The sequence below is a fragment of the Eulemur rufifrons genome, chromosome 24, assembly GCF_041146395.1.
Source record: "Eulemur rufifrons isolate Redbay chromosome 24, OSU_ERuf_1, whole genome shotgun sequence".
NCBI lineage: Eukaryota > Metazoa > Chordata > Mammalia > Primates > Lemuridae > Eulemur > Eulemur rufifrons.
The window spans coordinates 6,063,923-6,614,084 of NC_091006.1; the positions used below are offsets into that span (position 1 = coordinate 6,063,923).

Below are 550,162 nucleotides of genomic sequence, written 5' to 3' on the forward strand. Positions count from 1 at the left end.
AGCTCGGGCTCTCTGTCCTCCGGGCACCGTGGGTGCGGGAGCAGGGGGTCTCCAGCTTCTGGGTCTCACCAGGTATGTGTATGACCCCAGAGACTGTCGTGTATTCTTGTCTGAGCCTGTTTGTCTGGGTGTCTCTTCTGTGTGAGCCAGCCCGTGAACAGGCACGGCGGTTAATCAGTGCCTTTGTTCAATTACTGAGCGCCTGCTGTGTTCCACGCACTCTTCTAGGCACCGGGAATACAGCAGCCACGACCAAAACAAAGTCGCTGCTCTCAAGGAGCTGACATTCTAGTGGAGAAAGATGATAAACGAGAAAACAAGACCATTTCAGACAGTGATAAATGCTATAAAGTAAAATAGGTTGATTTGAGGGAGTGGCTTCTCTGAGGAGGTGACGTTTGAGCGGAGGCCTGAGAAGGTGACAGCACTCACTATGAGGGGAAGCACTTCCAGGCACAGGGATCAAGAGCAAAGGCCTGGGGCTGGGAACAAGCTTGGCACATCAGGATCAGTAAAAAAGCTCCTGCAAATGGAGCAGAGGGAGGGAGGGAGGAGACAAGGTTGGGGAGAGAGCAAGGCCCCAAATCATGTAAGGCCTTGTAGGCCATTATAAAGCAAATGGGTTTTGTTCTAAGTGCAATCAATCATCCCTGACTCTCTTCTTTTTCACGCACACACCAAGCCCATCAGCAAGTCCCGTTGTCTCTGTGTTCACATCATAGATCTGGGATCCACTCACTCTTCTCCCCTTTGCAGCCTGCACCCTGGTCTTGACCTTCATCTCCTGCCTGGGCTATGGCAGCAGCTCCATCATTGGGGTCCCACCCTGTCCCCCAAGGCTGTTCTCCCCATGTGGCCAGAGAGGGTTATCTAAAACATTTATCACAATCAAACCACTCTGGCTCAAAACCTCCAATGGCTTCTTTCACAATTAGAATAAAATGCAAAGCCCTCAGGCCCTATTCCATCCCCCTCAACCCACATCACATTTCTGGCCTCTTCTCCTCCTTCCTTCCCTTGGCTAACTTTGCTTCAGCCACACTGGCCTCCTCCCTGTTCTTGGAACATTCCAGTCTCACTTCAGCCACAGGACCTTTGCACTTGCTATTTCCTCTGCCTGGAATGTTCCTCCCACAGATACCTGCATGGCTCCACCCCTCACTTCGTTCAGGTCTCTGATTAGGTGTCACCACCTCAAAGACAACCCCAGCTAAAATAGCAGCCCCTGTAATTTTCTGTTCCCTTAAACACTTTATTTTTCTTCCAAACACTTATCACATAGTCCGTTATCATATTATTAATATATTTCCTTTTAGTTATTTCATTTATTGTCTGTCTCCACCCGTTAGAACATCAGCTCTATGAAGGAAGGGATCACTGATTGTTCCATCCACTGCTATCTCCCCCGTGCCTAAAACAGGGCATGACAAATAGTAGTGCTCAAAATTATTTGTTCAATAAATATATGTATCAGTTAGCCATTATGCTCTCTGTTGCTCCCTGCTGTCCAGCTCCAGCTCTAGGGCAAGCAGCTGACGTGGAGAGAGAGTAAGGTGGGCGCCAGGCTGTGCCCTGCCCCACGTGGACACTTCGACAACCTGGGGGTGGAGTTTGGAGACTTTATTAAGGAAAACTTTCCAGCAGAGGGTCTGGAGCGACGTCTTCAAGGCAGAGAGAAGGGACAGGTTAACAGGAGCACTCACCCATTTCTAGAGTATTACGGTCGCCAGCCCTGTGCACACGCTGGGGACACAGCAGTGAAGGAGATGGCCCCAGACTCTGCCTGAAGTTCAAAATCCAGTATAGTGACAGACCCATCACCAGATAATGGCATCCCAGAGTGGTCAGGCTGGGAGTGGGGTGCACAGGCACAGGGGCTGGCGCTGGGCTGGGGGACACAGGGGGCTGTGGGAGCCCTGAGGAGACTCACTCCTGACCTGGCCTGAAGGACAGGACACCTGAACTGCGTGTGAATCCGTCCCAGTCCTGACCTCCGACCTACCCAGACACAAGGCAGGGTGCCGTTCTGACCTGTTGGGCCCTCATGCCTGATCTTCCTGTCACTCAAGTCTTGGGAACAAACACTAATCCTGAAAGTCCCAACCTTTGGTCACTTCTCCTAACCCTGGAACCCAGGGCTTGCCCACCAGAGGGCGCTGTGGCCCCAGTCTTTGTGGAGCGCTGGCGGCTGCTTGAATCCGCAGACCAGGAGAGGCGTCCTGCAGACCTGGGGCAGCCCGTGGGGACACTGGTCCCCCACGCTGAGCCTCAGACCCTGCCCAGGACCAGGTCATCAGGGTCTGTGTGTGTGTCTCTCTCTCAGAAATCACTAGGAAACTCTCCAACTCTCTGTCCCAGACCCACTGGGCACAGCTTGGGCCTCTGAGGGAGACACAGTTTCTGACCCCCACCCCAAGCTCTCTTCCCCACTAATATCCGGAAGATACCGCCCTCCCCTAGGCTGCGCTGGGGATGTTCAGACGCGGCTTTGAGAAGTTCCCTGCTCAGAAACCTGAGCAGAGGCGCAGAGGCGGCCGGGCTGGTGGCTCACACAGTAATAACGATGACGACAACAAACGACAAACTCGGTCCCACTGATTTCACTCTTCCTGTGTGTCAGGACCCGGACTGAGTTTTGGACAAGTTTTACATCACTGAGTCACACAGAGCACCCTCGGGCAGCAGGAACCAGCACTCGGCAATCAGATGAGGCCACAAAGCCCTTCCCAGAGCCAGCGTCCATCTGAGCTGACACCTCGGAGGCAGGTGGCCGACATCCTGTGTCAGAATCCCCTCAGGCCCTCAGTGAAAATGCCATCCCTGCCCACCCTTCAACCCCTCAGTCCTGTGGACTCAGGGTCTCTGAAGCTGAACCCCAGATCCGTCCCTAACAAGCCCCTAAGTCTTTCTAATGATCCCAAAGACCTGGGAATCTGGGTCAGTGTCCGTAGCACAGAAAGGAGAAACAGTGCAGTTGGAGGGGTGGTTCTCAGACTCGGGTGGGGTGGAGTAGGGGTTGCATCAGAGGCCATGGAGCCGGGGGTGGAGGGGGTGGGCTGGGCAGGCAGACTTCCCGCCTTCCCTCGGGGGCTCTGCTGGGAATTCCTGAACCTTTCTGGTCCTGCAGTTTTCTCACCTGTAAAATGGGAGCAATAGGTCCAGCCTCACAGGTTCATGGTGAGGACACTGTGGGTAATGCACTTAGAACAGCACCTGGCACATTTTAGCACATAATAGGTATTAGCTGTGGTCCTTACCGCCATACATTCCCGTGACCGAACACCTACTGCGGCCCACGCCTGGGGCTGGGAGTTTTATATACGGAATCTCAACAACCCAGTGGCACAGGCGCGATCATCATCCCCAAGGAGGTACAGTCTCTGAGTGGAGATCATGAGCAAATTGCAAGGCCTGGACTTGCACTCGGTGTGCACAGGCTCCACCCTCCCTGCTGGCCCGAGGAGCAGCTGTGAGGGGAGCCCCTGGTCGCTGAGCACCCTGACCTCATGCCGGACACCGTGCTAGACACCGTGCTAAGTGCGTAGGCTCATGTGGCCCTCGTGTCAGTTCCGAGAAGGTGAGACCACATTAGGAAGGATCGTGAAGCCTCGGGTGAGGAGTTTGGGTTTGACTCTGAAGGGGGGACAGTGGAGGGTTTTAAGCAGGTTCTAATTTCTGTCTTAGAAAGATCTCTGGGGCTGCGGAGGTGGGGGCAGACTGGGAGACAACGGGGAGCAGAGACCAGGCAGGAGGCTGCTGCAATGACTCCAGGGAGGACAGGCCCAGGGTGGGGGCCGAGAAGGGGATGGGAATTAGCAGGATGTGGCTGCTCTAACAAATGACCACAAACCTGGTGGCTTCGAACAACAGAAATGTGCTCTCTTTTCGGGGCTGAGCCTGGAAGAAAGGGTGGATGGATGGATGGAAAGAACGTGAGCAGGCGGACGAAGGGCCAGGTGAAAACACCTGCCCGAAGCTGCTTGTTTGCTGTGTGCAAAGGTCAGCTGAAAACAGCAGACCTGTATGGACGTTGCTAAAGAAATTAGCAAACGGCCCTGGCCCTTTGCATGTGTCCTTGGAAATAAATACAGGAGGGACTTAGCTGGGGAGGCCATTTTCTCCCGCAGACTCTGGCCTCTCCCCTTCTTTCTAAACACTGTGTTTATTCCTTTGCTACTGAGCTCAGGAGCAAAAAGCAGCTTCTACACTCTCTCACAGTTCTAGAGGCCAGAGGTCCAGAATCAGGATCACTGGGCTGAAATCGAGGTTCTGGCAGGGCCAGGCTCCCTCCCAGGGCTCTTGGGGAGAATTTGTTCCTTGCATCTTCCAGCTGCTGGTGGCTGCCAGCATTCCTTCGCTTGTGGCCACATCACTTCAGTCTTTAAGGCCAGCATCTTGGAATCTCTGCTCCATCTTCACATCAGCTTCTCCTGTTTGTATCAAATCTCCCTCTGCCGTCCTCTTAAAGGACACGTGTGATTGCACTTGGAGCCTACCTGGATGCGCCAGGTGAATCTCCCCAACCCAAGATCCTTAACACAATCACGTCTGCAAAGACTCTTTTTCCTTCTATAGGATTAGGATCTCTTTGGGGAGCCATTATTCTGCCTACCTCAGCAGAATTTGTGGGTGAATAATTTATGGAGTTTGAGGGAAACAGTCCGTGGCATGTCAAGGATGACTCCAGGGTCGTGGCGTGAGCAGTTGGAGGGGTGGAGGCACTGTCCCCTGAGATGGGGCCGCCTGTGGGAGGGAGGGGCGGGACAGGGAGAGGCTGAGGGCGCAGCTGCAGAGGTGTTGAGTTTGAGATGCATCTGACATGCAAGTGTTGCTTCTAGGTACATCTAGAGGTCAGGGGAGAGGTCAGGCTGGAGAGGGAATTTGGGGGCTGATGACATGTTGGGTGAGAAGGCTGAGCGAGCTCTCTAAGGGACGGAGTGTGCATACAGAAGAGGACCGAGGATGGGACCTGGGCTGGCCAGCATTAACAGGTGGGGACATGAGGAGGACACAGTCAAGGACTGGGAGGGAACCAGAAGGGAGGCGGGAGGTGGCCAAAGAGTGTGGCTGTACAGAAAGCGTTCAAGGGACAAGCCGCTGGTCAGCTGGGCCAGATGCAGCTGACAGGTCAGGTGGGATGGGGACAGGATGGGACATAGACCTGCACCACAGCGGCCCTGACAAGCGCATTTCTGGGGAGGGAGACAGTAAAATGTGAACTTCTGATTGGAAAGCGTGCAAGAGAGAACTGGAAACATCTCTCTTGAGAAATTTTGCTGCAAAGGGAAACAAAGAAATGGGGCTGGGGCTGGAGGAAGTTCAGAGAGTTTTGTTTTGTCTTTTGTTCTAAGATGGAAGAAATGAAGATGTGTTTTGTGCCGGTGGGAGTGAGTCTGAGAGGAGGAAAGTTGACGGCGCAGGGCGGAGGGGAGACTCGCTGGAGCAATGGCCTTCGGGAATGGGGAGAACACGGGAAAGTCCCTAAGTGGAGGGTCACCTTTGGGACAGCTGATCCACCGTAGCAGGAGGGAGGATGCCAGGGGGCGGGAGAATGAGCATGTTGTCTTCCGGTGGCTTTTGTGAAATAAGAAGCTGAGAGTGAGGATGGGGAAAGGAGAGAGGAGACACACTGGAACAGTGGCCTTGAGCGAGGCAGAGTGACCAGAAGGGGGGCATGTGGCCCAGGGGGTGATTGAAAGAAATGTTAGATTTCAGTTCGAGGTCAGTGAAAATAAAGATGTAATTTTTCCATCCAAGGTCACAAACCCCAAGAACTCTATCTCTGGATCCTTTGGAGGTCCTTGGATTCCAGGTTAAGAATCTCCATAGATTAAAAATGTAAAGCGTGGACCAGGCGCGGTGCCTCTCGCCTATAATCCCAACACTTCGGGAGGCCAAGGCAAAAGAACCCCTTGAGGCCGGGAGTTTGAGATAAGCCTGGGCAACATAGCGAGACCCTGTCTCTACAAAAATAAAAATTAAAAAACTAGCCAGGCATGGTGGTGTGCATCTATAATCCCAGCTACTTGGGAGGCTGAGGGAGGAGGATGGCTTGAGTCCCGGGGTTGGAGCAGTGAGCTGTGATCGCACCACTGCACTTCAGCCTGGGCAACACAGCAAGGCCCTGTCTCTAAAATAAATAAATAAATAAATAAAATGCAATGTGTGGATCTTATATGGATCCTGATTTGAACAAACTAACTTAAAAACACATTTCCAAGATAATCAGGGACATTTGAACACAGAGAGTGCATATAAGAAATTAAGGAAATGTTCATTTTTTTAGCATGATCATGGCAATATGGTCACAATTTTTGTAAAGCCATTATTTGTTAGAGAAAGATACTGAAATATTTATGGCTGAAATTATATGATAGCTATGGTTTGCTTTAAAGCACTACAGCTAAAGGGGCATGAAGGAATTTTCTGGGATGCTGTTCTATTTCTTGATGAGGTTGGGATTACACAGGTATAGGCATTTGTCAAAACCCATCAAATAGCACATTTTGAGTTTTCCATTCCTTTGTGTATAAATTTTACCTTTATTTTTTATTTATTTATTTTTTTTGGAGACAGAGTCTCACCCTGTTGCCCGGGCTAGAGTGAGTGCCGTGGCGTCAGCCTAGCTCACAGCAACCTCAAACTCCTGGGCTTAAGCAATCCTTCTGCCTCAGCCTCCCGAGTAGCTGGGACTACAGGCATGCGCCACCATGCCCGGCTAATTTTTTCTATATATTTTTAGTTGTTCAGCTAATTTCTTTCTATTTTTAGTAGAGCAGGGTCTCGCTCTTGCTCAGGCTGGTCTCAAACTCCTGACCTCGAGCGATCCTCCTGCCTCGGCCTCCCAGAGTGCTAGGATAACAAGCATGAGCCACCAAGTCCGGCCTAAATTTTACCTTTAAAAAGTAAACAAATCTTGAATTCTGGGTAGTGATCTGCCTGTTAGTTTCCTAGGGGGACAATACCAAAGTACAACAGAGTGGCTTAAAATGACAGAAATGCATTCTCTCAACATTTTGGGGCTGGAAGTCTGAAACCACGGTGCCTGGATCTGTCCTTTTCTCGGCTTCTGGCAGTGTCAGGTGTCCCTTGGCTTGTGGCAGTCTAAGTCCAGTCTCTGCCTCCATTTCCACATGGCGTTCCCGCATATCTGTGTCTTCACACGGCCACCTTCTTATAAGAACACCAGTCATATTGGATTAGGAGCCCATCCTACTCTAAACTCTTGGGCTCAAGTGATCCCTCTGCCTCAGCCTTCCCAGTACACCACCATGTCCCACCATTTTTTTTTTTTTTTTTTTTTCATAGAAACAGGGGCTTACTATGTTGCCCAGGCTGGTCTTGAACTCCTGGCCTCAAGTGATCATCTTGCCTTAACCTTCCTTCCAAAGTGCTGGGATTACAGGTGTGAGCAACTGCACCTGGTCCCCCTTTTCCTTTTTAATGTTAACTTAGCTATTTGAACACTCTTATTCCTCCATACAAATTTTAGAATAGGTTTATCAAGTGTCTGGAAAAAACTTATCTGGAATTTTGATTAAGATTGCTTTGAATTTATTGGTTAATTTGGAGAGAATTGACTCGTGAATAATATTACAATATCCTATCCAAGGACACAGAAGATATCATTTTTCAGATTATCATCTATATCCTTTATTGGTGTTTTAATGATTTTTCCATCAAGGCCTTATGCATCCTTAAGTCAATTGTTAGATACGTTATTGTTTTTGTTGCTCTTGAGATCAGCACAATTCTTAAAAATTATGTTTTAATTGGCTATTACAGTGTTAGTAAAGTGATATTGATTTTTGTAGGCTGATTTTATACCAACCATGATAAACTCTTCACTAAGAGCTTTCCTGCCCTCTTAATTATGAGGGTGAGAAGTACTTTAAAAACATTTTAGCCAATTCTGAGTACCAATCATCAATACAAGCCCAATTCTAATATTTATCAAGTAATTAGCAAGCCTCTGGTGTCCATCGGAGATAAAGGTGGGTGAGCGCTTTGTAGTGTCTAGCTCCAGAGCCTGCTGTTGATTGAATGCCAGCGCCACCTGAGTACTCGCTCCCGTCCCGCCTGCTCAGGTGTCGTTCAAAAGCAACTCACGGCCGGGCGCGGTGGCTCACGCCTGTAATCCTAGCACTCTGAGAGGCCGAGGCGGGAGGATCGCTCGAGGTCAGGAGTTCGAGACCAGCCTGAGCAAGAGTGAGACGCCGTCTCTACTAAAAATAGAAAGAACTTAGCTGGATAACTAAAAAAATTATAGAAAAATTAGCCGGGCATGGTGGCACATGCCTGTAGTCCCGTCCCAGCTACTCAGGAGGCTGAGGCAGGAGGATCGCTTGAGCCCAGGAGTTTGAGGTTGCTGTGAGCTAGGCTGACGCCACGGCACTCTAGCCCGGGCAACAGAGCGAGACTGTCTCAAAAAAAAAAAACAAAAAAGCAACTCACACAGCCACAAGGGGGCGCGCTGAGGCCTCACGTCTGCACGAGGAGGGCTCCAGTGTGTGGAGAGACTGTAGCCGCCTGGGGGCGCTGTTCTAGAAATCGGGAATCTATGGAGGCCAGGAGCTTATATTCTGAAGGTCGGTGTGGGGGTGGGGCAGCGATGTAGACAAATAGAGATCATTTCAGGGTATAATAAATTCAAAGGAGAAAATAAATCAGGTGACAGGATGGTGACTGAGGGTACTCCTTAGATAAGGTGTTCAAGGACACTCTGAGATTACATCCAAATGTCAGAGGATGAGGGCAGCCCCGAGAGGACAGCTCCAGGCAGAGGACACGTGGCCGTGGGTCCTGGAGGGGAGGAGGCGGGTGGGAGTGAGGATGGGGAAGGAGCCGGCGTGGGCGAGGGACAGGAGGAAGAAGGCAGAAAAATTACGGGCAGGGCGTGGCACGGGCTGGGGGACTTCCCAAGGGAAGGCGGTGGAGGCGGTGGCACAAAGGACCTCCAGGACGGGGTATTACCTGAAAAAAGCAAGGTGAAGGCAGCGTTGGGAATGTCTGCCTTGTGGGAACGAAAGGGAATAGGACGGACAGTCACGGCTGTTTGAATTTGCAGAAATACTGGAACAATACTAAGAAATTGTTTGGGTTTTTTTTTTTTTTTTGGTGACAGAGTCTCACTCTGTTGCCCGGGCTAGAGTGCCGTGGCGTCAGCCTAGCTCACAGCAACCTCAAACTCCTGGGCTCAACCGATCCTCCTGCCGCAGCCTCCCGAGTAGCTGGGATTACAGGCATGTGCCACCATGCCCGGCTAATTTTTTCTATATTTTTTTTAGTTATCCAGCTAATTTCTTTCTATTTTTAGTGGAGACAGGGTCTCACTCTTGCTCAAACTGGTCTCGAACTCCTGAGTTCAAGCGATCCTCCCGCCTCGGCCTTCCAGAGTGCTAGGATTATAGGCGTGAGCCACCTCGCCCGGCCATACTAAGAAATTAAAAAAAAAAAAAAAAAAAACCTTTGGAAGAAAGAGGAAGAAGGTACAGGGTGGTCAGAAACAAGGGTGGGAGTGAGAAAAAGCGTCATCCGGTGGCCAGGGGGAAACAGACCACAGACCGTGGGAGGCAGTGCGCCAGCAGGTGGGGAGATGGGTGTGGCCACGACTCGGGGGTGGCAGGACAGATTCACTGTGTCCTTTGGGGCTTTTGTGTATCAGAGGGCCTGTGATTCAGTGTTTCCAAGGGACATCTTGCTGGCCAGGGATGGTGGCTGCAGTAGCTAATGGCCAGCCCCCTCCCCACAATGATAATGTTGATAACAATGCTTAGTATGTATGTGCTGGCTAGTCTATGCTCTGCACTTAAACTTCACAATGACTCTAAGAAGCAGATACTGTTATAACCATCTTCATCGTGCAGATGTGGACACTTAGACACAGTGAGGTTAAGTGACTTGCTCAAGATCACACAGGTAGCATTTGAATCCAGGCAGTAACTCCAGAGTCCATGCTCTTAACCACCGTGGTATGCTGTTTCCCAATCCTGTTGCTGTAGCCTTGTTCTCAGTTTTTAATAATTTTATTGCCCTTTAGACTGGATATCTCAGACAACTGTGAGCAGACACTAACACCTTAGTATGAATTAGTCAATCTCTTCCCATCACTGAAGAGTAACAATCACTGCTATGGTTTATAGGGATACTGTGGCATAGGAGGTAAATATTAATAGTTGGGCTCTGGAGTCATAATGCCCGGGATTGAAGCCCAGCCCCACCATTTCCCAGCTGTGTGACTTTAGGCAAGTGACATCACTAATCTGGGCCTCAGTTTCCTCATCTGTGAAGTCCCTATTTCCCAGATGAGGACACTGAGAGGCTTAGCACATGGCACACCCAGGAATTTAGAACCTGGGTCTTGAGCACATGCCGCCCCCACAAAGATGAGGAACCAAAAACAGGTTCTGTGAGGGGGAAGTCGAAAGAGTCCCCAAGGCCCAAGTGGGGTTTCCTGGGACATAGGTCCAGGCACTGGGAGGCAGGGAGGAGCGATTCGTTCATTCTTGAGTTTCTATACATTTGTGTGAAGGAAAGCGGGCACTGAAGGCTCCGAGGTCTGTCTGCACAAGGGACACAAGGTCCCCTGAAGGAAAGGCCAGGGCACTCCTGGATGTTCCTCTTTCAAGAGCATCTTCTCTTCCTGCCAGATGGGAGCTCAGGCCCCTGGGAGGAGGGGTGCCTGATCCTGGCGGGGCTGCTGGGTGGCACAGGGTGGGGATGGGAGCCCGGGGTCAGTATAGACAGGATGGGAGATGTGCTTTGTCCTGGGGTGAAATATCCCAGAAGAGATACCAGCTCTGGCCCTGCCCCAGCCCCACTCCAGTTCTGACTGTACACAACTAGGACCACTGGTATGACCAGACCTGTTATTAAAATGTTGACATACTTCCGCAGTTTCTGGTAAATAGCCACTACCCACTTCTGATGGCCTAGCCTCTCCCCTGGGACTCTTGAGGCCTCTCCATGCCCAGCATGACAAGATTAACCCTGGTTCAGTAAGGGGGTTTCCCTGACCCAGCTTTGGGGGACATTGTCCATCCTGATTGGTCCATCTTGCCAATATTAATATTTGCCTGGCTCTTCCCCAATATCAATCCCTCCACCCACAAGTTCAGAGTCCTCAGATAGGGGTTCCCATTTCATGTAACTCCTATGCATCCTTCAAAGCCCTGCCTTAATGCTACTTCCTTCACGAAGCCCTCACAGATTTCTTCACCACCCCAAGCGTGAACAGCTCCCTGCCCAGCTAGGGCTCCCTAGTCTCTTGGACTAGTCAGCACACCTTGCTCTAATCCTCTGCACTCAGGCCCTTCTCCCGCACTGGCGTGTGAGCATCTCATCTTTGCAGCCTCAGTACCAACGGCCATGCCAAGCACACAATAACTGCCCAATAAATGTCATGGAGTGGATGGCGATTTGTTTGCTGTGTGATGACTTGTGTTGAGCTGATTATCAGCCACATTTGGTCATGTGCATCTCCCCTGACCCAGGGATCTGGGCCGTCATAGCCCCAGGAGCCCTGATCGCCAAACACACTGGGGCCCAGCTGGCTGGGACTGGCCCAGGCTGGGGGGAGGTGAGGACAGGATGCAAGTCCTGAGGGCGCCGGGTCAACAGGGTTCTCATGCTCTCTGACCAAGGAGGAGTGATTCTCCATCTGGCAGGCCCAGCTGTGGACGCAGCAGGAGAGCGGGAGGTCCTGAGGGGGAAGCCCGGGGTAACCAGGGAGAAGAACGACAGCCACGCGGTGTTACTGTTACAGACCATTAAATACAACTTATAAACAAGCCGGAGCGGCGTCTCGGGCAGCGCGGAGGGGCCACGGAGGCGGGAGGTCAGGGGTGTGCAGTCCGGGCCCGGTCCTGGCGGGGGCTCAGGCTGCTGTCGCTGGACGGGCTGGGCTGGCGGAGGCCTGGCTGCTTGTGGAGGCCGCGCAGCTTCGCCAGCAGCTCCCGGATGAAGTCCTGAGGACGGGGTGGGGGCGCTGAGGACACGGAGCGGCAGGGGCACCCCCTCCACCGTCCCTCTGCCCTGGGCCCTCCTTCTGCTCTCTGGTAGGGGGTAATTTAGAGGTGACAGAGGAGAAAGTGAGGGGGGAGAAAGACAGACAGACAGACAGACAGACATGGGGGAAGAGAGGGCCAAATGGAGAAAGAGACACAGGGAGAGAAAGAGACCGGGAGAGACGGGGCAGATAGGGAGACAGGAGAGAGAAATGGAGGCAGACAGGGACCCAGAAACAGAGACTGAGAGACAGACACCGAGGGGAGAGAAAAACAGGGAGACACTAGAGACCTCGGGAGGGAGACACAGGGACAGAGAAAGAGACGGAGACGCAGAGTGACACGTTTCTCAGGCCAAGAGGGACCAGGAGGGTCCCCAGAGATAGAGGCCTGACACGGCTCCAGGGTAGACAGACACACAGTGACGTTTGTCCCTCAGGCTGCCCAGAGCTGGTTAGAGAAATGTGAATATTTTTCCCTTTTAAAGCAGGGAAGGAAGTGGGAGGGTTGGGCCGGTCAGCTTGGGCCTGGAGGGATGGGGAGGCCCCCCTGGGGTGGGAAGGGGGCCCCAGGGTGCTGGAGGCAGTAGACGGGGAACACAGAGGGACGCTGCTCCAAAGACTGGCAGCCAGGCCCAAGGACAGAGGGCAGCAGCCAGGCAGAAATAGGACACAGATGGGGGCGGAGAGAAACAGCGGAGCTGGCTGCAGATGGGCAGGGAGAGGAGAGAGACACAGAGGAGGGGCACAGGGGACATCCTTGGAGACCAGAAGGAGCTATGAGAAAGACAGAGCTCCCCAGAGTTCCCTCTGCCTGTCCGGGGCATGGCCAGCTTTGTCCCCCTCCCCCATCAGGGTCCAGGGGGACAGGACAGGGCCTGTAATGGGGGAGGGGATACTGACCTCAGTGGGGTTTGTGCATGACTTCAGGAGTCCCTAAACAACGTCCCCGCAGAAAAAAAAAAAAACAAAAAAACAGTAAGTGACTAATACCTACTCCCCTCCAGCCCCTTCTCTCTCCCTAAAAGCCCCAAGGCAGCAAGACAAATGTAAGTCAGACTCCAGGGTGGACTGCCCACCTGGCTTCAAGGGAGGAGCACAGCTGGAGGGCCTAAGCTATGCGGGCAGGGTTAGGTCATTAGATTCAGAGAGGAGGAGAGGGTCACACAGCATAAGCCACGAGAGCAAAGACACGGCAGCCAGACTGCCTGGGTTTGACTTCCCGCTCTGCTCCTTCTGAGCTGAGTGACCCTGGGGCAAGTGACTAAACCTCTCTGGGCCTCATTTTCCTCATCTGGAAAGTAGAGATTATAATAGCACCTACTTCGTAGGGTTTTGTGAAGATTAAAATGAGTCAATAAGTGAAAAGCAATTGAACCAGTGCCTGGTATATAAGTGCTCAATAAACATGCTAACTGTTGCTATTACTTTTAGGGAGGTGCAAAGTAAAGAACGAGGGAGCAGCTTTCCCCCCACCTACTTGGATTTTCCGGCCTCTCTCATCTTCATTCTCTAATTCCAACAATTCATCGATGTTGACCTCATCAGGCATGTCTGCCTCCTAAGGCGAGGAAGGGAGGGTGGTTAGGGTCCCTCTCCCCGCCCTCCCTTGCCTTTGTCCAGGGCTCTGGAGGAGGCCCACGAGCCCCAGAGCCCAGCTGGTGGGTTCTGGAGCAACAAAGTGGCAGTCAGGGACAGCACCGCCAAGGCGGGAACATCTGGGTGCTGGGGGAGGGGTGGCAGATGTATCGAGGGGGGCCTGGGGCCCTGTACCAGCCCGATGCTGGGCCCACGGGCCCTGGGGTCCTCGGGGCTGGCACGAATCTTTTCCCTTGGCCTCGGTTCCCAGTGAGGAAAACAGGCCTGGTGCAGTCTTGGAACGTCAGATTCTGGGATTCAGGAGAGGGGCTGGCTTCTGCCCTTTCAAGGAAAAGTCTTAGCGCTAGGTGCGGGGGAGGAGGAGTGCCTGGCAGGCTGGAGCCTGCTGGGGCGGCCCCTTCCCCCAGGGGACAGGACAGGAGGGGAGGGCTTGGGCCAGCCCCAGGGCCAAAGTGCAGCCTAGTGAGTCCTGGGGGATGAACACCCAGGCCCCCCCATGTGTGTGGGTGGGATGAGTCATGTGTTCAATTCTGAGCGGCCAAGAAGCAACGCCTAGTATGGCCTCTAGGGGCAGTGGCCCAAATGCAGGCTGGCTCAGGACCCTTGCTGGGGACAGGACCCAGCTGCTGAGGCTACAGATTCCTTCCTCCCCCACCCAAAGTCCTGTTGTTGGCCTCCGGGCTGGATGGTTGGGGATTCACGAATGGTGAAGAGGGTTCGGCAAAGGCCAGGCGCATCTATACGTGTGTTACACACGTGTGAATCGCTACCCATGGGCCAGAGCCTGACACCAAGGGTCCAGGGCTGGCTGAGGGTGCAGAGGTATGTGGCATCTACGGTCCTACAGGTGTGAGGTGTGTGGCTCTGGCTTGGGTGTGTCTGTTCTGTCATCATGTGTCCAGGGCGAGCTGCAGTGCCCACCGTGTCTCATAGACACCACCTACCCCTAGCAAATGGGTTCGTTCACCTGTAGGAATGAGCCCACCTGCGTTTCTGAGAACAGAGGGACTGCCTGTCACTGTGTAGAAGGTCCTTGACTTCTACCATTGTCACGCTGTGCGAAGGAGGATTTGAGGGTCCCCTGTGTCTGTCTGGGTGTGTCTCTGTACTGTTATGACATCAGGTACCTGTGACTGTGTCTGGCAGTACTGTATGTGTGTGTTGTAGAAAGCGTGACTTCAAGCAGAGACTCAAGGGATGAAGTACCTGTGTCTGTCCGTAGTCCAGGGGTGCAGGGCTGGCTGAGAGCACAGAGGTATGTGGCATCTACGGTCCTACAGGTGTGAGGTGTGTGGCTCTGGCTTGGGTGTGTCTGCTTCATCGTCATGTGTCCAGGGCGAGCTGTAGCGCCCACCGTCTGGAGATGACCTCATATAACGTCAGCATGTCAACATACGGAGCTGTAGTTTATGCTCTTGTGTGCCCATGGGCAGCTGTGGCTTCCGCCATTGCTCGTCCTTGTGTGCCTATAGCTGACACTGTTTTATGTCTGGGTGCATCTACATTCTCTGTTGTTTTGTGTCTCTGAGTGGCTGTAGCATCTGTCATTGTGTGTAGAGGTGGGCATAGTTTTTTCTTTAGGAGACAATGGATGGTTGTAACTTGAGTCATTTTATATCCAAGGGCAGCTATCGCAGCTGGTATTGTCTATATGTCACAACAGCTTGTACCACTGTGTATCTGTGAACAGCTGTAACCTGAGTCATTTCCTGTTCGAGTGTAGTTGTAGTGTTGTGTGTCTGCACATGGCTGTGGCCTGGGCTATTGTGTCCGTGGGTGGCTGTGGCTGCAGCATATGTTGATCTGTAAGTGACCACAGCTTGTGTCCTCGTTAGTTTGTGTATGGCTCTTGCTTCTGTCGCTATGTCTGAGTGGCGACAGCTTCTGTCACTGTGCGCAGACGTGTATGCTGTTGCTTCCTTTGCTGTGCTCTCCCTGTGGTCGTATCTCCCCTATCACCATGTCTATGTTTGCCGTGCAGACATCCCCCTCCTCCTGCTCTGTCTGCAGACATGGACGTTCTGGCTCCCCAAGTTTTCCTCCTCACCCCCATATGCTAACCCCCTGGCCCTTCCCAGGTGTTTGTACACATCTCTGGGGACCCAAGTGTGCACGTGTGCGTGTGTGTCTGTATCTCTCTGCCCACAAGCCGAGTGCCATTGAGAGCAGACGGTCAAGCGTGTGTCCTCTTGTGCACACCAGGCTGCATGTGCACCAGCGAGCCTGCACCAAGACCCCAAGAGCGTAGGGTCCCGACGCCCAGGCTCAGTCTGTGCCAGACCACCCCCTCCCACGCCCCCCAAACTCCCACACCCCTCCCCTGCCTCACCCTGCCGCGGTACAACTCTTCCAAGCGCCCGTCGATCCACTTTTCCACGTCCAGCCGCCGCTGCAGCTCCCGCCGGTCATACTTGACGGTGACACGCGCGTGCCGTTTCTGCAGCCCCCCTGGGCTGCCCCCCGGCCCGCGGGCCCGCGACGGAGCCTGCAGCTTGCTCAGCACCCGCTTGCCCAGCCGCTGAGCTGCCATCCCGGTGCTGGCCGGCCCGGCACCGCGCTGTGCGCCTTCGCCCAGCGCCCAGGGAGCCTCTTACCGGCCGGGGCGGGGCTGGCCGGGGGCGGGGCCGGCAGGCCCCGCCCCTCCCTCCCAGGGCCTCAGTTTCCCCGTCTGCAGTGCGAGGGCAGGCCGCGGCGCTGGCTTGAAGCTTGAAGCCGACAGTCACGGCAGGTTCAGGTATGGACAGAATCCGAGGGTCCCCTAGATCCCGGGGAGGGGCGGGGTCCTGGGACAGAGGCTTGGGGACCGGGCCTGTCTGCGCCCTCTGGCGGCTGCGGGGGACGGTGCAGGAATCCCTGCGCCGCCTTCGCTGCCAGGGAAAGTCAAACCATAGTACTTCGAACCATCATTTGTTCATTCCTTCGTTCATTCATTCACTCACTCATGCATCCACCCGTTTGTTCATTTATTAACTCATTCTACTCAACAAATAGGCCAGGCGTGGCGGCTTACCCCGGTAATCCTAGCACTTTGGGAGGCCGAGGCGGGAGGATCACTTGAGGCCAGGAGTTCAAGACCAGCCTGAGCAAGAACGAGCCTCGGTCTCTATTAAAAATAGAAAAACTAGCTGGGCGTATTGGCACGCGCCTGTAGTCCTAGTTACTCGGGAGGCTGAGGCAGGAGGATCGCTTGAGCCCAGGAGTTTGAGGTTGCTGTGAGCTGTTATGATGCCACTGCACTGTCTTTTTTTTTTTTTTTTTTCTAGACAGAGTTTCACTCTGTTGCCCGGGCTAGAGTGCTGTGGCGTCAGCCTCGCTCACAGCAACCTCAAACTCCTGGGCTCAAGCGATCCTCCTGCCTCAGCCTCCCGAGTAACTAGGACTACAGGCATGTGCCACCATGCCCGGCTAATATTTTCTATATATATTTTTAGTTGTCCAGCTAATTTCTTTCAATTTTTAGTAGAGATGGGGTCTCGCTCTTGCTCAGGCTGGTCTCGAACTCCTCACCTCGAGCAATCCGCCCGCCCCAGCCTCCCAAAGTGCTAGGATTACAGGTGCGAGCCACCGCGCCTGGCCTTGAGACCTTGTCTTAAAATTTTTTTTTTTTTTGGCCAGGCCCGGTGGCTCACGCCTGTAATCCTAGCACTCTGGGAGGCCGAGGTGGGCGGATCGTTTGAGCTCAGGAGTTCGAGACCAGCCTGAGCAAGAGCGAGACCCCATCTCTACTAAAAATAGAAAGAAATTATATGGACAGCTAAAAATATATATAGAAAAAATTAGCCGGGCATGGTGGTGCATGCCTGTAGTCCCAGCTACTCGGGAGGCTGAGACAGGAGGATCCCTTGAGTTCAGGAGATTGAGGTTGCTGTGAGCTAGGCTGACGCCACAGCACTCACTCTAGCCTGGGCAACAGAGCGAGACTCTGTCTCAAAAAAAAAAAAAAAAAAAAAAATTTTTTTTTTTTTTTTTTTCTAAAATTGGCCGGGCGGGGTCTACTTTCTAAACAATTGATGCAATTACTGTTGAGTTACAATAATATATACGCAAATTTCAAATTCGATATTTTTATTGTTCTAGCCTTTAGTAAACATTATTGTTTATATTAGTTTTTTATGGCTGCATAACAAATTAGCACAAACTTAGTTGGCTTCAAACAGCACAAATTTATTATCTCATAACTCCTGATTCAGTCCAGTCCTGGCTTAGCTGGGCTCTCTGCTCCAGCCAGGGCTGCAGTTTCACCAGAGGCTCGAGTGGGGAAAGATCTGCTTTCAACTGCTTGCAGCTTGCAGTTGTGGGGATGAGGTTTTCTTTTCTTTTTTTTTTTTTTTTTGAGATAGTCTTGCCCTGTTGCCCAGGCTAGAGTGCCGGGGCATCAGCCTAGCTCACAGCAACCTCAAACTCCTGGGCTCAAGTGGTCCTCCTGCTGCACCCTACTGAGTAAGCTGGGACTACAGGCATGTGCCACCATGCCTGGCTAATTTTTTTATTTTCTATTTTTAGTTGCCCAGCTAATTTCTTTCTATTTTTAGTAGAGATGGGCTCTTGCTCTTGCTGAGGCTAGTCTCAAACTCCTGACCTCAAGTGATCCTCCCACCTCAGCCTCTCAGAGTGCTAGGGTTACAGGCATGAGCCACCAAGCCTGGCCAGGTTTGAGGTTTTCGTATTCTTGCTGGCTGTCAGCCAAGGCCAATCTCAGTTCCTAGAGGCCACCTACAGCTCCTTGTCATGTGGCCCTTTCCATGAGTCCTCTTACAACTAGTCAGCTTACTTCCTCAAAGCCAGCAACACAGAGACTGTCCTTCAGACTGTAAAAAGGAGTCATATAAGATAAAGTAACAAGTCCCAGGTACTGCTCACATGCAAGGAAAAGGATTATATAGGGTGTGAACTTGGGGGCTGCCCTAACATGTATTTGCCACAATGTTCTATAGAAAAGTTAACACAGAGAACTCCCAGGTATATAGTTGACTCCTGACACATGAAGACTCAGCTGCTATATGTATTTCTTTTGAAAATAAGTTCATAACAATTTGGAACCATTTGGGCTTGCATTAGGTACAGTTTGAGTCTCCAATCTTTATGATTCTACATATTCTTGCATTTAAATAATAGATTAGAGACAAAAATAACACAATGATTACAATGATGAAGAAACCATTCCATCATTCTACATATTCCTTTGGAATTTTTGTGTCTAAAACAGCAAAACAGTATGAACTGTGCAATGTATAATATTTTTATTTGGTAAGTGCAACTAATCATTCATACATGAAATATTTTACTGAATTTGAGTAGTATCTTTTTTTAGGGTGTATCAAATGACCCTTTATTGAGATATTTTCCTTTGTACTTTTTAACTAGCTGGACATTCCACTGCACTGCTATTGATGTCATCTATAATGTCATGAGGGTGGCGGCCATCAGTATTATAGTCCACAGACTGGGAAGTCCCCAGGATCTCTTTAATGGTTCCAGAGAGTTCTCTGGCTAAAGATTGGTGCCACATCTGTCATCTAGCAATGTTGACAATCTCATCAAAAGTGATATTTCCATCGTGCTTCATGTTTTTCTGTTTCTTTATGTCTCTTGGTGGTTCCTTGAGGGCTCTGATGATGATGATCAGGGCAGAGGCAGAAGGTACCGCTTCGATCTGGGCCTGTCTTTGCTGAATAGTTTCACTGTAATCCTCAGACCTTCTAGTCACTGGTTGCCTTGGTGATGTCATTACCAACCTTTTCTGGAGACAGACCCAGGGGGCCAATGTTGGGGGCCAGGGCAGACATGGCACCGACTTAACTACCGGTGCACCTCAGGTACTTGACTTTGATCTCATTGGGGTGGAACTTAGGCAGCATCATGGAGGTGGCTGGTGGCAGATGAACCTGGATTTGGGATGACTAAAGAAAGTTGGACCTTGGCCTCCTCTGAGCCAAAAATTGAAAGCTTGAGTGGTATCTTTTTTTAAAAAATGTATTTATTCATTTAGAGAAGGGGTCTTGCTATGCTGCCCAGGTTGGAGTGCAGTGGCTATTTACAGGTATGATCATAGTGCACTATAGCCTCTAACTCCTGGCCTCAAGCGATCCTCCCACATCAGCCCCCCTAGTAACTGGGACTGCAGGTGCGTGCCACTGCACCCAGCTAGCAATATCTTTAAAATTAAAATTTATTCATTTTCAATTGTTTTAAAACTAAAAAAACAAATAAAATAATAATTCTTACATGATTATTATTGAAAATAATTTTCTGGTAGAGAGGAGGGGTATAAAAAAAATATCCACTCCAGGTGTCAAATATGCTATGTCCACCACTCTTCCCAACATTATAAAGTGAGTTCCAACAGGCCAGAAATTTTGCTTTGTTTACTGTTGTATCTTCTCCAGCATCTACAGTAGTACCTAGCTCATAGCAGGTGCTCAATGAATGTGCTGAATGAATGGATGGATGTGTGAATGAATGAATCAATGAATGAAGAGGCCTGTGCCTTCTCCCGAGCCTCAACCACTCACCACATTCCTGTCTGTCTTCAAGCTCAAGCCCAGGCTTAGTGGCACTGGGTGGCAGGGGGCATTCAAGTGCTGGGAAAGAACTTTTTCCTCACATTCAGACTCTTGACCTTGAGTCCCTGACCTCACTGCAAGATTAAAGAAAATGACTGGCATAAAACTTTAATTGTTTAAGGTAAATATCATTTTGATAACTCAGTTACACCCGCTTCATGTATTATTATGCCAAGAGGGAGGCTGAATAGTGGGAGTGGCTCCCAGAATGCCCTGTTATCTCAAGACCTTTGCCTTTGCTGTCCCTTGGCCCATATCATCCTTCAGAGTTCATTATCAAAGGCACCCCTCACAGAGCTCTTCCTCCACCACCCAGTTCAAATGATCTTATTTTCCATGCAAGCCCTCAATTTTTTTTTTTTTTTTTTTTTTTTTTTTGAGACAGAGTCTCACTCTCTTGCCCAGGCTAGAGTGCCGTGGTGTCAGCCTAGCTCACAGCAACCTCCAACTCCTGGGCTCAAGCAATCCTCCTGCCTCAGCCTTCCGAGTAGCTGGGACTACGGGCACGTGCCACCATGCCCGGCTAATTTTTTGTGTATATATATTTTAGTTGTCCATATAATTTCTTTCTACTTTTAGTACAGACAGGGTCTCGCTCTTGTTCAGGCTGGTCTCGAACTCCTAAGCTGAAATGATCCACCTGCCTTGGCCTCCCAGAGTGCTAGGATTACAGGCGTGAGCCACCGCGCCCAGCCCAAGCCCCCAATTTATTAATATTTTCCTTATAACACTGTTAAAGTGCTTTCAGTAATAATGCAGTTATTTTAATTCTCCTACTGGCTGTCCTCTACTCCTATGCCCGCCCCACTCCACCCCCTTTCCAGAGTCAGCTCATAAATCCCCTCTTCCAGGAAGCCCACCCAGACCCCCAAGGTGGGTCAGCTGTCTCCTCTGAGCTCCCCTCTTCTCCAGTCTGATCTCTCTGCCTGTGCTTCCCTGTCACAGTCCCTCAGAATCCGGACGCCACTCTATGGCTGCCTGGTGAAGTATTTGTCTCCTTATCTGTATTGGAAACCCTAAAGGCAGGGCCTAGAGGTTGTTGTTCTTTCATGGGTCTCTCACTTCCTCCAGGGAGACCTTCTTGGCCCTTTGTCAGGCTGGATGGGGAAGCTGTCTGGTCTCCCATCATGATCTCCTCTTCCACCATCCCAGCCCCTGATCACTCAGCTTGGGCTTTCCCCAACACAGCCTTAAATCACTCTGCCCTATGATTGTCCACCACCACTACTCTGGGCTGTTCTGTCTAGTGACACACGGACCAGTCTGGCGTGGCCACCGCTGGGTCTCAAGCATTGTGCCACCGAGCAGGCGCCCAGTGAACAGTGAATTTAGGAAGCAATAAATCCTTCACCCACAAAGGACGGCGGAGGCAAAGCAGGCAGAAAACCACAGGTTTCCAAGAAACGCGCTGTTTGCCGCCCCCTCCTCCCATCCTGAGGCCCAGCCGTGAGGAGCTAAGGCCCTCAGAGCGCGTTGCCAAGCCTACAGGCAAGGGTGGCAGAAGCCCTGGCTAAGGTGGGGGTGCACCCTCACCGAGCCAGGTCCCACGCGGGGCGGAGCCCACGCAAGCCCCACCTCCTCCCCCAGCGGCAGGGGCGGGCACAGGTGCGCCAAGGGCGGGGGAGCGGCTGCTCAGGTGCCTGCCTTCTGCGCCTGCGCCCTCCACGCCCCGCCTCGCCAGGTGCGCCCGCCCCCTGCCTGGCCGGCCACCTTCGGTAGCTGCTTCCAGGCGTCCGCCATTGGCTCCGCCGCTCTCCGGAGCACTTGGCAGTGTTGAGGGGCTCTGAACGGTGGGGAGAGTCGCTGAGTGTCGCTGGGGGCAAAGGGGCGAGTGACGAGCGGACTGAAGCATTGAGCGCGTGGAAGGCAGAATATCCGCACACCGAAGGTCCGAGACAGGGGCTTCCAGAGGCTTCGGCACCTTGCGGATTCCCTGGCCCCGCCCGCACCTGAACTCGAGACCCTCTAGTGCGCGTGCGCAGCAAGGGTCTTCCCGCCCCTGATCGCGAGACCCCAACGGCCGGCGGCTCGAGGACTCGCGTGGGCGTCCTGGTGGAGCGGGTCATGGCGCAGCTGTTTGGGCAGAGGCGGTGCCGGGCGCTCCTCGCTCTACTGGCATCGCTTATCCTCTCTGGGGCGGCGGCGGCGGCCGACGGAGAACGTGGCATCCGCGGTGAGGGCCGGGCGGGGGTCCTGGGAAGAAAGGATGGCGGGGAGGCTGGCGGCGGGCGTGAGGGGAGAGGGTCCGGGGGATAAATTGGTCTGAGCGCGAGAATTGGCGGGGGAGGAAACTGGGGGCGACTCAGTGGCGTTCAGGGGGTGTGGTGGAGACGGTCCTGGGGATTGAACCTTGAGATGAGGTTTGGGGGCCCTTGAGAACGTGAGCATGGGCGGAGGCGCAAGGGGTAGGAAAGTTTCCTTCGGGTGAGGGAGGAGACGGGAGATATTGACCAAGAAGGAGTGCCACTGGCCTTTCCTGCGGCAGGAATGGGGTGAGGAGCCGGTGTTGGAGACCAGCCTCTTCCTGGCAACGGAAAGTTCCATGGCCAAAGAAAACCCAGGGAGGCCTGACCTGAGAAGGTGGGGGTTGGATTAGGTGACCTGGTTGCCGTTTTAGCCTCTGAGAGGAAACCCCTACCTTTTTGGAGACTGGACATCAACCTCTCCAGGACCTTTTCTAGTTCAGTTGCAGTGGAGTAGGTGCCCAAGAAGGAAGGTATTTTTCAGTGATAGCCAAAGGAAGGAGGAGAAAGAAGCAAGTGTTGGAGGGGAGGAAATTTTGCCAAGGTGCAAGGGTGTAATAGTATTGGCATTGAGCAGCTGGAATTGGATTTTTTGGATTGGCCCTTAGAGGTTGGTGGTGGATAAGGTGATTTAAAACCCTACACTCTAAGGAAGTTTGGCCTGAAAGGTCTCTTTGAACAAGTGTTGTTATAACCTTAACTGCTTCAGACAAGCACCAGCGGGTTTTGAAAAGAGCTCTTTTGAAAGAAGAAGTCATTGATTCAGCAAAACTGAGTCCCTGCTATATGTCAGGGATGGTGCTGGCAGTGGTGATAACAGTTGCTTCAGACAAGCCAAGTTCCTGCATTCACGGAGCTTATATTCTGGTGGGAGAGACAGTGAGTAAACATTTAAATAGCACTCGCCACAAGAGTAAATTACTAAGAAGTAAACGAACAGGGCAAAGTACACAGGGTGACAAAAGATGACAGGGGTGGCTTTAGCTTTACGTGGTCAGGGGAGGTCTCTCTGAGGAGGGTGACATCTGAGCTCTCACATGAAGAATGAAGAGGCGGTAGCCACACAAAGACCTCGGGGACCAGTGTCCAGTTGGCGGTAATGGAGCACAAAGGTCTTGAGACCGGAACAACTTGGTTGTATTCAAGGGAAAGAGCCAGCGTGGCTGGAGCAGGAGGTGGGGGGCGGAAATTGGAGGAGGTTGGGAGGTGGGGGAAGTCAGCAGGAGCCAGACGGCCCAGGGCTTTATAGGCCGGCATACTGGGTGAAAAAAGAGAGAAAGCAGGATGTGTGTGCATGCCAAGTCATCACCTGAGGTAGCTTGTGGTTTCCCTATGCCCGAGGCAGAAAAAAAAAAAAAAAAATGAGTTGGTAGGGAGAGGCTCAGCTGCAGGGGAGCAGGAATCAGGAATGCAGGTAGTGATCATTCTTGTAGTCCGAACCAGAATTTTGTAGCCCTTTTGGACTTTTTCAAATGAAGTAACTATGTTAAGCTGTACCTGGCCTCTGATACATCTGGTGCTTCCTCTGAGCTCGGATGTGTCGTTTAATCCTTGAAATAGCCTGGTGCAGTAGTGAAGTTACAGGCCTTGTCTAAAGTCACACAACAGTAGTATGTGACAAAGCCAGGTCGGACTGCTGAGGCCTTCTCTGTTCAGAGTGGCCTCCCTGCCTGCTGTAGCTGGCTGGACCTGCTGACCTTTCAGAAGTACTAGTGTCTGGCTGGGTGAACTAATGCCCTCGCTTATCTGAAGTTCTGTTTGTTCGAAAGCTTGAACAGCTTAATCTGAGGCAGGAGGCAGTTTTGATTTCTTTCCGCCCTCTTTTACGATTGCTTTGGTTTTCTCAGGAAGCAGGGTCAGTCCCCGTCCGCTAAGAGGTGTTTCGCCAGCCGCATGCAGCTGCACAGATGCTGCCAGATGAGTATGTGGAGAGGGGGAAGTGCTAGAGGGAGTGATTATAATGGTTGTTCAAGGAATTTAATCAGTGTGAAAACATGAGGGGGCTGAGGAGCTGTAGAAAGGTGGTGCCGCCCTCAGATTGTTGAAGTTGAGGTTCTGGAGAGAATGACCTAGAAAAATAGGATACAGTGGGCATCAGTTGCATGAAGTTGAGATTCGGAAGAGGTTGCAGTTATTGAGACAAGGTCTGGGGGTGACCATAGCAGACAGGATCATCACCACAGGAGAGGTGGGGAAACTGACAGGCTATGGAAATCACCAAGAATGATGATAAGAGCAATGTGAGAGGAAATTATGGAGAAGAGAGGAGGGATGACCTGGGTCTGCAGATGACGCACGGGGTGGGGTGGTGAACGATCTGCTCTGATGACGTAAGATTCGCAGCTGGGAGGGGGGCTTCTAGGGGAGAAGAGCTGGAGCCCCTCCAAGGAGCAGGGAGACCTATTCACTGGAAGGTCCACAGGAGACATGTCCTCAGGGGAGAGCCAGATTCCTGTTAGAATAAGAAGGTGGCAAGAATGTTCAGGGCTCAGGAGTTGGGGGAGGGGAGATGGGGACAAAACAGGCTGTGTGGGGCTAAGTGTTAACTCAGGAGTCTGGGGATTCTTGTGATAAGCATGGTGTCGTCTAAGAGTGAAGCTCCAAGTGGTGGAGGGCGGGTAGCAAGGGTGTGGTGGTTGCACTGACACTCGGAGGCTTGGCAAAGTGTCCTGACTCCAAACCTCTGCAGACAGAGGTGAGGGAAAGCTGATCTTGCACCAGGTGAGAATGCTCCCTGATCTAGTCTTCAGGTTCCAAGCTGCAGTGGAAAGCATGCAGAGATGATAAACTGACCACTCCCAGGGAGCCTCACACAGCCTCTCTGTGACTTGTACAGGTTCCAGAATTGGAAACTTTTTGTGTAAAAGTTTGGGCCAGGTGTGGTGACTTATGCATGTAATCCTAGCACTTTGGGAGGCCAAAGCGGGAGGATTGCTTGAGGCCAGGAGTTTGAGACCAGCCTGAGTAACATAGCAAGAGCCTGTCTTCTACAGAAAATAGAAAAATTAGCTAGGCATAGTGGCATACACCTATAGTCCCAGCTACTCGGGAAGCTGAGGCAAGAAGATCACTTCGCTTGAGCCCAGGAGTTTGAGGTTTCTGTGAGCTATGATGATGCCACTACACTCTAGCCTAGTTGACAGAACAGGATCCTGTCTCAAAAAAAAAAAAAAAAAAAAATTTTTTTTTGTTTGTTTTGGCTTTGCCAGAAAAATACAAAGATATGATGGAACCAGACCAGAACCCAGGCCTGCATTCCTACCTGTCACTCATGGGCTGGAGCTTAGTGCCTCTTTGGGCAGGATATATACTACCCCTCTGCCCCTCCCCATCTATATTCACTTAGCCTGCCTCATTGCAGTGACCTGTCTGCCCTCCGTCTCTGTAGGCCTTTGGGTTGTGACCCCCACCTTAACAATATGTTCTGTTCAGTAAAAGGAGGTAGGCAACACCTAATAGTTCTTGATAAATTGTACAGTACAGTGAATATGTGTGTTGTGTGTTATGGCTGTTAGGGAGAGAAAAACCTTTCATCAGTTTTTTTTTCCTCTTTTCCCCAGGTGACAAATCCCTGGTATTTGGAGGGCCCCGAAATAACGTAATTTTGATCGATACAAGGCCAGATAATATATTTCTCTTCAGAATAGAACCTTGAAGATTCCTTTAGGAGTGGTCAGTTACGTGTAGTTCTTGCTGCCAATAACTTTGTGCTGGGCCATCAGAACTTGTGTTAATGGTTAATTGGCTCATGGTGCTTTGTTAATTGTTCTTGGGAATTTCCACTGGAGAGAGGACAGCAACATTCATTTGAGAGCCTTTCAGTTTCAGTTAACCTCTTGGGTTAATTACAGCTTCCCCAGAACCTAAACTAAAAGGCAAACTTCCCAACAGTTCTCCAGTAAACATATTGTTAGTTGCCATTCTTTCTATCCCTTCTTCCTCACCCTCACCCACCAGGATGGTTGTGACCCTGGTGGTCAAAGATAAGAGGCAAAGTGCAACTGGTGTTGGTGATCCAGCACCAACTTTGGGCTTCTCCAAAGTAGCCTCTTACATTATTCCTGTTCTCCATAGAGGAGGTGCTTGTCCTGCTTGCAGGCAAGGCAGTTTGGTTCCAGGATAGTTTGAAATATTTATTGATTTAGTCAACAAATGTTTATTGAGCACCTACCAAGTGCCAGGAACCGTTTCCAGCTCTCAAAATAGAGCATGCAACAAAATAGACACCCCTCATCCATGGTAGTTGCGTTGTAATGAGAGAAAGCCAATACAGTAAAGGACCAGTTGAATGTATGTCTGGTGATGAGTGCTGTGAGGAAAAACACAGTAGGGGCTGGTGTGCTTGGTACTGGAAACGTGGGCTTTTGAGGCTCAGGTGGTAACCGTTGAGGGCCTTGCCTTTAGGTCCACCAAGTGAGAGTGGTGGACCCAAAAGGCACCAGAAACATTCCTTTGCCCTGGTCAGCATGTGAGCACTCAGCCTGTGAGGGAGAAGGCAAAGGGCTCTGCTTTCACCCTCCCCACCTGTTTCTCGTTTTACCTATCCGCAGAGTCATTTGCAACATTCAGGCTGGTCTTAAGACAGTAGGCCAGGCAGCCAGCTTGTGTTTGCCTTGTCCTGAGGCTGACGGGGGAGGGATGATTAGGCCTGCAGGGGTCACACTGAAATGACTTCCATAACCCCAAGAGGCCTTGGCCCACTGGGCAGGTGACTAATGCAAAATCACAGATGACCCCAGAAGCATTAGAGTATGGATTATGGATGCTGTTGTAAGATCCTGGTTACAAATGTCATTTCATGGGTTGTTTCTGACAAGATCTTTTTGAAAACTCCCTGTGAAGACATGTTGGAACATAGATGCTGAAGGCCCAAGAACTTTGGGGCGGGGGTGCGGAGTGCCATAATGGAAAAAAGGTTGAAAAACATTGGTAGAGCCTCCAATAGCTTTCCTCAGTTCTGGAAATGATCCGTGATTCGCAAAAGGTTAAGAATACCTGAATGTAACTTAGCAGCCAGTTCCGTGAAAGACTTTGAAACTGCTGGTTTCCTCCCACATTATTCAGAAGGGCTGTTCAAGTTCTCATTATGGATTGGGCTGAGAGTAGGATTTATAGTTGTGTTTTAGTGATGAATGTGAAGTGACAGTGGATAGGAGTGGTGGTTTGCATTATGCTGATGGTTTACGAAATGTAAACCTTTATATCTAAATATTTTATATCTGGAATGCCAAGATTTTATATCGAAAACACCAAGATTTTACGAGCCTTGTAATTTAAGTTGGATTTGTCATTGTAAATGTTCTTTCCTCATAAATACCTAAGGGTTAAAGTTTCTAAATTACTTGTCCTGATAATGACAACTTCCAGACACCCAAACCTAGAGGAGATGGGTAATTAGTAACTTTCTGTACTGGAAACAGAAACACTCAGATATGTAGAACCTACCCAGCTACCAGGTGGATTTATAGATCACCTTAAAATAAGGTTGATTATAAAATAAATATCAACTTTGGAATTTGGCTTCATAGTATTAAAACAGCCTGGAGTACTCCCTGGTATACAGTACCTCTTCACTCACACAAAACTTTTCAAGATGCTCTCATTCCTTGGGGAAAAGATACTTGAAGTGCAAATGGGAATCCAAAGTGTAGTGTTTCTTTTTTTTCACTCAGACTTTCTGCCTCTGAACTTACCATCTCATGATCATGTGGCGAGGCGGACTTTGATCCATGTGATGGTTTGCCATTGTCATATTCTAGGTGATAAGGGATCAAGTCACTTGATGCCTTGCCCATGATTGCACAGCAGAAAAACAAAGGAGAGGAGTGAGGGTTGAGTTGGTTGTGTCGTCTGTCTGGCTTGAGGTTGCGTGTTTGGCTTTCTGTATGTCCTTTTCCCCTGTAGCCTATCAGTCACCGAGTTTGCTTGGACTCCTAGTGAAATGCATCATTCTCTTCATCGCCATTCCCATTGCTCCAGTATTAGTCCAGTCTTCATAAAAATAAAGTTTCTACTATTAAAAGCTTTGTGCCAAATATTGTTTTAAGCACTTACAATGAATTTAAAACTTCTTTAATCTTCATGACACTCTGTACTGTGTATCAGAGAATAACCTCCTATTTGCATTGCTTTTAAGTAATGAATCTGCAAGCCTGCAAAATTTATCTTGATGGGGCCCATAGAGGGAAAGCTCACTGAGTCTTCCTGCTTCATTATTCACAAGTGAATTCAAGTTACTGAGAGCAAATGCTATTTCCCAGACAAGCGATTGTCAAGATAGCCTGAAGATTAATGGCGCATTCCACCGCAGGAAACTAAGTCTGGAGGGAGATCACAAAAGGGGACTTTTTGCCAACAAACTTGCCAAAAAAAATTATACTAATTAGACCTAGACAGGTTTAAATCACATGCAGACAGACCCTCACTTCGACTTGGGCTGAGTTATATTTATAATGTCTTCAAGATAGTTGTCTTGCTAATGTTCCCAGCCTTTCACCTTAACCCAAAGGCACATGATGGTTCCATAGTCAGACCTTTGCCTTGTCTTCGTAAGCCTCTGTGGTCTGCGGGATTTTTTTAGTTAGCCAGACTTAAATCGGAATATGGGGCTTGTTGAATCAAAGAATATAGAGTTTATTCATTTTTGTTTGGAGTGTTGTTGCATGTTATGAATGAGGAAGTAAGCACAGAGAGGTCAAGAAAACTGCCCCGGGAAGCAAGAGGCAGCCAGAGACTCATTGCACTCATAGGTTTTTGCTGGAACAACTTACCAAGTCGTGTAGGCTTTCTTCTAAGCTGTCAAGTGACTCTTCCTTATTGTGTCACTCCTCTATACCAAAGTCTTTGGTCATTTCCTTTGTTACTTACATGGCTTAAAAGCCCTCTGAGTTTAGGGTGTGATTGTAATATTTTACCTTGTGTAATTTTTTTCTATCCAAGTGAGTCTTGTGGCACCTCCTTAATTGCCAAACCATGGAGGGCAAGGACCACATCCCCAGTCAGTGGGCCCAGTTTGCTCTGGATGGTTCCAATTTATGCCACCATGTGTCCCATAGTAACTATTGAGAACACCCCTTTCCATTCTGAACAGTGCCTGGGTCCAAACTATAAATTATGTGGACATCCTGCTTACGTGTAATAGCTATTCACCAGACGCTTATTATTTGTTCAAGATACTAAGGGATTTAGTATATTTGATTTTATTTACCATGTAGATTAATTTTTTTTGAGGTGGGGATATCACTGTTGCCGGGGCTGGCCTGAAACTCCTGGGCTCAAGCCATCCTCCCCCTGCCCCAGCCTCCCAAGCAGCTAGAACTATAGGTGTGTGCCACCATGCCCAGCTTGAAATTAATCTTTTAACTGAAAAATTTAAGCAAATGAAAAGGACCATAATCTACTACCCAGATAAACCCACTGTTGACTCCTAAAAAAAATAAAAGTAATACATTCACAAGATGAGAATATTGAAACTACTAAATGATACAGATGAAAAAGAAAAACTTCTGTGCATGTGTGGGGGCAATGAGGAAATGGGAAATCTCTGTACTTTACTATTAATTTTGTTGTGAACCTATAACTGCTCTGAAAAAAATTTTTCCCTGCCCACCCCCTAAAATTTTTTTGAAGGAAAAAGAAACTCCTGCCTCTAGTTCCTTTCCCTAAAGGTAGATTCATATATGTGGCTGAATTAAAAGGTTAAAAAAGAAATCATAGCCTGAGCAAGAACGAGACCCCGTCTCTGCTAAAAATAGAAAGAAATTATCTGGCCAACTAAAATATATATAGAAAAAATTAGCCAGGCATGGTGGCACATGCCTGTAGTCCCAGCTACTCGGGAGGCTGAGGCAGTAGGATTGCTTGAGCCCAGGAGTTTGAGGTTGCTGTGAGCTAGGCTGACGCCATGGCACTCACTCTAGCCCGGGCAACAGAGTGAGACTCTGTCTCAAAAAAAAAAAAAAGAAATCATTATATATATGCCCCATTCTTTTGCTTTTTTCCCCTCATAGTCGTAGACATTTTTCTTTACTGGCACATACACATTTGTGTATTTTTAACAGTTCTGCTTATTTCCTTGTGTGGATGTCTCATAAGTTATTTAGCCAGCACAAACAAGATATTTTGGTGGTGAATTTTTAGCTGTTGTAGGCCTGTGAATACCAAGCGCTTTGTGGATGTGGCAATAGTTGCTCCTGTTCTTTGAAACTCTTTAGTTAAATAACTCTTCAGAGATTTTCTCTGCCTTTTGATACTGAGGAGTGGTTGTAGCCTATTCTACTTCTCTGCATAAAATATAATTTTCAAATGTCTAGAGATTATTGTAGCAAATAATTTCCCCTTGGCCATTATCCTTAGAATTCCTAGTGGCTTTGATGAAAAGAGTTGTTTTTAGCAATGGGAAGGTATGCTGCAGTGTTTGGGGCAGAGGATAAACCCCAGGAATGTGTGGCGAGGGTCATTATAAGGAATGAGAACTCTAGGAGTCCGCGTGGTAGGTCCGACCACACAGATGAGACTTGATGAGTTCTGGGATGGTGGGAGTGGAAAATCTGAACAGCGTGTTTTTTATAAACATTCTCTAAAGAAGGGATTGGCAAACTGTAGCTCGAGTTGCCGCCAGCGTACAGCCTACAAGCTGTATATGGTTTTTACGTTTTTTAAATGGTTGGCAAAAAACAAAAGACTGTCGAAACATGTGAAAACTATATGAAATTAAATTTTAGTGTCCATAAATAAAGTTTTATTGGAACACAGCCATGGTTATTCATTTACATGTTGTCTATGGCGGCTTTTATGCTGCGATGACAGAGTAGTTGCAACAGAGACCAGGTGAACCACAAAGCCTAAAATAAAGGCAGTCCTTGCTTTGCACATTTTCTTTGTGCACAAATTTCATTTACCTCAGTTTCATTGAATAACTTCAGGCCCCCAAGAGCAGGGTTCAAATTTCAATTACCACGGTATATTGACTGTGGGTACTTGGGTGAAGTACAAGTTTCAGCTGCTAGCTCCTCAGCCTGCGTATCACGGGTCTGGTGATAGTCATCTCACAGTGCTTGGTCCCTGCTCATCTGCTACTCGAGTCACACATGGCAGAGCATGTAGTTGTTTGCCTCCTTGTTTCCCAGTGATAAATGTCTGTGTCAATTCACAAAAATGGATAACAGAACTGGCCAAAAAAGACAAAAGTGCAGCAAAGAGAAAAAGTGGTACCCCCTGGAAGTGAAACTCTGATTGCACGTAGAAGGGGGGATGTGAGCACTAGCTAACTGGGAATCCTGACCCTTCCTTCCACCATTGGAGAGACTGGATGTGCAGCCAGGGGAGCTCAGCACAGGCCCTCTTAGCCACAGGAATGAGGAAGGCGCTTGTGACTTTCTGGGTGATGGGCCAGAGGAAGCAAAACCTCGTTAGTGAAGTAGCGCTCAGAACATGTGCGTGACATTGAAAGAGCAAAGGGTAAAACATCAGAGGCTGATCCATCTCTAAAAAAGGGTTTGGCAATTGCTAGAAAAGGTTGGAAATGATGCTTGCTCCACATCATAAGTTATATGATGAGAAGACCAGGCACTATTCAGACTACTCTTGGTAATATTTTTGCAAAGAAATTAAACACTTTTGTCAGGCACAGTGGCTCACGCCTATAATCACAACAACTAGGGAGGCTGAGGCAGGAGGATTGCTTGAGACCAGACTGGGCAACGTAGTGAGACCCCATCTCTAAAAAAAATAAATAAATAAATAAATAAAAATCAGATTAGCCAGATATGGTGGCACACAACTGTAGTCCCAGCTACTCAGGAGACTGCGGCAGGAGAAACACTTGAGCCCAGGAGTTCGAGGCTGTAGTGAGTGAGCTATGATCATGCCACTGCACTCCAGTAAAAGTCATTTTACTATTTTTTCATTATGCATCTATAAACCAAGTTCTTAATGTTTTCACAAAAATTTTTCAAAGTCATGGAGTAGTCATTTTTCCCATTGATTATGATATTGCTTCGTGTGATCCTGTGCCATGGTGCAAGGCAACTACTGCCTGTTTACTGTTTGGCCCCTTCGAAAGAGTTTGCTCTAGAGAAAACAGATGGGAGGGTGGGGGGGAGGAGAAAGAGGAGGAACCCGCTTTCCTGTCATGCATATGGTGGGGCAGGAAGACCATGTGCTTCAGTTTATAGCTCCCATGGGAAGAAAAACTGCCAGACTATAACCCTAGGAAAGTTATTTGTGCTTGTTTTAAAAGTAAGCTTACTCTGAATGGATATAAAAACATGAATAAAAGAAAACACTGGCCGGGCGTGGTGGCTCACACCTGTAATCCTAGCACTCTGGGAGGCCGAGGAGGGTGGATCTCTCAAGGTCAGGAGTTCGAGACCAGCCTGAGCAAGAGCGAGACCCCGTCTCTACTAAAAACAGAAAGAAATTATCTGGCCAACTAAAATATATATAGAAAAAATAGCCGGGCATGGTGGCGCATGCCTGTAGTCCCAGCTACTCGGGAGGCTGAGGCAGGAGGATCGCTTAAGCCCAGGAGTTTGAGGTTGCTGTGAGCTAGGCTGACGCCATGGCACTCACTCTAGCCCGGGCAACAAAGCGAGACTGTGTCTCAAAAAAAAAGAAAACACTAAGTTCAATTTAGGGGAGAGCAGGTAGGATTGAAGTGAATGAAATACAAGGGGTTTCAGCTCTATCCATAATGTTTCAGTCCTTGAAAATGTTAGAATTCCATGAAGCAGAGAAGTGGATACACCAGTGTTACCGTATTTTTAGTACTTCTCAGCATATTTGAAATATTCCATTAAAGTGAACTTTGCAAAGTAGGCACAGCTGCAATTGTGTGTTTTTGAAAAATGATTAGATACTATCTTAAGCTGGTAAAATTAAGTTAGATTGGTAGTACCTGGGAGCCAAAAATTCTGTAATGTACTTGTGAGAAGGTGACAATGTATCTGTCCAGCCAACGCCATAGAGTGAAGTTGTCTGAGTCACTGACTGGTTGTCTTGGTTAAAGCTTTAGTGACTTCAGAAGCAGAGAAACCTGTTTTCCAGGACGTTGTTCACAAAGACCAGTCTGTTTTGCAATTTTGCAGTAGTTAATTTAAGAACACCGGCCAGGAGTTTGTAAGTCGGGTTCATGTATTTCAGATAATGTGTGATTTTAACCATTTCTGATGCTTTTCCAAAAGATTGTTACTCTTTCCTAACCTCAGGAATTCCATTTTTACTTACATATTCTGAAGCTTACAAGTGCTTCCAAATTTGGGTACCCTTCAGCATTTTCCTGTTTTTCTATCTGCGTTTTGAAAACATACAGGATGTTCTTGATTCTTGCACTACCTTTTATGAGTGTACGAATAGGACTTGAGGCATGTTTTTCATGATTGCTTCCCAATACTGTTCTAAGACCAATATATCATTTTGTCATTTCTTAATAATATAATAATAGAACTGCTCATTAAGGAGTAACTTTCTGAAAAACATGTCTGACCCCCTCAGCCTTGGCCAGTTCCTGTGGTATGGTGCTGTCCGTGACCCTGTCATTGAGTGTGACTGAGAACAGAGGCCTGGCCTTGGTGAGCCCTTAGATTGTGATAAAGGCCATGAGGAATGTTCTGGTTTTTAGGCAACTTCAGTTCTGTGTTTTTCCCAGTGCCGGTTGATAAAGTGGCTTTTTCTTTCTGTCAGTCTGAGGGGTTATATTAGTGCCTGGGCTCTCTAATCAGACCAGTGTGAACTCAGATTTCAGCTCTGCTGCTTGCCTATATTTAACCACCCCAAGCCTTGGTGTCCTTGTTTGTAAAGTGGGGATGTTACTATGTGATTCACAGTTCTATTGTGACCATTAGAAATAGTGCACATAATGTGCCTGGTATAGTGGCTTGCCAGAGGGAATAAATGAGCTGTCAAAAAATATGTAATGCTCTACATTGTGGTTCATTTTGATTTTAATCTGAATCTGCCATAGTACTTTACTTTAAAAAATTACTTTTATCTATTTTTATTAGAGGCAGGGTCTCACTATGTTGCCCTCCCTAGTAGCTGGGACTGCAGGTGTGCCCCACCATGCCCGGCTAATTTTTTTTGTTTTTTTTTTTTTGGGTAGAGACAGGGCCTTGCTACGTTGCTCAAGCAGGTCTCCTGCGATCCTCCTGCCTCAGTCTCCCAAAGTGCTGGGATTACAGGCATGAGTCAGCATGCCCAGCAAAAAACAATTTTTTTAAAGGAAGATGACAAATCATGGAAGCTATCTTAAACATCAAAGTATTTTTGGCTTTTTATAATTGTTTGGAGAACAATGAGAGAGAAAGTGCATTGGTGTTATTTGTGGCGGAAGTGTTTGTATGGCCTGTGTTTCTTGAAGGGCCACTGCCTCTCTTAAAACAACGAGCAAACTAAAACAAAATCATTTTTCATGACCTCAGTTCTCTCAAGCCTAAAGAGTAAAAGTTTACTTCATAGATTCTTAAAAATAATTTAGTTAGTAAAAGCATGTGATGAAGTGAGACTTCTGTCCATTCGACCAGTAGCTTCTTTCCATGCTCACAAAAAGGAGTCTGTCTTACACATAGTAAGGACGTGGTTAAATTTAGTCTAATTGGACCTAGCTTCAGCCAATTAATCTGCTACTTAGAACTCTTTAATGAAATTTGAGTGAAAAAGGTTTTTTTCTTTTTATTATAAAAATTTTCAAATATATACAAAGTGGTGAAAACAGTCTTTCCAGATACACTGTGTTTTTAGTCCAAGTTTTCTCTTAATAAAGAGACATTTCTAAATTCCACGAGGACAGACAGCAGCAATGAGGGTCCTCCCTTTCCTACCTCACCCAAGAAACCTGAAAATAAAACTGCCTTCTGAAACTTTCGCTGTTAAATCAACATGTGATAATCCAGAGCAGACGTGAGCAGCTGTCTAGACACAGAATGGCTTCCCAGGCCCCTGAGACTTGTCAGGAAGGTACCAGCACACGTGCAGAAAGAGCACTGCAGGCCGGGCGCGGTGGCTCACGCCTGTAATCCTAGCTCTCTGGGAGGCCGAGGTGGGCGGATCGTTTGAGCTCAGGAGTTCGAGACCAGCCTGAGCAAGAGCGAGACCCCATCTCTACTAAAAATAGAAAGAAATTATATGGACAGCTAAAAATATATCTAGAAAAAATTAGCCGGGCATGGTGGTGCATGCCTGTAGTCCCAGCTACTCGGGAGGCTGAGACAGGAGGATCGCTTGAGCCCAGGAGTTTGAGGTTGCCGTGAGCTAAGGCTGACGCCATGGCACTCACTCTAGCCTGGGCAACAGAGTGAGACTCTGTCTCAAAAAAAAAAAAAAAGAAAGAGCACTGCAGTCCAGAAGAGGCACTGGTCAGCAGTGGCAGCCGGGAAGGGAAGCGTCTCAGAGGCAGACCTTAGACCTTGGCTGTGCTTTTGAAGTTTCGTCCTGAGCTGTCTGCTGTGAGCATCTGATCTGCCTGATAGATCCCAATGGAGAGAATGTTCAGAATGTTCCTAGGAATCAGTAAACTTCCTCATTCTGACTCCAAGCAAGCTTGCTTTCCAGGGTGGTGTGCTTAATGTAAATATCCTACCTGTGATGATTGATTTTCTTATTGTAAATTGGTCACCTGGTGCTCAGTTGATCACCTGGTGCCCTGGATTCATGTGTCATCTTGGGTGCATTGTAGCTTAGATCACCATGCCTGTGTTTCTTCAGTGTCGGGGGCACTGATGGGAGCGTGTCCAAGCCAGATTCTGGGCTGTGTTGAATTCACCGAGGTGACTGTCCTAGATAGGCGGTTTTTCTCTCCTGCTTTCCACACTCTCGGGCTTCCATACCTGGCACATAGCATGCACCTGGCAGCCTGCTTATGAAAAGCCACCCAGTGCCTGCCATTATGCTGCTGGCACCCTGCTTCCTTCCCTGGCACCGTGTCTGGTGCTCCCTGCCAGGCTGCCTTGAATTTTGTTGGGCCTTCGCACAGGCTTTTGTTTTTTGTTTTAATTGAGATATAATTCACATACCATACAATTTACCCACTTAAGGTTTACAATTCCTCCCTCAAGTTTTTTTTTTTTTTTTTTTAAAAAGGCTGTACCTTGAAACTGCTCTGGAAGCAAGGACACAAAGCAGTCAGGGTGACCGCCGGGGCTGTCAGCATGGTGGGGCATCCGATAGGCTGTTGACATCTCCATAGCAGTTGCGTGCTCCCCACTTTGGTGATGTTTTCAGTTTTGGATCATAACTGGATCCTGTGTGGGTCCTCTCCTCTACTGTCTTGTTGGTGACAGTGCTGCCTCTGGTGTTTGACGGCCGTGTGGGTTGGGGAGAGTCATCCAGCAGAGAACTCCTGCCGTGTTTTCCCTGGGCCCTGATTGTGTATGTGTTGTGACCTTTGGCATATTGTTAAAAGCACCTGCTCCAGGTGTACACCCAGCTGGTTCTGTTCGGTGTGTGACGGACAAAAGGTGCCCCTTATTTATAAAAAAGGTTTACATACCATGAAATCACTCATTTTTAAGTATACGCTCCAAGGATTTTTGGTACATTTTCCAGAGCTGTGCAGCTGCCGCCACAATCCAATTTTAGAACATTTTCATCATCCCCTAAAGATCCCTGTAGCCACTTGCAGTCACTCCCCAGTCCCACCCCCAGTGCCAGGCAACCGCGGATCTACTTCTTGTCTCTATTGATTTGCCTTTTATGGACATGTTGTATGATTTCATTCATCTGAAATGTCCAGATAAGGTGCTTTTTAACTGGTGATTTAATTGGTGGTTGCTTTCAAACGATAGAGAATTTCTTGCATCAGAATGTGCTTTTTCTGCTGTCCTAGTTACCTGTGATTTATTGGTGTGTGGGGGAGTTCCTGGTGCGTGTGTGTGTGTTTTGCACAGTAGCAACCTTTTTTGTCCATACATTGGTGTTTTGTGGAACATCTGGTTTCATGTCCTTTGCTGTGACATACTTTGGGAGACACAACAGAAGCACAAATCCTGCACTCTTTGCTTTTGAAGATTATCCTCAGGTGGTGAAGTAAACCTAACAAACGTGAAAACAGCTAGAGAGGAATAAATGACAACATCCAAGCAAGTGTTGGGCTCTGGGATGCTTTTACTTGAGACATGTTTATTTATGTATTTATTTGTTTGTTTAATTTTTTTTGAGACAGAGCCTCACTCTGTTACCCAAGCTAGAGTCCGTGTTGTCAGCCTAGCTCACAGCAACCTCAAACTCCTGGGCTCAAGCAATCCTCCTGCCTCAGCCTCCCAAGTAGCTGGGACTATAGGCATGTGCCACCATGCCCTACTAATTTTTATGTATATATATATATATTTTTTTTTTTTAGTTGTCCATATAATTTCTTTCTATTTTTAATAGAGACGGGGTCTTACTCTTGCTCAGGCTGGTCTCAAACTCCTGAGCTCAAATGATCCGCCCACCTCGGCCTCCCAGAGTGCTAGGATTACAAGCGTGAGCCACCGTGCCTGGCCGAGACATGTTTATCAAGCAGCCTGTGCCAGGCCCTTGTGCTGAGCAGGCAGGGATGGGTGGCGGCCGGGGCTGGGGGGGGTGACACGGTGTTGCGGGAGCAGACATGGAATCACGTGTTATTCCCTTTGCAAGTTTCAAGGAGAAGGGCTCCTTTAGGTGCTGGTGATACTTCTAGGACTTGTTTATCTCTCCTTTTTTAGAGAGAGCAGAGACCTCTAGCTTTTTGCAAGCAAATGTATCTGGCTGAAATGTTATAACATTGTTTTGTTTCCCTTTTACTAGAGCGGGACCAGATTTTGGGGTCCCCTTAAACCCAGGGCCATCTTGGTGTGCTCAGGTGAGAGCTGTGACAAGCGCTGGAGCAGGGGCATGACCTGAGTTGCCTGTGGAGCTGGGGGATGGGGTGGGGAAACTAGAGTTAGAACTTCTTTCTGAGGTTCTTGTGGCAATTTGAGTGTACGTGGCCTGCCCTGGCGGATAGTGGACAGGAAAGGTGCATGTGAGGGTTGCCGAGGGCGCTGATAGGGAACCTCCTTCCCAGCCTCACTTCTCCAGCCCTGACCTTTCAGTGCTAAGCTCCCATAGCCTGTAGCATGGGGCAGCATCCAGAGGGCTCCTAGAGTCTGGGCTTTTGCCTTTTTTTTTTTTTTTCAGACAGTCTCGCTCTGTTGCCCGGGGTAGAGTGCCATGGTGTCATCATAGCTCACAGCAACCTCAAACTGCTGGGCTCAGGCGCTCCTCCTGCCTCAGCCTCCTGAGTAGCTGGGACTACAGGCCTGCGTCCTGGCACAGGCCTGTAGTCCCAGCTAATTTTTCCATTTTTAGTAGAGATAGTATCTTGCTGTTGCTCAGGCTGATCTCGAACTCCTGAGCTCGAGAGATCCTCTTGCCTCGGCCTCTCAGAGTGCTAGGATTACACGTGAGAGCTACCGTGCCGGGCTGTTTTTTTTTTTTTTTTTGTCTTTAAAAGTCACATTTCTCTACTGGATGTGCAAGTCTCTGATAATGGGGGCAGGGACAGAATCAACACGAAACTGAAATATGGTTCAGTGGGCGGTTGGTATCTTTGCTGTTAGATGATGTGTTTCTTTCCTATACAAGGAAGGAAGCTCTAAGTAGTCCTGTTGGCACCCCGGGCTTTGGAAACAGCTCACTGAGGAACTGTGCTGGCAGCTTAGGCTCTGGCTGTCCTCTTGGGATCTGGAATGTTGTTGGCCACCTCCTACAGGTATGTGTTTGTCGTGTCCTTTGTTGCAGAATTGCCCTAACAAGCTAACAGCGTTCTGCTTTGTGTTTCAGACTTTTGCCTAGTTTCAAAGGTGGTGGGAAGATGCCGGGCCTCCATCCCCAGGTGGTGGTACAATGTCACTGATGGATCCTGCCAGCAGTTTGTGTATGGAGGCTGCAGAGGAAATGCCAACAATTACCAGAGCAAAGAGGAGTGTCTCAGGAAATGTGCTGGTGTCACAGGTAAGACGGTGGTAGTGAGGAAATTTTGCTATTTAGGGGAAATCTATTAATTGGGATGTGGATACCTTTTGCTCTTTGCTAGTTCTTCACAGCAGGATCTGGGGGATGTTTTAAAAAGCAGAAGAATCAGGTGCAGTGTGAAGGTCCCAGCGGCCATACAGTGGTTGCACAGTGGTACCCTTCCTCTTCTTCCCAGAAAGGGGAGCTAGGCCTCAGGGCGGAGCTGGGGGGCAGCGTGACCTGGCCTCTGCCCACTTCCCTTCTCCCACTTCTGAGTGCAAGTTCCACACCAGCCCAGGCAGAGGAGGAAGTGGCCTTCCCTTCTTTTTTTTTTTTTTTTTTTTTTTTTGAGACAGAGTCTCACTCTGTTGCCTGGGCTAGAGTGCTGTGGTGTCAGCCTAGCTCACAGCAACCTCAAACTCCTGGGCTCAAGCGATCCTCCTGCCTCAGCCTCCCGAGTAGCTGGGACTACAGGCATGCGCCACCATGCCCGGCTAATTTTTTCTATATATATTTTTAGTTGTCCATATAATTTCTTTCTTTTTTTAGTAGAGATGGGGTCTCACTCTTGCTCAGGTTGGTCTCGAACTCCTGACCTTGAGCGATCCACCTGCCTCGGCCTCCCAGAGTGCTAGGATTACAGGTGTGAGCCACCGCGCCCGGCCTGGCCTTCCCTTCTTGAGCAGGGGCCTCTCCGTCCACTTAAGACAAGGCTGGCCACAAGCATTTGGGTTATTTTTACTTTTGGGACAAATGACTTGAATAGCTCACCCAGTCAAGTTACGGGTCAAGTTAAAACGAACATATGTGCTAGAATCCATCCTTATTGGCCCTCACCTGCGAGAGGTTCTGTGGAATCAAGGTAATGTTGACCCTGACAGCCTCACAGTTCAAATAAAAACCTACAGCCCCCAAACAGCATGCCCTGGCTCTGAGCCAAGCTGTGAAGGACTCCTTGAGAGCTGATGGCAGCTGAGACATTGTCCTCTGGGGCTGATCCACCCCAAGTGTTACAGAGACTAGAGGTTTTAAAGATTTTCAGCGGCACTCTCCCTAACATCAGCGCGTGACTCCGTGCATCTTTTCTTGAAGACTTGGTGTTGACACTCTGACTGGGAACGGCGGTTCTGTGTGGGGATGATGTGCTGGCGCCCCACCACTTCCATCCCGCTCGGCTTCAAGCTGTGCATTCAGAGACCAGAGAAGCTTACGAAAGTTGTGTGTAAAGAGAGAAAAACAACAGTGGCCTTGGCTGTGACCTCAGGTTTAAAACATAGTGCATGAGCACACAAGCGCGGCAGTGACCGAGTGCTGTGGGGAGAACTTTGCTGATGTCTCTGTGCCTGTGCCCGGCAGACACTCGGCAAGTGCTTAGAGAGCCGGGGGCCTGGGTATTGTTTCTGGATGATGCAGGCCGTCCCTCACCTTTTAGCAGTAGCTGGCAGCCTCACCAGATGGTGACTAAGGAGAATACCATTTATTGTATTTGTGTTTTTCCATCCAGCAGTGATTTGGTGTGAAATCATAGGGGGAATATTTTTCGCTAGCTTTTCTGTGCCATCCCAGTCAGGAGTTGAGTGTCGCAGATGTGCCTGCCTTTGCTGGTTACTGCTCGTCTCCTCGGGAAGAGAGCTGGTGTTGAGAACTCTTAGTGGGCACCGAGATAGGCTGTCGCTGCAGGGACACGTGGGTTGTTGTGTTCTGCTGGGAGAAAGCAGGTAAGCTGTCTCCCTGGAGGTGGTCCAGAGGCTGGCCCCCATCTCAAGGCTCAGAAAACTCATATGTTGGCATCTGATTGTGAATCCAGTGTGCATTTCTTGTGCTCTCAGGTGAGTCCGTAAAGAGCTAAAACCTGCCAGAGCAACAAGTGCCTGGAGCCCTTTGCCAGCGTGTTCTCTTCCAGGCAGGCGGGCTCTGCAGGGAGCCAGATGAGAATGAGAAGACCAGTTTATTAATTTATAATGAGAACCAGAACCCCCCGGGGGAATAGACATGTCTTTGTGCTTGCGCCTTTAGTCCAGGGAGGCAAACCTCTCGGCCAAATTGCCAGAAGATTGCTGGGTGAAGGCGGAATCAGGGGAGCTGGGGTTCCCTCCGTCCTGGATCAGCTGGCCTCTCCACCCACCCCCTAACTTGCATGTGTGGGAAATATACATAGCATAAAATTTCTCATTTTTACCATTTTTAAGTGTCCAGTTCAGTGGTATTGAGTACATTCATGCTGAGTGTACCCTCTTAACTTTTTACTTGTTCAGGTGAGTTGATACAGTTAAACAGATTATTTGGCCCTGGAAGCCATCCTGCCTTTTTATGGTCACTAGCATGTCTTTGCTCTGATTCTCTGCAAGTTGATCTTAAAGTTTAATCCTCAGAGGGCAATCTTGGTTCCTTATTTCCAAGTTGTGGTGCGCTTGTCGTGGTTTATTGTGCACATTGAAGGTCCCACTTAAAAGAGAAATGGGAGTTGCTGTGAGAGGCTCACAGGACAGACTGACGACGGCTCAGATACAGCTCAGTGTTTTCCCGCCGGGCAGTCTTGGAGGTCACTTTCTCACCGTGGTGTTTATTTGTCCCCTTGCAGAGAATTCCATTGATGATTTGGCCGCCAGCAGGAATGGAGCAGATTCCTCTGACCCGAGTGGTAGGTTCTTAAAAAGACCAGGATGCAGTGAGGGCCACCCAGAAGGGTATTGTGAAAGGACACTTGTAATCTGGGAGTTGTAAAGGGTTCCCACCTCTGGGTTCTGTTTACTCAGAACTGGCCTGGGCTGCCTGCTCCGGCTCCCTGGCCCCCTGGCCCCGGCATCCTGACGTGGCAGAGATCACATGTCCAGCTGACACAAAGGCCAGGATTCTGCAGTGCTTCCTGGCTGGCCCCAGCCTCCTTCTAGAGGACAGGGGATCGAGGTGGCCACTGCTCAGGAGGCTCCAGGCCTCTACCTGCTGTGCTGTTTCCCCTCCCCCACCCCGCCTCTGTGTTCTGACTCCTTTGCTCCTTGTTCCTGTTGCTGTCTCCCACCCTGAGCTAAAAGTCCTCTGTCCTCTGCCACCCCCGCCTCTCCATTCCACCGAAGAACTTTATGTTAGCTTGCTTTGTAGTGCTGGCAGCCGCTGCCCCCTTCCTCCTTTATGCTTTAAGGACTCTGCATCGGGAGCCTGGGGTGAGTGGTCCCGATGCACTGCCAGGTAGCAAAGGTGCCCTTAGGGGGCCAGCCCTGCTTTCCCAGCAGCCAGTGCCCAGGCAGTGGGCTCAGCTGGACAAGTGAGACCATCTGTGGAGGGAGGGACGCAAACCCCACCCCCCTTGGAGGACAGGACTCCCCCTGCAACAAAGGCGTTGGTTGCAGTCTGCTCGGACCTCCGACTCTGGCACCAGTGCCCATGTGAGAGTCAGGCTTTTAGTTCAGTGACTGTTGGGGGTCAGCTGGCTTATAGAATGCTGGAGAGTTAGGCTAGAGTCACTTTCCAGGTTTGCTAGGCCAGGAATCCTGTGACTCTCCTGGCATTGCTTTGCCTGGGTTCGCTGTTTATTCCCTGCTGGCCTCTCTGAGGCATCCAGAGCCCTGCAGCGTTAGCTCGATAACTCTGGTTTCCATCCTGTTTAAGAAGAAAATTTCCCCAGGAGGTGCAGGGCCTCCTTGCTGTGTCAGAAAGTATGAACAAGACCGTCGTCTTCTTCACACCAGTAACCGGCAGGGATTGGTTTCCATAGTAACCGCTAAGGAGTCCCCAGGGCCTCCCTGTCCAGCGTCAGATTAGTGTGTGCTATAGAGCCCATAAGGGCAGGGGAGGGGTGACAGAGCAGAGCCGCCCACTGCCCACGGAAAGGGGGCTCCACACATTTCCTTAAAGGTGCCGGTGTGTCCACACCCCTCAATGGGCTCTTGTAGAGTCAGCTCCAGCTAGGCCACATGTCCTGTGTCTGTCCCAGCCTCCCTGACACATGTTTGTGTTTCAGTTCCCAGAAGACAGGATCCTGATGACCTCTCCAGCGATATTTTCAACTATGAAGGTATAACTAAAAAATAATTTTAATGTGGGGCAAAATGGGTTTTCTTAGTCGAGGATTGAGAGACACTTGTGGATTTCCACTAAGGAAATGGCGGGGGCGGGACGCCCTACCTTCCCAGGGGGTAGCACTCTGGGGTTAGAGGCGGCCTCACGTGGCTGCCCCCAGCCAGCTGGGAGCGGGATGTGCCAGCGGAGAAGTTTGGCTTTAGGGGGCAGCATAGTGCGTGGTTCTGGAATTTACCACTGCACCTCTCACCTGCTGTGTGGCTGTGGGCAAGTGACTGTAGCTGTGACTCAGAGCTCCCATGCGTAAAATGAGGGTCCCGGATGGATCTCATAGAGACTGAGTCAATACGTGTACATTGCCTAGAACAGTACCTGGCATAGAGGAACCACCAGATGAACACAATCTTTTATTAGTATTATTATTATTTTAAATTTTATTTTATTTTTTTGAGACAGTGTCTTCCTCTGTCTCCTGGGCTAAAGTGCAGTGGTGTCATCAGAGGTCACTGCAACCTCAAACTCCTGGGCTCAAGTGATCCTCTCACTTTAGCCTCTCAAACATAGTCTAGGCTCTAGAGAATATATTTGAAAATGGGGGCCGGGCGCGGTGGCTCACACTTGTAATCCTAGCACTGTGGGAGGCCGAGGCGGGAGGATCGCTTGAGGTCAGGAGTTCCAGATCAGCTTCAGCAAGAGTGAGACCTAGTCTCTACTAAAAATAGAAAGAAATTAGCTGGGCGTGGTGGTGCACCTCTGTAGTCCCAGCTACTCGGGAGGCTGAGGCAGGAGGATCCCTTGAGCCCGGGAGTTTGAGGTTGCTGTGAACTATGATGGTGCCACTGCACTCTAGCCCGGGTAGCAGAGCAAGACTCTGTCTCAAAAAAAAAAAAAAATGTAGAACAGAGTTGTCAGATGGGCCAGCTTGGCCTTGTCTGTAATTTACTTACTAGTTTCTTTACCAGAGAGAGGTTTCTTCATTGACTGAAGCTGTGTGCCTGCTCAGGAGCATTCTAGCTCGACTCCACTTCTCCAGGGCTCTGCTAATTTGTATTCCTTGGGCTGTTTTGCTCCAGAATACTGCACTGCCAAGGCGGTCACTGGGCCTTGCCGCGCAGCCTTCCCACGCTGGTACTTTGATGCTGAGAAGAACGCCTGTGATAACTTTATCTATGGAGGGTGCCAGGGCAACAAAAACAGCTATCTCTCCGAGGAGGCGTGCATGCACCGCTGCTTTGGTGAGTGTGCCTGCCGCCTGAATCCTAGAAACAGTGGCGGCGATGAGCCCTCCCCTTGAGGGCTCCAGTCCATTTCCCCATCCCTAAAATGAGGGCCTTGGGAATGCTTGTCCTTTGGACCCCACTGGGGTGGCAAGACCTCAGAACCCCCAGAAGAGCTGGAAGAAGTCCCTCAGAGGGAGCCCCCTATGAAGATCCCAAGGCTGAGGGGGATCCTGGGTTGGTGGCAGCTCTGTGGGGTTGGGGCAGGACTGTGAGCTGACATTTCTGGGCTGTGTGTTCTCTTCCAGGCAAGCAGATATATCCTGTCCTGTCCCCTGGCACGAAAGGTAAATGGCCCCGTGCCCTCCTCCTGCCATCTGCCTGCCCCCTTCCTTCCTTGAGTGAGCCTAGCTCTGCCCAGCTGTGGTTTTGCTTGGACAGATTGTCCTTCCCTGTAAACATCTTTTTGGTAGAAAGTTGTTTCTACACAGGAATGGCAAGGCAGCTTGGAACATGTGGTGGCTGTTTGTCCCACTGTGCAGTGTACACAGACAGCTGGAGTGAGTCAGTAGTTCACGAGGCAGGCTCCGCCTGGCTGGCCGGGTGACTAGGGGACGAGGACTAACTTTTAGGCGCGTGGGGACTGCCAAACACGGGCCTGAGGCTGGCCCGAGGTGTGGAGGGAACTTGGCTGCTGTGGGGTCTAAAGCGTTGGTCACGGGTGACAGGACGGAGGGCCAGGCGGGCCTTGGGCCTCTGTTTTCCCCAGGCGGTCAGGTCTGCCCAGGAGGCGGGGCGTCCTCTCACTTTTGTTTCTGAGCTGAGTACGTGGATGGTGATGTTGGCACAAAGGACCTGCCACACTGGTTTGGCCTCTTTCTTGACCTGTTTCCCTGTTAAGAAGCCAAGACCTGGCCTGCCAGTCTGCTCCCGTCTAGGCGCCAGGACCTGGTTTGCAGGTGCGGGGCTGGAAAGCAGCCAGTCTGGAGCGCTGGTGGGTGGGTGGAGCTGGAGAGAGGGGATCGCCCCAACAGGGCCGGCTCTAAAGTTCTGCAGCCAAGTCCGGGAGGGGGCCAGGTGGCTGCCACAGGAGGTCACATTCCTCAGATGGAGCCCTACCTGAGAAAAAGCATCTTAACTGACCAGTGGGACTGCAATGGGGCAACTTAAACTTGCCTGGCAGTTGGGAGCACAAGGGTCCCCTCCCAGCACTGTACCTAATCCACCCTGGCCTCCACCCTGACTTCATTCCACAGGTGGCTCTCAGCCACCTCGGCCACCTGCAGGGTCACATCCTTCTCTGGTCGGGGGGTGGGGGGGGGATGATGTTCACACACACCAAAGGGCACTGTATTTTACACCCGTGTATCTTTAGGCCTGGGACTCCTGTACGGGTTGCCCTGAGAGGTGGCAGGGGAATGCAGAGTCGAAGTGGGTTTTTAGTTCACACCGAAGGAACACAAATATCCACTCTGTGAATACGCACATAGCGTGGTACTTCCTTTTTTCAGGGAATCTCCTTGGTGACTTCCCTGACAGGCTGTGTCAAAGTTCTCCCCAGCTGCCGTTCTCCAACCCCCTGGGTTGGGAGGGGGCGTTGGTCCTCGCCTGAGCCCGCTTAGATTCCCTGTGTCCTGGGTGAGCTGCCGTCCTGCCCCGCTCTGGCTGTGTCCGTCCTTGTCTCACCAGTCCTGAGGCCTCTCTCTCATCCCCAGTGGTGGTCCTGGCGGGGCTGTTCGTGATGGTCCTGATCCTCTTCCTGGGAGCCTCTGTGGTCTGCCTGATCCGGCTGGCACGGAGGAACCAGGAGCGTGCCCTGCGCACCGTCTGGAGCTCTGGGGACGATAAGGAGCAGCTGGTGAAGAACACATACATCTTGTGAATGCCCTGTCACCAAGAGAATTGGGGAGGGGGGGAGGGGGGAATGTGTGTGTGCTTTTTAAAAATAGAGTGATTGATTTGTATTTGTGAGATCATTAGGGCTTTGGTGTGTTTGTTACTCTGGAAGGTAAGAAGGCTGCTTTCTGGTCTCACCGTGGGTTGGTTTGGAGATGCTCTTAGGGAAGGGCTTTTGGCCACGTCGCCATTGGTTGAGCAGCAGCCCCAGTCATTTCCTCATTATTTGTCGTCTTTTTTTTTTTTTTTTTTTCCTCCCTAAAGGATTCTTTCCTGGATCATTATTGTTCTTTCCTCCAGGTATAGTTTCTTTGCTTATGTTGAATTTCATTGCGTTCTTTCTCATCACAAAAGTGATGTTATAGTAATTCCTTTGGTTTGTTTGATTTGTGTTTTTTTTTTAAGTAAGCATAAACAGAAGTTTTTTTTTATTAGGATTCTGAAAAGGAAGAAAGTGAAATGTACAACTTTAATAAAAAGGGCTTTCCCTTTTAAAATAAATTTCAGCATGTGCTTTCTTTTTTTATGGGACTTAAATTCTACCAAAATTATCACAGGACACTATGTGAGATGTCCCATTCTAGACAGAGACCCCTGACAGTAGCATCTTTTCAGATCTTCTTGAATGCAGCCAGCAGTGTGAAACAAAATTCACATTCCCAAGTGCCCGTAAAGTTTCGCCAAGCAACACTGCTTAGCCTCACCACCTGTGGTGAACTCTGATATGTTCTTACTCTGTTTCACTTCTTAAAAATTCTGGCCACAACCTTGATGACCTCTACCATGGAGCGTAACCTACACCTTGCAACACTGCCTTGGGGGACACAGGAGGGTTGGAATAAGGGTGCCTCCCGTCCGGGGAAGACCAAGACCTTCCTGGGATTGGAGTGGGTTCAGCAAGAGTCGCTGTGGCATCGCGATTCTCATCTCTTGCAGTTCTGCACGCTCCCCATCTTGAGGGGTGGAGGGAGGGTGGCTCCTGCTCAGGCGTCGTGTTGCCTTGGCTGGAATCCTCCGTCCAGTCTCCCGCACCCCCTGGGTTGAAACAGACCGAGCACCGCCAGCTGGATTTGGCCCCCAGGCTCAGGCCCAGTCCTGCCTCCCCATGGGTGTTCCTTCCCGTTTCTAGACTCTAGCAGCCCCTTTCCTCCCCTCCTCCTTCAAATAGGGTGGTCCTGAGGTCAGGCAGGCGGCTGGGCCCTCACTCCCAGAGCAGCCAGGTACCGCACACAGTTCTAGATGCTGCTGTGGACTCTCCCTGGAACAGAAGGCCTTGGGTGTCCTTTGCTTGGACCTTCTAGAAATCCCTTAGGGCTTAAAAATCTATTCCAGAAGCAAATTGGGCAAATACCGCATCTGCCCCTTCCTGCCTGCCTCGCCCATGCAGTGTCGCTAACGCATTCTGACGCGCTCCCAGCACTGGGCAGTCAGCGCAGCTGGCTCAGACTCGGTGAGCAAGTGGGACCTACTGGCCATGTCCCAAACAAATTGGACCCCAGAGCTTTGCACAAGCCTGAGGGTCCAGGGAAAGGGGGTCTGGGTGTTGGGAAGAGCCTCCCCGCCCACGACTCTGGGTATGTAGCAGTAGGCAAGCCACTTAACGCCCGTGACCCTGCCGTGCCCTCGGCTGTGAGTGGGAGCTGCCGTGCGGGCTGGGTGAGCACACAGGTGTCGGGTTGTGCTGTGCCTAGGCGGTGATCAGGGAGGGCCTGCTTCAGGCTGGTGTCCCGCCCCTGCCCACCCACCCATCTCCTGGTTCCTCAGGAGTTGGTGGCTCTCCCTACACCTGCCCCGCACCCCATGAGCAACGCTCAGATCCACTGCTTCCCGCTGCTCCGCTCCTGTTCCCTCTTTGGGATCAGGAAGCCCACACCCACCTGTGCCTCTGGCCTGGAACGAGACCTTTCTCCATTGGCTCCAACAAGAGTTGCCTCTCCTTCGCGTCTTAGTCATGGAAAGAAGAAATGTGCATTTGGGTTTTTTAAGAAATTGGGGGAGCCAGACATGGTGGCTCATGCTTGTAATCCTAGCATTTTGGGAGGCTGAGGCGAGGCAGGAAGATCGCTTGAGGTCAGGAGTAAAGACCAGCCTGGGCAATATCAAGACCCCATCTCTACAAAAAATAGAAAAATTGATGGAGCATGGTGGTGTGAGCCTGTAGTCCCAGCTATTTGGGAGGCTGAGGCAGGAGGATCGCTTGAGCCCAGGAGTTGGAGTTGAGGTTGCAGTGAGCTATGATGATACCACTGCACTCCAGCCTGGGCTACAGAGCGAGACCCTATCTCAGAAACAAAAAACAAAAACCCACAAAAAATCCTGTTGGGAATCACTTTAATTCTACTGCAGTGAGAAAATCAAGTGAATTCTCTTCTGAACAATTAAGCTTTTGTGGCTTTTTATTACAGTATGCCTTTATGTGTTTTCTGATGCACAAGCTCCCACTCTAACTTGCTGCTTCTGCCAGAATTTGTCCTTGTCTCATGGTGAGGGAGGCCCCACCTGCTCCTGGCAGATTGGCCGCATTAGGCCTTTGGGCCCCTCACGGGCCACCAGTGTGGTGTCTCACCACAGCTGACACTTCTCCGGGTCACAGTACTGCTGCTCCAGTCTGGTCGGCCAACTTCCCACCATGCCATTGTGGCCCTTGAAGCTAAACTGTCATGTGTTCAACTCTCTGGACCATTCACAGGCTGACAATGGTGCTCTTGTTGCAAAGGCTGCCCAACAGTGGGCCGGTAGCCAAGGTATTGAATGGGCATTTCACACCTCCCTCATCTTCAGGCTGCTCGGCAGCACGGTGGCTCATGCCTGTAATCCTAGCATGCTGGGAGGCCAGGGCAGGAGGATCACTTGAGGTCAGGAGTTCGAAAATAGCCTGGGCAATAGCGAGACCCTGTCTCTACAAAAAATAAGAAAAATTAGCTGGACGTGGTGGTGCATGCCTGTAATCCCAGCTACTCGAGAGGCTGAGGCAGGAAGATCATCTGACACTGCTCCACATTTTCAAATATCTTTAGAGCCTAGACTGTGTTCGGGAGGCTGAGGCAGGAGGATTTTGTGAGCCCAGGAGTTTGAGGTTGCTGTGAGCTATGATGATGCCACTGCCCTCTAGCCCGGGTAACAGATTAAAAAAATTTTTTTTAATCAACTCATTGAAAACAAAAAAATAAATTATCTCAAATTTCTCACTCTGCCTTCTCCTGGTCTATACACTTTGGTAAGGCTGACAGTGTGGCTGTCCCCAGAAAGGGTTTCTCCCTAGTCCATCTCCTGGGGAAAGATCGAGACAAAGGGCTAGGGGGTAATATAGACTATTTTAGAAATTTGGGATTCTACCCTCATTGTTCCTGGGACTGACGCATCTTGCTTCCTCCTGATGTCAAGCTCAGGCCCCCCAATGGGTGCAGCCTCCAGGTGGCAAGTCCCCAGAAGGGGGCCTGTGGGATTTAAAATTCTGGTTTGGCCCTCAGGATTCTTTCCTGGACTGACTGGTCTTAGTGCTTCTGTCTTTTGGGAAAGGAAACAGTCCCTTCGTGCTGCATGCTTAAGATCATCTGTTTCTGGGGATGTGGTTGATTTCAAAGGAAACATTCCAGAACAGGGATTAGGATGTTTATGGGACTGGGGCACTCTTTTTCACATAAACTTCAGGAAAGAAACTAAACCAATTCTTGCGGCAGTTGCTTTTCCGATCAACCACGTCAGCCCTCAGGCGTGCAGGAGCGTGAGACTCCCACAGAGAACCATTTCTCCCATTAGCCAACCCTTGCTCCTACACCATCTTGGCTTCCATGTCCACTAAAGTTTACAACCAGAAATCTCACCCTAAATTGCAATGGTTAAGTAAAAACTTCAGGATTGGAGTAACCCCCTGAAGGAGTCTGCTGGAAACGTTAGAGAACGGGTAAGCTGACGTAGGAGTGAACATCGTCAATATTGCTGCAGGCCAAGTTGGGACACAAGTCCCTTTTTTCTTCAGGGGAGAAGGCACTGTTTCTACTCTTTGCCCCAAGTAGTCAGAAGTAGTCAGGGAACAAGCAGAGGAGGGCAGAGCCATTAGATGCCAAAGCAGGATTGATGGGAATCCCACATTCCACCTGTCCCATTGATAGGTAAGGAGTGGCCAGGGCCAGGCAGGGCCTGGGGAGAGAGACGATGTAAGCTACTGTCCCTGCCGCTGTAGTCATGGTGGATGAGAACGGAATGGCAGGGAACTAATTTACAAAGACCAGAAGGACGGCCAGGCTCTTGTCTTTGGACCTCACACCTATGTTTCCCACCTTTCTGTGTTCACATGCCCAGCTGTACTCTTAGCTTCTATTTGTAAATCTGGGCCAGGCAGAGCAGGGGAGTAAGGGGCAGCTGCCACCAGTAGGGAGTAGTGACAAAGACAGGCTCCCACATCCATTTCCCCCTTTTTTTAGTAATAGAAGTTCCAGGTTTTACCCAGCTAGACATGATGTTTCCCAGCCTCTCTCGAAGCTAGAAGTGGCCATCTGTCCTGGCTAAGAGGTTGCGTGTGCATGCTGCTTCCAGGTCAGGTCCTTAAAGGGAAGTAGTGCACTCCCACTTGTCCTTTTCCTTCCTGAGAACCTGATAGTGGGGGCTGGCCACCCCGTAGGTCCCAGGTCCCTGGAGGGATGCAGAGCAAGAAGACGGAAGGAGCCTGGGTCCCTGGATGATCTCATGGAGAACATGCACTTACCCATTCTGGGCTCCCACCAGCTCAGGCTTTCCTATGAGAAAGGAAACGCTATCTTGTCGAGTCTCTTGTCTTTTGGGTCTCTCTGAAAGCTGCCAGACCACATCCTAACTACAATATAGGCATGAATGGATGGGAGTCCCCAGGACCAGGCCAGGTCTCCCTCTGCCCATTCACCCGCTCCGAAACTTTAGCATGGCTACGTCTTCAGGGCCTGGAAGGTCTCACACTGTTGCTCCACATCTTACTGGCCTGGTGTCCTTGGGCAAGAAACTGTACCTTTTTCAGGCTCATTTGCCTCATATAAAACATGGGGATCTGGACAGGCATGGTGGCTCACACCTACAATCTCAGCACTTTGGGAGGTTGAGGTGGGAGGATCACTTGAGGCCAGGTGTTCAAGACCAGCCTGAACAACATAGCAAGACCCCATCTCTACAAAAAATTTGAAAATTAGCCAGATGTGGTGCCATGCACCTGTATGTAGTCCCAGCTACTCAGGAGGCTGAAACAGGAGGATTGCTTGAGCCCAGGAGTTTGAGGTTGCAATGAACTATGATGATGCCACTACACTCTAGCCTGGGTGACAGAGCAAGATCCTGTCTCAAAAAAACAAAAGTAAAAAATCCTAAACACACAAACAAATAAACCATGGGGATCCTACTGCCAGTTTTGTGAGGAATAATGAGGTGGTATTTCAGGATAACAATTTTAAAAAACCTAACATCTATTGAGCATCTATTTTCCGTATGCCAGGCAGGTTCTGTGCAAAACCACTGACCTCCCAAGGTAAGATTTCCATGCACACAGGTGGAAGCAGGTCCGGAGTAACTAACGTGCTTGTCCACAAAGCAGTAAGGCGTGGAACAAGGATTCCCCTGTGAACAGATCGACCGCCAGAACCCAAACTCGCAGCCGCTCTGTGCCGGCTCTAACGTGCCATTAGCACAGAGCCTGGCATCAGGTAAACTCACTAGTAACTCAAGTGATAGCACAACTCTGAGTCACACCACTCAGTGACGAACAAAGCAGACGAGGTCCCCACCCTTATGGAGTTTCTGTTCTCACTTTGCATCCACTTGCCAGCAAGGCCACATCATCACTCACCTGCTCTCACGCAGAGCAGATACCAGAGAGCTTTCATTTACGAGATCCCACCTCCCCTTCCCTCCCCGGCCGCACCTACCGTTCTCCCTCCATTCCCTCCGCTACTCTGACCTCTGCAGTTCCTCGGTCACCAGGTACTTTCCTGCCGCAGGCCCTTTGCAGTCGCTCTTCCGTCTGCCCAGCACACTCTTCCCCTATACGCTTGCTGCCCCATCTCCAAATCTTTATTCAAAAAAGATTTCAGTGAGGCTTTCCCTGGTGACTCTCTAAAATCCAGCCCCTCCCCAACATGCCAGGCAGTCATCACTATTCATCCCCCTTTCCTGCTGTTTCTTTTAAAAAAAAAAATACAGTGGGGGCATGGGAGGGAAGAAAAAAATAGCTTTTATTGAGATGTCAGTTGCACTAAACTAACTTATTTTAAATATGGAATTCAGGCCGGGCGCGGTGGCTCACGCCTGTAATCCTAGCACTCTGGGAGGCCGAGGTGGGTGGATCGCTCAAGGTCAGGAGTTCGAGACCAGCCTGAGCGAGACCCCGTCTCTACTAAAAATAGAAAGAAATTATATGGACAACTAAAATATATATATACAAAAAAATTAGCCGGGCATGGTGGCGCATGCCTGTAGTCCCAGCTACTCGGGAGGCTGAGGCAGTAGGATCGCTTAAGCCCAGGAGTTTGAGGTTGCTGTGAGCTAGGCTGACGCCACGGCACTCACTCTAGCCCGGGCAACAGAGTGAGACTGTCTCAAAAAAAAAAATAAAATAAAAAAAATAAATAAAAAAAAATAAATATGGAATTCATTGATTTTCAATAACTTTACCAAGTGGTGCAACTGTCACCATAACTCAGTTCTAGAACATTTTCTTCCCCTGAATAAGGTTCCTCATGCCCATTTACAGTTAATCCCTGCTCCTACCCCTTAGCTCCCAGCAATCACTCTGTCGCTATAATTGCCTTTTCTAATCATTTCACATAAATGTTATCATACAATACGTGGGCCCCCTTGTCTGGCTTCCTCCCCCCAGCGTAATGTTTTGAGGTTCATCTGTGATGTAGCACGTGTCAGGAGTTTGTTCCTTGTTACTGCTGAATAATATTCCATTGTCTATCCATTCACCAGTTGATGAATAGTTTATTTCCAGTTTTTGTCTAACATGCTATACATTTCACTTTGTTCTCCCCACTAGAATGTCAATTTTGCGAGGCTGGAATTTTCGCTGATTTTGTTCACCTCTGTACCGCCAGCACTGGAGCCGTGTTGGATTCATAGTAGGTGCTCAATGAATACGTGCGAAGGAACCAAAGGGAACAGAGATAACTGCAGAGGGCGGCAGGCACGGGCTGTGCTGGACAGCAGCAGGGCAAAGGGATGGCGTGGCGGGGCTCTGGGTTGCCGGCAGTCAGGGCAGGTCCCCCTGAGGAACAGACATTTGAGCAGACACCTGAGTGTACGAGGGTGTGACAGGCATGATCATCCCCAGGCCTCAGCCACCTGCCTCTGCCAAGACACCCACTCCCTGCAGGAACAGGCAGCCTGAACAGTTGCTGGTGCCAGGGCAGGGCTGGAGAGGGACGCCCAGGGACACCTAGCCACCCACAGATAAGAGCAGCTGGCTCAGGCCCCAGTCCTTTCCCCATTCTGACCTGGGCCCAGTCCAGGGTGAGGGGGGCGCTGGGGAAGGCTGGGCTCGGCTGGCTGCGCGTTCCACGGGGAGCCCCCAAGAGGGTGACACTGAGGGGCCAGGCCAAGCCTTGGACATCACATGGGTTTGAATCCCAGTTCCAGCCTGTTCATGCTCTGTTTGCCCCCCATCATCTGCCCTGCTGCTCCCTGTTTTCTCACCTGGAAAATAGGGGTAGTAACAATACCTACTGTTAGGGACTATTTGTGTCCCCTCCCCCCCATGCATATGTTGAAGCGTAGTCCCCAATGTATTGGCATTTGGAGGTGGGACATTTGGGTGGTAATCAGCTGATGAGGGTGGAGCCCTCATGAATGCGATTAGTGCCCTCATAAAAAGCAAACTGAGGTGATCTTGCTCTTGGCCATGTGAGAAGGCAGAGAGAAGGTGGCTGTCCCCGAGCCAAGAAGCAGGCGCTCCCCACACACTGGAGCTGCCAGCACCTTGGTATTGGACTTCCAGCCTCCAGGACTGTTGTTTAAGCCCCAGGTCTATGGCATAAGATACCTACCAAAGAACTGAATACATTATTTTATAAACACTCTGGGCCAGGCACCATTTCTAGGAAATGGACCCATTTGATTCTCACATCAACCCCATGGGGTAGCTGTCATTTACAGATGAGGAAACTGAGGCACAGAGCAGTGAAGCAACTTTCTGGAGGTCGCCCTGATGACACAACTAGGCATCAAATGACTAGTTGATGGTCCCGAGTTTTTGCTCCACTCCTCCTCACCATGCCACGGAGGGGCTGTGAAGGTGAGTTGAGATGCCCGCAGCCCTCAGAATGTGCGTGGCGCTGTTAAAGTGTTACACACACGGAGCGTCAGCGTCACCAAGGTACAGGAGAGCATGGGGTGGCATTTCTCCCTCTCATATCTTCAGAGCAGGCATCTGGCCTTCCGGGGGAAGCTGATGACAGCTGAGCCCCTCTTCCCTGAACACCATCCACAGAACCCCCTCACCAAGGCTGGGGCAAGGCAGTAACTGTCCGCCTCTCCCACCTCCCACACAGGAGAAGCTGGGCGGTACCAGGGAGGGGCGGTGAGTCAGGGCTGAGGACCCAGGACAAAGGTCTAGCAGGTCCCACTGCCCCTCCCCGGCCCTCCCAGCACTGCCCAGGCCTCCCGGCCCTCCAGACACACATTCCACCATGGACCTCGACCTGGCAGCAGGTGCGCTCTGGGAAGTGGTGGCCTTGAGGCGCAGGGGGCCAGACTCAAACCTGGGGGCTGCCACCAAGGGGGCACTCCCTGAGCTTCTCTTCTCTCTGCAGCCCTGGGATCCACTTCCAAGAAGCCCGGTGGGGCAGGCCAGGTGGGAGACCTCAAGCACAGTCCCCCCAAAGTTCCGGGCCAGGCAGGGGCAGCTCACAACCCTAGGGTAAGTCACCTCACCACTGGGCACATTCCTAGGGGTTGGAGGGAGCACTGCCTTTGACTTTAGGGTCCTGTTGTGCCTTGGGGGACCTGGGCACCCGCCTCACTGCCACACCTCCATGTAGCACGGCCATGGCAGCTCCTCAGACTCCAGCAGCAGCTCCAGCGACTCGGACTCGGAGGGGAAGGTAAGGGGCTCCCCCTCCTCCCAGGCGTTGTCCTGTGCCCCGAGCAAGGTCAGCGTCCTCGCGCTGGGGCCGGTCTCCACTTCCAGCCCGCGACTAACTCCCTTCTCTCCCGCCCGCTGCCCTGGCCCACAGCCCCACGCCGCCGGCGCCAAGCAGCACGGAAGCTCCCCGGGCAAGGCCCAGAAGCCCAAGGTGAAGAAGAACAAGAAGGGCAAGAAGGAGGAGAAGGGCAAGAAGGCTTCCCACTGAGGGGCCCAGGCGGGCTCATTAAACCTTTCTCCAGCCTCCGGTCTCTCGACAGCGCTGTGCCGGCCCCTGTCCCTCCCGTCGCGTCCGTCCCCGGCTCCCTGCCCAGCCGTGCTCGTGGCCAAGGAGAGGCTGCCCACGCCGTGCCCATCGGGCTTTATTGTTTCGGTAACAGCGGCCGCGCGGGCGGCCTGTGCAGCTGGAGATCTCAGCACCGCGGCGGGGAGGGGGACCTGGGGACGGGGCGGCGCCTGCGCCCGGGCGGGGCGGACCCGGGCCGCGGGCGGGAGATGAGTCCGGCGGCAGCTTGGCGACCGGGAGCCGCGGCGGGAGGCGCCTCACCGCACCAGGTGGAAGGTGAGCCAGTACATGAGCAGGGGCTGCGCCGCCGCCACGGCCATGGTCAGGTACATGCGCAGCTGGTTCCGGGCCCCGCGCACTGGGACCCCTTCGGCCGCCGCCTCTGCCAGGATCTTCAGCCGCAGCGTCCGGATCTGGGTGGGAAAGACGGTGTTTGCCCTCGAGCCTGCTACCTGGGGACAAGTCCCTGCCCCTCTGCAGCCTCAAGTTTCTGCTCCGGGGGCCCCAGTTTCCCCAAATCTCCCAACAGGTGGTGAGGACTCGCTCCTCCCCAGGCCCTAAGCAAAATACGAGGCAAGACCCATCAGTTGAGGGAGGGGGCCAGGGGGCTGCCACCCTCTTGCGTTGGCCAGATGACAATTATTCCAGACTAGCCAGAAATGCTATTTAAAAAAAAAAAACAAAAAACAAAAAAAACTTTTAAGTGATATCTAAATCAAAGTCTGTGCGAAGGTCAGATTGGGCCCACCTGCAGGTGTGTTCGCCCTCCACCTCTCACAGGTGCTCCTACCACCTCCTCCCGGAACCCTAGCAGCAAGTATTACCGTCCCATTTTACAAAAGGGGAAAGTGAGGAAGTGATTTGCTCAGGATCCAGCGAAGCCTGGGGTCAACCCTGGCCTGGCAGACCCCACTGCTCTCAGCCAGCACCCCAGTCCAGCCAGAAGGGCTCTCAGAAAATCTCCTTCCAGGAAAGCCCCCCATGAGGAGAGGGGAGCCTGCATGCTGGGTACACCCGGCCCCTCGCAGGGTCCGAAGGCCCTCCGTGGGGCTCCAGAGAGACCCGTGCCGTGTGACACAAGTCCAGCCTCCGCTCCTGCCAGGCTGCCCCTCCTCTCCCAGGAAGCCCTCCTGAGCCCCAGGCTGGGACAGCTACCCCACGGCCCCTCAGTTCGGCAGTGTGGCTCTGGTCTAAACTCCCCACCTGACATCCTCTGCCTGGATGCCTCCCGGGACCCCAGCTCTGCTCAGGGGGCCTGTGCCCTCAGCCTCACCATGAATACAAAGATGGACACACAGCACCAGCCCAGCACCAGGTAGTAGCCAATCTTCCCAAAGAGCAGGCCCATGAGGACCCCGCCAATCATCCTGGGGGGAGGGAGAGAAGGCTGGTGTGAGGAAGAGGCCGAGGGCAGGGGCTGGCAGGCAGGGTAGGGGACTCACCCGACGTATTTGTAGCCCAGGAAGGCCACCAGGTCGATGGTGGTGAGGTCGGTGTTGACGGTGACCAGGTAGAGACTGAGCAGGATGGCCAGCACCTCCAGTGTCAGCCAGGCCAAGGCCGAGCTCGCCTGCAGCCCCAGGAGGTCTGGAGAGAACCTGCCAGCACCCAGGCTGTCACTCCCTGAGCATGTGCCTGGGGACAGTCTGTGTTTGGTGGGACTGGAGACCTGGCCGTGGCCAAGGTGCATCTGGGCCCTATCTTTATGGAAATCCCATTCTGGGGAGGAAGGCAGACCTGTCCCCAGACAGTGACGCCCAGAAGGGCACGGATGGCGGGCCAGGAAGGCTTCCCTGGGGCAGTGACATTGGACTGGAGACAACATGAAGGAGCAGGTGCTTGGCGCGTGATGCAGGGGAGGGACATACTCCTGAACAAGAGGCAGTGGATATGCACAGGGCCCTGGGGAAGCAGCGCTGGGCCCCCTGCAGGGACGGAAGAAGGACCAGGGGAGCAAGGGGGAGGGGCAGTGCAGGCTGAGGAGCCAGGCTTGATCAGGGAGCCATGGACAGCATGAGGGGCTGCGGTGGGGACATGACCTCCCTGACCACAACCTGGCCCCCAAACCGCACCCCACTCTGCCTGCCCCACGCCTCCCTTACCGATCCTGGGTCCCCAGCGCAAGGCCAGCCACCAAGACGTAGGTGATGAAAGCCATGGCTGTGGGAGGCAGACACACAGACGCTGGTCAGAGGAGGAGGGACCATCTTGGGCCTCCAGGCACCAAATCCCGGCCCCAGACACGCCCACCCAGAGGGAGGAGGGTGCGGGGCAACCTGGAATGTAGAGGTCCGGGGCGTTGACGTCAAAGCGGGGGGCTACAGGTGTGTCCTGCTGATACTGCACCTCCCAGTCCTGTGGGGAGAGGGGGGGAGTGGGCAGGACCCCGGAGCCACGCCCCTCCGCCCCGCTTACAGGCCCTCCCCCAGCGCTTGGCACGGCCCAATCCCCAACAGGCTGGCTGGCCGAGACTGGCGTTCCCCTGGGGCGGTGCTGACCTGGTGCAGGTAGGGGAAGAAGAGCAGGCCCAGCTTCTTGCCCACATACATGGTATCCACAGCGAAGTAATACTTGAGCTTGGTGACAGGGATGAAGCGGTCGATCTGGGGAGGCAGAACTCAAGCCTGAGGCCTGTGCCCCGCGCCCCCCCCAACTCCCGCCAGCCCTGGCCCACTCACATTCTTATCCACCAGCTCCTTGCCCTGCGCGGCCAGGCTGCTCCCGTAGGCCATGGCCATGTTGGACACAGGATCAGCCAGGAAGGCGGCCTGGGGTGAGGTGGAGCCTGAGGGGTAGCCCAGGCCGCCAGGTGCCCGCTGGGCCCCATAGCCCCGGCTCTGGGCTGAACTTGTATCATCGAAAAGCTGGTGGGGGTCGGCCATGCCTGGCTGGGACACAGGGATCCTCCGCTTCGAGGCTGCAAGGGAAGAGGGGTGCAGAGCCTCATTCATCCCACAGCTCTCCCTCCTGCTCCCGTGCAGTGCAGGGCCGGTGTCACCATTAGAGACACTGGTTTTGATGTCAGATGGGCTGTCGGGTGAAGGCCCATCCATCTATCCATCTGTCCATCCGTCCATCTATCCAGATACCGATGATGATGATGATGACGTTGAGAGCTACTACGTAGTGATACGCATTGGGGCCTATTGTTCCTCAAATCCTGTGCCAAGCTTTTTACGAACCAGGCCTATGTCCGTACCTCCCACGCTCCCCCACTCATCTGCTCCCACCTCCAGGCCCCTGCGCCAGCTGTGCCTCTGCTCAGAAAGCTCTTCCCCCAACATCCTCCAGGTCTTTGCTCAGTGGGGCCTTCCACGACCATCCGGTCCACAACCGCACTTCTCTTTGCGGCACTCCCCAGCCCCCTTCCCTGCTTCACTGGCAGCCACCAGCTCGGCAGCAGCTGGATCACTAGCTGTTTTATTTATTTGTTCGCTGTCTCCCTTACTCAACTGTGAGCCCCACTAAGGTGGGGAGCTGCGTCTTGCTCACAGCCGAATCCCCAGCCCTAGAGCAGGGCTAGAACAGGTACTCAGTAAAAACCCAATGAATGAACAGCCACCCCCCCCCCATTTCACAGACGTGGAAACCGAGGCCCAAGCAGCCAAATGACTTGTGCAAAGGGTGAAACTGAGCGAGTAGCAGGGCAGGAGTCCAGCCCTGGTGTATTTGACAGATATTACAATAACTAAACCCTGGTTGACCACTTACTACACGCCACGCTGGTGTTTTAAACACTATGGATTAACTCGTTTAATCCTCATAACAACCCATTTCTGCCAATGCTATTATCATTCCCATGATAAAGTGAGCCCCAAAGAAAGCCCTTGCCCAAAGTCATACACACAGTATGAGGCAGAGCCAGGTTTCAGAATTTTCTAAAATGCTTCGTGTGGAGAACAGAGGGCCAAGCATGGTGGTGGCTCACACCTGTGATCTCTGGGAGGCCGAGGCAGGAGGATTGCTTGCGCTTAGGAGTTTGAGACCAGCCTGAGCAAGAGTGAAGCTGGCCCTTCTGGCCAGAAGTAGGAGAGGGAAAAGGGACACGGGGCACGGGGACAAGGCTGGGGCCAGTGCTGCTTGCTTTGGGATTGAGGAGACCTGGGTCTGTTTTCAGGCTACAAATCATTGAGAGGAAGAGTTGGGGGCTAGTAATTGATAGTAGGTAACAAGCCACTTGTCTCCTGTCTTCAGACCCAGGTCTGGCTGCCCCTGGACCCTTACCTTGGTGTCCAAAACCCTGAATCCTTTTCTGCCTGACATCCAATCAACCAATCGCTAGTTCTTGCCCACTGTGTCTCAACATCCACCCTCTCCTCTCAGACTTTGTCATCTCGCCCCTGACTTAAATATCCTGCCTGGTCCCCCTGTCCCTTCTTAGCCCCACCTATCTTCCCTCCAATGGACAGCCAGAGTGATCTTTTTAAATGCAAATGAGACCACATCATCCTCTGCCTAATATCAGTGCCCACTGTGCTCAGAATAAATCCAAACACCTATTAGGCCCTGCATGACCCAGCCCTGCCAATCAACCCCGTTTGCTACCTCTCCAGGGGCTCCCATGCCCCAGCCACACGGGCTCCTGTTGGGCCCTGACCCTGCTAAGCTTACTGCCCCCACAGCCTTTGGAATATGCACTGCTACCACCTGGGACCACCTTCCCTCCTGCAGCACCTGCCAATACCGCACTCAGGCCTCAGCTCAATGTCTCCTTCTCAGAGAGACCTCTCACTCCTCAACATAGAGCACTTGCCCCACCTGGCTCCTTCTCATAATATCCAGTGATTTCTTTTTCTCTTCTGAGCACTCATCACAATTTCTTTTTTTTTTTTTTTTTTGAGACAGAGTCTCACTTTGTTGCCCAGGCTAGAGTGAGTGCCGTGGCGTCAGCCTAGCTCACAGCAACCTCAGACTCCTGGGCTCAAGCGATCCTCCTGTCTCAGCCTCCCAAGTAGCTGGGACTACAGGCATGTGCCACTATGCCCGGCTAATTTTTTTTTTCTATATGTATATATTTAGTTGTCCATATAATTTCTTTCTATTTTTAGTAGAGACGGGGTCTCGCTCTTGCTCAGGCTGGTCTCGAACTCCTGACCTTGAGCGATCCGCCCACCTCGGCCTCCCAGAGTGCTAGGATTACAGGCGTGAGCCACCGCGCCCGGCCTCACAATTTCTAAATATATATCCATTTGTCTATTTGTCTGCCCTGGCACAGACCCCCAATGCCTTTCCCTCTTACCACAAATCTGGGTGATTCCTCCTCATTAGAAGTACCCTCTTCAGGAGGCATCACTGGCATCCCCAGGCTGGGTCACCTGCCTCCTCTGAGCTCCCACAGCATCTCCACCCCAGCGCTGGCTACTCTGCCTTATGCTTCACTCATCCCAGCTGTATAGCTCTGCCTGTGTCCCCGTCCTACCCCTGCCCCTCTGCCTGTACTTCTCTCATCACAGCTCCATCACTCTAGACTGTCGCTGTCTGCTGCTCTGTACTGACAGCCCCATGAGGACGGGAGCAAGGGCTGTCTGGGTACTGCTCTGTCCCTGCATCACCCACCACAGGGCCAGCCAGGCACTAACAACTAACTAACAACCGCCGAATGGAGGAACAGAGAGGCTGCCCCAACCAACGCCCAGTCACATCTGGGATTATTCCCTCTACAGTCATCATTGCTTCCCAATTATCTTGTTGACTTGGTTGCTTCCTAGCTAAGTGTCTCTTTTCCCAGTAAACTGTGAGCTGTGATATAACAAAGACCGGGGCTATGCTGGTTCCTACTATACTGACTATCCACATTTCAGCATGGGGCCTGGCACAAGCGGAGTTGAGGCAAGTTATGTTGAATGAATAAATGAAATGCATAGCACACTTATGGCGATGAAGAATTTAAAGAGTGAAACCAATTCAGAGACAGGAAAAGGGGGTTAATAGTACAGTAAATACGGGTTCAAATCTAAAATGAGGCGTAAACATGGCCCTGTCCGCTCACAGAGGGCCAGAAAGGCAGTACTAAGGAGCGTGGGCTACCGCCCGAGGGCAATGGGGAGCCACAGGAGGGTGGGGAGCAGGGGAGGGCAGATCGCTAACTGCAAATGAATGAAAGTCGCGTTTCTCTGCACATCACACAATATCCCACCCAAGTTGTTTTCCTCTAAAGGAATTTCCTAAAGACACTAACCCCAACGCACCCGTACCCGGACCTGGCATCCCCGCACCGTGCACACCTCGAAGCTCCAGATCCTTGATCTAGTGACCTCCGACCTGCAGTGACCTCCCCAACCGCCGCCGCCGCCGCCGCCCCGCCCCGACACGCTCCCCCCCCTCGCCCGATCTCCTCCGCCGGCCACGTACGCCACTTACGCAGCCGGGGCGTCCCCGCCGCCGCCGAACCTGCCGGGTGCATCCTTCGCCGCAGCCACCACCTCAGCAGCGGTTCGTAACGTGCCCGCCCGGCTCCCGTAGCCACGCCCTCCAGACCACGCGACAGCCAATGGGCGTCACGACTGCGCGGAAGCCACGCCTCCTCACGGAGGCCAGGGCGAGTGGGCGGTGCCTTACGTAAGAGGCGGGGACTGAGAGGGTCTCGTCGAAAGGCGGGAGTCAGGGCCTGAGGGGCAGGAGGGCGGGGCCGGGGACAATCTGAGAGTAGGCGGAGTAGGGCGCGATAGAAAAATGTAGGTGTCGAGCGCAGAGGCCGATGGGAAATGGAGTTCTCTCCGGACAGGCGCTGAATTTGCGTTGCTGGGAGCCCCGGGGATCAGAGAAGGGCGTGGAGCAGGGAAGGAGAGATCCGTTTTGCGTTCCCGAGAGGCTCATCGGAGTTGCGCGGGCTCTGACGCTTATACGATTTTGACAGTCCTTAGGTATTAAGGTGAATATTTTTCTCTTTTTTTTTTCTTTCTTTTTCTTGACTAGCTCTATGGTTATATTAAGGTGAATATTTAGAATGAGAAAAGAACACCCAACAGGTTAGGTGAGAAGAACCAGGTATCCTTCTTCAAAGATATCTTTAGGCGGTTTCCCAGAAATTCATAAAAATGTTCTCATGTTGCAACCTGGTTTACCGAAAACTCTAGAACCCCCAGCAACTCACAGCACACAGGTGCACCTGCAAGTGACTAGCGCCTGACAACTAACCTTCCTCACTCCTCTCTGCCCCTCAGGCTCCTCCGCTTATCTCAGGCAAAGATAATGGTGGAAGTGACTTTGGGGCAGTGATAAAACTCCAGGAAGGATGTTAGCAAGTTACCTTATCATTGTGGTTTCCCTTTCCTCCTCTGAGACATTGTCTTTTCTGGGGACCTTGAGGGTTGCTCCTGGTTTCCCAGTGATGAGTCCTGGCTCAGTGGCAGTTCCTTTTTGTGAGTGAGGTGCCCTCATTTCTCCTCATCCTCAGCCCTCCCTCTTGTATCTAGATTCATCTCTTCTGTGAATATACTTTCTTATTAATAAAGCAGGTATATTGGCTTCCTGCTGGCCTCATGTTCTCTTCTTACCAGTTGTGTGCCTACTCCATATTTTTGTTGTTGTTAAGAGACAGGGTCGGCCGGGCGAGGTGGCTCGCGTCTGTAATCCTAGCACTCTGGGAGGCTGAGGCAGGAGGATCGCTCAAGGTCAGGAGTTCAAGACCAGCCTGAGCAAGAGCGAAACCCCATCTCTACTAAAAATAGAAAGAAATTATATGGACAACTAAAAATATATAGAGAAGAGAAAAAATTAGGCGGGCATGGTGGCACATGCCTGTAGTCCCAGCTACCTGGGAGGCTGAGGCAGGAGGATCGCTTGAGCCCAGGAGTTTGAGGTTGCTGTGAGCTCGGCTGATGCCACGGCACTCGAGCCGGGGCAACAGAGCGAGCCTCTGTCTAAAAAAAAAAAAAAAAAAAAATGAGACAGGTCTCAGTCTGTTGCCCAGGCTGGAGTGCAGTGTCATGATCATAGCTCACTGTAACCACAAACTCCTGGACTCAAGCAATCCTCATGCCTCGGCCTCCCAAAGCACTGGGATCACACACATGAGCCTCCGCACCCAGGTCTACCCTGTTTTTAAGGCTAAATTTTCTTATCTCTTTAATGAGAATTATATGAGAGGGACTGAGGAGTCATGCAAATTCTTGTGTGTACAGGACCTGACATTTGCAAGCTTTTGGTACCTACCATTACTGTTTTTTATCATGAGATGTCTTTTCCTGTGGATTATCAAGCCCAAGTTGGGCTCTGCTCCAAGATCTGCCAGTTTTATAAATAGAACCATGTGGGGTGTGTCTAAGTTGGGACCAAGCCCCACTCCTCTACCAATCAGAGAAGATTCCAGGCTGCCCTCCAGATGGCTGCTAGGAGTTCCAGCTGGAGACAGATGTGGAGAGACCTACAGGAGGGACATGGCAGGAAATTTTTCCTTTTAAATAAAGCCATATATTCTTGATTCTGCCAGGAAAAAAAGACCCTGGCTCACTCCTTTTCATCCGCTGTCTCTCAGCTCCGATAGCCCCTTCCTCAGGGAGCTCTGCTGACTTCCCTAAGCTGGGTTAGTCGCCTCCTCTGCACTCTCATGGTCCTCTAGGCTTCCCTGTGCCAGCCTTGGTCACTGTGCCTGTGCTTCCCTCATCACAGCCCTGACCACACAGGCTGTCACTCTATTGATGTGTCAGTCTCCCCTATTAGACTGGGAGCCTCCAGAGGGCATAGGCCCAGAATTGTCTTGGTCACTACCGTGTCCCCAGCATTACTCAGCAAGGGGTCAGGCACAAAATGGGTGCTGAGCAAAGATTTGGTGAATAGCTAAGGAGCCCCACTCTGTCCATGAGGGCACAGGGGACACTTGACTCTGTGGTGCCCGCCATTCCCACTCCAGGGCACGCGACTTGGCGAATGGAGGGAGAACTAGATGTCAGTTTGCTCCTCGCCACCTCAGCCACGCCCCCTGATGCAGTGCACAACGACCCTGAGGATTTGGGGAGCGACTTCTGCATCTGCGAGCGGAAAGAGTTGGGACTTTCTCTGACCTAGGGAACCAGGACTCCCAGGTGGAAGAGAAGAAAGGAATGGAAGGAAGAGAATATCTCCACCCTTTGCATCCTGTTGGTCTCCTGGGTCCGGGAGCACTGGGCTCCGCCCTCTCCGCGCTAACACCTGGCGGTTGGGCGTGCCTCAGTTTCCCGGAGGCGTGGCGTTCCTCTATTCCCGCTCCTCCCCTTGTTCCTCTTCCTCTTTGGGGCATCCGCGCCTCGAGCACTCCCGGAACTGAACCAAGGTGCCAGACCGTCCGGAGGCGGGGGCCACGTCAGCGGGGCCTCCCCGGGCTGTGCGGGGTCCGGCGGGCGCCATGCGACGGGGCGCGTTCCTGGCGGGCGCACTGGTCGCCTACGCCGTGTACCTGGTGCTGGGCGCGCTGCTGGTGGCGCGGCTGGAGGGGCCGCACGAAGCCAAGCTCCGAGCCGAGCTGGAGACGCTGCGGGAGCAGCTGCTGCGGCGCAGCCCGTGTGTGGCGCCCCCTGCCCTGGACGCCTTCGTGGAGCGGGTGCTGGCGGCCGGACGGCTCGGGCGCGTAGTGCTCGCCAACGCTTCGGGGTCGGCCAACGCCTCGGACCCCGCTTGGGACTTCGCTTCGGCTCTCTTCTTCGCCAGCACTCTGGTCACCACCGTGGGTACGTGAACGCGGTCCCCGCTCCCCAAGCCAGCGAAGAGTCGGGACCCCCACTTCGTCCGCGCTCTCTGGGGACTGCAAATACCCGTGTCCCAATCCCCTCTGGGCCTAGGTTCCCCTCAACCCCCACCCCCAGCGGGGACCCGGGACCCACAATCATGATATCCGATCCCCTGGGGGAGCCCTGGTCAGAGGCCTTCCTCCTAAACAGGAGACACCCCCAGTTCCCTTGGGACTAGGGTCCCCCTTCGTGTACCTTGCAGGGAGCATCTGGAACCCCATTCCTCAGTCCCCCTGGGGACCCAAGTCTCTCGGTCCCCTCTAGGCCTAAGACTGTCCTCACAGACCTCCAGCAAGGACCCTGCACTTGAGATCCATGCTCCCTCTGGACCCGACTTCAGCCACACCAGGACCCCCGCCCTTATCTCTAGGCTGGACTGCCATCCTTTCCAGCAAGTTCTCCTAACTCTCCAGATGTGTCTTTCTGGGAACACCCCTTGAGAACCCCCACCCAGCCTCCTCCTGAGCCTGGCACACCCGTGAGGACCCTGAATCTCCAGACCCCTCAGGGCACTGTCTCTAAAGACCTTCCTCCCAGTAGAGATTCCTCGGCAAGGGCCTGGAGCCCCCGTCCCTGACTCCCACCCCCCTGGACCTAGAACATCTCCAGCGAGGGGCCCTGCCCTTCTCCACAGCAAGGACCACCCCTGTCCCTCCCTGGCCCTGTACTGCCTCGGCAGGTGACCCTGACTCCAGACACAAGGCCCCTCCCTACATGCTCCACCCCATCTTGACATCCCCCCCTGCATTGGGGAGCCACCAATTCGGGGTTTTCCTGCTAACAGGGACAGCACTGTTCTCTCTGGACCTGGGACTCCCAATTCAGGAGCCCCAGCTGTGGAAAGAACTCGCCCTGGGGGGAGCCAGAACGCCCTGGGAAATCCCTTTTGTTGCTGGCCTCTGCCGCTCCCGCAGCCGCTCCTCAGCCCCCAGACTTCCTCTTTGTCTCTTTGTTTGGGATTTGGAACCAGCAGGAGGCTGGGGCAGGGCTAGCCCACACGCCTAATCCCGGCTCCAGGCTGGCAGCACAGCAGTGGGAGGCGGCTTTTGCCTTTGGTATCCCATTCTGTGGACCAGCAAACCAAGGTCCCAGGCGGCAGAGCTGGAGGACTTGTCACTGGCTGGAATTAGCCGACCTCCCCTGGGGCTGACTCTTCCCCAAGCTGCCAGGGCAGCCTGACCTGCTTCTGGGCTTCCCTGAGTCACATGAGCGCGTCCTCCTGTCTCCACCCAGATCCTGGCTGCTGAGAAGTCACTCCTGGCAGAGCAGGTGGTATTCCCGCTCAGGGCCACGCATCTCGAGGCCTCAGTGTCCCCCCTCACCTGTGAAGTGGGGATAAAAACACTCCTCACTTCACAGTCGCAGTAATAGCCTGGGCGAGCTCTTCCCACGTGCTGTAACTCGCTCAACCAGGACAACAGCCTTGCGAGGCAGGTGCCATTATCAGCCCTATTTTTTCAGCCTTGCAAACTGAGGCCCAGATCATTTGGACAACTTGCCCAGGGTCACACGGCTAGGAAAGTGCAGAGGGGAGATTTGAACCAAGGCCATCGGGCTCTTCACCAACACAGCACACACTTCTTGGCGTGAAGAAGGGTGTTGTGTGCATTGTGAAAGAAAAATTATTCTGACACTTGTTAAAAATGGAAAGTTATTGCAATTAGAGGAGAGACTTTGCAAAGGCAGAGAGACTGAACTTAACTCTGAATCTCGCGAAGGCAGCTGGAGATTCATAGCTGATGAGCAGAGTGAGTGGGTCAGGGGGCGGAAAATTACCAGGAGAAAAGACATCACCATAGGGGGATTCCTGCTAAACTTGGCTTAACAATAGTCTTGCTAAAGACAGGCCAGGGACTTAGGAAGAGTGGAGGGTGAGGAATTCAGATGTCAAGGGTGGGGAGATTCTTAGGATTCTTGCTAAAACTGAGCCCAGTCAAGTACAGGATTCAGAGGAGCCAGACTAAAGTTTGATGAAGGAGGGAGTCTTTGAAGTGCTAATAGTAACTGATTTTTTTTTTCTTTTTTGAGACAGAGTCTCACTCTGTTGCCCAGGCTAGAGTGAGTGCCATGGCGTTAGCCTAGCTCACAGCAACCTCAAACTCCTGAGCTCAAGCGATCCTCCTGTCTCAGCCTCCCGAGTAGCTGGGACTACAGGCATGTGCCACTATGCCCGGCTAATTTTTTTTCTATATATATTTTTAGCTGTCCATATAATTTCTTTCTATTTTTAGTAGAGATGGGGTCTCGCTCTTGCTCAGGCTGGTCTCGAACTCCTGAGCTCAAACGATCCGCCCACCTTGGCCTCCCAGAGTGCTAGGATTACAGGCGTGAGCCACCGCGCCCGGCCTTTTTTCTTTTTAGAAACAGGATCTTGCTCTGTCACCCAGGCTGGAGTACAGTGGCATGATCATAGCTCACTGTAAGCTCCAACTCCTGGGCTCAAGCGATCCTCTTGGCTCAGCCTCCTGAGTAGCTGGGACTACAGGCCCCCACCACCATGCTGGGCTAATTTTTATAATTTTTTGTAGAGACAGAGTCTCACTATGTTGTCCAGGGCAGCCTCAAACTCCTGGCCTCAAGTATCCTGCCTCAGCCTCCCAAAGTACTGGGACTATGGGTGTGAGCCACCGCACCCGGCCATATTTATTGCGCCTCAGCTATTGTTATCATTGCGGGTGGGGCCAGGAGCCCTGAATGTATCTGGAGAAATGGAAAATCAACTATATGTCATTCAGAGAGACCTCTTCCCACAGTGTCCCTCGTTTTATCCTGGCCCCAAGTCTTAGCCCTGGAAATGGTGCAGACAGCTTTGCTGCAATTGAGGCAGGAGGGGGAGGATAGTCCCACCTGGAACTGAGTCTTGGCTGGTGGGGAAGGGGACAGTACAGTCACTGTAACTCTTTCCATGCTCTTGGTAGGGGCTGTTCTCTGTCCTGACCTGGTAGGATTACTACCAGCTCTCAGGAAAGGGTTACTTATGAGCCCATTTTTGCAGAGTAGAAAACTGAGGCTCAGAGAAGAGCAGTCACCTGGCCAGCATTGTGCAGGGAATAAATGGCAAAACACTGTTTTGGACTCGGCTCTTGAGGTAGTAAATTGAGGCTCACAGGCCCTATTCTGTTCTAACTCTGATTTTTCTGTTTATAAGGATTTCGTGTCATTTGCAAACCTGTCATTTCAGCCAGGCTGCTGAAGTTTCTCCATTAAAACCCTCATGTTAATGAGGGTTGGAATCATAAGTGACACACCTCAAATTACAGTTGCTTAAATAATATGGAAATTTATTTCTTGGTCACATCCAGGGTAGTCAGTCCAAGACTGAAATGGTGCTGCATGGTCAGAGACCCGGGCTCTTGCCTGGCAGAAACCTCATGTTCCTCCATAACTTCTCTGTGCAGTTTCCATTCCTAAGGTCACTCAATGGTCCAAGATAGCTGCTCAATTCCAGCCTTCACATCTGTGTTCCAGCCAGCAGAAAGAGGGGGGACGGAAGAGAGATGAGCATCCTCCTCTTTTTAAGGACCCCTCCTGGAAGTCATTTGATTCTTTCATGTATACCTCACTGGCCAGAGACTAGTCACAGAATCATACCTAGCTGCAAGGGAGGAGGGGATGTCCTTACTCCAAGTGGCCATGTGTCAGAATTTCTTTCTTTTTTAAGGCTGAATGATATCCCATTCTGTGCATGTACCACATTTTGCTTGTCCACTGATCTGCAGATGGACACTCGGGTTGCTTCCACATACCAGCTTACTGTGAACAATGCTGCTGTGAACATGGTGTACAGGCATCTCTAAGAGAGCCTGGTTTAGATTCTTCTGAGTATATAAAGGCCAGGGGATCCTTTTTTATGGAAAACAGGCACAGGTGAATGCCTGCTCACGTATGCAATGTGTCCACACCTTATTATGGATCACAGGGCTGGATCTGCAGTCTTTGGGGCAAGATATTTCACTGTCAACATAAACCAGGCCCCCCACTACCCAAGTCGCATCTCTTACCCTTTGGTTTGATTTATTTGGGAAATAAAAAGAGATTTTTAAATTGCACTTTGCCAAAGTGAGTCAGTCCCACCAAGACCTGAATTCCCCTTGATCATATTTCTGTTGGCAGAACTCATGTCCACGCTGTTGACGTTCCTGTGTCCCCGTGGTCCTCTGGGAGCACAGCGGGGCCTGTCACACTCACTTTAGAGTAGAGCAAACAGAGGCTCAGCGTCAGGTGACAGCCTGCACCCTTCATTCATTATTTTACAAGTATTGATCCAGTGCTCATGTGACCAATGCCCACAGCAGTGACAAAATAGAGTCCTCAGCTTTCCTGGAACTGATACCCAGGAAAAGGGGTGGAGAGGTGACCAAACAAGTAAACCATATGGTATGCTGGAAGGTGTTAAGTGCCGTGGAAAAAAAGCGTAGGGTAAGAGGGTGTTACAATTTCAAATAAGGTGGTCAGGGAAGCCTCACTGAGAAGGTGACATTTGGGCAGAGACCTGCAGGAGAGGAGAGAGGGGACCATGTAGATACCAGAGGGAAGAACGTTCTGCAGGGAAAGAACAGCCGTTGCAAAGGCTTCCCTGTGGGGCTCGTGGGGCCTTTTACTGGAGTAAGATGGGGCCACAGGAGGGCTCTCGGCGGCGGCGGGGGACATGACTTAAGTCAGGTGTTCACAGGCTCCCTGTTCTGGCTGAACACACTGGGGGCAGGGTTGGGGGAGGAGGGTGACCGGGACGAGGCTGCAAGACATTTAACTGTCAACGTAAAGCAGGCCCTCACCTGCGGTGGACAGGGCCAGGGTGAGGGTGGTGGGGCTGGGTGGAGAAGTAAGTGGGCTCCGGATCCATCTGAGGTTGAGACCTGAGGCTTCGCCGACAGACGGAATGTGGCGTGAGTGACAAGGGGTCATGAGTGAGGAGCGGGCAAGGATGAAAGCAAGGGTGTTCGGCTGAGCAGCAGGAAGATGGCGGTGCCATCACCTGGGACAGGAGGGAATGTGGAAGGGGTAGGTTTGGGGAAGAAGGCGGGTCTCGGTTTAGGGCACCCACACAGCCCGCAGTGGCGGCGGCGAGTATCTCCCCTGCACTCCACAGGCTACGGGTACACGACGCCGCTGACCGACGCGGGCAAGGCCTTCTCCATCGCCTTTGCACTCCTGGGCGTGCCGACCACCATGCTGCTGCTGACCGCCTCGGCCCAGCGCCTGTCGCTGCTGCTCACCCACGTGCCCCTGTCCCGGCTGAGCATGCGCTGGGGCTGGGACCCCCGGCGGGCGGCCCGCTGGCACATGCTGGCCCTGCTGGGGGTCATAGTGATCCTCTGTTTCCTGGTGCCAGCCGCGATCTTCGCCCACCTCGAGGAGGCCTGGAGCTTCCTGGATGCTTTCTACTTCTGCTTCATCTCGCTGTCCACCATCGGCCTGGGCGACTACGTGCCCGGGGAGGCCCCCAACCAGCCCTACCGGGCCCTCTACAAGGTGCTGGTCACAGGTGAGCTGGGTACCTGAGGGCGGGGGCTTGAGGAGGACACGGCCCTGTCCCAGCCACACCCTGGGGGTTCCAAATGGGGTCCTGCCCTGAGGATCTGAGCCCCAAGTCCACTCATCACCCTTCTGCAATCTCTGCAGTCTACCTCTTCCTGGGCCTGGTGGCCATGGTGGTGCTACTGCAGACTTTCCGCCGCGTGTCCGACCTTCACGGCCTCACGGAGCTCATCCTGCTGCCTGCTCCATGCCCTGCCACCGTCACCGAGGATGAGGATGATCGGGTGGACATTCTGGGTCCCCAGCCGGAGTCGCGCCAGCAGCTGTCTGCCAGGTCCCACACCGACTACGCCTCCATCCCCAGGTAGCTGGGGCAGGTGCCGTGAGGCCGGGTGGACCTGGCCTGGGACCGAGGGGCCCACGTGACTAGAGCTGATCCTACAGGAACGTCTGGGTGCGCAGGCAGGTGGTCCTGATGCACAGCCACCAACTGTCCGTCCTTTGTTCTACAGCCCAGCGGGGAGGCGGGGGGCCGGCGCTCCCTGTTTCTGTGTCCCGGGCTCCACTGGGCACCAACATTACCTCGTTGTCCTCCTTCCCCTTCTCTCATTTTCCATCACACTCCGTGCCTCTGGCTCTCTCGCCTTCTCTGTCTTTCCCTTGTACTGTCTCCCTGTTTCGCGGTCTCTCATATGTCCCATCTGTCTCTCTCAGCCACGCGTCACTTGCCAATTCTACCAGGCTCTGGGCTCGGACCTCATTTCAGGCATTAGATCGGTCCCTGTGTCTTGGACAAGTGACTACCCCTCCCTGAGCCTTGAGTTCCTCTCCTGTCACACCGAAAGAATATAATCACTTATCCCCAAATCCCTCCTTTTTGCTGGGCCGGTGCTAGACAGTGCTAGGGACACAGCAGTGGTGGAGATGGCCCTGGGCCCTCCTCCTATGGGCTAGCAGTCCTGTGAGGTAGACAGCCCTGTCCCCAGACAGTGACAGCCCAAAATGAGCAGGACTTCAAATGGGGAGGCAGAGTGATCAGAGGTGTGATGAAGAAAGCACCGGCAGAGTGGTCAGGGTCGAGGTGGGGGAAGCACAAGGAATGTGCCCAGTCCAGCCTGGAAGGTCAGGGAGGGCTTCCTGGAGGAAGGGACAACTGAACTACGATCTGAAATCTGAAGAGTAGTCAGGAGAAGAAGTTGTACCTGATTTGTTTTTCTCAAGTGTCTCCGGAGAGCAGGACCCATTCGAGGAGCCCTGGGGGTAGGCCCGGGTGATAGAATCTTTCTGAGCAGCCTGGCAGGCAGGAAACTGACACAGGACACCAGCCCAGATCTGAGTGGCTCGGGAGGGGCTGCTCTTTGTCACAATACTATTGTAACAGGTGTCCCCTTTTACTGAGCACTAATTGCATGTCTGCACTGGGCTCTGGAGCCAGCCTGCTTGGCTGGGGCTCAAATCCCAATTCAGCCACATCCTGCCTGCGTCCTTGGGCAGTCACTCTACCTCTCTGATTCCTTTCCTCATCTGTAAAGTGGCGATTGTAATAGTACTTCTTCCAAAGACGATTCACAGAGCCTGCCGTGTGTTCTGTGGTACTTCCTGTGGCCAAGCCCTGTTCTGCGTACTTTATGCACGAGAGAGAGGATATTAATCATCCCCCTTCCACAGATGGAGAAACTGAGGCACAGAGAAGGGAGGTCCCTTGTCTTAGCCACAAAGTGAGGAAGTGAATGACTTTCTGTTTGATCCCCCAAGCTGGGACGTCAGTGTGAGCCTCACTGCCCAGGCTGAGCTCCTCGCTACCACGCCCTGTGGGGGTTACACAGGGATGGGGCATTTGAGCCTCACCTTGAGGGCAGACAAGTAGAAAAGGCGTGGGGAGGGCATGGCAGACAGAAGGAACTGTGTGCAAAGCCGGGAGGTGGGACAGCGTGTTGGACATCAGCCTGTGGCAGGCAGTTTACTGTGATGGGAGTATGGAAGGGAGGGGAGTGGAGGGGTGGACATGGGTACATCTTAAGTGTCCTTAAATGACAAGATTGGGAACCTGGCCTCTTTCCTGAGGGCACTAGAGAGCCGTGGAAGGGTTTTGAAGAGAGGATCGTGGTTAGGTTCGACCCCTCAGTTGCCACGTGGAGATGGACCGGAGGGGGAGGCCACCGCGGGAGCAAAGCAGGAGGTGACGGGGCTGAGCAGGGCCATGGGAGGGGAGAGAGGTGGGAGCAAGGATTCGTAGGAGCCAAGTGACGGGCCATTGGCCTTAAGACTGGGAAGGGGCGAGGAACGGTCAGTTGTCCCTGAAATGGGGACCTGGGAGGAAGAGCAGATCTGAGGGGAGACCTGAAGCTAGTTTAGAATATGGTGGGTGTGAGGGGCTACAGGGACACCCAGGGGGAGGTATCGAGAATTCACAGACCCCCCGGGGCTGGGGCTCAGGGGGGTGGTTAAGGCTGAGGACGGAGATGAAGGGACTGAGGCCGTGAGGAGGGGCACGGCAGCCCTGGGAGGGAGTGACGAGAGAAGGCCAGCCACGAGTCATGAGCCCGAGTGTATTTGTATGTTTATATTATTTCAGGAGAGATTTTGGCTGCAGGTAATAAAATCATGACAGGCCCAGGCTGAAACAATAAGATTATTGTTACCTTGTACGTCACCAGAGTAAGGGAGCACTCTGGGAATGATACTGTCTACAGTTACGGGGAGGGCTTGTGACCCCAGGTTCCCTCTGTCTCTGCTCTGACACCCTCAGTGGAGGCTTGGCTCCCATGTGAGCTCCCCTCGTAGTCCCAAAGTGGCTGCCATGGGTCCAGGCATCACAACCAGACATGATAATTTCAAGTGTAAGCAGTGACGCTTCAACCAATATCCTGATGCCCAAGAGAAGAGCTTACAAAAGAGGCAGAAAAGGAGCGTGAGAGGAATAGGAAACCAAGAGGATGAAAGTATTGGGACGAGAGGAGAGAATTTTACGGAGGGAGAACTCAACATTGTCGAATCATGCTAAAAAGTCACACAAGATTTTTTTTTTGAAGGCTGATTATTTTAATAACCGTGATAGAGAATACTTATATTCGATTTACTATGTGTCGGGCACTGTTCCAAACCCCTGGATACATTCTGCACATTTTACAGACGAGGAAAGGAGACCCAGAGATGTTAAATATCTTGCCCAAGGTTGCACAGAAAGTGTAAAATTGGGATTTGAACAAGGTTTTGGTTGGCCACGTTTTGCCACAGGAGCTCAGAAATATTTGCTGTCTAGCAGCCTTCATTACCAAGGTCACTGTCAACCTTGTGCTGCTAAAGTCCACATGGGGTGGGGAGGCCGTCGCTTCCTCCCCCTCACTCCACAGGTATTTCTCATCGCGAGAGAGAGAGGTATCTGTGAGATCCGTCTTCCACCCCTCATTGCTTCTCCTTCCAAATTCCTCTAGAAAAAGAAACCAGGTCCTTTTCAGTTTAAGATATTAAGAAAAAAAGTACAGGCTAAAAAATTCAACAGGGCCGGGTGCGGTGGCTCACGCCTGTAATCCTAGCACTCTGGGAGGCCAAGGCGGGCGGATCGTTTGAGCTCAGGAGTTCGAGACCAGCCTGAGCAAGAGCGAGACCCCGTCTCTACTAAAAATAGAAAGAAATTATATGGACAGCTAAAAATATATCTAGAAAAAATTAGCCGGGCATGGTCGTGCATGCCTGTAGTCCCAGCTACTCAGGAGGCTGAGGCAGGAGGATCGCTTGAGCCCAGGAGTTTGAGGTTGCTGTGAGCTAGGCTGACGCCACAGCACTCTAGCCCGGGCAACAGAGTGAGATTCTCTCTCTCAAAGGAAAAAAAAAAAACTGAATAAAAAATTCAACAGGTACAAAAGAGCGTACAGTGGAAAGTCAGTCTTCCTCCTACACTCAGGCGATGTTGACGGATGTCTCAGGTCCCCTTGAAGGCATATTCTATGTGTGTACCAGCAACGTGCACGTATGTGTGATTTATTTTTCACTCTACACAAGTGGCACCTAGTAGGGTGAGGTGGTTATGATGGCAGACTCCGGAGGCAAAGTCCCTGGGTATAAATCTGAACTCCGTCACTCCCCAGCTATGTGGCTTTGGGCAAGTGATTTCGCCTCCCTGGACTTCAGTTTATTCATTTGTAAAATGGGATGAGAGATGGTAACACCTACCTCATGGACTCGTTTGAGAAGTAAGCACCTTAAGACCCGCAAAGCCCTTAAAACAGTGTCTGGCACTTAATAAAATATTGGCCAGTTATTACTCGCATTTCTGCACCTTGCTTTTTTCACCAATGCCATGTGATTCAGAGATCACTCCAGAGACACACAAGTAGGTCTCATATCTGTTTTTATACCTACAGTGCCTCATCTAGGACACATGTCCCATAAATCATCTCCGCATCCCCTGCTGCCGGATACGGGGGTGTTTCCCAGTCTTTTGCTGGTGAAACAGTGCTGCAGTGCACACCGTGTAAGTCAAGGTCTAACAAAGGCACCTCCCCCTGGCGGGGCTGTATTCCTGAGCTGGGGGTGTCAGAAGGAGAGACTCTAGTTACTCTCTGTCTGGTGAGTCTGGAAGGACTCGGGTACATAGCTACTGAGCTTCATCCGCAGGTGAAGTCACCGTTCCCTGGCCTCTGGGGTGAGCTTGGCTGGGAAGGACAGACTTCCATCAGCTGTTTACATAAGAACACCTGTTCTGTGCAGTACTGGACAGCGCTGGGGAACAGCGGTGTCAGAGAAAGCCCTGGGCCCTGCCCTCATAGAGTACGTGATCCAGCTGGAAAGAAAGACCCATTCCCAGCCAGTCGTGGCTTAGAGTGGTCAAGGGGTGGGACAGGAGCTGGTCACATATCACAGACAAGATATGAAGGAATGAAAGTAGTCAGCCCAGTGACAAAGAGGGTTGCAGAGTGTGCACAGGTCTGGAGAAGAGATCATGTCTGACCAAGGATATTCAAACCACTCTGTGTAACTTGGCTGTGCACTACAGAGACCTATGGGGCGGGGGAAGAAGATGAGTGGGATAGAAAGAGGGATGAGATTATGCAGAGCTCTAGAAACCAACTGAGGGAGTTTGGATGTTTTCCTGAGGTCCTGGGGAATCATGGAAGGTTTTAGAGCACTCTCAAGGTGTGGTACCTAGACCATCAGTATCAGCATCCCCTGGAAACGGGATGGGCTAGAAATTCTCTGGCCCCACCCCAGATATAATTAAAACTCTGGAGGTGGACCCCACTAACCTGGCATAACTAGCTAGCCCTTTAGGGGAGTCCAATGCATGCTCAAGTTTGAAAACCACTGAGTTACAAGTCCACTTTGCAGTTCATCAAAAAGTCCTGGACTGGTCAGGCATGGTGGCTCACGCCTGTAATCCTAGCACTCTGGGAGGCCAAGGCAGGAGGATCACTTGAAATCAGGAGTTCAAGACCAGCCTGAGCAAGAGCGAGACCCTGTCTCTATTTTAAAGAAAAATATATATATATTAAAAAAAAAAAAAGTCATGAACTGACCAGCCTAGGTGATATAGGGAGACCCTATCTCCAAAACAATCAAAACAAAACAAAACAAAAAGTCACGTTCTGTGTCCTTAACTGTCAGGCACCAGAATGAAAAATATTTACTTGTGCCAGACACTGCTTCTATTAATATCTTCACATGATATCTTATTGACTTCCCACAACTGTGTAAGATGGCTGCCCTTGCCCGCGTTTTGCAGAGGACCGTGTTAAGCGCAGCAGATTTGTTCATTCCCCCAGGGTCTCTAGGACACCAAACTTCTTTTTTAAGAGTAGAATTTGGGGGTAGAAGGACAAGCAGGGACGGTGTGGACTGCCGGACGAACCAACAGGAACTCCTTGAAGGCCTTCCCAGCGCCAACTTTGTGTTCAGCACCCTCTGCCGGCCACCGCCAAGCCCCCGGCGCCCGGTGCTGGAATTTGAGGGCCACCCCCCCTCCCCGCAAGCAAGCCCTCGGCGCCGGCTGGGTGCGCGTCGCCGTGGCAACGGGCGCGCGAGGAGGGCGCGCCTCCGCAAAGGCGGAAGTCAGTTGTGGAAGTGCAGGCGGCCATTTTGGGACCGGGCAAGAGGGGCGGGACTGGTGAGACCAAGCGACGGTTGACCGGTTTTAACCAAGTGACTGGTACCGCGGGGCGGGGAGAGGGGGGTGCCATCGGGGGGCGGGGATGCCGGGGACGAGGAAGGGTTAGGAAGGGGAGGGGAGGGGAGGGGGGAGGCGAGGAGGGGAAAGACAAGGGAAAGACCTGAGTGAGAGTCGTGGGACCTGGCAGATAGGGAAAGGGAGAGACCGGCGCGGGGAAGAGGAAGGGCAAGGCGAAGGGCAGATTGCGGTTAGAGAAGCGGGGCGATGAGCAGGGGCAGCGCTAGAGGAGGCTGGACGTAGAGCAGGTAGGTGTCAAGGGCATGGAAAGTGGGGCTCAGAAGAGGAGAGGAGAGAAGGTGTTGCGGCACGAGAGGAAGGTGAGGATCGAGAAGGGGCTGACCAAGAAGCTAGCGCCAGCGTGGAACCAGGAGGTGCGGGGCGAGGAGAGGGCGCGGGGCGAGAAGAGAGAGAAAGGCAAGGAGAGGTCTCGCGGCGAGGAGAAATCCAGAGACGAAGAGAGAGTCCCTAGCGAGAAGGGGCGGGGGCGGGGCGCGGAGCAGGGGCGGGGCGCGGAGCAGGGGCACGGCCAGAAGAAGGGGCGGGGCGAGGAGCCGGCGCGGGAAGAACAACTCGCTAAGGACCAGGGGAAAGGGCTGGGCGATAAGGAGCGGGTGGCAGAGCAGGGGCGGGGCGAGGGGCAGGGGCGTGGCCAGAGGAAGGGGCGGGGCAAGGAGCCGGCGCGGGAAGAACAACTAGCTAAGGACCCGGGGAAAGGGCGGGGCGATAAGGAGCGCTCGGTGGCAGAGAAGGGGCGGGGCGAGGAGCAAGCCCCGAGCAAGAAGCAGGGACCTGGACAGGAGAAAGGACTGGTCGTGGAGAAGGTCCGGGACGAGGACCCGGAGAGAGCCGCAATTAGCTATAGGGCCCGGTTCCTGGTCAGGGTCCGAGCGAAGAGAAGGGGGCGGTGCGAAGAGAAGTTGGGGGGCAGGGCAAGAAGTGGGTGCGGAGCCAGGTGGAAGTACAAGGGTGCGACCGCAGACAGGAGCAGGACAGGGGAAAATAGGAGGGGCTCTGTCAAAGCGAGAAACAGAAACCGAGAGTGGGTCAAGCGTAGGGGTAGAATACAGAGAGCAGGCGAAGCAAGGAGCAAGGGCAGGGCAAAGTTAAAGGGAGAGACAAGAAGGCGGGGCGAAACGAGGCGCAGGAGCAGGGGCGTGGCCAGAAGCATCAGTCGGGGTTGGGCCCGGAGTCATAGCAGAGGTGGGACCCACAAGGGAGGCAGGGGCGGAGCCAGAAGCAAAAGCAGGGGCGGAGCAAGGAGCAAGAGCAGGGGCGGGTCCAGGTTCAGGGGTGGAGCCCGGAGCAGGGGAGGGGCCAGAAGCTCGAGCAGAGGCGGGGCCAGGGGCAGGGGCGGGGGCAGAAGTCCGAGCAGGGGCGGGGCCAGGAGCAGGGGCGGAGCCTGCAGCCCAAGCAGAGGCAGTGCCAAGGACCGGGGTGGTAGGAGGCGCAGAAGCGAGGTGGGATCTCAGAAGTCGGCTCGGGAGAGGTATCCTGCGCGCGGGTGTTGACCCCCGCGTTCTCCAGGTTCTAGCCACGTTGTGTGCGGCCGAACCATGTCCCCTGCTGGGCCTGCGTGGCCAAGAGTCCGAGTCCTGCGGGCGCTGTGGACACTGATGGTGGCGCTATTGGCTCCGTGGAGGCTGCGGGCGATTGAGGATATCCAGGAGTGCACCTGGCAGGTTGTCCTGAACGAGTTTAACAGAATAGGCGAGAATAGCGCGAGCGACCGGTTCTTTGTTCAAGAGCTCGTGGATACAGTGGGCAACGTGTTCCGTATGCTGGTGGACTCAGCCATCGATCCAGACGAGGTGAGGGGACCAGGGTGAAGCGAACCACAGGAGCCCTGAACCCGCACCTCACTCAGCTCTGGACATTTTGCCCAATCTCTCCTTGCAGAAATACCTGGGCTTCCCTTACTACCTGAAGATCAACTATTCCTGCGAGGGACAGGTGAGTGGGTGCAGTGTGGGTGGGCTCATTCTATGAGCCTCAGTTTCCCCATCTCTAACGTTTAATAGTGGTAGCACCATCCAACACCGGGGCTTTAAGGATTCAAGAAGATTATCTGTGTATAGCTCCCAGCACCTCCCGAGGCACCTAACAGATGCTCAAGTGAGCTTTTTTGGCCATATTTTTTATTGAAATAGAATTCACCATAAAAGTCACCGTTTTTAAAGTGTACAGTTTGTTTTTAGGGTATTTACAAAGCAGTGCAGCCATCACTACTATTTTCATTCCAGAACATGTTTATCGTCCCAAAACCCTATACCCATTAACAGTCACTCACCCCCCATTCCATTCCCCTCTTCCTTCAGCCCCTGGAGACCACAAATCTACTCTCTGTCCTTATGAATTTGCCTATTCCGAACATATCATTTACCTGGCTGGAATCATATAATATGTGGCTTTTTGTGTCTAACTTCTTTCACTTAGCATGTTTTCAAGGCTCATTCGTGTTGTAGCAGGTGCCAGTACTTCCTTTTATTTATTCATTTAGGCCAGGCACAGTGGCTCACACCTGTAATCTTAGCACTTTGGGAAGCTGAGGTAGGAGGATCACGTGAAGCCAGGAGTTAGAGACCAGCCTGGGTGACAGAATGAGATCCAGTCTCTAAAAAAAAAAAAAAGGTTTTCCTGTCACCCAGGCTGGAGTGCAGTGGCCCAATCATAGCTCACTGTAACCTTGAATTCCTGGCTCAAGTGATCCTCCTGCTTCAGCCTTCCAAGCAGCTGGGACTACAGGCGTGCACCACCACACCAGGCTAGTTTTTTCTATTTTTAGTATAGACGGGCTCTTGCTCTTGCTCAGGCTGGTCTCAAACTCCTGAGCTCAAGCAGTCCTCCTGCCTTGGCCTCCCAGAGTGCTAGGATTACAGGTGTGAGCCACCACACCTGGCCTTGAGTTCATTCTTATATATGGTGTGAGATAGGGTCCAACTTTTATGTGTGATTAACCAGTTGTCTCAGTACCATTTGTTGAAAAGATTATTCTTTCTCCATTGAGTTGTCTTGGCATCTTTGTCAAAAAGCAACTGACCATAAACCTAAGAGTTTATTTCTGGACTCAATTCTATTCTCACAGTACTGGACTGTGCCAGTACTACATAGTCTTGATTGCTGTAGCTTTGTAGTAAGTTTTCAAATCAGGAAGTTTGGGTTTTCCAACTTTTTTCTTGTTTTTCTAGATTGTTTTGGTGCAAGTAAGCTTTTTGAGGACAATAGAGAGCTGTGGTCCAGAACCGAAGTTCTGGAGGTGGCAGACCTGGGTTTGAATCTGCCATTAACTAGCATTTAGTGGGAGCAAGTACAGTGTGGTAGTTAGTTGTTTGGGCTCTGGAGCTAGGCTGACTGGATTCAAATTCTAGCTCTGCCACGTAATAGCTGTGTGACCTCAAGCAAGTTACTTAACCTGTCTGTGCCAGAGTTTCCTCATCCTTAACAATCATAAAATGATAAAATATGTGTGAAGCAGTTAGCATGACCTCCGGTTCATAGAAAGGGCTCAGTGAATGTCAGTGAATGTTGGCAATAAGTTACTAGAGTGAGACCCTGGGCAGAGTGTTTTATCCATGAACCTTTTCTCCTTATCTGTAAAAGTGTGGGAATAATACTTTTTTCTATTCATTCAACACCTACTATGAATCAGGCCCTCTTTTTTTTTTTTTTTTTTTTTTTTTTTTGAGACAGTCTCACTCTCTTGCCTGGGATAGAGTGCCGTGGCGTCAGCCTAACTCACAGCAACCTCAAACTTCTGGGCTCAAGCGATCCTCCTGCCTCAGCCTCCCAGGTAGCTGGGACTACAGGCATGCACCGTCATGCCTGGCTAATTTTTTCTATATATTTTTAGTTGTCCGGCTAATTTCTTTCTATTTTTAGTAGAGATGGGGTCTTGCTCTTGCTCAGGCTGGTCTCGAACTCCTGAGCTCAAGCAATCCTCCTGCCTCGGCCTCCCAGAGTGCTAGGATTATAAGCATGAGCCACTGTGCCCGGCCCAGGCCCTCTTTTTGTTGCAGGTGATACAATGGTAAACAAAATGGTCAGGTTTTTCTTGTGGATTCCGTTTACCAGGGAAACAGACAGTAAAGTAATTTCTGAGGAAATTAAAATGAGGCCATATGTTAGAAAGGAGGGGGACACTGTTTTAGCAGGGGAGAGTGGGGAAGGTGTCTCTGCAGAGGCTTGAGCAGAGACCTAAATGATGAAAAGGGGCAACTGTAAGGAGAGCGAGGCAAAGCATTCCAGGTCTCGGGAACAGCCTACACAATGGCCCAGAGGTAAGAAAGAGATCAGTGTATGTGAGGAACCATGGAGAGGCCTGTGTGGCTGGAGCACCATGAGCCAGAGGGAGTGTGGGAGGACAGAGGTCAGAGAGGGGATGGGGGAAGATTTTCAGGGCCTCATGGGCCGTGGTGAGGACTTGGCTTTTACCCTGAGTGAGGTGCAGCCATGAGAAGGCTCTGAGCAGCTGAGGGGTGTGACCTGGCTCAAGCCTTCGCAGGCTCCCCCTGCCATGTGGGAGGCAGGCCAGGAGCAGGGAGGCAGTGAGGAGGCTGCCGTATTGCCCAGGCAGGAGATAAGGGGGGACCGGACCAGGGTGGTGGCAGCCATTGTTGTCCTGACTGGGAGAAGGTCCCCACCCCACCAGCACCTGGTCCCCTGTGACACTGGGAACCCAGAGGCAGGGCCAGAGACAGGTGTAGTTGGCAGGATGGAGGGGAGGCCAAGGATGAAGGGCTGTGCAAAGGTACCTGTTACATCCCTTGCCCTGTCCCACAGCCCACCCCGCACCCCCCTTAGTGGTCCCAGTGCAGCCTTCTCTCAGGAGTGCCTCTGGGCCATTGCTCATGCTGTTCCGTACAGCTGGAACGTCCTTCTTCTCCTTCCTTCCTCTGTCTGTGCCCAGCCAGGATCCTGCCTCTCTGGGAGCCTGTCCGTGGATGTCCTCTCGCCCTCTTGCTCAGTCCCTTTCTGACTACCTGCCCCATCCGACTCTCACTGCCAGGGCCAGACCCTGGCTGTCGTCTGACTGGTGGGGGTGGCAGAGCGTCTTCTGCAGGGAGAAGCCCACCTTGACAGTGGGACTGGGTACACTCAGAGAGGGAGAAACTGCCAGCAGTTCTGGGTGTCAGATCTCTTCCCACCTTCACGTTTTTGCCCATCACATGCTGCCCTTGCCTATGCATTCCCCATACGCACACTCTGCCTGACGACCCTGGCTCTGGAGTCACCTCCTCCAGGAAGACCTCTGACTCCCTTCACAGCCCCTTGCCCTCTGCCCCTCTCCTAGCCTGGCCCGTCCCCCATCCCAGCCCCAAACCTAGACCACGTTCTCTGGCCGTCCATACCCAGCCCAGGAAGACAGGCTGGGAGGCACAAGGTGGGGGTCCCCAGAGGCCATCCTAAGGACACACCTGCGGGGCCATCTCACCCTCAGCCCTCAGAGGACCTGGTCCGCAAGGGCCACCTGACGGGGCTAAAGCCCCTGGTGCTGGTCACCTTCCAGTCCCCAGTCAACTTCTACCGCTGGAAGATAGAGCAGCTGCAGATCCAGATGGAGGCAGCCCCCTTCCGCAGCAACGGTGGGCCTGGGGGACGTCTGCAGTGGTCACGGCTGGGAAGGTGGTGGGGTTGCGAGGGGCCTCAGTGCAGCCCATGACTGGAGGAGGGTACAGGGAGGCCTAGATGGGGCCACACGGTGGGACCCAGGGCCTAGAAATGGGTGTGGGAAGTTGCAGGGAGATCCCCATATGGGCTGTGGCCTCGAGGGGGCCACTGGGAGGCCCCAACAGCCTCAGTGCCCACTGCCACCCAGCAGAGCCATGCATGGCAGAGGAGGTGTGTGTCATGAGCTGGTACACGCCCATGCCCATCAAGAACGGCAGCGTGGTCATGGACGTGCTCATCCGCAGCAATGGCCTGGGGCCCTTCATTCCAGATAAAAGGTGCCTTTTCCCAAGCTGGGGTAGCGGGTAGATTCTGGGAGGAATTCCTAACCCCAGGTCCCCAAATGAACCTGGGGGAGACCAAAGGGGAGGAACGGGGGAGGTAGCCATGAGCTGTGGCAGGAGCCCCTGAAACTGGGATCCTCACCTGCGCCTGCCCCGCACCTGCTGCCAGGTTCCAGGTGAATATCAACGGCTTCCTGAAGAGAGAGCAAGACAACACCATCCACTTCACGGTGGGAGAGGAGGTGAGGGCCGGGCAGTGGGAAGGGGAGAAGACATGGGTTAGAGACGGTTGTCTGGGCCTTGGGCTGGGGCCCTGATTGCTTCCAAACCAAGTGGCAGATCCCAGTTCCAGAGCACTTACCTCCATGCCAGGCCCCAGGCGAAGTGCTTACTAAATGCACAGTCATGTCCAGCCTTCACGGTGACCCTGTGAGGGGAGGTGCTCACATACCCATTTCATTTCATTTCATTTCGTGTTTTCAACTATACTGCAGGGACATATCTCACATGCCCATTTTATTTTATTTTATTTTTTTTTTGAGACAGAGTCTCACTCTGTTGCCCAGGCTAGAGTGAGTGCCGTGGCGTCAGCCTAGCTCACAGCAACCTCAAACTCCTGAGCTCAAGGGATCCTGCTGTCTCAGCCTCCCAAGTAGCTGGGACTACAGGCATGCACCACCATGCCCGGCTAATTTTTTCTATATATATTTTTAGCTGTCCATATAATTTCTTTCTATTTTTAGTAGAGATGGGGTCTCGCTCTTGCTCAGGCTGGTCTCGAACTCCTGAGCTCAAACGATCCGCCCACCTCGGCCTCCCAGAGTGCTAGGATTACAGGCGTGAGCCACCGCGCCCGGCCTCACATGCCCATTTTAAAGAGGAGAAAGCTGAGGCCCCAAAGGGTTGGAACCATTTGCATGTACACGTGGAAGGCGACTTGAAATTGTCTGCCTAACTCCTGTGTCCATGTTCTTAATCACAGTGCATTCATTCAGCAGGTACTTACTGCACACACATTGTGGCATCACGGGGACACGGCAGTGAACACATAGACACAAATCCCTGCCCTCCTGGCATCCTAGTGGGAGACAGGGTGGCAAACTGTTAAACGTGAACAGCAAGTAAACCCTGCCCCTCCCTGGCAGCTCGTGGACCTGAAGCCCCAGTACTTTGTGAACACCTCATCGAGGCCCCTGTGGTTCACTGTGGACCAGTCACCTGTGTTCATCCTGGGTGGCATTCCCAATGAGAAGCACATCCTGATGAGTGACACCAGCTTCAAGGACTTCTCTCTTGTGGAGGTGAGCAGTGCAGGCAGATGGTGGGTCTAGGGCTACAGAAGGGGGTCCCCAGGGACTCACCAGTCCCCATGAGAGGCAGATAGCATGAAGGAAAAACACATGCAGCCAGAGGGCCGAGGTTCAAATCCTGGTTCTCCCACTTCCTGGCTGTGTGACCTTGGGCAAGTCATTTTACCTGCCTGGTCTCAGAGTCCCTTCTGTAAAATGGGAATAATATTAATATTTACTGCATAGAAACATTGTGGGATAAGTTAATAGTTTCTATAACGAATGGTATACATGCGCCCTATTACCTTGTATGCTCTGGAAAATTCCGAATTGTGATATACATCTGGCCCCTAGGTTTCATATCAGGCATTGGAGCCTGCATTATCCCCAAACAGGGAGGGAGTGTCTGAAGTAAGGTTCTCCTGCGTTCGAGGACAGAAAGACGTTAGAATTAGTGCAGCCGCGGGCGGAGCTCCAACCCAGGTGTCTTGCACAGAACTGGGTGTAGCAGGTGCACCTCAATGCCAAGTCTGGGCACAGACCAGGCTTCAGGCCGGGCTTGATTTGGGGCTCAGGTGAGGACTTCAGCTTTAGCTCCACGTCTTTTGAATTAGCCCCGTTCTCAAACTGGTTTATATCATCCCAACTCCCGGGCCCGAGAAAGGGAGCATCTATTTCCCAAATAGCATTTTTTTAAAAAATTCTGAAATTTATTTCCTTGGTCCTGATGGGTCCACCTTGGGTCACATGTCCCAAGCTAATAGCACATGCCTGTGGGCTCAGCACAGGTCATTAGCTCTGCCCTACTGAGGAGGGCAGCTGAGACAAGAGTCAGAAAGGACAGTTCACCCAGAGTGAAATCAGGATGGCTTTGCCACAAGGTGAGGGAGAAAATGCTGGTTATTAATTGTGTCCCAGGTAACAACTATGCCCGGCGACAAACCTATAAGATTACCTTAACTTCCTTCAATCCAGGTCAAAAGCCCCTGTTACCATTTCCGGGACCTCATGTGGGTTAATGTTCTCCCGATCCCCTCTGGCTCTGAGTTCCTGTTCTACCGAATTTGTTTGGTTGGTGGACCGTCTTCCTATCCTGTGCCAGCTGTCTCTGTTCTGCGCCAAGTCTATCCAACATTGTTCAATTTGCATGAACTTCTGACCCAAGCACATCCAGGGAATGTGTGGTTGGTTGATTTAGATCTGCTGAAGAGATTTGGAGGCAGAGAAGGGGTTTACATCACAGGAAGGAAGACAAGTTCCATTTGAACTTCAGGTATCTTTTTTCTTGTTCCTTCTTATTTTAATTCACTGAGGAGAAATTCACAAATTTCACCATTTGAAAGTCAACGATTTGGTGGCATCTAGTTCATTCACAATACTGTGCTACCACCAGCAACATCTGGTTCGAAAACATTTCCGTCACTCCAAAACAGAACCCTGTTTATTCTTGTTCTTCACCCATAGGGATTTCTCCGTGATGACCCCATCTCTCATTCTCCTCTCTTCCCTACTGCGCTCCCGGGGACCCCAGATCCTCCCCCTGCTCAGCTCTCTGCAGCCCTGTGTTGGTCAGGGTTTAGATTTAGATGCTGTAACAAAGAGACCCTCAAAGGGAATAGATGAGCAGACACTGTTGCTCATTCTGGGGACAGTCCAGAGGTGAGGAACCCTTAGGCCCTAGGTGTTGACATCTGTATGATCACAGCTGGGTCACGCCCATGTCCATATTCTAGCCAGTGGGAAAAGGACAGAGTAGAAGTGTCAGGCAAGCCATTTTATTTTAAGCAAGATTCACTTCCACTCACATTCCATTAGTGAGGAATTAGTCACATGGCTTCATCCAACTGCAAGAGGGTCTGGGTGACACATGCCCAGCTAAACTCAGTCACCAAAAAATATGGGGGAAATGGCTTTGGGAGCTTACCTAGCCATCTGCCAGAAGTGGAAAAGGAAACTTGCTGGTAACTGAAAAATTCAGGACTTCAGTCTCAGCTGGATCCAGGATTTCAAACAATGTCACCAAGATGGAGTTTCTCTCTCCATCTCTTGGACCTGATTCCTCTCTATTGACTTTATGCTCAAAACCGTTCTGTCCTCTGGAGCTGAAGACTGCAGAGGCTGCATCTTCTCAGGCCTATATCCAATGGGAAAGATCTTTCCCACGCCACAGCCCCCAGCCCCAAAGTAACAAGATCCTTCCACTTGGTGCGGCTCAGGCCACTTGCCCACCCCAATGCAGTCACTGTGGCCAGGGGAACCCAACACGATCCTTATTAAATTAAATGAGTCAGAATGCTCAAAAGTTGTTCCAATAGAAAATCCAACTGACTTGAAGCTTTTCTCTTCCTCATATACATGGGAAAAGAGGGTGTGTGATATCCTCTTCTAACTTAACAAAAGAAATTTCCAAGTATTTCTTCCAGAAAACAGAGGCATCAATGCAAATATTATTAAGTATGACAACCAATAAAAGTTATAGACTTTTTAGAGGGTATAGGTTAGTCTCACCAGGCATAGCAACAGTTCTGTAGCCTGTGGGGCTTACAAGACTTTTATAGAAATGACATTTTATGATACTGAACAGGGTAGAGGAAGCGAGAATGTTCACATTCTCCTTAACTTGCTGCAATTCTCTCAGCAGCAGAACTTAGAGTTTTGCTTTGATTTGCAGTTTTTATTGAAAAGATTAATAGAAAATTCCTTTTTAGTGGAAAATTTCAATCAGATGCAAAATTAGAGAGAAGGGTATCATGAACCCAGCTTCAGTAATTATCAACATTTTGCCTTTGTTGTTGCTGTCCCACTATTTTTTCTTTTGAATTTTTTTTTTTTTTTTTTTTTTTTTGAGACAGAGTCTCACTCTGTTGCCCAGGCTAGAGTGCCGTGGCGTCAGCCTAGCTCACAGCAACCTCAAACGCCTGGGCTCAAGTGATCCTTCTGCCTCAGCCTCCTGAGTAGCTGGGACTATAGACACGTGCCACCATGCTTGGCTAATTTATATATATATATATATATATATTTGTTTTTTTTTTAGTTGTCCTGCTAATTTCTTTCTATTTTTAGTAGAGACGGGGTCTCGCTCTTGCTCAGGCTGGTCTCGAATTCCTGAGCTTGAACGATCCACCCACCTCGGCCTCCCAGAGTGCTAGGATTACAGGCGTGAGCTACCACGCCCGACCATCTTTTGAAATATTTTAAAGAAAATGGCAGCCATCATACTGTTTGACCTGTAAATTACTAAAATACTCAAGGACATATCTCTGACCCTCTAACACATGAGGACTTTTAAAAAATAAAACCATAGACTGGGCTTGGTGGTGCACGCCTGTAGTCCTAGCACTCTGGGAGGCCGAGGTGGGAGGATCGTTCAAGCTCAGGAGTTTGAGGTTGCTGTGAGCTATGATGATGCCACGGCACTCTAGCCCAGGCGACAGAGCAAGACTGTCTCAGGAAAAAAAAGAAAACCCACAAAATACAATGCCATTGTAATACCAAGCAAAATTAGTAATAATGCCTTAATATCTAATACTAGGCCATAGTCAATTTTCCCCAATTATCTATCTTCAAAGTTGGTCTGTTTGAATTGGGGTTTGACATGATGCATTGGTTGTTGATCTCCTAAGACTCTTCTCGCTTGTAAGGCTACTCCCCCCACCCCTCCTTTTCCAGGCAATTTGTTTAAGAAAATTAGGTCTTTTGTCCTGTAAAATTTGGCTGTTCCTCTGGCCCCACGTATTGGACTGCTCAGGCTGCCACAATATAGTACCACAGACTGGGTGGCTTAGACCACGGGAATTCACATTCTCACAGTTTTGGAGGCTGGAAGTGCAAGATCGTGGTGCCAGTAGGGCTGGTTTCTGACAGCTGTGTCCTCACGTGGCCTCTCTCTGTGGAGTGGAGAGACCAAGCGGGCGCACCCTGGTGTCTCTTCCCCTTCTTATGAGGACGCCAGTCCTACGGATCGGAACTCTACTCTTATGACCTCATTTAACTGTAATCACCGCTTCAAAGGCCCTGTCTCCAGTGCAGTCACGTCTGGGGTTCAACATGTGAATTTGGGGGCAACGCAATTCAGTCCGTAATATCCCATGTTGCCTATGAACTGGTAGTGAGCTCTGGAAGCTTGATGAGATTTAGATTGAATCTTTCAGGTTTGCCTGCTGTTAGTGATGCTATTAGTGTTAGTAACTGGCCAATGGATTCAAGAAGTGTTAACCTGACAGCTAAGTGTATTCACAGTAGAATAGGATTGTTAACACGTGTCTTGGGCCAAGCATGGGATTTTTTTATTTTTTATTTTATTTTTCTTTTTTTGATTAGAGGAAGGGCAGCATGGGATGTTCTGTATCCATGTGGGTACAACCCTGGCATAGGGACTGCTAAGAGCCATTGAGCATGCTGTGCACCGCCCAGCTGCAGGGGGCACACAAAGCCTGCACTGGCTCGGGCCTGGGTCATCCACTTCCCTGGCCCATACTGGGGAAGTTTGGCCCCCGAAGTGCTGTTGCAGGCTGAGCAGGGAGAGCGCCCTGGAGCAGCTGCATGTGTCCATCCCAAGCAGTTGTCAGAGCAGGAGCCTCCCCAAAGGTAGGACATGGGGGCCAAGGCCAAGGCCACCTGCTCACCATTAGCCTCTGCTCCCCTGCAGTTGAGCATTGACAGTTGCTGGGTAGGCTCCTTCTACTGCCCCCAGGCTGGCTTCACAGCCACCATCTACGACGCCATCGCCACCGAGAGTACGCTCTTCATTCGGCAGAACCAGCTCGTCTACTATTTTACAGGCACCTACAACATACTCCATGAGAGCAACCGAGGCAGCGGTGAGGGGCTATGGCTGGCCCAAGCCTTGGGGAGGGCACAGCGGTGAACCCAGCCACTGGAGGCACCTGGGACTGGAATTGCCATGGGTTTGGCGGAGGTGGGGAGCAGCAGGGACTTGCCAAGGTCCCGATCACCACTGCCCACCCTGCAAAGGACTTCCCCTGCCCTCTCTATGCTGGCGTGGCTTCCTGCTCAGACCTTCCTGGGACTCGTGACCCAGCTGTGGGAAGAGGGGGTGTGAGTGAAGGCAGGGAGCAGGGAGAAATAGACACGTGCACACGCACACAGTGGCAGAAAGACATGCCCAGAGAGATGCAGGGGGAGAGACAGCAAGTCGGGGTTGGGGGAGGAGAGAGGCACAGCGAGTCAGAGAGGGGCAGAGCGAGAGGACAGAGAGAGAGAAACAGAGACTGGGCTGTTGGCTGTTGAAGAGGCAAAGCCACGAAGGAGACCAACCAGAGAGGAAAAGCACTGTTGATTCAGCCTCATCTTTAAATGATACCAAAGCCCTCCTATTGCTTCTAGGTTTCCCTCCATCTAGATGAGAACCGTCAGCTTACAGCGTCACTGAACACTGTAGTGAAACTTACATTTCATTAGCTAATGCACGTTCCCAAACAGCTTCATTCTCTCCCTTAGAGCAATTTATCAGTCAGGGGAACCAAATTAAAGTGGCTAAGCCAAAGCAAAGGGCAGTTTGTCGGCTTACACAACTGAAAGCCTAGGGGCAGGTGGTCCCAGGGACTGTTGGATCCAGGAGCTCACTGCCACTGTTAGTCACCTCTGGGAGGATGCCCCTCGGTAGCCCCAGGAGAGAGCATCTCTTTGTTAGTGATTACAAGCTGGAACTGTCTCTGATTTGCCCAGTTTGGTCCCACGCCCAGCTCAAAACCAATCACTCCAGCTAGGGGAGCTCAAGGGAGGGGTCAGCCCACTCTGAACCTCATGGACAGAGTGTGAGCGAGAGGAATTTTCTCAAAAGCACCTAGTGCTCTCTACCAAGAGCACCTGACGCCACACTGAACAGGTGCTTCAGCAAGAGAGGACAGGTAACAGGCTTGCTAAGGCCAGGAAAGTGGGGGGCAGGGGCGCAGGCCCCAGGTCCAGCCACCTGGGCCTGAGGCCCCATGCTGGCCTCCCTAGGCAGCTGGGTTCGTGTCCTGGCCACCGAATGCATCAAGCGGTTGTGTCCTGTGAACTTCCACAGCAATGGCTCTGAGTACATAATGGCCCTCACCACTGGCAAGAATGAGGGTTATGTCCACTTTGGGACCATCACAGGTAAGGATAGGGGCCTCTGGCAGCCCAGGAGACCCCTCCATACTCTCACCTCCAGGAATTCTGACCTTAGGCCCTCACTCCTCACCATGTACCCTCAGGAGGGGTCCCAGGCTATGGGGGGGGGGGGTGGCTTTATGCATTTGTAGGGGTAGGGTGTATCTTTCATCATGTGCTTGATTTCAAAGAACAGAAGCCCAATTCAAAAATCATTTAAGCACAAAGAATTTGCGGACTTCTATAAATGAAAAGACCAGGGGCCAACTTGGAGCACGGCTGGTCCAGGGGCACAAAGGATATGTCGTCAGGACCTGTCTCTTGGCAAGGTCATGTCGCATAGTAATTATGGAACAGATTCTGGAGAGAAACTGCTCCATCATCCCCGTGCTCTTTGCCTTTGGACAGGTGACTTGACCTCTGTGATCTCATTTTAATCATCTACAAAATGGGATGATGATAGTACTGGTATCTACTGCACTGGGTGGATACAAAGATTAAATAAGTTGATATACATAAAGGCCTTAGAACAGGCTAGGGACATGGTGAGCGCTATGGAGCGTTTGTTATTGTTAGCCCTGTAATTTGGCTTCGTTTTCAGGTAGCTACTCCTCCATGGGGGTTAAAGATGGCCCCTAAGATCTTGGGGCCCACATCACCTACCAGTTTGAGTCACCCCAAGAGAATGAGAACAGCCTCTTTTCCATTATTTCTTTTTATAATTTTTTGCTGGGTTTTGTGCTTTTTGTGTATTTTTTGGGGGGGGGGGTCTTTTTTTTGTTCCTTGTCTCTAGAGCTGAGGTCTCACTGTGCTCAGGCTGGTGTCGAACCCTGAGCTGCGCTGTCCTCCCACCTCGGCCTCTCAGAAAGCTAATATTACAGGCATGAGCCACCGCACCCAGCCATCTTTCCCATTATTTCTAACGCAAGTCCCAGGGTGCACTCTGATTGAACCACTGTGGGTCACATCCTCAGACCTGAGCCAAACACTGTGACCAGAGACAGACATACTCTTACAGTGACTGACGGCCAGAGTGAGATCTGCCCCCCGGAATCCCAAGGACTGAAGGCTAGGGAGGCACGAGGGGGACAGTCGAGGAGTTGGTTTAGTGGGGTGCCACACAGATGGGATGGGATGGGAAGGGCCTGGCATGAATCCGCCTTGCTCTGCAGATGGCCACGTGTCCTTTGAGATGCTGCCCAGGCAGTGGTCCGTGTGTGAACAGATAGGAGGTACTCATCCCCTAAATGGGTCTGCAGCAGGAGGGTGGGGGGACGGAGGGTGTGGGAGAGCAGGAAAGGGTGGGAGGGGGTCACAGGATGGGCAGTATCTTCGAGAGTGTTATGGGGAGGAGCATGACAGTCACAGGACCGAGGCCACTGGGCCCTGGGGCTGCTCCGGACCCCCCTTCCCCTCTCAGTTGACAGCTGCTCCATCACCTGGGCGGAATTCATCCCGGGTGACTATTACCTACTGCTGCTGGTGGAGAATAAGTACGTTAATGCCCAGCGTGACTTCCAGATGGTTGGCTACAACACAGGTAATCAGGGCGACACAACGGACTAGGAGCAAAAAGGCAAGAGCCCAGACCATGGACTGCGTTCCCATCCTGAAGGATTTGTGCTCAGCAGGCAGAGGGAAGGAACTGTTGCCATGTCACAGTGAAGAACAGAGTAGAGGCTTGGTGGGCTGGAGAAACGGAGAGGAAGCCGATGTGACTGGAACAGAGGGGAGAGAGGAGGGAGTGAGATTGGAGAGGTGAGCAGAAGCCAGATCTGGAAGGCCGTTGTGGCTTACGATAAGGAGATTTGATTTTATTTTACCTGCAGTGAGAACAGGGCCACCATATGCAGTTGTACAGGCTGTGCGCTGCACAAAACCCTCCAGCCAAGGGGTGAGAGGAGACAAGTCCTTTGCCCTAAGAGGATGATATCTTCTCAGAGGCAACGCTTTTTTATAAGCCACATGAAGAAACTCTAAGGGCTAATCATGGGAGGCCACTGGAAGGTTTTATGGGGCACTGGAAAGTGGATGACTTGCTCCAACTTCAGGTTTTGAAAGGCCAGGGCCTCAGGAGATTTTGTTGTGTTTTCCCCACCTGTAGTTACTAATGAACTGAAAGTCCACTACAAAATCCCGGAATTTGTCCCTGAAGGTAGGAGGGGAAGGCAGAGGTGGTCTCAAAGGTGGGGATGGGCCAGGAGGGGCCTAGGTGATCCCACCTCACTGTTGTGTGTCCTCTTTTCTTTTGCCCTGGTCAGCTCGAGGCTTGGAGTTCCTGATGATCCTAGGGACAGAGTCTTACACCAACACCAAAATGCTACCCAAGGGCATATTCTATAACCCATACAACAACCTGCTGTTCATCTGGGGCAACTTCCTCCTGCAGAGGTGGGCCCCCACCTGGCAGGCCAGGCATATTCTGCCTCCCCAACACCTCTAGGGTGGGGACCCTTTCTGAAGTCACCAAATCTTCAGAGGATGCCCAAGTCTAGAAGTTATCAGGACTCATCGGGAAAACATGGCCTGGGGTAGTCAGAGCTGGGATGGGGAAGCCAATATTTTAAAGTTATAGGAGCCCTTTCTTAAGATGAAACCTTATATAAGGACCCAACCTGTGTGAGCAATAGAAGAGCATTTTCTGGGGACAGTTTAGGATCCTTCCCAGCCAGCCACCCTCTCGCTCCTCAGGAACTTAGGGGCCCCTGAGCCACCTCCAAGGATGGTTGGCAAACTGCCAGGGTGGCCGGGTGCTCCTATTCTGCAGATGGGGAGACTCTAAGGGCAGAAGGTCACCACAGGGTTTGGGGTGGGGGCAGAAGCTAGGATTGCAGGCTCCCTTTGCATGTTCTCACAAGGTCGGTGGGGAAACTGGGTAAATGGTTCCTGGGTTATGTTAGGCCTGGAGTTGGGGGAAGCGGAGATCCGGGATAACCAGCTGTTCTGGCACCCCCAGCTCTCCGTCTCTGCCCCTGCAGCGCTGACATGGCAAACTTCATCTACCTGGCAGACTTCCCCAAGGAGCAGTCCATCAGTTACCTGGTCAGATCCTTCCTTGGGGACATGGCAATTGTCACAGAGACCGAGGAGGTGGGCTGCCCTTCCCTTCTCCCTACTCCTTCTCTGCCCACCCCGAATCCCCAGGGGCCTCCCTTCTTCCCCCAGTCAGGGTAAAGGGGCTAAAGGGAGGGAACATGCTCAGGGACCCTGGGGAAGGGCAGCAGAAGTTCCATTTACAGCAGAGAGAGTAAGTGTCTTTTCCAACGTCACACAGCAAAGCAAAAGACTTGAGCCATGATCTGATTCCCAGAGGGGGCCCTTGTTCATTCCACTGTGCAGTTCATTTCATAAGTATTGAGCACTTACTGTATGCCTGATCCAGTGCTATAGACTCAGTGGTGACTGAGTCAGCCCTGGGCCCTGTCCTCACAGGGTCACAGTCCAGTCGGGGAGACAGACTTCCCAGACAGTGACAGTTCAGAGTGCTCAGGGCTGTAGCCAGGAAAACAGTACCTACAGAAGCTCAGAGGAGGGGACTGGCCTAGTGTGTGGGGGTGTGTCAGGGAGGCTTCACAGGGAAGGCCACATGGGGGGACATCCTGGAGGCTAGATGGGATCTCCGGGGTTGGGGCTCAGGAAGGGGAGGTGAGCTCCCCTTCAGACGTATGTGAGGCTGGGCAGCACTGCAGAGATGGGAAACTGAGACCAAGGCAATGGTGAGAGCCTGGAGGCTACAAAGAGTGAGAAGAAAAAAGAGGTCTCAGCACTAGGAACTCTGGCTTTTAGGGACTGTATAGATTAGGAACGCTTAGGTTGCAAGTAACCGAAATGCAAGCAGACTGAAATATTGAAAAAGATCATCACAGTGGGGGCTGGACCCAGACGGGGCTAGGCTCTGGGAAGTAGAAACAGCACTATGGAGAAAGGAATGGGGGCTCACCTGGTCCCAGCTGGAGGTGAGCTCCCAAGCCTGACCCCTCAAATAATGGGGCCATCGTTGGGCAGAGGAAGAGGTGGGCTCAGGTCCCCATGGCTCTCATACACACATCCGGTTGTTGTACATTCAGATCTGGTACCTCCTGGAGGGCAGCTACCAACTGTACAAACTGTTCCCGTCCAAGGGCTGGGAGGTGCACCTCAGCCTGCAGGTGATGCATCAGTCCCCCCTCTACTCATCCAGTGAGACCATGGTGACTCTCTTCTATGAAGATGGCAGATTAAACCAGGTGCTGGGTGGGGGCTGTGAGGGGACATTGGGGTGCCACAGGATGACTGACACCAGCTCACTTGGCCCTGCCTTCTCCCTGCAGCTGGTGTACCTTATAGAAAACCAGCAGGGCCGGCTGGTCAAGAGGCTTGTGCCTGTGGAGAAGCTGCTGATATACATGCAATACAACCGCTATGAGTTGCAGCGGCAAGGGTGAGAAGACGCTGGTCCTCACCGGCAGTCTGAGGACTCCAGGAACTGTCCTCATGAAGCTGTCATTCTTAAGGGGGGGAACAGCCAACCCCAGAGGACCTGAGGCCTGTGCTAGTGGGAGCTCAGCACCTACAGCAGCTCAAAGGATGAGCACGAGCCAGCCTGGGGGGAGGGTGGATGAGCTGTGACAAGAAGGGCAAGGGAGAATTAGCCAGGTGAGGAGGTGGGGAAGAGTGTTCCAGACAGGGGGAAACCACATGTGCAAAGGCCCTGAGGAGGAAAGGAGACTGGGGTTGAAGAACTGTTGCAGCAAGAGTGCAGGGGTGATGGGAGCAGGGAGGAGGTGGGACTGGTGGTCATAGGAACTTGGACTTCATCTTGAGCACCCTGGGGATCCACGGATGGGATGAAGGGGAGGGACTACAGGGTTAGAGTTTACCGTGTTCAATAATGATCTTTCTGGTCACCTGCAAAGGGTGAATCAGAGCAGGGAGGCAGATGGAGCTAGGACTGGGGGTGGGGGCAGGGACCCGGCGCTGGGGTGGCAGGAGAAAGGGGGAGGTGGAACAGACAGCGCTTAGAAGGTCAAGTAGACAGGCAATTGGGGACTGCCCGTTGAGGTGGGGGGACTCTGCTCTGAGGGATCGAGGGACGTCCAAGGGGATGTGTTCTGAGGACGCTGGGCACCAGGGCTGAAGCCGAGGAGGAAGGTCCCGCTGGATTAGATTTGGGAAGTCGCAGCACAGAGGCGGGAAACAGTTTCACCGTCCCCCACTGCCGCTGCCCAGGAGCCACTTGATGCTGTCTTTCACCGACCTCTGCCCCTTCAAGGAGATGAACCTGCGGGGCCTGCCCAACCCACAGAGATACACGCGCCAGGAGCGCTACCGGGCGCGGCCGCCGCAAATCTTGGAGCCCTCGGGCTTCCACAGCGAGAACTCGCTGGCCGTGTATCAGGGCCTCGTCTACTACCTGCTCTGGCTGCACTCCAAGTACGACAAGGTGGGCGCCTCGCGGCGGGCGGGGCTGTCCCGGGCCGGCCGGTGTCTGAGACGGGCTGCGGGGAACCGGCGTGGAGGGCAGGGGTGCGGCCCCGGGCGCAGCGCGGGGGAGAGCGGGGAGGAGCCGGGGCGCGGGCGCTGGAGGGGCCTGGCTGGAGCGGGGCTACGCGGACAGGGCTTTGGGGCAGTGGCCGTTGGGTAGAACGCAGGCGGCCCCGGGTATGCATCTTCGGTTTTGGTTAGGGGCTGGAACTGGGTTAGGAAGGGGTCTGGGGAGGCCGCTTGCCGGGGGGCTGTCCCCCTCCCACGTCCGGTCACGGTGCCCGGCGGTCCCTGCAGCCCTACGCGGACCCGGTGCACGACCCCACCTGGCGCTGGTGGAAGAACAAGAAACATTACCAGGTGCGTGTAGAGGGTTGGGAGTCGGGGAACAGGCGGCGCCGGGACGCCCCTCGCCGTCAGCCCCGGCGCCGACTTTGCCCCGCCCGTCGGGTCCGCCAGGATTACTATTTCTACCTGGCGAGCAACGGGCTGAGCGCGGGAGGCGTGCACATCGACATGGACAGCTACGAAAAGATCTACGACCTCGAGCCCGAGTCCGAGCTGCCCGAGCGCATTTTCCTGGACAAGGGCGCGCAATACACCTTCTCCATCTTCATGAAGGCGCTGAGCCACCAGTTCCAGACGCACCTGGCTCCCGGTCTGTGGGCGGGGCCTGCGCGCGGGCCGAGGGGCGGGGCGAGGGCTGCGTCCGAGGGGCGGGGCCTGAGCCTGTTCGTCTCCCGCGGCAGAAATCGGCTACCACCAGCGCAGCCCGGTGAGCGTGGGCGTGGTGCTGGCCGACCCCAGCTGCATCGAGGCCACAGTGATCCCGGACGTCTTTATCAATCGCAACTCGGTGCTATTCGAGGTAAGGCCTGGCGGGGAGCGAGGTACCAGGGTGGGAGCGGTAATAGCGGGGGCTGTTAATCTATTCTTGTGAGTAGGAAGTGGAAGTCCGCCTTCTCCTGCCAGCCTCCACCACGCGCCCCAGCTATGGGTTATCTGAACCGTCCCTGGGTCCTTGGGCAAGCCTGTTCACCCCTTCACTTATGCTTCTCCAGATTACGCTCAAGGAGAAAGAGTTTTGCTACGACCAGGGTCTTAGTGGTCACCACCTCCTGAAGACTTCCATGAGTGTCAAAGTAAGGTCCCGCCCTGGAGGGGGAGGGACGCAGGATGATGGGAAGACTGGGCTCGTGGGGCACACAGTCATCACCTGCTCCTACCCACAGGTGCTGGGTTCTTCCGGGCACTGCTTCCAGAACACGCACCAGGGACCCCGTATGCAAGTATTGGAGCTTGGGGTACTGGGCCCTGGGAGAGGAGGGTCTAGGTCGGGTTTCAACCGGGCTGGTTCCCGGTGCTCCCCCTGGGAATCCCACTAATTTATCATAATTTCCTTCCTCCACCCATTCACGTTTTGAGCAAGAGCTGCCGTCACAGTTGTGTAGGCTGCACGTAAGCGTGCATGTTCCTTCTGATACTTTTCTGCAGGGGGGAGTAAAGTGTCTGAGGGTTAGGTCCTCTTTTTCCAATTGCCACAAAGGTGGCGTGACAACCACCTTGGCCCTCCGTTCACACAGTGCTCACTCACGTGTCCTTTGTTCACATCTTCGGGTCCTTGGTTCTTCCCTTGCTTACTCATGCAGTATCCGCTCTGTGCAGATGCAGACCCTGAGGCTCAGAGAGTTACAGATACCCACTCAGAGTAACCCAGGGAGCTGCTAAGCGGTAGAGGACGGATCTGACCCATAGTCATTGTCCTCACCCACTTCCCTGGCCACCACCCAGCAGACCCTGGTGCTCCTCCCTCCCGGCTTGGAATGACACTGGGCAGTAAAATGCGTGTTGTAAAAGACCCCCGACTCTTTGGATTACATGAGATTTCATGTGTTAGACTAAAGAAAAAACAAGGAGCAGGTGCGACTGGATCAGGGCAAGCAGGAAAGTGGAGAGATGAAGGCAGAGCAGTGAGTGGGGAGCAGAGCCTGCTGGGGCTTTGTGGGCCATGGGGGGCAAGCTCTCCAGGGGAGTGGCCTGAGCAGAGGAGGGACTCAAGTGTTCACAAGGTCCATCAGGCCGCATGGGCTAAACAGACTGAAGGGGAGAGGGTGGGAGCGGGGACACCAGGAAGGAGACAAGGTTGGACAAGACGAGAGTGGGGGCAAAAGAGTTGGAGAGAACGGGTGAGTTCTGGATCTCTTTCGAAGGCTAGGAATAACAGGATACCCTGATGGGCAGGATGTGGGTGCGCGAGAGAGAAGGTTCAAGGCTTTTAGCCTGACAGCTGGAGGGATGGAGGTGCCATTAGCTGAGTTGAATCTGAGATGTCCATTACACCTCCCAGTGAGTGAGGGGCTGATGGGTGTAAAGTCCCACACCTGGCATGGGAAGCCCTTAACCTGTTGCCGCTGACCCTCTCCCCAGCCACCAGTAGGCACATGCCACAGTGTTTAGATGCTCAAGTCCCTTTGAGAAATGGGCGAAACCCTTGTGCCCTCTCCCTGAAATGGCCCAAGGGACTCTTCATTCTGAAGACAATGTCAAGGGGCTTCCCTGCTCCCTAACACCCACCCCAGGCTCTGCTTCCCTCATATATCCCATGCTCCTGTGGGCCTAATATTTGAGAATTCAGGTCCAAGTTCAGATCCATACAGTCTGACTAGGAGTTGGGGTTTCATTGGTGCAGCTGTCGGTGGTTTTGTATGTCTTATTCTAGAGGCAGCTGCAGCTAACCTGTCTGTTCCAATCCCAACACTACCACTTACCAGCTGTGTGGCCTTGGTTGCTTAATAAGTTGCTTGACCTCTCTGTGTCTCACTTTTGCCATTCCTAAAATGGGGATATTAATAGTCTCTACCACACAGGGCTATTTTGAGAATTAAATAAATTTGAATATGTAAAGCTCTTAGAACATCACCCAGTGCCTCGTACATGGTAAGAGCTACCTAAGTGTTTGCGGTTATTAAAAGTATTGTTTGATGATGATCATGATCGTATTGCTCCCCCTCCCCGTGGTGACGGTGAGCCAGGCAGGCGGTGGTGGTGTGTGTAGGAGGCAGGTTGTCCTCCCTGCCCCCCTTCCCAGTCTGGTGGGGCCTGAGGAGACCCCGGCCGTCTCCAAGGTGAGGCTTTTCTTCTCCCTCTCAGGGCAACCTGATGTTACCTGTGCTTATCGGCTGCCCCCCAGGCAAGCGCCTGGCCTTCGACATTACCTACACGCTGGAGTACAACCGCCTGAAGAACAAACACTACTTCGACTGCATGCATGTGGACCCCGAGATGCCCTGCTTTCTCTACCGTGACAGCGTGTGTTCAGTGCCTTCCTCTCCAGAGTTCAATGCCCTCTTGCCCCACCGCTTTGCCCTCTCCCTGCCCGCACACCTCCCCGCAGCCCGCCCATCCTCTGCTCTCGCCCCTGGTCCTCCACCGCTCTCTTTCCTCCCCTCTCCGTCCTCCACTTCTCCGGCCAAGCTAATTTCTTCTCCTGGTCTCAACCCCCTCCAACTCCACAGCTTTCTACCCCTTCTTCTTGATTCAAGATTTGGTGACGGGAGACTCTGGCAGTTTTCAGGGCAGGTAAAGGCATGGCTGGCATTCGGTTAGGGCAGGTGGAGGGGGTGGGAGGAGGGATGCAGGACTCGGACTGGAGGCCAGTCCATGTGCACTTCTGCCCCTGGCAGCTTCGTGCTGAAGGTGGTGGGCGGTGGGCCCACACTGAACAGCATCAGGGACTACAGCAAGGAGGAAATCTACCGCTACAACAGCCCCCGGGACAGGTAATTACAGTGGGCCCCCACCCCTTGCAACCTCCGCATAGCCTGCCTTTCTTCCCCTGCAGGCCCCTCCCATTTCTGAGCCGAGCCCCTCTCACCCTGGCTGCAAATCCTACCCACGCCCCCTTCTCAGGCTCCACCCATAGTGAGGCTCCCGCAAGCAAACTCTTGCCCTGCCCACACATTAGGCCCCGCCCACATAGTGAAGCCACACCCACCCAAGGCTCCGCCCCTGCTCTCACTGGTGGGGCTGGCCTCTAAGCTGGCAGGCCAGGCTGCTCCCGGTCCCTTGCTGAGATGACCCGGTCCTGCGCAGGACTGAAAGCCTCATCTGGACCACCAGCACCAAAATAACCACCAAAGACATGGACTTCCACATCATGTCCCATCAGAGCTCGGGCATCGAGTAAGTGCACTGTCTGGCCACGATCCATAGGGTCTGCCCATCCTTTCTGCTTCTGGGAGGCCTCTTGATCCCCAAGCCAAACACTGACTGCCTTTGTGTTCTTCAAACGGGGATGGCTTTTGCACAAGCTGAACCCTCTGTCTGGAATGCTTGGTCCCTGCCATAGTCTTTTCAGGCCTTAGTTCAGGAGGACTTTTCTGCTTCAGGATGGGACCGTCATTCCCTCTTGGCTCCCATGGTCTCTTGTGCCTCCCCCATCCTGGCCCTATAGCTCTGCTGGTGCCCCCTACCCTGACCCCAACCCCTCCCCCGCCCCAGTCCCAGCCCTGACCACTGTGGTCTGTCACTATCTTGTGTGGAGTCTGTCTCCCTTACAGGACCAGGTCCTGCATAGACTCAACATAGTTATTCATTGACTGAGAGAATGAACAAATGAATAAATTAATCCATGGTAGGCATTTATTGACATTTGCATGGAGGTATTAATGAATACATAAAACTATGGAGGAACAAATTAGTATAGGGGCTCAATAGCTGTTTTTGATTCAGTGGCAGGAAAAAATGATGCCCTGAGCAAATGAAGGCAGTGAGTGAGTGAACAAATTAACCCCCTCACACCTAGTCAGTGTTTAACCTGTGTTTATTGAAAAACGAATAAAGGAGAGAATAAATGAAAGATGTGACTTTGTACCTAGTAAGTGCTCAAGCTATATTCATGGAATGAAAAAATGAAGGCAGCAGGGAATGAATGAGTTGGCACACAATAGGCACACAGTCCCTAAGCTGCATGGATGCACAGTAACAGATGCATTGACATGTGGCCGTGTGAAGCAGGAGGGAATGAATGAGTAAACAGTCTGTTGCAGGGTAGGTGTTCAGCAAGCATTATTGGAAGAATGAATGAAAGAAGGAATGAATGAGGGAAGTCGGTGCTCACCCCGAGTGTGCGGGGTAGAGGAAGAAATCAGGGGTGAGCACATACCAGGCATGGTTGGTAGCACAAGTGCCTGAACTTGGGCTCGCAGGTGGCTGTGTCTGAAGAACTCCCCATGCTATGACACCATTCCCCAGAGCATCTTCTCCCCTGAATTCTTCTTCAAGGTGTTGGTGAGCAATAGGTGAGCCAGGCCTGTGGCCCAGGTGGGGGTTGGGGGCTTCCCGTGGGGTACCTGACTACTCCCTGAATCCTGAACCCCATCCCCCACAGAGGTGTGGACAACAGCACATACTGCAACTACCAGCTCACCTTCTTGCTGCACATCCACGGGCTCCCACTCAGCACCACGCGGGCCCTCCTTATCGTCACGGTGAGCGGCTGGAGCTGCCCTGCTGGGGGTGCTGGGGGCCCCCAGGCTGCCCACCAACAGCTGTTGTATGGTGCCTGCAGGTGTCAGCCAGCATATTTTTGGGCCTGGTGATGTTATATATCTTATTTTGCCTCACGTGGCCCCTTATGGTTAAGGCCTGCAACATTCTCCGCTTTAAGATCAACAACATCATTGCCTCAGAAAGCTACTACTCCTATTCCTCCTCTTCTGCAATCTCTACAACACCGTCACAAAGTTCCGGGGCCGGCTCCATGGCAGCAGAGGACAAAGCTAAACCTGAACCTGAACCTGAACCTGAGAAAACTTTGAAGATCTGAGCCTGTTGCTTGCCTCAGCCCGCACCCACCCTTGCACCTCCCCTGCTAAGCCCATCTTGGGAATGCAGCCTGTCACCAAGCCCAGGCCTTTCTGTTTTGTTTGAATGTTCACTTCTTGTTCAGACTCAAATAAAGCCTCATTTCAGGGCCAGCTGTGGGTCCTCATAAGGGCTCATATTCAGTTGGTTTGTACGAGCACAGCTGCACCGATTATTAAAATATCAAAGTCCTTCCATGCCAGCCACTCAACAGTGGCTTCTCTGTGTGCTTGTCAGCTCAGCCCGTCCTCAGGTGTCCCAGACCTCCCTGTGGCCAGCAGAATCCTCTACAACCCAGGCCCATGTCTGTGGCCTCTAGTCTGTTCTGATGGTTCAGTGCCCCAGTTGTAACAGTTGTTAAATATTTTGAATGTAACACCTATCTAGTGGTTTAAGGAGGGGACTCTGGAGAGGTGAGGATTTTTATCTTAGTTGTAAGTAGCTAAAATTTCAAATAGTCTACATGGCAATGATAATTTATGGGCTTTGTTAATATACGCTTCAGGTACAATTTGATCCAGAAGTCAACAATGTCCACAAGATTCTGGTTCCATTTCTCTGTAGCTCTCCCTGCTCTGCCCTCCTCTGAGTGTGGTCTCTGGCCTCAGGGCAGCCCCCCTCACCATCTGAGGCTGCACATCCACATGTCATATTGTCCAGAGAAAGAAGGGGCTCGGCTCCAACATTCAGCTGAAAATACTGCCAGTCACTCTGATTGGATGCATTTGGATCACAAGGTCGTCACCCTACCAATCACACTGCCAGAGGGATGGGAACTTCTATTAGTTTAAGCCAATCAGAGCCCACTCCTGGAACTGAGTGTAGCGTTAACCCTACACCCTACTCTGTTGCTAATGTGTTGGGCAGAGCAGTTCTTACAGGAAAATGTGCTCTCAGGAAGGGGAAAGGAAATTGGACAGACAAAAAGCAAAGCCCTCACCTTTAACAGGCTAATGAACACAAATTAAAACACCAGTGAGTCTTGCTTGGTTCTGAGACAGTGAAGGGATTTCCCTAGTATTTAAATATATTCACATAACCAATTATATACATCTTGATATAAAACCAATCTTCAATAGTTTTTTTTTTTTTTTTTTGAGACAGAGTCTCCCTCTGTTGCCCAGGCTAGAGTGCTATGGCATCAGCCTAGCTCGCAGCAACCTCCAACTCCTGGGCTCAAGCAATCCTCCTGCCTCAGCCTCCCGAGTAGCTGGGACTACAGGCATGCGCCACCATGCCCAGCCAATTTTTTCTATGTATATTTTTAGTTGTCCATATAATTTCTTCCTATTTTTTTAGTAGAGACAGGGTCTAGCTCTTGCTCAGGCTGGTCTCAAACTCTTCAATAGGTTTTAAGATGGCAATTTACCATCTTTGTGAAAAGTTGAACATTGCTAATCAAGTCCAGTCATATCTTTAGAAGGAGAAAACAGTGAAACAGTGATAGCATTTACTGAGTTGGAATTATAATACTATCAAAAATAAAAAAAACCTGATCATATCCCCTTAACAACAAGCCAATCTTTGTTAAATCAGGAATGTCCAACAAAAATATTCTGTCATTCATGATCTGAATTCTGGTGGATGAGACCAATTAAATTATATTCCACATTAAAAAAGTCATGAGACATTTCTGTTTTATAATAAATAAGGCAGTGGCCAATTATTACTCATTTGTAGCTTTTTTAAGATCAGCTATCAAGTCTGCCCTTTCTGCCTTCTTCTTAGTGCTGATGAAGACCATTGTTATTCCAGGGATGTACTTCTTGGGATTCTCCAAATACCCCATCAGTGTATCTTCTCCGCAGCTGTTGCCTTTGTTCTTATTGGTGTCTGTAGAAGAGAATCCAACAGCCTGACCTGCCTTCCACCCAAAGAGACCATGGAGATTTGGCCAAGTGTTGTGCTCGCTTCCCTTTTCCACAGTGTGGCACTACGCATACTTCTAAACAAAAAGATTCTTGCCTTTCTCAACATGACCCATATTTAATTCTCCCTATCACAATCCCAATGGCAATTTCGCAGAAATAGAAAAACGTAACCAAAAATTCATATGGAATTTCAAGGGACCCCAAATAGCCAAAAATATCTTGAAAAAGCCAAACAAAATTGGAAGACTCACACTTTCTGATTTCAAAACTTACTAGAAAGTTACAGTAATCAAAACAGTGTGGGCCGGGCGCGGTGGCTCACGCCTGTAATCCTAGCACTCTGGGAGGCCGAGGTGGGCAGATCGTTTGAGCTCAGGAGTTCGAGACCAGCCTGAGCAAGAACGAGACCCCATCTCTACTAAAAATAGAAAGAAATTATATGGACAGCTAAATATATATATAGAAAAAATTAGCCGGGCATGGTGGTGCATGCTTGTAGTCCCAACTACTCGGGAGGCTGAGACAGCAGGATCCCTTGAGCTCAGGAGTTTGAGGTTGCTGTGAGCTAGGCTGACGCCACGGCACTCACTCTAGCCTGGGCAACAAAGTGAGACTCTGTCTCAAAAAAAAAAAAAAAAAAAAAAACCAGTGTGGTACTGGTGTAAAGACAGACATGTAGACCTATATAATAAAATAGAGAACCTAGAAACAAACCTTCACATATCTGGTCAATTGATTTTTTTCTTGTTGTAGAGATGGGGGTCTCACTATGTTGCCTAGGCTGGTCTCAAACTCCTGGCCTGAAGTGCCTCTTGCCTCAGCCTTCCAGAGTGTTGGGTTACAGATATGAGCCACTGTGCCTAGCTTCAATTGATTTTTGACAAGGGTGTAAATCTCATTCAATGGGGAAGGGACACTCTTCAAACAAGTGGTTCTAGGGAAACTGTATATTCCAAAACAATGATGTTGGATTCTTACTTGATGACATATAAAAAATGTAACTCAAAATGGGTCCAATTCCTAAATTTAACAACAAAAACTATAAAACATAGGGGAAAAATCTTCATGACCTTTCATTTGGCAATGGTTTCTTAAGTATGACACCAAAAGCACAGGCAACAAAAGAAAAAATAGATAAACTGGATTTCATCAAAGAATTTAAAAATTTTGTGAATCAAAGGATACAATCAAAGGAGTGAAAAGACAACCCATAAAATGAAAGAAAATATTTGTAAATCGTGAATCTGATAAGAGATATCCCGAATATAAAGATCTCCTACAACTCAACAACAAAAAAGGCAACAACCCAAGTAAAAAATGGGCAAAGGACTTAAATAGACATTTCTCCAAAGAAGATAGATGACTTGTCAATAAGTACATGAAGAGATGTTCAATACTATCTGTAATTAGAAAAATGTAAAAGCAAAACCAGATGAAAGATCTCTACAAGGAGAACTACAAAATACTGATGAAAGAAATCCCTGATGACACAAACAAATGGAAAACATTCCATGTTCGTGGATTGGAAGAATCAATATTATTAAAAAGTGATTTACAGATTCAATGCAATTCCCATCAAAATACCATCATTTTTCACAGAATTAGAAAAAACAATCCTAAATTTCATATGGAATCAATAAAAGGGCCCAAATAGCCAATGCAATGCTAAGCAAAAAGAACAAATATGGAGGCATCACATTACCTGGCTTAAAATTATACTACAAGGCTATAGTAACCAAGATGGCATGGTACTGGTACAAAAGTAGACATGTGGATCAATGGAAGAGAATAGAGAACCCAGAATCTCCATACTGTTTTCCATAGAGGTTGTATTCAATTGCATGCCCACTAACAGTGAATAAGCCTTCCATTTTCACCACATCTGTGCCATCATCTATTGTTTTTTGACTTTTTAATAATGGCTATTCTGACAGGTATAAGATGGTATCTCATTGTGGTTTTAATTTGCATTTCCCTGGTGAGTGGTGTTGTTGAGCATTTTTCATGTTTCTTGGCCATTTGTGTATCTTCTTTTGAAAAATGTATTTTCATGTCTTTTGCTCACTTTTTAAAAATATGGTTATTTGTTTTTTTTCTTGCTGATTTGTTTGAGTTCCTTCTAGATTTTGTTTTTTGTTTTTTGTTTTTTTTTTGTTGAGACAGAGTCTCACTTTGTTGCCCAGGCTAGAGTGAGTGCCGTGGCGTCAGGTTAGCTCACAGCAACCTCAAACTCCTGGGCTTAAGCGATCCTACTGCCTCAGCCTCCCGAGTAGCTGGGACTACAGGCATGCGCCACTATGCCCGGCTAATTTTTTCTATATAGATTTTTAGGTGTCCATATAATGTCTTTCTATTTTTAGTAGAGACGGGGTCTCGCTCAGGCTGGTCTCGAACTCCTGACCTTGAGCAATCCACCCGCCTCGGCCTCCCAGAGTGCTAGGATTACAGGCGTGAGCCACCGCGCCCGGCCTTCCTTCTAGATTTTGGATATTGGTTCTTTGTCAGATGCATAATTTGAGAATATATTCTCTCATTCTGTAGGTTGTCTATTTACTCTGTTATTTCTTTTGCTGCACAGAAACTTTTTGGCTTAATTAAGTTCCATTTATTTATTTTTGTTTTTGTTGTATTAATATTTGCTTTTGGGATCTTAGTCATAAATCCTTTGCCTAGCCAATGTCCAGAAGAGTTTTTCCTGAGTTTTCTTCTAGAATTTTGTGGTGTCAGGTCTTACATGTAAGTCTTTAATTCATCTTGAGTTAATTTTTGCATATGGTGAGAGAGAGGAATCCAGTTTCATTCTTCTGCATATGGCTCCCCAATTTTCCCACACCATTTATTGAATAGGGCAACCTTTCCCCAGTGTATATTTTTGTCTGCTTCGTTGAACATCAGTTGGTTATAGATGTATGTTTTTTTTAATTTTTAATTCTTTTATTATATTATTTTCTTTCTTTCTTTTTTTTTTTTTCTTTACATGGTCCTTTGTCAGTATGGTGTATGGTTTTATTTCTGGGTACAATGTATACTATTTGGGTGACCGGTACACTAAAAGCCCCGGTACACTAAAAACACCACTATACAATTCATCCATGTAAGAAAAAAAACATTTGTACTCTCTAAATCTATTGAAATTAAAAAAAATTTTTTTTGAAAAAATTTAAAAAGTTAAACATAAAATTACTGTATCTTTTTGTTTGTTTGTTTACTGTAGGTTGAGTATTGAGGAAAGAATTACCATGTCATCCAAGAATTCCAGATACATATCTAGATATAGATCCCAAAATAATTGAAAACATATACTTTAAACAAGTACATGTACATGCATTTTCATAGCAACACCATTCACAATAGCCAAAAGATGAAAACAGTCCAAATGTTCACCAACGGAAGCATGAGTAAACAAACTGCCTAAATACATACAGTAAAATATTATTCAGTTGGGCATGGTGGCGCGTGCCTGTAGTCCCAGCTACTCAGGTGCAATATCTACGAACCAATAGAGAAAGTAGGATTTGGGGGATAAAAAATTGGGGATCCTCTGCTTTATGTGGCATTTAAAGCCATTTAAAGCCATAGGACTGGATAAGATTTGTAAATAGTTTGTGCTTATTGGTTTAAACTTGGAGAAACACGTGGAAGGATGCACTGGGAAAGAGAATAGAGAGAAAGACCTAGGTTCAAAACCCAGATGTTAGTCATTGGAAAGGTTACCCAGTCCAGGCTTTGGCCTGTCTGTAAAACATGAAGAATAACATAGCTTTCTAAATGGCTCTTCATCGCCACCTCTGGGCTGTGAGGTGCCGTCCTAGGTGGAACTTTTTTTTTTTTTTTTTTATTTCATCTTATTGTTATGGGGGATACAGAATTGCAGGTTACATACGTTGCCCATGTACCACCTTTCCCCCCAAGTCAGAGCTCCAGGAGTGTCCGTTCCCCAGGTAGTGCGTGTTGCACCCAACATGTAGGTATATGTCCATCCCCCCCCACCTCCCAACTTTTTTTTTTTTCATGGTTCTTGTATGAATTCTAATTAAGAGACATTACATTCAGAATTATAGCACTCAGTGATAATTTTCAGAAGACTATAACAGCTTCTTTGCCACTTAAGGGGTACATAGGGTGCAGCTGTTTACTTGAATGTATTCTTTTTTTTTTCTTTTTTTTATTTTTTATTATTTTCTTTTCCACATATCTAACGCCACTGTAGAATGTATTCTTAAGTGACTGACTATTGCCACTCTAATGTTCCTAGTCATAGCTCTGTTACAGGTTACTGACAAGTTCATGTTCCAGACTTTCTTTGCCAACACAGATTAATTACAAGACAGCTACCCCCAAAGTTCTTAGGGTGAATTGGGAAAGGTCCGGTTAAATGAGGAAACAGGCCATTCCTTGGTAAAAGTTTGTAGTTTTCTTTCCCAATACATCTTCTTTTTATTGAGAACTTCCATTTTTATCCTTGTGTTCCTCCTCTGCCATCTCATACTCTCGCTCTATCTGCTGGATTTTGGCCACATGCACCTCATTCATTTGTATCAGCTGCAGTTGTCAGATGGACATTTGTTGATGGTGTTCTTCCTCATGCATCTTTTTTAAAGCACTTTCCTGAGAGGTTTTGCTCCTGTAGTTTTTATTGGCTGTTATTCTGACAGCTGAACACGAGGGTTCAGGTTGGGAGGTCCCCTCACATACTGGAAAATGTATGAACTCTTTCTCATCATCGCACAGTTCTTTATTTGAAACAGCAAATGATTCTTGGGCTGCAGCATCAGGGTGGCATTCCGGCTCTTCCTCCGGAGGACTCTGTAGGAAGTAGAGCTGCTCCGAGAGCATGTTGACAATCTTCTCCTTCCCTAAGACGCAGGTACTCAGAAGTGGGCTGACACACTCCGTTCTACTTTCTCTCTCCTTTCATGGGCCATGATTTTTTTGGTCCGAGCCTTGATGTTCTCCCAGAACTTCTTCAGCTGTTTGAAATCCCGCAGCTGAGAGTTGTATTCGTTGGCAAGCGCTTGCCAGGTAGGTTGCTTGAGGTCAATAGTTCGCGCATCACTTTTCTTACATTCCAGCACATATTTGTACTTTTTCTAAAGCAAACAAAATGCTCTTTTCCAACTCTGAGTATTTAGCAGCTTTTATAATTTCGTTGTTTTGTATTTTCCATTATATTTCTCCTGGCCGTTAGCTATCCGAGTCCCATGGTGGCGCGCGCGGGCGGCCGCCCGGCGCCGGGCCTGCAGAGCGAGGGTCGCAGCGGTTGGCCCGGGACGCCCGCCCTGCCGGCACACGGCTGCCGCACCCTCGGTGGAACTTTCAAGACAGTAACGTAGCGTCCCAAACACTCAGGCTGAAGCCAGAGCAGCCATATTGATTACGGGAAGGGGTGGGGCGTTGCGACGGCTGTCATTTTCAGTTAGGCAAAACGACGGCTTTCGGTCACCATCTTGAGTGACAACGGAGGCGGAGCTCCAATTGACATGTTCATTAAGGGCAGGGCTGCGAGGGCACCTCCCAGAGAGCGACGGCCTGCCACCCGCGGCGGCCCGAGGCGGGCGGCTGTAGCCCCGCCCCCGGCCTTGGGCTCCACCTCCCGGCCCCACTTCCGCCGGGCGAGCGTCTGCCGGCGTCGCTCCCGCACTTCGGGCAGGCGGTTTGCCGCGTCACGGAAGATGGCGGCCGCGGCGGTGAACGGGGCGGCCGGCGTCTCGAGCTCCGGGCCCGCGGCGACCTCGAGCGCTGTCCTGCAGGCCGCGGCTGGCATGTACGAGCAACTCAAGGGCGAGTGGAACCGTAAAAGCCCCAATCTTAGCAAGTGCGGGGAAGAGCTCGGCCGTCTCAAGGTAGGGGTCGGCAGGCCTGGGGAAACCACTGTTGACGGGGGCGCTACGAGCGGTCTGGACCGAACCAAGTTCCGGGCCGCAGGACAGACCGCGGTGCCGACGAGATCGAGACCGGCTGGGGCATCCGACAGGGCGAAAGATTCGGAACAGGCAAAGTGAGGGCTTGGAGGAGGTCAGGAAGAGAGAGGCCTGGGACGGACCAAATGCGAGGGGTGGGGGGATGATGGAAAGATTGGTGATGGCAGGACCGATTGAGGGGTTTAAATTTTGGTGCTTGGGGGCCTAACTGGTCAGAGTGGCAGGATGAGCTTGCCAGCTTTTTCCGATGGCAGATTCCAGACAAGACCAAGTGGGGAATGAGGACTGCACCGAGTGATGAAAGAGTGAGGCTGAGAGGACGGGGTGTGTGGGGGATATGTGGTTAAGACCAGGCCAAGTTAGGGTCTGAGAGATCTGGGGCTCAGGCAGCCTGTGGGGCAGGACGGAACCAAGAAGAAATGTTCTTATAGGTAGAGAAAAAGAATATGGGGCTCAGAGTGCTGCAGACCAGCGTATTTGGGGAAGGAGCATAAGTACAGTGCGTTCGACCGAGTTGCGGAGTCTGCTGAGGAACGGTGTATGGGCTGGACTATGGGGAGAGGTTAGCGCCCATCCCTCTCTGATGTAGATTTGGGGGGTAGCCCAGCCGCCCCTTCCCCAATAGAGTGTGGGAAAGAACTGAAGGTGCTGGTATCCCCTACCCCTGTGATTCCATTGGGTCAGGCACTGAGTGTGTCCTTGTTTGTCCAGTGGAGCTATTAATTACTGTAATATGAAGTAACTCTAAATGGGCGCCCACTGTGTGCTCAGGCTCTGTTCTGTGCTTTATGAGGACTGAATCCTTTAATACTTACAACAATTTTATGAGTCAGGGATGATTAGCTCCATTTTCCAGGTGGGAAAAACAAAGCCTAGAGAAGGTAAGTAAGCTGTATTTGAAGTTCCATCTTCTTTCCTTTCTTCCCTCCCCTCCCCATCAGCTGGTTCTGCTGGAGCTCAACTTCCTGCCAACCACAGGGACCAAGCTGACCAAACAGCAGCTCATTCTGGCCCGTGAGTGTCACTGGAGTTGGTGGGGAGTGATGGGCTGGGGGAGGTGGCAGGAATGCCAGCAGTGGTGGTTGGAGAAGGGACTCCAGTCACCTCCTGAGCACCCACCCTGTCACCCACAGGTGACATACTGGAGATCGGGGCCCAGTGGAGCATCCTGCGCAAGGACATCCCCTCCTTCGAGCGCTACATGGCACAGCTCAAATGCTACTACTTTGATTACAAGTGAGGACGGGCCTTGCTCCTGATTGGAGGGGAGGGTGGTTACATGGCTCTTCTTTTATCTTTGATGCTCTAGCCACTTGGGTCATTTTCCTTCACCTGGGAACTCCTGTTCTGCTTAGTTCTGTCCCCAGAGGCTGCAGGGTCAGGGGGTTGGCCTGGCGGTCCTGAGACTGGGGTTATATGATCCAGACTGTAGGTCACCAGTCTCCGCTTGCCCATTGCCATACTACATCCTCTCTGCCCAGTGTGGCCACCATCAGCTTTCACCTTCCTGGGCCCCAGCCTTGCCCCTCTGACTCACACCCCAGTGACAAGCAGTAGGATCTTTGTGACACTAAAATTTGACACACACTGTTGATCTCTTGCTCAGAATCTTTCATGCTCTCCATGGGCCTCAGGCACAAGACCAAGTTCTTTCCTGTGGCCTCCAGTACTGTCCCACCCTGCCCCTCTGCCCATGCCCCCATCCCAGCCCTGTCTCTCCCACTGGATTGCAAGCTTCCTAAGGCAGAGCCTGGAGCTGTCCTGGTCACTGCTGTTTCCCCCACACTGCCTACCACAGGGCCAGGCCCAGAGCAAGGACTCACTAGATATGTTTTGAACATAAAACTGAATAGATTAATGGCCTGCATGAATTAATGATTAAGAATTTGACCTCAGACAAATCTGGGTTTGAAACTTCTGTTACTTCCTTATTATGTGGTCTTGGACAAAAGACCTTACTCTCTAAGTCTCAGTTTCCCCCTTAAAGTGGAGGGGGAGGGTCATGATTCTTAATGTAATCATAGCTAACACTTATACACTGTTTATTTGATTAGAATAGTAATCACTTTATCTGGGTTAAATCATTGAATTCACTTGACCCTTGTTCATTTAACCCATCTCTGTGAGATGGATACCCATTTTACAGTCTGGGAAACTGAGGCTGAGTCATTTCACTGAAGTGAAGTCACTTACTTGGATCAGTATGACTTGTAAGTGACTTCTTTGTGTGTTTTTGGGCCTCAGTTTCCTCATCTGAAAGTCCAGGATCCAATACCCCTTTAAGGATACATTACAGGACAGTTGTTAGGGTCCCTGGAGCCTGGGGTGGAGGGTTGGTAGGTCCCTAAGCCCTTCTTACCTTGGTTCCCCCTCCCTGGTCCACAGGGAGCAGCTCCCTGAGTCAGCCTACATGCACCAACTCTTGGGCCTCAACCTCCTCTTCCTGCTGTCCCAGAACCGGGTGGCTGAGTTCCACACAGAGTTGGAGCGGCTGCCTGCCAAGGACATCCAGACCAATGTCTACATCAAGCACCCTGTGTCCCTTGAGCAAGTGAGACTGCGGATGGGGAAGGGGAGGGCCTGGCTAAAGTGGGCGGTGCAGGGATAGACATTAGGGAGGGTTTTCTGAAGGATTGGCCAGGGACCACCCATGTTTCAACCCATGGACTCATTCACTTGTTCATCCAGCAAATATCGAATCCCAGCTGTGTGCCAGGCACTGTGGTAGGCTTTCAGATTGTGCAGTGAATCAAACAGATAAAATCCCTGATCTTGTGGTGGTGACATTCAGGTGAAGAAGCAGGCAGTAAACCAAAAGAGTGAGTAACCTAAGTAGCTTGTTGGATGTTAAGTGCTGTGGAGAAAAATAGAGCAGAAAGGAGGGTGGAGAGTTGAGGCCCGGGGTGAAATTTTATCTAGGGTGGTCAGGGAAGGCCTCACAGAAAAGGTGAAATTTGACAAAAGACTTGAAAAGGGTGAGGAACTGAATGATGTAGACATCCCGGTAGAGGACCAGCCAGCACAAGTATCCTGAAGCAGAGATAGGCCTACTGTGTGTGAGCGACAGCTGAGAAGACAGTGTTTCTGAAAGAGAGTGAGCAGGGACAGGGGAAAGCCTTAGGACCTGAGTTTAGGAAGTTGTTCCTGGAGCTGGGAGGATTCGGCTGGTGAGGAGAGGATGGGAGAGAGGGTAGTCACAGCAGACAGCATGGTTTGGGCAGAGGGGTGGAGAGATGAGCCTGTAATTGGAGAATAAATGAGATAATTAGATACCTGCCCAGGGCAGGCTTGGGGGGAGAGAGAGAGAGACAGAGAGAGGTGTGTGAGAGTGTGTGTTTGTGTGTGTGTGTGTGTGTGTGTGTGTTTAAAGCAGGGAGGGCTTCCTGGAAGCAGGCCTCCAGGTGAAGGTGGTACCCAGTCTGCATGGGGAAAGGAGTGGCTGTATGGCAGAGTAGGGTTCATGGGGACACTAGCAGTGCCGTGAGGCCCCAGCAGGTAGGCCTGTGCTGCCTCTTCATCCCCTTCTCTTCCCCGTGTCTGGCCTCTGCAGTACCTGATGGAGGGCAGCTACAACAAGGTGTTCCTGGCCAAGGGTAACATCCCTGCTGAGAGCTACACCTTCTTCATTGACATCCTGCTTGACACTATCAGGTATGTGGGGGGCCAGGGTCCTGTGGGCTTTGGAAAGAACTTGGACTTGAGTCAGCCCCAAATTTGAATCCCATTCCCGCCACTTGTTATCTGGAATGGGCTGGGTGTGTTTGTTTGTTTGTTTTTTGACACAGAGTTTCTCTCTGTCACTCCGGGTAGAGTGCAGTGGCATTGTCATAGCTCACAGCAACCTCAAATTTCTGGGCTCAAGTGATTCTCCTGCCTCAGCCTCCCAAGTAGCTGGGACTACAGATGCGTGCTACCATGCCTGGCTAATTTTTTCTATTTTTTGTAGAGACGGGGTCTCGCTCTTGCTCAGACTAGTCTCAAACTCCTGAGCCCAAGCGATCCTCCACCTTGGCCTCCCAGAGTGCTAGGATTACAGGCATGAGCCACCGCGCCCGGCCTGTTTGTTTGTTTTTTGACACAGAGTTTCTCTCTGTCACTCCAGGTAGAGTGCAGTGGCATTGTCATAGCTCACAGCAACCTCAAATTTCTGGGCTCAAGTGATTCTCCTGCCTCAGCCTCCCAAATAGCTGGGACTACAGATGCGTGCTACCATGCCTGGCTAATTTTTTCTATTTTTTGTAGAGACGGGGTCTCGCTCTTGCTCAGACTAGTCTCAAACTCCTGAGCCCAAGTGATCCTCCACCTTGGCCTCCCAGAGTGCTAGGATTACAGGCACGAGCCACCTTGCCCGGCCTGGGCATGTTTCTTCTCTTCCTAGCTCCTTGGTTCGCCTTTTCTGTGAACTGGGACTGGTCCTGAGATTGTGGATGATAAACCTCATCTCGCTCTGGGCTGGTTTACTTGTTTGGCCATAAGTATCAATCCTGAGCATGGGCTTGGCACCCAAATAGTGGTCAACAGACAGGGACTATGCTGCCTCCTCTTAGAAGTGCTCCAGCCCATCTCCCATCCCAGATACTCATCCAGTGAATCACCTGACCTCACCTCAGGTCACCTAAACTGTGGAACCCTCAGTTTCCCCTGCTGTAGAATGGGACCACCAAGTCCCATTGGCCCCTTGGATTGCTATATGCACAAGTGACATCACATGGGCAGGTGAACATGACATACACGTCCCTTGAGGAGTAAAAGGGTGTTGAAGTGGTGGCAGAGCTGGTTCACTTGGGCAAAGCACCAGATTGAAATGAGTTTCCATTTCTCGGGTGGCAAAGGCAAGCCTAGAGACATGGCAGGAGTGAGGAGGGGCAGGGAGTACCCAGGTACCTACCACTTGGCCTAAGAGAAACATGTCAGACACAGATGTGCTCCTCCATTCTCACTGTTTCCCCGGAGCTAAGCCCTTCCCCCACTGCAGTGACGCTGGGCCTTGCTGTGTTCTACTTCAGTGTTGTTCACGACGGGTGCCTCTTACTGGGTACGAGGAACCCCCTCGGGATCTGTGAAGTGGGGTGTAGCACCCTGGCGAAGGGGGTGTTACATGAAGAGATCCCCTCGTGTGAGTGCTGAGCTGGGTTTCAGACGGCCTGAAATCCTCGTGGCTGGGAGTGGGATTCAGAGTTTGAGCCCGAGAGTCAGCAAGATCTGGGTGTGGATCCCACCCCTGCCCCGTGGCCCTTGCTTGCTTTGCGACTCTGGTCAAGTTCCTCCCCCTCTGAGTAACTTGAGCCTTGATCAGTACATGAGCCAGGGCATGTCATATATCCCAGTCATCAGGCACCAGTGTATCAGTGCTCTGACCTCCGAAGGGTCAGAGCTGATACATATTAGGCTTAGGAGGACAGGGCCTGGAAGGTTGTCTTCGCTCAGTAATGAGAAGCTTGCTGTCTTCCCCCAGGGATGAGATTGCTGGATGCATCGAGAAGGCCTATGAGAAAATCCTTTTCACTGAGGCCACCCGTATCCTCTTCTTCAACACACCCAAAAAGATGACAGACTACGCCAAAAAGGTGGCTGGGGTGCAGGCCGGGGGGCTGTGGGGCAAAGTGGTGCACTCTAGCAGTGTGGGGCAGCCTAGAGGGGCGCGGGAGCAAGATTTCCCAGGTTTAAATGGAGCTGGGTAACTTTAGGCAAATTACCAAACCTCTCTGACCTTCCGTTTCTTTACCCATAGAATGGGGCTAGAGTTCAACACACGGGCTGACCTTCACATAGTACCCGGTACTGGGTGGAATTCAGTGCTCTGCACATATTGGCTGCCGTCCTTTTCAAAGGTGGCAGCTTTTTCTGCAAGACTTCACTTCACTTGGTCTGGAGTGTTTGAGCAGGAGTGGTGCCCCCTAGAGAAGCTGAGGCATGGCATGCAGTGACTCTGGTGTCCCAGGAGGCAGTAGGAGGACCAAGAAGAGGCTATGGAAAGCATGAAATTGAGTTTGAGTGATGGTGACAGCTGACACTGATTGCTCACTTACTCCAGGCCAAACACTATTCTCGGCACTTTAGAGGTGTTGATTCAGTGAATCCTCACGGCAGACCCAAAGAAGTGTGTGATTAGGATCCCTCCCTTGTCTCAAACATGCAGAAACTGAGGCACAGAGAGGTGAAGCTACTTGCCTAGAGTTGTCTGGGTAGAGTGGGGCTGGTGAGGAAAGAGAGCGTGGCACATGTGGGTAAATGCTGGCTCTGTGGGGTGGGGGTGGGGGGCTTTTGTGATCACCCACCCATCTAATCCCTCCCTTCCTGCAGCGAGGCTGGGTCCTGGGTCCCAACAACTACTACAGTTTTGCCAGCCAGCAGCAGAAGCCAGAAGACACCACCATTCCCTCTACGGAACTGGCCAAACAGGTCATCGAGTATGCCCGGCAGCTGGAGATGATCGTCTGAGCCCACCGGGCGGGGCGGGGCACGCCTTATTTAAAAGTTACAGTGCAGGGTTTCCTTCAATAAAGGTGGATTGACATTCTCGGTTCTGGGCCCTGTCTCCCCAATTGGAGTGGTGGGAAGACAAGTTCGTATCTCTGAAGAACTTACAGTTTTGGGGCCCTCAGAGGTTAGAGATAACACTCTCCCCCTGGATCAGCCTCTGTCCAGTGGCCATTGCTAAGAGTCCCAAACACAAGTGCCCACTGTAGGGCCTCGCAGCACAGTGGACACGTGGGAATTCTCGGCCAGTACACCAGGCTTTTTCAATGAAGGGGGTGAGGTGTCCCGTTTTTTTTAAATGTTGGCAATAAATTAAATAATTATGAAAATGATGTGCAATGGAACTCATCTGTGGGCTACCTGTTTGAGCCCTCTGTGGAGTGAGAGGTGTGGGTCCAGGCATGGGCGTGCCCTGGTTCCCACTCTGCCACATCCCCCAGCCTATGTTTCCTGTCTTGACATTCTTGGCAAGGTGTTTGAGGCACAGAGTCCAAATCTGGCTGAGCCCTTTATGGGATGAGATTTTCAAGAAAGTTCCAGAGTCAGTTTTCCCAACTGTAAACTGAGAACGATCATATCTTTCCAAAGTGGTTTGTGCTGAATTCTAAGCTTAGCACCAGGTCAGCTCAGCGAGGGGCTTCTGGTAGGTATTAAGGAGAATGAGCCTACCCCCGCCCTGGGCCCAGCAGTCTGGATGCTGGGTGAATGGAACCTCAGTTGTTGCTGCTCTGGGTTCACCCTCTTACCATTCCCAGGATGTGCTTTCATGAAGCCATGCCCCACCCAACCCCTTCAACCCTCAGCAGGTGACTGGCAGGCTGCTAGGATCTGTATTGGTAGTTTTATTGGCACGGAGGGGAAGGTGGAGGGTGCTGTGCAGACCGCTCAGTTGGAGTGAGTGGCCTGCAAGTCGTAGTGCTCCAGCCCAGCTACTAGGGAGCCGGCCAGCTTGATGGTGGCGACCCAGGGCGGCTCACTCAGGTGGTTGGTAGGTGTTCTCAGCCTAGGGGGAGGGTAGAGTCAGCAGGGCCGGGCTGCGTAGCCAGGCTCTTACCCGTTCGAGAGCTTCACTTTCCCCATCTGAATAAAGAAACTTCTGAAGGCCATGTCTGAATATCCCAAAGGCAGTTTAGGGCAGGGCTGTATCCACTTAATCTTAGTGGGAAAGCAGGGGCTGAGGCTTGGTGATAGTGTCCCAGCTGAGCCCCAAGAGGTCCAGAGCAGAGTCACCTAGTGACTCTGTCCTTAGGAGCAAAGGTCAGACTCTGGTGACCATATCAAGTTGTCCAGTGTGGGGTTAATGGGTAGCTGGAGGACAGTGTCTCCCCTGCTGTGGGGACTCTGCTGCACAAGAGCTGGGACATCAGTGCCCTCTGGTGGCCACAGCCTTGAGTCCCAGAGTCAGAAGTTGCCAAAGGTGGGAGGGGTCAGGAATCTGAGGAACTAGGCTAGGGCTTCCCCTGTGTCTAGGAAAGTTGGGGGGCCTACATTTACCCCCCATTTGGTTCCAGGAAGATAGTTATCTCCTTCCCTCTGATCCCTGGAGAGCTTGGGACATGATCCCTCTTGGTGTCCTCAGGGACAGGGTCAAGGCAGTGTATAGGGGCAGGCCAGCTGGGACCAGCTTCCCTCCCTGATGGCTCTGGAGAGTAACAGAAGGGCCAAGGGTCAACTTGGGTATGTGGATACCATAGGGCTGGGCCAAGGTGTCCCCCCCTCTCCTGTTAGGGGCCAGTATGAGATCAAGGCTCCTCTTGGTCCTGAAAGATGGGAGCTCAGCTAGGTTTGAGATGTGGCCAAGAGGAAGGCAAAGGGTCAGGACACCAAAGGGCTAAGTAGGCCTCTATCCAGGAAAGTCTAAGATTCAGGATTTCGAGGGGTATTCCCTCCCTTCCCTACTCCCCGACCTTCCTCACCAGGCAGAAACGTTGCGTGGCAGGCGGCGATGGCCTGGCTGGTGGCGGCAGTAACACTTGCAGGGACAAGAGTTAAGCACCTGGAAGGGCGGCCAGTGCCGCGCAGCGCCGATGTTAGCTGCCCCAGCCAGAGGGGCCCCGTTGACACCATTCCCTCTACCGCCGCTGTCAGTCATGGTAGCTGTAGTTCGTTCGCGAGGACCATCGCCTGGCACGCCATCTTCGCGGGTCGCGCCCCGGGCCGTGCGGGAACCCTTGTTTCTACGTGTGCGGGCCTTGATGGGTGCGGGCGTGGGCGCGGGCGGGGGCGCAGGCAGCGACGGCTCGGCAGTGGCTGGTGTTGGAGCCGGGGCTGGGGCCTGGTCGGCAGCCAAGGCGGCGGGCAGAGCAGGGGCTGGGGCGGGAGCCAGGGCTGGCTCCACGTGGCTGAGGCCTGGGGTAGGCGGGAGCACCACCGGCAGCGGCGCTGGCTGGAGCGCCGGCGGCGGCGGCGGCGTGGGCGGCGGCGGGGGCGGTGGTGTGGGTGGTGGTGCGGGCGGCGGCGGCGGCGGGGGTAAATCCTGCAGGCCTGGAGGCCCGGGGCGCTCGGGCTCGCCATTGGTGGGCGCCGGGAAGATGAACATAGGCGGCGCCAGCAAGGCAGGTGCGGGCCTCCGGGGCCCGGGAGCTGAGTGCATCTGCCCTGGTGGTGACGGAGGGGAGCCCCAGGGCCCCGAGAGCGCTGCTGCGCGCCGTCGGGGCGCCCCAACGCCTCCAGCAGCCCCGTTGAAGCGAAAGTGGCGTTCAGGGCCATCGGTAGGGCTCACCCAGTCGAATTTAGGCTTTGAACCTGGGAAGGTGGTGTAGGGTGGCGGCGGTAGGACTCGGGCGTGGGACGCGGACGCCGAAGGGGTACTAGAACACCCTTCGCCGTCTCCATCACCTCCCTCGGTTTCCTGTGCCCCTCGAGGGACCTCTGCCAAGGGTCGAGCGGCTCCAGGAGCCAGAGGCCCTTGCTTCAGGACCTCGGCATAAGAGATGGCACCGGAGGCGGCGAAGAGGCCTCCGCCTCCGCCGCTCCCGAGCGGGGCTTTGGCTGCTAAGGAACCTGAGGCTGCCGCAGGGGTAAACGGAGGCCCCGACTTGAAGGTGACTTTACATAGCAGGCTCAGGCCGGACTCGGAAGCCGCAGGCCTGGCCATTTCGCCTTCGCCTTCTTGGGGAGGTGCCCCTCCTCGAGCCCCGCCAGCGGTCTGGCCCTCGCTGCAGTGCCCAACGTGGCTTTCCGTGGGGGTTGCGGCGGGTGTGGCCAAAGCAGGAGTGATCCTGCGGTTCAAGAGCTGCCAGTCGGTAGGTGGCGGTGGTGACGGCTTCCGCGGCTCCAAAGGCGGCTGAGGTGGGGGTGGGACCCTCGGGACCGGGTCCTTTTCGGTTAGTTGCCGGGGCGGTGGCGGCAGCGGGCGGAGGCTTGGAGGGTCACCCTGGCCGCGATGGCTCGCCTCTAGCAGGTCGCGGATCCGGGGCACCGGAGTGTCGGTGGGTTTTCGCCACTTAGACGGTGCGGGCAACGGGGTCCCCATGGGGGGCGGGGGTGGTGTGGAGACCGCAGCCGCAGCCGCCTCCTCTGGAGGAGGCGTCACTGGCGAGGGCAGGTCTAAGGTCAGGGGCAGGGGCGAGGGTGAGGTCTGGGGCTCCGGAGGTACCAGGAGTCCCGGTGGCGCGGAGCTGCTAGGGAACCAGACACCCAGCCCTCGAGCCAGGCGCATGGCCGGGGAGGAAAGGATCACCTCGGGCTCCACCAGGGACGTCCGGCGGGAGTTGGAGGCGCGGTCCGAGGCCTGCTCTTTTCGGGAGCCCCCGCCCGCGGACGGCTCCGACTGCACGTTCCCCATTTCCGACAGAGGTCGGGGACTGTGGTCAGAAAACCTTCAGCCAGTCAGTCTGCCAGGGCTGTGGGGACCCCACGCGGCTGGCTGTACTTGGTCTTACCGGTCCGGACCGGCCCCGACCCTGTTCTCCAAGATCCGCTCAGGCCCTAGTCCCTGGCTCTCAACGTTCACGCTTTCTTCCCCATGGCCCCACACAGCCACTGTTCGGACACTTAGGTCCCAACCCCTTAATGTACTAAGGTACTATGCCTGTACCCTTGGCTGGTTCCTCAGATCACTTTGGCCACGTCCCAAGTAGCCAGGCTCCAAAACTAGTCTTGCCTGCCTTCTTGTCAGTCTCTCCGGCCACATCACTAGTGATGGTTATGCCCAGTAGCCTACAAGTCCTAAAAGGAGTTCAAGTTTCTCTCGCAGCACACTGGCCTGGCTCCAGAGCCCCAGGCCACGCCCCGCTTTCTGGTCCCGCCCCCGATTGTCGGGGAATCGGGCCTCATTCCCACCCTCACCCCACATCCGATACGGCCCCGCCTCTGCCTAACAAATACCAGGTATTCTGGTCATACTAATCTCTCAATCCTCGCCTCTAACCCTCTGATGCTCTCTTCTCACTCTGTCGATCTTTGGATCCCGCCCTTATCCCAGGTAGCGTCAGATTCTCAGGCCTTACTCCTGAATTTCTTTTGCCGCTCCCGGTGTATTAGCAGGTTTCAACACTCAGGCTCCACCCCTTTTCCTAAGCTCCGCCCTGGCTCCGCCTCCACCCCGAGGGCCCCACTCACCGACTCCTCCAGCCGACCAGAGTTCAGACCGCGGCCCCCTGGGCCCAGGGCAGGGTGGGGAACGGCCGTAGCAGAAATTAACCGAAAAGAACGGGGGTGAAGGCAAGTGGGCGAGACAGCGAGGGTGGACCCCGAGATCTAGGCCCCGCCCTCGGGCTCGAGGCCCCGCCCTTCTGAGAGCCAGCTTGAGCCCGGTCCCTCACGAACCTGGATCTCCCTTTGAAATACTTTGATGATGTCTTCTTCCCCGCCCCGAGGCCTTCTAGTCCTAAACTCCACCCCTTCAGGGCGTTCTCCGTAGCTCCTCCCCTTCAGAATGCTCCGCCCCTCTCCGTTATTCCCTCCCGAGGCCCCGCCCATTACGAACACTGCTACGTAGCTCCTCCCTCTTGGATCTCTCATCTGCCCCACCCCTCAGGCAATTTACCTCTAAGCTCCGCCTTTTTAAGACCCCCGCAACTGCTCTTCCCAAGACCCTATCCTTCCTCCCTCCCGCCAAGGAGGCCCATCCGCCCTGGACCCGCCCCTTCCATGACGCACGCGCCTGTCCGCGCCTTCAGCGTATAAACCTGCTCCTCACCCGGGCCCTCCGACCCCGCCCCCTTCTGAGTGCTCCCTCCTGGCCCCACCCCTTTTCGAACCCTGCCAGGCACCCAGCCCCTCCCGTTCAGAACCCAAAGCGTAGACCACCGCCTCTTTAGAATCCTGAGACCGGTCCCTGTTCCTGTCCCCTCCTCACATCATCAGGGATCAATGGCGCAGATGGGTACAAAAGTGGGGGATCCCCTCTGGATCTTAAGAAAATGGGGGTTGGGGGGCTGTACGCTGGAGCGAGTGCCGGGCTCTAGGACCCAGCGGGCAAGTACGCCCGCCGCGCTCTTACCCCTCCCCCAAGCCGCCCCCTCCCCCCCCGCCCGTCTCCCAGGTTCCCCCTCCCTCCCCCCTCACCCCGGCTCCCGGTGCCCGTCTCCAGCGCCGCCGGAGCCAGCGAGGGAGCCGGAGCGAACAGGAGGAGGAGCAGGCCGCGTCGCCGCCGCTCGGAGCCCGGCCGGAGCCTCCCAGGCAGGTGCCGAGGGGGGCGAGGGGGCGGGGGCTGACAGACCGGCTGTACCGATGAGGGGGCGGTCAGGACCGCGCTGCGCCTTCTGCCCACCGGGCGCCCCCCCGGACCCCGGCTGGGAGGACAAGGGAGTGGAGACCCCCAAACTGCGCGGCAGCCATTTGGGGTACCAGTCTCCATTTGGGGGACCTGGAATTCCTCTGAGGACTCCCCATTCACAAAATTCCGTCCTGGACCCCCACCATTGAGGAACTCAGAGGACCACTCCCCCCAGGGAACATGGATGTGTGGGGAGCGTAGGACACCCTGAAATCCCGGTGCCCCATTCCAGCTAGGCCCTGGGGGGACCCCTGCCCTCTTTCCCTACTTCACCTGTTGTCGGGGGAGGCGGGCGGACAAAGGAAGCAGCGTCACGTGACTGCTCATTCACAAAATCCCATCCCATTGAGTAAAGGGGGCTGGGGGCGCTGCGGCCGCCCCTTCCCCTCCTGAAGGGCCGGGGAAGCCCGGCAGCTTGCAGGTGGGGGAGGGGGCTAGAGCGCGCCTGGGTCCCTAAGGTCGGGACGCCAGGGTTCCGTGCTGGGAGGCAGTGAGGGGCTAGACGCTGATCCCGATTACTGGGTAGAGGGCTACATCCCCTGAGCTGGGGGGCGGGGTAAAATGGTTCTGAAGGATGCTGGGGCTGGGGTGGGGGAGGGATCAATCTCTTCCCCCCATCTCTCCCCCTTGGCTTCCTTTGGCTGGGGCCTGAGGGAGCAGCCTTGATTTTTGTGAATGAAATGCTCTCTGGATGTGTCTTCGGTTGCCGGTTTCTGACTTCCTCTGCCTCCATCTCCCTCTCGGCCTCTCTTTCTGGCCATTTCTTGTTCTCTCCCCGTTCGCTGCCTATCTCCCGTTGCTGGGTGACTCAGTGAGCTTTGCATCCGGTCTCATTCATAAATCCGGGAAGGGGTGGGGGGGAAAGAGCCTGGGTTTCTCACCCAGCCTGTGGCCTGGACGACAGGGTGCGGAGGCAGTGTTGGGGGGACTGGAGCTCAGTTGATGGGCCCAGAGAAAATACATATGCGCAGGCACCCAGCTGTGAGGGGGAACGCTGGGTGGGGCCGTGGGTATGTGCTGAGCGAGAAGGAGACAGGGTTGATAGGGGATGCACAGGAGGGGGAGGGGAAGTGGAAAACCAAGGCTATGGGGGTGGGGATGGAAAGATGGGGGAAAGGTGGGTATGGAGAGAAAAGGTAGACATAGAAAAGAAGGTAGACATAGGAGAAGATAGAAGGCATGAGCAAGAAAGTAGCCGTGCGGGAGAGGGTGGACATGGGGGAGAAGGTGTGTATTGGTAGCTTAGGGTGCAGTGGATCTAGATGTGAGAGATGAAGATGGAGGGGAGATGAAGGTTGGGGAAACATTCAGTGGGAGAGCAGGACTTGAGTTCACTGACTGTCATCCCTGTCGCCCGCCCCCCAGGTACATGGTGCGGGTCCGAGCTGTGGTGATGGCCCGAGATGACTCCAGTGGGGGCTGGCTGCCTGTGGGGGGCGGGGGCCTCAGCCAGGTGAGCGTATGTCGGGTCCGAGGGGCCAGGCCCGAGGGGGGGGCCCGCCAGGGGCACTACGTCATCCACGGGGAGCGCCTCCGGGACCAGAAAGTGAGCCACCCTGGGGTGTGGGGGTAGGGCTGGGCCCCGGGGAGGCAGGGGAGGGGGGCTGGGCGTGCGGAGGAGAGGTCAGGTTGTCTCCCAGCCTCGGAATCAAGCTGGGGTGTGGGATGGAGTTTGGAAGTGAATATCTGTCCGATGGATAAGAGTTGGGAATTTCAGGAATATTTGGGATACTAAGCAGGGCCTGTCCACTGCCATCTCCTGCTGGACTGTCACAGCAGCCTCCTGCCTGGGCCCCCTGCCCTGCTCTTGCTGCTCCCCTCCAACCCCAGTCTGTTCCACAGGGGCACTGCTAACACCCGACTCAGATCGTGCCCCTCCTCTGCTCAGAACCCTCCCGCGGCTCCACCTTGCTCAGAGATCCTCACCGCGAGGCCCTACACCAGCTGGCCCCTGTCTGCCCTAAGTATATGGAAGCATTTGGTGGGGGTCCATTTGGAAGTGTCAGTACAGTTGACAATCCTATATGTGGGTTCATCAGGAATAATGGGGCTGTCTGGTGCAATTTGGAAGGATAATGTTGAAGTTTCAACTGGGGATGTAGTAGAAAGATCTGGATTGTTTGAAAAGGCTTGAGGGAAGGACTGCATTTCAGAACAGGCATTGGTAGAAGGATGTGGGGGGATTTGAAATGGTGAGAAAGAATCTAGCGCTAGGCAAGGATTTGAGGGAACATCCAAGGTGTGAACTAGCAACTGAAGGGGAGCCTGTGGAAGTTTAGTAAGAATATTTTGGGGTACAGTTTCAAAAGATTATCGGGGCATCAGAAGGGGATTAACAGTAATATTGTGAGATGTCCAATAAAGTTTGGGGAGTACTACTGAGTCAGAAGGGGGGATGTTGGGTTATTGGAAAAGGGTTAACAGATTTTTGAGGAATTTGATAAGGTTTTATTTTCCTACTGGGGTATCAGGGGAGGGTATTAGAAAAAGGTAGTCATCAAGGAATCAACTGGGGAAAATACTGGAGTATCAGAGGTGTGCTTAATAAAATTGGGGAGTTGTACTGGAGTGTCAGTCAGGGTTCTGGGGTACACCTAGGATTGGGAAATGAGGTTTGTGGGATGCTGCAGTGGGAAGAGGGTTTGGGGGCAGAAGGGAAATCACATGCATGGGTGGGTAGGGGAATCTGACTCTGCCCCCTCCTGCCCCTTAGACGACCTTGGAGTGTACCCTGAGGCCAGGCTTGGTGTACAACAAAGTGAACCCCATCTTCCACCACTGGAGCCTGGGTGAATGCAAATTTGGGCTGACGTTTCAGAGTCCTGCAGAGGCTGATGAGTTCCAGAAGAGCCTGCTGGCAGCACTGGCCGCTCTGGGTCGAGGTGAGTGGCACAGGTGGTGGCACTGGGGGCTGTGGGGTGGGGGGAGCAGAAGCTGGGCCCAGGGAACTCACTTTCTGCCTCTCTCCCTGCCCTAGGCTCACTCACTCCCTCCTCTTCCTCCTCCTCCTCCTCCCCTTCCCAGGATACCGCAGAGACACCCTGCCCTCTGACGGTGAGTCTCCAGGATGCTTCTCTGCTGGGAGGGCAAGGGTTTTGTTCCTATTCCACAAAATTGGGCCCAAACTGTTAGTGTCAATTCAATCCCAGTTATTCTAGTTTTTCTTCCTGCCATGATTCACACATTGATTCCTGGGTATTTATTGAACACCTTCTGCGTAGCAGGCAGTGTTTTAGGCATGCAGGATACATCAATGAACAAAAAGTCCCTTTCCTTGTGGAGCTTCTATTCTAAAGTGGAAAGGAAACAATTTTTAAAAAAAGATAAATGATAAAAATGGATAAATATTAAAAGTAAATGCATGAACAAATTAATGACAACTCCATGCTTCAAGTTACTCAGGCTACAAACCTTGGGATCATCCTTGACTCCTCATTTCTTATGCTTCTCATCTAATCTGTCAGCCAGTATTGGTTCTACTTTCAAAACGATCAGAATGTGCTTCCAACCTGGTACCATCCAGTCTCATCTCCCACTGGACCATCTCAACAGCCTCTGACTGTCACCTCTCTCCCTCCTGTCCCCTAGTGTCTTCCCCACATGCAGCCAGAGGGATCCTATTGATGGCTGAATCAGATCATGCCCCTCTCCCACTTAGCACTCTCCCAGGGCTCCTGCTCAGGGTAAAGGACAAAGTCCTCATGGTGGCATGTAAGATCCTATGCCACCATCTGGCCCTGTGTTATTCTCCTGCTCACTCACTGTGCTCCATCCACATCGGCCTCTTCTCTCCTACTCCAATAGGGCAGGCACATCCTGTCTCAGGGCCTTTGTACTGGCTGCTGTCTGGAACACCCTTTCCCAGATTTCCATAAGACTCATTCCCTTATTTCTTTCAGGGCTTCACACAAATATCACCTTCTTAGTGAGACTGTCTGTGGGTAATCTATTTAAAATTGCAATCTCCCAATGCTCCTTGTCTGGTTCTAATTTTTCCCCGTCTTCTAAGATATTTTCCTCATTTCCTTTCTGAAAAGACTGTTTTCTTATCTGTTAGTTTACGGTCCATCTCCCATGCTAGAATGTCAGCTCCAGGAGGGCAAGGATCTTTTGTTGGTTTCTTGCTGCAACTCCAGTGTCCAAAACAGTGCCTGGCACACAGTAAATATGTGTTGAGTAAATTGAATGAATGAATGCACAGAATGTTGGGTGCAATTTGGCACTTGCTGGCAACAGTGGGAGTTGCTGAGAACACCTGGAGGAACAAAACTGAGCCTCTGGGCAGAGAGAGGAGGAATTCCAGGGTAGTGGGAGATAGAGGCAGGCCACACAGTCCGGCAGACAGTTCCCATCTGTTGAGCCCGTCCTCAGGAAAGGTGCTGTGCTCTCCACGCTCCATCTTGAATGCGCAATGGCTGTGGGAGTCTGGCACGTCGTGGGCACTCAATGAATGTATATTGATGATGGTGAACAGATGAGGTAGGAATTACGCCCAAGTTACAGAAAGGAAACTGAGGGTCTGAGAATGATGTTTCAGCTAGTGTCAGGACGGAGCCTGGTTTGGATGGGATGGTGAGTGCTCCGGGTGGGGGAACTGCCCCAGTGAAGGTGTGGTGGCAGGAATGAGGCAGGAGGCAGCTGGCTGGCCAAGGGAGAGGGGTTCTGGGAAGGTAGACGATTTGATGTTCTGTAGGGTGGTGAGCTGAGCAGATAAGAAGAGGGGTCTTGTAATAGCAGTAACCATTTCCAGCTTTTCCTGTACTTCTGGCACTTGTGTGCCCTGTGCAGTGGGTCCTAACCACATCCTTATGAATAGGTACTACTATGAGCCCCATTTTACAGAGGAGGAAACAGGCTCAAAGAGGTGAGCTCACTTGCCGGAGGTCACATAACCAGTCAGTGGCAGACCCGGGTTTGAACCCAGGCCTGCCTGGCCGCAGAGCCCTCGCTCTCAATGGGAGGGGGTCTGTGTGAGGGCATCGGCTGTGCCGGGGGTCCCCGCGCTGAGGCCGCCAATCTCCCCTAGTCCCACGTGGACAGCGACTCCTCCTCCAGTCACAGCCGCCAGGAGACGCCTCCCACCACCGCGGCCCCCATCGTCACAATGGAGTCTGCTTCTGGCTTTGGGCCGGCCATGTCCCCCCAGCGTCGCCGCTCCTCGGCTCAGGTGCGACCTCTGCCCCCCAGCGGAAGTCTGAAGTCTGGGCTCGGGGTGGAATGAGGCTGGGCGCTGGGGTCCTGAAGGAGGCGGGAGCCGAGGCCCAGTGGGGGTGAGAAATACAGATCCCAGGGGATGACTGACCTGTCTTCTGAGCTGGGAAGCGGGGACCATAGGGACAGATAAGGAGGTGTGGGGAACTAGGGAGAGCCTTGGAGGCCTGGGCTTCTCGGAGGATTGGGGGGCTTCCTGTGTCTCCTGCGCCCTTGGAGCTTTTGAGGCCTTCTGAATTCCAGAGAAGTTTGGGGGATGGTTTGGACAATTCTCCTAGTGTATCCGAGGATGCTGGTCCTCATGGAAGTAGTCCTTCAGACGGCTTAATTCAAGAGGGTGGGGGTCCGGGCTGGGAAGGCTCAGTGCCTAAGGGGATAAAAGCAACCCAGGGACTAGACTCCCGGGTCCTGAGGGAGGAGGTGGCTGGGGTCCAGAACTTCTGGATCTGAAGGTAGGAGGGACTGGCAACTGGGACTCCTGGATCTTGAGTGAGGACTGGGAGCCTTAAGCCACTGGGTCCTTAAGGTGTGGGCTAGAGGACAGATCCTTGGGTCTTCTGAGACTGGCGTGGATTCTGGTAGGTGGTGGGGAAGTCACAGACCCCCCGCTAACCTGATCTCCTTGTCCTTTCGTCCCCCAGAGCTACCCTCCGCTTCTACCGTTCATGGGGATTCCGGAGCCCTCAGAGCCCCTGGCCGGGGCCGGGGGCCTGGGCTGGGGCGGCCGCGGCTATGAGGATTACCGGCGCTCTGGGCCGCCGGCTCCCCTCGCCCTGTCCACCTGCGTCGTGCGCTTCGCCAAGACCGGCGCGTTGAGGGGCGCAGCCCTGGGGCCCCCAGCGGCACTACCTGTCCCTCTGACCGATGCTGCACCTCCAGCGCCCCCGGCTCGCCCGCCCCCGGGCCCGGGCCCAGGCCCTGCGCCGGCCAAGGCCTCCCCGGAGGCGGAGGAGGCTGCGCGCTGCGTGCATTGCCGCGCGCTGTTCCGCCGGCGAGCAGACGGGCGTGGTGGCCGCTGCGCTGAGGCCCCGGACCCGGGTCGCATACTGGTGCGCCGTCTCAGCTGCCTGTGGTGCGCAGAGAGCTTGCTCTACCACTGCCTGTCGGACGCCGAGGGCGACTTCTCGGACCCGTGCGCCTGCGAGCCTGGCCACCCACGCCCAGCCGCGCGCTGGGCTGCGCTGGCCGCGCTCTCCCTGGCGGTGCCCTGCCTCTGCTGCTATGCGCCCTTGCGCGCGTGCCACTGGGTCGCAGCGAGATGTGGCTGTGCCGGCTGCGGGGGTCGCCACGAGGAGGCTACACGGTGAGAATGGCCTGGCGGGTCCTGTAGCCAGACCGAGGACCCAAAATGGAGGGTCCAGGACCCCGGACTCCATTTGGACCTAAAACCCAAACCTAGGCACATCCGGAACTTGGAGCTTGCGTTTGGATTGAGAGATCCCAGACTTGGAACCTGGACCCCAAACCTAGGACTGAGAGACCCCAGACCCAGCTTCATTGGGATGTCTGTCCAAGAGGTCCCGGGTGTCCTGAGTTCTGGCGTTCCCCCATCTCGCCGCCCCCCACCCCCCAGGAGGCTCCAGGCATCCCCAGAGTGTACGTCAGAAGAGCTAGGAGCACACAGATCCCTGAGAGACACAGGGCCCTGAACCCTAACTTCATGTTCAAGTTACCAACTCAGATCCTGGTCACACCTGGCACCATGATCCTCAGATTACAACCCCAGAATTAGGAGTTGCCAATACCTAACCCTGCTTGTATCCAATTACTCCCAGATCTTGAGACCGTAGGACCCAGAATTACCCCCAGTTGGTCCCTGAACGTTCCCCTAAGACCTGGTGCACCCACATCTCAGATGTTTTTGTAGCCCTACAAGTTCTGAGACATCAAACCCTCCTGGGTTTGAGATTTCATTATGTTCTGGAATCACCAGATACTGGCTCCAAGTCTACTCGCTACTGAGTGCCCACAGACCCCCCAAGACCTAGCCTCAGGTTCAGAAACGCTGAGATCTAAAATGTCCAGGTAACCCCCAGATGCTCTAGGACCCCATACTCTTGAGATGCACTGAGTCCTTGTATATGCTCAAATGTGAGATGTTCTCTGCCCAAAATGACTTGGGAGACCCACCCCAGAGCCCCCCAGATCCAGATATTTTTTTTTTTTTTTTTTTTTTTTTTTTTTTTGAGACAGAGTCTCACTCTGTTGCCCAGGCTAGAGTGAGTGCCGTGGCGTCAGCCTAGCTCACAGCAACCTCAAACTCCTGGGCTCAAGTGATCCTCCTGCCTCAGCCTCCCAAGTAGCTGGGACTACAGGCATGCACCACCATGCCCGGCTAATTTTTTGTATATATATATTTTAGTTGTCCATATAATTTCTCTCTATTTTTAGTAGAGACGGAGTCTCACTCTTGCTCAGGCTGGTCTCGAACTCCTGACCTCGAGCGATCCACCCGCCTCGGCCTCCCAGAGTGCTAGGATTACAGGCGTGAGCCACCGCGCCCGGCCAGATCCAGATATTGAACACCAAAATGCTCTGGGAGCCAGGGACCAAAGACCTCTGTAGACCCACCCCTCCCAAACCAGTGTTCTCAGGAGTCTTGGATTTCATACATAGGACTCTGAGGTGCCTGGTATCCTCAAGGTGTTTCAACTGAAGGCCACCAACACCTCAGGGCCCAAGATACTGGTCTCACATCCTCAAATAGCCCTCTTCCAGTCCACTTTGGTCCTGGATTTTGAGACCCAAAATGTCCTGGAATCTTTGGCTTCCTTCTATCCACAGATCCCCAATTCCTTAAAAGCTGGGGTTCCAGCTCCCAGAGGATGGGTTGGTCATGGTAACCTAGACCTCTGACCCCTTGGCCCTCAGCCCTTGAGTGACCCCAAGGTGCTTTAGGAGTATTGAATCCAAGGCCGCAAGGTGCCATTGACCCCCCAGATGCAGGATTCAAGCCCCCACAACGTTGGGATTGTTCCTGATCCAAGACCTTGGTCCCTCCATACCAGAGACATTCAGATTTGAGGTGCCCCAAGACCCTGGCACTCAGACCCCAGATTTCTTTGACTCAAACCTCTCTAGCCTGATGAAGCCCTCCAGATGCCTCTACCCCTGATTCCCCAGGCCCCTTGTGTGCATCCCCTGAGACCCGCCACCCCTTGAATCCTGTGTCCGTAGGCCCCTGAGACCCCAAGGTCCCAGATTCTCGAATTCTGGACCTCAGCCCAAGCCTCTCAGCCATCCTCAGAGTTACCCCTTTATCCACTATTTTGAACTCATATTCCTAGATTTTAGAACACCTGGGAGTTCCCCCACTCCCACCTCTAGGACCCATCATTGCCACAGATAATTGTGTAGACTATTCACTAAGCAAGGCAACAGCCAGGGGTTGAGTGGGGTTGGAACTCACAAGCTGGGCCCTCAGCAAGAGGCTGCACAACTGCTCCTACGGCTCTGCTCAGACCCCTCTGTCCCCCCACCACTCCCCAGTCCCCAGCCTTGCAGACCCTCCTCCACGCCCAACCTTGAGCCCTAGCCCTGGTCCAAGTCCTTCCTTTTATGTTCTGCCTCCCCATTAACCCCTTCTCTTCCATTTCTGAGTGGGATGTTGCTGCAGACAGTTTGAGAGCCTGTTTCATGGCCCTCTTCTGGGCAAGGGGTATGCCACACTCTCTTTCCCCTAAGTGGAATGGGACTTCTTAGGTATATTCCCCTAAGTGGAATAGGAATGTGCCTAAGGTCTGGTGTCCTGTATTGGGGGAGGGGTTCAAAGTCTTGGAGCAAGACAGTCTCAACGTTTGGGCTTGGGACCTGCATCTGGCCCCCAAGCATTTGGAAATGTGCACTTCCCTTTCTTCATTACCCAGACTTGGATGGCCTTGTAGGGGTTCAAGGGATAGGTTTTTCTGTCACTTCTTTTAAATTATTAACTATTTATTACATCCGGAACCTGTGAGATTCAGCTCTCCCAACCAGACCCTGGGATGGGTGAGAGAAAAGGGGGTGGGGTGTCCCTCCCATCCCCACTCTGCCCAGCTCTCATCACTGTCAGACCCACCAGAGCTGAGGGTGGAGGGACTGGGGGCTGGGGCAGCCTGGGTCCCCCTCCCCCTCTCTGTGCCTCGGTCTCCCCCCTTCCGTGGTGGGCGGGGGGGAAGCTCCATTCTTAACCTACCTCGTTTTGGGGAGGGGTGGGACGGGGGGGCCAGAGTGCTGTATGGTGCTGTGGGACGCAGATGAAGCAGTGGGGGCTGGGGAAAGATTCCCCGGCACCACCTCCCAGCAGCACCTCTCCCAGGTCTCCCAGTCCTGCTCCCTGCTGGTACCCACCTCGGATCCATGATTACCCTCCATTGCCCCCAAATCTGGGGTAGATGGAGGGTTGACCCTGGGACCCAGGAAGACCTCAGACCCTGGAGCCCCCAGGCCCAATTTCCCAGCTGCTTGCTCCTCAGATTGGATGCTTGGTCCCCAGACTTGGGGGAGGCACCCCAACATTTATCTTCCTGATCTTGATTCCAAGCCAGTCTGTGACCTCACTATTGTCAATGTCAGTGCAGGCTGAAATGGTGGGGGAGGATGGGGGCCAAAGACCCAGCCTTGTCATCAGGGGAGGGGGGCATGAGATCTGCTCCAAGAAATGTCTGTGACAAAGTCTCAGCCTGTGTTATTTATTTGTAGTGGCGTGCCCCATCCACTCACCTTTCTGAACTGCCAGTCTTCTGCCTAAATTCTTGTTTCCCCTCCACATCCTTTAGTCCCAAGCAGATCCTCCAGCTGAGTTTTATAGTCCCTCAACAAGCACATATATTGAACACCCGTCCTGTGCCAAGCTGTGTTATAGGCACTGGAATAAAGCAGTGAGCAGAACACAAAGAAATCCCTTCCCACAGAGAGCTCATCAATTTTATGGTGCGAGACACAATATGTTAATGACTTAATATGCTAGAAATGATATAAACTATGAAGAAAAAATAAAGTGGGGATGGGGGATACAGGCAGTTTTGGCCGGAGTTGTCAGGTTAGGCCTTACACAGGAACTGGCAGTTGAATAAAGCCCTGAACAAGGTGAGGGAGTCCTGTGGATGTCTGCAGGGAAGAGCATTCCAAGGAAAGGGAACAGCCAGTGCAAGGCCCTGAGGCAGAAGTGTGTCCGGGAAGTCTGAGGAACATTGAGGAAGCTAGAGTGTCTGGCAAGGAGAAAGCAAGGAGAGTACTAGGAGGTGACAGGGCAGATATGTGGGCCCTTGCAAGCCATTGTATGCACTTTGGTTTTTACCCTGAGGGAGATGGAGCCACAGGAAGGCTCCAAGCATGGGAGGGATGTGGCCTGATTCAGGTGTTCTCTGCTGCATGTGGGCAACAGACGGACTGGGGGTTAGGTGCTGGGGGTGGGGGCAGGCTGATGGGGATGAGGCTGCTGTGACCATCCAGGACAATTCAATGGTGGATAGGACCAGAGTGAGTGCAGGGGAGTGGGGAGAAGTCGGCAGATACTGGCTCTATTTTGAAGGTAGAATCCACAGATTTATATATGGGGTTTGCTGTAAGGAGAGGAGTCAAGGTTATAAGTCCAAGTTTTTGGACTGAGCTTTTTTTTTTTTTACATAGCTCCCAACAGTCTTTGAACCTGAGCAATTTTAAATGTTTTATTGAGGTCAACAAATGGTCCCTTGAGTGCCCTGCCTTGGAGTAATCAGGGCTCTGGAGATACTCTATTAAAGGCAGGCTCTGCTCCTGAGGAACAAACTCTGGCCCTCGGTTCTTCCCAGAGGCTCCCAGTCCACTCCCCCGCCCAGCAGAATTATCTAGGAGCTGCTGGAAACCAGGATAGAGTAAGGAAGAGATCAGATCTGGAACCATTATTAAAAACAGCAATAAAAGCATCAGCAATAACAGAAGAAATTGGTTCAGTGGTTAAAGAACATGGAATTTGGAACTAGATCCTTGAGTCCTGGTACCACTACTCTGTGACTTATCCTCTCTGAGCCTCAGTTTGCTTTTCTGTAAAACACGGATAAGATACTTTAACCCAATAGCACACACTAACTGCTTAATATGTTAGTTGTTATTTTTAATTGAGTACCCTCTCTATATCTGCTAAGCACTTTTTACATACAGAACTCTAATCCTCACAGCTCTTCAGAGGTAGGTGCTGTTATTATCTTCATTATACAGATGGGAAACAAGTTGGCAGGAACACAGAGCTGACGAGTAGGGGAGTCAAACCCTAACCCTTGTTTGCCTGACTGCTAGGGTGCTATCTCTTAATAACTGTGGCGTATTGTACCTGCTCACTCCAAGGCCTAACGGGCACATTGTGCTCGATGAGCGGGCCTAGCTCTGGTGGGGAGTGGGTGTGAGGGGTGAGCCGGGATTCCTGGGTCCCTAACATAATTCCAACTCTAGGGCAGAAAAGAGGAAGCGAGTTTCTGGATTTAGGCCAGAGTTGGTGAACAACCCTCGGCTTTAAGAGCAGAAGCAACTGAGGGAAGCTGAAGAAAAGGAAACAGAAGTTGCTTTTATGTCGCCATGGTAGCGACACCCGGTAGCTTGTCGCGACAGCTGGGACCTGAACGCACGCTCTGGAATTTACAGCGCCAGGGGGCGTTCCCAGACCCCTGACAGGTTACCCGAAGGGCGGTGCTGGAGGGCGTGGGGCGGGTTCTGCCTCCTCCTGCGCCAATTGGAGTCCGAAGCCCCCCTTGCGAGGAGAGGCTGATTGGTCGGTGCCGCTACAATACGCACGGGGGCCGGGTGCGCGCGGCGCTCCAGGGGCGGGGCCTACCGCCGGCCGGTAGGGGGCGCGCACCGAGGCAGAGGAGACGCTTTCATGGAAGGGGCGGAAGCGGGAGCGCGGGAGGGGGCCGCGGTGGCCCGGGACCTGCTCGCTCTGGGGTAAGAGGGCGTGCGGTGTCGCTGGTGGGTGCACGAAACGCAGGTTTGCCCTCAGGACGCGGATGGGCGGGGATTCTCGCTGACCTCCCCGACCCCTCCCACGGCCTCGGCCCCGCCGCAGGTATGGGGGTTTCCCGGGGGCAGCGTCGCGGGGCACCTCGTGCCCAGACTTCAGGGCTCTATGCGGGCGGCTGGCGGCGGAGCTGGCGACTCTGGGCGCCCTGGAGCAGCAACCAGAGGAGGGCGCTGAGGTGCTGAACGCCGGCGACGGTACGTATGGGGCAGGAGAGTCGGAGGGATGGAGCCGCGGGTTCCGCCGCGCCCTGACGTCTTGCCCGCTGCAGGCCCAGACGCAGAGGAGGAATTTCTGCGACAGTTGGCTGGCCTGATGCGGGAGTTGCACTGCCCGGATCGCGCGCTCTGCGGCGGAGACTGCGCGGCCGCGCTACGCGAGCCCGACGCGGGCCTGCGCCTGCTGCGTGAGCCGAGGGCTGGCCTGGGATGCCGTAGTGGGAGAGCCGAGGTTCCAGGAGGGCGGGGTCAGAATTTTAGGGCGGGCATAGGGCTCTGAGATGGGCGGGGCTAGAATTTTTGTGGGCGGATCTGGTAGCTCAAGTGGGTTGGGCTAGGAGGCGGGCAGATGGGCAGGAGTCAAATTCCCAGGCGGGGACAGGATCTCGAGGTGGGGCTTATTCTGGAGGTGGAGCCAGGGTTCCAGGTGGGCAGGAGTAAAAGGCCCTGTAGTTTTTTGATTATGGTGGATGGAGTAGCAACCCTTGATTGCACCGCTCCCTTTTCCTACTTTTAGGTTTTCTTTGCTCGGAGCTCCAGGCTGCCCGCCTCTTGCGCCTGCACCCCTCGCTGGATCCCACCCCTGTGTCTTCCCCCGGGGGAGGGGCAGAAGAGGGAGCTGGCATGGTCCGGGAACTCAGTCTTACCCTCCAAGCCCTGGGGCTCCCCAGACCTACACCGGGGACCCCTGCCAGCCAGCTGCTGCAGGAATTGCATGCCAAGGTGAGAGTCAGAGCCCCTTCCCCACCGGGGCTGTTCCATTTTCCTTGGGTGCGGGGCCATGGTTCCTCTCTCCAAAGCAGTGTGGCAGGAGTGCCCCACCCACAGGCATGTTTTTCTGTAACTACGAGTGCCATTCTTGTTTCCATTGCCTAGCTCTGAGGGGCATGGAGAACTGGGGTCCACAGGGAACTGGGGTCTACAAGGAATCCATCTTGTTTCTACCCCAGTTGGCCTATGACTTCTTCTCCCATCAGATCTCAGAACTGCTGACTTCCTTGCCCTCAGGGTCCATGCAGCCTCTCCTCAGCCATGCGCTAGATGCCCCCAGATGGGTAAGACTGTGTGGTTGTATGTGAACAGTGTCCTCATCCAGAGATGGGAATGAGAGGGACCACTGGCATGACTAAGACTTTTTCTCCCAGGAAGCATTGGCGTCTCTGTCCCAAAGCCTGAGAGACCAGTACTGCTCCCGCCGCTGCCTCCTTCTCAAGCGCCTTGATCTCACGACATCTGCTTTCCACTGGAGTGATCGGGCAGAGGTGGGGGCAGAGGACCTTGGCAGGAGCAGGGAAGCCCAGTTGTGGGGGCTACATCTGCAGGGAGGAGGAATAAGGGCCAGAAATTATCACCCTCTTGGAGGTTCTGAGGCTTAGGCAATTTTACAATCTTGTGAGTTTGGGGGCTTCTAGAATCTCAGGGCTCCCAGGGCATTGAGGAATTCCCAGCTCTACACTGGGAGTGTCTTCTACACTCCCATCGCCCTTCTTTAGACAGGGCGGCAGTGAGGCCCTGAGTGGGGAAGAGATGCATCCAAGATGACAGATCTCACCTGGGGAGGGTTCTTGGGCACCTTCTCCATGCCACCCCTTCCCCCTACCAGGCCCAAGGAGAGGCCATGAAGGCAGTGCTGATCCCGATTCGAGAGGTTCTGACCCCAGAATCAGATGTCTCCATTGCACATGTCCTGGCTGCCCGAGCTGACCTGTCTCGTCTCGTCCCAGCCACCAGCGTGGCTGCCCGCCGAGGGACCTGCTGTGCTATCAACAAGGTGGGCACCTGGGGTGAGGACGGGCCCTGGCATCCTTGGCCTTCAAATTGGCCCTTCAGCCTTTGCCCCGGTCCAAGCTTGTCCTCTCCCACCTGTGTTCGTGACCTCTGAACTCACCACCTCTAATCCACCCACTTGACTTGGCAGCTAGAAGGACCTTTCTCACACAAAAAATCTGACCTTGTACCTTGTACTTCCGTAGCTCAGAGCCCTCCCCAGTTCCTCAGTGACTTGAAAACAAAGTCCAGCTATTTATTGAGCCCTGTCCACCTAGCCTTAAAATCCTTCCCCACAACCTCGCCCTATCTGTCGTATTATTTGTTTTTTAAAAACCATTTTAAAAAACCAGAAATACCCTTGTTTAAATGATTAGGTATCTAGCCTCATACCTCTCAAAATAGTCTTATATAACATGTGAATGCATATGAGGGAGGAAAGTCTAGCACAGCAAAAAGTAAGGCAAACTATAAGGAAAAAGTGATTTACTTTAAAGAAATATAGTAAGTATCATAGTAAGTATATTACAGGCAGTCCCCAAATGACGGATATTTAGAAGAAAACATTAGTTTGCTAGAAATGTTATACAAAGCCCCATATATGAAATAGACAAAGTTGGGGCACCCTTGTTAATGCTGGGTGGGGACTTGGACCTCTGCCGTCACCCTCCCCTTCATTTCCCTCTTGCTGAGGCCCTTGGAACCCAGTTTGAAAGCTTTATTCTTGTATCTTCCGCCAATTCAGTCTCCTGTCCTCCAGCCACTATACCTAAATAGTCAACAGTGGCCCTTCCTTCTTCAACCTCATGCTGTTCCCTTTGCTTTGTGGCCCCCTTGTCCAAGATTTTATTTTTCTCTGAAATTCAAGTCTAATCACCTCTCAGGTGCTTATGGGCAACGTGCCAGACCGGGGGGGCCGCCCAAATGAGCTGGAGGCTCCCATGCCCAGCTGGCGAGACCGGCGAGATGACGGGGGTGGGCAGAAGCCGGGCCGCCAGTATCGGGGCCGCAAGAAGAAGAAGAAGTGAAGTAGGACTGCTGGCAGGGGGCTCCTCCGCGAGATGCTAATGCCAGCGGTAAGCCCTGGGGAGTCAGTTTGAGGCTTTCCCTTGGTACTTGGCACCAAAGCCCCCATCCCCTGTTCCTGAGGCCCCTAATGTCCTAGCCCCATCCACTGCTCAACACCAAGAACTGAGTTTTCTGAAAAATAAATTTAATTTATGACAGCCGTAGGACCTATCTCTGCAGGGCCAGGTTGGGGTGCTTCGGTCTGGGGGGTGCGGGTCTCTGCTCCCTGGGTCTGGACAGGCCCCTGTGGCTCTGACCTGCAAAGTCCTTTGCTCTTCAGCAATACATCTGTCCCTTCCTGTGGGCGTGGGGAAGGGTATATTCAGGCATTGGACGAACGTTTGTCCGGTGTTCACACACGCCAGCCGTGTTCTAGGCACCAGCGACACAGCAGGGAAAGACACAGACAGAAATCCCTAATCCCTGCTGTCCTGGAGCTGACATCCCTGGTGAGGAAAGGCAGACATTGAAAAGGGGACCAGGTAAGATGTCTAGTTTGTCAGATGGGGAAAGTTCTGTGAAAATAAAGCAGGGAGGCAGGATGGGGACTGTGGGAGGACTGCATCTTTGAGTATGGTCAGGGAAGCTTCACGAAGGGGCCATGTGAGCAAAGTCCCAAGGAGGGAGCCAGGTGGGCCTGGGGAAGAGTGTTCCAGGCAGAGGGAACAGCCAGTGCAAAGGCCCTGAGGTAGCAGTATTTGGGGCATGTTCAGGAAACATCAAAACCAGCGTAACTGAAGTAGGGTGAGTAAGGAGGTGAGGGCTGGGAGGTGAGGTCAGAGAGGTGTTGAGGCGGATTGTGCGGGGCTTTGTGGGCCACAGTGAGGATCTGGCTTTTACCCTGATGAGAGGAGCCATAGGAGGACTCTGAGCAGAGGAGGGCTGTGATCTGACTTAGGGGTTTGCAGGCTCCTGTTCCATCCCCTTCCCAGCCTTCTCTGCCGTCTCTGGAAGCCCAGAGTCTGGAACTACCTGCTCCGTCCTTGCCCCCTCCTGACTCCTGGTCAGTGTAGCATATTGGTCAGGAGCTTCAGTTTTAGAGGCTGACAGAAGACCTGGCTTTGAGTCCTGCCTCCAGTCCTTGGCATCTCTGCCACCTTGGGCCAGCAGCTTAACCTCCCCGAGCCTTAGTCTCCTCATATGTGAAATAGAAGTTTAGGGAGGTGGTGAGATGATCCCTGAATCTAAATATAACCGACACAGAGCTGCACAGATACTCAGTGCAGGAAGAGAGAAGTATGATTAGTACCCACTGTGATGCAAGAGAAGAAAATAGCTTTCAGGGTTAGAGACGATGGACATGTCACCAAAGACAGTGTGAACAGGGAGGGAGCAGTGCCTTTGGGGGCCCTGCTGGAGGCTGAGGGCAGGACTGGAGACTGACTGGGGGAAGGGAGAGAGGAGACTGAAGTGATGTCTAAGAATCCAGCTTGGAGGACAAGGTGGACGATGGGGCCATCTCTGGGCAGGGGACCTGGAAGGAGAAAGACACCAGGTGATTCGGGGAACATACAATATCTAGAAGACATTTTTACCACCAGGAGCATTGCCTCACCCAGACTGTGGTAAATGGACGAATGAATGTCCCCTGGGACTGTTTTTAATCTAATCTGAGAGTCTCTGCCCTCGAATAGCAGAATTTATGCCACTGACATTAATTGTAGTTTCTGCTATACTTGGCCTTATTGTTGCCATCTTACTGGTTTTTTTCTCCCTAAGTCCTTTTTTCTGTTCTACTAGTGGTTAACCATTTTTTCCCCCAACACATTAAAATCTATATTTTTCCATCAACATTAAAAATGAACTAGTACCTATACCCTCCCACCCTAGCAATAGAAGAACTTATGCATATTTTTACTTTTCTGTTGTTCCATCTGGTTTCCCCAGGCAGAGTGACCTGTCTCCCCTGTATCCAGCTGGGGTAGGGAGCAGTTCCTTCTCACCATCTCTGATTCCCTGGAAGGGAGTGGGCCTTCTGTCTGGGTCCAAGCATGGCGAAGGTGGCACCCAGTCTCAGGTTCCAGGGATAGTGTGTCGGAGAGATTTTCCTCAGAGCCTGTTTGTGGAGTGATGCATGGAAGGGATATGGATATAACGGGAAGGGCCTCATGACCTTGGACTTAATCCACGTCCACCAGGTTCCTCCCCAGGACTACTCTGCTCTGGGTCTTACCACAGCTGGCAGGGGGACTTGGTGTGGGCGAGACTGGGGCTCCTGGGGGGCCCACATCGCTCTTGGCCCCTGGCCTCCTCTTACACTCCACCTTCACTTGGTCTCTGCAGTGTTTGTGGCAACACAGCCCACAGTCTGGGGGAAGGCAATGGTTAACGGCCAGGGGCCCAGTCTGTGCCCTCCATTCTTCCAGCCTACAAATGGAGTATGCCCTCCCACTCGCCGATGCCCCACTCACCCCGACAGCGGTAGCCTTGCTTGGTGACACCCCAGAGCTGGGAAGAGAAAGCAGAATAGGTTACCCAGCCTAAGGGAGGGAGGGCTATGGATTGGAGGAGAGGGTGTGGAAGTATGGAAGCTACCCAGGTTCTGAAGATTCTCAAGGCTAGAGATTTAACTGGAATTAAAGGAATTAAAGTATCTCAAGTTTGGGGAATCATCTAGGATATTAGAATTAGGGGAAATTAGGAGTTAATGTAAATTCATGGTGAGGCATGGTGTTCACACCTGTAAACCCAGCATTGAGGGAGGCTGAGGCAGGAGGATCCCTTGAGGTCAGGAGTTCAAGACTAGTCAGGGCAGTATAGCGAGACCCCATCTCTACAAAAAAATTTTAAAACTAGCCGGGCATGGTGGCGTGCCTGTAGTCCCAGCTACTCAGGAGGCTGAAGTGGGAGGATTGCTTGAACCCTGGAGTTCAGGGCTACAGTGGGCTATGATTGTGCCGCTGCACTCCAGCCTGGGTGACAGAGTGAGACTGTCTCTAAAAAAGAATTAAAATAGAAAAAAAAATGTAAATTTTACAGGCAGGGATTGTATCTGTTGTGTTCCTGCTGTATCCCCAGAGCTTAGAACCGCCAGGCACAAAGGAGGTGCTCAGTAAATATTTAGTGAGTGAACAAATGAATCTGGGAAGTGACCCAAGGTTTGTGAATTAGTCTTGGTTTGGAGACTGAGAGATTTGTCCATTACCCGGAGTTTGAGGATACCTTGAATTTGGAATTTATCCAGGGTTTGAATGGTCTGGAGTCTAGAGATTTGGAGACTGATTCTGTTTGGACATAATCTACCCAGGTTTGTAGATTATCCAGAGTTTCAGAGATTATCCACGGTTTGGCAACTGTCTGGGGTGGAGACGGTCTGGGATTTGGGGATTATCTGGAATTTGGGCATTATCTAGAGTTCGGAGACTATCTAGAATGTAGGCATATCTGATGTTTAGGGTTATATGAAATGTGGGGATCATCTGAGGCTGGAGAATTTTCTGGAGTCTGGGGACTGTGCCCCAGGGCGGGGCTGGTTTTCCATGAGGAACTGGGGCTTTCCAGGGGTGGGGCCCGGGGGCAGTAACAGGGCAGAGTGCTCACGAAGCCATTGCAGCTGTCACAGAAGGTCGGCTTGCGGAGGGTGACCTCGTGGAAGGTGTGCAGGAAGGCCAGGCCCAGCTTGGAGCAGATGGCGCTGGCCCGGAGCAGGTACCCCGTCAGCTCCTCTCTGCTGAAGGAGCCTCTCCTGGGGGCGGAGACGGAGCCTCAGCATGGCCAGCCCCTACCTCCCCCAGACCCGGGCGTCCAGGCAACCCCAGTGTCCTCGTCTTCGGGGGACCCAGGACTGCTCACCCCTGGCGGGGAGGTGGGTGAAGCCCGTGGCAGGCGAAGGGGAAGTTGCCCGAGAGCCGCTCAAAGTCCTCCTGAGAGATGGTTCCTCGGCCTTCAGGGTCATAATTCTTGAATACGGACTTGGGAGCGGCGTGGGGAGGCAGAATGCGGCCCGGTCAGCAAGGTGTGAACCCCACGGCCTCTGCAGATGCAGGGCCATGCAGGTGTCTCCCTCCTGGCCCCCCCGCAGCCAGGCCACTGTCCCCTCCTTACCTCCACCAGCTGCTCCACGTGCCGACCCAGGGTGACCCTGTCCGGCTTGGGTGTCACACCAGGGGCCCACTCTACCACCAGAGGTGCTTTGAAGGGGGAAGGTGGCTGGGGCAGGGACAGAGGGGCACAGTTAGCGCATAGGCTTGGGCAGTGGAGGGGGAGGAGGGTCAGAGGTCAGGGGTCAGGTCTCACCAGACTCTTGGGACAGCGGGGCTCCCGGGCGTAAGAAAGCTCGTAGATCTCATCCTCCGTGTAGAAGAGATCCAAGGAAAGCTGGGCGCCGGCAGGGGCGGTACAGTCTTTGTCTCCGTCCTCCTGCCTGCAGCCCGCGTCCCGGCCTGGACCGCCACTCTCCGTCTTCTTCCCAAAGCCCCTTTTCTCTGGAGACCCCTAAGATCTCTCCCACCACACCCCCCTCACACTGCACACTGTCCCTTCCCCCCTCTAGAAATGCCATCTTCTCACTGAGGTCTCTTTTGGTCTCCCTGTTTAAAAATCACACCCCTGTCACTTGTCCATTGTTTTCCCTACAGCACTTATGGGCCAAGAGTGGCTGTTTCCTCACTTTGTTTCATTGGCCGTTGTCCCCACTGGAACGTCAGCCCCACCAGAACAGCCACTGTTTTCCTGACTTGCTCACTGTGGTGTCCCCAGCGGCGGAGAGTGCCGGGCTCACAGCAGGTGCTCAAGAAACATTTAGGCTCATGGCCTTTTAGAAGCAGCAGAGCAGAGGGCCTTAAGCACCCCTCACCCTAGGGCAGGGCCAGCTTCACAGGCCACAGACCCGTGCAGAAGCCCCCCTTGCCTGAATGCCCTGCTGTCACCATCTTGAAATTTTTAATAACTTTGAACAAGGAGGCCCATGTTTTCATTTTGCACTGGACCCTGCCAATCATGTAGCTGGTTCTGTCATAGCAAATCAACTTTCCAGTTTTAAACTACATGGCCCTTAGCATCCCAGACTCAATTCAAAAACTGAGGGGAAGTGTAGCCACATCCCGCACTCACAGTCCTAGGCCACAGTGCAGGAGTTAACATACGTTGACAAGCCGGCTCGGAGGCTGGCCTACCTGGATTCAAATCCTGGTTTTACTGCTGCGGGACAGTGGGCAAGTGACCTCCCCTCCCAGGGCCTCAGTTTCCCAATCCATAGAATGGGTACAATAAGGGTCCCTGCCTCATAGGTTTGTAAGGTAGAATCCGTGGAGAGGGTTTTTTGTTTTGTTTTTTTTTTCAACATAGTGCCTGGGACATAGTAGATGATCGATAACTGCTACTAGTTTTTGGCTTAGATTCCTGGATAGGTCAAAGCTTGGAGGTTTGGATGATTGGCATGAGAAGCTCAGAAGCTTGGAGTTCAGGAGTGTGAAAGCCCCAGACAATCCCAGAGCTCAGATCAATGGATACTTGAGTTGCTGGGAGAATCGGGGGCATCACTTACATAGCGCTCACTGTGCTCTGGATACTGTTAGAAGTACTTTATATGATTTATATTATTGGTTGATTCTCCTCAACCATCCTCCAAAGGGGGGGGGTCGTATTATTATTCCCATTTTGCAGATAAGGAAACTGAGGCAAACGGGTGAAGTGACTTGCCCAAGATCACACAGCTAGTAAAAAACCTAGAAGCTCTGGCCTGTGTGCTCCAAGCATGATTCCACACTGGTCCTGCAGATGCTCACCCGCCCAGAACCCTAAATCTCAGTCTCCTCGCTCAGCCCCTGGGAACCCAGCCTGGGCAGGGCAGGCAGCTCACCGTGAGCAGATGCAGCAGGTCCTCGTTGGCACTGCAGGGCGGCCGCTGCCCCTGGAGGGCTGCCAGCTCCTGCAGCCGCAGGTAGAGGCTGTTCAGCTTGGGCAGGTGCAGGCGGCCATCAGGCAACCTGTCAGGCTGTGCCTCATGCAGGGACACCAGGTCCTTGAGGTGCACACCCAGCACTGGCAGCCGGAAGCCCGTGCAGCCAGCCCAAGTGCGGCGGTAGCGGGCGTAGTTGTTGTGGGAGGCGAGGAGCTCAGTCAGTTCCAGCAGGGCCTGCGTGGAGGGACACGTCATGGGGGCATGTTATCGGGAGGGCAGTTCTGTTCCCTGACCCCCCTGGAGAGGAGTGTCCTAGCAGCCTCCTGTGTGGGCTCCAGACCCCCAGGGGCCCAGTGGTGTTTGGGACACCACCTGAGTCCCTCCATATCCCACATTGGTCTCAGCATCTTCCCCAAACTGCTCTTCCTCTTGGGTCCCCATCTCAGAGAGGCCCCACCATCCCCCATTCGCCAGGCTAGAGCGATTTCTCAAAAACCTGAGAAATCGTGCATGTGTCATCACTCCTAGACCTTCCCTAGCTCCCCATTGCCCTCTGGATAAAGTCCAAGCACCTTAGGCCTGCTGGCGAGGCTCAATGGGATCTTCCCCTGGGCATCTCCAGCCTACCTTCCTGCCACTTCCTGGCCTCAGCCACATGCCAGATTCAGGAATGACTTACTCTTCTCAGACACCTCCCCGGACATCTCCAACCCATGCTCCTCCCTTGGGTGGCACACATGTTGGCATCTTTGGGTGTGTGTCTTAGCCCCCCATCTGGACTGCAAGTTCTGTTAGCATCTGCCTCCCTCACAGCCCTGCTCAGGACCAGGCACACTGAGAGTGGAGAGGGGTCAGCCCGTGGGTGGATGGATGACAAGGGGGAAGAGCGCAGACAGAGCCCAGAGGTCTGTGGGGTTTGGAGGAGCAAGTCCTCGGGTGGTTCCAGGGCTCCTGGGCGGGGATGGGCAGGGGCTGGGGAATTTAAGGGTGGGGGTTCAGGTCAGCTGACCACTTGGACTTTGGGGAGGGTAGTGGGGGTTCACCTTGGTGCTGTCAGGGCTCAGGTGGGTGTGGGAGTCCTTGAGTCTGGAGATGGCACTATGACACAAGCCGCCTGTGACCGCCATCAGGGTGTTGAAATTCTGCAGCTGGTGGAGACTCTAGGAAGGGAGGCGGTGCACAGAGATGGCAGGTTTTGCAGGACAGGCAAGTCGGAAGTTCAGATGAGAACATCCCTGGTGACTTGGGGTCCAAGGCATGTGCAGCAGTGGCCCAGTGTGGGCACCAGAAAGGTGAGAGAAGGTGGGTGTGTCCAGCAGGAGTGGGCCACAAGCAGACACGTGGGTCTCACAGGGGTGTCAGATTGTTATCTGGGGCGGAGGTTGGAGGGGGTGGGCTGGTTGGGCAGGTGATAGGCTGATGGGAGGTTAGAAATGTGGGGAACAGGCGAGTATGGGAGGTGGACAGATTTGGGGAATACACAGGTGTGTGTCAGACAGGTGTCAGGGTGTCAGGCACCTGGGGGTCAGACTGCTCTGAGAGTCAGACAGGTGAGCGGAGACAAGAAGGCGGGGGCTCTGGGCAGGAGTTGGGAACCAGGCAGAGGTGAGTGGGGCCAGAGAGAGAGGCAGGGGTCAGAGAGATGCAAGACAGCTGTGGGGTCACGTGGGCATCAGGGGCATTCCCTCACCCTCCCTTTTCCCAAGTTTGAAGGGCAGAGGTCGCTGTGGAGACAGTGGGGTCTGGGAGGCGTGGAGGATGCTCAGACCAAGGAGACCCCGGGGGACAAGAGAACCCCCAGGCCTAGGAGCTGGCAGGAGGAAGCAGAGCGAGGGAAGCGCCAGGGGAGGGCGTGGTCTGCGTGGAAATGCACAAGGGGGTGCGGCCACGTGAGGGCCGAGGGCTTCCCTTTTCCCCAGAAGGGAGGGAGGGTATCCGGAGGGGGGAGGGGAGGTGCGTAACACAAGGGGGCAGGGAAGGGAGGGGCGGGCGTGATGGGGAGGGTGCGGTCACTGTGAAGGGGGCGCTGGGGCCTGGGGCTGGAAGGCCTGGTGGAGGCAAAGGTGGGGCACCGGAGGGACGCTTTCCTTGCCCTGGGGATAGAATATTTGGGCATAGGTCTTGGGAGACCTGGCCAGGAGGGACTTCGTTAACTTCCACCTCCAGGGCCAAAGAGTGGGGCCAAGGCAGATTGGATGCGGTGATGTCAAGGTCAAGGAAAAAGTTACAGTCCGGGCTTAGAAGATCCCGACTGTGGCCTCGGGGGCGGGGCCGGGAGAAGCGTGACGTCACCGCCGGGAGGGCGGGGCTGGGATGGCCCCGCAGGGGCGGGGGCCTGGGAGAGCAGCCCCGCGGGGCTGGCACCCGAAAGCCAGCGGGAGGGCAGGCGGGCTTTACCTGTGCCACCTGAATGAACTTGTCCAGCACCTGCGCGCGCTGTGCGGGTCCGGGACGGCTGAGCACCATGACCTGCACCCAGCGGGACACGCTGTTGCTGAGGCCTACGGAACCCTCCAGGGCCGGGCAGCCCCGCACCGAGCCGTGCAAAACGTAGCTTCGCAGGTCTTGAGGCTAGGGACGAGGTGGGCGTCAGGGTGAGCAGTGGTGCTCAGGCTCTGCCCCTCACACGCCATCCTCCAAGCAGTCACGACACTATTTTGAGCACTTTATCATATTAACTAATTTAATCCTCATAACTCTAAGAGGTGAGTACTGCTATTATTATTCCCATTTTAGAGATGAGGCAATTGAGGCACAGAGAGGACAAGTAATTTGCTCAGGGTCACACAGGTGTGCATCTGTATTCTCTTACTGTATACCAGACTGGTATACAATCAACTAAGGGGAAGATGGAGAAGATGATTGAAATCAACTTCTATTCGTTCTGTTCAAAGAGTGTATATTCCACAAGCACCTCCACTGTACCACATATGTTTGTATATTTACATATATACACACACGATCAGGAAATTTCCACAGTAAGGAACCAGATCCCCATCTTCCCTTGAAACTATGACGTCAAGATGGCAAAAGCTAACACATATATATACTGAAGCACATGAAATTGACATCTGGGTAGGTAAAATATGGAAATTTCAAATGGTTTCACCATCTAGATAGCATTTGCTCTGGACTAGGCACTGTTCCTATGAGGCATGAACTGTTAATATCCCCTTTTTACAGATGAAGAAACTGAGGCACGGTGAATTTAAATGCTTCCTGAATAAATGAATAAGTGATCAAATATTCTGAGCACTTACTAAGTGCCAGACACTGCAATAAGCATTTTAACACTGAGATATTCATTTACTTCCCCAACCATCCAATGAAGTAGTATGACCTCCATTTTACAAATGAGTCCCAGAGAGGCTGAGAAACTAGTTCAAAGTGACACAGGTGAGAAGGGGCTGATGGGATTTGAACCCAGGGGCTCTGTGCTTAGCAAGCTTAATTCATTTTCCTAGACCATCTAGCACCTGGGTTTGCAAGTTTAAGAGTCTGAAATCCCTGCTTGGGTGCCCATGCAGGGGTCCTCTCAGTCCTGCCTGGCCCCTGCCAGGCCCCACCCCACCCCACATCTGTCCTCTGCTTGGGGCGAGGCAGGGCGGGGAGGGGAGGGGAGGTCCTCACCGTGATAGCCTGGAAGGACCGGAACTCCAGGTAAGTGAGGTGCTGAGCCAGCTCCCCCGCCTCCAAGTGGTCGAAAAGCAGGGACACTTTGCACTTTTTGCCCAGGCCTGGGCTGCTCATGGGGGGTGGGGGCCCGGGGCCACCAGGGCTCAGGCTGGGGGCCGAGAGGGGCAGGGTATTGGAATGGCTCCAAGCTGAGGGTTTGGGGGTGTGGAGGGAGATAGCAGAATGGGGTAGAGCGGGGGGACGGCGGGGGGGGGGACTTGGTGCTGACTCACTGGTTGGAAGAATCTCCCAGGCTCCTCTGGGCCAAGTTGCCCTCCTGGGCTACAGTGGCCCAGAAACGACCTATGACTTCTTCTAGCTGGGGCTCCTGGTGCACCGCCTCTGGGTGTTGAGTGAGCCAGTACCTGAGAGTGGTTTAGAGATGGTGAGATGAAGCTGGGGGTGAGGTCTCTACAAGGGGTCCCTTGGGCTGAGGAATCTCTAGGTGCTGGGCTAGGGGGTCTCTAACTGTGTGCAGGGGGTCTGTGGAAGGTGAGGGTTTGTTTGGAGGGGCACCCGATGGGGGAGATCTCTGGAATAGGATGGAGGTCTCTTAAAACAGGCTGGGGAGATCTCTCGGAAGTGGGCCTGATGGGAAGCAGGATAGTGGGGGGGGGGTCTCAGGAACTAGACTGGGGGGCTCCTGGTGTGAAATTTTGAGAGGTACAGGGTGAAGAAGTCTTAGGATTAGGCTGGGGCATGTGGGGGCGCAATACAGGGATCAGAGCTGGAGGTCTTTGGAAACCAGCTGGGAGAAGGTCCATGGGGTCTGGCTGGGGGTCTCTAGGAAGTGGGGGTTCTAAGGAATAGAACTGGGAGCGTCTTAGGAACCAAGCCAGAGATGTCTCAGAAGTGGGATTTTGGGGAGTGGGGGTGGGTCTGTGGGAACTGGGCTGGGGAGTCTCTGAGAGATACTTTTTGGGGGGTAGCAGGATGGAAGTCTTGGATCGTGGGAGTAGAAACCTTGGCCCCGTCCTACCTGACCAGGTGACAGATCTGCAGCCGCCTCAGCTCCTGTGCGTCCTCTGCAGCTTTCTGGTACCTGAGTTCTGGTCAAGGCTCTGTTATCCAGCATCCCAGACCTGCCTGCTCACACTGTCCCCGTCTCCCAGGCTCTCACGTCCCCACCCTCCACCCTCTGCCCATAGGTCATGGTCCTGGGAGGATATAAGGTCAGCAGACGGTCAGCAAGGTTGGCGGAAGGCAGTACCCAGCTGTGCATGGCCAGCACCATGTTAAGAATGTGGTCCCCATGGCGCAGGCTGCCAGTGGAGTCTAAGCGTGGGAGGAGGGGGACCCTGTGTCAGAATGGCCCCTGGGCAATGGACAGCACAGCCTCCAGAGCTGGTTGGACTGCCTGGTTCCATGCACCCCTCCTCCCATTTTATACCCCCAAAACCTGAGGCCGAGAGAAGTGGGTGCCTGGCCGGGTGTTGGGACCGAGAGGCTGTGGGGAGGTAGATGCTCACCGAAGGACTGGATGCATTTCTCCAGCATCTCCTCCTCACTGCAGCCGCCCTCGCTCAGCATGCCCAGATTCATGGAGGCCATGACCTTGCTGATTTCCCGGGGGGTGGGGCATGTCTTGTGGCGGCGGGCTTGTCGGGGCCGGCCCCGTGCCCCTGTCTTCCCCGTGCATTCCTGGTGGGACTTCCTGTGGGTACCGGCCACCCCGAATCATGGGAGCCCCTTCAGGCAGACCCCCAGAATGCCTCTTCACCCCAATGCCCCAAGGTACTCTGGGAGAAGCTTCCTAAAGGCCAAGCCCCAGGGTTACTCCTGACCTACCATGGATTTAGGGGAGAAGCCCCCAGGAATATTCCAGATCTCCCAGGGATAATCAGAAGAACCCTTTCCTACAAGTAAACTCCCAGGGTTACTCCTGCTCCCTTCAGGGGATTAGAGGAAAAGGTCCTGAAGACCACTGTGAATTCCCCAGGGAATCACAGGAGAAGACCCCCCAACCCCTGGGACTGCTAAGGACCCTCCAGGTAATTGTGAGAACTTCCTCCTGCAGGCACTGCCCCCAAATTCCTCTCGACTGTTTGGTCCCAAGACATCATGGAAGACACTTCCTGTTGGCAGATCCCCGGGATTACCCCTGATCTCCCAGGGGATCATGGCAGACCCCTGGGATCACTTCTCTGCCCCAGGGGAAGCCCAGGAGGCTCTGCCTTCAGGCTGACTCCTCAGAATTCCCCTTTGGTCTCCGACACCTACCCTGCACCCCCCCAGCCTCCTGAGATCAGGCTCCTGCACACAGACCCCTGGGAGTCCCTCTCCCCTTCTCCCCACCTTCACCCCTACTAAGGAGACAGCCCCCCCAAGCTAGCCCTTTGGCAGGACCTGGAGTCTTAGCCTAGATTAGGACCCTGGAGAGGAAATGCCAGAGCAAAGTGGCCTCCCCAGGGCTCCTCACAGCTACGGGTCCCTGGGGCTAAGGTGGCTTCAAGGAAAGTTTCAAAATAACCCTCACTCTGCCCGGTGCCTCCCTGAGGCTCCTGTTCCAGTTGGGGAAAGACGGTAATGGAGAAAAGGGAGGGTGGGAGGCGGGAGGGAGCAGAACCCTAGCTCCAGACAAAGCTGCTGGCTGTGTGACTTTGTGATAGTCAATTTCTCTGGGCCTCAGTTTCCTCGTAGGAAAACTCATGGACCTTCCTCAAAAGTGCTCAGTAATGGACTTGGTTCGCCCAGGCTGTTAGATGACCAGAGTGGGAGAGTTGAACTTGAGGAGCGGAGGGAGAAAGTGATCAGGCAGACCAGAGCCAGGCCTGCAGCGTGGGGTGGCGGGCACACCCTGAGGGCCCAGTACATCAGCATTGAATGCTGTTGAATAAGCCCGGCTTTACTGAGTGCTGACTGTGTGCCAGGCCGAGGGGCGAGCTCCTTCTAGATCGGTGGTTCCCACAGCATGGTCCTCAGCCAGTGCCAACAGCATCGCCTGGGAACTTGATGTAAATACGAATTCTCAGACCCTGCCCCAAACCACAAAATCAAAAACTTTAGAGGCAAGTCCAGTAACCTGTGTTTTACGAGCCCTCCAGGTGGTTCTGATGCAAGCTCAGGTTTGAGAACCACTGGTCTAGACTGTCTTGCTGAACACTTACAGGCCCCTCCGAGGCAGGGTCTGTGATTATTCTATTGACAGAAACAGACACAGAGCAGTTGAGTGACTTACCTAAGGTCACACAGCCAGGAAATGAGGCAGCCAGGACTCCACCACTAAGCTGCTGAGCACTATGGGGAAGGGATCCCTTTGCACATCGGAGTCATGCTGGGGAGGCTGGAGGAGCTACCCAGGCTGGGGAGCCCACCACCACCCACCCTTGCGGGGACAGAGGGCAAGCTTGCCTGGGAGACAGAAACTCATTCCAGAACCTGCTGGCACAGCCAGCCGCTAGGCTCCTCTCTGCAGACCGGCAGCCCCGGTAGTGTCTGGAGCTGTCAGGGTGGTTTATGAGGCAGGGGAGCTGCTTAGCCCCGAGTCACACTCCCCTCTCCTGGGGCAGGGCCCTGCAGGAGGCTGGAGTTTCCAGTCCAGAGGAGGTGACTGTGATGGGGAACCAGGAAGACCCCAGGGAGGACAGGGACATTCAGCAGAGGGAGCTAGGGTCGGGGGAGCTAGGGTGGCAAGGAGAAGCTCAAACTCCAGAGAGAGAGAAAGGACAAGGTACACAGATGCTCCAATGCAAGCAGCGCAGCCCCAGCTGGCTCTGGCAGCCCCAGCTGGCGCTGGCCTCCCTGAAGCATCCTGCCACCTGGCACCCCCACTCTATCTCCTAGAGGAGCCAGCCCTCCTACCCCCTCGTCAGTATCTCCCCAGCCTGCCCTCGCAGTGGGAGGCCCAAGGGCTTAGGGTGCTCCCAGGCTGCTGGGGAGCGTCCTCTCACCTCTTGCTGTCTTTCCTGTTCATGCTTCCTGGGGGGACGAGGGTGGGGGTCTTGCAGATACGTGGCTCAGCTCCTCCCCCCTCGCCAAGGCTCCAGCTTCTCAGCCCCTAGGGAGCTGGGGCCTCCTCGGTGCTTGGGAAGGAAAGAGGAACTGCCCCTCCCCACCCACCCCCAGGCCAGGGGGAAGGAAGAGGCTGGGGAGAGACCAGAGGCCCCCTCCCCCACTCGGGGATCCCTTCGGGCTGAGGTTTCCGGTGCTGCCGGCCCCCACCCCCTGGCCCAGCGGGGCTCGCTCTATCTCCCTCATCTTTCTGTCTCAGGACTGTCACTGTGGTACTTCAGTAAAAGCAGGTTTAAAAAAAAAAGTGTGACTAATATTTATGTAAAAACACACACACTCAAAAGAAAAGTCTGTTATTTCTCCAACGACATATTCATGTATACGATGCCCAAAAGTTTGAATGGAAACTCACAAGACATATATTTTGTATATTTCTTTTTATGTTTCTTTTGTCCCGAGTGTACTTTTAAGTACCATTTGTACCCTGGAGAACATTTCCACTTCATTACTTTACTGTAACAAACCTTTATGTAGCACCTACTGTGTACCACACACAGCTCTATGGGCTTTCAAAATATTAACTCATTGAATCCTTACATAACCTAGTGTTACCTTATTACAAAAACATTACAAGTGGAGGTAAACCCTCCCCATCCACTGTCCCCTCTTAGACAGGGGTGACCAATACTACATCCAAACTGCTGTCTGTGCATTTATGTACATCACCTAACTCTGTACTCATAGAAACAGACTTTCCTTTTGAGTACGTTTTTATCTTTCACCTAAATGTGTCATGCTTGACTTTTTTAAATGGAAATACAAAAAAAGAGCACAAATCATTAAGTACTTAGGTTGATGAATTGTCACCAACTGAGCAAACCCATGTGACATTCATACAAATCAAGAAACGACGTCATTTTCCATAACCCCCCTGTGCCCCTTGCTAGCACTGACACAAGTTATTAATACCACCAGCCTTAAGTCTAACAGGGTAGTTTCGTCTCATTTTGAGCTGTATATAAATGGACTCATCTACTGTGTTCACCTTTTCTTTTTTTTTTTTTTGAGACAGAGTCTCACTCTGTTGCCCGGGCTAGAGTGCCATGGCGTCAGCCTAGCTCACAGCAACCTCAAACTCCTGGGCTCAAGCAATCCTCCTGCCTCAGCCTCCCGAGTAGCTGGAACTACAGGCATGTGCCACCATGCCCGGCTAATTTTTTCTATATATTTTTAGTTGTCTGGTTAATTTCTTTCTATTTTTTAGTAGAGATGGGGGTCTCGCTCTTGTTCAGGCTGGTCTCGAACTCCTGACCTCAAGCGATCCTCCCACCTCAGCCTCCCAGAGTGCTAGGATTACAGGCGTGAGCCACCGCGCCCAGCCTGTGTCCACCTTTTATTCAACCTGGTGTCTTTGCAATTCTTCCATGTTATTGTATTTGGCTATAGTTTATTCTTTCTGCTGGCAGGGTAGTCTTCCATTGGCTGACAGTTCCATGATTTATTGATTGATTTTCCTGTCATGAACATTTGAGTTGTTTCCAGTCTGGGGCTGTTGTGAATAACACTGCTGTGTGTTAGGTTTACTTAAGAGTGGGAGCCTGAAAAATATCATGAAGTCTGTGAAACAAAAGCTGTAAATCTAACTTTGACCACAGGCAACTGCAGCCCGCCAGCATCCCTATCCCCCCTGATAAGGACGAAGCTACCCTCCTCCCCTATCTCTGCACGTGTTACTCACTCCCCGCCTCAAAAAAACCCTCTATAAAACTCAAGACTTTCCCCTCCCTCTGGGTGGACGCTCTTTAGTCTCCACCCTTCTGCACCCAGATGCTCAAAATAAAACAGCATTTTACTACACACGAGGCTTCGTGTGTCTCCCTCTCAGACCCGGACCTAACACTGTGAATATTTGAGCGCCTGACTTTTGCTAGACATAAAGTGTGGACTTTTGTAGGGTAGTACCTAGGAGTGGAATAAATGGGTCATAGTTGTTGGAATGATTCTGCCAAACCTCATACGTTAGTCAGTTCAATGAAACGGTGCTTTCAGAAGTGTATTTTTGCACCTTTCTTTTTTCACTAAAAGAAGTCACCATGGATATATATTTTTTTACAAGCTGGAACATTTAAACAGGGGCAGAGCCCATTCTTTTTAATTTTTCCATCACATGACATACCATAGTTTCAGACCCTCTCTCTTCCTGCCTCTTGCCCCTAGTCTCCCACAGTCTCGAGTGGCGTGCTACATGAAGGCCGTCTCTCTTGTGCAGCGCCTGCATCTCCAAGATGGACTTAACTCTGCTGGCTGAGTCTAGCCTTGTAGCGTGAGACTGTCTCAAGGCTCTGGGGACCTGGAAAACCCTCAGGGAAGAAGGTCAGAAAAGGCCCTGGCACTTGTCTATACTGCACGCATGTGGCCTTAACGGCCCTCAGGTGGTTAATGCACACAATCAACAGCGATGACCACAAAGGGAGAGATTTTCTGAGTCAAACCACAGAAAGTCATAAGGCAGAAAAATGATGCATTTGATAACATGCAGATACGGATTTTCTTTTCAGGAGGATACCATAGGACAAATACCAGATGACAGACGGGGAAAAAGTATTGGCAATGTAGAAAATCAATGAGAAATTAACATTTGGAATGTAAAAGGAACAGCTGCAAATGAGGAAGAAAAAAAAAAAAAAAACCAGCAACCCCGGTAGAAAAGTGTGCAGAGTTTGAAGAGCAGGTAACAAGGAGCCCCAACACTCTGACAGGCACCTGAGAAGACGCTAGAAGGTCTTGCAACTGATCGAGGAAATGCAAATTAAAACAGCAGCAAGTCATCCTATATGGGCCTGGCAAAATTAGAAGTTGGAATATGCCAAATGGGAGTTGGGGATATGGGGGACTCTCACGCACTGATAGTAGGTGGCTGTCCCGAGGGCTGTCCAGGAGTCCTGCGAAGCCACCACAACGACAGAGCAACAAGGGTAGGTCTTAAAACACATAAGGACGACTGACAAAAATAAGAAACACTATCAATGTCTTATGGTATAATGTCCAATGACACAGAATAATTTTACATTATATGTAAAATTTGAAGGAAAAACAATGTTTAATATACAATGATGTTAATGTATAATAGATGTAATATATAATTGTGTTGTGCTATATAATTATATTGGTGTAAGTATACAATTTTATAATTATGCATTGTATAATGTTGAATTATATAATTCAATAATAGGATACCAAATTATATGCTATTTATCATAATTATATTAACACATCAATATTTAACTTTGTTACACCTAGAAACCTCCTACACATTGAATAATATTTTATATGCAATTTTGTTGAACTATATGATGGGGTTTTTTTCATGTTTTTTCTTTTTGGTTTTTTTTTTTTTTTTTTTTGAGGCAGAGTCTCGATTTGTCACCCGGGCTAGAGTGCAGTGGTGTCATCACAGCTCACTGCAACCTCAAACTTCTGAGCTCAAGTGATCCTCCTGCCTCAGTTCCCAAGTAGCTGGGACTACAGGTGCCAGCCACCACACTTAGCTAATTTTTCTATTTTTGGTAGAGACAAGTCTCACTGTTGCTCACGCTGGTCTTGAACTCCTGGCCTCAAGCCATCCTCCAGCCTCAGCCTCCCAAAGTGCTAGGATTACAGGTGTGAGCCACTGCACCCAGCCGACTACATGTTAATAATAATTTTAATAGATCCCTGTATCTATTAAAATAGAGTTACCATGTGGTAGGCTCTAATGGACTTCCTCTTGTTATCTTTCCCATGACCCCAGTAGGCAGGGCCTATTCCTAATTAGCCCAGTTGACAGATGAGGAAACTGAGGCCTGAAGTCCCGAAGTTGCCTGCCTGTCAGGGAGGTCCTGGTGTGTGTGGCACCCTGAACTGGGCCTCCAGACCCCACAGCCACCTGTTTGAGGGACCTCAGAAGTGCTCCTGCCTGAGCTCCCAAAAGCCCTTGGAGAGCCAGACAGTCCTCATCAGCCAGGAGCAGGAAGGAACTGGTTACTGGGCTCCATGCTCCCCAACTTACAAAGCCCAGGGCGCTCATCTGCGTAAAGGGGTGGCCCAGCTAGTGGTCTCTGGTGTTTCAGTTGGCCCCTGGGATGAGGAATGATCAGGACCCCAGGGGGTGGGGTGTGCCTCTGGGGAAGTGGGTTTTTGTTATCATCAGATTTTATGCAAATATTAAGACAGTAAAGCATAACAGTTAGGAACCCCAGCTCTGGGTTCAAATCCCTCTTTCTGCCTCTGTGTGACCTTGGGCAAGACACTCTACCTCTCTGTGCTCAGCTTTGTTCATCTGTAAAATGGGCATTGTAAGAGTACTCACAAGGTTGCTGTGAGGACTACATGATTTATTTGAGTAGTGTCCTTAGAACCACACATGGTAGGGACCACAGTTTTATTTGCTCCTCTAAACAACGTGAATAATAGCAGGATTGTAGTGAGAACTAAATGAGATGTAATATAAGAGATCTTAGCTCAGCACCTGAAATGCAACAGGTGCACAGAAGATATCAGCTATAACTATTATTCCAGCCCCATCAGGCGGTTTTTAATAATGATAATAATAACGTCAACACTTACATAACGTTGAAAAGGCACTGGCACTGTTTTAAGTGCAGTAAATAAATTATCTCATTTAACTCTCAACAATCTGGTGAGGCAGGTACTATTAATATTCCCCTTACCAGTTGGGGAAACTGAGGCATGGAGAAGCTAAGTAACTTGTCCAAGGTATTCCGAGGGAGTGGCAAGGCTGGGATTCAGGTCCAGACGATCTGGCTCAGAGTCCTTGTTCTTTATCACCATGTGTGGTGCTTTTTAGAGTCGAGAGACCTGGTGCTCCCAGCTCTGCTGTGTGGTATCTAGCAAGAGCTTCCCCATTCAGAGCCTCAGTCTGCCCTCTGTGAAATGGGAGAATGATGGCACCTGGGAGGGGAGAAAGCGCAGCCACCTTCTAGACATTCGCCCTCCCATCCCAGCCCCGCCACGCACACCTCAAGCCCAGGTCTGGCTCTGTGGGCGGGGCTCCGGTGAAGGGGCGTGGCCTGGGCGTCCTGGCCCAATGGGAGCTGGGGGGCGGGGACCTCCTCTCATCTCTGTCCAGCACGCGTGTCCTCCTCGCAGTTCCATCTACCTCGCGGGTGCGTCCGGCGTCCCTAGAGGTCTCCGCCCCCAGCCCACCCGCCTAGCCTGCAGGCCCCCGCCCCTATTGCCCGACCTTAGCCCCGTCCCTTCGGGCCTCGACAGCATGGGTGACGCAGAAGGCGAGGACGAGGTCCAATTCCTGAGAACGGTGCGTATCTCCGGGTTAGGGGTCTCTGGGGCTATCTCCCGGGTCTCTTTGAGTGTCTCTCTGCCTCTGAATGTCTCTGTCCTGCTTGCTGGTGGTCTCTGAGACTCGAAGTCTCTTCCTTTGTCACTTTGAGTGGCTGTCACTCTGTCTCTTTTAGTCTCCTCCACATTTCTCACCGCAGAGAATGGGCAGGATTTGGGACAACAGAATGGGGAGGGGGATATTCAGCTGCCATCTCTTCTGACTTTAGCGATGTGACAAGAGGGGCCCCTGAGAGAACACCCCCTCCCACCCCGCTGGAAGCAGGCACTTGGGGAAGGTGGTTCTAGTTCCTGGGCTTAATTTAGCCATCCCCCCACCCCCACCCCAGCCCTAATTCTCTTCTTGCTCCAGACTCTGACCTATTTAAATTCTTGGGAAGGGGGCTGGGGTGGGCCAGAGAACACAATTCCTTTCAGCTCCCAGACCTTGAAATCCTCCTGGGAGTCCCTCGGGCTCTGGGTCTTTCTTTTCCCCTTGGTTTTGGGGAGGAGGATCAAATATGGCTGTGAGTGGTCTCTTAGGGTCCCTGGGTGGTGTCTCTCCCTATCTGTCTCTTTGGGTTGTCTCTGTGTCTCTGTCTCTCTCTCCATCTCGGTCTCCCTGTCTCTGTCTGTCTTTGTCCCTTGGCTTCAGGCCCTGCGGGTTTCACTGTCTCTCCAGAGAGCTGGACATTTGGGTTGTCTCCCCGCATCTCTGATCTCCAGCTGGGGGCAGGGATGGGAATTGTAACAACAGGTGTCCCTCCCAGAATAGACCGCTTTTCTGGGGCCTGGGCAAGGGACAGGGAGGGAGGGGATAGGAGGGAGGAGGGGCTGCCATCTCCCAGTCCTTCCCACCTTCCCCTCCCAGTTGCAGGGTGTGGGGGGGTGAGCATGGGAGGGGATGTCCTCTCTGGGCTAGGTCTGCTGACCCTGCACTAGCCCCTCCCCTCCCCCTCTCCAGCCCTGGGGCCTTGCAGGAAATGCTGACACAGCATTCTGGCCCCAGAATAGGACCCTGGTGAGCCGGCTCTGGTTTCCTGGGAGGGAAGGACAAACAGCTGTGGCTGGTGGTGAAGGGCATGGACAGCTGGGAGGGGGCTAGCTTCAGCCCAGACTCTCAACCCAGCCCTAGCCCCTTAGCAGACACTATGGGTTGGGCCCTCCCTTCTTCAGCCCTAATAAGACCATGGCCATGGCCACCAGCCCCTGAGCAGACACTCTATGCCAGGCCCTGTGCCCAGGGCCTCAGCCTCCTGAGGCATCTAATTATATCCTCACTGCCCTATCTTCTGAGGTAGGGCCCTATCTTTATCTCCCTGGGAGATTTGAGGGAAACCAAGGCCTGAGTGGTGAAATCACTCACCCAAGGTCAAGGCCAGGAAGTGGCATCTCTAGATACCCTTGGGGCCCAGCCCTTCTGCATTCACCAGAGAAAAACTGGTTCCAGACTTGCCAAGATAGCCAGTGTCAGGGTTCCAGAGGCCTGGCCCTGGCATCTCTTGGCCTCAGACTGGGTCTGTGTTTCTGAATATTGCTGAGGTCATGTGGTGGTTTTCTCCAACTTTTTGGATGACATCCCACCAGTAAGAAACATATTTTATATTGCAACCCAGCAATGCACATATGCATGACATTATTAAAAATCAACTTTATTGAGGTGTAATTGACATGCAATAAACTGTACCCATTTTAGGTGTTATAGTTCAATGAGTTTTGACAAATTGTACGCACCCACGTAACCACCAGTGTGATGGAGGCACAGGACATGTCCTTTACTCCTGACATCCCCTCTTGCTCTTTGTAGTAATGGCCACGATCACCTGCTTTATATCACGACCTATTCCATTAGTCACTTCTAGTTTTTCATCTGCAATATTTGCTCACTTGTCTTTCTTCTTTTGCTCAGTGTAATATATTTTGACATTCATCGTATAGAGGTATTGAGAGTTCGGTCCCTTTTGTTCTTGAGTAGTATTCCACCGTGTGACTACACTGCAATCTGTTTATCTGTTCACCTGCTGATGGACATTTGGGCTGTCTCCAATTTTTGCTATTACCGACAACCCCTGTGACCATTCACACACACCTATTTTTAACCAAAACTCGTTTCATAAATTGTAGATAGCCCCTAAAGCATGATGGGCATGTTGCTGGTATTTTCTGTTCTTGCTCTATTTTATTTCATTTTTAAAGCATGGTGGCCATGGCCCCCCCTCCCCCCCAACTGATTTCATTTCCTTTTGGTGGGTGTTGACCTCTGGCCTGCCCAGTTTGGGCTTTCTCAAAGCCCGGTTCAGGTCGGGACCTCCTGGGGGCTGGTTAACAGTGCAGATTCCCTGCTGACCGCAGAGCCACTGAATCAGGCCCTTGGGGGTGGGAGGACTGGAGCAGCTGGGGGCTGCACTTTTAACCAGACCCCCAGTCCCCCCACCTTCATTCGGATGCAGGAAAAGTTGGAGCATCATCAGTGGTGTCATGACCCTGTCTCTGGTTTACGATCTGACTTTGCCCACGTACTTGCTTCCTAATTTTGGGCAGGTGATTTTTATTTTTCCCTCTGAGCCTCAATTTCTTCATCTGGAAAATGGGGACAAAAATACATACAATAAAGATTCAAGATACTGCCATGCAAGTATCTCTCTGACCCCATCTCCTCCCTCCCTGCCCCTCAATTGTCCCGCCACCGCCCTGTCTCCCTTGCTTTTCCTCCAACACTCCCTCCAGCCACAGGCTGCCCCTCTTCCTGGAACATTCCTCCCCTGATTCCTTGTCATTATGTGGACAAGGCTCAGCTCAAATGTCACCTCCTTGGTGTCACCTCTCAGTTGTCACTTCACCCCCTCACTGATGTCATCCCTACCCCAAAGCCACTCTCTTACATCATCCTGGGGTATTTTTTCCATAACACCTATCACTGACATTAAAATTACATATTTATTCATCTGTTTATTGCCTGTCATCACCCCAGATTTCAGCTCCCCAGGGCAGGGCAGGGACTGTGGTCTGCGTCGTTCACTGCTCTGTATCCGGTGCCTAGAACCGTGCCTGGCACATAGCGGATGCTCAGTGTCTGTTAAATGAACGGAAAGCCTCAGAGCATAAGGCCTGGTAGCCAGTAAGTGCTTAATAAATGCAAGCTATATGATTACTATGAATACACAAGTGACCAGCCTATGCCAGGGTGTCAGGGTTGGGGGTCACAGGAAAGAGCACTCCTGGGAGCTCCTGCCATTGGGTCATGCTTCTCTCCCTCCTGCCACTCCCAGGCTGCGTGGACAGACTGAGGGCCGCCCGTGTGGGTCGAAGCCCAGGCCAGGAACATGTCTGTGCGATATGCTTTGGAAGGCTGGAGACTGTGTGACCTCAGGCAGGAAACAACCTTCTTGAAGCTGTCTCCTGCACCGTACAAAGGAGCAACCACTGCCTCGCTCAGTGGTCCAGAGCCAGAGTCTCCATGATGTTTGACTGGGACTCCTGCCAGTAGCAATGTTGCGCTCCTGCCCCCTGTACACTTGTATTAGTTATAAATGTTAGATAAGGGCTGCCATAGTAATATGCTAAGAGGTGGTCTAGTGTGCTAAGAGCATGGTGTATAGATCCACAACACTGATATTCAAATCCCAGCCATGCCATATACCAGCTGTGTGGCCTTGGGCAAGTCACTTCACCTCTCTGGGCCTCAGTTTCCTCCCATTTACATAACAGGGCTTACCTTCTAGGATTGTTGTGAGGATTAAGTGAGTTAATACATGTCAACTTCTTGGAAGGAGACCCAGGGCACAGAAAAAACTTTTATATTATTTAAAATTTTAATTTATAATTTGAGGCCGGGCACGGTGACTCACGCCTGTCATCCTAGCACTCTGGGAGGCTGAGGCGGGAGGATCACTTGAGCTCGGGAGTTTGCAGTGAGCTGCACTCTAGCTGGGGCAACAGAGTGCACTCTAGCTGGGGTGACAGAGTGGGACTCTGTCAAAAAATAAATAAAACAAAATAAAATTTTAATTTATAATCTTGAAATAATTTCCAATTTACAGAAAAGTTGCAAGATTAGTTTGAGAAACTCCTGTGCAGCTTTCATTTTCCCCAAATGTTAAGATTTTGCTACATGTGTTTTATCTTTTTTTCTCTGCTTCCTATATATTTTTTCCATGAACTGTTTGAGAGTAAGCTGAATATGTGATGCCCTCAAACCCTAAGTACTTCAATGCCTGTTTCCTAAGAAAACAAGGGCAGTCTCTCCCCAAACCACAGCATAGTTATGAAAATCAGAAAATTCAGTGTGGATTTGAAACCGTCATGTAATTCACAGTCCTTTCTCGGCTTTGCGTGATCGTCTCCATACTGTGCCTTATGGCATCTGCCCTCCACCCGCGATCCAGTCTGGGCCCTCATTTTGCCTTCAGGCGCCATTAGAAAGCACTCTATAAATAAATATAAAAATAGCACTCTATTATTAAAACAACACGCAAAAGAGAGAACTTAGAGAAAGATGAGCTTAAAATGCAATTTTGCTTGCTTTTGAAGGAGGGATTCATATTTTCCACCCTCCAATGGATCACCTCGCAGATCTTGGGAGGCCTCTGGAGCCAGCTGGACTTGGGTTCAAATCCCAGCTCCTCCTGTTACAAACTGTGTGGCCTTGGCCAATCGATGTCCCCCTTTGAGCCTCAGTGTCCCCATTTTAAAACTAGGATGACCCAGGCTCCTATCTCATGCGGACGTTAGGAGTAGGTGGTAGAGGGCTCAGCCCCGCCCCTGGCTGGTGCGGGTGGGTGTTATTCGTGGCTGCCTTTTTCATAAGGACAAGGGTGGGGGGGAGTGGCCTGTGCTATGTCTGTGGTGTTTGGGCCAGGCCCCACCTGAGACCCTAAACCCTTGGTCCCCACAGGACGATGAGGTGGTCCTGCAGTGCAGCGCCACCGTGCTCAAGGAGCAGCTCAAGCTCTGCCTGGCCGCCGAGGGCTTCGGGAACCGCCTCTGCTTCCTGGAACCCACCAGCAACGCCCAGGTCCGCGCGGGAGGGAGGGGCCTGGGGGAAGGGGGTCCCAAGAGGGGTCTGGGAGTCTGAAAGGGGGTGCTGACAGGAGGGAAAGTGGGGAGCGTGCCAAGGGAGAAAGGGGCCAGGGGTCGGAGGTAGCGAGGGGTGGAGGTCTGAGGACAGAGGGTCAGGGGCCTGGAGGGAGCCCTGAGCACAGGGAGGTGTGGGAGGCCAGGGTGGGGCCGCTGATCTAGAGCTTTCTTTGGAAGGTGTCTGGGGGTGCAGAAAGCCTTGGGTCCGAGAGGCAGGTGCCTGAGTGTCTAGAAGGAGGGGCTGGGGGCGGGGTCTCAGGAGGGAAGGACAGGGGTCAGAGGGAGGGGCCGGAAAGGAGCAGGGCTTAGGACCTTGGGTCCAATGAGGAGGGGACCTGGTTGTTTTAGGGCGGAGGGACTGGGCCTGAGATGGGGAGGACCTAGGGCTTAGTGTTTGAGGGAAGAGGCACAGGAGAACTTTCCTGTGACTTTGGTGTGGATTCAGTGTGCCTGAGGGGGTGACAGAAGCCAGGGCTTCTTGTTGCGTTGGGGCGGGGTCTGGGTGTCTCAGGAGTGTGGGGAGGGGGTGTGCCAGGGCATGGTGCTGGGGGTCTTCAGGCCCCCCCTGACATATCTCCCCACCCAGAATGTGCCCCCCGATCTGGCCATCTGCTGCTTCATCCTGGAGCAGTCCCTGTCTGTCCGAGCCCTGCAGGAGATGCTGGCCAACACGGTGGAGGCTGGCGTGGAGGTGAGGCTCCCACCCAGGGACGGGCGCGGAGGCAGGGGCGGTGAGGGGACCTGGGGTCGTTCACCATCTGCTCTTCTTCCTCTCTCTGCCCTGCCCCACAGGCCCTCAATTTGGATAAGTGGGTAGGTCTGGCCTTGGGTGTCACCTGTCCTTCCAACCTCCTGACCCCAGGCCTGCCTCTCAGGCCCACATCCTGCACACGGGGGCTGGGGGTCCTCCCCACCCCAGTTGTCAGGGGCTGTGGAGCCCAGAACAGGCCAGGCAGGCAGGAAGGAAGCGGTGGGGGCTCAGCCCCCTGCCTGCACCTTTCTCCTCCTTGCCATCCTCTCCCCCACCCTGATCCCAGCTCCTCTCCGCATGGGACCACTCCCCTCACCTCCCCCATCCCAAGCGTGGGTCCCCTCCGCTCCAGGAGTGGGTCCGCCATGTGATCACTTGGCCCCATCACATGGCCCCCCAGAGCATGGGCGTGTGAGAGCCGAGATGGGAGGCAGGACGCCATCGCGCAGTGGGATGTGCCCCACCCCCACGACCGAGTCTCCCTGTGCTCGGGAGGGGTGGTCGCCTCATCACTATGAGCGGTGTTCACATATTGAGCGACTGCTAGGCCTGTGCCAGGGCACACCGACTGCAGCTCAGCTGTTTTGGGACAGGCTGAGCAGGGGGCACTGCGGTCCATGGGGCACGCGATACTGGGGCTTCCCTGAGAGTCCCCAGGAACCTGGAAGATGGGTTTATCTTCCCTGAGTGACTTTGGGGCCTGATCAACATGGTGAAGGAGGCAGGGAGGACAGAGTGGCCTTTTTAGAGACACAATCCCTGCTTCCATGGACAGGGAAACTGAGGCAGAGAATTTGTTGAGAGCCTGAGCTGAGGCTTCCTTACCTCCAGCCCCAAGCACGGTATTTTACGGGGAGCATATTCCCACCTGTGACTAGGCCAGACCTCATGGGGGCCTCGAGAGTCTGGGGGGAGGTTGTGCTTATTCTGTGCCCTCCCTCCCTCGCAGTCATCCCAGGGCGGGGGACACAGGACGCTCCTGTACGGCCATGCCATCCTGCTCCGGCATGCACACAGCCGCATGGTGAGTGCGTGGGCGAGGGGCTGTGGGTGGGGGCAGGGCGTGCAGTGCCTGGCAGAGGAGGGCTGACCTCCCCCTGCAACCCTAGTACCTGAGCTGCCTCACCACCTCCCGTTCCATGACTGACAAGCTGGCCTTCGACGTGGGACTGCAGGAGGACGCCACAGGTGCAGGGGCTGGAGGGGCAGGGCTGTGATGAGGACCCCGAGGTATTCCGGGGACAGACCTGAGACTGCCCTAGGGGCAGAAATGAGGGCTTTGGGGTGGAGAGTCTGGGCACATTCTGGACAGGGAGACCCGGGCAAGCATGGGGCGGCACTCTAGGCAGAGAGTCTGAAGGCAGGAATGGGGACCTGATAGGCAGAGAGCTGGTGGCAGCAATAGAATTATGGCTAAGGGCCTGGGAGGCTCAGCGGCTGGGGATCACGCCTCCACCCACAGGAGAGGCCTGCTGGTGGACGATGCACCCGGCCTCCAAGCAGAGGTCCGAAGGAGAAAAGGTCCGTGTGGGCGATGACCTCATCCTTGTCAGTGTCTCCTCTGAGCGCTACCTGGTGAGCAGTCCCACCCCCATCTCGGCTCCTACTGCCCCCAGGGCTGGGGGCACACGAGATGGGCCCCGTCTCCTCATCACTGATTTGCCTAGCTGGTCTCCCACCCCCAAGGCCCTGACTCCCAATTTCCAGTGTCCTGACCTCTGACATCCAATTTGCTGATTTCTGATCTCCCATTTCTGATTCTACCTTGGTTTTCTGATCTGTGACCTCTGATTTTCTGTCTCCCATCTGCTGGTTTCCTGGCATCCACCTCTGACTTCTGGCCTCCAACTCTGGGACTCTTGCCTACCCCTCCCAATCATCTCTGACCACCACATCCTGCCTGCCCCCAGCACCTGTCGACGGCCAGTGGGGAGCTCCAGGTCGACGCCTCCTTCATGCAGACACTGTGGAACATGAACCCCATCTGCTCTCGCTGCGAAGAGGGTGAGGGTCCAGACTTTTGCTCCCTAAACTGAGGCCCCCAAACAGACCCTCAATGTTGCCCCTTAGGCATGTCCAAACTGAACCTTGGAACCTTAGACCCCAAACCTAGATCTCCAAATTAGGGGCCTCACACTCAGTTCTCCAACTGACCCCAAATCCAGAACCCCAGAGCTCAGACCTCCAAACCCAAAACTCAATATCAAACTCCCGGACTCAGACACCAAAGTATTAAGTCCCAAAATCTCGAATGACAAATCCAGGTCCTAGAGGTCAGACCCCTAAACTCAGATCCAAAGCTTAGAACATTCAATTTAGAGTTTACACCTCAGACAATAAACACAGTCTGAGACCTCAGCCTCCCAAGACCAGATCCCCAAATTAAAACCTCAGGTCCCTAAACCAAGACCCCAAACTTCAGCCCATCAGCCTCAGACTTACAAAATTTAACTTGAAATATCAAAAAAATGAAACCCCTGAAATCAAACTCCCAATTCAGATCCCCATGCTAAGACTCCAAAGCATGACCCCAACTCTCTCACCCAAAACTTCTGGCCCTAAACCAGACCCAAGTTGAGACTCAAAGCTCAGACAGTTTTTGATCTCAAAACTCAGACCCATTAACTTCTAACTACAAAGTTTAGATCTCGCCTAACTCATACCCCAAAGCTCAGACTTCCAAACAATAACCATGAGATTATAACCTCAGACCCCAAACCTCAGATTCCAGCTTCCAACCTCCAAAATCAATAATCAGAATTCAGGCCCTGATCCCAGAACCCAGCTTCAGACCCAACCATCACACCTCTAAACCCAGACCCCAAACCTCGAGTCCTGGAACTCAGACCCCAACACCAGTGAACATTAGACCTAAACCTCTGACCCAACCTTAAAAATCCAAACTCAAAACCTTAAACCACAGGCCCACAACCCCCCACCCTCAGCCCTGCATACCCAGATCCCCAAATTTAGGCCCCCAGCTTCAGGTCCCAAATCTTCTATCCCCACTTGAAGCCTCAGACTTGGCCCATATCTCAGACCCTGCAACTCATACCCCGAAACTCAGACCTTCAACTGCAAACCCCCAAATCCAGCCCCAGCCTCCCACAGGGGAGGAGAAGAATCCCCGATTCCACCTTGGCCCCTGGGCCTTCCTGGGGCTCTAGCCTCACAGTGGCCACCTTGCTCCTCTCCAGGCTACGTGACAGGGGGCCATGTCCTCCGCCTCTTCCACGGACACATGGATGAGTGTCTGACCATTTCCCCTGCTGACAGTGACGACCAGCGCAGGTTTGGGCTGGGGACAGGAGAGCCTGGGGTCTAGGGATAGAGGTGGAGGGGGGCTGGGACTCTATGTATGGGTTAGGGACCAGATTCTGGGGGACCAAACCCTGACCCCACTCTCTCCTGTGTCCCCAGACTTGTCTACTACGAGGGCGGAGCCGTCTGTACCCACGCCCGCTCCCTCTGGAGGCTGGAGCCGTTGAGAATCAGGTGGGCGGGGGAGCTGGGGTGGGGCTCAGGGCTCTGGGATCTGGGAGGAAGATCTGAGGAAGAGAACGGAGGGTCTTGAGGGAAAGTCCGGGCCCCCAAGAGAGAGAGGAAGGTCCTCAGGGACCCTGGAGTCTTGGAGGAAAAGAACGTGGGGGGGTGGTTCTGAGGGAGAGACGATCAGGGGGTCCTGAGTAAAACTGGGGGGAGTGTAGGGGCCTGGAAAAACTGGGGGTGCTGGAGACATCTGGGGGGCCCTGTGGAAGCTGTGAGGACCTGAGAGAGGATTGGGGTTCCTGAGGGAGGAGTGGATTTGGGGGTCATGAGGAAGGTTTGGGGAACCCTGGAAAAGAATTGGGGGTCTGGACCAAGACTGTGGCGCCCATGGGAGGACTGGGGGATCCTCTGACTCCCCTCGCCCTCACCCTCCACAGCTGGAGTGGGAGCCACCTTCGCTGGGGCCAGCCACTTCGGATCCGGCATGTCACCACCGGGCGGTACCTGGCACTCACTGAGGACCAGGGCCTGGTGGTGGTTGACGCCAGCAAGGCCCACACCAAGGCCACCTCCTTCTGCTTCCGAATCTCCAAGGTCGGTGGGGTTCGGGGTGCCCTCCCTCACCTGGAGCCCTGGATCGGGCCCCAGCCTGCACACTGCAGACAGAAGGGGCTGACCTCTGTCCCCTTCCCCTGCAGGAAAAGTTGGATATGGCCCCCAAGCGGGATGTGGAGGGCATGGGCCCTCCTGAGATCAAGTACGGGGAGTCACTGTGCTTTGTGCAGCACGTGGCCTCTGGCCTGTGGCTCACTTATGCCGCCCCGGACCCCAAGGCCCTGCGGCTCGGCGTGCTCAAGAAGAAGGTGGGCCTGGCAGGGGAAGGTGTGAGGGTGCAGGCAGCGGCAGGAAGGGTGCTGGGGGTCACACATGAGCCTTCGGGAGTTTGAGGATGGGACTGAGAGAAAGACAGAGACTGGAAGGGAAACAGACTGAGAGAGACAGGAACAAAGAAAGAGGGATATACACATGGAGAGAAAGAGAGAAACAGAGACAGGAAAAGGCAGAAACAAAGAGGCATGGAAACAGAAACATAGAGAAAAATAGAGGCAGAGGGATAGAGACAGAGAAAAAGACAGATAGTGATCGACTGAGAATAACTTTCAGCAAACAATTATTAAACCCCAGTTGTTCTAGATGTATGTGTAGAAAAATATACAGACCTGTTCCCTGCTCTCTCAGTACTCAGAAATAGTGAATAAACTGCCCTTAAGGAATACATAGTTTTACAATTGAGGCATGGGAAAGCTACTTTTGACAGAGGGAACAGCATGTGCAAAGGTCCTGAGGTTGACCTGAGCTTGGCTTGTTGCAATAACAGAAACAAGACCCAATGTGCCTGGAACAGGGTGAGCAAGGGGCGAGTAGTGGGAGGTGAGGACAGAGAGGGGATGAGAACAGGTGGTCTTGTTTTCATCCTGGGTGAGATGGAGCCACAAGAGAGTGTTGAGCAGGGCATGGAATTGACCTGACTCAGGGTTGCAGAGCTCCTAGGCTGCCTGTGGGAACAGACTGGGAGGTGGGGGGACAGAGCTGGAGCAGGGAGACCAGAGAGGAGGCTGCTGCAAATGGGAAATGGCAGGGGCCAGGGCCAGGGTGCAGACTGTGGAGTGGGGAAAGGTCACAGATTCTGGTTGGATTTTGAGGGTGGAGCCAACAGGATTTGCTGACAGATTGACCATGGGGTGAGAGATAGGGAGGGGCTGAGGATGATGGCACAATTTTTGCCCTGTGCAACTGGAAGGATGGAAGTGCCATCAACTGAATCAGGGGACAGTGAATGTCAGCTCGGAAGGACAGGGATCTTGGGTTTTACCCCCAATGCCTAGAACAGAGCCACTCGCTAAGGACTTGCTGAGCGGCTGAGTGGGAAGCCCAGGGAGGTACTCACTTGCAAAAAGCGGGGCTTGTAGATACATGAGCCGAGGATGTAGAGACCGGGCCTGGGCCAGAGAGGGACACGTGGGAGTCACCAGCAGGTGGATGGTATTTACAGCCGCGGACTGGACCAAGTCCTGGGGAGGTCAGCGTGGGGTGAAGCTGGCAGCTGTGATGGTCTCACCTCACCGAAAGGTGGTCCGGCATTCTGTCTGGGACATGCTAAGTTTGGGGTGCTGTTAGAGCTTTCTGGGTGGGGGGGGAGAGATGCTAAGTCAGTAGTAAGTACAGGTGGAGAGAGTCTGGCCTGGAGACAGGCAAGGTGGACAGAGACAGAGAAGGAGAGACAGCGAGATAAAGACAGACACAAACAGAGAGAGGGACAGAGAGGAGAAAGAAAGAATGAAAGACACAGAGGAGACAGCTGCGAGGGACAGAAAGATGGCAGCTTGGCAGAGAGATTCTGGGGAGTGGGGGCAGCTGTGTGACTAAAGTCTGGGCAGAAGTCTGGGGGGCACGGCCCTGGGCAGCTGGTCCCCCTCCTGACCTCTGTCCCCTCCACTCCCAGGCCATGCTGCACCAGGAAGGCCACATGGACGACGCACTGTCGCTTACCCGCTGCCAGCAGGAGGAGTCCCAGGCTGCCCGCATGATCCACAGCACTGCCGGCCTGTACAACCAGTTCATCAAGTAGGGGCCTGGCCCTCTGCCCAGGGGACCCCCATGCTCCTGGCGTTCCTACCCCAGCCCCTTTCATCTCTGCTTGACAGCACAGCCCTAGCATACACATGAACCCTAACCTCTAAACTCTTGACCTCTATAGATCTGACCCTTAATCTGACCTTGACAACCATAACTTTAACCTCACATTCCTGATCATCACCTGCCTTTCACACCCCTGACACCGACCTTTCACCCCTGACACCCAGACTCTGACCCTGGACCTCCCCAGCCCTGACTCCTGCTTCCCTGGGCCCCTGTGCTTACACAGGGGCAGTCCCAGCCCCAGCTCTGTCCTTGGCCACCATGTGACCCCCGGCCAATGCCTTTCTCTCTCTGCGGCTAAGTCTCCCCGGGTGTGTCTGTGGAAGTCCTGCGGGGTGGCGTGGTGACAGTGCTCTCAGCCCGGCCTGACAGCTGCGCGGTCCCCGTAGGGGCCTGGACAGCTTCAGCGGGAAGCCACGGGGCTCGGGGCCACCGGCTGGCACGGCGCTGCCCATCGAGGGCGTCATCTTGAGCCTGCAGGACCTCATCGTCTACTTTGAGCCACCCTCGGAGGAGCTGCAGCACGAGGAGAAGCAGAGCAAGCTGCGCAGCCTGCGCAACCGCCAGAGCCTCTTCCAGGAGGAGGTGGGGCCAAGGCGAGGGGCGGGGTCTGCGGGTGGGGGCGGAGCCCGGTGGGCGGGGCCGCGGCGCTGGGCGGGGCCGGGCCTGAGGGACCTGGGGAAGTGGGGTTTGCGAGGGGGCGGGGCAGGTGGAGGAGCCGAGGAAGGACCTTGGCCTCTGCGATCGTCGGAGGGGGGCCAGTGGAGGGCCTGCGTTGGTGGGCGTGGCCTGTGAGGGAGGGGCAGGGCGCACGGCAGAGCAGGGCTGAGAAAGGAGGGGAGCTAGAGAGATGAGGGCGGGGCCGTGTGACGCTCAGGGCCATGGCTAGGCCTGGGGAGGGGAGGCCGGGCGAGAAAAGTCAGAGAATGGGCGGGGTGTGGCTGACACTCAGGGCAGTGTCCGTGGGGGCGGGGCCTGCGGGGTGCGAGGACGTGGCCAGAGGTAGGTCTTTGGGCGTCAGGGAGCGGATGCCAGCTGTGAACGAAACGAACACAAATCTGTGTTATGGAGTTGACATGGCCGGGGAGACAGATGATCAATAAAATAAATAAGTAGATTATATAGTATATTAGATGATGATAAGTGCTAAGGAGAAAAAGAAAGCAGGGAACAGGTAGGGAGTGCTGGGGTTTTGCAATTTAAAATAGAGTGTTCCGGCAGGGTAACCTGAATGAAGGGAGGGAGCCGTGTGCAAAGGCCATGAGGTAGGAGTGTGCTTGGCATGTTCCAGAAACAGCAAGGAGGTGACAGGAGTAGGGTGGCTAGGGGAAGAGTGGGAAGAGATGAGGGCAGAGAGATGACAAGGACTTTGGTTTTACGAGCCACAGGAGAGTGAGGCGTTCTAAAGTCACAACTAGTTAGTGGCAGAGCCAGTCTGTGTGACTTCAACTTGGTTGTGCTCGCTACATGATGCACCACGTCTCGTACTAGCGATACGGGCCCCAGGATATAGATGCAGTTGTCACAGCAGCACTGTTTGCAACAGCCTAAAACTGGAAACAGCCCAAATGTCCACCAACACTAGAATGGATCTATAAACGTGGCATATTCGTACAGTGGAATAGTACTCAGCAGTGAAAATGTAAATGGAAACAAACTACCGCCACATGCAATAATGTGCTTGAATCTTTTTTTTTTTTTTTTTTTTTTTTTTGTATTTTTCCACACAGAAACACCCAAGATCATGTGCTTGAATCTTGAAACAGTTGTCCCTTGGTATAGTGGGGGGATTGGTTCCAGGATCCCCCTCAGATACCCAAATGTGCAGAAGCTCAAGTTCCTTATATAAAATGGCATAATATTTGCATATAACCTGTGCGCATCCTCCTGCATACTTTAAATCATCTCTAGATTGTTTATAATACCTACTACAATGTAAAGACTATGTAAATAGTTGTTTTGGTGTATTTTTAAATTTGTATTTTCTAATCATTTTTTTCCTAATATTCTTGATCTGTGGTTGGTTGAATCCTTGAATGGGGACCTGCCAACATGGAGAGTCAACTGTATTCAGCAAAATAATCCATGTATTATACAAAAGAATCTTGTTATATACCCCAAGTTCAAAAGGAGGAAAAGCTCACCTAGACTGTTGATTGACACATACATAAGTGGTAAAAACAGAAAAGCAAGGAAGGGCTTTCTATAAAAGTCAGGACAGTGGTTATTCCTAGCAGGGAGGGCTGTGTGACCAGGGGGCATCCAGACGGCTTCTGAGTGGCTGGCAATGTTCTCTCTCTTGCCCCCATCCTGGTTACACAGGTGTTCTTTAGATTCATGAATTTTTGTCCTTTTTTTTTTGGATTTCACTATTTAAAATGGCTCCCAAGTGTTGTGCTGAAGTGCTGTATAGCATTCCTAAGTGCAAGAAGGCTCTGATTCGCTTTACTGAGAAAATACAGTTAGATAAGCTTCATTCAGGCATGAGTTATAGTGCTGTTGACCATGAATTTAATGTTAATGAATCAACGATATATATTAAAAATGTCTGTAAACAGAAACACATAAAAAAAATTGGTTGACAAAAATTCTGTGACCAGAGACTCACAGGAACTTGCTGTAGTTGCCCTAGGAGCCATGGTTCAGTATTTGACAATTCGGGATTCATAGTGACTTGTTTTCCCCGCCCCAGGGGATGCTCTCCCTGGTCCTGAATTGCATTGACCGCCTAAATGTCTACACCACCGCTGCCCACTTTGCTGAATTTGCGGGGGAGGAGGCAGCTGAGTCCTGGAAGGAGATTGTCAATCTGCTCTATGAACTCCTGGGTAAGAGGCCCTGGCCCTGACTCCCCTGAGAGCACCCCAGATCCCCGGTCCCGTTGGGTCTGACCCCTCTGCCACCCTCAGCCTCTCTGATCCGCGGCAATCGTACCAACTGTGCCCTCTTCTCCACGAACTTGGACTGGCTGGTCAGCAAACTGGATCGGCTGGAGGCCTCGTCCGGTAGGAGAGCCCGGGAGAGTGGGCCAGGGTTGGGGGGAGGGGAGGGCCACGGCCACCTCGCCTCTCACTCTGGCGCCCGGGCAGGCATCCTGGAGGTGCTGTACTGTGTCCTGATTGAGAGTCCCGAGGTCTTGAACATCATCCAGGAGAACCACATCAAGTCCATCATCTCCCTCCTGGACAAGCATGGGAGGAACCACAAGGTTGGCCCTTCAGCCCTGACTTCTTATCCCCTGAATTCTGAACTTTGACCTCTCCCCAGGGCCCCAGAACTCTGTTCACTCCCTCCCTCCCCTCCTCCATCTCATCTCTTGCCTCCCACTGGCTTCTGTCTTGACACACGGGCCTCAAACTCAGGGCTCTTGCATTGATTCTGCGCCACAGATGTGCTGCATTGTGTCTCTGAAATGTTTTTAAAATTTTCCAATTTTGTGGCCTTTAGGTGGCCTGCATATATATACTCTGCAGTCTGCTACAGTCCTACAAGTTCCTACTGCACTAGTTCTAACCACTTCACAAAGTTACCTTATCTGCCTGGCCCCCAAAGACACAAGTTTGCAACCCCTGCTGATCTAAATTCTCGTCTGGGTTCCTGTGTCCCGCTAGCCCTTTCACTCTACCCTCTGCCCTCTTACCTCGCTATTCCAATATCTCCTTTCGTACATTACTGACGCCTTATCCCAGCCCAGGTGACCCCCCCAGCCTCTCACCAGACCTTCCTCTTTGACCCCTGACCTTTCTCTGTGATCCCTGACCTTCCACTTTCACCTCCTTCTCTCAGTCGAAATGTCCATATCCCATCCTGATGCACCGTCCTTTCCTTCTGGCTTCCCTCCCTGGTCCTTCATAGACCCCGCCCCACACATACCCTTGACCTCTGACCTTAACCTCCAGGTCCTGGATGTGCTGTGCTCCCTGTGTGTGTGCAATGGCGTGGCTGTGCGCTCCAACCAAGATCTCATTACTGAGAACTTGCTCCCGGGCCGTGAGCTTCTGCTGCAGACAGACCTCATCAACTACGTTACCAGGTCCGGCCCCTGACCTCTGGCCCCAGGACTCAAACCTCTCAGTCCTCTCCCCGACTCTGGGGCTCCACGTCCAGCTGATGTCCCTTCCTGCACCTCCCACCCAGGGTTACGCCCTGTCCTTGCGGAAGTCTGCACAGGCCCCGCTTACCTGGGCTCCCCGCACCTCTGGTCCTCTCTCTGGCTCCCTCTCTGCCTTGTCTGTTTCTTCCCCTCCCCCGACCCCCGCAGTCTGTGTTTTCTCTTTTTGTCTTTTCCTGTCTTCCGTCTCCTCCTCCATGTCTCTCTTCCACCTCTCTCTTCTCTATCTGTCTTTGGATGTCTCTGTACCCACCCCCAACCAGGCTTTCCTCTCCGTCTCCCCCTTACCCCCCTCCCGTCTCGTTTCTCCTGTAGCATCCGCCCCAACATCTTTGTGGGCCGAGCGGACGGCTCCACGCAGTACGGCAAATGGTACTTTGAGGTGATGGTGGACGAGGTCGTTCCATTTCTGACAGCTCAGGCCACTCATCTGCGGGTGGGCTGGGCCCTCACCGAGGGCTACAGCCCCTATCCCGGGGGCGGCGAGGGCTGGGGCGGCAACGGGGTCGGCGATGACCTCTACTCCTACGGCTTTGATGGGCTGCATCTCTGGACAGGTACCAGGACCCTTCCAGGGTACCCTCACCCCTGACCATGAACCTCCGAGTTCCTAAGACTCTGACCACACACCTCGGGGGGCCTCGGGATCCTGACCCCCAGAAGAGGCTAAATTTGACCTCTTAATCCTCATTTCCCAAGACCCTAACCCTAGAGCTTCCAGAACCCCGGCCCTGATCTGTTTCCTTATAACCTCCAGAACTCTGACCCCAGAGGAGGTATGACCTTTGAAACTAGAGATCCCAGAGGACTTCCCAGATTATTGTGACCTCTGATTTTTGACTTCTGATCCCAAAAGTTCCAGAATCCTGACTCAGGAGGACTTTAATCTCTGATCCCACAGCACTGGAGATCCTAACCTCAGGGTAACCCTGACCTCTGCCCCTCATTTCCGAGCTGCAGGACCATCCATGGGAACACTTGCCCTTAGGGTCTCCAGGATCTAGTTCCCACAAGGATTCTCCAATATCTGTCCCTTGTCTCTGGATGTCATTGGTTCCATGAGACCTCTGACCTCTGACCCCTCCTTGGTGACCCCGGTGCAGGACACGTGGCACGCCCGGTGACTTCCCCAGGGCAGCACCTCCTGGCCCCTGAGGACGTGGTCAGCTGCTGCCTGGACCTCAGCGTACCATCCATCTCCTTCCGCATCAACGGCTGTCCCGTGCAGGGCGTCTTCGAGGCCTTCAACCTCGACGGGCTCTTCTTCCCTGTCGTCAGCTTCTCGGCTGGTGTCAAGTGAGGACTTCCCCCTGCCCCACTTCCAGGCCCCAGACCTGGGGCTGACCCCAAACAGCTTCTCTAATAGCTCCACGGCCTGCTATGAGGCCAGGACTCAGCAGCCTCCTGAGACTGACCGGTGACCTCAGGTCTCTCCAGAACTTTCCATTGAACTCAGGATTACTCCCATATGCCCCACTGACCACAGACTCTCCCCTGTAATCCCCCCACCGGGATCCCTGCTCTCTCTCCCAGGGTGCGGTTCCTCCTTGGTGGCCGCCACGGTGAATTCAAGTTCCTCCCGCCACCTGGCTATGCCCCGTGCCACGAGGCTGTGCTCCCTCGAGAGCGGCTCCACCTCGAACCCATCAAGGAGTATCGACGCGAGGGGCCCCGGGGGCCTCACCTGGTGGGCCCCAGTCGCTGCCTCTCACACACGGACTTTGTGCCCTGCCCTGTGGACACCGTCCAGGTACCGCCTGCCCTGCAAGGGTCTTCTGGGGAGGCGGGATCTCTTAGGGTCAGAGAGGTGGGGAGCTGGGTGGAAGCTGGGAACCTCGTTGTTTAACAGGTGGAGAAACTGAGGCACAGAGGAGGCAAAGGATTCTGTCAAAGCAGAGTCCCACTTTCAGGGAGTCCTCACCACTGCCCCATAAAGAAAGGACTGTCGTTGCCCCCAATTTACAGTTGAGGAAAGTGAGGCCCAGAGAGGTTAAGCAGTCTGTGCAAGTCACACAGCGGATCGGAACCGGGTGGTGTGGTTCCGAAGCCTGTGGTCCCACCCACTGCGGTCTGTGGGGCAGCCCTTCTGTGCCAGGCCCTCACGCTCATATCCCAACCTGAGCTCCCACGTCCCCTCCGAGCACATCCCTACAGGAGGGAGTGTACGCTGTGTTTCAAAGCCTGACAGCAAGGGTTTGGTTTCCAGTCATTGGGCCGAGACTTTGTCTCCCTGTGCCTTAGTTTCCTTATCTGTGAGGCAAAGGGGGTAACAATGTGACCTGTCCCATAGCATGACTGGGAACATTAGTGTATTTGAAGGGCTTAACGCAGTCCTGGGTAAATAGTAGGCACTCAATACAGTTACTGGTGACTGGTAGCAGTGATATTATCTCAGAGGTGACCTCCCCATTCCCCTGTCCCCAGGCCAGAGCTCTGGGCCCTGTCCTGGATGTCTTCGCTCCCCCCAGCTGTCCATTCGGCCTCCTGGACACCCCTGTCGCCCCCTTTTCTCCTCCCACGGCCCACCCCAGTCCAAACCATTGTTATCTCTCACCTGCAGAATGCCAATACCACCAATATTTATTAAGCACCTACTGTGTGCCAGGCATTTATATAAGCTACATACACTTAGTAGTTTACATAAATGATTTCGCTGAATCCTTCTGAGGTAGGTACTGTGAGTTAAGTATTGTTACGAGTCTCATTACTCAGAGAAAGCAGAGACTCCTCCCCTGAGCCTCTCCTCTGGGGCTGGGGCTGGGGACTCGGTGGAGACTGAGGCAGCCCTGGGCCCTGCCCTCAGGGAGCTCCCAGTCCACAGAGGGAGGCAGATAATTCTGTAATTCTGACAATGCTAAGTCCTCCCTCATCTGCTAAGTCTTCTGTTATCAACCTGGCGCCAGGGCGAGGGACGGGGAGCAGGGCTGGGGGTATCGGGAAAGGGGGTGCTGGCGGAGCCTGTCCAGGGACCTCATGTATGTCCCTCTGCCCCCAGATCGTCCTGCCTCCCCATCTGGAGCGCATTCGGGAGAAGCTGGCGGAGAACATCCACGAACTCTGGGCGCTGACTCGCATCGAGCAGGGCTGGACCTACGGCCCGGTGAGGGCTGCCTGCAGCATGAGGGAGGCAGGCTAGACTTGCAGTGGGATGAGTGAGAACAGCTTACTGGCGGGGAGGGGTGGGTGTTGGGGGGAGGGACTTCAGGGCACCAGGGGAGTTCTTGGGCTGCAGGTGGCAGAACTAGGGGTTGGAGGTCAGGGGTCACAGTCTGGGAGTGCTGGGGGAAGGGAAGCAGAACCCAAAGAGTTGAGCCCAGGGCTTTTCCAGGTTCGGGATGACAACAAGAGGCTGCACCCGTGTCTTGTGGACTTCCACAGCCTGCCAGAGCCCGAGAGGAATTACAACCTGCAGATGTCGGGGGAGACACTCAAGTGAGGGTGCAGGGGAGCCCGGCCGGCTGACTGCGGTGGGGAGGGAGACAGAGACAGAGAGAGAGAAGGTTGGGGTTGGGGACAGGGATTGTGATGCAGGAATGGATAGAGGGTGAGAAGGAGAGACAGAGGCAGAAGGAGAGAGTCAGCAAGAAACAGGTGTCAGAAAGTCGGAGGCCAAGACCCAGAGAGATGGGGACAGGCTCCCAGAGGGCAGGAGGTGTGGACAGAGCTAGAGACCTAGGGGGCTGAGGGGAGGAGCAGGGGCAGGGAGCTCCAAGGCATGTGACCTGTCACCGCTGGTCCCCCTGTTCCCCAGGACCCTGCTGGCGCTGGGCTGCCACGTGGGCATGGCGGACGAGAAGGCGGAGGACAACCTGAAGAAGACGAAACTCCCTAAGACGTGAGTGTGGCCAGGCGGGTCCTGAGGCGGGTAGACTGCAGGGCTGGGGGTGCCGTGCTGAGGGCCCGGGAGGTCGATGGGTTTTGTGCGGAGGCTGAGGTCAGAGATGAAGGGCGGTGGGTTAGGGTGAAGGTGTAGGGTCAGGGGTCAGGGCTCTGGGGTCAAAGGTGAGTGTCCAGGACTGAGGAGTTAGGAGTTCCAGGGAGAGCGTGGGTGTGAAGCCAGGACCCAGGGCCAGGGGCTGCCGTGGAGTCAGGAAGAAGAGAAAGCAGACGCCACATCTCCACGCTAGGGGCAAGAGGTCAGTGGTAAAAGGGGAGATCTATAGATCTCTGGGATTTTGAGGAAGGGATCCTAAAATTATAGGTGAGAGGTCACAGATCCTGAGTTCAGAGGTCAGGGACTCCAAAGCCAGGAGTCTGGGAGTGACGGGGCCTGAGGTCGGAAGTAAGAAGCCTCAAGGTTCGTGGTGAGGGGTCATGGAGTTCCAGGGATAGAGTCAGGGCTCCTATAATCCAGATGAAGGAGTCACAGAGGCCAGAGGTCAGTGATGTCAAAGCCCTTGCCAGCGTCATGGGGTCCTGGGGTCAGAAGTCAGGGATCTCAAAGCTTATTCTAGGAAATCACAGGACTGTGATATTAGAGATCAAAGGTCAGAAATTCCAAAGCTCGGGGCTAAGGATCCTGGGATCCTGGGGTCAAGGGTCAGAAGTCAGGGATCTCGTAGCACAGAGCCCAGAAGCACAGGTGAAGGCCGCACCCCGCGGGCCCCCTGCCACACCTGCAGGTATATGATGAGCAATGGGTACAAGCCGGCTCCGCTGGACCTGAGCCATGTGCGGCTGACGCCAGCACAGACGACACTGGTGGATCGTCTGGCAGAAAATGGGCACAACGTGTGGGCACGAGACCGTGTGGGCCAGGGCTGGAGCTACAGCGCCGTGCAGGACATCCCCGCACGCCGGAACCCTCGGCTCGTGCCCTACCGCCTGCTGGACGAGGCCACCAAGCGCAGCAACCGAGACAGCCTCTGCCAGGCTGTGCGCACCCTGCTGGGCTATGGCTATAACATTGAGCCACCTGACCAGGAGCCCAGTGAGTGCCGACCCTGGCCCCCGACCCTGGCTCCCATCCCAGCCCCTGACCCCTGATCTCTGACCTGACTCAGCCCCTGAATGGGCTACATCTATAACATTGAGCAGACTGATCCCTCCCCTGAACTCTGACCCTTACCCCAACCCCAACTCTGAACATGATCTCACCACTGCCCTTGGCCTGACCCAATCCCTGTCTGGGCTGTGGCTACAACACTGAGCTGCCAGACTAGGAGCCCAGTGAGCACTAACCCTGACCCCTGACTCTGATTCCTGACCTCCAGCTTTGACTCCTAACCACTAATCTCTGGACTGGAGCTACAACATGTAGTCAGAACCTCTAACGCCTACCCCTAACCTGACCCCTGACCTATCACTGACTCCCAATTCCAGCCGTGACCCCTAACCCTGGCCATGGTTTCCAACCCTCAATTGCTCAACCCCTGGCCCCAGTCCCAGTTTCTAGCCCCTCCCTGACCCTGACTCTCACCCCCAATCCTGCTCTCAACCCTTGATTTTAAACATTGACCTTAATCTTGACCCTTAATCTCAGATCATAGCTCTGACCAGTTCACTGACTTGACTTTCTCCTCTATGTCTCTGTCAGTATCTCTGTTCTCTGAGAATTCTGACTGCTAAAGAGATGCAGGTCTCTCAGTGGGTCCCTCCTGCCTCTGTCTCATTAGTCTAAGGTTCCCTGGTACTCCTCTGGCACCAAGAAATTTTCCCTCTTCCAATAGTTCCCCAAAGCCTTTACCTTCACTGGTCTCTCCCACCAACTTTTTGATGTCTTGAGATCCACTCCCTGCCCAGTCTCTCTGACTCTGCCTGGCCTCATTTATAGGTCAAGTGGAGAGCCAGTCTCGATGGGACCGGGTGCGCATCTTCCGGGCCGAGAAATCCTATACAGTGCAGAGCGGCCGCTGGTACTTTGAGTTTGAGGCAGTCACCACGGGTGAAATGCGAGTGGGCTGGGCGAGGCCAGAGCTGAGGCCTGATGTAGAGCTGGGAGCTGATGAGCTGGCATATGTCTTCAACGGGCACCGCGTGAGTACCTCCCTGGGTGCCACTCTGCCAGGCCCTGTGGTCCCTCCCACAGCTCATAAACTCCAGCCTCTGCCTCAGTCTGTCCCCTCTCCTTGCATCTACTCTACCACTCATGCATCCATCTATCCACCCAACCATTCATCCTTCTATCCAACCACTCATCCATCCATTCATGTATCCATCCATCCATCTACCTAACCATTCATTCATCCAACCAACCATACATCCATCCATCCAACCATCCATCCATCCATCCAACGATTCATCCTTCCATCCAACCACTCATCCATCCATTCATCTATCCATCCACCCATCCCTCCACCCAACCATTCATCCATCCATCCAGCCAGCCAGCCAGTCATTCATGCATCCATGCAACCATTCATCCATCCAACCAACCATCCATCCATTCAACCATTCATCCATCCATTCATCCACCCAACCATTCATCCTTCCATCCAACCACTTATCCATCCATTCATATATCCATCCATCCATCCATCTACCCAGCCATTCATCCATCCACCCAACCATCCATCCATCCATCCATCCAACCATTCATTCTTCCATCCAACCACTCATCCATCCATTCATCTATCCATCCACCTATGCCTCCACCCAACCATCCATCCCTCCATCCATCCAACCATTCATTCTTCCATCCAACCACTCTTCCATCCATTCATCTATCCATCCACCCATCCCTCCACCCAACCATTCATCCATCCATCCATCCATCCAACCATTCATTTATTCATGCAACCATTCATCCATCCAAACAGCCATCCATCCATTCATCCAACCATTCATCCAACCACTCATCCATCCTTTCATCTATCCATCCACCCATCCCTCCCCCAACCAACCATCCATCCATTCATCCAACCATCCAACCATCCATCCATTCATCCAGCCATCTATCCATCCATCCATCCATCCAACCATTCATGCATCCATGCATCCAACCACCCAATCATTCATCCAACAATCCACCCAATCAACCATCCAGCCAGCCAGCCAGCCATCCGACCATCCAGCCATTTGTCTATCTTTGCACCTACGTACACTTTCTTCCTTCCCGCATCAACCCACATAGATTCTCAACTTTCCACACATTCTTCCATCCAGCCATATACCCAAATTCTCATCCATCCATCTCATTATCCACCCGTCTATTCTGTAGACATATATGGGTCTGTGTGGGGGATGCTGATAGGTTCATGTTTCCTTTCCATCCCTCCACTTTCCGTTGTCTCCAGCCCTCCACTACCACTCTGGTGGTCTGCATAATCTCAGCCATGGCAACAGCAGAGAACCCAGGCAGAAGGAATAAGACAGAGATTAGTGGGGAGGGAAATTCCAGGCATCATGGATGCAAATGTGGGGAAAGATGGGGACACTGTGGGGTGGCCCCTCTTCTGTCCCACATGCCCTGAATCTGATGCTTCATATATATGTCTTCCCATGTCTCTCTGTCCTGCCTCCTTATCTCTCCATTTCTCTGCGTGTCTCTGCACCTTGTCTTCCCCTGCCCCCCACAGGGCCAGCGCTGGCATTTGGGCAGTGAACCATTCGGGCGCCCCTGGCAGTCGGGCGATGTCGTCGGCTGCATGATCGACCTCACAGAGAACACCATTATCTTCACTCTTAATGGCGAGGTCCTCATGTCTGACTCAGGCTCTGAAACAGCTTTCCGGGACATTGAGATTGGAGACGGTGAGGGCTGAGACCCCTGCACATGCCCTTTCTGGTTTTCCTCCCTCTCACCTGACCCTGCACTGCCCGTCTGCCTCTAGCTCTCCCATCCCTTCCACAGTGCCTCCTCTCCCACTGCCCCTGCCCTGCCCACCTGCCCTCACCCCTGCCCTTCCATCCCCTCCCACCAGGCTTCCTGCCCGTCTGCAGCTTGGGACCAGGCCAGGTTGGTCACCTGAACCTGGGCCAGGACGTGAGCTCCCTGCGGTTCTTTGCCATCTGTGGCCTCCAAGAGGGCTTCGAGCCATTTGCCATCAACATGCAGCGTCCGGTCACCACCTGGTTCAGCAAGAGCCTTCCCCAATTTGAGGCTGTGCCCCTTGAACACCCCCACTATGAGGTGAGGATGGGCCCCACTCAAAACCTTCTGATCTGCCTCCAAAGCTCATTCTTCCCACAGTTCCCTTCCCTGAGTCCCTCCTTCCCTTCTATGTTAGCATGTAAGGGATGTCAGGATACTGGGCTCCCAGGGCTTCCCTTTAGGGTACAACTTTGACAAATCACAACCTTCCTGAGCTCCAGGTATGTCACCTATAAAATAGGGGAAGAGAGAAAAAAGAAGTTGGATTAAGTGACCCCAGTGGAAAGTTTTAGTCCTTATAGATATCTGATCCTAGAACAAGGTTTAAAGAAATAGAAACCCCTGGATACATTTTGATACCTTCCTTACTAATTGTTTTCTGTGTGTTGGTTTTTGTTTGTTTTTTTCTTTAGTTTATTTTTAGTAACTCTTCATCAATCTAAGCATCTTAATATTTAGATTTCCAGTGGCTTTTCCTTCCCAAAGTCAAACTCAGGGTCAGACCCTGACCATACATAGCCTACATAGACTAAAGTGATAGTCTCTTTCTCAGTACAGGAAGAACTTGAACTCTCCATGGCTGGGCTTCAGCTGGCACTTTAGAATCAGACAGACCTGGAGTTGGCCTCTCACCTGCTGTGTGACCTTGGGCATGTGACTGTCTCTTCCTAAGCCTATGGTACATAGTGTTCCCAACCATGGCCACACATTCTCTCTCTCTCTCTCTCTCTAAGTCACTTGAGACTAACTTGGAGACATTGTGCCTCTTTACCCCTAAATACTTTAATGTGCATTTCTTCTATGCTCTAACAGAACTTCAGTATAGTTGTGAAAATCAGGAAATTAAACATTGATACTATTACCTAATCCACAGTCCATATTCAAATCTTGTCAGTCGTAGCAAAAATATCTTTTTTTTTTTTTTTTGGTCCAGGATCAAATCGAGGATTACACATTGCATTTAGTTGTTATGTCTCTAGACTCCTTGTACAATGTTCCTGAGTCTTTTTATGTTTCATAACATTGACATTTTTGAGGAATACTGGCTGGTTGTCTTGTGGAATGTCCCTCAATTTGGGTTTGCCTGTTGTTTCCTCATGCTTAGGTTCATACCATGCACATGTGGCAGGAATATCACAGAAGTGGAGTTGTGTCCTGCTTGGTGCGTGTTGTTCTGTCTGAATACTAATTGTTAACTCAACTATTTGATTGAGGTGGAGTCTACCAGATTTCTCTGCTGCAAAGTTCCTGTTTTTCTCTTTGTAACTATAAGTGATTTGTGGGGAGGTATTTTAAGACTATGCAAAAAGGGAAGAGTTTTAAGTAGGGGAGCATCTAGTTGAGAGTTGAGTTTTGGAAAAGTCCCTATTGGCAATGGGTCACAGGAGGTGAGAGTGGAGACAGAAGGACCAGAGAGGTGGCCAGAGCAGGACAGGATGGCGGAGTAGACATGGAGCTTCTGACATCTGCCCTTGCCAGCCAAGGTTCTCGACCCAAGGCAGAAAGTGCCGTGCAGCAGTGAGAAGGAATAAACGGAAACGCACACAACCACATGGACAAATCTCAGACTTAATGTTAAATGGAAGAAGCCAGACACAAAAGAGCACTGGTTGTGAGATCCCATTCATAGAAAGTTCGAGAACAGGCAAAACTGATCTGTGCTGTGATATTTCAGGAAGTTGGTTACCGTGCAAGAATAACTCAGAGGCATGGTTCGTTACTTTGCACACAAATCACAGGAGGGAGACCAGTCAGTAGACTGTTGTCAGGGAACAAAGGCAGAAACAGGATTTATAAGACAGAAGGGAGAGCGAGGAGAGAAAAAGGCCCTACAGAGCTGGGAGCAGGGAATCCGTGCGCACAGTTTGGAGCAAATTCATTAGCTGGCAAGGAGAACGTAGGTTCATCTCAGCAATGGTCCTTGAAGAGGTCGTCTTGTGGAGGGGCGTCAAAGGGGACCTCTTCCGTTGTTTCGACTTTGGAGAGTTCATCTCTGCAATGCCCAGGACAGGCGTCTGTCCCTCTCACAGCTCTGGCCCCTGACTTTGGCCAGGCTGGTGCATTTCCCTCGTCAGAATCCCTCACTGTCTTTGAGAAGGGCGGTGACTAACAGGGGCCACCAAGGGGGCTCCTGGGGCCTTGCTCCTGTTGCATTTGCACTTATGACGCCTGCATATTTCTGAGTGTTCTATTTCCACATACAATGAAATTAACAAAAATTCACCAGGGGAAGCCTTTACAAAACTCTGATCCTACTGAGCTCCTCTCCCCCAGGGGTCTCCCTGAGAGACCAGGAGGGCAGGGTCTTTGTTCTGTTCACCTAGAACAGTGCCTGACACACAGCAAGCGCTCAGTAACCATGTGTGGAACGGACGGTTGGATGGATGTAGGTAGGTTTTGGAAGTTCCCCCAGGTGATCCCAGTGTATGATCGGAGCAGCCCCTGCACACGGCCGCAGACAAAGGTTGTCAGGGGCTGACAGCGCCCCACGGCCAAGCTGTGTGTGCCCCACCGAGAGCTTCATCTGCCCAGAGGAGGGGGCGTCTTTGACGAATTCTCACAGAGGTGCTCTAAGGCCTACATGTGTAGCAGGTTTAGGACCGATGGCCTGGCCTGCCCAACTCAGTGGTTTCTGCCCCGCAGGTGGCCCGCGTGGACGGCACTGTGGACACGCCCCCCTGCCTGCGCCTGACCCACCGCACCTGGGGCTCCCAGAACAGCCTAGTGGAGATGCTCTTCCTGCGGCTGAGCCTTCCGGTCCAGTTCCACCAGCACTTCCGCTGCACCGCGGGGGCCACCCCCCTGGCTCCCCCCGGCCTGCAGCCCCCTGCTGAGGACGAGGCGCGGGCGGCAGAGCCTGACCCCGACTATGAAAACCTGCGCCGCTCAGCTGGGCGCTGGGGTGAGGCTGAGGGCGGCAAGGAGGGAACTGCCAAGGAGGGGGCACCCGGGGGCGCCCCGCAGGCTGGGGGAGAGGCCCCGCCCGTCCGGGTGGAGAACGAGAAGGACGCTACCACGGAGAAGAACAAGAAGAGAGGGTGAGTCAAGTCTGGGGCCAGCGTGGGGCTTGGAGTCTGTCTTGACACCCCCACTTAGGCAACCTCAATAACGAGAACCCCCTATTGTGCCCCAAAGAGGTCCCATATAAGCTAAGTGGAGTAGGAATACTGAGGGATCTTATCATGTCTCAAGTGAACCCCATTATTTTCCTGAGATGCTCTAATTTCCCTGGGAATGTAAAATCGGGATACCCTACTATATGTATGGAGAATTCTACTATCCTTGAGTACCTGGTGGGCCCAAAGGGCTTCACGCAATGGGCTTCATTGTCCGTGGACACTAAGGAGCCCTCAGCATCTGGGAGAGTTCGCTTTACTCCAGGGTATCCCAGTGAACACCAAGTGGTCTACACTGGGGTCCCTTTTGTGTCTCAAATGTACCCCCCAAGAAATACCTTCAAGGGAGACTGTCGGCAGGTATTGAAACTAGGTCTGCTTTTCCCCTCCTGTGCTTTCCAACGGGATGGAGTTTGGTGTCTGCGGTGGGGGTGTTTGGAAATGACAGAGCTCTGCTGGTTATTGCAGTTCGGGAGGGGATGCTGCTGCTGGGGGGTCCCTGGGGTGCCACAGCCTTGCAGCTGACCAGACAGTGCCACACAGGGAAGACTTGTCCCTTCCCAAGTGTGTTTAGCACCCTTATGAGAAATGCATAAGAGAAATGCCAATTTAGGGGGACCACGGGATACCCCAGAAGGGACCCCCATATTCCCACAAGGCACCTTTAAGCTTGGGTGGCCTAGCACCCACAAGCACAGGGTGCAGCACCCCCAGAGTGGGTCAGGCAGGTGTGGGCGGAAGTCCAGCCCTCCAGAGGCAAGGCCTGGCGTGTCGGCCATGGGTGCAGTCAGGCCGAGGCGGGGCAGGAGTGCTGTGCTGGGAGGGCTGGGGCCGGGCTTCAGAGCTGGTTCTCAGGGCACCTCTCCTCCCATCGCCAGCTTCCTATTCAAGGCCAAGAAGGTCGCCATGATGACCCAACCACCAGCCACTCCCACTCTGCCCCGGCTCCCTCACGATGTGGTGCCCGCTGACAACCGCGATGACCCTGAGATCATCCTTAACACCACCACGGTGTGAACCGGGACCCCTCCGCCAGCATGGGAACTCCTAAACTTCCCAGTTTAGTGCTGCCCATACCCGGGGTGCCCCAGTATACACCAGAGACTCACGAAATACAACACACATTGATTTAATCCTTTGAGCCTATATAGCTAGGGGCCTAAAAATGGCACGGAGCACAGTGAAGCCATGAGGAACCCTGATGTAACTCCCAGGGATCCCAGAATCCAGGGGACCCCAACATTGGGGCTCACCCATATAGACACAATGCCCCAAATTTAATAACCAATGTATTCCTGAGGATAAAAATGCATAATTATCCCAATATAGTCTTGGCATTCTCAAAATCTAAAATATTTTAGGAGACAGCCCAGTGGTTAGGCTCACGGGCCACCGAGGTGCCACCTGGGCCAGTCACCTCCCCACTCTGTGCCTTCCCTTCCACGGAACACTACGGTTTTCCGTCAGTGATGGGGTGGTCACGCAGATGAAGTGAGTCACTGTGTAAAACCTGAGAGCAGCCAGTGCTGTCTGTGAGCTATTGGTTATTTATTAGTTTGCTCTGCCCTGGGGAAGAACCCAAATGTGGAGGTAGCACAAGATATTCCCAAAGGGTTCCTGAATCTAGAAATGCATCAGCTGACACAGAAACAGAGAGACGGAGACCCGGTTGAGGGTGGCGGGTGGTTCTCAAATCCGGCAACTTCTTGTTAAAATCCTGGAGGACCCTGACAATCCAGGGAAACCAACTTAGAGTCCCGGGGAACCCGAGTCCCCAGTCTTCCGGACTGACCACTGGGTGTCCCCTTTGTGTCCCCAGTACTATTACTCCGTGAGGGTCTTCGCCGGCCAGGAGCCCAGCTGCGTGTGGGTGGGCTGGGTCACCCCTGACTACCATCAGCATGACATGAACTTCGACCTCAGCAAGGTCCGGGCCGTGACGGTGACCATGGGCGACGAACAAGGCAACGTCCACAGCAGGTGCCAGGGTGGGGTGGGCAGGTCCTGTGGGGGGTGGGTGATTGGGGCATAGGAGGGGCAGAAGCTCCTGACCCCAGGTCTGCGGCTGCTGGGCTGTGGCACCTGGGGACCTTCTGGAGCGAGGGAAGCTCTGGAGTGCCGGGTGCCCAGCTCAGAAGCTTCCCTCCTTCTCCTTTCCCCCTCTCTCCCTGTTCATTCTCCTCCAATTGCTCCTGTTCTGGCATCTTTCCTCTCCTCCTCCTCTTTCTCCATTTCTTCTTTTCCGTTTTCTGCTTTCTCCCGTTTCACCTCGCCTCCTTCCACACCTCCTCCTCGCTCCTCCTGCTCCCCTTCCTTCTCCTCCCTCGCGGACTCCCCACTGGCCTCTAAGAACCTGGTTCTGAGGAGCTCGGGGTCTGGGGTGAGGGGTTGCAGCGATCGGGTCTGCAGGTGGTGGGCGTTTGGGGATGGGGCTTTGAGGTCACCGTGGTATCCTGGGTGTCCAGGGTCCAGAGCGCCTCAGCTGAGGATCCATGCAGTGACCGCTTCTGTCTCCTCCAGCCTCAAGTGCAGCAACTGCTACATGGTGTGGGGCGGGGACTTCGTGAGCCCCGGGCAGCAAGGCCGGATCAGCCACTCGGACCTTGTCATTGGCTGCCTGGTGGACTTGGCCACTGGCTTAATGACCTTTACAGGCAATGGCAAAGAGAGCAACACCTTTTTCCAGGTAAGCCCAGCCCGCAGCAACTTAGCAATTGCATCCTCATGTCCCAGCATCAGGGGACAACCTTCTGGACTGTCCCTGAGGCCAGACTCCAGAGAGACGGAACAAAACCAGCTCCTAGTCTGTCCTCAGGAGGTCCCTGGGAGACTGCCTCCTTGTGACTTCCATTAGACTGGGACCCAGAATGGAGGAGACAGAGCTCAGCCTTGACCTTGAAGAGAGGTCCCTATTCCCTCTCGTTCTGGGTGACATCAGTCACCACCTTTTCGCTAGCCAGGGAACACCCTAGAATGAGCCAGGATCCTACGATGATCTTTTCTTCTTCAATATTTTATTATGAAAACTTTCAAGCATCCAGCAAAATTGAAGGACTTGTATAGCAAATGCCCATCTACCCACCACCGAGAACCTACCATCGTTTTACTGCACTGGTTTTGTCACATATTTATCCGTCAATCCATCTAAGGTGGGTTTTGTAAAACTTTATTTTAAATGGAGAATTTCAAAACTATGCAAGAATGGGATGGCACAATGAACCGCCAAGCCCCCATGACGTAGCCTCAACTGTCACCACCACCCCCCGCCCCCAGCTGGTCTGGTTTCATCTTTATGTTTCCTTCCCTTCCACACCCACTGCGTGATTTTGAAGGAAATTGCAGGCATCATATGATTTTATCTTTTTTCAGTATATATCTTTAAAAGATAAGGATTATTTTAAAAAGCATAACCTCAATACCACTATTACCTTAAAATAAAAACCTCAATAGTTGCCAAATATCAAATATCCAGTCCCTGTTCAAATTTCTCTGGTTGCCTCAAAAATGCCTTTTTTTTAATTTATTTATTTTGAGACAGAGTCTCGCTTTGTTGCCCAGGCTAGAGTGCCGTGGCGTCAGTCTAGCTTACAGCAACCTCAAACTCCTGGGCTCAAGCAATCCTCCTGCCTCAGCCTCCCGAGTAGCTGGGACTACAGGCATGTGACACCATGCCCGGCTAATTTTTTTTTTCTATATATATTTTAGTTGGCCAGATAATTTCTTTCTATTTTTAGTAGAGACGGGGTCTCGCTCTTGCTCAGGCTGGTCTCGAACTCCTGACCTTGAGCGATCCACCCGCCTCGGCCTCCCAGAGTGCTAGGATTACAGGCGTGAGCCACCTCGCCCGGCCAAAAATGCCTTTTTATTGTCTCTGTGAATCAGAATCTAAGTAAGGGCATATATTTTAGTTGGGTGCTATGTCTCTTGAGTCTCTTGACCTATATAGGTTTCCCCCCACCTCTTTTTTTCCCCTTGAAATGTATTTGTTGAAGGAACCGGGCTGTGTATCCTATAGCGCTTTGCTCCTCAAAGTGCGCTCCCCAAACCAGCAGCATTAGCGTCACCTGGGAGCTTATTAGAAATGCAGAACCTGGCCCAGTGTGGTGGCTCACGCCTGTAATCCCCGCACTTTGGGAGGCCGAGGCAGAAGGATTGCTAGAGGCCAGGAGTTTGAGACCAGCCTGAGCACAAGCAAGACCCTATCTCTACAAAAAGTAGAAAAATCAGCTGGGTGTGGTGGTGTGAGACTGTAGTCCCAGCTACTCAGGAGGCTGAGACAGGAGGATCACTTGAGCCCAGGAGTTTGAGGTTGCAGTGAGCTATGATGAAGCCACTGCACCCTACCCAGGGTGACAGAATGAGACCCCATCTCAAAAAAGTAAATAAATAAATGCAGAATCTCAGGCCCCTCCCCACACCTGCTGAGTCAGAATTTACATTTTAACAAGATCCCAGGGAACATGCGCACATTAACATCTGGAGAGTGCTGGTCGAGTTTTCCATAGTCTGGGTCTGGCTGATGCCTTCCTGCGCTGTTGTTTTGACATTTTCCTCTGTCCCCTGTATTTCCTGTAAATTGGGAGTTGGGTCCAGAGGTGCGATTAGATTAGGTTTGGTTTGGGCAAGGCTGCTCCAGAGACGGTGTGTGTGTTGGCAGAGGCTGGCTGGGTGGGTTCCATGGGGAAGATCTGAGGACACTTTCTGGGTTTTGAGGAATGAGTATGTTTGGGAGAGAAATGGGAAGGGCATGGCTGGTGGGGGCATGATGAGACCCGATGACAGGTTGCCCTGCGGGGGTTGGAGGAGGCTGGCCTGGCTGGACCAGTCCAAGAGTGACCTCAGAGCCATTGTGGAGCTTCTAATGCCCAAGTGTGGGTCTGCAGATTGGCCCCAGAGTTTGGAGTCCAGAGTCAACACCGCTTCCAGCCCATCCTCTTCCTCACCTGGCACTCTTCTCCCCTGCCAGGTGGAACCCAACACAAAGCTATTTCCTGCCGTCTTTGTCCTGCCCACCCACCAGAACGTCATCCAGTTTGAGTTGGGGAAGCAGAAGGTAAGAACGCAGTGATGGGGACACTCACGGGGACAGGCTGAGGTGGACGGGGCAGTGGGGGGAGGTCAGGCTGGCAGAGTTGCTGAAGGGAAGGGGGCAATCCTGGAGGTCTCCCTGGAAGCTGAGTGGTGGAACAGGGAGGTCTGGGGATCCTGACCCATGCGTGCCTCCATGCCCCCAGAACATCATGCCATTGTCAGCCGCCATGTTCCTGAGCGAGCGCAAGAACCCAGCCCCGCAGTGCCCGCCGAGGCTGGAGATGCAGATGCTGATGCCCGTGTCCTGGAGCCGCATGCCCAACCACTTCCTGCAGGTGGAGACGCGGCGCGCTGGCGAGCGGCTCGGCTGGGCGGTGCAGTGCCAGGAGCCGCTGACCATGATGGCGCTGCACGTCCCCGAGGAGAACCGGTCAGGGCCCACCCGGGGGCTGGGGGTGGGGTGGGTGCTGTGAGCCCTCTAGGGTCTGGATCCAACTCAATGCCTGTCCCCCCACAACGCTGGGACTCTAGACAGCACCCCAGGAGGACCCAGAGCTACCTCAGGGGACTCAACCCAGGCAACCCCAGACCTACCCACCTCAGTAGACCACAGATCCACCTCAGGGGGCCGCAGACTCAGCTCAGGGAACCCCCAGACAACACCTCAGGGGCCCAGACCCACCTCACAGGACCCCAAACACATCTCAGGGAGCCCCAACAACACCCCGGGGGGCCCCAGACATTACTCAGAGAGAGGCTTGTCTACACCCTAGGGTCTCCCCGGCATACCCAGGGAGATCTCAAACCCACTCCGGGGAACTCAGACACACCCAGGGCGACAGATGTGTCCACATGGATGGCAGGAATACTCTTAAAACTCTGAACGTGGCCAGGGAACCCAGACTCACCCCCGGAGGCTTCTGACATGCCTCATTCATTCCTTTATTCAGGCATTTGACAAACGCCTCTGGGTTCCTCCTGTGTATTCACCAGAATTCTAGGCCGGAGACACCAAGCCCTTGTGAAGTGACACTTTAGTAATGCTCACATGTAATTCAGGGTGCTCAGACATGTCCAAGGGGACTCAGGCACATCTATTTATTAATTTATTCATTCAGCAAATATTTGTAGAGCTCCTGTTTTAGGTGCTGCGAATCTAACAAACAAAACCAAAACAAACCAGGCAGAAACAACCTGCCTGGCTGGAGTTTCCATTCTTGTGGTGTTCAAACATAACTAGGGTACTCATCCTGCCACAGATGGTTCAAACCCAATCTGGGGGTCCCAGACACCTCTCAGGGTCATCAGATGTTCTCTGTGGGCTCTAAGATACCCGCAGAGTCCCAGACTGGGCCCCAGAGCCCTTAGGGACTTACAGAACTGTTGGAGGAGTCCTAGTCACCCAGCCCCACTGCCCTCTGTCCTCACAGAGCCTGACCGAGCCGGACCCTGGGATTCCCTGCTGGAGCCACCAGCACTCACTCTGTGGTCTGTGTCTGTCCCCCAGGTGCATGGACATCCTGGAGCTGTCTGAGCGCCTGGACCTGCAGCGCTTCCACTCGCATACCCTCCGCCTCTACCGCGCCGTGTGCGCCCTGGGCAACAACCGCGTGGCGCACGCTCTGTGCAGCCACGTGGACCAGGCGCAGCTGCTGCACGCCCTGGAGGACGCGCACCTGCCCGGCCCGCTGCGCGCGGGCTACTACGACCTCCTCATCAGCATCCACCTCGAAAGCGCCTGCCGCAGCCGCCGCTCCATGCTCTCGGAATACGTCGTGCCCCTCACGGAGGAGACGCGCTCCATCACGCTCTTCCCACCTGGCAGAAGCGCGGAAAACGGTCCCCGCCACCATGGCCTGCCTGGCGTTGGAGTCACCACCTCGCTGAGGCCCCCGCACCATTTCTCACCCCCCTGCTTCGTGGCCGCCCTGCCAGCTGCTGGGGCAGCAGAAGCCCCTGCCCGCCTCAGCCCTGCCATCCCTCTGGAGGCCCTGCGGGACAAGGCGCTGAGAATGCTGGGGGAGGCCGTGCGGGACGGTGGGCAGCACGCACGCGACCCCGTCGGGGGCTCTGTGGAGTTCCAGTTCGTGCCTGTGCTCAAGCTCGTGTCCACGCTGCTGGTAATGGCCTCCTCCTGCCCCCCTCTGTCCTGTTCTTCCACATTCCGAATAATCCAAACATGCGTACATGAATCCCCCTCCCGTTTCTGCATCCAGCCACCCACTCATCTCTCCTCCACACATCCAGCCACCGTTCACTCTATCCTTCCATCTACCCACCTTCATTCACCTTCCTTCCATCCGTTCATCTGCGATCTATTCATGTGTATTCATCTCCTCTTCCTTCCTCCCGTTCATCTATCCAACTAGCCGGCATTCATCTATCCATCACTTTGTTCACTCTCCACCCACCTTTCCAACCATACATCACCCATTCATTCGTGTATGTCCTTATCCTTCCATCAACAAGCCCATCCACCTTTCTGTCTTGCTGTTCTCCACCCACAAATCCATCCGTCCATTCATGTATCCATCCATGCAACTTTCAGTCTATTTGCCCACTCATCTTTCCATTCATTCACACATCAGTCCATCCATCATTCCACGTATTCGTCTATCCACCTGCTCATTTATTGATTGATCTGTCTTTCCTTCCATACATCTAATAATCATCTTTCTACCTGTGCATCCATCCATGCAACCATCCACAGATCCACCCATTCCTCCATTTTCCATCTACCTTTTCATCATCCGTGCATCTCTCCATCCATATGTATGTACACCCATCCACCTACCCACAAATCCATCCAGCCATCTACACCCATTCATCCACCCATCCATCCATTCTCCATCCGTCTATCCATCCCTTGTCTCACGTACCCTTCTAGTCACATGCCTTTCTAACCATTCATCCATACATCCATCTATCCAACTTTTCATGCACAAATCTTTCCAGCCATGCAGCCAACCATTCCCCCACCCCACCCCAATGGCTGTTTGAAGGACCACAGTGAAGGACCCAGACTTTGTCCTGTAGGTGATGGGCGTCTTTGGCGATGAGGATGTGAAACAGATCTTGAAGATGATTGAGCCCGAAGTGTTCACTGAGGAAGAAGAGGAGGAGGAGGAAGAAGAAGAGGAGGAGGAAGAGGAGGATGAGGAGGAGAAGGAGGAGGATGAGGAGGAAGAGGCACAGGAGAAGGAAGATGAGGAAAAAGAGGAAGAGGAGGCAGCAGAAGGGGAAAAAGAAGAAGGCTTGGAGGAGGGGCTGCTCCAGATGAAGCTGCCGGAGTCGGTGAAGCTGCAGGTGGGTTTTACTCCTTCCTGTTCCCCAGACTGGGAGTCACAGGGTCTGGTGGGGCACGAGTCTGGACTTTGCCCTGAGGCGATGGGGAGCGGTGGAAATGCAGAATGCAGGGGGCGATGCTGGCTTGGAATGATCTCTCTGGTTTCCGTGTGGGATGAGACGGTGCCGGAGGCCGGCTTAAGGACTCCAGCAGGAGACGATGGTGGCTGGACCTGGCAGGGCCACAGGGAGGGGAGAGAAAGCAAAAAAAAAGTTTCGAGGTGGTCCCGATGGACTCCCCTTCATCCCTCCTACTGCATGGCTGTCCTTCCTCAGATGTGCCACCTGCTGGAGTATTTCTGTGACCAAGAGCTGCAGCACCGCGTGGAGTCCCTGGCAGCCTTCGCAGAGCGCTATGTGGACAAGCTCCAGGACAACCAGCGGAGCCGCTACGGCCTGCTCATGAAAGCCTTCACCATGTCTGCCGCTGAGACCGCCAGACGCACGCGAGAGTTCCGCTCCCCGCCCCAGGAGCAGGTGACTGTGGCCTGGCCGGTCTTACCGGCCAAATCCCAACCTCAGTGTCTCTCCTGACTCTGATCTCTGCTGGGCCTCAACTTCGAAACCCATGCTTGACCCTTGACCCTGGTGATATAGTTACCTCTTACTCTCTCATACCTCTCTGAACCACCCTGACCTCTGAGTCAGCTCAGACTGACCCTGACCCCTTTCAAATCTCTGCCCTTGTCTCCCAGATACTCTTCATCAAGTCACACTTTGACTCAGACCTTAGGGACTTATTTAATACAATTGGATCTTTGATCCCTGACCTCAGAGTTCCTGCGCTGGGGTCTCAGATCCTCATTCTAACTTTGACCTTGCCCTAGATCAACATGCTATTGCACTTCAAAGATGTTCCAGAGGAGGAAGACTGTCCTCTCCCTGAAGAGCTTCGGCAGGATTTGCTGGACTTTCATCAAGACCTGCTGCTGCACTGTGGTAAGGAGAGGGGATCAGAGAGCCCCTCCCCAAGACTTTCTCTTGGAACCGCTCCTGAAGTTTCCCTAAGATTTCCTGACCTTAAACCTCTGTGGCATTGGTGCTATGTAACTATTAGTTGAATGAATGTATAGGGAGCAGATTGATGACAGTGGAAGGGTATGTTTATGTGGGCATTTGGATGGATGGCTACAGACAGGTAAATGGATGGGTGTGTGAGTGGATGGATAGAAGGATGGAAAAATAAAGAAAGAGAAGAGTGAATAAAAGATGGCTGGCTGGATAGATGCATGGTTGACAGTTGGGTGGAGAGGTGGCTGGCTGGCTGGAAGGACGGGTAGATGACCTCTGTTGTTTCTGATGAGATGTCACCTGATAGCCTTATTGAGATTCCCTAGTACATGATGAGTCATTTGTCCCTGGTTGACTTTCAAGATTTTCTCTTTGTCGTTGCCTTTCAACAGAACATGACGTGTCTATATGTGGAGCTCTTCGAATTTATCCTATTTGGAGTTTGTTGAGTTTCTTAGATGGGTAGATTAATACTTTTTACCAAAGTTGGGATGATTTTGGCAATTATTTCTTCAAATACTTTTCTGCCTCTTTCTCTCCTCTCCTTCTGGGACTTTCATTATGAATATATTGGTATCCTTGGTGGCATCCCACGGGTCTCTGAGACTCTCTTTCATTTTTCCTCATTCTTCCATTTTTCTGTGCTTCAAAACAGGATAATCCCTATGTCCTACCTTCAGATTCACTGATTGTTTCTTCTACCAGGTCAAATATTCTATTGAACCTCTCTACTGACTTTTTATTTCAGTTATTGTACTTTTCAACTCCAGAATTTCTATGTGGTCCTTTTTCATATTATCTACCTGTTTGTTAATATTCTCTACTGAGTGAGACACTATCATTTTACTTACCTTTAATTCTTCAGACTTGGTTTCCTTTAATTCTTTAAATATATTTGCAATAGCTGATTTAAAAGGCAAATGTTTCACAAGATAAATAAATGAGCAAAGATATGAACATACAAAGAAATATGGTGGCACGCTCCTATAATCTCAGCTACTCAGGAGGCTGAGGCAGGAGGGTTGCTTGAGTCAGCAGTTTGAGACCAACCTGGGCAACATAGTGAGATCCCATCTCAAAAAAAAAAAAAGAGAGAGAGAGAAATGAAAAACTCCATAAATGCATGCATGCGTGAATGGTTGAGCAGGTGAATAGGCAAACAGACGAATGACACTCCCTTCCTTCTTGACCACTTGCAGGAATTCAGCTGGGGGGAGAGGAGGAGGAACCGGAGGAAGAGACCACCCTGGGAAGCCGCCTAATGAGCCTGTTGGAGAAAGTGCGGCTGGTGAAGAAGGAGGAGGAGAAGCCCGAGGAGGAGCCGCCAGCTGAGGAGAGCCAGCCCCGTGAGGATGAGAGGATGGCGGGGTGGGGTGGGCTGCCCTGTGCTGGGGAGCTTCTGTGTCCCAAGCAGGCCATGAGGAGGGATGCAAGGACAGGCAGCTAGGCAGGAAGGAGGGCAGGGGGGTCAGAGTGAGGGAGTGAAGTGTGTAGAGATCTGGGAAAGGATGATTGGTACAAAGGGAACAGTCAGTGCAAAGGCCCTGAGGCAGGGACATGCCTGGTGCATTTGGAGCCCAGAGTGGTGAGAGACGAGGACAGGGAAGTGACAAGGCCAGATTAGGTAGGGCTGCTGGAAGGAAAGTACGATCAACATGTCACAGGTCCTGCATGGACACGATCATTCAATGCCAGTGCAGGGTGGTTTCTCCTGACCCTGAGACATGGGAGATGTCTCTTTTCTGTCCCCAGACATTCTGGGAAGGAGGAAAAGGTTGGGAGAGAAGGAGACACAGACAGACAAATAGATGCTGAGTGTAGATGCTCCTGGGAGGTCACCAGGGAGAATAAAACACAGAGTTATTTTGTCATCATTTTGAAACGATGAGAGTCCTCGCAGTTTTACTTTGTGTCTCTGGTCTCTCTTGGTGAAAAGTTGGCAGTATTTTTATAGAACAAATGGAATTGTCACTTGTGCTTTCAAAGGTGCATGTGAGTGCTTCTGACAGCGCCCTGGTGTTTTGCAGCTACACAGTTTATTGTTTTTCCTCTTGAGACTTGGAGGGAGCCCTTGTGGTCTGGATGTTAGGGTGGAGGGAACAGGAGATTCTTGGGGCGGCAGAAAAAAGTCTTCCAGAAACTGCCTGCTCGTGCACGTGGAGGGTGGGATGGTTAATAGCTGGGAAAACTCATGGAACAAGGGGCCCCTTCCGTATCGTTCTGGCTCAAGGCCCCACGTGCTGTTCTGCCCTGGCACAGTGTTCTGACCCTTGTGTCCCCTCTGCAGGGTCCCTGCAGGAGCTGGTGTCCCACACGGTGGTGCGCTGGGCCCAGGAGGACTTCGTGCAGAGCCCCGAGCTGGTGCGGGCCATGTTCAGCCTCCTGCACCGGCAGTACGACGGGCTCGGTGAGCTGCTGCGAGCCCTGCCGCGGGCCTACACCATCTCGCCGTCCTCCATGGAGGACACCATGAGCCTGCTCGAGTGCTTGGGCCAGATCCGCTCGCTGCTCATCGTGCAGATGGGCCCCCAGGAGGAGAACCTCATGATCCAGAGCATCGGGTGAGCCCCAGCCCCTGACTTCGCATATCCTAAGAGGTGACTCCAGCCTGTCGCTGGGGTGATGTCCTCTGTACAATAATGTCCCCTTCCCCCAACTTCTGGCCCATCCTCAGGGTGACATGCTCTGTCACCCAGTGGCTAGTCCTCTCCCTGGGTGGTGTCCCCTTCCTTTACCTCCACCCTCTGTGGTGACAGCTTCTACTCACCGTGTGACTCTTGGCACAAAGTTTACCCTTTTAGAGCTTCAGTTTCCTCTTCCATAAAATGGGGAGGAGCCACCTGTACCCTGTGGCTTCAGTGAGCTCACGCGAGTAATAATAGTAGTGGTACTATTAGGTACTCAGGGTCAAAGCTGTCTCATTCACCTTCCTAGGCACTTGGGGCTACAATGGGTAACATGACAAAGATCTCCACCCTCGGGGAGCCACCTTGGATCTGTGCCTCAGTCTCCTTATCTGTGAAATAGGGACGGTCATAGTTTCTGCTCCCAGAGTGGCCATAAAGATGGGAAGAGTTGGGATCTATAAAGGGGGTGGTGCCAGGCACAGGGCGAGAGGTCAGCAGATGCTAACTGCTCTCGAGGTGGTAGCGATGGCTGTCCCCGGACTTGGCCCCCCTCCCCGGCCCCTGGTGACTCCACACCCTCTACCTGGCCACAGGAACATCATGAACAACAAAGTCTTCTACCAACACCCGAACCTGATGAGGGCACTGGGCATGCACGAGACAGTCATGCAGGTCATGGTGAACGTCCTCGGGGGTGGCGAATCCAAGGTAAGGGCCTGGGCGGGCCGGGGAGTTCTGGGGAGGGTGCCGCAGAGGGCAGGCACTGACCACCGGCCCACCCTGCCTGCCCCAGGAGATCCGCTTCCCCAAGATGGTGACAAGCTGCTGCCGCTTCCTCTGCTATTTCTGCCGCATCAGCCGGCAGAACCAGCGCTCCATGTTTGACCACCTGAGCTACCTGCTGGAGAACAGCGGCATCGGCCTGGGTAAGAGCCCCTGAGCACAGGGGCTGCCCCCCAGGACCCACTCCTGGCACCCCATCCAGGCCTGCCCACTCTCCATTGGTTCACTCGCTCATTCAGTCATTCAACAAACACTCACTCTCAACCCACCTTGGGTCTGGCTCTGTAATGAATAATGCTGGGGACATAGTAGTGACCCAGACAGCCCTGCCTGGCCCTCACTGGGGAGGAGGGCCCCTCTGCAGTGGGGAGGACTGACCTATGTCAGAAAGCGACAGCCCAGAGTGGTCAGGGCTGGGATGAGCAAATACAGACCAGACTAGGCACCTGACCGAGGCTGGAAAAGGGGTGGTCAGGGAGGGCTTCCCACAGGAGGAAGCAGGAGTGACATTCTTACCACCTCTTGGCCCCGCAGGCATGCAGGGCTCCACGCCTCTGGATGTGGCTGCCGCCTCTGTCATTGACAACAATGAGCTGGCTTTGGCGTTGCAGGAACAGGACCTGGAAAAGGTGTGCACGGTGGAGGTTGGCCCCCCGGGCTGAGGGAGGAGGCCTGGCCCCTACCTGTCTGCTTGGGGCACCTGCTGATTCTGGACCCATTCTGGGGTAATTCTGGACGGTCCAGGCCAAATCAGAAGGAGAAAAATTTGCAGGGAGGGAACAGCACCCAGTTGCTTGTTCATGGGCGCTTCACAGCTGGGCGCAGATCCGTGCTCTGTGCTTCCCAGCTGGGTGGCCTGGGCACGTTTTGCAGCCCTCTGTGCCTCCACTTCTCGTGCAGTGGTGACATATGTGGGCTCTGGAGTTCAGTGACTTAGGTTCCTCTCCCCCCACTCCCTTGCTGTGTGGCCTTGGACAAGGGACTTAGGGTCTCCACACCTCTGTCACCTCATCTGTACAATGAATATAGTAATAGAAATGACTTCATAGAGTTTTTTCGAGGATTAAATGAGTTAATCCAGGAAAGCATGTATAAAACAGCACGCAATAACAGTTAGCTGCTACTATAGCACCATTAATTTAATAAATATTTATTCGCACCCACCACGTGTTAGGACCTGTGCAAGGCAGTGGCAGTATGATGGCCAAAGATCCCTGTCTTCGAGTAGGTGACATTCTAGTTGAGGGAATGGGTAAAAAGCAAAGTGAATAAATAAAATATATAGTGTGTTCCCTAGCGGCAAGTGCTAAGAAGGAAAACCGTGAGCAGAGGAAAAATCAAGTGTCAGGAGGGTGTCTGAGTTTAGATCTCATTGAGAAAATGACATTTTTGAGTAAAGCGCAGGAGGAGGTGAGGGGCCAGATGTCATCTGGGGGAAGGGCATTGCAGGCAGAGGGAACAGCCAGTGCAAAGGCCCCGAGGCAGGAGTGAACCTTGTGAGTTGGAGAAACAGCAGAGAGACCAGTGTGGTTGGAGCAGAGGCAGTGAGGGTGATGAAAGGAGGTGACAGGCAGGTCATGTGGCGAGGACTCTGGCTTTTATCCCAAGTTAGAGAAGTCACAGGGTTCCGAGCAGAGGAGGGGTGTGACCTGACTCAGATGTTCACAAAGTCCCTCTGGCTGCATGCGGGAGCAGACCCAGGGCAAGGAGAAGGACAGGAGCAGGATGCCCAGGGAGGGGCTGTCCAGGTGGGAGATGGGGATGGACGGGACCAGGACTAGTTACCGAGGGAACCAGGGATGAATGGGACCAAGGAGCTGCGGGGCTGGGCTGAGCTCTGAGCCCTGGGGAGGGACGGGGTGGACCCGGTCTCTGGCTGAGCCCTCTCCTGCCCCCAGGTCGTGTCCTATCTGGCAGGCTGTGGCCTCCAAAGCTGCCCCATGCTCCTCGCCAAAGGGTACCCGGACATTGGCTGGAACCCATGTGGCGGTGAGCGCTACCTGGACTTCCTGCGCTTCGCCGTCTTCGTCAACGGTGAGGAGATGGCAGCGGCAGGGTGGGAGGTGTGCGGTCACTGGCCAAAGCCATCCTCGGTGACAGTCCACACCTTGAGTCACAGGCCTGGCATCACCCCTTGAGGTGTTGGCCTGGGGCTGCGTGGGGAGGGTCCCTGCGCGGGGCTCATGAGACCTCCCGACCCGCCCGGTGGCCAGGCGAGAGCGTGGAGGAGAACGCCAACGTGGTGGTGCGGCTGCTAATCCGCAAGCCCGAGTGCTTCGGGCCTGCCCTGCGAGGCGAGGGCGGCTCAGGGCTGCTGGCTGCCATCGAAGAGGCCATCCGCATCTCTGAGGACCCGGCGCGCGATGGCCCAGGCGTCCGCAGGGACCGGCGGCGTGAGCAGTGAGTCTCCTGGTCCCTACTCTGTAGGGCGACCCGCCCTCCTTCCCCATGCCCCTTGCTGACTCTCCCATGACACCCACCTTCTCCTACAGCTTCGGCGAGGAGCCCCCTGAAGAAAACCGGGTGCACCTGGGACACGCCATCATGTCCTTCTATGCCGCCTTGATCGACCTGCTTGGACGCTGCGCGCCAGAGATGCACGTGAGACCTGGAAGGCCAGGGCGGGATGGCGATGGGGGGGCCTGTGTGGCTGGCCTTGACCCCTCCATTCAGGCATTCAGCGGCATTGATTGGGCTCTCGATGCGTGGGTGGTCCTGGGCTAGGCAATGCTGGGGACATGACAGTGACCAAGACTTCCCCAGGCCCCAGTCTCACAGAGCTCCCAGTCCCGTCGGGGAGACAGACAGTGATAGCCCAGAGGGGTCGGGTGGGATGGGGACACAGGCAGAGGGGTCGGGTGGGATGGGGACACAGGCAGAGGGGTCGGGTGGGATGGGGACACAGGCAGAGGGGTCGGGTGGGATGGGGACACAGGCAGAGGGGTCGGGTGGGATGGGGACACAGGCAGAGGGGTCGGGTGGGATGCGTGGGCACTGGCAGAAGGGCTGGGGCTGGAAATTCTAGAGTTAGCCCCTTGCAAAGGAGGCCTGCTCTACCTGCCATTGTGCCAGGCAGGGATGGAACAGAGCAGTCATTAAATGGGGCACAGGTGCCTGATGATGTGTCCCCCTCCCCCAGCTAATCCAAGCCGGCAAAGGCGAGGCCCTGCGGATCCGCGCCATCCTCCGCTCCCTCGTGCCCTTGGAGGACCTCGTGGGCATCATAAGCCTCCCACTGCAGATCCCCACCCTGGGCAAAGGTGCGGAGTGGGCAGGACTTGGCAGGGGAGTGATGCTGGGGAGGGGGCCCCTGTGCCCTCAGGGCATCCCTGACGCCTGCCCTCCTTGCCTGTAGAGGGGGCTCTGGTACAGCCAAAGATGTCTGCGTCCTTTGTGCCGGACCACAAGGCGTCCATGGTGCTCTTCCTGGACCGTGTGTATGGCATCGAGAACCAGGACTTCTTGCTGCACGTGCTGGACGTGGGGTTCCTGCCCGACATGAGGGCGGCCGCCTCGCTGGACACGGTGAGCAGCCCCACCCAGCCTGGCCACCCCCTGCCTCTGCAGAGGGACATGAGATGGGTCATGGGACAGCAGCAGCCCTTGTGTTTTCCTGGGATATCTGTACATACCATAATCCCCACCAGCACCATCAAGATAGAAAACAAAAAACAAGAAAAACTGAGTCCTAGCGGAGGATGGGTGGGCGTCTCCAACACCTCCAGTTACAGGAAATCACTCTCAGTGAAGGTTCAGCACTGTGGACACACCGACCTCTGCACAACGACAGTAATGACAAGATGACAAGCCAAGGAAGATGAGGACTGAGAATTGACCACTGGTTTAGCCAGGTGGTCACTGGTAACCTTGACAAGCAGTTTCAGTGACGTGGCAGGCAGAAGCCTTACTGCAGAGGGCTTAAGAGAGCCCAGGGGGCGAGGCATTGAAGGCAGCAGCGAGTGCTGACAATTCTTTACACAAATCGCTGGCAGGCGAGGCAGAGGCTGCGGTAACTGCTGTACGGGTGGAACCTGGTCAAGCGCAGGTGCTTCCTAGATGGAAGAAATAACCGCTGGCCATTAGCTGGGAAGAGGCACACTGGAGCTTGAATCTATAACCAGCAGTTTATGGGACATACAGGAGGCAGAGGAACAAGCTAACTGACACCCTGAGGAAGCTCCAGGCAAAGCCAAAATGTAGGGAGTTCCCTACAAGGAACAGGACAAATGACCCTGTTTCTCTAGCAAATAGCTTTTAAAAGGGGAGGAGAAGGGACAGTTATAGATGAAAAGATGTCCAGGAATGGTGGCTCATGCCTGTAATCTTAGCATTCTGGGAAGCCAAGGTGGGAGGATCGCTTAAGGCCAGACGTTAAAGATCAGCCTGGGCAACATAGCTAGACCTCATCTCTACAAAAACTAAAAAAAAAAAAAAAAAAAAAAAAGCCCAGTGTGGTGGCATGCATCTGTAGTCCCAGCTACTCAGGAGCCTAAGGCAAAAGAGTCACTTGAACCCAGGAATCATAGCAGTGAGCTATGATGATGACATCACACTCTGGTCTGGGCCACAGAGCGAGACCCTGTCTCCAAAAACAAAAAAACCCTAAGAGACCTGTCAGTCAAGGGCAGTGTGTAGACCTTCCTGGGGCCCTGATCCAAGCCATCCTAGCTAAATGCAAAATAATTTTGAGACAGTTGGAGACAGTAATCATGAATATTGAGACTATGAGATTATTAATTCTGTTAGGTGTAGTAAATAACAGCCTGGACTGTTAAATAGAAGCACTTGCCTGAATGGAATTGCATATTTCAGTATGAATAAAATGATATATGGTTGGGGCGTACATGAAAATATTATAGGAACAAAGATGTTGTCCAGAGAGGAAATACACACGTCTGCAGAACAGCTGCATCTGGGTATTGGGGTTCATTAATATCGTTAATCAGATCCTGGACTTTTGTGTGTGTTTGAAATTTTGCATAGTAGAAAGTAATAAGGGGAGGCAGAAACTTGGAGAAGCAGTTGTTGGGGGGATGATCAGAAGCTTGGGTCCATTAGCCTAGGGGTGTGCAGCGGGCCTGATGTCCCCATCCTGTACCCCAGGCCACTTTCAGCACCACGGAGATGGCGCTGGCGCTGAACCGCTACCTGTGCCTGGCGGTGCTGCCGCTCATTACAAAGTGCGCGCCGCTGTTCGCGGGAACCGAGCACCGCGCCATCATGGTGGACTCCATGCTGCACACGGTGTACCGCCTGTCCCGTGGCCGCTCGCTTACCAAGGCACAGCGCGACGTCATCGAGGACTGCCTGATGTCTCTCTGCAGGTGAAGGGGACCCCAGGGGCGCAGGCGGCGGCGCGGGGCTGCACGGGCCTCCAGGTGAGACGCCACCTCCCTGCGCCTGTTCCCGCAGGTACATCCGCCCGTCCATGCTGCAGCACCTGCTGCGGCGCCTGGTGTTTGATGTGCCCATCCTGAACGAGTTCGCCAAGATGCCGCTCAAGGTGGGGGCAAACCTCCCTTTAACGGGCTCACTTCCATGCCTCGCCCATTGGTTTGCTACGGCCTAGGGGGCTCCGTTTGTATCAACACTGTCCCCTCCCAGGTCACCTGCACTGGTGAGGGCAGTGTCCCCATGGAAACCTCTTTGCATCCTTATTTGCATACTAGGATTCCCAGGACATTCACTTTGCGTCATTGGTGTCTCTAGCATTCCCTAATTAGCGTTTAATTTGTCTAACAGTAAGCCAGCCCCCGCTTGATTAGCATATATTTGCATGGGGCACACCATTTTCCCTAATTAGCGTGTTTATTCGCATGCCCAGACCACCAGCCTTACACTATTCAAATGAGTGCATTTATTTGAATAAACAGTACCACAGCTATTCTGAATATTTGCACACTATCTCTCCTGCTTTTCTATTTGCATGCTAGTTTGCATAAACGGATACCCCCAACTCAGATTACTTTGCATAATACGTCTAAATCAGCCTCTTTTTCAAATTTGCAATATTGGATGGTGGGGGCTCTCTTCCCAATTACCATATATTTGCATGCAGTGCTGCTTATGTTTCTATTTGAAATGTTAATTTGCATAAGCACAGATCACTCCATCCATATGCCCATTTGCACACTACCCTGCCCATGGATTAATATTAGCACGCTTATTTGTGTAAAGCAATACCAGACAAACCCAGCTCTAGTTTAATGCCTATCTTGATGTTAAATTAGAATGGTAAATTTGCATAACAAACTGTCCAGGACCACTCCTCAATAAACATACTATCCTTCCCTCATTAGCATATTTATTTGCATAACCCACACCTCCTTCATAATTTAAAAGCACTGGCACCCCCAGGCCTCCCTGGGCCTTCCTTTGCCTGCCATCTGCTTATGCCCTCTCATCTGTGTCCCTCCCTTGCTCCCACCCAGCTCCTCACCAACCACTATGAGCGCTGTTGGAAGTACTACTGCCTCCCCACAGGCTGGGCCAACTTCGGGGTCACCTCGGAGGAAGAGCTGCACCTTACGCGTAAACTCTTCTGGGGCATCTTTGACTCTCTGGCCCATAAGGTCTGGACACCAGGGAGCCCCAAAGGGGGTCTGTGTGGAGGGTTCAGGGCCCAAAGTTTGAACCCCAAAATTTGAAATCCCCAAATTTGGGGGGCTCAAGAGGGAGGCAGTTCTGTAGGTTTGGATCTAAGAGAATCTATGGGTTGAGGCCTCGGTTTGGGGGTTATGGAAGAAGGGATGGGCCTCTAGTTTGGAGGTTTGGAGAGGGGCAATATGTGGCTGATTTGAGGGTCCAGTTGGGTCTGGGTTTCAGGGAGAGGGACTGTAATTCAAGTTTGGGTGCTCAGGGAGGCAGGCTGATGATCAGAGCTTGTGAGTTTGAGGTCCTGGGGCTCCAGGGTTTGAAGCCTCAGCAAGGCCTGCAGTGACCTCATAACCCAACCCCACCCCACCCCACCCCGGCATCCCCAGAAGTATGACCCGGAGCTGTACCGCATGGCCATGCCTTGTCTGTGTGCCATCGCCGGGGCGCTGCCCCCCGACTATGTGGACGCGTCATACTCATCCAAGGCGGAGAAAAAGGCCACAGTGGATGCTGAAGGCAACTTTGATCCCCGGCCCGTGGAGACCCTCAAGTGAGGCCGGGGACAGGAGGGGGCTGAGGTTTGGGGGCTGGGAGAATGAGAGGAAGGTCTCAGGGGTTAGGAGGCCCAGCTCCATTATGCTCTGACCCTGTCCCCCCAACAGTGTGATCATCCCGGAGAAGCTGGACTCCTTCATTAACAAGTTTGCAGAGTACACACATGAGAAGTGGGCCTTCGACAAGGTTGGCATCAGGGTCCTCCCTTCCCAGAAGCCCTCAAGACCCCAGCTTCCCACCCCAGCCTCCTCCTCTGTGTCCCCCAGGCTGCCACCTACCCCTCACCCTGCCTCTCCACCTCTAGATCCAGAACAACTGGTCCTATGGGGAGAACATAGATGAGGAACTGAAGACACACCCCATGCTGAGGCCCTACAAGACCTTTTCAGAGAAGGTGACCAAGCCTTGGGGCCCAACACTGGGGGTTCAAATGAAATCCTCACATCTGGGGATTCAGGGAGGAGGGAGACACTTCACAGTTTCCATCTAGGTGGATCTGTGGGTTAGGGCTCCCCGGCCGTGGGCTTTGCCTCTCCTAGTGTTATTTCCATTAGAGTCAGCGAGGGTGGGTTTGATTCCTTTACGGAAAGACTGACTTCTCTGAGACTCCGGCGTAACATGGATAATGAGAGTGTCTTTGGGGGGCTCTGGTCCAGAGCGAGTGAGAGACCCGTGTTCAAATCCGGAGGGACTGCTTCCTAGCCACGTGGTGTGGCTGGGGATTTCCCTTTCTTGGGAGGTGGAGGCCAGCGGTGTTGAGGGGCGTGCTGCTTCCCCCACCTCCCTCTCGCCCCATTCCACCAACACCCCACCCTCCTGTCCACCGCAGGACAAAGAGATTTACCGCTGGCCCATCAAGGAGTCCTTGAAGGCCATGATTGCCTGGGAATGGACGATAGAGAAGGCCAGGGAGGGTGAGGAGGAGAAGACGGAGAAGAAGAAAACGCGGAAGATATCACAAAGTGCCCAGGTAGAGGCGGGGCCTGGGAAGAGGGCGGGGTTACCAGGAATGGGGCGGGGCCAAGAGGGTGGAGCCGAGGGGAGGCTAGTGGGGCGAGGAAGATGGAGGGGGTCAGATGAGCGAGGCCAGAAGAGGGGTGCAAAAGTCTGAGCGACCAGGGAGAGGAGAAGAGGGCTTGGGTCTGAAGAACGTCTGAGGGCAGAGGGGAGAAGGAAGCGGTGGTTCAGAGACAGGGCCTTAAGGAGAGGACACAGAGGAGGGGTGCAGAGCCAGGGGAGCGAGGAGGAGGGTGGGACGGGCGGCGGAGCCTGAAGGAGGGGCTGGCCTGGGCTTCCTGCTAGCTCGTTGAACCCCACCATCCCCCCCTTGTCCCTCCAGACCTACGATGCGCGAGAAGGCTACAACCCCCAGCCCCCCGACCTTAGCGGAGTCACCCTGTCCCGGGAGCTGCAGGTGAGACCCTGATCCTTTTGGGGGGCATAGGGGTGTCTTTGGGGGGGCATCCTTTGAATCTGGGCCTTGACTCCTTGCATCCACTCCCAGGCCATGGCAGAACAACTGGCGGAAAATTACCACAACACGTGGGGGCGGAAGAAAAAGCAGGAGTTGGAAGCCAAGGGTGAGCGCCCCATCCCCGCCACGGTCCCTTCTCCTCGGTTCCCTAGTCACAAGGGCCGAGCTTAGCGTCGCGGCTTCACCTTGTGACTTTGAACCATTGCCTTCCCCCCAGAAACTGGGTTTCTCCGTCTGTAGAACGGGAATGATAACAGCAAGGTTTCCGTTATTCTTATCTCCATCTTTATTACTGTTATTATGCATACGCCCTCAACTGCAGGAACCGCTGCAGTGAGAATGGCTGGGGCTTCTAACTTCTGGTCTCTGTCTCCCCAGGTGGTGGGACCCACCCCCTGCTGGTCCCCTACGACACGCTCACTGCCAAGGAGAAGGCGCGAGATCGAGAGAAGGCCCAGGAGCTGCTGAAATTTCTGCAGATGAACGGCTACGCGGTCACTAGGCACGCAGGCTGGCAGCCCGGCCAGAGCACGGCGGGAACCCGCAGGCCAGAGCTGGGGGAGGCGGGGACAGAGGGAGAGGAGGCTGAGAGGGGCGGGGCCTGGAGTGGTGGGGGGCCAGAGAAGGGAGGAGGCTGAGAGGGGCGGGGCCCTGGGCGGAGGCGGGGCCAGAGGGGAGGTGGCTGAGGGGCGGGGCCTGAGGAGCAGGGGCGGGCTCAGAGTGGAGCGTGGACCTGCGGTGAGGCAGAAGCCAGCAGGGGCTGGGCCTGCAGTAGCACAGGTGGACCCAGAAGGGTGGAAAACAACGTGGACTTGTGCCTGGGCTGACCCCTCTCTGCATCTCCACGTAGAGGCCTTAAGGACATGGAGCTGGACTCATCGTCCATCGAGAAGCGGTTCGCCTTTGGCTTCTTGCAGCAGTTGCTGCGCTGGATGGACATTTCCCAGGAGTTCATCGCCCACCTGGGTACGGAGAATTCCCTCCTTGATCCTGATGCCCGCCTCACCTGCGGAAACCAGTTCTGCAGACCAGACTCACCTAGGAAAGCAGTTCATGCATTTCTCCCTCCTTCCCTTATCTGATATTTATTGAGCCTCTACTATGCACCAGACACTTCTAGATGCTGGGGATACAGCAGTGAAGGTGACAAAGATCCCTGCCCTCCTGCTCCTGCATTCCTGTGGTGGATTCAGACAATTAACATAATAAATAACTAAATCATTTAGTATATTATTATAAGGTGGTGAGTGTTATGAGAAGAAGAAAACAGTAGAGCCAAGTAAGGGGGATTGGGATTGTGGAGCCAGCTGTAATTTTAAATAGGGCAAGAATGTGACACCTGAACCCAGACATGAAGGAGGGGAGGGAGGAGCCTGCAGACATCTGGAGGACATCTGTTCCTTCCACAGTCAAAGGAACAGCAAGTGCAAAGGCCCTGAGAGGTCTCTGGTTTGAACAGTAAGATCCCCTGTGGCTGAGGCAGAGTGATGGAGGGGGACAGTGAGGGGGAAGGGGGCCAGAGGTGTGACGGGGGCATATCACGCAGGGCTTTGCAGGCCATGGTGAGGACATTGTCTTTTACCCAGAGTGAGATGGGAGGGATGTGATCCAACTCAGGTATTCACAGGGTCCCTCTGGCTTGACTGGAGCAGGGGCAGGAGCAGAGAAGGGCGAGAACTGGGCAGATCTGGGGTCCATTTTGAAGGTGCAGGCTGCTGGGATGCCCCCCATGCCTCTTACATACCACTAAGAATTACAGCTGGGGCCCCTACAATCCCCTCCAGTTTCCCCCAGGGACCCCCAGCATTCCCCTTGAGAGCCATCCCCAGGAGCCCCCCAATTCCCTCCAGGCGAGTGGCGGAGCAGGATGCACTCGCACGTATCTGCCCCAAAAGTTCGCATGCTGGGCCTCTGAGCTGCGCACCCCCTTGGCAATTGCCTCCCCCTCGGAACCTCAGTTTCCTCTTCTGTGATATGAGGGCGCTGCTCACCATAACCAGCCATGGCTCTGTCACTTGCTGGGTGACCAGGGGTGAGTTATTTCACCTGAGTTTCGTCATCTGAATGGGGGAAGGGGACCGACTATATAGACCTCCACGCTGAGAGGTGGCTGTGCACAGATGACATTTCTTACAGTGCCAGGGACAGCAAGCATTGAATAATTAGAGCCCATATTAATATTTTCATAGTATTAATTATTACTATCACCAGTATTGTCTGAAATTGATTTCCATTTTAAAATTAACTCTAGTCTGTTTTTATTGGCTTCTTGTTTCATTTGGTTCATTCGTATTTACCCCAGATTTGCTGAGTGCCAAGTACTGAAACTGAGAAAGAAAAGAGCTTGTGATGGTTGAGAAGGGGGATGTTCCATGACTTAACCCATTCCAGTTTGTTCTCCCACTGTCAGCTTTAGGAAGGGTTTGATCAAGGAGTTAGGGGGATCGGATAAAAGGTAGGGGAGAAGGTTTATCTCAAAGTCAACAGAGGTGACTTCATACCAAGAATTTAACTCCCATCATTTCCTAACTCTTCCCCCAGAGTCCCTCCCATTGGAACCCCATGGGTTCCCCAGCCTTGAACCCACCATGACCCCTGTTTGCCCACCCCTACAGAGGCTGTGGTCAGCAGTGGACGAGTGGAAAAGTCCCCACATGAACAGGAGATTAAATTCTTTGCCAAGGTGAGAGGTGGGCTCAGAAGCTGGAGAGGGCTGGGGACCAGTGGGTTCTCTCCACCCCTCACCCAGCTCCTCCTCTCCTCCCCCCATCTCCAGATCCTACTCCCTTTGATCAACCAGTACTTCACCAACCATTGCCTCTATTTCCTGTCCACGCCGGCCAAAGTGCTGGGCAGTGGCGGCCATGCCTCCAACAAGGAGAAGGAAATGATCACCAGGTGGGCCACATGTGACCTCTGACCCAGCCCCCTAGACCACTTACTCCCAGCTTTGGCCCTTAGGGGCTCTGAGCTGGGGCCTGGGCACTGACCACTCTACCTGCAGAGGTGATTGAAGAGCTAGGGTGCCCAAGCATCCTGGTTTGCCTGGGACTGAGGGGTTTCCCAGGACATGGGGCTCCTAGACAAACTGGGACAAGTTGGTCACCCTGTCAGAAAGGCTGACACCCCTGCCCCCAGCATCCCAGTTACTGCCTGTGACTTTCCTGCTCATGCATCTCTTTGCCCTGTCCCCACCCCTCCTGGTTCTGTCTTCTGCCTCTCTCTCCCTGTCGCCTCTGTCCCTACCACTCACTGGGCACCACTGCCCTGACCCTCTTGGCCTCCTCACTCCCTGTCCCCCATCCTCTGTCCCCTCTTCTTTCCTCAGCCTCTTCTGCAAACTTGCCGCTCTTGTCCGCCATCGAGTCTCTCTCTTTGGTAAGTGGCCCAGCTCCCTGAGCCTGTCTCCGAATCTTCTCTCTTCCCCTCATTGCCAGTGCCACCCTGGTGAGATATTTCCCAGGTCCATCTTAATTTGAACAACCTTCATTGTGTCCTTTCTCTGGACTGGGTGGTCCTGGGGACAGGGCAGTGACCGAGATGCCTGGGCGTCATGGAGCTCCTGCCCTCATGGAGCTCCCAGGCCGGTGGGAGAGACACACTCATCCCCAGACAGAGACAGCTCAGAGGAGTCTGGGCTGGGATGGGGGAAGTTCAGGGGGCTGTGGAAGCCCAGGCAGGGGTGGGCGTGCGGTGGCATCAGACCTAGCCAGGGCCAGGCACTGTCCTCACAGCCCTTGCTTCCTCTGGTCTGTCTTCCTCTCCCAGGGACAGACGCTCCGGCTGTGGTCAACTGTCTTCACATCCTGGCACGCTCCCTGGATGCCAGGTAGGGCCACGGACTGTGGCACCCACTCCCATGCTCATCGGGCCCCCACCCCTTGTCTCCTAGACTCTCGGAAATCTCAGATTCTAGAACTCGGGTTCCCCCACCTCCCTCCTAGGACAGTGATGAAGTCAGGCCCCGAGATCGTGAAGGCTGGCCTGCGCTCCTTCTTCGAGAGCGCCTCGGAGGACATTGAGAAGATGGTGGAGAACCTGCGGCTGGGCAAAGTGTCGCAGGCACGCACCCAGGTGAAGGGTGTGGGCCAGAACCTCACCTACACCACGGTGGCGCTGCTGCCGGTCCTCACCACCCTCTTCCAGCACATAGCCCAGCACCAGTTCGGAGACGACGTCATCCGTAAGGGCCCCTGACCCCGAGGGCAGGAGGGGTGGGGGAGTCACTTTGGCCAATACCACACATCCCCGGGTGCCTCTTTTGTTAGATCTGCTGAACTCGTGTCCTAATTAACTCATTCTGTTACCTACCAATTTGCTGACCGCATGCTTTGCTTACAGCAAGAAATCCACACACTCAGACACATGGGGGGCTCTCTCAGGCACCCAGGGGGAGGCGTCCAGCTGTGCTGTTGGGCTGATGGGCTGCGGGGACTGAGCAATAGTGGAACTTGGAACTGGATCTGAGCTCACTGTTTATTTGAAATTAGAATCTTCTGATAAAAGTAAGAAAGCAGCACTTGAATAAGTTTCTTCCCTGTCCAACCTTTTATTTTGAAATTTTAAAAACATACAGAAAAGTCCAAAGAAGACAACTGTTAACAATTTTGCCCCATTTGCTGCACCTTTTACTTTACAGGTGAAAGTATTTACACACTTTTTTTGTTGAGCTTTTGAGTGTAAGTGGCAGGACTGGGGTACCTCATCCCTCAGTGGTCTGCCTGCGTCCCCCAGAACAAGGACCTTCTCTCACGGAACCACAAAATCATTATCACACCTAACCTGACCATATTGAAATTTCCCTCGTTACCCACAAAATGTCTTTCATTTTTTTAAAACTTCAGAATCCAGTCAAATTTCTCCCATGGTATTTGGTCTCTGTAGTGTCTTTTATCTAGAACAGCCCAGGGCCTCTTTTTGTCCCATGACATTGGTGAAGTCGATGAGACTCTTACCTTGACTGTCTGGGAGGCCTGTGGATAACCTGAGATTGTTGCAATAGTTGGGATGGCAGGTTTGTTTGCATTTTTCTAGAGAGAGTGCCCGTGGCTTTCATCAGAGAGAGATCCACAACTCCTGTGCAAGAAAAAAAAACGCCTTTACTGAGTGCCTGCTGTGTGCCCTGTTCCAACGGCTTTCCAGATATTAACTCACTTGATCCTCACAGCCACCTTGTGAGGAAGATACTATAATTATCCCCATTTTACAGAGAGGGAAACTGAGGCTAAGAGGGAGTTGGTGCTTACTCAAGTCACAAATCTAGGCATGGCAGGCTTGGCCCTACAGCCGCTGCCGTTACCCGCTGCACGGGCCTATTTGGAGACAAGGGTGGTGGTAGGAGAGAACTGGTCTGGGGGGTGCGTCCCAGACCCCCACTCTCCCTGTCTCCCTCAGTGGACGATGTCCAGGTCTCTTGCTACCGAACGCTGTGCAGTATCTACTCTCTGGGAACCACCAGGAACGCTTATGTGGAAAAGTAAGGAGAGGGAGCCATAGTTTGGGGCTGGGTGGGTACCGTGGGCCTGGAAGGGAAGGGCGGAGCAGGGGAAGAAGGCGGAGGTGGGGGAAAAGCAGGGCAGGTGTTCGAGATCTTCAACTACTGGCTGGTACGTCGCGGCAGCTGCAGTTCCTCACAGCGGCCACGTGAGGGCGCTCGGGGAGGCCAGCCGCGGGGGCGGGGCCGGCTGGGAGCGAGACACCTGCTGGCCGGGATGTCAGGTTGCCTGCAGCCGGGGAACAAGCTTGCCTTGGCAGGGGACTCGCAGAAACGCGGGCGGTACACAGCAGCCACGGAACTCTGGGGGGCAGCGCCCATGTGACCTCCCCGGCGCCGGGGCTACTGACAGAGCCAGCCCCGGGGGCTGCGCGAGGAGGCCGCGTCCGCCAGCGCGGAAGTCTCAGGTTTCAGCGCGCACCTGTGGACGGCAGCTCTGCTCCGAAGGGTCCTGGGAGGAGGCGCTGCTATGGGGACCCAGGACCCCGAAGAGGGGCAGCGTGGAGGCTAAGAGCAGTCCCCTCTTGCAGGCTGCGGCCGGCCCTCGGGGAGTGCCTGGCCCGCCTGGCAGCGGCCATGCCCGTGGCGTTCCTGGAGCCGCAGCTGAACGAGTACAACGCCTGCTCCGTCTACACCACCAAGTCTCCCCGAGAGCGGGCCAGTAAGCCGCGGGCGGGGGGCCGTGTTCTACCTGGCCGGGGCCCAGGCGGAGCCCGCCTTTTTGGGGTGGTGCGGCCAGGTTTGGGCTGTGAGGGGCCGAGGATCCCCCAGGCTGGGGGTGCCGCACATTCGGGAGTCCCAGAGTTTGCCGGGGCCCTGGTGTGCGGTATGGGGACATTTAAAGGCTGTTATATGAGGAGCATTTGGAGGTCAGGAATGGAATTCGGAACTTTGGGGTTTATTTCAGTGATGTGACATTTAAGGACGTCAAGCTTGGGGACAGAGGGAGTTTCTAGCATCCCTGCATTTGAGGTGAGGGGTATTTGAGTGAGGGAGGATTGAGGGAAAGCATGGATTCATTCCTCCATTTATCCATTCATTCAACAAATAATCACTGAGCACCGACTGTGTGAGGCACCGTCCTAGGCACCTGATGTTCAGCAGTGAACAGACAAAGATCCCTTGAGCTCTCAGTCCAGAGGTTAGAATGCCGTGTGGATCTCAGGAAAACATAAGCTCCAGGGCAGGAAACTTGTGTTTTTGGTCAGCTGTGCTCCCAACACTCAGGACAGCACCTGGCCCAGAGTCAGGGAGTGATGGATTGTATGTTTCAAGGCCCTGAATCCGGGTGTGGGATTCAGAGAGATGAGATTGGGGCAGAGCAGGGTTGGGAAGGGTTTCTCTTGGAGTATGCTACATAGCGGGGGGCGGGAGAGGGTGTGGTATGGGGTGCTGATGTGTGAGATTTTAGGAGCAAAGATTTCTAGGGGTGAGATTGGAAATTGGGTGAGATTTTAGGGAGCAGACAGGCTTGGGGTTGTGAAGTGTTTGGGGGCTGCTGAGTTTCAGTGTGAGGGTTGGGAGAGGTGGTTGGGTTAGAGGGTGAGATTGCAGGAATAGGGTCTGGGAGAACTAGTTTAGGTGAGTGGCAATTCAGTGGTGTCTGATGTGTTGTCGGGTAGGTCAGGGCTCTGTGGTCTGGGGGTGATGGGTTGGCATGTCCTGACCCCTCCCTGCACCCCAGTCTTGGGGCTCCCCAACAGCGTGGAGGAGATGTGTCCTGATATCCCGGTGCTGGAGCGGCTCATGGCAGACATTGGGGGGCTGGCCGAGTCAGGAGCCCGCTACACAGAGATGCCACATGTCATCGAGATCACGCTGCCCATGCTGTGCAGCTACCTGCCCCGCTGGTGGGAGCGTGGGCCCGAGGCACCCCCTCCCACCGCTGGTGCCCCCCCACCCTGCACGGCTGTCACCTCTGACCACCTCAACTCCCTGTTGGGGAACATCCTTCGAATCATCGTCAACAACCTGGGCATTGATGAGGCCTCGTGGATGAAGCGGCTTGCTGGTGAGTCTGGGGCCTGGGGTCCCTTGGCCAGATGGTCTGAGAGGGAGATCTGGGGCTCCATGGTCTCCTGGGAGTTGGGAGGAGTCAGGGTTTAGGTATTGTCAGCATCGAAAGGCCAGGCTCAGAATCTCAGGTTCATGGGGTCTGGGGTGGATGGGTGGGTGCTGGGGGTCCTCCAGGCTGAATTCTGAATTTCTGGAGCCTTGGAGAGAGTTAGATCAGGGGTGAGGAGCTGAGTGAGAAGCCCGAGTTCCTCATACAAAGGATCAGAGGACCAGGTCAGACGTCAGGGTTACTGATACCAACAGAGTTCTGGGTCAGAAGTCAAGAAATGGGTCCCTAAAATGTTGCGATTCCTGGTTCAGAAGTTCTATGTCAGCAATCAGGTTTGGGATTAAGGTTAAGTTAGAGATCGGTGCTGGAATCAGAGGCCAGGGTCAGAGGTCAGAGGCTGCAATAAGAAGCCAGGGGTCATAGTCAGAAATCATAGTGAGGTAAGAGCCTGGGTATGGGCCAGGTCAGAGGTTGAAGATTGGGGTCAGTGGTCATGCTGGGTAAAGGGAAGATATCAGGTGAAGATTCAGTTCTTGTAGGTCAGAGGCCAACCAAGGACTTGTGCCAGGCTGGGGTGACAGGATGGGGACTGAGTGTCAGGTTCAGGTTAGGGCTTATGGTTGGGATCAGTGTTCAGGGGCTACGTCCAAGGTCAGGGTCAGGCTGGGGTCAAATGATAGCTGCTGGGTCAGAGGTACAGGTCGGGAGTCACGGGCTGGGAACAGGGGTCAGGGGCTGTGTCAGAGCTCAGAGGTGGGACCCGAGGTCAGAGGCCAGGTGCTAGAGTTGGGGGAGGCCGGCCGTGAGCCGCCCCCCCCCCCCCCCCCCCCGCACTGACCGCTGTGCCCTGCAGTGTTCGCCCAGCCCATAGTGAGCCGGGCGCGGCCCGAGCTGCTGCACTCCCACTTCATCCCCACCATCGGGCGGCTGCGCAAGCGCGCCGGGAAGGTGGTGGCCGAGGAGGAGCAGCTGCGCCTGGAGGCCAAGGTCGAAGCTGAGGAGATGCTGGTGCGGGACGAATTCTCCGTGCTGTGCCGGGACCTGTATGCCCTGTACCCACTGCTCATCCGCTACGTGGACAACAACAGGTCAGCACGTGCCCCGCCGTCCCCCACTCCACCCCTCCTCCTGCCTTGCTATGTACACTCCTCCCAGTTCCCACCCGGCCCTCCCCCCCCCACTCCGTTCTGCCTGTTACTGAACCCAAAAAGGGGTCCTGGGTAGGTCCCTCACTCACTGCACAAAGAACCAATTATTAGGACAATGCAGATTGCCGAGGGAGAAAGGGATTTTAATGTAAAAGACGTCTGGTGGGAGAAATAGTCTCCAATCCATCTCCCTGACCAAGAAGAGCAAGGGATTTATGGTGGCTTGGGGAAGGCGGGCTGGGTTGTGTGGGGCTTGAAGTCACAGGGTCTTCAGGTGATTGGATTCGAGAAGCAGCTGCTGCTGGTGGTGGGTGGTGAGTCCTGGGAGAAGCTAGTTAAGTTGGTTGTCAGTCTTGACTGGTAAAGTCTGAAGGACCAAAAAGTAACTTAGGAAGGGGTCATTTTGCAAGGCCGGTTACATGGCTTTCACCACCTTGGCCCAAACCCAGCCCACCTGTGCTTCCCCCCGCAGCCCCTGTGAGGGTTGCAGCGTCAACTTCCGGAGCCCTGCGTTCTCTCTGTCCCCAGCGCCGTGTCTTCCGGCTGGGTAGATGGGGGGTCTGATGTGTGCAGGGAAGTCTGATGGTCAGGTCCTCCTCCATCGCTGAGAGAAGAAAGGATCTGGTCAGCCTGATTTCCCCCAGAAATGTAGATCTTTAATAAAAGGACCAGCCCACGTGTCAACCAATTGCTAACATTTCCCTAAAATCCGAAGAGGCACTGTTTAAAGAAATATTACTCCTCAGTGCAGCCTAATCCAGGGATAGTGGAGCAAGTTACAATTCCAAGTTCCATCCTGGTTGAAAAAGACTTTCGAGTCGCATCAGGGTTGCATTAGCTATGTCTGTCCTGGGAGCAGAAACAGGAAGCGGTGATATGCTCGCTGCCTGGCTGCCACTCCCGGCATGAATTAAACCTGAACTATTGTCAGTTGCTGCTTAACTTAGCCATACGTTCCGTTCCTCTAGCAAAATCAGGCTTAAATGACCATTGGCTCGCCCTGGACCTGTTCTTGGGGTTGGAAACCTTCTAGAAATGTTCAGTTTTATATGTGCTGTGGTGTCTGAGGGAAATCTCCCTTCCCTTTCTCTTCTATGAGCTAGATTCTGGTTTGTCCCTTTGTGTCTAAGCAGGAAGGGACGGAGTTGGAGCCGACACACCCCAGAGACTCCACTAGCATGACCTTCTTCCAATCAGAGAATAGGCGTCCATGTCGCTCGTTTTACCTGTCCCCCTCCTCCACTTACTTCCCCACTGTTGTGGTCTGTGAGCTCAGGAGAAGAGGAATTCTGTGTTTGGCTTAGACCAATCAGGATCTAACTGTGACTGACGCAGGAGAGGGCTGGATGATGAGTAAACCTGAAGTCTCTTAGCTGGGGAAAGGAGGGCAGCCGTCACACAGGCCAGTGGTGTCTGCTGGGCCACATGGTGACAATATGCTGTGTCTTCAGCACTCCCCTAATGTGGGACATTTAGACTGTGTCCATTTCTTTGTCACTACACATAACACGTAAGGAACAGATTGCTTTTTTCAAAATTAATGCAACCATATACCATGAAAGACACATAGAGCCACCTCTTTCATCTTGGTGGCTGTGTGACATTCTCTGCAGTTGGATGTAGCTTGATTTTTTAAACCAGGCCCCTATGGCTGGGCACGTGGGCTGTTTCTGATTTCTCCATTACTAACCACGTCGCAGCACCCATCTTTGCACGGTCACCTGTGTGCTCACGAAGGGGCCCTGAGTAGGCTCCTAGGAGTGGGAGTGCTGGGTCGAAGGTCATAGACAAATAAACTGTGCAGTATTCATTCATCCAACAGAATAGCACATGGCAATGAAAGTGAGCAAACTGTTGTGACGCATAACAATGTGGATGAGTCTCACAAACGTTAGGTTGAATAAAAGAAGTCAGAGTACATTTCATGTCATCTGTTTTGTAATAATCAAGAGCAGATAAAAATAACTTAGGGTCTAGTTCTAGAAGTCAGGATGAGGGTCCCCTTTGCAGAGGAGGAAGGGAATGTGGCTGGGAGGGGGCACAAGTTTACCTCTGGGGACCAAAATGTTCTATGTTTTTGATTTGGGTGGTGGTTACACAAGTGTGTTCACTTTGTGATAATTCACCAAGTTGACTTTTTAAATATGTATGTTATGTAATATGTATGTATTATATATAGTACATTTCATATGTATGTATTTCAATTAAAAAGTTAGAGGAAGAAAAAATTTTTTAAAGGAATAGTCTTTAAAAAATTTAAATGTTGGCCGGGCGCGGTGGCTCACGCCTGTAATCCTAGCACTCTGGGAGGCCGAGGTGGGCGGATCGTTTGAGCTCAGGAGTTCGAGACCAGCCCGAGCAAGAGCGAGACCCCATCTCTACTAAAAATAGAAAGAAATGATCTGGACAGCTAAAAATATATAGAGAAAAAATTAGCCGGGCATGGTGGTGCATGCCTGTAGTCCCAGCTACTCGGGAGTCTGAGACAGGAGGATCCCTTGAGCCCAGGAGTTTGAGGTTGCTGTGAGCTAGGCTGACGCCACGGCACTCACTCTAGCCTGGGCAACAGAGTGAGACTCTGTCTCAAAAAAAAAAAAAAAAAAAAAAAAAAATTTAAATGTTCATTTGAATGGCCAGATTACCCTAGAAAACTCCATCCCTCTAACCGGATGCCCCCTGGTCCCCCATCCTGTCTCTCTGCAACGTCCCTGTGTGGCCCCTGCCCTGGGATCCCCATCCCATCCCTCACCGGCCCATCCCCTGACCCAGGGCGCAGTGGCTGACGGAGCCCAACCCCAGCGCGGAGGAGCTGTTCAGGATGGTGGGCGAGATCTTCATCTACTGGTCCAAGTCCCATGTGAGTGTCCCCTATGTGGCCCCGCCTCTCCATGGCAGAGTAGCTGCTGTCCACAGATGCCTCCCTCACCCGTCTGTCCCCAACCCTGCCTCCCCCACCAGAATTTCAAGCGCGAGGAGCAGAACTTTGTGGTCCAGAATGAAATCAACAACATGTCCTTTCTGACCGCTGACAACAAGAGCAAAATGGCCAAGGTGGGTGCTTGGTTCTGGGAGGAGCACTTCGCAGGGAGGGAGGGAGCACCCTCCAGGGCTTACTACCTGACCCCTCCTCACCCAGCCAGCCTGTCCTGCCTGGTCACATTCCCTGCAGCCCTGAGAGCAGCCCCTCTCACCCCTCTCCCTCTTCTCTCATCTCTATTTCCTCCTACTCTACCTCTCTGCCTCCCATCTCCCTCCTTCCCGTCCTCCTCCTCCCCCCGCTTCCCCCATCTCCCACTTCTGTCCTCCTCTCGCCATTACCCCATCCCTCTTTTGCTCTCTCCCTGTCCTTTTCAGAACTATCCTCTTCAGGGGCCTAAAGGACAAACCCACCTACCCCTGTCCAAGGTCCAAGGTCCAAATGCCCAGCTAGGGGACATGTGGCAGGGTGGGGTGGAGGAGCTGGGTACTTCCAACTTGGAGTTGGGCCTGGGGTTCTCTGTGGGGCCGGGGTAACCCTTCTTGTCTCTGTCTGCGACCCGGTGAAGCAGGCCGGAGATGTACAGGTCAGCCCCACGTCTGGGACCTTCGCATGGCTCTTGGCTAATACCCTCTTCCCCCCAAACCCCCAGCCTGTGCCCCCCCGAGAAGGCCTCTGTCCCCTACCCCTTGCCCTGGCTCCCAATCCCTACTCTCCCTCCCTTCCTCCCTCCCCCTCAACCTTCTGTTCCCATCCCAACCCTCAGCTTTTGGCAATTTGACATCTTTTTTTTTTTTTACTTTTGTTACAAAAAAAAAAAAAAAAAAAAAAAGCAGCAACTCAGCTTTCCCCAAAGCATCGTGCGTTGAGGTCACGGGGCAGGGGTGGGAAGGCACGGGGCGCATGGTTGGGGAGGCAGCGGGCGCTCCCGCCGAGCGGTGGTCTAAGGCCTGGGCTCTGGAATCAGACGGACTTGGGTTAGAATCCCGTGTTGGTAGTTAGCTGTGTGACTTTGGTCAAATGCCATCCTTTTGAGCCTCGGACGGCCTCCAGCCCCGGGGCTCGGCGAGGACTCCGTGAGCTGCTGCATGTGCGGCCTTCCGCAGCGCCTGGCACACGGGCCGTGCTTGGTATTGCCAGCCGGCGTGGGTGTGGCTCTGGCCGAAGCTTGTCATCAGGGCTTCTCGTTGGCATGACTGGGGTGGCCCTGGCCACGGGGTGCACCCAAGACTCCAGAGTATGGCTGTGGGACTCTGTTCCCCGTGTCTCTGCTTCTAGATCTTTCTGGACGTCTCTTGCATCTTCTGTCTCTGCATCTTCTTGTCCATCTCAGTCTCTCAGTGTCTTTCTCTTTTTCTTCCAACTTCTCTTGTCTCTGGGACTCTTTGTGGGTCTGCATCTTTATTTCGCTCTTGGGAGCTCAGTCTTGGGATATGCAGTGTGGGGCTGTGCATGTTGTGTGGGGTCTGGAGCGGACTGGGAGGTCTTACGGGATTCTGGGAGAGGACTGCCAAAGTGTGAGAAAGACTCAGAATTTGGGGAAATCTGGAAGGTTTGGGTTAGAAATTGGAGCTGGGCGTGGTGGTGCGCACCTGTAGTCTCAGGTACTTGGGAGGCTGAGATGGGAGGATCGCTTGAGCCCAGGAAAAAATAAAAAACTTTTTTTTTTAAATAGAAAGAAATCAGGAATTGGGGATGCAGGCTTGGGTCGGGGAGGGTCTGCGGTCAGGCCTGGGGGTCTGACGTGAAGGATCAGAGAGGTCTGGGGTGGAAGCCGAGGTGTGCTCTGAGGCTGAGGCCAGGGGGTGCCTGGTATCCAGGCTGGAGTGTGGACAATGGCTGCAGGTTAGGGCCGAGGCTTGGGCTTGGGACTCGGGCTGGTGCTGAGCCCCGTGTCCCCACAGTCAGGTGGCTCGGACCAGGAACGCACCAAGAAGAAGCGCCGGGGGGACCGGTACTCTGTGCAGACGTCGCTGATTGTGGCTACGCTCAAGAAGATGCTGCCCATTGGCCTGAACATGTGTGCGCCCACCGACCAGGACCTCATCATGCTGGCCAAGACCCGCTACGCCCTGGTGCCTGCACAGCCCATCCCGGGAACCTGCCAGATCCCACCCAGCACCCCAGGGAGCCCGCCCTTAGGACCCTGCTGAGCGTCCTCCAGGGCCCTGAGGACTCACCGAGCTCTCTGGGATGCCCTGAGCTCTCCCCCGGGCTGCTGAGGATGCCACTCAGGATGCTGCCAGGACCCTAACTGGGACCCCACTGAAACCCAGAAATGCCTCTAAGACCCCTGGGACCCTAATGAGCTCTGCAGACCCCCACTGAGCCCCCTAGGACCATACCAAGCCTCCTGGGACCCTGAGAATCCCCCAAACAAGGCACCATGAGCCCCCTCAAGACTCTCCCGAACTCCTTAGGACCCACTGAGCCCTGCATGACCCCTGACTGTCCCCTGTACCCTCAGGACTGAAAGTCTGGATTCCACTGAGCCATCCAGTTCACCTCCCTCTCCTTCAGGACCCAACTGAGCCCCCAAGGCCTCCCAGTGAGCCCCTGTGGCCTGAGTAGTCCCCCAGGGTCCTCATAGCCCCTTCCTCAGGACCACACCCAAACCTCTGAGGGCTCAAGGATCCCGGGGACTGACCCCACCGCAAGAGCCTCTTAAGCCCTCTGAAGCCCCAAGGAGGCCCCTCAGGACCCCACTTCCCTTTGTATGGGACAGCAAGGACAATCTCCCCCATCCTGTTTGGCCTCAGGGACCCTAAGGAGCCCTCCCAGGATTCTGCCCCAAGACCCCTGTAGCCCTCCCCCAGGACCTTGTAGGCACCCTGACAACCTGCTAACACCCCTGGGCCCTGAAGACCACTGACTTCTCCCCTAGTGTCACAAGGACCCCTCTCCTGGAACCCCAAAGGCCCCTTCTCGCAGGACCTCAAGCTCCTCCTAGGACCTGTTGAATCCTGCTGGGACCCCAAAGAGCCCTCCAGGGCCCTGCTGACCCTTCACCCTGGTTCTTGAGGGCCCCTTTCCTGGGACCCTAAGGAACCCCCACCCTGCTGACCCTCACTCCCAGCCCCTGTGTAACCTGTGACTCAGTTAACCTGCCTGTTCCCTATGACCTCTGCTGACCTTGCTGACTCCCTTCATAACCCCCCCCTGCCACCCCCGTCTTCAAAAACTGCCTTCCCTACTCTGGCCCCAAAAGTCCCTCTTTGGCCTTATTGACCTTTTATGACATTCTCTTTTCACCCCTTACCTCCTCCAAGACCCCCACGTGGCCCCTGGAGTCATTACTGTCTCTTCAAGGTGCCTCTGTGGCCTTCTGGTCCCTTCCAGGACCCCTCTCTGACCACTGTCTACCTTTGGGTTCTTTCAGTTTTTCTCACCCCCCCCCCCCCAAATAAAACCTCTGGCCAGGTTTTGAGGTGGTGACCTGGAAGGGAAAGGGTGTGGGCCAAGGAAAAGGCTGGGACCTCCAGGGTGACCCAGCCTGGCCATGTCTCCCCAGAAAGACACAGATGAGGAAGTGCGGGAATTTCTGCAAAACAACCTTCACCTTCAGGGAAAGGTAGGCCTCCTGAATCTGCCACGGAAAGGGGTTAGGTCGGGATGATAACCACAATAATAGCTAATGTTCGAGCACTTGCCACGTAGCAGGCATCGAAGCAAGACCTTAGCATGCACTCACTGAATCCTCGCATTATTGAAACGCGGGCGGGGACCCTCAGAGAAGCCCTCCCTTCTTCCTCCCTCAGGTGGAAGGCTCCCCGTCTCTACGCTGGCAGATGGCCCTGTACCGGGGCGTCCCTGGCCGCGAGGAGGATGCTGATGACCCCGAGAAAATCGTGCGCAGGGTCCAGGAAGTGTCTGCCGTGCTCTACCATCTGGACCAGGTGCTGAGGCTTCTGACTGCTGAGTGGCCAAAGCTGGGTCTCTGGGTGTGGCCTGGGCCTGGGGCTGGCCTTGAGCCTGTGGGCGTGGCCTGAAGATGAATATTAAGTTTGGGGCGGGGTAGGAGGTGGAGCCTTGAGTTTAGGGTGAGGTTCAGAATGGAACCTTGGATCTTGGGGAGAAACCTGCTGCTTAATCTGGCTCCTGGGGACTGGACCAGGGGGCAGGACTTTGGGTCTGAGGGTGGGGCCCAGTGGAGAGACCTTGAGTTTGTGGGCAGAGCCTTGGGTGGGCTTTGCAGGACCTGGGTAGTGGCCCTGGGTCTGTGGACGGTGCCCAGGATGGAAATTTAGATCTGGAGGCAGAGCTAGAACGTTGACTCGGTGGAGCCAAGATGTTCCTTCTGTCTGTGAGTCGGCCCTGAATATGGACATGGTCACAGATGGGCAGTTTCACCCGGGACTGGGAGTGGGAATCGGGCCAGAGGCAGGGTCTGGAGACACGACAGACTGTCCTGTCCCCCAGACCGAGCACCCTTACAAGTCCAAGAAGGCCGTGTGGCACAAGCTTTTGTCCAAGCAGCGCCGGCGGGCAGTCGTGGCCTGTTTCCGGATGACGCCCCTGTACAACCTGCCCACGTAAGGCCTCCAGGGAGGAGGGGAGCTTGACGGGCCGTGGAGGAAGGGTGGCTGGGGAGTCCAGAGGATGGAGTGCCAACGCCATGGGGTCTTGCGGGTGGTTGGGGCGGCAGATGCATGAGAGGTCAGGGGGACGTGGAGGAGGAGACCTCTCAGTGACCCCCAGCCCTTTCCCTGCAGGCACCGGGCATGCAACATGCTCCTGGAGAGCTACAAGGCGGCATGGATCATGACTGAAGACCACAGTTTTGAGGACCGCATGATAGATGACCTTTCAGTGAGTGCCACCTGCCTCGGGATGTGGGGGCAGGGCTGGATACGGCTGGAAGCCGAGGCCACCTTTGTATACCCCCAGGGCTTGCCCTCCACATTGAGGGCCATAGAAATGGCAGCCCCTAGCCAAGCACGGTGGCTTGTGCTTAGAATCCCAGATACTCCAGAGATTGAGGCAGGAGGATCACTTGAGCCCAGGAGTTCGAGACTAGCCTGGGCAAGATAGTGAGACCTCATCTCAAAAAAAAAAAAAAAAGAAAGAAAAAGAAAAGAAAAGAAAAAGAAATGGCAGAGTCTGGCTTGGATAGAACCAAAGTAGGGTGCAGGATGTAGGAAAAGAGAAAAGAATCCAGCCCAGCAGGGTTATGGGAGGAGATAAGGGGGAACTCCAGAAACCTCTCCCCCCAACGTCCCCTCCCCCCAGAAAGCTGGGGAGCAGGAAGAAGAGGAAGAAGAAGTGGAGGAGAAGAAGCCAGACCCCCTGCACCAGCTGGTCCTGCACTTCAGCCGCACTGCCCTGACGGAAAAGAGGTGAGGACCCTTCCCAGGGCCTCAGAATTGCCCCCAAGGTCCTTGGAAAGAGACCCAGTGCCCCCCGCCCCATCCAACAACCTCCCTGCGCCTAGAGAGAGGCCTTCTGGGTCCTGGGGGAGCCCCATAGCTGATCTTTAAATGTCACTGTACTAGAACAGGCCAGACTGGCACGTGTGCCATGCAGCCTGCCCACATACAAGGGCATCTCGTCCGAGGGGTTCACATCACAGGCAATGTAGGTTTACTAGGCTTTTCCAGGAGAAAGCGTTTTGCTCAAACTAAATCAGTATATCATGAAAAAATTTCTATGTATGACAAATTTCCAACAGATGGAAGTGACGGCGTTTTTTCTAATTACTTCTAATGGCAGGCTTAGTAATAAATTTAAGTATAATAAGGAGGTTCCAGCTGCTGCTGCTACCGCCGATAATCACAGGCAGCATTTATCAAGTGCTTGTTATGTGTCAGGCGCCACGCTAAGCACTCGACATATGTATTCTCTCACTTAATCTTCATACTACGAGATAGATCCTATTTCAACTGCTTTTGCAGACGAGGATATGGAGGCTCAGGGATTTGTTTTTAGCACATAACGTGAAGTCAGGAGCTGTCGAGTCCAGGGCCGGGCTGTGGCACAATGACATTCATTGGCAGGGACCCAGGCTCTTTCTAGCTTTCTGCTCTGCCCTTAGCATTTGTCCTGTGGTCACGAGATGGGTGGTGCACTTGTAGGCATCACGACCACATGCCAGGCAGGGACTAACACGGTGTCAGTGTAAACACTCAGTAGGTGCTGGCCATGATAGAGGGGACCCAAGAGGTTGGCCATCATTGTTAAGGGAGGCAACAGGCGGCAAGATGGCCCCGGGAGCTCCAGCCTTCCATAGCTCGATTTTAGCATCCCTGGGGGAAAGGGAGTGCCTCTACCAATAGCTCGGGCAAAACTCCCAGGGTGAATTCCAGACCACATGACCATCTCTTAACTACTATTGCGGCCAAGCTGATCGAAAGTACTCGTTGGCTCTGCCTTCATCACATGCCACCCTGAACCACACTGCCTGAGCGTGGGGAGGGTTGACTCTCCAAAGGAAACTGGGGCTATTAAAAGATGGAGTCCTCCCTGCTGGGCCCTGACTGTCTCCCTGCTTGCTTCCTCAGCAAACTGGATGAGGATTACCTGTATATCGCCTACGCTGACATCATGGCAAAGGTGAGGCCCTGCCCCACCCAGGGCGGGTTTCCTTCTCCCCAGCTGCAGTGCCTGTCCACGCTAAGGGCTGGGGCGGCACTGGGGCATCTCCTTTGTTCACATCGTCCCTTAACCGATGCCCCATCCCCAGAGCTGCCACCTGGAGGAAGGAGAGGAGAACGGTGGCGGTGGCGGTGAAGATGAGGAAGAGGAGGAGGTGGAGGTTTCCTTTGAGGTAGGTGGGATCAGGAGATCCTGGAGGGATGAGGGACCCTGATTTCAGTCATTTCCCATTCATTCAGCAATGCTCTGGGGACACGGCAGTGACCAAGTCAGTCCACTGGGGAGACAGACAGCAGCCAAAGAGTAACATCACAGAGTATTCACCATGGTGATGGGAGAGCTAAGGCCAAGATAGGGGACTCTCGGGGGGGTATGGCAGCCCAGGCGAGGTGCCTGACCCAGCCGGGGGAAAAGGGCATCAGGAGGGCTTCTCAGAGGAGGGGATATCTGAGGCAGAAAGATAAAAGGAGTGTCCAGAGTAGACGGAACATTAGATGCCCATGCAAAGGCCAGGCAGTGAGACGGCTAGTAAACGTGCAATTAACCAATCCATTCATTCATGAAGGCAGTCAGCAAGCATTTCCTTAAGAGTCTTCTAACCTTTTTCTGCTGGGGTCCTTTCTGGCATCTGGTGAAGCCTTTCTCAGAATCATGTTTTTAGGCTGGGCTTGGTGGCTTTTGCTTGTAATCCCAGCTACTGGGGAGACTGAGGCAGAAGAATTGCTTGAGGCTGTGAGTTTGAGAACAGCCTGGGCAACATACGGAGACTCTGTCTCTTAAAAAAATAAAAATAAAGAGAATTATGTTTTTAAATGTATACGATGAATTCATAGGAGAGGAAACAAGTATGAAATTACTATCAAAATATTTAGAAAACAAATTTGTGATACAGTAATATTTGCACTTCTTTATTAAACTACCAGATAACAAGATCTAGCAGTGGGTCTAATAGCTACTATACAATTGAGAAGTAGCAATGAGCACAAGTGATATTTCAAGATGTCTGTAGCAACAATGGTGTGATATAGAAACATTTGTGATTTTTATTGGTGACAAAAAGCACAGGTTCTGCTAATATTCTTGTAATTTCTGGCCTCATCCCTAATGGAAGGAAATGCCACACTTCTGTTAGAGGGTGGTAAACATAAAAGTGTAACTTTTTTCACCATCCAAGTTCACAGACGGTCGGGACTGTGTCCACTTACCCCTTGGAGACCTGTGAGCCTAGGTTAAGACGTTTCCACGTCCAGCCCTGACTTGGGTAGACCTGGCTCCATGCCTAGCCCTGTGCTAGCTACAGGGGACAAACGCAGGATGTGTCTCAGGGCCCGGGGAGCTCACCATTGAAGGAGTGAGTTGTGGATGTGGCCGGAGCAGGGAGGGCAGAGGTGAAGGCCGAGGCTGCGAGGGGAAAGCTTGGACTCACTCGCCCCCACGGGTCTGCCTCTCTGCCCCAGGAGAAAGAGATGGAGAAGCAGAGGCTCCTGTACCAGCAGGCACGGCTGCACAACCGGGGGGCCGCCGAGATGGTGCTCCAGATGATCAGCGCCTGCAAAGGTGCTCCTCGCACGTGCATTCGGCTCTTCTGAGCGCACCCATCTTGTCCCCACTCTCCCTGGTGCACCCATTCCCTGTGGACCCACTCCCCACTGCTCCAAGCCTGTGATGTTGCTCACACCCCAGCCCTTGCACGTTCCCCTCGCAATTTCTCACACACCCTTCAATCACGATCAGTCCCGTATGCTCACCTTTGCACACTCTTCCATTCCCTTCTCTCACATCCCCTGGGATGGCTCTTTTCTGGTGGGTGGAACATGCTGCCCCCAAACTGGGTGGACCATCTTTTGTCCCCCTCCCCGCTGCCAGGAGAGACGGGCGCCATGGTGTCCTCCACCCTGAAGCTGGGCATCTCCATCCTCAATGGCGGCAATGCTGAGGTGCAGCAGGTAACAGAGGCGAAGGGACCTGGGGGGAGGGCAAAGAGGGGTGGGAGGTTCTTGTGTGACTCCCAGTTCCCCACCCCCCGCTGCCGGCCCCTCTGCAGAAAATGCTGGATTATCTGAAGGACAAGAAGGAAGTTGGCTTCTTCCAGAGTATCCAGGCACTAATGCAAACGTGCAGGTAGGTTCTAGTGACATTTTGCAGTTCGGCCCTATTTGATATGGCTGTGCCCCCACGCCTGATGCCACTTCCGGTTCTACTTCTGCTCTCTTCAAAAAGAGGAGAAGAGACCCATTCAGGGTAGCTCAAATAACACAGAGTGTATTATAAGAATTCACGTAGGATAATAAGGGAAGCAAAATGTCTCGGGCTTTAAGAATGAGCTGTATATGGGTCCAGACAGTGCGACCAGAGGTTGTCAAGAATTCCAAGGAAGCAGCAGAGGGGAATTTGGGCTATCTCTGAAAACCTGATAGTCCCTATTAACATGGCTGTACCATTGCCCACCTCTGTTTGCTCTTGCTGTCAACGGACTTTTTCTACCTCTCTGTAGCTTTTGCTAATCGATAGTTTTCGTTGTTACTTCAGCTTGTACGTGGTTCATCCTGACCCTACCTTTATAGCTGCCATAGCTCATAGCTTCTGCCATCTCCACGTTTCTGCTTCCTCTTGGTTTCAGCTTAGACGTGGGTGACGGTGGCTCTCCAGCCTGCCACTCCCTGGAAGAGAGGAGGGCAGAGTCCTCATCACACCCTCCGTCTCTCCCTCCTTTTCCACAGCGTCCTGGATCTCAACGCCTTCGAGAGACAGAACAAGGCAGAGGGGCTGGGCATGGTCAATGAGGATGGAACTGGTGAGGCCCTTTCTTGGGCTTCCCCCTCCCTGGGACGACATCTTCCTTCAGGATTCCTGCCCTCCCAACACCCCCTCCCCCGCCATTGCCCAGAGCTCCCCTTCTCCAAGACACCCCATTCCCAACAGCTCCCTTGGGCTCCTCCCCCTGCTGTGGTCCCCAGTCCTGCCCCCCCCAAGTCCTCCGGGGTCACCCCCCTCCTATGGTCCCCCTGCCCTGGGAGTCATTCTGTCCTGTGCTCTCTCCCCATCACCACATGGACGCCACCCTCCACGTGCCCCAAGTCTCACACCCTGGTTGCTGTTCTCTTATTAATGTCCCTAATCCGGGTTAATCGCGTCTCCTCTTTGCCGTGTCGTGACGTGTCTAACCTTTCTACCCCAATCCTCGCCTCCTGCCTCTCCACCTCTGCCTCTCCGTGTCTCTCTCTGCCCTCTTCTTTCATTCCTCTGCCTTTACTCTCATTCCCTACCGTCTTCCTTGCTAATCCACTTCCTCCTGTCTCATCATTCTGCCTTTCTCTCTGTGGGGCGTTTCTCTCCACGTCTGTGTCTTTGTCCCCAAATGCGTCACTGTGCGTGTTTGCTGTCTCTCTGTCTCCTTCTGTCTCTCTTTTTCTCTCTTTTCTCCTGCTTCCTCCTCCCGTCCTGTTGGCTGCCCCAGTCATCAATCGCCAGAACGGTAATTCCCCAGCCCCGCTCCTTGCCGTGCTGCTGCCGCGCCCCTCCTAACCCCAGCCGCCCCTGCACCTGCGGGCTGAGGATCTGGGACGTGCAGGGCAGGGAGGGACCCTTCGCGGGTGCACCACAGCGGTGCGAAGTCTTGAGATCAGGAGTCCAGGCCCAAGATCCGGGTCCCAGATTAGCCACTGACAATGCGTGGGACCGTGAACAATTCTGTTACCTTCCCTGAGCCTCAGTTTCCCCACGTGTAAAATAGCAGGTAGAGAAGATGGCAAAGATCTCTTTCCAGCAGGATACTCTCGGAAATCCAGACCCAGATTCGCAGTCCGGGTGCGGGGTGACCCCCATTCCCACCTCCTCTGCTCTCTGAGCCTGACCCCAGATTGGTCGGCCAGCGGTTCCCATCCACCAACCGGACTGGTTGCCTCCAGCATCCACTCTGATTGGTGTGCGTGACTCCTCTGCGCCTGCTCTGGTTGGCCCATTCAACATCTAGCCTCCCCTACAGTGCACCATGATTGGCTTCTTTCAGATGCCCATTCTGACTGGCCCATGTTTATACACCTCCCTTCCGCTTCTCCTGGATTGGCTGCTTTCAAGGCATCTGGGCCAATTGGCCAGCTTTCAGTCCCCAGCTCTCACCCCAGCCCAACATCCCCCTGCTCAGAGCCTTGGTGTGAAAGTGACCCCAACCCCCATAACCCATTAACCCCCACAGCCTGGAGGGGGGCTGAGGGCGATACCAGCTGCCTGAACGTCTGCTCGGTTGGCAGACACTCCCTGATGTCGCACAAGTGGTGACATCAGAGAGGTACTGATGTTGTATAAAGACACTTGAGGCCCCAGCTTCATGACTCAGGGCCCCTCAGGTCTCTATCTGCTGATGTCCTGGACTCTGAGGTCGGGGCCCCCTGGTGTCATGAATGTTAGTGGCCCTCATAGTATCTTTGAAGTGGTGGCTGCTCCTCCCAGCACCCCTGCGCTTTGGGCATGTGTGTGCAGTGTGCATGGGCCGTGTGCATGCATGTGCTGTGTCTTGGCGCTTCTGACGCCTCCTGGGCCCTGCCCCCTCTGTTCCACGCAGGAGAGAAGGTCATGGCAGATGATGAATTCACACAAGACCTGTTCCGATTCCTGCAATTGCTCTGCGAGGGCCACAATAATGGTGAGGAGAGGGGTTGGGGGTGGAGAGGAGACCATGGTTTGGGGTCAGTCTGGAAGGGTTGCCTGAGTTAGTCTCCAATGCCCCTCCTCCCTTTATGAGCTGATGGCCTCCCCAGCCACCCAGGCCTTGTCTTTGACTCTGCTGTCCATCCTTCCAGCCGGTGTCACTATATCGACCTTCCAAAATCTCCCTGAAATTTCTGGAATCTAGCCACTTTGCTTCACTTTCACCTCCTCTGGCCAGTCCAATTTCCCAAAAGCAATCTGCCAACAATCAATTTGGCCAAAAATCAGTTTGACCAAATGGGCAATTTGTTACACACCATTTTCCCACAGGCATTTTGCAGCAGCTGCCAAATCTCAGTACATGTGGTAGATTTCTGTACTTCGGATCTGTAGAGAAAAAAAATGCCTGGTGTTTTTACATGAATCAATTAGAATCACTTACTTATTTTGCTTATAAAATACTCTGCCAGGAGGAAGGCCTACAGATTCTTTCCTAACTTAAGCAAGCGTTTTCCTAACTTAAGCAAGAGTTTTCACAACTTTTGTTCCAGTTCAGCCGACTTAACACGATTGAGGATGACACAGCAAATTAGTGAACCAGATCACTGATGAGAAAATATAGCCTCGTGTGGCACAAATAGTTTGCAACATTAAAGGAACAGTCAAAATTCTGTACAGCAAACATTCTACCCAATGCCATTTCCTATAACAAACATGTACAGTCTCAAGGTTGTGGTTATAACCCTTAGCAGATGATTATGAAACCACAGACTACCTGGAAATTAACTTTCGTGACAAGAATCAGAGTAATTAGAAATCTAACTTCCGTAACCTTCACCCCACTTGGCTGCTGCTGTTTAAGGTACCTGATTTGTAAATATTTTTAATCTTCACTCTTCTTTTCAAAAAAGGATCGAGTACGATCCATTGCTTGGCATTCTCAAAAACTCTTGTGTTCACAACTAGTTTTTCCTCAAGGTTTATTAAATACCTTTGTGCCATGTGACTAAGATTTTTTTTTTTTTTTTTTTTTTTTGAGACACAGTCTCGCTCTGTCACCCAGGCTAGAGTGCCGTGACATCAGCCTAGCTCACAGTAACATCAAACTCCTGGGCTCAAGCAATCCTCCTGCCTTAGCCTCCTGAGTAGCTGAGACTACAGATGTGAGCCATGATGCCCAGCTAATTTTTCTATTTTTAGTAGAGACGAGAATCTCACTCTTGCTCAGGCTGGTCTCGAACTCCTGACCTCAAGCGATCCTCCTGTCTTGGCCTCCCAGAGTGCTAGGATTATAGATGTGAGCCAGCACGCCTGGCCTCTGACTAAGATTTTCATTCTTTAATTTGAACTAAGGTGGAATCAGTCATTGGGTTTTATTTCCTGGATCTATCACTTTATGAAAATGAGAATGTTCTTATAGGTGGGATTTCTCTCTCCCAACAAGTTTGCAAACCAGTCCTCTGCCTAAATTCATGGATTCATTAACTGGCCCAATCAAATATTTGAAATACCTTTCTAATCTCTGAAGCCTTGCATGTCTTGAGTATTCAATGCTATTTAAAGCAGAAAAAAGGTTTGTCTCCTGTGTATTTGCACAGGTCTATGAAAGTGTTTGCAGTTGGCAGAATTCTTTATGGGAGAATTAACCTTTTAAGCATATAGTCCAATTTAACACAAATAAAGGAGTTAGAAAGAAATTATTGATGGGAAAGCCTGTACATTTACTTATAAAATCTTGAATATTTGAGCACATTCTTTGTCTATATCATGGAACCAGGAAAATGGGCATTTTGTTGAGCCAGCCTGATACAGCGATTGTGAAGTGACTACAAGGAAGTCAAGTGGAAAGTAAAACTTTTGTGTGGGGAAAAAACTTTCAAGGGCTGTTAAAACCATCCCATGCAGCCAGGCACGGTGGCTCATGCCTGTGATCCTAACACTCTGGGAGGCCGAGGCGGGAGGATCTCTTGAGGTCAGGAGTTGGAGACCAGCCTCAGCGAGAACCCTGTCTCTATTAAAAATAGAAAAAAGGCCGGGCGCGGTGGCTCACGCCTGTAATCCTAGCACTCTGGGAGGCCGAGGTGGGCGGATCCTTTGAGCTCAGGAGTTCGAGACCAGCCTGAGCAAGAGCGAGACCCCACCTCTACTAAAAATAGAAAGAAATTATATGGACAGCTAAAAATATATATAGAAAAAATTAGCCGGGCATGGTGGCGCATGCCTGTAGTCCCAGCTACTCGGGAGGCTGAGACAGGAGGATCGCTTGAGCTCAGGAGTTTGAGGTTGCTGTGAGCTAGGCTGACGCCACGGCACTCACTCTAGCCTGGGCAACAGGGTGAGACTCTGTCTCAAAAAAAAAAAAAAATAGAAAAAAATTAGCCGGGCGTGATGGTGCGTGTGCCTGTAGTCCCAGCTACCCAGGAGTTTGAGCTCACAGAGAGCTATGATTGTGCCACCGCACTCCAGCCTGGATGACAAAGTGAGACCCTGTTTCTAAAAGCAAAACAAAAGAAAATGTTGGGAAAAAAAACGAATGAATGAATGAGCCTCTACCAAATCTGGCACGTCGTAGGCCCTCAATGATAATATTTTTAGATAAATGATCATATAAACTTGATAAATATTTATTAAATAAATTAATGATTATATGCCTTCTGGCACACAATAGATACCCAGTAAATATGTATTTCATAAATGAATAAATGACCCACTGTCCATCTCCCCTAGCACATGGTAGATGCTCAATGAATGAATAACTTTTCATCTCCCTAGATTTCCAAAACTACCTACGGACACAGACCGGGAACACAACCACTATAAACATCATCATCTGCACGGTGGACTACCTCCTGAGGCTGCAGGTGAGTGTATGAGGCCGTTCAGGTGCATCCTGGCAACCCAGGGACCACCCCCTCACACCCTACTTCCCCCCCAGGAATCCATCAGCGACTTCTACTGGTACTACTCGGGCAAGGATGTCATTGAAGAGCAGGGCAAGAGGAACTTCTCCAAAGCCATGTCGGTGGCTAAGCAGGTGTTCAACAGTCTCACTGAGTACATCCAGGTAGGGCCCACCCTCTAGGGCAGGGCAGGCCTGCATCCAGCGCCCGGCCTGGCGCTCACGTAGCCCTCTGTCCCTCAGGGCCCCTGCACTGGGAACCAGCAGAGCCTGGCGCACAGCCGCCTCTGGGACGCGGTGGTGGGATTCCTGCACGTGTTCGCCCACATGATGATGAAGCTCGCTCAGGTTCGAGTCCTTGTGTTCTTCCTCCACCTGCTTCCGGGCATCCCTCAAGGGGTCCATTTCCAAGTCTTGGCCCCGTGGTCCGTTTATCACCCCAGTGCTCCTGGCATGTTCCAGAATGGTCCCCTACCCATGGCCAAATCTATCTTCCTTCTGGGTTAGCTCTCTGCATAACCTCGCCTCCTCCTCTGCCTCCACCAATCAGCTGATTTCCCATCTACACTTCCATTGGTCTGATGTGTTGGCCCCGCCCCTCTAGCTAAAGCTCCTCTGTGATTGGTTGGTGTTTTTCTGTCCGATGAGGTCATCTCAGATACGGACAGCCCTTCGCGTAGAATGGGGGCAGGCCTCTAGATTAGGGCCTGGGGCTGAGGAAGTGTTTTGCTTCTTTATCTTGCCTGCGGCAGAGGACACCCATCCCAGGCACCCATGATGTAAGGTCCCTGTCGAGCCCCATCTCCCGTCTCCAGAATCCTCGTGTTCCTCTTCTCCCCAACCCTTTGCAGCCTTGTCAATGTCTCACAAACACTTGATCCATTGGCTTTGCTTTCATCTGGTTAACATATGGAAAGCTGCCAAATACTGTTGGGCAGGTTGTGCACTTCACAAGGACATGACCTCTGAGTGGGTCCACATCCTAGGCATCATAAACATATTGGCGTGTTTATTACAATAGTTTTCCAGCAGGTGGCAGTAAAGGGTGCTATATAATTTCTCAACTAGGAAGTATTTTAAGGAAGCCTTTTTCTAATTTACCCAAAGATGCCACAGAGGCTGGCAGAAACCCTGACTGGTGTCATCTGATTTTTTGAAAGGAGTTAAATTTAGAATGCAGTTCCTCAGTCTCAGAGCAGCTGAAGTTGCGCTGTTGGTGTAATCCTAAAATTCTAGAGAATGTTGATATCGTAAGCATAGACTTCCAAATCCTGCTGTGTTCATTCATCAGCCACAGTCCACGTCTAGGTTGCAAAGGCTAAAAATCCAATGCAAAGTGGTAGCTTAAGGAAAAACAATAATTTTAGAGTGGTGTCAGCAGAAATGTCTTTCTCTTCTTTGGCTTCATTCTCAAGCAGGCTGTCTCCATGGGCTACAAAAATGGTGCCACAGGTTTCCCATCTACCCCCCCAACAGCTCCAGAGGGAAGAGAGCTCTTCTTTCCTGGGAGCTCCAAGGAAAGACCTGAGATTCTGTCTCACTGGACTGTTAGGTCACATGCCCATCCCTAAACCAATCACCATAACCTTGGGAAAGAAAGCTCTGACTGGCCAGACCTGGTCATATACCTACCCATAGAACCAGGAGGTAGGGTTAGCCCCACGTGCTGAGAGAAGGATTCCAGGCACCCCAGTTGAAAGTTGAGGGGTTGCTAAGATACAAGGGGGACTGAATCATGGGCAGACACAAACCACAGGAATCCACCCATCTTAGGATCTTGACATCCTGGAATGTTGGAACCTTAGACTCAGAATGCAGAGCTTGGGAACTTTGGAAGTGTGTTAGGACTGGAACCAGCAACTCCTAGAACTAGCATTGCGGTAGAAGGAGCCTTATGTTGCATTTACCTGGTATCCTCCCCTGCCCTCTCCATTTTACTGGTGGAACCATATGAAGTTATCACTTTGTAGGTCAAAAATGGTCACATATTGGCAATTTTACGTGACTCAACCTCATACAAATAGGGACCATGAGGCAGAACTTTGTCTTGGAGGTTTCTGTGGGCCCTACACGAGGCATCGTGGCAGGGGAGGCAACGTACGACCATACTCTCCCCAGAAAGCACACGGCTGTCTCCCCCAGCCTTCCTCCTGAACCCAGAGTCCCACTGTCGCCATCACACATTCTAGTCAACATACGTGCGTCAAGCACCCACCATAGGTCAGACACAGTGCTGGGCCTCTGGCTCTTCCCAGATCTGGGTCTCTGTCCCCAGTATTTGTCTCTGTCTGTCTCTGCCCCACATGCCTTCCCTCCAAGCCTCCCAGTCCTCCTTGTCTGCCAGCCCCTTGCCTTTACACATCACCTGTTGGACCCTTCCCCCAAATGCCAGCCCACCCCCACAATCTTGTCTCTCTGCCCCCTCCCCTGCTTCCGAGGAACATGTCTGGACTCAGGTCCCCTCGGAGGTAAGAAGGGAGAAAAAGGGGGTCTTAGGTGAGGAGGGACAGAAGGTGGGGGAGGTGGGGAGGTGTCTCTGCAGAGACCAGCCCTCACTCAGCTGGGATGCGGGATCTCTAGGACTCAAGCCAGATCGAGCTGTTGAAGGAGCTGCTGGATCTACAGAAGGACATGGTGGTGATGTTGCTGTCACTACTAGAAGGTAAACACCCAGGGGCTCGGGATGGGGGTCAGTACAAAGATTCAGACCGGCCAGAGAAAGGCCCTCTGGGACCCAGGAGGCCTTGCAATAACAAGCTCAGCAAACACTGAGCACTTACTTTGTGCCAGATCCTGATGGTACATAGTTAATTTATTGACTCTCCAGGGAAATCTTAATAAAATGGGTGGCACAGACACTTTTATTTATGTCCTTAATATTTATTTATTTGCTAACTATATAAATTAGCTTTTTTTTTTTTTCTTTTTTGAGACAGAGTCTCGCTCTGTTGCCCAGGCTAGATTGCTGTGGCATCAGCCTAGCTCACAGCAACCTCAAACTCCTGGGCTCAAGCGATCTTCCTGCCTCAGCCTCCCGAGTAGCTGGGACGACAGGCATGCGCCACCATGCACGGCTAATTTTTTCTGTTTTTAGTAGTTTTCAGCTAATTATTTCTATTTTTAGTAGAGACAGGGTCTCGCTCTTGCTCAGGCTGGTCTTGAACTCTTGACCTCAAGCGATCCTCCCACCTCGGCCTCCCAGAGTGCTAGGATTACAGGCATGAGCCACCATGTCCAGCCATCAGTTAGCTTTTGTTGCATAACAAATATCCCCCAAACTTAATGACTTTAAAACCATAATTTATTAACAAATACAATTTAACTAAAAACAGACTTTTTTCTGTAGAGATTCTTTGTAGAGGTTCATAAATAGTATCCTCATTCTTTTACATGGCTGCGTGGGCTGCATTGTGTGGGTGTACAGTGACCCATTTAACCAAACCCCTACTGATGGACATTCAACTGTTGTTTTTCAATATTTTGCTATTACAAACAATGTTGCGATGTGTAATCCTCCTACAGTGTTTCACTTTTTGGGGTGACTAGTCATTACCTTTTAAAAATCAGAAGGTTCACCTTAAACATCAAGATGTCCAGCTTTTCTTGAAAAACTGAAAGTTTCTGTGGCCCCGAGTCCACATTCTCAAGTGGCAAAAATCAGCTGGCCTGGATTACATAACTGAATTATATTGATGTTAAATCTCTGGATTTTGATGACTATACTGTGACTGTAATGGAGAATGTCCTTGCCTTTTAGGACATATACACTGACATGTCTGGGGGTAAAGAGGCCTCATGTCTGCAACTTACCCTCAAATAGTTCAGGAAAACAAAATCCATACAGAAAGAGAATTTTAAAACAAATGTAGCAAAATATAAACAATCAGTGAATCTGGAATAGAGGAGGCTCCCTAACACTATTCTTGCAGCTTTTGTGTAAATTTGAAATTATATTAAAATTTAATATAATTTCATGAGTGCAGTGGCTCATGCATGTAATCCCAGCACTTCGGGAGGTTGAGGCAGGAGGATCGCCTGAGGCCAGGAGATAAGCCTGGGCAACATAGAGAGACCCTGTCTCTACAAAAAATGAAAAAATTAGCTGGGCGTGGTGGCATGTACCTGTAGTCCAGGAGGATCACTGGGGCCCAGAAGTTGGAGGTTGCCATGAGTTGTGATCACACCACTGCACTCCAGCCTGGGTGATACAGCAAGACCTTTCTCAAAAAAAAATTTTTTTTAAATACAAAAATATGCTGTAGCCAAGCTTTGGCCATTGCCTTTAGAGGGCATGTGGGATCCCAGTTTGCCCCAGTCTTCACCTCTCCCTGCTGTCTTTCCAGTGGCTTCTGTGGACCTATTGACCCCTGTAGATTAGCAGAAGTTTTAGGTGTGTAAGCAGAGGTCATGAAGCTCTGGGTTCAAATCCTCCCCTTCCCTTACTGGTTATGTAACCATGAGTGTGTGACCTCCTCTGAATCTCTGTAAAAATGGATAGTAACACAGTTCCCTTACAAGGCTGTCATGAGATCATGCCAAGGCAGCGCTTGGCATGGCATCTGGTGCCTACTGTCATATGTCATCGTTGCCTTTGTTGATGGTTTCCCCCAGCGAGCAGGGGAGGTGCACGAAGGCAGGGTCAGCCAGCTTCACACGGGATGCTGACGCAGATCAGGAAGGGACCCTTTGAGGGGAGGCTTGGGCTGGCCGGGGCAGCTCCCACCAGCATGGTGGCTCCTGAGCTGGCAAGAGAGGGAAGCCGGTGGGACTCCAGAGAGGAGGGTCTGCCGGCCGCACTGACCCGGGACTGCCCGCAGGGAACGTGGTGAACGGCATGATCGCCCGGCAGATGGTGGACATGCTCGTGGAATCCTCATCCAATGTGGAGATGATCCTCAAGTTCTTCGACATGTTCCTGAAACTCAAAGACATCGTGGGCTCCGAGGCCTTCCAGGACTACGTCACTGATCCCCGCGGGCTCATCTCCAAGAAGGACTTCCAGAAGGTGCGTGCTGGACTGGGGTTGGACCCAGGATGCAGGTGGGGCTGCCGAGTGCCAGCCGTGCCCTTTCTGCCCGCCGGCCTTGGGCAAGAGAGTCCCCTCTGAGCCTCTCTCTCTTTATCTGTAAAATGGGGATAAAACAGTCCTTGGGATTGTTTTGAGGATGAAATGCATTCACACTAATGAGAACCATTATTGCCATTCTATTTATGAAGACATTATCATCATTATGAATAGGGCTCAGTTATTCCGTTAGTAAACGTTTACTAGCTTTCTTCTCTGTGCTGGGTCTGTCCTGGACCGAGCAATGACCAAGACAGACAAAGACCCCACTTTCATGGGGTGACAGTCTAATAGGGGAGGCAGGCAGTCACTCACTGGGCCAGGACGGGTATGAATCCTGAGGCTGTTAGGAGGAAAGTGCTGGAACCAGCTTTACCCTGCCCACCCCTCCCATCCCAGCTCTGCCGTCACTCCTGATGTAGCCCTGGCTGAGTCACTGTCTTCTCTGGGCGTCAAGTGCCTCGCTGTCAAATGGGGATGGGACGATAGCATGAACTATCGCACGGGACTGCTGTGAGGCAGGCAGTGTGTGGACGGTACCTGGAAGACAGTGAGCGCTCAGGAGATGTTAGCTACTGTTATTACTGCCAGATCTTTTCCATCACCGTTTTGTTAACTTCTTATTTTGAAATAACTTCAGTTTTATGGAGAAGTTGCAAGAATAGCACATAGAATGTCTGAATACCCTTCGCCCAAGTTGCCCAAATGTTAACTTTGCCAGTTGCGCTGTCATGGTTTTCCTTTACGTCTGAATACTTCGGGATGTATTTCCTGAGAACAGGTTCATTCTCTTCCATAACCACAGAAAAATTACGTAAATCAAGAAATTAACACTCACGCGATGCTGCTCTCTAATCCTTGTTCGATTCTCGCTTGTAGAAGAAATCTTTTTCTTTGTCAAGGATCCGGCTCGGGACCAGGGATTGCATTCGGGTATTTTGTGGCATCTCCCTTGGTGTGGGTTGGTCTCAGTTTTCCTTATGATTAGATTTGGGTCCCGGGTCTTTGGCAGGAGTGTCAGAGTCTCTGTTGCACCACATCGGGAAGCGCACGATGCCGTTTCTTCCCGCTCCTGTTGAAGTGAACGTGGATGACTTGGTTAGGGTGGTGTCACCGGGGTCTCCACCGGGAAGGCGCTATTATTCCCTTTGGAACCAGTAAGTATCTCTCGAGGACACAGTTTGAGACTGTGTAAATGTCTGCTCACTCTCTAGGTTGGCACCCACCGGTGATTCTTCCCTGAAACCATTGTTACTAAGGCAGTTGACAAAGCGTGGTTTTCTAACACGCTTGCCCCTCGCTAGGCGCGATTCGACTGTAAGGAGGAGTTTTCCTTCTTCCCCATGTATTGACTCCTTCGTCCAACTATGGATATCACGTGGACTTGCGGTTTCTTATTTTATTCCATGGGTTGCCATTGTCACTGGCCATCAGCATTTGAGCAAGCTCGGTCCCCTGAGTGACAAGTGAGGGGCCTCATACCTCCCAGCCGCCCTCGGGAGCCGCCTGCATCTCCACCTGCTTCCCAGCCACGCCTCTCAAGAGCCATCTGCCCTTGGTCACTCCTCTGTCACCTCCCACGCCTTCCCTGATTCAGAGCTTGCTGGCTTCTGTCTCTGTTACTCCTCTGAAACTACTCCGACCGAGATAATCGGTGACCTCTTTGCCCCACACTCTTTCTTGTGACTTGTCATCTTGGCAGCATTTGCCACAGCCGGCCCTTTCCTCCCCGCCCTGAGGGCCAATGCCTGCCTCCCTGAGCCCGCGCCTCACCGTCTCGGGACCCCCGCCTCCCCAGCCGGTCCCTCCTAGCCTCCCAAATGTCACTGCGTCTGAGCCCTCCATCTGCTTGAAGAAGACAGATTCTCAGTCTGTGCCAGGTCCTGTGTATAAATGAATGAGCCCATTTACCCCTTACAGCAGCCCTGTGATAGGGAAACTGGGGCACAGGGAGGTGAAACTGAGCCTGCTCAAGGTCACCCAACATAGGTGACAAAGCTGGGATTAGAACTCAGGCAGTCTGGCCCCAGAGCATACCAGATTCATCTGTTGATCTAGTCGAATACACGGTGAGCACTTCCTGAATGCTCCCTGCATGCAAGGCCCCGCCCTACTGTGGAGACTGGCGGGTTTAGGGGGCGTCTGGGGAGGGCTGCGAGGGAAGCAGACAGCAGCTTGCGGGAGCCAAGTTTGCATCACTCACGGCTTGAAATGCGTAAGGATCCCTCCTGCCTATTCGGGGCTTCACAGATCACAAGGTCTGACGTGACGTATGTGACATTTTACAACTCAACATCTGGTTTCACTAAGTTACCATCTATAACTTGAACAAAATGCATCTGTTTTATTTTTTGAATGCACAACCCGTCCGTGTGATTTTACAAACCAAAATATAACAAGGTAGGAAGTGAGAAGTCTCATTCCCACCCCTTCCCATTCTACCCTTCCCCCACCCCCACCACTGGACACCCTTCGATGCGTTTCTTTCGTATCCTTCCAACATCTTTTAATGCAAATATAAACAGATATTCTCACTTTCTTCCTTTCATACATAATAGGGAACTATATGACTGGTCTCTATTATTTAACAACATATTCCGGAGATACAGTGAACTTCCTCATTCTTTTTTACAGGTGCCCAATATTCTACTTAGCGTGTATATTATGGTTTGTTTGTTTATTCCCTGTTGGTGAATATTTGCTTTGTCCCCAGTGTTCTACTGTTACAACCCATGCTACAGTCAGGGCTGCCATGGATAGTTGTGCAAGTTCCACACTGCACAAGGGTGCCATTTATAGCATAGACATTTTGTATTTGTATATCTATTACTGCAGAGTTTTAGCAGATGAAAGAAAGTGTGCTGAAGAAGGCTGTATATGGGCCACTAGCAATGCTGGCTATAACAATTCCCCTTATACATGCGACATTCTGTACGTGTGGTTTCTATCAGAGGATGAATGTCCAGAAGTGGGATTGCTGGGTTAAAGGGTAGATGCATTTGTCATTTGGGCAGATACTGCCCTCCATTTTCCCCTTTCATTAATATCAGGTGAGTGTGTCTGTTTTGCCACAGCCGCGCCACCACACCACGTTGTCAAATCTTTGGATTTTTACCAATCTGGTAGATGAAAAATGGTATTGCTATGTAGGGTTTTTTTGGGTTTGTTGTTTTTGTTTTTTTGTTTTTTTGAGACAAGGTCTTGCTCTGTCTTCTGGGCTAGAGTGTAGTGGCATCATCGTAGCTCACAGCAACCTCAAACTCCTGGGCTCAAGCGATCCTCCTGCCTCAGCCTCCCGAGTAGCTGGGACTACAGACATGTGTTACCACTCCCGGATAATTTTTCTATTTTTTTGTAGAGATGAGGTCTTGCTTTTGCTCAGGCTGGTCTTGAACTCCCGGGCCCAAGCCATGCTCCCGTCTCCACCTCCCAAAGTGCTAGGGTTACAGGCGTGAGCCACTGCACCCTGCCTGCTGTGCAGTTTTGATTTGCATTTCTCCTATTATGAGGGCAGTTAAGCATCTTTTCTGTGAACTGACCATATCGTTGGCTTATTTCCATTGGGATGTTGGTATTTTTCTTCTTGATTTCTTGGAGCTCTTTACATATTAGGCTGATCAGAACTTTATTAGTGATAAGAGTTGCATCTATTTTTCCTAATTCACCATTTGTCTTTTGACATTTTTATGATGCTATTTGACCATGCAGAATACCTTATTTTTATGTAGAAAATAACTTTGAATATTTTTAAAACTTTTAACTAAACAGGAATACATTCCTCTTGTAAAAAAAAAAACAAAAACAGAAACAAAAAAACCCTCAGAACTTATAGTTATGGTTGAGGTCACCTTTGGTCCCCATCCCCAATCCTGTTCTCATCTTACTGCTCCAAAGGCTGCTACTGTTATTCATTTGGTGTACATCTCTCCAGATGTTTTATCTGCATTTCTATTCATATGTAAATCTGCATTAAAAATATAGCATTGTTTTTTGGTTTCCCAAGTTATTCATGGTTGACAGAGTTCTTGACAGTTCACAAAGCACATCTCCACTGGTGAAGTACTTTGCAGACTCCAAAACATCTACTACCGATTGGAAAGCCCTTTCTGGTGATTGAAACCACATTTTAGGCTACTAATTTATTCTTGTTTACTAAACTGTCTTGAGATTTTCTTTATTTTTTTCCTATCTGCAAATATATTTCTATGTATCTCTTAATTAAAAGACTTCCTTTTTATTTTTATTTTTTATTTATTTATTTTTTTTTTTTTTTGAGACAGAGTCTCACTCTGTTGCCCGGGCTAGAGTGAGTGCCGTGGCGTCAGTCTAGCTCACAGCAACCTCAAACTCCTGGGCTTAAGCGATCCTACTGCCTCAGCCTCCCGAGTAGCTGGGACTACAGGCATGCGCCACCATGCCTGGCTAATTTTTTATATATATATATTTTAGTTGTCTATATAATTTCTTTCTATTTTTAGTAGAGACGGAGTCTCACTCTTGCTCAGGCTGGTCTCGAACTCCTGACCTCGAGCGATCCACCCGCCTCGGCCTCCCAGAGTGCTAGAATTACAGGCGTGAGCCACCACGCCCGGCCAAGACTTCCTTTTTAAAGGATCTTTATTGAGATGTCATTTACATACCATAAAATTTACCCATTTAAAAGGTACCATTCAATTGTTTTTAACGTATTCACAGAATTGTGCAACCATCACTACAATCCAATTTTAGAACATTTTAATCACCCCAAAAAAGAAACCCCATGCTCTTTAGCATTTCCCATTTCCCCCACCCCAGCCCCTGGGAACCACTAATCTATTTTCTGTCTCTATAGATTTGCCTATTCTGGACACTTCATATAAATGGTACCATAAAATATGTGTGGTCTCAAAAGGCTTTCCTTTTATTTGAAAAACCACGATGTTCGCTGGGCACAGTGGTTCACACCTGAAATCCTAGTGCTCTGAGAGGCCGAGGTAGGAGGATTGCTTGAGCTCAGGAGTTCGAGACCAGCCTGAGCAAGAGCAAGACCTCATCTCTACAAAAAATAGAAAAATTAGCCAGGCGTGGTGGTGCACGCCTATACTCCCAGCTACTCGGGAGGCTGAGGCAGAAGGATTGCTTGAGCCCAGAGTTTGAGGTTGCTGTGAGCTAGGCTGACGCCACGGCACTCTAGCCCGGGCAACAGAGTGAGACTCTGTCTCAAAAAAATAAAAAAATAAAAAAAATAAACCACAATGTCATTATCACTCCTAACCAAAAAAACAAAAAACAATAAAAGTAAAACAAAAAGTACCCACAATTCTTTAAATTATCACCTATTCAGTCAGTGTTCAAATTTCCAAATCTCGTGACTATTGTATATGATTTTTGCAGTTTCTTTGAACCATGATCCAAACAAGGCCCACTCTTTGCAATTAGCTTATGTTTCTTTAAATCTCCTTTAATCTATCACTTCTCCTCCATCACTTTTTTTCTTGCAGTTTATCTACTGAAGACCCAGGTTGCAGAGCTGCACTGCCCAACAGAAATACAATATGAGCAACCTGTATATGATCTAGTAACGTTTTTTAAAAAGTAAGAGGAAACTTGTACATCAAAACTATTATTTCAACATGTAATCAATATAAAAAAATTATTAATTAGACATTTTCTATTCTTTTTTCTCACTAAGTCTATCATTGGATAGTGCTATCCTACCTGTAGTTTCCCACAGTCTAAATCTGGCTGGTGCATCCTTGTGTCACTTCATGTGTTCCTCTGTCCCCTATGTTTCCTATCAACTGGAACTCAGATCTAGAAGTTCTATCAGATTCAGGTTTTGGGTATGTGGAGATTTTTGGCCAGAATTTTCCTATGTGGTGCTCTGTAAATCCATGAAGGGGCAGATCCGAGGTGGTCAACTCTCTTTCTGTGATGTCAGCAGCTGTTGCCATTCAATGCCCAGACACATTAGTTCATTAGAGATTGCAAAGTGGTGATATTCTCATTTATTTATTTATTTATTTCTTACTTACTTTTTTTTTTTTTGAGACAGAGTCTCACTTTGTTGCCCGGGCTAGAGTGAGTGCCGTGGCATCAGCCTAGCTCACAGCAACCTCAAACTCCTGGGCTCAAGCAGTCCTCCTGCCTCAGCCTCCCGAGTAGCTGGGACTACCAGATGCGCGCCACCATGCCCGGCTAATTTTTTCTATATATTTTTAGTTGTCCAGCTACTTTCTTTCTATTATTAGTAGAGACGGGGTCTCGCTCTTGCTCAGGCTGGTCTCGAACTCCTGAGCTCAAGCGATTCTCCCGCCTCAGCCTCCCAGAGCGCTAGAAATATTCTTGCTTCTAAATGTTTGAATATTTACAAAGCATCATATGGTTTCCAAACAAATCTTTGTATTTTACACCATGCTTTTCAGTTCCTTGATGGTTTAAAAGGCATGTTCAGGGTTTTTTTTTTTATTTTGTTTTGTTTTTTTAGGATCTCTTAATTTTCAAAAAGTATAACAAAGTTCAAAACTCTTCTCAGTTTTCAAGATGTTTCATTCTTGGACAAAGGTGTCTGAGCACCTACTGTGTGTCAGGCACTGCCCTAGACCTGAAGGTGCGGCAGTCGGCAAAACAGAGGCCCTCACGGCTGACAGGCCGGCGGGCAGGGGCAGATGAAAATAACCAAATAAATGAAGTCATTGCAGGTTACAGTCTGTGGTCTGAAGGAGACGAGCAGGGTGGCGTGCGAGTGAGCAGGGAGGAGTGAGCCCTGGAAGTGGCTGGTTGAGGAAGGCCTTTTGGAGGAAGGGACATTGAGGCTGAGAGTTAAAAGGTACCCTGTGAAGAGGGGCTTGCCATGTCCCAGGCAAAAGCAAGTGCAACGGCTGAACGATGGGCACAAGAAGGATGGAAAGGAGGCCAGCTGGAGAGGGAGGCTGAGGACGGGGGAAAGGATGTCTGAGAGGTGACACGGACAGACGTACAGGGCCTGGTGGGCTGCAGGAAGGACTTTGACTTTTAGCCCAAATGAGGTGGAAGGAAGGGAGGGTTCTGCACAGGGGAGGGCTGTGACCTGCAGTAGGTGCTTACGGGTTCCTCCCCCGTGTGTGGGGACAGCAGAGGGACAGAGAGGCGGCTGCCGTGAGGGTCCAGGTGGGAGACAGTGGAGGACAGGACTAGGGCTGGGGCCATGGCGGGGCAGAAGTGGGTGGGCCTGGATCCGTCTCGAAAGCAGAGCTGACAGACTTACTGCTGGGTCAGGCGTGGGTGGTGACAGAAGAATCAAGGATGACGCAAAGATTTTAGCTTAAGCCCCTGGGTGGTGGCATCGCTAAGCCTGAGATGGGTGAGACTGTGGGAGGAGAGGTTTTGAAATCAAAAGTTCAGTTTGGGCCATTTTCATTTTGGGGCAGATGTCCACAATAAGGTAGACATTTAAAAAGTGTCATATGGTTTCCAGGTAGGGCTACAGCTGCGAGACTCTCGATTCTGAGGAACAGTCAGAGCTGGGGACGTAGACTTGACAATCACTGGTGTGGGATGGCATTCGGAGTCTGGGGCCTCGGGGATGTCTCCAGGGAACACACATATCTCGGGAAGGGGGTGAAAATCCCAGGCCTGGGGCCACCCCCCGACCATTAGAAGCCTGGAAGAGTGGTATACCCCAGGAAAAGAAATGGACAATAGTCAGAGAAGGTATTTTAAAATAAGGGGATGTGGCCAGGTGCAGTAGCTCATACCTATAATCTTAGCACTTTGGGAGGCTGAGGTGGGAGGATCACTTGAGGCCAGGAGTTTGAGACCAGCCTGAACAAGATCGAGACCCCATCTCACAAAAAAAAAAAAATAGAAAAATTAGCTGAGCATGGTGGCAGGTACCTTTAATCCCAGCTACTCAGGAAGCTGAGGCAGGAGGATCACTTGAGTCCAGGGGTTTGAGGTTGCAGTGAGCTATGATGACACCACTGCACTCTGGCCCAGAAGACAGAGCAAGACCCTGTCTCAAAGAAAAGCAGGGAGAGATGCCGTAGACCTGTGACCGTGAGCAGCTCAAAGGCAGTGAATAATAAATAGCTCTTTAAGTCTGCAATAAAAAATGGCCTCCAATAAAACTACCTTGCAAAAACTGGGAAAGAAACGGACTGGGAAGAGCAAAAAGGTTGAAGAGGCAGAGCCTGAAGAATTTGTGATGGAAAAAGTACTGGAGCGACGTGCAGTAAATGGGAAAGTGGGGCATTTCCTGCAGGGGAAGGTTTGCAGATGCTCACAGTACTTGGGAACCTGAAGAAACTACAGATTGTCCAGAATTAATGGAAGCATTTCTTAATTCTCAAAAAGCCGGTAAAGAAAAAGATGGTACAAAAAGAAAATCTTTATCTGACAGTGAATCTGATGATAGCAAATCAAAGAAGAAAAGAGAGTCTGTTGACAAACAAAGAGGCTTTCCCTGAGGTCTTGATCCTGAAAGAATAATCAGCGCCACAGACAGCAGTGGAGAATTAATGTGTCTTATGAGATGGGAAGATTCAGATGTGGCAGATTTGGTGCTGGCACAAAGAGGCAAATATGAAATGTCCTCAAATTGTAATTGCTTTTTATGAAGAGAGACTACCTTGTCATTCTTGTCCAGAAGATGAAGTTCAATAATTGCACTGCTTTATATATATATATATATATATATATATATATATAATCTCAGTCTTGGTTTTTGATTTACTAGTGTGAAGAAATAAGTACATTCTAATAAACCAAGTTTGATACAAAAGAAAAGTGGGGTGGCAGGCAGGGGGGCGGGAAATGGACAAATGGACGATGACAAAGAGAGATCAGCAAATCACAAGAGCAGAGTCCAGGAGCGAATGGAGGAGGTAGGGTCCCAGGCCCCTGTGAAGGGGTGGTCTTTTGAGAGACAGTGTCACACTGCTCATCATATAGGGGGAGAGAGTTCGGTAGAGTGAGGGTAGAAGGTGAGGAGTTCCTGTGTGATTATGTCTCTGTGGTTTCTAGAGCCCTTCATGATTTGCAAAGCATGTTACTCATTTAGAAAGCATTTTGCAAAGTTCTTGGCTTTTTACAAAGCACTTTTTAGAGCCAGAAGATTATGCTTCTGTTCATACCCCAGAGCAACGCTTCTCACACTGCATATTGCAACCCATCTGGAGGTCATGACATTAATCTAGTAAGTCATGATCAGCATCTTTAAAAATAAAATAGAGCATTATAGAGTGTGTTGCACAGCAGAAGTCAGAATTGTGTTATGAAACCTTTTTTTTTTTTTAGTCACATTGTAAAATGCATTCTTACTGCAAGTGCAGTCAAGAACATTTGAAAAACGGCCCCAGAGAACCTCTTGCAAAAGTGCACAGGACGATGCTGAGATAAGTGCCCCAATTTTTTAAAAAAACAAAAAATGTTTTAAATCGCATAGGAGATCAGCACAAGAGTGTTCAATGAAAGTGCTGTCTGTAAACTAAAAAAAGAAAAAGGGAAGCAACCTAAATGTCCACCATCAGAACAGATGAAGAGTGTTATGTTTATAGAACGGGAATACTACACAGCAGTGAAAATGAATTCATTTGTATATCTCAACGTAGACAGATCTTGCAAACATACAGTAGAGTGAAAAAAGCAAGTTTTAATTACATGATTATAACAGCAATTCTCTAAATTTAAAAGAATGCACAGGATACTATATACTTTTTCGAGGCCAGTGACAGGACATAGGTAGTAGAAGCATTGTCGCATGTTTGGAAGGTTATACACCAACTCCAGGATAGTGGTCACCTCCACGGAGGGAGGGGGAATGGGGCAAAGGCAGGGTGCACAGAAGGCTCCAACCATACCTGTAACGTTTTAGATCTTTAGAAATATAGCATTAAGAAATATGTCACCATGAGCCCTTGTTACTTCTGGGTGATGAGTGGTGGTTCCCAGTTCAAATTCAGAGGCCACCACTCTGTCAGGTGTCAATTATTTAGTTGTTTGAAATGGGGGGAGGGCAGGGGGATGGTGGCTGAGGTGGTGGCATTCATTAGTGGGGATCCCAGCAGAAAATAGCACCTGCAAACTGAATCAGTCAAGGAGAGTTTTATAAAGGGAGTGGTGACAAGGCTATGGGCGGGGATTGGGCAGCGCTGGGTTGTGCAGTCCTCTGGGTTAACCACGCTGGGAGCTGTTTCCACCTCTGACCTTAGGGAGCTAGTCTGGGGGAAAGAAAAGTTACCCAGCTTGGAGACAGAAGGAGCTGTGCAGACAGGGCTGCGGGGACTGGTGTTTGAGTGAGGGACACTCTAGCAGGGGGAGAAGGCCAGGGAGATAAATGCTACACCTGTGTCCTCCTCCCTGCTCCCAGATGGACGGGCCCCCCCTGGAGCCAGAGGGCTAAGAGAGCCTCTGGGTCAGACCGTGGGTGCCATCAAGGGCGGGGGTGAGGGGGAGGGGAGTGGGAGGGTGATGAGACCTGGAGAGCTACTCCAGGGTCGCACTGGGAGAGCTTGGGGCACCATCTTTCTACTAATCACACTAGCTGAGTTTCATCGGTTATTGGGGGCACATTTTTCACATCTTACCATCTGTGAAAATGGGGTGTATCTTACAGTGGACAGTGGCTTGGCTTTGTTGACGTGTACATTTCAGGATTTTAATGGCTGGTACAACCTTACCTGTGCCATCTTGCTGGGTGTTAGCCTTGGGTGCTGGTTATATGATTCTGGACTTTTCCGTGCATATGAAAGAGCAGACGTGCAAGGCGAGAACTGAGTCTCCCCCCTCATCTCCCCTACCCCCACTGACCTCCCTGCCCACCCCCAGGCCATGGACAGCCAGAAGCAGTTCAGCGGTCCTGAAATCCAGTTCCTGCTTTCGTGCTCCGAAGCGGATGAGAACGAGATGATCAACTGCGAGGAGTTCGCCAACCGCTTCCAGGAGCCGGCCCGGGAAATCGGCTTCAACGTGGCGGTGCTGCTGACCAACCTGTCAGAGCACGTGCCGCACGACCCGCGCCTGCGCAACTTCCTGGAGCTGGCCGAGAGCATCCTCGAGTACTTCCGGCCCTACCTGGGCCGCATCGAGATCATGGGCTCCTCGCGCCGCATCGAGCGCATCTACTTCGAGATCTCGGAGACCAACCGCGCCCAGTGGGAGATGCCCCAGGTCAGGGGACCCGTGCGCGGGCCTGCTCGCCTCCTGGGGCTTCGGGCAGGCGGGTGCTTCCTCCTTGCACGCTTGGACCCCGCATGGGGCCGTGTGTGCCTTGCACATCTGCTCTGCAGGCCTTGCAGTGCTCTGGCAGGCCCATGGCCACTGTTTGCTGCACATTTTATGGGCCCTACTGTGCCCTTGCACATCCCTGGCTCACCCATGGCCACTGCTTGCAGACTTGGCCCACACGTGGATGTACACGCGGCAGGGGCTCTGGGGTGCCCTGGCATGCTGGCCCACCCCTCACCAGTCACCACATGTGCCCCCAAATGCCTTCTGAAGTCCTGGCCCACGATGCATACCGCACTTATTCTCAGCCCGCACATGCGTGCGCACCTCTTGCACGCTCACCCTGAGGATGCCAGCGTGCCCTCCAGAGCCCTGGCGTACCTCATTCATTCACATCCCACGTGCCCTCGCTGTAGCCCTAGCATGGCTGTGATCAACGCGCTCACTGGGGCCACCCTCTCAGACTCACCCATGAGAGCCCTCGTGTGTCCCCGGCAGCCCGGGTCTCCTCCTTAGCGTGACGTGCCCTATCTCAGCCCACAGGTGCTCACACACCCCTCACACTCTCACTTGCCCCAAGACTACACTGACTACACTCACATGGCCCTGGCATGCCACCACAGCGCCTCACACATCTAGCTGGCACGTCCCATCCCCATTCCCGCGCAGGCCCCACACGGCCCTCGCACACCCTCCCCCTCAGAGCCCGGGCACGCCCTTGCTGTCACACTGCCCTTGTGTTTCTCAGACACCCCCAGGCACCTGACACCCCTCCCACGTGCTCTGCACACCCCTGGTCTCACACTCATAGCCCGTGAGGCTCACACACCCATCGCTTCCTTGACTACTGGGCCCCTCATATCTGTTCTCAAGGGACGCCTGGCTCAAGGCTGACACACAGGCTCAAGTTCCACACAGAGTCCTGTCCTCGTGTTCTGGGCCCCGTTACACTGGCTCCCGGCTCCCCCTGCGCACTCCCGCCGGCCTCATGTGCATGCAGGGCTCGCCCGCACTTACACTCCTTCCCTCCCCCGTGTGGGCCCGGCCCTCTCATGCCTGCCCTGTGCCCACACCCACTGTGCACTCTGAGCCTCGCGTGGTCACGCACGTCCGCCATCCCCTGCGCTGTGCTGCCGTGCCCTCCTTACCCCATCCCTCCCTCAGTCCCTGGTGCTCCCCACATACTCCACAGGAACCCTCGAGGTCTTGCACGCTTACCTGTGTCCCCTCGGGCACCGCTGCACACTCCTCACCCACCTGGCCCGCACGTGGTCGCACCATCCTTGCACTCAGGATGTCTGTGCATCCCTGCAGGGAGCCCCCGCTCACCATGGCCTTCACACCCGCTCCAAGTGCAGGCTGTGGGAGCCCGGCCCCTCCCCCACCCCACCCCTCACAACGCCCCACGTGCAGGCTCTTTCCCTTATTGTCATTTCTCCAATCACCCTCTTCCTCCTGCTCGCCCCTCCCCATTCCCTCTTCCCCCTGCTCCTCAGGTGCCATGTGGGCCTTTGGAACACTGGCGGGGCAGTATGATAATAGCAAACACTATATGGCATTTATTAGGTGCCAGGGTGTTCTAATCACTCAACATTGACTAAGTCATTTGATCCTCACACCAACCCTATAACATAGGTCCTACTATTGTGCCCCATTTTACAGAAGGGGAAATGGAGGCCCAGACAGTTAAAATCACTCCGCTACCTAGTGGCAGAAACGGAATTGGAATCTAAACAAGCTGGCTGCAGAACCTTTGCCTTCAATCACTATGGTGTTTCTCTCAAAGAAGCTAAAAACAGCTTGTTGTGAGTTCGAATCCTACATCTGCTACCTCTCATCTGTGTCACCTGGGCATGCAACTTTCTGAGCCTCTGTTTCCTAGGGTGATTGTGAGGATTAAGTGAATTTTATGAGTTAAATGTATCTGCTTGGTACAGGGCCTGGCCTTACTGAAGCAATTACAAGAGCACCTACAGCTAGCGCTCCGCGGGTTTGCCATTAATAATAAAAGCAACGATGCGTTCAGGACAGCGCCTGCTACGGTGAACACTGGCAGACGCCGCTGCTGTGGTCGCTGCTGTCCCCAGCCCCTGCTGACGGCGCCCCCATCCTGTCCCCTCCGCCCCGCGCTGCAGGTGAAGGAGTCGAAGCGCCAGTTCATCTTCGACGTGGTGAACGAGGGCGGCGAGTCCGAGAAGATGGAGCTGTTCGTGAGCTTCTGCGAGGACACCATCTTCGAGATGCAGATCGCCGCGCAGATCTCGGAGCCCGAGGGCGAGCCCGAGACGGACGAGGACGAGGGCGCGGGCGCGGGCGCGGGCGAGGCGGGCGCCGAGGGCGCGGAGGAGGGCGCGGCGGGGCCGGAGGGCGCGGCGGGCGCGGCGGCGGCGGCGGGGATGACAGCGCGCGCCGTGGCGGCCGCGGGCCAGGCCCTGCGCTGCCTCAGCTATCGCAGCCTGCGGCGGCGCGTGCGACGGCTGCGGCGGCTGACCGCGCGGGAGGCGGCCACCGCGGCCGCCGCGCTGCTCTGGGCGGCCGTGACGTGCGTGGGGGCCGCGGGCGCGGGGGCGGCGAAGGGGGCGCTGCGCCTGCTCTGGGGCTCGCTCTTCGGCGGCGGTCTCGTGGAGGGCGCCAAGAAGGTGACGGTGACCGAGCTCCTGGCGGGCATGCCCGACCCCACCGGCGACGAGGTGCACGGCGAGCAGCCGGCTGGGCCCGGCGGTGACGCGGACGGCGAGGGTGCAGGCGAGGGTGCAGGCGACGCCGCGGAGGGCATGGACGACGAGGAGGCGGCGGTGCACGACGCCGGGCCGGGTGGCCCCGACGGGGCTGTGGCCGTGTCCGACGGGAGCCCATTCCGGCCCGAAGGGGCTGGCGGTCTTGGGGACATGGGGGACACGACGCCGGCGGAGCCGCCCACGCCTGAGGGCTCCCCCATCTTCAAGAGGAAGCTGGGGGTGAGAGGGCAGGCGGGGACTGGGGGTTCTGGAGAGATGGGGCTGGGTGGAGACGCACACAGAAGAGGCGCAAGGCAAGAGGGACCCTCAGAGAGGGACAGCGAGATGGAGAGACACACAGAGAAAGGGCCCAGAGCTGGAGACCTGGAGAAAGACTCGCAGTTCCTGGGACAGAGAGGGAAAGAGACACCTGGGGGACCAGAGAAAGTAAGAGACCCAGGGACCAAATCAGAGGGAAGAGAGAACAAAGACCCAAGACAGGGTCAGGGAAACTGGGAAAGACCCTCAGAGATACACGTGGTTGTGGGGAATGAGGTAGCCCACGTGGGAAAGGCCCCTGGTCCTGGGAGTGCCATGGTGGGGTGTGGAGGTCAAGGCGATGCTGAGAAGTCTCTGGGGAGAAGAGATCCACTGGGAGTCAGCCGGACCCTGCGCAGTGCTTTGGGCCTCAGTTTCCCCTCCGTAAAATGGGAATCATCATCCTCTGCCTTCTGGTGGGGGAGTGTGGAACTTAGATTGTTCAGGGTGAGGGAAGAGAAGAGGAGTCAGGGAGGGGCAGGCAGGTCAGCGCTGAGAAGCGCATGGCGTGGGGGCCCCAGCCCTGATGCTTGCCCTGCCCCCAGGTGGATGGCGAGGAGGAGGAGTTGCCCCTGGAGCCTGAGCCTGAGCCGGAGCCCGAGCCAGAGCCCGAGAAAGCCGAGTGAGTGGCCTTGGGGCTCAAGGGGCCCAGCTCCCTGGACTGGGAGTCTCTAGAAGTCAGGGCCCGAGGCTGTCCTGGCCACCGTGTGTCCTCAGCACCACCCAGCCCAGATTCAGGCACAGAGGAGAGGCTCGTGAAATCAGTGCTCCCCTCTTACCGCCAGGCCTTCGTGTGGGCCTTCCCCTCCCCGGAGCACCTTCCCCCAGCTTCTGAGTCTTTTCTCTCCTTTCCATTCTGCTCACGTGGCTCCTCTCCAGGAAGCTGACACTGACACCTGGCCCCTCCTAAGTTGAGGAGGTGTCTCCTCCAGGTTCCCACAACCCCCTGACCACTCTGGGCTGTCACTGTCATTGTCGCTATCTGCCTCTCCCATTGGATTGGAGCCTCATGAGGGCAGGGCCTGAGGTCGTCTCATCACCCTGTGTCCCCAGCTCCATTCAGACCTGGGCCAGTGAATGGCTTTGAATGAATGAATGAATGACCTCCTGACCCCTCTCTGTGTCCTGCCCTACAGTGCCGAGAATGGGGAGAAGGAAGAAGTCCCTGAGCCCCCACCAGAGCCCCCTAAGAAGAAATCACCTCCTCCATCCCCTCCGAAGAAAGAGGAAGCTGGGGGCGAGTTCTGGGGAGAACTGGAGGTGCAGAGGGTGAAGTTCCTGGTGAGGCTCCCAGTGAGACGCCCTGCCCCACCCACCTCTCCTCCCCACTGTGTTCTTGGCCTCACCTGTTCAGGCTCTTCTCCAAGGCGAATACCAGCTGGGGAGAGGGCAGAGATGTCCTCAGACCTGGGGACAGGGTGACATGTCCGGTGGCCCTCACTTAGCTCCTCACCCCCTCTATGCCCACTGTCCTTGTTCCAACCTCCATATCACTTTGCTCATCTGGGGCCACCTGCCTGAGCTTCCCAAATCCACCCTCTATCCACAGCTAAATTCAACTGAGACCACCGCTCTGGCCCTCCTCCATGGCCTGTTTCTTGGCTCTGAGCCTTTAGGGTCTGAGCCCCGACACCAGCCCCAGCTGCCAGGGTGGAGGTCCGAGTTCCTGGGGAAGTGCTCGTCTCGCCTGGGCCAGGAAGGAGGGCAGGCGTTCGGGAGGCAGGTCCCAGGGCTCCATGTGTCCTGTCTCCTCTCAAGGCCCAGCCTGAGAGGAGAGGGTGAAGGAAACACATGGAGCAGAAGGTGGTTCAGTGAGGGTTCGTGGGACGAATGAGGGATAGAGGGAAAGATAGAGGTGGAGAGAAAAGAGGAAGGGGGAGACGGAAGATGTCCCCCGCCTGGGGTAGAGCAGACAGGGTAGCCTCACATGGGAAGCAGCAAAGCAGAGTGGTCAGGAGTGTGGACTCTGGAGTCCAACTGCCATGTTCACATCCCGGGTCTGCCTCTCCTTGACTATGTTACCTTGAGCAAGAGCCTCAGTTTCCTAATCTGTAAATTGGGTGTAACAGCAGTACCTGCTTCATAGGGTTATGGTGAAAATTAAACCATTCATGTATATATAGCTCTTAGCCCAGGTCTTGGTATACAGCAAGCACTCAATAAATAGGAGGTTGTGGGACCAGATATTGAGAAACCAGGTGTTTTGCTTGTGGGCAATAATGGGATGGATTCTCCCAGGAAGAGGCTGGACTGTGAACTCTTTCTCCTTTTCTCTTCCTCCCAGAACTACCTCTCCCGGAACTTTTATACCCTGCGATTCCTCGCCCTCTTCTTGGCATTTGCCATCAATTTCATCTTGCTGTTTTATAAGGTGCTGATCATGGGGGGCTGGGAGGGGCAGGCCCTTATCCAGACTGTGGGGTGGGAGGCTCAGCCCTCCCCACCCCCCGCAGGTTCCCAGGGCCCTGCAGTGAAGGGACAAGGAGTTGTGCTCAGGGTTCTTAGGAGGGTTCAGGGTGGACACCTGGATCTTGGGACCCCCAGTGCAGGGTAACTGGGGGTGTCTGGGTCCATCTGGGACAGACGCCTGAGTACCTGTGGGAGTTAGAGCAGAAGTGGGATCTGGATTCCCTGTCCAGCTCTGCCAGGGGCCAGCCCTGTGCCTCTGGGTGCAGGCCCTCATCTCTCAGTGGCACCCACTGATTCAGTCAAGCATCTCTGGTTTCACGTAAACTAAAGAGAAGTTTGTGGGGAGGAGGAAATGGGCAGCTCATAGAATGGAAGGAAAGGACTAAGAACCAGGGCTCCCAAAGGACAAAGGGACCCTTGGGGTCTTTCCAGGGATCTAGAAAACAGGACAGAGAGGCAGACTAAAGATCAGAGCGTGTTCCCATCATGAACTGGGTTAAGAAACAAACAAATAAAATTAGCCGGGCATGGTGGCGCATGCCTGTAGTCCCAGCTACTCGGGAGGCTGAGACAGGAGGATCGCTTGAGCTCAGGAGTTTGAGGTTGCTGTGAGCTAGGCTGACGCCACGGCACTCACTCTAGCCTGGGCAACAGAGTGAGACTCTGTCTCAAAAAAAAAAAAAAGAAAAGAAACAAACAAATAAACAAACAAACAAAAAAACCCCCAAAAGATCAGAGTGTGGCTTCTGTGGCACAGAGTCTTGCCTCCACCACTCACTGGCTGCGTGATGTTAGGCAGGACACTTAACCTCTCTGTGCCTCAACTTCCTCATTGGTAAAATGGGACAGTAACAGTGTCTGCCTCATAGAGCTGTGAGGATGGAGAAGATCAATATACGTAAAGCACTTACAACAGTACCCGGCATATAGAAAGTGCTATATAAATGGTAGCTATTACTAATTTTAGGGTTAGTGTTAATATTAGTGGTCAGTCTCTTTAGGGCTCCATTATGCAGATGAATCAACTGTTTTCAGTCCTCTGTCACCTGGTTCAATGGGCAAATTCTCAGGACAGAGTCTGATTTGCTACCTAGGGTCCTGGACCCGCCCCTTGATCTTGATTGACAGTCCCGCCAAGACTGGTCCTGTCCAATCTCAGGAATTGAAGCTGTTAATTTTGTTAGTGGGTTCGGGGTATGGCAGCTCAGGAGCCAGGACACCGTGGCCCTGCCCTGATGGACCTCTGTCCTCACTTCAGGTCTCAGACTCTCCACCAGGGGAAGATGATATGGAGGGCTCAGCCGCTGGGGACCTGTCAACTGCAGGGTCTGGTGGCGGCTCTGGCTGGGGCTCAGGGGCCGGTGAGGAGGCTGAGGGTGACGAGGATGAGAACATGGTGTACTACTTCCTGGAGGAGAGCACGGGCTACATGGAGCCCGCCCTGCGGTGCTTGAGCCTGCTCCACACGCTGGTGGCCTTTCTGTGCATCATTGGCTACAACTGCCTCAAGGTGGGCCATGACCCTGGGCTCCAGGGCGAAGGCCTGTGGGGGAGGGAGGAATGCTGGGGCACTGGCGGAGAGGACCCGGGGCTGGGGCTGGGGGCCCTCACAGTGGTCAGGCCAGGGGGTCCTGGAGCTGGGGTGAGGACCGGGGAACTGGGTACAGGATTAGGGGCTCCAGCAAGGATGATATTCAAACCAAGAACTGTGGCATGTCGTAGCTGGGGAACTGGAATCAAAGAACAAGAGTTCTTTGGGCTTAACATTTTTACATATGATGTTCCCTCTGCCTTCTATGCTTTGCCCTGCTTCCACCCCCTTACCCCTACCTCTGTTTTACCGATTCTCAAGGCCTGAGTTCAAACTTCCCTCCCTTGGAAAGCCCCGGACTGCACCAGGCACCACTTCTGGGCTCCGCAACTCCCCTGTTTTTCTCCCACCCTGGCCTGGACCCTTCCGCCCACGCCCCCCCATCCTGACCCTTCTGCCCATGTCCCCCCATTCCTGCACTCATCATTCTGGGAAAGCTCTTGTCATGTGGGGTCTCACGGGCGAGTTCCTGCCGCTCTGCTGAGTCTGTGGTCTCTCCGAGGCGCCTGACACCCACCCTTTGCCGCTCTCCACGATCTAGGTGCCCCTGGTGATCTTTAAGCGGGAGAAGGAGCTGGCCCGAAAGCTGGAGTTTGATGGCCTCTACATCACGGAGCAGCCTGAGGACGACGATGTGAAGGGGCAGTGGGACCGACTGGTGCTCAACACTCCGTAAGGCCCAGCCCCCACTGCAGGGCGGGGAGGGGGACAAGGGCTCCCGTCCCTGCTGGCCCTGACTCGTTGTCCCCAAGCCCTAGTCTTGCTCTCCGTCAAGCAGACACATTTCCCCTGCATTAAAGTACTTGGGGGGGGGGGGTGGAGCGGGGGCTGGTGACACATGGAGATTGCTGGTCCCCAGCCCTGGAGGTTCTGGCTCACTGAGTCTGGGGTGGAGCCCAGGAACCTGCATTTTGAATCCTGCCCCGGGTGTGATCCTCACCCAGCTGCCGTGAGTAGGAAGTAAGAAACCACCTGGTTTTTAAGCAGGACCCAGGAAGGGAATGAGGGTGTGTGAGGGCGATGCGGTGAGACTGTAGACCCCCAATCTGCACCCCGGCCCCCTCCATTTCCCCCCAGATCAAGTCCCATTTCACGTGTTGATACAGTGGGGCTGCAGTGTCAGAGGGTGACAGCTCTAGAATAAGAACACCAGGCCAAGTTCAAACCCTAGGTTGGCCATACCCAAGCTGGGAATTCTCAGTCAAGTCACTTAGCTTCTCTGTGCCTTAGTTTCCTCATCTGTAAAATGGGGATGAATCATAGCCCTGCCCTCACAGGATCTTGTGATGACTCAATGAGTTAACATAGTTTCTGCAGCACAGTAAACCCTAGACAAGAGCTGGAGGTCATTTTATTACGGAGTCCTGCCTAGCAGAGAGGGTGTGAGCAGGAAGGGGGGTAAGCCACGCCAAGCACATCCTACACTCATTGTCACCATCAAAGGCACATTTAGCTTACACACATTTAGATATGTGTGCTTAGTGGAGAGTGGGGGAGATAGGGAGGGAGCGCTATTTAAAATAGTGTCTGCTCAAGGTCCTGACTTCTAAAGACCATTTCCCAGGAAAAGGAGCCACCCCCTTAGAGAAACAGTAGCTTTTAGGGCTGGAGCAGGGGATGTACACAGTGAGCCTGGTTTATCTTCTTGGGTCAGAAAGCAAAGATGTGCCCTATGAGGAATGGTGACATGCTGACAGGAACCAGGACCCCGCTGGATGGGGCTCCCACTGGGCAAAGCCAGGACAGTATGAACATCAATAAGGACAGGAAGTGCCATGAGTTGAAACCCTTCAAATAGGTCTAAGTGCCATGAATTCCTAACACGTCTTCACTCCAGCCCCTCAAAAAACAAAACTCAGCTGGGTGCAGGGGCTCACACCTGTAATCTCAGCACTTTGAGAGGCCAAGGTGGGAGGATCGCTTGAGGCCAGGAGTTTGAGACCAGCCTGGACAACATGGCAAGACCCCATCTTTTACAAAATAAAAAAAGAAAATGAGCCAGATGTGGTGGCAGGTAGCTGTAGTCCCAGCTACTCGGAAGGCTGAGATGGGAGGATTGCTTGAGCTCAGGAGTTTGAAGCTGCAATGAACTGTGTTAGTGCCACTGCATTCCAGCCTGGGCAACAGAGGGTCTCCAAGAAAAAAAAAAGAACAACTTATTGGCCACCTTTGAAGGATGCCAGGGCATAACTTATCACTCAGAAACCTGGTAAATAAAGGGCTAGAATCATCATCAAATGCAACGAAATAAAACAGTGGGAGAAAGCAGGCTGTTCCACCGGAGTTGGCACGGGGTGGGTCGGCTTGGACTCCGCCGTGCCTGTCACCACACGAGAGCCCCCCGACAGGAGTGCGATTCTGGTGTCTTTTTGCACACCTGGCCCTGAGTGCAAGTTCCCTGCCTTACCTGGGCTCCACCCAAGATGGCAGCAGGGTCCCCCCTGTGCAGAGTCCCCTGCGAGAGAAGCACTGGGGTTTCCAACCACCCTGGCCTGGCTGGTGGTTCCTGACTCTCTTTTCCTAACATCTCACAGTCGCTCTCTCCTGGCAGGTCTTTCCCCAGCAACTACTGGGACAAGTTTGTCAAGCGCAAGGTGAGAGGATGTGGATGCCGAGGGGGAAGGGCCTCCTGGGCTGGGTCCCTTGCTGCCTGCCACCAGGCCATCGCAGCCCTGCCAAGCACTTGCTTTGTGTGTGACCGTGGGCGAGAGGCTTTGCCTCCCTAAGGAGCACCTCCGTTTCCCCATGGGGAAGCGGACACGATGACCACGCTTCCCTGCCTTGAATGACTGAGATATGGAAAGTGCTTAGCGAGGGCCTGGCACCCAGCGGATGCTCAGTAAATAGCAGCGAGCGGCGCTGTCTGACGCACACAGTTAAGCACACACTCTGCACCCCAAATGCCCACTTTTCCACTCCTGGCTTGTCAACCCTTTTGTGCCTCGGTTCCCTTCATGTTCAAAGTGGGGCACTAATAGGGCCGACCCTACAGGGCTGTAAGATTATATGACCTGCTGCGTGAGCGGTATCTGGCCCGTAGGAAAACACTAGATAAGTGTTGGCTGTTACCATCACTCATTCACTTGATAAATGTTTATTGAGTACCTATCGTGTGCCAGGAAATATTTCAGGAACTTAGGATCCAGCAGTAAACAAACAGTGGTTCTGACATTCAGCCTGGAGGGACAGAGGAGGAACACATTTGTAACATGCGGGTGGTGATCAGAGCTGTAGTGACGTGGTGCGGGGGTGGGGAGCGTGTGTGTTGGCCGGGAGAGGCTGCTGTTGTGTGCAGGGCGCCCAGGAAAGGTCACGCCAATCAACAAGGAGGTGAGGGCGTGAGCCAGTGGAAGTCTGGGGGAAGAGTGTCTGGGATGAGGGAGCAGCCGTGCAAAGGCCCTGAGGCAGAACATACCAGGCATATTTGAGGAGGCCAATGTGGCTGGAGTGAGTGAGGGGACGGAGGGGAGAAGGTAAGTTCATAGGTGACAGGGGCGCGATTATATAGGATTCCTTGCTTGCCTGCCTAAAAATAATTATCCCAGTTAATTTGGCTAATGAATCAGCTGGGCCTTTATAACGTTGGACCCTCTCCCTCAGGATCTGAAGAAAGCTCTGGCCCTTCCCCCCAGAAAGATGCACCCCCAATTTCTCACACAGAGTTTGGAGTGTCCCGAAAACAGCCCTCGCAGGCCGAGACACACATTCCCCCACCCCTGCCGTGTGTGCACAGCCTGATGCTCTCCTGTGCAGGTCCTGGACAAGCACGGGGACATCTACGGGCGCGAGCGGATTGCAGAGCTGCTGGGCATGGACCTGGCCACGCTGGAGATCACGGCGCACAACGAGCGCAAGCCCAGCCCGCCGCCCGGGCTGCTGACCTGGTGAGCTGGGGGCGACCCTGGGCAGGCCTGGGGCAGGCAGGGGGGTGGCCAGGCTCTGACCCTCAGGCATCTCCCCCCAACCCCTGCCCCCACACAGGCTCATGTCCATCGATGTCAAGTACCAGATCTGGAAGTTCGGGGTCATCTTCACAGACAACGTGAGGAGGGGAGGGACTCGGCAGGGGAGGGGTGCTGGGGGTTGGGGGCTCCACCCTCAGTGTCCCTGGCCAGAGAGTGACTCCTGAGCCCCTGTGTAGCTCTGACGCCCCAGGCTCCCTGTCCCCCTGCACATCCTTTGACCCCTGAGTGCTCCTGGATTCCCAGATGACTTCCTTCTGCAGAGGGCTCCCCACTTGCCCCAGGATGCCTGTAACCCAGAGAGCTTGTCACTCCTAGTGCTCCCTAATCAGAGGTGCCCCCACCACTGGAGCACCCCCAGCCCTCCTGAGTGGTCCCCGCGTGCACCTTGACGGCTGACCTCTGTGTCCACAGTCTTTCCTGTACCTGGGCTGGTACATGGTGATGTCCCTCCTGGGACACTACAACAACTTCTTCTTTGCTGCCCACCTCCTGGACATTGCCATGGGGGTCAAGACGCTGCGCACCATCCTGTCCTCCGTCACCCACAATGGGAAACAGGTGTGGAGAGGACCCAGCGGAGGGGTGTGGGCTGGGCAGGGACGAGCGTGGCCATGTGGGCAGGGGTGGAGGGGTCTGGGCCGGGCGGCTGGGCCAGGGATGGGCAAGGCCAGGCGGGCCGAGCTGGGGCAGCGAGGGCAGTGAGGCCCGGGGGCTGAGGGCCACACGGGCTGAGCTGGGGTAAGGACCTGCAACGGGCATGGGGGAGGGACAAACCGAGGGTGGCGCTAACCCACCCCGTGCCTGCCCCCAGCTGGTGATGACCGTGGGCCTCCTGGCGGTGGTGGTGTACCTATACACCGTGGTGGCCTTCAACTTCTTCCGCAAGTTCTACAACAAGAGCGAGGATGAGGACGAGCCTGACATGAAGTGTGACGACATGATGACGGTGAGTGTCTGCAGCAGGAACTGACTCCGCGTTTTCCCGTCTGTGAAGAGGTAAATAACACTACCCGACTCATGGACTTCACAGCGGACCCACGTAGGTACTTTGAACACTGCCAGGCACTTAGTAAGTTGCTCCTTAAACATTAGCCATTGTTTCAATATTATTTGAGGTTTTAAAATGGAAAAGTGCTCAGGCAAAGTACCGCTGCCACTTAGGAGCCATGTGACTTGGGGTAGGCTCCTCAGCCTCCTCCCTGTGCCCTGGGGGCCTCACCTGGAAAATGGGTGCAGTAATAGCTCCGGCTTCTAAACAGTGCCCCCCAGGCGCTCACACTTGAAAGACTTAGCATGGTGCCGGGCGCAGGTTAAGGATTACGTAGATGTTAGCTACTAGCATTATTGTCCATAATTAAAAGTATCACCCGAAGGATCAACATGCAATGCATGTTTATATTTTATTTTCTCTTTTATTCTAATAATGGCGGCCATAACCCAAATTGGTTTTAACTTGCTAGAGTCATGGGCCACAACTGTAAGAATTGTTTCAAGGGTTTATCTTAGAAGGTGTCCTGTGATCTGGCCCCATGAGTCCCTGCTCTCAAGACAAAGTCCAGCTCCTCAGACATTCGAGGCCCCACCAGATATGGCCTTGCCACCTACAGCCTTAGTCCCATCACAGCCTCTGATTGTAGCTCTTACCCAAGATGACTGGGTTCTCCTACATCCTGGGGACATAGAAAGCATAAGTGTAAAATCTTTCCCATTTGCCACGTGGACCATGTTCCACCCCACCCCCACCCCACTCTTAGAACCTTCTTGTGGTTCCCCAGTACCCTGCAGATAAAATTAAATCACCCCACCATGGCTTACAAAGCCAGGGAGGAGCTGGCCCTGCCTGAGTCTAACCACAATCCCTCTTGCTTTTTACTTTCTGGCTGCCTGGCCCTCTTTCAGTTCCTCTAAGGCCGTGTATTTCCTCAAACACAAGCCCCTTGCACCTGACGTTCTCTCTGCCCCCCACCCCAGGCCCAACCTGTACACACACCTCACCTTTCCATTGATACCTCACCTTTCAATTTAAATGCTGCCTCCTACAGGAAGCCCTCCCTGACCACTGGACCCTGTGACCAGGGCCGGCCTCATCTCTCTCCCTGCTCTCACTCACAGGAACTCTGTTTTCCAGCCCCACTAAACCTCTTTCAGTTCCTCCCAGGAGCAAGATTTCTTCTCCCCCTCCGATGGTGATGTAGCATGTGGTTTTCTCTGCCTGGAACATTCTCCCACCACCCCTTCACCTGACACTGCCCTCTAAGTTCCAGTTCACATGTGTCTCCTCATCGAGGAAGCCTTGCCTGATCACCGAGGCTGGGTCACAGGCCTCCACTGGGCCTCCAAAGCTCATCCTTGATCTCACAGTGACCCCCCCCAAACCTCCAACCTCTCTGCCATGGCCCCCATCCTGCCTGTGCTCTCCCTGTCACAGCCCTGACCATTTCTGGGCAGTCACTGTCTGATGCCGTTTGTGAACCCTCTGACCTCAGCAGAGGTCAACCATGATTAGTTGTTATGTCTCCAGCCCTGCCTCGCCCAGGGCCCCTGCTGGAACTCAGGGAGTATCGAATGATCGCGTGAGTGACCGATATGCTCCCCGCTCCTCAGTGTTACCTGTTTCACATGTACGTGGGCGTCCGGGCTGGCGGAGGCATTGGGGACGAGATTGAGGACCCAGCAGGCGATGAATACGAGCTCTACCGGGTGGTCTTCGACATCACTTTCTTCTTCTTTGTCATCGTCATCCTCCTGGCCATCATCCAGGGTCAGTGCTGGTGGGAGTGGTGGGAGAGGGTGCCCAGAGGCAGACTAGCTCCAGGGCTCAGTGCAGGCCCAGGATCCAGTCTGCCTGGATCCGGATCCCAGCTCTGTCTCTCCATACTGTGAGACCTTGGGCAGGTCATCCCCGTGGACCTTAGTTTCCCCATCTGCAAAAGGAGGGTGTTCATGGTACCAGCTTCACAGGGTTATGATGAGGACCAGGTCGATTCATACGTGCTGTGTCTGGGTCAAGTAAGTGCGCAGTAGACGCCTGGTATTATTCTTCTTAGGAAGCAGGGTGAGATTAGGGAGATAGGGGCTGGAAGGCAAGGCCCAGAGGTAGGTATCCAGGGAGGGAGGAGTCTGACCTGGGCCGGGCACTGATCTCCATCCTGCCACCCCAGGTCTGATCATCGACGCTTTCGGTGAGCTCAGAGACCAACAAGAGCAAGTGAAGGAGGATATGGAGGTGGGTCTTGTCTAGGGGTACCCAGAGGAATTACGGGGCCCTGGGGGTCAAATGGGCCTCGACTTGGATGTCTCTCACCATTCACAGACCAAGTGTTTCATCTGCGGAATCGGAAGCGACTACTTCGATACGACACCACACGGGTTTGAGACTCACACGCTAGAAGAGCACAATCTGGCCAATTACATGTGAGTGCGGGCCCACCAGCCAATCAGGAGGGTGGGGCATGGCGGGCCGACAGCCAGGGCGGGGCACTGGCCCAGGGCCAGGGAGGAAGGGGGTGTGGCATCCATGTGGGTGGATCCCCAGCCGGCCAATCAGAAGGAAAGGGTGGTTCTGACCTGTGTCCTGATGCCCTCCCACTCTTAGGTTTTTCCTGATGTATTTGATCAACAAGGACGAGACAGAACACACGGGTCAGGTGAGGGGGCGTTAATGGGAGGACAGTGGGCAGAGACATGGAGAGCTTTAATATAAGGCCAATCAGCAGGTGGCAGTAAAAAGCTCGTTTCAATACCAAGCGTTTGAAGACGTGACCAATCCCTATCCCCCGATCCTAGGAGTCTTATGTCTGGAAGATGTACCAAGAGAGATGTTGGGATTTCTTCCCGGCTGGCGATTGTTTCCGCAAGCAGTATGAGGACCAGCTTAGCTGAAACAGCCCAGCCGGCCCTCCACCCCCACCTCAAGTGCCTTATTCTCACAAGCAAGCCCCTTAGCCCCCCAAGCACCTCCCCCCAAGGCAGCTGGGGAAGAGGTGACCTTGTACTGGAGAAATAAAGTCTGTGCGACACCCCTGGCATCATTGTGTCGGGTTGCTGAAATTTTGGAGCTGGCATCCAGAAATTCTGCTTCGCCCAGAAAAACGAGATGACAACAGAGGCTAAAGTCATGTTTATTGAGAGATGAGGATATGTCATGACCACTAGTGTGTCTGTTGAGGAGGGGGGTGTAGGGACTGGTTCCTAACACCCGCCTAGGGACTCATTCCTGGATGTAGAGGTTGCTGGGGGCAGTAGGATCATCTGCTGGGCGCGTCTCCACTACTACAGGCCTGGGGAAGGAAGGGAGAGTTCAGTTCATTCACTCATTCATTCATTTGCTTGTTTGCTCATTCATTCATTCACAAAGTAGTTAACAGAGACTGTGCCAGCCCAATGCTGGGCCATAACAGTGAACAAGCAGACTGGTCCCTGCCCTTGGGGAGCTCACAGTCTAGAGGGGGGGACCAACATGAATCAGTGAACTATCTGAGTGCAAAGAAGTATAGGGTGCGTGGCAGGGAAACCTAACCCAGGAGGTCAGCCAAAGCTCCCCCAAAGAATAGATCGTGGAGCCTGAAGGAGACTCAGGAGGGTACTTGGTGAAGGGCAGGGAAGAGTGTTCCTGGCAGAGAGAACAGCCTGTGCAAAGGCTCTGAGGTAAGAGAGAGGCTGGGGCTTGGCCAGAGATGTCACGGCCTTGGGGGTTGTGGCCAGGATTAAATATTTATCTTGAGGCCAGAGGAGGATTTTAAGCAGGAAGAGAGTAACACGATCAGATTTGGATTTTACAAAGACCCCTCTGGCATGTCAAAAGGGCACAGGGGCTCCTTAAAGGGGCTCCCACTGGCTAAATCTGGGACTATGTGTGCCTCAAAATAAACAATGAAAGCAATACATTATACGCTAAAGAATAAAATAGAAATCCTACCCTATAAATATATACAACTATTCTGTAGCCAGAATAATTAAAAACAAACATGATTTTTTAAAAAGAATAAAATAGAAATCCATGAGACTATGCTGATATAAAGAAAGAAATGATGGAGAACAGACAGCTTTTCCCTCCAGTGGAATGTCAACCAATATATGCAGAAGGAATGATAGAATCAAAAAACTACCATTTGGTGGCCACCCTAACCATAACAGATTCAGGCAAAAATCATCAATAGATTCTACAACCAGTGGGTGAAAGTCTGATGAGAAACAGTACATTTACATAGTCTCCGGGACTCTCCCCCAAAGATACTTATTATTACAAAAGAAAAAAGAGCAACTGTATAGCACAGATAATTGGCTGACTCCACCTTAATTAAATGATCAAAGTTAATATCACCAGCAAAGGGACAGACTGACATCATGTGCCTCCTGATAGGACGTATTGAGGAAGACACAACATCATATCTGTGGTATTTCTGCCCAAAATGCACGACCTGGACACCTCAAAGCCAATTGAGGGACATTCTAGAAGACAACTTTCCTGTACTCTTCAAAAATGTCAAGGTCATGAAAGACAAAATAAGTCTGAAGAATTGTTCCAGGCTAAAGACAAAAGAAACATGACTCCTAAATGCAACCTATGATCCTGGATTGGATCCTGAACCAGAAAAAAAAAATTATTTTTTGTTATAAAAGAGCAACTGGTGAAACCCAAATCGGAATATGGTTTGGGAGGTTGGAATGTCTTAGTGTTGTTTTCTTGATTTTGATGGCTGCATCATGGTTTGCAGGTATGTCCTTGCTTTTTTTTTTTTTTTGGAGACAGAGTCTCGCTCTGTTGCCCGGGCTAGAGTGAGTGCCGTGGCGTCAGCCTAGTTCACAGCAACCTCAAACTCCTGGGAACAAGCGATCCTACTGCCTCAGCTTCCAAGTAGCTGGGACTGCAGGCACACGCCACCATGCCCGGCTAATTTTTTCTATATATTTTTAGTTAGTCCAGCTAATGTCTTTCTATTTTTAGTAGAGACAAGGTCTCACTCGTGCTCAGGCTGGTCTCGAACTCCTGACCTCGAGCAATCCTACCACCTCGGCCTCCCAGAGTGCTAGGATTATAGGCATGAGCCATTGCACCTGGCCAAGGATATAAGAATTTTCTGTAATATTTTTGCAACTCCTCTGAGTGTGAAAATAAAAAGTTATAGTAGTCATTCTTAATAATTAAAATTTAAAATAAAATAGAAATATAAAATGAAAATGCCCCCTTGGCCGCACTAGGGGGAACAGACTATAGGGGTGGGGATGGAAGCAGGGACACCAGGTAAGGGAATGTCCAGGGCAGACATGCCTGGATGGGGACACCTCAGGATGCCCTCTCCACATCAAACCTCCCCCCCACCAAGTCCTCTGTCCTCCTTCTCAAGACATACCTGGGAGAGCCAAGCAGACGGAAGGTGAGGGTGGGGTCTCTCAGCTCCTGCAGCAGCTGGGTGGGGGAAAAGTGTGTGCGTGTTTATCAGCACATAGAACAACCCTCTGCTCTCCCCACAAACACGACCCCTTAAAGAGTGCAAGGAACTGACTCTGAATGCCTAGCCTCAGGTCCAGAAACAAGCACTTTTGCCAATACTAGGCACCAAATGTGTGACCTCGGGGAAGCTATTTAACCTCTCTGTGCCTCTGATTACTAACCTGTGACATCATAGTATTATATCTACCTGACAGGCGATGCTGAAGATTAGAGGAAATACTGAAGTGTAAGGGCTTTACAGTGTCTGACAGTGTTCTAGGAGACAAGCCCATTTTACCCTCTCAAGGTTAAGCCATTTGCCTGAGATCACTAAGCTGGATTCCAAGCCAGGCAGTGTGGTCCGTGCTCTTATCCATCCATATAGCTTTAGAGTGATCTCCATTTTGCAGCTGGGGAACAAAGGCTCAAAGAGAAGCCAAAGTTCCTTGCACAAGGTCACACAGTGGCCCAGGATGACACTGGGACTCAAGAGATTCGGGGGCAGAGAAGCGGATCTATCTGAACTGAATCTGGAGGAAGCTTCCCCTGCAGAACTTCACAGCCCGACTCGGGAGTTCTTCAGGCTCATCTGATGAGTGTGGTGACTGAGGCAGGAGGGGCAGCGTCATGGGGTTCCGGTGAAGGAGCTTACCTGGTCCGAGCCTAGAGCCCACACCTGTACTCCATGCTTCCAGAAAGCTTGAAGCTGACCCCCGACCATAGCTGGGGAGAAAGCAGTGCCCATTACCCTTGGGGACCACTTGAGCCTCTACCCCGACCCTGGGCCTTCCCGTCTGTCCCTGCACATACCCACGGCCTCCACCGCTTCAGTCATAGGGATCTCATGCGTGCGAAGCCCCCGGACTGGGGCTCCCTCCGGGGTGACCAACTTCAGAGAGCCTGGAAGGGGACAGAGACAGAGTTTTAAGAACTGTGAGCAGGGCTTAGAGAGTTACTAAGGGACCAGGCAACAAATTCAGTGTGAAAGGTAAGAAGAACGGGTGCAAGGCCTAGAGGGGCTTAAGGGGTTCGGAGAGGCACAAGGTCTGGGGGCGGAGATCCACGGTCCGGGATGGAAGATGGGGGGAGGAAGGGGAGGGTGGAAGATTCTTACCGTCCATCAACACCATTACCATATCTTCCTCTACCTGGGTCACTTGCACTGGTCCCTTGTGCTCTGTTTGAGAGAAGGCGGGGTTTAAGGACCGATTTCGCCCCGTCCCCCTTTCGCCACACCACCCCTAGCCAGTCCCTCTCCAGGGCATCCCTCTGTTCCCTAGCAAAGAGGCTAAACCCCGCCCACCCTCCAGGCCCCACCCACAGTCGATCTCACCAATTAAACAAAGCCGGCCATCCTCTCTCCCCGCTCCCTTCCAGCCCTCTCTTCAAGCACCGCCCAGTCACCCAGACTGAAAAGCCTCCCCACCCCGCCACCGCCTCCCAGCTGCCCGCGCTCGGCGGGACCGCGGCTCACGCGTGCTCATCTCGCCCAGCCAGCAGGACAGCGCGCCGAAGCGCACAGTGTGGAAGAGCACCGACTTCGCCGGCCGCCCGGGGCTCACGCCGATGCACACGGAGGGCAGCTCGGAGCCTGGCCCGGTCAGCAGCGCGAACACCGGCAGGGGCGTGGGTAGCGGGAACAGCACCTGCTGGAGGCCGCGCGGGGGCCGGGGCGGGTGGCGCTCAGAGGCGGCTTGGGCGGGGCCCGGGGCCCTGGGGGAGCCCGGGGCCCTCCGAACCTGGGCCCTCAGCCTGTGCAGGTGCCATCTAGAAATTTCAGGGAGTAGGGCCCCAGAGGACTTGGGGGGAGGGGGCTCCTTAGAAACAGGGTGTGGCCTCAGACTGGGTGTGGCTTCCGCGTGAGGGCGTGCCACTTTGGCGACAGAAAGGCAGGGTTCATGCAAGAGCCTCGAAGGCAGCAAAACCTCCTTAGGGACTCAAAGGGACAGGCTCTAAAGTTCTCCTTGGAGACCCGGGGGCGGGGCATGGGGCCTGAGGGATAAGTAAGCCCAGGTGTGAGGGGCGGAGCTTAAGGATCAGGAAGGCCTCATAAGGGCGAGTCTCCTGCTCCGCCCGCAGGTGGGCGGGGCCTCTAAAGGACTGGGGCGGGGCCTAGGCGGAGGCGGGGCTTCACGGAGCTCTCAACAGAAGCCCAAAGGTGGAAGGCCCTGGCCGAGGCATCCCCAGAGTCCCCAGCAACCCCCAGGCCCCTTACCCGGACGAGCAGGAACTTGTTCATGGGTGGGTACCACTGAAGCAGGACCACAGACGTCTCCAGTGCCCCGCACAGGAACGGGCCCCCAGAGCTCGCACCCTCCGCTGTGGGGGTGAGCAAGGATGGGTTAGGATTAAATCCCCTCACCCCCAGGCCCCGGGCAAGGCCCAGACTACCACACGTCTTCCCCTGGGCTCTGGACCCCCTGCCTTAACTCTGCAACCTTCTCAGGAGGATGCAGCCCAGGCCCCACCCTTGGCTCAGCCCCTCCTTCTCTCTGCACACCCAGGGGGTATCTCTCACCCACACAGCACGCCCGGCAGCCTTTGGTGTCCTGGATCTTGGTGGAGACCATGTTCTTCCTGCAGGAAAGGAGGCGTGAAGCGGGGTGGACAGCAGTTGGGGGAGAGGGGGCCATTGGGGTCTGTGGTGCCACTGGGAGCTGGTACCTTGCCAATAGCCGGTGGGGGCTAATGTGAGCGATGGGGTTTCCTGATCTGGTCTCTTTCCGTTCCAGCAGGCCCAGGATACTATGAGAATACAGGTGGGGGGTCTTTCCTGCAGTGTGTGTATGTGAGGGGAAGCAGGCAGTTATAGGAGCCCAGATCCCACCTTCTTTCCTCCAGCCTTTTACTCCGCCCCCTTTGTCTGAAACTCCCAAGCCTGCAAGTCTCAAGCACTTTTCATTCATTCATTTCTCACTCCATGTACTTTAAAGGCCTGTTGTAGGCCAAGCCTGCTGTGCTTGGCCCTGGGGAACAGTGGCAGGCAGAGCAAATATGTTCCCTGCCCTCGTGGTTCTTGCAACCACATAAGAAACCATGGCCACATCCAGTTAGATGAAGTTACACATACTACAAAGTTTAAGAAGAAACACATCTATAAATTCTCCTAAAGATTTGTCATCACAGATGTGATATTAACTAGCTCATGAATCCTATTCGGTTTGGTGTTTCCTCCAAAACTAGAAATTCTTTTACACAAAACATTTATAAAATAATGATAGAGATTTTTTAAATCTGTAACTTGCTCACTCTATCTTAGTTAAGTGTGGAGTAAGTTCTGATTGTCATCTGAACATGAAAGCTATTTAAAGACTAATTTATTGTAGAAATTATCTCAAAACTGACTTGAGAGGTGGAGATTATTGTGAGCCCATCTTACAGAGGGGGAAACAGGCTCAGGGAGCACAGTGAAAAGGTGGCTAGGGTTCTGGGATGGGGAGCCTAAGCTTTTTTTTCACCTGCGCCCATCTACTTCCCATCCCCATGACCCTTGACCCCTTAACCTCTGACCCTACCTCTCCCCCCACCCATAGCCAGACCTGAGAGAGACATGAGGACGTTGTTGATAGAGTACACCCAGGTAGTCCGGCTAGGAAAGAGCTGCAGAGACAGGGAAGGTGGCTCCTGTGACACTTCAGCAACCCCCAGCTCCAGCCCCTGCCCTTGCCCCATCCCTGGTGCTGTCCCTCACCATCTCCAACGTGGCCTCCTGGTCATTCCGGTTCAAGATGAAGATGCCTTCCTCTGCCCCCAGGAGCAGGTGCTGGTCTGGGGGGACAAACATTGAGGACACTGGACTTACCCCCTGCCTGTCGGATCCCAAACTCTTGCCCCCAGTTCTGACCCTCTCTTCTCTCTCACCCCAAACCAACACTCCCAGCCTCTATTTCCCCAAACAAACCCTGACCAGTCCCTTAAGCCACTTTCATCCTCCCTTCCCTGTGACTTCCCGCATTCTGGTGGTTCTTCAGTCTGACCCACAAATCCTGGCCCTCAATTCTGACCCCAACCTTAGCCCTGTCCCCCAAAATAGCCCTCTAAGTTCCAGCCCTCCCTCTCCCCAGTTCTGATCCCTGAATGCTAATCCTGTCCTAGCACTTATCCTCAAACTTAGACACCCCTAAACATGACTTTCTTTCCAGTGTGACACCCTGAACACTGATGCTGTTGCTTTAATGTTGACTCCCTCACTGACTTTGTGTCCCTATCGTTGATCCCAGACTCTGTCCTTTTCTGCTGCATTCTGATCCTCAAAATTCTTGACCCCGAAATGCTGATGGCAGTCTCTCTACCAGTAACCTCTAGGGGACTTCTTTCTACCCCTCCTGTTCCCCAAACTCTAATCTTTCTGTTATATTCTGACATTCCCAGCCCCTCTAATTTTCCTAGTTTCACTCTCCAACTCATCTTCTCTTTACCCATCTTTGATCCCCAAGTCCCAGCTGAACCACAGGCTCTGCCCTGTCTCAGCATGACCAGCCCCCGCCCCATCAAGACCCTCCCTGTCCCTGCCTTTGTGCCTTCCGTTAAGCCTCCTCCCCCTCCCCACTTTTGCTCCCCAGAACCCCCCAGGCTCTCCTTGGCCCTCCTGAATGCCCACCCTTGGTGGAGGGGTGTGTCCAGGCGGCTGTGCTGTGGATCCGGAGGGGGCAGCCATTGAACAGCTTTACGAGAAGGGCACATCCCTGGGCAGGCCATGCAGGGCCAGGCGGCCGATCCAGCCAAAGGGAGCAAGGAACAGGAAAGTACAGGCGTTAAGACTGGAGCAAGAGTGCCAGGGTTCAAATCCTGCCTCTGCCTCCTCAAAGGTGTATATATCACCTTGGGTAAGCTACTTAGCCTCTCTGAGCCTCAGTCTCCCCATCTGTGAAGTGGGGGCTCATATCTCTCTCTGTGATATCCACTTCTATCTGTGAAGGTTCACACCTCAGCATTGGGCACAGAGGAAGTGCTCAACAAATGTCACCTATTATCAGTTCTCCTGCCCCCTCCACACCCCCACCAGGCAACCCTAGCACCTTCCAGAGGTGCGAGTCTGCAGCACGGCTGGCCCTCACCTTTCTCTTCATCTTTTCCTTCTTGGGAGGCAGGAGTGGGGGCTGGTCAGACTTCTGGGAGGCTGGGTTCCAGAGTGAAGGTTCTGAGAGAGGTTGCGAGAAAAATCAGCGCCCAAGGCCACCCCACCCCTGCCCACCCTCCACCCCCGCCTGTCCCGTTACCTGAATGAGCGGTGAGGTGGGGGCTGCTGGTGGCTGGGGGAGGCTTATGACGGGGCGTGCGTGGTGGGGGCCCACTGGCACACCGGACCAGCACCCCTGGGCTCAGCTGCCCCTCATTCCTTGGTCCCCCAGGACCCTCATCTGATGGGGAACGGAACTTGGGCTTTGGAATAAGGGAGGGAGCGTGGGGAAATACACAAGATGACCTCAGAAGGAGGGCACCCTTCTGCGACCCGCAGCCCTGCCTCCATGGAACTGACCCTCCCATGGCTCTGACCCTGCCCACCAGGTCTTGCCACCACTACAGCCTTCCCCTCTGACACCCTCCCTGGGCCGTCAACACACTCCAGAAATGAATGGGCTACTGATGCATGCAGCAGTGCCACGAGGCTACATATTTTGAATCCCACCCCCAGGTTGAGGGATGCCACTTCCAGATGCCAATGCACCCATCGTCCCCGTCTCCCGGACTCCCAGCCCTAGAGAGCCCAGTATCCCAGCACCCAAGGACCTGGCCTTCTGGCCCCCAGGGGCCCTGACCCCAGCCTCCCAGCCCCCCAGCTCCGGCCCAGGGCCTTACCTTGGGGGGCAGTGGAGGAGGCGTGTCCTCAGCAGGGGTGGGGCTGAAACAAAAAGATGGGGTAAGCAGGCAGGGGTCTGGGGAACAAGGCCAGGGAAGATGAGGATGTTCGGGGCTGGAGGCCTGGGATTGGGGTCTGAGGAGAGGAGGGTGAGGGGTGACCGGGTCTGGCTGGAGCTGAGGATTAGGGGACTAATGACCATGGTGATGACAGTAACAGCAACTCTCGGAGAGTGAGTGCTGGCAACACGCCTGTGAGTCTTCACACCACCTAGTGACACAGGTAACACCGGCACCCGTGCACCGGGCTTTCACCTCGTGCCGGTGCTGCACACGGCCCATTACATACAAGATGGGTGAGTGGGCCTTGCGCCCGACTCTGGGCTTGGGGCCTGGGGACTGTGGGGCCTGGGCTTATGGCTGGGGTTGAGGTCTGGGTCTGGGGCTCAGGGTTTGGCCTTTGGGAAATTTCCAGGGGCCAAGGTTCAGCCTGAGGTTGTGCCAGAAGATGAGAAAAGACGAGGGCTGGGGCCGGGCCTGGCTGGGGGCGACATCTGGGAGGAGTTCGAGACTGGGGTGTAGCAGAGGCTCGGGGACCAAGGAGGATAGGTCGGGGCTGAAGTTGGGGCCAGGTCACACAGGTCATAGGAGAAGTTGGAAAGGAGGTGGGCTGGAGTTGGGATTGGGTGGGGGACAGGGGTGGAGGTGAAGGGGTGAGGGGTGCGAGCAGGGTCAGGGCTTGGGAAGGAAGGAAGGCGAGGCTGCAGGAGGCTCCAGTCAGGGCGCAGGGCTCAGAGCAGAAGGGTGGTAGGGGTGTGGTTGGGGTCAAGGGTGAAGGTACGGTCAAGTCGGGGGCTTGTAGGAAGGTGGGAGCTGAGTGGGGCCTCACTTACATGTCCACGTCGTCATAGTCATCATCGTCGGACTCTGACAGCTGCTGCCTGAAGAGTGACGGGCATCAGCCTTGGCGGGTCCCACATACATCCCGGCCCCTCCCCTCCTACCCTGGGGCCCCTGACCTGGGGCTGCTGCTCCTGCAGTCTCTGGGGGGCTGTAAGTGAGCCTGTGGGATAGGAAAAGGGTCAGCAGCGGCCTAGGGCATGCGGAGGGTGTCTGGGGAGCGCGGAGGGAGGCGGCTCACGGTGTCGGCTGGGGGTCTGGTCTCCCGTCCTCTGAGCTTCCTGAACTCCATGTGCCGCCCTGGGTTGGGGGAGAGAACCCACAGTGGGCCGGGGCCGGGGGGAGTGAGATGTAGCTGGGAATAAAAAGGGTAGAATTTGGGGGGTTTGGAGCCAGGATCTGAGGGACTGGAACTGTCCCTCAGGGGTAGGGGCCTCATTTGGGGGTCCAGATTTGGGATCAGGGAGGCGGGGGCTCAAAGTCATTATAGGGAGTTTGTTTTCAGCATCCACTGGGTGTCAAGGGTGCTGATAGAGAGTTCTGAGGGCTCTTTGGGGGTCAGGGTGGTGACAGGAGGTCTCATGGGGCCTGTCGGCTGGTCAGAGAGGTGGGGTCTCTATGGTCACTTTGTAAGTCAGGTGGTGATGAAGGTCTCTGGTGGTCTGATGGTGGGGAAAGGGGGTCTATGTTAGGGTCAGACGCCACAAACTTAAGGATTCTCTACTCACGACAGCAGTCTGCGTCTGGGACCCCCAGAGAGCTGGACCGGTGGGTGGATCGGATCCGCCGAGGGACGGCAGGGGGTAGCTGGGCAGAGGGGCAGCCATGTCAGGGATCACGACCCCCAAGCAGCCCCACCCTGTGGGCCCAGCCTTGCCCCCTCCTCGCCCCTGCAGGCCTCTTGCGCCCAGCTGTGTGCCAAGCTGCCTCCTGCCCTGTTTCCTTCTCAGGGAGGTGGCAGGAAGGCACCCCCCGGGGGCAGCCGGAGCAAAGGCCAAGAGGGGCCTGTGCTCTGGTCAGCCGAGCCCTTACCTCGGGCTCCTCGTCCTCGATCTCCCCGATGGGGGCGCCCTTCCCAGGATTCCTCAGTTTGTCAAGAAGGTCCAGGATCAGGCCTCTGTTCAGCCCAGGCTGGGCTACCAGCTGATGCTGGGGAGGGGACGAGGTGTCCACACCCAGAGGGCTGGTGTGGAGGAAAGGGCTGGGGCGGGGGCTGGAGGACTCGTCTAAGGAATCCGGGACTGGAGAGGTCCCAACTAAAGGAGCTGGCAGGGAAATCCGGGGAGCTCAGAGGCCTGGAGGATTCTGAGGAGTTTTAAGGGACTGGAAGAATTTAGGGTTTTTGGGGCATTCCAGAGCTGTCTTCAAGAGGACACTCTGGATCATGTCCTGAGTCCTTGGAAATGTGTGAGTTCTAGCAACTCAGGGCATCTAGGGATGGTCTGGGGTACAATTTTGAGGGTCGGCGTGGGCTGGGGTCCTGGGAAATTCTGAGGGACTAGGGACTTTGAAAGGGCCACAGGGGTTCTGTGGAACTAGTTGTTCTAGGGAGTCGTGGAAGGCCCTGAGGAATTCTGGGGTGAGAGTTTGGGGGCTTCTCAGGGAAAAGAGGTTTACACTGAGCATCTTGGTGGCACCAGGTCGTTTCTTGGGGCTCTTAGTGAGGGTGACTTTGACAAAGTTGTGGAAGGCAGCCGACCTTGGGAGGAAGAATCCAGGTGCAGGGGTGAGGGGACCAGAGGCCTTCCCACCAGACCACCCAGCCCGGCTCCACCTGCTCTCGCCCTCTCTCACCATTTGCCTTTTTCCTTCAGCCGGGGGGGCTGGTAGCCACTCTTGGTCATGAGGAAGAGAACCCTGGAATAGCAGGGAAAGAATGCAGGGTTCAGACCCCTAAGGGGGCCAGACCATGTGACTTGAGAGCTTCCCAGCAGCACTGAGGTCAGCAGAGTGAAGCGAGGGGCGGGATGAGAGTGAGGGTTTTATGACACTAGGACGCCTCTCCCCAGGGAAGCCGTTCATCACACTATAGAGTATTGTGCAGGGGGAGCCCAAGGCGGGGACCCCTGAATCGGGGCTCCTGGTGTGGAAGGCTCAAGCCAAGGCTGTCTGCATGGGCGGAGCCCCTGGTGGTCTCCCATACAGGATCTGGATGTGGGAGGCAGATTGCAGGGTGGTCTTCAGGGTCAGGGCTGGCCAGAGTCCCTGGGCCTGGGGACCTGCCATGCCTGCCTACCTGAGAGGGTGCACATCAAAGAGTGGTGGCTGCAGCTCGGCTAGTTCGATAGCCGTGATGCCCAGGGACCAGATGTCACACAGCTCATTGTATCCCCCCTTCAGGGCCACGGCTGCCACTTCCGGAGCCATCCTGGGGACAAAGACCCTCAGAGAGCCAAGGGTGGCATGGGGGGGAGGGGGTGACAAGGGAGGAGAATGGGGCTAAGGGAGATGAGGCACGGAGAGAGCCAGATGGAGACAGACAGACACAAAGCTGGACACAGAGATAAAGTCAGAGAGGCAGGAACAGACTGGAAGATCCCGACAGAGAGAGACAAAGAGATGGAGAGACAGAGAGAGAGAAGGACAGAAACAAGAGACAGACTGAGACTGAGGGAAAAGACAGAAATAGAGACCAAGATGAAAATCCACACACAACCAGAGGGAACAGGCAGAAAGGGCACAGAGACACGGGAAGGGACAACTCAGGAGAGCCTGAGAATGAGAGAAGCTTCAGTGGAGAAAGGCAAGGGCAGGGATCAAGGCTAGGAAGGAGGTTCCCAGGGAACCAGGGTGGGAAAAGCCACTGTCCCCCGTTCCACTCCTAGCTGCCCGCCGGGTGCCCCTCACCAGTAGGGTGTCCCAATGAAAGAGAGGCGTCTAGCCAGCGTCGCCCCAATCTGGGCTGAGATGCCAAAGTCAGCTGGAGGCAGATAGAGACATATAGTGACCTGGGGTCCCCTATCCCCTCAGGATCCCCAAACAACCCTCCAGTCACCCCCACCCTCAGCTTCACTCACCCAGTTTGACCTCCCCAGCATCGTTGATGAGGATGTTGGCTCCCTGGAGAGGAGAGGGAAGCATCAGAGATCAGAGGCTGCAGGGACCCCTTGCTCAGCACAGCGCTGCCCCTCCCACCGCCACCCCACAGCTCACACCACCCCGATCCCCCAGTGCCACTCCCATCTCCTGGACCCCACCCCTCAATGGCACCCCTCCACCCCCAGACCACCTTGATGTCTCTGTGTATCTTCTTCTGTGAGTGCAGGTAGGCCAGTCCCTGGGAGAAGGGTGGACAAGGGGGCTGTGAGTGTCTGGGGACTGCAGGGGCGCCCTACCCTGCCGCCCCAGCTCCTCCAGGCCTGTCCTCACCTGCAGCACTTCCCGGCACACATAGCCAATCTGGAGCTCTGACAGGGAGCCTGTTACTGCAAAGGTCACCCCAGCCAGGCCAGGCGTTGGGTGGAGCCAGGAAAGCTGGGCTGGGGAGTCCTGTCCCCCACCCACACCAGCTGAGAGGGTGCCACGATGGCAGGGGACCCAAGATGGGACCAGTAGGAGGGGGAGATGGTGGGGTGGCTGGCGACAGAGCGAGGCGGCAATGCAGGTTAACAGAGGCCAGTGGAGGCAGAGTCATTCTGCAGATGTTCACTGTGTGTCTGCTGTGTGCTGTCTGGGACACAGCTGTACACAGACAGACATCCCTGCCCTCGGGGAGAGAACATTCCAGTGGGGGAGACAGAAAGTAAGCAAAATAAATAAGCAAAATACGTAGTCCCTGAGATGCTAACCCACAGTAAGAAGAAAAATAAAGCAAGAATGGAAATATGTGTGGGAAGGGTTGACATTTTGCACAAGGTGGTCAGCAAAGGCTACTCTAAGTAGGTGACAGTGGCTAGAGGTGTGAGGGTCCCGTTCTGGGGGAGGACAGTGAGTGCAGGGCTGGGGAGCTTGGAGGGTGCCTGGTGGGTTTCAAAAGCAGCAGAGCGGGGTGCAGCAGGGTGCGGGGAGGAAAGGGGTAGGGGAGTTTGGGCCGTGGGAGGGCTCTCAACAGGGGAGCAATGTGACTTTGCAAAATGGGGAATGGCAGAGAGACACAGAGAGAGGGACAAAGAGAAAGAGAAACTAGGACAGATCCAAATTGAGACAGAGACAGAGACGGTCAGAGACTGAAATGTGGGAAGACAGACACATTTAGAAACAGAGAGACACGGAGGAGCGGGAGGGGATACCAGAGGGAGAGGTGGTCAGGGGTTGGCTCTGGCAGACTGGCTGTGTGTTTCACTTCCTTCCTGTGTGCCTCAGTTTCCCCCTGAGGACTTCTTAATGAAGCCCTTCCTTTTCTAATTTTGAGGTCTAGGACAGGAGGGAGTCAGAGATGGCCAAAGACAGAGGTGGGCATCAGACATGCAGAGAGGTGATCACACACCCACACCCCCACGCTCAAATTCTCTGAGAATGAAAGGCAGGCTGAGAGAGAGAACCAGACATTTGTTCACTCATTCAACAAAAATTTGGGCACCTATGAGCCAGAAAATGCAGAAATACTCAAACACACGAAAAGGCCTTGGCAAGAAAATGCAGACACCGAGAAAAGCTGGGGAGGGGGAGGAAGATCACTGCATGCAGACAGACTGTGGCTGGACCAGCTCTGTCACCCTGGTATCTCCAGCATCGGCCAGGCCAGGCCCAGAGGAGGGGCTCATTGCATGAAATATGGACCAGAAAGTCAGTTTCCGCGAGACACATGCACACAGAGACGGGAGGGGTGGATTGGAGGTGGGGGGTTCCCCTTGTCCTTCCTCTAACCTTGGTAGATGTCCTGGAGAGAACCAGCCCCGCAGAATTCCATGCAGATCCAGAGCTTCTGCAACCTACAGTGGTTCAAGAGCAATAATAATGATAATAATCATAACAGTGATACATTATTATAGGAGAGCCCCTGATTCACTATCTCGTTCTAGTTCAATAAGAACTTTACTGTAACAGCTGTCACTGCTCTATCTCCCCTTGCCCACCAGGGTGAGATTGTTCCATGCCCATTTTACAGATGAGGAAGTTAAAGCTCAGAGAGGAAATGTGTGTTTAGGGGCAACTCAGCTTGAACCTAGGTCTTTGGGCTCCAAACCCCGGGTACCCCTCTGTGGCTAAGCTAGGAGACAAAGCAGGAATCTCACGGGTTGCAGAGGTTTGGAGGGGACAGAGGGGCCCAGGGTGCCAGTTCTGAGAACCTGAGATCATTATGGGGCCACTGGAATATTAATTTGGGGGTCAGGAAATTTAGGGCTTCATATTAAAGGAGCAGAGAGTGAAACTGGGGGACCCAAAGGGCAGAATAATGAGAGATTAGTTTTACGGGAGTTAATTTCAGATTGGATTATTATGAAACGATCACTTTTGGGGACGCTGGTCAGAAATGAGAGTTCTAGATTGAGGATTAGGTTAGGGGGTACTCTGGTCAGAAAAGTGGGGCTTTGGACCCAGGGATCAAGTTAGAGGTGGCCCAGTTAAAAATGAAAGTCCAGGATTGGAGGTTAGGTTAGGGTGCCCCAGTTAGAAATGGAAGTTCAGAATTGGAGATCAAGTTAGGGGGTGCCCCTTTCAGAAATGGGGGTCTGGGTTAGGGGCTGAGCTGAGTTCCAGGGCACAGGTCTAAAGCTCATCACCAGAGATAACTCCCATGGTAGGCCACGATGTTGGCGTGCCGGCAAGTTTTCAGCATGAGGATTTCCTTCTGAAGGGTGGAGACATCATCATCTGTGAGGAGGAGCAGGAGAGAAAAGGCTGCTTGCAGGGAGGGAGGGAGCCAGGGAAGAGGGGATCCCAGTGTCCCAGGAGGCGGAGGTAGGGATGTGGGGAAGGATCTCCTGGCTGCCCTCCTCACCAGGCTCCATCTTCACCATCTTCAATGCCACCAGGTCCCCCGACACCTTGTCTCGAGCCTAGTAAAGGGGAAGTTGGCAGTCAAGCAGGCTCCACTGGCCTTGGCATCTCTGTGCCAAGGACTGAGGCCCTCTTGCACCCTCTCCCCTTCTTGGGCCTCACTCCAAAGGTCACTGGTTTGAGGGTGATGGGAATGAAGGGGTTTCCTCACCTTGAAGACTTCCCCATAGGTGCCGCCACCCAGCCGCTGCAGCAGGTCGTAATGGTCCCGGGGGTCCCTATTAAAAATATCGGGGTCCGCGAGGTCCATTCCTGGGGGCAGGAGCTGGGCCTGCGCCCAGGGGCCAGCAGGGCCTCAGGGCTCAAGTGCTGGCACCTCCCTCCCTCCCCACAAGCCCTGCACCCGCCTTGCCTCCGCGGGTTGTGGCCTCCCCCCTCCCCACTCTCGCTTCCTGCCCCAGCTGCAGGGCTGTGCACTGGCTCCACCCCCTGTCCCCTGGGCTCTGAAAGCCTGTGCAAGGCAGCTTACTTGGGACCCAGGGGACCACCCTCCACCTCCAATGCCCAGGACAGGATGTAAATGCGATGCAAAAGAACTTAATTGTAACCTGGGGGGCGCCCTAGCACCCCCTCCCCCGTTCTGGGCGGTGGCTAAAAACCATAGTTGAACCTCTGCTGGGTGCTTGAAGGTTTGGCCACAACCTAGAGGTGGCAGGTCTGCACAGGGATGGCTATGCAGGGTACATGCCTGTTCACCTCGGGCACATACATGCACTTGTGTTGCCTCCTACATGGTGCGCCGATATGTAGACATGCACATGCCTGTATATGTGTGTACACGTGTGGATATACCCAGGGCATATACCTCCACATACATGGTACATGGCTGTGCATTCACGCCTGCAGTGTATAGAACCTGTACACAAATAACTCGTGGCACCACAAGAGGGGGCGCTCGCCCTCAGCCGCAAGACTGCAACCTAACGGACATGGGACGCGATCCGGCGGGGGTCCAGAAGCCCCTCACCCTAATCCGTGCCTCACAGAGCACAATAGCTTTGCGAGATTCTACTCCTCGATCTAGGCTGGAGGGTAGGGACGAGGGTGCAGGTCTTGAAACTGGAGAGCTCAGGATGCTGCCTCAGGCAAGAGGGACCTCTGAGAACACCTTCCTAGAGACATGGCCATGGCCATAGGCAGGGCTACTACGAGCATTCCCGCCGAGTTCCGTGGGCTTACGGCCGCGCGCAACACGAAGTGCGCGCGCGCCGCCAGAGCCCCGGCGCCTTCCCGCAGAGTTCGCGCGCGCGCCCTAGGCACTGGAACTGGGTACACGAGGCCGGTGAAATGCTTAGCCCCGCCTCCTCACCATGAGAGGCGCCTGCGCACTGGGGTGGACTAAGCTTTTTCTCATGCCGTCGGTCCCGCTCGGGCGGAGCGAATGCGCACGCTCCAGTTGAGCCTGCCGGGAAGAGGTCACGTGACAGTCGGAAAGCGTGAGGGCAGCTGCAAAAGCTTCTCCGCCCTTCGCCGCTCTGCCAGGGCAAGAGCAACAACAACGACGGAGTTTCCGTTTCCGCCGCCTCTTCTTCTTCCGGTCCTCGAGGCTGCCCTGCCAGTCTGGTGGTCACCTCCAGCCCTGGTTGTAGACGGCGATAGTAGTCATGGCGATGTTTGAGCAGATGAGAGCGAACGTGGGCAAGTTGCTCAAGGGTATCGACAGGTCTGAGCCCGGTCGGAGGGAGCGCTCTGGCCAAGCCGGGTGGAGGAGAGGATTTTCCGGAGACAGCAAGGGGTGGTCAGGTCCTGAGCTTGCCCTGGCGTGGGGTTTCTCCGTCATTCTGGATGTTGAGGAGGTCATCCCGGAGGAGGGTGTGTTTAAGGGAACCGCACTGCAAAAGCCTACGGGCAAGAGAGGGCCTTGCCTACTACTTTTTAATTGCCTTAAGATTTCCCTCTCGGCTCCTCAGGCTTCCCTCTCTCGGCCCCCGATATCCTCCCTCTCTCAGCTCCTCAGTCTTTCAGTGCTTCTTAGTCTCTTCCTTCTCTGCTCCTCATGTGACTCATTCAACACACGTTCACTGAAATCCACTTTGTCAGTTTTGGGAACCAGGGGGACTAAGGCAGCTGCAGGTCGTGTTGTCGTGGACTGAGTTCCCATTCCAGAGGGGAGACAAAACCAACGACAGACAGTGACAGCCAGGAGTGGTTAGCGCTGAGATGGGGAAGCTAGGCAGGAGAGGATGGGGCTGGATCAGAGTGGAGGCCTGAGAAGGAGAGGAAGGGGCGGGTAGCAGAGATGTTCAGGAAGCCATGGGAAGAGGCTGCGGTGACTGGCTGAGAGGTTGGGGGGCATCCTAGACAAGACCCAGGGCTTTGATGGGGCTTAGAGCTTAGGCAAGAGGTCTGGGATGTGCACAGGTTTTATTAAAAATTATAGATCTGATTCACTACTTGGGTAGAGCAGGGGCCAGATTTAGAGGGAAAGGAAAGGAGGAACAGATTACAGTGGCCCCTCTCCACATAAAATGACTGGCCTCAGCACCTATCTCCTTTTTGCTCACCTATCTTGATCGTCCTCCAGGTACAATCCTGAGAATCTGGCCACTCTGGAGCGCTATGTGGAGACGCAGGCCAAAGAGAATGCCTATGACCTGGAAGCAAATCTGGCTGTCCTGAAGCTGTGAGTGTGGAGGCCTGTCCATACCCCCGTGCCAGCAGCTGGCAGGGTGCCACTGTCACCACAGGGTTGGGGGAGGGGTGGTGGTGGCTGGGGGTATCCTGCAGGATGTGGCTTCTCTTGGTGTGCAAGACTAGGAAGCCAAGGAAGTTGGGGCAGGAAGATGGATGGTTTTTTAAAAAATTGCCAGGCGCAGTGGCTCACCCCTGTAATCCTGGCACTCTGGGAGGCAGAGGTGGGTGGATTGTTTGAGCTCAGGAGTTCGAGACCAGCCTGAGCAAGAGCAAGACCCCGTCTCTACTAAAAATAGAAAGAAATTATCTGGCCAACTAAAATATATATATATAGAAAAAACGAGCTGGGCATGGTGGCGCATGCCTGTAGTCCCAGCTACTCGAAAGGCTGAGGCAGGAGGATCGCTTGAGCCCAGGAGTTTGAGGTTGCTGTGAGCTAGGCTGACGCCACGGCACTCAACTCTAGCCCGGGCAACAAAGCGAGACTCTGTCTCAAAAAAAAAAAAAATAATAATTGCAAAATATATGTACAGGATAGTACGTGAAACAAAATATATACTTTAACAAACCGTTGTAAACGAACATCCATGTGATTGCCTTCCATGGTGGAAAAGTGTTGCTAGTGCCACGAGCCCTCTGCCCCATATGCTCTGTGCCAGCCAAACCCTGCCCCAAAGACCACTGTCATGCTCTTGTGGCCTGGCATGTGATAGTTTACCGCACATGCATGTGTGTGGATCAGCTCAGTTCAGGTTTGCCTGCTTTGAACTTGACACGAATGTAATCATACAGCATGTTGTCATTTCTATCTGGCATCTTCCACTCGGCACTGGGCTTGTGAGATCCATCCATTTTTGTGTGACTACAGTTTGTTTATTGTCATTGCCATATAGTGTTCCACTGTGTGACTCTGTTCTAGTGATCTGTTCCCCTCTTGGTGGACATCTGGGTTCTTTCCTCTTGGGTGCTTTCTTGCCACAGGACCAGCTGTGTAATTTTTGCAGATTACGTAGCCTCGGTCTTCACATCTGTAAAATGGAGATAATGCTTGTATCTGTGGGATGGTTTAGATTGTTGTTGGTTATTACCACCGCGGGGTGAGTGCCCACCATGTGCTAGTGACTGTACTGTAAGCTTTATACGTATTAACTCACTCAATTGCTAGATTGGCCCTGTGAGGGAGGATTAACTGTCCCTGTTTATAGAGCAGCAAAGTAGACTCAAGGAGGTTATGGTTATGCAGTCAGAAAGTGCTGTGGTTGCGACTGGAGTCCAGGTGTGTCCCATACTCCAGATTAAAGCCATGGGCAGCCTGTCTGGCACCTGCTGAGGGTTGGGAACCTGGAGCTGCCGGTGTTGCCATGTCTCTTGTTCCCCTTCTCAGGTACCAGTTCAACCCAGCCTTCTTTCAGACCACAGTCACTGCCCAGATCCTGCTGAAGGCCCTCACCAACCTGCCGCACACCGACTTCACCTTGTGCAAGTGCATGATCGACCAGGCGCATGTATCCTTCCAGCTCCGGGGCCCAGGGGGTGCGGGGGAGGGGGCGAGAGTCAGAGCAGATGAATTCACAGGGAGATGGTCTGTGAGTTCATCCACAAATACCAAGTGCCTGCTCTGGGCTTGGCCCAGTGCTGGGTAGGGCTGGGACACTGTGGTCCCAGTGGGGGCCCTGCCCCCACGAAGCTCCTAACAGTCCAGTGAGGAGACAGATAGGTGTTCCATCAGTGATAGCCCAGGCTGGTCAGGGCTGGGGCAGAGGGGCCAGAGGAGGCACCAGAGCCTGCCTGGAGGTTAGGGGAGGCTTCCTGGAGGGGGAAACATCTGAAAAATGAGGGGTTAGGTGAGGGGGTAGTAAGGGTGATCCAAAGTAGAATGTGGCCAGACTCATTTGGCTCTGCGGAGCCATGAAGACCTTTAAAAATGCAGGGTGCTATAGGCAGGTGTGTGCTCTAGAAAGATGTCCCTGAGGGTCCCAGCTGACGAGAGAACCACAGGCAAGAGGCCCGAGGGGCTGGGAGGGGCCGCCGGGCGGGACTGGATTGTCGGCTCTGTGAGGGCAGGAGCTTCATTTACACGTACCCTCAGTGCCTGGCATGGAACTGGCTTTTGGTGAAAACCGGTGACCTCGCTCTCCTGCCTTGACCTGCTTTTTTGTGGCCGGTCCATTGTTGGGCCAGGCGGGCTTCTAGCTTTTGTTTAATCACTCGACAAACCTGGAAGTCCCTCACTTGTGCTTGACAAAGCAGGTAACTGGGCCTTGTGCCTACAGCTGTCACACTGCCTGTTCGTTGGTGGCTGAGCTGTGAAATGGCAGGTGACTAATTGAACCCGCTCTGTCAGGTGTGCCCGAGGGGGTTCCTGCCTTCTGAGAGATTGTCCACTTCACCTAGGTGTGTTTTGGTGGCTTTTTAAAAATATGTGGTTTATGGTTAAAAATACAAAAGAGTACACAGTGAGAAAAATACGGCTTCTTCCCTCCTCATCCCATTGCCACCCCACTCCCTTCCTAGAGGCAGTAGTTGTTTGCAATTCTTGGGAACCTTTCCACAGATGTTATTGCATAGACGTGTATTAATAAATGCAGAGGTGTGTGTTCACCTGCACGTATTTCCCCCAACCCAAATGGTAGGGTATCACGTGAGTCGTTCTGCGTCTTGCTATTTTCATATCTCAGTGTGTATCAGTTCTGTAGGTGTAGACTTGGTCGCAGTGTATGAGTGGGCCACCGTTTATTTCCTTATCCCCATCATTTGACCCTTAGGTTGTTTCTCACCTTTTGCCATTACAAATAGTACCGCAGCGAACATCTTTTCTCCTGTATACATCTGCAGGAGAAATAAGATGCTTCGTTTTCCATTTCTTTTTCTGAGCTGAGCCTTTGGAAGAAAGGTGCTAGAAGAAGGTGGGTGGGGAGAGGTGGTCTAGGACCCAGCCCCAGCCCCCTCAGTCTCCGAGGCTATTTTCCCTTAATGCCCCCCCCTCCCAGCAAGAAGAGCGGCCGATCCGACAGATCTTGTACCTCGGGGACCTGCTGGAGACCTGCCACTTCCAGGCTTTCTGGGTAACTTCCCTTGGTGCAGGGGCGGGGTGGGCGGCCAGGCCACGTGGAACAAAATGCTAAAAGTAACGATCGCGCACATACATCGTCTGCCTGCTGGCGGTGGGCGCTGTGCTCGCGGCTTTGCGTGTGTGATCTCATAGAATCGTCATTCTTGCACAGAGCCAGGACTCACCGATCATCGTGGTGGCACAGGGCTGGGTCTGACCCTGTCCCTTTTCCCCATCCTTCCCCTGGGCCCTCTGGTACATGCCACTGATCATGAGCAGAAGTCCTCCATCTCCGCAGCCTCTTGAAATGCTCTCTCCCTTTCTTGCTCTCAGCAAAGCCTGGCCCTCCACTTCTGCAGCCCCCCCAAGTGGGGGCTGGGTCGCCTTCCTGTTCCCCACTGCCGCTCCGGATACCCCAGTCTTGAAGCTCTCATGTCAACATTTCCCACACTACCTTGTTGGTATCAGCGCCCCCAGACGGCTGCTCTTTGTTTCTCGAAGAGTTCAGCTCCTCCTCACTGCTATTTTACTGCTCTTACTCTGATTCTTAGATGCTTGAAAAGCCACGTGGGTGATTCTTTGAGTACCCAGCTCTCTGGGTTCCTTGATCTCTTGTACAACTATCTTGTCCTCCCCTTGACCTTGGCCCCTCACTCCCAGTCATACCCTGGACCATTTTATTATTATTAAAAAATAATAACACTACTCAGGTCCTGCCCTCACAGAGTCCGATGCCACTGGTCTGGGTGTGGTCTGGGCTTTGGGATTTTTACAAGTTATCCCTGGTGATTCTGGCATCTGGCCAAGGTTGGGAGCCACTGCCTCAGACTTGTCCTCACCGGCAATCGCTGCCCTCCTCCCCCTGTGGATTCTGGACATCTCTCTGGTCACTTCCTCCTGGCATCTCAGCTCACCCCCACGAGGTCCCAACCCAACATTCTTGGGCCTGACGAGCAGCTCCAGTCCTCTGTCTGCGCTCCTCGGGCTTTGCTTCCTGCTCTGTCTTAAATCGTGTGTGCTTCCCCCTCCACAGCTGTGTCCGCCATCTTGCTTCCTCACCCAGTTCATTCCCTCCCCAACCCCTGGACACCTCTTTACACCTCTCATCTCTTCTCCTTTCTTCTTAACTCAACTTTGATCTGGCTTCTTGGGAGAAAATAGAAGCGGCCACAGCAGAAATTGCACATGCTTCTCTTGGGGTTATGGTTTCTGCTGGCCAGGTTCAAACTCTAGTTCTAGAATTTGGGGCAGATCACTTAGCTGCCTGTCTCCTCATCTTTAAAAGAGGCACAAAAGCAGTAACTTTCATCGTAGGGTTACACACAGAAGAGTGGCTAGCACGTGGGGTGGATGCTGAAATGTTAGCTGCTGTTCTTGTTGATTACTAATATTAGCACTGTTGATGTTGATCGTAACATTGTGAACATCAACATTCCTGTCACAGCAAGCCCTGGATGAAAACATGGACCTCTTAGAAGGTATAACTGGCTTTGAAGACTCTGTTCGAAAATGTAAGTCCCTCTCCGAGCCTGGGCTCCACAAGGGGAAGGGGTAGGGAGTGGCAGCAGAGTCCTGGGGGGCAGCCCCTTACTGCTTTTGTCTCTGACCTCCACAGTTATCTGCCACGTCGTGGGCATCACCTACCAGCACATTGACCGCTGGCTGCTGGCAGAGATGCTCGGGGACCTGTCAGGTAAGGCCCTCTGGGCCTAGTGTGGATCTGGTGGCTGGGGGTGGTCAGGAGCAGTGGGCCTCAGCCAGCTCCTGGTCTCACCAGGTTGTTATTGAAGGCTCAGCCCAGGGAGGAAATATGACCTTGGTAAAGACGTGCCCTTGCCAGGCGTGGTGGCTCACACCTGTAATCCCAGCACTTTGGGAGGCTGAGGCAGGAGGATCACTTGAGGCCAGGAGTTCTAGATCAGCCTGGGCAACATATGGAGACCCCCATCTCCAAAAAATTTTTAAATTAGGTGGGCATGGTAGTACATGCCTGTAGTCCCAGCTGCTTGGAAGGCTAAGGTAGGAGAATCACTTGAGCCCAGGAATTCAGGGTTACAATAAGCTATGAGTGGGCCACTGCACTCCAACCTGGGCAACAGCAAGACCCTGTCTCTAAAATTGAAAAAATAAGACATTCCTTTCATTGGAATGCATCTTCTTTTTTTTTTTTTTTTTTTTTTTTTTTTTTTTTGAGACAGAGTCTCACTCTGTTGCCCAGGCTAGAGTGAGTGCCGTGGCGTCAGCCTAGCTCACAGCAACCTCAAACTCCTGAGCTCAAGGGATCCTCCTGTCTCAGCCTCCCGAGTAGCTGGGACTACAGGCATGCGCCACCATGCCCGGCTAATTTTTTTCTATATATATTTTTAGCTGTCCATATAATTTCTTTCTATTTTTAGTAGAGATGGGGTCTCGCTCTTGCTCAGGCTAGTCTCGAACTCCTGAGCTCAAAGGATCCGCCCACCTCGGCCTCCCAGAGTGCTAGGATTACAGGCGTGAGCCACCGCGCCCGGCCCTTGTAATGCATCTTCATTTCTTGTTTGCATTTTACACTGAAGGCTGTGTTTACCTGGTTTGCAAACAACAAAAAAAAGATGTTCCCTTCCTTAGGGGAGATCTTATGCCATTCGTTCATTTATTCTGCATAGGTTGAGTGCCTGCTATGTGCCAGACACTGTGCCAGACACCGGGCACATGGCAGTGAACAACACAGCATGGCTCAGATTTGTTCTCATGGAGGTAGCAAAACATGACAAGAGGTCTGTGTGCAGTGTTGATCTTGCTGTGAAGGAAGGCAAGACAGCTTACACATGGGGTGGCATCTGAGCACTCACTTCAGCGGAGTAAGGTGGGCAGCCTGAGCGCAGGGCAGGTGGAGGGTCCCAGAGCAGGGGGCTGCCTAGCATGTTCTCGGGGCAGCCAGGGTGCAGGTGGCTGGGCAGAGCCAGCTTGGATGCCAGGGAGGGGCCTAGGGTAGAGAGATGTGGGGTAGAAGGCCATCGCCAGGTTGTGTGGGGCCAGGGGGGTACTTTTGTCCTTTCCCCCTGGTGAGTTGGAGCCACAGGAGGGCTCTGAGCAGGGCGGGCCCTGATGAAATTGATATTTTTGAGAGATCCCTCTGAAAAACAAACAAAAAAAAAGTGTGTTTTTGCAAAAAGAAAATCCAGAAATTAAGGAAAATGGTTACTTCTGGGAGAGGAGGTAGGAACAGGGAGGAGACTTCTGAGTATCTTCCTGTATGGTTTTTGCCTTTTTTGTTTTGTTTTGTTTGAGATGGGGTCTCACTCTGTCACCAGGGGTAGAGTGTAGTGGTGTGATCAAAGCCCACTGCAGCCTCAAACTCCTGGGCTCAAGCGATCCTCCCGCCTCAGCCTCCCAAAGCACTAGGATTATAGGCGTGCGCCACCATGCTTGGCTAGTTTTTGCCTTTTGAGCCAGGTGGTTTTGTAGGTGTGTATTTGTTGTTATTTTTAGTGGAAACTAACTTTTATTGGACATATTGGACCAGGCACTATACTGTTTTTATATCAGGTATATGTTTTACATATTGAAAAGTGAAAATTAATCAAAAGGGTATGAAACAAGCCTTCGAATTGAATATAAAGAGAAATGGATGCATCCGTATCAAGCTGATATTAATAATCTCAGAAAATTCGAGTAATTCAACACCACTCTAGCTGCACATCCTTACTGGTACGTTTTCTAAGGGCAAACAGGCTTATTGTTTGCGGTAATGGTGACATCAAAATTTTCAACCATTCCATGTATGTGGTGGGAAAAGCACGTAAGTAAATATACTGCTCTTGTTTGGAATCAGTCTGTGCCTTGGAGGAGAATCGACAGGAATATGAAATAAAAGAAGTTAAGGCGAAAGCCCTGTAATGGTATAAGGATGAGAAAGCTGGAAGGCTCCCTCTGGCGGCTGTTCTGAGAATGACCTGTGCGGGGGCGGGGGCCGCAGCAGGGAGACGTGGGCAGCTCCTGCCGCCCAGGCAGGAGATGCCAGCGGAGCTGTCACGGGAGGGGAGTGCCCTGGCCTGGTGAGCCGTGACTCCCTTGCCTCCCAGTCCCCTGGCACTGTGGGATCCCGCTGACTGAAGCCCCTCGCTGCCCGTGTCACCTGCAGACAGCCAGCTGAAGGTGTGGATGAGCAAATATGGCTGGAGCGCCGACGAGTCGGGGCAGATCTTCATCTGTAGCCAGGAAGAGAGCATCAAGCCCAAGAACATTGTGGAGAAGATCGACTTTGACAGTGAGTGGTGGCCTGAGGCCTCAGGCTGTGGGGCTAAGGGGGCGCCCTTCAGCAGGGACCAGGGCTGGGGCCCAAAGGACCGAGGTAGATCTGTTTTTGTTCAGGGCTGGGACATTTGCATCTGCCGGACTCCGCTGGCCTGCTCTCTCAGGGCTGCCTGCCCGGGGAGGAATGGTGGGGATGCTGCGTGTCCTTCCCTGGAACTTCCAGGCCCTGTGACCTGCCCCACAGCACTCAACAGGACTTCCTGGGGCCTCGTGTCTCCACGAGCCTAACGTGCAGACTCTGGAGTCAGGTTAACTGGGCCGGAATCTTGATTCTCTACTTCGGGTGATTTCACCTCTCTGTGCCTCAGTGTTCTCATCTAAAATATGGGGGTGACAGCAACGATAATTATGACAGACACTGGAGGTTCTTAGACTTAAGTCATTTGCTCCTCACATCGGCCCTGTAATGTAGGTGCCCTCATTATAAGTAGATAATATAAATAGTGTCATACCTGCCTCATGGAATTATGATTGTGAAGTGAGATAACCCACGTATAACACTTAGCAAAGAGCCAGTCACACAGTTCATTAAATGTTAATAATTATCATCATCATACACACATTTTTACTCAACCAATTGCTCAGCTAAAAAGGGTGAGAAATAGTTATTCTGTCAGCATGCACTCATCACTCTGCTCATGGGCAGGTGTCCTGGAGTGAGGGAGAGCAGGGGACAGCAATGGCCTGTTCCCTTGGCCCCTGGGTCTACTTCCCTCTCAAGTGTGGTTCTGGTGTTGTGGACTGTGGAATCTCACCTCCAGGAAGCGCCCACTGCAGTGGGGTTTTTTTGCGATAGCAAAAGCTTCTGCAGTGAGGAACTACAAGTCCAACACTTAGAATATCCTGCAAATAGTACGTAGTAAATATTCTCATGATGGTGGTAATTATAAATAACACTTGGTACATTGTTCTAAGCACTTCATTTAGTTCTATAGTCCTAAAGGGTAGCTGCTTCTTAAAGATGGAGACATTGCTGCACAGAGATGTTAAGTAACTTGCCCATAGTTACCCAGCTGTTAATTGGCAGAGCTGGGATTTGAACCTGCACTTCCTTGCTCCAGTTTCCATATTTTTTAACTGCCTTTGTGATGGTAGCTTGGGCCCTGAAGGGGTTTGTGAGCTGGCTGCCCCTAAAGAATCATGGGTGCTGTAGTGGGTGGAGGCTCGTCTCCCATTCTTCACATGGTGACTCTAGTTTCTCCTTCTCTTTTCAACAGGTGTGTCCAGCATCATGGCCTCCTCCCAGTAACTGCAGGCATTTAATAAAGATTTGTTGACTTAGCCTTGCTGTCTCTTTGCTGTCTCCTCCTCCTCGTCCTTGGCTTCTGCCCCTCGCCCACCAGAGGGAGCCCAGGAGCAGGCCTCTGCTCTGGCTGGGCCCCTACCCCACCCCTTTGAGGTTATGGGTAGGGAGGGCAGGGCTGAGTCAGCAAGGAGGAGAAGGATATGAATGGCACAGACCAGCCCAGCCTGCAGTGAAGCCTGGGCTCCTCTTGGAAGAGTGGAGGGGAGGCGTCCCCTCTGTCTCAGATCCTGGTTCTGTTGCTCTGTGTCCTTGGTCCAATGACTCTGCCTGTCTGATCCTCAATTTCCTGATCTGTGGAAGGGGAGAATAATGGACCTTTCTGAAAGCTGTGCAGATTGCATGAATCTTGCAGTAAAGGTCTGAGATCGGGGCTAGCCTGTTCTTGCCCTTACGGAATGTGAGCCATTGAGAATTTCAGACTCAGAAGGGTTTGTCACGAAGGTTGCTAACTAGTCTTCAGTACTCTTCTGTTTGGAGAAACTTTATGAGAATTTTGGCATTTTTTTTTTTTTTTTCCCCTCTGAAAACAAAGTGTCAGAGCTAGGCAGAGGCTGCCCCTCCGGCCAGGCCATTCTCCCAGGTCCCTGGCTCCTCCCCGCATAGTGTTACTGGCCAAGAGCCCTAGCTCGCCGCACTTGGTCCTCAGGGCGGTGGTTTTCATTCCCGTTCTGCACACGAGGTACTCCAGGGACTCTGGCAGAGTGACCTTGGGTAGTTGTTTTTCTCTCTGAGTCTTGTCTTTAGAGGGAGGGGACTGGGACGATGGTGCCTGCCCCCTGGGGAAAATGGAGGGAATGAAATGCCCCAACAGGAGTTAATGTCTTAGTGTAGCCTGGCTGCTCCTTGGGGCTGTGTGCTGGTGTAGAAGCTTTGCCAGCCTGCCTGGGCCCTCCCTGCCCGCTGAAACTCACACCCAGTGTTCCTCTGAGGACCCTGACTTGGGGAGCTGGGGGAGCAGACACCGTGCCCTGGGGTCCAGACCTGAGCAGGGGCCAGGAACTGGGACGTGTCCAAACCCTGGGGACAGAACAAAAGGATGCTTCTGCACCTCATTGGGAGCCAGATCTGAGGGGGATTAGAGGACTGGGATGCTACTACACCCATGAACTTGTGCAAATTAGCAAAAGGCACCTTCAATGAGTGGGGACAACTCCCAGTCACCCACTTGGAAAGTGTCCTTGTATAGGGTACAACCTGCACAACTGGCCATGGCTGCTCTGCAGCGGAAGAAGAAACGACCTTCATAGCCTCTTTTGGAAGCCATGTCTTGTCCTGCTTTGCCAACCTGCTTCTGCTGCAGAAGGGTCATCCTTGAGTAGCCAGGAGGGCTGAGAAAGGCTGCCTGAGGGCAAGCCCTGGCCTAGTGGCCTCTGGGCGTGTGAGTTCTCTGCACTGTGCCTCAGTTTGACAGCTGGGGAGAGTAGCAATTATATCGCCTTCAGGAGTTGGGAGTTAATGCCTGCGAAGAGTTGACAACAGCTTGGCACATTGTAAGAGATGCAAACTTGCTGTCTCCAAATTCCTTGCTGGTGATTGCCTGTAAAGTTCGCTTGGGCTCAGGGTTGCTGTTTCAGCTGCTTCCATAGACAACCCCAGACATTCCAGTTTCTGTTTATGTCCCCACCCTGTGAAGACACTCTCTCTAGTCCGCACCCCCTAAGTAGTGTTAAAAATGGGGTACGGCATTTAATACATTCTGACTGAAGTTCTGAGGGTACAGAAATGACAAAGCCACTGGCTGGACCCCTCACTCAGAACACCTTTTGGTCCCTTCCGGCCCTCCCTGAGCCCCTACCCTGCTGCCCTTGGACCCTCAAGAGACACACCAGCTATTATTACTACACTGTCCGTGGATGGCTGCCAGGAAGTGGCCTCAAGGCTGGCGATTAAAAGGAGCCTTTATGCCTCAGTGGCTGGGGCCATCGGCTCCATCTCTGGGCCCTTGTCTGGGAGGTTTGTCATTGTCCGCTGGGAACAGTCAGGGAGGGGCAGACGGCCCATCACCTGGGGATCCTTTCCCCCCAGACCAGGCCCTGCACAGGAGTCCTGGGTTTCAGAGGAGGAGGCTGCCTGCCCCACCCCCAACCCAGCTTTGGAAACAGCCAACATGTCTGAGAGTCTTTGACCAGGTCCCAGCATCCGCTAGGAAAGCAGGCTGTTGCCCGGGCCTTGTCCCCTTCCTCTCCTTGCCATTGGGTCCCTTCACGGGCCTTTGGGAGAGGCAGAGAAGGATCCTTGCAGCTCCCATACCTGGAGGAGCCATGCCTTTTAATCTTCAACCCCAAGTAGTTGGACTGTGACAGAATCCCCTCCTGTCACACGGCCAGTTCCTGCTCTAGTCTAACTCAAGTCCTTACCCCTGCAACCATTCCCCTCGAGTCCTTCCCATTTCAGTAAAGTGCTTCACTCCCCTGTTGCTCAGATCCGAAACCTAGGAGCTGGCTGGATTCTCCCAACAAAGTCAAAGTCATGATAGTGAGTCCTGTTAGCTGCACTTTCCTAAATCTTCCACGCCTCCCTTCTCCAGGTGCTCTCCTCCAACAGGACGATTGTCACAGCCTCCTCCCTGTGCCCCCTGTGCTCAACATTCTACAATCTGTTCCCCTGAAGTAGCCAGAGTGACCCAGTGAGCAGCTGAGTCAGATCTCGGCCCTCTCCTGCTTAGAATCCTACCTTAATTTCCTCTTGCATTTGGAATAAAATTCACATTCCCTATCATTGTTTTAAGCCCATTCATTCATTCACCTGGGCTTTATTAAGCTTCAACTCGGTGCCAGACACTGCTTCAGAGACTATGGATATAGCAGTGACCAAAATGAAGATTTCCCCTCGTAGGCTGATATTCTCTGGAGACCAAAACACACAATACATACATAAATCTTGTGGCATATTAAGTGGCAGTAAGTACTATGGACAAAAGTTAAGCAGGGAAGGTGTGGGATGCTATTTTAAATAAGGTGGTCAGGGAGAGTCTCACTGAGAAGGTAACATTTCTGCAGCGACCTGCAGGAAAGGAGGCCGTGCCATGGGGATCCAGGACCCGGGGAAAGTGTTCCAGGTGGCAGTAAGCAAATACAAGGGCCCTGAGGCTGGAATGTGGCTCCAGGTGAGTCCCAGGAACAGCAAAGGGGCCAGAGAGCTGGCAGAGAGTGGGGGTGAGCTGGGGGGGAAATGGGGACCAGGATGTGGAAGACCCAAAACTGGGGTTTGTGGGCTGGGTTCAGCTGGGCAGACTCCCCTGCGGTCTTTCCTCCTTTCTGTCACTTTGGCTGTTACTCTGAGTGCAGAGCCACAGGCAGGTTCTGGGCAGAGGAGGGAGGGACATGGTCTGGCTCTGGTGATCACAGACAGGCTCCCCCTGGCTTCTCGTAGGAAAGGAGTGAGGAGGCTGCCACAATGGTGTAAGGAGGACAAGGCGAGGGTGGACAGAACCTGGGTGGGGCCGTGGAGGGGAGGGGGAAGTGGGTGGATTTGGAATATTCTGGGAAGATGGAATGACAGAATTTCCTGAAGAACTGGATGTGGGTTGTAACGACAAAGAGCAGTCCAGGATGATTGCAAGGTCTGTTGCCCGAGCAGCTGGAAGGCTGGAGGTGTCATGAGCTGGGGCGGGGATGGCTGTGGGATGATCATGCCTGCCTAAATTTTTTGTTTTGGTGTGTGTGTGTGTGTGTGTGTGTGTGTGTGTATGTGTGTGTGTTTTAGAGGCAAGGTCTCCCTGTGTTGTCCAGGCTGATCTCCCAACTCCTGGCCTCAAATGATCCTCCTGCCTTGGCTTCCCAAAGTGCTAGAATTACAGGTGTGAGCCACTGCACCTGGCAGCAACATCATTTACCTGTATTTGTTTGCTTACATTTGTTGCCACTTCCCACTATGAGGTTAGCCACTTGAGAACCAACCAGGCACATCATGCTCATCACTATATGACCAGTATCCAAGCACAGTGCCTGGTGCATAGTAGGTGCTCAATAAATGTTTGTTGAATGAATGAAGATAGACAAGTCCAAAGAATCCTCTACCTTCCAGTACCAGCCAGCCAGTACCTATTCCAGTCTAACCTAACTCCTGAGTCCATTTTGTGAATCCTTCACGTCTTTGTTCAAATGTTCACCTTCTGCATGAAGCCGACCCCCAGTAGTTTATTTACATTCCAACTCATGCTTGATTTTTCTCTAGAATACTTATCACCTGGGAAGATACAGGGCTACATATTTCTTACAATTCTGGCTGGGTGCAGTGGCTCATGCCTGTAATCCTAGCACTCTGGGAGGCCGAAGCAGGAATGATCGCTTCGAGGTCAGGACTTCAAGACCAGCCTGAGCAAGAGCAAGAACCCATCTCTACTAAAAATAGAAAAATAAATTTAGCTGGGCAGTGGTGCAGGCCTGTAATCCCAGCTACTCGGGAGGCTGAGGCAGGAGGATCGCTTGAGCCCAGGAGTTGGAGGTTGCAGTGAGCTATGATGACGTCACTGCACTCTAGCCAGGGGGACAGGGGAAACTCTGTCTCAAAAAAAAAAATTGTTTTGTTTATTCCTTCATCTAAAGGTAGTTTCATGAGGATAGGGATTTTTGTCTGTCTGCTTTAGTGCCATTGTGTAAAACATGGTCTGGCACACAGTAGGCGTCCAATAAATATTTGCTGGATTTGTTTAGCTGAGTGCGAACACCGTACAGCATATCCCATGCCTGTGCAGCTTATGGCCCAGTGGCGAGACTCGCCTCAGGAATCGTTCATGATCTGGCCCCGCCCACACGCGGTGACGCGCGCGTTCACGCGAGAGAGGGGGCGCGGCTCGTACAAGAGCTGAGGGAAGGCCAGGGACCTGGACTTTGCGCAGGCGCCGAGCGGTCTTGTGCCTTTCGGGCTTGGCGGGCGCGCGCGCGCGGGAGGGCGGCGGCGGCGGCGGCGCGGTGCGCAGGCGCGGCGGGCAGTGCGCAGGCGCGAAACAGAGGGCGGGCTGAAGCAGCTGAAGCGGCGGCGGCGGCGGCGGCTCGGGCAGAGGGGCGGGAGCTGAGGCGGGAGCGGACCGGCTGGTGGGCAAGCAAGCGGCGGCGGAATGGTGGACTACCACGCGGCGAACCAGTCGTACCAGTACGGCCCCAGCAGCGCGGGCAATGGCGCTGGCGGCGGGGGTAGCATGGGCGACTACATGGCCCAGGAGGACGACTGGGACCGGGACCTGCTGCTGGACCCGGCCTGGGAGAAGCAGCAGCGCAAGGTGCGCGGCCCGCGGGCCGGACGGGCTGGAGGGGGTCTTGGAAGGGAGGTAGGGGGCTGGGAAGGGGTTGGAGGTCCTAAGGGGGACTTGGAGGGTCCGTGGTGGGAACTGGGGGTCCTGAGAAGGAATTGGCGGGTCTGGGAAGGGATTTGGAGTTGGAAAATGAATCGCTGAGCTCGAGGAAGGAATTGGGAACCTGAAAAAATAATTTGCGGCCGAGCAGGGAATATGGGAGGCTAAAAAAAGGAATCAGGAAGCCTGATGAAGGATTTGGAGGGTCTGGGAGGGCAATTAGGGGAAACAGAGGAGGTGGGGGGGAGGTTAAAATGGAATTGGGATCCGAGGCGGGATTGAAGGGTCAGAGGGTGGGTTGGGAGTACTGGGGGCAGAAATGAGGGAATGTGGGAAGGGAATTTGTGGGTGAGGACAAAATTAGGGGTTTGGGAAGTCAGGAGAGGATCTCAAATATGGAGGGGGTTATTTGGAGTGCAGAAAGATCTGCAGAAGATTGGACTTGGGGAAGCCTTAGGTTGGAGGCGTTCTAAAGGGGATGAAGAATCAGAAGTCTAAAGATGGATTGGGGGGGGGGTACCAAGAAAGGGATTGTGGAATCTGAAGAAGGGTGGGAGGGCTAGGGAGGCCGGGAAGATGAAAGGACAGAATTGGGTATGAAAAGACCTGGGCTTAGGGTGTGAGGATGGGTAGGGGTGCTAAGGAGGTCTGGCGGGACTAGGGGCCTGAAGAGGGTGGGGTACTGATGGGAGAAGTTAAGGGGCCTGCGAATAAGATGTATTTGAAGAGGGTGAGATTTATTTGGGGTCCCGTATTTCGAAGGGAAGAGGAGAAGATTGAGAGGAGGAATAAGGAATTGATGAGGGACAGAGAAGCCAAAGGGGGATACGGAGAGTATTGGGGGTATTTTGAGGAGGGGGTTCTGAAGAATTGCTGGGAGTTTGAAAAGCTCAGCAAAGGGTGGAGGATCCTGAGGAAGAAACAGTCTGGGCAAGGTGAGAACGGTGGGAGGGAGCGTGAGCTGGAATGGCGGATAATGGGAGGGAGGTTAGTTTAGGAAAATGAAAGTCTCATTAGAGAGGGAATGTGTGATGCATAGACTGAGAAAGGAATTGGGCGTGGGGGCACTTTTGGAGATGCAGTCCTGGGACTGGGGAGCGTATATGTGTCATAAAGGGAGAATAAGGAGTTTTGGGAGGAAGAGTGTCCAGGAAGAATTGTCTTTTTTGGAGAGAAGGGCAGGTGAAGGGATCCTAACGCAGTGTCTGTTTTCAGGTGGCATGTTGGGGTGTGGAAGCAACTTAGGAGGGACCCACAGTATTGAAAGGGAGATCAGAAGTAGAGTGGGAGGCCCAGGGAAGGTGTTAGGGTGTGTGGGGGGAATAATCCAATGTCGGGGGGGGTGAGCTCTGAGTCGATATAAGAGAGGATTTGAGTGTGTGCAGTAAGAGCTAGAGGAGTGTGTTGAGTGGGTGTCGGGGGAGGGGGTTCAGACGTGTGTGTGAAGAGGGTGGGAGGTACTTGAAATTAGAGGCATATTAAATGTGATCTGGAGATCTGGATTTTCTTGCCGTATTTATTACTAATGAGCTGTGTGGCCTTAGGCAAAACCCTTGATCTCTCATTGCAGTTCTGTCATCTGTAAAATGAGAAGGGATCGAAGGGTGATTCTATAAAGATGGACGAGTATGGAGTTGAGACTTTAGCTCTAAGGACTTGGGAGAGTGGGTTTGCTGGAGATTTTTCAGGAACATGGGGGACGACTGAAGGGGCTTGAGTGGGGAGCTGAGGGAAGAAAGTGGAGTGTGACTAGAAGTCTCTGGAGGGTGTGAGTTGGTGCCCTGGGGCTCCGCACAGGTAGCCCAGTCTGGAGGGAAAGTGTGGAAGGAGCAGCAGTTCCAAGGCAGCTGAGGTGGCTTAACCTTGGGTAAATTACCTGCGTCTGCTTGAATTTCCTCTTCAGTAGTAATGGGGGTGGGGAATGGGAGGTGGCAGGGCTTGCTGGGAGTGGTGTGCTTATCCGTACCTTGGGGTGGGCATGTTGAGATAGCTGACACAAAAATGCTTTTTGATGGGAAGGGGAGATCTAGTCTGGAGTCTCGACAACAATGTGTTGCCTGAGGCAGCACCAGGTTGGAAAAGGTTAAGAGTTGCCAAGAGACTTGGAAAGTTGGGAGGGGAACAGGGGGCTCTGTTTTTGAGAATGTCTAGGATCTGTCTTCTCCAGCTCTGGCTGCTTGTGAAAATGAGCTCCTCAACCTTTTTTTTCAGGTGATGGCGGGGGGGGGGGGGGGGGGGGACCTTCCCTTTCCTTCCCTTTCTGTCTTCTACCCCTCCCCAAGTGACTCCTTTTGCTAGCTCAGTTCCACTCCCTACTGGGAGTTAGGGTGTGTGCTTGTTCTGCTTGAGGTTGTAGTCTCCCTTGCCCACAGGGTGAGGCTGGGCACCATTCAGGCCCTGGGTGGGAACCAGGAGTCACTGGAACCCCAAGACTTCGCTGCCATGTGTAATTCTCCCTCCTCTTAGCTCCCAGCTCCTCCAGGGCCAGGCGGGGTTGAAGAAAAGGATAGCTGACAGTGTCCTCTAATACCAGCTGCTTTAGATTCTCAGGATTGGCCAGATTCTAGTACGTCCTGCTACTCCAGTGAATATTTACACTTAGCTATTTTGGGTGGGGGGGAAAGTATTGTTTCACTTCTGTGCCCTTTCCCGTTGTGGGATAGGGATTCTTTATGAAATGGGGGAAGGAGTAGTGGAAAGGAATACACCAATTTGTGCTGTTCCCTCCCTCCCTTCTCAGAGACTCTCCCTCCCTCCCCCAACAGGCTGGCTGGGATTTTTCTACGTTGCAGTGTCACTTTAGTGAGTGACAGATTGCCCTTCTGGCCTCTTCAAACCTGAGCCACTGGACATAGGGAGAATGACTGTCCTATGATAAGTGTCCTGTACGTACATACTAAAAAAAAAAAAAAAAAAATCTGTAACCAGAACAGCTGTAGGCCCTTAAAGTGGGTAGAGTTTAATTATTCTGGGAATTAAGCAAGAGTTGACCCAAGTGAGAGGGCATGTGTATCTCACTTCTACCTGGAAGCCCTTTGCTCTGACTTCTGGGGACCCCTGTAACCAAGGCATTATCCAGTAAGTAGGTTACGCAACAGTTTTTACATGGGAGGGCCATGAGTATTCTCCTGAGGGGCTGGAGAAGCCCTGGTCTGGTGTGTGAGCAAATTCTTAAGCAATTATAGTTCTGGGCCACAGTTCCCTCTCCCAGTTTCTAAAAGGGGCACGGGTGGCCTTGCCACCCTCTGCTGTCCTGGGAGGGTGAGACCTCTTGATAGTCATGCCCAGACTTCTCATCACAGCCAGAAGAAATGCCTCACTGGCTAAGCTTTCATGTTCATCGCAACATCACTGTTTACAGGGGCTTCAGTGTTTAGACTCTGACCTTTGGCTTGAGCTGTACTAGGTGTAAGTTAATTATTTGAAAAGTTCAATGGTGTTTTATTTTCTACAAGTATTTTTTTTTTTTTTTAAGGCCGATGATGGAGGCCCCAAAGTAGCCATCTGTTATTTTGTTCCATTACTCTAATTGCTTGCCTCTTAGGATCTGGCTAAGACTAACAGGTCCTTAGCAGTTTTCAAAATTGAATAACATACTTACAAAAAATAAAAAAAACTAACCAAACTCAATTATCATCTAAAAACAAGACTGTGCAGATACATGGATGTACCTTCTTGGGAGAGGGGTAGAGGAAGCTGCTTAGCTGCCAGCACTCTGTTCTCCCCCCTCCTTCTCCCCAAAATGTGTTTTAAAACATGACTTTTCTACTGACTGAAGAAGAGGTGAGGTATGGGAGCATGGCCAGGGAGTGCAGGGCCTTCTGAGATCCCGTCGGTGCCATGGAGTGGTGCCTGCCACTTCACTTAATAATAGGCAGTCCAGGGTGTGGCCCAGGGATTGCCCTCTGCCTTTTGAAACACCCTCCCTGGTTCCGGCTTCTGAGACCAACAGGAAGGCTACTTTGGCGGCAGGGAGCTGACTCACCCTCCAGTTGGAACTGGTGCTAAAAGCTTTCATTTAATGGAAGCCAATTGCTTGGCCTCAAGTGGGCTGCCTTTTGCACAAAGTCTGGTGAAAGTGTTGGAGGAAACAACCCAGGAAATGAGGGTGGTGTATTAATATCCAGGTGCTGCCTGTGCTGTCAAACTCCTGAGGTGCAGTCAGGGAGGTCAGTTAAAATACAGGCTTGCACTCTCAAAATGCCCTGTTAACCCGATGGCAGGGGAGCAGGGACAAGTCTAGATTCCAGTCCAAGCCTCTGGAGCGGGGACTGCTGCCATTTCAACATATACTCCAGTCATGGCAGACTTTGGCCAGACAGCACCCTTTTTCAGAATCAACTAACTGAGTGCATAGTACAAGTTCTCTGGCAGTTCTCTCTAGCAGATGACAGTAAAGAGAATGGAGCCAAAAAAGAATTGATTTGGGAAGGCCCAAGGAATCTGAGACTGTTGAGACAAACACTTTAGGCTTTTGCTATACTGATTTATAGCGTGCTGGGAATTGTACGAGTCTTTGACCAGATCTTAGGGTTGTTCTTTAAAAAAAACGACTCCCTTGCTGCTGCTTTTATTTTTTGAAGGGGAGAAGGGAAGAGCAAAAATAATTACCGAACAGCTGTTTGCTGTAGTATCATTTGCTCATTCAGGTTTTCTGAATAGCTAAAATATCAACATGTTTGTCTCTTCCCCGGCATTTAGTATATTCCAGAGCAATGTTTCCCCAGCTTTCTCCTTGTTTCCTTCACTTAGTGACGTCCATGTTCTCATCATTCACATTTGGTTTCCTTCCGTTGCCTTTATTTATGTATTTAGTTTACAGAGTTACAAAAACACTCATGTTACCTTGTTTAAGATTTTTCCCTCTCCTTTTCTTTTTTCATGGAAATAAGAGGCAAGTGATAGCAAGTTGGTAATTCAATGGCAGTGGTAACTGAAACACTGGCCTATTAAAGGTAGACGGAAGTCTCTACTTGACCAGATACAAATACTGTCATCTGTGGAAGTTTGAAAGAAGGCTTTATATCATGGGTAGTTTGAGAGTTCAAGATTAGTCTCCTTCAGGATGGGTTTAAACTTTGAAACATCAAAGCAGAATTATAAGGAAACTTAGTTTTACAATGTTGGCAGTTGTAGGCGCCAGAATTTGTTATAAAGTGTCTGAAAGTGGCACAAGTATCACTTACTTTTCTTTAGGAAGGTTTATGAGTTACATTTTAGTCAGTATGCCAGGTATCAAGGAGTGTAATTTTCAATGAATCAAAGAGAAACATAATCGTTTTAAATTCCAGCCTGTTTAAAGAGTGATCTTATTATTATTATTTTTTTAACCTCTACGACATGTACCAGGAAAGAGTGATCTTATTGAGGTGAAAAATTAACCAACTGGCTGGGGGGAAGGATCCCACCTGCTCCTGAAAGTGAAATCTTTGCGTATGTTTAACTGGCAAGAGCGTCCTTATATCAGTGCTCGGGAAGTTTCATCCAAGTAGTGGCAGTCTCCCTGGGATTATAAAAACCCCTGAGACATTTGTCTTGGTGTTGTGCCTTTTTTGGTTGTGTTCTTTCATGTCCTCCCTATCCCCTTTCTCTTGTAAACAACAGAGGCATTAACTTGGAATGTCCATGGAAAGTCTTTAAAAGCTGATTGGTGTAACTTGGTGGCCTTCCCTTTAGTTGGAACAGTATTTACTCTGGAAGAGGCCAGTGGCCTTTTTCTTAGATGTGATTTATTGAAGTGTTATGTAAAAGTGAGTGGATTGAGTTTACCTGGGGTTTGCTATTTGCCACCTGTCACTGTGCTGGCTCCTGCCTTCCTGGGATGAGTCCCATTCTCTCCTCCCTACCCCAAGAGTGAGGGACTATCCTGTGTTTCTAGAAGGGACTGTGGTTCCCCCACCAGAGCAGTCTGGCTGTGCTTATCTCCGTGCTTCCCAAACTTCAGTCATTTGTGATTTTTCCAAAACCACTTTTATATGCTTAGTAATTTTCTTTAAGTCAATTTACATTTTAAATTAAGTTTTAGAAGGAAAATTGATATGAATATGGCAAATGGAAAACCAACTTTCCTGGCCATAAATAAAAGGAAGTTACAAAAACAAAACACATTGAAAACAAAACAGTGCCTTTAGGTTCTAGGTAGCTGGTATTTTTGCAGAAGGCTCTGGGCCTGAGGCCTGCTCTCTTTGTTAATAAGAGAGATTACAAGTGTTGGTGAGGTGCTAAAGACTCACCACTACCAACCAGAGACTTTCTCTTTGAAGTTATCAGGTTTACAAGAGAATCAAAGAGTATAACTTTCTCAGTATGATTCAAGGTTTAATGTAAAGTGTGAATAATCCTTAAAATCGCTCATGGGTGCATGCCACCCTTGAGAAAAAACTCCATTCACCATGAGGTGAACAGGTCAGTGACTTAGCCAGGAACACACAGCCCCTCTTGACTTGAAGATATTGCTTGTGATTGGGTGATACTTGATTAATCTTCTATTTCAAATGTTAGGGCTTTTGGGGTAGGTTTTTGTTTCCGTTTTTTGAGACAGCCTGTTGCCCAGGCTGGAGTGCAGTGGTGCAGTCGGCTCACTGCAGCCTCAAGCTCCTGACCTAACGTGATCCTCCTGCCTCAGCCTCCCAAAGTGCTAGGATTACTGGTGTGAGCCACTGAACCCAGCCTTGGATTTTGTTTTTTAAGAAGCCAGGCTGGCCAGGCGCGGTGGCTCTTGCCTGTAATCCTAGCACTCTGGGAGGCCGAGGTGGGCGGATTGTTTGAGCTCAGGCGTTCAAGACCAGCCTGAGCAAGAGCGAGACCCCATCTCTACTAAAAATAGAAAGAAATTATCTGGCCAACTTAAAGTATATATAGAAAAAATTAGCCAGGCATCGTGGTGCATGCCTGTAGTCCCAGCTACTCGGTAGGCTGAGGCAGGAGGATTGCTTGAGCCCAGGAGTTTGAGGTTGCTGTGAGCTAGGCTGACGCCACGGCACTCACTCTAGCCCGGGCAACAAAGCGAGACTCTGTCTCAAAAAAAAAAAAAAAAAAGAAGCCAGGCCACATGTTAAATACCGTTGTCCCTTGGTGTCTGTGGGGAATTGGTTCCAAGACACCCCCCCATCCCAAAATCCACGGATGGTCAAGTTCCTTACCTAAAATGGTGTAGCATTTGCATATAACCTGTGCGTATCCTCCTGAATACTTTAATTCATTTCTAGATTACTTATAATATCTAATACAATGTAAATGCTTGATAGATTGTATTGTTTAGGGAATACTGACAAGGAAAAAAGTCTGTACATGTTCACTGTGGAGACAATCATTCATTTCCCCCCCCCCCCAAATATGTTCGGAAAAAACATGGTTGGTTGCATCCATTGATTTGGAACCCATGTATACAGAGGGCCGATTGTGTAAGAATTGTGGGTTTATCACTTGCTTCTCATACAGCTTTTCCTTTTTAAGGCTCCGGTTTTCTAACACATACACACTTAAAGCTTGGCTACTCCCATGAATAAAGCATACTGCTACCCCATCTGGGCATTTGAACCCTCCATTCTGAAAGGAGAGCAGTACCCTCCTGCCGAGTTAAGAAAGGCTTATTTAAATGTTTTTCTTTCAAATATGAGAACAGAACAGGTTCTTTGTCTTCCAGTGGAAGTATCCACGTGGGGCAGAAGTAGTAGTAGCGGCAGTTACTACTCTGCAGAACACAATGAAGTCATCTTGGGAAATATTGAGGGTGTTGCAATGATGGAATGAGATGCTAGAACACCAGCAATACAATAGCATTTGTGTCTTCGGCTTCAGGCAGGAATAAAGAAGACATTGTGGTTTGTTTTATGCCTTTTTAAGTTTTACCCCCAAAGGTGTGTGAGGCTGAGTGATGCCTGTCACTGGCTTTCTAGTGGGTTTTTCTTTTCATCTTTTTTCCCCTCTCTGATGGCTTTGAGAGTGAGTGAAAGCCACGGTCTAGGTGGATCGGAGGCAGTGCAGAAAACAGGCCATGTGCTTCACTTCTTGTTCTTGTCTGGAAGGGAACACATTTGGGTTTTGCCTCTCCAAAAAAGCTAAGATAAAGAGTGTCCGTATCTTACCTCCTGAGTAGTAATGACTCTGATTCCAGTTCTAAGAATGTCTTAATTAGCAGCCATTCAGAATGGAGGCACTCCAGGAAGTGAAATAGATGCGGTCTTTTTTCCTTCCTTCCTTCCTTCCTTCCTTCCATCCATCCATCATGGAAGGAAGCTTGCTTGCAAGTGATTCAGCATCCAGCCACGCTGAGAAGTTGCTTGAGAGGGGTGTCACAATGACAGGATTTGTGAGTCTATAGCTTGTATTGTCAAAATGACAGTCCTTCCCTTGCCAAGGGCCAAGGGCAGTACTGGAAGCTGACTTCAGTCATTGTCATCAGGGCCTTGGTATGTGCATGTGTAACGGTTAACACATTAGTGCAGTATGATCAATCTCAGTGTGGGTATGAATGAGTAAAAGATATTTAGTTGATATCACCATGGAAACCGAGTTGCTTGCTTACTGTTTTGGGGAGTGCCAACATACCAAAGGCAGCACTAATGGTGGAGTGTTAGGCTCCTGGGCAGAAAAAAGATGCTGCCAGCTGGTCTCACAGGAAGATATCCACTAGTGTAGTGCCCATGCTGGGTGTGAGGATGAAAGCCCCCTGTCCCCAGGTGTAGGAGTTAGGCCAATCCATTTTATATTTATTTTTGTTTTATTTTTTTGAGACAGGATCTCACTCTGTTGCCCAGGCTGGAGTGCAGTGGTGTCATCATAGCTCCCTGCAGCCTCAAACTCCTGGGCTCAAACAATTCTCCTGCCTCAGCCTCCCAAGTAGCTGGGACTATAGGCACACCCCACCCCACCCAGCTAATTTTTAAATGTTTTGTAGAGACGGGGTCTCACTATGTTGCCCAGGCTGGTCTCAAACTCCTTGCCTCAGCGATCCTCTTGCCTCAACTTCCCAAAGTGCTAGGATTACTGGCATGAGCTACCGAGACCTACCTCAGTCCATTTTATTAATGAGGGATTAGTGAGAGGTGGAGAGGAAAAAGGAGAGCACACCATGAAAGCTGCTGCTGGCTTTGTGGCTGGGACGTGTGCTTTTTCTCTGGGCATTTAGAGTTGGAATCTCAGCTATGTGACTTCTTAATAGCAGGGCAAAATGTGCCGGCATCTTTTGCCTGCTTTCACAAACACTGACAAATTAAAAAGAACTCTAAAGTTTCCAGCAAATCCCAAACACAGTCATGTTTTTTTAAAAAAAAATGCACATCCTCCCTACTACAACTTTGGCAGTAAATATACTTTTTTCTCCCAATGACTCCCCCCCCCTTCTTTCCGTTAAGAAGATGAGTATCTTTGCATTAAACTATATATTTGATGAAAATATTAAATGCTTTCACAAAGTACTTTGGTTGTTACTGGCGTGCCTTGCATTTGGAAGGGTCAGAGGTTTTTCTGTTTTGTTTTGTTTTAAGACTTATGTGATCTTCCAGTTCTGGCCTATGAGATTAACTCAGTTTCAAAATTCAAAATGTCTGGAAGCAGCCGACTTGCCAGGCTGGTTCAAGGGCAGTCTGGTGAATCCACCGTTACAGGCTGTCTGCTAACCAGTCATGATTCAGATTTTCAAGTCGTGGAAGGTATCCAGACGGTAAACATCACCAGGATTGGGAGGCGGTTACTTTTCTTTTTCTTTTTTTTTTTTTGATCATTTGAGCTACCCTGCCAAGACTGTGGTAGGACTTGACTCTGTAAAACGGAAAGGTCTGTGTCAAGATGTCTTTTTCAGGGATGTTGGCTGTAGTCACCCAGCACTGTGTCTCCTGGTGAGGGTAGAAGAAATAAATACCTAGACCAGTCAGGGGAGGGAATTCTTGGCCATATTTTGAAACGAATTTTCCCTTTCCCTTTGTAACTTTCATTAACTCACTGATGAGGGACAACCCATAGAAGAGAATTTAACCCATTGAGAGCTGTGAACTAATTTAGGGATGACTGGTTAATGGACCATAGCCCAAAGCTGTGTAAGGTAAGGGAGTGACACTCAGTTTCTTGCATAGAAACACCACGGAGATTCAAAGGGAACAGGCTTTGACCATTAAAAATAGAAGGCTCACAGTGCACTGAGTTCTCTTAGTAGCTACCTTAGACTTGAGAAAATTCTGGGCCTCTTTAATAAATAAGCATAAAGCAGTCCTTGCCAAATAGGGCCTGCTCTAGGGCCATGGGGTTAGCTTGGGAGACAACTTTCTTGCCTAAAAATAAGTGTATGTTCCTATCAGACATTCCAAGCATAGTTTAAACATGAGACTTCTGAGTAGCGTTTCGGGCTCTGTGGGTAGGATTATGTCAGTGTGGGCAGTGAGGGTCTTTGTGGAGCATGCCCCCTGCTTTGGGGTTGGCTGTGGCCACCCAGTAGATCACATGACCAAATGCAAACCACCTTCCATCTCATTTCTTTCTTTTCCTTTTTAAAATTTTTTTACTCTTCTTTTCCTGCCCTTGGATTCCATCTCATTTCTGTAGGTTCTTGATCTACTCACAGGCTGGTGGGGGAGACAGACAGCATGTGAGTGAATAATAAAGAAGGTAACTTCAGATAAGATTATGTGCTATAAATTAAATAATAACAGCGTTTTACTCTGTGCTAGACACTGGACATTATTCTAAGTGCTTCATATGGAGTGACTTGTATAATCCTGAGAGATAGGTCTTGTTACCCTTCTAGAACACATGCAGAAATGGATCCATGGGCCTTTAAGCCACTTGCCTAGGTGCCAGTGCCAGGATTTGAACCTAGAAGTTCTGGCTTTCTAGCTTATGCTCTTATGTCCATACTGTGCTGTAGTCTGTGATTGGAAATGGCTTTAGGAGAGGGTGGTGAGGGGAGGAGAGTGCAACGTAGATACTTTAGATAGTGAGGAATGTCTCTGAAGAGATGGCATTTCAGCTGTTCCCCTAAAGGGTGAGAAAAAGGGAGCCAAGAGAACACTAGGTGAAGGCTGTTCCAAGCAGAGGGAACTTAAGTGTGGCAGCCCCGAGGAGCAGAAGGAGGGCAAGAGTGGTCAGGGTAGGGCAAGGGGAAGAGATGGGCACAACCAGATCACTTAGAGCTGTGTTGTCAGACGTGCTGACGAGAGCTGGAGTCAACTTGTATCTGCAAATTCAGTCCCTGTTAGACTCCAGTAGTTCAGGGACCTCATGCTTCCAGGACTTTGGCACGACAACCCTTTCCTTCCAGGCCCCTTGGACAGGCCAAACCAGAACTGGCTTCTAAAGTGGGAATCCCAAGACTGTAGAACATTAAACCAAACAAAAGCTTTAATTATCTGTGTGATCGTTGCGCAGTAGGCACCTGTACTTGATTAAAGCATTGGTAACTTTTGAATCTGGAGTTTTACAGCACTGCGTACTCACAATGGCTTTGTAGTACCGGCTTTCTCAGAGAACTTAACTTATACCACATGAACAAGTTCTCAGCCCCCTTCAATCTCATCAAGAGGATGTTTCTACCTGGTGAGATGTCACTTGCTTTACAAAGCATCTTTTGTAAAATGTTGAATCTCCCTCTTTGAAGTTGGAAGCCAGGAAGCCTGATTTTTAAACTGGCATTTCTCCTAGGTCCTTTTCTTCTCTATAAATCCCTCTTTCATTTACTCAGTATTTCCTCCTTGTTTCCTTTGGTTGGGTGGAGCTAGGGTGGTTCTGGTTTGGAGAAAGAGAGAGACATGCAGGCTGATTCAGTCTGAGACATTCAGCTTTCTGTATCCCACTGGAAGCCAGTCCAGAAACCAGGTAGATTTCACTGGGCCCATGGCTCCCCATTTGAAGGCAGAGCTGGTCAAACTAGTTATGTGGCTTTACTCGGGGAGGGAGGAACTGCAAGAGAGCGCTCTGGGCTATCAGCAGACACTCCTGCCTCTGTACACATAGCACCTGGCTATGAAGTTAAGTTCACGAGCCATAAAGCGTCCATCGTGCACATGGGCTAGGATTCTGCCCTATCCTTGATGAGATTCAGGAGCAAAAATCATCCCTGCCGACAGAATATAAAGGAAGAAATCAATATGAAGGTGTCCTATGATGGCACAGCCAGCCCAGCTGCTTCAGCTAGAAAGAAGATGGCGAGGTTTCCATTCTCCTGGCAGCATACTCATGTGAACTTGTTAAATCTTTTAAGTAGCTGTATAACAGGGGAGATAAGTTTGTGTGTGTTTATGTGTTTATCCTTATCCCCTTAAATACAAAAATAAAACTTCCTCTTTATAAAATTGATTCAGAGTGGGAAGAAAGTACATGGCAAGTGGAAAATGTGTCAGATTATATTGAGTCCTACCCCACGTTTGGAATACAGCTGTAAGTTTCCGTGGTGGGTGGCTTATTATGCATTTATGCTGAGCTGAACCTGCTCCAAGTTGTTGCTGCTGCAGATAGAAAAGGCTTTCTTGGGGGGAGGCCGCCTCTTTCTATCACATTATAAAGACTTGGAAGGTACTTTGAAAGATTTCAGCATTTGCCACTTGGGTAACAGAATTAGAGGCTGATGACCAAAGTGGGTCTGCATTTTGTAGCCGTCTAGCTTCTTGTGTAATATGAGTTGGGGCTTCGTGGGTCCTGGAGTCCAGCACTCAGGTAGAAACATGACCGCCAGGGCCAGACAACAGCCCTCGCTGGGCCCCTCTGCAGAGCGGAGCTGTGCCGAGCCTTTAGGGGCATGAGAGAAACCGGAGACCCGGCCCATGCTCTCAAGGAGCTCACAGTGTAGTTGGGCAGAGAGCGAAGCCACATGAGAGCTCAGAAGGACACTAAGCGGCACACCGACAAGCCCACAGCTCTCTAGCCGTGTCCTGGGAGAGGAAAGGGGTGAATAAGGGCAGGTGGGGTCAGTCATGGAAACTTTCATAAAGGAGGTGAGTGTGCAGGAGGGGGGGGCCTTTCCCCAGCTGCGGGCAGGTGGCCGGGGGCTAGTGCTAGAGGGTCCTGCGTGCAGTTAAACAGCATTCCTTAGCTGCCTCTTTCGAGCCGTCCTACCAGTTCCTTCCCCGTGCTCAGTATGTCTTAGCAATGCCTTAGAACCTCTGAGTGGCAAGACTCCAGGTTCCGGGTCCTGTCACTCTCACAGATACAGTGGGTGGGCCAGACCCTTCTTCCCAGGTGGGAGTCTGCTCTGTGCCTTTTGAGGCATATGCTCTCAGTTTGCCAATAGTCTCTTCAAAATAAGCACAGGTTTCAAAAAAAAAAAAGAGAGAGAGAGAGAGAGACTCTCTTACTCTCTTCTTATGTCTAAGGGTCTCACCAAGCCCTGTGCCTTAATAGCCCCTCAGGGTGTGTGGTGCCTCACAGTCTCCTGGTCCAGATGATCACTCAAAACTGGGGACGGCCATTCTGTATCGAGAGGTGAATGGGACGGACTCCCGTAGCTGGCCAGTTTGGTGTGCCATAGCTCGTATGCTGTCCCTGCAAGGAGGGCAGCTTAGATGTGTTCTGCCTTAAGAGTTTATTCTTGCCTGCCAAGCTAAGCTTCCAGGTGCTATTATTTTCTTTAAATAAATGCCTTAGAGCTGGTCTGTGGAACTTAGAGTTCCCATCCCAGGCAATACTCCAGTGTGTTTAAAAAAAAAAAAAAAAGACAAAACAAAAAAAAAAACCCTCATGCCGATGCTCATGGCCAATTGTGTGACTCAAATAGTGCTGTGCCCTTGAAATACTTTCCCAAAATTGACACACTCGGACTGCATTCTGGCCCTGCTGTGAGATGAGGCTGGGGTAGCCGGCCCTTGCCTCTTTCTCTGTGTGGTTTCGGGTGGAGTTTTGCCCTCTTCAGAGGATGCATGAGAGCCATGAAATAGCTCAGCTCATGCAAGTAAAGTAGTGGCTGAAACCATCCAGGAGAATTTGGCCTCCACCTGGGACCAGTAGGTTTGCTGTAGAAGGATTTGCTGGGGATAGTAAGGGCGGAAAGTGTCACTTGGATCGAATTAGTCTCTGTAGCTTGAGCACCGAAGCACTGTGGTGCCATTAGGGAGAGGGCCGCAGGATATTAGCACAACCAGTTACTATTTCCTTTCCCACCTTGTCAGGGCTTTCAGGCAGGGTCTGCCCAACAGTCCTTACAAGGTGCCTGTTTCTCCCTTTTTGAAAGGCAGAGATGATAGGGAGGTGGACGTTCTTTGAGAAGACAACCTAGGGTTCATTACTTGTACTTGGGGAATATATTGTTTCCACCCCCGTTTTGGGTGAGGTTTCTTGGGGAGAAGTGGCAGAATATCCAGGGTCACAGTTTCTTACATGAACCCAGGGGCTGGGAAGAGATGCCTGCTCAGCTGGTGGGTTAGCTGATAGCACTCAGCCTACCCACCAAGATAGGAGGCGGCTCAGATGTCACTGGGATTCACAGTGTCACAGGCTGTCTCCTGGCCCAAGCAGCTGCACCCTGGGATGGGGTGTCAGAGCACTGAAGCTCCTGTGGGAAGGTGCCTCTGGCACCCCCATGTCCATGCTTGGCTCTGGCAGCAGAACCAGGAGGTAGTGAGGTGGGAAAGGTGTGGGGTGGGAAGAGGGCCAGGGCCGGAGCGTAGCCTTTGAGAGGGAGACAGACTTGGGCTTCACACCGGCCTCCTCCACCTACTGGCTGCGTGACCCTGGGCATGTGACAGGGGCTAAGCCTCCGTGCCCTCCTTTGAAAAGGGGTGTCTGGCCGGGCGCGGTGGCTCACGCCTGTAATCCTAGCACTCTGGGAGGCCGAGGTGGGCGGATCGTTTGAGCTCAGGAGTTCGAGACCAGCCTGAGCAAGAGCGAGACCCCATCTCTACTAAAAATAGAAAGAAATTATATGGACAGCTAAATATATATATAGAAAAAATTAGCCGGGCATGGTGGGGCATGCCTGTAGTCCCAACTACTCTGGAGGCTGAGACAGGAGGATCCCTTGAGCTCAGGAGTTTGAGGTTGCTGTGAGCTGGGCTGACGCCACGGCACTCACTCTAGCCTGGGCAACAAAGTGAGACTCTGTCTCAAAAAAAAAAAAAAAAAAAGAAAAAGAAAAGGGGTGTCATCTTATCTCACAGGATGATTCTGAGTATTAAACTCAATAGTGTGTACAAAGCACTTAGCACAGTGCCTGGTATGTTGTAAATGCTCAATAAACTTCTCAAAATAATTTCAGTGGCTCACCATCCTGCATCCAGGTGGGGTCTGCTGCTTGAGTCTCCTCTTCAAAGGGGTTCAAAGGGCTCGCTGAAATGTGCAGCTCAGTGGGAAACCAAAACGTGTACCCCCTCTCCTGAAGTTTCCCCCTGGGAACTCCAATTTCCAAACCCAGCCAGCAACTTCAAAGAAGCATCTTCCATCAAGTGGCAACACGCACTTGAGCTGAAGTGACACAGCCCTCTCCCCAGCCTTTGCGTCCATCTGGGCTTCATTATCTGGGAGGTGGCTTCTTGTTTCATAGTTGCGGCCCCTGAACAATTTCGTGTCTGGTTGAGCCACAGGCAGTGCCAGGAAGGTTCTTTCATGAGTAATTCAGCTTGTTAATAAGTTTGCTGTCAGCCGAGGGGCTCCTTTCCCTGGGGCCCCTTCTTTCCCTGTCCCCTGACCCCCAAAGAAAAAAGAAAAAAATTCCTGTCGACTCAAGTTAGAAACAGCCCACAGCCTGGTTAGGCTGCCTTCTCTTCAACTGGTAAATGATGTAGAAACAGAAAGGGCTTCCCACTGATAACCTCAAAAATGACTGCCCAGAAATGCTGTCACACGGGGCCAAGGGGCCAAGAGGTGCACAGGAGCCTGTGCCCAGATGCTGACCTGGAGCCTGAGGCTTTGTAGAGGGCTTGGAAGGCCTGTGCCCCTCCAGGCCTCCTTCCCCCAGTGCTTCTCACGCCTGCTGCTCCATCCTCTTTTCCTCCTTCCTCCCAGCCCCCCTTTCCTGGGGTCACTTCCTGATGCCATTCCTCAACTTAGCCCCTATCCCCCCCAAAAGCAATCAAATCCACAACCTAATAAGGCAAAAGAATGAGGAGAATGTCCGCCTCCCAGCCTCTCCCCGAACAGGGCGCAGGCCCACTGCAAATTTGGAAAATGTTACAGCCAGAGTGACAACTGGTTGGGGGGTGGGGGGGGGGGGCGTGCAGCCATTTCCAGGAGCTGTCCGTTGTTGGCTGCAGGCAGGACCCTGAGGGAGGGCCACCAGGTTTGTGCTTTCCAAATCAGGCTGTTGATACCCTTCTAGCACAAAAAAGTGTATGGAAAGTAACAGCCTGAGTCAGCGGCACCTCCAATCGTGGGATTTGCATGGTAGGAGAACACAAAGTACAAACACGAAAGTCCGCCGTGGGAGCACACTTGGAGACATCTCCCCTCCGTCATGGCTGGGACTGTGCAAATCCAAACACTTTTGCCTCTGAGATGAGCAGTTTTCTTCCCTTTGACTGTGCCAGGGTTAAATTAGCCCTGGCGTTAATTAAAACTTGTCAACACTTGGAGTGGGGCCCCCCAGAAACCTGTCACCCCTCCTACATCATTATCCCAAGCAAATCAACCTTCTCTGAAGCAGTTTCCATCTAGGGGGAGGGAGGAACAAGCCCCTCCGTTCTGGAAAGCCCTGGGGGAAGGGGGCTGGCCAGGCCAAACCTACTTTGTTTTGGAAGGTCAAGCTTAGTAATTAACCTGAATGCTTGGAGGAGGGGATGAAGGAGAAGGAACCAGGTCTAGCAATGTGCCAGGTCTTTCAAATTGCTAATTATCAGCAAGCGTGAGGTCATCCGTAAATATATCTAATTCTTTAGCTTGTAATTAAGGTGCTCATTAAAAGTGCAGGGAAGTTTTGTTTTTTTCTTAAAAGGAAAAAAAAACACAAAAAGCCTTTGTTTCGACCTGACAGGATGGCTCAGAACAGGGGGAGGACTCAAGGCACAGGACTAGTTTCCTGTCTTAAGAACCTTTACAGGAAATTCACTGCAAACAATATTGGTGACCCTGCCAAGGAGGCAAACCTGAGGTGATGTCATTGTTCAAAGCTGTCACTGCCAAGCCTCTGGCCTTGGGGGAGGAGGGTTGGTGGGATTAAAAAGTGAGTTTGTGAGCGCGCGCGTGCACGTGTGTGTGTGTGTGTGTGTGTGTGTGTGTGTATGTATGTACAAGAGGCAAGTCAAGTGAAAAGCCAAGTGGGAAAGAAATCACAGGGGGTAGGCTGTCTTGGAAATATTCTTATCTGTGTTCAGCTTTCCTTGTTTTCCTAAGTTTAAAAAATCCTCTCTTACTATTTTTGCTCCTCAAAATGCTGCTGCTTTTTCAGAGACAGCCTTTTCTGAGCCGTTCCCCATTTAGTGCTTGGGTAACTGGCTGTTACAGTATGGAATTTGTGGCCCACAAGGCAGTGTGGTAAGTTAGGCACTAGGTAGGTGCTCGCTCCGTTGCTAGAAGTGTGGAAACTGAGACACTGGACTAGTTTGATGTGTCTGTTTCTTCCACAAAAAAACATTTTGGAAAACTACCCAGTGCCAGTGAGTTGGCATCTATAAGTTGTTAATCTTCCCATGTGCCTCCAGGAACCGTCTGGAGCATCTCTGAAAAAAGGACAAGCTTTGCATCTTGTCATTTTTCCTCTGGCTGGAAGTCTGAGAGGCATAAACACAGTCTTAAAATGAAAGCAACAAAAATAAACTCAAAGCAGCCCTGCGTGAAGACATTAATGCAAAATATGCAAGCTGGCTTACTATTTATGTGGCAGAAGGCAGTCATAAGAAGATCCAGGCCTGGTTGAGGAGAGTTATGTCTTTTGAGGAGCCTGTTCCTTAGAATTCCAAATAAACCATGGATGATTACTCAGATGAGCTGTAATGTGGTGTCTGATTTCACGCTTTGCACAGTCCAGTTTCTTGATGGAACCAATGCTCTCTGAAATGCTAATGCAGGATCGGGATACAGTTAGAGTGCCCCCTCCTTGCGCCCCTCCTAACATCCTAACAGCTTTAGAAGGAAGTTTGAGGATTAAACAGGAGAGCCGTGTAAGTTTCCTGTGATCTGTTAATAATCTTTTTTCCTTTTTTTCTCATTCAGCTAACATTTACCCAGATTCTGTGTCAGGCCTGGAGATATATAGCAGGAAAGAAAACCAACCCAGCCTTGTCCTTAATAGCAGTTACATTCTTGAAGGAAAGACTGACAATGAATTAAGTGATGGAAGCGAGCTGAGTATTAGGGTGATGTGTAGATGTGAGTGTGGTTTGCTGCTTACTGACTGACTTAAGTAGACCCATGGACATTGCTTTCCTGGGTTCGGGAAGGATTTTTCTGGTGTGCTCTGTGTCTGGGAACTCAGGTGTTCAGGGCTACCTCCTTTATAAATTAACCTCCAGAAGAGTCCTGGGTGTTTGGTTCTCGGTGTGTGGTTTCATAGGCTCCGCAGGGCTGAGGAGTCACCATGGGATGCTGGCTTTTTCTTAGTTTCTGGCTTGGGACATGTTGCTGGAAAGGAATGGCAGATCTAGGCAAGAGGGATACATCTTCTAGCCAAGGAAAGCAGAGTTTGCAGGTGTCCCCATCAATGGAATCTCTAGAGTTTCTACATGGGAAAAGCTTAGGTGGCCCATTGTGGTTTGAAGTGGATGGATCCGGGTAGGGGACTAGTCTTGAAGTTGTAGGCATGCTGTTTTTGCTTAGATTGCCTGTGTATATGAGGCAGCTGGGGAGGAGCTGGTGGAGATCACGGTGGGTGTGGGTGGCAAAGGCTATTCCTAGTCATTTCCTAAGATGGGTTCCCTTGGGTTGCTTAAGCTGCTACTTGTTTCAGGAGCTATGTCGGTGCAGTTGGTGCCACAGTTTTGTGGTAACTGCCAGGAAGCAGAGCCCAATGTGGCCTCAGGAAGTTGATGAGGTTAGCACCACTTTTTGATGGGCTGGTTATAGTACCAGGGCTGACACCCTCATGGCTGTAGCCCTGGGGTTTTGTTCTTTGGGGACACTTTGAAATTGTAGCTTGGCATGCTGGTTCACTAGCTCCACAAGCAAAAGACTCATTGGGTAGCTTGAAGCAAGAGTTGGGAGAAAGGGAAAGGCAGTTGCAGCCCAGCCAAGAATATCAAGGCTCAGTCTTCAACGTATGGAAACTTTAGTGCTTTTCTGATCTTTAGTGGAAATAGCTGTTCACTCTTAGTACTAGTTGGAAAGTGTTGGCCGCTGAAGAAGGTCATTCCACAGGGACCCACAGAGCCACTGTATCTGGTGTTTCTAACATTTTCCTAACCATATCTTTCTCCATTTACTCCATCGCAGCCTCTCAGCGCCACCATTTGGGTAGGGTGCCTGGAAAGAATGTCTCCTAGGTCCCCTAGGAAATGTGGTGTTTCTACTCTTGGGAGTTGGGGGTCACACAACACCCTGCACTTCCACCTGGGCCTTCAGGTCATCTGTGGGAGCACAGGAGCGTGGTGGGATGGAGGTCAGATTAGGTGGAAAGCCACTCCAGGGCAGTTCCACCCTCAGTCCCTTTTTCAGGAACAGTGAAGACAGGGGTGGCTCTACACTGGCATGTATCTTGTTGCTCGGGGTGGGTGGTTCTGTCATTTGGGCCATTGTGAGGGGAATGGATGTGAATGCTCCTGATTCTCTTCTCCTGGGGCTGAGGGACTGCAGTCCAAGATTATCATAGGGCAGGTGACAAAAACAAGTGAAGTAGTCTGGCTGGGGACTGGGGCAGCCACTGCTCAGCTCCAGCTGATTGTGGCCAGGTGGGAATGGGGTCCTGGGACTTCATTTTCCAAGAAGCTGGAAATCCTGAGTTTTATGGGGCAATTAATTCGCCTTAAAAACAAAACAAAAAACTTGTAGGCCATACAAATGGGGCCTATTTGCCACCAAGAGCTAACTACCCATTTGTGACCTCTGACCTTGCATGGTCTTGACGCTGTCTCTGCCTCTCCTTTAGTTTCTCCTTTCCTCTTAGCTGAATTTCTACTTCTGAATCCTCTTACTGGAAGGAAGAAAATCCATTTTCTTTTGCCCCTCAGTGACAGCTCTGATAAAAGGTGGTTAAAGTGTGAATGGTAGCAAAAAGGGTTTGCTTTATCTGTGGTTTTCCACCCTCTGGACTCTTCCCCTTGTCCTGTTACCATAGATAATTAAGAGTTGGTTACTCAAAATTCTTCTCACCATGTACATATTTTTAGGATCTGGCTCTAGGTTTCTACGAACAAAAATAGTGGAAAGGTTTTTTTTGTTTGCTTGTTTTAAAAGGCCCAAAGCAATACTTTCATACAAAGGCAGCTATTCTGCACACACAATAACCCGTGAACAATGCCAACCTTCAAACTGAACTACCAGTTCACAACTTGCACCCAAGTGGCAGATGTACAGAAACATTTCTTTAGGATTGATCACTTAAATTTGACTTCTGGAATATATTGGCGATCCAGGTTTTGTGACAGATCAATGCTAAGATCTGCGTAGACAGAAAAGCCTGAACACAGCACTTCTTCCTGATGAGAGATTTGATGAATTTCAGGAAAATGGGATATATTAATAGTAGGTGTGCAATAAATTTGTTGACTCTTAAAAAAAAAATTGACACTTATCCCTGAGAAATTCATGTAACTATTTTCTAAGTTCTAATTGAGTCCCCTATTAATTGGAGGAATGGTCCCGCAGTCCTTATCAAACTTTGCATTTGGAGCTGTCTGTCTGGGAAAAGCCAGGAAACTCTCCATAAAGGCATCGCCCTCAACTTTTAACTTTTTTGGGCTCTGTTGCCTCTGCACTGGTTTGAGTATTTCCTGGCTCGATTGTTTTCTCAAGCTGGCCTTGAGTCCTTAGATGTTATTTGTGTGCCTAGAAATAGCTGGAGGAAAAATGGTTGTAATGCTTTGCATTGCTCACTGCTTCTATGGAAACTCTGCGAGGGAAAGGGCTTTCCACCCAGAAAAATAGCTGGGCAGAGGAGACTTCATTGTCCTCTTGGCTTATCACATTATTCTACCTACTACAGCCATTAGGATGAGAAAGTTCCTAGCGCTGCCCGATTGCAACCTAAGGTACATTAGGGTAGGGACCAAAGTGGTGGGAATTCTCATGGTGGGCTTTACTGCCAGCTGTATGGACCACACAGCAGTATTTGTTACATGAGGCTGTCTGTTTTGATCGATGTCCTTTTTGGTGGATTCGGAATGAATGGAGAAAGGAAGGAAATGAATTGTGGAGGGGCAGGGAGGTTGATAAGGAGAAGCCCTCTCACCATGTTAAAATAATTAATCCCAGCATGATTGATGGAGAGGATGGGGTGAGCCATCCATTCAGCATTTATTGAGCATTTTCCAGCATGTGCCATAAACAAAGTGCTGGGGAAAGAGAGGTGAACAAAACAGTCCTTCCTGTACTCATGGAGCTTACAGCCTAGTGGGAAAGACAGGTATTCAACAACAACAATGAAAATCCCAAATATATAGAGTGTTCCAAATTGTGATCATTTCTGTGGAGGGAGAGAGTGGAGCCCTTTAAGAGGGGACAGTGGGGGACTTGCAGTAGATTGGGTGGGAGCTCTCAGGGGAGACCTTTCTGAGATGGTGACAGTGAAATGAGGATGAGTAGGAACCAAACTGAGAGAAGGGAAGAGTGTTTCAGTCAGGAGGACTTGGGGGTGTGGGAGGAAAGAAATGAAATGAGACCAGGGCAGCTGGGGCCAGGTAGGGAGAGCAGTGTGAGATGAGATCGGAGAGATGACAGCAGCCAGAGCATGCCCCTAGCAAGGATCTTGGATTTTGATCTAGCTGCTACAAGAAAGCATTGATTCCACAAATATTTATTGCATGCTAATTACTGTTTTAGGCACTGGGTATATACAGCAGTGAAAAAAACCAGAACCATCCCAGGGCCCCCAGTCAGGTGGAATGCTATGACAGCATGTCTTTTTCAGTGCGGGGACAGATCCCTGTTACAGCTCACTAAAGCAGATAGCACCTTTCCATCGGTTTCTTCAGCTTAGCGTCACATCAGCCTGGCATTTTTATCCCTGCCTTAACAGATGAAGGAACTGAAGTTCAGGGAGGTTATGCAACTTGCCCCAGGCCACTTGGCCAATAAAGGACAGAACTGAGAATCAAGCCAGACTGGTCTCCTTGAAGGTTATTTCTCCCATGTCGGGGCTGAGTTCTCCTCCCTTCTTGCTTCGTACCCTGGTATTAAGACTCAGGGAGCTCACGGTGCTCCTTGGAATTCAGGCGTGGGACAGCATCAAAGCACCTCTGGTTTGGGTCCTGGGGGATGAGGTATGGCGAAAGGAGAGAGCTCGTTATACTGCTGCTTCAGTAGCCCAGAGTTTTGCCAGTTCTGGGGCATTTCATCTTCACCTTGGCATCTTAGATTGGAGACAAGCGTTTGGCTGAACGACCTGTCTGGGGGAACCTGCCTAAACGGTAGTATGGAGTTGGGAGTTGAATTAGCTCTTTGGCCAGTCCTCTGGGTTCAGTCTGCCTATATATGGCTTGATCTCAACGAACAGGTGATGGCAGTAGGAGTTGTTTTCTATGTTGCTGGTGGGAGGTGCCCAGCCACATTCCTTTGTAGACAAGCACAAACTAGATATTTTTGAAATTGAAGGTCTGAAACCAGCCAAAGAATTAATCCTGGTCTGAAAGGCATATGGTGAGAGTATAGCCAACCTGGCTGGGGTGTTGCCTTCTCAACTTTGTTACTTTTTGATAATCCTAGAAATGTCTCATAGGAAGGAGAGTCTTTGTGAACATCTTGAGCCACATTCTTTATGGCTGAAAGGGCTCAAGTCCATGTTGCTATTAATATTTTGTGCACTTTGGCTGACAAGGTACTGGGCAGAGGCTTCAGCCCCTACCACTAGGTCTCGTGATGAAAGGTCAGCTGGATGGGCCCACCTTCGTCACCCAACCAAGAGGCCTCATGACAGAGAGGGCACAAGGCCTGGGCGTGGGGGTTCTGGGGGCTCCTCCTGTGCACGGCCAGGCCAAGCAGAGCGCCCCAGCGGTACCACAGTGTGTTGTTGGGTTCTGAGCCTGCAGCTCTCTCCTGCATCAGAGACTGTAGACCTGGCTTCTCACAAACAGGCTGTGAAGCCAGAGAGACTTAGATTCTCATCCTGGCCCTGCTACTTACTTACTGGAGGGCCTTAGGCAAGGAAGCCTCAGTTTCCTCATCTACAAAACAGGGCCAATAATGTATGTACGTCAGGGTTGTCGGGTTATCAGTTTGTCAGGATTCAGTGGATTGGAGTCTTTATAGGGTCTTGTTCTGTTGGATCTGGGGTCCCAGTAGGTTTTATTGGTTGGGGGAGTGGGCATCAGAGAACCTTTCTTCAACTAGGAAACTTCAGCCAAAGAACCAAGGTAATAGATATCTAAATTTGAAGCCAGCTACTCTTTGAGGATTTACCCTGAGTTCCAGCAAGTTCAGTTGCCAGGTAAGTAAACATTTAAGGAGTTCTGGAAGTAAGATTCCCTGGAAGAAGCAGCAATCTCTTACTCGTCCCCGATTATCTCGGACACATAGCGGTAGATGGAGCCCTCGTGGTTTAGGGGCTTGCTGTTGGCATTGCTGGACAAGAAAAGGGAGCCAGGAGAGGCGAGTGTCTTCCGTAACAGTGTCCTCCCAGTGGGACAGAGACCTTGCTGAGGGAGGCCAGTGGCCCTGCACTGCATGGGAGGAGGCTAACTGAGGTATTGTGTGTCCTGCTGAATGCCACATGTGTCCTTCCCTCTGGGAAGCCTTCCACCCGGGCAGGGCCTCTGGGGCCGGATGTGGAAGGTAAACAGGCAGTCCTTCTGCTCTTTACCACAGACAGGCCCGGAAGGGCCCCAGTAGTAGCCTTTCATCTCAGGAAGCCCTCAGGTCCTACCAGTTCTCCTAAAACAGCCTCATTGTCCCTTTGCAAGAGCATGACCAGGTGCTCCAGCTCCTTGGACACCACTGGAAAACCAGTGTGGCCCAGGTGCTGATGCTGACATTTGAGCAACAGCTTTCGTTGGCCTCCCTGCATTCTTTTGACCCCCTTCAATCTACTCTCCACATGGGGGCCAAATGGGATCCTGCTTGAAATCTTCATCGGTATCCCTTGCCCTCAGGATCAAAAGTGCAAGTCCTCAGAGCCTGCAGGGTCTGTTCTCTCCTCACCCATCATCGTCTCTGTGCTCCAGGCACACCAGCTGCCTCTCTGCTCCTGCCTCCTGGGGCCTTTACACAGGCCCTTGCCTCTGCCCTTTTCCCCCCTCAAATCGCTACCCAGCTCCTCCTCATTCCTTTTTTTTTTTTTTTTTTTGAGACAGAGTCTCACTCCGTCACCCTGGCTAGAGTGCCGTGGCGTCAGCCTAGCTCACAGCAACCTCAAACTCCTGGACTTAAGCGATCCTCCTGCCTCAGCCTCCTGAGTAGCTGGGACTACAGGCATGTGCCATCATGGCCGGCTAATTTTTCTATATATGTTTTTAGCTGTCCATATAATTTCTTTCTATTTTTAGTAGAGACGGGGTCTCACTCTTGCTCAGGCTGGTCTCGAACTCCTGGGCTCAAACGATCCACCTGCCTCGGCCTCCCAGAGTGCTAGGATTACAGGCGTGAGCCACCGTGCCCGGCCCTCCTCATTCTTTAGAGTTCAGTGTATACTCCACTGTCTGTAGGGCAGTCATGCCTGACGCTTCCAGCCTAGGTTCGTTCTGTCTCTTAGCGGCATGCCCATCACCTCTACTTCTCTTAACTCTTACCATCCTTTGTCTCTCCATGCCCTACGAGACTGTGAGGGTCATGAGAGCAGAGAGAGAATCCGTTTTGTTCACTGCCATGTCCCTAGCATTTGGGACAATGTCTGACATATGTAAGTGCTCAACAAAGAAATAGTCACTGAATGAATGGATAAATAGCCAATCAGACAGATAGAATGGACCTGCCACTCATCCTCCGTCCAGCCATTTGTTTGAGCACTTCCCATGGAACAGCAACCGTGTTTGGTGTTGGGGGTAGAGATAGATCACTCATGGTCCATCCTCTGAGGAAGAGTGTACTGTCACCATCCAGGTCCAGCTCACCTCTGCAGGCCTGCTGTGCCCCATCTGAAAGCTGGCCATACAATAAGCTGTGTGTTCTGGAAGGTCGCAAGAAGTACTTCCTTGGGACGCTTCCAGACCCAGCGGGGCAGCCGTTTGTCTGCGTCGGTGCCTGCTAGTTACTAGACACAAACAGGATGCTTTTCAAGTGGGCAGAAAAGGGAGACATCACTGTCACTTGGAGAGGTGGGACTATCATTGTTGGAACAGAAAAATTCATCCTATTCTATGCAAATATTTACTGAGCTAGGTGTTTGTGTGTTTATGGGTCTAGGTAGCAGGGACACAGTGGTAATCGAGACAAGAGAAGGCCCCTCCCTCAAAAATGATGTGTGTGGCTAAAATGCAGGAGGCCTTTTTTTTCCTTTTTTGAACTTTTCATTTTTATACAGAAATTGCTACCTGTAGATAAAATTAGCTTATATAGAAAATGAGACAACAAATTGGTTCGTTTCTAGGGATAGGTAAACCCTTAAAACATAGCCCTGTGGTTTAGCTGGCTGGCCACCTTCCTGAAACCTGGCTTACTCTCGCACCACGTTCTAGGGCAGCCCACTGGTCTCTGATTATCAAGCTGAGCCTTGAGATGTGCAGTACCAGGAAAGGAAGAGCAGTCTGGGCTGTCTTTGGTGGCCATTGTTATTTATGGGGCATTGGCACAGAAGTCAATACCATGGAAAATCTAGAGAAAGACAGAGGATACACAGTGTGGTTGAGCAGAATCCGATAGCTCATCGGCTCTCACCGGGCCCTGGGACTCAGAGCGACACAGCCGCCCTTTTTCTCTCTGCTGTCTGGCTTGGGTTTGGGCTTTGTCTCCTGTGTCCCTCCACACCTCCTTCACTGTCAGTGGCGACCGATCCTGGGGAATCAGCCACTCTGTTCCCCCGAGTCTTTGCCCCTGGGACCATTGCTCTGTTTCGGAGACAAAACCTGAGACTGTTTCTCCTTTTAAATGCAACCTTGTTGTGCAGGAGAGGAGAAAAGCAAGAAAGGGATGGCTTGTTCATTTGACGATAGCGGGGTGTGCTCTGATACGCCTTTGAAAAGGGCCCAGCTTTGCCCCAGCAGCCTTTGCAGGATGGGAGGAGGAAAACACAGGGAACTCGGTGGGAATTTGAAGCTGATGTGTGGGGTGGGAAAGTTCAGCTTTTACCTTGGAGCAATCGAGTCTGTCTTTCCCTTGTAGGAAAATAGAATGGTCCTGTATGGCCCACAAGCTGGCTTATATCCGGGAAAAGGGAACGTGCTTGGATATTGGCCTGGGTACATTTTTAAAATGTGTAAGCCTTTGGTTGCGGATTCCATTTTCTCGCTTCCCAAATACTTCTCAGCCCCCACAAGTCCAACCGACTTTGCTCCTGCAAGGGCTCTAGAGACTGTCTACTAATTTCCTTCCCTGAGGATCTGCACAGCACCCCTTGATCAGGGTGTATTAAGCACCTCCTGTGTGCCTGGCACTATGTTAGGTGCTCGGGATACAGGTGATGGTCCCTGCTGCGCTCTTCTCAGCCTCTCTGCAGTACATGCTAAATGCACAGACACATGTATGTGCTGTGTGCAAAAGTGGGGGGAATCCTTAGGTACCCATCACCCAGGATCAGTGATGATTAATGTTTTGCCAAACTTGTTTCATTAGCTTTTCCCAGCACACTCCCCCCAAAGACATTGCCCATAAATGCTTTTATATGTTTCTCGAATAGATATGGATGTATATATTTTTAACATAACCACATACTTATATTTGGTGCTTCTGAACATGTCTTAAGGAAAAAACAAAACAAAACAAGAACTCCTCCCCTTGACTTCTTGACATCACATTCTATTTCTCTGACTCTTGTTTCTCATCTATTTGAATTCTCTCCCTCTACCTATCTCTTAAACGTGGCATCTCATACTGTCCTTTTTCCCTGGAAGACTTTACCTACTCTCTCCCCTCAGCCTAAAATACCAATCTGTGGGGTGACTCCCATGTCTTTAGTCCTGGCCTACTCACCACGCTCCATGGCAATTATTTGCTGACACGTCCGTCTCCCCTATTAGACGTCGAGGTCTTGCGTGGAGGAACCTTGTCTTATTTCTGCCCCCATCCCAGCACCACGCCTGACCCATAGTTGGAGCTCAGGAAATGTTTTGAATGAGTGGCTGAATGAATTTACGTGTGAACAAATGACTTTTTTGCTGAGTTTTAGACTGAAGTTTCCACATGCCTGCTGGTTGTGCAGTACATTAATTTCAGCATGTCCAAAACCAAACTCATCGTGGAGTCCCTCTTCCTAGGTTCCCCAAACCCAGGTTTGACATTGCCCCAAACATAAGTCATCTAAGTCAGAAACCTTGGAATCATTTTTTGACTCCTTACCCGGTAATGGAATGGGCGCTGAGTTTTACTTACTTCTTTCTCTCAAATCTCTCAGAATCCTAACCTTCCTTATTTCTACCATTGTCCTTACTCAGAACTACATAGGGTGCTCAGAAGTGCAGATTGTAAAGCTATGGTGCTGGTGCCAGCTACCTGAGCTGTGTGACTTTGGGCACGTGACTTAACCCATTCCATGAGAGTTATGTCCGACACACAGGACATGCTCTGTTGTGGCTCTCATCACCATCTGTGTCCATGTCTCCCTCGGTGGCCTCATAACTGGCCTTACTCCAGTCTCCTAGTTTGTCTTGGTGGCTCCGTGAATGTTATCCTTCTGGGATTCGTATCTAATCAGGTCACCCTGAGAAACCTCCAGCCCCCACTACCCACAGAACAAGTTCTGAGCTCTTCAGTCTCTCTGCCTTCAGAGCTCAGCTAACACCATGCCCTGCCACTTCTGGGGTCCCCAAGCATCTGCACTTTAGTGGGTTTTGCTCTTGGTGTTCCCACTATATGGAATGACCTTCTTCCCGGGTCACCACCTATCAGAATAGCACTCTTCTTTCAAGGCCTGGATCAGGTGTCACCTGACCTCCGCTGTCCTCGTATCACACTGCCCAGCAATGACTGGCTCACCAGTGTCCCTCTCCAACCGGACTGTGCACTTCTTGAGGGCAGAACTGTCCAAGTTCTCCCCCAGACACTTTGTTTGTCCTGAAACTCAGTTCTCCGGGTCGATGGGAAGCTACCTGAAGACAGATTTCCACTTAGTAGATGTTTAGTTAAATAAGCTGAGGATTCTCAATTGTCTTTGCCTTTGTTTCTTTTCTTTTCTTTTCTTTTTTCATTTTCTTGTTTAACTGCCATTGAAGTTAGAGAGAAGCTTATGGCAAGGGGGTTGTTCCCACTGTGGAGAATGGTTGCCTGTTTCGGCAATTCTGCTGTGAGCTCAGGCTGTTTTTCTCTGGTCTCTGTGTCAGGTTCCATCTGTTGGCACTGGGCCAGACACTAGAATTATAGCAACATTTCTCTTTGGGGGAAATTCGGGATACAGGCTTTCTTATCTTCCCTTTGTTGTTCCACCTTACAGAAAGGAGCAGGCCTCAGCCATCTCAGGCTGGACCTGCGGCCCGGCCCGTGTGGTGTCTGCCTTCCAGCCGCCTGCCACCCACAGAGCAGAGAGGGTCAGATGCTGCAGCAGCTGGGGGAGAGGGATGGGGTTTGCACATCAGTGGAACCAGAAACTCCTCTGTGCCCTTCCATAGCTCAGCCTGACAGCCCTGTCCTCCTGTCCATCCAGTGGGTTGTAGGGGCTACTGTGGACTGGGCCACAACCATTTGGAACAGATTTTGCATGGAAGATTTGAGATTTAAAGCAAAGATATTTTCCAGCAGAGCAACTGCTTTTCAAATGGTCTCGAGTGGATCTGCCATATCATAAAATAGACAGAGGAGCTGTGGATGTTAAATTTGAGTAGGGGGCACCCACCCTCACTCCTGGAACCCCTCAAGGCACAGTGCTGTACTGGGCAGTGGCTGCCTCACGGTCCCTGGCCTCCTGGAGGTGATGGTTCTGCAGAGAGGCTTGGACAAAGGACGGGAAGTCCTGTCAGCTCTGCCTTCAAAATGTATCCCAGATCCTCCAGTTCTCCCCAGCTCCACTGCTGTAACTATGGTCCAAGCCACCGCCCTGCCTTCCACGCGGGGAGGGAGTGGGTTCTTCTCACACCAGAAATCTGGTCATGCTGCTCCCCCATGAGGCCCTCTAAAGGCTTCCTGTTGTTCGTAGGATAAAGCCCGCGCTCACCCTGGTATGTGAAGCTGCATTGAACCAGCCCTTCACGCTTTCGCTCTCTCCCAGCTCCCTCTGCGCCAGCCATGCCCACCCACCACCTACCTGGTGCCTTTCCTTGGAATGATCTCCCTCCTACTCTGGTTGGCTCTTTCTGTTTATTCAGGCCCAAATGTCACCTCCACAGAGAGGCCTTGTCCCCATGGGCTGACCTTGGTTCCCTCCCCTGCCGAGCGCCCCCTCCCCAGTTACTCTCTGTCAGGTTACTCCATTTTGTGGCACCTCGCCCTGTCTCATTGTCTTGTTTTTGTCTGTATTGTCTCTTCCACCAGAAGATGAGCTTCATGAGAGCAGGGAAGTTTGTGTAATCTCAGTGCTCGGGATAGCAGATGGCACGTGGTAGATGCCCAGGACATTTTTTAATTGGAATGAATTAAGTTTGGGAGAGGCTCAGAGCAGTGATCTCCCCCTTTCAGGGGCTATCTGGTACCAGCATTTGGGGGCCAGGCAGGGATGACTCTGTGGAGTCCGGTGAGGCCCAGTAATTTTCTTTGTTTTATTTATTTTTTTTAAGACAGTGTCTTGCTCTGTCGCCTGGGCTAGAGTCCTCTGGCATCAGCCTAGCTCACAGCAACCTCACACTCCTGGGCTCAAGTGATTCTCCTACCTCAGCCTCCTGAGTAGCTGGAGCTCACACCACCGTGCCTGGCTAATTTTTTCTATGTTTAGCAGAGACAAGGTCTCACTCTTGCTCAGGCTGGTCTCGAACTCCTGACCTCAAGTGATCCTCCTGCCTGGGCCTCCCAGAGTGCTAGGATTATAGGCATGAGCCACTGTGCCTGGTCTTCTTTGATTCTCATGCAGTATCAGTGTACTCACACCTAACCATTTTGTTCCCTGCTGGCCTGAGAGGCTGTACCTCCCAGTACTGCCCCTGCCTCTCTTCCCTCAGGCTCCTCTGCAAGAGCAGGTGGTGAGGGCTCTCAGAACCCAGACAGGGCTTGCCGGGCAGCTCTGGCCTGAAATTGATTTCCTCCAGCCCTGCCTGAACCAGGCCCTGACAACAGGGAGGGGTCTGAGCCAGGCCTCCCTGCCACTTGTGGGAGGGAGAATTATACAGCCAGTTGGCCCACAGGCCACCAACCTTTACCCCCTTTCTGTAAATGACACACAATGGCAGTTGGGCTGCGCCTTTGTTTTATGAGTCACCAGTGATAGCCCGTCATAAATTGTTATTTCCTATGCTTTCAGAGCAGCTTTATCAGGCGTCCCTGCGTAGTCCAGGAAGGGATTTGATATGGGGTCAGTTAACACGTTGTCTTGTCGAAATATGTCATTGTGCCCATATAAGGCAAACTCCTTAGGTTACTTTTTACCTTGGCAGAATCACAGGAATGTCAAGGTAACCAGGCCACCTCAGCATAGCTCTGATTCTCACCCGGTCACCTGACGCGCCCTCCCTCCCCCATGACTCACCCTGCAGCTCAGGGCTGTGCCTGCTGCACTTGTGGCTGCTGGAATCCACCAGGGGCCTCCTGGGACTGCCCTTGGTTTTGTATCTTCCTTAGAGTAGATCAAATGGGAGAAGCTACATGAAGCACCTCACGGGGGGCCTTTCAGCAAGCACTAGAAATGGAAAGCAGCCTCGGCGAGGCTTGAGGGGATCTTGTGGGTCCCAGCTCTGCCACTTAGCAGCCCTGTGACCATGGGCAGATTGCTCCAGCATTTGGAGCCTTGTCTGTAAAATTAGAGCACTCAGAACAAATCCTGGTACACAGTAAGCACTCAATAAATGTGTCATTTGTGCAATTATATTAGCATAAGCCTTGTACCCCACCCAATGATGGAAAAAAAAAAAAACAGCTCTTGCTGTCTTCAGCTAAGTCTCAGTCGCTTGAATGGGGCAGTTTGAGATGGTACCCAGAGTCCTCAGTCCTGTTCCCTGCCGTAATGAGAGCACTCAGGACCACTGAGGCCCTCCCTGGAAAACAGCCCACACATTCACAGTACTAAACCTGCCCTGTTCCCCATCACCCCGCCCTCCACACAGAACAAGCCACAGCCACTCCTCCGTTGTTCCAGGGCCAGGAATCAGACCCGCCCCTGTGAGTGGCAGGGGCCCCCTTCTCCTCTGACGTCACACTGCCCCCAGAGACAGCCATCCTTATGACTGCTGTGTGGTTTGGCCAGGCCTTAGTACCAGCCCCAGGAAGGCTTGTAGGTGGGGCAGGCCAGGGTGAGAGTCTAGCCCTGTTATTCTGCCAGGGCAAATGGTTTCACCATTTTTAATGGAGCAATTATGACTCAGAAGTTTCAGTCTCTCTATACTGGTTCCTCCCAATCCTATAATTACTCTTTGGCTATAGAGCCATATTTTGGTTTTTCTTTTTTTTAAATCTTCCCAAGACACTGTTAATATTGTCCATCTTATATGTCCAAGGGTCTTAGGTAGATTAAATATGGTAAAGAAAAAAAGACCCTAAATCCAGAGTGATTTCTTAACCCACCAAAACTGTGTACCCCATACCATCCTAGTGCCAGGCACTAGAACCGGCACCTACTCACCTGAGGCTAAGGGCAAGGTTGGAGAACTCTTAACACACCACTTGCCTCCTCGCAAACTCCAAGCATGGAATTTTTGGTCTGAGGCACCTCTTAGATGGACTGATGGGTTCACTCACCCCCTCATCCAATACTTGCTGAGTCCTGAAGTGGAGCCTAGCTGAGCCTTGGCAAAGGGCAAGCGGGCTGATGAGCACCGAGCACCTCTGTGGGCCGGGCCCCGCCCCCCGCAAGTGCTGTTCCACTCCTAAGTGAGGGGAATTGATCGTGCAAATAAATGCCTTGAATCCTCCCAGTGCTCCAGACTCACCTGCTTTTGAAAAGGGTCTTTTTAACCCCAGGTTCAGAGAGAGAGAAGCCAGAGGGGGCAGAGTATATGTGCAACAAGGGCATGTCTGTGACGCTTGTACGTACCCTGGGCTCCTGTATCCCTGGAGTGGGTCAGGATCACAGATTTCCAGACTAACCTGGCTCCACCCTAGTCATGTCACTCACCCCCAGACACCCTCTCTGCTTTCGCCGTAGTAGGAGAAGGCTCTGACCAAGCCATGTGGACTGTTGGATCAGAACCACCCCCCAAACAAGGAAAAAGACCACCAAGGAGGAGTTGCAGCTGTCAAAGGCAAAACCCTTATCACTGTTAAAGATCACTGTTGGGCCTGGGACATTCACTCTTCTACCAGCAAGGCCTAGTTTGTGAATAATGTGAACACCAGCAAGAAACGAGCTGCCTGCTAGGGAGACGAATGGAGCAAGAAATGGGAGTGTTTGCCCTGCTATGATGCCCCTTTCCTGTGGCACTCTGTACCTGGAACGATCTGTTGGGGAGCTTGGGGGTGGAGGTGGGCATCTATAGCCCAGGGCAGAGGTGTGTGGGATTAGCACTTGCCTAAACTACAGTTCCATCAGTGCCCCTTCTGACCTCTTCTCCCCAAACACCAAGTGCCCCTTGTCTGGATGAGCAAATCCCTGGGTCCATTAGTCCAAACTAAACCATTAATTCTAAAGATTGAGCCTCTTACACACCTGTTAGGATTCCAAGCCACACAGTCCCAAGGCCAGAATTGACTTACTTGGCTATCTTTTTGAAGGATCAAAGTTTAAACCAGATGATCTTTAATCCCCACCCCCACCCTGAAACCCGAGCTTAGCTGTAAGTAAATGGGGTTTTTGTAGCTCAAACTCCCTGTTCTTCAGGTGAAGGGCCCTGTGTGCCCGATCATTTCACAGCAAAATGCCACATGGGGCCAGAGGAGGTGGAGGGCAATGCCCCAGCCTCTGCTGCTGCCCTAATTTTAAAATGCCTTTTGGGAGTGGAAGTTTCCTCTGCTAAAGGTAGCTATTTCAAGGTAGGCCTCACCCATCTCCTCTTCCTGGTGAGAAGCTCTGCTTGGAGGGCTGAGCACTGCCTTCTTCCTCTGCCCTGTTGGCCACCCTGCCTTCAGTTCAGACCCATGTCTTCCTGTGCAAGCAGACTGTGTGAGGAGGGCAGGCTCTTCTCCCTTAGCGAGGACCCGGTTCTGTGGAATGTAATCCGAGTAGCTTTGGGTGAGTGGGTTGGTTGGTTTTCTGTGTGTGGGCTGGCTCCGGAAAAGTCTGTTTGAGAAAAGAGACAGGCTCAGACTGGGGGCCTCTCCCAGCCCTGGGCTGACTATCCCCCGTTCCTCTGGGGTTTCTTTTAACTCCAAGGGTCCAATCTAGTCCAACAAATCTAGTGGCAAGGCCTTTCTGATTCTACCTGGGCTTCAGATCTCTCCTTTATGGAATGAGGGGGTTAGATTAGAGTGGTGGTTCTCAACCCTGACTTCGTATTAGACTCACCCGGTCTTTGTAAAATGTCATTGTCCAGGACTCACCTCCAGGGAATTTGATTCATTTGGCCTGTGGTGAGGTTCAGGCATTTTAAAAAAATCTCCTAGGTCCCATATATTTATTGTCAATTGATTTGCAGCAAAGGTACAAGACAATTCAATGGGGAAAAGATAGTCTTTTCAACAAACAGTGCAGGAAAAACTGGATATCCACCAGCAGAGAATGAAGGTGGATCCTACCTCACACCATATACAAAAATTAGCTCCAGATGGATCAAAGACCTAACGTACAAGGTAAAACTCTTAGAAGAAAACACAGGTATAAATCTTCATGACCTTGGATTAGGCAATGGTTTTTTATATATGACAGCAGAAACACAAGCAACCAAAGAGAAATAGATAAATTAGACTTCTTCAAAACTGAACACTTTTTTGCTTCAAAGGACACTATTAAAGTGAAAGACATACTACAAATTATATATCTGGTAAGGATCTAGTGTCCAGAATATATAAAAAACTCTTACAACTCAACAATAAAAAGATAAGCCAGTTAAAAATAGGCAAAGGATTTGAGTAGACATTTCTTCAAAGAAGGTATACAGATGGTTAATAAGCCCATGAGAAGATGCTCAACAGCATTAGTCATTAGGGCACATCAAAACCACAGTGAGGTACCACTTCACACCCACCAGGTAGGTATAATAAAAATCAAATAATAACAAGCATTGGCAAAGATGGGAGAAATCAGAACCCTCACGTTGCTGGTGGGGTTGTAAAATGGTGCAGCCTCTTCAGAAAATAGTCTGGCAGTTCCTCAACTTTTAAGCATAAAGTTACAATGTGACCCAGCAATTCCACTCCTGGGTGTATATACCCCAGGGCAATCGAAAATATATCCACATAAAGCTTGTACATGAATATTCATAGCAGCACTATTCACAATAGACAAAAGGAAGAAATGACCCAAATGTCTATCAACTAATGAATGGATGAATAAAATGGATAAATAAAAAGATACGTCCTTTATCATTCAGACATATAAAGGAATAAAGTATTAAAATAGGCTACAACATGGATGAACCTTGAAAACATGCTAAGTGAGAGAAGCCAGACTCAAAAGACCATATACCGTATGATTCCATTTGTATGAAATGTCCACAATAGGCAAATCCACAGAGACAGTAGGTTAGTGGTTGCCACGGTCTGGGCAGGAAGGAAAGTGGGCATGACTGCTAACAGTTTTGGGTGATGGAGATGTTCTGAAATTAGTGGTGATAGTTGCACAATGTCAACTAGAATATGCTAAAACTGGATTTTGTGAATGTCAAAGGGTGAATTTTATGGTATGTGAATTATATCAATAAAAAAATACTGATTCTTCAAATGGTGTACGTGTTCTAAAAGAATACACGCACATCTATGATCCAGCAACTCTGCTACTAAATTATATAAGTTATCTGCTGCTGTGTAACAAATTGCCTCAAAGCTTAATAGCTTAATATATATTCATTATCTCAAAAAGAAAGAGAAGCTTCCAGATAATTCTGATGCACAGCCAGGATTGACAACCACTGGATTTGAAGGATCTCTGGAAGCAAGAAGCAGCAGATCTGATAATTACATTCCTTTACTCATTTGGGAGTTTGGTAGCTACCCTAAGGAAGGGAGGTTTGAGGACAGCCACTTTGTGTCAGCCCCAAGAGTGCGGCCGTCAACTCAGGGAATCCTGGAAGGGTCTGACTACCAACCGTAGTACTAATACCAAGGAGTGGCACCTTCCGGAATAGTAACGAATAGCATCGGTTGACCACTTACTTCCTGCCAGGCTGTGCGTGTAGTGGTTTTTATGTTATCCTTTTGAATATTCGTCCTCGTTTTGCAAAGGAGGAAACTGAAGCTTAGAGAGGTAAAGTTCGTTTTCTGAGGCCACACGCACTTAACAAGTGGTGAAGCTATGATTTGAACCCCTATTTGTTTATACTTGAGAGCCCTTGCCGTGCTGCCCTCTCTGAGCAGATAGGCTTTCTGGAGGCTTTGTCAGCTCCTCAACCTGCCTCTTTCTAGCCCACCCGTTGCTGCCCACGTCTGGGTCCAGCTCTGCTTGAACCAGGGTCTCTGCAAGTCCAGGGGCCTCAGAGGCCTGAGCAAAATGCTGTTGAGGACTCTGCTCTTCCACTGGAGTGGCAAGCCCAGACCATTTTCTTCCCTGGCTTGTCTGTATCCCCAGGATTATTTTTGTTAACTTCTGAAAGCAAGCAGTTTTATCATTATGTAGGGACCCTCACTAGTATAAAATGGGATTAGAAACCGTGAAGTCCTAAACAGCTGCACACCCACCCCTATTCCATTCATTCTTGGATTTATCGAGCAGCTACTATGTGCAAGGCACCATTCCAAGCAGTGGGGTCCTACAGCAAACAGGGCCCTCCCCTCGTGGAGCTACTTGGGAGGGAGACTGGTTATGAACGAGGGACACAATTTCTGACGGTAATAAGTGCAGTGAATAAAACACCACAGTAAAGTGATGGCAAGGTCAGGGAAGGCCTCCCGGGATGATGACATTCGAGGAAAGTCGTGAGTGATGATACGTAACCAGCCCTGTAAAGAGCGGTAAGAAAGTTCAAGCCCAGCGTGTCTCACGAGGGAGGGACTGTGCTCCAAAGTTGGTCTGTTGCAGCAGCAATGTGCACGCTTTCTGGTGCCTCTCAGAGCATTGGCCAAGGCTGGAACATTGGCTGTGGGGGGCCCGGGGCGGGGTAAAGCGCTGGTTTCTGGATGGACACGCAGGTTCTTAGGAATGCTCACTACTCTACTCTGCAGTATTTATACCTCTCCTCCAGCTGGGAAGTCAGAGCTTTTTCATGTAGGCTGAGAAATCTCCGAATAAGGCAACTTCAGGCGAGGTCATAAGCAGCATTCCATATTTCACTGTAATGGCTTTCAGATTAGGTTATGTCCCCGTGGGGTAGGCGCACACAGCTTGCCTGCTTGGCCCCCGGCTGGGGTTGGGTGCTGGACGGGCAGCGCCTCGTGTCCTTGCTCTGTAGTAGCACTAGTGCTGATTACCCGCGCTGGCGGGGGGTCTGCATCCCACGTTGCTGTGCCCATCTCATTTGTGGCCATGTCGTCGTGACCAGTTCATTTTCTGTTCTCTCCGCCTAGTCCAGGGTTTTTTTCTCCTTTAGGATCTGAAGGCAAATGGCTCTTCACAAAAGTGCTCACATGTACAGTCTTACCAACTCCCTTGCCGGGCGATTGCCGCTTTGCTCGGGCTGCTGGTAACCCAGATTCCAGACGACTTAGCCACTGGGCTCTGAAAGCGCCTTTAGAGTTGACGGTGAAGCCCGGGGGAGCGGTCTCTGCTTTCAGGAACTGAGAAGATGCCCCCCTGGGGCCTGGCAGTAGCCTGGCAGATGGGTGATAAGAAGGGTGGATGCCTACCGTAGGAATAAATAGCTGTCCCTCCCCTGTGTCCAAGGCCTGGACACCCTTCCTGAGGACCCGTGGAAGTAAGAACCATGGGCGGCATCAGAGGCCACAGCAGGCAAGGTGGGAGTTCAGGAGGTGGGACGGCGCCCTCCCCCTCAAAGCGGCTGATGCCCCAGAGGAGCGGCAAACCCAACACGGTATTTCAGAGACGAGGTTTGAGAACTCCCAGGACTCCAGGGAGCCCTGTCTGGCCTCCGTGTTCCCTGGGGGAGCTTGCCATGGCCAACTGCAGTCAGCCCTGAGCCTGGGGAAAACACACGCAGCCCGGTCCCTCTGGGCCAGCCCCTGGCCTGTGCTGTCCTGCTGAGTGGGTGGGTGTACCTAGTAGCTGGAGGCAGAGGATACAGCCTGAGACAGTGAACAGTTTTCCCTAAAATCTTGTCAAGTGCAGTCGACGGAATCCACCTGTGAGCGTCTGCCAGGCAGACGGGGAGAGTGAAGCCTCCGGCCCTGGTCCAGGTCCTGCGCTACTCAGAGTGAGCAAGCTCACCCAGCCTAGGATCCGTCAGCCTGTTTCTAGGCCCAAACTGAATTTACAAGAGACTCCTTTTATCCTGGGCTTAGTGCAATTCCAGCTTCCAACAGACATTTCCCTCCACACCGCCCCCTTCGGCACCAGAACGTGTTTTGTAACAGGACGTCAGGAAGAAAGGGGAAGGGAAATTTTTCCAGCTGGGTCAGCCACATCCCACCAGAGTCCTGTCTTCTCCTCGTGCGCCGTCGCTCTGCCACTGGGGCGCCACTGGGTTGCCCTGTGTTTTCCCAGTGTTCGTTACTGACTCAGTGACAGCCCCAGAGCAGAGCGCTTTACCTCTTTGGGTTGGGGGAGGGAGTCATTGATGAATGGCTCATTAAAGCCCACTGCTGCCACATTCCTGCTTGCTTAGGTCACCTCCTGAACAATATCCATCATTCATTCACCCAGCCGCCCCACATCCTGGCGGCTGGGAGGGGTCCCTGTGACACAGGAAGGACTTTATGGCCAGTGATCCTAGGTCCCTTCCCCCTCCAGCCCACAGTGACAAAGCAGAAACAACTCTTGGGGACTCCCTGAGCCCACCCTGTCCAGTTCCCCATGGGTCTCAGCACATGGAGTGGGGACAGAGGACCCCAAACAAAGCAACACGCTTGTCTTTCTTCTTCCTCCTTCTCCTCTGTCTCCCCCCAGTCACACCCTGTGCTATTTTAGCAACCAGAGAGTATTCTTTTAACAGGCTGCCAGTGTGCAGGGGCAAGTTCTGAAGGCTCCTCTCTGCGGTTTTTTCACGTGTGTTCTCAAAGACAGATGTGTCCACATCCTTCCTTCCTCCCTAGATAGGTCAAGGGCTGGGTGCGAGCTCCCTTCGCAGGATGGCCAGGAACCGAGAGCAGCAGGGGCACTCTTGGCGCTGCTTTGCCTGCCTCACCCTGCCCGGGCCACCCTTTAAGCAGCAGGCGAGTCTGTGGGGCGCTGCCTTGCCTGCCTTGCTTTCCAAGCTCGCCTCCGGCCTGGGGACTGAGGTGCAGCCAGGGCCTTCTTGACTTGGTTCTGCCATCTCCCCCTCACTGCGCCGGACCACGCATTCCACTCAGATGTTGTGGAACCAGTACCTGCCCCATGTTTGTGTTTATTAGCCGTGTGACATCAAGCAAGTCACTCGCCCTCTCCTTGCCTCAGTTTCCTCATCTATCAAATAGAGATGATAGTATTTCGTGTGATCATGGGGCTGAAGGTTTTAAAGAGTTGCTAATATGTAAATAGTAAGAACTAGCAGTTGTTACCTTTAATATGCGCCCCCCCCCGAATGTACATATGTGTCTGTTTTGCTTCTTCCCGCGTCCAGTGCGTAAGAGGCCCCCGAGCCAGTGTTCGCCAGCCAGGCGAAGGCGTCGAGTGCCCCTTAGGTGAGGTGCTGGGGCACGGCCGCTGCCACGTTCCAACTGGTCGGAGTCGGTGCTGCCCCTGGAAAACGAGCCGTGTCAGCGAGGCCCGTGTTTTCTGCCTTTCCTTCCTCTCACGGAGGGCCAGTAGCTCGCGTTCCTCCCAATGAAATCGAAACCTTGAGTTTGCATTTTTTGGTCACATCCTCCTCCTGCATGAAGGAAGTTTCTCTTGGAGGCTCTTTACCCTCCTCTTCTCCTGGCCATCACACGTTGACCCTTGCCCCCTTCAGCATTTTCCCCACGCAGCAGGGGACAGCATGGCCTTAAGAAGGCCCCACAAGGCCGGAGATGAGCCTTAGGCTCTCACTCCCTTCTTTTCTCCCTTCTGCTGTAGGGCCTTTGCGCGTGCTCTTCCCGTTACCTAGAAAGCCTCCGTTATTTTTTCCTTAGTAACTCCTCATCCTTCAGCTCAGAGTTTGAGAATTACCTCTTCAGGGACCCTTTCCTGTGTCTGCCCCTGCCACTCAGTTGGCACTCTCCCACCACGCCGAACACGCTCTCCAGCCCCCGTTACAGGGAGGGGGACAAATGCAGCATAATACCTAATCACGTGGCCTCTGGAGCCGGAGTACCTGCTTTCAGTCCAGCTCTGTAACTTTCTAGGTGTGTAACTGATGCAGGCAAGTCCTTCACCTCTTAGGCCCTCAGTTTCCTCATCTGTAAAATGCGGGCAGTAATAGCACCTGCCTCACAGAATCATTGTGAGGAAGAGAGAAGTTAGTACATGACAAAGTGCCTGGAACGGTGCCTAGTACGCAGTTGACTCTATGGAAGTTACTGTTATTCCCGCTTTTCCTAAGGGTGTTATTTCTGTAGTTGAGTAATTGCTTGATTAATGAGATCGGACTGGGCACTCCACAGAGTACAGCTTGTGTCTGCTTTTGCTCACTGTTATGTATTCAGCACAGGACCTGGTCCTTCATTGACGCTTAGCAAATGCTTTGTTGAAGCAATGAGTGTGGCCCAGGCCCTTGTGGAGCAGACGGGGCCTGTGCAGGTCGGGGTCTGTAGCTCACATGGAGAATTCTGCACGGTAGAGGGAGCGTGGTGGGCGCACGAGGCCTCCATCTATGGAAACCACCTCTCCACGCGATCTGCCCCACACATCTTAGTCTAAACCCGGTAGGGAGAGGCAGCGTATAAGCACAGTGTAATTTATGTAACCAAGTAGAAAAAGTGATGAATTTTTAATGTCCTACATGAACTCCAGCTCCTACTCGCCGGTCTCACTGCATGGAGAAACAGCTGTCCGTGGTTGACTTGTTCACCAGAGGCTAGAGGTGTCAGTAGATGCCCCTCATCTTGCAGGAGGAGAAAACAGGACCAAGAAAGGCACAGAGTGAGGGTGAGAGGCCATCACTGGGGTTCCTGAGCCTGTGCCGGGTTCAAGTTCAGGAGGGAGTTCTTCCTCCTCACCATCCAGGCTAGGCAAGCGGGTGTTCTCCCCCAGCACCTGCTCTCTGTTCTGCCTGGGACTCTGCTTCCAGTCAGGAAGACAGAGCACATGGCAGAGTTAGCATTTATTTAAAAATAGACCTTTCTTTGACATATGTATAACACTGAATACTTTAATCTGCCAGGCACAGTGCTAAGTGATTTACTTGCACTATTTTGTTTAATCATCATCTTAAGAGGAGAGATTATGGTCCCCATTCATCAGCGAGGAAAGCAAGGCTGACTGCTTGCCCAGGGTTACGGCAGATTGCCTCAGTGGCAGAGGCAAGGTTTGAATCCAGGTCTGTGCGACCCCCAAGGCAGAGCTCTCGTTTACTACCCAGAGAAGATGAGCAAGGGGGGAGGGACGAGTATATGGAGGGTGGATAGTGCAGCGACCCTGTGAGGACAGGCGGCCTGAACCCGAGGGGCAAGGTTTGTTCAGAGCTCCACAGGGTGAGGAGGGGACCCTCTGCAGAAGGTCTCTTGCAGTCCCATCTTTTTTCCAAACCTCGGGGGTGGGCTGAGGGCCTTTGCAGAGAAGGCGAGGAGCAGCCAGAGTGCATGCGTGTGCATGTGTGTGCGTGCCTGCTTCATGCCAAAGACTGTGTCAGATGCTCAAATGCATTTTCCCCCCAGTTTAATCCTTAGAGCAACTGCAGGAGGTAGATTCTGACAAATCTACCTTACAGGGAAGGAGACAGGCTTAAGCAGGTAAAGTCATTTGATTGGAAACATAGAAGAGTAAGCAGAGAGGCTGGCATTCAAACCCAGTCTGTGCCTGCTCCGAGCACACAGGAGTAATCCACACAGGCCGAGGCGGTGGGGTGCTGTTCACAGGCTGGGCCCTCCCTGCAGACCAGGTGCCTAGATGGGCTCCGGCAACACCAGCACCAGGGGGACCGGCCCTCTAGGAGCAGCTGTCTTGCATCCTCAGGCTGTGGGGTGTGACTTGGTCACTTTGCTGCCCAATAGCATCTTTTAGGCACATGCGAGAGCAGAGCCCCAGCATCTGTGGCCACTTCTTGCTGCTGCCCTCTGCTCTACAGGGCTGCTGGGCTCCATGCCCGTGTCCCACTTGCCGATGAGGCTGGCTGTGCTCTGGGCATTATAAAGGCATGTGAGACATACTTCCTATTGCCTCAGAGCTCACTTATGGTAGGAGAGAGAGCTCATGTGCATGTAACATCCAAAAAGATAAAAAATGACTGGAGGATGCCGCCAGAGAGCTGCCAAGGGCTGTGTGGTGGCGAGGGCAGGCAGGAGCAAGAGAAAGCACTCTGTGGAGGAGGTGGGCAGGACTTCTGACCCAGGGCAAGGAGGGAGGAGACCCTGGGAGGCACAGGGCCCTCTAGAGAGCTGCCACTTACTGAGCACCGCCGGGCGCTCTGCAGGCGTTATTGCCTCGAGTCCTCACGCTTACCACGACCCAGGTGGTATCTTCATCGCCATGTTGCGGAGGAGGAGACGGAAGTTAGGAAGACTGGGTAACTTGCCCCTGTGAGTGGTGTAACCAGCGGTCTAGCCCTGGGTTGTCTGAATTCGGAGTTGCGTAGGGGAGGCACAGGAGATGGGGCTGGGAAGGCGAATCGGTGTGTTCCTTAATGAGAACCTGCTTGTGGCTCCTCCCCTCAAGGAGCTCACAGCTGGGGTGGGGGGCGGATGGACGAGGAAACACAACTGTTAGAGACCAGCGAGCAGGGCGCTACGGTGCGGTTTGCACAGAGGGGGCCATCCAAGGCAGAACCAGGTCAGGGGAAGCTAGTGGTGCGGGTGTCCTGGAGACGCTATGCTTGGGCCGAGTTTTGAGGGGTGGGTGGGTGCTGGCTACATGGCGAATCAAGCAGGGCAGAAGTATCCTTGGCTGAGGGAACAGTATCATGCCACCAGGAGGAGTCTCTGTCTCCCAGGCAGAGGAACTTTCCCTGTTGCTGAGAGGCAGGGTGGGGGTGGTCTAGCTGCCTCATGCCGAGTGCACACTGTGGTACAGCTTATTAATTAGGCAGCTGCTTTGTCTGGGAGAGGACCTTGTGTCAAGTCCCTGTCTGAATGAGCAGGACTGATGTCAGTTGTCAAAACACATGGTGCTTGGCCAGAGGCTCTGTAGAAGCCCCTTGTCCCCTACATGGCCTCAGGCTGCACTGTGGGTGTGGAATGTGCTCTTGCATATCCCTGGCGGTCTGCCCACTTCTACACCGGCCCCTGCAGATGGAGGGGGCAGGGTGGGGTGCGGGGTACAGAGGCTCCTGTGAGAAGCAGAGACTTGGGGTTTTTCCCAGACTGCTGCAGGAGGGTAGGTGGGCTGGTTTCCCCAGAAGACGTCTGGGCGTGCTGGTGTTACTGATCTGAGATGTTCTTGTGGGCCTGATGTCTGGTGACATGGACATGCCCCAGCTTGCAGGGGGCACCCACCTGTCCTTGGGTGTTCTGCCGTCATTATTGGTCTGTTCTGGTTTGGGATGTAGACTTCTTGTTCAGGACCCTCCCTACCTTCCAGCCCCTTCATCTTCCAGCTGATCCTCAGAAACTTTCTCCTCAGATGTGGCTCCCTGACCCCGGTGGAGTGTCTGCCTCCCACCAAATTGCTTCCAACAAAACAAGACAGACAAAACCTGTGCCCGAGTCAGCACTCCCTCTGAGATGCACTGGGTCTCAAGTTCCGTGAGGGCAGGGACCCTGCCTGTTGTTTCCGCAGCTCCAGGCCTGGTGCACCGTCAGGTTTGCGTGACCGAGCGAGCAGACCGCTGTGGAGGCACCTTTGTCGGATGCGTGTACTGGGCTCCCTCACGGCAGCTCGGTGTTGTGGAAAGAGCACTTGTTGCCAAGGTTGGCAGACGTGGGTTCAAATCCAAGCCCTGCCATTTACTATCTGGGTGATCGTGTGATGGGTTGTTAACCACCCTGAGCCTCAGTTTCCTCATCTTCGTGCCTGGGTCACTGTGAAGATGGGAAACCGTGTATATAGTGTGGATCTAGGGCCTGGCCCCAAGCAAGTGCCTGTGGTGACCGCTGTTCTCCTGAGGCCAGGGCAGCGGCCCAGCGCTGTGGTGGCCCCGAAAGCCAGGCCGACTCTCACGCCTTGTCCTGCTCCTGCAGACCTTCACGGCGTGGTGCAACTCCCACCTGCGGAAGGCCGGCACGCAGATCGAGAACATCGACGAGGACTTCCGAGACGGGCTCAAGCTCATGCTTCTCCTGGAGGTCATTTCAGGTGAGGCTTTCACTGCCGCAGTGCAGCCCACACCTGGAACAGGTGCCCTTTCACAGCAGCCCCCAGCGACGCTGTCCCCCAGCTGTCCCATCGCTGCGAGGGAGGTGGGGGTTGGAGCGGCTTGGTGGGCCAGCGGGGAGCAGAGGGCCTGGTTTTGGAGAGCAGAGGAAGCTCTAAAGCTTCTCCCCGCCCCCCTTTGTCTTTGTGTGCCTCTCTCAGGGGAGCGGTTACCTAAGCCGGAGCGGGGGAAGATGAGAGTGCACAAAATCAACAACGTGAACAAAGCACTGGACTTTATCGCCAGCAAAGGCGTCAAGCTGGTCTCCATCGGGGCGGAAGGTGAGTTTGAGAGGAGGCAGCCAGGGTCTAGCTCGGTTTCTGACCTTCAGGTTCTGAGGCATGACATCTGCACTCTGAACAGAAGTTTCGTCTGTGGCAGAGCACTTGGGGCGCTTAAAGCCCCACTACGAAGTCGGCAGGGATCATAATGACTGCCCTTGATATGATGTTGGGCTCACAAGCTCCCCCTACTCCACAGAAGAATTCAGGCAGGTGCAGTCCAAATCTGGGAGGTGCAATGCCAACCTTGAGGGCCAAGCTCTCCCCACAGGGGGAGGAATGGCTTTGACTCACGCCAGATTGCCATCACTAGTCCTCGTGCTGGCCCATTAGACAGCCACAGACATGTGACGTGGCTTGTCTCCATGCCAGGAGCACCTTTGCTCTTATGCCTTTGTCTCTATGCGGGGTTTGGGGGGAGGGGGGAGACACGAGGGGCCCTTTGTCAAGCATTGGGGCAAGGAGTGCAGGTCCAAAGGTCAGTGCCAGACTTTGTTCTGGGTGCAGAAGCTCAGAGAGTTTGTTCCTCTGAGCACCCCAGGATCCTTCTGTGTGGACACCCAGGACCATGATATACCACCCCCAGGCCCTCACACTAGAGCGGCAGGCTCTCAGCGGGGCCCAGCTTGAGCTCCCAGGCGCTTTCGGAGATGAGGCGAGGCCTGATTGAGCCCAGCAGCCTGAGCTCACAGTTCCGCTCATTAGTCAGAGCAGGGTTTCTACACCCTGACGTCCATGTTGTCCCAGCTTTGAGAAAAACAAAGAAAACTAATTGCCGTTAATGACAGGGCTCTGAGAGTGTGGCCAAAACTTCGGGCCAGAATGTGTGTACTGAGTTCCAGGGCTCTGCCCCAGCCCAGGACCTCTCCGAGGAGAGGTGCCAAGCCTTGCATGCCACAGTCGAAGGTGGTTGGTGTTTGTTTAAAAAAAAAAAAATCAAAACCCAAAAATTCAATCGGGCCCTGAGATTTTCTGTCCTTGCATGGATCTTTCCTCCGGGCTCTGCTCCAGCCTTCTGCTTCTCACAGCTGCATTTATTTTGCTCACATGCTAGTTTGTAAATACAGAAGGGGTTAGAAGAGAGACCCGTGGCAGTCATCAGTTTTCATTTGGAGAAAAACTCAGTCTAAAAATGTTCTCTGTTCATGGCCAGATTGGTCCGTTCCCAATCCCTATGAGCTTCGGGCCTTGGGACACAGCTGGAGGGCAGCGTAATGGAGACATTCCTTGGGGTTCAGAGCACCTGAGAACCCTTGCCCCTGCCCTGTCTCCTGTCCCTCCACATGATCCAGCAGTTGCAGGAGCATGGCTTCCTTGGGGTTGTGGAAGTCGGCAGGAGCCGGAAGCACAGCTGCAGGTCAGAGAAGCAGCTGGTGGATGTGTCATGAGAGACACTGTCTTCCTCCCCTCACAGGAACTCTCTAAGCCCTGCGTGACCAGTTGCACCTGTAGCCGGCTGGGTGTGGGAGCTGCGGCCTCCCCTCCAGATTGTGCTCCTCTCTCGGGCTCTGAGGGAAGAGCTGCCTTTGCCCCACCCTGGGAAAGGGCAGGTGGCTCTGCTTAGTTTCTGGTCTGGGACTCTGAACCCTGGGGCAGGACCAGGAGAGACGCTGGGTTCCTCCCTTGCCTCTGGGCAGCAGACTGAGCATATTTCCTCATCCTGAAACCCAAAGTTCAAAAGCTGCTGTCAGCCACAGGCCCATGACTGTGCTGTGGGAGCTTCTCCACTGAGGCTAATAGAGCCCCCCTTCCCATAGGTGTGTCCCTGGGGAAGGCGGGCCCCATCCTCTGGATGACCACTCCACATGCTTCCAAGGCGTGACAGGGTCTCCTGCAGTGTCCCTCACAGCCTTCTCCAGTTCTGCAGTTAGCTTTGGAACTCGCCCCTTTGCCCAGCCCCGCCCCTCCAGTGGCTACAGCAGTGGAGCCCCTCCATCTTCTTCGGAAGCCATCTCGCCATGCCCCCGAGTCCGCGAGTTGAGATGTGGGGAGCAGACAGCATTTCGAGGACTGCCCTAAGCACACCTGGCCGTTGGACTGCGGGATGAGGCACTGACTTTTCTTGCCCAGGGGCAGATACACGCTGCCCTGAGCCTTGCAGAGATGGTTTTTCTCTAAGTTGCTGAGGAATGTGTGGTCCAAGCCCTTCTTTCTCACTCCCAGAAATTCGAGCAAATGTTTGCTTTTAGGTTAGTTAAGAAAGCATGCAGCCTAGCAGTCTGGCCCGTGTCCCCTGTGCTCCCCTTTCTGACACAACAGCAGCAGCATGTGTTCCTCAAGGGCCTGTTCCAGGCACTGGGGACACAGTGATCAGAGCAGCCCTGCCCTCCTGAAGGCAGACAACAAACAAGTAAACAAACCAACGAATACGCGATTACAAATGGTGCCATGGGTGAGGGCAGAGCAGTGGGCCGGGTAGAGAGGACCTGGGCAGAGGGCAGGGAGCTCCTTGGGAAGCCATTTTTGAGAGGTGACACACAAGCAGAGGTTTTCAGGATGAGAAGGACCAGCCATTTGAGGGAAGGGGGCTGGGTAGACAGAAGCTTTGAGCAGGGGAGTTTGGCAGAGGTCTTCCCACGTGCAGAGTGGGAGTGGCTGTTACTACTTTCGCTACTGTTGTTACATCGGAGACAAATCCAAAGTACCTTTTAAAGACGACCGCCTTGCTGCTGTGTAGAGGTGGACTCGGGGGGTACAGCGGAGGTAGCTGCAGCAAGCTCTGGGAGAGACAGCGGTGGCCTGGACAGGGCGGCACAGTCAACAAACAATAGTGCAGTGTGTGTCTTCCCTGACTGACCGCAGCTTAGAGACAGCCGTCGCTGCCCTGAGCACGGGGCCGGGGTGCTCACCCGCCGTTGGGAAGCACTTGCATAAGGTGTGATTACACACAGAAAGGTGAGTGTTACGGGGGAGACGTGAACAGAGGGCCAGACTCCTGAGTTGTGTCAAGAGAATGAGCTGCGGGCAGGGGGAAGACATCATGGTGGCGGAAACAACGCACAGAGGCCTGCAGGCACTCAGCAGCAGCAAGCTGGGAACCACAGAGCTTCCCAGAGAATGTTCAGGCACATTTTCTCCCCAGGAGGTGGAGGAGGACAGGCCTGGGTGGTCCCGTCGGAAAATCATTCAGAGCTAGTCTCTAGAAGGGACCGAGGGCTGCCTTCGGGGAGGGCTGAGGCGTCTCACTTTAACAACCTTCTCCCCCCGCCCCCTCCCACGTGCAGAGATTGTGGACGGCAACGCAAAGATGACCCTGGGAATGATCTGGACCATCATCCTCAGGTTCGCCATCCAGGACATCTCTGTGGAAGGTAAGATTTGGGCAGAGACCACCTGTGCTTCCCACCCTCATGCACTCAAGTCGTGTGAGTTAGATTAGAATTCCTGAAGTGTTAGCTTTGTGCTTCAGGCCTCTTCCCTGCTTCCTCGAGGTCATGCCCGGGGCCTGGCCCTTTGCAGGAGTGGTGAGTGGGCGGCAGGCGGAGGGAGGCCCCTCCCCCACAGCCCTCCCCGCCTCCTGGCTCTGGCGCCCACCCGGAGCACCTTTGTTCTCTGGGCCTCACCTCAGTGGACCCTCACCCCCCTGGTGAAGCAGGCGCGGATGGGTGGCCCCATTTTACAGTCCAGGAACCTGGGTCACAGAACAAACTAGTGATAGAGTTGGGCCTGGGCCTGGGCCTGGGCCTGGTTGTCTTTCCGCTTGACATCCCCGTCCTTGGACTTCTGCCTCCACACAGCTGGATCGGCTCAGGCCATCCAGGAGCAGACTGACTGGCTTCCAGGCACCTATGTGCACCCCAGGATGAGCAAAGCCACCTGGGCCAGCGTGTAGAGGGAATGGGTGCCAGGTCAGACGTGTTCCCTGCCCTTGTAGGACTCCTAGTCTGTGGGGACAGCGAGCTGTCCCCTGGGCACAGAAGGGCCTCCTGAGCCTCTCCATGCTGGTTTTTTCACCTTGTTCATAAGAAGCCAAGGCCATTGTCAAGGGCTTGTCTGTGACAGTGTGTTCTGGTGGTTAAAGGTACAGGCTTAGTGGTCAGGCAAACGGCACGGGTTCCCATGCTGACACTGCCACTTCCTGGGGCAGCCGTGATTGAGTGAGTCTCCTCAGGGCTGTGAGGATTAAGCTGGATTGCCAGAGGTCTTTCCATATCCAGAACGGGAGTGGCTATTGTTACAACTTTCACTGTTGCCATTGTTGTATCTGAGGTTCTCTGTTCCCCAGGTTTGAGGCTGAAAGTCCCATCCAACCTGGGCTGAATTCTGAGGGATTATTTTTGAGATAGTGCTCACTATCCTTGTGTGTTTTGCAGAGACCTCTGCCAAGGAAGGGCTCCTTCTCTGGTGCCAGAGAAAGACTGCCCCATATAAGAATGTCAACGTGCAGAACTTCCACATCAGGTAAGGGCCTGGCCAGAGCACCCTGTAGCCCTTCTTATCCCCTCACTTCCTGCTGGGACCCAAGATGCTGTCCTCCGTACCTGTTGGAAGGTCACCTGGTTCTCCCCAAGGAGGAGAGGCAGTCGCTCACCGGTCCTGGGCTGTAGCAGTAAGGCCCGGCACTCCCACCGGCCTTAGAAAATCTTCCTCCTGGGCACTGTGACTCTCAGAAGCAACAGTGAAGCTTTTCCTTTATTTTGATGTCTCCAGAGGGATTAGTCCTTGGAGTCGCTAGTGACTTTTGTGTTGGGGAAAACGTACTCTGTGGCTACTAAGGTGAACGAGACTCAGCCCCGCCATGAACTTACCTCCCTCGCGGTGAGAGAGGGAGATGAGACGTGTCCACCATCACACACGAGGTCCAGAATGTGGCAGGAGGCGAGGTTGCCTGGTGGCTGGGAGCACACGCCCCGGGGTGGCCCTGGGGCCGTCAGATCCAGCTCAGCCCTGTGATTTCACCCTGCTGAGCCTCTGGGAGGGGTGTGCTCAGCAGTGACGAGCAGGGTGTCATGGGATTCGAGCAGGGTGTCATGGGATCCGCAGCAGCCGTCCTGCCGTGTCCTTGGGCCGACCAGGCGCCCGCTTATGTTGAGGGCCTTTCTCGTCGTGCTCTGCCATTAATAGCACGTGGTCCTTCCCTTGGTTGCTCTGTGTGTCTCCTTCCTTTTTCTGCCACACACTGACTGTTCCTTTCCGCATTTTCATTCGTTCATTTATTCACTCAGTCAGTAAATATCTGTGGAGTGCCTGCTGCATGCCACAGTGAGGATATGGCCGTTCCAAACAGAGTCCCTGTCCTTGGGAAGTTTGTACTGCAGCAGGGGGACCAGCAGTTAACAAAGGTGTAAGTAACCCTACAGCATAGTGTCAGACAGTGAGAAGTGCTGCGCAGAGACAGTAAAGTAGGATGAGGTGATAGAAGGTAACCAGGATGGCCTTTCTGAGGAGGTGACACTGAGCTTGACCCCAGAAGGCAGCGGCCTTTAGAGGATCTCAGGGAGGAGAGTGTAACCAATCCAGCTTGTGACCAGCTTGTGACCTTGTGGAGGGTCATTTTCCTTCAGAGACTCTCATGCCAGGCCACATCCTGGCACTGAGCCCGCGGACTGGCCCTCCTGTGGGTCAGGACGGCCACGGTGCAGAGGTCAGGCAGCGCAGGCACCAGCCTTCTGCAGTGGGCTCTCTGCCGAGGGAGCCTGTCCCACTCGGGGGGCCTCCCGTGTACCGTGCTTGGCAAGTTAGGTGGCAGTTACAAAGTATTCGCCATGTGTGAGGCACTGATCTAAGCATTTGCTCATTTAATCCTCACAGCAACCCTAGGCTGTTATCCCCATTTTACAAACTGAGGTAGAATGACTTGCCCAGGGTCACGCTGTCAGTAAGTGGAACAGCCAGGATTTGCCCCCAGACTCTCTGGCTCCAGAGTTCATGTTCGCAGCCACCCTGCCATGCTGTCTTCTGCAGTGCTGGCACGTGCTAAACCTCAGTAGATGGGAACTGATCGTTGCTGCAGGTGCCAGAGCCATCTGGGACTCCCACAGCGGTGAGGGTGCCTTCCTCGTAACCTTTGCCTTTCCTTCCCCAGTTGGAAGGACGGTCTTGCCTTCAACGCCCTGATCCACCGGCACAGACCAGAGCTGATTGAGTATGACAAGCTGAGAAAGGTGTGTGTCTTGAGCTCCCCTCCATGGCCCATAGGCAGCTCAGTCTGAAGCCTGAACTCTGGGTCACCATCCCCAACTGGGTCACCGTCCCCAAGGCCATCCAATGCCAGCCTCCAAAGCTGCATCCTGTGCTCAGATGGGCAGGCTGTGAGAGCCTCCTGCCAGCTTCCCCAGACTCCTGGCTCAGAGGCCAGCTCTTACCTCCCTTACTCCACTCGGGGAATGTCCCATCTCCCTCTGTGGGCATTGCAACCAACCCAGGGTTATTTTAGGGCCTGGCCAGCCATGCCTTCTAACTCCCTTTCCTTAACCTTCTGGATTCTGGAAGCATTCGTCTTCTGCCCGAGGGGGAGGAAGGTACAGAATTCCAAACCATCACCACTGGCCAGCATTTCCTGTTCTAATTTGCATGTACAAAGCAAACCCTAGTCCTTGCCCTCTAGGAGCTCCCAGCATCCCAGGGAAGGCAGGACAGTTGTATCTGAAGCAAACCACCACACAAGGCCATGCAGGAGGGCTCAGGCTGAACGGGGTGACGAGGGGGAGGGGGGCGGTCAGACACATGCTGCCAGGGGAGGCTGGTGCACCCTGAACCTGCAGGAGCAGGAAAGGGCCCTGGGGGAGGAGGCAGCTTAAAGCCAGAGGAGGGCAGGGGTGGGGTGGGGACCGGCCTGCATCGAGCCTCCAGCCACAGCGAGTAAGTGAACTGGGCTCTGGGCTCTGGAGGGAGAGTCTCGTCTATAAGCAGCAGGGAGCCCTGAGGGAGCAGGGGCTGGGGCAGCAAGGAGAAGCCCTAGGGAAGGTGGAAACTGGGAGCTCTGGATTTGCTCCCCTCCCCCACCCCTAGCCACCCCTAATCTGGGGTCTGTGAATAGCTGAAAATTGTATGAAAAGAGCACACCTGCATTTTTCTGGAGAAAAGGCCCATAATTTGCTCCACAAACATTTCAGGAGGTGTTCCTTTGGGTAGGAATTGAAGTTATTCAGGGTGCGCCCTCCTCCCCGCACAGCACACACGGCCTCAAGAAACCTTTCAGCCCTTCCCCTCCCAGGCTCCCTCCCTCCCAGGCCAGCCCTGGCTCCCTCCTGCTCCTGCATCCTGCCCCTGATGGAGTTCTTCCTACTTCCCCACCTGCCTCCCCCAGGACGACCCAGTCACCAACCTGAACAATGCCTTCGAAGTGGCCGAGAAATACCTCGACATCCCCAAGATGTTGGACGCGGAGGGTAAGTACATTTTTTTGTTCAATCAACACCATGTTCCCTGGGGGCCTCATCTGTCCAGGCCTGGCTTCGCAAGGGCCTGTGGGTGCATCAGAGCTTTGGGGAACCCTGGGGAGCTGACAGCCAGTGAGAAGGGCTGTGTGAGTCGGGGTGAACTGGGGAGCCGGCCAGACACCTTCAAGGGTAGAGAAGGGTGGGGAAGGGGGAGCTCGAAGGATCGAAGGATTGGCTCTCCAGGGGCTGCATCTTGCCAGGGCCCAGGGGAGGGGCGATGTGGCCGCGGAGGGCCGGCTCCAGACTTCCTGTGAGCAGCCCTGGCCTCTCCCCTCCCTGCCTGCAGCAGCACAAAGCCTGGAGCCTGCCAAAGTGGAGAGTTTTGTTTTTTCCTTTTCCGGCTTTGCTCCATTTCCCAGCCGTGCCCCACCCGCAGCCAGGACCCATGTCTCTGGCCTCTGGTGTCCCTTGGAGTTGACTGTCCAGCAGCCTCTTGAGGCCATTCTCAGAGAAAGGAAGTGGCCTCATTTTAATCCAGTTCCCACAGCCTTGGCCTTTCCCAAGGCCATGGGGGAAGGGGGCTGAGGGTGTGGCTGAGCCCACCCAAGTCACCAGGTGTCACTGAATCAGCTCTGAGGGTCCCTCTTCCTGGTGGCTGTGGCCTTGGGAGCCCATGGATCCTAGTGAGCGGCACCCCCACCCCGCCCCACTGGGCGGTTTAACCCTTGTTGTTCACTTGCAGACATCGTGAACACGGCCCGGCCCGACGAGAAGGCCATAATGACCTATGTGTCCAGCTTCTACCATGCCTTCTCAGGAGCGCAGAAGGTACCGGGCAGGGCCAGGCAGGCCCTCCGCGCCGCCACTGCCCAATGCCGCTGCTGCCTCTCGCCTCCCATGCTCACCTCGTTTCTCTTGCAGACGGCAGTGGCCTCTCTCCGACTGGAAGCCACCCCCCTACTCCTTGGCGTCACTGCTTGATCAGTCCTTGCTCACAATGTCTGTTGAGTCCCCAGTCTGTGCCAGGCTTTGTTCCAGGCACAGGACACAGTGGTATCCTTGTGGCCAGCAGGTCCTTGTTCTCGGGGATCTTGCATACTAGTGGGTTAGACAGACAAACAGGCATGTCAGCAGATAAAGTCATTTCATGTGTCGAGAAGCAGAATAGACAGCATGGTCTAGGATGCGGGGACAGAGATGACAGGGGGTCACTTTCAGTTAGAGCCTTCACCAGGGAAGGGTGACAGGAACAGGCACTTGGAGCCAATGAGCAGGACCTGAGGCAAAGGCATTACAGGCAGAAGGTAAAGCCAAGTGCAAAGGCCCTGGGGCAGGAATAAGCTTGGCTTATTCAAGGAGTGGCTGGAGAGAAGTGAAGTGAGCAGAGGAGAGTGCAAGGCAGTGACAGGGACAGGCCTTGCAAGACCACTGTGGTCTGGGATAAGGAGTTTGTGTTTTCTTCTGAGGGCCACAGGAGACCGTTAGGGGTCTTACACAAAGGTGGGAGGTGATCATACATGACACAGTCCTGCTTTAGTTTTCAGGCAGATCAGTTAGCATTTGACCCCACCAGCCCAAAACAGAGCTTGCTTTATAGAGCCACGGCTAGTCTGCCACAAACTCAGGCCTGGTTAGAAAAGGAACGCACCTCATTTGGACTCTGTCTCCCCTTGTACAAAACCTCGCAAGACGTGCCCACGCGGGCCTGAGCCGGGGTCTGGCTTCCAGTCCAGAGCAAGCGCTATTCCTCCTGCATGAGCCTTGGGCCGGCCCGGCCGCCCTCCCTGCGTCTTTCACTCTCTCCTGCCTCTCTCTCTCTCTTTCTCTCTCTCTGTGCAGATATTGTGGGCACTCTGAGGCCAGATGAGAAGGCCATCATGACTTACGTGTCCTGCTTCTACCACGCTTTCTCGGGGGCTCAGAAGGTGAGCTGGGGCAGGCGTACCCTCTCTGCTGTGGCTTGCCTTCACCGTCACCCTGTGTCACCACCGTCCATCTGTGGCTGGAGCCCTGGCCAGGCCGTGGGCCACCGAGCCATGAGGACCGACCCTGCTGGGTTCTGACTTGGACAGGCCACCTAGGGCTGGTTTCCTGTGACCGTGGGGCTTCCAGCGCCTCCTGCCATCCGGCTGGTGCTGGATCTGTGCTGAGGCACCACAGATGTCCTCTGAACGCAGCCCACCTGGGCGGTGGGTGGAGGCATCCCAGACTCTCAGGCAGGGGACCTGAAGCTCAGCATCATGGTAAATGGCAGAGCTGTGTGTGACCCTTGGGCTGTCCCGTCCCCCTCGCCGTGATCTGCCCCAGGGCTGCCTGCTGTGCCCTTTCACTGGGGAGCACTGGGCTTTCTGCTCCTCTGCAGCTCCTTCCCCTCCCAGACTGCCAGGAAGGGCTCAGCATGAGCAGCCTGCCCACGTCTTGGGGCTGCCCTGTGACCCAGCCCTCCCCGCCCCTGTCCCTCCAGAAGCCAGGCAGAGTAGTCAGCAGTGTTGGTTCCCTGCGGCAGCTCTCCCTGAGCCCGGCTGACCTCATGCTCCTCCGTGGTTTCTGTTGGGCCCCCAGCTTCTGCGTGGAGACCTGGGCACCTCTGTTCCCTCTGTTCACCTTGTGGTCTCTGAAGTGTCTTGGGCAGTGCAGTACTCCCGATGCCTCGGTTTTGTATTAGCAGTTGGCAGGTGTGCGTGCAGAGAGCAGGAGGGGGAGGAATCGGTTCTTGTTGATTAAGCACTTACTACGTGCTCGGCACTCTCCAGGGACTTGACATGCATAGGCTCTGAGAGAGTCCCTGTATGTGCCCCAGGGAGGGCTAGATACACCTGACCCCATTTCAAACAGGAGTTGAAGTTTAGAGAGGCACAAAGAGCTGTTCCTAAAGTCATAGGACAGGGGCTGTACCTTCTGTAGACCACCTTCTTAGGCCCCATGGCCAGCAGGCATGGTACCCATGGGTAGTCTGGCCTGGCCCCACTCTGCCACCTCTCAGCAGTGTGACCTTGGATAAGCCACTTAGCCTCAGTTTCCCCATCTGTGAAATGAGTGTCACACTGGTACCTGGGAGAGGTTGGTTCCTCCCAGCACAGAAGGACAAGTTTCATCGCCTCTTCATCTCCTACCCAAAGTGTGTTGGAGCTCGTGTTTGGAGCGTTCTGCTGGGGGGCAGAGGCAGGGAAGGTGGAGGGAGGACCCCTAACCCCCACCTCAGTAGGAAGCAGGGTGGGGATAGACAGTGATGGAAGCTTCCTCACCACCAACCCCAACTGTGTTTGCCCCGTGGCCCCCGAGCCAGCCTCCCTGCCCATCACACCGCCCTCACCTGAGTGTTTCCGCTTCTGCATGAACTGCTCCTCCGTACCTAGAGCTGAACTCCAGCGTGGTGCTGGCGGAGGGCGGGCCGGAGGGACCGTGGGAGCGGTGCTGGCAGGAAGGCTCGGTCTCAGCATTGGAGGTTTGCAGGCGGCAAGGTCCAGAGGGCTTGTTGCCAGCCCATCTTGTGAGGGAGGAAATAAAGGCCAAGCTGTGGGGAGCCAGCCGGTTCACCAAGGAAAGTGCTGGATTCAGGCTTCTCCAGCTACAAGTGCAGCTTCCCCAGGCCTGTGTTTACTGCTCAGGACAGCCTGTGATGCTTTCTTATTGCTCTGTTGTTTCCCCAGAGACGCATTCCAGTCCCTTGGACGGGTGCTTTCTGGGCTTTGTTTTGTTTTATGAACACAGGGCAAACCCCAGGCATGGCCCTGAGTATGCCCATTCTGTCCTGACGATTTATTCCTCCTCACTGAAGCACTCCCTCCTTACTCTTTCATTCACTCATTCATTCATCAACCCCGAGCACCTAAAACACAGCAACCCTGAGCTAGATACCAGGAACGCAGCAGGGGAACAAGACACCTCTGACCAGCAGCCCCATGGTGGCAGCGTGGATTTGAGCTCTGGGTGCCAGTTGTCTCTGCCACATTAGGGGTCAGGGACTAACCTGCGTGACTCCCCCACAAGCTGCAACCCTGGCTGTGCTTTCTGCATTCGTTTGGGGCTGGTGTTCATTGGCCGAGGAACCTCCTGAGCCTCATCCCCGAGGAGCACTGCCTGGGGCCCTTGGTGTGCGTCCTGCAGCCTGCGGCAGGGTATGTGCGTGTGCGTGTGCGTGCCTGCGCTCACACAAACCTCGCTGCCCGCCGCCTCCCCGCCTGTCTCCAGGTGTGCTGTGTGGATGGGAGAGGCCGGCGCCGCTGCCTGTGGAGAGCCGGCTCCGGAGCCATCTCCCAAGCCTCTCCGTTTTCCTTCCCCGTCACTCTGTAGACCCTCCTCACTATTTCTGTTCCTGTTCTGTTGCTGTTTCAACTCCTCCTCTTGGACCCTTTCTGTGCTTCCTGAAAGGTATCTGGTCTCTCTCCTCTCCCCGTGTGGCCCCTCCCCTCCCCCTCCACATCTACGCTGCCCCCCAGCAGGACAAGGCCAGTTCTCTCCTATAGTTCTGGGCCAGGGACTGTCTCCACCACACCCTGCTCTCCAAGGCCCTGGCTCCCTCCTGCCCACAGAGCTGTTAATACCCACCTGTGAGGCAGGAGAAGGAAGGGGCCAGGCATGCACTCTTGCACACCGAGCACCAGGCTCCTCTGGGGGCACTGGCCCCCCAACTCTGCTGAGGCCCAGCACAGATGGCCTCACCCAGCCTCCTCCATGTAGCGCACTAGAAGGCTTGCTAGCAGAAGGGGGAGGGCCCCCAACCCTCCTCAGGGCCTCCAGGGTCTGGGCCAAGAGAGCCGAGGGCCGGGCTCTCTGGGCTGGGGGCATTTTGCAGTGAGCTGCGAGGACGCCAATGAGGCCTGTCAGGACGTGGCTACTCTGGGCACTGTCTCGCTGGTGTGCTTCCTCTTCCCTCTGCGAGTTCTGTGTGGGCCACGGACCAGCTGCTTTGCAGGGACGTGCCCACCAGGAGGGAGGGTCGCCAGTCCCCAGGCAGCCCTGACTATGTGCGCTTCCCTCGCCCCAGGCTGAGACTGCCGCCAACCGAATCTGCAAGGTGCTGGCCGTCAACCAGGAGAATGAACACCTGATGGAAGATTACGAGAGGCTGGCCAGCGATGTGAGTGTGCCACCTGCCCCCAGCCTGGGTGGCCCTGCCAGCGCTAAAAAGATGGGGTCACCTCTTGTTACCCTTGACCAAAGGTGGTGTGACATTCACAAGGGGAAAGCAGGGTCTGGTCGTTAGCTCCTAGAAAAGGCCAGAAGGTTACAGACTCAGCCAGTATGTGACCTTTCAGTTTGGTTTCATGAGGGTCAGGCTGGAGGTCTCCATGCAAGCTGGCTCCTGTGGTCCTGGGCCTGGGTTCCTGGAGATGCTCAGGGGTGGAGTTTCCTGAATACCTCATTGCTTTAGAATCACCTGGGGAGCTTTTAAAAAGAGCTGTTTCCCTCCCTGACTCCTGGAGAGACTAGTTCAGTAAGGTGGAGAGGGACCCGAGGACAGAAACGGTGGCGAGCCCCGCACAAGCACTTCCCGTCAGGATCAGCTCAGCGTCCACAGCAGCCCTGCGAAAGGGGAACCCGCATTGCCCTCCTCTCCAAGGGAGGAAACGGAGGCCCAGAGAGGGTCAGGCTCACTACAGAGCTGGTGGGCCAGAGTGCTGGGGTTCAAACCCAGGCAGCCCTGCTGCAGAGCCTGGACCAACGTCTCGGTTGGGAATATGGGTGGTTAGTACATCTCCTCTGGATTCTCTTCTTTATTTTTAAAATCTCCATTTTTAAAAAATAAAAATAATTTAAGCTCCCAAAGAGCAGTCATTTGACTGCTCTCCTAGAACCAGTGGTTCCCAGACTTTGAAATTTCATGGACCAGGAAAATTTGCAAAAGTATTTGGCTCACCCAGGATGGCCAACTTTTTATTTTGCCAAGTCAAGGATATTTTAAAAAGAGAACACTACCATCTGTTACCACCGTCATTTCTAACACCAAGACAAGGTAAAAAGGTTATATTCTTAGAACTCCAGCCATTGCCAAGAAAGGGTAATTAGCACCATGCGTCAAGATGCATGTGCATATAAATACTTTTGTCCTTGGTTTTCTCACTTTGCCAGAAGTTGGCATTTGGAGACCGCTTCTCAAGCGCGTCTGTGCTGGAAAACGACCGATTTTACTCTTGTGGAATTGTTTTAGAATGTCCAGTTTGTTTGCATGTTTGTGCCCTTCCTCACCCTATCAAAGATCTGAGTAGCTCCTAAAAGTACATGTTCCTTTCTTTTTCAATTTTATTTTCTCATTTATGTCCCAGGCCCTGTGCATGCGCTGGCCACCCCCAAATGAGCCAGGCGTGCCTGTCGGCCCCTGCCCATGAGGCTCTGAGTCAGTGAGCCAGGAAGCAGTGAGGTTTTCAGACAGCGCGGAGATCAGGGAAGAGAGGGGCCCTCTGAGGAGGGGCGTGTGAGTTGAGGCTGCCCTGCTTAGATCTGAGGAAAGGGAAGACCAAGAGCAAGGGCATGAACAGGAAGTAACCAGAGGACAGCACAGTGGGGCGGTGGGGGCATGTTCCCGGAATTCCAGGCTGTGAGGTTCCAATAGGAGTCATGGAGAAGTCGGGTTAGAGAGCAGGGATGACCCCAAGACAGGGTCCTTGAAGAAGATCCAGAGCCCACGTGCCTGTAAGCTGGCGGGGGGGCCCTATTAGCACTCTGAGGGCCTCTGCAAAGGCCACCACAGCTTCTCATGGGCCCACAGCTGCTGGAGTGGATCCGGCGCACCATCCCCTGGCTGGAGGACCGCGTGCCCCAGAAGACCATCCAGGAGATGCAGCAGAAGCTGGAGGACTTCCGCGACTACCGGCGTGTCCACAAGCCACCTAAGGTGCAGGAGAAGTGCCAGCTGGAGATCAACTTCAACACACTGCAGACCAAGCTGCGCCTCAGCAACCGGCCCGCCTTCATGCCCTCTGAGGGCAAGATGGTCTCGGTGAGTGCTGGGCCAGTGTCCGGGGGTGTGGAGGGTGTGTGGGGGGGATGCCGTGAGGGGCAGAGGCAGTTCCAGAACCACCTGCAGGCTCGCTGTTTGACCAGCACAGTCTGTCCTAACTAGGACATGCAGCCGTTGGGGTGCCAGGGTGGGGAAAGGGTGTACTTTACACGTTACCACATTCCCCCTTGCCCATTATTCCCTGTTTTACACCCAGAGTTTTATACCCACCCCAAGACCATACCACGGTTTGTGTGGAATTGTTTGATTCTGAACCCCAGTCTGCCACGTCTCCGGGATCACCAAGTACCTGAGGCCCTTCGTCAGGGGAGGGACAGTATGCCCTGGACAGTCACCTTCTGGCTCACGGAGCCCCATTCATGGCATGCATTCATTCATTCACCTGGTCACACGTTCATCCTTTTACTGCTAAAGAATTGATTGTACCTGTCACGTCCTGTACCTGGTCTAGGCATCCATATGTAGCAAAGCAGGGGACAGCCATGACCCAGCCCATTTGTGTATATGTGGGGGTGGGTTTTTGTTTGTTTGTTTTAAATAGAGACAGTCTGGCTGTGTTGCCCAGGATGGACTTGAACTCCTGGGCTCAAGCAATCCTGCCACCTCAGCCTCCCAAGTGGCTGGGACGACAGGCGCGCATCACCGCACCCAGCTCCCAGCCCATTTCTGCTGACTTTCCATCAGCTGCCCTCAGGGAGGCATCCTCCTGCCGGGGCCCCACTCTTGTGACAGCCCTGCCCTCTCCTGCCCACCCCCCCAGGACATCAACAACGGCTGGCAGCACCTGGAGCAGGCCGAGAAGGGCTACGAGGAGTGGCTGCTGAATGAGATCCGCAGGCTGGAGCGGCTCGACCACCTGGCGGAGAAGTTCCGGCAGAAGGCCTCCATCCACGAGGCCTGGACCGACGGTACGGTCCCCCCAGCTCCCTCTTTCAGACACACACACACAGCCCCTCCTGCATCCGGTCTGTGTGTCAGGCCCTTTGTTGCTGCTTGGGGACATGCATGTCAGAAACGCTGCTTTGGGTTCATCCACCTGCAGGCAGCCAGGTGGGCTCCTGCAGGTCATCCCAGTCGTCAAAGGTCAGTCATCCAGGAACACAGCTGAGCCCCCTCCAGGCGTGTCCTCTCTGCCATGTCTTCCATGAGGACAGTGTCCCTCCCGATCCAGGGCAAGTGTGTGGGGCAGGGCTCTCCCGTTGCTGGCAGCCTGTGAGCATTGTGCTTCCCCTCTCCCAAACCCTCTGTGATCGTGGCCATCACACTGCAGAGCTCGTGCTGGATGGATCTGTGTTCACCAGCACGTTCATCAAAGGCAAGGCCAGGGCACCGTCTCCTCTCTCTGCGGCCTGCCCCAAGACAGGCTCACCAGATGCCAGCCCCCCAGCTGTCGCATGGCCTACCCTGGAAGGCCCCCCCACCTCCCTTCCCATCCCAGAGCCCCCTTCCAAGGAGCCTGGCTCCCCCTGCAGGAGGCTTCTCCTAGAAGGGCTACAGCACCTCCTGTTTCTTGGCAGCTCTACAGCTGCCTGTCCTTTTGGCTCAGGATGTAGCATTCCAGCACGTCCCTGGCCCTCAGTTGGGTCCCACACCATGGTTGAGATTCCAGATCCCAGGGGCCTGAAAGCCTTCAGAAAACCGGCACTGCCTGGGAAAGCCGAAAGGGCCACCCATAGCACTCCCTCCCCACCTCCCGTTCTGGCCACCTCCTTCCCAACGCCATTGCCCTCCTGCCACCGCTCTGCCCAGCTGAGTCACACTCCCCACAGAGCCTCTGGGGCTTCCTCCAGCCCCCACCCTCTCCACCATTTGGACGGCAACCCCAGCTCTGGCCAGATGCCGAGACCCCTACCCAGAGGTACCCCTAGACAGCCCTCCCCACCCCTGCCGTGCGAGCGTGCAGCTCCACATGATCTGCAGACCTGGCCCCCCTCACCCCGTGTCCCTGGCTGTGGCCCAACTGGTGCCCTCCGCACATGAGCTCATCCTGGCTGCTTTCCCGCAGCAACTACCAGGTCCAGAGCGGTGCCCTCACCCTGTCCCCACCAGGAGAAGCGTGCAGGGGAGCAGAAGGCAGCAGGGAGGCCAGGAGGAGCCAGGTTGGGCCTGGGGTGCAGGTGCCTCCCTCCTGCCCCGCACAGTGGCACCCATGCGAGGAGGGGGTGTTGGCCGTGATGCCCTCTTGGCAGGGAGGGGTAGCATTTAGTTCGTTCGTTCATTCAGCAGATATCTTTTGAGCCTTTTTTCCTATGCCTGGCCCTGTGCACAGTAGTTTCTTAAGCGGGTGAGGTCCCTGCCTGGGATCTCCCAGGCCAGCATATTTTTGCATTTTTTTTTTTTTTTTTTTTTTATCAGAGAGCCCTTGGGCACGTAAGTGGACTTTGTAGCACCCCGTCCCGTGCTCAGACCGAGGTGTCTCCTGCTGCATTATGCATGTGCCGCATCTCTGCCTCTCTGTGGAGACTCTGGGCATCGTCCCTGTGATTTCCCTTCTGAGACGTTTCTGCCCGAGCCTTCAGCTCTTCAGTCCTTTGCCTCGTGCTCCGCGAGGCCCTGGGAAGAGATGGTTTCCAGAGGCCGAGGGGTGTGGGTGTGATGGCCCACAAGAGCCCCTTCCCTGGGAATGACCCCGGGGCTGGCCTTCACCTGAGGCATTTAGAAGTCGACTATTTCAGATCAGGTCCCAACTGGTTCATCGGCCTCCACACACCCCTGCCCCACCCCTGCCTGGCCGGTGTCCTCCTCCCCCACAGGCATCTGGCATCTGGCCCTGCCCACTCTCATTCCCAAGACCCGAACCTCTGTCGTCTGAACCACCAATTATGTGAAACTAGAGGACAGGCTGGCCTCCCGCCCCCTCTGCACCCCTGGGATCCAGTCATGGGAGCCTCCTCAGCTCTGGGGCGGGTGGGCTCAGAGTTCCGGGTTGAGCCACCATTACTCTTTGCCCCCCTCATCAGCCCACAGGGGTCAGGGTTCATGTGGATGCTTCTCCAAGGGACTTGGATTTCCTGGGGATACAACCAAGAGCCAGCAAGCCCCTTTGTCCCTTCTGTGGCTGCCCCTTGGCCTGTATCCCAGGCAGCTATGGCCATGGCCCCCTCGTGAGTCCTCTCAGCGCACCCTTGCCAGCTGCCTTGCTGAAACTGCTGCGGCAGAGAGTCATAACCTACTATTTCTGGTTCCCACCCTTGGGAGAAAGCAATTTGGAGAAGGGAATTGCAAACTTGCCTTTGTGGTTAAGCCTCATGCCCCAGGGTTGGCGGTGGGGCCAGTGGAGCCCGATTCTCCCAGGCTGCCCATTTCTGGCCTGCCAGTCCCTGTCCTAGCGGGTGGCTAGTACTTGCCAGACAGATGACCCTGGGAGAGGCTGCGATGAGGATGGTACTGGTTTTGTGCCTGCCGTTCTTGAACATCTCCTCACTGAAAGTTTGGAATAGTCCCCGGCAGCACAGGCCCTAGTGTTGGCCCTGCTTTACAGATAAAGGGCCCCCCGGAGCTCCTTGCCACCGCGCTGGGTGGGCAGCTGTTTGACTGTCAGATGCTCAGGGGGAGACTGAGGTGACGCACCTGAAGCAGGGCCCCTTTTGGAGCTGGGGGTGCCGGTCACCTTCCCAGGTTGGCATTTTCCCCTCAGTTTTCTGTAAGACCGTAACTTGCTTGCAGGGCTTATTTGAGCTTTTGTTCTGGGGTGTGTAATTAGCCAGGCTCCGGGACTAATAACAGTGTTCCTCTCTCCCTTCAAAGGCCTGATGGTGGGCCCTGCCCCGCTGCACGTCAGAAGCCTTAGGACGGCATGGCGTACATAGATGTGTGATAGGCCCACATGTCTGTGTGCCCACAGGGGGACCCAAATCCATAGAGCCGGGTGCAGGCACAGAGGTTGGGCTTCTGGAAGAACCCCGGCCCCAACACTTCCCCTTCCCTGAGCCTGCCAGAGTATGGGCTATGACCCCTGGTGCCTCTCCAGGTCACAGCTCTTCAGAAATTGGTGTGTAACTTTCCAGCCGTGGTACCACAGTCCGATTTTTATAGTCTCCAGCCAATAAAGGGTGCTAAGTTTCGAGCACACAGGTTGAGATGGGATATCTGTCTTAGGCCTACCAACCCCGAAGTGTCTCCCAGGGACATCCAGGATATAGTTGGGCTTAGAGATCCCTGGAGGGCAAGGAAGGTGCTTCTGGAAGTTTCTAGCCTTCATGGCATCATCCTTGGTGCGGAAGGATGTGGGTCTGCGATATCCCCGCCCCTCCCTCTGGTGGGACAGCCCCTCCAGGCTGCTGGCCCACGGCCGCTGTGCTGGTAAGTGACTCTCTGCCCCCACCCCCAGGGAAGGAAGCCATGCTGAAGCACCGGGACTACGAGACAGCCACCCTCTCGGACATCAAAGCCCTCATCCGCAAGCACGAGGCCTTCGAGAGTGACCTGGCCGCACACCAGGACCGTGTGGAGCAGATCGCAGCTATTGCCCAGGAGCTCAAGTATGTGTGGGCTCATGACACTCCGTCACTTACTTCCCCTCTGCACCTTGCCCAGAGTGGTGGCAGCAGCATCCCAAGGCCCAGCCTGCCTCAAGGCCTGGAACAGGGTCCCCCAGCCCTCCTCTTTGACCTCCTTTCGGACACCAGGGAAGAGCCTGTGGCGTGTCTTTGCCCATCCTGTCTCAACCCTGGCTGAGAAACGGGGGATCTAGATTTTCCAGCTGAAGGGAGGTTTCTGGCCCCTTATCTTGATTCCTAGGCTTTAGGGGTCCCTGGGGCACCATCTCCCCTGCCTGTCACACCAAGTAATCCCCCTGGCCCCCTGATGGGGTAGGCCACCGGCCTTCATGGCTCCAGCCGCTGCTCGCTGAGGGAACCGGGTTACACAGGGACCCTATTGTTCTGCCCAGCCCCTTCCGTCTCTTGCTCAGAATACACTTACTGTAGGGCTTCCAGGCAGCCGGGTTCTTTCCCCTCCCTTCCCCGCCCCAGTCAGATAAACTCGTGTGCACAGTTAGTGCACGGAGCCTCGGGAGCCCGTGAATGGGGCCTTAGTCCACCAGCGCGGCGGCCAGCAACAGGGAGGGCCCAGGCAGCGGGAGGCCCAGTCCATTACTTCATGGAAAACCCGCAGGCCCTGGAGGGGCAGCAGGGCTCCCAAAATAGCCGTCTGCACGAAAATAGAATCCTTGGCTGGAACTGCCCTTTCCACAGACACCCCCGCCCCACCACCTTCACCCTTTAAGTTCTGCTTCGTACAGGCCTGGGGCCCAGCAGTGATGCCCAGTGGAGCCCCACACTGGCAGGGACGGTTTCCTCCCTGACTCCCTCCCTCCCCACTGCCCAGGTGCTCTGAGGGTTCACCGTTTGCTCACCCAGAGGTTGAAGTACTGTGGGGCCTTCACAGTACCGGGAACCACATCATCCCTGTTTGGCACAGCTGGGGTACCCCTGGGGGTTCTACAGCCAGCATGTCCAGGTCCAGGAGAGCAAGGCCCAGATGCAGGCACCCTCAGGGGTTGTGCGGGGTGGGACATGGACAGCTTCCTGAGTTGACTTGGGGAGCCCCTGGAAGCTGGTAGGAAACAGACTTGGATAAATCCCAGGTCAGCCTACTTTTCAGGCACCAGGTAATGTCCATGTGAAACCCACTACTCTGAGCCGGGAAACAGGTGACCCCTGGGGGAGAGAAACAGAGGGCTGTTGGGGTGCTGTCCATTCTGCCGAGGCTGTTGGGGTGGTGGACTGTCCTGGATGAGCCGGACAGGCAGCCCTGCTAAGCGTTGATTCATAGCAACACCAGATGCTCACCGGGCTCTTGGTGCTCTATGTGTACCAGCTCATTTACTCCCCCCAGCAACCCCGTGTTACAGAGGGGGGACGGAGGCACAGAGAGGCCAAGGGGCTTGCCCTGGCTCACACAGCTAGGGAGTGGGCAGACAGGAATGGACCCCAGGGTGCCCGGCCCCACTGTGGAACACGGCCTCGCCTCCCCCCAGCCCCTGCCTGCTCTCCCCAGGCCCGCATCCCCCTGCCCACCTATGGCTGGCTCGCCTAGTCTCCGTGTCTTGCTCCTCCCACAGTTGCTCCCCAGGCCCCCAAGGTCCCTGCCTGTACACTGACTGCCTAGGAACCTGCAGCTGAGAGTCGCTGAGTGTCTGGACCCCAGGAGGCTGGGATCCTGGCTGTGTGGGAGGGAGTGGCGGGACAGGGAGCGTGCTGGGGCGGGAACATGCCCGGCATTTCCCAGACCACCATCACTCAAAGGATACCTATACCACTATTTATTCGCCTTTTTATTTTATTTATTTATTTATGTATTTATTTGAGACAGAGTCTCTCTCTGTTGCCCGGGCTAGAGTGCTGTGGCGTCAGCCTAGCTCATAGCAACCTCAAACTCCTGGGCTCAAGCGATCCTCCTGCCTCAGCCTCCCAAGTAGCTGAGACTACAGGCATGCGCCACCATGCCCGGCTAATTTTTCTATATATATTTTTAGCTGTCCATATAATTTCTTTCTATTTTAGTAGAGACGGGGTCTCGCTCTTGCTCAGGCTGGTCTCAAACTCCTGAGCTCAAACAATCTGCCCGCCTCGGCCTCCCAGAGTGCTAGGATTACAGGTGTGAGCCACCGCGCCCGGCCTATTCGCCTTTTTAAACCAATTCACTGTTTTCTTAGATACGTTATTAATTGCTTAGAATGAGATTGCAGGCTACCTATTTTATTCTTAGTGCCCATTAAAATAAATAAAACCTTTAGTAAATAGCAATTGCTACTTTTACTTTGGTGGATGCTAAGGGCTGCTCTAAGAACTTTAACTGCATTAATTGATTAGATCCCTATTGCCATTTCACAGATGAGAAAACTGAGGTATCCACAGGAGGGAATGTACTTGGCCAGGGTCCCACAAGTAAAAAATCCCACAGCCAGAATCCACACCTAGGGAATTTGCCTCCAGAGCCCATTGTTTTAACCACTGCACTCTGCTACAGATGTTCTCTAAATTAAAAAAGCAATCTAGATACCAGGCCTGGTTGAAGGGCTGCACTCTGGAGGCTTCCCTGGGTTGGCTTGTGGTGGCAGAGGCAGGAAGTGAGCGAGCAGGATGCCACCCCTGGCCCTCTGTTATCTCCCCCTTCCCTCCTGCCCTGGGGCTGCCAGGGGCCAGACCAGAGGGGTGGCTGGTTACTGATACCGTGGGATGCTGGCTGGCACCTGGCCTGGGGGTGGGTGGGTCCGAGCCGCACCCCCACCTGCCCCTGCCGGGTCTCACTGCTGCCTGCTGGCCCACAGCGAGCTGGATTACTACGACTCCCACAACGTCAACACCCGGTGCCAGAAGATCTGCGACCAGTGGGACGCCCTTGGCTCTCTGACCCATAGTCGCAGGGAAGCCCTGGAGGTAAGGAGGGGGTGACGTCACCCATGGAACCCTGTGCCCCCACTGTCCCCAGGGCTGGTAGGGGTGTGGACTATGCCCAGATCCGTGGGTTCCCATTGAACCCTTTAGGGTATGGTCTCTGGCCTCTCAGTGCTCCCCTGGACCCTCCCGCTCGCTGACTGATCCACCTTCCCTCCTCTGTCGCTGTCCCCAACACACACCAGAAAACAGAGAAGCAGCTGGAGACCATCGACCAGCTGCACCTGGAGTACGCCAAGCGGGCAGCCCCCTTCAACAACTGGATGGAGAGCGCCATGGAGGACCTCCAGGACATGTTCATCGTCCACACCATCGAGGAGATCGAGGTCCGTGTCCCCTCTGCCCCCCACACTTTCAGGGGCCACTGTGGGGCTGGGCTGCTCCCTCACTCCTGCTCTTCCCCCAGGGCCTGATCTCAGCCCACGACCAGTTCAAGTCGACCCTGCCGGACGCCGACAGGGAGCGGGAGGCCATCCTGGCCATCCACAAGGAGGCCCAGAGGATCGCCGAGAGCAACCACATCAAGCTGTCGGGCAGCAACCCCTACACCACCGTGACCCCCCAGATCATCAACTCCAAGTGGGAGAAGGTGGGCTGGGGCCCGTCGGGAGGAGCTGGGGGAGGGCTAGCCAGGCTGGGGGTCTGCCCCACTGACCGCTCTTGCTCTGCGTCCCGCCCCCACCAGGTGCAGCAGCTGGTGCCAAAGCGGGACCACGCCCTCCTGGAGGAGCAGAGCAAGCAGCAGTCCAACGAGCACCTCCGCCGCCAGTTCTCCAGCCAGGCCAACGTCGTGGGGCCCTGGATCCAGAACAAGATGGAGGTGAGGCAGCCAGGCCCAGGGCTGAGCAGGAGCTCCTGGTGAGCTCCCTTGGGCAGGAGGGCCCCAGTGGGCCCAGGACCAACTCTCATTGGCTGAGGGCCCTTGAGGGGTTAGGAGGGTCAGCAAGATCATAATGATGAAAGTCGCAGTGCTGACCAGGCAGAAACTTGGCCGAAGAGCCAGATGGACATGTTGAGCCTGACTCTACCCTGGGCTGATGACCGTCAGCCTCCAGCACAGTGTAACCTCTAATCTGCAGTTTTCTCATCTCTAAAGTGGGAATGAAAATAGTTACTTTGTTACCTCAACAAATGCTTTTTGCATGCCACTCTGTGCCGGCCCTGTCATGAGCGCCACTGTGTTCCTGTGAACAAGATGGTCGAGTTGGGATGCCCTTAGCCTGCTCACTGGGGACCCTCGTGCCCCAGCCATGGGAGGGTCTGTGATGCTGCTGATAGCAGCCCTGGCCGCACTTCCTGAGTGCGCACGACATGCCAGGCACCTCGCTGGCGGCGAGGGGCCTCCTATAAACTCGAGCCCCTGAGGGGGACCGTAGCTGCCACACAGGCCAGCCTCGAGGTTCAGTGCTAGCTACTCAGTGTGTGCGGCTGCTTGGAGCTGAGGGCCTGGGCTGCATGTGGTCAGGAGCCACAGCTTCTGAGGTCAGCCGAGCTGGGTTCAAATCCCGACTCCGCCTCTTACTGGGATCAGTTGCCCTCCTTGAGCCTCAGTTTTCCCATCTGCAATTAGGGCCTGTCACAGTCCTGAGCCTCATGGGGAGGTCAAAGGTAGAGTGAGGCTGGGTGTGTGGAGCTCTTGGCACAGAAAGATTCCCCGTCATGACTGTTTTTACACGGGAGGGCAGGACGGGAGGGGATGGGCCTTCCTGCCCAGGGGACCCAAGGGCAAAGGCCCCAGGCTGGAGGGGCCCTGGCAGGAGGGGCCCTGGCAGGAGGGGGAGGGGGGCGGGCCAGCAGCAGGCGAGGCTTGGAGGTGGCCTGTGGTGGCAGAGGGTCCAGTAGCCTCACCCTGCCCGGCGGTACCCGCCCTCTCTAGGAGATTGGACGCATCTCTATCGAGATGAACGGGACCCTGGAGGACCAGCTGAGCCACCTGAAGCAGTACGAGCGCAGCATCGTGGACTACAAGCCCAACCTGGACCTGTTGGAGCAGCAGCACCAGCTCATCCAGGAGGCCCTCATCTTCGACAACAAGCACACCAACTACACCATGGAGGTGGGCCCAGCCCCAACGGGGTCTCACTGTGCACCATTACTAGGGAGGGGTGACATTTGCCCTCTGTGGGCTTAGCAGTGTCAGCCTCACTTGAGGCCCAGCCCCTGCTGGCGTGTGCCAGGTCAGCACCCCGGCTTGCAGAGGGTTAACACGCCAGGGATCGCTCGAGCTGGTGTCACATTGGTAGCTCGAAATCATCCACGGTGAGAGTGTTTACGTCGTGCAAACCCACAGATGCCACAGGCCAGGGCTGGTGTTTTTGTTTCTTCCCCCAGAAGGCCAGTTGCTAAACGCTGAGCAACACACGCCTCTAAAAAGTTTCCACGTGGATCCTGGCACAAGCATCTTGGGTCTGTGCCCCCCGCTGCATTGTCACTGGGAAGCATGCTGCAGAGGCAGCAGGGCCCTGTGTCCCCCATAAGCAGATGAGGGGGGCTGGAGTGGCCCTTGGAAGAGGGTCCTCAGTAGGCCTGCCTCAGGTCCCCTCCCGGACCCCTCCACGGTGAGGATAGTCCAGCACAGCATGCCACCACCCCTGCCTGGCCCACGGTCATGCCTCTCTCCTCCCCCAGCACATCCGCGTGGGCTGGGAGCAGCTGCTTACCACTATCGCCCGCACCATCAACGAGGTCGAGAATCAGATCCTCACCCGGGACGCCAAGGGCATCAGCCAGGAGCAGATGCAGGAGTTCCGGGCATCCTTCAACCACTTCGACAAGGTGAGTAGCTCCGTCTGCCTCTCTGGCGTCTTCCCTCCCCATTATCACCGTCCCATCTTGCTCCCCTCTGTCTTTGCATCTGTCAGTTTGTCACGTCGCAGTTGCTGAGCATCTGCCACTGCTCACGGGGGTGGGCAGGGCCCCCGCCACTGACAGCGGGTGGCTGTGCAGCACCTCGAACCCAGGTCCTGCCCTCTGGGGCTGCGTCCTTGCCTGCCAGCCACTGAGTCCAGCACACGTGGGATTTGAGACCTGGCTGGTGAACCTGGTCCATACACATACAAAATTTTAAAACTCGTATTTAGTCTGGCAGCCCCTTTAGAGGGCCCTGAGCCCCAGGGTTGGCCCCAGCCCCCAACCCTGCTGGGCTATCGTGTCACCTGCCTGGCTTTGGTGGGTAGCAGTGTGCAGCCTCAGCTCTGCACCGTCAGGCAGCCCCTGAGGGCCTCACGGGACTAGGTGTAGTCCCCTCTCATACCCCAAACCCTGAAGAAAAAGAGCCCCTTGCTGCCTCCCACGAGTCCTGGCAAGGGCAGGATGAAAGGGCCGCACCGCCACCTGCCCCATCTGTCCCGATCATCACCTTGTCCACGTCGCCTCTAACTCTGTGTTTCCCCCCTCGTGTTCCCTTCCCCCCTGCCCTCTGCATGTGGCCCTGGCCCCTCGTCCTGGTCTCCACACCTCCCCTCCCGCACACCTGCCTGCGGATGGCCCGGCAGGACCATGGCGGGGCACTGGGGCCCGAGGAGTTCAAGGCCTGCCTCATCAGCCTGGGCTACGACGTGGAGAACGACCGGCAGGTACGCGCACCCCTGGGCCCCAGCGGACTGTGCATTAACTGCTCTTCTCTCTCTCTCTCTCCTCTCTCTCTCCCCCCTCCTCCCGTTCCACCCCTGCCATCCTGTGTGCCATTTCACGGCTCTCTTGCCTCCTCCCTGCCTGTGTCTCTCTGGACACCTTCCCCCTTACCTGGTCTCTCGGGGCCTCTGTCTTCCCTGCTCCCTGCCACTATCCTGTCTGCCCGCTGTGCACGTGGGGCGGCCCCTCTTGCCTACTCTGGGCCCGGCCTCCTCTGCTATGCCTGCGTCCTCGGAGCAGAAGCAGACAGGCAGCATGGACTCCGATGACTTCAGGGCTCTGCTTATCTCCACAGGATACAGCCTGGTATGCAGCCTCTGCCTCCCCCCTGCCGCTCCAACAACTCCTCCTTTCTTCCTCCCCCGCCCCACCCCACCCCACCCCTTCCCTTTCACGCCTCCAGAGCTTCCCTGTCCTCAGGGACACTCCTCCACCCAAGCAGCGCGGCCTTGCCTGCCTCCTCCTCTGCTGCACCTGCTGGGCTGGGGTCCCTCCGATGACTCCTGGAGCCCCTTTTCCTTCCCTAGAGGTCTCCAGAGAGAGAGGGGACAGCTCTCTTGCACTCTCCCCCTTTTCTTTCTTTTTCTCTCTTTCTTCCCCACCCTCCAGAGCTAAGTTGTATGCCTGGACTGAGGGGCACCAGACTCCAACTCCCCACCCTTCAAGGGGAGGGCAGGATGCCGAGGGGCCTGCCCCTCAGCCTAGGGTAGCCAGAGCAGCGCAGGCTCTGCCCGGGGCCAAGGCCACTGGAGGTGGGCTGGTGACAGGGCAGGGGTGTGCGAGGTTGGGCCCTGCTCTCCCGGCTGCTTTCCCGTGAGACTCCCCCGGTGTGGGCCGGGCGGCCCCTGCCCCACCCAATGCTGTGTGCTGTGCCCCCACCCCAACCTCGCAGGGCGATGCTGAGTTCAACCGCATCATGAGCGTGGTCGACCCCAACCACAGCGGCCTTGTGACCTTCCAAGCCTTCATTGACTTCATGTCCCGGGAGACCACTGACACAGACACGGCCGACCAGGTCATCGCCTCCTTCAAGGTCCTGGCAGGGGACAAGGTGAGCCAGACCCCTCCGAGGCACACAGGGGCCAGTTGGAGGGGTCTCTGCAGCAGGCATCTCACCTAGACGGGCCCGAGGGGCTGGGTGGGCCAGCGTGTGGGTGGGAGCAGCTCAGAGTCCTGCCTGCCGCCCCCAGAACTTCATCACGGCTGAGGAGCTGCGGAGAGAGCTGCCCCCGGACCAGGCTGAGTACTGCATCGCCCGCATGGCACCATACCAGGGCCCCGACGCCGTACCCGGCGCCCTCGACTACAAGTCCTTCTCCACAGCCCTGTATGGCGAGAGTGACCTGTGAGCCCCCCAGAGAGACCCAGACCAAACACCCCTCCTCACGGCCTCAGGAGGGGCCCGGCAGCCTCTGCCCCTCCCCACAGTGTGGGCCTCCACAGCCCCGATTCCTCCGACTCTGTATCTATGCAAAGCACTCTCTGTCAATCCTCTTGGGGGTGGGCGGGTGGCAGCGCCGGGCTGGGGCAGGCTCTCTCCTCGCTGTTGGGTGGCCAGCAGGTTCTTCCCCTGCCACCAGGCAGGCGTCAGGGAGACTTTTGGGGTCAGTGCTTCTGGTCTGGTAGATTATGTATGATGTGTTCTGGTTTTTTTAACCTGTGTGGAGGGGATAGTGGATCCCCCCAACAAAGCAGGTCCCCTCCGCACCCTAGTCCCTTTCATCCCATCCCCCACCCTTCCCCTTCGAGGCCTCCCACATCCAGGCCAAAGCCCCATGTGCCTTGTCCATGAACCGCCTGGGCCCTGCGAAGGGTCCAGCAGAGGGCGCCACTGCTGCCTGACGGGACCGGGGCCCCCCCAACTCCCCTCCCCGATTTGGATGGCCAGGAGGAGGGCCCTGCTCTGCACCCCCTTTCTGTAGCAGAGAAAGGGGGCTGGCAGACCAGGCCCCTCACCCCACTCCAGCCAGCCTGGGCCTTGCTTTGTCTGGACTCACGTGTCTCAGATTTTCTAAGGACCAAAAAAAGAAAAAAAAAAAAAAAATCCACAAAAATCCCTATAAAAAAACCAAAAAAAAAAAACCTATAAAAAAATTAAAAACTTTCAGAGAATTACTATTTACTTTATTAACTTACGGATTTATTATATAAATATATATTCACCTAGCAACATCTCTCTGCCGTCTCTTGCTCTCGTAATGAAGACATAGCTGATCTGCTGCCCTCCCGCCCCTCCCGCCTTCCCTTTGTTTGCCGCTGGGCTTGGGTCTCTGGGGACCCTCCGGAGATGGAGGTGGGCAGCTGGCCTGGCTGCCTGGTAGTTGAGGGTTTTGTGTCTCCCCCTGCCCGCCCCCCCACCTTTTTTTTTTTTTTTTTTTTTTTGAGTTTATTCTGATTGATTTTTTTTTCCTTGGTTTCTGGATAAACCACCCTCTGGGGACAGGATAATAAAACATGTAATATTTTTAAGGATTCCCACAGTGTCCTCCTTTCTCTGTCCTATCTCCATTCCCTACTTCCCGGAGAGCAAGGGCAGAACACGTCTTCCCCGAACAAGGTGGGGCCGTGATCCCTGCGCCCGTGAGTATGGTAAAATAAGAAGGTGCTACTGGGGACCCTCGCTTAGAACAGGGGCCGGCCCCGTGGGCCAGCTTGTGTGGGCTGCACAAGAAAGGCGCTGCTGCCGTCCCGAGTCCAGGGGAGGGGGAGCACAGTGCAGAGAGGTCACCCAGCCAGCAGTGGGGCCGGAAGCCAACCCCAGGCCGGCTAGCCCCGTCCGAGCTTCACCTGGTGCCGGCAGGGCCGTGCAGGGCGGTCTCGCGCAGCTCCCCTGCCCCGAGCTGCAGGTGCACCCTTCCTGGGGGCCTAGGAGAAGGTGGCCACCTCCATCCACTGGGCAAGGGAAGGGAGACAGCAGGCTTGAGGCAGGGGTCTCCCGGGATCGTGCCCGAGCCCCCTCATCCCTCCAGCCAGGGCTCACCTGTCTGTGGGTCAGGCAGATGACCCCCTCACCCCCATCCAGGTGCTGGCTGCAGTGGCCTGTTCAGAGAGGGGGAGGGTGAGTGCCCACCACCCCCAGTCCCCCAGCCGTGGGAGACAGCCTCCCTGTGCCCACGGTGCCAAGGGTGGCACTCACGGAAGATGCAGGTGAGCTGGGCAGCACAGGACACGAACCGCTCGAAGTCCACACGTAGACGGCTGTCCCGGTAGCGGCTGGTGAGGGCCTGGGTCAGCTGGTTGTTCAGGTGGAAGCCTAGGGCGGGGGTGGGGGTGCCTGTGAACGCCACTGTCCCAGGGATGCCACTGACCCCACGGGCATCAAATCCCAGCTCTGCCCCATCGAGCTTTGTGACCACAGGCTGTTCCTTTCACTTCTCTGGGGCTCAGTTTCGCCATCCATCAAGTGGGAACGATAAAAGCCCCAGACCCCACAGGGTTGTGTTTACACGGAGGGAGACCCTTAGCACAGTGTCTGGCAGCTGACAACTGTACGTGTCAGCATTATCCCTCTAAATCCTGCAGGGCTTTCTCCCTGCTCCTGCGCACTGGGGAATATTTCTGTGCAGCAAAAACATTTTTGTCAGTTCCTTTCTACTGCACGTCAGAGACGGTTTCTGAAGTTTAGAAATCGTCTCTGCTGCGAAATCTCAACAGAGGCTTTTAAAAGCCCCAAACAATGGTTCTTGACTCCTTCCAAGACTCAAGGTTGCCTGATGACCTGTCCTCCTCCATCCCCCACACAGCCAGATAAACAGTCCAAGGGCAATTTCATGAGCTTCCACCGTTCCTTCATGAACAAGCGTTTGTTAAGTGCCGGGTGCTGGGCTCTCTGCTTGACAGGAGGTCAGGCGGCCTCTTCCTGGCTGTGGAACCTGTCCCAGGTCACTCGCCCTTGCCTTCATCTGCCCTCAGGTGACGGATGCTGTGCCCAAGGCTGTGGGAAACCCTGCCAGAGGGGGTCAAAGGACCTGAGGAGGAGCCCAGAGTCCCTCAGCTGACCCCTTTGGAATTCCCATTTAAGAAATTCTCAGGAGCACTTGACCAGTTTTCTTCCGCCTAGATTATTCTGCCTAGAGTAACTCCTGGCGTGTCCCAGGCACGCAGCGGTGCTGGACGCATGACCACAAGCCTCCCATCGTCCCCTCCCTGCCTTGGACTCTTCTTACACATCCCTGGACACCTGACCACCCGCTCCGGGTCTCACATACACAAACCCAAACCCTCCCCACTGGCTCCCCAACTCGGTCACAGTCACCCTAAGCCCCCCATCTCCCCATGGCTCCCTCTATGGTACAGGGACAGAGTCTTAGCCTGGGAGTGAGCTCAGGGATCTGGGAGCTCCATCTTCTGACTGCAGCCTCCAAACCCCCCTCCACTCCCGCATTTCCCGATTTGCTTCAGAGCCTATGAGGAGCATTTCTCTCCGGCTCACTTGGTTAGATGCTGCGCTTTCACACAAATGCAGCAGGCCTGTTCTAGCGCTCCAGGAGAACAGCCCTGCAGAGAAGCTGCTGCCCTTCGGGGCGTGCTGTGGCCTTCAGTACTGAAAGCTGCAGCGCCCAGCACGAAGTGTGCACAGCCCTCCACAGGCTCCTCCCACCGCCCATGTATCAGCCATCGCATGGAAAGGGAACCAGAGGCTCAAGGAGATGGAGTCGTATATCCGCCTAGGCCACCCCAGGGGTAGGTCAGTAGAGTGAGGGTTCCACCAAAGCTCAGCAGATTCCAGAGCATTCTACCACACTGCCCCGGGGGCCTGGGCCTTTCAGACAGCAGCTCCCAATCCTCCCCTTCCTGGAGGGCCTCTCCTTCTGCCCAGCAGCCTCCCCGGCCCATCCCCCTCTCACGTCCTCACCCCACTCAGGACGATTTCTACCCAATTCCCCATTTTGGCCTTTTTCAGGGTCACCTAGTCTTTGCCAGGAACTGGCAAGGAACTAAGGTGTGGGCCTTGTGGACGGTCACAGCTGAGTGGGCAGACTAAGACGATGGGATAGAAAGGGGGACGGGCCCTGTCCCCATGACCACCCCAGGACCCCCGTCCACACCTGCTGCATTCAGTGCCAGCCGCAGCTCGTAGGAGTTCATCGTTCCAGAGGCGTCCTCATCGAACTTGTCAAATATGGCCTGGGCAGGAGGTGTAAGTCAATCTCACCGACCGGGCACCCCGAGGAGGGCTGCAAAGGGGGCTTCCAGAATCTCTTCTGGTTGTGGGCCCCAGGCAAGCAGCCTAACCACTTTGGACCTCTGGTTCCTGGGTCTGTAATCTGGGAATAGCAGCATGGCGCACAGGCTCCTGGGGACTCTGAGCTTCTACCCACAAAAGGCTTAGTGAGGTTCAATGAGTAGCGCCTCATCGCTGCGATTAGTATGGAGGAGCCTTCGACCATTTCTTCCCACGGGGATCCAGAGCCCCCACTGGTAGTCGAGCAAAGGCCCCTCAGAGGGAAGGTGACTTGCCTGTGGTTACACAGCCAGAAGGGGACTGAGCAGAGAGCCGAGATTCTAACCCAGGCCCCAGAGGCTGTGCTCTCCATCCCTCAGCTATTTAGTGCCCATACAGGGACCAGAGAGGGGTGGATGGGGCAGGGACATCAGAGCTGGATCACTCCTAGTCAGCATAGGGTGGTCCAGTTCCCACTTGCTCCCTGGGACCCTGCGAGCCCCCAGGGTGCCCACCTCCCTGTTAGTAAAGGTGCCTCCCCCTCCACCTTACCTGCCACTCCAGGAGGTGGCCCCAGAGCTGTTGGAAGTGGTGCAGGGCCAGGCTTCCCCCGTGCTGGGGATGGGGGCTTTGGTTATGGTCAGTGTCCCCAGAAGGGGAACAGACCCCAACACACCCAACCCATCCCTTCCCCCCAGGCATTGTCCCCCCATGTACCCCAAAACACTGCAGCAGCTGCTCGCAGGTCCTGAGCCCGATCTCTCTCGGGGTTCGGGTGCGGGCCCTGGCTACAGGAAAAATCAGCGCTTCCTGCATGCCGGCCACCACCGTAAGGCTTTGTGGACATAACTCCCTGAAGTCGATGTTACTGCTTTTCCCATTTTACAGAAAGTGAGGCACAGCCAGCCAGTGACTGCTGTGACTGACAGGCCTGGGATCCGATTCCAGGCAGGGGATCCCAGGCTGTGCTCAAGGCAGCTACACATCCTGCCCCTCAGAGGAAGGGGAGCTTGTGGGTGGCCGTGGCAGCCAGAGGGGGACCCGCCAGGACCCACATGCAGGGAGACGCTGCCAGGCTGAGCCCAGGCCTCCCAAGGCCTGACTCCCAGCCGCATCTGCATTAGCACACACTGGGGGGTCTGGCTGCAAGAACCTCCCCCCACCCCCAACCAACTCACCGGGCTCCAGGGCGATGCTCAACAAGGCCTGGAGCTGCGGGGCATCGAGCTCTTCCTCCTGGTCAGGGAAAGTGCAGAGTGAGGCCACCTACCCAACCCCTCTGGGCCAGGCCCTGTGCTGGGAGGGCCGCCCAGCGGGGGAGACAGCCCCAGCCCCAGAGTAGACAGGGCTGTGACAGGCCTGGGCCGGGAGAACCTGGAGAGGAGGGCACCTTGGGAAGGTGAGGCCTGAGCCTGGAGAGCAAGGGCGGTGTTAAGGGACTGATTAAGTGAAGTCCCTGAGGCAGGGAAGAGCCGTGAGCATTTCTAGAAAAGGAGGTCAGGAGATTTAAGCTCGAGAGGGAGGGAGGACTTAAACCAAAATGACACCCCTGAGTGAGGAAGGGCCCTCACCCAGGCCCCCCTCCTCACCTCTCCAGCCAGCTCCGCAAACAGCAGCTCCAAGCCCAACTCCAGGGGCACGCAGGGGCCCTGCGGCGCGGGGAGGGGGACATTCAGCTCCGGCCACGAGCCCTCCCCCAACCAGCGCGCCCCTCCCCAGCAGCCCCCACCTGGAGCGCCCGCAGGTCGGCGCTGATCGCGTCGTCGATCTCCCTGCGAATCACAGACAGAGATGGGGAGGGCGCCGCTCGCCCCGCTGGGGCTGGGGCTGGGGCTGGGGCTGGGGCTGGGGCGGGAGCTAGGCAGGGCCCCTGGGGCCCTGGGCCCGCGGGACTGGCGGTTCTGGGGGCGGAAGGCAGGGTCCAAGGCGGGCCTGGGAAGCAGGTCGGTGGGGGCCCGGGGTTGGGGGCCCCCGGTGTGGGTGGGGGTGGGGGTGGGGGTGGGGGGCCCCGGGGCTCACACAGCAGTGTGGTGGCGCTCGGAGAAGACGCGCAGTGTGAAGTCAGCCTCGTCGCCGGCGCGGGCAGCGCTCGGCACCACCAGGTAGTGGCCGGGGCGCAGGCGGCAGCGGCGGCTCACGTCGCGGCGGGCGCAGAAGGGCGAGCGGTCAGCGCGCAGCAGCCGGGGCAGGAGTTCGCGGCTGCGCGGGGAGTCCCAGAGGCCCAGCAGCTGGGGACAAGGCGGGGAGGGACCAGGGCCCGGCCAAGCTCACCCTCCGGCAGAGCCCGCCATGCCCCATGCGCAGGGAGGCCCAGCCCCGGCTGTCAGGGAGGGGTCTGGGGCCCTCTGAGGCTCACCTCGTCTGGAATCTGTAAGGAAGAGGGGCAAGAGGAGTCGGGCAGGGGCATGAGCGAGTCGGGCAGGGGCTCGGCAGAGGTAGCCACTGCCCTGAGTCCCCTCCTTGCCCCCTGCTCCCTTCCTTCTTCCCTCCTACTGGACCCTCTACTGAAACCTCTCTATCCCCAGTCCCCAACCCAGGCCCTCGCTGACCCTTCCCCCCCATCACTTCCCTCCCCCATCTGTGCCCTCAGCACTTCCTGTCTCCTTGGTCACCTCTGGCCTTTCTGACCCCCAGCCTCTGTCCCCACCCTAGCCTCTCCCTCGGATTCCCTTGGCTCCCTCTCGGGAACCCAGCCCGGCCCTCTCACCACCGCCCCTTGGTGTCCCCCCTTGGCCCCCACCCTGCCGGTGTGCTCAGGCCTCACCCGGGCCGAGGGCCTCACCCGGGCCGAGGGCCTCACCCGGGCCGAGGGCCTCACCCGGAACACGTGGAAGCCCACGGTGAGGTAAGTGAGGCCCTTGGCCCTCAGGTGCCGCCGGTTTCGCTGGATGAGTGACAGGAGGACCGTGCACTTGGGCGTGCGGCCCCCGGGTGCTGGGCCCCGTGCCCCTGCTGCCCCCCAGCCCCCCCAGGGCCCTTCCTCGTCCTCGTCCTCCTCATCAGGCTCCAGCAGCGTCAGCCGGAACTGGGGGTTGGTCCAGAAGGTTTCTAATAGAGGAAAGAGAAAGAGGGGTCCCTGGCCTGCCACAGCCTCCCCCCCAGCCTGCCTCTCAGGGCCCCCCGAGACCTCACCAGCAGTCAGCTGGCTCCCGCCAGCGTTGAAGCCGCGCACCCAGCGGCCCTGGAAGGTGTGGATGTGCCAGCCGCCTCCGGCGGGGCTGGGGCCCAGCACCTCGGGGCTCAGCGAGCAGATCTGCACGGTGTCGAAGTGGCGGAGGAAGTCCTGCAGCTCCATCCTGGACAGGGGCCACGGTCACGCACTGCCCAGCCCTGCTGGGCCGGGGCCCCTGGCCCCCAAGTAGCTCAGGACCCCAGTAATGACCTCCAAGTCACAAACCCCCCATGTTTTGTAAATATTGCCAAGCACCCTTCCGTCTCCAGACATGACCCCAAATGGCTGAGCCCTGGGTCCTCAGAAATTCCCCACAAATCACCAAGATGCACAAGCTGCCCCCAAATGTCATCAAATTGCTTTCAAATCCAACCGTCAAGGCCCTCAGACTCTCAATTATCAACAAGCGTCCTTCAGCCCCCAACACTGCCAAATCTCAAGAAACGCCCCAAATATCACCAAGCCTCCCTCCGTTGCCCTAAATACTAGCCGTCCCCTCTCACCCCCTGAACGTTACTGTGGCTCCAGACCCCCTGGCGTTAGTACACGTTCTTCTCCGACTACTCCAAATGGACCCTGACACCAAAATTGCCACCACTATGCACAGCTTCTCCCATCCTCCTGGACTTCCCTCATCGCCCTTCAAGCGGGACTTGTCCCTCCTTGAGCCCCTTGGCCCAGTGTCCCTCCCCGAGGCAGAGCTGGGCCCCTGAGGCACCGACCAGAACTCGCCGTCCTCCTTCTTCACGAGCAGGGCGTCTCGCCACTCGTCGGGGAGTGCGTCCCAGCGCCGGCAGCTGGAGAGACCGGGGCGGGGGGGGGGGTGTGAGGCACGCGCAGGTGGGGCTGGGCCCTGCACCCACCCCAGACCCCTCGCACCTGTCGCTCCAGGCCCCAGTCCACTCCACGCGACCCCATGGGTTCCGCAGCCGCAGCAGTCGCACCTTGGTGAAGCCCAGGGACGCCTGATGGCAGCGCCGTCAGTGAGGGTGGGGCCTGGACACCCCCCGCCCGCCCTCCCTCCCACGGGGGACACCCACCTTGTGCGTGCCCGTGACCGAATACGCGTGCCCCTTCACCAGCCCGTCTTCTGTGCGGTACTCGCCCTGATCGCTCTGGGCGGAGGACAGGGGACAGTGAGGCCGAGGTGGCGGATGGGAGGGTAGCTGCTCCTCCCTGCCCCCTGACCTTCCGCCTTACCAGGGCTCAGAGAGGCTGCCCAGGGTTGGCGAATGAAGGTGAGAGAGGGAGAGGGTAAGAGACAAAACAGAGGAGAGAGAAAGAAAGATACCGAACAGACAGAGGCAGAGAGACACCAAAGACAGAATCAGTGACCCAGCAGGGGACTAAGTAAACGAATGAGTTAGACCAACTCAGTGAATGAACGAGGGTGTGATAGGGTTAGAGATGAACACACGACCCAAGCTAAGCCCATGAGAGTCAGTCCTGGGACTTTTGCTGAGACTCTCAGAAAGAGACACTTTTCTTAAAAACCCCTGGGGTGGAGGGAGACACCTGCAGCTATGGGGGACCCTTTTATGCCCATGAGGGAAGCCTGTCTGAGAGCAAAGCTAACGCAGAAGAATAGAGAAACACACTTGCAACATTCTGAGCACCTGGATCCAGCTATGCCTGAAGCTTGCATCATTATGAGAGCACATAAATTTCCTTCTGACTTACGCCAGTTTGATTTGAGAGAGAGAATAAGCCAATAAGAGCAGCCGAGAAGAGAGGGACACAACAAGCACCCCTGTCCAAGCCCCGACTGCTCTGGTTCCAGTGGGGGCCCACGTAGAAGTTAGACTCTCACCAGGGCAGTGGCGCCTACAAGGGACTCCTTGGCCAGGGCGCGGCGCACGGCAGAGAAGAGGCCCGAGGTGTTTTGCCTCAGATAGAGCACCTCACCCACGCCGCCTGTGAAGTCCACGAAAGCCTCATTCATGTGGCCGCCTCGCATCACCTCATAGGAGCCGTGGAGCCTGTGGGAGCAGAGCCAGGTAAGAGTTGAGGCGCCACATCTTGGGCCACTCGGGATCTGGGGTCTCTAGCCCAGGGTGTGGGATCCCCAGGGGCTATCCCCTAAATTTTCAGACGCTCGAGGTGAGGAACCGTGGCCCACACTAGAAGGCTGTGCAAACTGGGCCTGTGGTCCCTGGGGCCACCAGGGCTGTGCAGTTTGGGTTTGGGGGTCTAAAACTTTGAGTCTCTGGGAGATTTCTGCTTTGGGGGTAACCCCTACAGGGCCCGGTCAGGGGTTTCAGAGCCTCAGAATGGAGCCTTGAATCTCTGCCTTGCCCCAGGATTACACCCAATATTTTGGGGGTGCTTTGGATTCTCAATGGAGTGGGAGACATTTTCTGAGATTACAGGTTCCCTGAGGGGACAGATCTCAGATCTGGGGCCTCTAGGGTCTGTTATATGAGACTCAGGTCCTTATAAATTATGGGGGGTTGGTGGGCCCCCTGAAACATTTTATGTGAAATCTCGATAGAGGTGTTTAAGATTTGAAGGTCCTTAGGGGATGTTGTGACATTAGGGTTCTGGGGGCTGTCACTTGGTCTGGGATCCTTGGAGGATTCCAGAGCTTAGGGGACACTCCAGGGGCCCGTGTGGCTTGGGGCCGTTGCTGGGACGCGGGCTGCAGCTGGGGGCATTGGGGTCCTCACTTGGCATAGGCCTTCTCCAGGAGCGGGGCCCAGAACTCGTTCCGCTGCTCCGAGCGCACAAACATCAGCTTCCCCTCACGCACGGGCAGCCTGTCGTCCACCACGACGTCCACCCAGCGGCCAAACTGCCAGAGCTGGCGGGAGAAGGGGCAGGGCCCGGGCTCGGCTCCCAACCTCCAGCCCCACCTGGGCCCCGCCGGACCAGTCCCAGAGTCCAGGAATGACAGCCCCAAGCGGGTAAGGTCAGCTAGGAAATCCATACCACCGTGTCACCGCGGGGGAAGCTGAGGCACGGACAGATGGAACTGAGCTATACCTGGAAGTGGAAGATGCCTGCGTAGCCACTTTGGAAGCCCTGTCCAGGAGGGACCACGCGGCTCAGGAGTCGGGGGTGGAGAGTGAGGGAGGCGGCGGCCGCAAGGAACCAGCAGTTACCTGGGAGGAAAGGCTGGGATTGGGCGAGGACGGAAAGGAGATGAGAGACCCAGGGGCAGAGCTATCAGGGCTCCCAGTGGAAACCTGCTGGATCCGAGGGCTCAAGAGGGGTTCAGGGGTCTCACCCAGTCTCCCCTGACACACGTCCGTTCGGCTCATGTCTTCACAGATGAACTGGGGCTCAGCGCAGAACTCCTGGGGGTGAGGGGTTCCGGGGCTCAGCGCAGGAAAGCAAGGGAAGGAGCCACTGGGAGGTCAGACACCTGTGTCCCCTCCAGCCCCCTCACAGCCCCAGAGTAAAGAGCCGGGAGAGGCCTGCAAAGCCTGGGGGCGAGGGCTCGGCTTCCCTGGGCCTCCCCAGGCCCTGGAAGGCCGAGCCTGTGCTAAACCAGCCCCACAGTAGCCCCCCTCCTCCCTCAGACCCAGGGGTCCCCCATTCCCAGCCCTTCCCACTGCCTCCCTCAGACCTGGAGGTCCAGGCCCCTAGCCGCAACTTACACGGGGCCGCATCCATTTCACCCCTTTGGCCTTCTCCGAGTCTGGCCCCAGCTGGTCGTAGCCGAGGGCATCAGGGCCCGCAGGGAAATGAGGGTCTCGGAACAGGATCCCCGAATCCAGGCAGGCTGCCCGGATAGCCTCGTATCTCTGGCCCCGAAAGAGCTGCAGACCGCTGGCCCCAGCCCCTGCCTCCTCGCCCACCAGCTGGATGGTGACCCTCCCGCTGCCACACGCCATCAGGACACTCTGGACTCACAGGCAGGCCCCAAGCCCTTTAACCTCCTGAGTCACGGGGGTGGGGCCTCACTTCCATCCGAGCCTCAATGGGGGTCTTTAGGCCGTGAGGAGCCTTCCCTCGTTAATACTAATTGACGGTTTGGGGCGCCAGGGAGCAGGGACGCCTCTTCAGTGGTTTCCTCCCTGGGGCGTGGGGCCTTCAGTTGTGGCCAGGGTAGCAGCTTAATGGGCTTGGCCAGCAGCAGGAGGGAAGGTGGGCAGAGCTGAGGGAGGACCAGCTGCTGCTGTGGGAGTGCCAAGAAGGAGGTCAGTATAGGGGTGCGTTTCTGCCTGCTTGTCCTGTGGGTCTGGGGAGGGCCAGGGTGGGGCGAGAGGTGGGTCTGTATCTGTCTACAGCTCTCAGGGTCTCTCCATCTGACAGTTTCTCTCCCTGCCTTCGTATCTCTCTTCAGCTCAGCCTGTCTCTCCTTCTCGTTTGTTTTTGTGGGGTTGGTGGCAACAGTCTCACTCTGTTGCCCGGGCTACAGTGCAGTGGCATCAGCCTAGCTCACAGCAACCTCCAACTCCTGGGCTCAAGCAATCCTCCTGCCTCAGCCTCCCGGGTAGTTGGGATTACAGGCATGCGCCACCATGCCCGGCTGAATTTTTCTATATATATTTTAGTTGGCCAGATAATTTCTTTCTATTTTTTAGTAGAAACGGGGTCTCGCTCTTGCTCAGGCTGGTCTCAAACTCTTAACCTTGAGCGATCCTCCCGCCTCGGCCTCCCAGAGTGCTAGGATTACAGGCGTGAGCCACCGCGCCCGGCCTGTCTTTGTTTTTATTTCTGTCTGAATCTGTCTCTCTGTCTCCATCCCTCTTTGTGTCTGTGTGTCCCCGTTTGTCCTTGCACCTACCTGTCCTATGCTGGGAGCCAGGGCCCACCGGTGACCGTGATGCCCCATCCTGGCCACACGCAACTCAGGGTCCAGGTGGGAGCAGTGTTTCCGCAGGACGACTCTGGAGCTGTTGGAAGAAATAGGTTCAGACAGGCCACAAACTCATCTCTGGTATTTGTCCCAGCAGATCTTCCCCTCCCTCAGTGAGGGGGGTTCCTGCCCTACCAGAGCCTTGTCACCTTGGTGGCACTCAGATGTCCCTCCAACTTTCTGGCATCCTTCCCTCCAGGTGGACCAACAGATACTGTCCAAGCCCCCTAGCTGCATGGCCACCAAGAGCGGGATAGAAAACAAGTTTTCTTCCTGTAGAATTGCCAAGACCACATCCATCCCCATTTGAAGCACGTAAGTGTGGCTACAGCCATGCCAGGATCAAGAGCCGGAGAGCCTGGGTTCGAATCCAGCGCTGCCACTTACAACTCTGTGTCTTTGGGCAAGTCATTTAACCTCTCTGTGCCTCTGTCTCACCTCCGCCACGGGGATGATAATAGGACCTTCCTCGGGGGGTTGTGAGAAGCGAATGAGTCACCGTGTAGTACGTGTTCAGAGACGTGCCCGACACAGTAGGTGCTCCGTACACGTCAGATGTTGCATGTCCTGAGGTTCCATCCATGGTCACGTACCTCCAGGTCTAGGCTGCCGTTTCTGCCACTTCCACCGTCACCTCTGCCATCTCTCGTCCTCCACGTTCCCACCCTGCGAGGTCACAGCCCTTTCCCCTTTATTCGCCCCTAAGTACCACTGACGACAGGAAGGAGACCGTACTTAATGAAACCCGACGTCTTGCAGCAACCAGGAATCACCCACCCTGTGAGAACTGCTTGTCCCGTCACCAGGCCAGGCCATTGGACCCAGCTTTCCCCCCTTCGCTGAAGGGCCCTCCGAGTTCCCTGCCGCACCCTGTCCCCAGCCCACAAGCAAGAGCTGTCTTGATGATCAGTCCCTGCATTACACCCCCGGTCCCACATAGGCTTCCCCAGCCAGTCTAAGAAGAACGCACTGATGTCACTGTAGGGATGTCTGTTGCTTTGCCAGCCCAGCATCCCCTACCCCCTCATTTTTTTAATTTTTATTTATTTATTTATTTTTTTGAGACAAAGTCTCTCTGTTGCCCAGGCTAGAGTGCTGTGGCATCAGCCTAGCTGACAGCAACCTCAAATTCCTGGGCTCAAGCAATCCTCCTGCCTCAGCCTCACTGAGTCGCTGGGACTACAGGTGTGAGCCACCATGCCAGGCTAGTTTTATGTATTTTTAGTCTCGCGGTTAATTTTTTCTATTTTTAGTAGAGACTGGGTCTTGCTCTTGCTGGTCTCAAACTCCTGACCTCAAGGGATCCTCCTGCCTCGGCCTCCCAGAGTGGCTAGGATTACAAGTGTGAGCCACCGCTCCCAGCCCCCTACCCCTATTTCTGATAGCAGCACTCCCATTATGTTTGAGGATCCAATGGTCCCTTGTTTGCAAGCCACATGGCTCTGGCGGAGCCAGTCCCTCCCCCATCCTAGGGGAGGGCATTTGATCCAGACCTGCCAATCAGAGCATGGTAGTCCGTGGCCACGTCCCCTGGCTCCCGCAGGGAACACTCAGCTCAGGCCTTCTGCCCGCGCGTTTGCAAGAGGCGTTCTCTTTCTCTGGGGCCACCAACCTCCTGGGATGGAAGCCCAGAGTGGCTGGCGGCTTTGGCCACATTGGCAGGAGACCCTGCCTGAGAAAGAGGACAGCGCAGAGAGCAGCACATCCAAGCAATGCAGGGAGAGGGGACCCGCCCGGGAGCACAGAACAGAATCCAGACTTTCCCATTAAAGGAGCAAGTAGACCCCGCTCTTCTTTTTTGCCCCCCCAGTTTTAAGTTTTATTTCATTTTATTTTTCTCACTAGCAACCAAAGGACATCTTCCCAGCTCAGTTGGCGTTAATTTCTGCAGAAATGCAGCTGCCCAAATATCCAGACCAACCCCCCGTGTTTACTCCCCTCCCCAGGGCTCTTGCCTCCTTGTGAAATTGGCAAAGCAGGTTGTGTTCTTACTTCACCAAGACTGCACTTGAGTCATTAAAAAAAATCTGCATAAAACACTATCATGAAAATTAAAAGACCCACCCTAGACTAAGATATTTGTTACACATATAACAGCAAATAGTTACGGCGGGTGCTGAGCTACTGTGCACCAAGTACTGTGCTAAGCACTTCACAAGTAGGATCTCTTTTCATCCTCACATGGGCCTTTGGAGGTAACTTTTATAGTGACCCCCATTCTACAGAAAACTGAGGCACAGGGAAGTACGGTGCTTCGCCCATGATCTCACGGCTGCAGAATCAAGTCGTCGGCTCACTAATGCTATGTTGCCTCTTGAAGGATTAGCATTCAGAATATATAAAGAGCTCCTATAAATAAACAACAGTTAACCCAACAGGAACAAATGAACAAAACACATGAACAAGCAATGGCAGACTCAGTGGCCAGGGAACATGTGAAAACACGCTCAGGGAAATGCCAGTAGGGCCGTATGAAATGCCATCTTACCCACTAGATTAGGAAGAAAGTCCAGAAATCTGAAAATGCCAAATGTCAGTAGGGACATGGAGCAACAGAACGGCTGATGGAGAGGTGTGACTTGGTACAGACAGCTCGGAAAACAATTTGTCACACGCTTAGTAAACGCCTACCCCGAGAACCAGCAGTTCCACCCCCAGATGTATATACACTACCCTAAAGATGCATGTAGGCGTCCCAGGAGACACATGCAAAAAGGTTCGTATCAGCATGGTTTCTAATAGCAAAAAACCGAAAACAATTCAAGTATCTTGTCTGGGGGATGGACATGCTTGAAGCTCTGACTCAGGTGAGGCAGGGGCAATATACATAACCTAAACATTTGTACCCCTGTAATATGCTGAAATAAGAAAATGTCTATTGTCAGCAAAATCAGTAAATTATACCATATTCATGCAAGGGAAGACTAGACGGAAGTGGAAATGGAATGAACGGCAGCTACAAACACGAGTGAATTCCTTTTGAGACAGGGTCTCACTCTGTCACCCAGACTGGAGTGCAGTGGCATTGTCATAGTTCACTGCAACCTCAAATTCCTGGGCGCAAGTGATCCTCCCACCCCAGCCTCCCAAGGATAACAGGCGTGAGCCACTGTAGCAGCAGTTTTGCCCCAGTGCTCAGCAGCGAAGGGATAATTACTCAACAGTGTTTAGAAAGAGGGGGAAAGACCAAAGTCTGCAGGAGAAAATGGCCTCCCCAGCTAAGGCCTTCCCTTATTTATTTCCAAGGACACGTGCAAAGGGTCAGGGCCCTTTGCTAATTTAACATCCATGAAAGTCAGCTGCGACTTTCGCACACAGCAAACAAGCAGCTTTGGGCAGGTGTTTTCACCTGTCCCTTCATTCGCTTGCTCACATTCTTTCCATCCAGCCATCTATCCTTTCTTCCAGGCCCAGCCCCCACGTGTCCCCCTTTTTATTTAAAATTAGAGACAGAGCGTGAGCAGGAGAAAGATGTAAGCTTCAGCCAGTGTCTCTTCATAATGGCGTTGGGAAGTCATCAATTGGTCGATCTGTCATCCTAGGAAGTAAAAGGGACAGAAAGTGACAAGACGAGGCACGACCGGTTGATAGACATTTTGGGGTGGTCATGGGAATGCACCATGTTGTATTATATAAGTTGGTAACACACACACAGGAGGATTAGAGGAATGACAAGCTACTGACTGTGATATTAAGCCGGTCTGTTCCATTTCTCTGCCAGGAACGTGGAGGCAACCATACTCCTCCAGTCCCTGTGGACTCATTGGCAGACAGAGGGATCTCTGAGTCCCACCACGTTAGGGGCTTTAAACACAGGTGGGCTTAGGACATGAGCCCAGTAAACTGAGGCCGTATTTCCTGGGAGAAATAAAGGAGAAAAAGGCTATGGAGCAGCCCTTGGGTACACCTGACTGCTATTACGGGCAATAGCCAAATACGTGTCCCCCGGGATAGGAGCCCCCCCAGTTGTGTCATCATAGCTGAGGCCTGTGTCTCTAGTTGTCTCAGTTGACCCCATGTGATCCTGATGCTGTCCTGGTGTTACCTGTGTGTCACGGCAGGACCCCCATCGGCGGCAGCTGGAGGGAGACATGTTTCATTTGTGGAATGGAGTTGTCGGTTGCTTCTTCCAGCTCGTGACGCAGGCGAACTTGTCTGGAAGGGAACCACTCGGGACCTGGAGAAGTTTGAACACAAACATATCCTCTTCCCAGTGTTAACTCAATTACAATCAAAGGCCAATCTCTTGGAATTAACGACAGCTGGGGAAGACCGGGTTGTAGAGGTCCCATCGGGACTGTAACAGCATTAAGAGCTCTTAGGTCCTGTAGTAAATGCCACTTATTGTTCTTTTTAGGTATGACGAATACAGGAGTGTTCCATGGGCTCGGGGAAGGTCCTACATGTCCCACTTTAAATTGGTCCTGGACAAGAGATTTTAAATGTTTTAATTTATCCTGCTTAATGGGCAACTGCTCTATCCAGATGGGTGAATTAGTCATCCATTGTAAAGGTGTGAGTTGTATTGGATGCACCTGAGCAGTGGCCCCTGTTGAAAAGGCTGGGTCGTTAGAAGACGATCCCATTGTTCTAGCAAATCTCATCCCCATAAAGATTGACCTTCTCGTAGGCAATGTTGAAAAGTGGATGATTTACCAGGGGAGGAATAGAGATCCCCTTTGAGAGGGGGAGAAGGGGGAGGAAGGGGGGGGAAGGGGGGGAGAAGGGGGGAAGAAGGGGGAGGAAGGGGGGGAGAAGGGGGAGGAAGGGGGGAGGAGGGGGAGGAAGGGGGAGGAGGGGGAGGAAGGGGGAGGAGGGGGAGGAAAGGGGGAGGAGGGGGAGGAAGGGGGGCGGAGGGGGAGGAGGGGGAGGAAGAGGAGGTAGCTGCTCCTCCTGTTGAGCTGCAGAGGCGACGGTGGAGAGAATGGCTCGGGATTCGGGAACTTTACAGCAGGGGACTCCAGCTCCTTCTCAGCAAAGCAGGTTCCAACAGATTAGAACCCGTAGGAACATGTGAGGGTGTCAGCGCTGTTCGCACCAGGCTCCACGTAGTCGACACAGCAAGGGGCACTGGAGCCCCCTGCCTAAAATTCTTCTTAGAAACCTTTCCTATTTGCTCCCAGAGCTCTAAAATCTAACGTGCCCTCATTCGGGACCCAGGGGCAATGCAGTCCTACTGTGCGTAGAGTTGTTGCCAAGCTTGTGGCTAGACAGAACACTGGGCAGCCTGTAAGAGTTGTCGCGAAGTGCGCAGATAAATTCCTTGATCCTTGGCAGGTGCTGCCCCATATTAGAAACCCCCTCTGAACTACCCATGGGTCCCCCTCTCAAAGCAGCGGCGGGACCGTCCCTTACCGGGATGATTCCCCTTGTAGTCCAGACAACAAAAACGCTCACTGGACGCTCGGATTCCTGAGTCACGTCGGGATCACCCCTTGTAGTGAGAGCTTTCTGCTCCGCGCTCGGTAGCGAAGAAACAATTACTCAAAACACAGCACTTAGAGAGAAGGAAAACGGCCAAAGTCTGCAGGAGAAAATGGCCTCCCCAGCTAAGGTCCTCCCGTATTTATTTCCAAGGACACGTGCAAAGGGCCAGGGCCGTTTGCTAATTTAACATCCATGAAAGTCAGCTGCGACTTTCGCACACAGCAAACAAGCAGCTTCAGGCAGGTGTTTTCGCCTGGCCCTTCATTCACCTGCTCACGTTCTTCCCATCCATCCGTCCACCCATCCACCCATCCTTTCTTCCAGGCCCAGCCCCACAAGCCACTGTGTCCCGCCCAAAGAGTGAATCTTAGAAACACAGCTTTGACCAGCAAAGCCACCTGCAGAACATTGCCCATAATGTGTATAAGGCTGGTGGCGGGCACCCCTCCCTTCCCTAATGAAAAAGAAGAAGTCCCTCCTATTCCTCCATACCCGCCCTAAAGCTGAAACAAAGAAATTCCTCACTCTTCCTGCTGAAACCTTCCCTCCGGAGAAACTCCCATCCCCCAGCCCTAAAAATGTATATAAACCCACTCAAACTTCTGTACCACGCGACTTCTCTGGTACCACTCCGTGGGTCCCATGAAGCTCGCCCGGGGCCCTCTCTTGGGACTCGTTACCCCCACCCGGGAGCGCCCCAATAAAGTCTCTTTATTTATCCCTTTCAATTCTGCTTGTCTTTCTCTCTCTGGCTCCGGCCACTCCAAAAAACCTTACATTTGGTGGCAAAACCTGGGAGGGTACTTTGACTTTCGGCTACACCGCCCCTCCCGTAGACTCCGGTCTTAAAACCTTACAATGTGGTGCTGTTCTTTCAGAGTGCTTTGTGTGGGCAGGTGTGGCGGCTCACACCCATAATCCCCACAATCACGGCACCCTGGGAGGCTGAGAAGAGGGTGGATTGCTTGAGCCCATGAGTTTGAGAACAGCCTGGGCAACATAGTGAGACCCTTTCTCTAAAAAAATTTTAAAATTAGCCAGGTATGGTGGCGAGCGCCTGTAGTCCCAGCTACACGGGAGGATCGCTTGAGCCCAGGAGTTTGAGGCTGCAGTAAGCTATGATAGCGCCCCTGCACTCCAACCAGGGTGACACACCGACACCCTCTCTAAAAAAAAAAAAAAAGAGTACTTTTGGTTATGGAATATTTAAAAACATAAACAAAAGTAGGTAGAATGGTAAAATGAACCTCCATGGCCCCATCACCCACTTCAACAATTAACTCACAGCCAATCCAGCTGCACTGGGATCCCAGCCCCTTGTGTAGCTTCAAAGCAAATCTCAGATATCATTTCATTTCCTCAGTAAATAGTTCAGTATATTTCTCTAAAAGATAAAAACGCTTAAGGAAAAACAGTCACACCTAAAAAATTAACAGTAATTCCTACTATTAGCACATATCTCATCAGTCTTCCGTCTCTCCAATTAGCTCATAAATGTAATAAATTGTTAGTGATTTATTTGTTTGAATCAGGACCCAAATAAGGTGGCTTCACTGCAATTGATTGGTATGTCTCTTAAATCTTATTTTTTTCACATTGTAGATGTATGTTATTCATTTCATCTCATTAGAGATCGGTGATGGGTGATCAATCCCATTTATTTGTGGAAAGAAACTGCAAGTCCGGTGGGTTTGGTGACTTATCCACGTTCCACATATGTTGAGCAGAAGCTAGATTCAAACACGAACACTGCTCTGCTTATTTTTTTGTTTAAAAATATTAAGGGGGTACAAATGTTTTTGTTACATGAATAGCTTTTATAAGGCTAAGTTGGGGCTACCAGTGTGCCCATCACCTGAATAGTGTTCATTGTACCCGTCAGGTGGGTTTTTGCCCTTCCCCTCCGTTCCCTCCTCCTTCTTTTTTTTTTTTTTTTTTTTTTTTTTTTTGAGACAGAGTCTCACTCTGTTGCCCAGGCTAGAGTGAGTGCCGTGGTGTCAGCCTAGCTCACAGCAACCTCAGACTCCTGAGCTCAAGCGATCCTCCCGTCTCAGCCTCCCGAGTAGCTGGGACTACAGGCATGCGCCACCATGCCCAGCTCATTTTTTCTATATTTTTAGCTGTCCATATCATTTCTTTCTATTTTTAGTAGAGATGGGGTCTCGCTCTTGCTCAGGCTGGTCTCGAACTCCTGAGCTCAAACGATCCGCCCACCTCGGTCTCCCAGAGTGCTAGGATTACAGGCGTGAGCCACCGCGCCTGGCCGCCCCTCCCCCTTCTTGATTTCCAATGACTTTTATTTCTCTCTGTGCCCATAAATTAGTTCCAAAGTATTAGAGAGTACGTGTGGTATTTGTTTTTCCATTCTTTTTTTTTTTTTTTTTTTTTTTTGAGACAGAATCTCGCTCTGTCGCCCCGGGTAGAGTACAGAGGGGTCAGCATAGCTCACTGCAACCTCAAACTCCTGGGCTCAAGAGATCCTCCTGCCTCAGCCTCCTGAGTAGCTGGGACTACAGGCATGCACCACCACGCCTGGCTAATTTTTCTATTTTTAGTAGAGACAGGGTCTCGCTCTTGCTCGGGCTGGTCTCAAACTCCTGACCTCAAGTGATCTTCCCGCCTCGGCCTCCCAGAATGGTAGGATTACAGGCGTGAGCCACCACATCCAGCCCTTTCCCTTTCCTTACCAGTTTTCAGAGCAAGGCTCATTTATTAAATGTCCACGTATGTGTCAGAATTCTTTTGGGAACTTTCACTGGAACAAACTACCTAGCAGTGAGGTTGTGTGGGGTAAGGCCCACTTCCAATTCTTGGCAGCTATTAACATCTACCAGAAAGAACGGATACTTGAACACGACCAAATTGGCCCAAGTCAATTTGCATCAAGGGTGAGTGTGCTTGAAACAGAAGCCTTCCCAAGAGGAAGCAGGGCGAAGACCTGACCAGCCCAGACACAGAGCAGTCCTCGAGGACAGGGCAGGCACAAAAACAGCCACACAACCTGTCCTGTAAGTTCAATGAAGTCCCAGAGGGCTGTGCTGCTAGGCTCCCTGAACTCACCTTTCATAAAAGGTTCATTTGAGGTGAACTTGACCATTTCCTTGAGGACCATATTCACCAAGGTTTATACCTGGCATCAGGTGACCAGAATCCTTCCGAAACTATCAAGTGAACACAGGATCATTTCAAATTCATGCCCTGGGCACCAATCCTGAAGGTGACCAAGAAAGGTTTACTAGATTCTCAGAGGCTGCTCAAACAAGAGCGGGAAGTATCTAAAATATTTTAGCCAACATTGCCTGCTACCAATTTCACCAGTAAGAACTCATTTTTAACACCCACTGTGATAATTAATACGCCACTAAATGCACAAATGAAAACCCATATCTAACATCCGTCATGCTAATTAATTGAGAATCTGCTGTTCCTCAAAGATAAACCGTTGAAGCCCTAGTAGTCATTGCCCGCTTGGCTTTTGTTCCGATGCTGGCACATGACCTTGGAAGTGTGCGTTCCAGCTGGGAAAGCCAACACTTACAGTTACTTCCCCTGTGTCTCAGGCTGGGTTCCTTAGAAACAGACCCGGAGACAGCGAGTTGCATGCGGAAGGGTTCTGGGGGAGATAAGACGGAAGGAAACAAGGAGGGCAGAGCTGGCCGGAGAGAAAATCTGACGCAGGGCATGGTTGGAGGGAAGCCTCACGCCATGCCATGCCATGGGAGCTCTGGAGCTGGGGTGAAGCCTAAGCCCTTTCCCAAATTGAGGCAAAGGGGTATCTTTTGTATCCTGACAACGCCAGTCATTGGCCAGGGACACTCAGGAGAGGGGCAGAGTCTTTTTTTTTTTTTTTTTTTTTTTGAGGCAGAGTCCCACTCTGTCACCCTGGCTAGAGTGCCATGGCATTAGCCTAGCTCACAGCAACCTCAAACTCCTGGGCTTAAGTGATCCTACTGCCTCAGCCTCCCGAGTAGCTGGGACTACAGGCATGCACCACCATGCCCGGCTAATTTTTTGTATATATATGTTTTAGTTGTCCATATAATTTCTTTCTATTTTTAGTAGAGACGGGGTCTCGCTCTTGCTCAGGCTGGTCTCGAACTCCTGACCTCCAGCGATCCACCCGCCTCGGCCTCCCAGAGTGCTAGGATTACAGGCGTGAGCCACCGCGCCCGACTGAGAGGGACAGATTCTTGCTAAAGTCGGGCCTCGAGGTGGCTCACACCTGTAATCCTAGCACTCTGGGAGACTGAGGCAGGAGGATTGCTTGAGCCCAGGAGTTCTAGGCCAGCTTTAGCAAGAGGGAGACCTTGTCTCTACTAAATTAGAAAAATTAGCTGGGTGTCCTGGTGGGCAACCATAGTCTTAGCTACTCGAGACTGAGACAAGATGACTGCTTTAGCCCAGGAGTTTGAGGTTGCAATGAGCTACGAAGATGCCACTGCACTCTACCACGTGACAGAGCAAGACTCTGTCTCAAAAAAAAAAAAAAAAAAGAAAGAAAGAAAGAAAGAAAAGAAAAGGAAGAAAGGATGAATTTTATTGTGTGTAAATGACACCTCAATAAAGTTGATATTTAAAAAAAAAAAAACCAAGTGACCAGAAAATTGAGGACTCTGCAGAGGATTTTTTGAAAGGTACACAATAAATGAAGACGTGGGTAACAATAGTATCCTTCCCGACTGGAGGATATATGTCCATTCCTGAATGTATATGCACATATACACTATTAGTATTACACAAAAACTTGTAAGTATAGTACCAATCTCAAAGTTTAATGAACCATTTCAAAATAAATCACCAACATGCTGCCTCGACACCTCCAAATACCTTACTGTGTATTTTCCACAAACAAGCACAGTCCCCCATGTGTGCAATGTCAGAAAACGATGAAAATGAGGACATTAAGGCGTAGGGATCACTGCCGTCTACTCTGAAGGCACCACTTTCACCACTTGTGCCAATAATTGAAAGGTGGTCTTACTAATAACCTAATAGAGGAAAATACACTATCAAACAGAAAGAGAAATAAACTCACAACAAAACTACTTTTTGTTTAATTAAAACACGTGCGGCCTAACTTGTTATCTGAGTTCTTTCCCAGCCTAGCACCCCTTGGACAGTAGGAGCCGAAGCGTCCCCTGCTTCCCCAAGAAGGGACAGACAGCACCAGATGCCTCCCGCTACCAAGAAGAAACTGATTTCCGCTGTCAGTCTGCTCCGGGAGAAACAGAAAAAGCCACTTTTGTTATCAGTCCTCTGAAGCAGAGAGAAAAAAAGAAATTTCTACCCTTTAAAAGCCCCGAGCAACTTTCCTGGCCACCAGACATTTCTTTGCTCCCTCTGTGTGTGATGTCCAATCTCTCTCTCTCTCTTTCTCTTTCTCAGGAAAATAAATAAACTTTTACTTCTAAATATCCTAATCACTGAGAATTCTTTCCCTCTCACCCCCCAAACCTATGGATTTTACACCCTAACAATAATGTCTTACTTTTCACTGTATATTTTGAAATTTGTACCATATGCATGTTATTTTTACGAAAAAAATTAATATTTAAAACTTGACGCAACCAAAGGAAATGAAAATCAACTCATTGAATAAGCAGCTGCGGAGAACTAGGGGACCCAGACGTTCTCAGGTCTCCGCCCTGCCTCACTCAAGGGCCGGGCACAGGAAGGGACACTCATACGTGGGGGGGGTCCCGGAGGGAAGGGAACGTCAGGTCCTGGTCCTCCCCACCCGACTCCACAGTCAGATTCAAGCGAAGCCAGGAACCGCCCGAGCTTCCCGCGCCCCCCTTGGTCCCAGCGGCAACCGCTGCAGCGGCCGCCAGGGGGACGGGCACACGACGCCCAGAATCTGGGCCCAAGGCCCTGGGCACGTCCCACCAAGGCGTGGCTTCTGACGAATGTTCCAGATAACCAGGCCCTGCGTGCAGCTTTAGGTCGCCACCCCCAAGCCGACTCCTCCATCCTCGACTGAGACCAACGGCCGCTGCAGATGTGTCGCCAAGGGTGCGGGGCTCCTGGCGCCCAGTGGTCCCCCTCCCGCCATGAACGGGAGCCCAGAGACCCCTGGAACCTGGAAATCACACCTGGCGGTCGGGGCTGGACTTGACGCCCTCGGGTCCTGCCCTTCGCGACCCGACCTCCAGGGGTAGGGCCGGGGTCCGTGCTGTTGGGTTGAGACAGACGGACGTGTGGAAATGGGGCTCGCTACGGCAGTGGGGACCCCGAGTCGGCCGTTCGTGTCCCCCCACCGCTCCGCGGAGCCACTGTCGCTCCCACGGCGTCTGCCTCGAGGGTGCAGGGCGGAAACCTGTCCCAACTCCGGGACTGGCACGGAGTCTGACAACGCCCATCTGGTATCCCAGCCTGGGTTTCCAAGCCTCCCCCGCCCAGGACCTTGCCAGGGCCCGGAGGTCAGGGGAAAAGATGGGGAAGAGGACATGGAGAGGGGCAAGGGGACACAAGGACCAGGGATATGTAAACGCCCTTTCCCCGCGTGCATGTGGAGCCCCCCAAGTGACCAGAAAAGTGCGAACTCATTTTGGCGTCCATCAGCTCCACCGGGGGGTGGGGGGTGGGGGTCGCCCAGGCAGGCCGTGACCCCTCCCGGCCCCAAACCCCAGGAGGCCGGCCCCACTCACGTTCCAACCTGGCCTGCTTTGCAAGAAAGCTGCAGCGACATGAGCCTGAGACCCGCCAACTCCCCGAACGCGGCCCTCCTAAGGCTTTCCCTGGCAGAAATGGTCCTAACCACGTGCGGGTTCAAATCCCACCACGACAAGGGATTCGCTGTGTGGCCCGGTGTCACTGTCTTCACCTCACTTTTCTCATCTATTCCAAAAGGACACGGACACAGGAGCGCTACACGATTAAACTTTATTTGCACACAAGGCCCGGGCCCCGCCCCCAAGTCCCTCAGAAGATCTTCAGCGACTCCAGCTGCACGTCCCCGCCTACCTCCACCAGGCGCACGCGCGCCGGCGGCATCCGGTGGCGGAAGTGGTGGAAAGGCGCGTCCCCGACCACGGCCTGCGGGGCCAGGGGCGGGAGTTAGGGCTCCGGAGGCCTGGGCTGCGTGGCCCCGGGGAAGTCGCTTACTCCCGCTGGGCCTCAGTTTCCCCGTTGGGAAAATAGGGCTGTTGTTAATTATAACGTATTATCGCGAATTCAAATGAGTTTACTGTTTGGAACAATAAACACGTGTTTTGTGAGTGCTGCAGGTGAATGTTAGAATTACTATTTTGTCTACTGCTCGCCATTGGAGCGCAGCCTTGCAGACTTAACTCGCTTAAGGTCTGGGTAGTGGCTGGTCTGCGACAGGCCTTCCCGCTAGCACCGCCACCTCTAGGGCGCGCGGCTGTAGCTCACCTCCTACGGTTGCGCAGGCGCGAGCCAGAAGGGTGTGGGGACGTCCCCGCCCCACCTCGGCCGCGCCTCCGCCCACCTCCCCTGCCCTCCCCCTGTCGCCCGGCGTCCCACACCCTCTGCTCCAGCGCCCCGGGGCTTGGCGTGCAGCGCCCTGTGGCAGAGACGCACCTTGAAGCCGTCGTCGGTGGCGATGAGGAGCACCTCGAAGGGCTGCCCGCGCTGGAAGGGGATGCCCGGGCCGCGCTCCTCTCGGCCCCAGGCGCCCTGCTCCAGGCTGTTGAAGACGACGGCGGACTCGTCCAGCCGGGGGTTGAAATGCAGGGCTGCGTCTGCGCCCTGCTCCTCGCTGCACAGCAGGTTTACGTGGAACCTGGAAGCGCGGGGCGGTGGCTGTCGGGGCTCAGGAACCACCCGGAGCAAAGTCAAGGGCCAATACCGGGACTCCCAATTGTCGGAGCGCCCCCGATTGACAGGGACCCGAAGACGACACACCCTCAGAATGAAGGGTCGTGCATTAATGGCCAGGGAGCCCAGGACCCCAAGGCATCCAGTAGTTTCTTGGGGCCCGTGGCACATCCACCCAGACCACAGTCACTGTATGTACTTATTTATGTGCCCCCGTTTCCAGAGTCTGGGAGCTGCCAAGGAGTCGTGGTGCTGATGGCCGGGGTGTTCCAGAATGCCAGGGAACCCTCAGCTCCCAGAGGATGGGGGACAATACCAGGGACCCCCATATTTTCAGAAGACCCTCTAATTTCAGAAGGCCCCAGGGTCCTCCAGAGAGTATTGACTGGCAAGGCCTCCCAGTGGCTGGGGTGTCTCCAGGACTGAGGCACATTTCCACAGTGCCAGGGACTCAGGGAAGTCACAGGACTCCATGTAGGAACCCTGGGATGCCCTGGAACCCCATTCTCTTGGGGAGTCTTGGGGGCGGGAGGCACACGGGCATGAGGCAGCTAAGCGAATCCATCAGGTGTCAGAGGGTCAGGATTGGCCTGGGGATCCCAAGACTCTGGTGGCAGAGATGGCCCCAAGGCCCCCATCCGTGGCTGCAAGAACTGGGGTCAGCTCAGTCTGGAGTCCTCCCCCCTTAGCTCTGGGCCCTGGGGTCTCACCTGCCAGCCTTGTCAGGGACGAAACCTCGAAGTCGGAGCACCGTGCCTGGGCGGAGGCCCTCGGGCAGTGAGGTCTTGTTCTACAAAAGTGGGGTGTGGAGGCATCGTGAGCCAGGGAGCCAGGGAGACGGAAGACGGGTCACCCCTGGGAGGAACGGACCAGGACCGACACCAGCAGCAAACAGTGGAAGAGAAGAGGGTCACAGGAAAGAGAGAGAGGGAGACAGAGACAGGGAAAGAGATGGGGAGAGCAAGAGAAAAAAGACAGAAAAATGTTGAGAGAGACCAAGAGGAAGCCACAAAGAGGGAGATGGGGACCAGTGGGATGGGGTGTGTCACCCCAGACGCCTCAGCCCGGCACAACCCACAGCACACCCCCTGCCCACTTTCTCCGTTGACACGGCAGCCCTCTGCCAGGCCCCAGCCCCCTGCCCAGGGGGCCCAGCCTGGGACCTGGGCACTCCCGGAGCTTACCGACATGGTTGGGACCGGGACAGGCAAGAGTGGTGGTGGCGAGACTGCGGGGGACCTTAATAAGGCAGACGGGACTGATGACTCACCACCCCTCCCACCGCCACCCACACCTGGCACAGACCCTGGCCCCGGGCAAGGCTGGCGAGGCTGGTGCGGCACCCTCTTCCCGGGGCCCTGGCCCCCACTCAGTGAGGGGCCCCGGTGCCCTGCCCCTCTCCTGTGAGCCCACAATTACAGGGACAGTTCATGGCAGTCATGATAGTAGGAACACGGGGAAGGCTGGGTGTGCTCCGCCCAGCCTGGCACACAGTGAAGCCTCTTCTGCTCGCCTTGCACAGAGACGTGCTGGGTCCTGAGCGGCCGAGCTGGGGCTGGAACCCCAGAGCCTCCTGCCCAGGGCTGAGGGTGTCTCTGCGCCAGTCCCGGCGTGGGCCCCTGTGCTAGGACCGTAACCACAGCCCCAGCAGTGAGGACAGGGCAGCTCCAGGGGGCAGGGCTGCTGCCCGGCTTGTTGCCGCTGCATCCCGGGCCCTGGGTGTGGCCAGCACATGGCAGGGCCTGAGTAAACAGGGCTGAAAGGCAGGGACAGACTGTGACAATGGGGGCCCTTTCCTGAGTCCCCGGCTGCCTAGGACGTGGGAGAAATCCCTGAGGGCTCCCCGCAGTTCCACGACGGAGGAGTGGTCTGAGGCCTGAAAGGGGAAGCGATTTGTCCAGAGGGACAAGCTGTGCAGCACCATGTGTGTGCCTCTGGCTCTGTTCATTTCTAGAAGCTTCTCTCCTGTGAATTCTGTCTTGGAAATCTCAATATCTCTGCCCCACACCCTGCCCGCCTCTAACTCTGTCCGCCATGTTTTCCTGCCCCATTCTCTCCTTTAGGTCTCTCTTCTTCCTACTCCCAAAACTGCCACCATCCTCCCTGCAGTTCGGGGTGACAGGGGCTCTAAGGTGGGGGTGTCCTAGCACCTCATCACCACCCAGACCAAAAAAGAACAGAGTGTAGATCCTCCCTCTGGCTCCATTACTGGCCCCTTGGGCCCAAGGCTCTGGAAGAGTCTTGGGTTGGGGAAGTGGGGTTGGGGGATAGGGACAGGGCTGAAAGACATTTCTGGAAGGCAGGGATGGTGTGGGAGCTGAGCAGCCTCCTGGACCTTTTTCAGCCCCACCCTCACTGCCCCCCGCAGCGCCCCCCCAGCAGGTGGCAGAGAGGCCAGGGCTGATGCAGGCTGGCCATGGAAAGTTTGGGTGGAGGTGACCAGACTCAGAACCTCATCCTCGCCCCTCCCCAGTGCAGGGCCTCCCCGACTCTCTTGCTCTCCCACAGGCCCCTGCACCGGAGCTGGGGTCCACTTCGGGGAGCAGGAGCTCAGAGAGGGAGGAAGGGCGGCTGCATTTGGTGGGGACTGGGAACACCCCCATCTTGCAGAGGACAAGACCAAGGCTTAGGCAGGGGCAGCCACTGAGCCAAGGCCACACTGCAGGGAAGGGGCCAGGCCCTGGGCTCCAGCTGGGGTCTCTGCGCCAAGGGCACCTCACAGGCACTGACCGAGAGGACAGCGGGTTATGACCCCGGTAGCCTGGAGCAGCTGGTTCCCGGGAACCGGCCACACGACCATCCTCACACTCTTCTCCATCACCAAGAACATGCTCCTTACATTTCTGGATGCCTCGTTCTGTATCTTGCTGCTGTTTCTCACTGACTCACGTTCATGCATATTTCTCAGTGTGTTTGGATGTGACTTCACAGGTGCTCCACCTGCGAGTCCCAGCCTGCCTGTGGCCACTGGCCAGAAGTCTGCGTTCCCTGCTATCAGCCCGGACGCCTCTGTCCTTCCCATCACTGCGCTGCGCCGCAGCCCTGGCGGCTTCTTATTCATTCATGTTCATCATCCTTCTTATCGGTTGTGAAATAACATTTTTGCGAGCCTTTTTTCAGTTCTAAGTAATTAGCGTATTTATTTGCCAATAGTCTTTTTATCCAGGTTACTTCCCATGAAAGAAAAAGTGTGATTTTAACAGAATTGTTCAGTGAGCGTTGAGAAATGCAGAGCCCTGGGTGACCCATCCTCAATCCAGTGTCCTGGTGCCCCTGGAACAGCCACCCCTCCTCCTGCCCCAGGAAGACGCTGTCACTCCTGAGTGTTTAGTAGCCACCAAGGTTCAATTGCTCTGAAAATAAAGAAGTGGGTGGGGGCAGACTGATGTTTCTGACTTTCGGCCTTTTCTGGGAAATAGTTCAGGTGAAAAGTAACTACTTGCACACAAGGTGTTTGTAGGGATCTAAAACCTCAGGCTCTGTCAGTGTCATTTTGTTGGGGACGTTTTGCTCATCTTTAGGACACAGTGAAGATAATTCAGGGACTACTTTGGTTTTATAAATTAACGTTGGAATGAATAAAATGGCACATTGAAAATCTGACTTTTTTCTTAAGCTTTATGGGCATTAGATATTTTACAACTTCATAAATATTGTAAATAGAACAATCGCTGCTAAGAAGCCTTCTCTGTAGTGTTCAGTTACATTTATAAACTTTGTTAATGCAACTCTCTCAAATACTTTAAGCTGCATATAAAATTTTAGATGTTATTCATTTTTCAGTATTGCAATTGTCCTATAAACTCTTCTAAGTAATAAAATGAATCTTGTAAATTACGCATAAACAGTAAAGCACGTTGATTGGCTGTTTCTTCTTCCTTGCTTTGCTGAACACTCGGGCCCTGACATGGGGCTCAGGGAGGTCGTGGTGTCCCTGAGCTGGTTGAGGGGGCCGCAGCTGCCCAGGGCTGGTTCCCAGGGGTGGTTGGGGTCAGGTCCGAGCAGGGTGAGGGGGGCTCAACAGAGACTACCCCTCCAGACCCAGTGCAGTGACAAGCAGCAGAAGAACTCATGGGAGAGCCTTGAGTTCCGGGCGGGGAGGTCGCCGGTGCCAGGTGGCCCCAGGGAGAGGTCCTGGAGCCGGCCTGGGAGGCAGCCAGTGAAGGAGACGACCGCTTCCTCTCTCAGCGGAGGGAGTCAGAGGCATGGAAAGGGACAGGCCGCACCGGTTGCGTGGAGCTGACCTGAAGTTGGGCAGCAGTGAGAGCAAATGGTTTGAGGTCTGGGTCATTTTGGGGGGAGGGGGTTGAATCTTTGTTTATATGATAAAATATACATAACATAAAATTTACCATTTTCACCATTTTTAGTTTGTTTTTTTGAGACACACTCTCACTCTGTTGCCCAGGCTAGAGTCCTCTGGCATCAGCCTAGCTCACAGCAACCTCAAACTCCTGGGCTCAAGCGATCCTCCTGCCTCAGCCTCCTGGGTAGCTGGGACTACAGGCACGCACCACCATGCCCGGCTAATTTTTAATTTTTTTCTATATATTTTTAGTTGGGCCACTAATTTCTTTCTTTTCTTTTTTTTTTAATTTTTTTTTTTTTGAGACAGAGTCTCACTCTGTTGCCTGGGCTAGAGTGCCGTGGCGTCAGCCTAGCTCACAGCAACCTCAAACTCCTGGGCTCAAGCGATCCTCCTGCCTCAGCCTCCCGAGTAGCTGGGACTACAGGCATGCGCCACCATGCCTGGCCATAAAGCTTTTTCCTGTTGTCCAGCGAACCTGTGTGCCCTTTAAACGCCAACTTCCCACTCTCCTCCTCCCATCCCAGCCCTGCAGCCACCATGCTCCTTGCTGTGTCTAAATTGACACTTTCATCATATGAGTGAATCATACCGTATTTGTCCTTGATTGATGAGTATGATCTACGTATGAAAGAGAGATAAATACAGACGTGGATACATGTGTGTGCACCTGTGTTTGCAGGGACACACATATGTGTTTGTCGACTCCCTGCTCTGTCCCAAGAGGGCCTGGGAGCAGAGATGCCAGAAAAGCACCCTGTGCCCAGATTTCGCTCCTAAAGACCGTGCCTGTCTCTACTAAGGGACCCTTGTAGAAATGGCTGTTCCAACACTCGAACAGGAAAAGCACAAGATGTGCCGGGAACAGCTTGTTTTGTCAGGAAACAAGGAAGAGCTCACAGGACGTCAGGGCGTGTTGGAACGGCACAGGGGCCAGCATGAAGGACTCTCAAAGGCTGAGTCTGGGACAGTGAGAGCCACGGATGGCAATACGTGAACCAAAGAGGAAGCTGCAAATGCAAACTGATGTGAACGAAGAAGTGACAGAATAAGCAAAGTGCGATGATGAACGAGATAGTCACAGTACCCCAGCACCTCCCACCAAAGCATCCTAACCACAAAGGACAAAAGGTTGACTTGCTGGCGAAGCCCGGCAGGTGCCACCTCAATCAAGTGATCTGACTCAACCCCACTGGTAAAGGGACAAATGGAAATCGTGGAAACTTGGTAGGACGTGCACAGTGTCACTGGTGGGCTGCTTCTGCCAAAGACGCACCACCTGACTAACAAGGGAACATCACTATGACCCGTAACCTTCAAAAGTGCCAGGGTCTAAGACACAAAGGAAGCAGAGGAGCTGTTCCATCCCGAAGGGGCAGAGGAAAGAGACACAGAGCAAACTCATCGTGCGGCTGGGAACTGGACATCATTAGAACAACTGGCAGAGCTCGAATGAGGTCGAACCCTGCGGCAGTGAGCTCAGTGTTGATTTGCTGAGATTGATGCATGTTGGCGGATGTCCTGGTTTCTAGAAAACACCATCAGAGTATTCAGGGGTCACAGAGCTTCCTGTTGGCACCTTCAATAGTGCTGTAATATCGCAACTACTCTGTGTAAGTTTGCAATTTCTCAGAATTTTTAAGTGAAATAAAATATAGTGAGTTTTAAGTATCTGTAAATGCTCCAGTACTGTTTTTAATTTAGTGGAAAGCATATGTTTAATTTACATTCACAAGTCTAAATCGTTACTCAGTTGCATACTTTAAGTTGAAATCACAGGGCTAATCAGTTAGCTATTTTAATATGCCAAAGATTTTTAAAACCTTACATGTATACTTGATGTATCAAAATTAACATCATTATTTGTAATAGCTCATTGTATATAATTCACATGCTATAAATCCACCCTTTTGAAGGGTGGACAATTCAGTGGTTTTTAGGATATTTACAAGGTTATTCAACCATTGCCACTATTTAATTTTAGAAGATTTTTACCAACAGAAACCTCATACTCATTGGATGTCATTCCTCATTTTTTCTCCAGCTTCTGGAAACCATTAATCCACTTTTTGTCTATAGGGATCTGCCTACCTGGACATTTCATATAAATGGAATCTTGCAATATTTGGCCTTTAGTGTCTGGCTTCTTTCACTTAGCGTAGTGCTTTCAAGATTCATCCAAATCGTACCATGGATGGGTAGTTCATTCCTTTTTATGGCTGAATAATATTCCGTTGTGTGAATATGCCACATTTTGTTACACTCATCAGTTGATGGTGAAGGGTGGCCGAATAGGCCCCCAAAATCTGCCACTTTGTCATGGGATTACTTTGCACCAAAGGCACTTGGGAAACAACAGATACGAGAAGAGCATTCCAATCTCCCCTTTACTTGCTCAAAACAGGACATAAAATCTCCCTCCCTGTACCAGAAGAAAAGGAACATTCTTCGAAGGAAAGTCATGGCCATGAGGATTATGGACAAACAGACCTTGTTAGAATAATTCTTATCTTCCCTACGTAATTTGGTTACTTTTCCACAATTGTATCTCTTCGTTCAAACTAATAAAAAAGCATTTAGGCCATTTCTTGGGTTTCTTGATTTCCTTATGAGGACTCTGGTGTCACAAGTAACTTATATTAAATTTGGGTGCTTTTCTCCTGTTAATCTCTCTTATGTCAATTTCACTCTCAGGCACACTCGAGACCTTATGAGAGCAGACATGAAGTGTTGCCTCCCCTGCAATGGATATTTGGGTTGTTTCCACCTTTTGGCTCTTATGAATGATGCTGCTGTGAACATTTCCATGTACGGTTTTTTTGTTTGTTTGTTTTTTTTTTTGAGACAGAGTCTCACTCTGTTGCCCGGGCTAGAGTGCCGTGGCATCAGCCTAGCTCACAACAACCTCAAACTCCTGGGCTCAAGCAATCCTTCTGCCTCAGCCTCCCGAGTAGCTGAAACTACAGGCATGTGCCACCATGCCTGGCTAATTTTTTCTATATATTTTTAGTTGTCCAGCTAATTTCTTTCTATTTTTAGTAGAGACGGGGTCTTGCTCTTGCTCAGGCTGGTCTCGAACTCCTGACCTCGAGCGATTCTCCTGCCTCGGCCTCCCAGAGTGCTAGGATTACAGGCGTGAGCCACTGCGCCCCGCCCCGTGTATGGTATTTTGGATGAACATGTTTTCATTCCCTTTGGGAATGTACCCAGTCCCAAGCAAATCTACTGTAGCATTATCAACCCCTATCAGTAGCCAACAGAGATTAATAAATTTCAACCAGGGAGGATGGACATGCTTGAAGCTCTGACTTGGTGGTGGTGGCAGGGGAAGGCAATATATGTAACCTAAACATTTGTACCCCCTAAATGTGCTGAAATTAAAAAAAAAAAATTAAATAAATAAATAAATTTCAACTGGTTGTCCTGTCATTGTCTTTGAATTTGGAACAGTCCTCCACCCTTGTTGGTTTATATGACACTGACTCCCTTAAAAATTCCACTAAAAGTCACCACTTTCGGTGATAAGTTTCATCATTTGGCTAGGGTATTGACTGCTAGATTTCTTCATCTAAAGGTACCTTTTTCCATTTGCAGTTGGGAATCTGTGGACGACTCTTAGAAACTGTTCCTTTCATTATCTTTCACCAAGTGGTTTTGGCCCCTGAACCCCTGATTGCAATGGGGTTGCGAGGAGGTCTGAGCCCCCACCAGAATTACCCTTCATGCTCCACTCACTGCAATGCAGGATTTTTCAAGCCTGTTCTTCCAGACTCTCCCAGCCTCAGCTCATTAGCAAGTTCCAAAGCCAAGTCCACATTTTCAGGTACTTTTGTGTAGCAACAGCCCCACTTCTTAGTAGCAAAGTTGTGTCTTAGTCCATTTCCTGCTGCTATAATAGAATACCACAGACTAGGTAATTTATAAAGAAAAGAGATTTAGTTAGCTCATGATTCTGGAGGCTGGGGGTCCAAGAACAAGGGGATGCATCCGTTCTTGCTGCGGCTCGAATGGTAGAGGGGCGAGCAAAGGAGAGAGAGAAAATGAGGCCATATCCTCCTTTCATCAGGGACCACTCATGGCACAACCAATTCACTCCCACAATAATGTCACTAAACACATTGATCAGGGCAGAGCCCTCATGAGCCCCGTTCCAATGTCATTACATTGAGGATTAAGATTCCAACACGTGAATTTTGGGGGACACATTCAAACCAAAGCAGAGCCGCACAGTGTATTTGACAGCTTAAGCACTGACATTTACAAGAATCTCCTTATTACTTAGAAGAGTTCACAGGACTCTCATGGGACAATAGATAAAGTAAAAAAGGAATCATCTCTAAAATGATATACAGCTTAAAATATATATATAAGAGAGTTAAGTAACTAAGTTTATTAAAATGGAACTGAATGCAACAGATAAGACTTCTCCTTCCCAGGGGTTCGATTCTCCCCTTTACACTGAGAGATTTCAAATGGACATAAAAGCTTAAGAAAAAAGTCAGATTTTCAAATGTACCATTTTCCTCAATGCAATGTTAATTTGTGAAACCAAAGTAGTCCCTGAATTATCTTCACTGCGTCCTAAAGATGAGCAAAACATCCCCTACAAAATGACACTGACAGAGCCTGAGGTTTTAGATCCCTACAAACACCTTGTGTGCAAGTAGTTACTTTTCACCTGAATTATTTCCCAGGAAAGGTCGAAAGTCAGAAATTTCAGTCTGCCCCCACCCACTTCTTTATTTTCAGAGCAATTGAACCTTGGTGGCTACTAAACACTCAGGAGTGACAGCGTCTTCCTGGGGCAGGAGGAGGGGTGGCTGTTCCAGGGGCACCAGGACACTGGATTGAGGACGGGTCACCCAGGGCTCTGCATTTCTCAACGCTCACTGAACAATTCTGTTAAAATCGCACTTTTTCTATTACGGGAAGTAACCTGGATAAAAAGACTATTGGCAAATAAATACGCTAATTACTTAGAACTGAAAAAAAGGCTCGCAAAAATGTTATTTCACAACCGATAAGAAGGATGATGAACATGAATGAATAAGAAGCCGCCAGGGCTGCGGCGCAGCGCAGTGATGGGAAGGACAGAGGCGTCCGGGCTGATAGCAGGGAACGCAGACTTCTGGCCAGTGGCCACAGGCAGGCTGGGACTCGCAGGTGGAGCACCTGTGAAGTCACATCCAAACACACTGAGAAATAAGCACGAACGTGAGTCAGTGAGAAACAGCAGCAAGATACAGAACGAGGCATCCAGAAATGTAAGGAGCAAGCGTGTTCTTGGTGATGGAGAAGAGTGTGAGGATGGTGGTGAGGCCGGTTCCCGGGAACCAACTGCTCCAGGCTGCCGGGGTCATAACCCACTGTCCTCTCGGTCAGTGCCTGTGAGGTGCCCTTGGCGCAGAGACCCCAGCTGGAGCCCAGGGCCTGGCCCCTTCCCTGCAGTGTGGCCTTGGCTCAGTGGCTGCCCCTGCCTAAGCCTTGGTCTTGTCCTCTGCAAGATGGGGGTGTTCCCAGTCCCCACCAAATGCAGCCGCCCTGCCTCCCTCTCTGAGCTCCTGCTCCCCAAAGTGGACCCCAGCTCTGGTGCAGGGGCGTGTGAGAGAGCAAGAGAGTCGGGGAGGCCCTGCACTGGGGAGGGGCGAGGATGAGGTTCTGAGTCTGGTCACCTCCACCCAAACTTTCCATGGCCAGCCTGCATCAGCCCTGGCCTCTCTGCCACCTGCTGGGGGGGCTGCGGGGGGCAGTGAGGGTGGGGCTGAAAAAGGTCCAGGAGGCTGCTCAGCTCCCACACCATCCCTGCCTTCCAGAAATGTCTTTCAGCCCTGTCCCTATCCCCCAACCCCACTTCCCCAACCCAAGACTCTTCCAGAGCCTTGGGCCCAAGGGGCCAGTAATGGAGCCAGAGGGAGGATCTACACTCTGTTCTTTTTTGGTCTGGGTGGTGATGAGGTGCTAGGACACCCCCACCTTAGAGCCCCTGTCACCCCGAACTGCAGGGAGGATGGTGGCAGTTTTGGGAGTAGGAAGAAGAGAGACCTAAAGGAGAGAAATGGGGCAGGAAAACATGGCGGACAGAGTTAGAGGCGGGCAGGGTGTGGGGCAGAGATATTGAGATTTCCAAGACAGAATTCACAGGAGAGAAGCTTCTAGAAATGAACAGAGCCAGAGGCACACACATGGTGCTGCACAGCTTGTCCCTCTGGACAAATCGCTTCCCCTTTCAGGCCTCAGACCACTCCTCCGTCGTGGAACTGCGGGGAGCCCTCAGGGATTTCTCCCACGTCCTAGGCAGCCGGGGACTCAGGAAAGGGCCCCCATTGTCACAGTCTGTCCCTGCCTTTCAGCCCTGTTTACTCAGGCCCTGCCATGTGCTGGCCACACCCAGGGCCCGGGATGCAGCGGCAACAAGCCGGGCAGCAGCCCTGCCCCCTGGAGCTGCCCTGTCCTCACTGCTGGGGCTGTGGTTACGGTCCTAGCACAGGGGCCCACGCCGGGACTGGCGCAGAGACACCCTCAGCCCTGGGCAGGAGGTTCTGGGCTGGGCAGGAGGCTCTGGGGTTCCAGCCCCAGCTCGGCCGCTCAGGACCCAGCACGTCTCTGTGCAAGGCGAGCAGAAGAGGCTTCACTCTGTGCCAGGCTGGGCGGAGCACACCCAGCCTTCCCCGTGTTCCTACTATCACGACTGCCATGAACTGTCCCTGTAATTGTGGGCTCACAGGAGAGGGGCAGGGCACCGGGGCCCCTCACTGAGTGGGGGCCAGGGCCCCGGGAAGAGGGTGCCGCACCAGCCTCGCCAGCCTTGCCCGGGGCCAGGGTCTGTGCCAGGTGTGGGTGGCGGTGGGAGGGGTGGTGAGTCATCAGTCCCGTCTGCCTTATTAAGGTCCCCCGCAGTCTCACCACCACCACTCTTGCCTGTCCCGGTCCCAGCCATGTCGGTAAGCTCCGGGAGTGCCCAGGTCCCAGGCTGGGCCCCCTGGGCAGGGGGCTGGGGCCTGGCAGAGGGCTGCCGTGTCAACGGAGAAAGTGGGCAGGGGGTGTGCTGTGGGTTGTGCCGGGCTGAGGCGTCTGGGGTGACACACCCCATCCCACTGGTCCCCATCTCCCTCTTTGTGGCTTCCTCTTGGTCTCTCTCAACATTTTTCTGTCTTTTTTCTCTTGCTCTCCCCATCTCTTTCCCTGTCTCTGTCTCCCTCTCTCTCTTTCCTGTGACCCTCTTCTCTTCCACTGTTTGCTGCTGGTGTCGGTCCTGGTCCGTTCCTCCCAGGGGTGACCCGTCTTCCGTCTCCCTGGCTCCCTGGCTCACGATGCCCCCACACCCCACTTTTGCAGAACAAGACCTCACTGCCCGAGGGCCTCCGCCCAGGCACGGTGCTCCGACTTCGAGGTTTTGTCCCTGACAAGGCTGGCAGGTGAGACCCCAGGGCCCAGAGCTAAGGGGGGAGGACTCCAGACTGAGCTGACCCCAGTTCTTGCAGCCACGGATTGGGGCCTTGGGGCCATCTCTGCCACCAGAGTCTTGGGATCCCCAGGCCAATCCTGACCCTCTGACACCTGATGGATTCGCTTAGCTGCCCCATGCCCGTGTGCCTCCCGCCCCTAAGACTCGCTAAGAGTATGGAGTTCCAGGGCAACCCAGGTTTCCTACATGAAGTCCTGTGACTTCCCTGAGTCCCCGGCACTGTGGAAACGTGCCTCAGTCCTGGAGACACCCCAGCCACTGGGAGGCCTTGCCAGTCAATACTCTCTGGGGGACCCTGGGGCCTTCTGAAATTAGAGGGTCTTCTGAAAATATGGGGGTCCCTGGTATTGTCCCCCATCCTCTGGGAGCTGAGGGTTCCCTGGCATTCTGGAACACCCCGGCCATCAGCACCACGACTCCTTGGCAGCTCCCAGACTCTGGAAACGGGGGCACATAAATAAGTACATACAGTGACTGTGGTCTGGGTGGATGTGCCACGGGCCCCAAGAAACTACTGGATGCCTTGGGGTCCTGGGCTCCCTGGCCATTAATGCACGACCCTTCATTCTGAGGGTGTGTCGTCTTCGGGTCCCTGTCAATCGGGGGCGCTCCGACAATTGGGAGTCCCGGTCTATTGGCCCTTGACTTTGCTCCGGGTGGTTCCTGAGCCCCGACAGCCACCGCCCCGCACTTCCAGGTTCCACGTAAACCTGCTGTGCAGCGAGGAGCAGGGCGCAGACGCAGCCCTGCATTTCAACCCCCGGCTGGATGAGTCCGCCGTCGTCTTCAACAGCCTGGAGCAGGGCGCCTGGGGCCGAGAGGAGCGCGGCCCGGGCATCCCCTTCCAGCGCGGGCAGCCCTTCGAGGTGCTCCTCATCGCCACCGACGACGGCTTCAAGGTGCGTCTCTGCGACAGGGCGCTGCACGCCAAGCCCCCGGGCGCTGGAGCAAAGGGTGTGGGACGCAGGGCGACAGGGGGAGGGCGGGGGAGGTGGGCGGAGGCGCGGCCGAGGTGGGGCGGGGACGTCCCCACACCCTTCTCGCTCGCGCCTGCGCAACTGTAGGAAGTGAGCTACAGCCGGGCGCCCTCGGGGTGGCGGTGCTAGCGGGAAGGCCTGGCGCAGACCAGCCACCCTGACCCTACTCACGGTTCGTTCACGCCCGAGGTCAGGGCTCTGTGCAAGGGGACGGATGGAGGCAGCGCCCAGGAACATGTCCTAGCCGGGAGCGGTGGCTGCAGACCTTGCACCACCCAGATCTTAGGCGACTTTAAGTTCCTAAGGCTGTACTCCCATAGCGCAATAGACAAAATAGTAATTCTAACATTCACCTGCAGCACTAACAAAGCACGTGTTTATTGTGCCAAATAGTAAACTCATCTGAATTTGCAAAAAGAGGTTAGAATTAACAACAGCCCCATTTTCCCAGTGGAGAAACTGAGGCCGAGCGGGGGTTAAGTAACTTCCCCGGGGCCACGCAGCCCAGGCCTCCGGAGCCCTAACTCCCGCCCCTGGCCCCGCAGGCCGTGGTCGGGGACGCGCCTTTCCACCACTTCCGCCACCGGATGCCGCCGGCGCGCGTGCGCCTGGTGGAGGTGGGCGGGGACGTGCAGCTGGAGTCGCTGAAGATCTTCTGAGGGACTTGGGGGCGGGGCCCGGGCCTTGTGTGCAAATAAAGTTTAATCGTGTAGCGCTCCTGTGTCCGTGTCCTTTTGGAATAGATGAGAAAAGTGAGGTGAAGACAGTGACACCGGGCCACACAGCGAATCCCTTGTCGTGGCGGGATTTTAACTAGCATGTGATTTGAACCCGCATCTGGTTAGGACCGTGTCTGTCAGGGAAGGTCTTAGGAGGGCCGCGTTCGGGGAGTTGGTGGGTCTCAGGCTCACGTCGCTGCAGCTTTCTCGCAAAGCAGGCCAGGTGGGAACGTGAGTGGGCCTGGCCTGCTGGGGTTTGGGGCGGGGAGGGGTCGCGGCCTGCCCGGGACCGCACCCCCCCTCGCCCCGTGGAGCTCATGGACGCCAAACGAGTATATCTGCAAAAGGAACAAATGAGTCCCCACTTTTCTGGTCACTTGGGGGCTCCTGACGCACATGGGGAAAGGGTGTTTACGTATCCCGGGTCCCTGGGTCCTCCACCCTTCTCCATGTCCTCTCCGCCTCTTCTCCCCGGGCCTCCGATCCCGAATTCCGGGCGGGCGAGGCTGGGAAACCCGATGGGCGTTGCCGGGCTCCGCGCCAGTCCCCGAGTTGGGACAGGTTCCCGCCCTGGCGCCAGTCCCGGAGTTGGTACAGGTTCCCGTCCTGCACCCTCGAGGCAGACGCCGTGGGAGCGACAGTGACTCCGCGGAGCGGTGGGGGGACGCGAACGGCCGACTCGGGGTCCCCACTGCCGTAGCGAGCCCCATTTCCACACGTCCGTCTGTCTCAACCCGACGGCACGGACCCCGGCCCTACCCCTGGCCGTCGGGTAGCGGAGGGCAGGACCCGAGGGCGTCAAGTCCAGCCCCAACCGCCAGGTGTGATTTCCAGGTTCCAGGGGTCTCTGGGCTCCCGTTCATGGCGGGAGGGGGCCGGGACCACTGGGCGCCAGGAGCCCCGCACCCTTGGCAACACATCTGCAGCGGCCGCTGGTCTCAGCCGCGGATGGAGGAGTCGGCCTGGGGGTGGCGACCGAAAGCTGCACGCGGGGCCTGGTTTTCTGGAACATTCGTCAGAAGCCACGCCTTGGTGGGACGTGCCCAGGGCCTTGGGCCCAGATTCTGGGCGTCGTGTGCCCGTCCCCCTGGCTGCCGCTGCAGCGGTTGCCGCTGGGACCAAGGGAGGGTGGGAAGCTCGGGCGGTTCTGGCTTCGCCCGAATCTGACTGTGGAGTCGGGTGGGGAGGACCAGGAGTTGAGGTTCCCTGCCCCGAGCTCCCTCCGGCTGGGTCTTTCCTTCCTGTGCCTGGACCCTTAATGGCGGGGCGCGGATAGGAGGGATCCCCTCTCACAGTCGGAGACCCGAGAACGTCTGGGTCCCGTAGTCTTCTAGGGCTGCTTGTTGAATGAGTTAATTTTTATTTTATTTGGTTGTGTCAAATGCTAATAAATATTTGAAAATATTTTTTTGTGGAGCGAATGTATGGAGGCCAGGTGCGGCAGAGACCTTGTCTCAAACAAAAAGAAAGGGAGGACGTCCATAGCGGACCGCCTTCAAATTACACGCAGTTGGCAGTGAGAGACGTTAGTGTCCTAAGCGATGAGATTGGTTATGGTTTTTCATTAGAGGCTAATGATCCATCTGTAAACTAAAATAAAATCCTAAATTCCCCCAAGGACTGAATGGACCCCCCTTGGCCAAGGGGACCCCAGAAAAACCTTAAAACTGAGTTCCCGGCCATGAAGGGAAGGGACAGGCCTCCTTGTAGCCCCTCCCTTTGTAGTTTAGATACAACAGTTGACCAACATTCATTTTAAAAGAGATTATAACGCTAACAAAACAAACTCTCTGTGACAGTAAGATACTAAATTATTAACAGGATCTAAGGCCACCACAAGGCAAAGGTTAAATCACGCCTGCAGACCATCTGTTTGCTTAACAGATCGCTTGAGTGGGTACATTGTCCCTTGTCTTCCTCTAATAGACTTCCCTATCTTAAAACATTCTGTGCATTTAGACAGAGCCTTATTTCTTTAACCAATTACAAATCAAAGAATCTTTGAACCCACCTCTAACCTGTAAGCTCCATCTGAGAGGCCCCGAGTTTTCTGACCAAACCAGTGTACACCTTCCATGTACTGATTCGATTTTTGCCTGCAATTCCTGTCTCCGTGAATGTATAAAGCCAAACTGCAAACCCACTGCCTGGGGCGCATTTTCTCAGGACCTCTTGACACTATGCTCACTGGGCCATGGTCACACACATTCAGATCAGAATAAACCTCTTTAACTTATTTTACAGAGTTTGGGGTTTTTTCGTTTGTTTGTTTTTTTGGCTAACAAATCCATGTTAATATCCTGATTTTCACCATTGTGTGACAGGGCATACGTGGGGGACTGCAGTTTGTGGAAGGTATTTATTTGAAGGTGATTTTCCACATGTTGGTGACTTAGGCTACAATGGCTCATTAAAAATTGAGATTTGGCCAGGCGCGGTGGCTCACGCCTGTAATCCTAGCACTCTGGGAGGCCGAGGTGGGCGGATCGTTTGAGCTCAGGAGTTCGAGACCAGCCTGAGCAAGAGCGAGACCCCACCTCTACTAAAAATAGAAAGAAATTATATGGACAGCTAAAAATATATATAAAAAATATTAGCCGGGCATGGTGGCGCATGCCTGTAGTCCCAGCTACCCGGGAGGCTGAGACAGGAGGATCGCTTGAGCTCAGGAGTTTGAGGTTGCTGTGAGCTAGGCTGACGCCACGGCACTCACTCTAGCCTGGGCAACAGAGTGAGACTCTGTCTCAAAAAAAAAAAAAAAAAAAAATCGAGATTTATACTGAGCTTACAACTTTCTGCATGTTTGTTATTTCAGAATAATACATCTGTATTATATAAAGTCCTCCCTCTGTGAGGAAACTGCTGTTATCCATATCTTTATTTCTTGCGGATCTTTCCAGAAATCTTCTATGAACGTCTGAACACGTGCTTTTCCTTTCTTCCCCTCGTGGCATAAACGGTAGCACCGCCGCTCACTGTACCTTTCTGTCAGTTACCGACACAGATGTGTCTCCCTCCATTCCCTTTCCTGGCTGCCAAGTGTTCCATTATATGGAGTAACTAACAAGGAATGTCATTTGGGTCTTCCTGGATGTCTGGTGAGTTCACATCATTTAATACATCCAAAGAATTATGCACAGAATGTTCTTGGACCTACATCATCAAATACCTTTTTTATCATCTCCATTCCTTTTTTTTTTCTTTTCTTTTCTTTTCTTTTTTTTTTTTTTTTTGGAGACAGAGTCTCGAGGTGTTGCCTGGGCTAGAGTGCCGTGGCATCAGCCTCACTCACAGCAACCTCAAACTCCTGGGCTCAGGAGATCCTCCTGCCTCAGCCTCCCGAGTGGCTGGGACTACAGGCATGCGCCACCACGCCTGGCTAACTTTTTCTATTTTTAGTAGAGACAAGGTCTTGCTCTTGCTCAGGCTGGTCTCGAACTCCTGGCCTAAAGCGATCCGCCCACCTCGGCCTTCCAGAGTGCTAGGATTACAGGCATGAGCCACCGCGCCCAGCCTATCATCTCCATTGTGATTATAAAATGTATGGCTGCTTGTTGCAGAATTTTGAATAAGATATTTAAAATCACCCCAATTTCTCCATCCAGGTAATGATCACTGTTAATATATTAGTGTTTCTTTCATGTCTTCTTTCTATAACAGTTCATGCACACTATACATTTTGGGGGAAATTGGGCTTCCAATATGTATCTTCATAAGTAACATTTCCTGAGTCCATACTATGTGTTAGTCACTATGCTAATCACTTTTTGAATTCCCAAAATGACTCTCTCAGGTAGACATTCTTACTATTCTTATTTTTCTAATGAGGTATCTCATGCCAAGAAGATTAAGTGACATGTTCAAGGTCACCACGCCCAGCTAATTTTTTTTGTACAGCCACAGATGGGGTCTGGGTATGTTGCTCAGGCTGGTCTCAAACTCCTGGCCTCAAATGATCCTCCGCTTCAGCCTCCCAAAGTGCTAGGATTACAGCTGGTTTGATCTTGACCTCCAGGAGGAGCTCCAAGCTCAGCCTCCCCATCCTGAGCCCCTCCAGGGTCTGAACTGATGTGGTCTCCCCACTGCCATCCTGGGATGCCCCAGCCTGGGCAGTGACTGTCTGGCGAGGGAGGTGGTGGAGCAAAGGAGTCACCTCTCCTCCTGACCCAGAAAGAGGAAAAGAACCCCTCAGACTGGAGGCTGCTCTTCCTCAGTGGCCATCCATGGTCTGAGGGCCCACAGAACATCCTGGATCAGTACTTCCCACACCTTTAGAATCATCTGGAGAATATAATAAAAACATTGATGCTCATGTCCCAGTACTGATTTACTAGGCTAAAACATATGAATTTATTGCTATCTAACCACTTTTGACCTACAAAAATGGCAGTTTTATATGGTTTAACCTAATATTGATCTGGATTGGGAACAGGTATCAATATTTTCGTTGTTGTTGTTTTGGAGACAGGGTCTCACTCTGTTGCCTGGGCTAGAGTGCAATGGCTTCATCATAGCTCACTGCAACTTCAAACTCCCAGGCTCAAGCAATCCTCCTGCCTCAGCCTCCTAAGCAGCTGGGACTACAGGTGTGCACTATTACATCTGGCTACTTTAAAAAAAAAATTTTTTTTCTTTTTTATGAAGGTGGGTGGAGGGTTGTGAGGAGGGGTGCTCAGTTGCCTTAAACTCCTGAGCTCAAGGTGATCCTCCTGCCTCAGCCTCCCGAGTAGCTAGGACTACAGGTGCAGCAACACCTGATTAGGGTTTTTTTTTTTTCCTTTCTTTTTGGTAGAGATGGGGTCTCACTCTTGCTCAGGCTAGTCTCGAACTCCCGAGCTCAAGCAATCCTCCTGCCTCACCCTCCCAGAGTGCTAGGATTACAGGTGTGAGCCACCTCGCTTGGCTTACTTTTTAAAATTTTTTGTAGAGACGGGGTCTCACGATGTTGCCCAGGCTGGTCTGCAATTCTTGGCCTCAAGCAATCCTCCCGCCTCTGCCTCCCAAAGTGCTGGGGTTACAGGTGTGAGCCACTGTGCCCAGCTGATATCAATTTTTTTTTAAAGTTCCCTAAGTGATTGTAATGTGCAGCCAGGTTTGAGAACTAAACTAGATGAATGATGAAGGAATGAGACTATAAACAGAAAAATGGCGGAATGAACACATGATTGAACAGACACTGATAAATGACCGAGGAAGTGAACAGTTGAACAAGAGGGTAAGTGATAAGTGAACAAGTGGGTGAGTGAATGAATGAGTGAATACAAAAGTGAATGAATGGATGAATGAAAAAGTAAATAAGTCAACGAAATGATTAAATCAGCAAAGAGTGACGTGATGAAAGGGTGGTTCGATGGACAGATGTAGAGCTGAAGAGAAAAATGGATGAATAACTTCCCAGTTTGTGTTAGAAATGGAAGAAGGAATAGACAATGAGGAGGTGAATGGATAACTCGAAAGAGAGAAGGCAGAAATGGATGGATGGCTGCATGGAGGGACAGGTGGGCATCTGGAGGGCAGATGCACTTGATCTTGGCCAAAGGCCAAGAAGTAACTGGAGGACACATGGAAGGAGGGATGTGATGGAAGGCAGAGAATTGCTTGGACAAAGGGAGGGAAGAAGAAATGAATGGATGGATGAAAGTTGTATGTAAGGATGGCTGATTGAACAGACAGATGCACTAGCTAAACAAGTGGTTAGATGTTTCAATGGATGGAGAGAATGATGGGTGGTTGGAAGGATGGGTGGATGGATAAAGGGTTGAATGAATGAAGGGATGGACAAATGGCTGGATAGATGGAGCGACACGGACTGTGAGTGGATGAATGATTGGATGTTTGGAGGGATTGGTGATGAGATGTTTGGGTACAGAGATGAATGGACGGGTAGATAGATAAATGGTTGGATGAAAAGATAGTTGAACAAACAGAGCAGTTGATGAGTGTCTAGACGCTTGGATGTTTGACTGATGGCTGGCTGGATGGACTTGGTTGTTGGATGTATGGAGAGACTGATGGATGTTGACATGGATGAGGGGAAAGAGGGAGGCATGAGTGGATGGGAATTCCAGCCATATACTGGTTGTGTATGCAGCCTTGGGAGCTAGACCGACTGAATTTCCATCCTGGTGTGACATTTATGGGCTGTGTGACTTTGGGCAATTTGCTTTATTTTTCTTTGCCTATTTCCTCATCTGTTACAGAGGGACGATAGTAGTAGTTCCTACCTACTGGGCTTGTTGTGAGGAGTGAATGAGCCTCAGTCAGTGGGTGGGGTATAACTAGATTAGTGCTTCTGAGTGGCTGGAGGGACAGATGACTGGATGGATGAAGGGACAGCACGTGATTGAACCAGGGAAGAAGCAGGGAGAGGGTGAGTGGAGACATGCACACTCCTGAGTCAACCTTAGACATTTTATTAGGGGCTTAGCAGGGACTCCTAGGGAATCTTCTGTTTCCCAAGAGTTATGGCCCTGGGAACAGATCAGATCTGGACATAGGACAAAGTGACATCACCCTTGATTTCCACCGTGTCCACGCTCTGGAAGGCCGAGAGTCGATGGGAGAAGTCAAAGAGGTGCTGGCCGTTGGCGTAGACCTTGAAGCGATCCAGGCCGCAGCGAATGGACAGCTGTGGGGAGAGGGCGGCGTCAGGCCGGGGCAGGCCCGGGCTCTGCGGGGAGGCGGGGAAAGAGCCTGTACTCACGTCAAAGAACTGTCCGGGGCCAAATGGGTTGTGGGAGACCCTCCTCTCCTCGGAGCCCCACGAGCCCTTCAGAAAGCTGTTCCGAACCACGCTGCCCTCGGACATGCGGGGATTGATGTGCAGAGCTATGTCCCCTGAGGGTCCCGCCTTGAAGTTGATGGCGAAGCTGGGGGCAGAGAGGGAGGTGGGAGTCAGGCGGGCGTCCCAGGGAGGGGGTGGCCAGGGGACTGGCACCTGAGCCCGGCGTCTGTACCTCTTGCCCGTGGGGGGCACGTAGCCCTTGATGATGATGGTTCTTCGGGCTGTGAGGCCCCCTTGCAGCCTCCCCAAAAACGGCACGGGCTGTAGGAAGAGAACAACAGGCCCCACTCTCTCAGGTTAGCAGAAGCCGCATGCAGGAACAAAGGTTCAAAGAGAGTCCCCGCTCCTCCTGGGAAATGTTCCCAACCCCGTCCGCTCCCCAGCCCTGGCCACCCACTCCTCCCTCTCCCCACCCACGCCCCAAATGCCCTCGGCCCACTCTGTTGCCAACACTCTCGAGTGCCCCGGGCTCAGGCCCCCTCCCCGCGGGTCCCCGCCTCCCCTCAAGTTGCCCACCACAGGGCCCTGATCCCCGCATGACACTGTACCGGGTTGAAGGTTGGGGGTCCCTCCATGGACTGTGAAGTGAGGAGAAAGCGACATTATTCTACAGTAGTTGACAGGTGCTGGGTTAGTCCAGCTGGGGCTCTGATCCCTCCCACCTCTTCCCGCCCCAGTTCTCGCCACTCCCACCCCCGGGTGGCCCCCCGGCCCTCCCACTCACAGGCAGGCTGTTCAGCGGTGGAGGGCCGTGTCCGGGCCCCTGCAGGAGGGACAGAAGGTGGGAAGGGTGAGGGGGGCCGAGGGACCACACCTCAGGGGAGAACCGTCGCCCACCAGCAGGTACTTACAGGGAAAGGCGGGTGATGCATGGGTCCCTGTGGGCACAGAGAGAGAAGAGGTGATGAGTGGGACCCCAAATTCGGGACTGGCAGGTGTCAAGAGTGCCACCACCATGCAGGGAAACTCTGACACCAGAGGGCGGCAGTCAGAGGGACTCGCCATGTTTAGGGATTGCCAGCGCCCACTGGGACAAACCTGGTCACTTCTGTCCTCTGTACCCGCCCTGTGCTGTCTTCCTGCTGCGCCAGGCCCCGCCGCACCCCTGTGCGCCTCAGCCCCGAGCCGTTCGCCCCTCGCTCCACGAGTCCCCGCTGAGCAACTGTCTCTCCTGATCTCGCTCACGCAGGCTCTCTCAGTCTCTGCGTGTGTCTCTGTCTCTCTGCCACACCTCTGCACACCGGTTCCCTCTGCCTGGAACACCTTTGCCGTCCCTCACTGACTTCTCCCTCTGTGTTTTCTCCTCTTTCTAATTAATTCCTTTCTGCCTTTACTTCTGTTTTCAGCCAGCTATCTTGAAGGCCCTTTAAAAATAGCCTTCTTGCTGTTTTGCTTTCTAAAATGTATTGATCAACGTGACAGTAAATGAACTCCCACGGGCCCCCTGCCTCCTGGACGAAGGCATGGCCGGGTGGCAGTGAGTGGTCACGGCACACACACCATCTGCCCACCAGCTCCGTGACCTTGGGCAAGTTACTGAAGCTCTCTGTGCCTCAGTTCTCAAATCTGTGAAATGGGGCTCATGGTAACAAGAGCAGAGTGCGTCCCTGTCCTCGCTGGGGGAATGGAAGGGGTTGGGATTGTGCTTTTCTTCTTTTATGGCTGCAAACTTGCTTTTTCGACTCCGTGTTTGATTCTGAGACCCAGCCCTGTGGTCGTGTGTCGCTGTAAATTGTCCGTTCTCACTGCTGGGTGATCAACACGTGTGTTTGCTCACTGTCCTGTTGAACAGCACATCGGTAGTTTGGAGTCTGTCTGAGACTTTTGCACATGGTGATGCTGCGGACGTTCGGGGGGTGTGTGCTCGTGGCCAGTCATCCAGTGCGAACCTGGGAGTGGAGTTTTCAGGCCACTGAGCTCACGGCTTGTTCAGCTTTCACAGACGCTGCCCAGCCATTTTCCACGGTGATCGCACCAATTTCCAACAGCCACGTGTGGGAGGGTCGCGTGTTCCATGTGCTCACCAACAACTGGTGTCGTGTGCTGTCCCTATAGCTCTGCTGCGGGTGCAGGGGCAGCTCGCTGGGGTGACTAGTGATGTTAAGCTACCTCTCGGGAATTTGTTCACTCATCGTGTATTCTTTACTCCTTGTCTTCACCTCCTGACTCAGTTTACACAGCTCGTTCTCCTCCAGGAAGCCCTCCCTGACCCCACGACTGGGTTGAGCCCTTCCTTTAGACTTTCCCAAATTTCCTGTATATGCCCCATCCCGCCTGACCTCTCGGCACGTGTCCCCCATCCTGGTCCTGAGCACTCGCAGCCATCGCTGTCTAGTGACGGGTCTGTCTTCCCAGCGGGCTGTCCTGGTCACCACTGAGTCCCTGGTGTCACTTAGCAGAGGGATTGGCGCAGAGCAGGTACTTGGGAATTACAGGGACGTGGGACGGAATTAAGAACAAAGGAAGAACTAAGGGAGGGGACACCACACACCTGGTGTGGGGGGTGGTGGCCCCCGATGAAGTTGATTGACTGAAGCTGCAGGTCCCCATCCACTTGCAGGTGGGTGACCGTCTGCAGGGGGATCCGGTGCCCAAACTCATAGAAGGGGTTTCCATTCACCACCACCTGGAGGGCAGGGACAAGGTCAGGACTCGGCACTTGTGACCCTGGGAAGGTAGAAGCAGGAAGCAGGAAACAGGGATCTTTTTGACTTGGGGTCAAAAGTCTTGCGAGTCAGCTGGGACAGCTGCAGAGTCAGGATCCTCGGAGTCCACAGCTTAGAGGTCAAACCAGGGTCAAAAGTCCACTCCCAGATTGGCAGATGGGAGAGAATGGAAAGTTTAGTCGGGGGATGGAGATGGGGAGAGAACCAAGTCTGAGTTCTGGCTTTGGCACCTAATCGGTCGGGTTTGAGGTCTAGCTCTGCCATGTCCCCACTGTGTGACGTCAAGTAAGTCACTTTACCTCTCTGAGCTTTTGTTTCCTCATCTGTAAAACAGGGACTCATTCATCTCCAAGATTGCTGGGAAGATGGAAACCCAGCAGGCCTGTCAACAGCATGTGAAAGTCTAGAACTTGCTTGTTATCACGTCTTGGTGTCCTTGAAGTTATCAGGTTCGCAGCGCTAAGCTAAGCAACAGGCCTGGGGCTGGGAGCTCCCCACGTGCTGAGCACTGTGTGTGGTGACGTCAGCACAGCAATCCCCTCAACAGCTCCGTCAGGCAGAACAAAGGATGGTCCCCATGGTCCAAGAAAATGGGGGCTGCAGGCGGTAGAGTGACCAGCTCAGGGCCACACGCTGAGGGAGCAGCCAAGCCCAGACTCGAACCTGAGTCTGTTCAACCCCAAACCATGAGGTTACTCTCTGGTGATGAGGCTGGAAATCTGGTGCCTACACAAGGTCAAATGCAGTCCAGGAAGGTCCAGCAACCGTGCAGTTCCCCTCCAGGAGCCGCGCCTGGGGGGCATGTGGGAACATGCACAGGGATGTTCACTGCAGTGTGACATAGGGGGAATCAGAGGCAGAGGACGGGGTAACCAGAAGGGGGATGTCAGGGAGTCCTGCACAGTCACGGAAGCCACTGCGACATTTATGAGATAACTGGAACAGGACAGGATACATGATGACATTAAAGAAGAAGCTGTTCATTTTTAGGTGTGATAATGACATTGCGATTATGTTTTCAAAAACAGAAAGAGTTGGCCGGGCGAGGTGGCTCACACCTGTAATCCTAGCACTCTGGGAGGCCGAGGTGGGAGGATCTCTCGAGGTCAGGAGTTTGAGACCAGCGAGAGACACTGTCTCTACTAAAAATAGAAAGAAATGATTTGGACAGCTAAAAATCTATGTAGAAATAATCAGCCAGGCATGGTGGCACATGCCTGTAGTCCCACCTACTCGGGAGGCTGAGGCAGGAGGATCGCTTGAGCCCAGGAGTTTGAGGTTGCTGTGAGCTAGGCTGACGCCACGGCACTCTAGCCGGGGCAAGAGAGCGAGACTCCGTCTCAAAAAAAAAAAGAAAACAGAAAGTTATAAATGAAAGTATGTGATGTCTGGGATTTGCTTTGAAATAATACGGGAAGGGAAGTGTGAGGGAGCAACGAAAGGGGAGGGACCTTGAGGTGACAGCTATTGGAAGGTGCGGGAGACATGGGGCTCATTGTACTTGTTGCTTCCTTTTGTGCGTGTTCAGAGTTCTCGGTAAGAACTTGCAAAGTACACATTTTGCAAGAACACAAGGGAACAAGATGATACACACGAAATGTACCAGAAGGCTCTGGGAGAGGAGTGGGAATGAGGGAAAGAGATAAAAGAGGATTTCTTTTACTAAACAGGAAAGGAGGAAAAGAAAAGAAAAAAGTAAGGTAGGGAGGAGGGAGGAAGGGAGGGATGAAATAGGAGAGGAAGAAAGGAGAGGGAGGGAGGCAGGGAGGCGGATGGGCTCAGACCTTGTAGTGCTCGGCCATGACCATGAACACCAGCTCGAAGGCGGCGCCCTTGTTGAAGGGCATGCTCCTCTTCTTCTCCTCGTTGCCCCACTTGCCACCCTGCTGCGTGTTGAAGACCACCTTGTCCCAGCCATCGAAGCGGGGATTGAAGTGCAAAGCAATGTCCGCCCCTGGCTCAGGCCCCGTCACGAAGTTCACGAAGAACCTGGGGGGACATGAAGGGCTCGTTCCCCTGTGGCCCCTCCAGGAGGCCCTCTCCCACCCACCCTGTCCCAGGGCTTCCCGCCCCAGACCTCAGCACCAGCTCTGAGGGGTGACCCTGGCACCGTTGACCCCAGCAGGGAGGGGAAGCCGGGCCCCTGAGTTCCAGAGGCAGATTCCCACGGCCGCCCCTTCGCTCACCACCTTCCCTTCTCAGATCACCTCCCCGCCGGCCTCTCCCCTCCTGCAAATTACAGCCGCTCTGTCTCCCACGGGCTGGGCCCCGTCCTACGCACCTGGCTCCCTTCCTGGCCCCCACAGCCCGTTCCCCTCATGCAGCCGGAGCCCCCCGTGAATGCCCACGTCAGAGTCCATTCTGCACCTCCCAGCACACCACACACACCTGTCCCAGGCCTTTGCACTGGCTGTTCCTCCTGCCCGGATGCCCTTCCCTCAGCTGTCCCCAAGGGTCCCTCCCTTACCTCCTTCAGGTCTTTGCTGAAATGTTTCCCTCCCAGGAGGCCTTCTCTGGCCACCCTATTTAAAGGGACAATGCCACACTTGCCCCCACATACATGCCCCATCTCCCTTCCCTCCTTATTTTTCTCCGTCATATATCTGACTTATTCATTGTCTGTCTCCCCTGCTAGGATGCGGCTCCACGAGGGCAGGGTCTTTGCCCTGCTCACTGCTCTGCCCCAGAGCCCAGGCACAGAGTGGACGCTCAACAGATAAATAAACGATGAACAGAGAAACAATTCTATGACATCAGTTCAGTTATCGCCATAGCAAGGCCCTGAAAAAGTAAGACTTCAAGACTTATCATAGTGTTTCCTTTCCAGTTCTCGCTGTTTTTTACCTGCCGAAATGTCACAATTCCCTTTTGCAGACGGGAAAGTGAAGCACAGAGAGGGACAGTAGCTTCCCTGTCACCCAGCTGGGGGAGTGGCAGAGCTGGAATTTGAACTCTGAATTCAGGCTGTCAGTCCGGTCAGCTCCAATCCAGTGTCCCAACTCTAGGGCCACCTCTCACGGTGAGCCCTCCCAGCCCCCAGGTCCCCCTCCTCATCTGAGCAGGGCTGGTCTTGGGCCATCGGGTGGGGTGGCAAAGAGGCCCGTCCCCAAGCAGAGTGGGGGAGGGGAGGACCCCCGCCCCCCACCCCCGCAGCTGCCGGCCTGGTGGGGGAGGGTCGTACCTCCTCATGTGCTCACTGGCCGCTCCCTGGATATACACGGACATTCCCACGCTGAGCCCGCCGGGGATGGGCTTGTAGTAGGGCAGCGTCTGTAGAAGGGGCCTTGTGAGGGGCCTGGAGCCATTCACCTGCCGCATCCTTGACCCCCACCGCAAAGCCCCCCATCCCTCAAGCAGGTGAGAGGAGACTAAGGGTGAGGTTCAGGGTGAAGATGAAGAGGCCAGGGTAGGTGGGTGCAAATAGCCTGAGTGTCGGGGGGCAGCAAATTGAGCCCGAGGACCCCAGCGGGGGAGGATTGGTGTGTGGGGTCAGGGCGGGGCTCGGCTGGCATCTCACCGGGTTGTAGGTGGGCTGGTAGCCCGGTGCAGGGACATAGGCCATCTCAGGAGGCTGGGCTGGTCACTCGTCCTGTGAGAAGAGCTGCTGGAGTGGGAAATGGTGGCAGATGGCAGGTGGCTCTTATACTTGAGGGTGAGGGAGTGGCTGGCCGGGGCAAGTCCACAGGGTCCCTCTTCTGGGGCTCCCAGGCTCTCAACTTCTCCTAGAGCACCCCCTAGTCTCCCTTCTCGTACCAGCCTCACTGGTGACAAAATCATCTGGGTCCCCTCCCTACGCCCTCCTACAAAAAGGAAGTGCTAGTGAACTTCAGCCCCGCCAGGGCCTTATCAGAGCCCATAAAACCCTGCCCGACTCTGTTGGCAGAGGGAGGGTGAGACCAGGCAGGGTGGGCAGGGCAGGGTAGGGCCGGGCCCCAGGAGTGGCCCAGGCCAGATGGGCAGTGGAAGCAGGTGAGAGCTGGGAGGAACTGGAAGTTCTTGACTCTCCCAGCAACTGTGAAAGGACCTAAAGTTACTGCGTGCCCACCCACCACATGTCTTTATCACGTACATTCCACTGTACGTTGAGTGGTCAACAGCACTGGGGTCGAGAGCCAGAGGTTTGGAGCTCAAATCCAACCTCTACAACTTCCTGGCTTTGTGATCTTGTATCAGTGCCTTACCCTCAGTTTGCCCATTTGCCCATCTATAAAATGGGGCTAATAGTATCAACCTCATAGGGCCCTTGAAAGGAATCACTAAGGTAATAAATGCTCAGAGCAGGACAGCACATAGAAGGCACTAAATTAATGCTTGGTCTCTTGCACTCATCCCAAACATAAATCCAGGTTGGGATCATATATGGATAAGAAAATCCAAAGCTTAAAGAAATAAGGCGATTGGCTCAAGATTGGGTAGCAGGGACCCCCAGCCAGGCACCAGCACCAGAGCCCACTGTGCTGTGCTGTGAGAGGTAGCGGGCAGGGTGACACCACCCAAACCCAGGAGCAGGCAGGGAGGCCACCGGAGCCTTCAGCCCAGAGGGAGCTGAGCCATTTCTGCTAGCTCCGTCCTCCCCTGACGTTCCATTGGCCGTGGGCTGCCCAGGCCAGTCTGAACGGTCATCACCTGCATGCCACCCACGGGTCAAGTCTCTGGCCCCAACCTTCACAAGTGCGGGCCTTGGAAGCCCCTCCCCCCACAATAAGGGCACCAGGTTCTTTACATTGTTTTATTGTTCTGGGGTGAAGATAAGGCCCTGGACGTGAGAGAATCCGCGTGTTAAGGTTAGAAACTGGGAGACCGAGTGAGGGAGCACCGAGACCACCACCTTCGCCAAACCCCCTCTCCGCGGATGAGCACACGCAGGGTCGAGGCGGGACACGCCAGACCCTCGGCCCGGGCCTGCGACGAGAGGGCTCTCAGAGCTTAGAGAAGGTGACGCTTTTCATATCCTTCTTCTCCATGGTGGCCTGGACGGACTTAACGATGTCCTCGGTTTGCAGCATGCTCATGTTCCAGGACGCCTGCGAACAGGGGTGGGCGACGATCAGCAACGTGCTAAGCAGAGAAGGCGGGGCCAGGGCCGCTGAGCCCTGATTGGCCGCCCTGGACGAGAGGAGGGTTGTGATTGGCCGGAGGGTTGCCTTACCATGTAGTTGAGGCTCTCGGCCACCGAATGGTCCCGGGAGTAGAGCAGGTTGACCTTGGTGCTCTGCACCGCCACCGGGCTCTTGCTGGCAATCTCGGCCGCCAGCGCGAAGGCGGCATCGAGCATGACCTCCTTGTCTGGGAATACCCGGCTGCGAGGACAGGGATCAGGGATCAGGGGTCGGGCAGGCTGAGGGGCTGTCTCCCCTGCCTCCCGCATATGAAAACGTGGCCAAGACCCCAGGGAAACGGCCCAATTGGAGCAGGGTGCTGACTTCCGGATAAAAGACCACTCCAAGGACGCCACTTGGAACCCTTGAGCGAGGAGACAAGGGGACCCGGACAGCCCCACCCGGTCCTGGTGCCCCTGAGCACTTAACCACCGGTGGCCTCGGCCCCTACCTGACCAGCCCGCTGCCCAGGGCCTCGTCAGCCATCATCTTGCGGGCGGTGAAGGCCAGCTCGTTGACCAGGCTGCAAGGGCAGGGAGGACGCATTAGGAGGCTGCCATCAGCCCGGGCCTGGGAGATGATCTGCGGTCCCCTCCCTCTGGGGTCCCCCACCCCACCGCACCCTGACCCACCTCTGGTTCCCAATGACCTTGGGCAGCCGCTGCAGAGTTCCTACATCGGCAGCCAAACCCACGTCCACCTCCTGCGGGAAGCAATGGTGGCAGTGCTTGGTTTCTGCCCAGCATGGCTCCCACACAACCTCCCGTCCATGAAATCCTGCCCTTACTGCAGGGCTCCCACCATGACCACCTCAGTGACGCCCTCCAAACACCCCATTCCATTCCCACCAACATGTCTTCACCCAGGCGAGTTCCTTCAGCCTAGGACAGAGCCCACCTCCAACTCCTCTGCCCTCCCACTGCTCCAGGGCAGCCCCATCCAGATCCAGAGAGAAGCGCTTCCTACCCTACCCCTCCCACCCCCACCGCGTCCATGCTCCATGAGCCACCCACCTCTCCCCCACCACCCCGGCCTCTCCCCACCCCACACCTTTCCTCACTCAAGACCTCGCTGGCACTACCCACCCTCAACTTCCTCCTCGGCCAAGTCTTACATTATCAGGTTCAACTCTGACTACCCCTTCCAGGAAGCCCTCAGGGGTCACTCCAGGCTCCCACCCCCCTGCCCTGGGCAGGAGCTCAGGAGGATGACTCACCTTCACCTGGAAGAAAGCATCCTGGGCACAGTATCGGATGTCACAGGCGGTGATGAGGTCCACACCTGGGAGGTAGAGGCCAGGGACATTGAACAATCACAAGAACCAACCCCTCCTCACGGGACATGGGGCTGCATCTGGGGACCTGGTCTGACCAGCAGCAGAGCCGAGGCTGGGGGCCAGGGCGGGGGCAGAGGGAGGAGGGGGGCTGCAGACTCACCTCCGCCGATGCAGCCCCCATGGACGGCGGCAATCACTGGCTTCGGGCACTGAAAGGCAACAGGAGGGGTGGGATCAGGCTGGCCCCAGAGAGGTGGGCAGAGGGGATGCCCTCCAGCCCTCCAGGGTCACCTTCTCGATGACGCTGAAGGTTTCCTGGTATCGGGTGATGAGGTTACGGAGGTTCCAGCTGATTCGGGCCACATCGTCCCCTTGGGGCTGCAGGAGGTCCGAAGCCATGTCCATCAGGTCAATACCTGGTGAGGAGGCATGAGGGGGCTCACCTTGCCTCCCAGGCCCCACCCACTGCCCCAACCGGGGGGTAGAACCCAGGTGCAGAGACCTCAAACTCCCAAACCACCGAGGCGGAGAAAGCAACTCACATGGGACAACAGCAAGGGATTGTACATGGGTGTGCAACAAATAAAAGCTGACATCCATTGAGTCATTACTCGGTAATCTTCACAATAACCCTGCGAGGTAGATTCTATTACTATTTCCATATTACTGATGGGTAAACTGAGGCACAGAGAGGCTAAGGATTCGCTCGAGGTCACGTTGGCTTGTGAGTAGTGGAACTTGGATTTCGAACCCCAAGCCGAGCAGCTGGCTCCAGGGGCCATGCTTGTCCCATCATGCCAGACGGCCTGGGACGCAAGGTTTGTGGCATGAGCAATTGCGGCGATGGGTGGTGATGTTGCCTGAGGTGGGAAGACTGGGATGGAGCAATTTTTGTGGCCTCAATTTCAAGATAATCCTGAATCTGACCTTTCCCCACCAGCCCTGTCCATGAACCCCCTGCTCCCACCCCGCCCCCACGGTCTGTTCCCCACACGGAGACCCCGTGAACACCTGTCAGGTTAGGGCCCCCTGTTGTTCCCTTGTGTTGCATTTGCTTAGAATGAAATGCCAAGTCCTTGTCACAGCCTTACCTGCACGGACATCGCTCCCAACCTGCTCCTCTGGGCACACCGGTCTCCAACAGTTCCCACGGCACCGCATGTTCCCTTCCCAGGGCCTCTGTGCCTACAGCCGTCCCTCCCCGTTCAATGGCCACAGACTGACTCCAGTGCTTCCTTCGGGCCACAGCCCAAAGGCCATACCCTCGGAGAGGCCCCCCAGCGCAGCAGCGCCCATCCCCCTTGCCGATCTCCTGACTTGCACATCTTGCTATCTTATAATCACGTCCTTATCTGGCTGAGCGCGTCTCCCTTTCTAGAATGTGAGCTCCACGGACGCAGGAGCCTTTTTGTCCACTGCTGTGTCCCCCGTGCCTAGAACAGGGCCTGGCACACAGCTGCTCAATCAATGAATGACACAGACAACAATCCTTGCGCCCACGGGGAGGCAAACACATGATTTAGAAAATATATGTTGTCAGGTGTGGTAAGTGCTGGAAGAAAATTAAAGGAGGGAAGTGGAATGGGGTGTGTGTGTGTGTGTGTGCAGTGAGCGCTGCTGTGGTGTCAAACGACCCTGTCACTGAGAAGGTGACATTGAATAAGGACCTGAAGGAGGTGAAGGAAGGAGCCAGGGGACATGGGGGAGGGGAGTTCCAAATGACAGGGAAAAACGGCCTGTGCAAAGGCCCTGCGGAAGGAATGCGCCCGCCTGGTCAGCATGGCCGGAACAGAACTGGGGTGCAGGGAGGGGGAGGGGAGCCAAGGTCAGGGAGGTCATGGAGGCAGATTATGAGGGGTCGTGAGCCACAGGGAGGGCTTTGGCTTTTCCCCTGAGTGACACGGAGCCACGGGAGGGTTCTGTGCAGAATCATCCTTCACTCTCTTCCTCCTAGGGTTAATCATTTTCATCCTTTGGCCTGTCCCCTAAACAACTGAACAACGCTGTTTGACAAACAGGAAAAATCATTCCCGTGTTTGGCCACACCCTGACTCCCGGAGGCTTCACTGTGGGGAGGGGGTTGGCTCACGACAGATGCGTGTGAGTTAAGTGTGATAAGGTAGGAGTCCCTGTGTGGCCATACCAGGTCACTTCAGCCTCTGGGCCTGGCGTCTCTGCTCTATAAAATGATGGTAAAACCCTCCCGAAAGCTGACGAGGCTGGGATTCAAGGAGGCAGAGCCCCAGAAGCACCTGGAGTGGCGCCTGGCACGCAGGGGCACGTTTCAGCCGAGGCCAGACCTGCCTGGATCGCTGGCGTCTGCTGGCTTCCGCACCAGCTCTGAGAGGCCCGTGGCCACAGGAGCTACACCTACTCCCCAAGCAAGCCCAGCTCGGCTTCTTGCGACACCTCCTCTCACCGGCCTTTCTGGTTTCCCCACCCTGCCCGGACCTGCAGACGCTGGCAATGCCTCGAATAAAGGGCCCCGGACCACGGAACAAGGTGTCCCCCTCAAAAGAACTAAAGGCCGGGCGCGGTGGCTCATGACTGTAATCCCAGCATTCTGGGAGGCCGAGGCGGGAGGATCGCTTGAGCTCAGAGTTTGAGACCAGACTGAGCAAGAGTGAGACCCCAACTCTACTAAAAATAGAAAAATTAGTCCATGTGGTGGCACACGACTAGTCCCAGCTACCCGGGAGGCTGAGGCAGGAGGATCGCTTGAGCCCAGGAGTCTGAGGTTGTTGTGAGCCAGGCTGACGCCACGGCACTCTAGGCCGGGCAACAGAGTGAGACTCTGTCTCACAAAAAAAAAGAACTAATCATGGCAGAGAAGCTCCCCATCTTGTCCCCCATAAACCTCTAAATGTTTTAAATATTTATAATCATAATATTGTTACTCATAATCATTAATAACAGCTGCATCTGTAAATATATTACACATATTAACTCATTTAATCCTCACAGCGACCTGATGAGGCAGCTGCTAACGGTGGCTTTTTCTTCAGAGGGGGCGTCGGTGGCACTGAGAGGTTAAAGGTGCAGCAGAGGTGGGAGGCGGGGGCTGCCTGAGGCTGGGGCCCTTGCCTTTAACCAGCATGCCAGCCACCTAGGTGACAGTCCCTTAGCAGTTAAGAGCAAGGACTCTGCAGCCAGAGTTCAAAAGTCCCAGCTCTGCCACTTACCAGCGTGAGAACTATGTCCTCACCTTTAAAATGGGGATTGGTTATACCTGTCTTGTAGGGTTGTGGTTAAAATTAATGAATGTGTTTGAAGTGCTTACGATAGGGCCTGACCCTGCATGAGGGCTACGGAAGGGTGGCCGATTATTTTTTTTCTAATTCATAGTTCCACTCCCTCACTGGGTCACGGTGTGACCCTGCATTTCTTCTTTCTGGCCTGTGGGGTTTTGCTGTCGAAACTAGGATGAGACAGCCTCAGCCAGCTGGGAGCCCAGGCCCGGCACGGCCGCAGGTGACCCCTCACTGCTCTCCTCTCAGACGTGGGCTCCAAGAGGGCGAGGGGTCAGGCACAGGGACTGCCTCTCCTGTTTCCACGTCCCCAGGGCCCAGGAGGGGCTCTGGCACTGGACTGGCCTCGCCTAGCTCTATGTTTGTTGAGTGAATGAACAAACAAATACAAGGAGAACCAGAGACAGGTGTAGAAAGAAAACAAGGGACAGACATGCAAAAATGTTAACGAATAGAAATAGCACACTGGGCCGGGCACGGTGGCTCACGCCTGTAAACCAAGCACTCTGGGAGGCCGAGGCGAGAGGATTGCTCGAGGTCAGGAGTTCGAGACCAGCCTGAGCAAGAGTGAGACCCCCGTCTCTACTAAAAATAGAAAGAAATTATATGGACAGCTAAAAGTACACATAGAAAAAAAATTAGCCGGGCATGGTGGCACATGCCTGTAGTCCCAGCTACTTGGGAGGCTGAGGCAGGAGGATCGCTTGAGCCCAGGAGTTTGAGGTTGCTGTGAGCTAGGCTGGCGCCACGGCACTCTAGCCCAGGCAACAGAGTGAGACTCTGTCTCAAAAAAAAAAAAAAAAAAGAAAAGAAATAGCACACTGACTGCCACACTAGAAAAAAAAATTATTTCCTTGGGGCCAGAATGTTTTATTACAGAAATAGAATAAAAACTTCGAAAACAAACGATCCTTTCTAATTTAATGAAAAATTTGTTTTTTTTTATTGTTTTCTGTGAGTGAGTTATATGCAGTTTGAAAAATAGTTCTCTCAGCTCCCAAGATGAAGAGATGTGTGAATTACATATGCTTCACAAGGCCCCAGGCTCAAAACTACCGTGAGTTAAATACAACTCACATGGCAGTGAATGAGACAGATTGATAGGGAAGTGAGACGCAGTGGAAAGCATGGGGGGCGGGGGAGGAGGTGAGGGGAATAAGCCAACCTAATGTGCACCATGAACGGTATTTGGGTGACAGGCACACCTGTAGCCAGGACTCAAGTGTTGCAAAAATGATCCATGTGACCTAAAATATTTCTATCCCCTTAATATTTAAAATATATATATATATGAAAAAATATATATATTTACATGTAAGGCTTACGTATCAAGGACTTAGCCTAATGGCTAGACATGTTCAATTTTCAAACAAACAAACAAAAAAATAGATTGCTGACTGTGTCTTCTGCACTGAGTTGGGAGCTCCATGAGGACAAGGCCTTGGGTTGTCTCGGTCACCACTGGGTCCCCACCACTGGGCTGGGCCCTGTGCAGAAATCAGTGGATGTGGTCTGTGGCCATACCACCCTGAACGCGCCCCATCTCGTCTGATCTCGGAAACTAAGCAGGGTCGGGCCTGGTTAGTACTTGGATGGGAGAAATCAGTGTATGTGACATTTAGCTCCTCATATGGTCTTAAGGCGCCGACCCGCCCACAGATGACAACCACATACTCTGGCTAGACAAGACACAGCAACTCCCCGACAGCACCGGGCAGAAGAGACTGGCGCCAAGTGAGCTACTTGTTTCTAAAGCTGTCAGGCTGAGGGTAGGCTCAAGTTGTGCTTGAAGAACCACAGGATAGAGTCCAGGGTGACCGTACCAGCCAGACAGTGCGGGGAGAAATTCCAGAAAGAGGTGAGCCGAAGAGCCCCAAGCCCTGTTTAAACTCTGCCCAAATCTCTTGCTGACGCGTGAATCATACATGCAGCCCAGTACAAGATTCAAAAACTGGGCCGGGCGTGGTGGCTCACGCCTGTAATCCTAGCACTCTGGGAGGCCAAGGCGGGAGGATTGCTCGAGGTCAGGAGTTCGAGACCAGCCTGAGCAAGAGCGAGACCCCCATCTCTACTAAAAATAGAAAGAAATGATTTGGACAGCTAAAAATATATATAGAAAAAATTAGCCGGGCATGGTGGCGCATGCCTGTAGTCCCAGCTACTCTGGAGGCGGAGGCAGGAGGATCGCTTAAGCCCAGGAGTTTGAGGTTGCTGTGAGCTAGGCTGACGCCATGGCACTCACTCTAGCCAGGGCAACAGAGCAAGACTCTGTCTCAAAAAAAAAGATTCAAAAACTAATTCTAGGCCGGGCGCGGTGGCTCACGCCTGTAATCCTAGCACTCTGGGAGGCCGAGGTGGGCGGATCGTTTGAGCTCAGGAGTTCGAGACCAGCCTGAGCAACAGCGAGACCCCACCTCTACTAAAAATAGAAAGAAATTATATGGACAGCTAAAAATATATATAGAAAAAATTAGCCGGGCATGGTGGCGCATGCCTGTAGTCCCAGCTACTCGGGAGGCTGAGACAGGAGGATCGCTTGAGCTCAGGAGTTTGAGGTTGCTGTGAGCTAGGCTGATGCCACGGCACTCACTCTAGCCTGGGCAACAGAGTGAGACTCTGTCTCAAAAAAAAAAAAAAAAAAAAACAAAAACAAAAACTAATTCCAACCAAGCTGCTAAAACAGGAAATTCAACACTTTGGAGTTACATAATAGAATCTACGGTTTCCATAATATCTTATTCCTATATCCCAATATGCAGGATACAATCCAGACTTCCTCAGAATACATGGAAACAGGTAAGTGAGAGGCTCTTTCAAGAGAAAAGATAATAAACAGAGACTCACCTCAGGATGACCCAAGGATTTTAAAGCAGCCATTATAACTATGCTCAGTGGCATAAAGAAAAATATGCTTGTGACATATAGAAAGATATAAAACTTCAGCAGAGCAATATAAAAAGAGAACCAAATGGAATTTGCAGACTGAAAACTACAATATCTGAAATTAAACACCCTGGATGGGTTTAAGAGCAGAACAGAGATGACAGATGAGACAGTAACTCTGATCAATGGAAATGATCCAACCTGAAGAACGACGTGTGGGACAATCAAAAGATGTAGCAGGCCGGGCGTGGTGGCTCACACCTGTAATCCTAGCACTCTGGGAGGCCGAGGCGGGCGGATCCTTTGAGCTCAGGAGTTCAAGACCAGCCTGAGCAAGAGTGAGACCCTCTCTCTACAAAAAACAGAAAAAGTAGCTTGGTGTGGTAGTCCCAGCTACTTAGGCCGTTGAAGCAGGAGGATCGCTTGAGCCCAGGAGTTTGAGGTTGCTGTGAGCTATGATGACGCCATTGCACTTTAGCCGGGAGACAGAATAAGACCCTGTCTCAAAAATAAAAAAGTTCTAGCAGACATGTAATTGGAAATCAGCTAATGTGTGTTGAACAATTCCATAAAAGCACCTTATCATGATACATTTTGCTAACACAGCAATAGACTCTGAGAGGTTAAGTGCCTTGGCCACAGATCAGGATGGAAATCCAGACTTCAGAGCCTATGATACTGTTATGTTCTTTTGGACTAATTTCTATACTTGAATGTTTTAAATCAGACCTTTTTTAAAAATGATAAAAGTATAAGTTAGAAGCTGCTTAAAACCCTAACTAAGAAGCACTGCTCTACTGCCAGGAGCAGGGAAGACTAGGGGTAAGGGGCGGGGATGGGGGTGAGGAACACCTGGTACCTGCAGTGAACATTTTTCCTGCACCAGAGATCACCACAGCCCGACAGTCGGGGTCTTTGGCTATCTTGTTGAAACACTCCACCATCTCACTGTGGAGAAGCAAAGAGTGAAGGGCTATATTGGGGTGGGAATTCTCTGCCCTTGTGTCCATCTCTGCCCCATGTTCCACCCTTGCCCAGTCCCTCAGCCCCTGCCTCCTCCTGCAGGCAGGCCTCCAGGATCTGCAGGTCAGACCTCCAGAAGACCTTGTTCATGGCATTCCTCTTGTCGGGCCGGTTGAGCTGCACATGCAGAATGTGTTTCTGGGCAGGTGTCACTCGAAGGGACTCATAGCTGTGGTCTGGGGCTTCACTGAGGGCTGCTCTGGAGGCTTCATCTTGTGCTGAGGAGCCAATGGGGCGAACGCTAAGATTGAGGCCCCGGTGCATGGGGCCTGTCAGTCCTAAAGAGAAAGAAAGGAGGAGACTTTAATGACCACAAATTGGGGATACAGCACCTTCAAGTGCAGAGAACATACCTCAGTGACATTAGATTGGGGAACACAGGCCCCTCGGGGACCTGGGTTTAAGAGGATACAGGATTTAAGATCGGGGTGCATTTGGTGGCTTCAGTCTGAGAACTTCAAACTCTTGATTGTGAGACTGACCCAAGACTGCGAACACTGAGCCGTCAGGGGCTCAGAAAGTAAGACGCAGGCCTATAGAATTAGAGAGCCCTTCAGATGGGAGTGCACGGACCCCTGTGTTTAGGGGGTTCGGGCCCTCGTGACCCTGGATAGGCCTCCCGGTCCTACAGCTACTATGACAGCACGACAGGGCGACGGACCCTCCCAGGCCAAGAGGTGACTCACGCCAGGTAAGAAGGTCACGGAGTCCGCGAGAAAGCCCCCTCACCGCCGCCATCGTGACTGGGTCTGAAGGAATAACCCGAAAAGGAGGAAGCCTAGGGGCGGGAACAAAAGGCCGCCATGTTGGTCGAGGGCATCGAAGGCACAGCCTGATCGGCAATGACGCCCTTTTCCCCGCCATCTTTACTAAGGGCAACCGGAAATAGAGTCCTGGGTTCGCCTGCATAGTTACAGCCAGTCTTGGAAACGGACCCTTTGCCCTAGTAGGAATCTGCCCTGAGAAAATAATTCATGCTGAAGTTCATCACAGAGCTATTTCACAACAGTGGAAAAACTGAAGACAGCTGAAATGTCCAAGGATATGATGGCAGCATAACTTGTAATCATGCACATATACATCATGTTAACTAACATCTGTTGCAGCACTGAGTTTACCCACTTAAGGGTTGGCTGACTGTATGCTTGAATCCCCATACCACCACGAGGTCGCAGTATTCCCATTGTACACTGAGGAAACAGGCCCAGGGATGGCAAGTCATTAGTTCAAGGTCGCTGGGCTTCAGGAGTGCTGAAGCAGGATCACATGGCTCCTAAATACTTGTTCTTTATAAACAAAACCCCTAGGAAAAAGCCAGTTACCCAAGGGCATAAAAAGTACTGCTTAAGTATGCTCCTCAGGGAGACATTCACCAAGGCTGCGAACAGATGCCTCTGGGCCAGTGGGAGGGATTTTCAGATTAGATGGGCAGGCTTTTGGAAGACAGCACCAGCAACTATCCCTAACAGAAGACTAATTATCTGCTCTATGGAAAACTCTGAAACCCTTATGCAGAGATACCAAATGCGAGGAAAAAACTTACTTTAGTAGGCCGGGCGCGGTGGCTCACTCCTGTAATCCTAGCACTCTGGGAGGCCGAGGCAGGTGGATCGCTCAAGGTCAGGAGTTCGAGACCAGCCTGAGCTAGAGCGAGACCCCCGTCTCTACTAAAAATAGAAAAAAATTATATGGACAGCTAAAAATATATATATAGAAAAATTAGCCGGGCATAGTGGCGCATGCCTGTAGTCCCAGCTACTCGGGAGGCTGAGGCAGGAGGATTGCTTGAGCCCAGGAGTTTGAGGTTGCTGTGAGCTAGGCTGACGCCACGGCACTCACTCTAGCCTGGGCAACAAAGTGAGACTCTGTCTCAAAAAAAAAAAAAAAAAACTTACTTTAGTATGATCCTTTGGTGTTAGTTGTACGTGGCTATCTATGCACAGAATATGGCATATGGGTATCTATGGAAGAAGACTAACTGCTAACAGGGAATGAAACTGGGTGTTAGGAGACAGGTAAGATCCACTTTTCATCCCCTTAAAAACAAACTCTAGTTGATTTAGAAGTTTATGGCTGCAAGACAGCTGTAACTTTCTCCTTGTCCAAAAGTTATTTCAAACTTTCCCTGGTGAAACAAAGTTTGTTCAGGTGATAAATGATGCCATGTGACTTCAGTAGTTGTTAATGTTAGGAGTTCAAAGGCTTCTCCACAGTAAATTCTCAAAGTGGGTTCTTTCTCAAGTACGTGTGCCTAAACACCAAGGTAGCCAACTTAGGACGGGCTCCTGGGCAGGGCACCTTTTCTCCACTGTCGGTCAGTCTCTAAACCAGGATCCTTCCAGATTGCACCCCACTGCCAGCTATCTTTACAGGTGCACGTCTACACGTGGGGAGGAGTATCAATCACACTGCAACCGTATTTACCTTGTACATAACCTTTACCCCAGCAATTGCACTGTCAGTTTACCTCCAGATTATCATCAGGAAGTTGGCTAAGCTATTTGTGTAAAAATATGCATTGCAGTAGTGTTTGCAGTAGCAAAACAGACCTGGAAATTATCACTGGGACCAAGTAAATTATGACATATCCACATGTGAACTAAAATAAACCCCCCAGCTGACTTAACACCCCCTTGGCCAAGGGGACCCGATATACCCCAAAGCCGAGTTGCTGGCCATGAGAAGTGAGATAAGACACACGTCCCCTTCCCTTGATGTTCTTTTTTGTTGTTGTTGTTGTTGAGACAGAGTCTCACTTTGTTGCCCGGGCTAGAGTGAGTGCCGTGGCGTCAGCTTAGCTCACAGCAACCTCAGACTCCTCGGCTTAAGCGATCCTACTGCCTCAGCCTCCCAAGTAGCTGGGACTACAGGCATGCGCCACTATGCCCGGCTAATTTTTTCTATATAGATTTTTAGTTGTCCATATAATGTTTTTCTATTTTTAGTAGAGACGGGGTCTCGCTCTTGCTCAGGCTGGTCTCGAGCGATCCACCCGCCTCGGCCTCTCAGAGTGCTAGGATTACAGGCGTGAGCCACCGCGCCTGCCCCCCTTGATGTTCTAACTCATTAACAGGCCTATAGGAGACAAAGTTTAAATCACACCCGACCAGGTCATCAGTTTACTGAATAGATCATGAGTCTGGGTATATGTCTAGTCGTTTGTCTCTGTTTTACAGACTTCCTTATCTTAAAACATTCTAAAGCCTTTAGACAAAGCTTCATTTCTTTAACCAATTACAAATCAAAGAATCTTTAAACCTACATATAACCTGTAAGGCCCCTGCTTTGAGACGTCCCACCTTTTCAGGCCAAACCAATGTATGTCTTCCGTGTATTGATTTACATGTAATTCCTGTGTCCTTGAAATGTATAAAACCAAACTGTAACCCAACCACAGCAGGCCCACTTATTTAAGGCTTCTTGGGTGTAGCTCCCGACCATGGCCCTCAAACTTGGCTCAGAATAAATTTCTTTAAATTATTTTACAGAGTTTGGGTTAGTTTACATTGACACACACAATTAATACTATCCAAGGGTAAAGACAAGAAAGTCACTCTGCATGTGTTGTGATACACAACACAGTGGATTTTATCATTTATAGTCAGGGTCTCACTCTGTTGCCCAGGATGGAGTGCAGTGTCGCCATCACACCTTCAACTTTCCAGGATCAAGTTATCCTCCTGCCTCACCCTGCTGAGTGGCTGGAAGTACAGGCGCACAGCACCACACCCAGTTAAGGTTAAATTTTTTATTTTTTTTTGTAGACACAGGGTCTTACAATGTCACCCAGGCTGGTCTCCAGGACTCAATCAGTCCTCCCAAAGTGTAAGCTATGGTGCCTGGCACAAAGGTTTTCTAAAAAAAAAAAAAAAAAACAAAAAAACAAAAAAAAAAAAACAAACCCCCACCACCACCATCAAAAAGAGAAGCAACAAAAAATCCCCACATACACAGACATGAGAACTTTATGGAAAAAAATCACCAAAAATTGTTAACTTTGGGTAAACAGACTTTCACTTTTCTTTCTGAAGTTTTATGTTCCAACCTTATAAAAAGGCAGGCATACACTTGGCAGGATCAGGCCCATTTTTTGGGCCTTGAAGTTTAAAATTTTTCCTGCACCATTTTTTGATATGGGGTTTCACTCTATTGTCTGGGCTGGTCTCAAACGATCCTCTCATGGAGCCGCCCACTGGGCTAGAGTTGTGCTGGGCAACTGATTCCAACTAGACAGAACCTGTTTGCGCAGCCCATGAAGAATGCCACTAGGCCTACTGGATTGTCCTCAGGACTCCCTAATTCCCACCACCATTCCGTGGCCAGCCCAGCTCCTCCCAGGGTTCCCCGCGCCTCCTGAGGGCCTGGAGTCATGTCCTGGCCTGCCTGAACCTCTTCAGAAGACCTGAGTGGGAGTGAGGGAAGCAAATCTGCCCTGGAATCGAATCTCAGCAAGTGCTATGTTTATTTTCCAAACAATTTTATTGAAATGCGCTAAGAGTACATGGGAAGCACAAATGTATGAACAGGAAAAAAAAAAAATCACATGTACAATAATTTTTAAAAAGTGAAGGTTAATCTTGGGAGATATCGGTTCCCCTCTCCCTCCCCCTCCAGACTTCCAGCGTTTTCATTATGGTTAAGCCTCTACTAACCTAGCATTAAAAAAAGGAATACAAGAACTTTTGCCAAGAAAAAAAAAAATAAAATAAAATGAAAAAACAAAACAAATCAGCATAAAGGAAAGAGAAACGTTTTCCTGCTCAGGTGAGATTCTTCCTAGGCACCTAATTAGGAAGCGTGCTGAGCGGTGGAGAAACACAACTTCAGAGTGTAAGGGTATGGACCATCTGCAGAGGAGAGAGAAGAGAGAAGTCTGGCTGGGCCCTCTCCCGGGAGGCTGCCCCACCCAGTTCCCCCCGTTTTGCACACACCTCCCATTTTCTAGAGTTCAACTACAAGGGTAATTTTACCTGCTAGTTACTACTGCCCCTTTCCTGGGTACTACCTAAACCAGTCTCTGATGCAGAGAATGCCACCTCCCTGGAGCGCAGGCCCGAGCAACTCCGAAGCTGGGAGAGCGGGTGATGGCAAGCAGTCAGGCTGACCCTTCCATGAGCAACATTAGGCTGCTCTCCAGGTGACCAGGTCCCACCTGTCTATGTCAGTGAGAAAATCCCTGGAGTCCTATCTCATAGGGCAGGCAGGATGGCTCTGGCATGAAGCCAGCCAACTCATTAGGTCACCAGGGGGATGATATGCAGGACACACAGATACTCACTTGGGTTCTTCATCTGGTAATGGTTCAGGAAGCCCAAAGTCTCAAGGGCGTCACTCTTGGATTCCCACTCCAGTAGCCCAGAGGAGCTGCGTTCACCTGATTGGAAAGTAAAGGGAAACACCACAGGTTTTAGGCTGACCTGGGCAGGAGCTAGACAGCCGCCCATCAACAACCAAGGAAGTGGGGGGCAGGCAGAAGCAGCTTACTCACTTTTGCCTGAGAATACTTTCACAGAAGACGGCCGCTTCACCCCCAGCTCATCGCAGATCTGCAACAGAAATAGGTAGTAAAGGGACTGGCAGACAGGTGCCAATTCAAGCAGATTAGGCCCTGCATGAGTTAACTATTTGAATTTTCTGGAGAAAGGGTTTCCTAGATTTTATCACATACCATAGTCCCTGTGACATAAAAAAGGTTAGCAACACCACTCTTTTTTTTGAGACAGAGTCTCACTCTGTTGCCCAGGCTAGAGTGCCTTGGTGTTAGCCTAGCTCACAGCAACCTCAAACTCCCAGGCTCAAGTGATCCTTCTGCCTCAGCCTCCCGAGTAGCTGGGACTACAGGTATGCGCCACCATGCCTGGCTAATTTTTCTATATTTTTAGCTGTCCACGTAATTTCTTTCTATTTTTAGTAGAGACGATGTCTCGCTCTTGCTCAGGATGGTGTTGAACTCCTGAGCTCAAACAATCTGCCCGCCTCGGCCTCTGAGTGCTAGGATTACAGGCGTGAGCCACCGCGCCCGGCCGCAACACCGCTCTTAATTACTATGTTGCCAAAGACCGGGAAACGGCTTTTTAGTTTTCCATCTTCAGCAGCTGCTGGGTGTGTCAGCAGAGTCACTGTTTGCCAAAACGAAGGCACCAGCTCCGGTGCAAGGTCCACTCGGAGCACCTCTGCCCCCTCCAGCTGCCCTAGTTCCCTCTGACAGAGCTCTACAGAGCCATCTAGATACCCTGAGGTCCTCACAACGTGGACGTTTTGAGATTGGCCTCCCATCACGGGGCCTGTCCCAGTTTGCCATAAACGCAAAGATGCAGCATGGTGAACTCTACTGTTGATACAAATTTGGTCCCATTCTCACCACGTCTAGACTTACAACAGGGGTCCCTATCTGTCCTGGTTTCTGCTGTGTCCCAGCACCCAGTCCAGGGCCTGTCAGAGCAGGAGCTCCAGGCCGGGCGTGATGGCTCACACCTGTAATCCTAACACTTCTGGGAGACTGAGGCAGGAGGATCACTTGAGGTCAGGAGTTCAAGACCAGCCTGAGCAAGAGCAAGACCCCATCTCTACTAAAAAAAAAAATAGGAAGGAATTATCTGGACACCTAAAAATATATATGGAAAAAAATTAGCCGGGCATGGTGGCGCATGCCTGTAGTCCCACCTACTCGGGAGGCTGAGGCAGACAATTGTTTGAGCCCAGGAGTTTGAGGTTGCTGTGAGCTAGGCTGACGCCACGGCACTATAGTCCAGGCAACAGAGTTAAAGACTCTGTTTCAAAAAAAAAAAAAAAAAAAAAAAAGAGCAGGAGCTCCAAAGCTATTTGTTGAAAGGCTAAAATGAATGGCCTACTCACATAACTGTGGTGAGGAACCAACTGCCTGAGAAGCGCCATGGCACCCACCTCAAAGAAGTTCTCCTCGGTCACCTCCAGGGGAGCGTTGAAGAAGTGCAGCACGTTGCTCGGGTGCTGGATGCGGTTCTTGGCTGCCTGCTCCGGGGTGGAGAACCTGTTGTTCCTTGATTCGCTGAAGTCTTTATAACTGCAAGACCCGTCTTCCAGCCCGTATGACTGACCGGGCATGATGGCTGGTTGCTTGGAGACACTGTAGGAGAGAAGGAGGGGGATCCCTTTGTCAGATCCAAAGTCACGCCCCCGCCCAAGACCTCTGCTGTATCCTTGTAGAGGCCTGGCTGGCCATGCGCCCAGCTGATAGCGCTGTGTGCCTCATGGGGCACCGAGCCACCATGGAGGCGAGGCTGACCCACTTCCTCCCACAGCTCCAGAGAACATCTCAGAACACACCTGCCACACCCCATTCCTGCCTGAGTAAACAGCTCGGCCTCACTGCGCTCCTCTGCTGGGCCCCAGTGCCCCCCTTCCTTTTTCTCTTTGGTCTCTCTCCAGCTGTCCCTAGCCTGGGGAGCCTGAGCACCTACCAGACATTCAGCTTCTGCCCGAACATGAAGTTGTTGTTGAGGTGGGTAATGGCCCGGTCCACAGCATAGCCATCAGCCATCTCTACCATGGCGGCCCCCGGTTTGCTTTTCATAAATTTCACCTTAGGGAGAGCAGCTACAGTCAGCACCACTGCCCCACTGCCAGCAACCCTTCTCCCACCCCTTCCAAGCTAGTCAGAAGCAAAACTCCTGATCTGGGCTTCCACTTCCTCACTCATGAGCAGTGAATCATGACAACCAGAAAAACATGCCTGGCCCACAGCAAGTGCTCAACCTGAGATGAAGCAGAGTTTCTAACTACAGGACATAAGCCACGAGTGGGTCATTTAATAAAGCACAACAGAAAACAGTGTGCAAAATGAGAAAATCAGCCATTTTCATTCTCATTTTATCTGTTACGCACAGACACACGTATCTGTGGATGAACGCTGTACGTGGATTCCTGTATGAAAGTACTACAGAGCACAGTAACACACGGGCTGTGAGCACGGCTTCCACACCAGGTTACTGAGCCCGGGCCGGTTCCTGAGCCTCCTGTCCTCCATTTCCCCCGTCTACTTCAACACCACTGTTGTCGTTTGTTGGCTGCTACAGGCCCTCTCCTTGTGCTGTCTCATGAATGACTATTAAGGATTACTGTGAAAACTAAACAAGTTGCTACGTGTAAAGATCCTTTAATAGTGCTCGATATACAGGAAACACACTTCACATGCACTAGCTGCTACGATCAACAGGCCACGCCAGGGGCTGCAAAAAGGCTTCTATGACCCAGATGGATTTGATGTAGGCAAAAGCCACCTGGTCTCAGGTGGACAGTCAGCCACCACTCCACCCCAGCCAACTGTTTCCACAGGGAAGGCAAGAAAGCCCAGTGTTGCCAGAAAAAATCCTTACACTAATGGTCTTTAACAATGAGTAAATTTTTACATATTTCCTAAGTGCATTCTTTCCCTGAGGGGTCAACTTCAACTGTCCTACACATTCCTTCCCTATGGCAGATAAGCCCTAGACCCAGGGGGCAATGGTGAAGGGTCCCACCATCTTGTCACCACCGAAGACAAGGTATCTGTAAGTCCCTATTAAATGTTTCTGGAAAAAAAAATAAAAAAGAAAGGGGGTGGGGGAAAGGCCAGGCACAGTGGCTCAGGCGTGTAATCCTAATCCCAGCACTTTGAGAGGTCAAATCGCTTGAGGCCAGGAGTTCAAAACAAAGACTAGGCAACATGGTGAGACCTCATCTCTACAAAAAAATTATTTAACAAATTAGCCAGGTATGGTGTTGGCACACGACTGCAGTGCCAGCTACTTGGGAGGCTGAGACAGGAGGATCACTTGAGCTCAGGAGTTCAAGGCTGCAAAGAGCTATAAGCACGCCACTGTGCTACAGCCTGAGTGATAGAGCAAGACTCTCTGTCTCTAAAAACATACTTTCTATGTTCACGTACTAGTTAGGTATTAGCACTCTTATGTAATAAAGTCTGATTTTTAAAATATTGGTAATTCAAAGAAAATAAAACATACAGTGAGAGCCAATCAAAACCTGTCTAGTAGATCACCTGGGTTAACCAAAGTACCCACTTCAGGTCGGTTTGCTCCAAGCCAGGCTCCCACTGGCTCTTCCCCCTTTGCCGACCAGCAAGCTAGGAGGCTCAGAGCCTCCCTCAGGCCTGCCAGGGCTACAAGGAAAGCAGTTGACTCGGCAGAAGCTCACCTTCTCCACATTGCCATATAAGCAGAAGACATTGAAGACTCGGTCACAGTTCATCTTAGATTGATCCAAGCCATAGACCATGAGCACAGGGCTGTCGGCGTGAGGGCCATACTCGGGTGGTGGGGGAGGGGGTGGGGGGTGCCCATACTGGGGGCCGTAGCGGCTTGGGCCCCGACGGTGACCCCCCACTGGTGGACCCATCCTTCTCCCTTCGTAGTGAGGTGGGGGGGGCCCGTAGCCCTCATCATGGTAATGGCTGTGGTACCCACCGTGGGGCCCTCCTGGGGGGTGGGAAGGAAAGAGAGGGAGGACGGGTGAGAATTTGCGCGGCGGGCGGCGGGCAGGGGCACATGAGCCACGGGAGTCCACGGAGGGGAACCCCCTGCCCTCACCATATTCTGCGGGGTGATCTCCCAGGAGAGGGGGCTGCCTCTGGCGTTTGTTGGGGTTACTGCCAGGGTCACCTGTAGACAGAGAAAACAGTTAGCATCTAACTCAGAAAGAATCGCTCTCCCCCCTGACTACAGAGGCTAATCTCAGTTCCCAGGAGCCTTGCTGCAAACTCTCTCTTACAAGGGCTGCTGGGGCCTTCTCTCGTGGCCTGACCCCAGGTAGGCATGAAGCCCAAGCCTCAAAGTAGAGCCCACTCTCCATCCCCTCCTCGTATCAAGAGGGCCGATCTTCTTTTTCTGAGAAGGATAAGGCCAGGTTCTGTGCTCTCTCAGCTGCCCTGGCCCTGGTAGGAAGCCCAGGTCATGGGCCCTCTGGGGGAACCTGCAGCTGCTATGGAAGCTGATGTATTACAGGGGCCAAGAGCAGCTTTCGAAATAACTCCCGATGAAGGGAGGGGAGATTGATAGCAGGAAAATAACCCAGGAAGGGCAGAAGGGTAAAATCTGACCCCCAACGTTTCATGGTAGGGGCTCTAGGCCCAACCCACTCTCTAGGCCCTTCCTTCTTAATCCCAGTCCCAGACACCCTCCCACCCAACCCATTCATGTCCAGCCCGAGGAGAGGGACTGTAGGAGGTGACAAGCAGGGCAACAGCAGAGTCATTTCAAAAGAGCAATCATGTACAAGCCATCAACATTCTCAGACCCATCAATGGCGCAGATCCACTTCCCGACCCCAGCTCCAGTTCATAATCAATACCATTAATTTAGCGCTTCAGTGGCAGACACTGGGCTAAGCGCTTTACAAACATCACAGCTTTTTGAATTCCTCACAACAACCCTATGAGGTAGGTACTGATATTTTAGCCCCATTTTACAGATAAGAAACCTGAGTCATTAACTTTTAACTGAGCAGTTAAAAGACACTTTGGCCCAAGGTCACAGAGCAAGTTAGTGGCTGAGCTGGGCTTTGAACCCAGGTCTGGCTGACTCCAAAACCCAGGGCTCAAAACCACTGCCCTTTCCTGCCACCCAGTCTGGGTTTTGTTTTCAACAGTCATTACAAAGATGGAAAAGGACTACTTACAGCAGAAGTACAGAGTACAATGTCCATTTGTCACAAAAAACAAATCTGTATTTTCTCTTACCATTGGACGCTTCAACAGTGAGTTAGCACAGTTCTGAAAGATGGCGTCCCATCAAACATACACTGCGACCCTGCATCACATGGTTTTACAGTCATAAATACAAGTTACGGTACACATCCGCTACAATTTTTTTTAAAGAATTGTTTTAAAAGTCAATGTTTTCATTAAATCAAAAATGGCTCACAGATGTTCTGTCCTCAGAAGATATCAGAAAGTGGAAATAAAGGTGTATGAAGTGGGTAGTGTCCGTGTTGTCACCTCCTCACATTATGTGCTGCAGTGCGGTGCTTCTGGCTGTGTAGCGCTCCGTGTGCGTGTCTCCTGGGTATGAAGTGTGCCAGTGGCCCCACTATGCTCGCGCTTTTGGCCTTGGGAGCGCGCCCGGTTACCCGCCAGCAGGTAACTGTGTGCCTCTGAGCTGTTTGGCTGTCTGGTTTTAGGTCTGTTTTGGTTTTTTGATTTTTTTTTTTTGTTGTTGTTGTGGTTTAAGTTTTTTTTTTTTTGGTTTGTTTCTGATCTCCAGTTGGTGCAGATTATGTTGGCAGCCGATGACTGCAGAAAAAATAAAAATATCAAAACAGAAAATAAAAAAGAAGGCCCTCCCCAAACCAAAGGACTTAAAAAACAAAACCCATGTGGCGAGGAATGGAGAGAGGATCCTATTGTCTTGGAGGCCCATGGAATCTACTTCAGTCTATGAAACGTTCTCCGAAAAGAGCACCGCTGGCTGGCTGGGAGAGCTCTGTTCTCTGTGTTTCCTACTTCTGTGTACATTTTCGGGTTCAAGTTTGCTTGGATTTTGACTTTTTTTTTTTTTTTTTAATGTTTAGTAAAAAAAAGCAGTGTCTGCTGCCATGTTGCGTCTCTTTCTTTGTCTCTGTCTGCCTCTGTCTCTGTGCTTGTAGCTGTTCCTTGGAGCACGGTGTGGTGTTCTTGATGTAGTGAGCTCAAGTCTGCAGCTGTTTCTGGGGACGTGGTGGAGGCTGCATGTTCTGTTCTCTCCAGGAAGAGCTAGTGGTTTTCTACCCTGTGTGTTGGTGAGCAATGTGCAGAGGCAGAGCCGCTGAAGTATGGTTTCCGAGGGGGGTGGCCAAGCACCGACCTCACTCCAGGTTACCTCATCAGCCCTTGTTTTTTGGGCCCCAGCCCTGGGGGCGGCCAAAGCTGAGAGGCATCAAAAACCAATGCACAGCCAGCCCCTGCCACTAGCCCCTGCCGGTCTGCACATCTTCTATTTATGTTCCTTGGAGAAGAAATGGTTGGTTGCCATGTTTCTGTTAGCAGTCATGTAATGCCATTGCCCGCTCTGGTACATTCACTTGGTCATCAATTTGCCTCTGACCTTTGGAGGGAGCATCCAGGCCCACAGGGCCCATTGTGAGGGTCCTGGGGAGCGTCTAGCCCACCCTGCCCACTGCTTCCCAGCTGCAAGGGCAAGACAGGCCTGCCTAGCAACAGTGGCCTCTGGCCTCCCAGCGCCTGAGCGATGTCAGCAACCAGACTTCCTCCCTCAGCCATGGCCTGGTCCGACGTATCAGACCAAGGCAGACACAGAGATGGGACGGTCTTGCAGAGGAGGTGCCACTGTTTTTCACAGGCAATCCTCCATCTCTCCCTCCTACAAACAGCAAACCATTCTTGACGGACACTAAGAAGGGGGATGTCCATTTGGGCCCCCTGCAGAGACGTTGAGTCCCCACTACAAATGAAGTGAGGCATATATGCCCTGGTCCAATCCAGAGTCTCACCTCCACAAGGTCAGCGTGCTCAAAGGCTCTGCTGCAAGAGCCCAACTCTGTCACCTCCCCGCAAATCAGACACTCGACAGTGCAGAGCAAGAGGACAATTCTTGGCCCAGGGAGAATGGAGAGTCAGTGACGCTAAGGAGATTCTAGGAGGTGCTACTGGTTTCTAAGCCCACCGCCACACCCTGTCCTCAGCGAGGCCTGCTCCCCACCCGCCAAGCCTCTGCCTTGACTCTGCACCCTCAGCAGTAGAGAGCCCCGAGCATCAGCTAGGACCTGCAGAGGCCCCTTATTCCCCTTCTCCCACTGGGGTGTCCTTACCAAGAGCTTACCCCAAGACCCTCCCATGTCCACAGGGAGCCCAATGGCATTACATAACCCTGAGCCCGGGTCTATGAAGTGCGCTATCCGAGTGAAGGCAAGGCGGGTGTGTTTAGAACAAAGTGGCCATCAGGATTACCTTGTCCACTGAGGTTGGGGTTTGTGTAATCCCAAGTATCCTGATCATTCTTGAACACATTCAAGCGTGTAGGCTGCAAGGACAAGACAAAACTGAGATCAGCCACGTCCCAACTCATCTGGAAGCTGACAAGGGACAGTCACTTCCCAGACCTACCTTCGCATATTCAATCTTCAGAGTGCAACAGCCAGAATAGATATCAGCCCCATTGAGTGAGGCCTTGGCTCGCTGGGCACTTTGAACAGAGTCAAATGTGAGTCAAGTTAAGGAAAGTCTCATCATGGGAGCTCTTTGGGAAGGGCTTCAGTTGTCCCAGAAAGGAAAGAGGACATACGTAGCACCCAAAGACCGTAGTGCTTTGGGATCAGCTCACTGCCCACAGACACCAGCCTCAGGTTCAAGAGGCCAGAACTGTGCAGATGGACTCAACTGCTGCCCTGGGTGGGCAGTTACTAGCCAGAGTTCTCTTGTGACCTGTACCCCTAGCCCTGCCATCAGCCCAGAAGTAGTAGCAACTTCCTCTCCCACCATCCCAAGCCAAACCACCTTTTTCTTTGTCCCAGTCCTCTCTTAGGTCCTTTGACTAAGCCTGAACAACCTGAGATGTCAACCAGATTACATCCTTCCTTGTCCTAAGTGGCTTTCCCCTGCAACCTGCCCCAAGTGTCACACTGCTGTGTCTAGGATGCCCTAAAAACTTCTTCCAGATGTCTGCAACAACCCCTCCCCCACCAGTCACTCTGCAGTCAAGGCTTTCAGTTTCTCTGATGCTAAGCTCCTTCCCACCTTGAAAACCTCCACAGGACTGCTTCCTCCACTTGAATACCAACTCCTATCTCCTCACGGAAATAGATCAGCAACTCCTCAGAAAGCTTCCTAGATCGCCTTTTAAGTTCCTTTCCCCTCATATCTCATAGCACTCTGCTCTTTCCCTTCACCTAAGATTTGCACTATCACACTGTATGTCTGGCTCCTTGTATAACTGTCTCTCCCATCAGACCGTGAACTTTGTGAAGGCATCTGGCGTGTGGCAGGCAGTCAGTAGATACAAGCTACTTGAAAGAATGGCCCCCTTCCAAGCCCTATGACAGCCTCCACCCCAAGGAACACCTGTTTCCCAGCAAAGGATATTCCACCATGGCCTGCACTCCATTCTTTCGGAAAATGACAATTCTCTGCACAGGGCCACAAGGATTACAGATAGTGTAAAGAACATCCTGTAAGAGCAAAGATGGGTGATGTGAACGGGCACTGCAGGTCAGTCTGGCCTGGGGGAGGATGGGGAGAAAAGGGAGCAGGGAGCCCTCACAGGGGAACCATAAAGGATGCTCACTGCACGTACCGTGGTAATAGAGTAGATCGGATTCAGGATGGTAAAGAGAAGCACACTGTTGACGCTCCGGGAGTCATCCGAGTCCCCAGGGCGAGAGATCTTCTGGCTGGTAGAGTAGTTGACAAAAGCTGGGTGACCAGCAATGTAGATCTGGTTGTCAGCTGCGTAATTCACAGCGTTGCAAGCCCCCAACACATCTTCGAACTCCACCAGCGCTTGTCTCTTCTTAGGCATCACCACCACATAGCTGGCGTAGGGAACACAAGGTTCAATCCTCTCAAGGAGATGTAGATAAAAGAAGGCCCTCCAATTTTTTGTGAACGGACTCCTCTAAAACCCTCTCATGGTTTCCTAACCTGAACACCCCATGCTACAACTGGTACCAGAGGCAAAAGAGGTATGTAGCTAAGTCATCACCTTCTCTGGGAAGCCTTCCCAACCTCTCCTCACCTGACTAAGAAGATGCCTCCCACAGACTCCTGGGCTTGCCCTATCACAGTGCAAATCCCTCTGGGTGGGCAATACTTTTAAGGGGAAGAATCCAGGATAGTTTTGTTCATGACTGTACCTAGCACGCACCAGACACTCAATAAGTACAATGTTTACTAGAAACTACAAGGCAGAGAAGAAAGGAAAGCAAAAAAAAAGACACGGAATTTGCTGTAACCTGACCCAAGGTACAATGGCCAATTCAAGAGTAGCAGAGCCACAGGCCCCAGCCAAAGAACCCTGGACCAGAAGGGCAAAATCACTACCTTCAACCAGAAACTGCTGACACATGAGGACACCAAGGAGTTAACTTCTCTGGAAACCCAACTCCTGGCCTGAGCCCAGTACCTGATGGGTCCAAACTCCTGCAAGGCCTCCACAAGGTCAGCTTCCACCACACCATCAATCAGGCCCCTGATGTGGACAACTGGGGAGGCAGGGGTTTTGTGTGGGTCATCGTAGTTCTCCTGAGAAAGGAAGCAGAAACAAGACTTCGTTTCTTGCTGGACAAGATGGCAGCCTGCTCGCTGACCTCTGTGCTGTTGTAGACCTAGTCAGATAAGACAGTTGGGTATAACCAAGGAAGGATGCACAGGTCAGACCAGGGGCAGCAATTCAAGCCAATCACCCCAAAAGAATCCTGCACCAGCAGAGCAGCAGCCCTTAATGAGTGGCCACTTGCCCATTGGCTCATGCTGTAGCTTCTGGGAAGGCAGAATGGAGGAAGGATCATACAAGTCTCAAATCTTACTCTCCTCCATGGACCTGTCTCTCCACCCGCTGGTCCACTCAATCAAAGAAACATGGGAAAAGTTGTTTGGAAAGGGGACAGGCTGCCAAGAATGGCTCAGTTGTCTGCTGCACTCTGGGGATATCCCCTTTACATGTACCCCGACTTCTTTGTTCTTTCGTTGGTTGAGCCATCATCACCTAGCCAAGCATGCCTGCTCCCTACCACTCACTCCAGGTCCAGTCAGGGCAAAGCAGCATGTGCCCCAGAAGCTGTAGCAGCCAGACCAGCCTTGAACCTTTCTAGCCTTTAATCAATTTTGCACCAAAACCTACTTTGGATAGGCCAGATTAAGGAAAAACAGGGCTGGGAAGCTCTTTCAGAAAGAGAACCAAGGCAGCTCCTTCCCAGGATAAGTATCTTTCTGGGAATCAGGAGCAAAGTAACTTTTTCTGCCACCTCTCCTGGGCAGAATCACTAGGCAGAAGCCCATGGAACAGGGGTAGAATTGGGTTCTATTTCAGGAATGAACCACACAAATCACAGGAGGAATACCTGCCTGGTTAGCAGCCCAAGGTAGGAGTTCCTTTCCAGCCCTGCCACTCACTAGCTATACCACCTCAACTAATTTACCTCATCCCTCTTTGCCCGTTTCCTCCTCTGTAAATCAGATATCCTAATACGTCCCCTAACCTCACAAAAGGGCGATAAGGACTCAACTAAGATGTCTTTAAAACATTTGGAACAGTTAGTGAAAATTAAAATGCCAGTAAACCACAGCCGATAACCCGTGGAAAATCCTGGAGAGGCTGACGGAGACGACTTTAAGAACTTGGCGGAGACTGGGCCCCAACCCAAAAGCAACAACTGGTGATCTCTTCCAACATGGCCGGGGAGTATTTTGATTTATCAAACTCTGCACCCAGTTGATCCCTGAAATAAGCAAATTTGTGATGGCTCCAAACTTGACTAAACTCCCAAAGGACTACAAGCGCCTTTCCTAAGTCCCTCTTGCCGTTTTCAAAGAATCCCCAAATGGTGGTCATATTCGGTTCTACGGGTTTGGTCAAATAAATCAACTTCGATATAGAGACAAGGCTGGACATTACAGAGATTAAACTGCTATCGGACGGAATTCCTCAGTCAGGAGAGAACAAGGCGAGCCACTGCCCACCCGCTCCCGCTCCTGAGGCGCTCCCCCAACCGCCCACGAGATCTGGCGGGATTAGTACGCCTGCGCATGGGGCCAGAAAAGAAAATGATAAAGAAAAAAAAACCGGCCCGGCCGCGTGCCCGGACCCCACACGCCAGCCCGCGGAGCCTGCGCAGTGCGCCGCTTGCGGCGCGAGACTTCCTCCGCACCCCCCGCCCGAAGCCCGCTCCGGACTGCGCGCAGGCGCAGGCGCCTGTCCTCGCGCAAACCCCGCCGTTTGCCCAACGACCGCCCCTCCCCCACCCCGTCAACGGCGCGAGGGCCTGGGCGCGTGCGCAGAGGACCCCCCAAAAAATAAATACCCTCGAGGTGGGAAATTTCCCCCCCATTTCGCGGCCTTCCCAGCGCCTAGGGCCCCGGCCTCACCCCGCCGCCGCCGCCCGCCGCCCCGGCTCCTCCACCGCCACCGCCACCGCCTCCGTGCTGGTCGCCAGCGTTGTCAGTCTTGAGCCGTTTAGGGGCTCGGCCGCCCTCACTGCCGCCGCCGTAGTAGCGGCCACCGCCGCCTCCGCCGCCCGCCGCCGCCATCTTCACCATCGCTCCCGACCGCCTCCGCTGCTCGTCCGGCTGCTGCCTCTGCTCCAGCCGCCGACGCCGCTTCTCCGCCCGGGGCAGCAGCCTCCGCGACATGGCGGCGCAGAACCCGCCTCCCCCCGCCTCTCATTGGGGGAGGGACACGCCCGTCACCCGCCGCCCCCACCCGATAGGGGGAGCCACTGGTCCCGCCGCGGGGGGAGGGGAAGGATCCGCACGCCTTGTGAGTCTATTGGGTACTGCGCACGCCGTTCTGCTGGACGGCCCGCCCTCGTTTGTCCGGGACACTCCTTATAGGCGAGAGCTTTCTGCCAGTCATTTCGTCGACCCCGCCGCCTTAAAATAAAATCCAATTTGATAGGTCGGGTTTTGGGCACTGCTGTAGTCTATAGGAGCACCTGATAGGAGGGGCCCTGCAAACCGCCTGAGAAGCCCCGCCTCCTTCCCACTTTCATTGGTTTTCTTGCTAATCCGTCAAACCAAAACTCAGTCACGATGACCGCCTTCCCGCGCCACTTCGCAAGGAGACGACGAAGCGTCTCCCTTTTGTCTCTCTCCAGTGGTTTCTGCAAATGCCCATCTTGTACGCCTCCACCGATTGGCCAATAGAGAGTGGAAACAGTATCCTGTCAGCAGATGGTAGGACGACTGACAGTCTCTGATTGGGTGAAAAAGGGGAGCTCCACCCAGGGTAGGCGCTCTGTGGGGCAGTCTAGGAAAAGTGCGATGGCGAGAACGCATGCGCGAACGTGCTTTCACGAGCCTCGAGAGGCGGGGCGACCCTCTAAGGGAGTGACGGACTGCAGTACCCGGAATACTTATTGAGTACCAGCTGTGTGCAGCGGCGAAAAGCTACACCAAAACTGACAGCAACTCTGTCCCCGACATTGTACACTTGTTCCTCTACACCTCTACCCTACCCAATGCCGGAGGAGTAGGTACCCCAAATCTGACCCTTTTCCTCAGTATAAAACAACTCGCTGCTGCCGACTGTCTTCGGACCCTGCCCTGTTCGCCAGCGTCCTTTAACCACTCCACCTCTGCATTCAGCCACAATTCCTGTCTATTTGGGAAAGGATCGTTCGCGCGTCTCTCCGCCTCTGCCCGTGCAGACCCTCCCACCTAGAGTACTTTCTCCACTACCCTCGTGCATGACCTAAGGGCCAGTTCCTCTTGTCCCTGCAATCTCAGTTCACAGGTCCCTACCGTCCCAGACCACTAGGTTCCTTCACTCTAACTCAGGCCATGGTTTTCACGTGACAGCTCTGACCACTCTCGATCGTCACAGGAAGTCCTGCACGGCCAGGGCAGTGGTCCCTGCCTTGGCCTTGGTGAGGTGGCCCGCCTGCCAAGTACCCGGCACAGCACTGGCACAATGCAGGCGCACTGAAAGGGGAGTCGCTTATGTCTATGCGTCCGTCGTCGGGCCTTCCCTCGAGGGCGAAGTAGGGCCACCCACACTGCCCTGCAGAGAATGCCCTCCCCGAGTCTGCAAGCTCCAGCAGAGCCGCACTGGAGGGGAGCGGGGCAGACAGGGGCTGACCCAGGATCCGTCCTAAGTACGCTAGCGTTTCGGGGATGCCTTCCAGGGAGATATGCACTTAGAAGGCGAACCTAGCGTCGTGGGAACTGCGGCGGCCGCCCCAAAGGTTGAAATGGGGATCCCGAGTAGGGGTCTCCAAGGAAACTAAGTTTGAAATGGGGTCAGTGGCGCTCAAAGAGTAGGTAGGCCATGCCTACTGGGTCTGCTGGTTTGGGGAAATAAACTTGAAGGTTTCTGATGAGGACCTCCGTCAGTTTTTAGTCACACCACGAAGATCCAAAAATGCCGGCGGAAAGAGTTGAGGCGGCCCTGCGCCCAAACCACGTGTCCCTAGTGACGGGGGAGGGCGGGGCTGGTGCCACTGAAGGGCGGGGTCCCGAGGTCCCAACGTCAGAGGAATGCGGTGGGGGGAGGGGGCGAGAAGGGGCCCCTCCCCTCCCCGCCCCCGCGCCGGGCCCGGACGCCCCTCACGCCGGCGCGCGCGGACCGAACGCGGGGACGGGCCCCTGGTGCCACACGCCCCAGGCCGCCCGCCCGGCTGCGTCCTTCGCTCCCCGCGCTCCCGGCCTCTGCCCCTCCCCCACCCCGTTGCTCCGGCTGCGGGACGCGGCCGCGGGCGGCGCCTCCCACCAGTGCCCCCGCGCCCCTCCCCGTCCCCTCGCCCCCAGCCCCTACCAGCTCGGCGGTGAGCCTGGCCGGCCGTCCCGGATCGAAAAGAGCAGACACTGGGAAGTTTTGGGAGAGGGAGGGGCGGGCCTTAAAGGGACCACGACCTTTTTCAGCCTGAGGGGGGGAAAAATGGGGGGGCGCAGGAGCGGGGACGTGGCGGGGGACCGAGAGTTGCTCCGCGGCTGAATGGAGGAAGCAAGGCAAGAAAGGAGTGGAGAGGCTCTCGAGCCGCTGCGTACGGACTCCCCGTCCCTTTTCCCGAAACACCCCCCCAACCCCCGCCGGACTGAGAGTCGCCCGGTTGGCCCAGTTGTTTGGAATTCACCCGTCATTCCTCTTCCTGGGCCAAGTGTTGTGTTGGTTGAAGCATATGTTGGGGTGTACATTGTGTAGATAGGGAAATGGGCTCAGGAAACGCAAGTGACTAACCCAAGATGCTGCAGCTTGTAAGTGGCATAGCAAGATTTGCCGCCAGCGCACACGCATAACCACTGCACTGCAGAGCCTACTAGGGTTAGGGGGGTGTGGTATGGAATGGAGGTTAAGAGCACGGGCTCTGGGGCCACACTGCTGGGGTTCAAATACAGACGCTGCACTTTATAGCTCTGTGGCCCTGGGAAAGTGATTTAGACATTTTGGGCTTCTTCCTCATCCGTTAGGGCAACGGTCTCCAAACTTTTTGGTACCAGGGACCGACCATTTTCATGGAAGACAATTTTTGCACGGACTGGCGAGGAGAGCGATGGTTTCAGGATGATTCAAGCGCATTACATTTATGGTGCACTTTATTCATATTATTGTTATATTGTAATATACAGTGAAATAATTATACAACTCACCATAGGTTGGAGACCCCTGCCTTAGGAGGATGGCACCTTCATTGGGGTGGTCATAAGGAGTGCAGAAAATGTCGCTCCCCTTTGAACACCCCACAAGGTTTAATCTGACCCTCAACCCTGGCAGATCCTTCTAAACCCATGCCCACCTCTTTCCACTTGTTCTGCACATGGCACAAACACTGCCTTTCCTTCTGGTCATTAAATGCCCGAAGTTCATTCCTGCCTCAGGGCCTTTGTCCTGGCTGTTTCCCCTGCCTAGATGGTCTTCTCCCAGTTATTTGCTCTTTTTCATCTGACAGACCTTGGCTCAAATGTCACCTCCTGAGCACTCCAGGGTAGTTAGCCTCCATACACAGTTATAATCTAGGCTCCCCATTTATCTGCCTGTTGGTTCTTATTACCATGTGATTACCTGTATCCTACAGTATTTTGGAATTTCCATTCTAATTTTTCCTAAACAAATGGTGTTTTTAACGTATCTTTTTTGAGACAGAGTCTTGCTTTGTTGCCCGGGCTAGAGTGTCGTGACATCAGCTTAGCTCACAGCAACCTCAAACTCCTGGGCTCAAATGATCCTCCTGCCTCAGCCTCCTGAGTAGCTGGGACTATAGGCATGCGCCACCATGCCCAGCTAATTTTTTATATATATATATTTTTTTACCTGGCTAATTTCTTTCTATTTTTTTTTTTAGTAGAGACAGGGTCTTTCTCTTGCTGAGGCTGGTCTCGAACTCCTGACCTCAAGTAATCCTCCCGCCTTGGCCTCCCAGAGTGCTAGGATTACAGGCGTGAGCCACCGCACCAGGCAGAATGTATCTTTTTGTTGTTGATTGCTAAAGTGATTGCAAGTTGGTACATTTTGCATTTTGAAAGATTTCACCAAATTATCCTCCAGTAGCACTGTAACAATTTGAATTCCCTGCATTACTATATAAAAAAGGTATTTTCCCCATCATCTCAAAGCTGCACAATTTTTTACGTTTGTCAATCTAAGACGTAAAAACTGGTTTTAATTTTCATTTTCTTTATGCTTATCTGATTGAAAGTGAATCGTTTGTGTGTGTGTGTGTGTGTGTGTGTGTGTTCACGTGGGAAGAGGAAGGAGAAGAGCTGGAGAAAAAATATTCCAGGCAGAAGGAACAAGAAATGCAAAAGCCCTGAAGGGAGAACTGAGGCAGGCCAGTGTAGCCGGCAAGTGATGGGCTGAGTGAGAGGAGACCAGGGTCAGAGAGGTGATGGGGCGTGTCCCTAGTGGGACACCCTGAGGATGAAGATTTTGGCCTTTTCACTGAGTTTAAAAACCAGAGTGACAACATCAGATTGTATTAGGCTAAAAAAAAAAAATCTTTAGTGAGATATAAATCACATACCATGAAATTCGCTCTTCTGAAGTGTACAATTGAGTGGTTTTTGGTATACTTACAAAGTTGTGCAACCCTAACCACTGTCTAATTTAGGAACATTTTCGTTACCCTCAAAAGAGACTCCATCCCTTTAGCAGTCACCTCCCCTTAGCCCCTGGCAACCACTAATTTACTTTCTGTCCATTCATATTTGCCTATTCAGGGCATTTCACTTTTTCTCTCTCTCTCTTTTTTTTTTTTTTTTTTTGAGATGGAGTCTCGCTCTGTTGCCCAGGCTATTGTGCTGTGGCATTGGTCTACCTCGCAGCAATCTCAAACTCCTGGGCTCAAGCTATCCTCCTGCCTCAGCCTCCCAAGTAGCTGGGACTACAGGCACATGCCACCACCCCTGGATAATTTTTTGTATTTTTGTTAGAGACAGGGTCTCGCTCTTGCTCAGGCTGGTCTCCACCTCCTGACCTCAAGCGATCCTCTGGCCTCGGCCGCCCAGAGTGCTAGGATTACAGGGGTGAGCCACTGCGCCCGGCCTGGGCATTTTATATAAATGGAATCGTACAGTATGTGGCCCTTTGTGTCTGGCTTCTTAGCATGTTTTCAGGGTTCACCTGTGTTGTAGGATGTATCAGTAATTCATTCCTTTCTATGGTCAAATAATATTCCCCCGTATAACTAGACAGTTCCACATTTTGTTTAGCCATTCATGACTTGGTGATCGCTACTGACTTCCCCATGGCTGTAGCTCCCCGCTCACTGCCTCTCATGCCGCTTCTGTTATCATTCTTGGTGATTTCCACGGCCGGGCAGATAATCATTTGACCACTCTGGCCTCTCGGTCCCCTGACCTCTCCTCCAGTGATGGTATTGTCCCCCCCCACCCCTTCCTCCCATGGTCAACTCTAGATCTGTCTCAGTAACCTCAGCCTCTTCAGAATCTCAATTGCATGCATCTCACGCACTGCCCCACTGTATCCTGTCTTTCTAGTTCATTCCATCCAAAACCTCAACTCCAACAATCCAACGGCCCCACTACCTTTCCACAGCCCCTTGGCCCCCTTATGTCTGCACACTGATTAAATTCCTTTACCAACCATTATAATCACCCCCTCACACGTTCTCTGTCGCCTCCCCCCTCCACATACTCACCTGGCAAGAACCCAATCCTTGTTAAATATAAGGCTCCACCTATTGTGTGCCTGCATCTTTGCAGCTGCATGTGGGTGGGGGAAATGTGCACCCATGCTGACTGCTCTCACCTTTCATTCAAACCTACCCCCTTCGTGTGGGCCCACAGTGCTGCCCAGCAACATTGCCCCGTGTCCCTGGTGTCCTGACTCTCCCAGATGACATATCATAGCTGCTCTTCAGGCCCGGCGCGGTGGCTCACGCCTGTAATCCTAGCACTCTGGGAGGCCGAGGCGGGTGGATCGCTCGAGGTCAGGAGTTCAAGACCAGCCTGAGCAAGAGCGAGACCCCGTCTCTACTAAAAATAGAAAGAAATTATATGGCCAACTAAAAATCTATATAGAAAAAATTAGCCGGGCATGGTGGCGCATGCCTGTAGTTCCAGCTACTCGGGAGGCTGAGGCAGTAGGATTGCTTAAGCCCAAGAGTTTGAGGTTGCTGTGAGCTAGGCTGACGCCACGGCACTCATTCTAGCCAGGGCAACAAAGCGACACTCTGTCTCAAAAAAAAAAAAAAATAGCTGCTCTTCAAACCTCTAGCAGTTCCTTCCCCATCCTCACTCCCAGCCATAACCTTCTTCCTGCTTCCAAAGCCACCCTCCCCTGCTGTCTTCACCTGCCCACTCTGCCTTCCCACCTGTACCAGGTGAGCAGCCTCATTCCCATCCGCTGCGGTTCTTTATTTCCTACGCAGAGTCTCAGTTTTCTCTTCCACCATTCAAAACATTCGTCTCCTGGGACTCAGGGTCCCAGGAGAGAAATGTGCAGCTCCCAAAAGCAGAACTAGGCCAGCCGCTTTCTTCTTCATCTTTTTTTAAAAGCCTCTTCAGGCTCCAAGAGGAAATACTTTCATGGTCTATTGGGCCTCAGATTGAAAACTCAGATGGCTTTAGGGGCCAATGGGGAAAGCCAGTCCCATAGAGGAAAATTTCTCAGTTGCATTACACAGTTGTGACACTTTCCCCCCTTCCTCTGCCCCCGCCCCCAGCTTTATTCAGGTGTAATTGATATACAAGAAACCCACATATTTAAAGTGTACAATTTGGCAAGGTGTAGTGGCTCACACCTGTGATTCTACCACTCTGGGAGGCCAAGGCAGGAGGATCAAGTGAGTTCAGGAGTAGGAGACCAGCCTGAGCAAGAGCAAGACCCCATCTCTACCAAAAATAGAAGAAAAATCCAAAAATAGAAAAAATTAGCTGGGCGTGGTGATGCACGCCTATAGTCCCAGCTACTTGGGAGGCTGAGGCAGGAGGATCGCTTGAGCCCACGAGTTCGAGGTTGCAGGTGAGCTATCATTGGCATCACTGCAGTCTACACAGGGTGACAGCATAAGACCCTGTCTCAAAAAAAAATGTACAATTTGATGAGTTTTGATTTAGGTATACATGTGTGAAGCCATTACCACAATCAAGATAATGACACTATCCATCATCCCCAGAAATTTCCTCAAGCATCCTAGTAAACCCTCGGTCCCTTACCCACCGACACACACAAAAGCCCCAGATGATCCCTTGTATGCTTTCAGTCCCTGTAGGTTACTTCGCATTTTCCAGGAAGAAATTATTATAGTATGGTGAACTAAAATAAAATCTTAAGGTTCACCCCCGCCCCTGCACCGGCTGGCTGAATGGCCCCCTCCCCATCATGGCCAAAGGAATATCCTACAACTAAATTGCCTACCAAGAGGGAGGTCAGACATGCCTCATCATGCCCTCCTCCCTTCTTGGGGACATCCTTTGTAACCCATTAACAGGCCTAAGGGTATGCAAGACAAACCTGCAGGTCCTCAATTTACACAACAAATATATGTCAGGTGGCTTGTCTCTGATAAACAGCTCCTTATGTTAAAACATTCCAAGCCTTTAGACAAAGCTTCATGTCTTTAACCAATTACAAGCCATCAGTCTTTTTTTTTTTTTTTTTTTTTATTTATTTATTTTTTTTTCAAATGAGTTGGTTTAATTCCAGGTGATACAGAATTTAGGGCGGAAAAAAGAGCAGACTCCGGCAGGATTCTGGGCTGGTTTTACTTTAGTTCACAGCTAAGGTAGGAATGGCTGAGTAAAAACAGCTTAAGAGATGATGAGCCACTGTATGATTTTTTTTTTTTAACAAAAGTTTATTCTTAAATGTACAATAGGCTCCAAGACAACACTTCATTTTAGCTACAGGTGGCAAAAGATGTTATGGCAGGGAATACAGATGTTTAAATAGGAATCAAGGGTCATCATCGCCTCAGGCACATGGAACAGCTTACTTTTTGCCAGATTTCTTAATTCCACCTGTAGCTAGGGGGCCCTTCCCCGCGGCCTTCGCTTTTAACTCCTCGAGTTTCTTCTGCTCCTCTTTTTCTTTCTGCTTGAACGCCTTATCTTCCTCGTCCATCTCCTTGGCCTGCTTCTTGGGCTGTTTCAGGGGCTTTTTCTTGCCACCTTAGCGGCCGGACATGGCGCCGCCGCCCCTTCGCCATCAGTCTTTTAATCCACCTATAACCTGTAAGCCCCTGCTTCAAGATGGCCCACTTTTCCAGGCCAAACTAATGTACGTATGCCTTCCATGTATTGATTTATGACTTTACCTGTAACCCCTGTCTCCCTGAAATGTGTAAAACCAAACTGTAACCCAGCCACAGCGAGTCCACTTGCTCAAGGCTTCTCGAGCGTGGCTCTGGGTCATGGTCCTCAAATTTGGCTCAGAATAAATCTCTTTAAAATTATTTTACAGAGTTTGGCTTCTTTTGGTCCACAAATTTGTGTGGCATTCCATGTTAAAAAATAAATAAAATAAAATGAAATTTATCATTTTGATCTTTTTTTTTTTTTTTTTGAGACAGTCTCACTCTCTTGCCCGGGCTAGAGTGCCGTGGCATCAGCCTAGCCCACAGCAACCTCAAACTCCTGGGCTCAAGCGATCCTCCTGCCTCAGCCTCCCGAGTAGCTGGGACTACAGGCATGCGCTATCATGCCTGGCTAATTTTTTCTATATATTTTTAGTTGTCCAGCTAATTTCTTTCTATTTTTTTAGTAGAGACGGGGTCTCACTCTTGCTCAGGCTGTATTTTGACCATTTTTAAGTGTGCAGTTCATTGTAGAGCTTTTTCATATTCCAAACTGAAACTTTGTACCCATTAAATAATAACCTTCCATTCCCCGTTTCCCCAGGCCCTGGCAACCACCATTCTACTTTCTCTCTCTGTGAATTTTGACTAGTCTACCTACCTCAGTAAGTGGAATCACAATATTTGTCCTTTTGTGATTGGCTAATTTCACTTAGCTTATGTCTCCAGGGTTCATCCGTGTTGTAGCATATGACAGCATTTTTTTCCTTTTTAAGGCTGCATAATATTTCATTGGATGTATATGCCATGTTCCGTTTATCCATTTATCCTTCAGTAGACACTTGAATTGTTTCTACTTTTTGGCTATTGTGAATAACGCTGCTATGAATATGGGTGTGCAAGTATCTGTTTGAGTCACTGCTTTCAATTCTTTTGGGTATTTACCCAGAAGTGAAATTGCTGGCTCATATGATAATTCTGTGCTGAACATTTTTAGGAACTGCTGTACCATTTTCCACAGTGGCTGCACCATTTTATGTTCCCACCAGCAGTGCACAAGGGTGCCAGTTTCTCCAGATCCTAGCCAACACTTGTTTTCTGTTTTGTTACTCATGTGAAGTGCTATCTCGTTGTGGTTTTTTTTTTTTTTTTTTTCTTTTTGAGACAGAGTCTCACTCTGTTGCCCAGGCTAGAGTGAGTGCCGTGGCGTCAGCCTAGCTCACAGCAACCTCAAACTCCTGAGCTCAAGCGATCCTCCTGTCTCAGCCTCCCGAGTAGCTGGGACTACAGGCATGCACCACCATGCCCGGCTAATTTTTTCTATATATATTTTTAGCTGTCCATATAATTTCTTTCTATTTTTAGTAGAGATGGGGTCTCACTCTTGCTCAGGCTGGTCTCGAACTCCTGAGCTCAAAGGATCCGCCCACCTCGGCCTCCCAGAGTGCTAGGATTACAGGCGTGAGCCACCGCGCCCGGCCTCGTTGTGGTTTTGATTTGCATTTCTGTAATGATTAGTGATGTTGAACATCTTTTCATGTGCTTATTGGCCATTTGTATATCTTCTTTGGAGAAATGTCTATTCAAGTCCTTTGTCCATTTTTAATGGGGTTCTTTTGTTGTTGCCAAGTTTAGGAGTTCTTTATGTATTCTAGATAATAACCCCTTACCAAAAATCATTGTCAAATCCAATGTCATGAAGCTTTTCCTCTGTTGACCTAAAGGGAAAAAAAATTGAGGCAAATTTAATATGAGTAGAGAGTTTATTTGGGCCAACCTTGAGGACTGCAATTAGGAAACATAGATTCAAGTTGTCCTGAATATGTGATCTGATTAGCAGCAGTTACAAGTGGGTTTTTATTATTATTATTTTTATTTTGTAAAGACAGGGTCTCACTCTGTCACCAAGGCTGGAGTGCAGTGGCATGATCATTGCTCACTGCAACCTCAAACTTCTGGGCTCAAGCAATCCTCCTGCCTCAGCCTCCCAAGTAGCTGGGACTAAAGGTGCTCACCATCACACCTGGCTAATTTTTTATTTTTTGTAGAGATGGGGTCTCACTATGTTGCCCAGGCTGATCTTGAACTCCTGGCCTCCAGTGATCCTCCCATTTTGGCCTCCCAAAGTGCTGGGATTATAGTTTCTGCCCACAGTAGATTTTTAAAGGAAAAAAAGAGCCAGTTCCTAAATGGTTTACCAAGAATTTACATTAAAATACAAGCTATTGGTAAGCTAAACATTGTTCTTTGTTTCACAGATTCCAGGAACCAGAAGATAAGGAGCTAGTCAGGAACAGAATACCTTTAAACAAATTACTCTTGGGCATGGGTTGGGGGTGGTGTGACTGAGGTCTCACATTCTTGTTTCTCTGAGCCTGATAAATTTTGCAAAGCTCGCATAGCTCAGACTGCTCTGAGCTATTTTTCTTTTATCCTAAAGAAAACCCCCAAAAAACCATAAAAACAAAAAACCAAACAAATTGTTTTCCTAACTCTTACACACTTTGACACCGGATGTGTAAGGGTTTTTCCTCATACACTTCTCCAGCCGATATCAATTGGGTGTCCTACGATTTAACTCAATTTTGACACTATCTGGAGAGAGCCTCAGAGCCTATGGCCTGAAGGCTCAGTCCCACAACGCTGTCCCCCACTTCAGCTGCCAATCACAAGCCCCAGGTTTTAACCTGTACCTCTGATCAACAGGCTTCGGGGTTCCCACAACCCCCTTCTTGGGTTCAATTAATTTACTAGGATGGCTCACGGAACTCAAGAGAAGCACTTAACTTACATTTTACTCATTCATTATATTAATAAAGGACATAATAAAGAATACAGATGAAGAGATACATAGAGCGAGGTCTGGAAGAGTCCCAAGTGTAGGAGCTTCTGTTCCCATGGAGTTGAGGTGCGTCACCCTTCTGACGGGCCCTTGTGTTCAACAACCTGGAAGCTCTCCGAACTCACGGTTCAGGGATTTTTATGGAAGTTTTATCACGTGGGCATAAATGATAATTAACTCCACTTCCAAGGCTGGGCACGGTAGCTCACGTCTGTAATCCTAGCACTCTGGGAGGCCGACGCAGGAGGATCGCTCGAGGTCAGGAGTTCGAGACCAGCCTGAGCAAGAGCAAGACCCTATCTCTACTAAAAATAGAAAGAAGTGATTTGGACAGCTAAAAATATATATAGAAAAAAATTAGCCAGGCATGGTGGTACATGCCTGTAGTCCCAGCTACTCGGGAGGCTGAGGCAGAAGGATTGCTTAAGCCCAGGAGTTTGAGGTTGCTGTGAGCTTGATGCCACGGCACTCTAGCCCAGGCGACAGAGTGAGACTCTGTCAAAAAAAACCCCAAAAAAACATAAAAAAAGCTGCACTTCCAGCCCCTCTTCCTGTATCTGGAGAATGAGGGTGGGACGGAAAGTCCTAAGCTTCTAACCATGGGTCAGTCTTCTGGTGACTAGCCACCATCCAGGAGCCTACAAGAGTCACCTCATTAGAACAAAAGATGCTCTTGTCACCAAGAAGATTCCAAGGAACTCAGGGGCTCTGTGCCAGAAATGGGAAGGCATATACCAATATATTTCTTTATTATTTCACAGTTTTCTTCTAAGAGTTTTATCATTTTAGCTCTTATGTTTAGATCTTTGATCCACATTGAGCTAGTTTTTGCATATGGTGTAAGGTAAGGGTCCAACTTCATTCTTTTTCATGTGGATATCCGTCCAGTTTTCCCAATACCATTTGTTGTAATGACTATTCTTTCCCCATTGAATGGTCTAGGCATATGAATATGTCTGAGTTTATTTCTAGAATTTGCATTTTTAACAGTTTGCAGCTAAGAACTATTGATATGTTAGCTGAAGAAAATGATGAGGCTCATAAACTTGGAAAGGAGAGCTTTATTTCTCATAAAGGGTTGCAGCCTGTGGGTGGCCATTTTGACAGCATAGAAAGCAGAGCCCTGGCTAGAAGCCAGGAACCGGTGCTTTGAGGCAGGGACAACGGAAACAGGAATTTATAATGAGCGGGAGGGACAAATACACATATTTAATAAGCTATAGGAGGGGTCATGAATATTTATGAAGGAGAAACATGCACATGTGCGATGGAGCTTTGTGCGCCTTTTCGGCGTCCACGTTCAGAAAATGGCGGCCCTCTAGTGTCAAAAGGTGAAGCAGCAGACCTGAAAGCCCTCTCTGCGCATGCTCTGTGGACTGGTTAAGACCGTTCCAGGGTTGATGGTCTCTTACCAGGAAAGAATGCTGGTTCCTTGTAGTGCCGAAACCAGAAATCAGGAGGAGTAGATCATGAGATTGGTTTCAGTTTGATCTTAAAGAAAAAAGCCTGATGGCCCTTAGCAAGGGTATAATGATGTCTGTCTGACCTCCCATCCTGTCAAGTTCAATTTCCTCCCACTATGGCTGGGAGCTCAGCTTTAAGGTTTCTCTAGGGTCTCCTTGGCCACGAGGGGGTCTGTTCAGTTAGCAAGAAGCATATGATTTTATTTAGTTCACAGGTATATGGTATCAGATTAAAAATAAAACAGGAAGGGAGTTGTACTTTTAAAGGAATTATAAAGAGAGCAACACCTGGGAAGAAACCTGACTGAGGCAGGGAGTGACCTCTGGGGAGGGGTGTCCCAGGCAGAGGCAAAGGCAGGCAAAGGCCCTGAGGTGCGCAGGTGCGCGGTGGGTTCAGGGAGCACCAAGAAGGAAGGAGAGGCCAGAGCTGAGTGAGGGGTGAGTGGGCCTCACGGGCCACGGAGGGACCCGGGCTCTTCCCTGGACTGAGACAGAGTTGGGTGACCACTGGCCTGAGAACAGGGGTGAAACTTCAGGATGAGAAAAGGCCTTGAGACAGCAGGGGAGATTGTCTTCAGGTGACTTCTGTGAAAAGGCCCTGTGACAATCCAGAGTGCATGTCGCAACCTTATGGGGTTAAAAAGGACCAGGTTAAAATTTCCTCCCACTATGGTGGGATAAAGACTCCACCTAGAAATTGATTAATAAAAAATCACATTGCATTTCTTACAAACCCAAGTCCTGGCCTGAGAGGTGAACCTACGATCTGTCCTAAAAATTTCCCTCTGGCTGCCGTGTTGGCTGGAATTGGAAGTGGCCCCAAGACTGGTGGCCAAGAGTGAGGGAGGCTACAGCTGGATCAGGGTGGGGCTGTGGAAGGGGAGGGGAGCAGAGGGTGGGACAGCGATGCTCAAGAAAAGAGTGGACAGACCTTGGGGCTGGTGTGCCAGGGGAGGGGAGAGAGGGAGGCCTCCTGGGCTAGGCCCAGGGCTCTGGCCTGGAGACTGGGGAATCACAAGGGCCCCTGAGATGGGAACTAGAAGGAGGAGCAGATTTAGGGGCGACACTGTGGCTAGTATGGAAAAGGATGGGAGTAAGAGCCCAAGAGGAGGCGTTCAGCATGAAGCCCAGAGCTCTAGGGCATACAGGAGCCCGAGTCTGACCCTAAGCCCTAAACCAGTGATACCCCACGCATCTGCCATTTGAGTCTTCCCTTCCACATTTTGCCACACATCCATGTATCACCTGTACACCAAACTGCTTAACAGTTTTCTTTATTTTCTTTCTTTCTTTATTTTTTAATACAACGGGGTCTCGCTCTTGCTTAGGCTGGTCTCAAACTCCTGAGCTCCAACGATCCACCCGCCTCGGCCTCCCAGAGTGCTAGGATTGCGTGAGCCACCGTGCCCAGCCAACAGTTTTCTTTAAATCAACTCTCTTTGAAAAAAATTCAACACCTTTATTTAAACAGGAAATGTCATTTCACTCCAGGAAGTGGAAAACCAGTGTCAATTGCCATAAATAGGATGTAATAGTATAAATAAATCCATTGCTTCAGCAATAATCAAGAAGGGGTGCTAAAAGCACTGGGTGCAAAGTTGTTGGGGAACAGGTTATTCACAGGGTCTCAAGGTACCACCCACAGATGATGCAATAATTCGAAGGCAAAAAGGCACCTTTGCAGGGAGATTTGGCAGTCACCTCCTGTTAAAGGCTGAGGATTGAACTCTGACCTTCTTTTCTCCAGCCCAAATTCCTTTCTAAGAGGCTAATAAGTCATGCCTTACAAACCATTAATTGGGTTTTTAAAAAAATAAATTAAAAGTAAATAAAAATTAATTAAAAAAAAAATGGTTAAGATGGCCAGGCACAGTGGCTCACGCCTGTAATCCTAGCACTCTAGGAGTCCGAGGCAGGAGGATCGCTTGAGCTCAGCAGTTTGAGGCTGCAGTGAGCTATGATGACACCACTGCACTCTAGTCTGGGCAACAGAGTGAGACCCTGTCTCCAAAAATAAAGAAAGATACACGTGATTCCATTTGGAGTCCATATGGGTAATCTAGGATAATCTCTCCGTTTTAAGACATTGAATCCAATAACATGTGCAAAGACCTTTTTTTCCAAATAAGGTAACATTCATGGATTTCAGAGATTAGGACATGGGTATCTTTCAGGGAGCTGTTTTTCAGCCTACTACAGAAACCTTGTTGACTGATTCCTTCAGCAAGTACTTATTGAACACCTACTGTGTGCCAGGTCCTTGTCCGGGCACTGAGGATACAGCTATAAACACAACACAGAGCCCAGCCTTCTGGAGCTGACGTGCTAAGGCTGCACTGATCAAAGTAGTAGCTATAAACCCCACGTAGCTATTGAGCATTTGAAATGTGGCTAATACAAACTGAGATGTGCTGAAGTGTAAACTACACACTAGATTTCAAAGATTTAGCTCACATACCCAGAAAAACTGTTAAATATCTTCATCATTTCTTAGTATTGATTACACGTTGAAATGATAATGTATGGGACAGAGTGGGTTAAATCAAATATATTATTATTAAAGTTAATTTCACTTGTTCCTTTTTAGTTTTTTAAAATGTAGTTACTGGAAAATTTAGAATTGCATATGTAGCTTTCTTCGTATTTCTATTGGACAATGCTGTTCTAAAAGGGGAGAAGACTGCGGATAATTAAGACAATAAATAAGTATGTAGTGTGTTAGGAAGTGATAAAATTCTATGGAAAAAAATAAAGATCAGCATAAAGAAGGGTTTTAGTTTATTGCTGCTGTAACAAATTGCCATAACCTTGGTGGCTTAAAAAACACAAATTTATTATCTTACAGTCATTTTGGAGGTTGGAAGTCTAAAATCAAAGGCTGAGTTCCTTCTGGAGGCTCCAGGGGAAAATCCTTTCCTTTTTTTGAGCCTCCAGCTTGTCTCATCTCTTAGCTCTTGGCCGTGTCACTCCCACCTCTACCTCCTTCTCCAACTCCGACCCTCCCGACTCCCTCCAGCCTCCTGCACAGGGCCCAGCGGAATCCAGGATAACCTCCCCATAATCGTATCTGCAAAGTCCCTTTGAGCATATAAAGTAAAATCAGATTCTGGGGATCAGGACATAGGCACCTTTGCAGGGACACTATTCTGCCCACCTCGGGGAGAGTCAAGTGAGAGGCATTGCAGTTTTAGACAGGGGTGTCTGGGAGAGCCTCACTGAGGTGACATCTGTGTTAAGACCTGAAAGAGGGGAGGGAGGGAGCAGAGTGGATATTAGGGAAGGGCATTCCAGGAAGCAGAAACAGCTAGTGCAAAGGCCCAGAGGTGGGCCCTTCCCTTTTCCTGGGACCCCCTCCTCCTTGCTGCCGGTAGACCGGGTCAGCAGTCGCTGTGGCTCCAGGTGCGGTCCCAGGTGCCTCCGCATCTTGCTTGAGGAGCACAGGGGTTTGAGGCCCCTAATCATCAGTGGGCCCTGTCACAGTCCCTACCGTCCACGGCTCCTCAAAGGGCAGATCGGCCTGTGGGGACGGGGGGAGGCTGGGTCAGAAGGGCAACAGGTCCCACCTTCCCCTCCATCTGCAGCTGGATGGGCGGTCACCTGGGCTGCGGGACAGTCCTGTCGGTGCAGCGTCCGCCTGCGGTGCCACTGGCGCAGGGAGGCGCGGGCCTCAGAGCTGAGCCCCTGGGGCGCGCGCCCCACGTCGGGCTGGTAGTGGGCAATGTGGTGCAGCGCCCCAAACCACGTGGTCAGGTAGTACCCGGCTGGGGGCAAGAAGGGGAGGTCAGCGTGGCCCTCTTGGCTTCCCTGATCGCCCGAAGTCCCGCTGCAGCTCGCCGGCCTTCCCTCCTGCTGCCGAGGAAGGCTGCTGTCTGGGGCTCTGGCGACCTTAGGGGTGCCCCCGGCTGGGTCCCAGCGTTCTGGAGGTGGAGGCTCACCCTCTCCGCGTAGCTCCTCCGGATCCAAGAGCTCCATGAGAAACTCCACGTCCAGCTGTGTCTCCCCGATGTGCGGACTCCAGATCAGTTCCTCCGTCAGCGCAGGCAGGAAGGCGTCGGCCCCCAGGGGCTCTGGGGAAGCCGAGCACAGGTCCTGAGGTGGATGGGGGGGTGCAGACACCTTCCACCCGATCCCCAGGACCCCGAAGGCCGGCTGCCCTTCCACCTTGCCCCGCTTACAAACGCCTCCTACCAGAATCTCCTGGACCGCGTAGGCGCCTCCCACCAGAGCTTGCTGCCCTCTCCCTCGACGTGCGCATAGACAGCTCCTACCTCGCCCCCCAACCCTCAAGCCGCTCCTCACCCAGGTAGACGCCGACCCCTCCTTTACCCTGGTTTTCACCCCGAGCCAGGCCCGCGTAGACATCGCTGCACACCGCCAGCAGGAGCGCCACCTTGCGGCGCGGGGCGCAGGCGGCGTGGAGGTGAGCGAGGCGCGCGTGGATGCGGCTTCGCAAGGCGGGGGCGGGGCTCTTCCCCTCAGGCCCCGCCCCCGCCCGCAGGGCTATTTGTCGCCGCCTCAGTTGCCGCAGCTCCCGGACGCGGAGCGTGCGGAGTCGCGTCCACAGGGCAGGTTTCAGGGGTGCCAGCACCGCCCTGCACACGGCCGCCTCCACCGCGGGGCCTGCGGAGGGTAGGGGAACGGGTGAGGACAGGGCCCCAATCTGACCCGCCCTGGCAGACCACCACCCCTCCCTAGCTTCTGAAGGTCACCCAAAAGTGTAGACAGGGGTGTGAACACGTGTGGAAGAGGGAGCCTGGGTGTGAACTTGCACAGGGACGGGGAGTATGTCTCTGTGGGCACACGTGTGACAGAGGAGTGGTATATGTAGGAAAGGGCGTGTGATGGGAAAAAGAAAGGCAATGGAGAGAAAGATGTTGGGTGTGAACACCCGTGTAGGGCCAAGCCACGGCGCCCTGGACCCGTGGGGGTCCCTTTCCGTCCTCCCATTACCGAGATCCTCCTCCTTCTGGGGCACCCCAGGCCTCCTGCTTCCAAAGACAGCCCTGATGTGCGGGTCCTTTGCCAAGTGATCCTGGAGGTCAGTGAGGAGGTGCCGCACATCCTGAAGCAGCTCGGTGGCTGGGTCCCCAGGCCTGTGGGGACCGGCGGACTCTGAGGTGAGGCGCGCCCGAAGGCTCCGGTACTGCCTGGCCACGTAGCTGCACCGGGCCCTGGCCAGAGCTTGGACGTGAAGGGTCAGCACATCCTCGGGGTCTTCCTCTTCATCTCTGTAGTCGTCACTGTCCTCGTCCTCCTCCTCCTCCACCAAGCTGGCCAGAGCCGGGCTGGGATGGCGCACTTCCGGGCTGCGCTGGCCTTCCACCCAGCAGACCCTGTGAGGGGCGGCGTCCCTGGGGGCTGATGGGGGGAGCGGGTTGGGTCCCGTAGAACAGGGGCAGCAGCTCCCTCAGCCTTCAGGGCCCAGGGCCTCTCCCAGCTAACCTGGCTCAGGTGCTTGGGCCGTCTCTGGCTCCATTTCTCTGGGGGTCTGCTCTGTACCCCAGCCTCTGTGGGTGTCCAGGTAGAGCTGGTTGACCACGGAAAGCACCCTCCTTGAGGTATCCAGCTGGACCCTGCCGATCTGCAGAGAATCTGGGGCAGCAAAAGTGAGAAGTTGTCCCAGGTGGCCAAGGGACCAGCCCTGGTCCCTTCAGGGCACCAGGAGACTTAGTCCCCAGCCTCGTGGCTGCAGGTGCTGAGGCTTGGCCACTAGTCCCCTTGTCACTGAGGCCCAGGAGTCCAGGACCCCCCAGTTCGCTGCTCCCCCAACTCTCTGTGTAAGGACACAGGAATCCAGGCCCCATCCCCTCCTCCCTCAGGGACTGCCAGGCCCCCAGCTCCCTCCAGCCCCCTCAAGTCCCATTCCCGCAGACCGAGGAGGCTGGCAAGTTGGTCTCTCCTTCGGAGAACCACGCCTCACCTGTGTGTTCATGGCCCGGCCCTAGAGGGGGCAAGAGCAGCGTTCTGGGCAAAACATCCCTGAGAATAGATAAGTGGAAGCCACAGTGTGGGTGGAGTGTCTTAGGAAAGGGTCCCCTTTAGCCCCTTTAATAGGTGACCTGTACCTGCTGGCTGATAGGAAGGCCAGGAGATGGGGCAGGTCTGGCATACAGAGGTTGGAAGATTTCAGGGACACACCTAGGGGGAGGGGACAAGGAAGAATGAAAAAGAAAACTTGGTGGGTGGCAGCCTTCCCTCCCCTGGGACTCTCTCTTCCCCATTCCTAACCCCCTCCAGGGGACTTTCAGAACAGGGGAGTTTCCACCCCTTGAGGTCCCCATCTTTTCCTGTGTCTTTACTCTTGCATCCCACTTATGCCACCAAATAGGATTCACTCATTAGACAAATATTTATTGAGCACTTATTCATTTCCAGGCACTGGGAATACAGTTGTTACAAGGCAGACAAGTTCACTGCCTTCCTGTAGCTTACCTTTTTTGGGGGGAGGAGAGACAGAAAATAAATGAGCAAACAAATAAAGCCCAGCATATATTGTGTTGAATGCTATGAATGAAATGGAATGATTGAGTGGGACTGGGGCGTATCACATCTAACTGATGATTGAAAATCCCACTCTAAGTGCCGTACTCACAGTGGAATGCAAGGAGGAAAGGGCAGGAGCAGGGAAGAGAGAGGAGGCTACTGCAGTTGTCTAGGCAGGAGGTGATGGTGGCTCAGGCTAGGGTGACAGAGGCAGACAGGATCAGGAAAATTCAGGAGATATTTTGGAAATAAAGCTGACAGTTCTTGCTGATAAATTTACTGTGGACTGGAAGCTCAGGGGGAGGTGCCTCACCTCCAGGAAACTTCTGGATCTGGTAGCTGTTGACGTCTCCTGGCAAAGGTCCTGTCCTCAACACCAGGACGTGGCTGGGGTCATGTCCTATGACCAGGAAACTCTGGCGGGTGGAGGCAAAGTCAGCTTGGTGAAGGTGTTTGCAGGTGTCTGTCACCTTTGCTTGCCTAGCATCCATTTCCCTTATTTTGGGTTCCACACCCCAAATTTCCTTTAGGAAACCTTCTCCCTACTTTCAGTGCTTGTGGGTGGGACTGACTTCCCCCAAGCCCTAGGGGTGGGCCCATGACCTGACCTAGCCAATAGGATGACTGCATTCTTGGCCCACTGTTTGGTTCAGGGGTGGGCATGTGATCCACGCCCAGCCAATGGATGTCTTCCACAGGATTTTTGCTGGAGCTTTTTGGAAAGAGGTCTCTTTTTACAGTGGTGTTGCTAAGCTGGTGGGATGTCACCCTGAGCTGGGGACAGCCATTTTTGCTACCACAAGGACAATGCTCTCCTGAGGAAGAAGCTCTGGTAGACCCTGTTAGCTGTCCTCTCCAGATCTATCCCAGATTCCTTGCAGAACTCCTTGTTCAAGGCATTAAACCCAGCCGGGAGAGATGAATAGTGGTTGATACAGGCAGTGGTTCTCAGCTCTGGCTGTGTAACTCCCAAGGGAACTTTTAAAAATATTGCTACCCTGGCCCCATCTATATATTCTGAACTAATTGTGAAGCTTTTCCATCTCCTGGTAGAAGAAACAGATGCAGCTGGTGGATTCCTCCTTTCTTCCTGCCTGCAACGCACATGTACTTGGACCTGGGCAGCCCCGGGGCACTCGGGGGCACCCGTGAAGGCGCAAGAGAACAATGGGGAAGCTGGCCTTGGCGGCACACAGCTGCGGAACTAGACCCAGCAGCTGCCTTTCTGGTTAGGGTAGATAGTGGCTGTTTGTTTAAGTCACTATACAACAGGTGTTTGTTACTTGTAGTCCCAAATATCCCAAATTCCCCGCAGTTGAAAGCCAAGCCAAGAAATGGGATGAAGAGAAATTCCTAAGTTGTTTGAAGCTGAGGATCCAGAGCTTCTTAAAACTTTTATTTCTGTCTTTTTCAGTCATATGAACGATCATTAGCCTTTCTGGTTTGCCCATTGTGTGTTGTGTTTGTTCCTAGTAACCAGCAGGTCCTGACTGATACAGGACGTCATGGCAGCGTCAGAACGAGTCCCCAGCTGTGATGACTCACCCCCGGTGGCCACAGCTCCACGAGGGCCTCTGCATCCTGGGCACCCAGTTCTGGGACCTGCCACACCCCCTGTGTCCTCTGTAGGCGAAGATGTGACTCTGGGGTGCTGAGGACCCCTAGAGGGGTGTCGCCTGCTCCATTCACCTGTGATGGGACCCCCCTGCAATGGGCAGGGTCCAGGAGGTCAGAGGTTGGCCAGACACTGAGGTGGGCTCAAAGGTGCAGGAAGGGGCAGCCCAGGACCAAAGGTCAGGGATGAGGTTTAGGGTCCCGTGGTGGGGGTGGGCATTGGGTGGAAGGGGTTTCTGGATCCAGAGGTGCCAGGTGGAGACCTCACTCCAGTAGCCCTCACCTCTCCCCCTCGGTGGGGGCTACTGAGGCCTTGTCCTCTGGCTGGGCCATCCTTAGGAGGCGGGAAGCCAGGCAGCCATGGTCTGGCCTCTGGCAGGGAAGAGGAGAAGACTCACAGCTGCTCCACCCGCGCGTAATATTCGGAATATTTATAACCGATATGGCAGACACGCTGACCAGTCAGAATGGAGCCTCTTGCTGTCCCAGGGGCTAACTCTTTAGTCCTAGATGCTGGGGAGATCTGGGGACCCTAAGAGAGAGGCCAGTGTGTCTTGGGATGGGGGGAGAGGACAAAAAACAAGAGCTATTTACCAAGTGGTAGGGAATATTTCAAGATTTTAACAAGCAGTGAGGCCATATGAACGGAATCAGCAGAGTAACCGCTCTGGCCAAAATCTGGTGCCTGGAAAAGCTCTTGGCCTACGGTAGGCGCTCCATGCATTTTGTTTTTTTCTTTATAGACAGGGTCTCACTATGTTGCCCAGGGTGGTCTCAAACTTCTAGCCTCAAGTGATCCTCCCACCTCGGCCTCCCAAAGTGCTGGGATTATAGGCGTGAGCCACCGCATGGTCTAGCACTCATGTATTTGCCAAATGCAGCACAATATCCCCTCTTCCTCCCTTCCCACACCAAGGAGGGGCCCTTCGATCTTTTCCTCCAACATTTTATTATGAAATTTTTCAAATGCACAGAAAAGGTGGAAGAACTATACAGGGAACATCAGATGCTCACTACCTAGATTCTACCATTAGCATTTTACTCTTCGTGCGTTATCACTCACTTTTCCCTCTACCTGTCCATCCGTCAGACCCAGCTTTTGACCAGGTACAGAGCCTGATGGTAGCTTATCACCTGGGCCCTGGGGAGAGGACAATGGACAGCACAGGCTTCTGTCCCCGGGGCCTTCCTTTCTCGCCTGGATGGGTATAGCACGTGAATAACAAGCAGCTAAACAAATAAATCAGCCCACTGGCCTGAACCGCAGGGTGCAGGGCGTTAGGAGGGCAGGGGCAGGTGCCATGTCTTGGGGTGGGAGGGCAGGGGAGGAGAGCAGGGAGAGGCAGATGCCCACCTGGGTCCCCAGGGAGGGGGAGGAGGATGTGGGTGGTGCCGGGCAGGGCTGGATGGGGCAGCTGCCTGGTACCACAGGGGGTGGGGGGGGCGAGTGTGCCCAATGCTCGGTCCCTGGGGGCCCTACCTGTTCTCGGAGGGGAGGCCTGGAGTAGCAGGAAGTGAAAGTGTTCCTCGTAGAGAGGAAGCCGAGCGGGCAGGGGAAGAGGCGGGGCTGGGGGTATCTGAAGTCAACCTTCCTCTCTCTTTCCGGGGGCTCAGGCCTTAAGAGACTGGGCTTTGGGAGGGAAGGACCCTGGCAGGCTGGGGGGCCAGCGCTCAGAGCCATGAGACCCCACACACCCCCTGGGGTCCCCTTTTACCACCCTTCCCTCCATTTCTCACAAGGGCCGGGAGTTGTGCCGGTTTACTCAGTGGCCCAAGATCTAGCCCCCTCCCTCCGTCTGCGTACAGAAAGGAACAGACGCCAGTTAGTGGTTTTTCTTTTTAATTTGTCTCCAATAAGTGATGTCTTCTGGCCTCCCGATGTGGAAAGTGGGTCCCAAGTGGAGGGGGCCCAGCACCCACTTGGAGTTGAGGGCAGAGACTAGGGAGCCCTTCAGGCTCAGAGCCGCCCCTCCCCGCCGGGTGTGAGTTATAGGTGGAAGGCCCCCACCCCTGGGGGAGGTTAGGTTTGGTATATTTGGCCAGAGGCCCTGGGAACAGTAGCGAGAGTGGGGGGCTCTCAGCTCCCTGTCCTGGGATAGTTAGAAATTTTGGGGCCTCCTGGGGACAGTTAGAAATTAGGGCGGTTTCTCCTTACCCCTGGAGTGGTTAGAGACCGCGGGCTGTTAGAGACGGGCTGCTCAAGACTTGGCTCTAGATGTTAGAGACTGGCTAAGGTCGGGTGGGGGGCAGCTGGGACCCCAGTTTTGGGAGGGGGTGGTTAAGAGATTGGGGGATGTTCTGAGTGCCCCAGACAAGAGCTGCAGGTTAGGGGAGCCAGGGTTGGTTTGAGCTCAGCTGTCCCCGAGAAGCTGGGTGTCCTTCCTGGGAGGTACAGCTGTCACTGGGGTTTCTCCCCTTCTGTGGTGGTCCTGGCCGCCTCCTTGGCAGGCGGTGGGGACTTCCTCTGGGAAGTCGAAGTGGTGGGGTTGGGGGCCCCTGACCCTGACTGGGCATCTATTCTGGCATGCTCCTTCCGAACAAAGTCTTCCAGCTCCTTCTGCGGGGGCAAAGTTCACAGAAGTCAGAGGTCACCACACATCATGGAGTCAGAGGACCCAAGGGGCAGAAGTAGGGTCCAGGGACTGGGCTCGGGATAGGCTGGGGTCGCCCACCTCCTCACCTTCCATCCGAGGAGGTCGGCGAGGGCCAGGCAGCCCTGGTCACAGTCACCCAGCCAGGCCACGTCCCTGCAGTGCGGCAGGGGAGTCAGAGCGCCCAGGCTTGTCTGAGGCCCCTGCCAGCTGTGCCTTTGTGCCCTCCGTCCCTCCCTGCCGCCTCGCCCCAGGCCCAGGCCTCACCTGTAGGCCTTCTTGGAGTCAAAGTCCATGCTGCCGCCCAGGCCCAGCATCATTCCCAGGAAAGGGTCCCTCTGCGGGGAAGGGAGCGGTGGGGTGGGGGCGGGGAGAGAGCTAAGAGCACAGACCCTGGAGCCGGGTGACCTGGGTTTGTATCCCGGCTTTGTGACTTTGGTCAAGTGACTTTGGCTTCTCTGTGCCTCAGTTTCCTTATCTGTAGAATGGGGCTAATCAGGGACCCCCTGAAACGGCTGTGGTGTCAGCGAGTTAACGTATGTAAATGCTGGGGACAGTGTCTGGCCCATGCTGTTTTTGCCTGTGTGGCCTCAGTGCCTGTTTCCCTCCCCAGTAGGGCACTCTCCCCAGCAGGGGTTCCCCAGGATAAAGAGTGGCAGACCCCCTGACGGCCCCAGGGAGGACCCTGGTCCAGCCGAGCCCTGACCCCTCCATCCCAGGAAGCACGACATCCCTTTTTTGGCCTCAGCAGGTTTGAGTTGGAATTCTGTCACTCGCCCAAAAGGGTCCTGAATGACCCAGACTGGGGAGTCAGGGCAGCCTGGACGCTGACCCTTCTGGATTCTAGAATCCCCGGGCCTGAGCTGAGGAGTCTAAAGCACGGGGATCTCCAGTGGGGACCCTCTCTGAGGCCTGTCTCCTGGTTCCCGAGGAAGCTAGTGGGAGGGCAGGGAGGACCCACGTGAGGACAAGGCAGGACGCGGTACGAGTGGGGCTCACCTGGCCGGTCTTCTCCTTGTTGATGAGCAGGCGCGGGGTGGACAGGGGCGCCCTGGGGGGACGGCCAGCTGAGTGGGCAGGGCCTTCCTGGCTCCCCAGCCCCAGCCCCCCACAGCCTGACCCCGACCTACTTGCCGATGAGGGATGCAAAGGGCTGCACCTGCAGGGAGGTGCCCATGATGATGAGGAGGTCCGCCTTCTGGAAGTCCTAGGGGGACAGCGGCCAGTGAGGGCCCCGGGACCCTCTCCCCAGGCCGAGCCGCCTTCCCCTCCCTGTCCTGGGCTGCCCCCGCCCGGCCCCAGCACTTACTGACTGCATGCAGGAGAAGAAACGCGCTGGGAGGTTCTCGCCGAAAAATATGATGTCTGAGGCGGAGACGGATGGACAGACAGAGAACCAGAAGGTGACAGTGACACGGGGAGACAGAGAGAACAGGCAGGAGCAGAGGCTGACCTGAGGGCTGGGGCGGGAGTTGGGGAGCGGCGGGGACCGGCCAGGGGGACAGAACCCTGCTCTCCCCAGGACAGATTTGGGGCACTGGTCAGGGAGACAGAGGTGGCCAGAGGTCGGGGGGAAGCGGCCTTTGGGAAGGGGCGAGTGGGAGGAAGGGGGTCCCCACCCAAGTCCACCCTGACAGGTCACTGGCTCCAAGGCTCACCAGGCTTCACCACGCTCTGACATTTCTCACACTTGGGAATCACGTCCGAGAAGATCTTCTCTGAGTGTGGGGAAGGGGCAGGGAGAGAAGGCGGTAAGAGGCCCTGGGCTGGGGGCTGCAGCCTCCCCCCGGCCACCCCTTCTTCCCCTGTCCACACGCACACCTCAGCCCCTGGGGAATGTGCGGGGGTGTCCGCCTTGCTCGGAAAAGACCTCCCGTCTTAGAGAACTGTCCCTGCACCCCTGGGCTTCCAAGGCTGGCTCCCAGCACCGCTGTCTACAGCTAGTGAGGAAGGAATAAAGGAATGAACTGAGCAGACACTTGCCCTGCAGGGAAACTGAGTCTCCCACCCCCCACCTGGGGAATCCGGACTCGCAAAGTCAAGTTTTTCCAGTGGGTTTTTGAGGGCAGCCCTACTTCCCCCTGGGTCAGAGAGCCCTGGTGATCCCCAGTGGCGAGAAGAGAGCGGGAAGAACACGCAGATGATCTTGGGGTGGGGACAAAATCTCAGGCCAAGCTGCTTCCCACCCTTGGGTTCTCTGACAGACCCCCGCCCCCCACCCCCCAAACATGTACCATCCTTGTGACAACCATCCTTCTATTTATTGCTCATGGATTTAGGAAGGTTGAAAGCATTTCTGTCACTTGCAACCCCCAGAATTCTAACCGCTTCATTCAACCATTCATTCATTCATTCAACAAACATTTACAAAGCATTGTTTTAACGTCTATAATTTACTTTAAAATATTTTTGCATCGACAGAACGGTATTTGTGAGTGATGCGTGTGACACTGCTATAAAGGAGACATAACGGGGTGATGTGAATTGTACCCTGGCGCCAGCTGTGTGCAGTGGGGCTATTCAGGGATCCTTAGCCTAGGGGTGTCAGCTGGCGTTTTATCAGAAAAGCCACACTCTAGAGGCCCTGCTACAAATGCTGCCGCTGTCCTTATCTCGCATGGACACCAGAGGCTTTGTTAAGTCCGCATAAAGAATGTCAGACATGGCTTTCCCTGCGTGAAATAAGTGGCTTCTTAATTAGCACAATGGACGTCAGAAATAGGCTCTCCCAGGCGGTCAAGACACACAGATTGGTTGATTTTCTTTCTGGACACTCTGTCCTTCCATGAACAGGGGCTCTGACCCTAGCAAGCCCCGAGGTCTGTACTCCCAGCGACAGCTTCTGGCTCCCCACCCAGCCTGTGTCTATCCCACTCCGCTCCGCAGCTTCTGCTTGTGCTGGCCAAAATGGTAGTCAAAGCCATAGATGACTTTTCCAGTTTTTTTTGTGTGTGCATGACAGGGTCTTGCTCTGTTGCCTGGGCTGCACTGCAGTGACATCATCATAGCTCACTGCAACCTCAAACTCCTGGGCTCAAGTGATCCTCCGGTCTCAGCCTCCCGAGCAGCTGGGATTACAGGCGTGCGCCACTGTGCCCTGCCTGACTTTTACAATTTAATCAACATTAAGTAAAAGAAAAAATTCAGTTCCTCAGTTGTGCTACCACATCTCAAGTGCTCAATAGCCACAGCAGCAAGTGGCTGCCACACTGGACGATGCAGAGAGGGGACTTTTCCCTGGTCTCGGAAAGTTCTATCGGATGGTGCTGATCTTCTTGGAAAGCAGTTGCATTTGCCACAATGAGCCTTTCTTGCAAGATGGGAAGGGACACAGAGCTACGGAGTCATGACCACCCAGAACAGGCCACGTGGCCATTTAGGGCCCGACTCTGAGTAGAGCTGGACGTGGTCTGGAGCTTGTGCCCATGGCAACCCGGATGTGAGGTGGTGTGGGGAGCGATAAATCGCCATCGCCACCTCAAATCTTCAGGGGCCACCAGCACCTACTATAAAGAGCCAAAGAGCTGGGCAGGGCGGAACCGTGGCCACTGTGTGCAGACCCAGCTCCTGGCACTGAGGAAGGGCCAGCAAGCAGGGGACCGCCCTCGGGGTGCCGCCAGCCTCACCTTTCATCCAGCTCAGCGAGTACTCGCGCCGGCAGAGGGGGCTGATGCAGTGCGACGTGTGGAAGGTGCCGTGGGCCTCCACCAGGTCCTCGGGCTCCAGCCCCGCCACTCGCTCCAGGGTGTCTATGTTCTGGCGGGAAGAGGGTCAGGAGTGAGTGAGCCGCCCAGCTCGTGGCCAGAAGGCAGAGCGGGGAGCTGAGGCCACGAGAAGCGAGTGGGATAGTTGGGACAGGGCAAGAGAGGACGGAGGGGGAAGCAGGTGGCAGAGTGTGTCTGAAAACTGTTCTGTTCATCTGATGGTGCCACTGAAGGGTAAGAGTCACGGCAGCTTAAGGGCGGGGCTCAGACTCAAATGTCTGTGAAGCCAGGCCCATTGCCACCGCAGCCCATATGGTGTTTTTCTGCAAATTCGGGCCACTTTGCTTCCGTTTCTCAGAAACATTGTTCTGCTGGAAGCAGATGCTTTACTGCTACCTGCCAGAAATTTATTGAAATAAATGTATAAATTTATAATGCCTCTGCTGTAAATGGAGCCCCTCAGATGTGGTATCCTTGTACAGTACCCAACCTGCACAACTGTATGTGTCAGCCCTGGCCAAACAGTAACATGAATAAATGAATCAGGAGGGCTCACTGGGTTTTAATCACACTGTTTTCCTATTTAGCAGTCAGGGATCTTTCTATGGTCTGTTTCACAGATGGCATATTAACCTGTATTCTTTCAAGACAGAGATACTTTCTATATTAAACAGGTAAGAACATTCTTTTCCACACGGACATTTGTGTTCTCTCATTTTTCTTAAAACACCCAGCCCCTCGGGAGCAGCTTTTCTTTGCCCATGAGGAATGCTGCTGAAACAGGTGCTGACAGAGGACACAGAGGTGGCCTGTCATCTGTGGCCCCCGGCTGAGCTTATAAAGTTTCCCAAAGGCTCAATGAACAGGGGAAAGGGTTTCCCTTCAAGGGCAGACTGCCCTGTCTGCCTTCTCTGCTCCCTGCCAGTAATCAGCTTATCTCCAAAACATGTCCCCAAGAGCTACTGTCACTCTTCCTAGTGTCTCTGTAACTTCTCCCCTCTCCGCTCTAAACCCTGGCTTTGCCTTTGGTACCTGACTCAGTCTATTAACCGACTCCCCGACGCGTACGTAAGCAACACGCACGCAAACTAACCCCCTAAATGTGTTATTCTCTGGCAACACTGTTCATCGAGAAACCACAAACAAACAAGAATCAGGCAGATCTGGATATATTGCTATGAAATAATCTCTCCAAGATGCTAAAAGGTGCCTCACCCCAAAAGGTATAGATTTGGGGGGTAGTGAATAAAAAAAGAAATGCAGAAGAACAGGCCAGGCATGGTGGCTCATGCCTGTAATCCCAGCACTTTGGGAGGCCAGGGCAAGAGGATCACTTGAGGACAGGAGTTCAAGACCAGCCTGGGCAACATAGCAAGACCCCCAGCTCTAAAAAATTAAATAAGTAAATTAGCCAGGTGTGGTGGCATGTGTCTGTAGTCCCAGCTACTTGGGAGGCTGAGGCAGGAGGATCGCTTTGGCCCAGGAAGTCCAGGAGTTTGGGGCTGGAGGGACCTATCTATGATTGTGCCACTGTACTCCAGCTTGGGCTACAAAGAGAGACCCTGTCTTACCAAAAAAAAAAAAAAAAAAAAAACACCAAAGAAAAGTAAAGTAAAAGAAAGATGAAGAAGAACAAAGGCGTTATGTATAGAATGTAAAAAAAGAATATATGAGCTTGTGTATTTGTTTGGCTGGGTATGAATAGCTCCAAAGGAGACACAAGAACAGGTCACAGCAGTGGCCTCTAGGGAGAGCAGCTGGGGATCATGACGCCAGGAAATAGTCCTCCACGACAGGAAAAGCAACAAGGGACACATGATGACACACAGCAACTGACACAGCCTGGCGTCCTGCGGGAAGCAGGCTGGTGGGGCCCGGGCAATTGGTGGGCAGTTCCCAGGGTGGGCAGCAGCCACTGGACTCCAGCCAACAGCTGTCCCCGGGAAAGCCTCCTGGGGCGTGGCCAGCGCCTCCAGAGTTTCAGGAGAGACTTGAAGTCTGGACTTTCACGTGACATCTCCTGATTTTTACACCTTGGCTTGTCTTTTGTCTCAAAACATTGTGTCACTGATCCAAACACCATGAATGGCAGGGTGGCTCTGGGCCCACACAGGGCATCTGTGCAAATGGAGGAAGGTGTCACTTCCTCTGGGTGATGTGGGGGCCCCACATCAAGGCACACAGCTCAGGCCCTGAGCCGGGGCTGGGGCTATGCTCTTGTCCCCACCCTGCTGGAGCCATCGGCAGGCACAGCTCACGAACTGCCACTTACTGCCTTCTGAGTGGCGTGATATTCTTACATTTTTTTTTTTTTTTTTTTTTTTGAGACAGGGTCTCACTCTGTTGCCCAGGCTAGAGTGAGTGCCGTGGCGTCAGCCTAGCTCACAGCAACCTCAAACTCCCGAGCTCCAGCGATCCTCCTGTCTCAGCCTCCCGAGTAGCTGGGACTACAGGCATGCACCACCATGCCCGGCTAATTTTTTCTATATATATATTTTTAGCTGTCCATATAATTTCTTTCTATTTTTAGTAGAGATGGGGTCTCGCTCTTGCTCAGGCTGGTCTCGAACTCCTGAGCTCAAACGATCCGCCCACCTCGGCCTCCCAGAGTGCTAGGATTACAGGCGTGAGCCACCGCGCCCGGCCTCTCTTACATTTTTAATTTTTTATTTTTGAGACAAGGTCTTGCTCTATCACCCAGGCTAGAGTGCAGTCACCTCAAAATAGCTCACAGCAACCTGAAACTTCTGAGCTCAAGCAATCCTCCTGCCTCGGCCTCCCGAGTAGCTGGGACTATAGACCTATACCACCACACCCAGCCCTCCTGTGTGTTTTAAAACTAAGCATATTCCCCTCAAACAATGCTCTCCTTTTTTCCCCGTCTGAACTATGTGTAGGCTGAGGAGAGTGACGTGGTGGCGGGGGCTGAGGCACTCTCCCCAGCTGTGACAATCGCTTTCAAATCTGCAAATGAAGGCGAAGTGCTCACAGAAGAATCAGACTCAGCTTTTAAAAAGCTGCAACGTGGGTGTGGAGATGGAAGGGTTTTCTGGACAAGAGGTTAAGTGGGCCGGGCACAATTGGCTCACACATGTAATCCTAGCACTCTGGGAGGCTGAGGTGGGAGGATTGCTCAAGGTCAGGAGTTCAAGACCAGCCTGAGCAAGAGCGAGACCCTGTCTCTACTAAAAATAGAAAAAGTTAGCTGGGCATGGTGGCACATGCCTGTAGTCCCAACTACTCGGGAGGCAGAGGCAGAAGGATTATTTGAGCCCAGGAGTTTGAGGTTGCTGTGAGCTAGGCTGATGCCACAGCACTCTAGCCCGGGCAACAGACTGAGACTCTGTCTCAAAAAAAAAAAAAAAAAAAAAAAAAAGGTTAAGTGAATAAAGCCAGGTACGGAACCTCCTGTACAGTGCAAATACCACGAATATAATTTGGAAGAACTAAAGGTCGTTTTGCTGTGGAGATCACAGCGACTTGAATGAACAAGACAACTGTCCAAATGTTTGAATGGATACTTGTGCCCTGAGATAAAAATAGCATCATACAGAGCCTCAAAAGTGCTATATCATCACAATTCAGAAAGACATGAAGACAATGTGTCCCAGAAAACTGGGTCAGTGACTCAAGAAGTGGTTGAGGTTGAATAAGAGGGTGACACGTTTGAATAAAACGGTTTCATGAAACGTGAGAGTAGAGCTTTTTCCTGCCTTTATATGTTTTATGTAATATGCCATTTTCAATATGTATGTGTGGTTAAATCCATAGTGGGGGAGACGCCTGCGTATTTCACATGCACCCAGAATGTTCCGACGTGGGCGTGCGTGGGAAATGGCACGCTGTTGACGAGCCGTGGTGGGCAAGCGTGGGGTTTTGTCCTTCCTACAGAGCTGGGCATCCAGTGCACCGAGTGCCCTGGCAGCGCCCTTCGCCCCGGCCTCGGTTTCCCATTCTGTCTGGGGAGCCGAAACATCACCCACATGCCGCTTCTGCAGCTGGGACCTTTCCGCTCAAGTCCAGACGTCCTCCCCTCCGGGTGGGTGTCCGTCTGTCGGGCAGCTCGATCCGCACGTGCCTCTCACCAGCTCCTCACCTGCCCCGGCACCTGCACTTCCCGCCAGCTCAGTACGAAGCAGCGGGTGCTCGGGCTGAAAGCTGCCACGTTGTCCTTGACTCCACCCTTTCTGTCATGGCTACAGCCAATCCATCAGCAAGTCCTGCTGCTCCGCCTTCCAAATCAATTCACAACCTGCCCCCTTCTCCCGGCTCGGCGGCCCCCACCCCGGCCCCGGCCTCCAGCCCCTCCTGTTTGGACCATAGCAGCAGCCTCCTGGCTGGTCTCGGAATCCCCCTCCCCACCGCCCCCCCTTCTGTCCCCACACACAGCCAGAAAAGTCTGTGAACGCTTGAGTCAGCTCATGGCCCTCCCTGCTCATAACCCTCCCAGGGGTCCCCCTCACTCAGGGTCAAGGTCAGATTCCTCCCTGCAGTCCACAAGGCCCTATATGATCTACCCTCATCACCTCCCGGACCTCATCTCCTCCTCTCTCTCCTCCCACTGTCCTCATTGCTCATGCACATCCAGCTTCTCGGATTCTTTCAACAAATACAGTCCCGCCTCAGGACCTTTGCACTGGCTATACCCTTTGTAACACATTCCTGTGCCAGACAACCTCAAGGCTCCTTCCCTCTCCTCTTACAGGTCTTTGCTTAAATGTCACCTTCTCAGTGAGGCCTCCCCTGAGCACCTTTTAACAACAGCACCCCCACCCCCACTGCGCTTCTGATGGCCCCTTCCGCAACTGTGCTCCAGAGACTGTCACCATCTGACACACTAGGTATGTGATTTCTCCATCTTGCTCATTGTCTCGCTCCTCGAAGTCAAGTATCAACTCAGTAGACATTCCTCGTGACAAAAGCTGACAGACAAGGATGCCAGGAGGGCCTTGGGGCGGGTTTCATGAACCCAGGCACAGAAAGCGCTGGGCTTCAAGCGAGCTGTTTGTATCACGTCTAGCCACGTCCTGTGAATAAAACTGACTCTGGGCGGAAGGGTCAGGTTTATTCTGAGCCTGGTCCCCTCTTAGAAGGAGGAGGCTGTCTCCTCCCCCGCCTCCACCCCCAGCCCCAGCTAGGAACACCTGCCTAGGCTTGAGAAATCGGGATCTAAAAAGAATTTGTCCTCCCCCTGGTGGCAGCTTCCAAAGCTGCAAGTGCCAAACTGCCCGGTGCAGGAAGAAAATACTAGAACACCTATTTATCCTCAAGAGTTACGTCTCTATTTTATAACCTTGGGTCTGAGGTATTATCTGTAGCACGCGTGAATACTGCTGCAGTGCATCGTGTGATTTCAATACACGTTCGCAAACAGGCAGAGGCACAAACGATTTTCACCGTTACTGGTATGAGAACCTAAAGTCACGCCGACTAGTCCAGAAGCCAGTCCTTGCTGTGTACCCTAGGGAGGGGCCCTTGGCTAAGCACCTGACATCTCTGAGCCATGGCCCCAAGGCACATGCAGCGTCGTGTTTATTATAACTGTGCCAATTATAAAAGGGCACCCCTTCCTTAAGACACAGTATCCACCTGCTGGAAAACTGTCATAGTGTGCTGATTTTGTTAGAGCAAGTCACTTTGGTGTCATCTGCTGGAAAAACGCTCATGACAAATATGAAATCTGGGCTGTCTGTGGCGTAAATGGTGTCCCCTCAGATACGGGTCCTTTCCCAGCCCACATGGGATGGCCCTGAGAGGAGTTCATTGCCACCTCACCGCAGACCTGGGAGGGCAGAGCTGTTCTGGCCCTCGTTTCCTAGAAGGGGAAACTGAGGCTGAGAGGAAATGACTCACCGCAAGTTCCCCAGCAAGGAGGCAGCGGGCCAAGCCCCGACCTGCGTCTACCTGCGTCACCACCCGAGCTCTTGGGCATGCAGCTCCGCCCCTCCGCCGAGGGCACCGTGCCCTGCCGCCCGCCCTGCCCTCTCCCCGCAGGCCGCCCGCGGCCGGCCTACCTGCGTGTAGCAGCGCAGGAGCAGCCCTTTCTCCTTCAGCAGGCACATGAAGTAGTGACAGACAGTCGGCTGGAGGGGAGGAAGCACGACAACGTTGATAACAGTGGAGAACATTTGCACGCAGGTGCCATGTGCCGGGAACGTTCTAGACACTGTGACTGTTTTACCTCAAGGAATCATCACAATGACCTCGTGAAAAGACCATCATTATCCCCATTTGGGCAACGTATGTAACCTGCAATTCTGTATCCCCCATAACAATAAGATGAAATAAAAAAAAAAAAATGACATGTGATCACACACACACACACACACACACACACACACACAAAATTATCCCCATTTCACAGATGAGGAAACCGAGGCATGGGGAGGTGGACTGTCATGAAAGGCACACGGCTGGGAAGCTGCGGCCTGGGGCTCACGCCCAGGAAGCCTGGCTCCAGGGTCTGGGCTCTCACGTGCGTTATTAACGTGTTGAAGCCTCCCAGCACCTGTTCTCAGATAGTACATATCAGCTTCATTTGACAGACGGCAAAACTGAGGGTGAAGGTCACAAGATGAGGCAATGAGGGACCAGGAGTTGAGCCCCGGCAGTCAGGGCCCGGCACCCAAGTACTTAATGTCTGAAGGGCCCTGGGGGGCCTTCCCATGCCTGCTGTCCCCCAGCCTCTCCTCTTCCCCCTCTGCAAACAATTATCTCACCTTGAACTGCCCGGGGTAGAATTCCTTGGCAAGGGCAAAAAAGGGTTCCGGATGTTTCTGTTGGAGAGAAAGCCAGAGGGCCAGATGCCCCGGGTGAGATGAGGGGTGGAGCCCAGCGACCCTAGTCTCCTCCCCTCATCACAGTGCTCCTTCCTGGGAGAGCACCTACTTTGAAGTAGCCAATCTCGAAGATGGCCTCCGGGTAGGGGAGGTGGTACTTCTCCAGGTTGGCGTAGAGGCCCGTGGACGGAGAGCGGAAGTCGGGGATGCCTGCGGCTGGGGGAGGAGGCGCAGGGATCAGTCCGTCAGGGATGCTGCCCCATCTATGTCAGTCTGACCCTCCCAGGCCAGGGCCCAGAAAGGTCGTCCCCCGGGCTGCTGGGAAGGGTCCCTCATTCCTACGGGCAGTTGCTGGGGGTAGGGGGTACTTACATGTGGAGATTCCAGCTCCCACCAGACAGATGACTCTGCGACCTGGAGGGGAGGAATTTATGCATCATTTTACACGATTTGCTCAGCTCCTAAAATAACACCACCTATAGTCCTCCCAACAGTGTTGGGCGGGTTAGTGTTAACATCCCCATTTTACAGATAAGGAAACCAACAAGAGGTCATATAGTCAACTCATGAAACAGCCTGCCAGGGGAAAATGAAATCACTGAAATTACACCAGCTTAGAAAGACTCGAGAAAAGGCCACTTGAGGAGAAGTTTATCCTCCTAACTAGACCAAGACAAAACCCTGCATGAGACCTCAGTGAGAGGGCTGGGGGAGGGAGGGTAGGAAGGCGCATTCCCTGGTCATTCTATTAATAACAATCTCAGGTAGCACTCACCTTCTGGATACAACCTGGGATGGCCACCTCCCCCTAGCACAGTCTATACATTCTTCCATTACATGACTTCCCTCCGTAATCAAACACACAGCAGCCACCTGAAGCCTGCTGATTTTCAGGTGAAGACCGAAGACCAAAGATCAAAGGTTTGCCACTCTTGGCAACATGCAGCGGAGAATAGAGAGCTTAAGCCAAACCCTGGCTCTATGGCTCATACCACTACTCTGGGCCTCAGCCTCCTCCTCTGTAAAATGGGCATAATTACAGTCCTGATTCCACAGGGCTGCTGAAAGAATGAATTAATTCACGTAAAGCTCAGATCTGGGCCTGGCACCAAACACTAAACGTGTGTTTGCTATTGTTCTTTGAGTCAATTGTACTAAACTTCCTTAGACCCCTGATTTTTTGCATACCCATAGGCACCTTGCTCCCCCATGTTTACCAGTTTTCATAAAAGATGCAGTAGAAGGTTGACTCCTTTTCCAAGCACACTGGGCTGAGCAGAAACAGCCCTTCTGCTGCCTCAGCTGCCGGCTGGCGGCCAGCCCTGCCACGCAGTAGCCTGGCATCTGCCTGTCAGCTGACGGACAGACACAGATGTGACACCCTATGAATCAGGCGCCTCTAGGGTGTCTGTCCAGGGGAAGGCAGCGAGGGTGAGCAAAGCCCTCAGCTTTGTCTCCGGGAGGCCAGCAGGCCGAGCTGGTTGGATCCAGTGGGGACCAAGCCAGGGGGAGAGTGTGCTTTGGATTCGGCGGACCTGGGGTCAAATCCTGACTCTGCCACTTGGCAGCTGTTTGACTCTGCACCAGGTCACAATCTTTCATGCCTCAGTTTCCTCCTCTGTCCAGATCACTCCCGTAATGACCTCATAGGAAGAACGTGAAGATCAAATAAGAGGACAACCTGGTGCCTGGCAAACGCTGAGGGCCGATTAATTGTTATTATTTATTACTGGCCCCTCACGGGCACCCTCGGGAGCCATTACCCCAGAGCCCAGGTGCAAGAGGGCAGAGTGAACAAATGCCTGCAGCCGCTGCCCGTGTTCTCCTTGGGCCCCCAGGCCAGAGGATGCTGCAGACAGCCGCCCGGCCTGCCCCAGGGTGGAGGCTCAGGGCAGTGGCCCGGCCGGCTGGGGACAGAGACAGCTGTCCCAGAGGATGGGAAACTAGAGAAGACGTCCTCAACAAAAGGCTGTTCAGGACCCTCAAAGGGTCGATTGTTCGAGTCGAGGACTGCTGAGGGCCTGGTTTCTCAGACTTCGGTGACCTCAACTTGTGGCAAGAAATATAAATTTCATGGTGACCCAGTAACCAGACACCTATATGCCACACTTGAAACAAGCTCCCTGCAATACCCACCACAGCCACTACCATACCGCTCTTGCTGGGCCCCGAGCTGCGCTCTAAGCACCCATGTCTATATCAACTTGCTGAGTCCCCAGTGGCCCTATGAGTTAGAGACCACGACCATCATCCTCATTGGACGACACAGGCCTGGTCAGTCAGAGCACAGCGATTCACTCAGAAATGTAGATGTGACCCAGCTCTGGCCAATCAGAGACAGGGCGCGTGGTCCAGGGGCGGGCATGACTCAACCTGGGCCCGCTGGAGCCAGTTCTGTTCCCAGCGGTGCGCAGAGTCCCGAGGGACAGTTGGGCAATGATCTGGGTTAGTCACCCTGCCCGTGCGTGCCGCAGCCAGCTCACGCCTGCTCACCCGTGCTGACTGTTGTATTCTTTTTTTTTTTTGAGCCAGAGTCTCACTCTGTTGCCCAGGCTAGAGTGCCGTGGCATCAGCCTAGCTCACAGCAACCTCAAACTCCTGGGCTCAAGGGATCCTCCTGCCTCAGCCTCCTGAGTAGCTGAGACTACAGGCATGTGCCACCATGCCCAGCTAATTTTTTTCTGTATATATTTTTAGATGTCCATATAATTTCTTTCTATTTTTTTAGTAGAGACAGGGTCTCGCTCTTGCTCAGGCTGATCTCAAACTCCTGAGCTCAAACAATCCACCCGCCTCAGCCTCCCAGAGTGCTAGGATTATAGGCGTGAGCCACCACGCCCGGCCATGACTGTTGTATTCTTAGGAATCTACCAAGCTGAGTGCTACACACAGTCACATTAAAAATTAAATTTGGCCGGGCGCGGTGGCTCACGCCTGTAATCCTAGCACTCTGGGAGGCCGAGGCGGGTGGATTGCTCAAGGTCAGGAGTTCGAGACCAGCCTGAGCGAGACCCCGTCTCTACTAAAAATAGAACGACATTATATGGACAACTAAAAATCTATATAGAAAAAATTAGCCGGGCATAGTGGCGCATGCCTGTAGTCCCAGCTACTCGGGAGGCTGAGGCAGTAGGATCGCTTAAGCCGAGGAGTCTGAGGTTGCTGTGAGCTAAGCTGACGCCACGGCACTCACTCTAGCCTGGGCAACAAAGTGAGACTCTGTCTCAACAAAAAAAAAAAAAAAAAAAAAAAAAATATAAAAATTAAATTATATAAATTTACAATTAAATTGGTTATATATAATAAATTGTCTATTACATAACTTAGAAGAACCGGGAAAAAGGAGCTCTCTTTCCGCGGCAGCTGCGAGGCCGGTGGAACCTGCACGAGGAGCTGCCAGGAGTTACCTTCACTCCAACTGAGAAAAATAGCCCCAGAGAGAGTCAAGATTTTTTTTTTTTTTTTTTTTTTGTTGAGACAGAGTCTCACTTTGTTGCCCAGGCTAGAGTGAGTGCCGTGGCGTCAGCTTAGCTCACAGCAACCTCAGACTCCTGGGCTCAAGCGATCCTACTGCCTCAGCCTCCCGAGTAGCTGGGACTACAGGCATGCGCCACTATGCCCGGCTAATTTTTTCTATATAGATTTTTAGGTGTCCATATAATGTGTTTCTATTTTTAGTAGAGACGGGGTCTCGCTCAGGCTGGTCTCGAACTCCTGACCTTGAGCAATCCACCCGCCTCGGCCTCCCAGAGTGCTAGGATTACAGGCGTGAGCCACCGCGCCCGGCCTGAGAGTCAAGATTTTTGACAACGCGGAAGCACCTGGCTCCAGCCACGCTCAAAGCTGGATGCTGGTTGCAGAGTTAACACACTCCTTTTCTGGCTTAAGCCGCTTTGAGCAGGGGTGTGGGGGTGGGGACTTACAGCGCTCGCTCTGCATGTATCGGGCCACCCCTTCCAAGGTCAGCTCGTCCAGCAGACGCTCCTTCTGGGTGCCCAGGCTAAGCGTCTGGGAGAAGAAATTCCGCAGGAAGTCCACTGACCAAAAAGAGAGACCGTGGTGAGGGGACACTCAGCCGGGGTGCAGGGACATCTCCAGTACATCCTCCCCAGCCCTGGGGTCCTCCAGCCTCCTCACAACAACAGGCACAATGCCTGGCCTGGCCAGGGGCCTCTAGGAGCCTGCCCTGGCCTTGGCAATGAACCTGTCGCTACATACTTTATTTATTTATTTTTGAGACAGGGCCTTGCTCTGTTGTCCAGGCTGATCTTGAACTTCTGGCCTCAAGTGATCCTCCCACCTTCCTCCCAAAGTGCTGGGATTACAGGCGTGAGCTGCCACACCCAGCCTTGCTACATACTTTGAACACCACTCCTGGTGGAGTTGAGGGGGTATCGCCCAGCCCCTTCCCTAAATCCGCCCTCCCAGAACCCAGCTCCTGGGCCCCCAAGGAAGATACTCACTCTCTGCTTCTCCGCCAGCTGCTCCTCCCTCAGTGTCTGAATCTGAGTCCTGGAAGGGGTGGGGTGGGGTGGCCAGGCCTGAGAAGTGGGGTTAGGGAGGGAGGAAGCAGCAGGGGGGTGACACCAGGTTTGGGGAAAAGGCTGTGGCCCTGAGGAAGTGAGGGGCAGTGCAGGGACAGTGCTGGGGCCAGCATCAGGGCTCTGGGACAAGCTGCCTGGGTTGGAAACCTGGCCCTGCTACTCCCGAGGAGCACGACCTTGTGTGAGTGGCTTCACTGTTCTGAGTCTCAGTGCTGCTCATCTCAGACATGGAGCTCCCGGGCTGTCCTGAGGATGAGCCGAGTTACCGGGTTCCGAGTTACCGTGTGTGCGGAGCTGGGACCAGTGCCCGGCAGTGGGGAGTGCCCAGTAAGCCCGGCTCTTGCTCTCATCACACGCCCTCCCTTCACCCCCGTCTGCTGGAGGGTGGGCCTGCAGAGGCCCATGAATAATGTTGAAGTCACTCCTGTGAGTGATGGCACTGGTGCTGGGCGCTCACCCTGCGCGGCCTATCTGCCCCCTGCTCCAAGCCCCAGGACCATGCACACCTCCCCGATCTCTCCTCTCCTCTCTCCGCTCCTCCCCTTGGTCGGGCTCCCAAATCGCAAGTCTCTGGGCCTCTCTGCTTTCTCTCTCCACTCTTCTGGGCTACCTGCCTCATCCGTGCCAGTGGCCTTAGCCTAGTTGCTCAAGATGACGCCTTTCTGTCCCCAGATCCGGGGCTTCTGCAGCCTCCAGGACACCTTGCCCCAAAGGTGACAACCCCCCCTCACTGCCAATGTGTGCTAAACTGTCCTTAGCATCTCTCCCCAAACCTACTTCCCCTCCCTGGCCCCATCTCAGTCTGGTCTCACTGCCCCCCTGGTCTTCCAGATGTCTCCTGTCCCCGCCTCCCTCCTTTCCCTCCTGCCACAGCCCTTCAGCCCCACGCATGTCCACTCAGCCTCCTCAGGGCCCTCTGCAGACCCCTTCTCCCTTCCCCAGGGCTCCACCTGGCTCAGCCAGTCCTCTCCCCAGGGGGTCCTGCCACCTAGGCTTCGGTCTTAGTCTCCACCTCTGACGCGCCCTGCTACCCAGCACGCGATGGCCTGTCGGGGACAGCCCACTCCTCTACTTTAGAGGCCCTTCTCTTTGGCTTCTCCCGTCTCCATCATTCAACCACAGACATCTACAGAGTCCTCTGGGATGTCAGCTCCACGAGGGCCAGGACTTTGTGTGTTCACCACTGAATGGCCAGCACTGAGAACAGGGTCCAGCCGCAGGCAGGAGCCCCAGAACCCTCTTCCACTGAACCAACGCCTGCTGCGTGCAGGCCTGGGCTGGGCCCCGCAGTGGCTCTCACAAAAACACAGTCCGATCAACCCACTCTCCTGCTCAAAAACACACAACCTCCCTGCCCTGCTCACTTACTGCTCTGCGTCCAAGCTTTCTTGAATAAAAACCTCCCTTCTAAACATATTAAACATTTTGTATTGCTTTTTAAGATTGTACGAGCTTTGCAAAAACTGTAACCATTAGACAATGTATAACTTGGGGCACTTGCCTTGTAATTCCCCGTGCCACCCCCACTGAGATAGCGACTGTCAACAGTCCAATGGTAATTACTCTAGACTTTCCGTCTGCATATAAAAACTCATTATTTTTGCAGAAAGAGGTCATACCCTATAGTATGACGCTGTACCTTGCGTTTTCCACAGAACAATATACCATAGACTCACCTCATCCTTTTACGCAGCTACATAGTATTGCATTGTATGGAGGAACCATAGTCCATTTAACCCGTGTACTGACAGCCATTTGGACTGTTTCCAGTTTTGCCCTATTAGGAACAATGCTGCAATTTACACCCTTGCATCTCCCTCTTTGGGACTGAGGATCCCTTCTTAACGTTAAACTTTTTTGTCTGACAGTAGTTGTGCTTTGGGAGCCAGGCGAGTGACACGTCACAGGCTAACAGGAGGCTCTTATACCCTCAGCATCGCCCTGCTGCACTTAGTTATTTTTTTTAAATTCCCACCAAGTCGGAATCAATGGCATTATGCGGTATTTTAACCCCTGCTTCTGTACTGCCCTACATCTGAAAAGCGATCTCGTGGGTGTGGGTGGGCTGGCATTCTTTCAGGCTGCAGACAGTGAAGCTCTGTGGAGGGACTCAAGGGACCTGCCCAGCATGTAGGGGTGACTTGGCCTAAGGGGGAGCTGGAAGTGCTGGCAGGGGGCCTGTCTACCTCTCCCTGCAGCGTCTGGAAGGCAGTGTGCCCAGTGCTGTGGGTTTCAAACCCTTCGCTGCTCTTGTAGCTGACGGACAGAGGACAAGCTACTCAACAACTCTGCCTCAATTTTTCATCTGTAAAATGGCCATGTAGGCCTTAGCCCCCATAGGGAGGCTGGGAAGATTAAATGAGATGATATACATAAAGCACCGAGCTGAGTGCCCAGCAGGAGTGAGTAGTCAATAAATGCTAGTCTTGCCTGCAGTTAGCTGACCACCCCCAGCTGGGCAGCCACGCAACACATCACACTCTTTCATGCCCCATTTCTTTGCACAAACCATACCCTCTGCATGGAACACCATTTCTCACCTTGTCTAAGGAAATTCTAAGTCACTCTTCACTTATGTGTCTCTGTCTCAGTGTGACTGCCAGACCAGCCTGTAGATTACTCCAGGGAAGGGCCTGCCTAGAATCTTCTGTGGCCCACAGAGTTAACCCTGGGCTCCTACATAGTTAACAGAGTTAAGCTCCCCTAAGCTACTTTCATAATCACTCTGTAGGGTAATTTTCTCATCACTCGCCTGTGAGATCTGTGAGTTCAGAGACAAAATCCAATACCTGTCCCTTCCAGGCCCAGCACAAATTTTGTTCCAAAGGGATGCGGGAGGCAATGGGGGCGGGGGGAAGCAGGAAGTGGCAAGGAAAGAAGAAAGTTTGGGAGAGCAGGCCTGGGGTTAAGGCTGCTCGCTCTCCTCCGACAGTCCCCAGAATCCACTGTTCCCCAGGAGACTGCACCGGGTGGGGCGAGGGATGGGGAGCAATGATCCCAGGCCCTGGGGTAACTGTCTGCCCTCTGCCACCTCCCCCCAGTGCGGGATGTGGGAACAAGTCCGTCTCTCTCCTTCCCTCCACCCTTTCCCCCATCTCACCTGAGCCTCCTGCACCTTCCCTGCCTGGTCCTCCAGAGAGTCAGAGGCTGGGGGAGCAGACGTGGTTACAGTGGGGAGAATGGTTAAGGGGGAATGAAAGGGTTCAAAGTGGCAGTGGGGGGGCAAGAAGACCCACCCACCTAGTTACACTGGGGTCAGGGTGGTGATAAAAATGGTAGAGGGAGGGAGGGGATGCAGAAAAGCAGATCTTATTAGAGGGCAAGGCGCTGCCAGGAGGGGTGGTTAGTGAGGGGCAGAGCGGCTGGGGAGGGAAGCTTTAGGAGGAGAGGGAGGAGAAAGTAGGGAATACAGGGCATGAAGGAAGACTTAGGGGGAGTTGGAATGGACATAGTAGAGTGTAAGCGCCCGCGCAGGGAGGGTTAGGTTTACAAGGCACAGGGAAGTTTGGAAAGGAAGAGAAGAGATACCTCTGCTCGGAGGCGGGTTTGGGAGGAGGTGCAGTGGAAGTGGTAGGTTTAAGAGAGGCACAGGTACTAGGGGCAAGAGATAGGAGGGGACATCAGGGGTCCTCTGGCATGCTACAGTTGCCCGTGACAACCAGGTACCCTTAAGCAACCCGGACCGCGGCAACCTATGTTCTTAGCAACGAGGGGCCTTAGCAACCAAGGTGCGGGAAACCTTGGTAACTTGGCAAACGGACATAGTAAACGGACCCTTAAAACCTTGCTATCCAGAAACCCACCAACCTAGCAATATGGACGGCTTAGCCAACAGCCCTCCGAATCCCATTCCCTCAAGCAGTTCCTATTTCCCGCCCCACCGTGCCCGCCATCGGGCCCCGGGGCCTGAAGCCCTCAGCCAGGCCCCGGCGCGGCCCGAGCCTCCCTCCGGGGCCCCCGACTCACGGTCCGGCTCGGCCATGGGCGCGGGGCGGGGGCCCTCGGGGCTGTCACCGACCGCTCTGCCCCGTGATGGCACCGGAAACAGGAGGGCAGGGATAGGCCAGAGAACGACAACTCCCAGCAGCCCTCGCGGCCGCATAGCGGCTTTCCTTGCAGCAACCGAAGCACGCCCCCCTTAGGTGAGGAAGACACGCGAGGGCCGAACTACGAGTCCCAGAGGGCCTGGCGTCGGCAGCCATGTTGGTAAAGGGCGCCCGGAAAATGTGGGAATGGCTAGAGAGCGGTAGTCCATCCAAGTACTCTGATTGGTCACCTTGCGGCACGGGGGCGGGGCGTGAGCGATTTAGTCCACTTTGACTGGACGAATTAGGGGGCGTGTTGGGGAATTTCCCACAAGGCGGAAGCGCCCGAGCTCCCGGCAGAGCCCACCTACAGGCGGGTGGCCGCTGGGGGGCCCAGAGGTGGCTGGGGCCATGGCTGGGGTCGCGTGCTTGGGGAAAACTGCGGACGCGGATGAATGGTGCGACAGCGGCCTGGGTTCTCTGGGTCCGGACGCAGCGGCCCCCGGAGGACCAGGACTGTCTTGGGCGCCCCTTGTCTTTGGCTACGTCACTGAGGATGGGGACACGTGAGTGAACCTTAGGCTGCCAAACGGAGCCCTAGGATCCAGCGTCTGGATTTCTCTTTAGTCTTTGATCCCTGAGGTTTCCTAACCTTTTACTTCTAAGTCTGACTTCCGATGCTGGACTTCCTTACCTTTAACCCCCAAATCCTAATTTTTAACAATGCCAATCTCTTATCCAGCTTTGATTCTAACCCACTGATTTCTGACCTTTCTTTCTTGAGCTATGATTATCAGTTCCTGGAATCCACATTCTACCCACTGGTCCCAAAATCTGATTTGACCTTCTTGACCCCAGTCCTGGGACTGTTATTAGAACTCTTGCTGGGGTTCCTTCTGACCTCTAACCTCCAAGTATGATCTTTGATCCTTAGCTCCTGAATTATGAACCTTAGACGTTGATATTCAAAATTAATACTTTGTCTTTGACTATAAGATCCTGTCCTCTGAGCGATGATCTTTGAATCTTAAAATCAAAGAGAGAATGTAAACTCCATGAGAACAGGGATTCATCTATTAGACAAATATTTCTCTCACACTGTCAAGTTCCAGGCCCTATTTTAGGAGCTGGTGATAGGCAGTGAAGAAAACAGACAAAAACTTATGCCCTAGTGGAGCATACATTTTAGTGGGACTATATGCAGAGACCAACAAAAAGACAGGAAGGAAGAAGAGAGAAAGAAAAGACAGTCTTCTCAGAAAAAGACACTAGGAAAAAAAAAAGAAAGAAAAGACAGGAAGAAACAAAGAAAGATACACACAAAAAAAGAAACAAAGACAAAAAAGAAAAGAAAGAAAAAGAAAAGGAAAGACAGTCAGAAGGTAGTAAGTGCTTTGGAGAAAAATAAAGCAGGAAAAGCAGGAAAATGAGGCAAGTAGAAAAACCGAGTGTTAGGGCATTCCAGGCAGAAGGAACCGCAGTTGTAAAGGCCCCAAGTGAGGGACTGTACCGGGGTTTTTGTCTGTTGTGTTTACTGCTGTGTCCCCAGTGACTCATACAGTGCCTGACCCATAGGAGGCCCTCAATAAACGTTGATCTCAAAAAAGCAGCTTTAGTTTCAAGAAATTTCATTAATTAATTTTGGTTCTATTAATTTTATTTTGCTTTCTATTTCATTGGCCTCTGCTCTTTTATTTTTTTATTTATTTATTTTTTTTTGAGACAGAGTCTCACTCTGTTGCCCAGGCTAGAGTGAGTGCCGTGGCGTCAGCCTAGCTCACAGCAACCTCAAACTCCTGGGCTCAAGGGATCCTCCTGTCTCAGCCTCCTGAGTAGCTGGGACTACAGGCATGCATCACCATGCCCGGCTAATTTTTTCTATATATATTTTTAGCTGTCCATATAATTTCTTTCTATTTTTAGTAGAGATGGGGTCTCGCTCTTGCTCAGGCTGGTCTCAAACTCCTGAGCTCAAACGATCCGCCCACCTCGGCCTCCCAGAGTGCTAGGATTACAGGCGTGAGCCACCGCGCCCGGCCTCTGCTCTTTTATTATTTCCTTTCTTGTGCTTCCTTTGGGTTTAATTTGTTCTTCTTTTTGTAATTTATTAAGGTGGAATCTGAGGTTGTTGATTTGAGAACTTTCTTCTTTCTTTTCTAATATAGGTGTTGAGTGTGGTAAATTTCCTCCTGAGTACTGCTTAGCAATATCACACAAATTCTGATATGTTGTGTTTTCCTTTTCATTTAATTCAGTATACTTTCTAATTTCTCTTTTGATTGCTTCTTTGTCTGGTGGATTATTTGGAAGTATGTTATTAAGTTTCCAGATGTTTAGAAGAATTTCCAGGTATCTTTCTGTTATTAATTTCTAGTTTAATTTCATTGTACCTGGAGAACACACTTTGAGTGACTTGAATTCTTTTAAATTTATTGAGACTTGTTTTGTTGCCCAGAATATGGCCCAGAATATTGTGTGTGCACTTAAAAGGAATATACATTTTGCTGTTGTTGAATGTCCTTAGAGGTTGTGTTGGTTTACAGTGTTGTTCAAGTCCACTCTTCCACTACGTCCTTGCTGATGATTTTTTTTTTTTTTGAGACAGAGAGTCTCACTCTGTTGCCCAGGCTAGAGTGACGTCAGCTGTGGCGTCAGCGTAGCTCACAGCAACCTCAAACTCCTGAGCTCAAGGGATCCTCCTGTCTCAGCCTCCCGAGTAGCTGGGACTACAGGCATGTGCCACCATGCCCGGCTAATTTTTTCTATATATATTTTTAGCTGTCCATATAATTTCTTTCTATTTTTTTAGTAGAGTTGGGGTCTCGCTCTTGCTCAGGCTGGTCTCGAACTCCTGAGCTCAAACGATCCGCCCACCTCGGCCTCCCAGAGTGCTAGGATTGCAGGCGTGAGCCACCGCGCCCGGCCCTTGCTGATGATTTTGTGTCTATGTGTTCTTTCAATTATGGAGGGAGAGGTATTGAAATCTTCTACTATAATTGTGGATTTGTCTGTTTCTCCTTGTAGTTCTATTAGATTTTACTTTGTATAATTTTGAGCTCTGTTATTAGGGGCACAAATGTTTATGATTGTTACTTACTGTTATTCTTGATTAATTGGCTTCTTCTTTTTTTTTGAGACAGAGTCTCACTCTGTTGCCCGGGCTAGAGTGCTGTGGCGTCAGCCTAGCTCACAGCAACCTCAAACTCCTGGGCTCAAGCAATCCTCTGCCTCAGCCTCCTGAGTAGCTAGGACTAAAGGCATGCGCCGCCATGCCCGGCTAATTTTTTCTGTATATTTTTAGTTGTCCAGTTAATTTCTTTCTAATTTTAGTAGAGACGGGGTCTCGCTCTTGCTCAGGCTGGTCTGAAACTCCTGAGCTCAAAGGATCCTCCCTCCTCGGCCTTCCAGAGTGCTAGGATTACAAGCATGAACCACCGTGCCCCGCTGGGAAGTGTAGTTTTGTTATTCCATTTTATTTCTTTTGTTGGCATATTCGGCATATTCGGCATATTCGCTATAACTCTGTTATTTTAGTGGTTGCTTTAAGGCAAGGATCAGCAAACTACGACCTCCAGGCAAAATCCATTCAGCTACCTGCTTTTGTATTGTTATGAGCTAAGAATGGTCTTTCGATTTCTAATGGTTTCTAAAATCAAAAGAATAATAATAGTACATGGCAAGTGAAATGATATGAAATTCAAATTTCAGGGTCCATAAAGTTCTATTGTAATACAGCCATGCTTGTGCATTTACATATTGTCAGTGGCTGCTTTTGTACTATAGCAGCAGAGTTGAGTAGGTAAAAGAGAAACATAAGACCACAAAGGCTAAAATAATTATTTGGCTCTTTACAGAAAAAGTTTGCTGACTGACGCCTGCTTTAGGATTTATAGTGAACAACTTTTAAGTTGTCATGTTCTACCTTCAAGTGATATTAGCCACTTCACGCAGAGTAAAAGAACTTTGGAATAGTGTATTTCCATTCATCCTCTACCGGCCTTTATGCTATTGTCCTTGTACATTTCACTTACACATATTGTTAGGATGTGAATTCCGTGAGCAGGGAGAGAAAGAATTCTCCAGACAGTGATCAGGATATACAAAAGTAAAAGTTTATTTATTTTCCTGAGAAAGAAAGAAAGAATGAAACAGACAGAGAGAGACAGAGTGTCCACGACACACACAGGGAGGAGAGAAATGTTGGGCGTTGGGGAAAGTTGCTTGGTGCTTTTAAAGGTTAGGAGGTTTTTTTTTTTTCTCTCTGCTTCAGGGGACTGATAACAAAAGCTGCTATGAAGCTGCTGTGTTGGCTTTTTCTGTTTCTCATGTAGCAGATTGATAGCAGAAATCAGTTTCTTCTTCTTGGTAGCGGGAGGCATCTGGTGTTGTCTGTCCCTTCTTGGGAAAGCAGGGGAAGCTCCCACTCCTACTGTCCGCTCAGGAACTTTTTCAAGGATGAGAAAGAACTCGGAGATAACAAGTTAGACCCCACGTGTTTTACTTAAACAAAGGCAGTTGTGTTGTGAGTTTGTCTTACTTTCTGTTTGATATTTTATTTTCCTCTGTTAGACAGATTATTAGTAAGACCACCTTTCATGTATGTTATAAACTCCACCATACGTGTTACTATTTTTGTTTAAACAGTCAATATTTGTAAAAATCTATCTAAGATATTTCCATAATAAGAAAAAACATATTTACCCATATAGTTACTATTTTCAGTGTTCTTTCTTTCTTTCTTTGTGTAGGTCCGTATTTCCTCTTGATATCATTTTCCTTTTGCTTGGAGAGTTTCTTTTTTTTTTTTTTGAGACAGAGTCTCACTCTGTTGCCCGGGCTAGAGTGCAATGGCGTCAGCCTAGCTCACAGCAACCTCAAACTCCTGGGCTCAAGCGATCCTTCTGCCTCAGCCTCCTGAGTAGCTGGAACTACAGGCATGCGCCACCATGTCCGGCTAATTTTATATATATATATTTTTTTTTTTTTTTAGTTGTCCATATAATTTCTTTCTATTTTTTTTTAGTAGAGACGGGGTCTCACTCTTGCTCAGGCTGGTCTCGAACTCCTGAGCTCAAACAATCCGCCCGCCTCGGCCTCTCAGAGTGCTAGGATTACAGGCGTGAGCCACTGCGCCTGGCCTTGGAGATTTCCTTTAACATTTCTTGTAGCATGAGTCTGTTGGTGATGAATTCCTCTAGCTCTTGTATATCTGAACATCTTTATTTTGTCTTCATTTTTTAAAAGATGTTTTTGCTGGATAAAGAATTCCAAATTGACAGTCTTTGTTTTTCCATACTTTATTATTTATTTATTAATTTTTTTTAGATGGGGGGGGGTCTTTCTTTGTTGCCCAGGCTGGTCGAACTCCTGGGCTCAAGTGATCCTCCTGCCTTAGCCTCCTGAGTAGCTGGGACTACAGGTGTGCTCCATGACACCCGGCTAATTTTTCTGTTTCTTTCTTTAGTAGAGACTAATTTTTCTATTTTTAATAGAGATGGGGTCTTGGTCTCGCTCTTGCTCAGGCTGGTCTTGAACTCCTGAGTTCGAGCGATCCTCCCGCCTCTGCCTCCCAGAGTGCTAGGATTACAGGCGTGAGCCATCTGCAACTGGCAGAAAATCTCACTTAATAAACATTGATTACACAAATTTCCTGAAGTAATTCTGACCTCTGATTCTCCCAGATAGCTGACAGCTGGTTCCAGAAGTATGGTCTAATAGCTAGCACACAGTAGGTGCTTCATGTTTGTTGACTGAAGGAATGCACAAGGACTTGACCTCTGCCCTCTAACCCCTGCCTTTGTCCCCAGGGCACTGCACTTGGCTGTGATTCATCAGCATGAGCCTTTCCTGGATTTCCTTCTGGGCTTCTCAGCCGGAACTGAGTACCTGGACCTGCAGAATGACCTAGGCCAGGTGAGCCACTAGGGGACAGTGTGGGGCTTGGGTTCCTGGGGTTCTCAGTGCGTTTCCTAATCTCGCCCTCTGCTCCTGCAGACAGCCCTGCACCTGGCAGCCATCCTGGGGGAGGCATCTGCTGTGGAGAAGCTGTATGCAGCAGGCTCTAGGTTGTGCGTGGCAGAGCGTGGGGGTCACACAGCGCTGCACCTGGCCTGCCGTGTTGGAGCACATGCGTGTGCACGTGCACTGCTCCAGCCCCGCCCACGGCGCCCCAGGGAAGCTCTTGACACTTACCTCGCTCAGGACCCCGACCATACTCCCGATGCCGACCACACCCCTGTTGTCTTGTACCCTGAATCCGACTTGGAGAAGGAAGAGGAGGAGGAGAGCGAGGAGGACTGGAAGCTGCAGCTGGAGGCGGAAAACTATGATGGTGAGGTCCTCGGTTATTGGGAGGGACTCAGGCTCCCAGGCAAAGCGAGAGCACCTGGCTCTGGGCTCAGCTTCCCAGACTCAAGACCCTGGCCCTTGAGAAATCAGACCTACGCTTCAGGGACCCAGGCATCGGGACCAAGGACTTCCACTCGGGCCCCAGATTATCGAGAATCGACTATGTGGGACCCAGGACCCCCACCTGAAGGTCCCAGACCACTTGGGACCCAGAGCTGTTACCCACAGACCCAGAGCTGCCAGGATCCAGTTGCTGGGCCCAGGCTCCCCACCTGCAAGGTGTATTCCACCACGATCCCTACCCCAGCCAGGACTGGGGAGTTCAAAGCCCAGCCCCTCTGTGAATCTCTGGCATTGCAGGTTCCCAGTGGTGGGCAGCAGGGTTCGGGGACAGCCCTCCTTAGGCAGGCCTCATGGGAAAAAAGACCCATCTACCCGCAGCCTTGGCATCTGAGTCTCAGCTCCCCCACCCATAAGCCCAACTACCTGGGACCTGGCCCCTCCACAAAGGACTGGGATCACCGAGGACACAGTGTCTAGGGCCCAGCCCCAAGCTCCTGGGTCACAGGTCCTTTTTGAAATAAGCCCAGAGATTCAGGTCTCCTGGCCCCAAGATCCAAGCCTTCCACCCAGAGACCCCAGGCACTTCACCAATGAGCCCTAGGCATTGGTACCTGCTGGCAAACTCAGACCACCTGAGGCTTAGGCATTTGGGAGCCAGGTGCCTCTTTGATGTACCCAGGAATTAAGGAGCCAGACCTCAAACCTGATCAGCCTCAGGCTACCTCCCCCAGGATCGTGGCTCTGGGGACCCGGGCTCCTAACCCTATTGTCTGACGCGATTGCATTCCCAGGGCACACCCCGCTCCATGTGGCCGTCATCCACAAAGATGCAGAGATGGTCGGGCTGCTCCGAGAAGCTGGAGCTGACCTCAACAAACCAGTGAGCCCTGCCCTAGGGGCAAGGTGGCGGGGAGAGGGAGCGGCTTGTCCCCTCCTCAGACCCTCTGACCTCTCTGTTGCACCCCACAGGAGCCCACGTGTGGCCGGAGCCCCCTGCACTTGGCAGTGGAGGCCCAAGCGGCCGATGTGCTGGAGCTTCTCCTGAGGGCAGGGGCGGACCCTGCTGCCCGCATGTACGGTGGCCGCACCCCACTGGGCAGTGCCACGCTCCGGCCCAACCCCATCCTCGCCCGCCTCCTCCGCGCACATGGAGCCCCTGAGCCCGAGGATGAAGAGGACAAGCGTGGCCCCAGCAGCAGCAGCAGCAGTAGTGACAGTGACAGTGACAGCGGGGATGAGGGCGTGAGTCAGGAGGGAAAATGGGGCAGTCCGGCTGGGGGCAGGGTAAACCGGCAGGTGGGAAGATAATTAGGCAGTGCATCGAGACCGACCTGGGGCTGCCGCAGTTAGAGAACTCAGGCAGCAGCACGAGTGACATGGCGCAACAGTCAGGAGAGACCTGGACAGGGGTGGCAGGAACTTGGGCAGTGGCAGCCAGTAAATTAAGGCAATGGCAGAGGTAGGACTCAGGCAGGGGTGGAGAAAAGCCCTTGGTCGTAGTGACTGGTGAACACAGGCGGTGATGAGTGGCAGCGCTGGGAGTGATTGTAGGGAGCAAGAGTTGGAGAACTCAGGCGGTGGGAGGACGACCTTGGGCAGCAGTGATGGAAGACCGTCGCCAGCAGTGGGGAGAACCCAGGCAACAGAGTACCTTGGGTGAAGCGTGGTGTTGAATGGTGGGGGCTGAGGAGTTTGGGTAAAGGCAGAGGGAAGGGGTGGAGGAAGGAGAGCCCTCAAGTTGCTGAAACACTGGAGTGGCGTCTGGGCTAGAACACCAGCAGAAGTGGTGGGAAACTTGGCCATGGGAGAAATGACCTTGACAATGGTGTCTGAGAGCTGGGAGCCGGGGAGTTGAACCAGGAGCAGGGGAACTCAGGTTTCAAGGCAAAGCCCAGTTTTTAGGGTATTGTGTAAGAACTTGGGCAGGGGGCAAGGTGGCAGCCACCTGAGCCCCTCTGCTTGGCCCCCTCTGCCCCCAGGATGAATATGACGACATCGTGGTCCACAGTGGCCGGAGCCAAACCCGGTTGCCTCCCACCTCAGCCTCGAAGCCTCTTCCTGACGACCCTGGCCCTGTCTGATTTGTTTAATTTTTAATATAGTTTCCACTTTAATAAAATCCCAGTTCTGACAACCAGAGATCAGACTGACGCTTGTGTCCCAGGCCCTCCAGTTTCTTCCAGGGGCCCGTCTCTCCAAAATCATGCTGCACACTCAGCCGTGGTGGTTTTCTTTGTGCTTTATTCACTCAGAAGGGTTGGAAGGGGGTTAGATGCGTGTTGGGGTGTTTCCTGAGTCAGGTCTGAGCCCAGCTCCGCTACCCAGCTCAGATTCGTCCCCTCGGGCTTGGTTGTAGGCACACCCTTCTCCCCACCCCTGCCAGGGTGCGGGTGGAGTAGGGTGCCAGGTGAGGAGGGGGCTTCGGGGCCAACAGTCCTAAGCCTCAGGGTGTGTCGGGAAGGAGGAGGGCAGGGGGTCAACCTGCCCTCCTGAGCTGCTCCCCCAGCTTCTCCGTGGCCTCCTTCAGCACGTCCCTCACATGCTCCAGCTGCTCCACGTCATCTTCCTGCCGGGGTCGGAAACGGGCTGGTCAGCACCCACCTTCAAAGGCAGGCCACCTCGTGGTCACCCTCGAATGAGGGCCATGTCAGTTCTCACAGTGGCAGCCAGCAGCAGTCGTCCTAGTCATCACAGACTGCAGTGGTGACCGTGTTACCCCAGAAAAGTTACATTGGTCAATGTCACCATAGCCAACAGCAGCAGCACGGGACTAACAAAGGCACCCAACTTGGATATCATGACCCATTTGTGACATGATGGCTCTTTTGGTTACTGCCACCAATCATGGTGACATCTTACTTCTGATGACCAAGCAACGGTGTCTGTCTATAGCATAATGAAGCAGACATGGCAACCACTTTTCTTGGTGGCCAACTTATTTGCAGTAATATCGGCCCTCTAGTTACTGTGGTCTCAGCGTGCAAACCTCCTTGATCAAGAAGAGGCCTTGTGTGGATGTTGCTACCTAGTCCTGGTGTCACTCTTTTTTTTTTTTTTGAGACAGAGTCTTGCTATGTTGCCCAGGCTAGACTTGAACTGAAGTCTCCAGCGGTCCTCCCACCTTAGCCTCCTGAGTCGCTGGGACTACAGGCACCAGCCACCGTGCCCTGCTCCTGGGGTCAGTCTCAGTCACTATGATCCACTCGTGGTGGCTCTGGCTGTGTATGGGCCAACACTGGTAGCAGTTTGGTGGTAACTACACGGACCGTCTGGGTGACCCCTGTCCCCCACTGCCTTGGGGTACCTTCCCCAACTCACCTCTCTCTCCGAAGCCTCGTCCCTCTCCTCCTGCCTGGGCTCAGCCTCTGGCTGGCGGTGGTGGTGGTGGCGGTGGTGGTGTGGCGAGTCCTCCTGCTTCTCTCCTCCACCTGTCCCGGCCCCCTGCCACAGGCTGCGGCCCCCGCCCAGCACCTGCACGCCCTTCTCCTCCGCCTCGAACTGGGCCGTCTCCTCGTCACTGGCCTCTGCCACCCGCTTCTGGGGGCCCCCTCCACCCTCTAGATGCTGCCGCCACAGGTCCTCAGAGGTCTCCATGGGTCCCCTCTTCTCCTCCGCCTCCTCCTCCTCCTCCTCCTGGCGGATCCGGCTGTGGAGCTTCTCGCGGACAGCCTGTTCCCGGACCTCAGACTTGTGGGTCCTCTCTGCTGTCTCCTCCTCTTCCTCATCCCTCACCTCCTGGCTGGACCTGGCCTTCCCAGCCTCCTGCTTCTTGAAATCCCCAACCAGCAGGCCTTTCTCCCCGGCAGACACGCAGCCGTGGGGCTCTGTCTCGCACATCTCTGGGAGAAAGAGGCAGATGTCCCCTGAGCATCACACCGAGAAGCTGAGACCTTGCAGAGTTCCAGGCCCCGCCTGAGCTCCCAGAACACCCCATCCCTGCACAGTGGAGCTGGTGGCCGGGCTCTGTCAGGTGGAAACACTGGGCAGTGCCACGCTAGCCCAGGCAAGAGGACCCTTCCTGCAGGCAGCCTTGGGCTCTGGGGAGGACCTGGGGCCCCGTCCTCCTTACCTTTGTGGAGGAGAGCCGTGCAGGGTCCTCTCTGGGCCTGGCCCAGTGTCAGCACCTCTGTGACCACCTCTGCCAGACAGCGGGTCAGCTGGGGGGCAGGGGTGAAGGGTCAGCAGAGAGGCTGAGTGCAGGCGAGGTGGGGAGAGAGAGTGGCTGGAGGGTCAGAGGGGAGAGGAGGATGGTGGGGCAGGCTGGGCGGGGAGGGCAGGCTGGGCGGGCAGGGCAGGGCAGGGCCCCAGCCAGGTGAGGCAGGGCAAAGGGGCCACACTCCTCACCTCCTCCTTGGAGGGTCTGGGCGCCAAGGGAGCCGCGGTGGCTGTAGGAGGAAGGAGGTGGGGGCTATACTCAACGACCCCGGGAGCTGTCCCCGGTGCTGATCCCCGCTCTACAGGCGCCCCTGTCCGCATGCGTCCCCTCCCCAGCGCACCTGCCAGTTGCTCCGTCCCCACCTGGAAGGTCAGCCCTGAGGTATCTAGCCCGACCCCGCGGTGTACCGCCCCGTCCCCGTCTCCCGAGCCCCTCGGGTGTCAGGCCCTCACCTGCCCCCAGCAGCAGCGCCAGCAGCGGGGACAGCGGCAGCAGCAGCAGCAGCAGCGCAGAGGCGGGCCCGGGGCGCGGCATGGCGGGGCGTGCGGACCGCGACGGGGCGGCCGCGCTTATAACCCGCGCGGTGGCCCCCATGGCAGGAAGTGACGCCACCGCCGCCCCTTCCCCGCCACGGTGGGCGACAGCTGCGGGGCGGCCCGCCTGAGCGGGACCCTCAATTATTCATGGGCCACGCCCCGCACGGGCTCCCCTCGAGGCTTCGGCCGGGAGCGCGGCACGCAGGGACTCCCCTCGGCACAGAAAGGGGTCTGGAGCTCACCGGCCGCACCGGCTTGGAGGTCGACCTCAGCAACCCCTTCCCCTGGTGGGCCTCAGTTTCCCCATCTGGAGAATGGTTCTCATAAAGCCACTTCCTCGGAGGTTGTAGTTGGAGTCCCAGCTCCACCAGGCGCCATCCGGGCTGCCCTGAAGTTAGTTGGCTTCCCTAAGGGGCGTCCTCCGTGGTACAATAGGGTTGGTGACAACCTGCTCCACAGCCAGGCAGTAAGGATGAAATAATGTGTGTACAGTGCTCAGGGCGGTGTCTGGCACCGGGAACTGCACAGGCCAGAGCACCCTCATTCCAGTAATTTCCGTCCAGCAGGCCCCTCTTCTGGCCTCCCAGAGCAGACAGGCGAGAGTGGCTGTAGATCCTGAGTGCCCAGGGTTTTGCTCTGGTCAGGGTGGCCACAGAAGGCCTCTTCGAGGAGGTGGCATTTGGACGAAGGCCTGAGTGACAGAATGGAGGCCAGGACACAAGATTTGGGGGAGGAAGAGCCCAGGGAAGGGGACTCGAAAGTGCAAAAGCCCCGTCAGGAAGGAGTTTGCAGAGTCAACAGCAAGGCAGGTTGGGCGGCCCCAGCAAGACAGGAGACAGGCAGTGGCAGATCAGGTGACAACTTTGTCCTCTACTCTGCCATGGAGCAGGGGAGGGACAGGATCTGACCGAGGCACTCACAGGTCCCTCTGGCTGTGTGCGGGGGACAGGGAGCCAGAGAGGTTTCTGCAACTACCCAAGTGGGAGATAACATTGGACAGGACAGGGCAGCGCCCGGGAGGGAGAAGGCAATGGGCAGGTTCTGGAAATGTCCCGAAGGTGGAGCTGCCAGGTTTGCTGATGACCTGGATGTGGCCCTGAGAAAAAAGTCAAGGACAACCGGAAGGGCTGTGGTGTGAGCAAATGAGAAACTATCCTAAAACCCAGGGGAAGAGTGGGCTGGTGTCCCTGAGTTTGAGATGCCCGCTGGGCCCCCGGCTGGAGCTGCAGAGGGGGCAGCTGCACGACGAGCTGGGGACTAGGGGGGTGGGTTGAAGCCGGGGTCAGTTTGATGGAGCCACTGGAGGGTGACTGTGCCCTGGCTTGTCCCAAAGGAAAGGGAGGGAGAGGACTCAGCATGCTCTCAGCTCCCCTGGTGGCCCCAAAGCCACCTTCCATGTGTGCTGCGTGTTGCTGGACACTTCTAGCCACAGACCCGTTGATGACTTAGCGCCCCGAGCAGCTGCCCGGCACCGCGTGTACAGTTGGGCAGGGCCACCTCTCTCGCTCCCAGATCCATCCACAAAGGCCTTTGCTGTCACCATTTATTGGAGACTTTCTGCTTAGCGCCAAGGGAGGGAAGAGGGAAGGAGGGATGGAGGCCTCTTCATCTCCTCCCATCCCTAGAACCTTCAAGTCCCCAGATGTCCTGCTTGACTGGGACCCCCAGTGACAGAACAAGGGTCGGCGACTGATCCTGAGGCAGCAGGGAAGTAGGAAAGGCAGACCCTGGAGTCCAGGGGCCCAGGCGTGGAGCTGACAGGAGAAAACCAGATGTCGGGGGGCTCAGGAACACAGGTCCCAGGCATCCAGGGTCTCCTGAGCTCCAGGAAGTGGTGACACCCTGCTGGCTGCTGTGGATGGGTTCTCAGCTCTCGGCGGGCTGGCCAGGGAGCCTGGGCTTCTGGGGCTGGTTGGGGCCGATGTACTGGAGAGGCGCGTGCGTGGGGGCCGTGATGCGATCAGTGCCGAGGTAGGGCTGGAGGGCAGGGGGCACGAGGACCGAGCCATCCTGGGGACAGAGCAGGCCTCAGGATGCTGCCACTGCCCCAGTCCCCTGTGCCTGCCCTCACTCTGCTCACTCTGTACCTCTGGGCGGGACCCTTCGACGCCTCACCTTTTGCTGATTGCTCTCCAGGAGGGCGATGAGGAGGCGAGGGACGGCACAGGCTGTGGCGTTCACCTGGGAGGGAGGCGTGCTCGGACCCAACTGCTGACCCCGGGCGGGCACCAGCGCTGGTCTAGGGGAGGGGAGGCGGGCCAGGCGGGGGAGGGTGTGCGGGCCTCACCGTGTGGGCGAACCGCAGCTCCCCAGCCTCTGTCCGGAACATGATGTAGAGGCGGCGGCTCTGGAAGTCTGTGCAGTTGGAAGCGCTGGTGACCTGGGGACGGGGGGTGCGGTGGGCCGAGAGGATCAGCTGTGGGGGGCAGGCCCGTTTCCCACCCTGCATCCCACGGGGGCAGGACTCACCTCTCCAAAGCGGCCTCGGCCTGGCATCCAGGCCTCAATGTCGAACTTGCGGTAGGCGGGAAGGCCCAGTTCCTGGGTGGGCATGTCCAACACCCTGTGGCCAAGTACAAAGGCATGGCCAAGGTCAGCAGGTGAGAGGGGAAGGAGGTGGAAGGAGGTGGAAGAAGAGGAGGAGGAAGAAGAGGAGGAAGAAACAGAGGTGGTAGAAGAGAAGGTCACCAAATAAAGAGAAAAATCACAGTAAAAAGGGAGGAGATGACAGTGGCAAAAGGAAGAGGTTAGGGGGACAGTGATGGAGAAGATGGTACCAGGAGGCAGGAAAGAGGCTGATGGGAGGGGAGAAGAGACACGTAGCAGAGTCTATAGGCTGTTCTCGGCGGCCATTCTCACCTATAACAATAGCACCCCCGTTTTTCTCGCAGAAAAGAAGTCCACATTTCTCGGCCCCCCTTGAAAGCTACACATGACCGGCGGGGTGAGAAGGAAGCCGGGCTTGCAAGGCCTGTGCCTTCCCTTTCCCACCCTGCACACGGGGCGGCGCCCTAGGAGTGGGGGCAGCGGGAGGGTCAGGGCCTGGGCCCCGGCCTGGAGCACCCCAGGCTGCTTATGTGTCTGTTAGAGTCCTATAGGGGACCACAGACACGCAGCTATCCTGTGTTCCCTCCTCTAATCCACACACAGGAGAAAGGGGGTGGAGAAGGAGCAGGTGGTGAAGCGATCCAGGCGGGGAGCACCTGGCCAGCCCCTTGTTCCCCTCACCCCCACCCTCTGCCACCCACCCTGCCCCCCTCCACACCGGAAGTGCAAGCCCAGCTCCGTCAAGATCTCCATCTGAAGGGACAGGAACTCCTCCAGCAGCTGCGAGCTCTGCTCCAGACCAGGGCCTGTCACCCCAAACATCTCTACCTGGGCAGGGCAGGGGCACAGGAGTCAGGAGGCTCTGAGCTGTTGGGGTGACCTGCCCCCAGCCCCAGCCACACCAACCTTGGTGAAGTGGTGTACCCGATACAGCCCCCGCGGCTCCTTCGCTGTGTCCGTCTCTGCCCGGTAGCAGGTGCTGGAACAAACCATCCTGGTGGAGAGCAGGCAACATCAGGTCAGGGTGGAGAGAATGGATATCACAAGGGCGGACAAGGTCTAAGGAAACTGGGTGTCACCTGATTGGCAGGTCCCTGAAGGCCACAGAGTGGTCCCTGAAATAGCCTAGGAGCAGAAGGGGCAATAGGGTCAGCCAGAGCTGCCATTGCGAGAATAGAAGAGGCATTCCCTCTGGAGGGTGCAGCCCCTGGTCAGAGCACGTGGCTGGACTGTCACTGTTCTGTTGAACGGTGAACAACCTGCACAACCGTACATGTTGGCCCTGGGGTTGCTGAGCTGTCCTGGGCGGGTAGCCACTCTCTCCCACAGGATGTTCCCGGTTGTCCCCCACAGTCCCTCCTGCTCTTTGCCCCACACCGGTAGGTGCTCACCTGCAAGCCCCACCTCTGCCGTCCCAGCCAGGTTGAGGTCTTCAAAGCGGGAGGGGTCAATGTTGTAAATTTGGGATGGGTTGGCGTTTGGTGTCATCCCACAGCCTTCCTGGGGGAGGTGGCCAGGCCACAGGGGTCAGGGCAATCACCCTGGCCTCTCTGTTATGGCCCCTTGACCCAGCCCCAGGGCAGGGGAAGCAGTGTCTCCCTGCCTCGGGCCCCTAGGACAGGGTCTGACCCCCAGCTGGACTCGGGGAGGGGAGGGGCCTCACTCACGAACACAGCTCCTCGGAGAAGGTCTGGCACCGTCATGGGGGTGAAGCCCTGTGCGGGGAGAGGATGAGTGAGGAGCACGGGGGACCCCCCACCAGACCCCACGCTCAGGCCCGAAGAAGGGACACTGCAGAGGGAGCCACCAGCTCCCCCTCTCCCTCCAAACCCCGTTCCTCCCCAGAGGAAACTGAGGGAGGCCTGAGCAGGGGGCTTAGAGCTGGCCCGGGGCCCTGGTGTCACTGTTACTAGGGTCCCTCTGCTGTGTGTTCCATGGTTTCCTCCACTCCAATTCCTTCATTCAGTTCACCCCACACAGTGAAGCTGGAGGTGTAGTTCAAAAGTAAAGATCTGACCGTCCCCTCCCCGCTTGAAGCCTCCTGTGGCTCCCTAGTGACCTCAGGAAATGGCCAATGCCCCATGCAGTCAGCCCCTGCCGAACCTTCCAGTTTCAATGGATGCACGTTACCCAAATGCTCCCTTTCTACTGCAGGCAGGCAGTGAGGTACGGCGGTGCGAGCGCAGGCTCTAGGGCCAGCTCCGCAGCTCACAGACCAGCTGTGAGACCGTGGGCTGATTATCTCCCTTCTCCGGGCCTTGATTTCCCCATCCCCAGTGGGGATCATACTAGCGCCATCTCATAAAGTTGTCATAAGAATTAAATCTGTCAATAATATACGTAAAGCTCAAGAATAGTGGCTAGTGCATAAGTCACACCCTCATCCCCCACTTTGAGCCCTCTGAGCCCAGCTTCAATGCCACCACCTCCAGGCAGCCTTCCTGTCCTGGCCCATACCCGGTGGATGAGCTTGTTGAGTGTGAAGTTGACCAGGCCGTGCTGCAGGAGGGCCCCAGCCCCACGCAGGTAATAGGAGCGGTGGCCGGACACATGGGACAGGCGCCTGGGAGACAGATAGACAGAAGACAGGAACATATGGGCCAGGGCTGGTGGGGGAAGAGGGGACGCGAGAACCCCAGGGCAGAGGCCCAGCTGCCAGGCGGGCCGGGGCATCAAACATTCATGCCAGGTGCGGCCTTGGCATTGCCACATCCCAGCTGAGGCTGAAAGGGCAGGAGCGGCTGCCAGCTGTTGGGCGGGGGTGGCTGGGTGGGGTGGGTGGGAGGGGGCCTCACTTCTGCCGGATGATGTCGAGTTTCTCGCCAATTTCCAGGTGGCCCCGGGGTTGGAAGGAGAAAACTGGAAGTGGGTGAAAAGCAACAGGGTAAGAGGGGAAGAGAGAGGGATGGGACAGAGAGAGACACACACAGCAGGAAGGAGAGACAGGAGGACAGAGGAGGGGACAGGAGAAGTAGGAAGAGAGAAAGGGAGAGAAAAGGAAAGAGAGAGGGAGAGAGGAAGAGGGATAGGGAGAGGGAAGGGAAGAAGAGAGAGAGAGTAGTGTGGAGGCAGAGACGGGAATAGGACAGAGACGGGAAGGCAGAGTTAGACCAGGAGAGGAAGAGAGATGGGGAGGAGAAGGAAACGCTACCAGCAGGGGAGACCAGGAATCAGAGAGAGGGGGGCACGCACGGGGAGGAAAAGGCCAAGTGGGGCAGGGACCAAAGCAAGGGGGTCAAAGAGAGACAGGAAGACACACACACACACGCACACACACACACACACACACACACACACACACGCCTCAGCCCTGCATGGGGTCCCAGGCCCTGGGGTGTGGCCCACCTGGCTTGTCTCCGACCACATGGAGCACTCTGGCCTGGCTCTCATCCCCGACGGGCTGCAGGGAGACAGCAGGCGTCAGGGGACAGCAGCTCTAGGCGGCCCTGGCCTCCCCTGCCACCCGGCACGGCTCTCACCACGTCCGGGTGGGTCTGGTTGGGCAGCCTCAGCGCCTGCAGGTAGAACTGCTCCTCGAGCTGGGTCTCCCTGGGGTACAGGAGGACAAGCTGCTTCCGGATCTCCCGGCCACGTGCCCGCAGACCCTGATATTGGGGGTCCTGGCGGCAGGACGAGCAGGTCAGCCCGGGAGAGGCTCAGGGGACCTTGGACCAGTCTGACCTTGATCCTTGTCGGCCAAGCTTCTGGGGTGGACAATTGCTGCCTCTTCTTTTGGCCGGGCATCCTGCATTTCCTTTCGGGAACTTCCCTGACCACCGCATGGCAGGTTCATGGGGACAAGACTCAGGCCTGGCCAACGGGAACATTCTACTGCCTTGGCCACAGTGACAGGTTGAGAGTCAGGCACGTGACTTGGGCTGAGCTCGTGAGACTCGGCCCCAGGTCAGGCTGGAGCTATCAGGAAAGTGTGCTGGGTTCTGCTGTCTCCTTCCACGAGGGGAGGGAGCGGGTCTGGGCTCCCTGGGAGGGAAGCAGCCCCACACATGGAGCCGGGACCTGGATCCCGCTGTACCTGAAGTGACATTTTTAGTTTCATGAATTAATGTAATAGAGTCTGGTTTTTTTTTTCTCTTAAACCTATTTGAGTTGTGCTGTCACCTACACTAGGGGAATCAGGGCTGATAGGGTATCCTCCCTGCCCACCCCAACCCCCAACAGGACTCCACCTCCCTGTAGTACCTGCTGCACTTGGCTGTTGTCCTGGTTTGCCTGGGAGAAAAGAGACAGAGGGGTGATTAGGCTGACGAAGCTGAGTGTGGGGAACAGGATGAAAGAGCCAGGGGATCTGCATGTCCTGCTCCACCAGTGCCTGACTGGGCCCCTCCACCACTCTGTGCCTCGGTTTCTCTGTCGGCACAGCGAGGAGGAGGTGACGTAAGAGGAGGAGGTGACATAACGTAACAGTAACCGCACCTGCAGCTCTGTTTATTAAGTGCCAGGGTCTGTGTGGAGGGCCCGCACATGATCTCATTTCTTCATAACCCACTCTGAGTCTGGCATGAATGTGAACCCTGTCTGCAGATGAGAAAACTGAGGCTGGGAGAAGTAGTCTGTGAGCGTGTATTTAGAAGCCTGCAAACGGGGGTTTTTGACGCTCTGAACCTTCTACGATCCTGAGCAGCGGAGAGAATTCGGCAGACCTAAATGCTGGGCATCTACTGGCTGTGTGCCCCTGGGCAAATCTCTGCCCCTCTCTGAGCCTCAATGTCCCCACCTGGGAAGTGGGATGATGCCAGGACCTCCCTGGCATGGCTGCTGTGTAGCCTCCCTGAGAAGATGAGTGAGCGCTCACTGAACGTTAACTCATCAATGGTGTTGTTTTTCCTGGCTGCCTGTGATGACCATGGCCTGGGTCTGGCACACAGTATGTCACTGGGAGATGCAATTATTGGCGGGGAGGCCTTCGAGCAGAGTGGTAAAGAGCAACCCAAAACCCTGGGTGTGTTTCCTGCCTCGCCCACTTCCTGGCTGTGAGACTTGGGCATGTTTTAACCTTTTGGGGCCTCAGTTTCCCCAGCTGCATGTAAGACTGGGTTTGTATTGGTTCTGTGTCACAACATTGTCGTGAGGATTAGAAATATAGCACACAGCAACTGCTACGTAAATGTTAGCTATTATTTTTATGATTTTTTTTAAACCCTCTAGGGCAGATGCTGTTGGTTGTTGAACCCAAGCTCCCTCCTTCCTCCTGCCCCGCAGAACTCTGACTCTGTTCTCCCTCCCTGGGCAGCCTGTAGTGCAGGGAAGGTGGCCCCGGCCTGAGGCTGGCCGGTGAGTAGCCCAAAGCCAGCTGCAGTAACTCCACTCCTCTCGCTGATGACTAGCGTGGGGTGGGGCGTCTGGGCCCAGGAGACACGAGGAAACTGCTCCTGGATGCTTAAGGAAAGGTCTCCTTGCTCTTGAAAAAGACACTCAAGCCAGAGAAGTCCCTGTTTTTTGCCTCTGGCAGAGTCGAGCAAGGAGATGCAGCCGTCTTGAAACTATGACAGGGGAAATGAGATCAGATCAGTGCGGTGAAGTTGCTGGTGCAGAGAGCAGGAAAGAGCCCAGTTGGGGATGCTGGGGAGAGCTGGTACTTAATCAGCCCTGGGAATGCTGGGGCCACGGCTGGCTTGTTATGTGAGCTAATACACGTCCGTATTGTTCCAGCTCCTTAAATTGGGTTTTCTGTTACCTACAGAAGGATGCCTCCTTGCTCCCACTCCCCACACACGTAGGGCCCCCATGCTTACCACCAGGGCCTGCACTGCCTCGCTCACAGCCCCCTTCTCTTCCTCCAGGCTCCGGATCTGTTCCCGCAGCTGCCTCAGCTCCTGCCATGTCGAGATCTGGGGGAGGACACAGGAGGGAAAGATGTGAAGCTGCCACCACTCCTGCCTTCTCACTGGAGCCTCACCCACTGGCCACCTGGACCTCCGGCCAGGTGAGGCAGTGACCCCTTGCTGCCCCCCGTGGCCATTCCCCCCCACTTCAGTACCAGAACTCCCTGAAGTTAGCTGGGCACACTGTTGCCCAGAGTTAAGACACATTTCCCAGCCTCCCTTCCAGCTAGCTACCTGTGCTCATGTGACCAAGACCAACCAATGGACAGGAATGGAGGTGGTTAGGTGTGACTGTGATTCTTGGGTCACCGCCAAACAGATAAGCCCCCATGCTGGACTTTCTTTCTCACTCTCCTTGGACTAGAAAATGGACCCTGAGGAGAGCTGAAGCCTATAGGAGTGTTTTCCAAGGACTGGGCTATGATCCATTGGTGAGAGCTGGTGACTGAGTGTTTGTGTCCCCCCCAAATTCATATGTTGAAATCCTCACCTCCCACAAGGCGATGGTATTAGGAGGCAGAGCCTTTGGGAGATGATTGGGTCATGACGGTGGAGCCCCCATGAATGGAATTAGTGTCCTTGTAAAAGAGACCCCAGAGAGCTCCCCCCTGCTTCCACCATGTGAGGACATAGCGAGAAGATGGACTAGGAACTAGAAAGCCGGCCCCCACCGGAAGCCAAATCTGCCAGCACCTTGATCTTGGACTTCCAGTCTCCAGAACTGTGAGAAATAAATTTCTGTTCCTTATAAGCCACCTAGTCTATGATATTCTTTTTTTTTTTGTTGTTGAGACAGAGTCTCACTTTGTTGCCCAGGCTAGAGTGAGTGCCGTGGCGTCAGCTTAGCTCACAGCAACCTCAGACTCCTGGGCTTAAGCGATCCTACTGCCTCAGCCTCCCGAGTAGCTGGGACTACAGGCATGCGCCACCATGCCCGGCTAATTTTTTCTATATAGATTTTTAGTTGTCCATATAATGTCTTTCTATTTTTAGTAGAGATGGGGTCTCGCTCTTGCTCAGGCTGGTCTCGAACTCCTGACCTCGAGCGATCCACCCGCCTCGGCCTCCCAGAGTGCTAGGATTACAGGCGTGAGCCACCGCGCCCGGCCTATGATATTCTGTTATAGCAGCCTGAATAGATTAAGACAGGGGGTTATAAATTAATTTAGAATCCCTAAACTAGCACTTTAACAAACTGTGGTTGGAGCACAGAGGACACTGGCATACAGCCTAGCAAGTTCCTAGAGCACAGTAAGTACCCAGCGAGCATTATGAAACAGGCGCACAGTGGATGTCTAGCACACAGTAGACAGCCTTGGCATATATTAGGACCTTAGCACTCAGTAGACAACTGGCGGATAAATGGGTGCCATGCACAAGACTTTGGCTTAACGTAAGAAGGAACTAAAATTCCTGCAATAAGTTCGCCCTCTGCTGGAGCGTATTTTGCAAATTCAGTTTTCCCATAAATCAAACAGCCCGCTCCCCGCCCCCGGCCCGCGCAAGCGCACTCACGATCGCGGGCAGGTCGGCCGGCCGCAGCTCCCCCTTGCGGAGCTCCAGGGCGCGCGCGGCCTCTTCTGGGCATGCGCACAGCGGCTCCATGTCCAGATGAGGCAGTGGGCTGTAGCCCTCGCGCGCGTGCTCGTACAGGAGGTTCCGGCCTTGTTTCTCTGTAGCGAAACTTCTCCAGGGGCTCTGGTTGCAGACACAGCCTCCCCGGGGCCGGAGCCCCCGACGAGCCAGCAAAGGCCACAAGCGCTGCGCCATGGACGCAGCCATCTTGGACCGGAGACAAGAAAGCGCGCACCTTTCGTCCCGCCCACTTCGCGTTTAGACCAATCGCAAAGCAGCCGTCCCCGGAAGAGGTATTCCCTTCCTGGGCTCAAAAACAGTTCAATGAGAAAAGTTGACCGAGATAGACTCTGGCCTTGTCCAATCGTCGTCTGAGTCCCGCCCCTTCAGTGACGTAAAGACGGAGCCAACCAATTCCTGCTCCGATAATTCCCGGAAGGGGATAGAGGCAGGATTTGGCGTGTCTGCGATCTGACCGCTACGGTCAGTGAGGTTGGTGTGATGCTCGGGTCCTCCAAACCTCCCTGGACCTCTGCCTGGTTTCCTCTTTCCTCCCGTATGCGGGCGAGGGTAGTTGGGTCCCCGGGAGCCTGCTCACAGCGAGGCTAAATTTACAGAGGGACTTTCTGAGAGCAGCATGAGGGGTTGTGGTTAGACCTGTAGAGGAACTTCCTTAATTTAACTCAGAAGAATCTGAGAGAGGGCCGGGGAGAATTTGGACCCTCGATTGACTACGGCCACTTTTTTCTCCTCCTTTATGAATCTCTTATCCCCTAAAATAGGGACGCTCCAGGAGGCAGGATGTCCTGGTCTGGCCTTCTCCGTGGCCTCAACATAACCCTTAGTTGTGGTAAGTGAGGACTTGGGCTTCAGGGTCGAGGCTGGATGAAGGTTATCCTCTCTAGGATTTGTGTGCCTCTGCCGAAGCTGCGAGGGAATTGGGGGTTTTAAATCAGGGGATACCCCATGGGTTTTTGGCAGAAGTCGAGCTGCAAGAGCAAGAGGTTGGAAGTAGCTGCATTGAGGGCTACTATGTCTCAAGCAGAGTTTGGGTCAATTATTTATTTCATTAGCAAATGCTTATTAACTCCCGTGGATGAGACATCTGAGCAAGGCGTTCTTGTTATTCATTCAACTGATATTTTTCAGGAGTCATGTATGTGTCAGGCATTGAAGGGGAGCTTTGGTTACGCTCTTACTCTTTCAGACAGCAGATTCTCACAGGCATGCCCTGTGTGAGGTATTTCATTCACTTTTTCACTCTGCAAACCTTTATTAAGCACCTTCTGTTTGCCAGTCACCAAGGATCACCAGAGTGGGCAAGGCAGGAGTCAGGACTAGCTTGACGTGCAGTATTTCATGGTAGCCTCACAGATGGCATTCAAAAGGGAGATATGAGCATGGTGCCTCTGATGCAGAAGAGGAAACTGAGGCACTGAGAGGCCAAGAGTCATGTTCAAGGGCACACCAGTAGGCAGAGACTTCTAGGAATGTCTCACCCCCTTTGAAGATTCTGCCGTAACTCCAGGTGAAAAGAGACATGGGAATGGACAACAGGACAGGGCCTGCCCTGGATGTGGAGCGGAGTGTGAAGTTGGGGTCCTGAAGGATCATCCGTGCTAGTGACAGAGAGAGAGAAGTAGGAAGGAGATAGATGGATGGATGACACCGTAAGCTCAAAGCCCAGGAGCTTGGGCAGGACCCAGGGCTGCCTAGTCACTGCTTTGCCTCCATTATTGGGGCCAAGACACAATAGGTGCTCAATGGCTGTTTGTTACAGAGAATCTTCTTACACCCAACATCCACTCCATGAACAAATCCTGTTGGTCTGCCTTGGAGATAAACTCTCCCCCACACCCCAACCTGCCTTTCCTCTTACTACACTGCAGCCACACTGGTGTCCTTTCTGTTGGTGTTTTTGGGGTCACAGGCTGGAGCAGGGTGAGCAAGGGGGTCAGTGGGGAGCTGAGGTCAGGGAAGTAACAGGGGCAGGTCAGGTGGGGCCCTATAGGCCATGAGAAGAGCTTTATCCCTCACCCTGAGTGTGAGGAGCCCTGGGAGGGTCGTGACCTGACTCAGGTGGTCACAGCCTCCCTCTGGCTGCCTGTGTCGGGGGCGGGGGGGGGGGGGGGGACAGACTGCAGGAGCAGGGAGACCCGGGAGGAGGAGGGTGTGACAGCCCAGCAGGAGACAAGGATGGGGACAGGAGTAAGGTGGGCAGAGTGGAGGAGGGAGACAGGAAGAAGAGGTGGATTCTGATTAACATCGAAGGTTGAGCTGGCAGGATCTGCTCACAGGTTGGATGTGGGTTTGAGAAGGAGTGATTCCTCCCAGGAGTACCAAACCGCACAGGGTTGCCATGGGGATGGCAGGAGTTGATACATGTATGATGCATAGAATGGCACGCGATGCGCTGTAAGTGCTCCTGCTCACTTTCATTATTATTTTTAACAGCATTAAAATTAACGCCTTCCTTGAAGAATAAAATGAGTTAATTCGTGTAAAATGCTTCAAACAAAACCTGACACGTGGTGGTTGCTCAATAAATGTTAGCTGTTATTATTATTGTCTGTAAATACCCCTAGATGTAAGGAGACGCATCCTTGGAACAATGCCTAGAACAGCAGAACTGACATGCTAATACTATTGTCTGTTTGCTGGGATAACCCCCTTCCACCCTCCTGGTTTTGTCTCTCCAGGCCTATCCCTGGATCCCCGGCTCTGGGCCACCCGCTCCATGGCTACCCTGAACCAGATGCATCGCCTGGGGCGTCCAAAGCGGCCACCTCCGAGTCTGGGCCCCACAGAGGGCCGGCCACAGCTGAAGGGCGTGGTTCTGCGCACGTTCATCCGCAAGCCCAAGAAGCCCAACTCGGCCAACCGCAAGTGCTGCCGCGTGCGGCTCAGCACAGGCCGCGAGGCCGTCTGCTTTATCCCCGGGGAGGGCCACAGCCTGCAGGAGCACCATGTTGTCCTTGTGCAGGGTGGCCGCACCCAGGACCTGCCGGGTGTCAAGCTCACTATTGTGCGTGGCAAGTACGACTGTGGCCACGTGCAGAAGAAGAAGTGACTGCTGGGGGCACAGTGGCTGGGGCACCCCCGCAGGACAAGAACCTTTCTCTCTGGGCTCCAGCAGGGTCCTTGGGAGCTGGCTCTCTTGGGTCTAGAGGCAGCCACTCCTGGATTCAAGCCCGGGCTCTGCCTCCTCCATCAGGGCCACCATTAGCCCGCAGAAGTCCTGGGGGTGAAAAATGTGCCCTTCTGTCAACGCCCTTGGCTTCTGTGTTTGGAGTGTTGGCCTGAGGGACCTCGTCTGCTGGGACGAGAGTCTGTGCTGTTGTCTGCCGGGAAGGTGTTGTAATAAACACAGATCTCCCCAGTTGACATGAATCCCCTTGTCCCCACTGTTCGTCCTCAGTGTGGTTGTGGCAGCAGACACCCCCTTTGGTCTCAGTTCCTCCTGCAGAAAATAGCTCTGTTTGCAATACTCCTTAGTTCTGTTTGGTGAAGATTAAATTCGACGCTCCATTTTAGGCTTTGGAGTTAGGCGGTGCTGAGGCCTAGTTCCCTGTCCTGCAGGTTATGGGGTCTGGGCACATCGGCCCTGCCCTCAAGCTTGGTCATCTGAAAAATGGTGGCAATTGTAATGTTGACATTGAAGGTGTATAGAAAGGATCAAATCAGGTGTGCTGTTATTGTCAGACTCACAGCACACCTGAGTTCAAATCTGGCTCTACCTCTTCATAGCTCCGTGGCCTGGCCGTATTGGTTCCCCCTCTGGGCCTCAGTTTCCTCCCTTGGAAAATGGCATTGGTAGTAATACTGAGCTCACATGATCACGTTAGATTTTAAGATGTGGGAACTGAGCTTATATCACTGGGCTCTGGTCCAAGCCCCATCTCACCTCCTTACTGCTGGGTGATCTTGGGCAGGTCATTTAGGCTCTGAGCCTCGACTAAATGGCATTGGTACGGGTGCCTGCCTGCGAGGAGCTGGGGGACCACTGAGAACCGTGCACCGTAGCTGTCTCCGTTCTGGAAGCCGTTTCCTGCACGGTGCTCAGCATGCTCCTTCCTAAAGTTCTCAGGGCTGCGAACGGGAGACCACAAGGTCTTTTGGGATCAGCGCTGGAGGCAGATGAATGCATTGATTACAGATAAAAGTCACCCATGTCCTTGTATTTAGCACCAATTTTATTGAGCTGCTTTGTTGGCCATGCCCAGCTGGGAAACCGGGAGAAATGCCAGAAGGTAGGGGTGGGTGGGGGCAGGGGCTGGAAGAGCTTTCCCTCCTGACACGCCTAGCTCCAGGGGACTGTACACTAGAGGGTCCTGGAGGAAAGGAGGTGTTCCCTGGCAGGAGGTGGGGGGCCGGAACCCGGACTCTGAGAACTCTGACGGGAGAAGCAGCACCAGGAGAGGAGGAGCTGGTGGGCAGCGCAGGTGCTGTCACCCAGGGTTGGCCACCACCCGGCCCCGCAGCGGAATCCCAGATTCCCCAAAACAACAGAAAAGGATTCCTTTCATGCCCCTGTCGGTCTCAGGGACAGAGTGCCCCAGCTGACCTCGGCTCCCTGCCAGCGATCAGCTTGCCCCCAAACAAGCCGGCAGGAGTCACTGCGCCCCCTGTCGGCAGCTGTCCCCTCTACTGTAGTCTGGGCGGCCTTTTGTTTATTGACTCCTACCGACTGACGACCACGTGGGAGGAGATAATTTGCAGGCAAACCACTAACTACATGTTTCTGAGTTATTTCTTGACACGCCCCACCTGGGGAGCTGAGGAAGCTGTGAACAGCCTGGTGGGACCCCTGGTTTGTCACACGGCGCGAGCACCACCATGCTGAAACAGCAGCAAGTGGGGTCCTTGGGAGGTGTGCTGGGAACAGGTCACGTGGGATGCCCGCTGTCCCTGGGCAGCCTCTGATTCCCGGCTGCAAAGCCTCTCTTGAATGACAAGGCCTGGCAGATGGCAGTGCGTCCTGGAAGGCCTGATCAGTCCGCTCGCTAGGACAGACGGATCCTGACCCTCACGCTGGAGTGGGTCACAAGGGCGCCATAGTGCCCCACCCAAGAACGTGTGTCTCTCCCGTACTGCTCAAAAGACACGTAGCGGATGCCCTTGCCGAAGTTGGTGAAGACGTGGGAGACCTGCAGGGGTGGGGAGCGAGAGGGTGAGGGCCTGCGGGCCCCTTCTCTTCCTTCACCCTGACAGATACTCCCCAAGGACCAAGTCGGTGCCTGGCCCTGCTCTAGGTGCTGCAGATGACAGCAGCGATAAAGTGGCAAAACCCCCTGCCCTGGCAAAGAGGACATTCCAGTAGGGTCTGCGCACTGAGGCAGGATGTGGGTAAGGGGCAAAGGACATCCTGCCGGGAGGGTAGCAGAAAGTGAGTGAGGTGAGCAAGCAGAGAAGGCCCCACTGAGGTGAGGTCTGGGCTGAGACCTGAAGGAAAGGAGGGAGCTATGTGGGGCTCTGGAGGGAGAGTGTTCCAGACAGCGGGGGGAGGGGGGTGTGGAGGGGGGGGGGATGCCAGTGCAAAGGCCCTGCAGTGGGAGTATGCCTGGAGCAGAGTGAGTGGAGCAGTAGGAGATGGGGTCAGGGAGGTAATGGGCACAGCGTGTGGGGCCTGTGTAACGAGGGCTCAATAATTTTCAGCTGCTGTTATTATAGCTATCTCTATACAGAGAGCTGAGAAGGGAGACTGAGCAGGTGAGAGGTGGGGTGTGTGCCTTGGAGCGGGTCAGGGCTGAGCTGGAAGGCAGTGTGGACCCACCTGTCGGCAGCCCCTCTCAGTCCACTGAAGGACCGGGTTGGGTGACGCCGAGAACTTGACCACTTCGTTTTCGTACACGTCCAGGAGGCGGACCCGGAGCCGGTAGACGCAGCCGCAGTTCTCTCGGGCGCCCCACCTGCCAGGTGGCAGTGAGCTTCCAAGCCCCGCCACTCCGCCAGCTCTCTGGGTTGGGGGGGCGGGAGGCTGAGGGCTGGGCCTCCCTGTACCTCGATGAGGGTCCTGCATGCACACCTGCACCGCATTTGGAGAGGTCCCTGCCTAGGAACCTCTGGGGGAGGGGCCTGGGTAGTGTGGGGTGGAGCCAGAGCCTAGGGGAGGAGCCTGGGTGGTCCCGGGGTGGATTGGGGACACTAGTTGGGGGCGGGGGATGATGCTCTTGGGAGGAACCACTACCCAGGGGAGGAGCCTGGTGACCTTGGGGAAGAGCCCCAGGAAAGAGACTGGATTTTCCGTGGAGGAGCAAGAGCCTGAAAGGAAGAGCCTGAATGCTACAGGGAGGAACCTGGGTGCTCTGGGAGGGAGGGAGTTCTTCCTAAGCCCTCAGGCTCTGAAGCAGCCAGCACCCCTGTCCCAAGTGTACCCCCACTGAGCCTCAGTTCTCAAGGCACAGTGCTCCCATCCTTTGGAGGCCTTGGGCATCCACAAACCCTTAGGGTCAGTGCTGAGTTGAGGGTGATGAGGGGTGTCTAGTTTCAGAGATGTATGAAGCTAGTCAGGGGCCCCATGTGGACAACCCCGGGGATCTGCTGGGAAGAGGGTGGGGAGGAGTGCAGGGGGAGGCGTGCAGAGTGGGGAGGAGTGCAGTGGGGAGGCGTGCAGAGTGGGGAGGCCTGCAGAGTGGGGGGTCTGGGCTCACCAAGGCTCCACCCCTCCCTGACTCTGAACTGTGAGAGCATCACTTCCTCTCCGCCTCACTGCAAAGGGTGCACAGTAACAGCAGGTACCCATGGGGTTGATAAGGGCTCGAAATGAGTCCCTGCTGCAGAACTGATGCCACCACTGCTAGCATTCTGGGGCAGGTCACCACTCTTCACTCACCAGTCGGCCACACAGATCTCAATCTGGGCGCTGTCCAGCAGCTCCTGCCATACCCCCTCCATCACCAGGTCCACAAGCTGCCTCTTGAAGCACCATCTGGGAAGAGGAGATGGCAGGGAGTGGGGCAGACAGTCCTGGCACTCAAGTGCCAGAAACCACCTCCTCCAAGAAGGCTGACCGGATAACCCTTTCTAAAGCAGCCCTCAGAGTCTGCCTACTAGACGTGATGGGACGTGATGGGCTATACATTGCTCTCTGGCCTCTCAGATCCCTCCACCACTCTCCAGCCTGCTCTGGGCTCCAGGAGGCTGACCCATATCAAGCCTGCCCCTAATATTTGTGGGGACCAGGACGTAAGTACAAATGGAGACTACATATTAGGCACCTGAGCAGGGAGTTCTGGGGCTTCCTTACAGCCTTCTCTGTCTTCCTGTTTCAGTAACTGCTTCCTACCCTTACCCCTGGGTGAATCGTAATGCCCTTTCCCCCATTACTATTAGTCCAGGGGTCTGACCTACACCTTTGTAAACAGTCCTCTCCCCTAATTTGAATGTGCTATAAAAATAGATAGTGCAGTATTGGTGGAAGGACAAATAAGTTGACCAAGGGAATCGAACAGACCTAGGTATGTATGGGAACTTCATAAATGGTAGAGGTGGTACCACCACTCTGTGGGGATTGGATAGGGATGGATTCTTTAGTAGATGGTGTTGGGAAAACTAGCTCAATATATATGGAGGAGGGAGGGGCATCTGGATCCTTACCTAATGCCCCATTCAACATGGATTAAAAACCTAAATGTGAAAGATAAAGCTATGAGGTTCCTAGAAGAGAGTATATAAGAGAATATTGCTAGGATCTAGGAGTGGAGAAGGATTTTTTTTAAACAAAATTTCAAGAACACAAGTTCTAATGCAAAAAGTAAAAGAGAGGAAGATGAATTTGATCGCATGAAAATAAAAGATTTCTACCCAACAAAGAACAACGTGGACACAGTTAATACAGATAGCGAGTAGGAGATTTCTGCTATTTCCAAGATGGACAAGGTACATCTAGAATATACAAGGAATTCTTCCATGTCAACAAGAAAAAGACATCACTCCTAATAGAAAATATGAACAGGCAATTTACAAAAGAGGAAAATTAAAAAGCTAACAGGTACATGAAGAGATGCTTAATTATTAGTAAACAGAAACATGCAAATTAAGACAGCAATGAGACAGCACTTCACCCCTAATATACTGGCAACTACTAGAGAGCCGGATAATGCCACATTAGAATGGCTGCCTATAGGAGGAGGGGACAAGGAGAATGAGTAAGAGGTATGAGGATAAAAGAGAAGCAACCAGTCAATCAAACTGTTTTGATGTCTTCACAGCATTTATCACAACCATAAGTTCTGGAGCCAAATCATTTACTAGATGTTGGTTACTGTCTGTGCCCAAATTTCCTATGATACGGTGGGGACAATAATAGTATCTACGTCACAGGGTTGTTGCCAGAACTAAAAGTTATTAGTCTATATAAATCGTCTAGCCTAGAGTAACCCCCCTAAAATGTTTGTTGCATTGTTGTCATTTTATTGCCTGTGTTTCTTTTCTTTTTTTTTTTTTTTGAGACAGAGTCTCACTCTGTTGCCCAGGCTAGAGTGAGTGCCGTGGCGTCAGCCTAGCTCACAGCAACCTCAAACTCCTGGGCTCAAGCGATCCTCCTGCCTCAGCCTCCCGAGTAGCTGGGACTACAGGCATGCACCACCATGCCCGGCTAATTTTTTCTATATATATTTTTAGCTGTCCATATAATTTCTTTCTATTTTTAGTAGAGATGGGGTCTCGCTCTTGCTCAGGCTGGTCTCGAACTCCTGAGCTCAAACGATCCGCCCACCTCGGCCTCCCAGAGTGCTAGGATTACAGGCGTGAGCCACCGCGCCCGGCCTTATTGCCTGTGTTTCATGTCTCCCCGACTCTACATCTAAAATGCAAATGAAACAAGAATAGGTTGCTAATCTTCCTGATTTTTTTCTTGTATCTCTGGCGTATAAAACAGTGCCTAGTACGTGGCAGGCCTTCAAAAAATATTTGTTGCTTGAATGAATGAAGGAAGGAAAGAGAGGGTAAAGGTAGGTGAAGGTGAGGATGAGGACAGTGGGGTAGGGTCCCTCCCTCTCTTCCAGGCACTTGCCCCGGGGACCAGGGGCCACTCACTTGGGCCACTCACTCGAAAGAAGTCACGAAGCAGGTCTGGGAAGGAGCCCCGGGCACCAGTGTTAGGTTCTTTTCCACGGCCCAGCCGTTCCCGCCATGCTCCACCTCCCAGCCTTTGAAGCCCTCTGTGGAATTCAATAGGGTTGAACAGATGACTGACTCTCCTGCCAGCTGGCTCAGCTGAGACTCAGCCACCACCCAAGGTGTCCCGCCCACCAGTCCCTCCTTCCCGCGCTCCAACCCCCGCCTCCCCGGCTTCTTCTGCTCTGACGCCCCCTCCCAGTATCCTGCATTGCTGGTCCCCCTCCCACGGCCGCGTCACTCTGCCCTGCCGAGACACTCAGCTTCTCCCCAGCCCCGCCCTTCTGTCCTGCCTCCCTTCTGCATCTCTGGCTACTCCACTTCGGTCCTGGCCCCGCCCCTACCAGCCACCCAGTTTCCACGCTCCCATATCCCGCCTCAATGCGGCCACCTCCCACCCCTGGCTCCTCCCCCCGCCCCGCCCCCAGCTCCTCCAGCTGCCTTGCCCATTGGTTACATCTCTCTCAGGCTCTGCCCACAGCCCGGCCATGGCCACGCCCACCGCACTGCCTCTTCGGGGCGGACATCCCAGGCCTCCCGGCAGTCTCCTCGGCCCCGCCCCTCCGGCCCCGCCCCTGGCACCCACGCTCTCCGCAGGAGTTGAAGATGAGGTTGCGGCCGAAGGGCGCGCGCAGACAGTAGCGCGCCAGAGCGCAGAGCGGGAACTCCTCGTCGTCCTCGCTGTCGGGCAGGCAGCGCTGAGCCACGGCGTAGAGTGCGCGGCCCTCGGCGCTGCGGTCGCGGGCCAGCTGCAGCAGCCACACGGTGGGCCCGTCCACCACGTCGCGCCAGGCGCGGCACACCAGGCGGCACTGCGCCACTAACGCGCGCGGCGGCACGTGGCTCAGCACCTGCACGAGCAGCTCCGGGGGCAGCGTGTCCAGGGCCATGGGCGGGTCCGCCGGCAGCCGCCGCCGCGAGGACCGGGCGCCCATCTCCAGCAGCCGGCGTCCTGCAGGCCGAGAGGGGGCGGTCGATCGGCGGGTCAGCACTGCCAGGCCACCCTCTGCCTCGCCTCCCAGGACGCAAGGCTCCTGCAGCTCGACCTATCCCCTCAGGTCCATGGGCGACCAGGGGGGCTGCCATGGCTGTGAAGCCCGGGGACCCAGTTCCCTCTTTGATCCTCGGCCTCTCCCCACTTTTCCCCCTCGGGTAAACAATCCCCGGTCTGACTGACCCCGTCCGGACTTCGGACCACAGCTTCCATCTGGCGCGCAGTCCTGTCAGGCTGAGTACTTTATATACCGGGCATATGCCATAAGCACACTGAAGACAAGAAACCCCCTGTGGAGGAAACCATTTCCACTTCATCCCCAACCGTTCCAACTCCTCCCATTCTCCCTTAAGCCTTTTCTACTCATGGTTTACCCCCTTCCCCATTCTGAAACGTCAAGGTCACTAGCGACCTCCATGGTGCTAAGCCAGTAGTCACTGTCCAGTCTTCACCTTACTTGAGCTGTCAGCAGCATCTGATGGGAACTCCCTTTTCACTTGGCTCCTGGGACACCACACCCCTCTGGACTCCCCGTCCCTTCTCCCTGGTGGCTCCTCGTCAGTCTCTGTGGCTGGTTCTTCCTCCTCTCTCTGATCTCAAAAATGTGTGATTGGTCTTTGCAGGTCCTCTATTTTCTATCAACACTCACGCCCTTGGGGATCTCACCCATTCTCATCACCTCTCACCTGCACCCTGCTCCTTGCTTCTTTCCTCCACTGTCTGTTCCTCACAAGCATCCAGGTCAGGTATGAACACCTGAGTTAGGACCAGCCCTGCCGCGCTCCATCTCACTCAAGGTAAAGGCGAAGTCTGCCCTGTGGGCCACAGGGCCCCACACACTCTGCCTCCATCATCTCTCTCTCTCGCTCTCACTCACTCTGCACTAGCCACACTGGCCTCCATGCCTCAGGGCCTTTGCACTGGCTGTTCCCTCCACCTGGATCCAGATGATTTCTTCGTTCACTTCAGTACTTCCTTCAAGTCTTTGAGCTCAAATGTCAACTTTTCCAAGAGGCCTTCCCCCGGCCACCTTATTTACAATTTCAGGGCCTCACCACCACCACCTACTCTCTCTTCCCTCTTAATTACTTTGTACTTCTCTAGAGCTCTTATCACCATCTGACGCACCACACAAATAACTATATATACTGTACTTATTTATCTTCTTACTCGTCCGTCTCTCCAGCCACATCGTAGTCACCAGAAGGGCTGAAATGGTTTCTTTTGCATGCTGGATACCACAATGTCTACAACAGTGCCTGACACACAGTGAGCATTCAATAAAGCGATGTTAAATGAATGAGTGAGTGAATGAAGCATCACATCAAAAACCCACTTCACTGATGAGGAAACTGACGTTACACAGATATGTAATGAGGTGAAACACCCTTATTTAATGAGAACTCAGCAACTAGCTTAAGACATAGTGAGAAAGTCATTTTACTTCACTCAAAGGCACAACAGCTTAGCAAGGAAAGCACAGTTCAGGCTGAATATCCCTTGTTTGGGATGTTTGCGACCAGAATGCTTTGGATCTCCAAGCTTTTGATTTTGGAATATTTGCCTTACACTTACCAGTTGAGCAGTCCTAATCTGAAAACTTGAAATTCGAAATGCTCCAATGAGCATTTCCTTTGAGCATCATGTTGGGTTTTGGAGCATTCTGGATGCTCAAAATCCAGCCTCGCCTGGGTTCAAGTCCCAGCTACACTTATATGACTAAGGATAAGTCACTTCATTTCTTTGTGCCTCAGTTTCCTCTTCTGAAAATGAGGATATTAATGGTGCCTATTTCACAGGGCTGTTGAGAGGGTGAAATGAGCTAATATTTGTAAAGCACTTAAGAAAAGCCCCCTGGGGGCTCACAAGTAAGAATGGTATTAACTTAGTGTTAAACATTAAATTGTGGTAGTTGCACTCTTATTACCCATTATAAAAAAGTGACAGCAACTATTTTAGCCATGATAGTTTTATCTGGTGACATTTACTGGCCCTTATAAAGCTGCTGTGCTGAGCATTCAGGCTGCATCCTCTCATTGAATCCCATCATCTTGTTTAATGGGCAAAACAACACTTTGAGAGTTCCCTGGGTTAAGAGGCTTCAGTGATCTAATGCTTGTTATCTGCCTGCACCCAGTAAGTGCTCCATTCAACTCATGTCAGCTGTTGTAATTTTTCAACAAATTGTTTAAGGTTTTGTTGAAAAGAAAAAAAAAAAAAGCCTGTATCAGGCAAGTAGTCTGTGGATACAGCAAAAATGTTGATATCATCTTTACTCCCACTACAGAGTGAGGTTGTGGAGACAGGCTTCAGAGGGACAAGGTTGTGCTTTGCTCCAGGTGGTTAATAGTTGCATTAATAATTAGCTGCAGCCGGGCGCGGTGGCTCACGTCTGTAATCCTACCGCTCTGGGAGGCTGAGGTGGGAGGATCACTTGAAGCCAGGAGTATGAGACTGGCCTGAGCAAGAGTGAGACCCCTGTCTCTACTAAAAATAGAAAAATTAGCCAGGCATGGTGGTGTATACCTGCTGTCCCAGCTACTAGGGAGGCTGAGGCAGGAGGATCACTTGAGCCCAGGAGTTGGAGGTTGCGGTGAGCTGTAATGACGCCACTGCACTCTAGCCAGGCTGAGAGAGTGAGACTCTGTCTCAAAGAAAAAAAAAATTAGCTATGATTTATAAGTCCACCAGCTTGTCTGGCATGGATGTGAGACTCACATGAATGAACCCCAAAACAGTATGTTAAATGAAAGAAGTCAGATAGAAAAGACCACATATTATATGGTGTACTTCTATGAAATGTCCAGAAAAGACCCACCTATAGATACAGAAAATAGATGAGTAGTTGCCTGGGCTGGGGGACTACAAATAGGCGTGGGGATATTTTGGGGGTGATAGAAATGCTTGGTAACTGTGGTGATGGTTGCACAACTCTGTAAATTTACCAGTAACCACTGAATTGTCCACTTTAAAGGGTGGAATTTTATGGTATGTAAATTACACCTCAAAAAAGCTGTTAAGGGATGAGGAAGAGGAGACCAGACCAGACCGGAAGAGTAGATGAGATAGACCAGACGAGGAAGAGGAGATGAGAGTGGATGAGGAAGAGGAGAACAGACGAGGAAGAGGAGACCAGATCAGACCGGAAGAGGAGACGAGACTGGATGAGGAAGAGGAGACCAGATTGGATGAGGAAGAGGAGACCAGACTGGACGAGGAAGAGGAGACCAGACCAGACTAGGAAGAGAGTGCTAAGTTCTTAATATGCAACACCTCATTCAGCCCTCATGAACCATCCTATAAGATAGGTATTGTACTTTACCTTGTTTACAGGTGAGGAAACTAAGGCTTAGAGAAGTTATATAATCTGCCCAAGGTAACACCATAACTCATAAAACTGAGAGTCAAAACCAGGCCTGACCCCAGAGTCTCTGCTCTTGGCCATTATGCAAGTCAGATACCCTCTCTTTGCCTCTATGGTGGTTCCCACAGCTTCCTGCAAAGCTGTCCTCAGGCTGGCCCTGGGGCTGAGCCACAGCTGCTGTCCTGGTGATTTCCAACCCCAGATTTTATTTTTACTGTGGCTGGGGGGAGGGGCACAGTCCTGGGCTAGAGGGCAGAAATTGGGCTTGTGCTGTTCCATCTCTTCCTTCAAAATTCCTTCAAAAAATACTAACAGCTACTGTTTCCTGAGCCCTTAATTTGCTCCAGGCTTGTGGAAAGTGCTTTACAGAATCTCACAGAAGCCTCAAACCACCCCATGAGGTCGGCACTGTTTTTCACATGGGGAAACTGAGGGTTGGAGGAGGGAGGCAACATGCCCAAAGTCACCCAGCAAGTAAGTGGCAGAGCCGTGTCAAAAGGCAAAATGACACAACAAATTTAGATCTAGCGGGATTTTAGTCAAGATTCATGAATGGGGCGGCCTCTATGCTACAAAATGGAATGAGAGCTTCCCTCAGGCAATGGCAGCAAAATGGTTTGTAACGTGGGAACAAATCACGTAATAGAAAAAACCCGATTGGTTGACATCTGGTTACTCCAGGTTGTTTTGTAAGGGTTAAAGCAGAGGGGATTTCTTTCTTATGCTGACTCAAGTACACTGGAATCTCCTGTTTTCTAGAAAAACTGGCTTCTTTAGGAATCCATCAGCTTCCTTAAAGTTTCAGTTTGATTACGTGGCATTTATCATGAGTGACTCCATTTTGGTTTGGTCTGGTTGGCTGAAGCCAAGTCCAGAACAATGGCCTCCCTCACTTCTGTGTAGCAGCCAGGGTTTGGATCCCGGTGCACAGAGTTTGTGCCACTGTGCCCATCTCTTCCATCTCTTTCTTCATTTCAAAACCATCTTACTTAATTTTCTCCCAATTTTTACTATAAAAATTTCATCATATAGAAAAGTTGAAAGAACCGCCAAATCAACATCTCTATATGCTCATTTTGCCATATTTGTGCTCTTTTTCTCTTTTTGATGAACTCTTAAATATTTCCACATGAATCTCCTAAGAACAAGGACATTTTATAAGTCTACAAGATGATCCCACTTAACACCAAGAGAAATCCATTCTGCTATCTAATAATACCCACTCCACGAAAAATTTCCTGCATTGTCCCAGACAATGGCTGTCTGGGACTTTTGTGGCTGTTTCTTCCTAAGAAGGTCCCCACCAGGGCTCAAACACTGCCAGGGCTGGTCAGGTTTCCTTAATCTCTTTTAATCTAAAACATTGCCTTCTCTGTTTTTCTTAAAGAGATTGTATTATTTTATCATAGAAAAAAAATTAAGCAGACTCTTTTCTGTTTGATTTGTAAGCCATAGATATATCATTTGATTGGATAAAGTAATTAACATTTCAATAAATACAAAAATTTAACTTAATTTTTTATTTATTTAGAGATAAGAGTCTCCCTCTGTCACCCAGGCTGGAGTGCAGTGGCCAGAGCATAGTTTACTGCTGCCTGGAACTCCTAGGCTCAAGGGATCCTCCCACATCTGCCTCTCAAAGCGCTGGGATTACAGATGGGAGCCACCTCCCCGACATATATTTTTAAAATACGTCTTTATAAGCAGGCTTCTCAGGCAGGCTTTACAAAAAGGCCTGTGTATATTTAAGGCAACCAGTAATGCACATTTAGCTGGCAGGGGGTGGTGGGGGGTGGGCAGACACCTATAGTCCCAGCTACTCAGGAGGCTGAGGCAGAAGGATCCTTTGAGCCCGGAAGTTCAGTCCAGCCTGGGCAACAAGCAAGACCCCCATCTCTTAAAGGAAAAAAAAAAAAAAGAAATACAAGTTAAAAAAAATTATTTTGTGTTATAAAACTAACCAATAAGAAGTTAAAAGTAATGCCATCATTACATAGGGAGGTGATTACATAGGAAGGACAAAAACTGTGGAGAGAGTAAAAAAAATTGTCTCCTAATTTTAGCAAAGGATGATGGACACATTGCGTAAAAGTTGATAAAATAAGAAATAACAATCCAAAAATTTTGCTTTAAAGATTTGGAAGTAAATACCAAAGGAATAAAAAACAGAAAAAGTTAAAAATGATGCGCCAGCCATCACAAGTCAATTTTGCCATTTTTGAAAAGTAATTTAAGGCTGGGCGTGGGTGGTTCACGCCTATAATCCCAGCACTTTGTGAGGCCAAGTGCAGGAGGATCGCTTGAGGCCAGGAGTTCAAGACCAGCCCAGGCAACATAGAGAGCACTCATTTCAAAAAAAAGAAAAACAGAAAAAGAAAAGTAATTTAAACACAATAAATTTTAATTGGCTGCCTGGGATGGGGAATAAGGGGGCAGCTGTTGTTTATAGGACTTGTTTTTCATGCAAAGCTCTGTATGTTCTAATTGTCTTATTCTTGTGTATTACTGGAACATTTAAAACGTTATCATTTATTTTAAAACTAGATTCGAAATATTTCAGTCTTTCAAAATATGGAGTAAATAGATGCTGTCTAAAGTTGAAGGAACAAGATCTAGAGCGTTAAAAAAATATTACTGAACGTTGCAAAAATAACAGAAGAACAAAATTTAAATCGAGAGAAGCGGCCACAGCTAAACACATGCTGTCCCCAAGCTGCTAAATCCAGAGACGGTCCCCTAAGACTTCTGATTCACAGATTTTGCGAGGACACTGCCAGCCAGAAGAAAGAAACTCTTCAAGGGTAAACAGTGGTCGGGCCTTTCCCGGAGCTGCTGTGCACACGTGTTGGTCGAGAGCATTTTTAAGGGGTTTTTAATGGTGGCCTCAGCGGACGAGAGGCTGGGTGGAGAGGCGTGGGCGTAGGAAAACCCGTTTTCAAAGCAAAACCTTTTCAGTACGATTTGGGGCTTTCTAACGTGTTTGTAGAACTCTGGGTTTAAAGGAGCCTCGAGCGGAGGGAAGGCCCGGGAAGGGACGCTGGGGTTACGGGACTCCCAGGGCAGGGCCTGGAGCAGGAATCGTTCCTCCCGCGCCCCAGCTGCGGGTGAGGACGCGACACTCGGTTCCCGACCTGGGTCCCCCACCTGTCCCGGCGCTCACCTGGCAGCCTGCTCGGAGGCGGCGGCAGGCTAAGATCTCTTTCCCCGCCTTACTCTGGGAGGCAGTTGGGGGGCTCCCCGGGATCGGCCCGGCCCAGGGAGCCCCGGGACGGGCAGTCTGGGCGGTCAGTCCTCTCCGCGGGGGGCTGTGGGCCTGCGATCGGGCGGGCGGGTGGGCGGGGAGGCCGCCCCTGCTCTGGACCGCGGCGCAGGGCGGGAGCGAGGGCGGGGCCGGGATCCGGGAGGCCCAGCTGCCCCAAGGCCGGCGGGGAGGGGAGCCAGCCTCCGCGCTCCCAGAGCTGGGACCCCCTCCCCCGCGAGATCGCTCACTTTCTCCACGTGGGTACCCGCGATCTGAGACCCGGGTCCCCCGGCGCACACCCCATGCACCTCCTCTGGGCGAATTCCACGTCCTCGGAGCCTCCAGCCGCCGGGGGACTGCTCTTAGCTCTCCACCTCCAAACCTACCCAAATCCCGCTTCCTTCTCATTCCTGCCTCTGCCTGGAGCCGCCTCCACCTTTCATAACATCTATGGGATCAGGCACTGGTTCTCCGCTAGTAAGTGGCTTAAGCGTGATCCCCACCCACCCCCACCTTGGGCCTGACTTGAAACACTTGAATGAAAGTCCCTAGCCACAGGGATTTTTGTCGTAGTTACGGTACGTCCCAAACACGAGATTCTCAGAAGCCTGGGCCTGTTATTAAACGGAACCCCTCTGCCACACATCTGTCCTGCAGCAATGACACACCTGAGCCCTCCTACTGTAGGAGCCACCCCTCCCAGCCCCCAGCTGTAGATAACTGAATTAATCTGGAATTTCAGTATCAGTAAGGATGGGTCCACGACCTATATTTCTCCCTTTATCTCTGCCCTTGGGCCTTCACAGTTCTGATTGCCCGATTGTTCCAGGGACCCCAAGGTGACTGACCTCAGACACCCCAGAGCCAATCTCCTGAACGCCAGGCCTCCCCCGCACTAGTAAATCATTATATTAATGCCACTCGCTCCTATCTGCCACTGTGCTAAATGCATGATAAATACGCATGATCCCATGGACGCCTCTCTGGAGAAACCAAAGCCCAATGATAAGTAGTCTATGCACGAAGTCCAGGTCGCTAGCTTGGGGTTCACTCGGCAAGAGGGGTTTTGAGCCTGGATTCCCCAGGCCCCTTCCCCTAGAAACTTCAGCCCGGCACCACAGCGCCACCGTGAGGATGGCGTGAGATCCTGCGTGCGCAGCGCCGACGCTAAACCTCAAGCTACACTATTTGTACCAACCGCCTTTGAAGGTTTTCCCTGTGGCTTGTAAAACTGTTATTGGTAGAGTTTTTTAGCGCAGATCGACACACCATTTCTTATCTGAATGACTTAGGACTAGATGTGTTTTGGATCCTGGATTTTTTGGATTTTTGAATAATACAATGCAAATACCATATACAGCGTTCCCCAGCGGGGGTGTGTGTGTGGGGGGGGGGGCAGTCCTCCAAGATCACGTGACATTTCTGCTTCAAAGTGTGTGTGGAGAGGAATACACACTTAGTGGGATGGAGGTTACAAACAGCCTAATGTTGGTGCAGGCCGCCCTCGCTGCTTGAAGAGTGTGGGGGCCTCATTTAAGAGGGAACTTTAGGTTTGCAGATAAGAGATTGTAGCCCGCCACTGGGATGATTTTTAAAAATTGATACCATTATTAAGGACCTGCTGTGAACCAGATATAGACTACATAGATTACATACTTTTACAGGCACTATACAGTTTACTTCTACAGATAATACCTGTTTATTACAGTTAAATTAGAAAAAACACAGGGGGTCCCCGGTAAAATAATTGGATCATCAAAGAATGCTAAAACCATTGGTAACAGGATGTTGGGGAAAAGGCTGAATTATCACCCAAAAGATGACTTATTCATTACGAAGGGGAAAGAATATTTCTCTGCAGTGTTGTGAGGGGAGGTCTGGAAGACACCCTCTTAAGTAAATGATTGAACAGTGTCCCCCACAATGGGACATTCTGACATCAAATGTCAGATGTGACACAAAAATGCCTATGCAGAATTCTAGTAAAAAAAAAAAGAAAGTGTTGAACCTAAATTTAATAAGAGGAAACCACCAGGCATGGAGAATGGGGGACAGCCCCAAGATAACTGGGCAGGACTCTTCAAAACAGCCAACATATGAATAACCAAAAAAGACACCAGAGAGACATAAACAACCCAATACAGTTGTTGCACCTTGGTTGGGTCCTAAAGAAGCAGTTGACTTTGGGCTCTCTTTTGCTCAGTGCTGTTTTTTTTGTTCCTATCTGGTGGACCTTGCTTGTCCCTTGACATTCTTAAAGGAGTGACAAAGCTGGTGTCTGTAGGCGTGGGGCTGCACTTCCTGTTTCCGGCCAGCTCTGGCCTGCCTTGGAGCATGAATGGGAGCTCTGTGTTGGGGGCAGGGCATGCCGACAGGCTGGTCTCCCTTGTGGGCAAGGTAGAGTCCAGGAGCCCCTCTTCTGGCTGTCCCTCCCCTCTGCCACAAGGGCCAGGAGAGGGCTGGCTGCTTTTTTTCCCTTCGTTTCAGATGCCAGCATCTGCCCTAGTTACCACCTCCGGCTGTCAGACAGTTGGATCTCTCTAGGGAACCACACTTATGCTCTTGTTTTCCTGCTCCTGAGTGTTGGGTGGCCTGTGCCCTGGGCAAAGGGGGAGGAGAGGGAGTAGGAGGCACAGACAGACTCTCATCTGAGCCCATCTTGTCTGCTTTGTCTCACTGCTCCTACTCCCTGCCACCTGGGTCACACCTGGCTCCCTTTCCTGCAGCCGCCTCCTGAATACTGTGATCTTCCTCACTCTGGTTCGTGTCCCTTGGCCTCCACCTGATTTATCTGCCATATATGTGTTGTCATCTGTCATTTGTGGATGGTCAGCTAAATAATGGCCCGCAAAGACATCCGAAGACCCCTTAAAGGCCCCCTAGAGCCTGTGAATATGGTACCTAACATGGCCAAAGAGATTTCACAGATGTGATTAAGTTAAGGGTCTTGGGATGGGGAGATGATCCTGGGTTATCTAAGAGGGACACAGAGGAGTCGGTCAGAGGGTTGTTGATGTGATGAAGCTGAGATTGGAGGGATGTGCTCTGAAGATGGAGGAAGAGGCCACAGCCAAGGAGTACAGACGGCCACTAGATGCTGAGAAAGGCAAGAACACGGGTTCTTCCCTTAGAGCCTTCGGAAGGAACCAGCCTGACCAACACCTTCACTGTAGCCCAATAAAGCTGATTTTGGACTTCTAACCTCCAGAACTGTAAAATTTTATTATTTTAAGCCACTAAGTTTGCAGTGATTTGTTATAGCAGCAATAGGAAGCTAGTACAGCCTCCTTCCCACTCTCTGGGCCAGTTGATTCATCCCCCCACCCCCACTACTGTCTACAAATGGGAGTGGACTTACCGTGCCAGGATGTGGGGGGTGCTCAGGAGTCAGACTTAACCTCCTGGTGACACCTCGGATTACCGTGTGACCTGAGGCAAGTCACGTTGCCTCCCTGGGTTGTCAGTTTCCTCATAGCATAAGGGTCAAAGTGGACAAAGCAGGTAGGTCCCCAGCTGGCAGCCTCCAGCATATGTCGAGCCTGCAGCTGTGTCTTATTTAGCTCTTGGTGTCTTATAGCTTTTCATTTGCTTATTTTGAATAGGAAAATATATTTATAGTGTATAAATTTGAAGAAGTATATAAAAGGTTTCCAGTGAAAAGTTAACTTCTGTCCCACCCCTGTCATCAGCCGTCCCAGTTTTCCGCTGAATTCTGCCATATTCCTGCAGAGATTTTTCTATACATATACAAGGAATTTCACAAACACACACACACTTTAAACAAAAAGTAACAAACCATACACTACCTGTTTGACACTTTGCTTTTATCATTTAATATATTTTGATAATCTTTCCGTATTACTACATAGAGAGCTTATTTATTTATTTATTTATTTTGAGACAGAGTCTCACTCCACTGCCCTGAGTAGAGTGCTGTGGCATTGACCTAGCTCACAGCAACCTCAAACTCCTGGGCTCAAGTGATCCTCCTGCGTCAGCTTCCCGAGTAGCTGGGACTACAGGCAAGCACCATGACACCCGGCTAATTTTTCTATTTTTAGTAGAGACAGGGTCTGGCTCTTGCTCAGGCTGGTCTCCAACTGCTGACCTCAAGCAATCCTCCTGACTCGGCCTCCCAGAGTGTTCCTTATTTCTTTTTTAACAGCTGCATAGGTCTCCATTGTATGGTTGTGCCATGTTTTTCTCTTGTGCATTACCAATGGATATATGGGGTATTTCCAATATTTTGTTATTACAAACAGTGCCACCATACATAGCCTTATAAATATTAATATGTTATTTTGCATGATAGTGTATGTCGTCATAGGATACATTTCTGGGAGCAGAACTGCTGGGTCAAAAGATATGTGCATGGCTATAATATAAAAAAAGGATGATAAACAGTGTTGCTGAGGATGTGGAGAAACTGGAACCTTCATGCGCTGCTGTAGGTGGAACTGTACAAACGGTGCAGCTGCTCTGGGAAACAGTCTGGCAGGTCTCCAAAAAGTTGCACATGGAGTTACCATACGACCCTAATTCCACTCCTAGGTATATGATCAAGAGAAATGAAAACATATGGTCACACAAAAACATGACTGTTCATAGCAGGGTTGCTCATAGTAGCTAAAAGATGGAAACAACCAGGCTGGGCGTGGTGGCTCACGCCTGTAATCCTAGCACTCTGGGAGGCTGAGGCAGGAGGATTGTTTGACGCTCAGGAGTTCAAGACCAGCCTGAGGCCGGGCGCGGTGGCTCACGCCTGTAATCCTAGCACTCTGGGAGGCCGAGGTGGGCGGATCGTTTGAGCTCAGGAGTTCGAGACCAGCCTGAGCAAGAGCGAGACCCCATCTCTACTAAAAATAGAAAGAAATTATATGGACAGCTAAAAATATATATAGAAAAAATTAGCCGGGCATGGTGGTGCATGCCTGTAGTCCCAGCTACTCGGGAGGCTGAGACAGGAGGATCGCTTGAGCTCAGGAGTTTGAGGTTGCTGTGAGCTAGGCTGACGCCACGGCACTCACTCTAGCCTGGGCAACAGAGTGAGACTCTGTCTCCAAAAAAAAAAAAAAAAAAAATACCAGCCTGAGCAAGAGCGAGACCCTGTCTCTACTAAAAATAGAAAAAAACTAGCCAGGCAACTAAATAAAAAAGAAGGAAAAAAAAAAAAAAAGGCGGAAACAACCAAAATGTCCAAAACAAGCAAATGGACAAACCTAATATGGTATCTCCACGCAATACAGTATTATTCGTCATGAAAAAAGAATGAAGCTGCGATACGCACTACAGCATGGATGAATCTTGAACACATTATGCTCAGTGAAAGCAGCCACACACAAAAGGCCACACACTCCATGATTCTATTTATAGGCAATGACCAGAATAGGTAAATTCATAGGTACACAAAGTGGATTAGTGTTTGGGGAGGGTGGGAATTGCAGGAAATGGAGAGTGACTGCTAACACGCACGAGGTTTCTGTTTGGGGTGATGACAATATTCTGGATATAAAATCCACTTTTCATCGCACATCACAATCAGATCAAAAAGTGATTTGTTGTTGTGTACAAGAAGAGAAGACGACACTTGAAAACGATGATTGTTTTGCTTTCCGGTCAGCTCATCAAGCACTGGCTTATCGAGTTTTTTCCCCTTTCTAATTTGCTTCAAATGCCAAACGACTGTAGAACGGTCAGCATTGATTTAGTTCTTCGGAAACTTCTCATGCAGTTGTAAGAGGATCAGTTTCGATGATTGCTCTCAGTTGGTCATTGTCAACTTCCAATGGCCACCGCGCTCCTCATCTTCAAGGCTCTCGTCTCCTTTGCAAAACTTCCTGAACCCCCACTGCACTGTACGTTCGTTAGCAGTTCCCGGGCCAAACTGATGTCGCGTGTTGTCTCCGCTGCTTTACAACCCATTTTGAACTGGAATAAGAAAATCGCTCGAATTTGCTTTTTGTCTAACACCATTTCCATAGTCTAAAATAAATATAAAATAAACAGCAAGTAATATAGGTCATTAGCAAAAAAACATAAAGTGAGAAATGTGCATTAAAATGAAGTATAACATGACCAGATTTATTTAAGAATGTCTTCCAATATCAAACAGCAAATTTCAACAATGCTAAAACCGCAATTACTTGTGCACCAGCCTAAAATATTTGCTAGGAGTGAGTTACTAGGTTCAGCTAATCTTCGAGGGGAGGGAGTCACATAGGAGTGTGAGCACCAGGAAGTGGAGCTCACTGGGTCCCAGAGGCTGCTCTCTCAGCTCCAGACAAAGGGGAGGTTGGGGACATCAGCTGTGGCTGGGACTATAAATTTACACTGGTCGGCTTCTAGACACCAACAGAGGGCAGAGTGTCCTTGTGAGCTCTCTGGTGCCACTGGGGGAGGTATTTGTGCACAGAAAAGACTAATGACTTCCTGCTCTAAGTTAATTTTCAATGTATAAAGCTACCAATTAAAATATTGTCTTCCTTAAGCTTCAAAGTTCTACTTAAAAATATTATTGTATTTATAAATCTAGTAAATTTTCACAGTCACTTTCAGGGCGGTCTTTGATTAATGTTCAACCAACTCCAGTTTCAACAGCCTCATATCCCATTTAGGATCTTAGTTAATTAAATTCCCTTCAACGTTCTGTTTTCACAAATTTAGACTGTTCGATTTTCTTCGGAAGCTTAATAGAAGCAAAACCTTCCCTTCCGAAGTACTTAACTCTTACAATAAATTAAACATTTCGAGATCTTTTAAACATTCCAGTACCATTTACTTACCTAGAGTACAATTCTTTTATTCACATTTCAGTGAAAAATTACAAATCTAAAATGAATTGCTCAATTATACATTGTATGTTGGAAGACTTACACTTACAGGACAAATTTGTCACATTTTCTAATATGCCAAATTCTCTTAAACATTACAAATACTTTAAATACCAAATATCACAGGTGATTCTTAAATATAACACGAAAGGATTAACTCTGTGGGTTTGATTTATTTCATCTCTCTATTCAATTTTAAGCCTTCCTGGCTGAACATGAAAAGATACTCTTTTTTTTTTTTTTTTTTTTTTTGTTGAGACAGAGTCTCACTTTGTTGCCCAGGCTAGAGTGAGTGCCGTGGCGTCAGCTTAGCTCACAGCAACCTCAAACTCCTGGGCTTAAGCGATCCTACTGCCTCAGCCTCCCGAGTAGCTGGGACTACAGGCATGCGCCACTATGCCCGGCTAATTTTTTCTATATAGATTTTTAGGTGTCCATATAATGTCTTTCTATTTTTAGTAGAGACGGGGTCTCGCTCAGGCTGGTCTCGAACTCCTGACCTTGAGCAATCCACCCGCCTCGGCCTCCCAGAGTGCTAGGATTACAGGCGTGAGCCACCGCGCCCGGCCTGAAAAGATACTCTTAATAAAACAATTTGACTGTCGAGGTGAGATTAATTCTTGGCTAGAGATTTGGGATCGGAACAGGAGCTCTGACTTTCTAGTTATGAAAAGCCCTTGCTGAGCCCTTTTTAAATAGTTATCATAATAAATGGACTTGATGGGCTACAAAGCTTTGGTCCCCTGGCCTGCACCCCAGGTTCAGAGGGCACCACCACCAGTGACATCAGAGGGAAGTCTGACACCTACTGAGGTGGCTCACCACTTGATTGGTGTCAGCTGTTCTGTCTACCACCCAACTCTCTTGTGCATTCTTCCTGCATTCCGTCTCGCTGTGTGAGCTGACCACAATCTCTGAAGATCGTTCAGTGATGTCTGGCGTGCTGACGGTGCTGCAAGAAAGCCCTCTGACTGGCTCTGCTCCGGGCCAGGCTGAAGTCAGGGTTATGACCCAGAAATGAACAGTCAGGTCTGGGAGGATCCCCTGGGACAGTGGAGATTGTCCCTGGGATGGATCGGCTCTTTTGATATGTCAATAGAATGCAAGGGGGGAGTGCAACCAGTCTGGCATTGACAAGCCTGGGGGCGCCAGGGTGAGGGGCTGCTGGGCTCGACTTCTTACAAATCTCAGAGGCCCGGGCCGGGCGTGGTGGCTCACGCCTGTAATCCTAGCACTCTGGGAGGCCGAGGTGGGCGGATCGTTTGAGCTCAGGAGTTCGAGACCAGCCTGAGCAAGAGCGAGACCCCACCTCTACTAAAAATAGAAAGAAATTATATGGACAGCTAAAAATATATATAGAAAAAATTAGCCGGGCATGGTGGTGCATGCCTGTAGTCCCAGCTACTCGGGAGGCTGAGACAGGAGGATCGCTTGAGCTCAGGAGTTTGAGGTTGCTGTGAGCTAGGCTGACGCCACGGCACTCATTCTAGCCCGGGCAACAGAGTGAGACTCTGTCTCAAAAAAAAAAAAAAAACAACAACAAATCTCAGAGGCCCGGTGGGGCTGGAGCGGGGTGGATCAGATAACAGGCTCCAGGCAGGCTGGAGGCAGACAGGGGAAGGAGCTCGACCAAGAGACTTCAAAGCCCTGCCCCGCCAGTTCAGAGCTGCCTGCACGCACGCAGCACCTATTATGTGCAGGGCTCCCTCGGGGGCCCTGCCCTCTTGGAAGTAGACAAGTGATAACCCGGGTGCGGGGCGATCATGCCTGAGTTCATGGTGGCAGAAGTGGGATGGGTTCTGCGTATATTTTGAAGGCAAGGCAACCTGGTTTGCTGTTGGACTGGATCTGGCGTGGGAGATGGGGAGAGGGAGGCGTCCAGGGCGAGGCCAGGGTCTTAGGTCTGAGCGGCTGGCTCCACGAAGTTGCTCCTCCCTGAAGATGGCGGGAGGAATAGGTTCAGAGAGGCATGAAATCAGTTCTTTCTGGGCATGAACTTCAAGACCAATGTTTTTCTAAATTTTGCAACCATAGTTTGAGTAAGAAATGCATTTTACATAATAGTCAATATACACATAAGAAGAATTTTTGCAGCAATATTTACCCCTTGCAATGTGCAGTGTACTCTGGTGTTTTCTATTGGATTTCACTTAAAAAAATTGTGCTGGTTGTGTCTTTTATCAACTGCTCGTGACTTAAAATTTGAAAAATACAGTTCTATGATAGGTTATACCTCCTCTAAACGTAGCTTGGGTTTATTACTGCCCTGGGGATGTCAGGGAGCCTGAGCGGGGTGACTCCAGAGCAGTTGGGGACTGGCAGGGGTGACAGGAGGGACGGGAGGTGATACTGCAGAGTATCCTGCAGGGATACTGATGCTCTGGTAGAAGGGTTCAAGGGCCTTTCCAAGGACAAGGACAGGGTTGCTGAGGCTGCATAGGAAGGCGGCAGGGACAGCAAGAGTGTGTGAGCGCATGGGCAGGGCCACCTGGGATCTGCAGCACCCTGGAAATGACCCATGGGGGAGGGCAGACCTCTGCCACCTCCTGGACCTGCTTGGTGACTTGCTGAGGGAGCACCTGCCCCTTGCACAGCCAGCCCTGGGTTCCAGTGCAAGAGAATGACGCCTGCCTTCCCTCCCCTTTCTCTCCTCCCCATCTCCTTCCCTCCTTCCCAGCCTCTCTTTCCAGCCGGTGCTACAAGGAGCTGGCGGACCTCCTGGAGGAGGGACTGAGGACGGAGCCACCGGACAGGGGCTGGGAGAGAAGAGTCACAGTGGCTCACCCTGGACCCACAGATTTCATTCAGTCCTTGTCATCATCCGCTGACTGCGAACATGCCTCACCCGTTCCTTCCCCCACAGCTCCTCCTCCCACCCCCACTTCCTGACCCCAGGATCATTCATGGCTGCCCCCCCAAACCTCCCACCCCACCCTGTCCTGCTTGGCCGTGTGTATATTTTGAAGGAAAGGTAACTGCTGGTTTTAATCCTCTTAAATAGCATCACCTTTGTTTGCACCCAGTTTACAGATGCGGGCACTGAGGCTCGGAGGGAAAACATTTTCTCAGGCCTATCCAGCCAGGCAGTGGCAGAGCAGAGACTGAGGTCAGTCTGGCCAGAGCCCTTCCCATTTGCTGCCCATCTGGGGGTGACCTAGGGGTTCATTTGGAGGCACAGCCAGATGGCCACAGTGTCAGGCGGGGTGCCGGGCAGGTCTGCAGGCACATCTGGATCCAGCCAGGGCCCCAGGTGACCACGGCAGCACCTTGCCGACTTTGCCTCCTCACCCGCGCCCATCGGAGAGGGCGTGGACGTTCCGGTGGTGGGTCTGGGGTAGAGGTGAGGATGGAGGGGATGCGGGGAGAGTGAGGAGCCGCCCCGGATTTGAGGTTTCGGGCCTGTCCCGAGTCTTCTCTTCTACATCTTCCCCGCCTTTGGCAAAGGCATCCGCACGAGTGCATTAGACAGCGAGCAAGGGCCTGCGGTTCTGGGACAACGTTTTAACACAGGCTTTATTATTATCTGGGTACGGTAAGGCCAACAGATCAGGAGACGGCTGCTACTGGAAAGATGACGTGTTGTACTCACCCTCCCAAGAGGAGGGGGCGTGCCCTGCCTCGCGGGCCACACAGGATGCACTGGGTGGGTCAGGACATGGGCGGAGTGGGAGCTCGGGGCCAGAGGCTTTACTGAGGGTGGAAAGGAACAGGGAGGCAGGTATGCAGGTTTAGGATTAGCCCCTTTGAATAATTTCAGTGGGCTCTGGGGCGTAGGGGCCACCACTAGTCTGGCACCTGGCCCTGGGGTGATTAGGGCAGGGGATTGGTGGCCTGGGGTGTGGGCTCAGGATTAATTGGTTTGCATTTGAAAAAGATGCTCACACGTGAGTTGTTTATGACTTACTCATGACTCACCTCCTAAAGGCCCCGCCTCCTAATGCTATCACATGGCTCTTAGGTGCCAACATACGAATCTGGGAGGACACATACATGCAAACCATGGCAATCGCCACAGGACACACGTGGGAACAGGCTCCCAGAGGAGAAGGAGTTCAAGACATCTGAGAGGAGTTATATAGCTTCTCAGCACGAAGCACGTGCCTTGGCTTCAAAAACAAAACAAAACTTATAATAATAATTACAGTAAGAGTCATCCAGCCCCAATGTCAGTAGTGCCAAGATTGAGAAACTCTGTCCTGGAGACATTGGTGACCACGGCAGAGAACATTCACAGCAGCACAGTGAGAAACAGTCCCTGAACTGGAGACAGCGCACATGTCCGTCAAGGGTAGAATAAACGCACCTATTGTAGTCTAGTCACATACTGGCCGAAATTCAGGAGCAGTAGCTAACTTCATCAAAATGGATGACTCGCAGGTCAATGAAAGAAGCAGATCACGGAAGAACCCAAGTGGTGTGCTGCCGTTTGTACAAGGTTCAGAAGCAGGCAGAGCCATGGGGATATATATGAGATACATATCATATCATAGATGACAAGGCACTTAAAACCAAGCAGAGATTATTACACAACTCAGGATATTGATGAACTCTGGGTAGGACAGAAGGAAGGATGGGAAGGACCCACCGTGGGCGTTTAAGGCACTGGTGATTTCTATTTCAGAACTTAGTTGGTGGAGAGAAAAGTACTTTGTTATTGTTTAAAAATAAACAGGCATGCACACGCACAGTTTTTGACTTATGTGGGGTTTCCCGGGAAACAGCGATGGAGATTTGCAGGCAGATGGATTTGGGGGAGTGCTCTGTGGGGTGACACTTGTGAGGAAGAGCGGGGGCCAGGGTGGGCAGAGGGAGAGGTTGAGCTGTGACGCGATGGCAACAAGGGCCTCTGCCAGGACTGCAGAGGACTTGGAACTGGGGTGGCCCTTCTAAGTGGTCCCTAATTGAGACATGGGGCAGGCTCTTGTACCTCCGTATTGAGCAGACATGGAATGTGCTCTGTCCCTGGAATGGGGCACAAGCTTGAGCCAGAAGGCATGGCCAGAGAGAGGCTGAGCTGTAAGCCATCAGCCACCAACACTGCTGGTAGAAAGAATGACTCCGTCCTGAAAAGGGGACCTGGTTGCATATTGCAGCGTCCACTGTGCTTTGTACAGCCGTCACACCTGGTCGCCCATATACTTTAAATCATCTCTAGGTTACTCATAACACCTAATACAGTAGACCCTTGAATAACATAGGTTTGACCTGCACAGGACCACTTATATGTGGATTTTCTTCAATAAATATACTGCAAAATTTTTTGGAGATTTGCAATAATTTTATCAAGCAGAGTCCTATGGATGATAAAAAAAAAAAAGATTTGCAACAGTTTGAAAAAACTTGCAGATGAACTGCAGAGCCTAGAAATATTGAAAAAATTAAGAAAAAAGGTATGTCATGGGGCCGGGCACGGTGGCTCATGCCTGTAATCCTAGCATTCTGTTGAGGCCATGGCGGGAGGATTGCTTGTGGTCAGGAGTTCGAGACCAGCCTGCGCAAGAGTGAGACCCCCGTCCCAACTAAAAATAGAAAACATTAGCCGGGTGTGATGGGTTGTGCCTGTAGTCCCAGCTACTCGGGAGGCTGCGGCAGGAGGATCGCTTGAGCCCAGGAGTTTGAGGTTGCTGTGAGCTAGGCTGACGCCACCGCACTCTAGCCCAGGCAACAGAGCGAGACTGTCTCAAAAAAAAAAAAAAAAAAAAGGTTGTTATCTTTTAGTTTCTGCAGGTAAACAGGGAGCCCAAACACCTTGTGACTGTGACTTGCTTGGGAAACTATTGTTTTAAGTGACCGACTGTCTTCTTGCTTATCGGGTTGTGCAAGGCTGGAATGTGCCTGGAATGTCCCTTGAAGGGACGCAAGATATTTCCTTTATTTCCATGCTTGGGGGTGGAGGGGCAGCAGGTCCCTACGAGGAGTCCCTTCTCCGTCTCAGTGTTCACAGGGCCTCTCTACTGCACATGGGAGCAGACTGGGGCAGGAGGACGTGGGGACACAGAACAAGGACGTTGCTGTTAGGGTGGAAAATCTAGTAGGTGTTCACGCATTTTTCACGCAGAGATTAGGATACATGGAAAAAGCTTTATTTTATCTTCCTAGGAGGAGAGAGAGAATGTGAGAGTGAGAGAGAGAGAGAGACAGGAAAGAGAGGGAGAGTGGGGAGACAGCCTGGCGTCCCATAAAAAGAGAAGCAGGGTGCCAGTCCCGAGCCCAAGTGGCTTGTTGATTTTATGGGGACAAAGAGAAAGGGGAAAAATAAATAGTGATTGTTGTGAGAAACTGCTGTATCTGTTCCTTTCTTTCTTCTCCCTGCGAGATGATAACAGAAACAGAGTATGTCAAAGTCCAAGGGTTGGGTCCCTGTCTTTCCTTGGAGAAGGGATTGTCACAGGAGGTGTGACTGCGCCTTCAAGATATGGCCGGGGCCTGAAACTCACACCCTGCTGTTCACCCAGGAACTCTGTAAAAACAGATCCTCAAAAGCAATTTTAAAAGAGAAAGATTTACATCTCTTTTCCATCTGTTCAGCTCTTTTCAGAAGTTGCACAAAACAGAACTCCTGCAGGGTGCCTGTTAGCGAGAGAACTCCTAGGATTGATCTTTAGCTGTTACTAGGAAATTGCGGGATTAGGTATTTTCCTGTTCATTTCTGTCAGGCCGTCCCTGTCATTGCTGTGACGCACGCAGGAGAGGAGGGTAGACTAGACCAGGGCGGGGGCAGGGGAGCCGGGAGGAGGAGGCTTGATCTGGGTAGATTTGTAAGTAGAGCTCACGGAATTTACTAGAGAATTGGGTGTGGGGTGCAGGGCCACGCTGAGGATGTTCAGGGCATTAGGCAGTATTTTTTGTTGAAGTCCCTGTCTATAGAAACAATTTGATTGAAAAATGGACTACAAAATTCTTGGCTGCAAGTGAGGTAGAGTGATTTATCAGTGAAGATTTACACTAATGGGCGGAGAGAGGTACTTACGTATTTGCTTATCCCGGAACCCGTGCCTGTGAAATTCTCCAGTGTTCGGGAACCCTATCTTCATGTTCTTTATTGTCAAATGTGTCACTTTGGGCTAATTTAGTATCCCTCAGCATGTGGAAGAGGCAGCAATGTCATGACGCTCAATGTCCCTCTCATCTCTGCTGGTCTCTAGGGCGGTTTATTTCACACTGGTCACGTGTGTCCTCGTGCCACTCAGGGCCTCGGGTGCTGGGCATCCGGGGACAACGGCTCCGAGTGACTCTCACAGAGGCATTTGTGGTTGCTGAGGACCACAAATGCAGGTCTTAACCAGAGTCATGGGAACGAGAATTTCCCGGTCTTGTTAGACGATTGTATTTGGGATTTCATAGCGTAAGTGCAGAACCGCACACCTTCCCGCCAGGTCTGTCTTTAGGCCATCACTCTGCGTGCCTGGAGTCAGCCTTTCAACATTGACCTTGCCCCTGGCCCCGACACACTGGCCCCATGAGGATGCGCCAAGCAAATAGAATGGGCTCATGCCTGCCCCACTTCCACCATAGCGAAGACCGGGAGCGTCTGTCACCCGCGGAAGGGCCCGTGATGTCATGTCGGGGAGCCACAGTCTTCAGAGTTCTCCGAGGGGAGAAGCCTTACAATTTGCTGAAGTCCTTTAAGAACCTGATGTCTCTCCCTGCCAGCAGGAGTTACAGGCCACGAATAAGAATAAGATAACAGTCCCTGTGGAAGAAATAAAGGAACCATCACAGATCGCAGGGAAAGGAATAGGGAGCTGCTGTCTAAAGGGACGTTGCCTTATCGTGAATCCAAGTTTACTAAATAATTAGCTTCAGCCTGAACTTTGGAGAAAGCACAGTTCTCAGATCATAGGCCGTTCAGATCCAAAGACCTAGAGTACATCCCAGCATTTATAATCCGTGTTTGATAAGGAAGGAAGCACGAGGCAGATTTCAATGACGCTTTATTTAGGTTATATGCTATAGTATTTTAAGTAATAAAATTTAATTCTCCTTTAAGTGTTTCTTTTCTATTCTTTTCTTTTCTTTTTTTTAAGCCCTTGGAAGAGAGAAGCAGGGACTGCCTGATGCTTGGACTGGAAGCGGAGGCGGGGGCGGGGAGACCGCCCAGCTGCCTGCCAGCAGGTGCACAGGGCCGCAGGTAAAGACACCTGTGCCACCTCCACCTGCCTAGGGTGCTGTAGGCTGGTGGCAGCAGGGTGAGGAGAGCTGATACATGGACCCACCTACCTGGCTTCAGCCCACGGGACGGTGGTGGACCATCCCAGAGCCCTGGACTTGTCCCACGTCCAGGTGAATGGGTGACAGGTACTCAGAAACAGCATGGCAGCATCATTCTGGTGGGTGGCCATGGGAGTGGCCTGCCAAGTTGCTGTCCTGGAACTGGGGTCCAGCCACAGGGCCACAGGACCATGCCACAGGGCAAGTGTCCTAGAGTTCCTAGGGGCTCCCAGCCAACCCCACGCACACAGCGGTGGGGGGCAGCGGTAGACTTTTGGAGAGCACCCCAATGGGGAGAAACAGGATGGGGCCACACAGATCCTGCTGGTCTGACCTCGGAGTACCCTGCCCAGATAGCACCATGGCCCTGGCTGGCCCCAGCCGCCAGACAGGGACTTAGAGAATTCCAGAGAAAGTGCAGGGCCCCCACCTGCCTGGTCTAAGGATGCTTCTGGCAGGGTGTGAGAGAAACAGCAAAGGCCAGGACCACCCCACGATTTCTGGTCATGTCACCATTTACTGGGATGGGGAGCATTTGGGAGAAGCAGATGGGGAAGGGGTAGGGAAATCAGGGCCCAATTTGGGGGAAACTGAGGCTCAGAAATGTTAAGCCCAGAGGCATAGAGCAAGGATATGAAACCATTCTGCCTCCTAACCGCCAGACGACACCGCCTGCCCCAGCTCCACGCGAGGCCCCTTCTAAAGCATCAGTGGTGCGCCGGGCGCAATGCTAAACATCTTTCATGAATGATTCCATTCGGTCTTACCCACGGTGGCATGCTGATCTCCTTTTAGGGAGAACAAAGGGAGGCTCAGGAAGACCTTACCACACGGCCATGAATACAGCTGTTGCCCCGGGTCTCAGACAGAGGAGGCGGCAGGTTTCCCTCCACCCTGAGTCCCAGCCCACGTGGGCGCTCACAGAACCACTTCTGTCCCTTGCTTCCAGCAATGAGGGGGCTGAGGGGCCTCCTGCCTGCATCCCAGGGGCCACAGGGCCTCTTTCTGACCCCCCCGCCCCCCTCCCCGCTCATTTGCTTGGCTCAGACGCAGCTCGTCACAGTCCCTCCCGGTACCTGTCACAGCCCTGCATGGCCCCACACAAAGGCCTGTGGGGGAGGCTGTCAAAGGAAATCACCGCCCTGCCTGGGGACAGCGGGAAATGGTCCCTGTCAGCCTGCCCACAGCCTGAGACTCAGGGGCCAGCACGGCGCTGGGACAGGCAGCCTCATTGTGGACTGTGCCCCAGGTGGCGCCGGGCAGCTCCGTCCTGCCTGTGCCCAGGCTGAGTCTGTCTCGAGCCTACACCCGCCCTCTCAGCAACCCCGTGGGCTCCGACTTCACCAAACCTGCCCACCCCTTCTCCCCGTACCGCACCGTGGTCGCCACCCTGGGCCTGTCCACCGCATCCCCTGCCTGGACCACCCATGGTCTTCTGCTCCTGCCCCCCAAAGCATATGGGCGGGAGAAGGGACTATCCTGTAAAGCAGCGCTAGAGACTCGTGCCTCGAGTGACTCCTGCCCCCCTACAATGCCTCCAGCGTGTTTGGGAAACTGGGGAAGGTTTTTGTTGTCACAGTGATTAGGGGGAGCTACCGGCACTTCCTGGGCAGGGGATCAGGATGCTAATGTCCCACGAAGTGTCCCACAGTGAGTCCCTCACTGTCACCCACCTGACACCCAAAGTAAAGAACTTGTTTACCATTACCTGAGGCCGGCACTGAACTCCATTTTATTCATAAACAAAGTTTTAAATTTTCCAGGAAGGCGACTCTTGGGTAAAATAAGGGAAGTCTGGTCATTGTTGACCTTCTGGGACTTTAACCACGGATGGCGCACCCGCAGCAGCATTCAGGAACCTTCCGCCCCCAGGGCTCACCCCAACCCCTTTATTACCTCTTGTGGCTTCATCATAAATAACTTTCCTCTCATTCTTCCTTTTTTTTTTTTTTTTTTGAGACAGAGTCTCACTCTGTTGCCCGGGCTAGAGTGAGTGCCGTGGCATCAGCCTAGCTCACAGCAACCTCAAACTCCTGGGCTTAAGCGATCCTACTGCCTCAGCCTCCCGAGTAGCTGGGACTACAGGCATGCGCCACCATGCCCGGCTAATTTTTTTTTTGTATATATATATTTTAGTTGTCCATATAATTTCTTTCTATTTTTAGTAGAGACGGGGTCTCACTCTTGCTCAGGCTGGTCTCGAACTCCTGACCTCCAGCGATCCACCCGCCTCGGCCTCCCAGAGTGCTAGGATTACAGGCGTGAGCCACCTCGCCCGGCCTCATTCTTCCTTTATGACAACAAGGACCTCATCTTGATTCGAAAAACTTTTCTGCACGTGGGTGGGTTATATTATCCATAAATTTTGTTTCAGGGTGATAAAGGGAACATGTAAAAATATTTATTATAACACTAATCTACGATAAAAATCAAAACAGCAGTCACCCGGGGGCTGAGGGGTGGGCGCTGAGAGGACTCACTGCAAACGGGACACAAAGGAACTTTCCAGGTGGAAACGTTCTCTGCCTTGACTGGGGTACGATTGTCAAAACTTGTCCCACTGCACACGTACAGTGGCGTGTTTTCCTGTAATCGTAATGTGAATTATGCCTCACCGAAGTAGAATAAAACAAATTTTAAAATATCTGTATAGAGACTTTAAAAATATATATTTGTTCTAGAAAGGAGCTATGGATCTGCTAAGGCCTTGAAATCAATTAAGTGGATTTAGACCAGTGTTTAAAAGCAAAAATGAAACAGAAGAAAACAGACAGTCTCAGACAGCACTGCCCACGGCGTGAATCTTGCAAAAGTTATGTAAAACTTTCGGTTATGTAATAGATGCACATATATGTGTGTGTGCTGAGTTGTGATGTAAATATGGTTCTTATTTTGAATTGTAGACAAAAACATTTGAAAAACTCTAAAATAGTATTTGCCAGACTTTCAAAGGTGCTCAGCCATGGCTTAGCATGACACCCACCCAGGGCACGGTCTCGGTGATGACAGTGGATGTAAATCTGCCTTTCACTTTGTTGTCTTATAATTTCTAATTCATTCACAGCAACGTATCAGATGTGATTAGATCACCACAAGCCGCTTGCCAGACGGGAGTTTGTGTGTTTACAAGAGGATTAAATGTGGCAGAGTTAGTTTTTTTTTTTTTTTTTTGGAGACAGAGTCTCACTTTGTTGCCTGGGCTAGAGTGCCGTGGCATCAGCCTAGCTCACAGCAACCTCCAACTCCTGGGCTTAAGCGATCCTCCTGTCTCAGCCTGCCGAGTAGCTGGGACTACAGGCACATGCCACCATGCCTAGCTAATTTTTCTATTTTTTGTAGAGACAAGGTCTTGGTCTTGCTCAGGCTGGTCTTGAACTCCTGAGCTCAAGCGATCCTCCCGCCTCGGCCTCCCAGAGTGCTAGGGTTACAGGCGTGAGTCACCGAGCCCAGCCTAGTGTTAGTTCTGATAACAGAAATTCCAGGAAAGGGGGAAAAGGGTGGTGGGGTAAGAGCTGAATCCTCATTGCTCATAACAATGTCTACATTTGATCAATCCAGAACTAACTCTAACAAAATTGGAAAAATACTTTCAAATTGCATCACATACAAAGGACTGATTTTAATATATTTCCCACAAATTAATAAGAAAAAGAACAATCTCATAGGAAAAATTGCATAGAGAATATGAACAAATAGTTCATAGAAAAGGAATTTAAAATGGCTCTTATGAATATGAAAAGATATAAGACCAGACTTGAAGTAAAATAAATGCAGATCAGACCAACACCGATATACCATTTTTCAGCAAATCAAATTGGTAAAGCACAAAAAGATTGGCAATGTTTTCTTTTTTTTTTTTTTTTTGAGACAGGTTTTGGCCAGGCTGGTCTCAAACTCCTGGGCTCATGCTATTCTCTTGCTTCAGCCTCCTGTAACCAGGATCCCACCGCATCCTGCATGATGATTGACAATATCTTGTACTGGAAGACCTCAGGGGAGAGGGCACGCATGGTTGGTGGGAGTATAAATTGGAACGTTCTCTATGGTGAATAGTTTGCAAATCTGTCAGAATTAGAAATTCACCTGTGTGGAAAAAGACATATGTACAAGGTTCTTTGTCACAATACTGTATGAAATAGCAAAAGACGGGGGGAATCTAGATAACCCTCATTAGGGGATTGGTTACATAGGTCATGGCACTTCCAACACAGCATAATGTGTGGCCATGAAAAAGAAATCTGTCAATGACCCCCGTGTTGCTAAATTCAAAGTTCAAGTCTTATTTTCGATATCATTGGCACTAGCAGTGTGGGCACAGTTGGGCACTCCATCCTTCCTGCTACCCTTGGCTCCCGGACACCACGTCTGTTGGATGCTCCTTCCCAGTCTCCCAGGGCTTGGTCCTTGGTCCTTACCTCTTCCCCTTCTCCAGTCTTGTGGCCTTAAGTATCATCGATAACCTGTGGGTCCCAAATTTCTCTCCCCAGCCTACTCTCTCCCCTGAACTATAGACTTCTTATCCAACTATCTATTCGATGCCTCCTTTTGGAGGACTGATGCCCATCTCCAGAGTAACACATTGAAAGCTGAATTCCTGATTTTCCTGCTCAAACCTTTTCTCTCTTTTGTATCTCAGTGAAAGGCAACTCACTCTTGCAGTTGCTCAAACCAAAAGCCTTGGAGGTACCATTGATTCTTCTAGTTCTCTGATATCCTATGTCTGATCTGACATCAAATTCTGCCAACTTCAAAATCTATTCAAAATACGATCATCTCTCACCACCTCCACACCCCCACCTGGTTCCATCTGCCACCTGGGTCAGTGCAGTAACTTGTCTGCCACCTAGGTCATTGCGGTAACCTCTCCCTGATGTCCCTGCTCTGCCTACACACCCCCCTCCTTGGTCTGTTCTCCCTGTGGCCACCAGAGTTGATAAGAATAGACTTTTCCCAGGACGATTTGTGTGAAAATTCAGCACTCTAGGGACAAAAAGATTTGACAAGCTTGGGGGGAAGAAGGGACAGATAATAGTAATAACATGCAAAGGATCAAGAAACAGAATGGATTGAGGGCTGAGTTCAATGGCTCATACCTGTAATCCCAGCACTTTGGGAGGCCAAGGCAGGAGGATCGTTTGAGGCCAGGAGTTCAAGACCAGCCTGAGCAAGAGCAAGACCCTGTCTCTACAAAAAGTAGAAAAACTAGCTGGGCATAGTGGCATGCACCTGTAGTTTTAGCTACGCAAGAGGATCACTTGGGCCCCGGAGTTTGAGGTAGCAGTGAGCTATGAGGACGCCACTGCCCTCTAGCCCCAGGTGACAGAGTGAGACCCTGTCTCAAAAAAAAAAAAAAAAAAAAAAAAATCCGAAAGAAACTGATTTCTGTCCCTGAATTCTATAGCCAGCCAAACAATCACTCAGGTAAAAGGGGAGGTTGAAGACATTTTCAGATGTGTCCGGTTTCAAACATTTACCCCCCATGAAACTTTTCTCAAGAAGCTACAGGATGTGCTCCACCAAAATGAGGACATCACCAAGAAAAGGAAGGACTGGAATCCAGGACACATGGGATCTGACACAGCAGGTAAGTGAGGGGGACCCCCAGGATGGTGGTGAAGGGAAGTCCGGCATGGCAGCTGGGCATGGAGGTGAAAGGACAACCCACCCGGATAGGACCACGTGACTCATAGGACAGTCATGGTGAGGTGTCATCACCAGCACACCAACTGCCATTGTACTGTTTTGTTTTGTTTTTTAACCTAGGGAGAGAATGTCCGAGTGAACGTGAACCACATTCTTGTCTATACCTGACTTGCCTTGACCATGACGGAGATCCTGCCCTCCCTCCGTGACCTGCCACCGGATCCACCGAGGAGACTCAGTTCTCCCAGTAAATGTGCTGCTGGGCTCACTCCCGAGAGCTTGCGGAAGGCTGGGGTGTTCTCAGAGGTGGGAAACACAGAGCTGATCACAGTCCTGCCGGCCATGCAGGACGTGGTCCCCACTGCAGCCCTGAGAGAGAGAGGACATTTGTGGTCAGCCGGGTGCTTTCCAGGATTGGGCCACGTTCTCACCCACCGAGTCCTCCAGAAGGGGTTTGTGTCGACTCCAAGGGAAGCTGCCAGCAGGTGTGACCTGTATGTGGCCCAGCTCATCGTCTCCCAGGGACCTTCCCCTAAGAGTGGCCCTGCTGCCCTTTCCTTACACAGATCAATGGGCCGTCCTCTCTAATCAGTTTTTAAAATGCAACCGTACCGTTTCCTACAAAACTAAACAGACTCTTACCATATGATCCAGCAATTATGCTCTGTGCTATTTACCCAAAGGAGCTGAAAACTTATGTCCACACAGAAACCTACACAGGCATGTTTATAGCAGCTTTTACTCCTAATTGCCCAAACTGGAACCAACCAAGATCTCCTGAAAGTAGGTGAATGATAAATAAACCATGTCACGTCCTGACAATGAAATAATACTCAGTGCTAAAAAGAAATCAGCTACCAAGCCATGAAAAGACGTGGAAGAATCTTAAATGCATAGTATTAAGTGAAAGAGGCCAATCTGAAAAGGCTACATGCTGTCTGATTCTAATTAGGTGGCAATCTAGAAAAGGCCAACTATGGAGACAGTAAAAAGATCAGTGGTTGCCAGGGCTTGGAGGAGGGAGGGATGAACGGACAGAATGAGGAGACTTTCATGGCAGTAGGACCTCTCTGTATGGTACTGCAGTGATGGGAACACGTCTTTATACATTTGTCCAAACCTACACGAGGTAAAACACCAAGAGTGAACCATAATGTAAACTATGACCTTTGGATGATAATGATGTATCAATGTACCACTCTGGTGGAAGATGTTAATGTCAGAGTTTGCATGTGTAGGGATGCCGGTATATGGGAAATCTCTGTACCTTCCTCTCAATTTTTCTGTCAACCTAAAACCGCCCTAAAAAAAGAATGTCTTTAGGAAAAAAACAACTCAACCATATAGTGGAAAAATGGCTAAAAGCCAAATTAAGTCTGTAGTCCAATTAGCAATATCATACCTCTGTACATTTCTTAGTTTTGCCAAATGTACCATGGTCATGTAAGATGTTAACATTAGGGGAAACTGGGAGAAAGGTATATTGGAACTCCCTGCGCTATCTTTGCAACTTTTCTGTAAATCTAAAATGATCCCAAAAGAAAAAGAAAAAAAAAGAAGAATTGATGATATGAGTAGTCACATTGCCGATCTGGAGAGAAACATGGCAGACCTCATGGCTGGAGTGGAAGAACTGGAAGGTGAGGACAAGACACTGGCCACACAAAAGAGTTGAAGGTTGCTAATAATTTACATCGAAATCTGGAACACCATTGTTCCAAGCCAAGAGAAGACTGAATGGCTTTTTGCAGCTAACTACTATGTGTAGACAGGTTTTATATTATAGAATGTGCATTCTTCTCACATACTATACAGTTAGTTTATAGAGTGATTTATCCCCCAGTTTCTTGAACATGGCATCTTCACATCTTGGACCTTCGTCAGTTGTGCTATCAATTGTTAAACACTAAAACTTTGGTGGTTTCTGCACAAAAAAAAAGAAAAAGAAAAAGAAAAAAAGAAACCTCAACAGATGTACTGTTGGGGGAAATCCATGCTTAAGGGATAAACTATAAAGAAAAGCAAGAGAATAATTAATACAGAATCATGATCATGGGACATACAGGTGGTGCTAAAGTTCTGATTGTGATCTGGTTCCTTATCTAGGTGACAAGTCTACAGATTTTAAAGTTGTTATTCTTTAAGCTGTGCATATCAGCTTTATAGTCTGTTCTACATTGCATGGAACATAACACAGTAAAAATTGGAGGTGATGTCTTACGCAATGCCTAGGTGTAATCTAGTTAGAATACCACCAATGACACTCCCAGCCAGAGTGTTCACATATGTCCCAGGCATTCAATTCTGTGCCCCCAGGGAAAGTCCTTCCTTCCAAAACAAAACCAACTCCCTGACAGCTATTCCACCCAGTAAGCACATATTTTGTGATTGTGTTGTTTCCTCTCATTGTAGGCATTATTTCCCATGGTAACTGTGACCCTAGTATATGTATATTTTTTTGAGATGGGCGTCTCACTACATTGCCCAGTCTGGTCTTAAGCTCCAGGCCTCAAGTGATCTTCCCCCCGCAGCCTTCCACATAGCTGGGATTACAGGCACATGCCACTATGTCCAGCCTGGGTGTGTATTTTGAAGATATCATGGATCCTAAATGCAAACCAACCACATTCCATGGTGTTCTTCATTCCTCACAGATTTTAATCTCGACTCGGGATTACTCCAAACCACTGTTTGGTGACCAATTCCAATGCTTGAGGAAAACCCAGATATCTGGGTGCAGCTTACCCAGGGACAGGAACTTTATGCGTGGCTTTCCTCAGCTGTGAAATGGAGGTAATAGCGTCCCTGTCTCATAGCCTTGCTATGAGGATGTGCAACACACTTAGAACGGTGTCTAGCACTCATGGAGGGCTCTAGAAATGCTCATTAAAAAAAAAAGACATTTGAAGAGATATTTTTAAAGGCAAGTTTTAATAACACCCACTTTTGTCCCTTATTTATTGACTTTAAAATCCTACACCACCCCTCAGTGTGACTCCAGTGGAGAGCGGAGTACCAAACAATGGTACAATAAATAAATAGTCGGGCCCACATTTATGAGAGCTCACATTTGCTGAGGGTTTACTCCATTCCAGGACTCAATTCCGGATCTTATGGAACCATCACGTCCACCCCATAATATGACAGTGCTGGGAGATGCCACTGGGCTTGAGGCCTGAAACCCGGGGCGTGATGGCAGATGGCTCTCGGTAGCAGGACTAGTTACACAGTGGAGCCCGGTGTTTAAGGCCGTGGGGACAGAAGGCCCTGGGAATGAGTCCCAGCTCTTCTTCCTAGCAGTGTGATCTCAGGCAAATGAGCTGACTTCTCTGAGCCTCTGTTTCTTCTTCTAGAAAATTCCTCTAGCGGGGAGGCATCCACGCCATGGTGGCTGACACACAAGGAGCACCCAGCTGGTGGGGGTCGTGACTGGGAGCAGGAAGCCTCGGGTGGGGGGCTACCCTGGGTCTGCATGGGAAGCTTCCATGCTGAGAGGGCGAGTCACTCTTTCTTCCTGCTCTAACTTGAGGCAGGATGGAATCGCCCAGAAGGTGAGCTGTGCCCTGGGCATGCTCTCACCTCCGGTGGCTCATGGATCCCCTGACTCGTGACGTCACACACAGTCATGATGAAATTAGGAAGCCTGAAGCTTGGGATGAAAGGAAATAGTTGCCTGCTCACCTCGTCCTCCCAATCTGCAATGTGCGAACTCAGCAGGCACTTGGCTGGGTTCCTCCCGAAGCAGAGTGGCACTCAGGTGTGACATGGGCCACAGTAACGCCTGGTGAAGAGGTGACCTGGAGGGACAGGGATCGTGTTCCCGGTAGGCACTGGGATGCATCCATGTACTCAGCTATGTAATACATCCTACTGTGCACCTGCTACCTGCCAGCCAGACCAAGTCCCTGCCTTCCTGGCGCCGCCAGACGAGTGGCGAAAGCCGTGGGAAAATAGCGGGCAGGGTCAGCTTAGGGAAGGGGTCAGCAAACCATGGCCCGAGGGCCAAATCCAGCCCATCATTTTTTTTGTACAGCCTGTAACCTAAGCATGGTTTCTAAATTTTTTAATGATTGGAAGAAAATCCCAAAAGAATAATAATATTTTGTGGCATGTGAAAATGACATGAAATTCAAATCTTAGTGTCCATATATAAAGTTTTATTGGAACACAGCCACATTCATTGGGTTCTGTACTGTCCACAGCTGCTTCCGTGTGACAACGACAGAGTTGAGTAGCTGTGACAGAGGCTATGTGACCTGCAACTCTTAAAATATTTCATATCTTGACCTTTATGGAAAAAATTTGCAGAGCCCTTGCTTGTCGGATGGGGAGTAGTGTGTGGAGGTGGATTGTGATTTTATATCAGAGTCAAGGGGAGGTCGCGCTGAGAAAGTGGCATCTGCGTAAAGCCTGAAGGAGGGACAGAGGGAGCCTTGTGGGCTCTGGGTCAAGGGAACAGGCAACGCAAAGGCCCTGACATGGGAGCGCGTCTGATAAGTTCAGGGAACAGTGTGGAAGCCCCTGTGGCTCGATCAGAGCGGGCGAGGGGGTGAGTAGTGAGAGATGCGAACTGAGAGGTGACGGGATGGATCACGTGGGGCCTCGTGGGGCCCACGGAGGGACACGATCTGACTCAGGTGTTAACAAGGTCCCTGTGGGTGGGACAGGAGGAGGAAGACCAGGGCGGGGGCTGGGGGCTACTGACAGAGCCCAGGAAGGAGAGACTGGATAGAGGCTGCAGGAAGGAGAGAAGGGGACGGATTCCAGATAGATCTGAAGGAGGAGCTGACTATTTCTCACTGGATAATGTCCTAATGGGGAAAAAGTCTCTCCTAAAAGCACCCACATCCCAGGCTTTCAAATCAGATGAGTCAGGGTTCTGGTCCCAGCTTTGTGATCTTAGGCAAGTTGCTCAATCTCTCTAGCCTTGGTTTCCCCATCTGTAAAATGGGCTTATTCAATGAGGTGAAGTATCAATGAGATCATTCATGCAAAGCACTCAGAACGGTGCCAGGCACACAGGCAGCACCCCATCCATGGCAGCTGTGACAACGAGAGTCGTTCCCCAGAGGGTACCCCAATACCTGTTGGCCCAGGTCACCATCCCTGAGGTGCCTGCCACTCTCCCTCCTGGCAGTGATCTGTCCCTCTACCATTCATCTATCCCTCTACCCCCCACCATGTCAGTGACCTGAAAGTCACACAGGGAGGTGCTTAGTCTTTCCAAGCCTCAGTTTCTTCACTGGTAAAATGGGCTTCCTAAAGTCTGCATCACAGATTGTCAAGGCCATTAAATGCACCGTGTCATATACAGGACACCTCACACACGCCAAGCGCTCAGGAATCAGTTGCTGCTCTGGTTTCGCGTTTCACCGTGACCGTCAACAACAGCTCCGTGGATATCCTTAAATACCTTTCCCGACATTTTATTAGGAATAATTGCAAACACACAGGAAAATTGAGAGATATTTACAAGGAATGCACATACATCCACCACCTGGATTCTATCATTAACGTCATACTGTTCTTGCTTTATAACACATCCACTGATTCCTCTATCCATCCATCAACCCATCTTATATTTTCATGGTGAATTTCAAAATCCTGAAATATGTCCATTAAGATTTTTGAGGACTCAGTTTATACCAAGAGCTATTTTTGGCACTGTTTTTAGTCAATTATGTCCATTCATTCACTCATCTAATTCTCACAACTCTCTAAAATAGGTCAAGTATGCAGCATGGTATATTATCCCCAGTGTGCAGATGAGGAAATTAAGGCACAAAGAGGCAAAGAACCTATAGCTACTTGATGTTGGAGTTGGGTTTAAACCCAGGCCGTCCGATTCCAACGCCCTGGCTTTTCCCCGTTAACGCTGTCCCTCTTCTCCTGAGATTGGGTGAAGGAAGCCACACAATGGAGTATCATGAACCAGCACAAAGGAATGTTTAGAAGAATCCAGTAAAAATAACACTGGACTATGGTGTGATCGTGATTCAGCCCAAATCGTAGTCTAAGAAAAGATGCTCCAAGGAGGGGCAACCGTTGTTATCCGTTCCTAACTGTTGTTGTGAACACTGAGTGACTAAATGAGATCTTTTGTTAATATTAAATAATTGCAGCTATTATTTAGTAAGCTCTTCCTACATGCCCCATCCCGTGTTGCACATCTTACATCCTGTATCTTTCCAAGCACTTGTGAGTTGGTAATACCTACCCATTTTAGACATTAGGATACTGAGGCTAAGGGAACACACTGGCCCAGGGTTACCCAGCCAAGAAATGGCAGAACAAGGATTCAAACCCACATTTGTCAGTTCCCGGAGCCATTAAACCTCCCTGGCACTTTCTATTAATACTTTCCAATTTGCCAGTAATGAGATGTTACTACTTTCATAATGGAGAAATACTTTTATTTTTTATTTTTTATTTATTTATTTATTTATTTTTTTTTGAGACAGAGTCTCACTCTGTTGCCCAGGCTAGAGTGAGTGCCGTGGCATCAGCCTAGCTCACAGCAACCTCAAACTCCTGAGCTCAAGGGATCCTCCTGTCTCAGCCTCCCGAGTAGCTGGGACTACAGGCATGCACCACCATGCCCGGCTAATTTTTTCTATATATATTTTTAGCTGTCCATATAATTTCTTTCTATTTTTAGTAGAGATGGGGTCTCTCTCTTGCTCAGAGCTGGTCTCGAACTCCTGAGCTCAAACGATCCGCCCACCTCGGCCTCCCAGAGTGCTAGGATTACAGGCGTGAGCCACCGCGCCCGGCCGAGAAATACTTTTTAAAAAAGAAGTCTCCTTAAGAAAGTAGATTCATTTATTTGTATTTTATTAGC

At 52.8% G+C, this 550,162-nt stretch overlaps 29 protein-coding genes, 1 long non-coding RNA gene and 4 pseudogenes across 71 annotated transcripts; 14 read left to right on the top strand and 20 right to left on the bottom strand.

Moving 5' to 3' along the window:
* Positions 1-11,781: 11,781 nt before the first annotated feature.
* On the bottom strand, positions 11,782-16,153 carry PPP1R14A (protein phosphatase 1 regulatory inhibitor subunit 14A). 2 transcript variants are annotated; one of them, XM_069457903.1, is made up of 4 exons: positions 15,933-16,153; positions 13,485-13,565; positions 12,908-12,940; positions 11,782-11,966 (listed from the first exon to the last, which is right to left on the bottom strand). In XM_069457903.1, the coding sequence occupies exons 1-4, from the start codon at positions 16,131-16,133 to the stop codon at positions 11,838-11,840; spliced, it is 444 nt and encodes a 147-aa protein (XP_069314004.1). In that variant the 5' UTR covers positions 16,134-16,153; the 3' UTR covers positions 11,782-11,837. The 2 variants fall into 2 exon arrangements, with proteins under 2 accessions (XP_069314004.1, XP_069314005.1); XM_069457904.1 differs by lacking the exon at positions 13,485-13,565.
* A 2,806-nt stretch (positions 16,154-18,959) lies between these two features.
* On the bottom strand, positions 18,960-19,479 carry LOC138374903 (large ribosomal subunit protein uL11 pseudogene; annotated as a pseudogene).
* A 2,381-nt stretch (positions 19,480-21,860) lies between these two features.
* On the top strand, positions 21,861-46,814 carry SPINT2 (serine peptidase inhibitor, Kunitz type 2). The gene is made up of 7 exons (XM_069457342.1): positions 21,861-22,339; positions 39,189-39,359; positions 41,941-42,000; positions 43,318-43,371; positions 44,450-44,611; positions 44,902-44,940; positions 46,309-46,814. Exons 1-7 carry the CDS (start codon positions 22,231-22,233, stop codon positions 46,473-46,475), a joined length of 762 nt encoding a protein of 253 aa, XP_069313443.1. The 5' UTR covers positions 21,861-22,230; the 3' UTR covers positions 46,476-46,814.
* Positions 46,815-55,137: 8,323 nt separating this feature from the next.
* C24H19orf33 (chromosome 24 C19orf33 homolog) lies at positions 55,138-55,800 on the top strand. Its single transcript, XM_069458447.1, has 4 exons — positions 55,138-55,159; positions 55,261-55,367; positions 55,489-55,551; positions 55,684-55,800. Exons 1-4 carry the CDS (start codon positions 55,138-55,140, stop codon positions 55,798-55,800), a joined length of 309 nt encoding a protein of 102 aa, XP_069314548.1.
* Positions 55,801-55,864: 64 nt separating this feature from the next.
* YIF1B (Yip1 interacting factor homolog B, membrane trafficking protein) lies at positions 55,865-62,309 on the bottom strand. 3 transcript variants are annotated; one of them, XM_069457498.1, is made up of 8 exons: positions 62,239-62,309; positions 58,557-58,795; positions 58,377-58,481; positions 58,155-58,233; positions 57,981-58,038; positions 57,321-57,476; positions 57,152-57,245; positions 55,865-56,291 (listed from the first exon to the last, which is right to left on the bottom strand). In XM_069457498.1, exons 1-8 carry the CDS (start codon positions 62,279-62,281, stop codon positions 56,136-56,138), a joined length of 930 nt encoding a protein of 309 aa, XP_069313599.1. In that variant the 5' UTR covers positions 62,282-62,309; the 3' UTR covers positions 55,865-56,135. The 3 variants fall into 3 exon arrangements, with proteins under 3 accessions (XP_069313599.1, XP_069313598.1, XP_069313600.1); XM_069457497.1 differs by having other exon boundaries at positions 62,230-62,309; XM_069457499.1 differs by lacking the exon at positions 62,239-62,309 and adding an exon at positions 62,103-62,136.
* A 2,803-nt stretch (positions 62,310-65,112) lies between these two features.
* On the top strand, positions 65,113-74,033 carry KCNK6 (potassium two pore domain channel subfamily K member 6). Its single transcript, XM_069457268.1, has 3 exons — positions 65,113-65,522; positions 70,672-71,067; positions 71,205-74,033. Exons 1-3 carry the CDS (start codon positions 65,201-65,203, stop codon positions 71,426-71,428), a joined length of 942 nt encoding a protein of 313 aa, XP_069313369.1. The 5' UTR covers positions 65,113-65,200; the 3' UTR covers positions 71,429-74,033.
* A 3,136-nt stretch (positions 74,034-77,169) lies between these two features.
* CATSPERG (cation channel sperm associated auxiliary subunit gamma) lies at positions 77,170-101,850 on the top strand. Its single transcript, XM_069458147.1, has 29 exons — positions 77,170-77,205; positions 78,751-79,034; positions 79,123-79,176; positions 82,661-82,805; positions 83,042-83,168; positions 83,344-83,416; positions 84,320-84,475; positions 89,112-89,283; positions 90,428-90,565; positions 91,733-91,792; positions 91,981-92,100; positions 92,665-92,715; positions 92,822-92,951; positions 93,539-93,650; positions 94,628-94,786; positions 94,871-94,980; positions 95,769-95,982; positions 96,321-96,383; positions 96,483-96,681; positions 96,773-96,891; positions 97,085-97,165; positions 97,256-97,312; positions 99,174-99,330; positions 99,539-99,602; positions 99,707-99,802; positions 100,116-100,205; positions 101,231-101,323; positions 101,413-101,512; positions 101,593-101,850. Exons 2-29 carry the CDS (start codon positions 78,780-78,782, stop codon positions 101,848-101,850), a joined length of 3,453 nt encoding a protein of 1,150 aa, XP_069314248.1. The 5' UTR covers positions 77,170-77,205; positions 78,751-78,779.
* A 1,704-nt stretch (positions 101,851-103,554) lies between these two features.
* On the bottom strand, positions 103,555-103,872 carry LOC138374807 (cytochrome c-like; annotated as a pseudogene).
* Positions 103,873-108,105: 4,233 nt separating this feature from the next.
* Positions 108,106-108,916, bottom strand: LOC138374939 (myb/SANT-like DNA-binding domain-containing protein 3 pseudogene; annotated as a pseudogene).
* Positions 108,917-109,208: 292 nt separating this feature from the next.
* Positions 109,209-116,200, top strand: PSMD8 (proteasome 26S subunit, non-ATPase 8). Its single transcript, XM_069457017.1, has 7 exons — positions 109,209-109,602; positions 110,622-110,694; positions 110,814-110,916; positions 112,066-112,231; positions 113,231-113,331; positions 115,136-115,247; positions 115,984-116,200. Exons 1-7 carry the CDS (start codon positions 109,240-109,242, stop codon positions 116,119-116,121), a joined length of 1,056 nt encoding a protein of 351 aa, XP_069313118.1. The 5' UTR covers positions 109,209-109,239; the 3' UTR covers positions 116,122-116,200.
* An 845-nt stretch (positions 116,201-117,045) lies between these two features.
* On the bottom strand, positions 117,046-119,992 carry GGN (gametogenetin). The gene is made up of 2 exons (XM_069458251.1): positions 118,077-119,992; positions 117,046-117,163 (listed from the first exon to the last, which is right to left on the bottom strand). Exons 1-2 carry the CDS (start codon positions 119,945-119,947, stop codon positions 117,046-117,048), a joined length of 1,989 nt encoding a protein of 662 aa, XP_069314352.1. The 5' UTR covers positions 119,948-119,992.
* A 3,259-nt stretch (positions 119,993-123,251) lies between these two features.
* On the top strand, positions 123,252-128,400 carry SPRED3 (sprouty related EVH1 domain containing 3). 2 transcript variants are annotated; one of them, XM_069458122.1, is made up of 5 exons: positions 123,252-123,428; positions 124,596-124,764; positions 124,860-124,936; positions 126,909-127,049; positions 127,735-128,400. In XM_069458122.1, exons 1-5 carry the CDS (start codon positions 123,252-123,254, stop codon positions 128,398-128,400), a joined length of 1,230 nt encoding a protein of 409 aa, XP_069314223.1. The 2 variants fall into 2 exon arrangements, with proteins under 2 accessions (XP_069314223.1, XP_069314224.1); XM_069458123.1 differs by lacking the exon at positions 126,909-127,049.
* Positions 128,401-133,905: 5,505 nt separating this feature from the next.
* FAM98C (family with sequence similarity 98 member C) lies at positions 133,906-137,243 on the top strand. 2 transcript variants are annotated; one of them, XM_069457444.1, is made up of 8 exons: positions 133,906-133,990; positions 134,112-134,260; positions 134,335-134,469; positions 134,799-135,004; positions 135,259-135,336; positions 135,427-135,543; positions 135,885-136,052; positions 136,933-137,243. In XM_069457444.1, exons 1-8 carry the CDS (start codon positions 133,926-133,928, stop codon positions 137,074-137,076), a joined length of 1,062 nt encoding a protein of 353 aa, XP_069313545.1. In that variant the 5' UTR covers positions 133,906-133,925; the 3' UTR covers positions 137,077-137,243. The 2 variants fall into 2 exon arrangements, with proteins under 2 accessions (XP_069313545.1, XP_069313547.1); XM_069457446.1 differs by lacking the exons at positions 135,259-135,336; positions 135,885-136,052.
* A 1,147-nt stretch (positions 137,244-138,390) lies between these two features.
* RASGRP4 (RAS guanyl releasing protein 4) lies at positions 138,391-150,581 on the bottom strand. Of its 6 annotated transcripts, none has more exons than XM_069457347.1 (17): positions 150,524-150,581; positions 148,103-148,287; positions 147,806-147,908; positions 147,613-147,678; positions 146,867-146,998; positions 146,589-146,700; positions 145,356-145,529; positions 144,002-144,118; positions 142,917-143,192; positions 141,353-141,433; positions 141,161-141,265; positions 140,909-141,027; positions 140,657-140,801; positions 139,528-139,564; positions 139,290-139,424; positions 139,060-139,172; positions 138,391-138,590 (listed from the first exon to the last, which is right to left on the bottom strand). In XM_069457347.1, the coding sequence occupies exons 1-17, from the start codon at positions 150,544-150,546 to the stop codon at positions 138,534-138,536; spliced, it is 1,980 nt and encodes a 659-aa protein (XP_069313448.1). In that variant the 5' UTR covers positions 150,547-150,581; the 3' UTR covers positions 138,391-138,533. The 6 variants fall into 6 exon arrangements, with proteins under 6 accessions (XP_069313448.1, XP_069313449.1, XP_069313450.1 ...); XM_069457348.1 differs by having other exon boundaries at positions 145,356-145,427; positions 146,589-146,742; XM_069457349.1 differs by having other exon boundaries at positions 142,917-142,985; positions 146,589-146,742.
* Positions 150,582-155,856: 5,275 nt separating this feature from the next.
* On the top strand, positions 155,857-261,571 carry RYR1 (ryanodine receptor 1). Of its 2 annotated transcripts, XM_069456778.1 has the most exons (106): positions 155,857-155,901; positions 160,816-160,935; positions 161,584-161,688; positions 162,698-162,772; positions 162,858-162,936; positions 163,211-163,323; positions 163,659-163,752; positions 164,946-165,039; positions 165,169-165,243; positions 165,675-165,831; positions 165,936-166,100; positions 167,741-167,862; positions 168,327-168,522; positions 170,630-170,765; positions 170,847-170,942; positions 171,027-171,145; positions 171,837-171,970; positions 172,364-172,605; positions 173,152-173,344; positions 173,582-173,798; positions 175,044-175,148; positions 175,377-175,480; positions 175,800-175,883; positions 176,671-176,978; positions 177,822-178,024; positions 179,566-179,740; positions 179,911-180,119; positions 182,724-183,118; positions 184,075-184,207; positions 185,016-185,176; positions 185,717-185,882; positions 188,163-188,249; positions 188,431-188,657; positions 189,735-190,347; positions 191,264-191,533; positions 191,849-192,049; positions 192,400-192,511; positions 193,783-193,929; positions 194,871-195,144; positions 195,804-195,918; positions 196,004-196,136; positions 196,528-196,622; positions 197,892-198,027; positions 198,207-198,393; positions 198,486-198,594; positions 199,133-199,253; positions 199,349-199,518; positions 201,097-201,317; positions 201,406-201,496; positions 202,425-202,565; positions 202,977-203,140; positions 203,253-203,331; positions 203,450-203,539; positions 203,975-204,115; positions 204,485-204,559; positions 204,650-204,725; positions 204,998-205,121; positions 205,470-205,585; positions 207,235-207,302; positions 207,396-207,517; positions 207,948-207,997; positions 208,388-208,448; positions 208,564-208,802; positions 210,014-210,095; positions 210,644-210,774; positions 211,798-212,124; positions 213,032-213,266; positions 216,096-216,183; positions 216,285-216,377; positions 216,875-216,889; positions 218,208-218,378; positions 219,815-219,874; positions 220,062-220,199; positions 220,723-220,835; positions 221,016-221,112; positions 221,533-221,639; positions 222,801-222,852; positions 222,983-223,066; positions 224,352-224,451; positions 224,761-224,840; positions 224,939-225,015; positions 225,615-225,688; positions 226,352-226,369; positions 227,456-227,536; positions 230,314-230,402; positions 230,477-230,605; positions 230,684-230,788; positions 233,021-233,102; positions 235,258-235,445; positions 246,291-246,632; positions 248,825-249,646; positions 250,270-250,346; positions 250,861-251,005; positions 252,009-252,095; positions 253,392-253,643; positions 254,266-254,396; positions 256,276-256,318; positions 257,478-257,608; positions 257,706-257,766; positions 258,101-258,247; positions 258,501-258,635; positions 260,294-260,450; positions 260,851-260,915; positions 261,003-261,103; positions 261,285-261,336; positions 261,476-261,571. In XM_069456778.1, the coding sequence occupies exons 1-106, from the start codon at positions 155,857-155,859 to the stop codon at positions 261,569-261,571; spliced, it is 15,135 nt and encodes a 5,044-aa protein (XP_069312879.1). The 2 variants fall into 2 exon arrangements, with proteins under 2 accessions (XP_069312879.1, XP_069312878.1); XM_069456777.1 differs by lacking the exon at positions 216,875-216,889.
* LOC138375073 (chromobox protein homolog 3-like) lies at positions 243,577-243,953 on the top strand. Its single transcript, XM_069458432.1, has 2 exons — positions 243,577-243,732; positions 243,798-243,953. Exons 1-2 carry the CDS (start codon positions 243,577-243,579, stop codon positions 243,951-243,953), a joined length of 312 nt encoding a protein of 103 aa, XP_069314533.1.
* A 221-nt stretch (positions 261,572-261,792) lies between the features above and the next one.
* Positions 261,793-277,067, bottom strand: MAP4K1 (mitogen-activated protein kinase kinase kinase kinase 1). Its single transcript, XM_069456779.1, has 31 exons — positions 276,913-277,067; positions 276,703-276,760; positions 276,485-276,575; positions 275,628-275,692; positions 274,191-274,246; positions 274,051-274,098; positions 273,839-273,881; positions 273,669-273,741; positions 273,058-273,189; positions 272,616-272,678; positions 272,439-272,520; positions 271,854-271,970; positions 271,550-271,628; positions 271,063-271,121; positions 270,941-270,984; positions 270,815-270,862; positions 269,922-269,964; positions 269,342-269,504; positions 269,180-269,262; positions 268,723-268,807; positions 267,814-267,890; positions 267,662-267,722; positions 266,787-266,895; positions 266,641-266,699; positions 266,338-266,441; positions 265,597-265,771; positions 265,237-265,299; positions 264,933-265,022; positions 264,775-264,845; positions 264,043-264,098; positions 261,793-261,969 (listed from the first exon to the last, which is right to left on the bottom strand). Exons 1-31 carry the CDS (start codon positions 277,009-277,011, stop codon positions 261,900-261,902), a joined length of 2,466 nt encoding a protein of 821 aa, XP_069312880.1. The 5' UTR covers positions 277,012-277,067; the 3' UTR covers positions 261,793-261,899.
* A 1,165-nt stretch (positions 277,068-278,232) lies between these two features.
* Positions 278,233-288,025, top strand: EIF3K (eukaryotic translation initiation factor 3 subunit K). Of its 4 annotated transcripts, none has more exons than XM_069456872.1 (8): positions 278,235-278,424; positions 279,286-279,384; positions 280,780-280,900; positions 282,386-282,460; positions 283,892-283,958; positions 284,063-284,140; positions 286,571-286,696; positions 287,961-288,025. In XM_069456872.1, the coding sequence occupies exons 1-8, from the start codon at positions 278,366-278,368 to the stop codon at positions 287,990-287,992; spliced, it is 657 nt and encodes a 218-aa protein (XP_069312973.1). In that variant the 5' UTR covers positions 278,235-278,365; the 3' UTR covers positions 287,993-288,025. The 4 variants fall into 4 exon arrangements, with proteins under 4 accessions (XP_069312975.1, XP_069312973.1, XP_069312976.1 ...); XM_069456875.1 differs by having other exon boundaries at positions 278,235-278,414; XM_069456874.1 differs by lacking the exon at positions 279,286-279,384 and having other exon boundaries at positions 278,233-278,424.
* Positions 288,026-293,020: 4,995 nt separating this feature from the next.
* On the top strand, positions 293,021-364,060 carry ACTN4 (actinin alpha 4). 17 transcript variants are annotated; one of them, XM_069457718.1, is made up of 22 exons: positions 293,021-293,270; positions 336,876-336,990; positions 337,210-337,329; positions 340,554-340,640; positions 341,643-341,730; positions 343,355-343,433; positions 344,579-344,660; positions 345,394-345,479; positions 349,639-349,731; positions 351,361-351,591; positions 352,373-352,520; positions 355,943-356,093; positions 358,886-358,994; positions 359,198-359,338; positions 359,419-359,601; positions 359,698-359,832; positions 360,889-361,068; positions 361,641-361,787; positions 362,507-362,587; positions 362,886-362,951; positions 363,538-363,696; positions 363,836-364,060. In XM_069457718.1, exons 1-22 carry the CDS (start codon positions 293,109-293,111, stop codon positions 363,992-363,994), a joined length of 2,802 nt encoding a protein of 933 aa, XP_069313819.1. In that variant the 5' UTR covers positions 293,021-293,108; the 3' UTR covers positions 363,995-364,060. The 17 variants fall into 17 exon arrangements, with proteins under 17 accessions (XP_069313819.1, XP_069313816.1, XP_069313818.1 ...); XM_069457715.1 differs by lacking the exon at positions 362,886-362,951 and having other exon boundaries at positions 336,876-337,048; positions 337,136-337,329; XM_069457717.1 differs by lacking the exon at positions 362,886-362,951 and having other exon boundaries at positions 355,889-356,093.
* Positions 364,061-364,253: 193 nt separating this feature from the next.
* On the bottom strand, positions 364,254-376,224 carry CAPN12 (calpain 12). The gene is made up of 23 exons (XM_069457733.1): positions 375,921-376,224; positions 375,714-375,822; positions 374,581-375,101; positions 374,208-374,277; positions 373,964-374,082; positions 373,648-373,781; positions 372,792-372,960; positions 372,022-372,096; positions 371,861-371,946; positions 371,704-371,778; positions 370,942-371,105; positions 370,628-370,857; positions 370,166-370,177; positions 369,829-370,037; positions 369,539-369,581; positions 369,399-369,458; positions 368,988-369,045; positions 368,527-368,597; positions 368,362-368,424; positions 367,694-367,772; positions 365,782-365,898; positions 365,626-365,684; positions 364,254-365,537 (listed from the first exon to the last, which is right to left on the bottom strand). Exons 3-23 carry the CDS (start codon positions 374,815-374,817, stop codon positions 365,511-365,513), a joined length of 2,157 nt encoding a protein of 718 aa, XP_069313834.1. The 5' UTR covers positions 374,818-375,101; positions 375,714-375,822; positions 375,921-376,224; the 3' UTR covers positions 364,254-365,510.
* Positions 376,225-379,289: 3,065 nt separating this feature from the next.
* LOC138374725 (uncharacterized) lies at positions 379,290-384,392 on the bottom strand. Of its 2 annotated transcripts, XR_011231402.1 has the most exons (4): positions 384,273-384,392; positions 381,141-381,246; positions 379,831-379,962; positions 379,290-379,323 (listed from the first exon to the last, which is right to left on the bottom strand). It is a non-coding gene; the product is annotated as an uncharacterized lncRNA (long non-coding RNA). The 2 variants fall into 2 exon arrangements; XR_011231401.1 differs by lacking the exon at positions 379,290-379,323 and having other exon boundaries at positions 379,757-379,962.
* A 3,700-nt stretch (positions 384,393-388,092) lies between these two features.
* On the bottom strand, positions 388,093-390,181 carry LOC138374940 (galectin-7-like). The gene is made up of 4 exons (XM_069458148.1): positions 390,176-390,181; positions 389,702-389,781; positions 388,755-388,956; positions 388,093-388,247 (listed from the first exon to the last, which is right to left on the bottom strand). The coding sequence occupies exons 1-4, from the start codon at positions 390,179-390,181 to the stop codon at positions 388,134-388,136; spliced, it is 402 nt and encodes a 133-aa protein (XP_069314249.1). The 3' UTR covers positions 388,093-388,133.
* Positions 390,182-400,225: 10,044 nt separating this feature from the next.
* On the top strand, positions 400,226-402,415 carry LOC138374819 (galectin-7-like). Its single transcript, XM_069457967.1, has 4 exons — positions 400,226-400,238; positions 400,633-400,692; positions 401,440-401,661; positions 402,285-402,415. The coding sequence occupies exons 1-4, from the start codon at positions 400,233-400,235 to the stop codon at positions 402,396-402,398; spliced, it is 402 nt and encodes a 133-aa protein (XP_069314068.1). The 5' UTR covers positions 400,226-400,232; the 3' UTR covers positions 402,399-402,415.
* Positions 402,416-408,857: 6,442 nt separating this feature from the next.
* LGALS4 (galectin 4) lies at positions 408,858-415,684 on the bottom strand. 2 transcript variants are annotated; one of them, XM_069457252.1, is made up of 10 exons: positions 415,426-415,684; positions 415,090-415,178; positions 413,693-413,897; positions 411,748-411,868; positions 410,094-410,134; positions 409,967-410,005; positions 409,791-409,820; positions 409,415-409,503; positions 409,162-409,327; positions 408,858-409,086 (listed from the first exon to the last, which is right to left on the bottom strand). In XM_069457252.1, exons 1-10 carry the CDS (start codon positions 415,468-415,470, stop codon positions 408,940-408,942), a joined length of 972 nt encoding a protein of 323 aa, XP_069313353.1. In that variant the 5' UTR covers positions 415,471-415,684; the 3' UTR covers positions 408,858-408,939. The 2 variants fall into 2 exon arrangements, with proteins under 2 accessions (XP_069313353.1, XP_069313352.1); XM_069457251.1 differs by having other exon boundaries at positions 410,094-410,120; positions 411,734-411,868.
* Positions 415,685-416,623: 939 nt separating this feature from the next.
* On the bottom strand, positions 416,624-426,190 carry ECH1 (enoyl-CoA hydratase 1). The gene is made up of 10 exons (XM_069456787.1): positions 426,124-426,190; positions 425,508-425,715; positions 425,274-425,362; positions 418,575-418,699; positions 418,444-418,492; positions 418,224-418,288; positions 417,640-417,710; positions 417,459-417,530; positions 417,058-417,208; positions 416,624-416,932 (listed from the first exon to the last, which is right to left on the bottom strand). The coding sequence occupies exons 1-10, from the start codon at positions 426,173-426,175 to the stop codon at positions 416,828-416,830; spliced, it is 987 nt and encodes a 328-aa protein (XP_069312888.1). The 5' UTR covers positions 426,176-426,190; the 3' UTR covers positions 416,624-416,827.
* Positions 426,191-429,877: 3,687 nt separating this feature from the next.
* Positions 429,878-444,927, bottom strand: HNRNPL (heterogeneous nuclear ribonucleoprotein L). 5 transcript variants are annotated; one of them, XM_069458230.1, is made up of 13 exons: positions 444,871-444,927; positions 440,524-440,642; positions 439,696-439,933; positions 439,485-439,570; positions 438,510-438,606; positions 438,354-438,426; positions 435,001-435,072; positions 434,609-434,889; positions 432,877-432,998; positions 432,341-432,542; positions 430,926-430,983; positions 430,716-430,811; positions 429,878-430,284 (listed from the first exon to the last, which is right to left on the bottom strand). In XM_069458230.1, exons 3-13 carry the CDS (start codon positions 439,918-439,920, stop codon positions 430,226-430,228), a joined length of 1,371 nt encoding a protein of 456 aa, XP_069314331.1. In that variant the 5' UTR covers positions 439,921-439,933; positions 440,524-440,642; positions 444,871-444,927; the 3' UTR covers positions 429,878-430,225. The 5 variants fall into 5 exon arrangements, with proteins under 5 accessions (XP_069314331.1, XP_069314329.1, XP_069314328.1 ...); XM_069458228.1 differs by lacking the exon at positions 444,871-444,927 and adding an exon at positions 442,480-442,769; XM_069458226.1 differs by lacking the exon at positions 444,871-444,927 and adding an exon at positions 442,485-442,785 and having other exon boundaries at positions 429,930-430,284.
* Positions 444,928-450,204: 5,277 nt separating this feature from the next.
* LOC138374762 (translation machinery-associated protein 7-like) lies at positions 450,205-450,699 on the bottom strand (annotated as a pseudogene).
* Positions 450,700-458,498: 7,799 nt separating this feature from the next.
* RINL (Ras and Rab interactor like) lies at positions 458,499-463,857 on the bottom strand. Its single transcript, XM_069457480.1, has 11 exons — positions 463,494-463,857; positions 463,142-463,301; positions 461,910-462,012; positions 461,179-461,251; positions 461,034-461,092; positions 460,556-460,705; positions 460,064-460,471; positions 459,440-459,733; positions 459,049-459,180; positions 458,711-458,874; positions 458,499-458,630 (listed from the first exon to the last, which is right to left on the bottom strand). The coding sequence occupies exons 1-11, from the start codon at positions 463,541-463,543 to the stop codon at positions 458,568-458,570; spliced, it is 1,656 nt and encodes a 551-aa protein (XP_069313581.1). The 5' UTR covers positions 463,544-463,857; the 3' UTR covers positions 458,499-458,567.
* A 1,100-nt stretch (positions 463,858-464,957) lies between these two features.
* SIRT2 (sirtuin 2) lies at positions 464,958-484,861 on the bottom strand. Of its 3 annotated transcripts, XM_069458584.1 has the most exons (17): positions 484,795-484,861; positions 483,929-483,975; positions 481,959-481,964; positions 480,748-480,796; positions 480,208-480,321; positions 476,657-476,698; positions 476,394-476,500; positions 476,225-476,281; positions 475,520-475,588; positions 469,428-469,557; positions 467,460-467,519; positions 467,111-467,166; positions 466,932-467,008; positions 466,801-466,852; positions 466,069-466,139; positions 465,891-465,957; positions 464,958-465,767 (listed from the first exon to the last, which is right to left on the bottom strand). In XM_069458584.1, the coding sequence occupies exons 1-17, from the start codon at positions 484,808-484,810 to the stop codon at positions 465,609-465,611; spliced, it is 1,179 nt and encodes a 392-aa protein (XP_069314685.1). In that variant the 5' UTR covers positions 484,811-484,861; the 3' UTR covers positions 464,958-465,608. The 3 variants fall into 3 exon arrangements, with proteins under 3 accessions (XP_069314685.1, XP_069314684.1, XP_069314686.1); XM_069458583.1 differs by lacking the exon at positions 481,959-481,964 and having other exon boundaries at positions 464,959-465,767; XM_069458585.1 differs by lacking the exons at positions 481,959-481,964; positions 483,929-483,975 and having other exon boundaries at positions 464,963-465,767; positions 484,795-484,801.
* Positions 484,862-485,200: 339 nt separating this feature from the next.
* Positions 485,201-493,403, top strand: NFKBIB (NFKB inhibitor beta). 2 transcript variants are annotated; one of them, XM_069457077.1, is made up of 6 exons: positions 485,201-485,419; positions 490,661-490,766; positions 490,848-491,184; positions 492,056-492,144; positions 492,234-492,506; positions 493,244-493,403. In XM_069457077.1, the coding sequence occupies exons 1-6, from the start codon at positions 485,265-485,267 to the stop codon at positions 493,343-493,345; spliced, it is 1,062 nt and encodes a 353-aa protein (XP_069313178.1). In that variant the 5' UTR covers positions 485,201-485,264; the 3' UTR covers positions 493,346-493,403. The 2 variants fall into 2 exon arrangements, with proteins under 2 accessions (XP_069313178.1, XP_069313179.1); XM_069457078.1 differs by having other exon boundaries at positions 491,124-491,184.
* A 292-nt stretch (positions 493,404-493,695) lies between these two features.
* Positions 493,696-495,954, bottom strand: CCER2 (coiled-coil glutamate rich protein 2). The gene is made up of 5 exons (XM_069458107.1): positions 495,873-495,954; positions 495,609-495,649; positions 495,334-495,421; positions 494,583-495,103; positions 493,696-493,830 (listed from the first exon to the last, which is right to left on the bottom strand). Exons 1-5 carry the CDS (start codon positions 495,952-495,954, stop codon positions 493,741-493,743), a joined length of 822 nt encoding a protein of 273 aa, XP_069314208.1. The 3' UTR covers positions 493,696-493,740.
* A 1,448-nt stretch (positions 495,955-497,402) lies between these two features.
* SARS2 (seryl-tRNA synthetase 2, mitochondrial) lies at positions 497,403-506,156 on the bottom strand. Its single transcript, XM_069457099.1, has 16 exons — positions 505,862-506,156; positions 504,257-504,352; positions 502,704-502,733; positions 501,983-502,123; positions 501,849-501,903; positions 501,299-501,362; positions 500,961-501,066; positions 500,171-500,218; positions 499,895-500,003; positions 499,583-499,628; positions 499,410-499,497; positions 499,222-499,331; positions 498,426-498,519; positions 498,244-498,336; positions 498,072-498,137; positions 497,403-497,966 (listed from the first exon to the last, which is right to left on the bottom strand). The coding sequence occupies exons 1-16, from the start codon at positions 506,126-506,128 to the stop codon at positions 497,823-497,825; spliced, it is 1,557 nt and encodes a 518-aa protein (XP_069313200.1). The 5' UTR covers positions 506,129-506,156; the 3' UTR covers positions 497,403-497,822.
* Positions 506,157-506,370: 214 nt separating this feature from the next.
* MRPS12 (mitochondrial ribosomal protein S12) lies at positions 506,371-509,305 on the top strand. Of its 3 annotated transcripts, none has more exons than XM_069457756.1 (3): positions 506,371-506,413; positions 506,704-506,771; positions 508,621-509,305. In XM_069457756.1, exons 2-3 carry the CDS (start codon positions 506,723-506,725, stop codon positions 508,989-508,991), a joined length of 420 nt encoding a protein of 139 aa, XP_069313857.1. In that variant the 5' UTR covers positions 506,371-506,413; positions 506,704-506,722; the 3' UTR covers positions 508,992-509,305. The 3 variants fall into 3 exon arrangements, with proteins under 3 accessions (XP_069313857.1, XP_069313859.1, XP_069313858.1); XM_069457758.1 differs by having other exon boundaries at positions 506,388-506,404; XM_069457757.1 differs by lacking the exon at positions 506,371-506,413 and adding an exon at positions 506,432-506,477.
* Positions 509,306-510,863: 1,558 nt separating this feature from the next.
* Positions 510,864-522,711, bottom strand: LOC138374351 (F-box only protein 17). Its single transcript, XM_069457100.1, has 6 exons — positions 522,557-522,711; positions 515,625-515,990; positions 514,971-515,082; positions 512,754-512,849; positions 511,695-511,830; positions 510,864-511,068 (listed from the first exon to the last, which is right to left on the bottom strand). The coding sequence occupies exons 2-6, from the start codon at positions 515,971-515,973 to the stop codon at positions 510,925-510,927; spliced, it is 837 nt and encodes a 278-aa protein (XP_069313201.1). The 5' UTR covers positions 515,974-515,990; positions 522,557-522,711; the 3' UTR covers positions 510,864-510,924.
* Between the last annotated feature and the right edge of the window lie 27,451 nt (positions 522,712-550,162).

Coding starts and splice junctions, on each gene's coding strand:
- PPP1R14A (XM_069457903.1), bottom strand. CDS start 16,133: ATGGCAGCTCAGCGGCTGGGCAAGCGGGTGCTGAGCAAGCTGCAGGCT. Junction 13,566..15,932: donor AAGAGTTGTACCGCGGCAGG/GTGAGGCAGGGG, acceptor TCCTCGCCTTAG/GAGGCAGACATGCCTGATGA. Junction 11,967..12,907: donor CATGCACAAACCCCACTGAG/GTCAGTATCCCC, acceptor CCCCGTCCTCAG/GACTTCATCCGGGAGCTGCT.
- SPINT2 (XM_069457342.1), top strand. CDS start 22,231: ATGGCGCAGCTGTTTGGGCAGAGGCGGTGCCGGGCGCTCCTCGCTCTA. Junction 39,360..41,940: donor GAAATGTGCTGGTGTCACAG/GTAAGACGGTGG, acceptor GTCCCCTTGCAG/AGAATTCCATTGATGATTTG. Junction 43,372..44,449: donor CGATATTTTCAACTATGAAG/GTATAACTAAAA, acceptor GTTTTGCTCCAG/AATACTGCACTGCCAAGGCG.
- C24H19orf33 (XM_069458447.1), top strand. CDS start 55,138: ATGGACCTCGACCTGGCAGCAG. Junction 55,160..55,260: donor GGACCTCGACCTGGCAGCAG/GTGCGCTCTGGG, acceptor TTCTCTCTGCAG/CCCTGGGATCCACTTCCAAG. Junction 55,552..55,683: donor ACTCGGACTCGGAGGGGAAG/GTAAGGGGCTCC, acceptor CCTGGCCCACAG/CCCCACGCCGCCGGCGCCAA.
- YIF1B (XM_069457497.1), bottom strand. CDS start 62,281: ATGCACCCGGCAGGTTCGGCGGCGGCGGGGACGCCCCGGCTGCGTAAG. Junction 58,796..62,229: donor GCCCCGGCTGCGTAAGTGGC/GTACGTGGCCGG, acceptor CTTCCCTTGCAG/CCTCGAAGCGGAGGATCCCT. Junction 58,482..58,556: donor AGGAGCTGGTGGATAAGAAT/GTGAGTGGGCCA, acceptor CTGCCTCCCCAG/ATCGACCGCTTCATCCCTGT.
- KCNK6 (XM_069457268.1), top strand. CDS start 65,201: ATGCGACGGGGCGCGTTCCTGGCGGGCGCACTGGTCGCCTACGCCGTG. Junction 65,523..70,671: donor CACTCTGGTCACCACCGTGG/GTACGTGAACGC, acceptor TGCACTCCACAG/GCTACGGGTACACGACGCCG. Junction 71,068..71,204: donor CTACAAGGTGCTGGTCACAG/GTGAGCTGGGTA, acceptor CAATCTCTGCAG/TCTACCTCTTCCTGGGCCTG.
- CATSPERG (XM_069458147.1), top strand. CDS start 78,780: ATGTCCCCTGCTGGGCCTGCGTGGCCAAGAGTCCGAGTCCTGCGGGCG. Junction 90,566..91,732: donor CCACTTTGGGACCATCACAG/GTAAGGATAGGG, acceptor CTTGCTCTGCAG/ATGGCCACGTGTCCTTTGAG. Junction 94,981..95,768: donor TATGAGTTGCAGCGGCAAGG/GTGAGAAGACGC, acceptor GCCGCTGCCCAG/GAGCCACTTGATGCTGTCTT.
- PSMD8 (XM_069457017.1), top strand. CDS start 109,240: ATGTTCATTAAGGGCAGGGCTGCGAGGGCACCTCCCAGAGAGCGACGG. Junction 112,232..113,230: donor ACCCTGTGTCCCTTGAGCAA/GTGAGACTGCGG, acceptor TGGCCTCTGCAG/TACCTGATGGAGGGCAGCTA. Junction 113,332..115,135: donor ATCCTGCTTGACACTATCAG/GTATGTGGGGGG, acceptor GTCTTCCCCCAG/GGATGAGATTGCTGGATGCA.
- GGN (XM_069458251.1), bottom strand. CDS start 119,947: ATGGGGAACGTGCAGTCGGAGCCGTCCGCGGGCGGGGGCTCCCGAAAA. Junction 117,164..118,076: donor CCACGCAACGTTTCTGCCTG/GTGAGGAAGGTC, acceptor CCCTCCCCCTAG/GCTGAGAACACCTACCAACC.
- SPRED3 (XM_069458122.1), top strand. CDS start 123,252: ATGGTGCGGGTCCGAGCTGTGGTGATGGCCCGAGATGACTCCAGTGGG. Junction 124,937..126,908: donor AGACACCCTGCCCTCTGACG/GTGAGTCTCCAG, acceptor AATCTCCCCTAG/TCCCACGTGGACAGCGACTC. Junction 127,050..127,734: donor GTCGCCGCTCCTCGGCTCAG/GTGCGACCTCTG, acceptor TTCGTCCCCCAG/AGCTACCCTCCGCTTCTACC.
- FAM98C (XM_069457444.1), top strand. CDS start 133,926: ATGGAAGGGGCGGAAGCGGGAGCGCGGGAGGGGGCCGCGGTGGCCCGG. Junction 134,470..134,798: donor CGCGGGCCTGCGCCTGCTGC/GTGAGCCGAGGG, acceptor TCCTACTTTTAG/GTTTTCTTTGCTCGGAGCTC. Junction 135,005..135,258: donor TGCAGGAATTGCATGCCAAG/GTGAGAGTCAGA, acceptor TTCTCCCATCAG/ATCTCAGAACTGCTGACTTC.
- RASGRP4 (XM_069457347.1), bottom strand. CDS start 150,546: ATGAACAGGAAAGACAGCAAGAG. Junction 143,193..144,001: donor TGAGCCCTGACAGCACCAAG/GTGAACCCCCAC, acceptor CCCTCCACGCAG/GCCCTGCTGGAACTGACTGA. Junction 141,434..142,916: donor ACCTGCTGCATCTGCTCACG/GTGAGCTGCCTG, acceptor GCCGGCGCCCAG/CTTTCCTTGGATCTCTTCTA.
- RYR1 (XM_069456778.1), top strand. CDS start 155,857: ATGGGTGACGCAGAAGGCGAGGACGAGGTCCAATTCCTGAGAACG. Junction 178,025..179,565: donor ATGTCTTCAACGGGCACCGC/GTGAGTACCTCC, acceptor TGCCCCCCACAG/GGCCAGCGCTGGCATTTGGG. Junction 203,141..203,252: donor CGGCCCGTGGAGACCCTCAA/GTGAGGCCGGGG, acceptor TCCCCCCAACAG/TGTGATCATCCCGGAGAAGC.
- LOC138375073 (XM_069458432.1), top strand. CDS start 243,577: ATGGCCTCCAATAAAACTACCTTGCAAAAACTGGGAAAGAAACGGACT. Junction 243,733..243,797: donor GGCATTTCCTGCAGGGGAAG/GTTTGCAGATGC, acceptor AATTAATGGAAG/CATTTCTTAATTCTCAAAAA.
- MAP4K1 (XM_069456779.1), bottom strand. CDS start 277,011: ATGGACCTCGCGGACCCCGATATTTTTAATAGGGACCCCCGGGACCAT. Junction 270,863..270,940: donor TGCAGGAGCAGCAGCCCCAG/GTCAGGGGCCCC, acceptor GTCACTCTTCAG/GCAGCAGCTGTCAGAGTCCG. Junction 266,700..266,786: donor CCCCACCGGCTATTGGCAAG/GTACCAGCTCCC, acceptor CCTTTCCTGCAG/GAAGAACATGGTCTCCACCA.
- EIF3K (XM_069456872.1), top strand. CDS start 278,366: ATGGCGATGTTTGAGCAGATGAGAGCGAACGTGGGCAAGTTGCTCAAG. Junction 279,385..280,779: donor AATCTGGCTGTCCTGAAGCT/GTGAGTGTGGAG, acceptor TCCCCTTCTCAG/GTACCAGTTCAACCCAGCCT. Junction 286,697..287,960: donor GGAGAAGATCGACTTTGACA/GTGAGTGGTGGC, acceptor TCTTTTCAACAG/GTGTGTCCAGCATCATGGCC.
- ACTN4 (XM_069457715.1), top strand. CDS start 293,109: ATGGTGGACTACCACGCGGCGAACCAGTCGTACCAGTACGGCCCCAGC. Junction 359,602..359,697: donor TCAACTCCAAGTGGGAGAAG/GTGGGCTGGGGC, acceptor CGCCCCCACCAG/GTGCAGCAGCTGGTGCCAAA. Junction 362,588..363,537: donor ACGTGGAGAACGACCGGCAG/GTACGCGCACCC, acceptor CCAACCTCGCAG/GGCGATGCTGAGTTCAACCG.
- CAPN12 (XM_069457733.1), bottom strand. CDS start 374,817: ATGGCGTGTGGCAGCGGGAGGGTCACCATCCAGCTGGTGGGCGAGGAG. Junction 372,961..373,647: donor CTGGAGAAGGCCTATGCCAA/GTGAGGACCCCA, acceptor CTGCTCCCACAG/GCTCCACGGCTCCTATGAGG. Junction 371,779..371,860: donor ACTGGGGCCTGGAGCGACAG/GTGCGAGGGGTC, acceptor CGGTCTCTCCAG/CTGCCGGCGCTGGGACGCAC.
- LOC138374940 (XM_069458148.1), bottom strand. Junction 388,957..389,701: donor GTCCCTGACAAGGCTGGCAG/GTGAGACCCCAG, acceptor CCGCGCTTCCAG/GTTCCACGTAAACCTGCTGT. Junction 388,248..388,754: donor CCACCGACGACGGCTTCAAG/GTGCGTCTCTGC, acceptor CTGGCCCCGCAG/GCCGTGGTCGGGGACGCGCC.
- LOC138374819 (XM_069457967.1), top strand. Junction 400,693..401,439: donor TGCTCCGACTTCGAGGTTTT/GTCCCTGACAAG, acceptor GAGCCCCGACAG/CCACCGCCCCGCACTTCCAG. Junction 401,662..402,284: donor CCACCGACGACGGCTTCAAG/GTGCGTCTCTGC, acceptor CTGGCCCCGCAG/GCCGTGGTCGGGGACGCGCC.
- LGALS4 (XM_069457252.1), bottom strand. CDS start 415,470: ATGGCCTATGTCCCTGCACCGGGCTACCAGCCCACCTACAACCCG. Junction 410,135..411,747: donor CAACTTCATCGGGGGCCACC/ACCCCCCACACC, acceptor CACCTCTTCTCT/CTCTGTGCCCACAGGGACCC. Junction 410,006..410,093: donor TGCATCACCCGCCTTTCCCT/GTAAGTACCTGC, acceptor TCCCTCCTGCAG/GGGCCCGGACACGGCCCTCC.
- ECH1 (XM_069456787.1), bottom strand. CDS start 426,175: ATGGCGGCGGTGAGGGGGCTTTCTCGCGGACTCCGTGACCTTCTTACC. Junction 418,289..418,443: donor TGGGGGCTGCATCGGCGGAG/GTGAGTCTGCAG, acceptor TCTACCTCCCAG/GTGTGGACCTCATCACCGCC. Junction 417,531..417,639: donor AAGGTCATTGGGAACCAGAG/GTGGGTCAGGGT, acceptor CTGCCCTTGCAG/CCTGGTCAACGAGCTGGCCT.
- HNRNPL (XM_069458225.1), bottom strand. CDS start 442,748: ATGTCGCGGAGGCTGCTGCCCCGGGCGGAGAAGCGGCGTCGGCGGCTG. Junction 439,934..440,523: donor CAGGAGTTTGGACCCATCAG/GTACTGGGCTCA, acceptor TCCCTACGCCAG/CTATGTGGTGGTGATGCCTA. Junction 430,812..430,925: donor GAAAGTATTCTCAGGCAAAA/GTGAGTAAGCTG, acceptor CTTTCCAATCAG/GTGAACGCAGCTCCTCTGGG.
- RINL (XM_069457480.1), bottom strand. CDS start 463,543: ATGGCCCAGCCAGAGGACAAGGCCTCAGTAGCCCCCACCGAGGGGGAG. Junction 461,093..461,178: donor GCCTTCCTATCAGCCAGCAG/GTACAGGTCACC, acceptor ATCTATTCTCAG/GGATGTTTTGCCCAGAACGC. Junction 460,472..460,555: donor GGCCCAAGCACCTGAGCCAG/GTTAGCTGGGAG, acceptor TCCCCCCATCAG/CCCCCAGGGACGCCGCCCCT.
- SIRT2 (XM_069458584.1), bottom strand. Junction 476,699..480,207: donor ATACATGCAGAGCGAGCGCT/GTAAGTCCCCAC, acceptor CCTCCCCTCCAG/GTCGCAGAGTCATCTGTCTG. Junction 466,853..466,931: donor TTTGCATCCCTCATCGGCAA/GTAGGTCGGGGT, acceptor CCGTCCCCCCAG/GGCGCCCCTGTCCACCCCGC.
- NFKBIB (XM_069457077.1), top strand. CDS start 485,265: ATGGCTGGGGTCGCGTGCTTGGGGAAAACTGCGGACGCGGATGAATGG. Junction 491,185..492,055: donor GGAGGCGGAAAACTATGATG/GTGAGGTCCTCG, acceptor TTGCATTCCCAG/GGCACACCCCGCTCCATGTG. Junction 492,145..492,233: donor GAGCTGACCTCAACAAACCA/GTGAGCCCTGCC, acceptor TGCACCCCACAG/GAGCCCACGTGTGGCCGGAG.
- CCER2 (XM_069458107.1), bottom strand. CDS start 495,954: ATGCCGCGCCCCGGGCCCGCCTCTGCGCTGCTGCTGCTGCTGCTGCCG. Junction 495,650..495,872: donor GGCGCTGCTGCTGGGGGCAG/GTGAGGGCCTGA, acceptor TTCCTCCTACAG/CCACCGCGGCTCCCTTGGCG. Junction 493,831..494,582: donor ACGAGGCTTCGGAGAGAGAG/GTGAGTTGGGGA, acceptor CGACCCCGGCAG/GAAGATGACGTGGAGCAGCT.
- SARS2 (XM_069457099.1), bottom strand. CDS start 506,128: ATGGCTGCGTCCATGGCGCAGCGCTTGTGGCCTTTGCTGGCTCGTCGG. Junction 501,904..501,982: donor ACCAGACCCACCCGGACGTG/GTGAGAGCCGTG, acceptor GTCTCCCTGCAG/CCCGTCGGGGATGAGAGCCA. Junction 498,138..498,243: donor AGCTGCGGTTCGCCCACACG/GTGAGGCCCGCA, acceptor CCTCCCTCCCAG/GTGAACGCCACAGCCTGTGC.
- MRPS12 (XM_069457756.1), top strand. CDS start 506,723: ATGTCCTGGTCTGGCCTTCTCCGTGGCCTCAACATAACCCTTAGTTGT. Junction 506,772..508,620: donor CAACATAACCCTTAGTTGTG/GTAAGTGAGGAC, acceptor TTGTCTCTCCAG/GCCTATCCCTGGATCCCCGG.
- LOC138374351 (XM_069457100.1), bottom strand. CDS start 515,973: ATGGGCGCCCGGTCCTCGCGGCGGCGGCTGCCGGCGGACCCGCCCATG. Junction 512,850..514,970: donor TGCTTCGTGACTTCTTTCGA/GTGAGTGGCCCA, acceptor TCCTCTTCCCAG/ATGGTGCTTCAAGAGGCAGC. Junction 511,831..512,753: donor GAGATCTGTGTGGCCGACTG/GTGAGTGAAGAG, acceptor GCCACCTGGCAG/GTGGGGCGCCCGAGAGAACT.